At 39.7% G+C, this 540,854-nt stretch overlaps 11 protein-coding genes and 2 long non-coding RNA genes across 51 annotated transcripts; 4 read left to right on the top strand and 9 right to left on the bottom strand.

Annotated features, from left to right (window-relative positions):
* Positions 1-2,343: 2,343 nt before the first annotated feature.
* NCOA4 (nuclear receptor coactivator 4) lies at positions 2,344-15,235 on the bottom strand. 5 transcript variants are annotated; one of them, XM_075025585.1, is made up of 10 exons: positions 15,158-15,235; positions 8,999-9,152; positions 8,394-8,534; positions 8,185-8,273; positions 7,901-8,009; positions 7,228-7,299; positions 6,399-6,545; positions 5,163-6,173; positions 4,723-4,812; positions 2,344-4,141 (listed from the first exon to the last, which is right to left on the bottom strand). In XM_075025585.1, exons 2-10 carry the CDS (start codon positions 9,137-9,139, stop codon positions 4,136-4,138), a joined length of 1,806 nt encoding a protein of 601 aa, XP_074881686.1. In that variant the 5' UTR covers positions 9,140-9,152; positions 15,158-15,235; the 3' UTR covers positions 2,344-4,135. The 5 variants fall into 5 exon arrangements, with proteins under 5 accessions (XP_074881686.1, XP_074881687.1, XP_074881685.1 ...); XM_075025586.1 differs by lacking the exon at positions 15,158-15,235 and adding an exon at positions 14,640-14,658; XM_075025584.1 differs by lacking the exon at positions 15,158-15,235 and adding an exon at positions 11,738-11,909.
* A 13,522-nt stretch (positions 15,236-28,757) lies between these two features.
* LOC142030623 (GRIN2-like protein) lies at positions 28,758-46,928 on the bottom strand. Of its 2 annotated transcripts, none has more exons than XM_075026885.1 (2): positions 46,750-46,928; positions 28,758-31,053 (listed from the first exon to the last, which is right to left on the bottom strand). In XM_075026885.1, the coding sequence occupies exon 2, from the start codon at positions 31,035-31,037 to the stop codon at positions 29,232-29,234; it is 1,806 nt and encodes a 601-aa protein (XP_074882986.1). In that variant the 5' UTR covers positions 31,038-31,053; positions 46,750-46,928; the 3' UTR covers positions 28,758-29,231. The 2 variants fall into 2 exon arrangements, with proteins under 2 accessions (XP_074882986.1, XP_074882985.1); XM_075026884.1 differs by lacking the exon at positions 46,750-46,928 and adding an exon at positions 37,460-37,485.
* Positions 46,929-61,876: 14,948 nt separating this feature from the next.
* Positions 61,877-75,409, top strand: LOC142030097 (synaptotagmin-15-like). 3 transcript variants are annotated; one of them, XM_075025582.1, is made up of 9 exons: positions 61,877-62,010; positions 62,636-62,780; positions 65,840-66,038; positions 66,729-66,871; positions 67,415-67,710; positions 68,537-68,707; positions 69,215-69,335; positions 71,967-72,146; positions 73,451-75,409. In XM_075025582.1, the coding sequence occupies exons 2-9, from the start codon at positions 62,771-62,773 to the stop codon at positions 73,585-73,587; spliced, it is 1,257 nt and encodes a 418-aa protein (XP_074881683.1). In that variant the 5' UTR covers positions 61,877-62,010; positions 62,636-62,770; the 3' UTR covers positions 73,588-75,409. The 3 variants fall into 3 exon arrangements, with proteins under 3 accessions (XP_074881683.1, XP_074881682.1, XP_074881684.1); XM_075025581.1 differs by lacking the exon at positions 61,877-62,010 and having other exon boundaries at positions 62,023-62,780; XM_075025583.1 differs by lacking the exons at positions 61,877-62,010; positions 62,636-62,780; positions 65,840-66,038 and having other exon boundaries at positions 66,070-66,871; positions 67,526-67,710.
* Positions 75,410-77,840: 2,431 nt separating this feature from the next.
* On the bottom strand, positions 77,841-122,203 carry SHLD2 (shieldin complex subunit 2). 14 transcript variants are annotated; one of them, XM_075025568.1, is made up of 14 exons: positions 121,753-122,193; positions 119,682-119,761; positions 112,448-112,514; positions 111,887-111,927; positions 106,986-107,036; positions 99,735-99,841; positions 95,633-98,129; positions 93,665-93,772; positions 92,666-92,860; positions 90,142-90,276; positions 86,077-86,283; positions 84,957-85,191; positions 79,705-79,820; positions 77,841-79,084 (listed from the first exon to the last, which is right to left on the bottom strand). In XM_075025568.1, exons 7-14 carry the CDS (start codon positions 97,143-97,145, stop codon positions 78,912-78,914), a joined length of 2,682 nt encoding a protein of 893 aa, XP_074881669.1. In that variant the 5' UTR covers positions 97,146-98,129; positions 99,735-99,841; positions 106,986-107,036; positions 111,887-111,927; positions 112,448-112,514; positions 119,682-119,761; positions 121,753-122,193; the 3' UTR covers positions 77,841-78,911. The 14 variants fall into 14 exon arrangements, 13 of the variants coding, with proteins under 13 accessions (XP_074881669.1, XP_074881671.1, XP_074881672.1 ...); XM_075025570.1 differs by lacking the exon at positions 106,986-107,036; XM_075025571.1 differs by lacking the exon at positions 111,887-111,927.
* A 208-nt stretch (positions 122,204-122,411) lies between these two features.
* GLUD1 (glutamate dehydrogenase 1) lies at positions 122,412-153,294 on the top strand. The gene is made up of 13 exons (XM_075025566.1): positions 122,412-123,013; positions 134,925-135,005; positions 135,856-135,911; positions 136,795-136,858; positions 138,523-138,617; positions 143,070-143,249; positions 144,998-145,135; positions 146,230-146,367; positions 146,493-146,573; positions 147,428-147,551; positions 148,832-148,923; positions 151,214-151,276; positions 151,924-153,294. The coding sequence occupies exons 1-13, from the start codon at positions 122,578-122,580 to the stop codon at positions 152,041-152,043; spliced, it is 1,668 nt and encodes a 555-aa protein (XP_074881667.1). The 5' UTR covers positions 122,412-122,577; the 3' UTR covers positions 152,044-153,294.
* A 13,610-nt stretch (positions 153,295-166,904) lies between these two features.
* ADIRF (adipogenesis regulatory factor) lies at positions 166,905-170,437 on the bottom strand. Its single transcript, XM_075026882.1, has 3 exons — positions 170,248-170,437; positions 168,522-168,584; positions 166,905-167,484 (listed from the first exon to the last, which is right to left on the bottom strand). Exons 1-3 carry the CDS (start codon positions 170,306-170,308, stop codon positions 167,378-167,380), a joined length of 231 nt encoding a protein of 76 aa, XP_074882983.1. The 5' UTR covers positions 170,309-170,437; the 3' UTR covers positions 166,905-167,377.
* Positions 170,438-170,918: 481 nt separating this feature from the next.
* Positions 170,919-173,871, bottom strand: LOC142030622 (uncharacterized). Its single transcript, XR_012650230.1, has 5 exons — positions 173,787-173,871; positions 173,128-173,328; positions 172,518-172,630; positions 171,920-172,105; positions 170,919-171,023 (listed from the first exon to the last, which is right to left on the bottom strand). It is a non-coding gene; the product is annotated as an uncharacterized LOC142030622 (long non-coding RNA).
* Positions 173,872-178,348: 4,477 nt separating this feature from the next.
* SNCG (synuclein gamma) lies at positions 178,349-202,547 on the bottom strand. 2 transcript variants are annotated; one of them, XM_075025563.1, is made up of 7 exons: positions 202,370-202,547; positions 201,866-201,929; positions 194,799-194,952; positions 189,648-189,689; positions 188,646-188,773; positions 179,891-179,977; positions 178,349-178,732 (listed from the first exon to the last, which is right to left on the bottom strand). In XM_075025563.1, exons 3-7 carry the CDS (start codon positions 194,917-194,919, stop codon positions 178,721-178,723), a joined length of 390 nt encoding a protein of 129 aa, XP_074881664.1. In that variant the 5' UTR covers positions 194,920-194,952; positions 201,866-201,929; positions 202,370-202,547; the 3' UTR covers positions 178,349-178,720. The 2 variants fall into 2 exon arrangements, with proteins under 2 accessions (XP_074881664.1, XP_074881665.1); XM_075025564.1 differs by lacking the exons at positions 201,866-201,929; positions 202,370-202,547 and adding an exon at positions 195,061-195,103.
* Positions 202,548-202,627: 80 nt separating this feature from the next.
* On the top strand, positions 202,628-227,814 carry MMRN2 (multimerin 2). 5 transcript variants are annotated; one of them, XM_075025542.1, is made up of 8 exons: positions 203,064-203,218; positions 206,009-206,408; positions 215,744-215,866; positions 217,116-217,222; positions 218,695-218,760; positions 220,015-220,188; positions 221,291-223,201; positions 224,217-227,814. In XM_075025542.1, exons 3-8 carry the CDS (start codon positions 215,796-215,798, stop codon positions 224,603-224,605), a joined length of 2,718 nt encoding a protein of 905 aa, XP_074881643.1. In that variant the 5' UTR covers positions 203,064-203,218; positions 206,009-206,408; positions 215,744-215,795; the 3' UTR covers positions 224,606-227,814. The 5 variants fall into 5 exon arrangements, with proteins under 5 accessions (XP_074881641.1, XP_074881642.1, XP_074881643.1 ...); XM_075025543.1 differs by having other exon boundaries at positions 203,082-203,218; positions 206,012-206,408; XM_075025540.1 differs by lacking the exon at positions 206,009-206,408 and having other exon boundaries at positions 202,628-203,218.
* An 837-nt stretch (positions 227,815-228,651) lies between these two features.
* Positions 228,652-315,299, bottom strand: BMPR1A (bone morphogenetic protein receptor type 1A). Its single transcript, XM_075025561.1, has 13 exons — positions 314,749-315,299; positions 274,056-274,177; positions 255,728-255,934; positions 244,945-245,107; positions 242,920-243,022; positions 241,321-241,420; positions 240,088-240,187; positions 239,027-239,171; positions 238,075-238,267; positions 237,389-237,686; positions 236,452-236,627; positions 235,538-235,668; positions 228,652-234,492 (listed from the first exon to the last, which is right to left on the bottom strand). Exons 3-13 carry the CDS (start codon positions 255,792-255,794, stop codon positions 234,367-234,369), a joined length of 1,602 nt encoding a protein of 533 aa, XP_074881662.1. The 5' UTR covers positions 255,795-255,934; positions 274,056-274,177; positions 314,749-315,299; the 3' UTR covers positions 228,652-234,366.
* Positions 315,300-325,012: 9,713 nt separating this feature from the next.
* On the bottom strand, positions 325,013-455,488 carry LDB3 (LIM domain binding 3). 14 transcript variants are annotated; one of them, XM_075025552.1, is made up of 19 exons: positions 448,834-448,949; positions 448,610-448,732; positions 414,085-414,236; positions 399,321-399,396; positions 386,728-386,750; positions 383,034-383,237; positions 376,249-376,418; positions 375,219-375,255; positions 360,360-360,395; positions 358,415-358,621; positions 353,899-354,063; positions 352,136-352,243; positions 346,426-346,473; positions 343,642-343,769; positions 337,055-337,355; positions 335,666-335,846; positions 333,347-333,467; positions 331,792-331,907; positions 325,013-329,763 (listed from the first exon to the last, which is right to left on the bottom strand). In XM_075025552.1, exons 2-19 carry the CDS (start codon positions 448,700-448,702, stop codon positions 329,674-329,676), a joined length of 2,256 nt encoding a protein of 751 aa, XP_074881653.1. In that variant the 5' UTR covers positions 448,703-448,732; positions 448,834-448,949; the 3' UTR covers positions 325,013-329,673. The 14 variants fall into 14 exon arrangements, with proteins under 14 accessions (XP_074881653.1, XP_074881654.1, XP_074881648.1 ...); XM_075025553.1 differs by having other exon boundaries at positions 376,249-376,415; XM_075025547.1 differs by lacking the exons at positions 383,034-383,237; positions 386,728-386,750; positions 448,834-448,949 and adding exons at positions 391,444-391,850; positions 455,280-455,488.
* A 229-nt stretch (positions 455,489-455,717) lies between these two features.
* On the top strand, positions 455,718-540,367 carry LOC142030093 (uncharacterized). Its single transcript, XR_012650085.1, has 5 exons — positions 455,718-455,885; positions 464,192-464,355; positions 464,765-464,953; positions 518,313-518,471; positions 537,084-540,367. It is a non-coding gene; the product is annotated as an uncharacterized LOC142030093 (long non-coding RNA).
* Positions 469,985-497,827, bottom strand: OPN4 (opsin 4). Its single transcript, XM_075025562.1, has 10 exons — positions 497,671-497,827; positions 491,544-491,686; positions 489,472-489,605; positions 488,105-488,308; positions 486,088-486,259; positions 484,457-484,621; positions 481,010-481,117; positions 479,680-479,860; positions 474,174-474,242; positions 469,985-472,828 (listed from the first exon to the last, which is right to left on the bottom strand). The coding sequence occupies exons 2-10, from the start codon at positions 491,681-491,683 to the stop codon at positions 472,637-472,639; spliced, it is 1,365 nt and encodes a 454-aa protein (XP_074881663.1). The 5' UTR covers positions 491,684-491,686; positions 497,671-497,827; the 3' UTR covers positions 469,985-472,636.
* Positions 540,368-540,854: the final 487 nt, after the last annotated feature.

The raw sequence follows: 540,854 nt of genomic DNA, 5'->3' as shown, positions 1-540,854 counted from the left end.
ACATCTTTATGATGTTCCATGTCAAGACTTCCCATGTTCACCATTTAATGGTGAACAACCAGTATAAAGTTGCCACTTAAAGCTGTGACCAGAAGTATATCTGGGTTCAGTAGGAATAAAAGAAAGTAAAATCAAGTTGGAAACAGGATCTGGGAAGCAAGTTATAATCCTCCCATGCAGTATTATGTGAATGTGAGCATGGGAGACCTTGGCCATCTGGAAGAGCTGTGTTTTACCCTCTTGTTATGCCACTCATGGCATCTAGTTTTGCTGATAGATCTGAGACAGCTTTCTGTGGTGTGGCAGCAAGTGAGGGAGTCTGAGACAACAGGTATAATGAAAGAAGGCTTTTTGAATCTTGTAAAGCTGCTTTTGTATAGTCTTTGGAACAGAGAAAGGCAAACCCCTTTCACCATTCCCTGTCAGCAGGTGACTTCTCTTACAGTTGGGGGCATTTGTTGAACAATCACTAGTCACGTGGTAGGAAATCTCCAGCTTCCTCCATGAAGCAGAAGCTACTGCTGAAACAGGAGGGAAACATATGCTAGGGCATAAAAATGATGCAGTGTTCATAACCTGTGTTTCCTCTGACCTAATCTGGGACTGAGAAGGGAGAGGGAAAAGCCTCTTATGATTTAACAGGGGGTTACCCCTGTGCTTAATAAATTCTAGATAGGACATTGGTATGTTTTAAGTGGAGCTTTGTGCACTCTATGAGTATTGACCTGTGCTGTTGAATGCCAGGCACTGCAGGGACACCAAAGGGTACTACAGCCTTTTTTGGTACTTTCACAGCATCATTAATACCGGTCTTGTGTTCCCCTTGGGTGTCTCTTCCCCCTCCATGTGAGTGCCGCTGCCAGACTTGCACCACAGCCACTTCAAGTCTGCAGAGTCGAGCGGGCTGGTGCCCCAGGAACCCTGCGAGCGGCCCTGCTCCAGGTAGCTGCCTGCCAGGGAAGGACACCTCTGCTGCCACTCACACCCTCCCACGCCTTTCTTACAAGGCTCTGCATAGGGCTGACTCACACCTTTGTAAAGGACTTCCCCAGGCTCTGTGGGTGCATAACAAACAGGAGATGCCGGTTTACTTTCTTGGCTCAACTAGCCTGTACCGCAGCCTGCGCTGCTGCTGCGAATCACTGCCCGTCAGGCACTGCCTTCCCCCTCTCCTCGGCCGGCCAAAGTCTGGCGCACCTTCTCTTGCTGCCCGCAGCAGCTCTCAGGGGCAGGGATGTAACAGGCTGGCCTTCGCCAGGCAGGCTCTCAGCTCATAAAGAGTCTCCCACCTGAAATTCACCATAAAGCTAAAGACTTTCACCAATGCGTATGTGACCAGAAAGCATTTTGGTTATTTTGCACAGAACCAAGTTAGGAGGATTTGTTTGTTACAGAAACTCAGCTGAGGGAGAAGTGGGAGGTAATTGCTCCAGCTCCACCAGGAGGGAAGAGAAATCGAATTACGCATTTCAGAGAAGACCCCATTCCTCAGTACAACCCAATAATCCCAGATTGCTCAAAACAGGGTCTTCAACTGTTACCCAGAGAAGCCAAGAAAAGCATTCTCTGCTCCGGCTACTCTATTTTCCTTGTCTTTGGAAGACCTGCATTATTTTTTATCCTGTCTTTGGGATACATGTTCAGTTCTGCATGTGGCTGCTTCTAACAAAGAACCTCTAGTGCGTTTGGAAAAACTGTGTGTGTGCACACCCACACAGCAAATTCAAGGTACTGTGGTTGAAAGGCTGCCAGGCCCAGCTGCATGCTGTCTCATGAGAACGTTCGTTACGGTACAACGCAGCCTGGAGTTTAGAGGAATGGAAAATCCTCAAAGGAGGAACAAAACATGCAGGGAGCCTGATGTTCAAAAACCAGGACAGCAGAAGAGCCAGAGAGGAACCAAATTCCAATTGCGCAGCCATACCAGAGATGTTCTACAGCCATGGTGGAAGAGGACTGAAGGCTGCTGAAATCCATAAATCTTCTTTAAGTATTCAAGAGTGGTAAGAAACGAACATGTCATTTTGTCTAAACCTGTGTTTCTTACTGCACCCGAGTGAAGGCTGGGTGATTTAGACATACCAGCTGCGTGTCCAGGGGCTTACAGTGCAGTGCAGTAGTTGGCAGGAGTTACCCATTAGGTGTGTACCTGGTGCCAGGGCTTCCCGGCTTTGAGAGCGGGGCTCCGCGCAACTGCCGGTAGCGGTGGAATAAAGAACCCAGACACGTGAATCCAGTACAGGGATGGAAGCACACCTGCAGCCACATCCAAATGTAAGTTAACTAGGCAGCGTGCTGCAGCATTTTCTGTTAACCATCTTGCAAAGGAGATGTACCACACCCTTTGGTTGCAATTATTTTTAATGGAAAAGACGAATCAATGTTTTACATAAATATCAATTAGTGAGAACAAGTCAGATGAGTAAGTAAAGGAATACATACCCCCAAGTTTTAGAGGCTCATAATGAACTGACAAAGTAGCACACGATGACAACTACAAGGAATTATAAGAGGTGGGCTGCACGTCAATCACCTTCATTAAGTTCAACTGCTAATCAAATTAGGCTATTATTGGAGTTGGTCACAGTGCAGTCTTCCCATGCCACAACAAGGACACGTTCAAAGGGGAAAGTGAACTTCAAAAACATCTTTCTGCTTCCAGCAGAAAGCCCCAGCTATGAAAGTATGAACCACTCGAGCAGTCCACTGATGTTAAGCCCTTTTGGGGTCTGGTTTCAGACATGCCATGTCCCCCTCTCAGACTAAAAACTTATTTTTAACCAAATGCACAGGTTCTACCAGACAGGAATGTGTTCACACTGAAGAGTGATACCAAGATTGGATCTTGCTAGTAATTTCTTTTCTACAGGGTTGTGAAGAACTGCAATCACTTTTATTCCCAGGCAGGCTGCAGGGATGGGGAGAAGGGGAGGCTATTGTTATTAAGAGCAATTTGTTAAGTGAGTAGAAGCTGCACCAGAAACTATGTAACTTCACAGTTTTTCATGCAAGCTGACAGGCGTGATCCACATTTCCATCCAACATCTCCACACTCTATGTGGAGTGAGTCCTATGGGCTCAAAATGCCGAATACCTGAAGAGGCATTGCTCATATTACGTCCACAGCTACAGGGATCAGAGTTACTCGACCCCACTTCAATATGCATATCAACGTGGAAACCCACAGATTAAATATCTTTAAAATGGATCAGTGGGAGCCAGGCAGATTGCCAATTTAGTGTTTCCCAATCAAGGAGCATGACATCAACCTGATGAGAAGGCATCAAATTCCCCAAATATTACCTTCAAATATTATGTGGCTAAGATGCTTGCTTTCCAGTGGTTTAGTCAATAAAAGTTCATTATGAATTATCTAAAACTAGCAGAAATGTACAAATTTCATCTTACAGCTTTTTCAGTGAAATTCAAATAGTTATTAAATGCAGTATGATCTGATCTACTGATGCACGAAAATTAACACCCCACCCTGTTCTCTGAATGGCTTAAAAATTTGGAAGCAAAGTTGTCATTCAAAACCAACTTACCAATTCTCCTGTCACATGTCAGGTCCCATAAATTCATGTCTTTTTCAAAATCTGGCCTACACATACTCAGCTAGGAGACACACCAATACAAGTTAGCAACTGCTCAATAAAAGAAATTGCTTCCAAATACAGCCTAAGTTATCTTGCAATCCCAGTAAGCAGGAACCTAACTCATGGCAAAGTTGTAGCAGCTAAAAGGAATGGCAACACTTCTGAAGTCACTGCCAAAGGTGGACCTTTTACAGCACCAGAGAGATTTTGCTTTATACTTGCACTGGCTTCAACATACTTCAAGTGACAACCCATTAAAGAAGATTCACATAGTCCCATAACAATATACGAATTTACTAACACCTCTATAGTATCGGATTGCTTATGCTCAGTGGGTTTACATTTCAGAATTAATCCTAATGAAGAGGCATCTTCTGCACTGTAACTCTGTTATATGAATAATCTTTCTTTTTGTTACAATTTTAGAAGAAAAAGCAGACGGCCAAACACAAAACACAAAGAATTCAGCTGGCTGCAGTCACTCAGCATGATGTGCGATTGATCAGCAGGAAGGGGATGATTCTGATGCTTCCAGTTCTTCACATCTAAACAAATTTAAATTGGGGTTATTCTCTTGGATAAACAGAAAGCAACACTTGGAAAAAAACAAGTATAAGACATCCTGGGGAAAAAAAATAAATCATACTGAAATACTTCCTAAAACTGAGTATCTTGCCTTTTAGGGTTTGAAGTATGCCTGCTAAGAAGGACTTTTTTCATGAATTTCAAAAACAATGATAAAGAGTTATCTCAGCAGAAAGGAAAAACATCATGTCAGCCGTAAATACATTACCAAGATAAAAAAGAAGCTGCCTAGAAATTTAGACGTTAATTGCATGTTCTAGTTACAATAGAAGTTACCAAGATTTTACCAAGTGTCAATCAGTTGAAGAGTGATTTACTCAAGAACGTAAGTAATTCCCTCCCTGGCTTGTGATCAAAAGAGGAATAATGAAAAAGTAGAACAGTCAAAGCTGTTAAAAAGGTATATGGGGAGGAAGTCACAATGCTGTTAAACATTACATTTGGAGAACTCCGAAGACAACAGTTAGCTGCCAGTGTCTGTATTCTGTACCCTCAAGTCCTGTTTAGGCTCAGCTGTTCTGATACATTCTGTGCATCCTACCTGCAAAGGAGTCCGATACAGCCATTTTTCTTTATCTCCATTGAGTTTCATACAGGCAAAAAGGTCACAAACTGCAGGAAGGCCAAAGTCCTGAAAGAGAAGTCACCTTAGTTACTGATCTCCAAACATAAATACATTCTGATGCATCTTCAAATTCTGTCAAGTGTTCAAAAATAACACTGACTTCTGAGTCTTTGAGATTAACACTTTCTTCATTTAGTAAAACGTATTGTTTTGTGTTAAATACTGGCCTCATCTACTCAAGTAACTAAGTAATAAGCACTAAAAACATTAAAAGAGCTAAGAAACCTAAAAAATTGTCAGTCAGTATTATCCAGAAGAGCTATGAATTTGGAAGAGAAGGCAGGCATTAAATTCAGTAAAACAATAAACCTGACACATTGGCTTGAGACACAGCAGTAACAAAAACTTATGCTCACTTGTGCTTTCTTGCGTAGAAGCCATTTATCTTCTGCTGGAGGTGGGTTAGCATTTTCTAAGTTGTTTGAAGTCAACACCCAACTGTTTACATTCAAGGGGAGGTGGAATGGAGCCAAGAGGTCTAGGAAAGGAGTCTTGAAACTATTATCTGCTTTTTCCCTACTCTCTTTTTCTTCTGCACTTTCTGCTTTGTGCTCAGACTTGGCCAGCCAGCTTGTCAGAGGCCTTTCAAGCAATACTTTCAAGGGTTCTGCGATCTCTGCTGAATAATCTGCTTTCTCTGCACTAGCCAGTTGCCCCGTGAGCTGCTGTGCAGGGTTAAGCCAAGTATTGGCAGCAGACTTGGTCTTCTCGTGCTCAGGGTTCAGTACATCTTTCTGGCTGACTGGAACTCCATTTTTATCCTTCCCTTCTTTCTTCAGAAGCCATTTACACAGAGCCTCTTTTCCACAGTTTTCATCACACACACATTCTGAAAAGGTGGCACACAACTCATTAGCTTTGCACACATCTTCCACTTTAAATGGGGCCTGGGGATGCTGAAGAAGCCAAGCATTTACAGGAGATGTAGTGGGTGATTTCTTTCCATCAAGATGCTCATTCAGGCACTTCAGATTTCCCAGGTTCTCAATTTCCACACTTTTGATCTGGCTGCCACAACAACTGGTACATGTTTCAGCTTTGAGGAGCCAATCATTCAAATTAAATTCTTCCCTAAAAGGTTTAAATTCATACTTCCATTTCTCATCTGAAGCAGTACTTCCATTTTCTGTGTTGGGAGTAAGCAGCCAGTCAGAAAGGTCTATCTCTTCTTGTCCAAGGGATTCCAATTCCTCCACCTTTTCAACAGTGGAAAAGGATGAGTTGAAAGTAGAGGTGGAATCCTTGCGGCCAGGGGAGTCTGTCTTCCCAGCAACATCACACTGTTGATTCTGCAGGAGCCAGTTTTCCAAATCTTTCAGATTTCCCCAGGCTTGCTCAAAATAACAGACCTTGGAAGAATTTAAATCCTAGTAAAGACACATTGAAATGCATCTATTAACATTAAAAGACAATGTTCGGTAAAGGCACAGTTACAGCTTGGAGCACTCTGATAGTAAGTGCAAAAGTATTAGCTGAACACAAGGCAGAGTGAACAGAATTACAGAAGGTTTAATTCTCACCATATTCCACCTGCAATCGGACACTGTGTTTTCCCCTTTATTAAAAACTAGGTTAGCACATGAAAGGCTTACCTGGCTGGGTTCTGACACACATTTTTGCGTAACCCATTCTTCAAGATTGGTGCTGGGAACATACGGAGCCTGGCAAACACCCACAGGTCTGCTTCCAAGTAACCAGTCAGCAAGTGAGGCACTCACTGTCCCACACAATGTTTTCTGCTGAGAAAGAACGTTCTTGGTTATGAGAAAGTCCAATTGCTGAGGCAATCTATAGTGAACATCAAAACAGGCATTCAACATGCATCAGAATTTCTGAACCAGAAGAAAAACCAGTCCCTTCTAATTAAGAAAAGGTAAATCTTCATTTGTCTCTACGACTTTAAGCCACTGCACTGATACGACTGTTTTGTGATCCCAGGTTCTTAAGAGAGAAAATGACAAGAAAAGGAAGCAACAACTTCTACAACACACAGTTCTGGGATGTGTAACCCAGCCATAACCCTCCTTCTGACCACAATTCCCATTCCTAATTTGCTACCCTGCTTCACTAGTGCTGTTTCCGTGCAGAGCCCAACATGAGATTTCCCCACGAATTTCTGCATTAAAAGGCATCTGATAGTTCCAAGTCCTGGCTTGACAACACCAAGGAACATTCAATTAAAAAATTCTGACTGACAGCCACACTCCAAATTCACTTTCATACTATGTTCTTGCACACCTGTTCCTGGAGCAGCTAGAACATCAGATCACTAATGCTCACCACAGCGACTGTTACTGGCTACTCAAACATCTTAACAAACAGACAGAAGTCATTACTCACGCTTGTGTAACATACTGTGCTTGAGTTCTCCTTTTCCCTTTAATACAATTAAACATTCACAGATACAAGTCTTAATCTTACCTGCTCACAGTTCATCAGGGCACAATTCTGCCCTGGGAACCAGGGAGAAGTATTCTCTCTCTCTGAGGTCTGCTGTAAGGAAAGAAAAGTAAAGGTTAATTTAAATCTCAGTTTTGTCCAGTTTCTAAGATGAATTCCACAATAAAGCAGAAGTAAAGCGCAGTTACAACTGGTCAGTTGTTTGTGGCTAACGATTTTCTCAACATTTAAAAACTGAATGGAGAAATATTTACTACAAAAATACTACCTTCAGTCCACTTCCCTTAAGAGAATTATCTCCAATAATACAGGAGATCTGCTGCTTACATAAGAATCCCAAAATACTTATATCGCAGAAAGCCACCTATGATGTATAACTATTAATATCTATAGAAAACTGCGACGTTAATTTTTCAGTTGCTGGAATAGAGTGAGAATACAATCATCACTCCCTCAGTCTCTGCCAAAATATATTAAATATATTAAAATAACACATACAGAACTAGATCTAAGCTCAGTCAAAATCAGAACCACATGCAATAGTTAATAAACCACTGTGTATATATTATACAGGCAAAACTACATGACTCGTACACAAGATCCATTCAAGCTATATATATTGCACTACTGCCTCAAAAAAAATCTTTTTTTTTTTTTCCCAAGTATTCCAACCCAGGAAAGTCTTGGTGCTTACCATCGTTTTAATTGAACCAAAGGAGGTAATAGCCTGGCGAAGGTAAGATGTGTCAGCCTCAAAATTCAGGATGGAAGACTCCTCTGGTTTAAGAGTAAGACTTTCCAGTCTGAAAGAGCAAGACGATAGTTACAGAAAGAAAAAAAAAAAAAACATCATCAAGTTTTGGGAATCAGTCCATTATTTCACAAAAAGACTTCCAAAAGGCTTCACAAAAATCAGATTAAATTCCTAAGTCAAAATAAATACCAATTGTGTTAGCTTGCATCATAAAATATATTTACCTCTCCAGGCAAACTGAGATCTGGTTTGCTAGTTCGTTGCTATAGGAGCGTTCCAGCTGATGAATAAGGCAATTGAATTGTCCCAAATACTGCATGGAAGACAAAACACATGTTATTGTTTTGGCTTCTAAGATTAAAATTGAGAAAATACTTGCAAGGACAAAGTTTACTTAAAAATGCCAGTGCAACAATTTACAACCAAATCTTACCCAGTAGAGCTGCTGCGCCTGCTGCTGCAATGCCTCCTCTTTCAGCTGCTGAATGAGATCTACCTGCTCAAACAGCCAAACTTCACGACTGCGCAGGCATTCCAGGTGGCGGCTTATGTGGCTGTGAATCTTCGCTTTTACCTGTAAAGTAACATGTACCATTTCTAGAACATCTGTCAAACAGTATGAACAAACATATGCTGCGCTGATTACAAAATAACATTTATCATAGATAAGTGGTATTTTTGGAGCAAGTTATTTCTCAAAAACTAACCACAGTCATCCACAGCACCACATGACTCAAGTTGGTAAAAGTTCCAAGGCTACCTTTAAAGAAATATCAAAGAACAATGTTATTTGCAGTATCTCTCTATTCTGATGCTTCAACCAACAGCTTTAGGAAATTCTGCATGCCTAAGCTATTAATACAGGAATACCTTTATCAAGAGCACAACCAAATTACACAGCAAGATGCTTGCAAGCCTCTAGGAAAACTTCAGACCATCATCATCATCATCATCATAGAAATTACTCTGGAATAATAAAAACTGTCATTAAAGTCATGTTACTTATTAAAACATTTTCTAAAAAGGGGTTAAAATTACCTCCCGCCAGTTCTCTTTAATCTGTTGTTCAGCTTTGACAATCCCAGATATAGCTGTTTCCAAGTCCTTCTTTGCTTGAAGGCACTTTGCCAGAGGCTCACTGCTGCAGGAATTTCTACTCCTATCTTGTGGTGGACTCATTCTTGAAGTGTTCCTAAAACACAATGAAAAAAAACCTTCTTAATAGTTTCTATTCCTCTTCAACAGAAGAGGAAGGGCATCACATGAAGAACCATCTGTTCTACTTCACTATAAAGGTGAACAAAAAAAAACCCCTAAGACCCTACACCGATGCAAGTTTTCTAAACACAGATGAAGCTTTCTGCAGGAGCGACAATGGTCTCTCCAACACCTCAGCCCGCGGGATTTGCACAATCACAGGAAAACCAACAGGTATTTGACAACAGCTTCAACCACAGGAGCTTAGGCAATCTTCCCCTGCCATTCCCCTTCCTCTGGCACTTATGTCTAGCCAGCAAACTCCAGCAGCTGAGGGCTGATTCAGGCAAAGTTCAGCAGCTCTGCCGGAGCTGGGGGAGAATGGCCTGGCGTGTGGCAGGAAATGCTTCAGCCACCCTTTTTTCAGCTGCAGGCAAATGAACTGGTTCCCATAAATGAGAAAATTCTGATACAGTTTGATCAACTGAAAAACCAAGTGTTGATACGCAGATCACTCTTTACTAAGCTGCAAAAGCTGAAACTTACAGCAGCTGCCCATTATTTTTGTCATGGTCACAGCCATGGTAACTTAGCTTCAGCATATCCTCAAGTAAAAGGGGCTCAGATACAAAATTTCTACAGAAGTTACACTGATATGGATTCTGCAAGCATGGGGAATAAACTAAATATGGATTTTTAGTAAAAATGAGAAGCATCAATATAAGCATTTTTTCTAAACAGTGGGTATTTTGTTACTGAAGAGTTTCAATTCTCCTGTTAGTTTCATGGGGTTCCTGAAGCACTAACTAAAGATTCATAGTAGACATTTAAAACAAGTCTTCAGCAATGACAACTATGGAAGTTCCCAGCAGAATTAATTAAAGCATACAAATGTGCCAATCTAAATATTTCATAGAGGGAAACTGAAAAGAGTATTTTGAATATGACAGGATGACCACAGAGCTTCTGTTACTGAGCAACTATTTAGTCTGCAATTTCCAAGCCCCAGGACCATATAAAGTGCAACCCAAAAATCCTTCTACAGCCAAGATGCACCAGATACATCTACATTGTGTATTTCAGAGAGCAGAGGGCTAGGAGTGGTTCACAAGTGGAAGCTGACAGAAAAAGCAAGGGTTGCTGTGAGGCCGTGGCAGAGATTGCATCTCCCTTGGTTCCCTCCACACCACAGGCCTCCCGTCCCCTGGGTGCCCCCAGCCACAGAGCAGGCACAGAAGCCACCGCAAGTCCCTGCCTGCAGCTGAATCCCATTCTCGCCATAACATCTCATCTCCTAGGAATCGCAGAGCACAACTACAAGAAAAGTGAACTTTAATTTATTTTTTAAGCCTATGTTAATTTTACACCCAATTAGACAGGGTGCAGAAGTCCAACGTACGTCATTCTCCATTCTGTGCTATTAATGCCAGTTTTGTCCTTGTATTTGCATACTCTAATTCATCCACAGGTCAGTTCTGTAAGGTTTCATGATCTTTACCATGCTAGTGATGTTCAATAAAAGGTAAGCTTTCTCTTCACAACTCCCCTTAGATTTTACCTTGCTTTTCAACTCTCTCACGTACAACCTACAGGAAAACGTAAGTGGGAGCCCTAGCTCTCAGATGTAATCTAAAACTATTAAAGCAAAGGCAGATGGAGATGCACCCAGACAAGAAAACAAGGATGTCATAGGTACATTAAAAGCTATCATATACTCAGAAGTAGACCAAAAAATCGTATTGTTCTTTATTATTTCATTCATCATACTCTTACATAACCAAGTCGAAGTCTGAAAGGCTAATGTAACTGCGATGTTTGCTCGCACAGTAGATAATGCACTTAAGAGTTTTGTGAAAATTATGTTAAGCTGCGTATCTACAAATGCCAAGTCCAAAGTATGCTGCATTACCATTTATGTGTTTTCTGAGTTTATGCCACTAGGGAATTGGGCTCAATGCCTGAAGAAATGCTACTTTTTTACATTTTTGCATTAGCAACTTCATACTGGCACAGTCAAATTTGAGAAACTTACACATGCTCCTCTAATGATCTCTGAAAATACTTCCATTTGTTGCTTTTCTGGTTTTTCACTTGATTGCAAGAGTCTCTCTCTCCAAAATGTATAGAGAGATAATGAATGCTGCTTTCCTCCAGCCAGCCAGCTCTTGTAAAATGGCTGTTCTTATGCTTTGTTAAAAATCAATCAATAAAACTACCATTACTGTTGAGGATGAGAGGCCATCCATCCTTCTTTTCGATTTCTGCAAGCCTCTAACAAAAACAAGTGGGGTTAACTACCTATTTCCTTGCTTCCCAATTACCACCAAGCAGCACTAGGAGGTTCACACCTTTCCGGGTCCGGTGCTCTGAAATGCCCGAGATGATACACTCCGGCTCAACAGTAGGAAAATACAATCACTTCTGCGACAGGATACACGGCTGCCGTACAGAGTCACCATTTTTGGCGATTTCCATGTCATCGAACTGTTTCCAACCCCACGGCGGTACCCCACCGTGGCTATACTGCGTCACGGGATGCACGCCCCCCCCCCCCCCCCCATCAGCTGCACTTGCACTTACTCTCCGAGCGAAGGAAGCAACTCAGCGGCGTCCCGCTCATCAAGCCGCTCCCACTTTCAGCCCCCTATCCCGCAGAGTAAGCACGGGCTCCGAAACGCTTTTAAACAGCCACCCGCAACGGCCCTCGGCCCCGCCGCCCGGCGCGGACGCCACCCGACCCAGATGAAGGCGGGGGGGGGGGGGGAGGGCGCGCGCCCGCCGCCCCGCCCCCCGCGCCTTATCGGGGCGGCCAGCCCGCGCGCCCCCGCAACCGCCGCCGGGGCGCGGGAGGGCCGGGGCCCCGCGCCGCCCGGGGCCGGCAGCCTTTCTGCAGGGCGGGGGCCGGGCCGAGGCACAGCCATTTTGGCCGTGCCCGGCGAGGAGGCGGCGGCGGAGCCCCAGCCGTGCTCCGCTCCGCTCCCCTCCCCCCCCCCCATCGAAAACACCAAGTGCCTCCGAGCATCCCTCCGGCAGTTTAAACCGCAAAACCAGAACGCTTGGCAACAAAACCGCTGCTGCTTGCGACTTCGGAAGCGTGGCGGTCCGCCCTTTCCAGAGAACAAACGCAAGAGAGCACGCCCGAGCGCCAAGGCGCCTTCTGCGGCAAGGGCAACAAGGGCCGCGGGCCCACACAGCAGCCAGAACCCTCCGGCCCCGGCCGCACGCAAACCCCAGCACCGAGGGGCTCCCCAGGCCAGCGCTGCACCCCTGAAGTTCCAGAAATCCCTCTGGTAACAAACCGCTCGGACGCACTTCACTCCTGGAGGGGCCGAAATGACACCTGCAGGCGCCATTCTCATCACGCCCACTCTTGCTTCCACCATCTCAGGCGCGGATGTGGAAAGCAGGGGTGTACCTGTCTGCCTGCAACCAGTAACAACGTTATTTAATAGCTGTGAAACCAAAAGAACTGCCCAAATGAGGCAGGAAGATAACATTACTGTTCCTAATCGCTGTTTCTATTAAAACCCAAAAGCCACACTGGAGAGTTGTCACTGCAAAGACCCAGCAGCCCAAACTCCTGGTCACGGTTTTACTTCTCCTCGTGCCCCGAACCATCTCCAGTCTTCAGACAGGCTGCCTGCCCTCCACCCCTGAGGTCTTACTCCCCGTATTTGGCTTCTTTCGCTTTGATCTGTAGATCAGAAACTGCTGGACAAACATCATTTTTTTTTAGATTTTAATTACATATCACATGGCTGGAGAGCAGAGGAGGAGGGAACAGCCTTTCCTCACTACACAGTTTGCTAACAGGCCAGCAGAAAACTGGTTTTACCAGCTTTTCACTCTCAGCACAACCATCCCTGCTGCCCCTTGGGAAGATCATTGTTTTCCATTTCAAACGGGTGTTGAATAACCTCAAAAAGATGGCCGTGCCGAGCCTTAGCTGGGGAAAAGCTTCTGAAGGGAACAAAAAAATCACATCGAAAAGACTCTGTTCATAAATGTGGAATGATTTCTTTCAGTTGGCAGGACGAGGCAGGCTGTTCCAAAGGTCTCTCCGACCTGACTTCATGTGGTTTTAAACCAGCTGGCTTGTTTGAACTGAAATCCCTCTTCATTTCCATTTTGCCACACCAAAAAACAGTAGTTCCCCTTAAGTAACTGTCCCAAATTAGGTTCGTGGGGGTTGTGGTCAGGGAGCGAAGTACTGTAAGTATGTAAGCCGAATCTCAGAAATTTCCATTTATCATCCAAACATAACAAGCATTTTATACAGTACAGCATCAAAATCATGAGCCAGTATCTATGTGGAGCTTCTGCTGGGGGGATTATTTTACTCCGAAACAGTATGTACCGCTGCATTTTGTAAGTCACAAGCCACAAGCCACATCCAGAAAAAATGACCTCTAACAGTTCTGAGTAAGAGAAACAATGAAATTAACCCCTTAAGGATTGATAATAAAAAAAGTTCAGGTAATACATTTTCTAAAATTCAGGTAGTTTTTATCTGCCTGCACCGTATTGGATCTGTGCCACAGACCTGAACACACACAACTGCCTTTTCAGCCTATTTTAGCCCTGGAAGCTGCTGGTCAGTGCACAAAGCACGTGTACTGAGACATTTTCACAAGAGATGGGTTCTGAAGAGTCACAAGCCACCAGTGCAGCTGAGACAAGAAGTCTAATCATCATTTTATTCCACCAATCGTGAATATATTTAACTACAGCACAGCAGGCCCAAAACTAAAATAAAAAAATATCTGAAGGCCTGAAATCACTATGCCATAATTACATGCAATGCCAAAGCAGATATCCCAGAGTGGAAAAGACACACTGTTATCTTAACACAGATTTTACACTACAACACAACTATCTTTCAGACTTTTGCATTTAAAACCCTTTGGAAAACAACTGACAAACCCCTTGCTCTGCTTGAAGTGTATGGCCCCAAAGATAGCATTGCCATACTCTTTGTGTATCCATCGATACAACCTTATGCACTCGCAGCATTACAAAAGGTATTTTTCACATGACTGTCGGGTTTTTCCCCTCCCGTGACTGCCTTCCTTACCTAAAACCCCAGCGGAGGACAACCTTGTTCCTCTATCAGCTTTTCCCGTTAATCCCAGCCACAAATACCGAGTTTAAAACTGAAAGAATGCCTAACAAAGTCCCTGAAAGCTCTGGCTCGAACCACTCACCAATTACCTGACAACATACATTTTCCAAACTTTCAGTAAACACGGTGCACGACAGCTCCTGATCGTTTTTAAGCCAGACTGTCATTGCTTATGCAACCTTTGAAAAGCGCAGCTGTTGACAAAAGATTTTGACTTTTCAGCTAAGGAGGGAGATGACTTCAGGTGTGCTAGCAGCTTAAGGTCTCACGGGCATAGAAAGAAAGCGAGATCAGTAAAAAAAAAAAACCGCGTCCTCGTATTCGATCCACCACACAATTTTAATTAATGCCCTGACTGACCTGCCCGGTCACGACCGACCCAAGCCGGGCCCGCCTGAGCGACTTCCAGCTGATTCCTGCTGGGTCGCCTGCGAAGACAGGACACCTCACCTCCCGGCTGCAGCCCGAGCGGAGCGGGCCGGGCCGGGCCGGGCCCCGCAGCGCTCCGCCGGCTTTGCGCGCCCGCCCGCGCTCCCCGCGCGGAAACGCGGCCTCGCCACGCGCGGGGGTGCAGCCACCCCCTCCGCGGTAACGCGGGCGGGCGCGCGCTTCTCACAAACCGGCCTCGAGCGGGCGGCGACGCCGGGACTGCCGAGAGAAAACCCCCACGCGAAGTAACGACTCCACCGCCTCCCCGCCTCGCACACCGCAAGGTAACGCCTGTCCGTCCCCACTGCGCGCAACCGCCGCCAGCCCGGCCCGCGGCGGACCCCGGCCCTGTCACCGTCGTCCCCCCCGTCCGTCCCCGTCCCCCCCGTCCGTCCCCGTCCCCCGCCGCGGCCGCAGCGCCCGGCGGTCCCCGGTGAGGTGGCGCTTACTCGGCCTCGGCTCCCCTCAGCCCAGCGCCGCCACAGCTGCCCGGCGATCCCCGGCAGCTCTCGCGAGAGCGCCGCCCCCGCGCCGCGCCGCGCCGCCCCGCCCGCCCCCTGGCGGCTCGGCGGAGCGTGCGGCGCGGAGGGAGCCGAGCGCCGGAGCGGGGCGGGCTGCGGGGGAGCCCCGCGGGCTCGGGGGGCGGCGAGACCCGGCAGCACGACAGGAGGGACGGGGCGGGACGCTGTGCCGCAAACCAACCGAAAAACCGTGAATCACAACAAACCAGCGCGGCGAATCCCCGCCGGCAGCCGCTGTCGAGGCCTCCATCCCGGTGGCCCACACGAAGCCAGCCCCACCAGAGCCTCCCCACCCCCGGGACGAGGCCTTGCAGCTCGTCATCTCTGGCACCCCCTCCCCTCTCCCGTTTTCTCTGTCACGGTGGGAGAGCTGCTCGGCGGGAGGGCTGCCCAGCTCCCTCGGCCCCGCACGGACCACGGGCTGCCGAACCGCGCCGCCACAGAAGGTCTGCGGGCGGCACGTGTTGAGTCCACCACCGACGGCCCGGCCGGCTCCAAAACCTCCGACGGCACTGGGCCACCCTCCCCGCCTGCGACAAAGCAAAGCAGAGGAGAAGGATGAAGTACGGAACATATCAGCAGATGTGGCGAGCCACCCGTTTTGGTCTCTTTCCGTGCCCACTGGAAAATACCCAGTGTGCATCGCTTGGTTTGGCTTTACATAGTGCTTTGCTTTGGTTTTCTGTTTCCCCAAGCGTGAAGCACGGCAGAACACTTCCTAATGCCTGCCGTCACAGTTTTCAGCTGAGAAAAGGATCCAGTTACTATTCTGGAGGGTAGCAAGAGCAGGCTGCACTGCTGCTGCCCATGCTTTTACCTATTCAAGGCAAGGAGATCTCAGCCTTTCTGGGACCACCCAGCCACCACCTCTGAGAATGCATGCTTGTGGAGCGCTGCCTTTTATAGGTGTTTGCACAGTACTTAAAACACACATTAACAGAGAAAAGGGGCTTCAAATGGAAACCTAAGTAGCTGTACAGCTCTGCATACATGTGGTAGCTGAGTCACCGTTTCCTATGCACAGAAGCCTCTCTGGGCACAGACCAAGGAGCTGTTCTTTTGAATAGGATCATACTTGTGGTTAGGGCTCATGGCTGCAGCCAGAGTACAAATAATTGAACACCAGCTTAAGAGAAAGTAGCAGTCAGTCACCTAATCCCAGCTGTGCTGTTACCCTCGAATCTGCATTTCAGGTATTTGGCTTCCTTGTGTAAACACATAGGAGATGCAGAATGTGTTATATAAGCCTTCTCTGTGTATTTGGATTTAAGAAAAAAAAAATAGGACCAACCCTGTCTGACCTTGAAAACCAGCAGCGCTCATCTATCTGTTGTGTCCCCCTATCCAGTTACCCAGCAGGACTGTCCCAGGTAAAGAGAGCAGCCTCTCTTGGGCAGGCAGGCATAGCGGACAAAGCCATTTGCTGTTATGTCTTCCATAGGCTTGACCAAGGCAATATCATAATCCAGATGGTTTGAGCAGTTTTCGTGGAACCACTCATGCTGGTAGATTTGCTTCACACGGTACACTCTGTGTGGATTCATTGCGGCTAAGGTTGTCTTTCCTAGGAGGTTTTACCAGTTGGATACATCTTCCACCTCACCCCTAAAGGAATTTCACAGTAAGGAACCCTACGCATATTTGTAATGGGCTCTTTCCTCCCACCACTGATGGCAGTACACACCGCTCCTCCCGCTGCCCTACCTTTAGCCACACCAGATGTGCCTTTTTACACAAACGTAAAGAGAGGATCAAAAAATGAAATTTAAAATGGCATTAGCCTAAGCAAAGGACAAATTGGTAGTCTGCTAAAATAGGGACAAAAGGTTGGGTAGACATGTGATTTTATGGAAAAATAAACAAGATGATCTCCTCACGTTCAAACAGTAGCAAAGATGGAGACTTATATACCGTGTTGCTCCTCAGTGCGGGATAAAACTGTGTATTAGTATTGACAACAAGCCTCCCACCAGAGTTCAAAGAGAAGCATTTTGGATGCATAAAAGGGATCTACGTACACATCAAGAACAGTTAATCCAGATAAATGCTTGCAAATTTTCCCTTGGGAAGTGTTTGACACCACATAATGTGCTCCTGTATCCAAAATTCAATACTACTACTTGCCGAATGGGAATCATGCATGTAGTCCTGCAGCGTAAAGCTCATCCTTCCTGACAAGCCACCACTTATCTTTGCCTTGATTCAGCAACAGCGCTTAATGACCCTCTTTGTACACTCAAAGATGTTCTTCCTTGCTCGGCTGCAGCATGAGAATAAATGGAAGGTGGGATTCATCCCTCCACAGCCCCTTGAAACAGGAGCCTCGATAGAGAAGTGGAAGTTTTTCCTGCAGTTCTCAGGTATTGTCCTGCCAAGCTGTACTACTCTGCACAACCCAAAACACAAAAAATTTGAGGAATGTTCTGTGCTGCAATGATTTTGTAGCAAGTTTTATGGGGTTTATGCACATGTTCTTAAAGAATGTTTCTGGTTCCTGTTTAGACCATTCCTTTTTCAATAACCGCAATAATTTAGTTGAAGAGAATCAGTTGCAGTAACTTCTATGTTTAACGCCCCATAATGTAATTTCCCTGTTCTGCAACTGTTGTGGTTCAACCCCAGCCAGCAACTAAGCACCACGCAGCTGCTTGCTCACTTCCCCCCCACCCAGTGAGATGGGGCAGAGAATTAGGGGGAAAAAAAGTAAAACTCGTGGGTTGAGATAAGAACAGTTTAATAAGACACAAAGGAAGACAATAATAATAATGATGATGATAATAAAATTACAATAAAAAAAATTAGAATATACAAAACAAGTGATGCACAATGCAATTGCTCACGAGTCGCCAACCGATGCCCAGTTAGTTCCCGAGCAGCGATCCACTCCCCTCCAGCCAGCTCCCCCCAGTTTATATACTGGGCATGACATCACATGGTATGGAATACCCCTTTGGCCAGTTTGGGTCAGCTGCCCTGGCTGTGTCCCCTCCCAATTTCTTGTGCCCCTCCAGCCTTCTTGCTGGCTGGGCATGAGAACCTGAAAAAAAATGCTTAGCTTAGTATAAACACTGCTTGCAACAACTGAAAACATCAGTGTGCTACCCTTATAAATTTCATACTAAATCCAAGTATTGTCATACTAAATCCAAGACATAACACTATACCGGCTACTAGAAAGAAAATTAACTCTACCACAGCCAAAACCAGGACAGCAACTCTAACACACAGTTAAGCAGCAAGCACATCGCTGCCTTTTAAAAGGGAAATAAAGAAGTGCAGCACACCGACAGCGGCGCAGCAAGTACGGTGCAGCTGGAGGTGAAGCCAGATGCCAAGGCAGACTAACAAGCTGACAGCGGCTCCTCTCAGAGGCAGCAACGGTCCCAAAGCAGAGTATGAAATTATAGAAGAGTCGTCCTTGTAGGCATCAGGGAAATTCATGCAGCTCCTGGGGGAATCAGCAGTTGCTCCATGCTCTGCCGCTGGAAGCGGGCTGTTTTCTCTTTGGCCCTGCCAGCCTGGGTGCACAGCCCTCCCTCCCGCATATCCTCTCTGACGTCTGTCCTTGGTCCCCTTCCAGGCAGGCCTTGACCTGGCACTCAGTCCCACAGCTGCGTGCCAGATCCATCCTCAGCCTTCCCCCAGAACTTGTCCTGCCCTTGGCCAGAGGCCAACCTCACAGCCACCAACCCGTCCAAGGAGCCGAGCGGGGCAGCAGTCAGTTGTGCTGAAGTCCAAGGCTTTACTTCCCTGCAGGGGATTTTCAAAGCTCTCTGTGCTGTATTTACTCACCTTGAATCTTTGCTTTTGTGTCGAGCTACCTCAATGCCAGAAATAAACTAAATATTTTTGAACTCCCACACAAAGGATTTCATATGTAGACTGTAAACAGATGTTTTAATAATCTTTTCCTGCACCCCATACTTGGCCTTTTTCCTTCCTCTAGTTTAAGGATTTCTCATTTCTGCAAACTGTTTTTAACTACTGTCTATTAGTCTATCCCCCTTCACATGAAACAGAAGTACAGACTACACCTAACTCCACATGCAGCTTTCATTTAAAGAGGTTCACAGAAAGGTTTTCTGTAGCTTCTTCAGGAAGTCTAACCAAAGGCAGAACTTACTTCTGGAAGCAATGGGCTGCAGTGAGAACCCAGCATTTGTGAATAAGGGTCCCGCCACAGAGGGGAACAAATCTCTTTACTTGTTGTGGACCAAACATATCAATGCAAAAAATAACAGCCGAAGTTTTAACCAAGTAAGTGTTATCCCTAAGTAGAGGGACAGAGAAAAGGAGCAGATTAACTTGTCATAACAGAAATTATTTCTCTTGTGCAATAGGGGTTACTAGCAATTGTAGAGGGAAATACCTTTATTTATGTACTACTACATCATGTACGCAATGAAGGCATTAGGACTCTGTCATGGTTTAACCCCAGCCAGCAACTAAGCACCATGCAGCTGCTCACTCACTCCCCCCCCACCCAGTGGGATGGGGGAGAAAATTGGGAACAGAAGTAAAACTTATGGGTTGAGATAAGAATGGTTTAATAGAACAGAAAAGAAGAAACTAATAATGATAACAATAACACTAACAAAATGACAGCAGTAATAATAAAAGGATTGGAATGTACAAATGATGTACACAGTGCAATTGCTCACCACCCACCGATCAATACCCAGTTAATCCCTGAGCGGCGATCCCCCGCTCCACTCCACTCCCCCCAGTTCCTATACTAGATGTGACGTCCCATGGTATGGAATACACCGTTGGCCACTTTGGTTCAGCTGCCCTGGCTGTGTCGCCTCCCAAGTTCTTGTGCCCCTCCAGCTTTCTTGCTGGCTGGGCATGAGAAGCTGAAAAATCCTTGACTTTAGACTAAACGCTACTTAGCAACAACTGAAAACATCAGTATGTTATCAACATTCTTCTCATACTGAACTCAAAACATAGAATCGTACCAGCTACTAGGAAGACAGTTAACTCTATCCCAGCTGAAACCAGGACAGAGTCCATACCCTATGCACAGACCTGTTGGTAAGCACATACCCAAAGACTCTGATCTTTGTCAACACAGCACCTTTTGTGCTGTAGGCAAGTAGGCTTTCCTAAGGGACCCGCGTGTTCTCTAAAACAAAACCATGAGTATGGCCATTTTAATCCTCACCCATTTTTTTCTGCTTTTTTCTGTTACTCATTTTTCCCTCCTGAAACCCTCCAAAGCTTCAGCTGGTAAATGTGTCTCAAACAGCAACCACTTCATACACACATATCCTTTTGCAGAACTTGGACATTCTTTGATGGCCAGAAATTAAATGTCTTCCCACCTATCAAGGGGAAAGCACACTCAGTTCAGGTATGATGGATAGGTACTGCAACTCACACATGCTTTACAAACAAGAGGAAACGTCCATGTATGTTTTGTGGGTTACAATGGGCTTGACCACATCCTCAGTGACAGCAGGAATGGCCCAATAGCTATGCAAAAATGCACCAACACAAAGTCAGTTATTTGTCAGCGTGTTGCTGACTTCATCGCCAACCACTTCCAAGATAGTGATATTCATGTCACCAAAAAATTGTCGTAAAGGCTGTGCATACCTGTATTGAGACTTGCTAAGGCCAGGAGTGTGGCTTTTCTTCAGTGCCTGATATAATTATCCCTGTGGTGTTTGGCTGAAAATACCCTCTGCCACAGTTTGCTGGCCAATCTACAATACACAGAGAAATACATTCAATAAGCAAAGTCACATCCCAACAGTGGTTCATTGATCCTAGACTCGGTGGCTCCTACAGCTTGAAATATTCATGAAGGAGACAAATAATAAACATAAATCCTTAGTCATGTTCCACATACACCACACAGTCATTTTTTTACTAACTGCCTGGCACACTTGGGATGTTAAAAATGCTGTAAATTTAAGAAATGAGAACATGAATGGAAAAGTTTCCTATGCAAGTGTAGAGCTCACTGTTAAAATTTCAGAGACCTATGGTTTCCTGAAGAGCTGGGTTTTGTGGTTAAACACCCATGCCTCTCTGCCTGGAAGTGACTAGATTTTGGGACAGGACAGCTGCTTTGCATTTGGCTGCTTGGAGGATAGCTCAGATACAGGCTAATGGAGAGCAGTTAGTGTTCAATAACTGGGCATGAAACAAAGTTTGAGTTGGCTTCAAGACATGAAAAACTATTTATTCCCAGGGACTCACTTTGCATTTTAATTAGAAAACAAGCAAACAAAACCCACTTGATCCTGCACAGTATATTTCTTTAGATCCTTCATTACCTCCTGCTTTTCATGGCAGGGTTGAGGAGATGAGCTTAAACTAGGCGAGGTTATTATTAATCATCTTCAGCAAAAGACAGTTGGCTTCTGCAATGCTGGAAAGGTGGGAAAGTGATACAAGAAAGAGCTGGTGTCTGGCACAGGGTAGGAACCTCCAAATTTAATATCCCCAAAGGAGAGAAATATTTTATTTTGTGTAAAGGCATATAATACCCAGATATTCCATTTTTCTAGGAGAAAAATAACAAAAAAAGCTGAAATAAGAACCTAATGAGGAGAAAATGCACAGGGAAGGTGCAGACCTGGTGACCCAAGTGGGGTGCCGGCCCCACCACAAACACCTGTATTCGAACACGAGGGAAGGGCCTCCAGGGAGGCAAAAGCAGAGGAGATGGATGTCCACGCTTTCTGCAGCCCCAGACAAGGTCTCAGCATCAGTGCTCAGGCACAGCACCAAAGGGCTCACACTAGGAGGGAGGGAGGCATATAAACTGCCCATAATTTCAGTCAATTTTAACTAATCTTTTTACAAAGCTTCAACCTTCTTCAGAAAACTTGTTCTATCACATAGATTCAGCCTGTAGTAAACCAGCCATGTGATTTTGATCACTAAACATTGTGAACTTTTTCCCCCATATGGATACACACACATATTCCAGTCAAAATTGGAGCAGGAAGGGACTTGCAGTGCAGGCTGAAAGCACAAGGGCTGTTTTATCTGACAACTATGCTATGTTACAGCTCTAGGGATTGCTCTTATTTAAGTGAAGTGGGTTGTTGGACAACATGCATCACGCAATCAAAACAGGTCTCTTCTGCTTTCTCAGAAACACTTGTCTCATCTTTTTCCAAGATCCTTTTTAAGAAAGCAGCTACAGCAGCATGGCACAAAATTAACCCCTAATTTTACTGTTAGAGTGAGCTTGATGCTGAAAAAGCATGAATTTTAGCAAACACAGATCACTATGAAAACAAGGAAGAAACTGCAATATAACCTATCACACCATGAACTCAAATTAACGTACAGGCTTTCCTAAAACTGGGTTCTCTGGAGCAACAGCATTTGTAGGGTTTTCCAGACAATGTGAACACAAGACAGCATTTCATTTACGTACACACAGGAATTTCTGCTCAATCCCAATCTGTGGTGAAGCAGCTTGCACTACAGCCAGCACCAGAGGCAGGGCAAGCAACTTATCTACAACCATTGCAAAATGCAATCAGAGGAGGTGAAAGGACTGAGTTTTTATGCATGTGTCATTATTGAGGGTGTTCTGTCTGTGGCAGGGCAGGGACCAGAAATGCCAGGTGCTGCCATTGCTGTCAGGGCAGTACAGTGCAGGTCAGATCGTGGCGCCCAAGCCTGGATAGTTCTGTGTGCTTCATGCACTGCAAAGAGCCGCCCATCAGCAGTTGCATGCTGGAAAGCACAAACAAAAGGGTGTTTTGGCAAGGTTCACTGCACAGGGAGCTGTGACCCCCATCTCTGCTTTACAGTAAAAATGGTAGGAAGTGAGCAGGGACCAGAAAATGCAGGGGACAAAGAGTGGGTCTGTACTGCCAGGCTCAGCACCAGGTGGAGCTAGGAGATGTAATCCTGGCCAGCGGGAGTTGACAAAAGCTCTTGACCCAGATTCATTATGTTACACTACCTTTAACACCACGGGGGGCAAAATCTGTCCTTCATTACACTGCTGAGCCGCCGCGACACCATTGTTGCTGGGGTTGCCTTTTCTGCCCGTAGGCGAGCAGGAGGTGGCTGAACAGGACGGAGGTCTGCAGTGTCATTTCCTTGCTTGTGTTTCCCCCCTTTGTTTTCTAAGCTTCCTTCACATGTCATCCGAGTGGCGTAGCCCACAGTATATTGAAAGGCTGATAATAAGATAGATGACAACTGTTTAGGTCACATATTAGATAGGATTAATACTTCTAAAGACTTACAAGCTACAGCTTAGTACTCTGCTAGCTGAACACATTGGCCCTTGTACACGTGACGGCTGTCAGCTCAAGACCCAGCACTACTACAGCTTGAGAACGACGGGAGCCAGCCATCCGAGTGACCATGGCAAAGGATATGCACCATTCCCTCCACTGATGCAGACCGGCAGTAAAAGCTGCAAGTGACTGTGTGCTTAGTCTTGTGAAGGAGCTCCCAGCAGAAGAAGAGACCCCACCGCACTGGTTTTGCCCAGGGCAAGGGTGCACAGAAAACAGATACACTCATTCCAGCTTGCAGAGGTGAAAAAGGAGCACACACATTTTTACACTGGGCAGAATTTTTGGCTGCCAGTTTCTTTTCAAGCGAGAAAAGGAACGAAATTCTCACTAAGGCACACGTCGCCCACAAAGCTTACCCGTCTCTTCCCCTTTATAAACCACGTGGCTCTGTAGCCCCTGTAGAAGGGCAGAGGAGTGGGATGCCCCGGACTAGGACATCAGCAGAAAGCCCCACCGCTCTGTCCCTCAGCAGGCACACAGCACCTGCAGACACGAGCAGCCCAGGGCTCTACGCACGGGCTCACAGGTGTTAGATTCTCCTTATTTGCAGAGCATCAGCTGGATCTTGTGACCTGCGTAAATAACAAGGCTTTGGAAAGAAGCCCAGTAGGCACATTGTGTTCTTCATTTCAGATCCATAGTTCTGAATGGAGGGAAAAGAAACAAAACTTAGAAATCAAAACTCACTTCACTCCCTTAAGAGTCCTAAAGCCCCCTGAAAGGGAAAGACACAAGTGACTGATGCAGCAAGTCCCATCAAGTGATTTAATTAGTACTGTGGGAGTTGATTAGAATTATTTACTTCCAACTCATAAACCCGCATGCTGCCTCTTTCTCTCTTGCCTGTTAACAGTATTACTTAGCACTAATAGAATGCTTTCATTTTCAAGGGGTTTAAGACGACAAATTAATCACCTCAACATGTCTGAAAGGAACAGATGGTAACGAAGCATTAACATTGCAATTTCACAGTTGGAAAAGCTCCTGAGAAAGGGGGCTATAGCAGTATCTGGAGGGTAGCTGGCCTCGCTCCCTGTTTGGAGCTGGGGTTCCTAGGTTTCATCTCCACTCTGGGATTGTGCTTTATCCCAACGTTACCACACATCATTTTTCCTAAGCAAAGCTACACGGTTTTTCTTATTCCATCTTTAACAAGCAGTAACATTCTTCCAGAAGGTCTCTTAGCTCAGCACATCTCCAGACAGGTCGTTACTGCTTTGGATTTAAAAGACTAAATGTCTATCCAATAATGCAATTAGTCCAGCTTGCCATTATTTCTTACTGGGCTATAAGCAGAGAAGTGATCAGTTAGAAAAATATTCCCCTGTCTGTACGGTGGAGATGCTTTTTTCCCTGAAACATCTTTGGTTGCAGTTGGGTACAGAGCAGCCGATTGCATTTTCCTCCCACTCACTCCTGTCTCAGGGGACCACGGGCACAGAGCAGTGTCGCTCCGTGGGGCCTTGTGGCTCAGCTGTACAACACACAATTTCTTAAGCTGCATCTGGCAGGAAGATATGCTTACTCTAGAGCAGGGGTTCCTACAGCAAAACTCGTGCATGAAGGGTGAGATCCGTGGCCATCCTTAGCTCAGGATCAAGGCTGTAGCAACTAAAAGGTCTCTTCCAGCAGCACAAGGCCAAAGGCAAGTGGTCTGCAGACACCACAGACTGAACCGGGGCTGAGACGGAGCCCCCAGCACCCTTGTCAGGGGGCTGCCAGCTTCAGAGAGCCCCTCGGCTGCACACCCCCATCCCTGCTGCCGTCTCCGCATCGCCCTGGGGGCAGCGGGAATTGCTGGGAAGTTTGTTACAGGGGCACCTGGGTTACTGGGTCTGGAGTGAATTTGGTTAGGTGGCCCTCCCACCCCATCCCCAGCCATTAAGCAACCTGTCACAAACACAACGCTAGAAAGCTGTTTCTCAGAACAAATTGCCATTTTCAGGAGAAGACCAAACAAATAAATACAATGATTTTAAAACTGACTGATATGACATTGATTAAGTAACCTTTTAGTTGTTTTTTTTTTTTAAAGAATTGACTTAAATATGGAAGGTTTTTATTTAAAACTGAGACAATATCCTCTATTTCAATATTTAACCCCACAGTCAAAGATTATCTCAAATTACAAATGATAATATGATATATTGAGATATATAGATATATATATATACATACCGATATATAATGATAATAAAGTCAGTCAGTGTCAAATGTCTGACAGGGTTTGGCCTCTACTCCGGGAAAGGTAACAGTAAATATGGTGATACATCTCCTTTGTTACTAGAGCAAGATAATAATTCAGAGTGAAGTGAATTATTATAACTCTTTTTCAGAGCTATTTCATCAGCATACCGATATTAGTATCAATTCCCTTCAATCTGTGCTGAACCACTGACATAAGCAGCTCAGCCCATTATCAATCCTATAGCCATCTAGTATCATGTACAGTTCAGTCCTTCCTAGGGATGACATAACATATCCAAAATACTGCAGTTACCAGGTGGCTGGTCCCATATTTTAAGGGAAAGAAGGAGCACTGAGGCAAAAGAGTTAAGCTCCCAGCGTGCCAGTGCAGCCCTTGCTGAGGATTTGTGCGAAAGGCAACCCCAACTGGATCAGCTGTAAATGGTACTTGAGCATTCAGGCTGGGAAGCAGAGGCAACATGATGCAATGCAAACTGGTTTCCAAATGAGCTCAAGAAAATAATATGCCCTGATCTCACCCTAGCTTGACAAGCATCTGTGTTCAGCATTGGCCCGCTCAGTTAAAAATCTAGTGTAAGTTTTCCTTCTACTTAATGTATATCTAAAAGTAGAATGTAATGGATTTGGATTTTCCTACGTTAGAAAACATTAAAAAACAGAGATATGAGTTCTCACATTTACAAGAGTAACACTTGAAAAGCGCATTAATATGAAGAATACTTAACATACTAACCCAACTGCATTTAAATTTAAATTGAACCCAAATGCAAAGTGAATTCAAATTCCCTTTTTTTTTTTTAAGAGGCAACCATCATACAAGTGAAACAACTTATTTTATCCATGTAGCTAATATTCAGATGAGTGTTTGTTTGTTTCCCAGATCTTCATTAATAGACCTCGTATTTTAATCCTTTCCAAAAGCATAGGAAATCCTCAAACACAAACACTATTTTTGTTACCAACAGTGACTCCAATCAGTATCCTAAAGACTGACGATGCCTGTAATGAGCAAGCATCTGTTTTTCTTGATTAGCAAATCATTGGTGTCCTTTCCCCTTGCTTATCATTTCTTTTTCTCATCCAGGAATGATAATCAGCGTTTAGTACTGTAATAGCAAATCCATACCAATGCATAAATCATAGATAATTCACACCAGAGTTGTATGAAATCTAAGAGTTGTTTCAGCTTTTATAGTATATACCAGCCAAAGCACTCAAGGGTCTTTGCCATATTGTTCCAGTCCCTTCTGCAAACTATCTCTTTCTGACCAGTTTGATACTGGTCCTATTTTATCACCTTCCTAGATTTGCGGGCTTTATTTTGTGGGTGTGCTTAGAATGCTGGGGATGGGAAAGAGAATCAAGATTATTCCACATGTCAAATAGCTTAAAAGTATGGATTATGATGGTCACAGGAACAAGGTACACTTGCTATTTTAAAGCTTTAGTTTGACTGTTCAAATCTTTAGTTCTCCTGCACACCTGAGGACAAGCTAACAGACAACACAAGGTTTTAGGCCATTATAGTGCTTAAAATTCTCAAAGTGTAGTATTTGAAGAACAGAATAAATCAACATTTGGTACTACTTATGATACTCCAGACCACAAAATAAACCCATATAGAAACTCCTTAGCTAAACACTAAGTAACAGCAGAAGTGACTTTTAGTTACTCATTACTTCTTTACTTCTAGTAAAGCTGTAATAAAAGGAACTTTAACATCTAGGATCATTATCAAAACTTGGGTGTTCATAGCTATAAAGGCATTCTGAGTAAGGCATCGTGTTCCAGTAGTTTCAGACTTGGTTTGTATAAAACTCATTTTGAGTTCAGACATTATTGAGGCCAAAGTCACAGGGCCTAAATGAAGCCTCCTGAACTCAAAGCAAGTTTGACAGGAGCCAGCTCTGTTTAATTCCACTTTGTCCAGGAACGAAAATTTGATCTTGAATTACTCTATGTTATTAAATTAATGCATCACAGCACATTCCAGCTAGCAGGTCCTATACTGAAGAACTTTGTAGATGAAATTTTAAAGCTGTCCTAAGCACCAGAGGCTCCTGTTCATATACAAATGTCAGGTGAACATTATGTAGACAGCCTGCTAGCTTACTGGAACTAAACCCAAACCAAAACAACAAAAGCACAACTACACACTTTTAAAGAAAGAATGGGTAATTCCACAGCAGTAAGTTCTCTGACATTGCAAGTTTTCCTCTGAGACAGAAATGAATGTTCCTCCTCTCTCTCCATCAAAAAATACTGCACGTTCCTAGTTTCCTGAAGAATCTTAGATGTTGACCAAAGGCCACATATGACGCTGGAAATAATAGTCTCAGCTTCCTTGACAAACCTCTTGCTTTAAACAGGCCCTGCACTATGGCTGCATTACAGTATCAGAAAAGGTTTCTCACTGGGAAATTGTTTGTGAAGTTGTTTTTGGGAGAAAAAACATCTTTAAGCTGCCCATATGACCAAGGCACTTGGAACAAATAACCTTAGAGCTGTACTTTGGTGAAGACATGAAGTCTCACTTTCAGCAGACACTTGATGTCAGACCAGACAAGGGACACAAGACAAGCAAAGGCTACATGCAAACTGTTGCCTGTGGTTTACGCAACAACAAAATAACCACTGTTCAGGATAGATGCACATAAAAAGAACTCACTGGAAATTATTTTTAATATAAGCAAAACAAAACTGCTTATGATTTGTAGGGCATGATAGTATGACAGACTAATCTGAACAGCTTTTTTTTCATGTCTCTAAGACAAGCATTCAATAAGTAATTCACATTACATAAGTCATCTTTGGTAATATTGTACATTTGTGTCAATCACTTGGTAAACATCAGTTCTGGATATTTAGAGTGTAATTCATCATAACTACAAACTAATTTGAAAGTTGCAGGAGCATCCTCCAACTGTACATCAGCTTGCAAAGGGAAGAGTTCAGACTAGAAATACCAGAATTACTTCACAGAGTTATGTATCAAAAGTTACAATTCTTCGTCATATAGCATTACACTAGTTTGTCATTTTGTCTACAGTTTAGGTGGGCTTGCAGTCAGCATTATTATAAATTAACAATTTAAGGGAGTAGGATTGAAAGCTAAGAACTTTGATTAAAGCATCATTTTCTAACTTTGTTTTCTAATCCTAAATTATTAAAATACAGAAAAAAGTGATTTTTTTTTTAAAAAGAGGCATCATTTAGAAAAGGTTTAATTGCTTACAATATGATTTAAAACTAACATGGAAGAATAAAACAATGCTACATTAAATAGAGTCAAGAGCACTCAGATGGTGTAATGTAGGTACAACCTTATGTCCTCTGTTAGATGGCCCAGCTACGGGTTTTTCCTTGCTTTGATGTGTATTTGATGGTCACTGAACTTTTCCCACTTATCCTGACGCAGATTGTCCACACGTACTGTGTTAACACTTAAGGAGTCAGCATTTATTTACAATTTAAAAGCAGCACAGCTGTCCTACGTCCTACAGCTGTGCTCACTCCACTGCAGTACTGGAACGAGCACAACAGCTCGGATATCTCAGGGAATGCATCATTGTTCTGAATGGCCTTTTTTTCCCCATTTTATCAGAAGATGGCTCCTTATTACTTTTCTCAGCCAGCTCAGCAGGCTCTGTCTGGAATTGTTCTATTTGAATCTCAAGATGTTTTTGAATGGCTAACCCAAGGACTTCTGGATCCACAGATGCCCCATACACTTCCCATGTCATTCCTTCATCATCCCATCTCACTTCACGTACTGGAGATTTGGGGGCCTCCAAGTCTTGCTCCAGGTTTACCTCTGGGAACACATGCGAGTGGCCTTCTGCTGCAGCCGCTGGGCTTGTCGCCACAGATTTGCACTCCATGGTTGGAAGAGTTTGTACCTCGGCATCTCTACGCTCAAGAGCTGGTTTCAGTCCTTTGGTTAAATCATTCATAGAGGTCATAGTCCACATGTCCTTAGTTGTCATCACCACGCCTGCACCTTGCTGGCTACTGAAGGCAACACAGGCAGCCTTTGTTTCTGGACGAGCACTCTCCTGCTGATCACAGTGTTGAGCGTGTTGCAATTGTTCTCCAGGAATGCTACAGCACTTCAGGACTCTCTTGGCATCCAGGCCTGATTCACTTACTGAAGACACCAGCTTAGGATATGTCAGAATGTCTGAAGTAGAAAAGGAATGAAAATAGCCAGGTACTGCCTGCTCTTTTCCCGACTCACTAACCGAGCATACCAACCGCGGAACAAGTTGTATAGATGGTATGGGCAAAGAATGGCAATAGGCGGGGACAGTGGCATCTACCTTCATACAAGGGTCCTGCCTTACATTACAGGGCCCTGCAGAATTGTTATGAACTGTCATCACCATGGGGGAGTATGCAGCATTTGGAATGTTACCATAAGTCAGACCACCATGAATAATCCCAGTGGCTTGACTGAACATTGTCCTGTTTGAGAAACCATTTCCAGGCATGTGGGGTCCTAGAACAGCAGTGTGAAATGTTCCAGGATCTGTGTAAACAGTAGTGTTACGTGGAATACCACTGCTGTCAAAGCTATTTGTGGGTACTTTTTGGTCTCTAGGTAGAACTGGAAGATGAGTCACAAGGTTTTGATAGTGAGATGTATTTTCATTTGTTTCTGGTCCGTATCTCTCTGTTTGGAAAGACATCCTAGCCACTGGTGGACCATGCCTGCAGCTAGAAGAGCTTAGGCTGGAATGAGGAGCACTGGTTTCTATGTGAGTGACATAAGTCTGCTGCTTGCAACTGCAAGTTAGGTCTGAGTGGCTTCTCTGAAGGGCAGTTCCTGGTTCTTCCATTTTACACAGGCTTTGCTGGTGAACAATGGAGGCTGAAGAAATATTCTCAGCCGTGCTGCTCTTTACACACATCCTGGTGTCCTCCACTTCGCAGGATGCTGGGGACGTTTCAGCGATAAGAAAATGGTTTGTAGCCTTAGTTCTGCTCTGTGAATTGTCATTGTCTGACTGGTCACTTATGGTTTGCACCACTGATCCGAGTCCCACCATCCCAGGCTGCGAGAAGGACCAGCCAGGACTCGGCACGCTCCTTGCATCACTCTCGTTTCCCAGGGTATGGCAGATGGTGCTACTATGGCTTTTCTTCAGCTCCTGTTTGTTGCTTTGCCTTTCCTCTAAACTCGATTGCCCAGCACAGGCCAGACTTGAGGAGCTCTTTGACAGGGCGTGACTGTTGACATTCAAGAGACTGTGACAAGTAGAACTTAGTGAGTCCTGGTAGGAATGAGTGTGGAGCTGGTGGCTGTCAGCTGACATGGCAAAAAAGAGAGATCTGCAAGAAATGGTGGAGAAGAAAAAGAAGCAATTTAAGAAGGAAATATATGCACTGGAAACTATAATCTCTGCTGGCCTTCTTGCTTTTCACAGTTCACAAATACTTTTAGAAAAGCACTATACTGTAGTCTCTGTGTACTCAGACTGGCCAGTTTCCATTTTCAGTGTCCACAAAGGGTTCTTCCTTTTTTAAGATTCATGATTTATTGGAAATTCTGGGTTTTTTTTCATTTCATAAGACACTAAGGGAAAAACATTCTTCTTGGTTTCTACCTTTTAACAATAGCAATCTCAACATTGCCAAGTATCATCTCCCCTAAATTTACTGGAGCTATTTTTGGGACATCCTGAGATATCATATAACTTAGGTAAAGACAGAAGCATTTTTAAACAAGATAGCTTTTCGCCATGGTGTTCATTAAGTCAACAATGTTAACTGTATTGTTAAAACAAAAAACTGTTCAGTTTTTAGTCTCTTGACATTGTCATTTCAGAAGCTATCCAACCACTGCTAGAGCTTTCAAATATTAACAAAGCCTCAACAACTGAACAAGTTCTCCCTTTTTCCCGTACCCTTCCTGACAAGCTTCTTTGGATTTCATTCCACAAGATGATCACTATTTTATTGAACTGTTTTCCTAGAGTCCACACAAGTGTACAGTAGATGTGGACAAAACTGTTTTGACCACCTGTGGCAGAGGAGACATGACATGAAACCCAAGGAAATGAGCTCTGCCAGGCCTTTGTGGAGTCGGTGCCAGTGTTCCCAGAACAAATAAAGCTGGGCAGCATGGGACGAAGATACCCAGCTGGCCCACTGCAGGGTCAGTGGGTTTTCTAGCTTGTGCTTACCACCGGCATGATAGGAGGTGGCAGCAAAGAGGGATCCAGTGAGAGGCTGGAGGTGAAACTCCTCTAGGAACCACTGAGCTGTATGGAAAGTCTGCATCTCAGCACAGAGTCTAAGGGTACATGCTTCAGTGCATGGTTTCGGCTTCTTGTGCCGATCACTTTTAGGAACCCACGAGTTCAGACTGGCTGTGGAAGGTACATAGTCACTGCACTGGAAGCAGGATAAAAACAAAACAATAAAATCTTTAACCAAAGTATTGCGGTTCTTCTGTCCTTTTTTTTAGTGCACTCAGTCACTTCTATTGTTAGAAAACACGTGTTTCTACTGGTTGTTATAGTATCCTATATGTCGTTAACATTTATCTTAGCACTTCCACATCTAAGAGAGGTTGTAATTGAAGATTTTGAATCTAACCAGATTTAGTGATCCATTTTTGTTGGTTGAATCAGATCTTCCACTGACTGACTACGCACATTCCCTTGGTGTCACACAGGTCTTGCGACATTTGTGTAACTAAGTTATTTTAATATGCTCATATATCTATATCTATCTACACACACACACATATATAAATATATCTCTTTCCTAAAAGAACCCATGCTGTTGAACAGAAAAATCTAGAGCATTTATTCATTGCTTCCGGGTCAAGTACTACTGGATATTTTGTTGTGCAGAAGTGTAGTGGAAGCCACAAATTCTCGTTCTAGAGAACTTTCCCTCAGATGCACTCTATGTACTCTGTCTCTCTAGCAGGACTCCTACAGAAACCTTCACAATTTCTTGTGAACTGTATCACTGAAATAAAAATGAATGTGTGGAACAAGAAAGGTACGTACATGTGGTGGACAAAAGCACTCTGTAAATGTAACAGGAAAGTTCACTCATAACATCAGGAAACCACTGGCTGCAAGGGCTCACATTCAAACCTCTCAGTGAGAAGCTTTCAATATATGATCATTTTAATATGGTATTTACAGGCTGAAGGAGTCATCTACCAACGTAACTGATAAAGAGCATGCCTTTTGCTCCATCCACAAACCAAGAGCTCTGCTGCTGATCCAGACAGCTATCGGTGCTCATGCTTGTAACTCCATTTTCGTTGTTAACTCTGGCAAGCTAATAGTTCAGGTCACAATTTTCCCATCACCTGAAATCCACTTGCATTGTCTGTTTTCCATAATGAAATTAAATGGAGCAAGACAACATTAAAAAATAACAATATCTGCAATCACTTCTTTGAGAAGCTTCTCATTGTGGGCTGTGTAGTAGAGACTTTTGATTGGTAGCAATATCCTCTAGCATTAGGGTTCGCTCAAATTTGGACTGTATGCAGAAGAAAACGGCAGTTTCCTCTCCTTCATAGGTGCTTGTTCAGTTAGCAGTTAAACTCATTACAGACTCAACCCGCACCAAGCCTGCTCTGTATGCCACGTAGACCCTCTGGCCTGTGGGACTCCACAGGGTGGTGACATCGAAGGACAACACAAAAGCACCTTTTCTTCCAGGAATGGAATCTCAGATTCTTGTGTTACAGGCACTGCTGAATGCAGCTGCAGTCAAAAGCAACCACTTCTTGCCAGGCTGGCCATCAATGTATTTCTGCATGTTTTTCAAAAGCCCTCACAAAGTCTCACTCAACGCTTAGAAGACAAGCAAGAACTGGGAAAGTGACAGTTTTAAAACACTTCACTCATCTCCTCCAGCATGTTATCTATCCTGCAGCCACTTACACATGTGGGTATAGTCTGCCACATAGAATTCAAAGGACTCAATAGGATTAAACACCAGAGCGTAGCTGCCTGCAAGGTGAAGACCTTACATTTAATCTCTTCAAAAGATAACACCTGCAAAGGCTCTCTGTTGTTGGGATGAAACAACATTTACTAATGGAAATCCTCAGCCACAAATCTTGAGTCTCAGGTGAAAGGAAGCTTCAAACATATCCTGTTACAAATGATATAAGGCAGTGCAGACTTTGAAGAGCTGTCTCACAAAGTTTACGAGGTTCAAATATGTATATATACACAGATACCAAGACCTCTATTTGCTTTCTTTGTGTAGCATTGCTGCAGAAACCTCTGTAACTGGAAGAAGCGATGCAATCTGAGATTGATTCATCACCTGAATATGAAGAAACACATTCAGATGAGTGAAACAGTCCAAATATATTGACATCACTGAAAACAACATCCAGTGTGATGTTTGCAATGCAACCTTCCAAGAGAACTCTGAAGAGGTTTATTTTTGCCCTACCCATATAGACTCCAACTGCAAGCTGAAATCAAGACCAAACATGGGCCAGTGCTACATATATTACACATGTACAAATACATATATAACATTATAACCAGCAACTATCAACAGCATTTGAACACCTTTGCTCAGATAGACCAGTGTTCAAATGCTAACACAATTGTAACAATTATCCTATGACTTTTGGACCTTAAAAACAATGGGAACAATTACCAGTTAAGTAAAACAGCATCTCACCTGATACAATAGGACATAGTTAAGGATGGGGGAAAAAAACAGTAAAAAGGAAAACAAAGCCCCATTCAAACAAGATGCATCAGCTTCCTTTAGAATAATGCACTTTCCTATAATGCTGAAATCCAAAGTTACTTTTTCCCAGACAGCCTGAACGCTTCCCCATTTATAGGCCACCTATTGCTTCCCCACTCTGGGAAGACCTGTGAGCTCTTACACAACCGGCACGTTTTGCCCAGCTGGCAGAGGCAGGCCCCTGAGCCAGGCTTGGGGACGTGGAGCTCTGCACGGAGGGTGGCAGCTGATCGACGGCTGGTAGACGCAGCCTTTCCTCACCTCTGCTGCAGCCAAACCTCACCACAGCATTTCACAGTAGCGTAGGTGAGCATGCAAGGGTGCCACAAACTACATCAGCTTGCTGACCCTGATTTTTTTATTTTTTTTTTTAAACTGGCTCAGCTCTCACTTCATCAAATCATCAATCCAGCCACACTGATCACTAACGTCAGCACAGGGAGGAAAGAGAAGACCGCTCCCCTCTGCAGAAACACAAACTTACGCGGGCCATAAACCCAGAGCAATCCTGCACACACGGTGCCCTTCTTCCTAAGACTTTGGAAATGGCATGTAATCCCACACCCACCTTCCCAAACTCTACATTTCACACATGCAAGGCTGGCGCTGATTCCCCAAGGTACACAAAAATTCTTACTTGTGCATATACATCCCTACAGAAGAGACACAACACTGCATGTATGCACCCCGGAGGTGCTGTACTTCCCACAGGAGCTCGTACAGACTGCATCCAGCTGCCGACTTCTGAGAAGGGGCAGGACAGAAGTGTCTGGATGGTTACACCAACACATACCCCAGGAGGGGCTGGGGGCAGGTACTGAGAATGGTGTGACAAACTTTAAAAAAAAAACGACCAAAAAAACCCCCAATCCAAAACATGGAACCTTTCTAATTTCACTGTCATGCAATGCCATTGTATTTTGTGAATCAGCTAATCAGGAATGGATTACCCACATGAAACATGGATATAAACACAGCTGACTTAGTGGGTACTTAGGGACCTGAAACAACTTTTTGTGTGTGTGTTGGGCAGAGAAGACTGCTTTGCTTAACTTTGCTTTTTAAAAGGTAAATACATAATTTATAGGAAAGTAATTTTATTCAAAAATAACTATTGTAGATTCTGAGTTGACCTGAGAGATTTTCATTTGGAAATTCAAAGGAAACCTGCACCTGAAGCCAATAAGAAAGCAAATAAGAAAGCATGAACTTTGAGGCAGATACCTTGCTATGAATATATAGAAAATAGTTAGACAAGCAGAGAGAGGATTAGGATAGAAATGGAATTAACATCCACTATTTTTGGCTTAGCTTCAGATAGCTTATGAGGGGATCTAGGCTGCTTTCACTAATTCCACTGAACTACTTTAAAGCAACAAATGTGTATTTTGCTATGACTTATGATTAAAGTTGTGACCTATTTAATGCACTAGTAAATTTAGTCTCAGAATATTGAATATCGTGTATGTTATCAACTGAAAAACATTCACTGGTAAATTAACTATGATTCCAAAATTCTTCGGTATTTTTGTACTCCATGCATGTACTTTTAATTACAATTTTGACAACAAACACAAGTGGATACCAAGTGGAATAATTCCTTACAATCATGCCAATATACAGAACAAGCTTTCATGTAATATAATAATACTACATGATATTTCAGTATGATTGCATTTAGCTGCTGCATTATGTAATTGCTAGTGATTGTTTTCTTCCCTGCATTGGCAGGCTTCAAAAGACTGATACGATAAACAAGACACCCAAAAAACAAATCATAGGTTTCATAACGAGGATAGTAACATGGGATATCAACATAAGACAATGTGTTAATAACAAAAGAAATCCAGCCATGCTTGCATTTCCTCCAACAAGCAAATAAAGAAACTACAAAATGCCATAAAAATAACACAGCTGCTGGATCCTTTATCCCAGGAAAGGTTTTTCTGAGTACTGTCTCAAGCAAAAATCTGCACCATAACTTAGCAAGTTACATGACACTGACTATGCTCTTTCCTAAGTACCCTGTTACTACAGTAACTAAACATATTGTGATGCAGTATGAATCGTCTAACATATTAAACAATACAAGTTAGTTGCAGAATTTGGGAAAAGACAAAGAGAAATTTCATTTAAAATTTAACACTATTTACTAGAAAAATACAAGGCATGTCAGAGACTTATTTCTCTAAGTTTTTCACAGTTTATTTTTGCTTTATACAACTGTGATAGTCAACTCACAAATCAACAAGACCTGCAATAATGACTGCAGGCTGTTTCACCCTTCTTCACTTTGCTGATTGTAAAATAAATAAATAAATAAATAAAAATTCATTTATTTCATTTTATGCTTTCAAAACCAGCATCTGACTGCAAAATAAGTGATAAAATCAGAGCCAGTTTCAGAGGTGAGGGCATTACTATGCAAGTGTGGAATCTGGAAGACTTAGGTGATTTGATCCATACCGAAATTTTTGGATGATGGCTGTTAATTTCAGACACTGGTCAGGACCCTCCATGGCAAGCACTAGCACCTTTTGAGAAGACATGCAGTGTTAGGGGGTTGCAAGGTCTTTGCCCAGAGTTCGCTCCTTCATTTGCATCATTCTGGCTCCGCTGTGCATCAGCACTTGGTAACCTGTACAATAATCAGCTTCATAAGACAAACATAGAATTTCCGCAATAGCACAAAACTCCAAGACAAACACATGTATGTTTTATACAAGGAGAATAGTGTGATTTTAATTAACTTATGAGACTTACTTGAGTAGAAGGCTGCTATATGTAGGTTCTTAACTCTTTAATCTTACTACAAATACCATGGTTATAAATTTGAAAAGGCAAGAGCAGTTAATAGTTAAAATGACAGAACTTTAATTACAACCTAAGGGGCAGCTGTCACTTAGCCATAAATACTGCGGACACCTGCCTGGGACACAAGACAGCACACATGGAAATAACTAAATTTCTGCCTAAACAGCCAAGTTACCTTGGGTACCAGAAGCAATGCAGCATATTCACACCATGTTCTGTTCAGGCCTGGTATTTTAAGCAACGTGTCTCCTTATTGGCATCTATGACTGAACTTCTGAGACAGATGTTTACCATGGTAAAATGACATAATAAAAAGCAACACCATCTGACATTAACTTCTTTTAGAGCTGTACTCATTTTAAAGAAGCTCATACCACCAAAATTAAAGAAACAGAGTATGGTCATTTCTAAAAATTTGTCCCTGTTTGCCCACATTGAGAATTACTGGTAAGTTGCACAAGAGAAGAAACATCTGTTTTGCACTTACACAAAGATTGACATGCTAGTATTATGAGACCTGATGGCCTCTCCCTAACTACACTCCCCAGAAAGAAATAGTCCATTAACAGTAATCACTAACATCTACTGTTGGGTGGGGGGAGTCAAACCACTTGAAAGGCATTGGCAAAACAGGATTAGCCATGGTAAAAAGCTTAGAGATTCAAGTGTCTGGGATTAGGGGTTTTTTGGTGTTTTTAATTGTTATTTCATTTTGGTGAGGTATATAAGGGAAAGGAAAAAACAGAGGAGTTACAATTGGGAAAAGGTATCACTCATCAGGGAACTTCAAGGAATTTCTCTAAATTATGTAAATACAACTATATCAATGCAACTAGATTTATACAGAATCAGGTTGAGACCCCAATTACTTAACCTTTAATCCATCATCTTCCTTTAGGCTTTCCATTTTGGAACAGCAGTATAAATTAACTATGCCTTGTTCAGTTCAATCTGCTAATGTCCTCTTGTAAATATTTTGAGTCATCTTATCTTTCCAAGTATCAGACAGATCTACAGGACAGACTGATCTGGGCATCTACAAATACCATCAGATGCACACAACAGACTAGTCCATACTGTGTATGCGAATGAATGAGATTATTTTTCAGTTCTGCACCGCTAGAAGCACCGGTGACAGTGGTGCCTGTCACCGGGACCATAATTCATTTGTAAGAAGAGGAGTACATCTGACAGGCTAGTAAACATGAGAGCAGAAGAGTTATGACGCTCAGTGCGCAGCACAGCAAAAGTATAGATTGTGTGTGTTTTACGTACATGTAAGCTGACTAGTCACAGCTTTTCTTTCGTTTCTGTTAATTATCACTTTGTCTATCAGGCTTTTCTAAAAGACTGTGTCTTTTCCCCATCTGAAGCTGAGCTCACTGCACAGACATCTCTCTGCATTGATTGGCAACAAGATGAAAAGGAAAGAGTCCCCTTTTTACTGAGTATTAATGAACCTCAGCTATCTCCTTACTGGAGACCCAAGGACCCAAGCAGAGGCCTCTCCCCACAAACTCTGAAGTTACCATGGGTAGCCTGGTGACCAGTGACCTCACCAGGGGATAATATAATAGTTGCCATGTCAGAAAGTGAAGAGATTCAAACACTTGCTGATACATTCACCTCAAGGCAGAATGACAAGGCCATTGTGTCCACAGTTGTTCCAACAGCATAGGAAAAGTCATGCAAGAAGATGAACATTCACTTTTAAGAAACAGCAGGGGCAGCCCACAGCCCTGGTAGAGTCTGAGCCAGGAAAGAAGAGCTGGGAACCCTAAATTCTAAAGTGAAAAAGTCTAAAATGAGAGTGCCATGAAAGAAGAACCTGAGAAGGATGAACCAAAGGAGACTATTTTAATGACAACTTTCATTGAATTCCCAGAAAGGAGAAGTCACACGGGGCTGTAAATAAATTACTGGGAAATCAGCGAGGGGTGCACTCTATCACAAGGGAGGCACATGTTGGAATGTAGTCCTGACACCACCACATGATGCACTGTGCAACTATGCATCCTCTTTGCCACCTTTCTTTATTTCATCATCTGTCCCAGAAACAGCTTCAAAGACCTCTTAGAATTTTCATCTATTTTTAGTCAAAATTTATAAGCAAAACATTACTCCCACTATGTCTCCATGTGCATGCAGACGTACCTCAGTATACAAGCTGCCCTACAATATACCGACAGAGCTAAAATATGAGATATTGTACAGTCATATTTGATACTCACTGTTAGTATTTGACAGCTCACTTTAAAGCTCATCTCTTCAGTCAGAAGACTTAAAACTTTTTCGTTACAAACAAAATATGCTGATAAGGTCATGTAATCAGCTGTTTTCAGCAGCTGGGGCTTTAAAAAAACCCAAACCATCAGATATTATGACAGCAGGCAACACTGACCTAGAATCATGCTTACAGTGAATAGTGCATGCCTACAGAAGGGGTACATTAATATAATTGGCTTTCTGGTTTAAGCAGAACAGAATTATGCAAAATGAAACTGTTAATTCTGCTGCCAGATTTATGCTGATAAGAATTGCTGGCTATTGATATCCACTGGCAGTATAAAAGTCCTGTGAGAAAAACATTTCATAATTTCTTTAGGAATTAATCTTTAATGCACAAAATTTGCAGTGACCTATCTACATCTGGATTTATTTCAGAGCGACAGACACTAGTGAACCTTTTCCTTTTCACATCCTATTCCATCATATGTACCAATTTGGAGGGAACAGGGTCAGTCTGGTATTGAATGACTCATCCTCCTCAGAGCTCCCTTTTTGCATCCACTTTTCAGTCCTGAACAAACTATCCCCAAAGCAAACCCATTGATCAGGAACTCTGCAAAAACACACGGCCATAGCTTGCTCAGCAAGCCTCCACCCTTCAGAAGCCCAAGCCTGCAAACTGAGTGAATCACAGTTGCCTGTGAAGCATCGTGAACTTAAAAATCTTACAGAAAACCAAAAGCCCACTTATGGCCTGCTTCCAATCTCACAGCAAGGGACTACAGCTATATATTAATGCAATCTTCACAAGAGGCCAGCAGTTTGCATGTCCAACAAACGCCACCCAAACTGGCTAAGTGATTAAAATATCTACTTGTAAATTCATGTGTTTTACAAGAAAGTATTCAAATCATCATTTTTGCTGTTTGCTTGAAAGCTTAATAGCAACAGTCAGAGGGAAGATATGAGCTCAGCTTGGCTCAGCCTCTCTGCCCTGTGGATAACTGCTTTAACTTCAGGATTCAGCACTGTAGTTATTTACTTTTGAATACAAGGGCAATGAGATACTCTACCCTAACAAGTGAATGTGCATCTGACACCACAATCTGTGCAAGTCGATGGACAGTTAGTGTGCATGTGCTCTGTGCTGACTGGAAGGAGGTGGCCAAAAGTGCAGAGCTCAGCCTCCACCCAACATGCCCAGGCTCCCAGAAAAACCCACTCGGGCTCAGTGTTATGGCGACAGAGATCAAAGCTTTATAACTAGATACAGTGGCAGACAAAGCGAACTTAAATCTGCCTTAAAAATACCAACTAGATATAGCCACAAGTATGGCAGCTTTTCATGTTCACGTATCATCCTTAATAGAAGGATGGCAATTCCTATAGCAGCAGCAAACAGGAATAATTGTGACATAAACAGTAGTAACAGTAATCTGAAGCTCTCCAAACATCTGCTAGGATAAAGGAAGACAATATTTACAGATTGAAAGATGACCCACCAAAAAAAAAAGAAAAAAAATATCAAAGATGGTTCATTCTTCTACATCTAATAGTTATATCTCTTTCCTGCCTAAAAAAAATGGGCAACTTATTTAGCAAGACCTAGTAATTTACCCTCATTTCTTGTTCCCTTATTTTTCCCTGTGATTGAACACTATACAAGGGCTACAAAAACCCCCTTTAATTCTTTATCTAAATGACAGTGTTTATGAACTGCACACAAAACATTAGAGAAAAGAAAGATTCAAAAAGGCAATCTAGCTACCTCCAGAAGTTGCTCTCAGCAGTGGCAGGGAAAAGACTGACTTCTAGATTATAAAAAACAATTACTCAGTAATTAGAAAGAGGAAACAACTGCCTTCTAATTCTGTCTGTGCTCACTGACATACTGTATAGCCTTGAGCAAGTCATTCACTTTGTGACTCAGTTTACTCATCTGTTCTATGCAGAAGCCCCTGATGTAGGTATTTAAAGACTTAATTCATGACTGCAGAGCACTCTGAAATCCCAGAATTAAAGATATTAAATATGAGACATTGAGAAGAATGTATTCTGGCCCTTCCTTTGTAATATATGGTTTGAAAGAAATAAATAGAGCATCTCTATGTGAAATTCTTGTTGCACTTGCAGAAAACTCCTGTTACTGGTAAAGTTCAGATACTACCCATGCCTCAGAAGCATCTGTTTAAAGCACCCGCTCCTACAGCTTCCCAACATCAAGTAAGGATGAGTAATCTTGAGGATTTCAAATACTTAAAACCAGTATTAACAGTATTTCTCAAATTAGGTGTCATAGGTATATAGTGTATATATAATATGCATGCTAATAACATGCATATTATATATGCATGGTATATTAAGTAGCAATGATTTATTATAAGTAGATTCATTACACCTTTATAAGCAGAGCTGTCACAACTGCAGACCATGTTGTCCTGCAGTGCTGCATTCACTTACAAGCTTTTATTTACTATGATGAACTTTTCATGAAAATCTCTCTGGCAGAGAGATTCTGTGACAAATTTAAGTCTTCGTTTCACACTGCAAGCTGTCTTTTACATATCTTTAAGCTGGAAAAGAACTGGCAATCTCTATCCAGAGGGATAAGTGGTACTACACACATATAATCAAGTGAGTATTGAAAAGGACTAAAAAGAGGACTATCTAATCATGTTTCACAGTGTTGCTAAAAGTTCCCACTGTCTGACTGTAGTATAAGCTAGCTTTGAAACTATATAAACAAAGAATTTGGGAGGAACTAGGAAGAATAAGTTTCCTTTTCAAACTTGATATTTTGTCATAAATAACAGTTATTATGTCAAAGTCAGTGTCTCCCTCTCAAAAAAAGCAACTGTCCCAATTACTCTGTGGTCTAATCAGACCTATGTGGGAAACTATGTTCTATAGTTTTCAGAAAACATCTGAAAGGGATGAAAGAGGGCATCTTCCTACTCTCTTAGGACTGAGAGAAGAAAAACATTAGAGCTTGGCTAGAGAAGAGCCGGTACTCACAAGATGCTTTCCCAAAGCTTGTCTGACACAAGAGACCTTAAGGAGAGAAAAAACCAAGACACAGCAAAGCAGCAGACTAAAGCTTGTTAATGTTTTGTCAAATCCCGAGTATGTGAATAACTTTCCCAAGAACTTAAGTTTACACCCTGCTCTATGTAAACAAGCAAGTTCCCCCTTCTCTTGGTTAATCTCAACCACAAAATGAGCTGCAGAAGTCTCTACTTCCTTATTAACATTTAATAATGCCAGAGACAAAATATTGAGGTATAAACTCAGAACAACTCAAAGCTGCAAGACAATGCAGGTTCCTGTCTTCACCAACATAGAGGAAGATCCCACCTGTATGACATGGACAGCTAGAGGATAACTCTTCAAAAGCATCTGCTGTGAACTGCTAGCAACAAGATACTGCTTATAAAGAATTAAGTCTCTGTTACAGGAATTCTTTGCTTTTCAAACATTGGTTTGACCATATTCAAGACCCAAGTGGACAAAATGCTAAGAAATCTGGTCTGACCTCATAGCTGTCTCTGCTTTGAGCAGGAGGTTGGAATAGATAAGTTCCCAAGGTCCCTTCCAAACTGAATGATTCAATGATTTTTTGTTTTGTTTTCATAATTTTGTGCTTTTATCTATCATTGTCAATGAGAAGTTTTCATATAGCTTCTCATCCTGAGCCTCAAAAGAACCCAGAATGCGCAACCATTTTGCAATATTAATCCATTTGTTTAATTGAACAGTGGAACCTGTACCTTTTACTGAAACAAGGTAAAACAGGAATGACTTTTGAAAGGAACCACAAAAGTGATCCCTGTATTCTACAGACAAGGTGATACGTATGAAGCAGGCAGTGAACTCCAAAGTTTCTTTCCAATTTCTTAGCACCTTTCTTGTTACTAAATCAAGAAAAGCACTCCACCCCTTCCACAGTTGAGAGGCCATTGAGAACCAAATAAAACTGCTAAACCAAGATGTATCTTTTTCCTTTGCAACATTTCAAGACATATTTATCCACCCTGTTCAGTCATAAACACTGAACTTTACCAGCAGATTCTTTGCAGAAGGTAATAAAATAATTTTAAAAGTCTAACAAAAAAAATACAGTTTAGAAGAGTTAGGGTAGCTTTGTGCATTCATCATCTCTCCAATTTCCATGTCAGGTTTGCTTAGTTTGAGCTGAAAAGGAAGTTGGATCTTTCAGTTCAGCTCACATGAACTGGGTTCTGTCAGTCTTACGCACTGTTGACTAGACTAAAGCTCTGCAAGTCAAATGAAGGTATTACAACTGCTCAATCCCATTAACCTTCATTTGCACACTCAGGTGTGCCCTTGCTAAAGCTTAATAAGCAAATATTCTGCAGATGGAGAAATACTCTTGCTTCTTTCTCTGTTTTGTATTAAATCCACGCTGCACAAGAGTTAAGCCATAATTTTGGAGACATATTACTTTAAAGATGCACACAGGGACAGGCCAGTTTAAAGGTGATCTTTATTACAATGCTTTTTTGGTGCAGAATGACACTTGGATATAACTCACATGCTTAATGCTCACACTCAACAGCACACTAGCAAAGACCTGGCTGATGTCAACTTCATTTAGTTAGCCTGTCCCTATTCCCATGCTTTGCGTACATATACCTAAGCAGCCCCAAAGTGATTTTTTTGTGGTTCCTGTTGGTTAAGATAATTTTTCTGAGTGGAACTTTATTCTGAAGAACTTTAACAGCTTCTATAAAGGAAAGAGACCACCTTCTTCCCCACCATCCACTAAGGAATCAGAGGATACTCCTAAAGGCCAGTTCTCAACATACTTATGAACTATCAGCTGCATAGCTTTAGATTAATTCAATGGTTATAATGCATCTGTAAGAAATATCACATCAAATGATCTTAACCAGAGAATGGCTTATTTAGTATCTCTCAGTTCACCGCCTTCTCCTTGTATCGCTTGTGCAGATATTCCTGACCACTGTACTCCAACATTTCTTTTCATTCTCCCCCTCTTTTTGCTTTTAGAGAAATGATCTCTCTCTTGCCACTGAAACACACCCCCCTCGCCCCAAGCTAACAAAAAGACTATTAAGAGTTTTGATGATTCAGATCTTCCAGAATTTTAACAGCCCAAAGAGAAGTGTTTTCACATACAATACTGTATATGCATAAAGCTTTACAGTTTATACCAGTTAAAAACCCTCTTATTTCTGTACAATGAAACTGCAAGAATTACTAAAAGGCCAGTGCCCACAAACCTTATGGGGCTGCTAATGGTCATGGGGTGGAGGGCAGTGGGGAAGAGCGCAAGGCTGACAAGGAAAGTAAAAGTGTAACATCATTTGCAGCCTATGATTCTTGCTATTCTGTTGTTCTTGGGCCAGAACAATTTTGCTGCTGTTCTGCACAGAACTAACCAGCCTGCAGACAGCTATATCATTATCTCACTGGTACGGCAAACACCTCTGCTCATGTGGACTGTTCTAAAGCTACCTCCAATTTATTCTTTGTCATTGCCCTTAACAGAAAGAAAATTAAACTTCAGAAGTATGATGTTCATCTATAACAATTTTCATCTGTTCCACCCTCCCTCGTACACTCTCAGTTTTCAAGTGTATTTTGAATATGTATAGTTTACTACGAAAGGAAGGATGTGGATTTGGTATGGTTATCTAATGGAGAATTATGACATTTGTTATTATAATCAGACATCACAAGGCTATATGCAGTTTACTGCTCTTATTGTTTATGCAGCCCTAGGTAACCGTCAGATAAAGGAAAGTGCAATTGCAATTCTCTTTAGAGTACAGTTAAGATAAAATGTCTGGATGATAAAAATCAACAAAACCCTATAATCAGAGAAGAGTGTTTTACAGAGTAACTGAGGCACGACATGAAAACATGAAGCCCTCATCTAATCCACTCTCATAAATTAAACCTTCCCCAAACCTGATTCTTTTACACAAAGACTACATGCAGAGGTCTTTGAACTCAGATCTTACTGCAATCTAGGTCCTGCAAACATTCAGACATATGCTTAACCTTAAACATGCAAACAACTATTTGCAAGCTTTAATCAATGTCTTGGTGCAAGGAAATCACTGATATTTTTGTATCAGATGATTACTTTGAAGCATGAGTCACTGGAAAAGGGATAGATTTTGATCTTTATTTGGTTCATCTTATTTATGCACAAGATGAACATTTTACAAAATATATTTATGCAATGGTTAACTTTCCAGTCACCATTCATGCTTAGAGTTCTCTAAATAGAAATAACTGCTTGCTCTCCCCCTCCCTTTTAAACCTCTTCCCTGAAAATCCAGAAGTGCATTGGCACAAATTCTTATTTTTAATCATAGGAGGTTATAAACTACAACATACGCACAAAACACTCTTCTACTATGGTTTCTGATTTAAAACATTTACTCTAGTGACAATAAAAAGCCAAACCAAATCAAATCTTTGACTTTGGAGAAGACATGTTTCGGTTTAAGAGAAAATTTTATCGGTCATTCTAAATAGTGATTGATCATTTATCTAGGGAAGAAGAGTGTAAACCAAAACTGATATGCAGGAGGCACTGAAATATTCCTCGGTTTTTCTCTAGTGTTGGATATTAACTTCTCAGGAATTTAAAAAACATGTCGTACACATGGTGGAAAAAAACAAGGGAAACCATCCTCCGGCAGATGAGTAATAAAAGGTAACATTTTAAAGCAATACAATCTACTCTCCTTTTTTTTTTTTTTTAGTATCAAAACCCCAACACACACACAAAAGATAATCAAAAAGCATCTTTGTAAACTTGCAGATGTGCAGAGGAATAAGATGAATGGGATTATGGGGGTTTTTCTCCCCCAAACAGTGACAAGTATATTCTAGAAACACTTGCTAAAAGACAAATACATACACATCTAAGCGAAAAACACCAGCACAACCCCCCCCACCTTCTGCAGAACTACATTAAATTCAATTAAAGCTCAGAGCTATAGTTCCCGTCATTTTAGTAAAAGAGAAAACTACAATTTCCTGGGCTTTTCAGTCCAGCTATCAGCCCCCTGCTGCCAACACAGCACTTACAGAAGCCTGGGTCTGTCTCTGTGCAGCTCCTCTCCCTTCCCCTCATCTGCTTTGTTACTCTCAAAGACCTGCTGGCAAAACAGAGAGGACTCGGTGTCCTTACAGGAGACGAGAGAACGGGCAATGCATGACTTCTGTGGTCCTTACCTTCCACCTACTCAGAGACTGCACATCCAGCTTCCCTGTCCAAGTTACTTGGAGGGTATTGGAAACAGATGCTCAGAAATCTGAGGAGAATGAAAGCCAAGAGAGTTCAGATTTCCTTTAGAAACTGGGCTCCTTGATCCGCCTGATGCTGTTGACACTAAGGTGAGCATATGATAAGGGGAAGGAGGAGGGATTGTCAGAGAGCATCAAAGGCAGGAGACTGGGAGATGGGGTTTCCCCTGCCTAGATGTGACGCCCCTTCCTGCCTCCCCCCTTGGCTGGAGAGAAAATAAAATGGAGCCTAGGAGGGAGGGAGAGAGAGGGATAATCCTGCGGCTTCATCTGATTAGAGAAACTGGGCCTGTGCAGAGCCGGCAATGCCGCCAGGGAAACACGGGGAGGGAAGGCAAAGAGCGGCAGGAAGAGGAGGAGCGGAGGGGGAGGAATAGGAATGATAAGGGAAAAAGGAACATTATGAGAGGTACACAAAGGGACTGGCACTTGGGCCAAGCCACCCTGGATGCATTCAGTTTCTACCCTCATGTAAATGCAAAATAACCAGTAGGAGACACCCATTGCCTCTGGTAGTCTGGGGAAAAAAAAGCCCCGCCAAACCCCAAACCCAGAATGCATCAGTTGTATAAGCATGGACGAGGAACAAGGATGTCCCAATGGATTGAAAAGAGCGAGATTTTTTGTGCTGAGTCAGGAGAAATGAAAAAGCAGCACACTACAGATAGCTATCTAGTACGTCGCGGACAGGACACGATTTAGAACAATTTTTCTATTGCAAGTCATTTTGCAGGACCTGTTTCCTCTTATTAAAACAAATCTTAGCTGGACCAAAGTGACTTTAAAAAAAGTACGCATCAGCACACACACCGGGGTGCCCGCAGCTGTGGCCCCAGTTGCCCTCCCACAAGTCGCACGCCCAGGCGGCCACCCGCGCAGCCATGCCCTCCTCCCGCAGCCGGCGCGGGCACCGCTGGGCTGACGGCTGCCCGCCTGCGCGTGGCCGCCCGCACCGCGGTGCTACTGCGCCCGTGGGGGATCCCCAACTTGCAGGAGGCTGCGGCCGGTCTCGCCCTCGCGGTGAAGGCAGCACCGTGCCCTGGCGCTTGGCCTGACGCAGGGGCTCGCTGGCAGGTCCCGAGGGTGCTGCTGTTAAGCATCCCCTGTCTCATCCTCCCCCGGCAGGGAAACCCTGCCTCGATGACTCAGGCATCCAGGTCCCTCCAAGCTGCCAGGTGTGACCCATGGTGCACTGGGGAACGCCAAGGACAGATGTGGCCGGCAGAGTCTTGTCCCCATCCACGGTGGCCCGTTTCTGTAAAGCATCTCCTCTTCCATTCACCTTTATCAGCTGCTACACTCGGTCCTTTCTCAAGCACCACTCCTTGTCTCCGCACTGCGAGTCGCTTTCATTTGACTCTGGCCTATTCCCCTCCCTTTAAAGCTTCACACAAGGCAGGCTGGTTAGATCTCTGATAGGGCAAGGAGAAGGATGCCAAAACATCAGAAAAAAACCCCTTTCAAGTCCTCCTTCTTTCTGTTCAGGAAGGAGTTAATACCATTCCTCTAAAACACTTAGACCACATTGCCATTTTGTTCCTAAGTCTTCAAACAGTACCCTCCCGTCATGCCTAGCTCAGCTGGGAGAGGGGGACCAAGACCCCCCTCCTGATGCTTTTAGGAATGCAAGACTGCTCCCCGAGTCTTCAAAATGGGCTGCAAAAACAGTCATCTTCTACGTGTTTCCAGGCTTTGTTCCCAAGACACACACCCACACACACTCACTGAGCGATTACTCCCTCGGGCTACAGGTCAGGAAGCATTTCAGGGGTTAAACCACAACACAGCCATGCACGGGTCAGCAGCAGCTTTCCAACTGTTTTACTTTACTTGCCATGTTTATTACAGCAATGAAGCAGAGTAGGCACTTGAAGTCAGCTGTTTCGTGCTGACCTGGCGCATCCTTCCTGCAAGGTTGGAAACAGAAGCTCCTTGGACCCATCACTTCCAGAGCATTCTTACCAGCAGTTCCAGGATACTCTCCTCCCAGTGGTATAGGACTGCAACAGCGCTGCAGGGAGAGGACAACTCTACTGTATTTTGCTTCCTTTCTTCTTCCAGCAAAAGACCTTTGGCTGACACGATGAGACACAACCCTGGCACTCATAGCTATTCCAGCGTTGTTCCATGGGTACCAGTGGCCAGCTGTGAAACAACTCAGTGTGTGACCCCTCCAGTCAAATGCATCTTCCAAACTTGTCCCAAGTTGCCCAAATGATGTCCCAAGAACATATAAAGGATACAATGTGAGGATAATACTGCATTTCTCTTTTTCTTTAAACACTCTACAGCAGGAAGTTGCATAGCTCTCACCCTGGCTTTGGTATGTCCACCAAGGTTGACTATTTTCATTAAAAGCATCAAAATATGCTTACTAAAAGACACTGGTGACCAACTTGTACCTCAGCAGGTTACACATCTGGGCATCCATAACAATGTGATTGGCATACAACCTTTTCATTTTACATTTAATGAGAAAAGGTGTAAAGATGTCTGAAATTCAAATTTGGAGAATTTACTCTGTATCTTTCTTCAACAAAGTTGACAGTTAAAGGAAACCAAGAAGTCAAATAGCCTACTCATACATTAGGCTAAGTCCAGACAATGTTGATGAATTTGTTTAGGCAAGAAGGGAAACATTGTTTTTCAACAGGATTTTTGCAGAACAGTTCTGCCACTGTTGCTGAGCCTGACTAGCATTCAGGTTTCCCCAAGAACTCCACCCAGGGTTTAAACATGTGAGAACGTGTTTAATTGCATGAAAGTGAAGTCCTACGCCAAGCCATGGAAAAGAGCTTTCAAAATGACTATTTACTGATTTGGGTGCTTGAACATCAGAAGCAAGCAAGCCACCAGCCCCATGACTTTGAGTCACCTCAGGTGAGGAAAGGCAGTTACCTCTGCTGGCCTGCTGAAGAAGGGCACCACCAGGCAGAGCTGCCAGACCCACAGGCCAGTTTTTGTCACCCCACCCTCCATCCAGGCAACCAGGGCTTCCACATTCAAGAGAGAAGCAGCCCGGTCCTAGCCCTGAAGCCCTTTGTCTAACCTAAAATTCACTAACCACACTTTGGCCAACAACCCCTCTTTCTGAAGAGGGCACGGAGTGGGAAAACCATCCTGATCTCTCGGTTCCTCCATATAAGACCTAAAAACTTGTACTGAAGCCCTCCTTTCTCCCCTCCCCATTTATAACCCTACAGCCTTTTCTTGCGCTGCCTGGGCTGCTGTCATTTGTAGTAATTTTTTCATGCCAGATGGGGCGATTTGGACCTGCCCAGACTGCAGCTGCTGAACGCCTCCATCAGCCTGGAACCTCCCGAGCAACGCTGCTGGCAGAGGTGCTCTTTGAGGAGGCAGGTTCAAGTGCCCGGGGTGGGCGAGTGCCCTGCTGGAAGTGCCTTTCTGAGCTGACTCACAAAAACACTGCCTGCCATTAGTTCATATATCCCTGTCAGGGGACTCTGTATGCAAACCCTGGAAGGCTGATATTTGCTGTCTGTTGATTCAAAGCCACTCAAGCCAGTGAAACTGCACCTGCAACCAGGCTGATTTTAGCTTAATGCATTTCTGGAATATGTTCTAGTCCCCAACAATAATGTAGCCCTCCAGGAACAACATACTGTCTTGTGGGTAACACTGCTCATTTGCCTGAATGTCATCTGCCACAGTCAATTTGGATCAAGTCTTGAATATCTCCATTGTAAAGTATTTTTGAGTGTTTCCGAAGAGTAACAGCACTTCAGTGCAGTCTGAGAGCCTTCAAGTTAATAACTAATGCACCATAGCCAAACTTAACTTTTACTATGCCTACAGTCAGAAGCTCTCCACTCTAGATACTGCTAGCCTCTTATTGAAATTGGCATTCTGTATCAGTGCCAGGTTTTCAGGTTTTGCTTATGCTCGGATATCCAAAATAATTTCAGTCAGTCCAGTATAGGAGCTAGCACAGCAAGTGCTTTCACACACACTTGAGGCAAGTGAAATGCATCTGAGACTGTTTGAAAACATAAAACTGACCATCAACTTCCATTTGATGTAAGAAGCACAATTATTTCTAACACAGAATTTTACAAAGAAAGCAATTCTGTCAGATAAACAATATCACAAAAACTTCAAATCAAAATTTTAGATAAACATGCAACAGCTGTAATTTATAGACAGAAATCATCTGACCACATGTTAATGCTCTACTTAAGAAAGCAATGCCATTTATACATAAATGCTTACCTTACTAAAAATAGCTGCAACTCTAGACCATCTTCTCTTGTACAGGAGTTATTTAAGAAAATGAGCTCTTCTCAAATTCTCAGACTTCCCAGCATTGACTGACTAAGAACTAGACCCAGGAAATAGCGTTTAGGTATCTATGCCCAAACAGTCCTCAGAATCACAACCTACCTCTATTGTCATTTCCCCAAAGTGTAAACCAGTCTGTGTTATTTCTGCATTCCTTCCCCTTCTCCTACCATTCCCAGCACTCATCAGACTCCACAGTGAAAACCTTACACTGCAGGGTTAGATGAGCACTAGCGTTAAGGCAGAGTGTGAATACGTGGGGTGGGGGAGTGTGTAAAACCACACCGACTTGGACTGGCCTCGACTGCTGTAGAACAATCTGCGTGGGCTAGTGTGCATGAATACTTTTAGCCTGCATAAATCAACACTTGGCATTAATGACTTGAAGAATTCTCCACTGAGAATTAGGAAAAAAGTGAGAGTGAACATGGCAATCTTTTCTAGTGATTAGTCAATATGGGGACAGGAGACTGGGGTCCAGTCTCTATTCTAAGGGTGGTTTATTCATTTAATCCAATGAGCATTCCTCACTACAAAACCTGAGACTGAACCCTTCCCCTAGAGATCCTTATTGCCTGAGCTGCACTACAACACATATGATAGCCTAATAAAAAGCCACAGTTAAAAAGCAGTAACAGCCTTACTCTTTTAGGACTCTACTATTATATATTGAAGATAGATAAATCAATATAAAAAAACCATTTTTATACATCTCATTAAGGACATGCCAGGTTTTGCGGGGGGGGGGTATATCTATCTTTAGAAAAGAATAGCTGTCAGACATATTCAGAGTGTTTATATCTAGTGAGCAGCATGACGATGACTTCTTCTTCTGCCTGGGAGAAGATAACCTCTGGTCAGGCAGTCCAATTGTAGCAAGTATGGTCTATAAATAAGCCTCTATTCTGCAATTTTATTTTTCTGTGAAAAGGAAGATGATTTGTGTGGGTTTATCTCATCTGTTGGCTTCAGAAAGTCATTATGAAATCTGCCAGGTCATCTACATTCATCTTTCTTGGGAATAATGCTGTAACACTGACATGACTTTTTTCAAGGAGCAACATAGATGTAGTACTCAGCAGGATTAATCTTTTTGAAAGCTGTCAGGCTTTCTAGTACTGTGAAAACTGGTGGTTTTGAGCTGTGTCATCTCCTTTCTTTTTCATCTTAGATTTAAGAGCAGCTTTCTCAACAAAGCAGACTGGTTCTTTTGCCTTTATTTTTCCTTGGCAGTTTGCAAGGCAGCCTGCTGATATAAGCAATCTCATATATTTCAAAGACTTAGCAAATCTCTACACAGCACTATTTTTTTGTTTGGTTATCAAATGAATAGAACAACAGCTGATTATGGAGAATGCAAACAAGATCCCTCTTTTAATCTTCAGTTTATAACAAAACATGCTTTCATTACATGAAACCCTAAATCTCATCTTAAATCAAGGGACTATCACATGGACACTCTGCTCTCACTTCTCCTTTTCCCAGACCTCATTTCCTCCCATGCACAACCACCAGAATGTCTCTCCTGTTCTCTGCAGTTGCTTAATATCCAGTAGCAAAAAGCAATAAATAATTGCATAAAAAAATAACCCTTCAAGCCAGTTTTGGGGTAGCCATAAGCTGCCTTTCATGCAGTAAGGGCTTTGGCCTTTTTGAGAATTTAATCACATATTTAGCTTTGCTCCGCATTTCATTGCTAGTCTTCCATCTGTTCTGTTACTCTCAGCTGGAAACGAGGCAAGCCAGCACCACACATGACAGCAGAGCTCCCAGGGCCTGGTCCCAGAAAAAAACACAAAAAACCCCATAACACTACACTTTGAGAAGTCACCAATAATTCTGTCCTATGTGACTTGTCCACCAAGACACTCTTGCAAATTTGGGTCTGAACTCTTTTCAAAAACACATTCATGTATATACTAAACCTCTTTAGTTTACTTTTGCAAATCGTGTGATTCAGAAAAATTATTTGCTTTTTGGATGACAAACAGAAACAAAAGTATCAGAGTCTTTTCAGGATCTTAGCTGGTGCCCAGGGCTGAGCGCTATGAACAAAGACTGCTGTAGAGACAGTTGGCTCTACTCAACGGGAGTCGAGCATCTAAATAAAGACTTGAACTTTGATGCCTCAATTCCCAGATGTAAAATGAGGAAATGGTATCAACGAGAAGCTGGGGAAAGCACCAAGGAAAACACTGTACAAGAGGAAAGTACTGCAGCCTGGGAGCATAATTTCTGACCCTGATGCACTTTGAAAATCATAGCTCTGCAGCTCCAAGAAAGGCTTTGTTTTCCCATATGACTTGGAATATTCCCAAGCAATTTAGACCACAGTCATCAGAATATAGCTGTCTGTTAGCCCCATGGCCTATGGATTAACTCCAGTCCACTTAACACTCCTAATCCAGCCTCCCTTTTCCTGGACAATCTGCCTGGGCAGCATGTCCCTCCCCATTTCTGCCCCATGCAGCAGAAGCCTTCCTATACTGGTCTCCCTGACTTGTTTCGGATGAGCTGAGAGACTCATCCAGGATATGCTGGGATGAGAGTATGATGGAAGGGTGTCCTAGTTTCAGCTGGGATAGAGTTAACTGTCTTCCTAGTAGCTGGTACAGTGCTATGGTTTGAGTTCAGTATGCAAAGAATGTTGATAACACACTGATGTTTTCAGTTGTTGCTCAGTAGTGTTTAGACTAAGTCAAGGATTTTTCAGCTTCTCATGCCCAGCCAGCGAGAAAGCTGGAGGGGCACAAGAAGTTGGCACAGGACACGGCCAGGGCAGCTGACCCAAACTGGCCAAAGGGATATTCCATACCATGGGACGCCACATCTTGTATAGAAACTGGGAAGGGGGTGGGGGGATTCGCCGCTCGGGGACTGGCTGGGTGTTGGTCGGCGGGTGGTGAGCAATTGCACTGCGCATCATTTGTACATTCCAATCCTTTTATTACTTACTGTTGTCATTTTATTAGTGTTATCGTTATCATTATTAGTTTCTTCTTTTCTGTTCTATTAAACCGTTCTTATCTCAACCCACGGGTTTTGCTTCTTTTCCTGATTTTCTCCCCCATCCCACTGGGTGGGGGGGGAGTGAGTGAGCGGCTGCGTGGTGCTTAGTTGCTGGCTGGGGTTAAACCATGACAAAGGGAGATGGAGGTCAGAGGCTGCAGGAAAATTGGGGGAATTTGAAGAAGATTTGGATCTATTCCCTGTGGCTGCCTATATCAGACCACCCTCACAAGAGGTATGACCCTTGATTAAATGAAACAGAGTCAAAATTATTATGCAACCAATATACCAGGGTGACATTCCAAATTAGACACAAGCTGAGAGCAACAGCACTGTATAGTAAATAAGGCTTGCACAAATAAGACCTATAAAGTAGTACACACAGATTTCAGAGCAGACCCAGAGCAAGGGAATAACGCTATTTCAAGCGTATCCAGTGTCAGAGGCAGTCCAGGGAGATGGACTGTAAGCTCCAGGCTAGCTTTGCCTGCAATAATCTCCAGGGTTGACTCTGACAGATTGAAACGCAGTAACAGTGTTTATGCAACTAAATCTTGTTCTAATCTATTAGTTTATGTAACCTTTGCTCGTGGACATACTGGTTCATAGGTCTCAGGAATCTAAAGAAAATCTTCTTTTTTTTAACTCTCTCCCATCCTTCAACCGCTAGTTGCCAAATAAACAAATCGATTGTCAGAGATCTCATTCATTCTCTTAGAGGAAAAATTACGTTGGTAGGGGAAAAAAAAGGTATCAACTAAAGTCCTAAAAATGACTGTACTTCTCCACACATACAACCGAAGTTATATAATAAGCTTGCTAATGGTAGCCAGGTGTCCTTCAGGTTATCATTTCCAACCACAGAATGCACCATTCAGAAATTGTTTACTTAGCTGCTAGGGAAAAAACACAGCTTTCTAGCATTCAGACATTACCTTTCTGAATAAAGCAAGGCAACAGTATCTATGGGAATGACACTGATTCTTCTTAGCTTGAAAGATTTACTTTCATCCTTCTTGTATTTCTTGCATTTCCCAGAACATATTCACATATATTTAAAGTGAGGAGCTAACAACAGGAACAGTGTGCAGCATTCTTGCTGTGGCAGTCATCATTCTAGTGATCACTACATGAAGCGTGCCCACATGAGCTTATTTCAGTCCTTCCTGGCTAGGCTCTAACCGAGATTTGTGAAACGATCTGAGCTAAGATGAACCCTTTTTAGGTTTTTGGGGTTGCAGGCTTTTTGTTATGTTTTTTTGCCGCCAATTGAATAGTTCACATAGCTGCTGCAATGTTGCCCATGTGATGCTTGTTATCTACACTATACCTGATTTAATTTCTAACCCTCTGTATTGAGGATTCATGCAAAGACCAAAGCTGATTGATATCACTTGGAATTAAATGTATTTGGAGTGAAATCCTGTTGCATTAGGTGTATTTAGGAGAGCTCATTATTGTTTTTTGATGCATACTAGACACTATCAGTCCTAGACAAATACTCTGTAAACAGATCAGGTATTTCTTATTATTTGTTGCAAAAGCAGTATAAGAACAGGCACAGTGCCTTTTTCTACTAAGTCCCTTTACATATTAGGATGGTCTCCTTGCAGATTCTGTGACCACATTGAACTGTTCATTCTGGCAGTGCCAGAAACTGGGTCCCAGTAAGGCCAGCCCCACTCCAGCTCTGCTCTGTGCAGCGGTTTGCGAAGGAAAGCCAGCAGAGGAGCCCGAGGAGGGTGTCTGCCTTTCCCTCTGCCCACTGCTTTGCGAAGAGAAAGGGATCACTTACGCAGATGAAATAAGGACTTAATTATATGAAAAGTTTATTATTTTTTCCCAACACTCAGGATTTTAAATTTTTTTTTCTTACATCTTTGACCCTCAAGATCTCACTACAGTCTTGCCCAGGCTTTTGGGCACCTTTTTTTTAAAAAAAAAAACAACCACAAGAACATATGGGATGGCATCTGTAAATTTGTTGTTGCTATACATGGAGCGGTTTTAGGTGCATGCGCCTACAGAAACAACCGTAAGTTAAAGCAAACAGACCTTCAGCTTTCAGTATCTCATTCCAGTTGTATGTGTTCCCAAAAACAAACAGCAAATTTTGCTCTCAGTTAAAAGTTTGCATCCAGTAAGGCTGTACCAATTAGGACTATATTACATATGGTATAATTGCTATGCCATATATATGATTTTGTGCTTTCCTGCACTTCACCCAAATCTTAAGATGCATTCCTGTCTATAGATTCAACTGCCTGCCTGCAATCCCTGCCCATTTGTCTTAGAGCTCTCATACATTATTTACGTCTGGCCTAAAACCATTACCTGTTCCAGAGGGAGTGAGATTGCCTAAAATAAAAACTAGTCTTGCCTTAGAGCAAGAACAAAAATATTTGTTGTTCATCGCTGCAGCTGTGTGAACAGTTCATTTTGCATGTGTACATAAGTAATCTTGCAAGGCCTTGTCAAAGTTACAAAGTTTAGATTACTATTACCAAGGCTAGGTGGTGTACAAAACCAGAACAAAAAAACAGATATTGCCCCCAAAAAGCTTTAAAGCCATGCAAGCCAGAGCTTTGCAAGTAATTTTCTCTGCAAAAATCTCTACAGGCCTCATGCACATCATCTGTGAGCTTGGAACTTATTAATAAAAGTTACTTTAAAAGAACATTTTGTACTGTTTTTTCTTAAAACAGCAACAGCTGCTAACTTTCTTAATGCAATTTACACTAGCAAAAAAACCCCACAACCGTGAGAACATGTTCCAGTAAAAGCAGACTTGGTATTTCTGAAATTCCTATTGTAACACATAGGAAGAAAAAGTCAAGTGAAAGGAATAAAAGTTCACATTCTCTGCATTCTGTTTCATACAGAAAAAAAGTCACCTTTAAGAGAACTTTTTGGTTTGCTCTATTGATTCACACCAAAGCCCAACTTTGGACAGGAGGTGGTGCTATAGCTTACATAAATGTTACTATTAGGCAACGGCAACAGTTAAAGCATACTGGAAGGAAAAGGTAAAAAAAAGAGAAACATTCTGAGTTCTGTAGAAGTGCTGATAAGCAGACTTTACCTATGTATACTTTCATATCAGTAGGTATACCATAACACTGCTGAAAAGATTTATAAGAAGGCCCTAAAGAGAAATCAAAGGCATTACGTGTTCACGTCTGTCAGGGACTGCAAATACCCAGCAAAAGACGAGTATCAAAGCATGGGAAAAATCTGTCCCGCACAGCATGCTCTGTGCAAGCTGTAGCAGCTTTTCATGTGCTCAGGGCTCCACTGACCAGTTCTGTGCCAGAAGGAAACTGACGGGACAGATACACTCAGGTGGAAGGCTTGCCCACGTCTAGAAAGCATTCTGCCTGCCTTTCCCCAAAGAATATCAAGGTTAGCGGCAGTGTCAGGGGTTGTACTGAGCTGAGCTGAAATGCTGAAATAGGAATCCAAACCCCTTAACTAGGTTAAGGCTATCTTCCCCCACTCCCTGCCTTTTCTTCTTTTGCTGCCTTTCTCCCAAGGCCCTTCTAGAGGCACCAAACGTGGCAGCTTTCAAAGACTTTTTCCTGCTGTCCATGTTGGCCCTGTCTCTATCCCCATTTCATACCTGTAACTTTACTGGGAGAGCTGTTGTTGTAGCCTGAGACACTCAGAGTCAGAGCGCTTAAAAGGCAACTACCATCAACAGCAAAGCCGAGAGAAAACAATTTTGGCAGATTCATTCCCTTCTGGATGCACTTTCTCTCCCATTCCCATCTTTTCTTTTGGAAGGAAACTAACAAATGACTAACAAACAACTCCCAGAATGAATTCAAAGGACAGTTTATAACAGAGTAGATCTTTCTTTCACATTTTCTTTTCTGAAACAGTCAATTATCCATAGCCTGCTAAAGCTAAGAACTAGATGTTCAAGGCCAACAGTAGACTGTGGGAGAAACTCTTATCTCAGTTACACAAGTGTGAGTCTGGAGGAACTCCAGTTATTAAACAATCTATAAAATAAGGATAACAATAACCACTATTTCAAAAAGCTTTTGTAATGCTTAACTACCAGTAATTAATGGTGGTGCAGAAATCGGGAAAAGAAAGCCTGGGAAAGAAAGGCACTATAGAAATTCTAAGTATTCATTTTTTCTTCCATTCACAATTATTCTTCTCAATGTAATCTATTTGTTGTAGTTAGGGTGCCCATCAATGCTCCCTGCAGACCCTAATCTATTATGTCCCTAACTGATTCACCAGCCTCAATAAAATTAGTCATAAATTTATTTGGAAAAAAAAATAAGTCAACCTCTTTCTAGATGCCATTCTAACTGAAGCTACCACCAACATGAAAGTAAAAATTCACAGAAACAAGGAAGTGGGTGCAAAGGCAGAAGAGCCTGAATACATTTCACTTAAAATGCCTGGATTTAAAGAACATTCTAAGGCTGCCAAATGGGATTAAAGTTTAAAAAAAAAAAAATTAAAAAATTTAAAAATCCTTTCATTGAAAGGGATCTGTTGTAACTTTAAGATTATTAATAAATTACAGTAGGGATTAGACTTTAGAGGGAAACTGTCAACTGAATTATGCTAGAATTACTTATCATTAGATGGATCTACTAATGCTTGTGAATCTACAGCTGTATCTTCAAGTATTTCCTCCATACTCTGTCAGGGGATGTTCCTACGAACAGCATTAAGTAATTACATGCAGTCAACTTGATTGTAAACAGAACGGTATAAAAGTGCCGAGCAAATATTTCACAAAAATATCCACTTAAATACATACATTTCAATTTCACCCACTCTAGTGGAAATTATATCATATGATAAATGATGCAAACATGTTACTTAAGTTGGTGTCTTACGAGTAATATGGCAACACTGTTTTTAAATTAACACATTTTAGAAAACCGTTTCGTGACAGAATATTCTTTAGCTTGAGCATTCTGACTTTTAAAATCAATTCTTTAAGAGACTATAATCCATTTTCAATTATCCTTCTATTTTTCAGAGCATTTAAGAGCAACATTACAGCAGGTTTTCAGACTTATCTGTTCTACACATCTCTTCCAGTGACAACATCTGCATTTTCAACACCAGTTTCAGCTTTTGCCAAAGCAAAAAGAAAGCCTCCACCTGAGCAGCCATAAAAATGATATCATTATTTCAGCATTCAAAACAAGACTAACTACCACCAATGCAAGCAAATCATCTATAAGCAAAGTCCTGTCAGACATACACAGTAAAAATGACAGTGTTCGGTACCTCCCCAGATGATGAACTATGAAATTTCATGAGAATGTGTATTTTCAAAAATATGATAGGAATGTGCCACCTGAGAAAAAAAGAACATGGAGAAAAACACACTTAGGAAATATTTATTACTATCTGGGGGCCTGACTCCTTACTTTTGTTGCTAATAGTACAAAAATCATTAAAAAGTGGGGAGAATATAGCATCCTTTACCCTGTGTTCTAAACTAGGATGTCTTGGTGACTACCCTGAAGTATAGTAAATATAATTTTGTAGTTACAAACAGAATTTTTATGTGGGCTTTTAAAGGCCAAGGTTTTACTGTAAGAAGCGAGACCTGGATATGCACACTGGAAAAATGTATACGTTATGTTACAAAAAATGCATCAGAAACTTAGAATATTTATAGCACAATATCTAGGTCCACAAAACATAAAACTCTCAGCTTGCTCTCAGCTTGCTCTCAGCTGTTCCAGAGATAAACTCTCTCTGAGAAAACAAGATTATTTTTCAAACCCAGCAGGTGAGAAACACAACTTAATAAATATTCACAGCATCAGCTGAGAAGCAGAGTGTGTGAATCAGTCCTGGTCAAGGCTGGAATGGGCAGAATACATATTTAAGGCAATACTATATACTTGAACAGACTTGTTAAAATGCCCAAACTCGGGCAGGCAGTCTCTTAGGACACTTCCAGAATTCTCTCTGATACAATAGTGAAGCTACAGTATGTGAACGTGGGCAGATCAGCATTATTTTATATTTGAACTTAGAGCTGAGCTCTTAAAAACAATAAAGGAAATCATACCAGCTTATGGCTGGAAGCAATTAGGACCATAATCAGACACACAGTGGACTCAGAGAAACATCCTTCATCTGTTGCTCCTGGGCTTTCCTATATTATGTGCTGGAAACAGATGCATTCAGACACGTGGCAAGCAGTATTTATATGTTTGGTTTCTATTAATTTAGTTCCTTCAAGCGTGGTAAGGTATAGGATCAAACAGGGAACCTGTAAAGAATTAGGGCTAAGAAGGAGGTTAGTGATCAGAGATAAAAGAGGGTATAATTGTGTTCCTCACGTCCTGTATTTACTTTGATTTCCAACTGGTACAAGAACTCAGAACAGAAAGACAGAGAACAGGAAGTTTGTGGTGCAGCACAGAATCAAACCTAAAGCTCCCCGCTTAGCAACTTCACCATTAATTCCTTCCACAGGAACTTGGAGAGGGTGAGATCTGCTCCACCAGGCTCACCCCATCCCATCCACTGACCCACTAAAACAAGAGCTGAATCAGCAGATGGTTATTGCTTCCTAGACATAACGCACTTCACACTCCTCTACACAAGCAGCGCAGCTTGTATGGGAGACAGACAGTGCATCTGGCTGGGATCAGTTCAACTGTTCAGTAGCGTTCTGTAAAGCAGCCAGGTGTTTAAAGCAACTTAGCACTCCTCACACAGACATAAAAGTAAGCTCAAGCAAGAAGGCTGTAACAGAAAGCAGAGTTGTTGGTCTTGCCACACAACTCAAAACTTTCAGTTGTCTCAAACTTGCTTATAGACATTATGCTGGCAAGTACAAAACTGCTAAGCAAAACCATCTATACTTTGATATTACTACTAATTCAATGTAGAAATAAGAGTTGCAAAAACATTGACTATACAATGTTTATTTAATAGCTAACTATGTTAAAAGTGCAAAACTGAAATAGATGGAGCTTTTTCTTTTCAGATTAAAACCTACCTAAATACTTTCTTACTTATGGAGGACTCAAAAATTAATAGAAAAAGCTAAGCTGCACTAGATCTACAGCAGGACATTGTAAATGCAATTAAAAGAATTCTGAGATTCCACAGAAATAGAGGCTATTTCATTAGAGTCCTACTGGTTTAATTCCTACGCATTTCTTAGGCTTTTAGATTAAATGGCACGATGCAAATGCATGAAACAGTCGTGAAGAGAACAAGCACGTCTAATACAGACAGTTGCTAAATTTAAGGTATAGGTTCTCGTCACACCAGCTGAGAAAGAAGCAAGCGTTAGCGGGCAACAAGTGAAGGTGAATAATTTTGTTTCTGCACTACGCACGAGTAGTTTTATTAGTTAAGATCTACTGCGTTGTATTTGTTGCACACACACGAGATTAAAGATCGTTACGTTCGTAAATACAACCAGGAAAAGCTGTAACCGCAACTGCCGAAGCAGCCCTCCTGTGCTCCTCTGGGCTTACGCCGTTCGCTACAGGTTGTACACCCGCGCACGCCAACCTCTCGCCCGCCCGGGTTTCCGGACCCGAACTCCCCCTGCCGAAGCCTTTCCCCGAGCACGCCCGTAGTTCCCTCCCGCAGCTCTCTCAGCCTCCTGCGGCTGACGGCGCCGGCCGGCCCCGCACCGAGAGCCCGCCCGCGGCTGGACCCCGCTCCCAGCCTGCCCCTGCCCCGCCCTGCCCTCCTCCTGACGGGAACCGGACCTCTCCCCACCGCCCCCCGTGGCGCCTCTCCAGCCTCCCCCCGTGGGCCACCGCGGGGGCGGGCCGGGGAGGGGCCGCCGCAGGGCCCCGCCGCCCCTTCAAGAGCCGGGGGGGGCCGGAGGCCGTGAGCGCGGGACGCCAGCACCCGCGCCCGGTAAGTGCCGCTGGGGGCGCGGGCAGGGGGGCTCGGCTCCTCCGGCACCCCCCGGGGCGGGCACCCCCCGGGGCGGGCACCCCAGCTTTTGCCCTCCTCGGAAAACAGGCGGCCCTGCCCGCCCCGCCGCGGGGCCGAGCCGGAGCCCCGGACGCCCCCTCCCCGCCGCCGCGCTAGCACTTCGGGAAAGCGGGGGTGAGAGATCACCTCGGACCTGCCTCTGGAGGTACAGGGCCGTAAACTGTCCGACCCTCTGCTGGAGCCGGCCCAGGGAGCGGCAGCCCCTGACCTGCAGGGCTGTCAGGCAGCCCCCAGCTTCGTTCCGTGCTGCTGTCGGAGCACCCACAGCTTCGCTCCCCGAGACGGGCACGGCGTGTGCCGGGAGTGCGCCTGCCACCCCAAATAACTCGGGCTCCGCTGTACGCCTGCTGGTACTGTGAATGGTAAATCTGAGCGTTTATAGAGGGATTAAGGCTTTTGATGGAGAACTGGCAGGTCGCAACTCCAAAAGGCTTACTGCCCAGTTTAAGAAAAGCTTATTAAAAACGTATCGTCGGACACTAAGCAAAAGGGGATCCGGGCCCAAAGGAGACAGATGATGACCATCGACGTTTCTCTGCGCTAGGATAAACCTGGTACCTGTTAACAGTGGACAGTCCGCCAGCACAGGCCACTCGCAGATGAAGTGGTCCAACAGGTCTCTTCCGTCTCCAGCTGCCACGATCCTGTACCACAGCAGAATACAATACATCAATCTCTCATGATGACAGGTAGTTATTTAAAAAGATACGTATTTTCTCCCTCTATACAATGGCTTCAACTTATTTAAATGGTTGATTTTGTGACTAGTGCTACATTGTGCTCTAAGCTACTGGTTCTGTTACTGATCTAATCAGATAAGATGGACTGAAAGTGAGCCAAATTCTCCTCACCCTCATTAAATCATAGGTAGCTTTACTGAAATGGGTAAAACTTTACCTTACATCTGTCACTGTGCAAAAATAAAAAAAGCAGAATTTGAGCCAATGGCAGTGGATGGCTCATAAATACTTACCATCATTTTGCAGTAAACAAATTCAGTACACTAAACTCATTAACAAAGAGATTGGAAACTCATTCTCTTACTCCAAAATCAATGCACAGCTGCTGTATTATATATTGCTTTACAGTGCACCTCAGCTTACTGTCCTTAATGGTTACAAACTGGTGATGTTCCCACACAGGACTGCTGCTGAGAGCATTAAAGACTTGGGAATGGAGAGAACAAGTTAAACAGACAGTCCTGTTGAGCTTGCTTAAAATGTTAACCTTTAAGATACCCATGTCAGGACAGTAAAACCACCAGCCACATAAAACATTCGTATTGTTGATACTACATCTCTATGAAGAGAATCATTAATTTCTATTATGTTCATGGGCATTAAACTAAAGGCAGTTTTTCTGCATCTGGCCTTCTAAGCTGTAATAAAATGGCAGTCTGCCTGAAGACATACTTGAGCATGCTCTACAAAACTGAGAGGAACAAACGCACAGAATTTCCATGCTCAGGACTGCATTTGTTACTTATTTCCTCATGGTGTGCATTCTCATGAAACAAAACTAAGTTAGCAGTGTAGCACAACCAGACTTGTCTCTGTATTAATATTAACCCATACCAAATAGGTACTTGTTTCCTGTTCCTCAGGGTAAGTCTTCTACTAATACTATTGTACTAATAGCCTGGCTAAATGCTGAAACCTATTCAGCCCACCTACAGGTTGCAAGGACAGCAAAGTACCTGTTGCTGTGCCATGAGCAGGGTGGTTGCTCCAAAGTGCTGGGAGACATGAGTGATTCCAAGACTCAGGGGGAAGCAGCCAGCCAATTCCTGCAGAGAGCTAAGGCAACACACCTGGAGGGGAGCTGCAAAAATAAGTTGGCTCCTACGACTGTACCAAATGCAGGAAAATGAGATAGGATCAGATAAAGGCCTTTGAGGCACTATGGCCAGGTTAATTTTATAGCACAAGGTATTTACGTAAGTGTTCTGTAGCTGAAGGACATTTCATATCACTTACTGCAACACGGCAACAGTGAAAAAGATCAGTAATACGGGTATTTGCAACTCACTTCCTGTACTCTTTATAGCTCTAATCAATAAACTGTATCAAATTAGTTTTGAATTCTTATTCAAAACTACTACTAGTGTTGACTGATTATTTTGTGCTTGTAGTGTCATTATTTACCTGTACCATCCTATAGAGGTGGCTAACTGCAAAGTACCTACCAAGCACAGATAAAAAGGAGAAAGGAATAAAGCATAATCACAGTTATCGCCACCTAAAAGCGGGGCTGCCTCCCATGGCTGCAGAGTTGTCCTGGTTTCAGCTGGGATAGAGTTAACTGTCTTCCTAGTAGCTGGTACAGTGCTATGTTTTGAGTTCAGTATGAGAAGAATGTTGATAACACTGATGTTTTCAGTTGTTGCCACGTAGCGTTTAGTCTAAAGTCAAGGATTTTTCAGCTTCTCATGCCCAGCCAGCAAGAAAGCTGGAGGGGCACAAGAAGTTGGCACAGGACACAGCCAGGGCAGCTGATCCAAACTGGCCAAAGGGGTATTCCATACCATGGGACACCACATCTAGTATAGGAACTTGGGGGAATAGGGGCAGGGGAATCGCCACTCGGGGACTGGCTGGGTGTCGATCAGTGGGCGGTGAGCAATTCCACTGTGCATCATTTGTACATTCCAATCCTTTTATTATTGCTGTTGTCATTTTATTAGTGTTATTGTTATCATTATTAGTTTCTTCTGTTCTATGAAACCATTCTTATCCCAGCCCATGAGTTTTACTTCTCTTCCTGATTTTCTCCGCCATCCCACTGCAGGGTGTGGGGAGTGAGTGGCTGTGTGGTGCTTAGTTGCTGGCTGGGGTTAAACCACGACAAGAGTGAAAGATAATTCAGCAGTTTGGGCTCATATTCTGGTAGGATCAAGTCTCAGCTGAGACCTAGTCACATCTCGAGGCACCAGCACTAGTTTAGTCGTAGGCCAAGGCAGGCTGGGTATAAGGTACAGTGCAGAAGGGGTCTTCCCAGCCTTTTACTCTAGCATACTCAGCAAACATGAGAAAACAATGAACAGAGCCCATTAGCAATGGTCTACCCTTGGTCCAGTGAGAAATTCTCACAACTGAATTCCTCATACACATATTAAAGACATTTATTAAGTTTTATCAGTGTGAAAAAAAACCAAACCCCAAATTATACAAGATTTGATTTTATCTGAAGTAATCAAGATTCAGGAAACAGCATTAAGGGATAGTTAAGTTTGACTTTACAGATCAGGAAGCATGTGCATCCTTAGAAAGAAAACAACCTAGAGCTTTGCTTTGTTCCTTGTGCCAGGATCTAGTCTCAATTCAACATAGATGAATAGTTGGAAGAACAAACCAAAATAATGGTACCTTTTGTCTTAGGTGCTCCTGGGTTTTCTTTTTCTTCTGTTATGAAAGCTCTAGCACTTCTGCCATGCTAAGGTAAATGCTTATGCTAATGTAAAATAAGACATAACTCTTTGGGTTTGGGTTTTTTTTCCTGTTTATAGTCTTTTACATTGCAGTCATTGCCAGCATACCTGAACACTTTCTAATATCTCACTGCTGATGTCATACATCTTCAGGTGTTGCATCATGCTATAACTGAAGACAAAAATGTGCACTTGAGGAGGATGTTTCATTTAAAAATAATTTTGGAATGTAAATCAAATAAATCTGTCAGCTTTAATATTCCTGTCTACCCCCAAAACATACATAACTTTGATACTTTATGGGCTTCTATGTTTGAACAGAACAAGCAGTTGCTCTTGCTGGAGGTATAATAGGAGGGATCCTCTTATTTGTTCTCATTGGAATAACTGCATACTTGCTCTGGAAAAAGTTTTGCTGCATCCTTTCTTATGAAAAGCTCAGCGGTCCTGTCAAAATGACAAATGCAAATGCCCTTTTTCAGGATCAGTCAACTTCCGAAACTCAACTAAAAAGCACAAGGTACATATTTTTGTTTTTAAAGCACACGCTGTTGGTAATTTATATGAGATTTTACAAGTTGAAATAAGGGGATGATCAAATTATAAGCATATACAGAAATAAATAAGACCCCTAAATTATATGAAAACAGTCATGTTCTGTTTTGTTCCTTTAGGAAAATAATACTTTAACTATGAATGCAATGATTATTTCTGATTTATGTAAAAGAGATAATACATTCAAGTGTAATTGCTGCATGGGTAGCTTTATCTATTACCTAGACAAATTCAGCCTATGTTCCAGAGTAATTCCTGGTGGTCTCATAATGAAGCATCTGAGAACCAAACAATAGGACTTCAGGTCAGAAAGGAGACCCTCTTAAAAAGTTAGTTACTGCAAGGCTTTGGGGCTTAAAACCAAGCAGCTGCAGTTAATTCTTCCTTTCCTTTGAAAGATCAATTCTAGAGGAGAAGAAAGGGAAAAAGTGAGGGATCTGTTTGAAGAATTAAGGTCTGATGTCCCTCACTGGAGCTCTAGGTATTATACAAATAAAATAAATTGCAAAATGATGAGTATTTATCATCTTTTCTACTTACATATCTCCATAGAATTTTTGCAAAATTGTGAGATAAGAACAGTAAATTTATTACTGTTACCAAGTTTGGTTTCCATATTTAAACCAGAAGAGTCAGTAGCTGTTGTCTTGAGCAGATCCAGGAGTGTTCCATTTATCATTCCACCAACACTGCATGGGCGAGACTGGATTAACCTGACGAACGAAGAACACGTTCAGGAAGGCAGTGACCCCTACATGATTCCTCAGTCTGGGCCACGGTCATCATTTCATTCTTTGGGTATGGCATTGCAAAAATGGGACTCTTTCTAAGGGTACTCTTAAAAGGTAACTACTATTATGAAGCATGTTTACTGGGAGCATACCAGTGTTACACAGTACAAGCCCTAAACACTATATATTTTATATAGAGAGAGGAATTGGGCCAGAATGTAGCCATTCTGGTCCCACTGCTGTGGGATCTTGCACATACAGCAGACAAAGCAGTCTCTCCTTCTGTGTTCTGTAAAGGCACAACATGAGTGTAACTCAGAAATTGTCTGATTGTCATCCCCAGAAACAGTAGAGTGACCAGTCGCAGATTGCAACGACAAATACCTAAAACTATCAAGGTACAGTCACAGGAATAAGAGAAAGAAAAGTGGTGCAGCCTACAACTACTCCTCCAAATGTGAAGGATAAAAAATTAAAATACCAAGTTTATGCAAAAATGGATTGTTAATAAACAGATTAATGTGATTTCCCCTAACACAGCAGTGGTTATAAAAATGTCTGCTATGGTCTTCATACTAATCTGAGAGTACTTGTTTTTTATTTCATGAAGCTGGAGCTTATGTTGTAGGGACCGTTAACCCAGACCTGTACAAGTTTCCTGAAGACAAAAGTGAGACAGATTTTCCTGAAGGCAACATTGGCCGCCTCTGGTTTTCCATAGAATATGAGCAAGAGTCAGAAAGGCTCCTCGTCTCCTTGATCAAAGCCAGAAAGCTGCAGCCTCCTGCTGATTCCTGTAGTCCATTTGTGAAAATCTATTTGCTGCCTGATAAAAGAAGCTACTTGCAGTCCAAAACAAAATGCAAAACCCTTAACCCGCAGTTTGATGAAAACTTTGTTTTTCAGGTACTTGTCCTTATGATGAAGCAGATTTTTGTTTGCAAATATTGACTTGTCAAACTACAGTACATGTTTTGTGAAAATTAATTTTCTACAAACTTCTACCAATATACAAGTAGTTTCCACTGGAGATAGGATTTATTACTGGATCTTCTGGAGATCCTGGGCTACAGAAGACTGTGGCTCCAGAACTGATCTTACATGTGGTCTACACCAAAGTTGAGGATTCCAGAACTTTCCCTAGGAATGATGAAAACTCTAGTTTGAACTATGGCTGAGCAGTTTAGCCCAGCAGCTCTAGAAGTCCAGAAGCAACCAACACTGAACTAATGCTGTCATAGCTTTTAGTTTCTTTGCTGTGGAAGCAGGCTAGAAACTAGAACTCATGAGATGTCTGGTATGCTATTTGTATAGTGCTGTAAAGCTAGGAGCTTGGCTCCCTATGCCAAGAGGCTTTCAGCAGGTATCACAAGACAAAAGCTTTAAAACCAAAAAAGTTTGTATTTCAGGCAATTGAAAACTGAGTGTTTACAGATTTCTAAACATTTGTGGCTGGAAGTGAATGCATCATATAACACTAGATCTGGATGAGTTGAAAAACCACCAGCTAACTTCACATTGTCAAATGAACTCGTTCTATTTTAGCTTGGATCTTTAGACTTCTGCATAGCTAAAACTTTAGGCAAATTAAGAAAGTGGACTTCAAATAATCAAAGGAAATCTCCACCTACCTTTAATACACTTTGCAAAATTCTTCCTTTGAAGTCATGCTAGAGTAGAAAAGTGTCAGATGTTTTGTAATTATTAATATATTCTTCCTTTTCCTGTACAGGTTTCCAGTAAAATGTTGCTCCAAAGGACTCTGAAGTTTTTGGTTTATCATGTCAATAAACAGAAGAAGCATCATCTCCTAGGCCAAGTTACCTTCCCACTGAAAAATCAAACATTGACTGATGACAACAAACTAGTCATATGGAGAGATCTGGAGAAAGAAAACTTGGAGGTATGTGATACCAGGCTGCTTGGCATTGTGGAACTTCTGTCATTTTACAAGTATTGGAGGGGTACAGCTGAAGAAGTAGTATGTTGTATACAGCAGATACAGAAGTGTTTGATAAACATTTGGAATCAAAATTCCCATTTTACCAACCTGCAGTTCCATAGCTATTCTATAGGGATTATCCAACTGTTCAGAAACTGTCACATGAGTTAGGAGATACATAAGAAAGTGCCTTTTGTTATTTGCTTGTTTTGAATTAGTAAGAGCAGAAAAAGGCAGCAAAAGCAAGGAAATAGGCATCACCTAAAAGAGATAATAATTCAGAGGTTCAGAAGGCTGATTAATTGGTTCTATCAAATGTGACAACAGCATAAATAAAGCCATTACAATTCACTCACATGCCTTAGTGTGGCAGAAACTACTAGTATGAAGAACTTGCCCCCCCCCATTTGTCTGTGTGAAGAGGGAGTTTTTGAGATATATTTGACAAGTGTTCTCCTGCTTCCAAAGCCTCCTTCAGAGCATGGTGATATCCAGTTCTCCCTCAGCTACAATGACTACCTGGGCCGTCTCACTGTAGTGGTTCTGAGGGCAAGAGGATTAAAGCTCCAGGAGGAGAGCCATGCTGTCAGTAAGTGTGATTTCCTCTCTGCTATCAGCTCCAAAATTCCTGTTTTAATTTGGTCCTTCCTCATCTGTCCACCCAGGCTTGTGCTGAGGGACTCTGAAAAGAACAAATAAACATCCGTGTGATTTAATCTGAGTGGAAAAAAGCCATACTTTGTTACTGGGGTAATTAGATTTTGATAGCCAGTTCTGCTATGTTTTGGTTTTGTTTCATAATAAATGGTTTGTCTCATGTCATCAGTAGCAATTTTTTTTCTCCAGCTTTAATACAGTGAGCAACATCCCTTTGCTGCACTCCAATCCAGAGAAGGTAGCATTTCAGGGGATATTGATATTAACAGAGTTGCCTCAAGGCAAAAGCCCAGGGGTAGCAGCTGCAGGACAACTGCTTACACTGAACAGCTGTCCTAGGGACAACTGAACTGGAAAAAATTCCCATTTTAGGACAGCCTGGCCGTTGTTCAAAGGACCATGGCATGGAGTCACAATTTTTCCTCCTTACTGCAGTGGGAGTCTTCCTGGTACATCATGCTCATGTGTCCTTGGCTCAGAGATGTTGAGTGTAGAGATTACCTCAAAATGCTATTGAAAATCTAAACACTCAAAGCAAAATAGATGGAAGAACCAAACTTGTGTTTGAATCTGTAGTGATTTTTTTTGAAGAGCTTTGAAACTAAATAATATAAACACAAAATACGCCCAGCAGTTAAAAAGAAAAGAGGTTTAGTTCTCTATATGCACACATGAAGTTTTTCTGAGGTTTGAGTGGGCTGTTACCAGGATGTTTAGCTTTAGAAACAATGCCTTCTGAGTAAATCTACATTCACATGAAGAGATAAATTTGCTCTGCTTAGAGTAAAACTCACAAATGAAGAAATGCACAGTAAAATTATGAGACTATAGAGGTTTCCAACAAGCAGAATCATACCCTGTGCACTTGTTGAAAGAGAAATCTATTACAGAATGTATTAGTTTTAGAAAACAAATAACCAAGGTAAAGATGGCCAGAAAAAAATATGACTTGTTTGTGGCAGATGAAGAAAGTAGCATCACGAACTAAAAGCAAATGTTCTAATTTTACATCATGTCAATAGCTTTACAAGAGAGGGAGAGCACACTTAATATATCATGTCTTTGCTTGCAGGTTGTTGTGAAGTTCTGTAGCACAGAGCCAGAACTCTGTGTTTCTTTCTACAAATCTATCATGAATCCGCCATGTTATTTTAGTACTAGTATACTTGAAGTTATCATAACAACCAAGAGTCATGGGCACGTTCTGGAAGGAAGAGCTGCCAGAAGGCACTTCTCCAGAATATATTACTAAGAAAAAAAAAGGAAAATTAAATAAATTGGGGGTTATTTCCTTTGCTAATGCCCTTCAAGTATGATTTAGGGTCCACAGATTATCTGGTAAATCCTGAAGAAACTGGAATAAGAAGTTTTCTATATTAACAGGGATTAGTGCAACACTAATCTTTCATGGTAGATATGCAGTATAGGACAGTAAGGAAATATTTATTTTTAGATTCACATTACTGAATTAAATCTATTAAGTAGTAATAAGACAGTAATGAAAAGTCAGACTTTGTGCAAGTAGTTTACATAGTATCTCCTTCCATATATAGCACTCGGGTGGCAGCTCTGTCAAAAAAATCTGTTCTCATAATCCTGCACCCTCTGCAACAGTAATGAGGGCCTACTGGATCTGTAGAAATAACAAGGAGACATTAGGAGTCCATCAAATGCTGTCTCAATCCTGACATTTCTAATGATTTTTGCTATACAGATGAACCTTAAGTGAATAGCAGGTAGTAATAAACACAGTAGAAGCATAGAATCTATTACTGCTTCACTGCAAAAAGAACAGATCTTTAGCCATCAATTAAGATGAAATTTCTACATGTTTGTCACTAGATTTTGTAGAAGGGTAGGGAAGAATGGACAATTTCAGGCTGCTCTGTATCTCATTGTCAAAGATGTACTGAATAAGACCACAATGCAATACAGCTCCCCTTCAGGAAGCAAAGCAAAGTTTTTTCGTGTTCTTGTTCCCACACGCACTCACAGTTTTTGTAATATTTTCTAGAAGAATGAGCAGAAATCATTCATCTTTTCCTGAAATTTTTTATAGAACCCTTACCACAGGGCTAGAAGTCATTAGTAAAACCTTTTGTTTAAAGATTCTTCTTTGACTAGGAGAATCTGTTCCCCTGAAACACATCCAATCCAAGCACAGGCTGCAGCTCTACAACATGGCTCCTCCATTACAGCCTCCCTTGTGTTAGATCAAACACTCATGATCAAATATACAAAATTAACTACTGACCCAGCAAACTAAGCCTTCAAAGAAGTCTCCATCAGATGAAGGGAAGGTATACAAATATAAGATCAAGGATGCAGGGTAAGAATATGACTGCTCCTTTTAACAGCTCTTAAATGGGAAAGTGCACTGCAAAACTGCACCCCAAGTACTTTGTGTACTCCTTGCTTAATATTATGCATTGCCATGCACATTTCACGAATTGTTCATGTTCTAATTTTATACTTAATATTGACTCCTGAAAGCAAGAAATTCCTTAAGACTTCTCCCAACTGCCTCTGATGTATTTTCTCCTTGAATTTCTTTCTCTCCAAGGTGTGTATGTCAAAGTCTCACTAATGAACCATAACAAATTCATCAAAAGTAAAAAGACAACAGCTGTTCTGGGATCTCCCAATCCAGTGTATAATGAAACCTTCAGTTTCAAGGCAGATCAGACAGAGCTGGATACAGCAAGCCTGAGTCTGTCTGTGCTCCAGAGCATCAAGGGAGAAAGTAAGCTATGTAAATTATTACAGTTAAGATGTGGTAAATCTCTTACATATTGCAGATATATTTAAACATGGGAGGAACTAATTCCTTTGCAGAAACAATCACAAAACATATAAAAGGTTGGGGGAATTTCACAGGCTGTTTCTTTAAAAAGCAGAATAAATTATTGCAGTAAGTGTATGTCTCTATTTCAGAGGCTAAAGATAAATTTAATGGAAGACATAAATAAAATATCTGTAGGCTGGTCACTGTCAGTACAAGGTGCTGTACTGTTGTTTCATTTTGGTATCCTAAGAAAAAAGCTTATGTAATTACATTCTGTGAACACTCATGTGTGTAACCCCCAACCTCCAAAATTTTGAAGGCATTCACTGTTCCTAACCAAATTTGAAAGAGGAATAGGAATTTTAATTATCACAGCAGTTCAAGCCGTGAGAAAGAAGAAAGAGAGATTACAAACATCCCCATTTGGGGGAGGGATCAGAAAACCTGATGCTTGAGGTTACCTCTTACTAATTGTCAGAGAATCCATTAAGGAGTTCTGCTTAGAAAAGGAAATCAGAATTCAGTATTTCCACTGCTCACAAGAAAAGCATCTTCCCTGCAGTACAAATATGATCTCAATAATGAAACGTTAATAACCTCATTTGGATTCATATGCTCCTAAAAAAATTCCCTTAGGTGACATTTTGGAGAGGTGCTTTGGCTTTGAGGATTGACAAGAACCAGGATCAGTACTCGAGCCTTTCATCATTTGTGGACAGCCAAATGCTTTACAAACATTCTGAAGTTCATGTAAGGCAGGTTCAAATTGTTCTCCCCATCCACAGCTGAAAAGTTCACGCACAAAGACACAATCCCCTCACTGGCAGAGGGTGGTCAGTGGCAACCCACATATTGCCACTCCCAGCTGTCTCAGTAACTAAATCTATTCTTTCCCAAGCTAGAGCATCATATGAACCCTACTAGGTTTGGTGATGCCCCAACCTAGCACACACTTCCACAGGACACTTGAAGTACAGGGGCTGGGCAGATACAGGTCTGTGCACATTAAACAGATTCTAGTTTAGAGCGCAGGCAATAGGGTAGGCCCACTTACTGCAGTACCTTTTAATGCTGAGTCTTACCATGCAGAAACTACGGAACTTGAAATCTAGAGTGAATTCCTCGATGAAAATTTTGGTTTAAAAATAACTTTCAGAACATGCATTACTTTGAGAAATACAAGTTAATGTTCTAAATTAGGTAAGGATTTCAGAGAAGCACTCACAGGTGTTAATCACTAATAGCTTTTTTTGTTTTCCCAGAAGCACATCTGCTAGGACGTGTAATAGTTGGGCCTTTCATGTATACCCGTGGCAAAGAACTAGAACACTGGAATGAAATGATCAGCAAGCCCAAGGAGTTGGTTAAACGATGGCATGCTCTCTGCCACAGCATGTAAACAGCACAGATTAAAAAAACAACCTTAAAATGGAAAAGCTCTCACTGTCTTTCCTAACCTAATGATAAAGGGTACAAAATCTTTGACCACTTTACACTTCTAAGTAGACAAGAATAAAATAAGTAAATTCTTTCCTTGCCCAAATGCAAAGAGAAGACCTGGTCCTTGGTAGGCTGGAACTCTAACATTCCTCTCTTTAAAATGTATGTCCAATTTAATTAATATGCAGCAGAGTAAACAAAACAGGAAGACAAACAATCTCCCAGTATTAGTTATTTTGACTAGTAAATTCCAGTTCTTGGTTATGCTGGGCACAAATGATCATCCATCATGCGGACAGAACCTAAAACAAGCTAAGAATTGTCAATGATGATACCAGGCCTAACTGTCCACTGCCTTGCATCACAACAGAGTAGCTTCACCAAAAGGGATGGAAACCCACTAAGTATGCCGAAACAGACAAAGCCCCAAAGATGTTGACTACTAAATTTACAATTTATTTACAATAGCAGCATTATATTTAAAACCTCTTTTGAATAAGAGTGGTGGAAAGTACTGAGTGTTTCTTGATCAAAAACCTAGGAGCACCTGTTCACAACCCTCAGCACAATGCATTTCTTGCAGTAATTCAGTTCAATGTTTTCAGCTGACCCCAACATACAACACACTGTGTTGATACTAAGGGAGAAGCATAAAAGAAGTCCTGAAGTCACAAATGATTGGAGGCTTGCAGGACTACTGGAGTACTCTGAGAAAGTAATACAAGGCACCTGTCCTGTCCTTATATATTTCTCCCTAAACACATCTCTCCTGGAGACAGAGCATTGATTACAATAACCTTAGGTTTGACCTAGTATGGCCATTCTTACACAGAAAATTCAATTAGCTTAAGCCCCCAGGACATTTGTCTGTTTTAGTGGTAGAGTTTTCTTTGTTAAGTAAATTACTGTTCTGTAAAATAATTCAGAGCAATTATTTTTAATAAAAATAAAGTAAATAGGACAGTCTTCTCTTGATTGTTCACTGGAGACCTGAACTCTGTACCTTTCATGCTATACAGCTGTAAACCAGACACACAGACTATTGCAGCAAAACATTTTGTACAATTACATTCCAAGAGGACCATTATTCTCCACAGCTGAAAGAAAGTCAACTTCCTTTCAAACAGGATACAATATTAATTAATTCAATATATTAAAAAAATGAGGCTTCTCTGGGGAGATGAGAACACTTTCCACTTTGATAATATTGTTATCTAAAAGAAATATTATGAATGAGAATATATTTGAGAGGAATTGTAACATAACAGACTCCACTTCACCTGATCCCCTATTTGAAATGTTACATGGTAGCCTCAGTCCATCTTGCTAACTGCACCGCTGGATATAAGATAAGCCTAGACTCATTACATTTAATTGGATTTTACAAAACCAGCCCTCATTATATCTCTGTTAAATGAGTAATGCCAGCACCCCCAACCCCAAACAGCTGTTTTCAAATTTTACTCCTGCAAAACCACTGAAAATTAATCTAACAGGCAACATGTTTGATCTGGGAAGGAAAACTATATAGAGACTTTATAACTACATTACTATAATAAAGCAATTTTACCAAATACATTATGTCCCTCTGATTTAAATTATACCAATAAACATTAAATATCTTAAAAGTAAACTGTTTACCTGTCTGAAACATTCTTTACTACCTTGTCCAGGAAGATGTATGTCATGTACAGTGTCTATTAACATTACATATACCTCTGAAGTGGGAAGTCACCTGTCTGATTTGATGTACAGTATGGTCCAAGTAATAAAACAATGCATTGTACTAACGTGGTCTCTTTTCTTTGTGCTTCTTATACATTAAGAGTACCAATACTTTCAGTTGGTGTATTCAATAATTCCAGCTAAAATCATGAAGAAACATTTAAATGCACTTACCAATGTACTTGACTTTGCTCAAGGTTATCCAAGTGAAGTAAATGAGAAGGGTCCTTTTTGACTATTACTGAACAAGAAAATTATTCCAGTAAAGCGAGATTATTAAAGAAGGAATTATAACACAGTGCTATCAATTGTCACATAATAGAACAATTTTTTTTACCTACTGCCTTTTATGGATCATCCATCTGGTCTTGTGCTTGAGACTCATATCAAGATGAAGGAGGAGGAATGATTACATGACCTCCCAGTGCCTAACAGTGCTTCTTTTCCTCTAAAAAATTTCAGAATTTTACCAAGATGCATAGTACAGAAAATACCCATCCAAGAAATACACAAGAAATAAGATCATACAAAATGTGACACCTTCCTCAATACTTCCCATTACTATTGACAAATACAGGAATTTATAAAGCTCTGCAATAAATCTAGTATGTAACTTAATGAAAGTACAACCCCATCAAATGACAGTAAGCAGCAACTTACCACCATTTTAGAACAGACATAATGGTTACATTCTTGTTCTAGAGAACAGGATCTCAAGAGAAGAAGCCCTACCACTACTCAAGCAGAGTATTTATTTATATTCCCTTGTGGATTACTCTCTACCTTACCTTCTCTCCCAGTTAAAATTACACCTATACTAGTGTTTTAGGAAGCCTAATGATCAGTGCTATCTGCACTACTCTATCCTTCCCTCTAAGTGAGGACATGAGAAACCAGATGGATTTATTTGATAATATCTTGCTCCTAATAGTACATTCTAAAAGCAGCAGCTTGATGAAACTGAAAGGGAGCAAAATGCATTAGAGGTGATAAAGGATCAAAAAGCGCCTTCAGAAGAAATCTCTTATCTCAGAGGCACAGAAAGTAAAATGGTTTCCTGTTTGAAAGGCAGGGAGAAAAGTCTGAAGGCAGCAGGACCTAGAAATTTTACACAGAATTACTAGGAACCAAAGAAACTATAGAATTATGGTAAATTTATTAAAGTTAACATTGAACTATGGTATCATGTTTGTAGCTTGGATTTCAAGAAGGAATACTGTTAAACAAGAGTCACAGTGGTGATCTGAAAAATCATGAGAAGAGAATGAGGCAGTCCAGTCCAAGTCAGCTGGAAAGATCTAACCACAGTATGTAGAACTTGGTTAGTCACATACAGCTCAGTAATCCAGCTGGCATGACTTCTGCCCAAAGTTATCAAATCATCCTAATGAGACCACACATTGACAGGATGTAAAACAATCTTTAGGATTTCTCTGATGTAATCAATGTCTGGTTTTCAAGAGTCTTACTAAACTCAAAATGCTCCGGGAATGTTTTCACTCATATGGGATCAGCAATAGTGCTAATATATCATTTAAACCCAAACACTGAACTTGCTCTTCCCTTCAATATAGTCTTCCCTGGCATTAAGAAATTCACATTCCAGAATCAGACGCTACTGAGTAAAGCATAGTTAGAATAAGGTATAAAAGGCACAGATGCTTAGGACTTTCCCCAAAGTGATTGGTTGGGACAACATCATCCTGTTTTTGCCAGGTCACATGAAACTAAAGATAAAAAGTGCTTTTACAAGTGAGGTGAAATTCAATCATTGCAAGTCTCTTGAATTCTTGTTCTACAAAGCTGTGATTTTCCATATTATCTTTAGGCACAATTTATTAACAGTAGCAAAAGTAAGTTTTCATTCTTGATCATCAGACAAGGACACTACAATTCTCCTCTGTGACTGGTTCCTCCCTTGCCCTAGGCTCAACATTGTGGAAATTATCATTCCTCTAGAGAGACTCTGCAGTATTTCCTTTGTATAAGGGGCTACCTAGTTTCTTCTGGAGATTTTGTCCTGCCATTTGCACATGATTTGCACACCAGTGGTGCTAGTGTTGAGCATAGTTTTTGGTGTCACTGTGCTGTCTTATACTAGTCTCAGGTATCTTGGCAAAGCAGGAAATTATTTTGCTGGTGTAAGATCAGCATTTCTAAGCTCGCTGACAAAACTGTTAAGACACTGTTTCAGAGATAGACAAAAATATTGGGGAATTATTTTATCACAAGATGGCTAGAGCTTAAACCAGAAGACTAAGTTTGCTATGAGCAGAGCTGCATGAACTTGTTTGATCAATAGACTCTGACCAGATTGATCAGTACACAAGTAGTTAAATACAGAAATAAGACAAGTGACCTCATGAAACTTCAGTTGAGAATTCATTTCTTCAATGTTATCCAACAGTCCTTAGGATTCTCTCATGCTGCCAGACTGATCAGAAACATTATCATCTTTCCCTTTATTGGTACACAAGAAAATGCATGGCTTACACATAGCTCTAATCAACATCATTAAAAACCAACAGTCCCAAACTGGTTTCCCATAAGATACAACAGAATCCAAACTAGCACCAGGAAACATGGTTATTCAACTGTAAGTAGCCACTTCCAAGAAACAGCACATGAAAGCTGTTCAACAGTCATATTACCTCCATTTGACAACTTGATTTACCAAATTCAGTTTTGAGAACAGTTCTGTTTGAAGCCTGAGAGATTGTTACTTTATGAAGTCAGGTGCAGTCATCATTTACTCAGTCTTTTACTGATAAAAATCAGTATCAAAATACAGTAAGACTTCAAAAATAATTAAATTAATTTCTAAATCTGATCAAGTTGGGAGAAAATGTTGCAGACCAGTGTTAAACTGATTAAATTGGCTTAAGGTGATTAAGTTTATTTGCCAGCTTATGCTGGATAAATACCACAACAATAAATACTACAACAATTAAATAATTTAAAGTGTCCACGGAAGAATGCACCAGTTTAAACTGTTTAAAACCTCAAATTGGTGCAATAACTTCTAGATACACAAAATTAGGTTCAGTGAGACAGTTCTATTTTACAAGAGAAAACAATGGCAGAAATTCTGCTGTTAAAAGAAGGAAAGCAACCACAACAGCAAAGCAAGCCAAGACATAACCAAGTTACAGACAGCATATTGGGTAAGAAAAACAAAAACCTTGTAACTAAAATATTACTGAACTGTAGCAGTCTTCCTCTAATCTGCCATATCTGAGAAAAATGCAGTCTCTCAATACTAGTGAACTTTTCTAGGGAGAAAAGGAAACCAGATACCCAGTAAGAGTTCATTAAGATAAAAATGTATGTATAAAAATATACTTTATGACAATTTATCAGTATTACAGCAGCAGTATATACTATTAGCAGATATTCCATACCAGTCCTTTTGGGTGTTTTTTTGTATACATTAAAACCAAAATCCTTTCTTGTATTTTTCAAGAGATTTGCTTCCTTGAGCTAATTCATTTTTCCTTCTGTTTGCCATCTGTATGTTCCTACGGTCTCTGTTACTCAGTTATTGCAGAGGTCAATGCTTCAAAGATCAGGATGAAAATCTAGCAGATGGAAATCCTTTTGCAAAGGATAGCTGTTTTCATCTAGCACAAAATGGCTCCTAATTTCCAACAAATAGGATGCTTCCTTATCCGATAGTAGCAAATGACACAGATCTGCTACTATTGTGCTGTAGATCATATCTGAAGAGGGCACTGCAAAGACAGAACAATCCAATTTACTCTTTATTTTCACAATAGCACCTAACATTCAAGTTCCACCTCCATGAAAGCTACACTGAATTACTGGAAGTGTATCTCAATGTCTGAATAGAAAATTAACTTTGTTTTTAAAAAGTCATTAAAACAGATGTGATAAGACTGTTACTCATTAAACTAACACCTGTGAATAAATTAAAACACCTCTCAAGAAGTCAAACAGGATGTATCAAAGAAAGCCTGTCTGAAACACCGCTCAGTTATTTACGTCATGAAAGCATGTTAGCCATTTCTAAAAACTGCTAGGAGATTCTATTTTGCATATAAGGAATCCATTTAGTTACCAAATATTTAGTTATATAACATACAATAAATGCTCATACCATGTCACCTCTTGTTGTTGCTACCTCAACTCTGAACTTCTGAGTTTGTCAGACAGCAACTGAAGTGGTCTCTTTTGAGGTTGTTTTTTTGTCTTATACAAGACTTACTTATGAGCAATCATCATATTTCCAGAACAATCTCATCCCAATTCTAAATTGTCAATAATTAATAATTTTACTTCCATTGTGAATTTTGCTGCCTGTTTCTATCACAAGTAATTCATTAAACAGTACCTACTAATCTGTTCAGCCAGTCTGCAGGAATATTTAGGAAGATTTTTTCCATCAACTCAGACACCACATGAACATAGATTTCATATCCTCCATCTTCTACTGTCATCAAAGCAGGTCTAGATCAGAAAACAAAAAACTCTTGAAAGTTAGCTGCTATGTTTCTTTGAAGCAAAATTTCTGAAAGTAACACAATGTAATATTACCTTCCACCATAACACCAAGAACTAGAAAATCTCTATGCACTCACCTCTGTCAAATCTGTAGAGCTGGAATGAGTTTGAGATACGTATAGTGAATTTACTACTCAATGTTAAAATAACTTCTAAACCTATCAAGTAAGCCTTATTTTCAGAGAACTGCAGAAAACGATGCTTAGACAGTAGTCTTTTCCCAGAAGACGAGAGCTGCACTGTTATGAATTAGTGTTATGTCATTTATGGCTTTGAACTTTATATATTTAAAGTATAAACGTTAATATGTAAGTATATGTACCTACAAATATACAAGGGGTACATAGAGATTTGAAATGCAAAGTAGGGAGACAAGCTTAGCTGTATCACTTGGAATTGTATCATCTGTATCAACATCACCTAATATTGTCTTAGTATACCACTTCATAGCCACTACGCAATACCAAGACAGCATCTTTTGTACTATGACAAATACCAAATGGTTTCGCATACCCTTATACAAGTAAAAATCCCTCCTCTTCCTGGAAATCATATGGTCAATAGTATTCCTATTAGGTCTGAAATGAACCTGGTTAGGGATTGCTGTCCCACAAGCACTGGTCTTTCAAAATTTTGCTGTTTCAACTGATTCAAAAGTGATATTGGATGACAAGCAACTGGTAAGAAGTGATCCTTTTTTTAGTACAGGTATTCCCTATATTTTAAGTGTTTGTCTTTCCAACCTGTCAATATTGATGCCATACCTTTTTTATTATTCCCCCAAATAAGTCCTTGCTATTGGTTTTTGCTATGCTTCTGTGAGATGATGATACATTAGCAGTCCTCTATAGTGATGTTCAACAGGTAGTTTCTGCTTGCTTTCAAGCTTCTGAGTGATTTTACTAAGCCTAATCGTTTATACAGCTAATACAGCTTCTACCCAACATATGCTCTTTGACTGCCCTCAGACTACTTACAATTTGACCTGCAACATCTGCACCATCACAATACTCACACTTAGAAAATCTGCACTGCTCTGATCAAAGCAGGATGCAATGCTCATATGCTGACCATTCTACAGAAGAAACTAAAATGGTGAACATCAGGACATATGACAATAATGTAAATCCTGGTTATAGCAATCTTGGAACAGTACCAAAACAGTATATGTTAAATATACTAATAAAATAAGGCACAATCATCTTGAGTGCAGAACTTTTCAATGGGAGATGCTCCCAACAGGATAAAATGTGCTCACTGCAGAGATGGCAGAAACAAAAGGGCAGTCACTTCAAGAGACTAGTAGAGCTGCACTATCAAACAGGACAGTCAGCCAGTACTTCAGTAGACTGACAACTGGAGAGTGTTATTAATTTAGTTAGCATGATGCAGAATATACCTAACAGCACTAATTTGAATGCCTGTGAGGCACCAAGGGAACTGACTGCAAATATGCCACTTTCCCAGTAGGCAAGTCATTTGACCTGCCATCTGTTAATCTAAAAACTACTGCTAAATTTCATAATCTTAAGTGAAGTGATCAAAAGAGATAAGAGAACTCCATGTCTGATTATCCGTGGGATTATTTCAAATCTTTTGGTTTAGACAGAAACCATGGACCAGACTATTTGTAGTCATTAAAGACTGCTGGCTCCCTTCATGAGAGCAATCTTAACAACAGTACACTTACAGGCTCAGCTTCCCAAATAATTGTGGGCAATTGCTATTTAATCTCTGAAGAAATGTATTTTGGTTTAGGCAATTTATGTTGAAGTACATGAAAGTTATTATGACTTCCAGAAATACTAAATTAACATTTTAGAAAGAGTATAATTAACTTAAATGCGTTCACAGAGAAATGTACTAAGAGACATTGCAAAATTTAAAGCTTTCAAAACCATAAGCAAATGTAGTCTACAGATGTAGCTCACAAACCAAGTAATGCATTAGGAAAGATTAATTTTGCTTCATTTCTGATTATTATATGCTGACTACCTGTTTCTCAGTTCATACTCTGTTCTCAAGGTCATCTAAGTTTTCTTTCAGGTAATCCTATTTACTTCAACAAGGGTGAACTGTCATGGGGAGACAGAAAATTCAACACAGCCTTCAAAACAGAGCCTAGCATTGTTAATTTTCTTTCACTAGGGCCACAGAAAATTCAATTTTGCAATTAACTTTATTCCTTAAATACCATTGTTTTTAATATAGTGAATTTAAATAATTGTAAAACAGTTAGAAATATATTTAAGGATATAACTAAATTTCACTAAAGGCATACATAGTTCTACTAAAATAGTCCTTAGAGGCTACTAAGTAAAGAGTCTTTAGTACCTATATATATAAAGCTGGTGAAGCTGGTAGGCTTTTCCACTGTTACAGAAGAGTTAGGTTCAATCCCCACTGAGCATAAGTACCAGGAATCTCCTATCTCATTACTGCTACTGTTAAAAAGTTCATCTTTTTGAATGACAAACACTCATTGGTATAGACTGAAAAAATGAACTATCTGAAGGGAACACTACCATCATACCAAATTCCAGGGAAAAGATGGTAGGAAACTGAAAGTTTGGGCAAAGACAGATGTAAGAAACAAGGACCTATCTGTGATACCTGAAATCTAGGAGGTGATCTCTGAAATACAAAATATTTTAGCTTGTCTTAGTTTTCATGATTTCTTCTAGCTTGATATTCATAGTTCTAGCTCAAAAAGAATATGGAAATATTTACACACATTATATGACAGTACTTGTGTAAAGTGTAAGTTTCTATGATCTTCTGCCTCATTATTACTGCTACTGTTGAAGTGTTCAGTGTTCTGAGCATCTAGCTTAGGAAAAAAAAGCAAGCTACAGGCATATAGACATGCATCTATCCTAAGCTTGTATCTTCAGCATCTGAAGGAAAAGATGAGCTTCATCATAATCACAGCAGATGAACAAAACTGGGCTCCTGCATTTCAAAGGGAAAAGATAAGGGATGACTTCAATGACGTACAGTATTGAAACCTGAGATTTTAATCCTATGCAAGTCTCTTAAATAATGAGATCCTGTCATAATATCTATTTTCCTATCATAGTGTCTATTTCATATCTTAAACATTCACTGTTAAAATAAAATTTCTATGTTAAGTTAATAAGTTACTACATTCCCTGAATCACAAAGAAGCAAATTAAATTACAGACTAATACTATGTTTTAAGTCTACAGTGGTTAGTATTATTACATTTAGTCATACTAAACAGAAAACACTCTGCAGATTTTACTCCCAAGGAGATGCTGATAGCTATTGCATTGCTAGAAATAGAGCATACTGAACTTACTACCTCCTTATATTGAGGGATTAAAACCAATCTGAGATAAGGGGACATGAATTAGCAAACTACAGAAAAAAAAGTAATTTTCTACTAATTGTGCATACAGTTTTATAAACAAGACTAACACTGACCACTGATGTATGAAGCTGTTGAGTAGCACAATAATGCTAGGACAGCATATTTAGTTAATAAGTTAATTTCATTTTAACAAGGTATTTCTTTAGCAAGAGACCGATTTTCTTCTGTTAAGATGTAAATGTACTAAGTTATCCTACAATACAGAATCTGGAAATACTACCAAGGAGATGCATTCTTACTAATCAGAGCAAAATTTCAGTACAAAAGTGACAGACTTTTCTTTGAAAAAGTTGTTCATTTTAGTTCCACATCAAGATGTGTTCACATGCTGTGAATACAAACATGGGAAAACTTTATCATTTGTCTATCACCTTTTGTGCAACAGAGTAAACTGAGGTGTTTCAGGACCACATGAAAGGTCATAATCCTACAAAAGAGGGGGAACCTTTGCAGTTAAGAAAAAAATCTCTTTGCACTTAATCCTCCCTCATAGGAAAATAAATAGCATATAAACCTAATGCTGTAAGACTATTTTGCCTAGAGGAAAAAGACTAAGTCGCTACTTTGTTAGACAAATGGGATTGTAGTATTTAAATCAAAGCCAAGTGACAAACTATTGAGTATGCAATGATTCATTGAACTCACTATGAAATCGTTTTGGAATAATTTTAGAAAGAATTTTGGTAGAAAATTTATATATTCTAGAATTTTATTATGTCTATAGTTGTGTCAACCTCCTCTACCTACACATCTTTCAAGTCACTATGATACTTATATTTCAAAAGCCCAAGATAAATTTAATAATTGAACAATTAGTTAATAACATTGTTCCTACATCAGCTGGATCTGTTTAGTTTATTGTCTTTAAGTAAATCCTGGAATTGTTTAGGTTGGAAAAGACCTTTAAGACCATCAAGTCCAACCGTTAACCTAGCACTGTCAAGTCTACCACTAAACAGTGTCCTAAAGTACCAGATCTACACATCTTTTAAATACCCCCAGGGATTGTGACTCAACCACTTCCCTGGGCAGCCTGTTCCAATGGTTGACAACCCTTTCTGTGAAGAACTTCTTCCTAATATCCAATCTAAACCTCACCTGGCACAACTTGAGGCCTTTTCCTCTTGTCCTATCACTTGTTACTTGGGAGAAGAGACTGACACCCACTTCACTACAACCTCCTTTCAGGTAGCTGTAGAGCATGATAAATGTGTCTCATAGTGCCATCTGCTGAGAACTTAGAATCTCTGATGTCTGTGAGAATGTTTATTGAAAACATTTGTTAATATTATTTCTGAAAGGCTAAAATTGATTAATCAGTTTAAAAATATGGTTGTGCGTTCACCATTTCAAACTTAGGCTGAAACAAGACACTCAAGGAGTTTTCCTTTGGTCCTCAAGCTCCTACTCCATCTTAACTTACTGACACGGTACTGGGGAAATGTTGTTACTGTATGACGTAGTATTCTAAGAAATTAAAAAGTTACACTTAAACAAAGAATATCACTTATAAATAATGGCAATATAATACAGAAATTCAAGAACAGCTCCTTGAAAATTCATTAGAAAAACAGGAATTGCTAACCACACCTTAAATACAGAATTTTATATATGGGGGAACTTAAAATAGAGAAATTCATAGTTTACTTCCCTACTAGTACACATTATTTTAGTTTTACTTTGTTTACCTGTAGAACATTTTTACTTTGTTGTATGGCAAACATCGAACACATTGCTTGTAGATCATGTTCTCATCTGCCTGTAGTTCCAAACCACATTTAGCACAACCTGAATATGTAATCATAGGCAGAGAAGCCAAAACACACTCCAGTGAAGTGTCAGCATGGAAGACGAGTTGCTTGTATTGACCAGTTGAAATGGTAAACTTCAGTTCTAAGATACGGGCTTTCACTTGAATCACTCCTACAAAAGCAATTTCAATCAAATCTGCATTCATTTTTATATGTAACTGAAAGCAAAAGCAAGGGTTACAGTTGATTCAAAACCAAAATCATTACCAGTAAAACTTTCTGGTTTTTTTTTCCTTTAGTAGCACATGCTCATATTTTTAGAGATGATACATGCAGTGAAAAATCATTGTGGTTAAATATTATTTTAAAATGTATAGAAGTACTATATTTTCAGGTACTATTGTGGTAGATGCCACTATAGAAGACCCTGAGTGAGAAATCAAGAGATCAGAATTGTGCAAATAATTTCCAATTGCTTTTCCTCTACGCTAATTCAGAGACACTGAAAAGCATAGTTTTAACAACTTCGCTTTCTACTATTTATACATAAACTAAAGTTAGATGCTGCAATACTAACTTTGTGTAGTTACTTCTTAATGTTTAACACCAACCTTAGCAATCTTCTAGGTTTATCTGGGAGGGGATAACTGTGCAAAATGTTTTATTTGCTCTTTTGTAAGAAGTTTTCAATAGCAGTAGCTATTTTACTTTTGCCTTAGAGAATTCCAGTTTCAGAGAAACACTATTCAACAAACTTTCAGCAATTAATCGCATCATTACTAGACTGGCTGGTGTGGACAACAAAAGGAAGCATTTTTCCCTATGTTCCAAAGCTATCTTTTTATGGTACCATATACCACATCTATCTCACCTCTGGGCTCACTGAATGAAGGCTGCATTCACAGTTTGGCTAGGTACTGAGCAGCAGCCTCCAGAATAAATTCAGACTCCCAGAACTGTGCTAACTTGCAAAAAAGTCTTTTACTTGATCAACAAAGCATTTATTTTGCTTAGTTATGCACGGCACAAGACATTAGAGAGCTGTGGAAAACTTTACCTGAGCATTTTTCCTCCAAATGTGCTGAGAGCTTTGTCATTTGCATGAGGGATGCTTTGCTTTTCTGAAACTTTTCTTTAAATTCAATTGCCCTTTTGTCATCATCAAACAAGCACTCACAGGATGACCATGGAGTTGTGTGCAGTTCAAAGTCACCTGAGACAGAACTATGTTGGACCAGAAGGTATCTAAAGTCCCATATGTGATCTACAGAACAAAAAAGCAAACAGAAGTGTTTACTGTCTATACCTTAATTTATAGAAAGCCAAGGTCACTTACAAGATTGAGAAACAAATCAGTAAGACAGTCTCATATGCTTAGCTCTGGCAACTTTATTTCAAGCCTGATGACATGTAGGGTTTTTCCTTTTCTTTCCCTATAAACTCTGCTTGAGTCCTCCCAATACAGAATGATGCTTTCACTTGTACAAAATTCAGCTTTCAAGACAACTCAATGTTTTGAAACAGAAACCAGTTCTGAAATTTCTTGTCAGCTCTAATAAGGAAAAGTTGGCAATGTCTAGAAAAAAAGTCTTTATGTTATTAATCAACTTCCATCTTTAATATGTCCCTGTTTTTTCAACTTTTATCTCCACAATGTTCCGATTTAAAAATATGAATTAATTTTCCATCTTCCAATTGACTCTGTCATAAAGAAAAATACTTTAAAAATGGAGATTACAGAAAAGCAATACATTTTGGGTCATCCTTCACTTTGTTATAAGAATCCAATATTCACCTACTAATCAAGTCTGATAACCATTTAGGCTGTTATTTTTTCCCATGTTTGCTCAAGCTGAAAGTTGCAGCAAAATAATTGTTTTCGGAAATAAGGCTAGAAAAACTGAGGTGTTTGTTTTTTATGTATTCCAGTGTTTGTGTAAGCATTTTATTAGTGTGTTTTAGTATTTTCATATTTTGGATTAGTCTGATTTTTGGTGGTAACTTGCTAAAATTGCAAGCTCCTGAAAAATCTGCTGTCAGACGCAGTGTCTTATAGCAAAATACTCACCAAAACCCTTTTCCTCCGAGCATCAGTCTAGTTTCATGCACCTCATATCTGATAGAGATCTTGCAGCCCCCCTGAACTAAGTATGCTCCAGCCCCAAGCAAGATTCAGGCAGTAACACTACAGCAACACTGAGGGAAAATCAAAACAGGGGGAAACAAACAGGCACTTGGCAAGAGGGGATATACGGAAGTAGAAGACATAGTCCAACTAGGATACAATATTTGGTTGATACCTGAATTTAACCTATTATTCAGATCTTCAACATTCCCCTGTTGCTTAGAAAACTGATCACAAAACATGAGTAAACTATAAGTAATCAAGTTTACAGAAATTTTTTTTGTAATTTAAACCAGATGAGTGTAAAGCATTAATGGAATGTCTGATGACTGTATACTGGAAGCTTGGACTGATTTTCAGCAAGAGATGAAAAATATTTAACTTTTACTGTGACATGGTTTAACCCCAGCCAGCAAATAAGCACCACACAGCCACTCTATCACTTCCTCTCCTCAACTGGACAGGGGAGAACAAAAGGCTCATGGGTCAGGATAAGGACAGGGAGAAATCACTCAGCCAACTACCATCACAGGCAAAACAGACTTGACTTGGGGAAAAAAACTAACTTAACTTATAGCCAATCAAATCAGAGCAGGGTAATGAGAAATAAAACCAAATCTTAAAACACCTTCTCCCCACCCCTCCCTTCTTCCCAGGCACAGCTTCACTCCTGAATACTCTATCCCCCTGCCCAGCAGCACAGGGGGATGGGGAATGGGGGTTACAGTAGTTCATCATGACACATTGTCTCTGCTGCTCCTTCCTCCTCAGGGGCAGGACTCATCACTCTTCCCCTGCTCCAGCGTGGGGTCCCTCCCATGGGAGACAGTCCTCCATGAACTTCTCCAACTTCCCACGGGCTGCAGTTCTTCAGGAACTGCTCCAGCGTGGGTCCCCCGTGGGGTCACAAGTCCTGCCAGCAAACCTGCTTCAGCATGGGCTCCTCTCTCCACAGGTCTGCAGGTCCTGCCAGGAGCCTGCTCCAGCGTGGGCTTCCCACGGGGTCACAGCCTCCTTTGGGCATCCACCTGCTCCGGCGTGGGGTCCTCCCCAGGCTGCAGGTGGAGATCTGCTCCACCATGGACCTCTGTGGGCTGCAGGGAGACAGCCTGCCTCACCAGGGTCTTCCCCATGGGCTGCAGGGGAATCTCTGCTCCAGCACCTGGAGCATCTCCTCCCCTCCTTCTGCACTGACCTGGGGGTCTGCAGGGCTGTTTCTCTCACATCTTCTCACTCCTCCCTCCAGCTGCAGTTTCTGTCCCACAGCAACTTTTTTCCCCTTCTTAAATCTGTTATCCCAGAGGCACTACCACCGTCGCTGATGGGCTCAGCCTTGGCCAGTGGCAGGTCCGTCTTGGAGCCAGCTGGCATTGGCTCTGTCAGACATGAGGGAAGCTTCTAGCAGCTTCTCACAGAAGTCACCCCTGTAGCCCCACCACTACCAAAACCTTGCCACGCAAACCCAATACATACTGCCAACAATTTTTAGATGCTCTAGAACTGTATAGTCTTATGTATTTTAAGTATGTAGACAGTTTAAAAATCACAAGTCTCCATACCTTCCTCTACAAGACTATGAGGTTTCTGATCTGCTAGTACAACCAGTAAACACACACCACAGCTATGCCATGACTCCTAGCAAGGATGGACATCATGCTCTTCCTGTAACCCACTCACACTATTTAGCTGTTGTGTATGCTTTAGTATCATGTGAATTTATCTTTTTGGCTATCTTACTGGGATCAAATGTTCATGGTTTGTCTGAGATTAAGTATTTGAATAGTTGAGAAATCACTCTTATCTTGAATTTCAGATAATTTTTAATCATTAAAATGCCAACAGAATACTAGCTGGAGAATAAGACACAAGCTTTACATCAAATACAAACAGTTAATGCTACAGAGACCTACATCTCATACTTTTCTGCTTTAAGCATCAAAGAATGATATATTACTGTGTCTTAGAAATTACCTTTGGTATCTTCTTTTTGCAGCTAGAAAAAAAGATTAAAATTCTACCATACTAAATTCTATAAGATTTCTAAGCTGTTCTAAAGAACAGCATATACCTACTTACTCTGAAGTATGCACAAAAATAAGAGCCATGTAGATATTATGCAATAAAGTTAATTGATTAATGCTTAAATTGGACCATCTTCTTCAAGTAGTTTAAGAGGTAGTTCTTGCAGTTAAATGATTTCTAGGAGCAGAGATTACTTATAAATTGAAGCAGAACTGGCAGAATTCAGAGTGTCTACATTTAATATGTAAAGATGCACTATGAGGTTGTTTAGCTTCTCTGGGTTTTATTTTGTGCTATACAAAAATTGGCTTTTTAGGCAGACATATTCAGTGCTTCAAGTAATACAGCATTTACTTAAGTGTATCCATTGATCAGAAATACAAACTCTTAAGTTATCAATTTAACAAAAACCTAGTTGCCTTATTTTAAAATAGCAAAGCGAGGAATAAAACAAAAATTTGGTAGTAGTCACTGCTAAAACACAGGCTATGTAATTCTTGCAAGAGATGCTTTTAGTCATTTACAGCTAAACTTGATAGCAAGACTGTTAGCATATAAAGCCTGGCACTGTAGTAAGGTGGAAAGCAGAGAATGAAAATCAGAACTAGAGAAAACCCCAGCAATTCATGCTAAACCAGACAACAATAAGGAAGACTCAGCAAAACTGATAACATAGTTAACATTCAAGATTCTTTTATAGTCACATAACTAGGCACCACTGCATCTTATATCTAGATTCAAGTTTCTAAATACTTATGCTTTCTCAGTCTTCTAAAGTGAGTGCATTCAAATTCTTTTGCTGATGGCACTGCTTCTAAACAGAGAAGACATGTTAAAATTGGTATCAAATATGTTGCCCTTCCAAGAAGAGTATTTAAAGGGTGAATGGAAAAAAGTTACCAGCTGCACATTTTAAAGATGTTAATAGCATCACAAAAATTCTTCTACAGCTACCTATGGGTACAAGGACCTTACCTTTTTTCCTTTGAAGTTGAGGGCACCAGGCAGCTCCTGCTCCCCACAGCACCATCCTATAGTGTTGATCTCTGTTCTGTTCTACTGTTAGAATAATTTTTCTTTGGCTGCCACCTCTGTAGCTATACACAGATTCTGAAAAAGTTTGAAATTGTACAACTTCCACAGTAAAAAGCATATAAACACACAAACCCCACATGCCTCAATATTAAGATAAAATCATGCTGCTAACATATTTTACGGTACAATTATAAGCAAACAAGAATACACCTACAATTTCTTCAGGACAGAATGAAAGCAATCTCATTTCTTCAACAAAATGATTCTAGTTTCAAGGAATGCATAAAGTATATTAATTCACCTTTATCCACCTAAATACTCAGCAAGTGGACACCTCCCTTTGAAACAGCAGGTGTCTGAACATCTTTCAGCTCCCACTCATCCTGACTGGTATAAGTGGAAAGAAATTGTACTCAATCTCTCAACAACAAACTGTCATAATCGGAAGTTAAATTTCCTGTAACTTCTGTGGAATACACTGAGAGGAACATTTCTCTAGAATTTTTCACATGAAAAAGGAAACTATAGTCATGTACAAGGACACTAAGAGGATTAGTAACAGTACATATAAATTGAAACAATTAAGAGCTCTACAGCACTCTTACCCAGGATACTACGTGTAAGTTTCATCTGCACACTAAAACCACAGTATTTTTTATAAATAATTTTAGAACAAGAACTCTTGCTTTAAATATCTAACAGTTCTGAGATTTATGTACAATAATAAATCATGAAGACTTCTATCTTCAAAATTCTCCATTTATAATGAATAAACATGATATTGACAGTCTCGGTAAAAATGTGAATCTTATAAATACAAGATGATAATGCAGTATGATCAGATTTATGTGCAAAGCTTGAAGTCAAGCACTAAGAAACAGTGGTACTGTAAAGAAAAGATAATCAGAACAGTTATGCAGGAAGAAGAGAGGAAGACTGCTTTTCCAGGTAGGTACAGTGGTCTTCAACTGCCCAAAGCATGTTAAAATCAATGGCAAGCCACTACATGAAATACTGAGAATGCCCCAAGATAATTTGGTTTTGTTCATTTCAGAAGGTGGAGATGATGCTAGAAAGCAGCTGTAAGGCCTGATTATGAAGAAATGGAAACAAATTATTAATTTTAACATGGAAAATTGCTTCAGCAAAAGGAATCTTGAAATAACTGCATTCACTATTAGAAGAAAAGGAATGTGTGACAGAAGAATAAACTCAAATCAGACATAGACTGTTGACCATCATTCTTTGGGGGAGAGGAGTCTTTGCAATAAAAATATACAGGAAACTCAGATTTCCAAAACAAATTATATTAATGAGGTATTTCTCTGTTGTGCCCATGTGGAATAAATAGGAGTATCACAGTAAGACATCTAGTAGTTTCATACTGTGCATTTTCCAGTGTTGAAAATCAAAAAGAACTTGTACAAAAAGGCACACAAGTAAGGATTATTATAAATAAATATTGCATGTATTTAAGAAACCAGGAATGCTTAGCTTTAAAAATTTATTCAAAGTAAGAGAAAAATAGAAAGAAATAAACAGGAAATGTTTCAAAGAAAACATTATAAGAGAGCAACACAGTTCCATTATAAAGTAAGAAAGGCAAGCAAATCCTAAAACATTAGATTAAAATAATCAGTAACTTACTTCATTCTGAATAACATGATTTATAGTGCAATCAAATTTTCCTTTAATGACAGGATGCTTACATGGAAGGTAATTGGCAGGTGAGCTTTGAATTAGTAAAGCTTGACTGTCCCACATGACATATTCATAAACCAGCCCCCTTTCTCAAGCAGTGGTCTACAGCAAGAATGTATCTCTCAAATTTCAAAAGCCATTAAAAAACATATATATGTTCCGCTACCATAACTGCAGCATCTTCCTCTTTTCAGCAGTCCGGCTATACACACCTAACTTTCCTGAGAAGGATTTTGAGTGCAAACTCCTCATATCTAATATATTCCTGCTGCCATTCCACCTCCCAACACTATACTTTGTACCTGCATCTCTCTTCAATCATCTGTCTTATTGAAGATCAGGTACCACACTATTTGGAGCTGTGGAGATGCTCAAGCCATCTCACTGACAAGTCAGTACATTAGTAACTGCAGTCTATGGTGAGCACTCATTCCCTAGTGAAAACACACCAATCCCTCAGTGAGTAGCAACACTGATCACCAGTGCCCCCTGCCTGCACGCTTCTCCCAGACACATGTATGCTATGGATCAGCACTAGTGTGCTATAACCTCCTTTCAGAAGCTGACTACAGTCTTTATTTCCTTTCTGTCTCTAACTCCTATGCCCCCCATAAGTGGAACATTACAAACGTTTTACTTGTGACTCCTGTGTCGAACAATGGTGTATGGAATGGGAAACAACCAGAATTGCCTTGCAAAATTACTATTTAAGTTTTACCTATTGTTGAAATTTTGGAAATTAAAGTCTAGTGCATGAACTTACCTGTTAATACAACAATGTTGATAATTTTCAAGATAGAGTGAACCAATGTATTTGCCTGGAGCTGGTCTAGCTGCATATACTGAACACTATCCAGCCTCTGAACTTGTCTTTGTGGAATGTCTCCAAAGTGTGGAAATTCTGATGATATGTATGCCAGTAAGCTATGGAGAACACCACCATCCACTATAGGATAAACTTATATGAAAAAACAAAGTTAAAAGGACACCCTTTTTTTTTTTAAGCTTAGAAGTACAAAATTTATCAGTTGGTACATTTTGGACAAAACCAAAACCATTTCACAATAATTCTAAGGAAAGAAATTCTTGAGAAGTGTAACACTTGATCCAAAATTAAACTGTACTTTGTCTGCCTCCCCTTGATAACACCCCAAAGTTAAACTAAGTACAGTATTTTACACTACACCAAAAACAGGAAAGAAATCTTGTATCATAGCTTGGTAAGAAGAACAGCCACTCTTGATCATTCACCCCAGAACCTGCCTTAAATAGCTGGCAATAATGGACATCAGGAAGACAGTAAGAACAATGCAAATTCACAGTGATACTTCCACTGTATTTTCCCCTTAATCTCCAACCCTCTGTGGTTCAGGTATCTTTAAAAACTGTGCTTAATAGCCTGCAATGAGTTACTTTCCCTGCATGAATCTACTTACTCTGTAAGTCTCTAAAATTCTTGTGAAAAATTTAATCCTCATGAAACCTTTATGGTTGAGTCCTGGAATAACTGCTGTTTCTTCAGTTTCTCAGAGTCTTGAATGGTAAGCACCCAACATTACCATAAACTACACATGCCTATCTGATGTCATCATGACCACACCTTGTCCACAGGTGTTCCTGTCATACTTTATAGGTGTTTCGTACACCTCAGTTGCTCGCATTTCCACTTTATCCTGGGTACGAGGCATTGCCAACAAAACAGAGTACTTTAAATAGCTATTTTACTGTGATTTTTGTGGAAATTTATGCACTATAATCTTACATTCTTCTGGATTGAGAGCTGAGCAGTTCCCCAGATTCAGTAACTGACTGGCAAATGTAGATTGCAGCATGATTTCTCCACACCAAAGATTCTCATACATTATTATATCTGCAAGAAAAAAAGCAACCTTATCAACTCATGTATCAACAATATTGAAGTGTATCACACTTTTCTTGACTATAGAACCATCATACATACAGGTATGAAAGAGTTTGAAAGATATCACTTGGAAATAAATTAATTTTTTTTATAATCTGCCAACACCATTTACAATGAGTTAATCAATTTTTCTCAGTAGTTTGATGTAATTCTTCAATTCATATAAAATATTCAATAGCCTCATAGCAGGTACTGTATAAGTGAAGTGAGTGACTGTGTTGGGTAAATTATTATTGTGCAACATTTCAGAATGACTAGTAAAGTACTAGGCTTACCCAGAAACACTTTTGATGTATTTTGAGATGAGAATGTCTAAGCAGAAAAGAAAAAGCCCAACTTATCTTCAATCTCTTTAAAATATTGTCCTGGTTTCAGCTGGGATAGAGTTAACTGTCTTCCTAGTAGCTGGTACAGTGCTATGGTTTGAGTTCAGTATGTGAAGAATGTTGATAACATTGAAGTTTTCAGTTGTTGCTAAGTAATGTTTAGACTATAGTGAAGGATTTTTCAGCTTCTCATGCCCAGCCAGCGAGAAAGCTGGAGGGGCACAAGAAGTTGGCACAGGACACAGCCAGGGCACCTGACCCAAACTGGCCAACGGTGTATTCCATACCATGGGATGTCCCATCTAGTATAGGAAATGGGAAGGGGGGGTGGGGAATCGCCGCTCGGGGACTAGCTGGGTGTTGGTCAGTGGGTGGTGAGCAATTGCCCTGCGCATAATTTGTACATTCCAATCCTTTTATTACTAGTGTTGTCATTTTATCAGTGTTATCATCATTATTAGTTTCTTCTTTTCTGTTCTATTAAACCATTCTTATCCCAACCCACAAGTTTTACTTTTTTCCTGATTTCCTCCCCCATCCGACTGCAGGGTGTGGGGAGTGAGTGAGCAGCTGCGTGGTGCTTAGTTGCTGACTGGGGTTAAACCATGACAAATATCTACCTTTGCACTTCCCTATAAGCACTTAAAGAACTCTTAACAAAGAGAAATAGGCATCTTAAACTGTAGTAGCAGTCAAACAATTTTATATTGTGTAATTTTTTGCACATTGCAGAACCTAAATGGACAGATTACTATCAAGTTCCAGTCAACTCCAGCCCTAAATTAGGTGCAATTTCATTTTTATAGTACTGCATTCTTACATGAGATGTGTTCTTTAAAGAGAAAGCGTTCTACTCCTGTCAGATATTAAAGAGTACAAAGGATTTATCAGGAGGAATCTTCATTATTAGCTGACATGTTATGAAAAAGGTGAACTGCAAACAGCATTTTATATTTCTGCAGTCTGTGTCAGTTACGAGTTAATGACATGATCCCTCTAAAGATGCTACTGCTAAGCTACAAAGTCCTTCACAGGAGGAAAAGTATTTCTCACCCTGAGACTAATTGTAACATCACAATTTTCTGGTCCATCTGCCGGTCCAACAGCAGAGAATTACAAAGAAGTCTACAAATCAAACAACTAGCACATCTGGTTTGTAATAGGACTTGTACCTTTGAGAAAAAACTGTTTTAAAACACTGACAAGTTCCGGAATACACCTGACTACCTATGGCACTGCTGTAGTGTCAATGCACTGCTGTGTCTCAAACCAAAGACTACACATAAGAGACGGGCAAACTTCTGTGGGACAGTTGATGTTCCACTGGAAGGATGACTGAGAATTCAAAGTGATGTTGAATGATGCAAGAAAGATACTTACAAATGCTTAGCCATGATTCCAAATTACTGATTACATATTGTTCTATTTCAAACAGGCACTTTAAAGATCCACATTTTAAAAAGACAAATAAAGGAATTCTCACCTGTAAGCAGTACAATATCCCCAGGAAACACAGTGAGTGACCAAAACGCAGCACCATGCCACAGCACCACCTTTCTCTCAATTTCTGACTGGTCAATAACTACAATTGTTGCTACAGGAACTTTACGTGAAGATTTTGGTCTACTCTTCACCTGTATTTCTTTGATATGACAAGGATGTACTATTGTGACCAAAACATTGTACTTTTGATTTTTACTGCAGCAATTCTTAAGTGGTGATAATTTCTTTTGAAGTTTCTTGAACACTGTCATCCTCTCTTGATCCACTTTCATCCCAGGATCAGCTGGAGAAGAATTCAGTTTAGCTCTCTTTGATTTCAGCTGTCTTTTGAATGCTGAGTGAAAAATATGAAAGGAATCTTCACACTTCCGGGCTATTTTAGAAGAGCTCCTGTGACAACTGTCTACTTGAGAGCACAATACTCCTGAGCTCAATGGTTCAATACAGATTTCATTTACAAATTGCTCACCAGGAACATTAAGTTCTTGAGACTTCTCTGTATTTTCCTGAGCACTTCCTTCCTGTTTTGCAGCTTCAAAGCAAACATTTTTCCCATCACTCTCAGAGCTGAAAAGTTCAAGGGAACTTTTATACTCTTCCTTACATTCATTTTCAGGCACATTAAGACATGTTCCAACATCAGAAAAAAATTGGAAGTGATCACACTGCCGTTCTTCAGGTTTTTTGCCTGTTTCTGATAGTTTTATGATTCTGTTCTGCATCTCATTCCAATCTTGTGCAAAAACAGCCATCTGACTTGATGTCATTATACTATGAAATTCAGTATCTGTTGACACTGTAAAGTCTGAACAATCACTTGGTTCTCCTTTTGGTTTTAACTCTTGATTTGGGGGGAAAAACATATCCAGATATTGACTTAGATGTTCATGCTGATCACTTCTACAATCCGATTGAACACCTTGTCCCACAGGCCTTAGGTGTATGGTAATCTGCTTAGTACTGGCAACCAAATCAGAAATGTCAGAGCTGTTGACTTCTAAATGACTAGCTTTTCTTTCAGTGAGGTCTGAACAACAGCCATGTGATTGTTTATCTTGCCTAGCTGATTCTGCAAATTTTTGTGGAAGGTGTTGATCTGCAGCCTGGCTTACATTTCCATGTGTGCATCTGTCTTTAGGTATTTGAAAATCAGAATAAATTAAACTTTCGGTGGTCTTAGGTGTGCTGGTACAAGTTACTGCCGCAGGTACAAGAGACAAATATTCTTTTGTATCCATTAATCTCCCCTGTTCAGACTGTTGAGAGCCATCATCATTTGTAGGAAGTGCTGTGACTACAGAGCTTTCTGCCTGAAACACTAAGTGGTCAGCATCTTTGACTTTTTCAGAAAAAAGACTATGTGTATCATACAAACAGCAGAGTTCTCTCCAGTTTTCAGCAGCAGGTGCTGAGCTGCTTTGCTCTGACACCTCCAGCAGGCCTGGAATACAGGGTGCTCCCACAAAAATATGAATTTGAGGTCTTTTTGACATTTTTGATTGCTGTGTTAAGTTTGACTTTAAACAATGTGGTTTATGCAACAAGCACACTAAATATTAGTAAATGCAAAAAGTTGTATTTGGCCTTTTCTTAACATTTTAGAAATACCTAAAATTCAAGGGAATATTTCATAATTAAACTGGTAAAAACATTACTTTATTACTAAAAACCTGTAAAATTAAATGTACAAAATAAAAAATGGAAGTTACTTTTTGTGTCAAACTTGCATAGAAAAATAAATTTACAGTAGGGCTTAACTTCTGATTCTGATACTTGGAAACACGTATCAGATGCACAGTTATAGGGAAGTTCAATTTAAGTTTAATTATTAAGCAGACTTATCTTCATTTATTATTGCTAATTAAACAGTCAAATGTGAATTCACTATTCAGTACTTCATTTTAATTCATGTGAAATAAATACCTGTAAGAAACTTTCACAGCATGGTAGGGGAGAATTTAATCTCCGAGAAAATTACAATTTCAACTAAATGATTAAACATACTACAGCTATTTAAAATTAGTTTAAAGTTTGCTAGAAATGCAATATCTTACATGCTGTTTTAGCATGAAAATTCTGTATTTAGTGATTATTTTATGAAATGGGAAGTTTCAGGATATTACTAATAAATTAAAATTATTTAATAAGCACTAAGAGGTCTGTGAAACTTGAGCAGATGATTTAGAATTTGCTTTAATTCTTTTACATAATATCATAATACTCAAGAAGTTACTAGCTTTTCTAGCTAATTAAAAATAAGCCCATCCTACACAGCACAAATACAAAAGACTTTTTAATTTTTTTAATTTCTGCTATACTGTAATTTTAAAATAGACAGCTACAGCTACAAGTGTTCATTAAAATGCAGACACCTAGCTACATGTTTTGGGAGCTTTGTTAATAGAAGTTGCTGCAATAGGCAATTCTGCAGAGGTAGGAAACGGAACACCAGAAATGAAATTCAGGAGCTAATCCAGCTGCAAACAGAAAAAAAAGAGCACTGAAACAAACACAGCATTGAAAGAGATTTAACTTTTCATTTATCACTTATTAAATTAAGAGCAATTTTCCTAACAACCCACTAGGGGTCAATAAATCTGCACATTCATAAAGCTCATAGTAACATGGAAAAACTATAAACATCCTGGAACACTGATATACTATAGGTGTAACTGGAAAAACAATATACAACCACTAAAATTAGATATATCATGCCATAATACAAAGAAGCTACAAAACACAGTAACTGGTATCACTCAGTTTTATGCTCATTGCAAAACAAATAATACTTAAAAGATTGGAGTATCCAAACTTCTGCAGTTGTACATTTAAATTCAGGCTCATAAGAATGCAACTTTTAAGGGACAATTCTCATACTTGTTAAAGTTTTCAGTTATGTAATTAAAGAATGGTAATATACAAATAACCAAAAAGACAGAATTTACAGTTCAACACCAAAATAATGGATGAGGTAAGAAGGGAAAGACAAAGCAAAGTGATAGTGAGGTTAAGTTTTGTAGATAAAAGGCTGCCCAATACTGAAGTTGTTTTTACATCATGTAACAGATCCCGTATGACAAACAGAAAATGTTACCACTACTTTAAATGAACTTTAGAAGTGTAACCTGATGAGATTCAATAATTTCTTTCATTTCAAAATGTATAAGTCAACAAATTTAAAAAGCTACCAGTAATTACCTTGGTTACAGCCATTACAGATGGGTAGCTTTCTTAATTAGGTACTCTATAGCATAACAATATAAATGTCTCTTCATAAGGAGGTTCATGTGAATAAAAGGTTCAAATGAATTACAAAATATTTCTTCCACATATGTTCTATAGTACAAAAGAGGTTGAACAGCACAGTTCTGACACAAGTCCATGCCATTTCTAAAGAACTTGCATACCATGCAGAGATTAATGAAATAATCAGTCATTTCCGAACTGGACTTTGGTAGGGCGAACAGCTCTTTCACTGCAGTCTTTACCTAATTTTAAAAGGGCTGAATACCAACCTGTCACAGGTATAAGATACCATCTTATTCCAGTCTTACTGTCTTGTTGCAAAAATTCTCAAGCATTTGTGTATCTAGTTTCAGGGAGATGGAAATCAAGTGAACTAAAATATGTTCAGGACCAAATAATTTGCTTACCTGCCTTCCATACCCTCAGAGTAAGCTTATAACAGAGTTCTAAGTTTCTTACAAGGAAGAACTGAGATTCAACTACACTGTAAATGAGCCCATTAAATACTTCAGTTCTCGATGACTTCTGAGGACACTGGAAGGGCAATTTGGTTGCTAAATAGATGAGATCATTATAACAGTATGTTTAAAGGCCAGCTTAAAACCTAATGTTGCAAGACCTTTCAGAGATTTTGTATTCATAGAAAAGTTGGTGCTTAAGATGCCATAGTGTAAAGTACTCAAAATTAAATAACTGTTAACTGTCCTAGATTATGTTATGAAAATATAATGTAGGGCTTCACATACTGTGCTAGAGCAAGTTTTTGCACTTAAAACAAGAAAACAGTAACACAGGAAAGCTTTTAGATAACTACATATTTCAAAGGCTAAACATACCTTTTCAATACTTGAAGTTGAGTATAAAAGTAAGTTTAAGATCCTAGAAATGCAGTTGTATTTCACTCTACTTCCAGAGATACCCCATACCATATTTGAAGTGTATTCTATAATCAGGATTGAAAAATGAATTAATCAGTTAACACTTGAAGGAAAAATATCACAGAAGAATCATATTAAAACCTTGGTTTTTTTGTAGTTCTGTCTCCTCCCCATATTAAAACCATGGAAACTAGCTTTGTTTTTAGTTCCCAAGCACTACTGTATTAATTTTAATGGAAAGCTTTACCCATCTATGAAAACAATGAATTGTAAATCTAAATGCATCCCAATAGCCCCAAATTTTCTTCTCAGTATATATATACACAAACTCTTTATGGAGAGTCTGAATTAAACAAAGCTATATCTTGGCATAGTTGTGGTCTTCATAAAATCTATTTTTTATTTTTATCCTTGAGATTCAACTGGATGAATTCTTCTTACATTAAGATAAGATCCTTGTGGCAAAACAAGAGTTTTAGTTTCAAATTTAAATAAGGGAAAAACAGAAATGGGAAGATAAAGATTACAGCAGAATTGTTTAATGATTTTCATTTGTTACAGATTAATCAGTTTTGTAGTTTGCTTTAAGTAGTTTCACTCGCACTACAATATTAAGTAGTATCTGTGTGAGGATTAGATTACAGCAAAAAAGTAGTTATATATATACCTCTGGTTAAGGAAGTAAGGGTATATTGCAGCATGAGAAGATTAATGAAAGAACAGGCTATTAAAAATAAAGGAACAAATAACTGGAAGGTTTATGAAGATGAGGTTAGGCTAATGTTCCAGAGTCTCAGTGTAAGCCACTCTTGGATCAGAAATGCATCCCACTAGCCCTCATCTTCTATGAAGGAGTAAACTACCTACTTGGACATGTATTGAGATATTACAAATAGGAAAGACAGACAACTGCTGTGCCCCTTCCACCTTTTTTTCCTTGAGGATTTAATTTTGTGGACCTGATAGTGTCAGAGTGTACTCTAAAAAAAAAGCTTACTTGTCTTGCAACTGCAGTGGTTTGGACTCAAGCTACAGCAGGCATGACACTGCCAAATATAATTGAAAAATTTCTGCATTTTCTTCCAGAATAACTCATCTTTTTACATCTACATTTATGAATACACACTAAGATCTGTGACTAATATTGAGCATTTTGAAAATACTTTTTTTAGACAAGCACTTGAGCATTTGCTTTTATAAGCACACCTTATACCTAAGTAGTATTGACATGACAAAAATATATGAATAATAAATGGTGACTTATTTACTACAGTACTAAAACCCCACCCATGACAAAAAATCTATGAGCTACTGATCACAAAGTAAACTGAACACTGCCAAGATCTACTACTGTCTACATATAGGGACAATTGATGTCATTAAGCAACTGAACTTCCCTGAAATAGATTAAATTGAATTTACAATAGTATGTCAGCTATGCCAACTTCTAGTACAAAAATGAGTTTACTAAAGATGTCAGCCTCTATACAAATGTGTTCTGAATAAATATCTGGTATATAAGAACACTGCTGAAAGAGTATTGCATATAAAACATGTGAAATCAGATTAATAGCACTAATTAAGATGCCAACAATACTTTAACAGGCAAACATTTTTCAAAAAAATAACTTCTATACCTTGGTAAACTTCCAATTATATAGTATTTTATCAGCCTCTCATTTTAACTATCACTTCTCTTTTGTTTTTTTGTCATGTTTAAAAATTAATAAGAGTTATACTTAAATTCAGAAAGTTTTCCTAAACTTTCCAGTTCTGTAATTTCTCTAAACTTAAAGTTTTCTTTCCTGATTCATATTTTGCAGTGCAAGTATATTACATTAAAGCAATTGAATCAATGTTATTTAATGAATTTTTGCAATTAAAACATCAGTTATATTTTCAAAACCTAAAATTTTGATTTTTCTTAGAAATTTAGAGCCTAGGAATGGTAAGTGACCTCTGCCTACTTCCTGGTTCACTTAATGAGTCCACTATTGAATGACCTGCTTTGGCAATTTCCGAGCGACTTCTTAGGTCAAAGATACTAAACTCCAATACCAGGAATCATCAGTACTTATAATTATTTAAGTCTGTAAATCAGAAAAAAAATTAAAGTTTGGGTAAATTCTCTGTATGCAAAATTGTTTAAAGAATCTTTGCTATGCTTCTTTAAAACAGTATTATTTAGTGAGTTTTATTAGTGAAGTTCTTGTACTTGTGCCTTGTTTTAAAGAAAAAGTCAGAAAGAACAACTTTTATTACAGATCTTAAAAAATGAGCAAAAACCCTATCAATCATATTAGCAAAATGCCACTGCCACAAAGCAAATCCATTTTTATACTGTAGTTAAATTATGTGTGTAGACAGGGGGTTAACTACACCAAAGATAACAGGAGCTAAAGCTCATAAAGATAACTGAAATCTGAATGCACATATCCATTGTACCTGTTAATTATTACACCATTTCTTAATTTGTGGAAAGGTGCTCTATTCATAATAGCCAATGAAAGCCTAGCTTTTTATCTCTGAAATGGTCAGAGTCTGATTGACGGGTCAATGATCTATTAAAAACCAGTAACTACATCAGCAAGTTTTACATTAGCAAGACACTGCAACTAAAGTTTAATATACCTATTACAAGAAATACATTATGGTACACAGTGTATTTCCCCCAACCTAAACAGTAAGACAGGAATTCTAAATTTAAAGGTTTTTTAAAATGAACAGCTATGTCATAAACAGTTTGTTAATCTTTAGTGATTTACTGTACATAGGACAAAATTAAAAATAGCTTTAATAATCCTTTCCAATAGTTAAATACTCTAGGAACACTGTGTGGTGCTACATACAAGGCCTTAAATTACCCTTAAAATACTTTAGAAGCATTCATTACTTTTCTTCCATATTTCACTAATCATTAATAGTATTCACTCACCATGATAATCACTTAAGCTTTAGGCCAAAGTAAATTAAAGAGGGTGACAGCTTCAGCTTCCTATCACTCCTGAATATTAATGCTAGTCAGATGCCTAAATCCCTGTTTTTAAAAGTTATATCCAAACATAGTTTCATCAAGTCTTTACTTAAGCCCTATACACTGAAAGTAAATCACTGTTAACCTCTGGGTTAACAGTTTCTTTATGTCTGCTATATTGTACAGCTTCAAGCTATAAATAAAATTACAGCAATAACAGACAGCAGTGCATCAGAAGACAAAGGATTAGAGCAATATAATGCAAAAGTGTCACTTTTTCCCTCTGGAATTCTCCTACAACCCCAACACTGAAGTTTTTTTGGGTAAAACCAGGATATTCTTTTAAATTGCAGTTTTGATCTGGTACAGGTTGATGAACATCCTAACCTGTAAGTAGTTAATAACTTGATTTGTGCAATATGCAAAAGCAATTATATTGTCCTTTACCCGCTGAAACGCTGACCCTGTAGATAACAAACACAAAGTAAGATATTCTTTAAATTCTAAATTTTAACTTCTACTGTGAGCTTTCCCCTCCCTCATTTGCACACTTGATTTTACACTTCTTCTATGTGTAGTATAAACAAAATTAAAGGACTGTTTTCACTGACCTTACAACAGGAGAAACTGAGTTATTAATAGCCATTTTCAGAGTATTTACTTTCAGTTCAATTCAAGCTGTAGGGTTGTTTGATTGTTTTGGTTTTGTTTTTTTTTACAACAGTTCATTCCATATTATGGTAGAGCAGAAAACCTACTAAGACACTGGCTAACCACAGGAAACAGAAATAAACCTCTGGATGCAGAATTCTGATCACACCATAGGAAACTCTTCTGGCACTTTTAACATGCTGCTTAAATATTCCTCCAAAATTCAACTTTATCTTTTTAAAAGCCAGGTAGTGTAGCTGTACAACAACCTTGGAAAAACTGAAAAAACCAGCAAACAGTGTAGTAAGTTTCATATACTTAGAATCTGAAACAACTCTAGGATGAAGTGATGAACACATTACATGTTTGCTTGCAACCTGTGCAAGAAAAGGATGAAGTTTATGCCAATAACGCATGCTGGCACTGCAAGTGAATCAATACACCAGCAACAGCACCTATCCACCAAATCAATAAGAAGCTTGGTCCAAATATATATGTATTAAGAGGAACCCAATGTAAAATAAAAACTGCCAGAAGAATCAAGCTAAGCAACTCATAGCTGAAGCAATTTTATATTCTACATAAGATTAAGGGATGTATCATGTGGGCTTAAAAGAAGATTATACCTGTAAGTGAATGGAGATTTAAGCAGATTGCTTTAGACTAGGCTAGTGGGACCTAACAAGAAGCCAAGAGAACACCCATGGGGGAAAAAGTATGGTACATATGGGCAACTGGGGAAATGGATAGGATAGGTAATTACAAGTCTTTTTTTTTAATCATCTTTTGGAGATGGTAACAATCACCAAATACCTTTTATCTAAATTTTAATACAATGTTTCAGGTAAAGACTATAGTCCTATCTATAACCGACATGTTTAACCAAATGTAATTTTACTCCAAGACTGTTATTTGGCTCACAAAGTTAATTTTCCGGAATACAGTGCATAGAGGCAGCTGTCGACCAGACACAGTGGTATAAGCAAGAATCCTGCTAGTCAATATCTAAATTTATGAAAATCCCAAGCTTTTATTTGCCTACAGCAGTACCTATAATAATTAGTATGAAGTTACCTCTAAATGCTATCTGAATATAGATTATTGACCATAAAGTAATTTCTTTTAGTACTTATTATTTATATTAAATAGCAGCAATACTAATCCATTGAGTATTTAGTTCTTGTCACTGGCTATTACCAGAGGACTACAATACCATTTGGTCTCAAGACAGGTACAGCTGGTTTACAAATATATAAGAGCTGTATTCAGCAATATATAGCCATAAAAAAACATGTACCCAAACTTTTTTCCTCACCTATCTGCAGCGCTTTCAGTAACAAAACGCTTTTTTGAATATGAAATACCTATGATTTAGGCATTGCAATAGAAACCTTCCTAAATACTCCTGAAGCATAAGCAGGGATATCAGTAATTTAAACCAAAAATGAGTGTTTTGAGAAGTTCCATACAATCTGACACTTTTCAAAAGTTAAATCAAAATACTGAATAAAAGGCTAGCAACACTAAGTTGTTCTTCATAACTTTTACTGAACTATTAAAATAAATAACTAAGGCAAGCAATAACTAAGGCAAGCAGTCAGATAGCATTGTTAACATTTAGTGCATACCTACTTGCCTGCAGGATCAAGGCCTGTGGTTTCTAAAGCTGTGCTCTAAGAGGGAAACATTTTCCTTGAACTGAAATAAGGACATTTCTTCCTTAAATACAAGCTTGGATCATATGGAGGCATCTACTCAGCAGTTGAATCAGCCATTTTACTTTAGAATGATTATTTTTTGGAACCAAATGATGCACAAATCTGAACACTGATAATACATTTTCAATTACCCAGAGATGGGCTTCATTGTGTTCGAAAACTGGAGTAAAGGTAGTAGGCTTTTGTGATTAACTTGATAATTCTTTCCTCACTGACTTTGTGCCTTGCAAGATCTCCTTTTAAGAACATGCTATTTATTGATTTTTATTTTGCAATACATAAAAACACATAATTAAGGAGATATGAACATAAAGTGGCTGTTACAAACAAAAGAAGTTAAAAGTTCAGAAGAACAGTGACCTTTTGTGTAGGAAAAAGATAAAGGTAAAAGGTCAAAAACCAAAACATGCACAGCACTTTTGTGTAAGAACACTCATTCTCCAAACCCTTATTTTTGAGAATTACTTAAACAACTAAACTGCTATACCTTCTGTCAAGAAAGATATTCTTCCAGATATTTCAGCATATTCAAAGAACTCACAATATTAGAATGACATCATGACAGCAATTAAGTCTGTAGAAAATTATCCACAGGTATCATTACCAATGGAAATCTATTTTAAGGACTTAAATCTTCTGCTAATCTGAGGTTGATAAAAAATACAGGACCTAAAATGAAAGTGAGGCAACTAGTCAAAGAAATATGATCATAATAGCCTTATTTCCATCAGATTAACTGCCTGTAGATTTGATTTATTAGGATCAGAAGATAAAAAACCCAAGATCTCAAGGCTAGCATCAGCTTTTATTTTCTTCTTGCAAAAGTCTTGTCTGTTTTCTTAAACTGAATTTTTTTGGCCAATCGGGAAAATAGGACTTTTTTCTAAACTGAGTAACAATTCACTGAGCTTTGATTTAATGGGTTTCTGTAAAATGTGTTTCTAGAACAGCAAATACCTTTCAGCTTGACTTAGTAATACAAATGCCAGAACATCACTATGATATTGTGCAACAGGCATTGTAATATTAATCAAGTACATCTTCCTGCACAAATCCAGTGTATTTCTAAAAATAAAATTTTTATTTAGGTTCAAATCATGTGAACTGGTATTTCACATTTTGAAAGTTACTGGAATCCACCTTACACAACAACTACATATATCACTGGGATTAACTGATTATAGCACACAGATAGCCATAATCAAAGGCTGCTCCTCTCAATTGCAGTTGCTTTAGGGGTTTGGGAAAGAGAATTTACTCTCCCATATTGTATGTGGCTTCCACGCGATGGTAGAAAAAATTATTTAAAATACAAAGCCACCACTAGTATTTTCTCACCTTTACAAAAGCTTCACTCAAAAAAGATGAAGTTTTCTAGCAAAAAACTGGATGCTGACTGCAGATTCACAGACAAAAACGGGGTATCATCAATGTTTTGGACAACAGCCATAGGTAAGACTGTGCTATGCTTGTGCTTTTGTACTGTGGGAGACAGGGTGTTGAAAAGGTATCATTTGTAAGTCTACTTAAGTGGGATAAATCAGTAATCTACTAGTGTTAGTAAAATGCCTTTCACTCTCCACCACAAGTGGCTATGTTAGAAAAGCCACACTTCCTCTTGCATTTAAGGCAAGTGGGGTATTTTTTCCATTTGTCAGCATCACTAAATAATTCAAGTTAGATGCCCGTTAACTAAAAGCACCAGCCACCCACTCATACTAGGAGCACACAAGTCATCACTAAAGACATGCTCCAAGGCTGTGTGTGCAAAACTAGAAACTACACAAGCAGCTTCAGAAGAAGCCAGATGGCATACTAGTCCACAAGACCCCTTTAGACCAATAGCTAAATCAGGAGTTCATTTACCTCCTCACTGTTGATGCAGGATCTCTCCAGAAGAGCAAATATTTAACCTTCCTGTAAACAGAAACAACAGCAAGTACTCTTTGACAGGACTGGACCTATGGCACCAGACCTCTTCTAATCTTTCCCCACCCAAGCCACATTCTGCACATTTTATCTGTTTCTGTAGTATGCAACTACATCCTTCATGTGGTAACATTAGTGTGTATTAGTGAGGTTCAAAATAACTGGTGATCTGATATACTAGCTTCACACAAAGTTTCTATAAATCTAAAGTCTCAAAAGAAAAGTTCATAACACATGCTTCTGATGCAAGCATTGTATTTTAAATGAAACCCTGGACAGATGTTAACTACATGACAGTACTGACTTTTACATCCAAATATCTAGTATTTCTGTTCTTGAAAATGCAAAGAAATTTCCAGGTTATTTTAAGATCTTCCTGTTGCACACACTATATACCTCCCCCCAAGAATACATTTCAGCCTTAACAACTGTAAAAGATAGGCTCTTCTGTCTAGAAGTGCAGAGGTTTAAGATTTTTTTCCAGAGATAAAGCTCCCTTAAGGAAATATAACCTTCAGACTTGGGCCAAGCTGGCTCTGTACAATAGTGAATAGCACTCAAAGATCACAGATGGTTCATTGCACACACTTGCTCCTTATTGTGGCTACAGAAGCAACATATCTACCAACTTCTTTATAGAACTGTATGAATGTCAGCCAAGCAAATGCTCTTTCACAGGTATTATGGCTAAGGAGTAAAGTTGTTAATTTACTAGAGCCCTACAGAAAAATCAAGATAAAAATTTCAGAGTATTTTAAGTTAGTAAAAACTACAGTGAAACTTGTGCAAACAGAAAGAAAGTTTTAAGTCTTTCAGCATTTACCTAGCAAAAAATTAAGAAATTATACATAAAGGAAATTAGCATTCCATTTTTAATACATAAGCCTTTACATTTCAATGGTTTAGATAGATGTTAGTTTAGCAAACTGGTTAAGCTTTAACAGAGAACTGGTGACACTGAGTAACTATCAACACAGCTGACTGAGCCAAAGGTGCCTTTTAGATGCAAATTTCCCTATTTCAAAGGGATAACTTCTCTCAGACTTTAAGGCAGCAATGTACTTAAACTAGTTATTCAAAATAATTTGATTGATTATACTTCAAAAAAATTGTAGATCACAATTTCTATCCTACTACACCCATAAAAGTTAAATGAAATCATCACAATTGAACAAAATCTGTGAATAAAATGCTTGAAACCTTGATTTCTATGGCCTGTACATCTATCTACCCTTTTCCATAGTAATTCAGCTGTCTGAAAACACCTCAAGCAAAAATCAAAAAACTCAAGGTATGGTGTTACAAATCATCTTGGGTCTCCCTCTACTGTTGTGTCATAGAGCATAGCAGTAGTGCATAGCAGCATAGCCACTGATAAAAACCTTCCTGCACCTTTGCTCTCAGTAAAGATGCATCATTTTCTTCACTGTTTTTACATTAGAGGCAATACCTCAATTATTTTCTGTACCATGCTAATGTTACTATTGCTGTGTACCTTCACTTAGTTGCCTTTAATTCAATAACTTTTACAAAATATTTTGTTGCTTGCAGTACTACATAGTCCTCATTTTTGAGGTGTATTACTCTAAGGGGTTGAGATCAGTCCTATCTGCCTGACTCACAGCTAATCTGAGAAGTCTTCAGCATCATTTATTTCCCCCTCACCCTTTTTACACCTGGGAATATTCTGACCATCCTAACTCTTCCATCATGTGCTTTGGGAGAAAGTCCAGCCACATATATGCAGACTTAACATGTTCACACACACCAGCAACCCACTGAAAGGAAAGTACCTTTCTTGAGAAGCTCGTACTCTAGATGATCAATCTTACCACCAAATTATGTTGACAAAACCAACAATACAAAAACATGAGGGAACCATGAAATTTTAAGTTGTGTAACTTTCAAACCTCCTGAAGTATGAAGAGTTAAGGATGGAAACTAAAGAGGTTTATCTATTCATCCATTTGTATTCATGCAGAAGCTGCTCCAAGCTGAAGTACAATTATAAATTGCCTCCGAGTACAATTCAATATAATGAGGAAAGACTAGATTTAACAAATGCTCACCTCATAGTTTACTTAATACTGTGTACCGGAACTGTAATCCTGTTTGCAAATATATTTTTTTTCCTGTCTGCCAAATGTTGCAAGTTCTATACCTGACCTTTACTAGGATAGAAACAGTAGGACTGATAGTGTACACAAGGCCAATGTGGCTACTAGTGTACTAGCATAATTTTTATCCACACAACCATGTGAGCTGCTATACAAAGCTAAAATCACAGCAGTCTTCAGAAAAATATTTTTAAAACACTAGTAGGAATTTTTCATATAGAACAGAAATGGCAGTGTCAATGTCAGAAATGTATCTTTTTAAGAAGAGTTCTGTTTAATGCCCCAATACACAAATGAGTTCAGTAATAAAGTAGATCTGAATAGTCTTTTGTAACCCGGCCTTATTCTTTGCCAACTGATACACTTGTACAGAAAGACAGTTACAACTATGTATGACTCATGATATTTCAGCTTCATGTGCACACAGGTGAATTTTACCTTCTGTAAAGACCTGAAATAGGAAAATTAGAGGTAAAATAAATTATGACTACTGCAGGAAGGTGAAGAAATAGAGGGAACTTGCTATCCACTCCATATCAAACTATTCTAACTAAGCTAACGATTTGAGTAACTCCAGATTTTACTTGCTTGTGGAATATAAATAATCAGCTATTGTAGTATTGAGCATGTAACAGGTAATGACTAAATACACATTAGTTTTGTCCTTCCCATAGATTTCACATTAAGACTTGTTTATATGAGCTTACTTTAAAAGATTTTAAAATTAGCAGATAAAGCAGAAAAACAAAAAGCTATTACATTAAACATGTGACCTATTATCTTTCTCCAGAGATTAGTAACCTTTACAACTGACCAGAGAGAAAGGAATTCAAAGAGCAGTACAGTTTGCTCCATCTTAGCTAATGTTCTGAGTTACTTGACATCTCATTGCAAGAGCTGTACTGATGTTTACACTACATATATAAACCTTTATCTTGCAGCTAAAACTAATATTCCATCCAAATTAATGGCAGTATAGGAGCCATAAGCTTATAACAGCAAATATTAAATGAAATATGGCAACACTTCATGTTAACCATTATGAAACACTGGAACATAAGAAAAATCTAAGAAATAAAAATACATAAAAACAAACTGTTTGTGCTGACAAATATGACAGCTTAACCTAAAAAGCAGCAAATGGAGATTCAGTTTATGGTATGGAAATCAGACTAAAAAAAATAATCAAAGGCCTCTTCCCCAAAATAAAGTCAGTAGTCATCCACTAAATACAAAGTATTCAGTGACACTTGAGACCCAAAATACTAACATGTTAACTGAAAGCTTTTCTCAACAGGAACTTGTATGACATCACAATATATTATATAATATATTACAAACTGCAGCTGCCAACATAAAAACCTTGCAGAAAACTGAATAGTCAGATCACAGCAAGAGTAAATTACTAAGTGACAGGGCATGGATAGAAGGCTTTAATCTTCACAAAATAAGCAAGTGCAAGTACTTGATTTGATGAAGCTGGGAAGAAAAACATCCAAAGCAGTGTCCATTTAAACTGTATTCCTTGTTAAAAAAGACAAATATAGAAGAGGGAAGAGGTAACATCATAATGTATAAAAGAATTAAGAACCACACAGTATGATTACGCAATTCTTAATTCTGTTATACTTTATGATGTTACTTGATGCCCCTTTCTCAGTTTGGCAAATAAGTTTTACTCTACCAGCTCTCAAGTTAAAATTCTAATCCCAAATGGGAACCAGCTGTCAAGTCCCTTTACCTATGCCTATCCTTTAACTTGGGAAACCCAGCGTTTAGAATACAGGTACTTACATTTTAAATCCAGGCAGTTTTTAAGTGTGAAGCCCTGATCCTGAAAGTTACTCTATGCATATACCATTCTCCAAGTAACCCTGAAATGACACACTGTTTAGTGGGCAACTGAGATTTTCACTGAGCATGTAAAAATGGAGAGAGAGGCTGTGCATCAGTGGTATCCTCCACTGCTGAGCAATGCAAAGCCACTTGTACTGTACTGCCATATAGAATGGTGGTGTTATGAAAAGTTCTTCCCTCCCCAATCACAGCCCAGCTTAAGACTGTAAACACCATAAAGTGAAAGACCATAAAAAATGTCTTGACTCAAACTTATCTTTCAAAAAAACAGAAAAATCTCACTCTTGTAGACAACATTAGTATTTGAGAAAGGGGTGGGGAAAAATCTTGAGACTTTGAAAGAATGGGTTTTGACCTATTCAACTGCTCACTTTATATGAATCAAAATACAGTTAAGCAGGGACTGAAGCTGTTCCTATTTAGGAGTTATCTAGGGTTTTCCACATTACATTAGATTTCTAGTCTGGTTCCATGCTCCATGATAGAAATTTGCCACCACGCTTCATACTAATACCAGTACTCATGATAACTCAAGAATAGTCTAATCCCATTATCCTAAGAAGGAAATCTGACTACTCAGGTCAACAATTGGATGTCAAGAGCAGTACTACTGGAAGAAAGTTTGTCATTGATCTTTAGGATTAGTAGCACTTTACAAGCACTGATGCAATAAGGGGGTTGATCTTGACTGATTATTCTACTGTGGAAATGAAAGTCTCATGCCTGAGAAGTAAGAGCTCTGTCAACTGGGGGTTACACTACTGTACACAGGAAGACTGGGAAATAGCTAAACTGCAATGTCTGTACTCCCAATAGGTCAATTAGAATTAGCAGTCCATGCAGTTAAAGATCTGATAAAGTCACCTTGATCCATTTCATCTTCAGATTTTATATTCTCTTATAACCTAGGATGGGAAAACAAAATAGAAAAAAGCAAGCACAGACAAAGCTCAAGGAATTACAGTGCTTTAAAAAAGTTGATCTGACATTCTCAGCAAAAAGGCACAGTCATATCTACACCAGCACATTCCCAAAGAACTCACGGCAATTCCAGTATCTATTTCCTTTGTTTGTTGAGTAACTTCAACTTACTTGGCATTTTAGAAAGTTTTATAACCAAATATAGTCACAAGTCAAGTTGTATTACCTTCTCTTCACCTGTCAACATCCAATCAGCTGGATGAAGACTTGCTGAAAGACTGATGTTTTTCAGACACATTAAGCACATAGTGTGGAAATAATTGAAATAAAATCAGCTAGAAAAACACATATGTAATGTATTTGACAATCATTCCTTTTATCCAAACTGACACATTAAAGCCGAAAGTACTTGTTAGTCCAAGAGAACTTCTGCTTATTTCTCTAACACTAATTTCTATGGATTCTTTTAATCAAACAGAACCTGGAAAATCCTACGTAACTTACATTTTTTCATTATCTTCAAAGTAATGTGAATAGACTGTAGTTCCATTAGATCTCACTGTTTCTGTTCCTAATAAGGAAAAACACTGAGTAAATTTAATATGCTCTGATAAAGGATAAACATTCAAGACAAGTATTTTACTTATCACTTAGAAGACAATCTAAGATTTTCCTGTATTTCTTGAGAAAATCTAAGTTTGGCAGGAAAGAAAAACTGTATCAGTTTATTAGAAAAGCAAATTCCATTACCTTCTCATTAAGTACTGTCCATGCTCTGTAATTTCTAACCTATATTCATTCAGATCCAAGGACCATATAAGTTTGCACAACCATCTCAGTTACAAACGATACTTAATGCATTTGTCCTCCCCATACCTTTAAGAAGTAGGGAATAAATTATCAACTGTTTTTCTTATGGGAATTGAGGCTAGGAAAGATTAAGTAATGTTGGCTCACACAGTAAGCTGAAACAAGTAGAAAACTCAGTCTATGTGAAACTTTCATACCCATACTTTAAACATTGCACTATCATTCCCCAATGCATAATCTTCTGCTTTTTTGATAAGTCACAAAACTATCCTTATTATCTCAACTCTTCAGCTTACCTATTGAGATTTTAACATTCATCATCTCTGATTATCCCATTTCTGTATCTGATTTTCTCTCTTCCTGCAATATAAAATTTATTGCCCTCCTCAAATGCTTTTATTCCTTACTTGACATCTCAGGTGCTGACTTACACCAGCATGAAAAAAACCAAACGATCCAAAGTTGGTATTAACACAGGGCGCCCGGTGTTCCTTTTTTTTTGTTTAGTTCTTGAACCTCATACACTATTTGAAAGAGGTTTTCTCTTACCTTATGTATTTTGCAGAACCTACACATACAACTAGGCCTTAATTTTCAAAATGTTAAAAATTACTTTAAAATTTAAGTCCTGAGACAGTGTGCTAATATTCTGATTCTCCACTCAGAGAAAAAAGGTGATGAGAGTACAATGTTTTGCCAAATAAGATATCTTTTTTCTTATAGTTAACAGGCCCATTAATTTCTTTGACTTATAATAACCTTCACTGAATTAGCCATGTAATAAACAAGAATAAATTAAACCTAAAACTAAATAACACTAATGGACTTGCACTACACGTATGGGTTCACTGGTAGATGAGGCGTAAAGTATACAGGGGGAACAGAACAGTGAAGGACATTGGCTTTTTTCCTTCCTTCTCCTCTGTTATCTTCATGAGGTATTTGTCACATGAGGAAGAAGCCCAATTTCTGCTAATATAGCCCAATGTTACATTTATTTATATAACTGTCACAGTGCTAATGGAGACTATAAAAACCTTGGATGAATATATAGCATACACTCTGTTCAAAAAGTTGATACTCGAACAATCTAAAAGCATACATTTAGACAGCCAGTTAGTTTTCCTTTAGTAAAGACAAACACCAGCTTATCTGAAAAACTGGTAAGACAAAACAAAAGAAATCAAGATAAGCTTTTACAAATTCCATGACAATTTTAACTCAGTGAGTCAGTTGACAGCAATAATACTCCTTCTGAAATCAGAAAATCTGTTATCAATGATGTGCAGAGGCTCTACCTTACAAGTATTTCAAAATACTCTTACCTTCAGCCTACTGACTTTCAAAGAAAAAACAGAAGAGATAAAGTAGAACAGATAACTTAGGCATTATCTTGCCAACATTGACAAGACTAGACAATAAATAATGAAGACAAACAGCACAAAATCTTCAGCTTGTTAATTAGAAGAAATGTTTATCTAATTCAGATTCTGTGGCAGTGCCGAGGGTTTATGGCAGCAATTACAAACTGTTCTCATGTCAACTGCCAATATCCCTTGGATGCTCCTCACATCTCTGGACACCACTAGGCCCAGCCCACCCTTGGTCCTTTAAGGTGTCCACTGCTCCCACACCAGCACCAAGTAACAATGACAGCAACAATGCCTCCCGAAGATACTCCAGGATATGCAGATTTTGTCTGTGCAGGTTTTGCCACAACTCCATAAGCTGGCACTTGTCTGGCACTGCATGACTATACATTTAACACGATTGCCATATGGGCAGGCACCTCAACACCATATAGAACATGTGATTTTAATAACTCCAGCATTTTGAAAGAACTACATTATTCATAAACCAAATAATTTAACTAGAAGACAGACCAAAAGGACTGGAAAAATACCTTCTTTTTTTAAAAACAGTGTTTTCAAAAATTGTTCAAATGTGCTCAAGATGGGACAAATTAATTAAAACAGGTCAGAATAACAAATACTTCTATTTTCCCATTGAGATTCCTCTGGGATGAGCTATACAACAGTGACTTTTTGCACTGGATCTCTACAGCCAGTGGGTACCATGAATAATCTTGAGGTCTGTGAAAGATGACTAAGAAAAGGTATCATACATACATTTTTTTAGCATCCAGCATAACCAGTGATTTCTCTAGTTTTTCTTTTAGGAAATCCATAGTGCATTGAAAAATACCAGCCAATGTACTCCAGGACTTTTCTGATGAACAATGCCAATTTCAATTGTACCAACAAACTTGAGAGGCAATTCTTAATTCCTTGGAATCGGGGCTTCATCCACCAACATTTTTCACAAAGGATTAAGCATTCAAACATATTTTAACAATACGGATTTCCATAACCAGTCTTCCAAAGTGAAAGAGGATAAAGTTGATTTTGTTAACTGAAATGCAAACAAAAGCATTACAGGAGACTAGTATTCTCTAGTTCATAAAAGCTTTCATGTTTGTTATTTAAACAATATGCACTTTGTTTATGCCAACAACTTCTGATTGTCAATGGAGTATTAAAGCAAGAAAAAACCTGGTTTGCAGTCTCTGATGCTGTGATTCCAGGCTGTTAAGATCTCGGGTATAATATTCAGCCAGACAGCCAGGGCTGCAAACCCCATCAATTTCAATTGTAAATGTTACTTTCAAACAATTCTTATTTCACTCCTGGCAAACCATACCTTCTGCTATCTGTTGTGTGCTGTGTTGACTAAAATAGAGACCAATTCTCTAAGAAATAGTATAATTTCCAGGAAATAAACTGACTTAAGTACTCTTTTTCCCTCCTAAGCCTATTTAAGGGAACAAAGTTCGCATGCTCAGAGTGCATCTATGAAGGTTTTTATGCCTGTATATCTGTCAGCTTTCCCATAACTAGCTTTTTACATCAGCTAATTTCACACACATTTAACAGTTAGATGGGAATCTCAAATATATTGGGTTTGGTAACTGTATCATCCCCTCTTTTGTCTTTTACACTAGAAATGAGGAAAAAACTAAGCACAAGCTAAAGATTATTCCACAAAGACAAAACAGCTGCTTTAACAGATTCTCACTGATAGAGGAACTGAGAAAGAAAAAGCCTTCGCACTGACCTGCAAAAGCCTCTATCACTCCATGAAGGGCCATGTTGACTGAAAGGTCACTGAAATCAGAGTAATTTGTTACCCACTTCATTAAGTTTCAGATCAGATCTACAAGCTCCAGAGAAAGTTACTTTTTGTCCTTCCCATCTGAAAACTAGAAGTGGCACTACAGGAAATAAGTGTTATAAAAAGTGTATTTCATATTTCTTATATTATCCAGCAATGCCTGTTAGTAATATATTGATAGTAACAGTACCAAAACATGGCACAGAAATTTTTTGCATATCTATAGACTGCCTAAACAAGAGAGGAGGACATTATCTCCTGTATACATGAAGAGCTTTTTATATCTCTTCTGTCACAGAGCTGAAGTAACCAGCTGGCAACCTCAGTCATCATGCACAGCAACTATATAAACAGATGGAGACAGGCAGTCTTTAAAGCTGATAAACATAAGCACCACCACTTTTCATGGCAATCAAAACTGTATTTACTTATGAGGTAGTTATCAGAATTTATTCAATATTTTCTGACTTCTGCAGCAGAATTAGTAACATTTTAAAAGCTCAGGAAACTGCCCTCTGACACTTGCTCTGAAATGTTCATAGATTAGTCCACTTACTGAGGGTTTTCCAAACACCTTTCACTGAGAGAATTAGGAACCCCTGTCAAATTTACATTCTGGAAAACAGCCTAATTCTACTGCCAGAAATGTAAAATAAGAACAGAATTTTGCAGCAAAAGGTTTGGAAAAGTAAAAAAACCACTTATGACTGCTTAAATAACAGATTCAATCATTATTTTGCTCAGCTACTGATTTTTTTATAGCAGTACCTCAAGTATAAGAAACAAGACCCTCACTTTAGACTAGCGTTTTCTAAAGAAAGTCCCTACCAGGCTAAACCTACCAACTTCCTACTTGACTTGTACACTTAAGAGTTTCACTCCCTACTTTTACAGTGCTACAGGCAGGCAAAAAGTTACTATTTATACATTAACAAGATGTTAGCAGCTTATACTTGAATTTAGCAATCATGAAAATACTTACATTTAATGCAAAATAATAGATAAAAATAATGTCAAATAATCAGACCACAGGTACCTAAGCATCTCACTAATAACACAAAGTATTGGAAGTTTTAAAGTCTTTATCTCAACAGGAGACAATCCAGATACCTCTTCTTCAACTCTGCAGCACTACAGAAAGCACATCTCAAATTTGCAGCATGCACAAATCTCACTTCTGCAGTCTGCCTGGAAAAACCACCAAATTCAGGTTCTTTTGTATCAAGGCCAAGGGAAGAAATAAAGAAAACTGCCAGTCTGCTATCCAGCTTTAGTACGGCTGAACACAGCTGAAGCTACATATAAGGAAAGAAAAATTATCTCACAGACCTCAGTTAAGGGATTCATAGGTCTTTACCAGAATTTTATATTTAGATGGCTCCCTCTTAGTCTCCAAACCAACAGATCTAAGTATTGATACCTTATGCTGCCAGTGAAATGCCTTTTTGTCAGCTTTAGTCTCTGGTTGTAAAGAGATGACTGAAATGAAGATTTCCAGTCAAGCGTTCATTTTCTAAAAGTGCTTATATAGACAGGTCACAAATTAAAAGTCATCTTATGGGATTCAATTCATGCGCTGCCTGTAATAGCACAGAGCCAGCCCTCTAGCACCACTGTAAACCTAGGCAACTGTGCCACAATTCTCATTTCATCCCTGGTATATCATGTACTGGCTTGGCATAAAACAGGAAGAATATAACAAAGAAACGTGGCACTTCGATTCAGAGCTAAGTGAGAAAGAGTATAGCAACTTACTCACAAATCTGGAATTAAAATTAGGCTCAGATTACATTAATCACTCCTTAGATTCTTGAAACTATAGTGTATTTATTTAAGAAAAATATACATATTTTGAAAGACCATATGCTTTATCAACATTTGCCCCCATTATTCTGAAGACTGAATGCTGGTACATTTTCCCACAGATAAACAGCCACCCCTTCTCTACTTTCACATCCCATGCCAAAAATAATTATACATTAAGTTTTACTTTAAAGCATTGTGAAGGTGGAAAATACAATCCATAAAACTTGGTAACGCCTGGAGCTAAAGACCTGCAAAAGATTTAGATTGCCATTTGATAGTATTTTAGCATACTTTGCCACAATATGCATGCAGCTCCAATACAGCAGGATTACTGTGAAGTCCTACATACTTGCTGCCTACCTGCATGCCCTCTATTTAACAGAGACATGCACAGGATTTCAACTGAGAGAAATATGAATAGGACTCGAGTTAGTATTGCTGACAGATTCATACCCTCCCATTCTCCCAGTAACTATTATTCAACCATCCACAGATCTATTAACTCAGAGGCTGAACAGTTTTTCTTTAGCAACAGTTTGGGCTAAGACAATAACCCCAGATCTCACCTATTTAGTTACACTATCAAGGTCTACATGAAGTAATACAGCGTAACACTTCAGTCCAAGAAAAATAAGCATTTTTTTGCAACTTCTGGTGAAATGAAGAAGGGAACCATAGTTGCTCATATAGGCAATTCAAAGGGGAACGAGAACTTGCTTCAGCTTGTGTAATCTAAATTAGCCCACTGGGCTAGGGCTAGAACCTCAGTTTTATGACTTGCCACATTATTTCTGGAATCACTAGAAAAAGTGTCTTCATATGTAAGTGTTACCAATATTTGGACTTTATCTCAATCAATTCTGTTACCAAAGGGTAAGAATTGCCAAATGCTTCATGTGATATGGCTGACAGCTTAAAATGAAGCTTGCTGAAACAACTGCAACTCCATTTGCAGAGTATTTCAAAATCCATTTCTGTTCCCAGAAGGAAGTTCGCTTACCACAGGAAGGAATTAGTTCTCTGCCTACTGTGCGGATCAGCTTTCCTCCTGAGCATGTTGTCTAATGGATGTTCAGACTCTGAAGTCTCTGAATTGGAGGCAATCCCAAGGCTACCCTGGATTTGAACAGGCTTAGCCAGACAAGGGGCAGAGTTATTCACAGCCATGTGAGGACCCCCAATTTCCAGCTTCTCTGCTCTCTCTCACCTACTTTGGTGAGCTGGTAAGGAGACTGGGATGCAACCTGGAGATAGCTATCCTAGCTTCTGGGAGAATCCAGTACCAGTACATCCTAGGAACATTTTAGCCAAAGTGACAAACTTTGACACATAACACTAGAGCTGAACCTAACTGACCTTTTATTTTTAATAAAAATATATTTTCTCCATTTATGATGGCACTATTAATGATGTTAGACATAGGAAAAAAGATTATCCTAGTCACCTACATATTCTCAAATAGCCAATACTTCAAATATCATGGATTAAAGCAGAAAGTACTAGATTCCTGTCTTAGATCACTTTTTTCAGTAAAACTTTAAAATTTTGACACAAATTTTACTCCACTTGCTATGAAATTGATAATTTACACCTTAAAATTGTGGATTGCTTCAGGAAGGCATAATGCAGTGTTTATTATTGTTCTTATATATAATAAAAATAATCTGTTAAAATTATATATAAAGATGTTTTAGAAGCAGCTTAGGAAATAATCAACTTGTTTGTCTTCCTCATCTCTACTTCACAGATTTTAAATAAAAACTTATACCTATCAGGTATACACAGTTGAATATAACCTTGTCGCAAAGTCCATGAATCATACAGACAGTTCCTACCACACAGGTATTAAGTCTTCTCTATGTATCTCTCTTCAGATACAGGTCTAAGACCAACATCCAATGTGAAACTAACAAAGTTAGTGGAACTTCTGGTTGCGAAGACAAAAAGTTACCTTAGAATCCATGCAAGAGGTTTGTTTTTTTTTTCCACTGATGCCACTCAAATGCAAATCTTCTGATGGCACCCCATATGCTATGCAAGAACAAAGAAAGTACAGTTATTCTTTTATTATTGCAATTACCACTTTCATACCTGCTATAACTCATTCTAAAGCACATGAATTTTACTTTCCTCTGACAAATAGATTTTGCTTCAACTGCTCACCACCTACCATACAAGAACACTGGAATGGGGCATATGACTCCTGTTCTTACTCTTCTCGAATACCCTCGGGAAGTATGGTTACTCTTGCCTCCAGAAAGGATTTGAAGCAAACAAAAATATGGTAGGGACCTGCTGAGGTTGGTAAAGTGCCTGTAAACTGTACGCATGATTTCATTCACAAAAACGTGCAAACAAAAATCCCTAGTTATCTTTTCTTTTAATATATTTAAAGATTAATAAATTTAACACATTGATTCAGTTATTTTTAGCATTCAGCCCACAGCTTGTTGAATATTTTGCTGAAATCCAGTCTTGTTTAGAAAAAGAGGGCAGCTATGGTGCTACCATTACTCCAAATACAATTGTGTGACTGAACCCATGGAGAGATCCACTTTGTTCTTACACTCTCATGTCCCATACTCAGTCTCAAATACATTCACAAATATGGACTTCAAACATAGCCTGTGCAAGCAGCTGATAATTGAGTAAGGCTCATAAATTAGAGATGCCACAGCTAAAGGCAGGATATGAGCTACGCATGTTATCTTACTTTGATCTAAGCCTACACATTTGAGCAAACTGGTTAATCATATTTTTCATTCAACCTTTATGTCTGTGAAATAGTATTCTAAATAACCTACAGAACCAGGTGAAAATAATTTAGCTGACAAGGACTAATTGCCACAATACTTTTCACCACCTTTTCTACACGTTTACAGAAGTTAAGAACTTATACAGAAGTTGAGCTTTAGCTAATGAAAGCCTGGAGATGATGGACATTAAACAGTAGCTCAAAATTAATACAACCATTGAGGACCCTGCAATTCTGTGAAGTGAAAATGAACGCCACAACAGAAGTTGTCTACGAACCACCTACAGCATGGCCAGAAAAATGTAGATCAGTAAGTTTGTTTCTGAAGCCCTGTAGGAACAGCCAAATAACAAACTGGCCTAAGCACAAACTCCATTCTTGCTTTTATTTCCCTATCACTTACTATCAAGGATCTCCGTTCTCTAGACTAAGGTTATAAACCATTCTCATTACAGATAAAAGGCAACCATTCCCCTTATTACTGATCTTTATGACAACTTCTCAGGTATCTTAGGAAAAAGAAACAACATGAAATAAAGATAAAACTGGAGTATCAGTTGCCTGAAAAGCTTATGTGTATTGAAAGACTCTGTGACTAAGCATCCTGCTGACAAATGCACACAAAAGTTATACTACTTTCCCACAAGCTTTGCAGCACAGCCCCTGGACGTCCACAGCGGTTAGAGACTCCTAGAGAGATAAAGCAACTTCCTGGTTATTCCTGCCCTAAGGGCATTGGTCTCCCACATGCCTAAACAGAAAAAAAACCACCCCTGTATTTTCCAGCTAGCAGCCCAATCCTACAGAAAGTGAACAAATTGCTTACTACTTCTAAAATGAACCTGGTAAGAATGCTGCAACACAGTCCCCCATGCCCAGAAAGCAGATATTGCACAGTTTAAAACAACAGTCTTAGAGACATGCTCAACAGTCAGAGCTACATAACAACTCCCCTTAATGGGCCAAGACCCAGTGAAAGGTGACATGCTAGCAACCTAACACCTGAGTAGACAAAGCAGCTGTGTTAGCAACTTGACTTGAAGCCTTTCTCCCCTCTTGGCAAGGCAGTCAAACACACGTGGATGAGCTGGATTTTCTTAACAGGCTCCCTTCAAGCAAGGTCTTTGCACAAACTGTACTTTCCCCGAAAAATTTTGCACACTGGACTGTGTGGAAGCACCCTTACTTGTATTTGTACTCGCGCTAAGCGAGACCACGTTTTTTACCCCGCTAAAGGGCAGCATGCAACGGCCAGGCCAGGCCTCACCTCCCTCACGCAGAGCACTCCGGTGCCTCTGCTCGGAGCAGAGCAGGGAGAAGGGGCGGGAAGCCGGCTACAGGCTCACAATTCTGCTTTAGCCAAGGCTACTTGCCCCGGGTTCTTCACCGGCAACAGAGCGGAGCACACGCTGAAGCCGGGGACGGCGCAGCCCCGGCAGCCCCCAGCCCTCCGCCGGCCGTTAACGGTCACCCGCCAGGAGAGGCGGGCCGCGAGCGCGCAGGGACCCGCCAAAGAAAAGGAAAGCGATGCGGGCGGGAAGCGGCGGCGAGGCGGGGCCGGCGGTAGGGCCGCCCGCTGCACGCCCGCCAGCCCCTTCCCGCCGCCGACCTACCGAAGCCTGTGAGGGAGCGGCCGCGCGCGCCCGCCTCCACCCTCGCGCTCACAACCCCACGCGCAGGGCCACAACCCCCCGCGGCTGCGGGCGGCAGCGCCTTTGTAGGGAGGGGGGGGCAAAGGGGGGAGGGGCGTGCAGCGCCCGCGGCGCGCATGCTCGCCACACCCCCCTCCGTCCCGCCCATAGCGAGACTCCCGCGCGCCGCGCCCCCTTCCCCTCCGCGAATCCCGCCGGGGGCGGGGCGGAGAGGAAGGGGCGCAGGCGCAGTCGGGAGGCGCGGCGCGTTCCTGCGGCCCCCCCCGCCCCGGGCGCCGCCGCCGTCCCCCCGCCCCCCTCCTCCCCCACCCCGAGGCCGTTTAAAGGCGGCGGCGGCGTCGCCCCGCGCCTATTGTGGCAGCAGCGCCGCGCCGGCATCCGGCACCGCCGCCCCGCTCCTCGCCTCTGCGCGCGTAGCGGAAGCGCCGGCGGCCGCCGCCATGTACCGCTACTTGGGGGAGCAGCTGGCGTCCCGCCTGGCCGCCGGCTCGGTGCTGGCGGGCGCGGAGCCGGGCGGCCCGGCAGCGGCAGCCGGGGGGGTGGCGGCGGCGGTGGCGGCGTGGGGCGGGGGCCGGTGCCCGCGGCGGCACTACTGCGAGGCGGCGAAGAAGGAGGACGACCCCAACTTCTTCAAGATGGTGGAGGGGTTCTTCGACCGCGGCGCCAGCATCGTGGAGGACAAGCTGGTGGAGGGGCTGCGCACCCGCGAGAGCATGGAGGACCGGCGCCACCGCGTCCGCGGCATCCTCCGCATCATCAAGCCCTGCAACCATGTGCTCAGCGTCTCCTTCCCCATCAAGCGCGACAACGGCGAGTGGGAGGTGATCGAGGGCTACCGGGCGCAGCACAGCCAGCACCGCACCCCCTGCAAGGGAGGTGAGACCCGCCGCCACACACTGTGTCCCCCGTCCCCCCCCGCCCGGTGGCCGGGCCCGCCGCAGCGGCGCGGCGCTGCCCTGCCCGCAGTCGCCCTCCCGCCGCGGGGCGGGCGCTCCCCGCGCCCTGAGGTGCCGGGGGGGGGGGGGGGGGCGGGGAGGGCGACGCTTGGCTCCCCGCTGCCCGCCCGGCCGTTCCGGCGAGGCCGGGCAGCAGCCGTGCTCTGTCACCTGCGGTATCTGGTAGTGACGGGAGGGCGGGAGCAGGGGCAGAGCGGTTCCTACGCGGCCCTGCGGCGATCTGCCGCCCGGGCTCCCCGCCAGCGACCTCCTGGTTAGCCTAGGTGCGAGGTCTCGGGGCGGGCCGCGGACGTGGCTGATCTGGCATCGGGCGAAGCGAAGGGTGCGAGGGCAGCCCGCCTAGTTACTCGGTGTGACTCAAGGCTGAGTAGCGGGTATTGGAAAACGTGTGGGAACTCCTCGCTTGAAGCGTCCGCTCTCGAGCCGGGAGCTGGAGCAGCTGTCCCTTTGCATGCTGCGTTCGTGAAACCCGAACGCTCGCCCAGAAAACGTCGGTAGAGGAAAATAACAAACTTTTCCAGTTACTGGCTGGGTACGCAGGAAGAGCCAAGAGTGATTTTTCCAGGGAAAGCTGACTTAGCATAGGTGAGTCCAACGGCATGCCTGTGCAAAGGGACCAGGAGAGTGAATCCTTCTGGATTCACTCAATCAAACTCCCTTTTAGCCCAGGATAGATGGCATTTCCTTGAAAAGCAAATACATATGTCCTCCAGCATAACTTATTCAGGAGCTCTGATCTTTGTGGACAGTTAAGTATTGGAGACCATTTCAGGACCGTGTCTCAAACCAGAGCTTCTATGGTCTGTAAACACATTTCTTTTTCTTCAGCATAGACCAGCTTTATGGTAAATAATGATGGTCGCAGAAAGCAAAGTTTTCTCTGTGATTTTGTATCAGTGAAGACCTCTGACTTTGAGAATTGAATAGGAAGGGTGTTCTTAGTTTAATGTGTTCTTGCTAATCAGTTCAGCTGGTGTGTATATATGTGACACGGGGTTTTTCTCTTTGCGGCACAGATAGCCTGTCCTGTTAACGTGTTTACTAATTTTCCAAGATCAAATATGTAGTGAGGGTCCTGTGACATGCTTAATTCTTACCTGAAAGAGGTTAACTCAACTTTTTGTGATTACTTGGAACAAGAGTTACTGGCGTCAGACTTAGTTGTAGCTGAAAGTGGGTATGGCTGAAGCCTCCTCTGTGTGGAGCTACTGTTTCTCTGCCATTGCTATAATTTCTTTTAAAACACTGATGGTTGTTACACTGCTGTTTTGTCATTGCTTAGGTTAAGTTACTTTTTGCTCCTGCATACAAAGTCCTTTTCTGTACAGCCTGTGTTACTTGTAAGATCCCCTCTTGTGTAACAAAATACAGTTCTGTGGCAAATGAAGTAACAAGATAGTATTTAATATATGATAACTTCCAATATTTCACATCAGTATTGCTCAGAACTGAAAGAATTAATGTTTTCACAACAAAGAATTATAAAATACTTGTATGTGAACAAAAAACACCAATCAGGCGATTGGATACTTTCTGGTCTGACACCTACGTTTCTAAATCCTCAACAGAATTTCTTGGTTTTCTGTAGCATTTGTTATGCCTGTCTGCACTGACACTGGAGCAAACACTGGAGCATTTACAGAAAGTTACAACTGTAAATTTCAAGGCAGTTGGAAATGACAGCTAAAGAAAATACAAAGTCTCAACAGTTCGTCCTTTTCTTCCTGTGCCACTCCCCACCCTCCATGGATTTAGAGAAGGAGTTGCAAATGATGCTTCTTTTCCACTCTTTTCAGCATAGTGATCATAAATGGATTTCACCTTCTAATGCTCTCTAGGAATTTGCTCACTATCAGATGACAGGTCTGGCTTTGCAGTAAATTTAAATGGGATGTGTGATAAGTGTAGATTGACTGCTTGAAACCTGCTATGAAAAAAAAGGTGGGAAGAAGTAGAACGTTTCTACTTAAACTGCAAAGAAGAGGCGTGGTAAAGATATTTCTGCATTTACGGTACATTTGGTCCACCCGGAATGCACCAACAACTTGAACTTTTGTCTAAAAGTGATTTTTAAACTAGAATCCTAGTAGTCTCCACAGGAAAAAAAACAAACGCAAAGCCCAGTGAAATACAGCTCAAACTCCATAATAGCATGAAATAGGAAAACTTGCTGAAGTGAGCGTCCCACACACTGTGGAGCCCAGAGTCCAATGCAAGTAATTCACACCAGCAAGAAACAGCAAGGGACATAAGGCCACCTTTTAAAAGAAGGGGTGAGTTGGCATCTGGAAGACTTGCAGAGCAGTAGGAGGAACACAGCTTCAAGGTCTTTCAGGTGCAGAATTGTGAACTTTAACTTTGCAGTTTCTGAAATGTAAGGTTTGATAAAATAAGGTTCCGCATACTAATTTTTTTAAGGATGTGTATTTGGTACTAAGAAAGAGATAGTGTTTAGTTATTGCTAGGTAATCACTAGCAAGTAGGGATGCTTTGTCATCTCTGTCATTCTTTTAAGGAGCATTGTACTTTAAATGCTCATCTCCTGTATTTGTTGAGGTTTACATAAGCTTAAGGAAAAGAGATGCTGTTTAGAGAATATTAAATAGTGTTCTGTCTGCAGATTAGACATATGATCAAAGTGCACTTTAAGATTCAAGTATGGAATGCAGGAAAACATATGTTTTAAGGTCTGTTAAAGGCTGTCTTCCTTTAATTTTGTTCCTCATTTCTTTTTGTACATCCATACCAAAATACTTCACTGGTGATTGTATGTTACTTCTGTATACCTTTTTGTCCATAAGGTGATTTAGAGATTTAACCATGAACTAATGAAGAATTTGTACTGTAAATCAAATTAAAAAATCTTGATTTAAATGCTCTAAACCTGGAGACAGCTGAATTACTTGAGAAAACAGAGACTAAATAAACAGTTGAATTATCTGCACTTCAGCAGTACCTTCTGTTTCTACTAAATGTTTGTAGCTTAACTTTATAGCAGTTAGATTATGTTCCTTTGGTCACAGACATCATCTTCAATTTCTTTGTCTGCTCATTCTCTTCTAGAGTGAAACCTCAACCTCTGCCTAGTAGTCCAGCCCACATCTGGAAAGTGCCAAATTTCTTAATGTGAGGTTGACCTTTATGAAGCAAGTTTAAAACTCACATGTGCATGCAGATGATACCTGCTGGTAGAAATGCAGCAGTTCTTCTGTACTTCCTTCTCTGCTGGCTTCTCTGTTGCCTGCAAGTAGAAATAACTCAGCAGAGTGAATGCCAGCAAGAGGCCTGCTTTGAAAATAAAGCTCCTGAGTGGATGGATGACTGTGGCCTGATACAGAAATGGAATGGCAGACCATGTGGTTTGGGCTGGATGAAGGCAAATTTAAGATCAGTCTTGCATTTTTTGCATAGGCAAACTTCTACACCTGGGTGGGAAACTTGACTGGCACATTTCTATTCAAGAAGTATGATGTTCTTAATACCCTAGTTCTAACAATCTAAGGCATAGTTAATAAAAATAGGAAGTTAATTAATGGCTTATCCTACTCTCCTCTCTCCCCCCCAAAACAGGTGTAAAAATACAAGTCAACTTCATTGTGTTGGACAGAGTTGTCACTACACGGTAGTGCAGGTGATTCTTCACTGGGTCAAGAGAAGTGCTTTTCAGGAAAACTGGCACTAGGTACTGAAACATGCTTTCTTTTCAGTTTATAACTTGTGGGTTTTTTCCACCTCATTGAGAGAACCCAGAAATAACATTTCTTGTTGCATCTTGTGGTGCTTACGTATTTAATTGTTGTAGAAATTAATCCTTAATTCTACTTCGGGGGTTGCAAACCTTTGCAACTTGAGAAGGTGGTGATACTTTTTCTTTTGGTGCGCTTCTCTTCTGTGCTTTAGGAATCTTTACAGAATGGTCGTGAATATACCTATTTAAGCAGTAGGCCTCGCAGTATGTGCAGCACACAAGTCCAGGTTTTAAAAACTCTGTTTTTTGCAATGTAACTGTTTGCTGGAAAGGAAAATTTAGTTAGATGCCTCCTCATTCCATTGAGAACATGGAGATAAGCAATTTTCTTGTGTGTTGGAACTCAAGTTGCTTACAATCCAAACTTAGTATTTATACAACTGGACTGATGCTGCGTGGTAGCTGAAGTAATGCTCTGGGTCAGATCACTCTTTCCTTTGCTTATGCGATGACTTGCATGCTAGTGGCCAGCACTAACAGGAAACCACAGCTGCTGTCGTTCACTGCACTGACAGCTGCCGTAACTAAAACAAACCAAATGGGGTACAGGAAATGAGATGGCTGAATACAGATGACTTTGTTGAAAAGTACTTTGGCAGTTCCTACTTAAAATAATGAATCTTTTAAATAATTTAATCAGGTTCTATGAAAGGTGTAAAACTGGTTAAGCTGCTTTTTCATGTGGTTGCTGTGGCCATTTTCATTAATAGGTCAGTTTCAGAAAACAGATAAAGCTTATTGAGTTCCTACCTGGTTAGTAGTATGGAAATGATTCCATGTTTGTTAGGCAGCATCTGCTGCAGGGATAAAGCTATTAAGTGGTTTTAAAACTTTTTAAAGCCTTTGCATGTTAACCGACTGTCCAGTAGGTCTATTATCAATGAAACCAAATGAATCAGAGCTGGGAAACACCCTAACCTTTTGTTTATGCTCACCCAGATTGCCTTAACAATGTCTCAGCTGCTTCCTCAGTTCAGCAAGGTTCTAAAACCATCTCTAGTTCCAGACTAGATTTTGTCTAACTTTCACTTACATAGGAATTTTGAAAAACTTTTGTCATGCGTTACTTCAAAGTTCACTATCTGTATATAAAGACAGATGATTGTTACATTATTTGCTCAGTTGACATGGAGGTGAATGCATCTGATTTCCTGTGTGGTGCTGCCTTAGCTGGTTAGTGGAAGGAGCTATTCTGCATTACCAAACTTTCCTGTCTTCTGGTTTTGGCTGCTTCTCTTCTGCCTATCAGGGTTTATCCTTCTCACTTGACTTATGAGTTCATGTTAATGAGTCTTATTACTGCATAAGATGACATTTACTCATGCTAGCCTTGATGCAGTTTTCCAATTGCAGAGGTCTAAGGCTGATGCTAATCTCAGTGCCCAGTCACCAGATAGCCCCGTTGTATGCATTATCTTGTCTAAACCCGTATACATACATCATGATGCTAACCTTACTTGCAAAAGAAAAAGTTTTACATGCAGTAGTTGGACCAGTACAACCCCACGTGCTGTCTTGGCTATCCTGACATTGTTTATTCCCCTTTGTAAGTGGGGGAAGTAAGAAGTGGTGCTACACGGCATCTTCACTTCAGCAAAGCTCTCTTTGTCCTGGTGGCTTTCCTTTAAGTTGTGCGTGGATAAAAGTTCTGAGGTCATGTCTTTGGCCTAGGGGCCTTTGAGGGTAAGACATGGAAATGTACCCTATGGGGACCATGCAACCGATGGAACTATAACAGACCATCTGTAACCTGAAATAAACCATGGAAACTGATCTAACTTCAAAGGAATACGAGAGTTTTATGGAAAAGTAATTAGCCTAACTGTGGTAACAACACTTGCAGTGTTATAGCTAAAGCTTATATGAGTGCCTTATTTTCATAGGTTTCTGTCCTCTTATTGTAGCTTACCTGACTTTACAATTAGTACAACAGTGGATATATATTTAAATTGCAAATTGAAAAAAAAGGGACAAGGAATAGGTGTCCTGTGCTTTTGCTGTCCTTTAATAAACTAGTTGCAATTCTTAGTGAACTGTATCAGGTTTGTGTTTTTTACCTCTGATACTCTTGCAGGAGGCTATGCCTGCTCTTCTGGCTATGAATCTTTTCAGTCTTAGCTTTTTCATATAATCAGCTCGTACCATTTGTGCAGTAGCCAGCTTTGTCCTTGATCTTAAATAGTTGTTTTCCCTTGCTACTGTTGGCTCTTTGTCTATTTATAGAGAGGTCATACCTCTCTTAGCATTGGGCTTTCTGGATAAACACATGTTGGAGGGGGTGAGGAGGGAAATCTCTGGTGTGATAGTTTCCCTCCTGCTCTCTGGGTCATCCTAGCAGGTATTCTTTGTTGCATGAATTGCAACAGCTTCATCTTGTCAGGAAATAAACTCTTAGGAAGAGCATGGAATTTGCCTGTTTCATGTCAGCACTGAGGTGGCTTATTGTTTTGTGGCTCCTATGGCATTTGGAGTAGCCAGGGCCAACTCGTGTGTTATTTCCGCCTTCTGCACACACCCGTGTGTGGTATTAATATCTACATGGAAGGAGTGTTACTGCATCTCTGTAGCAGTCCTTGTTACTACAGTGTTGAGTGCAGTTTAATGAGCAGCCTAATCCTTTAGGTAGGGTTGAGGTAGTTCTGTCGGCGAAACTCTACTTCATAGCCTTATTCTAAGTGCATAAATTCAGGTAAAATGTGCTTGCCTGGTGGTATACTAAATTTGCCATATTTGCATTTAAAACACAAGGTCTAATGCACCACACATTATTTTTTAATAGAGACTATTCTTAGCTTTTCTCTGCATGAACTGAAACAAAAGTGTATGTGTATACATTTAAGTATATTTCAAGTATAAGTACAGCTTACTAAAAGTATACAAGAAGTGGTATACTGAAGTATTCTGTCTGGTTGAGTACCTTATGGTCACTGAATAGATACTTGTGGTTAAATCAGAATGGCGGGATGTGTCCATAGGGGAATCTCTTTCCTGCCCCAGGTTATAGCTGGCTAATGCTGTGTAGTAAGAGATAAATATTTTTATCATCTCCTCTCTTGGCAGTTAGTGAATTGAATTTAGGAATGAGTAGTTCTTGTTGCTGATTGGTGTACAATGTTCTTGTTTTCCAGCACTGAATTACTCATCTTGCTTTGTTAGGTCTGTCTGGAATTTCTTCATCTTCAATAATTATAAATTTGTCATTGTGCTGTTTACCACACTTTCCAAATGGTTAAATAAGGCTAAATAGTTTCCTTCTAGGGAAGGTTGGATTGTTTTTCTGGATTTAGAAAAATTTACTTGTTCTGAAAGAGTCTAAGGATTGCTCGGAAGATCTGTTCCTGCTGTGTTAGGTGTCCGTGATAATGTAGAGTTTGATAGCATTATAATCAGTCTCACTTGTTTACTTCCCAATCTTTGTCTAAATGAAAATGTTATACATAATCCAGAGTTAAAACATTAAGGAACTAAGGCATTGCAATAAATGCTGAAGCTGATCTATGGATTTTGCTGAATAGTTTGAACGAGGTGAGCATCTTTACTGAAGCTCCTTTAGACTCTGCATGTAATGTCAGCCTTTGGACAGGGTCAGGCAAGCTGTTAACTCACAGAGCCACTGCAGAATCCAGTGTTGCTAACTGGGACATTAATAGGGCTGTAGTCAGTCCTAAAAACTTTCAAAGAAGATCATGAAATCTGTTTTGTTGAGTACTGTATGGATAGTGTAGGATAGCTGCTGCCCTGGAACGCTTGTTCTGATGAGCAAGCATTTTGCAAATAGAGGTGAGCAGAAATGCACCATCTTAACAAGAATTGTCATCTGTAAAGGACCCAAATTAGTTTCAAAGTTCAAAAGATGATCACAGCTAGAAGAAAACACCAAAGTCAAAGCAGGACAAAAAGCCTTGGTTAGATGTTAATAATTCAGTCTGAGATGCAAATCTGTTCCAGGTTCTGGGGAACTTGAGAGACTTGCTAAGATTTGCAAGGTATTTAGTGCAGGAGGAGTAGTTTACCAAGTGTTTTGCTCTGGGCTGTTACTATGGCAACTGTTTAGTTTTGAGACTTTGAATACTTCATGCTCATTAGTGGTGAGGGCATATGTAGATACTACCGTTTAAGATCACTCCACTAGAAGATCAGGAAATAATGACACTAACTTCCCTAAATTGAGATTTTTAGGCATACTAGAAAGGCAGTAATCATCCTTGAAAAACTGGTGGATCTGTACACCATGTTTTCTAAGGAAGCATAACAAACACACTGAACATCATGAAACATGCTGAACTCTGTACAATGTAAAATCTAGTAGGATGTATAGCCAGTTTTCTTTGAAATCAAGATCTTGCTCACATGCCTGTTAGTACACTCCTTGCTACAAACCTGCTGATTAAGATAGTAACTGACTGCTATTATTATAGAATCAAAAATACAGTCTTACTGATAATTACAACATTGACTTTTATTAAAAAAATACTGTTTCAAGTGCTTTGCTACCTCCATTTGGAAAAGTGAAAATTAATCCATAGCATCTGTCTAAGAAGGTAAGCTTAAATCATTTTACTTTGGCCAAAACAATTATTAGGCTCAGTACAAGAGGTAACTGGATGAAATATAATATCTCCAAAATACAGATCAAAAAAAGATGCTTTAAAAGCATAGACAGTGCAATGTGGTGATAAAGCCTTCTCTTTATACTGACCAGTTATGAAACAAAATTAAAATGAAAACATTTCCTCATCTAGAAAGTCTTGTGCATAGAAAAACAAAGTCTTTCCTAGCATACTGTTTAACTTCTTGGGGTGTGGCAAGGAAAGAGAATTCTCAACTAGAACAAGAATTTGTATGTTTTCCAGTGAAAAGTATTTTCCATGGCAGTGAGTCATACTGTAACTTGAGGCTTTCTTCAAACTATTTTTTGTAGCTAGTTTGCTGTAAAAGTCACAAGTTTCCAGAGACTTACTCCGTGGGACTTGCCAGGGTTTAAAAAAATTATAATCTTGCTGTGTAGCAGTGACTTTCATTTGGTTATGTATTAAGAATCTTAAAAAAAAAAATCCCCAGTATTTATCTGTGCATGTGGTCCATTTTTAGACTCAGGCTATTGAATGCATAGTAACACTGCCAAAAGAGCCATACAAATGCGTGGCAATGCTCTCCTGCCAAATTAGGAAGCTGTCAAACTAAATTTCACTGATGTTCAAATAGAATAGAAATTAAGTCTTTTAACTTTGTGCATCCCTTTGCAGATGGAATGTACTGCATTCTCAGATGCCTGCTTCTCATCAGTCCTAACAGCTTAGCACAAATAACTTCCCTGTCAAGAGGTGGGCCTTCTGTAGAGTAATTACAATTCCTGGAAAACAGTAACTGGCTGAATTGTGAAAAGGAATGAAATGTGAGCACATCTTAAATGTTATCCACTTGTGCCACAGAAGGGAAGAATCGTCACACCTGTCAGGGAACCTGGAATCCACACCCTGAACTTTTCTTGACACTGTAATGAAAGTTTTTAGCAGATAAGCTGGAGCAAAGTAGCTAGTGAAGTCAGCACAACTCTCAGAATAGACTAGCCCCCACTCATGAAGATAAAGCCAGCAGACAAGCCATTTCAATTAAAGCTGTTTAAAAGGCTAGAAAAGAAGCTAAATCTTGCTCAAAAATATGAAGTTGTTCAGAAAAGGACAGTTTCAGCCTCAAGTCTAAAAGTTTTCCCTATTCTGGTGTATGTACATGGGTGACAAATAGGCATCTCAGCTGAAAGCCTTTCAGTACTTTGTTAGTCTTGGGGCTTTTACCCTATTTCCCTTGGTATGAAAGTTTAATATTTATTACAGTAAAGTTTATAGTAACCCTTGACTGCAATACAAGGAAACTAGAGATGTAACAGTTTTGCACGTGTGTGAGTCTTCCAGTTAAACTGCTGCTTGCTCACCTTTTCAGATGCCATCTTCCATATGATGTGCAGAAGAGGCTGCTTTCTCCTTTTGTATTTCACTTCCCTGTTAAAACTGTGCAAAATAACTATCCCTAACTCTTTAGTCCCCCTGCTGCTTTCCATATGTCAATAAACAACATTTTGTGTGCCTGCAGGAGTATAGTTAGAGCGAAAGGGCTTTGTGTATACAACTTGAAGTTTGAATAAATATATGGGTTGAATAAACACACAGTGATCTAGTTCACCTGGGAGTGGAGGGGCAGAGTTCATTTCTGCCCAGCATAGATTGTGGCTTTAGGCTTGGCTGGCTTGAGCAATGCTCAAATGAGACCTGTCCCCAGAGTACTTGCTCAGCCAAGAGGGAATGATGTACCCGGGCAGGACAGTCAGTGCTGTAGGTGGTGGTTGTTCTTGCTCAGGGCTTGACAGCAGGATAACCACTCCTCTGCAGGATCAGAGTAAGAAGTGTTAAAAAAAACCATGTACATTGTAACTTTGAGTCATCTGTTGGGCTCTGATAGATTCCACTTAAATTTCAAATATTACTTCCTGTGAGAAGGTTCTTGAAAGCACAGGCATTAACACCTTACAGCTACCTCAGTCAGAAACTTAATTAGTTTGCTTTTGGAGACCACCATTCCCCCATATACACACTAAATTTAAATTCTGTTCTGCAGAGGCATGGTACTTTCTTTTACTGATTGAACTCATAAGAAAGCAGCACTTGGCCCTCAGCTTTGTTTGAGCAGCACTCAGTTCCTTTGAAACTGGGATTGTTTCCAGAGCATTCAGGAGTGGCTTTCATAGCAGCACAGTGCTTTAGTTTGGATGATGTATGCTGGTCTTTTTTCACTCCTGAGGACCTGAATATGGTCTTCTCTTTACATAGCAGGAAATTTGTGATGCCTTGTCCTAGCATCTAAAGGACACTCTGTGCCTGCTACAAACCACCATGCAACTTGGCACAACCTACAGCCAAGGAATTAGGGAGCAGAGGTGGGGATGATAAATTCTTCATGGCTCTGTTATATGCTTAGTGATGTAGGAGCAGCTTGGATAGAAGCTAACATATAGCTGTAGGGTTTTTTTTGCCGTGGCCACATGACTTTGGTCACTGTATTGATCTTAAATGTCATATTTAGGCTTCTGTAGTTCTGTATATGTGCCCTGTCAGTTTGGTTAAGTATTTTCTACTCTGCAACTACCTCCAGAATACATGAATTTTAACTTGGAGTTCAATTAATTTATTGGGCAGCTACAACCCATTTTTTAGAAGACTCTTAAGAGTCAGGCAGGTGACAGATCTCCCTACCTTTGTGTGATCATTTTCCACTTAGTTTTGAACTGCCTTGAAGGCCAGGATCACCCATTTTGCATCCACGCCTCTTTCGGACCACAACAATTTGAATTTGTATCTGGACCGTGTGTCAGCTCATGCTTGCAGTTCTGCTGAATGACTCAGAGCAGGGCATGCAGGTGCGGGCTGGCTTCCACGTGGGTGCGGGATGGGTGGCCTGGTCACACAAGTTTGCTGGGGTAGAGTTATTCCATCAAAATGTTTTGAACAAATTTGAATTAGCGGAGTGGCTTGCTTTCTGTTATGAGGCTGTGCCTAGCAGCCAGAGCCCTGAAGCTACATATGGTTTTGTTGGACCACAGCCAGTGTATTGCAAGGCTCATAACTTAACAGGAGTTTGCATTACTCTAGCAAAAAGATCTTGATTATAACCTGTACTAATAAGTTATGTTCAGGAAAAAGATTCATCTTCTATATACAATGAATGAAGTCCAAACCTAAAGATCTTATGGAATGCTGATGACCTTTATCAGCCTCTTGAAAACTCTACTCCTAGTTACCTATCAGCTTGGCTCATCTTCCTCCCAAGGAATACTCACTTTTGTTCCAAGGTTGAGTGCTGCTGTTAAACTACTTAATAGAGAGTTATTGAAGTCTGGAATTTCTACTAGGTTAAAGATAGATATTTAAGTAGGAGAATGGGGAATTGTTCTTTAAGTCTTAAAGCAAATAAGTTGGTAAATTACATACTTGCATGTTACAGATGGCTGGAGTAGAATTAATCTTCCGAATTTATAAACACCTATGAAGTTGTTCAGTGAATTCCTTTTTTTCTCGTGTGTCTTTTGCAGGTATTCGTTATAGTTTGGATGTTAGTGTGGATGAAGTGAAAGCCTTAGCATCTCTAATGACATACAAATGTGCTGTGGTTGGTAAGTGATAGTTTTTCAAGCAAGGATACAATCTTTAATTTCAATCAGTACTAATGTAATTTACAGAAAAACCATCTAAAGGATTCATTTAAGTTTTAGGCATTAATCTCTGACTAAAATCTGTAGTAAGATGGGAAAAATATATAGTGACCAAAATAATAATAATAATACATATTCCCTCTGCGGTTACTGTAGATACTTGGATAAAGTTGCATTTTTATCTGAAAAGTCCAAATTCTGCTAGTTACCCCCTCCCGTAAAAGTACTGTGTCTTGAACTCAAATCAAAGTATGACAAACTTGGATTAGGAGGGGGCTAATTTTAGGGGGAACAGATGGAGGCTGTAAAGGATTCAGGCAGGGGAGCTGTGTAGAGTTAAGGATAAAATTCCTGTATGGGTTATAAAGAAGTATAATTCATACACAGTTGCTAAATTGTAGGGGAGTTTGGAGATAATCTGCACATTACGTGTAAGAAAACAAAATACTTTCTTAAAGTATATAGAGACACTTCACTTAGGACTTCCAAAATAAAATTTTTGAGCTAAACCAGTAAAATATAAATTGTAAAACTTATTGCTTCTACAAGTGCCAAGTACAAGAGCGTGAATCATAGAAAATTTAAATCATGAACATTTGAGTTTCAAAGACCATTTTCAAGCTGCCCTTGAAAGATTTCCCATTTTTATAGGAGTACCTAGATCAGATTATAGCTTACGCTTGTGAAGCCCTAAATGTGGCAAAGCCAAATTCACTGCTAAAATCAAAGATATAATTACTCACACATATTACTGATGTGTTCTGCCTTTGTTGTTGAAAAAGTAAAATGATTTTCCTTTGCATTCTTGTAGATGTGCCATTTGGTGGGGCAAAGGCTGGTGTCAAGATCAATCCCAAGAACTACACAGTAAGCTTAATCATAGATAAAAATTGGTTATCTGCAGTACTGAAGCCAGCCAGTTAAAAAAGCTCTTCTAAGGGCATTATTGACCACTTAAAACTTCCTGCCACTTCTGCCTCTATAAAGGCTGAATTTAGCTTGTGCATGCAATAGGTAGGAAAAGAATTTTTTAAAGGTCTGTGTTTCGGAGGTGGAATACTTCAATTATTTAATTTATTACTTTTTTTCAAGTCAGGAGACTACAAATAATTTGGAACCTGAAATGTTTTTAAGTTGATACTGTTAATAAAGGCTTAAATTAAATTACTCTTAGAAAAAAGTTAATGTTTTTGTTTATTTTGACAAATAGTTTTATGCTCCATTAAACCTTTCTATGCAGTGTTCCAGTGTGAATAATAACTAACTTGGCTTATAACAGGTTTTCTGCAGGCTTGCCTTCTTCTCCTAATTAAAATAACTCATACAGAAAGGAATACTAGAATATGTAACAGATATTCTAAGCTTGAAACTCCTGTAAGGATTTGTGTGAAGTTATTCAACTGTGTTGATTACACAACCGGCAGGCCAGCTATTGCTGGTGCTTGTTATAAATCTCTCACATAGGATATCAGATTTGTTTGTTGGAAATCTCTGCTACAAGCACAGCTGGTTCTTCCTGTGCCACACTCCCAACTTGTTGTGGATCAGAATGTACGGAAAGAAAGCTGAATGTTTGCTTGTGCTGCCTGAATACCAACGGTCTGTTAGGGAGTGGCATATAAATTATATAAATATAATTCTGAAAGAAAAGGGCATATGTTTATGCTTGGGCATAAGTCCTAGCAAATAGTCACAAAAACAAAATGAACACTAATGATTTCTTGTGATATTTATTGCATTTTCTCTGTAGGACAATGAATTGGAAAAGATCACAAGAAGGTTTACCATGGAGCTGGCAAAAAAGGGCTTTATTGGTATGTTGTGCAATTTTACTATTAAAATTTAGAAACCTGATTTATCATGCATTGGCAGCGTCCACTAGATAGTATCCTTAAATAAACCTATTTTTGAGAGCTGTAAATAATTTGGGTATAGAACTTTCAGCAAAGAGCCACAAAGAATCGAGTCATTGCATCTTAGTGCATTTTAAAGGGAACTGCATGTTAACTTTTTTCTGTTGGCTGTTCTGCTATGAAAAGCCACAAAAGCTGAGCTCACAGGATCCAAAATGAATCACATTTCTCTTAGAGGTAGATATTGTGACCAAGTCTGTTGCAATTTTAATCTCCAATATCAAACTCTTCACTGTTACTGTTTCCTGTAGTCTCAGTTGAGGCTTTTGGCTGATATCTGAGGAAACAGAGGAAGGAAATAGAAGATCCACCCCAGAGAAAGTTGATGGCTTCACCCATGGCAACCACAGGCTGCAAGAGAAGCATAGGCAAGAAGCATAGATGCCTGTTGTAACAGAACCTCAGCTTCTGTAATGTTAGTAGGTGTTTCATTCAGACTCTAAACCCTGAGTTGTTCTGGTAGCTTGCTGTCTGGAGTTGCTATCTGGAAGTCTTCTCTGGAGAAGGCTGAATGTTACTAGCTCAACTTGTAATTAAATGGAGGATCTTTACCTGGAGGAGGTTCTTAGTCAAGTGACAATAAGGCATGTAGCTAGTTAAAGGTCTGTCATGTATTCCTGATGTCTAACTGCCCCTGGGAATGTATATCCGTTTATCTGCATTTTCTTACTCTTCAGCCAGAGTGTTTCTCATCTGAATTAAGTTTCTGTATAAACACACTTATTGATGTTCCATGTGACTAGGGTAATACTCTACACTATGCCACCTATAGTGATTGTTAGTTCAGTGACAATTAAAATGGTTTGATTAAATTTGTCTTCCTTTTTGTCTCTGTGGTTGGCGCTACCTAGCTTTCACAAACCTTTTAAAAAAAGTTTGAAAAAATTGGTAGACGCAGAGTTGTTTTTAAAATCTTGCTGAGCAGGTCCCTCTGATCTTAAATAGGCTGGGAAAATGCTATTTTTAGTTATCTAGAAAAAACAGAATTTGGTTTTATGATAACAGATGTGTGAAAGATCTTTCAAAGGTTTATTTCATGAAGAAAGATGTAATGTGTCTTTCTTGAAGTCAGCAGTAAAATCGAATGCATGTCCTACAGTGCAATGAATAGGAACAGCCTATCTTCAATTTTTAAACTCACCCAAGAACAAAAAAGGAAATTTTAATGCAAAAAAACCCTCCCAAACCCATCATGGTATATAGAAATCATACGTAGATAGCGCCCTTCCTGTTGTTACAGCAATGATTGTCAAAAAAAAAAAAAAGAAAAAAGAAAAAAGCTTTTCATGCATGATCTTACTCTGACTTTTTATTGACAAACTGACTTTCATTTTCCTGATTGGCTTGTGTGAAAGGTTGGAGGTTTGACAGTATTGTACAAATGCGTGATACAGCATCTAAAACTGAATTGAATCCAGAAGAATCTGTTGCTCGCATAATAAACTGAGGATTAAACAGGAAAACAATTCTTCTCTGCCAAGGCCTGCACAGTTCCCAAGGGAATAATGGTTGAAGATAACTGTTCATGTTTGGTCCTTAAAAGCTGTTTTTACTGTTGCCGACAGGACCTGGTGTTGATGTGCCTGCTCCTGATATGAGCACAGGGGAGAGGGAGATGTCCTGGATTGCCGACACCTATGCCAGTACCATAGGACACTATGTAAGTTTTGAGCAGAGGCTTTGAAGTAGAAAAACTTTTTGGTCTTTGCAGAAATCCTTTTATCTAGAAATTTATTACCATGCTGCTTAATCATATAATTTTATTTAATTATGTGGTTCTAAATAGATTCTTGCAAACTGTAACAACTTAATTGGTGTGAGGTTTTTAGGGTACAGTTAAGGAAAAATAGCTTTAAGGTTAATGTTTTTATACTAGGCTTAAATTAAGTTTGCCTGATACAATACTGACTGCAACTGTTCAGCAAAAAGAAAACAGACTGTTTTTAAAGGTCTCATCTTAGTCTAAAATTGGTTTCTATTTTTACCATTTCCCTCTGTTTTTCATTAGTACTATAATTACTAATTTAAAGTTGTTAAACAATTAGTTCATAGTAGTTGGTATAGTCTTAAAGCGCTGAAATCTTTCCGTTTCAGACTACTGAATTCACAAGTGTTATTAAATAAATACTCATGGTTTTGTGCATTCAAGAGACCATGTAAATTAAATTTGCACTATTGCTATAACCTGTAAAAGTATTAAAGTTCTCTGTGGTCCCCTATAAGTAGCAAGTAGTCAGTGCAGACTTCAGCAAATTCTCCAAAATGTAAAGCAAAAGGACACCGATACAATTTATTGACCGGAAGGCAATAAAAAAAAAAGGTTTTAAAAATGAGTTTTTAATTATAGCCCTTAATTTGGCCTTTGTCCTTAAGTTGCTGGGGCTATTTGTACCTGTTTTGACTGTACCAAAACCAAGACTGTTAACCAAACACTTTTGTTGTATACTTTTGACAGGTTGGATGAAAGAAAAATATATTATGGACAACTTATTTCTTAAGGCTCTACTGTCTATGCTACCCAAACTTTCTAGCTTCTCTCTCAGATGTTGTTTCCCTACTCCAGCAGGTCATACTTTGCTAAGGAGTCTTGTCATAGCTTTGTATAAGTGTGTTACTATGCTAAGCTATTCCCTGTTTGCCTATCCCAGCTCCTTTTGAGTTGAAAAGACTCTTCACTATCTGCAGTCCCTTCCAACAGTTCCTCAGAAATACAGCAGGGTGTATACCCTGAGTAATAAGGCATTAGAGCCACCCAACATGTATTTCTCTCTGGCATGTCTGTTAAGGATGTTAAAGCATGCCTGGCTGTCCTGAGACAGTCTCTTGGCAGAATGCTTGTCTGGTGCTGATGCCTTTAACCATAGGAGGATGGGGTGGCACAGGTTAGTCTAGATCTGAAATACAGTCTAAGGTATCTTGGGGTGGGGAAGGAATGCTTGAGGAATAGGCTGTGGCATGCTGATTAGTTAAATCACTTTCACACAGAGCTGTCTGTTAGATAGGGATAAACATTACTTGCTTTTTGTTATTCACGTACGTAAATGTAAATATTTTATTTAAAACTTTAAACCTGGTAAAAAGCCAAAATTATGACTTCAAAAAGACTTCAATGTGCAGAGTGGCAACTACCTCCCTCAGTCATAACTCAAAATTCTAGTATTTAAGAAAACTAGTGCCTCAAAGCATTTTAAGTTTTAATGTTTAACTTATTGCACTAAAATGCATATTTTGCTGTGATACAACAGCATTGTTATATTATGACTGACACAGAAGGCTCACAGCACATGACCTGCTTTAAGATTTGCTGTATTTGTTAATAGTTCACATACAGTTTTATACAGAAGGTTCAGGTTTTTTAATAGGTGGAAAACTAAACACTGATACAGAAGATTTTTAAATGGCTGAATTTCTTTCCCCTTTGTCATCTCAGGTTGTTGTATAATGCTACACATACACGTGCTTCAATGACAAAAGATAACCAACCAAAAACTACTGAGGATAAAAATACAATTTGAATTATACTACAACAGTTTCTTCTATTCCTAGACTCTGTCTGCATGGCAGTATCTTATTCTTGAAGAATAAAAAAATCTGTACATTTTTCTGAAAAGTTAGTTAAAGAATTAGAATAAGGAAAAAAATTAAATCAGTTTACTTAATTTTGTTGCATTGGTTGTTTGTACATGGAAGAGAGAATGGTAGCCATAGTGGAACTTACGAGCTATTGCGAAGAATGACCAGGTATAGAGAAGGAAGGTGAGAACTCTGACAAGGCTGTAAGAAGTGGAATAATCTATCAAAACCAGTTTGCAGATGAAAGTGTTTCAGATAACTATCTGGTTGAGACACCAAGAACAAAAATAAAGGTGATTAAGGAATACAGAAAATTGCCATTGAACAGAAGTGAAACTAACCCATAATTCAGAAAACAGATGGAAGCTATGCAACGGACTACATTCAGTTGAGTGGAAAGATAACTCTTCGGTGAGAGGGATCTGTTTGAGAAATCTACAGATCTGATGAGTCAGTGTGGTTGCACGCAGATGTGTTCAGGGATCTTGAAAAGGAAAAGTCAAATAACAGATATAAACAGATAGGAGAAGTCTGCTTGAAACCTGACATAGAGAGCCAGGAAGCTGGAGAGACAAGGAGAATATTACTACAGTGTGGAAAGGGGTTAAGAAACAAGTGAAAGTTCAGTGTCTGAACTTTGCCAACTAAGTTCATAGACTATTAGTGCTAATACAGAAGTCTTTAATGCTAGCCATAAGCCATTTTACAAGCTTCTCATTAAAAGCCACGGTCTTTCTTTTTGGCCCAAGATGTGTTAAACGTTTTTTTGATTGACTTAAAACCAAAGTTTTTAGGACTTTGACATCGACGGTGGTTTTGTATATGTGACTTTTAGAAGACCCGGACCTGCCCTCACCTCATGCTCTGTTTTCTTGCCAAACCATGCAAGTCTTTAATAACTACCATGTTAACTGTTCCAGAAAATCCATCTTAAGTTGCTGGATCACTGAATTATATATGGCTAAAGTTTTCGATTAAATTCATCCTTTCCACTCTTCTGTACTTCTGTACATCCAACTGACTTTTGGGACACGCAAAGGGACTTTAATAAATACATTCTTATGTATGGTGGGAGGCTGTATTTCTTCAAGTATTTATAAAACATACTTCCTTCTTTGTGAATGCATGAAGGCTAAAATGTAGTTTCAGTCTGAAACAGAATGAAAACGTAAAAAGACATCAAGACGCCAGGCCAAGTTGTTCCTAGCAAAACACCACCACAGATCTTGTTTGCAGTTGATATGCCACCAGAGGGAGCATACAGCTTAATGAGAGCAATGCAGCTATATTTTGGGAAACTGAATTAGGAATTTTGTGGCAAGCCCAGCATTGGTTTTACTGTTTTTTAAAGAGGGGTTATCTTTGGCTTTATATGTTAACTCACTATCATTTTCAAACAATGAATAGTTTTTGTTTCCATTATGGCTCTAGTCATCTCCTGCCATTCTGCCTCCACTTACTTTTGTCTGCTCCTTTCCTTCCTCTCACCCAGCGTCTTCCACTCATGCCACAGGCATGCAAATGCATCTGGCACAAGCAATGGAGAGGAGGGAGCCTCCCAGTGAATATGCGGCTGCTGGAACAGAAACCCATCCGGCTGCTGGCAGACTTATTTCAGTGGATTCCCTTTCATCCCTACTCTTTCACTGATGTTGGAGGCCAAGCCACTGTGTGACTGTGCTCCCAGGGTGTGGGAGCATGGGAATCAGTGGTGACAGAAGAGAGAGGCCCAAGCAGTGTCTAGTTTGGAAGAAGTTTTTTCAAGTTATTAATTACAATTTGAAAAATTAACTCTGGTTTTAAATAGTCTATTCTATCTTGGCTAGCTGTGTAGCATATAAAAAATACAAATTTATTGCCACAAATTAAGGATAGAGGCTTGATTGTACATATTTCTTTTCTGAATAAAAGTAGTAAATACTTACCTAATTTTTCCCATACGACCTTTGTATGGTAGATTTTCCTGAGATCAAACATCCCTGTGTTCTGACAACAGGAAGGTATTAGGCCTGTATTGTCGTTTCAAAATAACTGAATTTGGTATAAAGGAACATTAAACACTATTTAAAGATGATTAAAAACCAGTCCAAGGATATGTCTAAGCCCTTTAAAAGATTAAAATGTCAAGAATAATGGTGGAAATTATGGCTGTAGTAGGAGCTAATTTTGAGAAACATATCTCTCAAAGCTTTTTGATTTGTGAAAGGTCTGCTCGTTGCTAACAGAGCAACATGCATGTCACCATAATTAACCAACCACAGACTGAAGTTAGCATATACACTAAAATACAACAAAAAATTGCAGAGCATATCCAATATTGCATTATGCAACTTTCCTGACATATACTAGAGTACTTCTGAGAAGGTGTTCACACAAAGTGAGGAAGGAAATCATCTTTACAAACTAAATGTATATAAACTATATCGTGTTCTGACTCTTAAGACTCCTGTTTTCCCTTATCTCTAAAGTGTACAAAACTTCTTGTTCCAGCTGTTCTTTGATTAATTCAATAGCTCACAAGTCCTTCACTGTTTTACAGGATATTAATGCACATGCATGTGTAACTGGTAAACCCATCAGCCAGGGTGGGATCCATGGACGTATATCTGCAACTGGTCGTGGTCTCTTCCATGGAATTGAAAATTTCATCAATGAAGCATCATATATGAGTATATTAGGAATGACTCCTGGATTTGGGGATAAAACATTTGCTGTTCAGGTAATTTTTTTCTTTCAACTGTAGAGAAAAAGTAGTAAACAAACTTCCAGTAGAGCTGCTTTTAAAAAGGGCTGTAGCAATAAATCCTGTTATGGTTTTATGACTTCCAAGTAAACCTTTACTCTCAAACTTTAGAAACACTTTTCAAGTAACATAGGTGCCCTTTATTTTGGACTGTTTTTTAATAACTGAACTTTTGATTGCACTCTAGAGTCTTTATAAATATAGGCTGCAAAGAACAAAGTGAAATACAGTTACAGGAGTTCTTTAAATTAAGGCATTGCACACTTTTCAGTGAGCTGTGACACTGTTTCTGCCTACACAAGATTTGTTGCACTGTTTTGTAATAAAAAATTTCACGGAGAGAAGGTATTAGGGGTTATGTTCTTGTTCCACTATGGAATGAGCAGTTGGCAAAGTAGGAACCAATACCTTATCCTAGATTTGTAGGGTTGAATGTACATTTTTTGGTGTTCATAAGACTTCAGGATTTATGTAGTTGAATTTTGAAGAGTTTGGTGTTCAGTAATATGCATTATCACTCTTTAAATCTTGAAGAAATAACTTGTTCTGTTCAGCTTTGAACAGTATGTGAAATAGAGGGTTTGAGGGATTGCTTTGTTTCTTTGTTTTCAGTACCAGTGCCCTGGTTGTTAGAAATAGCAGAGTAATTGTAACCTCCAGGTTCTCCTCTAGTTAACCTGTGGGCTGAAGCAAACATCTCTGCCCTGCGCAGACCCAGCAGCACACTCATCTCCCTGCACTTTGGCATTTTCATGCCTGGCAGAGGGCTAACCAACAGGTGCTTAAGCATAACTTAGCCTGAAAACATGGCCATAAGAACAGATGAAGATTTTTTTTAGGAAAACAAGGATAGAGCATTGCAAAGAGACCTAATGCATGACAAACCGCTGTATTGAAGTTTACTTCTCATATATAAACAAAAATCCTAAATAATTGGAGCTATGTTATAGAGGAGTTTAATGTTCAGCTATTTTTCCAGCATAGAATCTTACTACAGACTTTTTACATGGATCACGTGACCTTTTGGTGTGCCCTGTGTGTTCCTTTACTTCCAGAATGTTGAGCAATAGCCTGGAATTAAGTTTTCTACACCTGCAAGGATGTAAAATATGCTAATGAAATGCAAGATTATCTCAATTTAAATTTAGGCAATCTGTTTTATACAGGACCACTTCAGAAATATATTAGAAATTACATAGCTTCCTACTAGTTTGTATGTTTTAATGTGAAGAATTAATTATATTCTCGTTCAGTGCTTTCCATTATGGGATGGTTTTACACTTGTAAGGCTTCCTTACCGAAATCAAATGAGAATATTTCTTGGCCTGCAAATGTTAGTCAAACCTTTGAATAGTCATAGAAAAATCCATGAATCCCTCTAAGACAGTGTCCATTATAAAATAGATACAGATAATGTTCCTATGTTGATAAATGTCATAGTTGACACTTTCATAGTAGCATTAGCACTTCCCTTCTGTATTTCCAGCATAAAAAACTTAGCACAACTGTACATTGCTGGCTACAATGCACAATTTCTACGATGGTACTCAGGCTAGAATAGAATGCATGTAGATTTCTTCCATCTCTCCTATAAACATCATCTAATGCCAAGATATGCCAATAAATGAACTATTTAAAAGTATTCAAAACTATATAATTCTTAGCAGTAATCATCATTTTAGCTGAAGGGTTAATTGCTTTCCCCTTTCTCTTTCTACCTTCAGGGATTTGGTAACGTGGGCTTGCATTCTATGAGATACTTGCATCGTTTTGGAGCAAAATGCGTTGCTGTTGGAGAGTTTAATGGTTCTATCTGGAATCCTGATGGGATTGACCCAAAGGAACTAGAAGATTACAAATTGGTATGAAACTTAACTGAGCAGAAAGAGTTATTTTTGTCAGCTTTGCAAGTACACATGATGACTGTAGACTGGTGTTAATTTGTGATATTTAAATCATGCTGTAATTAGCACTTACAAAATGGCTTAGGAATGTTGATTCTTCTGGCTTTCTCCTTATCCCCAATATGAATGCAGGTGGTACTTTTTTTACCCTTTGACCTGACTCTCAGAAAAATGGCAAGGGCTTGCATGTGTGCAGGCTAATTACTTTGGTTTCAGAATTGGAGTTCATGGTTATTTTGCCATTCTTATGACTAAACTAGGAAGGGTGTCTCAGGGAGCCAGGGCAAGGAGGTTCCTGAAGGATTCCTGACTGAGAATCCCAAGCAAATGGACATTTAAAACTTCAAAGTATGCTTTTGCTGCTTCTTACCTATTTCATGTTTCTGAAAAAATGAAAGCATCTCTGGCAGCATGACTTGAATATGTAGTCTATAATGAAAACTGGATATGTTCTTTTTATTTCAGTTTACAAGTGCAGCAGACTCGAGGGGACAGTTCACAGGCATGAAAATACAATCTTCTACTTAGAGTTTTTAAGGGGCTTATTTGATGTGTCTTCTTTTACATAGGGAGTATTTAAATGTCTTTATCACCTCCTTTCTCAAAAGAATGAAAAGATTCTGTTACTAAACAAAGACTATCATTGTAGTACTAAATTTTAAAATGGTACTTCTGAATCTTATGCAACTTATCCTGTGTGTAGCAGGCTGGTGGTCATTTCAGTTGTTTGAAAACTATTGCATTTGCCATGTATTTTAAGAGTTGAGAGGGATGTTCTTGGTTTTTTATTTTAAATACTCCAGAGCCCAAAGGGTTATCAGTGTCTTTGGCCACAGAGCAGTTATGCCTCAGTCATGGGAACTTTGACTGTTATCCAAGCTTTGTAGCTTGCTTTTTATGCCTAATCTAAGTAAAGATAAGAATTATGTTACATGCTGTCTTTCTAGTAATGTTGCTTCTCCGTTCTTTCTTTTTTGAAAGTTAGAAGAAGGGAAGGAAGTCATACAAGTACACACACACTAAAAACACCCTGGTTTGTTTTCTTCAAACAGCAACACGGGACAATCATGGGCTTCCCTAAAGCACAGACACTTGAGGGCAGTATTCTAGAAACAGACTGTGACATTCTCATCCCTGCTGCTAGCGAGAAGCAGTTGACTAAGGCCAACGCTCACAAGGTTAAAGCAAAAGTAAGTTGGAGAGTTCAAATGTATATGAAAAATGGAGAAGGCTTGTTTAAATACTAGTATTCAATAATTAGCATGGATGAAAACAAACATATACCTCTGAGTTACCCTGCTGTGATTCCTTTCAGATTATTGCTGAAGGTGCCAATGGGCCTACGACTCCAGAAGCTGACAGAATCTTCTTGGAGCGGAATATCATGGTTATCCCTGTAAGGTTCTATTATGACCTTTGATTTTCATTACAAGGGTAATATTTCTATGAACTGTAGCAAGAGGTTATTTATTGAAGGTTTTTATTATTAGCCATTCATTCTCTTAGAGTGTTTTTTAACAACTGATGTCTAGGAAATGGGTGTCAGTGCTGCTTAAGATTGCTTGTAATTACTTAAAGATCTCATTGCAACTGAAAATGACCAAAGATGACTATTACATGAAGGCTACATATTCAGAAGAGAGAACAATCCACAACTAGTTCTTAAATCTGTAGGTTTGCATTTTGGAGTATTAGCTGAGATTTGCTCAACTAAATAGTCCACTAAGCAAAGGAAGAAGGCAGAGTAAATACACTGGCCAAATTGATTGTAATCTTTGTGTCTCTGGGTGATGCTGTGACAGAAATATGTATTGTAGATTGTATAGAGTAAATGTTGCCTAAAGTGATAATCTGAAAGAATAAGACCGATCCAGGTATAATGATAATCTCTTCCCAGAGAAAGGGTGTCCTGATCAAGTGATATTGCTTAAAAGAGTGGCTGAGAGTAAAGTGTATGAATAAAGAATGCCCTAATTTTCTTGATTAAAAACTTGTGCTAAAATAAGAGAAAGTAGTCCATTAAGCACATGTGAACTTCCTGTCTTCTATAGTCAAGTCTTCCTTTAAATCAGTAGAAGTAATTCCTGGAGTGCAGAAGAGGGTAAGTGTTGTCATGTAAGAGTAACAACTGGATTGTCCTCTGTACTGCAGTTTAAACTAGTACTTCGACATTCTGCTTGCTTTGGCTTAATACTTTGTCATGACTTTGTCACATGGTCACAATTCAAGACATTTACTATTCCTGTGCAGGATCTTTACCTGAATGCTGGTGGTGTAACAGTATCCTATTTTGAATGGCTGAAAAACTTGAACCACGTCAGTTATGGCCGCTTGACTTTTAAATATGAAAGAGATTCAAACTACCACTTGCTCAGTAAGTGCTCAGTTCCACTTTTGCTCAGTTTTTAATTAATAGATAGGGCTAGCGAACGCCAAATGTGGGAGAAATGAATGCAGAACTATTTTAAATTCACCACGACTTCCCACAAGTCTATTATTGCTGCATACTGAAGAGTAGGAAAGATTTGATAAGTTAACTGACTTGCAACTCTAATGACTTAAGTTAAATGCATACTTTTTTCAGTTATCTTTTAATTCATAAACTGATACTTTCCTCAGTTTTGTGAAAATACTGTATGAAATACACTTATGTGAAATATTTATTACTTAATAAACATCTTTCAGCTGTACAGTTGGTATTTGAGAAGCATTCAGAGTTTGAGTGGGTAATGTTGTTCTGCATATAAAACAATAGAGGATTTCTATAAAGAGCAATAATGTAATTGCTACAGGCGCTGTAAAAATCTGCTTATGGCCTACAGCTCCACTTAGGGTCATTCTGTGCTTCCCAGTTTCTGGGCCAGAATACCAATTACATGGAGAGAAGAAGCTTAATGGAAAAGAACTGCAGGATATTGCTCCATTTTAAATAATGTTCTGTAGAAAATGTATGAGAATCTTGGGACATTAGACTTGACAAAACATACATCTGAATGTTTTTTAATATAAACTTTTCTCCTAAATTATACCTTTCAAGGTGTTTCTAAAGTGGTTGAGGGTTATGGCAGTTCTAATTTAAATCCCTTAACTTCAAGATTGTGGCACCTGAAATACTCTGTGATGTTGTTTAGGAAATGATACTAATTAAATTTCAAGAATTAAGTTTAAATAAATATCAACTCACAATACCAAAGCACTTTTCATATCCTAAGGAAAAAACTAAAATTCCACACGGGCTTTTTTCTCAGCAAGTACCGTATATGCAAAGTGCAATAGGATAATTGATTGCTTTAAGTTCAAGAGATATTTTGTCTAATGCTATCCGTCAAGTTAGGAAAATTAATCCAGATTGCTGTATCAGCTTTTTATAAGGTTAGTGAAGTGGGATCAGTAAATCCACAGTTGCCTGCCATGTGACTGTACTATAGCAATATTACTATTAATATTGGAGGCATTCACCTATAAAAACAGAAAAATCAACATCTTTCCTTTTTCTTAGAAGACAAAAATAAGATGACTCCCTTTGCCCCCAGTCCCTGTAGTCTGCATTTCATACTACTGAATGCTGGAAGTCCTGGGGTCAACTCATTTGTTAGGGAGCCCATTCCTTTCCTTGTCAGTTACCTTGCCTCTGCTTTTTTTTTTCCTTTCTAGTGTCTGTCCAGGAAAGCTTGGAAAGAAAATTTGGGAAACATGGTGGAACTATTCCAGTTGTGCCTACAGCAGAATTTCAAGACAGGATATCGGTAAGCAGTTGCTGCTGGTTTTTTTACTGTTAAAGTAGCTGTATTCTGATATTATAACTGCAATCTAAATTTTACCATTGTAGCTATCATGGAGGTTTTTGCCCCAAGCAAGGCATTAGTACAATAGCAAATGAATGATATGAACTGCTTGGGAATACTGGAAGTAAGCTGTTTTTTCTTTCTTTTACTTGAGCCCATGCAAAATACCTCCAATATTGTTAAAAAGCTACAGTTTTAATACAGATGCATTTTGTATTTGTAACTAGTGTTAGATTGGATATTGCTGTTCATATACTGGAGTTTTTCAGAACAACAGACTATCTCCATTGTTTAGACAAACCATGTGAGGTTTATTTTTTTTACGGTGGAGGGTGCAGGGAATGATTCTTTTTGCAGGCCGTTAAGGAAAACTTAATCTGTGTTTTTTCTTGATGCTTTTGTTTGCTATGAAATACTAGATATTTCTGCTGGCTAACCTGATAAATACATAGATTCCATGACTTCTCTGAACCCTAGCTATCAAAGTCCATGGAGTGTTTGTGGTGGGAAATACTGCCTCAAACATTACCAGAATTTGTTTTGGAAATCTTGTTGATATAGTTTGCCTAGATTTCCAGACAACTTTCAACAAGATCCCACAACACAGACAGTTTGATGTGCTGTTTCTGTAACTCCAGGGTAATATAGACAAGAGCTGGGTGAAAAATTGTAGAATGTTCTTCTAAGACTGAATTAATGGGCAAAGAAATGTCAGGTAAAAGTCATTGTTATCTAATGTGTAGCAATACATGGTGGGGAAATTTTCATATAAAATAATGGGTTGTGAGCTCATCCATTTGCATTCAAGTGGAGTATCTGGAGGTAATGACAAAATACACACTTAGAAATTCATAGCAATCAAAAAGCAAATCCAGTGTTAGAAATTGTTCTGAAGGGAAAAGAATAAGAATGACTAATGATGCCACAATATAAATGGAGAATGTGTCTGCCTTCTGAGTACTGCATGCAGGTTATGTCTCTGTATCTTCAAACATTGTAGATGTGGAAAAAGCTCAGAGCAAGATCACAAGAATAATCAAAGATATGGAAGCTTCTTATACATGGAACAATGAACTAACCTAGGTCCTATTGGCCTGAACTAGTCCTGGGGTGGAGATAGTAATCTCTAGAATGAGTGCTGTGAAAATGCATGGGTAAGGATAGATTGTTCACTGGAAGGAATGGTGAAAGAGGACGAGATGCATTCAAACCAACCCAGCAGAGTGAGGTGCAGAATGAAGAACGTGGGATGGTTCCTAGCACAGCAGACAGTTAAGATGTGCAGTGCTCTGCTGAGGGCTGTATGGAAGCTAAAAGGGTTGGTCATTTTGTTTTTAAACGCAAGTTCAGGAGGAGATGGGACAAATGATTGGGGGAAAAACTCCAGTGAGTTATGAAAAACATTAAAATCATGCTTCCTCAGGCAGAAATCAGGGGAAGTGAATGTAAACTTGGACCACTGTCAGATGATAGAAATAGACTTTAGCCTGATCTGGTATGATGCTAGTGTTTCCATAAATGTTAGGCTAAATGAATAGCATGGTACGTAGGTTCTGTGGCTTTGATCGATTGCTCTGATCTCTTAAACACAAGCCATAGAAACTGGCCTAGTAATTTCTACATCCAGCCCCAATTGGTATTTGAGGAAAGCATCTATTTTGTGAAGCCAGGTGTCAAATTATTAGTAAATTACAGCAGTCAGGATGATGGAACATTGAAGCTGATCCTCAGTCATCCTAATTCAGGCTATCTTCAATTACTTATTGTTCTGTGTATTTAAATTTTAATGGGAACAAAGTTACTCTAGAGTTGCTCAGGGCTAATACAATGGTGAGTATATGAATTGGGGATCCATGCCCTTCCAAAAATCTGACTGTCTTCAAAACAATTGCAAGTAGCTTCTATAGGTTATTGTCTCTTGGTAGCTTTTTTGTTTAACGTTTACTGTGTATTTTGAAGGCTGAAAACAGTAGTTACAACATCAATAAAAAATGCTAGCATCATGCACCTAGAAGCTAGGCATGTAAAAGACTTCAGTGCTTACGTCTGAGGTTTTAGAATTGGAGTGACCATAATTAGCTCTTCAAGTAACACAGTAAAGGTGATTTAAATTCTTACACCAGTCATTAGAAGAAAATGAGTGAGCAAGCTTCAGTAATTATGGGAATCCAACATGTCATTGTCCCTAATAGAGAACTAGTACCTTTTTGTGTTCTGGATTAAACCCTAATTTTACTCCCTGTTGTTGCAGGGTGCGTCTGAGAAAGACATTGTCCACTCTGGGTTGGCTTATACAATGGAGCGTTCTGCCCGGGTAAGTATTGCATTAGTAAATATATTTGTAGTAAAAAGAACTTACATGGGTTTGTGACAGTTTTTGAATGGATTGTACAGAATTTCTGTGTAATTAAAGGGGTAGATAAATAGTTAATGATAATGGAAGTCACTGTATGAGGTGTTTCTGCTTTGTGCTGGGATGGCCGACTTTAACTGGGTATAGTAAACATCAGAGACTAGTCCATGAAATCAGGAAGTATTTTCTAGTAGAAGCTGTAGTAATTAGAAACTTTTTAGTTGTCCTCTTGTACCTGGCTAATCTGGGACACATACCTACAAGTGCTTTACTTTACCATCAGCAGTTTTAGATTAATCCCTCTATGCAGTATTTTTAATTAGTGGGGCAAAGACTACTTGAAACATCTTGTCTCTCCCTGTATCTGAGGTACACATGGATCCAAGACCTGAAAAGGGGCAATGTAGTAATCTGGGAAAGATTTTCTTCCCTTTCAGAACTCAGTTGTAAGGGGAACCAAGAAATTTTAGAATTGATCCACAAAGGATTGGAGCTCTGATACCAATCTAGTGGCTCCTTATGGTCCTAACCTGGATCCTCCAAGCAAGAGCTAGTTTAGTTCCTATGGAGAAACTTGCAGAAATCACATATAACCTTTTCTGTTTCAGCAAATCATGCGTACTGCCATGAAGTACAACCTGGGTCTGGACCTGAGAACAGCTGCCTATGTCAATGCAATTGAGAAAGTCTTCAAAGTGTACAATGAGGCTGGCCTGACCTTTACATAAATAGGTCATTACCGCTCCTTATTGTATCCCATCCCTCTCGCTGTTAATGTACCCTCTTCTTGAGAAAGCTTATCACAAGTTTACATGTAACCACAACATTTTCTTTTCTTCTGACTTTATAGTGGATTCTATTCCCAATTAGTTTCAGTCCAAACTAGTCTTTTTTACAATAAAAATCCATGGATTAGGAAATTGTATACAAATATGTATCTGAAGATAACAGTTCATCTGCACTTGTGGGGGCCATTCTGGGTATTTCACCTACAAAACAAAATGGTACATTTTATGTATGAAAGAGTGGTCTTGCCACCTGAGCCACTTCTCAGACTTCAGATCAGATACTGTACTAGATGAGCACTTAGCTCATTATTACTTCATGCACTTTTGTTTAATGATATAATTTTGGCTTCGGCACTTTCAGTAAGGCCTTGTATGATCAATGCTGTGGCATTGTCAAAGGAAGAATGGGCCTCCAGCAGGGATTAACTTTGATAGGAGTCTAATTTTTATTTGTAGTAAAGCTTCAGGCCTGATTCTCTTTAGGCAATGTTTTTTCTTTAACTGTGCTGCTGTTATAGGACTGCCTTTTATTGCTTGTTCAAGCTAGCTTGACTATCACCATGAAGTATGTAGAGGTGACAGACTAATATTTTTATAAGCTGAAACTATCAAGCAACTCTAGTTATGTTTTTAATCAAGTATCTACATAACTATTCTGACTATAGGTTGTTTCCTTTTTTTAAAAAAAGGGATGGTCTGAATTTGGTAATCATACTTAGGTTTTTTGGAACGTTTTTTTCAGTCTTTTTCTTTCAGAGGCTTTCTGAAAATTAGATACTGCCTCAGTGAACAACTAAAGTGAAACTGAACCCAGAAATCATAGGCCAAACTACAGAGGAGCTAGAGTGCTGCTATAAACTTAATCCACTGTCTTAACACACAGACTCTTTTTTTCTTTTTTTTTTTTTCATCAGGAGGTCTTGAAAGTTTTGAACATTAACTAGAGTACAACAAAATGGACCTCAACACAATATTGGATCAAGCACAGTTTTTTTAAAGTGTAAGGCTTTTGTCCCATGGAGTCCCCTTGAAGTGCCAGATGTTATTTATGTAATGAATATGAATGTTTTTTTTAAAAGACAACTAGTCCTTCCCAGAAACTCATGCTTTTTTTCTAACTACTTTGTAACTGCATGACATAACCTGGAGAGAAGAGCAGTTATTAAAAAAAGTTGACCTTTCCAAACCTACTATGCTGGTGTATTACTGTTTTCTATTTCATGCAGTAGCTTTCCATAGTTACAATCAATCTGTGAATCTTCACAGCACACTTGTTTATTCATTACCTGCCTACTGATAAGATACTGTCTCTGAGTTATCTTGAGAGGCTCACTAATACAGATCTCTGTCTCTTGTATTTGCCTGTCAGCAAGACGTTTGAAGTTGGATATATTTGGTAAATCCTTTCAGGTCTTTACTGTGTCCTCTCAAATTTGTGTGAAGAACTATTCTAGTAGTTAGTATGGAGCAATAAACCTGTGTGACGCATTTAATTAGTGGCTTACTCCATCATATGTGCTGATATCTAGCGTTATAAAAGTACTACAGATCACCTAAGTGCAGTGTATATATATACTGGCATTTTTTAAATAAAAAAAAAAGGAGAACCCTTTGAGCATGAAAGAATTACTGTGATCAAGAGGTGGATCTCTAAACATGAGATCTGTCTGTATCTTGAATCATTTTTCAGTGCAGTTTTTATGTAAGCAGTTATTAGATAGTAAAATGAAATTGGATTTTAACAATTCAACTCTGACAAATTGTAACCTACTTCCATCAAAACTTGGAGGCTAAACTCTCACAAATAAGCAGTTGTATTATTGAAAAGAGAAAGAATCTTAAAAGCCAGGTTGCATTATCCAGCAGCAAAGTTGCTGAAAGCAAAGTGCAGTAGCAGTGAGGAGACTTGGCTAATTTACTGTTGTTCTCCTTTCCTTCCCCTCTCATTTCCTCTCCAGCTAGTAAAGCACCTCTAGCTTGTCTATGCAAACTTGAAAAATGGGACCCTTTCAGTGTTGGAGCGTAGAAAGCTAGCATAGTTAACTGAGATATCTTCTACCTCCTACCCGCATTCTTGTACAACTACACATCAATACTTCTTTTCCTAGGATGTCTTGAAAGGCAGCAGATCTACCACCTGTCATGATTTTACCAAACCCAGAGATGAGCCCTTAAGGCTGACTAGATTTCTCCTCAGCCAACTTGATTGCAATGGTTACTGACCTCTTGTTAACAAAGTCAATGTTGGAGACCCGTGAGACGTGAATCTGAACATATCCAAGGGCTGGTATAAGAACAACTTGGGGTACTTTCAATCAAAGAGTTGAGATTCTTGAGGAGGTTGATGCTTGGAGTCTGATTTAAGATTACAGCAGATCAGCTGATTTGCCCTTTGCTTATAGCTAAACACAAGAACCAAACTGTATCAGTGAATCTGGGCTTCTTGTGATAGCCTGCTCTGAAATGGTCTTGTACATTAAGGCTACACTGGTGCTAAGCATTGTTAGGCTCAGTCCTAATGTGATCAGACAGTTAAGAAAAAAAAAGAAAAATTGCATGTTCCTTGTCACATTTTGTAGCACATACCTCTCAAGACCTGGCAACAGCAACAGAGAGAAGAAAGTGGTAAAATTTTACACAGTTGCTATGACTTAATGTGGCTTTAGAGGCTTAGGTGCGAAGCAGGTCTAGCCTTTTCCTAGCCCCTAGCCACAGTTGAAGCAAGCAATCGCTCTGTGGGGAATGCACGATAAATATTGGTGGTTTTTTACTACAACTGTAACTTCAGTAAGGTGTTAGACCAAACTTCTTGGGGAAACGCTCCCCTCCTTACATATCCATACCCACACACGCAAGTTTTATCTTGCAGCTAACAACATTGTCACTGCTTGTATTCCCTTACATGCCACTAGACATTCACCAAGAGACTTGCTGCGATGTTTGGCCCGGAGCCAGTCAGTACCTGCAGTTAGAGTTGAACACAGATTTGAAACTGCTCTGAACCACACCTACTACCTTACCATAGCGGGTGTTTGTAATCTCTCATGAACTGTTAGTAATAGGTGAGTCTAGTATCAGATTCTAAGATCTCCTTCTAAGCTCACGTGTGCACCGGCTGTTTTTGTTGTGGTTAGTTGGGTTTTTGTTGTTTGGGTTTTTTAGGGTTTTTTGACAGCCCAGACTTGCTCAGTTCTCATTCTTTCAGCTCCTGCTTGATGGACATACTGTCCATCTGTGTGTTTGGCAGGAGCCCTGCAAATGTGGTAAGTTATTCCATTGCCGGACTGTGTGCTGCATTACTTACTTAATCAATACTTTGCTGTGCAGAGCTGTTGAAGTTGTACCAGTGATCAGGCTCAGGCAGTGTTAAGCAGTTAGAGGCAAGCTAAGTGCTCTGTCAACAGTAATGCATCCTTCTGCTGTTAGCATTAATTTGAGTATCACAGTGCTGTTCCACAGTGGTTACATATACCTTAAAGACACTTCATCAGCACGGTAGCTAATTGCAGTCTTTCTTACAGATAAGACCAGAAGGACAAGTGCAGTCACAGGAGCACACAGGTGCTTACCTTGTATTGAAATGGCTGTTGGGTGCTCAGCTTGTGAGACTTGCACACACACAATCATGACACACTCAGTGGCAAAATGGGAAAGACCAACTCTCAAGTCAGTGTTTTGTGTTAATAGCATAGCACAACTTCAGCTGTCTGCTCCCTGAGGTAATCCAGTCTTTCTAGATCAGCGATTGTGAATGGTTTTTTAATGTGTAACCAAAGGATTCCTAAGGAATTACATACAGGCCAGGTAGAGTACAAGTGTTTTCTTTATTTAAGAGTACGTGTAGTAGAAACTTGTTTACAAAAATTTCAGTAGTGGTACATTTTTATCTTCATTGTCCGCCGCTTTTGCCCCACGAAGTTGCTTGTTTTGCTACATTTTTTACAGCTTTTTCACTGGTTTCAGCAACTTTGTAGACTTCATCAAGAGCTTTTAAAACACAAAACAAAGGTAAGTGTAGCATTACTGCAATACCTTGCCCTTTCCCACCAGGTGCGGGACAAGGAGCAAGACAGGGTTGGGGGACCTATCTGGGATTTCACTAACGTGACATTGTTGAAATAAACAGAAACATTACCATACCTTTCTGACCAGCATCCTTAGCCTGTTCCACTGCTTGCTGCACAGTCTGGCCCACTGTGTCTACTGGAATAGGGAAAAAAACAAGTGTCAATTAAGCAGTCTTGACCCTTCCCCTAAATTCAGTAATCACATTTTAGAAGGGTTCCCTAAATGTTTCAGGGCTAGAAGATGAAAAATTATTCCATAAGGATGGGCACCCTGATCTAGTGGGAGAGATGCTATTAGGACCCTGGCTGTAGTTCCCCACATTATCCATGTGTCTTGGTACAGATGAAGATTATGGCTGTTACAATGTGTGTCACCTACAGTGTCGGGAAACAAACCCTAGTAGAGAATCGGGTGCAATGAAACCTGACTTTTACAGAACCTGGTTATGATCTGCTGACACCAGGCTTGGGCAGTTTGGTTGGTAAAGATTCTCTGACTAACTGCATAAAGGTTGATGCTCATTCTCTGACAGTACACTGCTTAAGAGCAGCACATCAACATTTAGCAATTTTAGTATAATTAATACTTTTTCTTGTAGCTAGAGAAAATTTTATTCTATAAGAGACCAACCTAATTTTAAAGGCATGGAAATGTTCAGTAGAGGAGACTTACTGAGACATAAAGAGCAAGAGAAGGTATTGTCTTTAAGTGGAGGAACTGCAGGCTAGAAAATAGTGATAATTATCTCGATGATTGGCCTCAAATAGCTATGATCAGGGAAATCTTGCTCACGAGAGTCAAATAAAAGTTTGGGGCAAATGCCCTTCAGCTGCACCTGTATTGGTTTTATTCCCCCTGGCTCCAAATACTACCTTTAAAAAAAAACATTGACGTGTTCTGCACTACAGACACTGAAGGGGGAGCTGACCGAGCAAGCCAGATTTCTTTTGGACACTGCATGAGGGAGGAGTGCTGAGGTGAGTAAGGACATTTAAGTGGACTGGGAACGTCTAAAACTTCAAAGGTCTCCAGGCTTGGACTGAATGGCTCAACAGTAGTTGTTTTGTTAAGTGTCTCGTAAAAACCAGTGGCCTATTTCACCTTGGGTTTGTAGGACACTTTCTACTGCTTAAGACATGCTAATTAGCATATGCCATCTTTCGCTGCATTTTCCCAATGTGAATCATGTTCACTGCTCATAAGGTGCAGCTAAGGAAGTGCTTCCCCTAGCAATCTTAGGTCACAGCCGAGTTCGTGACTGCTTTCAGGAACCATGGGGTAGGCGCCAATTTTAGATACTTGCAAAGCCCAGTCGTGCCACTCTGCACTTAGCAATGGCTCATGGGACTGTGCCTTCAGGGCAGATGCAGGCACAACAGAAGTAGTTCAGAGAGAAGGTAATTAATATTTGCAGAAGCACCAGTTGGACAGTCTTGTTTTAAACTGGCGTAAAATCCCCCTTTATCTTCATTTAAATGGGGATTTAGAGGGTACCTCTGTAATACTTCCAAGAGTTGATGCAGTACCGACAGTGATCCGACACGAGTTCAGCATCACGTGCTGTGTATTTACTGCCTGTCATCAAGGTACATGCTGATGGCACAGAAGTAGGTGGCTGAAGTCAGGCCAGTGCCTGGGACCTCCCATGGTTGTTCCAGGATCCGACTCCAGCTGGAAGATCCATGCTGCAGCACAGGACTTGCTGGGAAGCTGTGTGCAGGGTTCAGGCAGAGGGCTTCGCACTGCTGGTATCCCAAGAACTGATTCAGCTTCAAGTGCTTGGGACAGAAGGGAAAGGACTGCTGCTACTATTTAAAAACTTTGCTCTTAGAGTTTGTTGACTCCTAAACACTTAGTTCAATCAGCTGAACATTGCAATTACTACTCAGCTCCTTCGAGATGACAAATGCCACTTCCAAAACATCCATATCAGTCTTCCAGCATAGGAAACAGTAGATGTTTCCTCAGTGTTAAAAAAACTAGGAACATGAAAAACCTCCACAAAACATACATTTCTAGAGATGCTGCACAGCAAAAGCAGAAAGAAATCTTCATTTGAAAACAAAAATTGATGGTTACCCTCCAGTTGCCCATATCTTGGTGTTTTTCTTCCATGCTTCAGCCTAAAGACAGTTGATTAAGCATAAACCCAAATTCTTTGGAGAAGGGGGCAGTGGGTGTGGGATTATGCATCTTTCGTCTTCCTAGCAAACTGAACCAAGAATAGATGGCAAATAAGCAGCAGGCTTTCCACTTGCTTCATGGGGCACGTAACCTGCAAGTTATGTTTCAACTGCATTTGAAGTCACAAGACAAAATATCTGCTTTCGAGAGTTTACTTAAATGTCATGTAAAGAAATACAAAACAGTCCCCACTGCTCATGTATTATACTAAGCACGGACATTTCAGGAATCACAGCAGTGCGGATCTCTGTATTAAAGATTCACTAACAATGGCTCGAAGTGGCACGTCATTTCAATTTGGGGCCAATTCAGCAAGCCTCTGCAGGAGTAAACTTGACTCGGGTGCCCTGAGCTGCTGCAGCTGCACTGGGGCTTTCAGTGGGGTGAGTGGCTGTGATACTGGCAGGGCTGGAGCACTGACAGCAGAACTGACTTAACAGCACATATTTGTGCAGCACTGAGGAGATCAAAGACCTCAGAGCTTCAGGAAACTAATCCACTACACTACTACAAAAGTCGCATTTATCATGGCTGTTCACATTAGGAAACAAAGCCCTAAATAAGCAGCCTCGGCTCTCTGCTGTCCCGTCTTCAGTGCATCATCTAGACAGCCACGCAGTAAAAGCCAGAGTGGGAGAAGTTGGGGGAAACCAGTAGTTAATATTGGTCCTTTGTTTACTATAGGGTTAGAGGGTTTGGAGATTAGAGGACATACTGACCACACCCTTGAGGACAGCATCTACAGAGTTCATGCCTCAGAGACAGATTTGCTCCCAGCTGCAGGGGTGGGAGCAGGGCACGTACTTGAACACCCAAGGCACAGGAGAAGGGAAAGCAGTGATTTGTATTTACCTGCCACCTGTGCAGCGCTTTCAGCTTGTTGCGAGGCTTCCTCGGCAAGCTTCTTCCCAAACCCGAACATGGCTGTGCTCGGTCCTCTCTCTCCCCGCAGAGGATGGGTGAGTGAGTCCCTAAATTCGGTTCTGTTACAATGTTTGGCAAAGTGCAGCTTTTTATAGACAAAGCAGGACTCCTCCCAGTAGTTACAAGGCAAATGCAAACTGGAACAGGGAAAAGCCACAAGCCCTTGTCAGGTGATTAATATACGAGGCATGAGAGGGTGAAAAGGCATTAGTGCTTATTACCTTTCCCCAGAGAGAGGGTGTGGATTAATCGGCAGCAGTTTTCCATAGCCCAAGAATGAAAGGTTTGTTTTTCCATATTGAGGAGTTCGTAAACAACGTGCATGCCACAGCTGTCCTGACCAAAGGCTCCCGAGCCAGTGCCGCAAGGGGACATACAGGCAGCCACAGCCCGTCGTGAACCCAGCAGAAAAACACTGCATTGCAAATCACTCCGCCGAAGAATTGCTTAAATCAACTTCGGCATTTCAAAACCTTACATAGAAAAGTATGCGGTTTCAGACGATTCTTGCCTGTGGTTTTTTTTTTTTCCCCAGTGGGACTTAAAATTCATGGTTATAAAAAGAAATGGGAGGAGCCGACCCCGCTTTTTAAAGTATGTGATGTAATCTTTATTGTGTTAGGCAAAGCTAAAAATTTTGTGGTGCGTCAATTAATATTTTAACCCCTTTTTCCAACACCTGGCCCAGGGGAGCCAAGACAGAAGGTTTGCGCCCTTCCCCTCTGTCCCCACAGCAGACGCTCGCAGGACCCAGCGCAGCCTCCGGGCCCTCGGACACCAGGCAAGGGCCGGCAGGCCGCAGCCCCACGGCCTCCGCCCGCCCTTACTGGGGTCCAGGCAGCGCTGAGCCGCGGCGCCAGGCTCACACCGTCTGACCGAGTGACAAAAACCCGGGCCGCCATCTTGTTCCCCCAGCCGGAGCTGGCAGGGTGGGACAGGGCACAGGCCCGGGCCGCCATCTTGTTCCCCCAGCCGGAGCTGGCAGGGTGAGACAGGGCACAGGCCCAGCCGACGCGCAACATGGCGGGAGGGAGGCCGGCGCAGCCCACGCCAGCCGCCCGCACTCCTCTCACAGGATGCCAAAAGACCCCAAAAGACTGGGCTTTTTTTTTTTTTACTGGGATCACCTGCTTTCTAGCAGAACTACCTCTGTGCCCTTTCACACAGCAGACAGGAGCTTTCACTCTGTCGATCAAATAATTGTTGTGAAAAGGCAGGGGAAAGCATAATCTGCCTCAGAACAAGGGGTCTGTTCATCAAACCAATCTTCCGCTGCATTTACCACCACAGCAGGCTCTAGGATTGCCTCTCTCGATCCCAGCCATGTCACTTGTTCACGAACAACAGTTCCTCTACAATGTGCCTTCTGGCATTACAGCAAAAGTTCTGTTTTCTTCCAACCGTTGCAGTTTCTTACTGACCGCAAAGTCTTACTTTATGTCAATCAAATATGACGTGGAGGGTTTTCTGGAGGTGGGGAGGGGCTTCTCTGCGTTATTGCATCTTCTGACAGCAGGGAAGGGCTTACTGCCATATCTGAAAGCAAATTCTACCAGAACATGCTTGCAAAAACCAGGAGGAAAGTAACAATTTCGGTTTTAAATTAATGTCTTCTTTGACGTCAAGTCAAGGGGCATTGACAAAGTTCAGAACTGACCGGCGACGCAGAAAAAAACCCTGAAATATTTCAGATAACTCAGAGCAGCATTTGACCCATGGAAATTCATTGCACAGCAGCCAAGCGGTAAAATGCACCCATTGTTCCCTGTGACATCCTCAATTACCCATGGCTGGCCTTGCTTGCAGGAAACAGCAATTTCCTAGTCCTGCTCTGCTGCTGCTCTAGTTACTGGCAGGGAGAGGAGTGTGAAGACAGGGAGACTCGGTCAGCAATAGGCTTGTGTATTCGGCAAGGTGACCATTTACATGGTCACGAGACACTAGAAAAAAACCTCTTCATCCTATCCTAATTGTAACGTGAAGGATGGTTCCTTCTCTCTCACACTCCAATACTGCAAATACAACTCTTTTTTTTTTAATAAAGCCACATAATCATTAGCTCACGAGCAGCTTCCATGAGAGCAGATCAGCACAGCACCAGCACTGGTGCTTTGACTTCCCAATGAACGTGAGTGTAGAAATAAAATTACAGAAACAATCCTAATTATGTTACACCTACGTGCTTGCAGGTACATGTTGAATTGTAACACTAGAGAGAGTACGTGCCATTGCAACACTCCTTACAAACGGGTGAAGGTGATGTTTGCCTCACAGGAGAAAAACATACAGCATTAAAACACACTAGTTTTCAAATATAAAAAGGATCTATTTTCTGTTACCACATATAGACTGAAACAATAGAAGACCAGTGAAGAAGCGTAGTTCTCTGCAGGCACCAGGATTTTCATCACATATGCATTTAAACAGACATTAGATTGCACTCAGTGCCATAGCTTTCGCCATCCATCATCACAGCAGCACACATCTCGGTGACTGCATTTACTAGCTTCACACAAGCACAGGCAGTGGAGGTGCGTAGCACTCTGTCTTTCTATAAACACAGCCCCTCCGTGCCATTGCTGCTACTTCTTCTCTCCTCGGCCCCCTTAGCCACCCCCGGCACAGTGACACATCCTGGTAAGCTTTGCTTGTTAGTGCACCGGGGCTAACGAGAGCAGGGCCAGGGCTCATCTCCACACATCGGCATGCCCCCCCCCACGCCTCACTCCTCTCCCTGCACCCAGCCGACCACACAGCCAAAGCCCAGGACTGTCCCTCAGAGCGAGGGATGCCAGGACAGCTTGCTGAAAACACAGATTAAAGCTGCCAAGGCACGAGCACTTACACTTCCTAAGCTCAGCCACCAGACAGATCTTGAGAGGAGAGACAAAACCCAGCATCCTCTGCCACATGCGCAGGCTGCGGGATGCTCGTACCCCAGCCAGGCTGAGCGTGCACCGACCACCGACAGGTACCTCAGCCTCTCCCACGGGGTCACATCCCACTGCCATGTGGGCAGAAATCACACAATCATCCCCCAAGAGGACGGGCAGAAATCACGGAGCTGGGGGCAAAGCCACAGCAACCCCATCACAGCAACCGTACCACTGACAACGCTCCTCCCTCAAAGGGCACGGCTGCCTCACGCACCCCACTCCTACCTGCCCGCCACGTCTGCAGCCAGGAGCCCCCTCGAGCCCCCTCCAGCAGCCCCTCTACAGCCTCCCCGCCCGGGCACACCTGGGCAGCCCCAGCCCAGGTGCAAGGAAGTTTCAAGGAAGGGCCCCTCCACGCCAACCCAGCCCTGCCCGCAGCAGGGCCCTTATTTGCTAAACCTGGCAGAGTTGCAAGTGAAGGGACAATCTATGCAATTGGTAGGAGGTGAATTTGAAACGTGAAAGGAAGGTCATCTTTGTCCCGTGGGCACCAAAACCTAGTGAAGCCCCTGCCACCATGGGCTCTGGGAGTAGATGGTGCTGGCAGCTCCAGAAAGGAGCTGGACAACATCATGGACAATAGATCCCTTCATAACTGGAGACTCCAGGGAGTGGCCAGGATATACCCTCCAACATCGTTAACCCAGCAGTTGTGGTTGCTTGGGAGTACGAGGGAAACGGTGCAGAGAGCGGCCAGGCTTGCTGAGGCTCTCTGTGTCACCTGCCCTATCGCTGCCATTTGCTGCTGCCGCTCTTTGGGAAGGAGGGAGGCTGAGGGGGGTCGTCTGGTGTTTTTTCAGGTCATGGCAAAACAGCGTAACACAGGCAAAGCGTGCAGCCTTCACAGCGGCTTCACCCCCAGTACGTATCAGTGGCGTATGGAGAATAGCATCCAACCCAGCAACAGCTTATTCATCTTTAGGTTTCTTGATCTTCACATTTAGGAAGGCGAGTTTCTTTCACCAGACATGCTGCCCCACCTCACGGCAAGCAGTTTCTCCACGGTGTCCTCATGAAGTAGCGAGCTGTTCCCACAATCACGCTCCGCGGGCCCCGGCACCGCCTCGTCCTGGCACCTGCCAGCCTCCCGCAGCGGCCGCCTGTGTCCGTCCACGTCCCCTCCACGTCCTGCCGCTCAGCCCCAGGTCCCCCAGCTGCGGCTGTGCCAGGAAAGCCCGCTGCAGCAGACCCCCAGCCCCGGGGGGCCAAGGAGGCCTGGGTCAGGGCCGTGGGGTGTGCCACAGGGGGAAGCGAGAACCGGATTAACTGCCAAAAGGGTGACTTGGGAAAAGAAGCAAAAAGCCAGAGGGTTATCCTAAAGGACGAAGGAGACAGTATGTCATGAATGCTGCCTGAGTTAGACACAGGAAACGAAACTGCAGCTAAAGCAACAGGGGGTGAGAGCAGACCTGGGGGAAACTGAGGCAGGGTGAGTTGACACTGGCAGGCCCTGGGGGGCTGCTTATGCCAAGGCCAACAGAAGAGCAGTAGTCTTTCTTCACCAAGGGCTCGGTTAATATTTACCACAGCATGACTCTCTGCACAAGCAGCGGGTCGACCTGCTGTGCTCAACAGTTGTGTTCTCTGCCATCCAGCTTTTACATAGGCTCTGCTCTCCCAGCTTTTAAAATTAACCACGCGGGCTAGAAATGCTCAAAGGGCACTTGCAGGTGCCTCGGCTAGGTCTGGGAGCCGTAAAGAAAGGGAAACAAGACCCAGGAACTGTTACTAAATGGGCAAAAGGAGCTACACATAAAAAGAGTTTCTTTGCATGAAATTCCTGGTAATTTCCTATCTGAAGGCAAAAGAGAAACTAAACAAGCATCACATGTGTGTGTGCATGCATGCGTGTGTACTGCTGAGGTACCGGCAGCAGATGATCGGCTGACACAAAGTAGGAGAAGCATCTATTAAGGAAAGGCTTATGAGCAAAATGAAAATGGCTCCTGCAAATCTCTTCTGAGGCTGTTGCCCCTGGTGGCATGGGGGTTGTGGGTTGGGCCCCCTGCCACGGCCGGGTCTGGCAACCGCACGGGAACCTGGTAAAGGGCACCAGGGTGGGGGAGAGATGGCAGGGATTTACAAAAAAAATCATCTTTGCATTTTGCCACATGATGGGAAACTCTGGCCGCAAAGACAGGTTTCAGAAAGCTCGGATTCTCAATAACCCTTAGACCATTAGTTGAAGCATTCACCCGGGATGAGGATTCATGTTTTCTTGGGCAAAGGAAGGAGCTGAAGGTGGATTTCGAGCAGTCTGGTAAAATCTGTGCCCCCTGTGCCCCTGCCTTGCTGAGCTGCGAAGAGAAGATGGGGTGGCTGCTTGCCCCCCAGCCACCCTGGGCAGGTCTCGGGGGGGGCTGGAGTGGGGCACGGGGCAGGTGGTGCTCACACCGGGCAGCCCGGCCAGGCCGGCACATGAATTCCCTTTGCTCAGCATTTCATGGCTCAGGCAGCTGCGGGCACACCCAGAAACAAATTTTAGCAAATTTGAGAACTCAGGTGTTGGATAACTTCACGTGTCTACAGCTGATGGTACATGAGCTGGTAGGAGCTTTAAGGATGTCCGGTCTGCTTTTACACAACATCTGGAGCCTTCAGGTGGGATGGGAAGGCATGGTCCGGCGTTGGGACACGGCTCCCTGTGCGATGCACAAGGGAGAGAGAGCCCCAAATACTTTAAGGCCAAAGAGCACTGTGACTAAGGCAGTGACCTTGTTTGTGGAGTAAAGTGCTGAAACTTAGAAACACTTGCCAGCAAGTGACTCAGACTCACGGGTGCCTGTAGCACAGCATCCGACCTCAGGACAAAAGGCATGTGGAATACTCTGACCAGGCTCCTGGGATCGGTGCTGAAGCAGCAGGGGCATCCCTGCGCTGGGGACCAGGAGTCAGGAGCTGCCTCCGCGTGCCCCTTGGCCTGATGGAGAAAGGTGCTTCTCCTCTCTGGTCTCAGGGGCCAACCTTCAGTGGTCCCTCCAGCCAGGCAGTCCAGTCCATACCCTGCCCTGGGCCAGGGCAGCGGGCAGCGACAACCCCTGCAGTGACACTGAAAACGTCACCTGTGACTGGAAGAAGGCAACACAAAAACCGCACACCAGGAGTCACGGTTGTGTTCCCCATGCACAAAGCAGCAGGAATAGCATCAGTCATGTAAGGGGATAACAGGTTTTACTGGAGAAAAAACCCACACCTGTTCAATTTTTTTTGGTAATATGAACTAAGGAGTGGATTGCAGGCAAAACCAGGCATGACGGAGAGTGGTGTATGGACAATTATCACCCGCAAACGCAGCCCTGATGTCTGAAATGCTGAGCCTAAAGAGCTCATTCTCTGAAGATTTCACCATCAGGGAGGTAACCATGGAAAGTACTAAATAATTAAGTACTATTGAGGGTTGCCCAGTGACTGAGAGTGCAATAGTCTAACGCTTTTTCTGTGAGCTTGTACTTGGGTAAATATTTAGGCTTTTAAAGCTTTAAATAACAGTGGACATTGCATAGGGACACTCTGTGCAAAGCCCTGGACTATGTTTACTCACAGATGGTCTATTACTTATAGGGCCCTCTAAAGGCTTTTCAGTCCGTGCAGTCCTCATGCAGATTGCAGGCAAGAGTGGTCTTTGGGTTCAGCAGTGAGTCAGTCTCTCCTAGGACTGCATTCACAAAGATCAGCTTCCAAAAAACTCTGGTCGACCACAGCTCTTGGTCAACAAGTGCGGTATCTCAAGCTGGCTTGGATTGCCCTATTTCATTACAGCCAGATGCTTTTGGTCATGCTTTGGTTTTCTATTGTAAGGCCCAGATTAGATTTTTACTGAATGCAGGCTGGTAAGGCTTCAAACCAGGAGAAAAAAAGAAAGAAAGAAACAAAAAAAACCACACACCCCCCCCCGCCCCCCCAAAAAAAACCCCAAAAGGAATAAAAGAAAGGAAATACTGCCTAGCAGTGAGAAACACCCAGAGGCCAAGGTAAGAGCACTTACTGTGAATAAGTGGATATTAGTGCCTTCTGTTGACAGAGGCAGCACTAAGTGGGCACCCTGTTTGGCTGCAGCAGCCTCTGATTGCCCAGCAAGCAGCAATCTAAAACAAATATTTCCATCTCCTAGGCAAGAAGATTGCGCACTTGTCCCTCTCACAAGGGCTCCGTCCCCGAGCACCACCGCTCCTGTGAGCGGGCAGCCGCTGCTCAGCGTGGCCGGGGCTGCCTCGAAGCACTGGGCAGAGGCTGCAGCTCAGGCGTGATGAAAGAGCTGAGTCGAGCACCTCGTCGTGCTGCCTCTCACGTCAGTGCTACTGGTCGTTTTTAGCGGTAATAACTTTGGGATAAAGTGTCCGATTTTTTTGTCCCTGGGAGATTTAACAGGAGATGTGCTGTGGATAATGGTAACAAGAAATTTAGATGAGCAACAAGACGCATAAGAGAAAGGACGAGGGGGTGGACAACACAACTCCCATTCACTTGCCGAGACCACGGGGCTCCGCTGCTGCACGGGACTGTTCATTTCCATATGTCTGTCTGCCAAATTGCAAAATGATTCAGTACTCACCTCCCTTACAGGATGGTCACTGACCTCACTGGGCTTTGAAACAAAGAGCAAAAGAGAATTGCAAGACATGGTGCGATCCTTCACCGAAAGCCCTGATAAAATAACGAGAGTACATGACAAAGTGATGTAATTCTGGGTGGTGGAAATCTTACAATACCTTTTATTTATCTTAATTTGAAAATACAGCAGACGGGAACAAACGAACAACTGACATGAAATATAACCCCTGTTTAACTTTTGGTTACTGGAAGGAAACTCAGTTTCATCACGTGAATGTTCTGGTCTCCTGGAGTATGAACGCTTTCACAGGTTTTGTAAATACACTCAGCAAATGCAGCAATAATCATTGCGCTGTTGTAAGAGTAGGGCAATAGGATTGCTGAAGCCATATGAGCCATTTTGAAGATTGTGAACAGATGTTACGAGATGTGCTAAAAGATGTATTTTTCCTATATGAAGGATAAGGGGGACCTTTCGCCATAAAATTTTGTATTTGGAAAGAGAGAAATTATCCAGATCTCAAACAGGTTTCGTTCTTCTACGCAAAGGAGTAGGGAATTGCAGACCAAAGAGCGATTTTTACATGCAATACTCTTTGTTTAAATCAGCATCATTTCTTAAATCCACACTTTTTCCCAAGGCCAGACATTGCTTCTGCAGCTTGTCCAGTTGCTTTTTCTACCCCATCTTGCGCTGTCTTGGAAGCCTTGTCAATAGCTGCAAGAGAGGAAAAAAGATAAGCAAAAAAAGCTTGAAAAATGCAACGTGGTTTAATATTTATGATGGAAGGGGGAAGTGTGAAAATTACTAGATTATAAAAATATAGGGATATATCTTCTTTAAAAAAAGGGTTCTCTGCAGGTGATTATAGTTGGGTTTGGCAGGATGTATTTAGGATGGGCTGCAAAATAGGAGGGGTCATATGGAAGTTTTGGGTGCTGAGCTGAAGCAGTATGAAATGAATGATGGGACAAAGTTGGAACAGATCGATTTTGGTCTAAATGTAGCCTCTCTCTCTTCTCTGGGATCCCGGCTGTATTTTGGCAATATTGCTGCCTCCTCATCTAATGTCAACAAGTGCCCAGGTCCTGCCTTCTTATCACATCATGGAGCTGTAGAGGGTGTCTGCTCTAAGGAGATACTGCCAACACATTTTGACTTTCGTTAAATATTTTAGACCCTGAAGTCACTAATCCTCCCATCATTCTTAGAAAATTATTACAATTAAGTGAGAACTGAGCTTAGTTTTTAGTTTAACTTGTTCCCAATCCCCAGAAACGAGATGCCAATGCTTTCCTGATGGCACCTTTCCACCTGTGGGATCATTAATATTTGACCCCAGGCACTGGGTGCTGGCGTGGGGCTCAACCTGGATGTACCCCTGCCCTCCAGACTGAGGAAGCAAGATGTATCACAAGGTTACTTAATCCACAAGAGAGAAGAGCAAAATTTTGTCTGTGCTGTTCCCAGAAGTTTTCTATGAAGGAAGCCAAAATCTGAGTGTCATGCATGGGACTTGGTGGCCGGAGGGGAGTCAGCTATTATGGTACATCTGCCAGTAAATGTATGGAGCTACCAGGGAACAGATCCTGAAATCCTGTCCTGTGAGATCTGTAAGAGTCAAAAACTTGTCACTGAAACCAAGAGCTTTCAGGCTGAGAGCGCCTGCAGGACAGAGGGGAATGAGCACTGCCTGCTGCTGGCTTGTGTTGAGCTGCTCCATTGCTTCTTGATTTGAACGTCATTTCTCCTACCTTTCTGGCTTGCATCTGTAATCTGGTTGACTGCATCCTGAGCAGCCTGTCCCAACGTGTTTGCTGTAATTAAGGACAAAAAAATTCATTTCCGTGTGTTCACATTTATGCTTACAGGAATTCCTTATAATCAATTGGCTTTTCTGCATGTTCGCAGAAGGACATGCCCCTGGCAAGAGATAAGGCTGGTGTGGAGCAGACTGAGGCTGTGTGCTTCGCTCATGGGCACCCTGGGAACTCTGTGTGTTGCCAGAGCAGCTTGCTATGAGATTAGCATTCACCTAGCACCTACAGTCAGCTGAGCAAATAGGTGACAGATAAGAAGATAAAATAAAAAGGAGATAAAGAAGCAAAGACTAGCAGTGAGTTTGAATGATGACATTTAGCTGCAAGTTGCTTATTTTACACTACCCTTGCTTTTATTGATTTTTCTAGCTTATTCTGCTTGGAGAAGTTTGGCCATCTAGCATGCATTTTCTTTGCAGGCCGTTTGGGAGTAGTGCCTTTTCCGAAATGGAAGCAAATGCATTAAACAGAGCAGGACAGGAAAAGGGAGATTTTACAAACAAAATATAAATAGAAGAAGAGGAGCAGAAGCCAGAAATGTAATGGATCAAGTCCAGAATATAAAACATTAAAAAAGTGAGATGCTATGTAATTGCAAGATGTCTGATAGTTTATGAAAGAGCGATAGCCATCCTATCACTTTTGCTAGAAAAAGTGACCCCTCAATGGCATAAATATATTCAGGATGCAGCAAGGACTATTTTGTTTTTCAGAAAGACTTATTATCATGTTTCTGAGTCTGCTACACGTTTGTTCCCAGGTGTACGGAAACTTACTGTAACTCCGAAGAAATCAGTGAGGTTACTCATGTATTTCAGCTATACAACAAAGTGTTTGCAGGATCAGAATCCAGGACTGATACAAATTACACCCTGCTAGGAATGAGGTGCACACAAACACTCTAAGGAATATACTGTAAAATGCTAGCATAAGCTATACACATATTGACATTTTTCATTTAAAGGAAAAGCTATTATACTTTGCATTGAAAAATTGGTTTCCAGTGCACAGTGCTAATAATAGTACAGTGCTTGGCCCTAAAACATAGGAAGAGCTATGACAGAAATGTGTGCACAGATTTTTTTTTTAAACCCCGCAAAGTCTGGTGATCACTGCTGGAGAAGAATACAGCTGAACACTTGTACTACCTATTACAAACAGGCCATTGCAATCAATGTAGTTACTACCAGAAGGCATTGATAGTCGGGCCACGTAGCAAACATTAATCAAAGGTTAACTCCAACTTCTTAGAAGGACAGCAGTTTAAATACCTCCACACAGCATGAGAAAAGACCACCCTGAGCAATGTAAATGCTAGATAAAAAAGGTTATTCCTACCAAAACAGGCTTCACTGCTCTAAAAACACTAAGTTTAAAGATCTGGCTGGGGAGTGATAAGGGTCAGCAGATGCTCAGCAGCTGCTGAGGGAGCTGCCGGTGGGTGGAGGTGGTTGCCCATGCCAAGCTGAGAGCTGTGGCCAGCCTGACACCTTCTCCAGGCGATGGCCAAAACTTGGGCCCCAGGAACAGAAAGAAAAGGGGAAGCTGTGTCCCGCTAGCACCGGCGAAGCTCGCAGTGTAACTCCAGATTGTGGTTTCTGTAAGCAAAAGCGGCAGCTAAGCCCCCCACAACTATACAAGGTTATTTAGTCTTTCTTACCAGCATCTTTTGCTGCACCTTCAGCCTGTTCCTTCAGGCCCTGGAAGTTTTTACCCGACATTGTGGCTTCTGACACGTGTTGACACACCTCTGCATCAATAAAATTAAGTGCCTGGTGATGTATAGCACACAATGTGAGGGGTGTCCTGACCTGTCCTGGTTTTATACATGTGCCAGGAGACCTGCTGACGCTTTTGGGGGTGATTGGTACAATGGGTGGAGCTTGAATGTGAGGTATGAGAGATGAAAATACACACAGAAAAGCCATTTATTTACCCTCCCCAATGAGAGGGTGTGCCGGGTGGAGATTTCTGCTTCATCGCACTGTCTTTGTTTATAAGTTTGTTGGTTTTTTTTTCAAATCAAAACCACATAAAAAAAAAAAACCTGTTCCACCACCAAAGACAGAGAAACCACAGAACTGAGCTTTGTAAAAAGTGCTGGAAAACTACTGAAGTAGCAGTGCCTGGGCATGGCCAACTTTTGTCCTTGCTAGGCTGGCTTCTTTCTCCTTCCTTCATTCCCTGAGCTGATCCTCCAGAGAGTAGAAAACAGCCCCAACTTCATTCATTTTTTAACAGTTTTAATCACAATCACCTTTTCTTGTCAGGTGGCATACTGTTAGATGGCAAGAATTGTAATTTACCTGTATTTTTATAAGAAACTGCAAATCTGGTCATCTTTCCTGTTGCCTGCTCAAGTTGGATTGCAAAAGCCCAGCATCACTGAAGGCCATGCCTGGGTTCAGCAGGTAACCCATGTCAGCGCTAGCAGTTCTCAGGGGAAGAGAAAAAAGAAGCCAAATTAGCAAAGCTACCTTCTCCTAGTGTGGCTTTCTATTACGGTTTTTGTTAGTACAGAAATAATATTTAAAATAATTTCCTTACCTAGCATCACTACACTAATAAAAGTTTCTGGCTTTAACCTCTGGCATTTCACAGGGTTCCACTAGCCTTTAGAATTTATGTTTTCTGCCACCAATTCCCAGTACAAAGAAACTTTGTACAAATAAACTGTTGGCAGAGTTGGGGGCCAAAGGCCTTGCCAGCTTTGTGGGGCTCAAATTCCTCATCGCCATTTTCCAGTGTACAAAGCACCTCGGTTCAGATGTTCACACTCATACCCATATTCATCTTCTTGAGGAAAGCTTTTTTGTTGAGAAATGGGCATGAGAACAAGATGCTGTGGATAAACGAGGGTGGGAAGTGACAGTGCTTATAAGTTTAATACTTCATTAGTACCCAAGTGAGGAAGAGCAGCAGAAAACAAGGTTAAATGCATTCCTCTGCTGCTCCTATTCAGCCTGTCATTTCAGAGAGCTCTTTTCAACTTTTTGCACTGCTGGCACCGCTCATTTATTATTTCAAACAGCAATTCTCTTTCCCCCTTGACAGGTTAATTAGCATTTTAATTATATATTCACATCAAGTATCTTTTTCAATCCCTTGCTGATTTCTTTTTTAGAAGAATTTTCTTGTTTGGATTTGCAAAAATTCAGATAAAAGACACGCAATATGTTGGGGTTCTCGCATTTTTTGGACAAAACCACTAACATAGACTTATTTATCTTTCTCGCCTAAACCTGAGAACCTAGCAACAACAAAACCATAACAAACAGGCGGTTTTCAGGCATGCTCAGCTCCCTTGGCCAGATCCCTGCTGCTGCGATTACCTTTGTGCACAGCGTTTGTGAGAGCAAGGAAGAGGCTCTCCAGCACCCACCAGGCAGCTTGTCGTGGCTTGAGAGAGGACGTACCCAGGCTCCAGCAGCAAATACCTTCCAGCTGCCTTCCCAGCTCTTTTCTACTGCTGGATTTTCAGCTCAAGGGCCCCACTGATGCTGGCTGGGATAGTCTGCCTGAAAGGGAGAACAGGAGTTTGGTAGAACACTTAAAACTGATGCACACTTACACCAAACTTTAAACGTGCACCACATGATAGCAGTATCTTAGAGACTCCTTAGCAGTTAAGGTAAGTATGTTCTCTAATTCTGCTCTGATGGCCACCTCGATTACTCCAGCTGCGACTATTATTCTTCCAAGTGGAAATCTTTGTTTGACCCTTTGGACTCCACATGGGTGTCTGATCTGTGCCACTACTTGCTTTACCTCCTGCTCAAAATTAAAGTAGCACGAATCTGTGAGTAAAGCCTGCACCACTGTCAGCATAGCAGCATGACTCCTCATCTAATGTAAGCTTATCCTTATCATTAATACCATTATCCTGATTCAAAGCCAAAAAAAAAAGCAAAGAAAGCAAATTACACTTACCCGGCAAACTGACGTAGCATGATCATTATAATGCAGCGCAGCATAGAGGGAAAAGGGACCGCTGGTATAGTATGATGGGACAAAAAGGTCTGTGCATCAGGTGGCTCGCAAAGCTACAAAACCACATCAGAAAATTAATGGAATGTATGGCATCCTCTTTATTCACTTTGTGAGTTAACTTTACTTTTTAAAGCTAAGATGAAGCATTTTGAACTGATGTTGGATATAGATCGGAGCATTCAGAAATAAAAAGGATGATTGACCTGAGCAAAAATGAGAATTTGAATTTCTTCTGTTCAGAAATTTACAGCAATTTATCCCTGAGTTTTCATTTTGTTCTGTTACGAATATTGAGACTACTAGTGTAGATTGGATCTACTTCTGGATTTTGTAAAAAAGTATTTCTCTAAAGAATTTAACCTTCTCTTGGCCTCTAAAGAGATTAATATCACAAGAGAAACTGTTGAAAGCTTTTCCCGAGACAGACTATTTAAGGAATAGTAAAAGTAAAATAGTAACTTGTTTCTAATTGTAGATCAATGAACTAAGTGAATTAAACATATGGCTTTAAATTCCTTCCTGTCCTGGTCCAAACTATAGGTTGACTTACATTTCACTGTGTATATCTCCCGATACCAGGTGTAAGTGTGCGCACAGGCTTTCGTGATGGGCTTTCCTGGGCTTCTTACAAGAGTCGTGGGAAGCACTTGAGCTCACGACGAGCTGGATGGCCAGGCACCGGCCACCTGGGCACTGGTCTTTCCCGTGACTTCAGCTGGAGTTCAACGCACTCGTGGCTGCCCTGGGACACCTGTGGTTACATTTCCAAGAAAGTCAGCTTTCAAATGTATGGTCTTCTGAAATGCTGTGTCTCCGGATTGGTAGGAGTTAAGCTATCCTGTATGTTTGGGTGAAAAAATGAACTTTTGCAAGAACTGTTCCTCCTCATGAATCCCAGTCTTTGCTTTGACTCTTTTGTATGCTCTTTTGTCTGTCACTCTTGTCAGAGAAGATCTAACCATGAGGGATGGACATGGCTGGCAAGTATTGTGGGATTGTTCATTTCGCCTTTGTCAGTTCTTAACCATGTTGTCTCATGACAAGAAAAGATTGGGGTGGGGCAGGATATTATAAAGTATTTTGAAAGCTAAATGCCAAAACACTACAGCCTGTGTGCTCCTTGTCTCCCGATGTCTCCACAGTATTGACCCAAAGCTCCAGCCTCTAAGTACGCCTACAGTTTCTACACCTGTTCCTCCCATGCATTACCTCTTTCCAAATGGGTTTCCTGGTTTTTGGTTGCATCATTTGGTGTGTCCTAAGGTCAACTCAGATCGCCTACAGGTGGAAAGTTAGGTTGGACTTTTGCTCCACTCAGGTCTTGGTGTCTGCTGAGACTGCAGGCAGAAATGCTGGTTAACGCCACCCAGGGCAGGTACCACAGCGTGCCGGCAGAGCCCAATGCTGAGGCACCTGTGAAATTCCAGGCAATTCCAAAAGTGACCTTACCTGGTAGTGCCGGGACGTGTTGCTGACACTGCTTGGCCAGAACCAAGGCGTAAGAAGTGTCATGACCCCAGCAGCGCTGCCTGCTCACCTCCGACGGGTAACTTGTCTCACCAACACGCTGCTCCCATGCCTGGTTCCTCAGGCTTTTCCTCTATATTCTGCTCCTTCTCAGTCTGTGGCCTGTGACGAGTGGTAGGTTATTTCTGTTTGGGGAAGGGGAAAAAAAACCCAAACTAATTCCTTAATTGCTAGGAGGGCTCCACGAGCCACAGCTCACTCTAGAGCTAGTTTACAACCCTAAACATGCAGCCCAAATAGCTGTGAGTTAAATCTAAGGCACTACTGGGAAATTAGAAGTTGTTCTGGTGGCCTTTCCTTTCACACCTCTTCTATGGCATCTTTGAGCACTGTATATATCAGTAATATATATCATATATCAGTAACAGGAACCCTTCTGTTTTTATTACTTGATGAAGATGAGAGGTAATCGATCAGAGCTAGAGCTCATGTTTTACACATGAAAATGGACACATGGGGTTAATCAGTTCAGATAAAAATAAGGCCAGTATATATGGATTTCTTTACCTTCTGGTCTCTAAATCTTCAGGCAACATCTAGGTGAAGTGTCCAGTTTCTGCCATCTTCTGGAGCACTGAAGCCTAAAACCATGCTTAAATATTGGGACTTTTGTGGAGCCTCATGATATCCTGCAGCTTGAGTGTTAGGGAAAAAATTGGCTGGCCTTTACATTGTAAGAGTTAAAAAGATGAGAAAGGCTTGACCGCCACCTTAAGAACTGGCACAGGGCTAGGGAAAAAAATAAGTGGTCCTATCCTGGGAGTTGCTATGAAAGCCGAGGATGTGAGCTGGGATGTGAGCTGGGGGCGAGAAATACAGGAGGGCTGTGGATCTGTTTCTAGATGTGGTGAGAGGAAGGAGCGCGGTGGCTCAACCCTTCTGGTGCCCAGCCGTGCTGCCCACCCCACCTGGGGCTCTGGGGAGAGAAAAGGGGGGGAAGCAGAGCCACCGAGCTTGCTTCCCTCCCAGGCAGGAATCCACACAAAAAAACACACTGCCAAAGTTTGACAGAGACACTTCATGCTGCTAACAGAGCGGTGCGAAGTCGCGCAGGCGGGGTTTTGTCTGGCGTTCAGAAAGCTGAGTTTTAGTCTGAGGGTTTTTTTCTGACGTGCTATTAACAGTGTGGAGTATCTTTGTGTGGGGTTTCAGTGCACTTGTAAGACAAAATAAGTTACGTTTCAATGCAGAAAAAAGTGTCAAAGTGGGGAGAATGGTTATGTACATATTACAGAGAACAATATTAAAAAAAAAGCCCTTCAGTTTTTCAAGTGCTCTTTGAGTTCAGTTTTAGGACATGCATTATGCAGATACTAGAATAGGACTTTCAGATGAAGTGGCATTTTAGGAAGTGTATTATTACCTGATTTGCATTTAAATTAGCGGAATGCATGTTGAGAGATGCTGAGAGCGCCACTGCTTTCTCTTCTGCATCCCAGACAAACGTCTTTGAAAAATCAGGCCCGGCATGCCCTTTAGCCCTTGGCTAGACACAATTGTGGGAGGAGCTCTCAAAGGCTATGAACTGTATCAGAACAAATCACTTAATAAAGCTTAACTGCAGTTTTATATGGTAAGTTATGCTGTTACAAGGGGGGAAAAAAAATGTTTTTCAGCATTTTGTTGGTAGAGTTGAGACAATACTTGGCAGTGGCTGTTCCTGGCTTGTTGGATCACCACGGAGGTCTGAGGGCCAGCGTCCAGGTTCCTGTCACTGGGGACAGACTCAGGCCCTGCTGCGCCGGGCTCCGAGCGCCGTCTCGTCACAGAGGGATTAAATTAACAGCTTGTATGAGAGTGGTATCACACATACAAGGTCCACTTAAATAATTCACAGGGCAAGACGTGCAAGAGGAACTCTTGATCACCCAGACCGTGACCTGTCAGCAAAAAATTATTTTGCTGGTGTTTGCCTCCATCAGCTTTTACCTGGGGCAGCGGGATTCACTGTGTTTCTCCCTTGTGAATGCACCTTCTGCCATGGGATGTTTTCTGATGCATCTCCTCCATCCTTCCATTTTTCAGTTTCCTTCCATCGCCTCTCGTTTTGCTTGTCAGAAGACTCATTAAAAGTACAGACTTCTTTTCCTTGCACTGAACCAGACAGACATACAACAAAGTTTAATTGAATATTTAATAGATAATCTTTGGGCTCTTTTATGACAGACCCTTCTGCTTCAGGAGAAAAAAGCATTCACCTTTGTTACCTCTGACAAAGGCCGCTCAGACTAGCACCTCCGCTCTCCCCGGCCGGGCAGCAGCCGGTCTGGGAAAGCGAGGGGGGGAAACCGCGGCTCACCCAGCCACTGCACGGGCACAGCACTGCCCTGTTCCCGCTCACTGATGCAGGATGCTCGCGTGGGAGGAAACCACGTGCCCTGATCTCTGTCTTTAAGGCTCATGATTGCCTTCTGCAAGATGCATAAAGACTCTGCGGAGCTGTGACCGCAACAGGACTAGACCAGACCTAGGCAGGGGCTACGCTGGGGAGGTGCTGAGCCCTCGTCCAGCCTGCGCATCAAACAGTGCTCAGTGATGTGAAAAGCAGGCAAGCGCAGAGGCAGATCTTTAGAAACATCCAGACGCTTTCGGTGCCCATAGTCAAGCAGTGCTCAGGCTCACAGTTCTAGACCCAGGTGTGTAAATACCAGTTAAATCCCTCCCACAGGGAAGAAGGTGCTGTAGCACAGCTGCAGGCCTCTCTCCCAAGCAGCTACGCAGCTCAGTACCACCGCGCAGCGTGCCTGCACTCTCAGCTCAGCAATTGTAATTCTCTCCTGGTTTAAGTCCCTTTGAAGCAGGGGCAAAGCCTGCTTGAGAGACGGGCATTTGGGAAGCGGCTTACTCCTTGCTTTGAGTTACAGCCTGGCCCAGCTGATACCTGCTCCTGCCTCCCATGCGTGCTGTAGCTAGCGAAAGCCCTCACATCCTCTTTCCCCCTGGCTGGCAGAACATTTTCTTTTTGTATCCCCAAAAAGCAAAGCTTTGGAGCAGAGAGGTTTTCTCCTGTCTCTCTCCAGCAAGCACTAAGAATAGGCTCCAGCCTCCTGCTGCTGGGCATGAGTATCACGGCCCTTTATGCCCCCTTACCTTGGCCTCAATTTTAATTATTCTGTTTAATTGGCAAGTCCTGCCAATGTTTTGCAGGACATCAGGGAAGAGCATGCACATATCAGATATCAATTCCTTTGAAGGACCTTGTTATCTCTTGCTAAGGGTCTTTTGTTCCCTTTCCTTGTTGAGATCAAACATCCATTCTGGATGGAAATCCTGTGGTCTCTGCAAGGCAAAGCTTTATGTGTATTGTTAATGCATAAGAGAGGCTGATATCACACTTGCTAGATCCTTCCATGCTATGTACAGCGAGTCTCTCCTGTAATACCTTCCATAGTCATCACTATTATGCATCTTAATGAAGATTAGCAGCCTGATTCTGAAGCAGCCTAAATCTCTACAGCTTACATTGGCTTCTCATGGATTTGTGGGTGCTCTGCCCATGGGTGAATAAAGACCCCGTTTTTAGATCCACACTTACTGATGTGCTTTACGCTCATCCTTCATTATTTACAGCAATGAGCTTGTAGCAACATTTTCCCATTCTCTACACTTGTGAACGCAGAAGGTCTCTACTGGTCTCACCCAGCAGCTTATCTGCAGACTGACCGGCTGCTGTAACCGATACCAGCGCCAGTGTTCGTGTTGCACCAGTAATTATCCTTTGGCACCTGTTACGGGACTCATGCATTTCACAGCAATCCTGCCTGCCCCTGCCAGCAGTAATGCAGTTCTGATCTAACAGATGAGTGCCCATCACATTTCTTTAATTACCTTTTGGCCATTCATTACACCCAGATGTTAGGATACAGTTTTCAAGCTCTCGTGTAAGCAGAACAAACAGCAAAGAACAAATGCTAACTGAGCTCAACGTGACACTCACATCCTTCAAAAAGTCTCCTTGTTTCCAATTTCCTCCCGCTCCCTGCACTCTCTCTTAAACATGGGGGAGTACTTTAGTGCAATCTCTATTTTTCAGCCCTGAGAGACAGAAGGCTGGCCTACCTAAGCTACTGACTTCAGAAATACAGTTTTTCATTATTCCCCATTTTTTACTTCACGATCTAAGGCCCTTACAGTCCTGAGATCCTTGTATTTTAATACTGCACTTTTACAGGAAGAGTTCATCAGTTTGGAAGGATCAATGTCTAAAATGTGCAAATAAAACTGACAAAACAAAAAACTTGTTCAAACACTTTTTTTATTAGTTAAAAAAAATACTTCCATGATACCTAGAGATCCCAAGTGCCAGTGCAGATGGACATGAGATACAGATCAGTGAGTCTGACCAAAACACGCAAAGCGAGCGAGTTGGGAAGCCACGAGGGAGGTGGGGAGGGACACACACACCCCAGTACACTCCTGCACTTTACTTACAATCAGAGGAGTCTGGCTTACATATATTGTATGACTGGTTTATGAGGCAAGTGAAAGACTACAGAGCTGAATGTAGTTAGTCTATGGAGAGCGGGATTTTCCTGTTGTAGTGTCAGCTAATATTTCCATGTATGCTCTTGGAGTGCTCTCTTTTGAGCTAGAAGTCCCTAAGTTGGTTAATTGCCTTAATTTTCACCCTGTGAGAGAAGGCAGACAGGAAAACAGTTAAATATTTCCAGTGGAAAACATATATAAATAAAATTAGGAGAAAAATCAATGCTGGTAGTCACCACATAAAAACCCATAAGCTGCTACAAAACAACGAGGAGCATACGTGATGCAAAATTCAAATGAATTATCCATTCCTTCTGGGAACCAGCCACACTCCAGCTGTCACTCAGACCTCCGGGGAAAACAAGGGTGTGATTTTGCATGTGGTGGAAGTTGAGCTAATGCAGGGCCAGGCTGCCACTGGCAGGAATGTCCTGTTTTCTGCTGCCGGGTCTGCCTCCTGCCCCAACATTAGCAGCCTGACATTAGCACTTGGGCCGCCATGAAGTCAGTGGGATTAGCAGGGCTCATTTTTGGGACTGGCACTAGGGGGGCGATGGCTGACGTGAGGGTTGTAGGTGCAAGCTGAGGCTTTTGGGAGCTTTGGGCACCATGAAAACTGTCTGAGCCTCAGAGAAGCTGAAAACTGGGGAGTGTGGGTGTGGGTGGTACTGCGGAGGTTGTGGAGTGGGCAGCCAAAGGCCTTAGGACCAAAATTACAAAGGAAATACCACGGAGAAGCATTTGTCGCTTTAAAGCATCCATGTTGGACAATAAGAGGTTGTCCTCCCTTGTTGAAGAGCAGAAATTGGCCCAGAGACTGACTTTTGACCCAGGGCTTCAAAAGGACATTGCAGGTAGAATAGATCAAAAATTAAAAGAACTAATTTAAATATAGAAAAATCTATAGAAAAATCTAATTTGTTATCTAAAGCTCTTCTAAAGCACGGCTGCAGCCAGTAATGATATCACCATAGGAAAGCATTAATGATTATATGTGCGTTTACACCCCCAAATCAGCCCAAATCAGGCAGCAGTTTACAATCTGTCCAATCTGCCACTCGTGGCAAATTCTCGGTCTCAAAAAAGAAAACGGCAAAAGTGAGAACTGATGAGCTCAGGTTTTTGCCAAACAACTCATGAAAGTGGGAATGCTAATGGGCTCCACGCGCAGCAGCTCTCTAAGTGCAGAAAGCAAAGGGGAGATTTTTTCTGGGGGAAAACCAGTAACCCTGAAGAAGTCCACGTGTGGTCTTGAGAGCCCGGGGACCGTGGGGAAAGCGAGGGCCGTGGCATTGCCTTACCTCTCCGCCGCCTCCTGCGCTGGCTGCCGGGTCCCCCTCTCCCGCCGCCCCCGGCTGCTCGGGTGGCTGCGGCACAGCCAGGTCCTCCTGCCAAGTCACAAGCGAGAGATGTTTGTCCTTAGTGCCACATGCAGAGTCATTGCCCTAATCTTAGACAGACTATTTGAGCAGACTGTGCGAAATGCGTTTGAGCATTATGCACGCAAATAAAATGCCGGGTTTAATAGATGGCAAATATTGCTTGAAATCCATTTTCTCTGCAGCTTGTTAGAGCAGATGTCTGTGAAAAAGCAATTCAATTTCTCACAGCCTGGTTTAGGGTCTTTTTCACACAGAAAATCAGTTCTTTTTCTGAAGTTTTCTTTCCTGTCACTGAGACCAGAGTTTTGACTCCTTCGGCGTTAAGAAATTTGGGAGGAACAAATAAACTTACTTAGAGTAAGATAGATTATGCCTTCCCCCACATTATCTTACTTACCCTAAGCACTCATGGCATAGACTAATACTCATTTCAGATACAGCAGTATTGTGGTGCCATTAATGTCATGCCTCAGATAAAATGTCATTACCAAAGGATAAGCTTTTGTTTGTGTTTGCAGTCCAAGCATTTTCATAAGCACTTTGGGCTCTTTTAGCTACTTGCCCACCCCTTTCAGCTACCTTCCTATTCAAAGAAGAGAAAAGATTACATTGGCAGGCAATTACTTTAAATGTGATTTGGCCACATGGGAAGAAAAGACAAAAATCCTGACTGTATGGGATGTGCACAGGGGATGGACAGAAAGCAGAAATGCACCTTTGTGGATCAGTCAATAAGAGCAGGGGGAAGCAGAAATAGAAGGACCTCTATAGTCCAGCCCCAAATCACCAGGGAACTCTGCTAAAATTACAAAGCTTCTCTGTTTCCTTTGAGCACACATGCGCAGCAGTATCCCTCAATTTTTACTCTCTTTTCCCACATGAAGTCAAGGCCACCGCAGAAGGAACCTGAGACACATATATTACATAAAGGGAAAGTCAATTTTGCATGGAAGGGAGAGACATCATTTGAATTTCAATATTTTGGAAACACAGGGCCACCACTTTCCCTGGTGCCACTGTTGATGCAGTGCAAATCAAATGTCTGTAAAACCTACTGTAAACAGAACTTTATGCTCCGTGTCTTTTGGGGGATTCCACTCTTCGTTTTCACATGTGTCCTTATTTTCCTGTCCAGTTACAACTGTTCTCATCAGTAGGAAAACACCCCTACTGCTTTTGGAACTGAATTAGGGAAGAAGAGGTGATGTGAAAAAAAAGGAAAAAATAGACCGATTTCACAGAGTTACATAGATAGGTAGAAAACATGAAAATTTAAGCTGGAAATTGTACTTCAGATCTATTTTTGGCAGGAAGGGGAGCCGGGAGATGGAAGCACTGCAACCTGGCTGTCCTTCCATAGGTTTCCAGGTCTCCACACAAGCTACTATAAGAGATCAATTCACCAAAGGAAGAAAATGGCCAAAATATGAGCCGCAGCCCAGTACTGATGTTGGCCACAGCTCCAGGCATTCCCTTCACCTCCCTGCCGAGAGTCAGTTAGTTTGTTTATAGAGAGTGAGCCATGCACTGGGGGTGTCTCCATATGAAAAGCACAGTGTCAATCTTTTTTTTCCTAAGAAACATGCCTTTAATCTGCATCCCTTTGTTAGCTGAAATGATTTTTGCCAGTATCAGCCCACTCCATGTTAAGTAAGCCCAGGTAACCTATCGATGTCAAATGGTGCAGACGACAGAGCCCAGTTTCTGGTCGCCAGTTCCTGGCGCAGCAGGGACCCCAGGCTGCTGGGGAGAGGCCACCGCTCTGATGGAGCCACTTAGCCACAGCCTTTCCGAAACGCGTGAACTCTGTTGTTGCCAGCAGAGCTCACTACCCTGGATTTATGGAGGCTGATCCAGCCTCAGGATCCAGTCTGTGGCTCTAAAACACTTTACATTCATATAGGGCCACATAAAAAGGACCACACCTTATAACTCAACAGCGCACATTAGGTCAAAACAGGTAAATAGCCTCAAATTGTACTTTGAAGCAGTTTTTTGGACCATTAGGTGGAAAGAAAAGAAACATGCAATGCAAGCCAATAACAACAGCTGCAACAGCAGGCGCTTCGCAAGTTTTTTGCAGATGAGGTTACCAGCTGCCATGTGAATTCATGTAGGTGAATCAAAGGCGACTGCCTAAGGTGCTGAGTTCTGTTGGGAAAACTGGGGGACAGCTCGTAGGAACACAAGGACAAGTGCAGTGCACCCCATCTTTCTACAGGGCATGACCATGTACTCTTCCTGCGGGCAGGGAGCTCGGCTCTGGTGGATGTGGAAACAGCCATGGAAGAGGGGATCCCTTCTTCAGGACAGTGCATCCGAGAGCCATGGGTGGGCTGAAGAAGCACTGTTCAGCTATTGTGTTGCTTATTATATCCCTTAAATCGTGCTCTCTGCCAAGAGTCTGCTCCAGAAGGATAAAAGGGAGTCATCCATCTATTTTTAGAAAGGGAAGCAAACATGTTTCTGGAGAGTGTTTCTAAACCGTGGTGGAGGAACCAGCACAATTGCAGGATGAAGAGGTGTCAGGCTGTGTTAGGGACGTCGCCTCACAGCCTTTTTCTCATGAGCTTCCCACCCTGCCCAGGAATAGCGAGCACGCGATGAGGAAGGGCTGCATGCTTCAGCTGGGCGTTAGCTGGCTGGGGATTGCGGTGACTAGTCAGGAAAGCAACATACAGAGGAGGACCACATGATGTAAGGGTCTTCACTTTGGATGAAAAGCCAGAAATTCCTGGGTACCGACCCCAGCTGTAACAGTGACTCACAGTGTGACGCTGGGCAAGAAAGCAAGGGTGAAAATCCAGCTTCTCTGGAGGACAGCAAGGACTTTGCCATTCCTTTCAGTGTTCATTTCCCCATTAAAAGGGACAAAATGTTCTAACAGAAAGGCATGTTGCAACTATAAAGTAATTTGTAATGCTCCTCCTGCTCTTAAAGGGCAAGCAGATATCCCCCCCCCCCGAAATTATGTATTGTCTTTAAAAAACTATTTAAAATGAAAAAAACTGATTTATTTTGTTATGGGCTATCTTATTCTATTTGGGAGGGGGGGGGGGGAGGCTGAATCTTTTTGGCTAGAGAAGAGAGAAAACCAAAGTAGTTTAACCTAACATTTAAGTGAAACACAAGACCTTAGAATTCATTACAGGAATAGTATAAAAGTTTATAAATATTTTTAAAATCTATAAACATATTTGTATATAGAATATACACACTACAGAAGATTTATATATAAAGTATTTCACTAAGGTTATGAAACATAGTTACATGTTCAGATATCACTAATGAAAAACTCAACAAATTTGGACCTGCCATTTATAAAAATATTCCTGTGCAATGTTGAAAGATCTTAAATAGACCGTACTATAAGCTTCTGGGTTCAGACATTTTAAACCATTTTTTAAAATGAGATTTTAAAAGTCCACAGATTTTGCAAAAAAATTAATTACAATTTGATTTTTCAGATTTCTCTATGTCACAGGGTCTATGAAATTCCCTTTTTCAGCTCAGTGACTGTGCTGTATATTCTGCTGGCTAAGTCCATACATGAAACAGAGTTTGTATTTTTATCCATATTATGTTATAGGCCAGTGTTTGTTTTTTTTTTTTCACCATCCCCAAAAATTCTGAGATAAACAACCCTATCAGGATTATCTTCTTTATCTAACAGAAAAAGCATGCAGAGTCTAAATGTTGGATGCTGGGACATTACTCACCAAAACCTCAACAAATTCGGCGGCAAGCAAGATTTCTTTTATTATTAGTATTTTAAAGCTGTAAAACCAGGGAAGTTCACTGGCAACCTATTCTGCTCCAAATGTAACAGCCTGCAGTGGGACATCCATTGCATAAGGGGGAGAAAGGTTTAGCCTCTTGTAGTGCTCTTGACCTTGGGCGTTGGAGCAAAAGCAATGCTACTTGGCAGTATCCCCAAACCACTCCCTTGTAAACCCTCAGGCAACCTGACAGGTCCTACAGACAGGCTGTCCTGGATGGGTTTCGGGCTGAACGTGCTCAGAGTGATGCTGACAGCTCTGACTAAGAGGTCAACCTGTGATTAAAGTGAGTGGACCCACCGACAGGACAGACAGACAGGCACGCAGGATTCCTGTCTTACCCTACAAGTCCAGGTGGACTTTTGAGGTAGCTTTGTTTTCATCCAGCTCACAGCCAGACTCTCTTAGGGTTTCCTGGGGCTGCTTATACAAATAATACATATTTAATAATGTTTTCCTCATTATCCTACAGGATTATGGGGGCACAGCCGTTAGCCATGAAGCACACACAGACTCTTGTACACTTTAAGGCTTCACCAGTGCCACTAACTCAGCTATTCTGCACGTGAAAAATGTACGCCTGGATGCACTAATGAGACTGAGAGGGAAGCAGAGAAAAAGTGCCTGTGGGCAGAGTACCCCCCTCCATGCTGCTTTTGCAGTCTCCCCTGCTCCATGGGACACTGAAGGATACCACCGGGATGCATCACTGCATCAGTGAAGTACAGCGAAGCTTGAATACAAAGGATGAAGCTTGAATACAAAGGGGAAGAGTTTTGACTATTTATTCTACTTAACTGTAAGGTAGTTCAGCTGTTGATTTCCCTGCTCCTCCTGCTTAGCAGCTCTGCCCTCGATGGCCTCTCAGGTGCCCTGGGTTGCTCCCTCCTAGTGGCACCCACCCTGCCCAAACGAACTTAAACAGGGAGCTCATTCATCAGTTTCTGCTTCTAATTCCTTCCAGGCAACTGTCTTAGTGTCGGTGGCATCGCAGGGTTGAAGTGAACAGAATTAAGGCCATGAACATCAACCGTTCGTACTCAAAATGTGCAGTTGTTATGAAAGCGATAAGCTGTGGTAGGGGTGCGGTACCCATCTGCTAGATCAAGCGCAGAGAGAAACGATGTGATCCACAGAATGCGCCCAGCAGTTGCATGTAACTGACAACCACTCAAATAATTAATGGAGTGAGATAAAAAAAAGATCAAACCCAATTCAAAATGACAGAGCCACGAACTGACAACTAAACCATATAAAGACTGACAGGGCAAATAGATCTAAAGGGAAGATCTAGGTGGAGCGTGCAGGGAAGCATCAGCTACTGGAAGTTCCTCCAGTCCCTGAGGGACATTTTGTGAGTGTGTGTGTGTGTGTGTGCACACCCGTACGTACATGCACTTGTTCCCAACCACGTGGTGTCTGCAATGCAGCAAGCTTTGTGCTGTGTCATACAGACAAAGAATTAATCCTTTCCTAAGACAGGGATATTTAGTGGGTGGTTAGCTCACTGAAATCCATTAATGTCCACCCCAGGGACTGGGATGGGTGCAGAGCCACAGACAAAACACATTACTGGTGGGTGTCATTCCTTTGTGCATCAGAAAAGTTGTGGAGGGTTTACAATCTTTTAACTTACATATTTTTCAGTTAATACTTAAAAAAACTCCTTCAAATCAGTCAATACGTTCTTGTACTCATTCAGCAGTGACCAGGCCAGTGCCAAAGCCCTACGAGGCGATGCCAGCGTTACTCGAGGTTGCTCTCATCTGGTGCTTGGCACCCCTCCATAGGCGTAGAGTTATTTCAGCCCTGTTTCCTTCTGCTTGGCTCCGAGTGCGCCCACTCAGGACAGCGAGGAGCAGTGGGCTGCCAGCTGCCCCATGTGTGTCCACATTTCAGTGCCTGCCACGTTCCACGAAGGGCTGAATTTCTGCCCATGGCCAAAGTCGCCATCTGATACGCCCGCAGAGCTTGACCACCCTGCGGCTGCTGCCCTGAGCAAAACTTAATCCAGAATCCTTAGAGTTCCCCACTCCTCCCTAGTATGTGCCTGCCACTGATCCCAGCTGTCAAACGCACAGATTAAATGTCAACAAGCTCTCCGTAATTGATATTAACACTGGGAATGCTGAGCTGGGGACATGCCTCCTAGGCCACTCGTCTCCCCAGATTCACGTCATCCTGTAGCACCGCTCAGTACCATGCATTCATACAGATGCCCTGGTGCTTTGAACAACACCTCTATAAAGTCAGCAGGGAACAACACTGGAGATAGTTGAAAACAGAAATGAGATGTTAGCAACTGCTCTTTGTAATTAGAAAGAAGCAGGATGGGATGGAGCACAGGCAAGTCTCTGGACTGGATGTAACAGCTGTCTCAAACTTCAGGGCCTGAAACACTTGTGTATAATTCCAGGATTGGAAGATCATAATAGTAGGTATTTTTATTTTTTAAACATCTAACTGCTATACCTTATCACTACTCTTAGTATATCACCAGTGGGTCTCTCACATGCATTATAGTGCCCGATGTTGCTCTTGGCAGCCTCTGGCTGTATTACCATTAGCAAATTGTGTAGCACAATAGGGGCAGGTCTGGAGAGACAAGAGCTCGTGCCGAGAGCCCAGCACCAACCCCTCCGCTCCTTCTTTCAGGGCCCTCCCTCTGGAGCAGCTCTGGCTCCATGGCAATCAACCAGGAGCAGTTGGGATGCACTCCATGTGCATATGGAGCTCAATCTTCCATGTCATTGCTATCCAAAAGGTATCTAGCAGATGCAAGTGAAGTATGGTGAGTGAAGATGATTACAAGATTTGCACTCCTAATGCAAGCTGAACTAAGCCCCTAGAGTAGATGACCCCCCTCTTTCACAGAAAGAAACATTTTTCCTGAATTTCTTTCTCCTGTGACTTCTTTTGCCTTGCTTTTCTCCTCCCGTTTTCATTCTGCTATGTGGCATGACACCATGATACTGTATCCAAAGCAGCTTCCTGGCTCCCTCATCCAGACTGCCCGTTGGCATGTGACATATCCCACTTTTTTTATTTCTTGATCAATCCCCATTTTAACTCCAAGCAGGCAGATGTTGACGGAAGATGCCAGAATGACAGTTCGGATGCTTAATGCCTTAACCCTCTGGAAAACCCACAGCTTTTGTATATTGCCTGCAGTCTGCAAAACCCAGAACCATTACAAGGGTGAAGGAACCGCTGATTTTCTAAGGGACTATCCGCACAAGGATGGAAACAGATAACGTCGACCGGTTTGAGCTCTGAAATTAACACCTGTAAGTTGTAGCTTGTCAGTCTTTGAGGGGGGGGCTCTCACTTAGGACGAAAGGGGAAGAGGATTGCTGCTGCTCAGTCCTTGCCAGAAGGGGAGACAGTTTGGTATCTGCAGGACAGATTCCTACCATCAGCAAATTCCTAGATCTCCTGGGTCAGCCACCCCGCACCCGGTCAGTCAAAAGGTAGGAGGGGGTAGTCTCCCCCCAACGGAGTTAGGAATCGCTATTTGCACCCCCGCAGCCTAGCTGCTGTTCCCTGGGGGAATAGAGATTAACCTTATCCCGAAGGCTTAGCAGAACTTCTGTATCTGCCCTTTTCACATGCTTTCAGGAGGACATTTTGCGTCACTCGTAGCTGCTGTTCTCCTCTTTTGTTAGGCTATTCTCTCAGGATTTATATGGTGTGTAGAAGTTTTGTTTCACATCACAATGTGTTTACGTGCAGGTCAGGAAATTCATCAGCCAACTGTCTGAACAATTAAAACAATTTTGGCCAACCTTGCTTCGCTCTGATTCTGGGTTTGGGTTTGTTGTGACTCATCTAGCTCATGTTGTTATCAACACCATTGACCACAGCTCTCTGAAGAGGGGAAGCGCAGCCGGGCTTACCAAAGAGCTGCCAAATATTAGCCTCATGTACTGTACAAATGGCTGCTGTTTGTTACCAGCTGGTGAAAGCATCTTCTCTAATGATCAACTCCGCCTTCATCTAGGGAGCTGCTCTGCTCCTTCACGTGCCCCTCAATCCCCACACTCAAAGCAACGCCGTTTGTCAAATCAGGCTGGAGGACAGAAGACGCCTTGTGCGAATCTGGCTTAATCTGTGCACGATTCGGGTCACGCGGCCTTTACCAGCCAGCGCTTGGCTGTTGTCAAAACCAGCCCAAAGCAGAGCAGGAGGGTCAGGCTCTCTGCCGGGACCGGGCTTTGCCTGAATGGCTGCTGCCCTCTGCCTGCCGAGCTGCCGGGGCCAGGGCCGGGGCCAAGGCTGCCGCTCACCCGGGTGCCAGCCCGGGGTGAGGGCGAGGGCTGAGCTCCCGCTCCTCCACAGCCCACACATCCCAGAGCTCTGACTCCGGCCAGAGAGATGCTCGCTGCAGCCTGGCCGCGCTTCCACTCAAGGCCCTGGGAAAAAACGCTTTTCTACCTTCATAAGAAAGCAGGGAGCCGGACTCTTGCCAGCAGCGCCCGCTGACAGGACAAGAGGCAATGGGCACAAATTGGTTAATGTGTCCATCTGGAGACAAGAAAACACTTCTTTTTTTCCTGTGAGGGTGGTCAAACACTAGCACAGGTTGCCCAGGGATATTGTGGAGTCTCCATCTGTGGAGATACCCAAAATCCAACTGGACATGGGCCTGGGCAACCTGCTCTCACTGACCCTAAGGGGGTTGGACTAGATGATCTCAATTGGTCCCTTCCAACCTAAATGATTCTGTGATTACAGTAGGCATTATACAATAATATTAAGCATTATATAAACGCAGATATTGCTGAAAACCTCTAACTGAATAGGTAAAACCATGAACTGTAAATGCTTGCAGATATTTTAAGGGTAATCCAAAGACAACTCTTCTGTCCTGCACATCACCAAAGAAACAAACATACCTTTTTTACAACTCCTGTAGTGGCCACAATGGTCTCTGCTCCTTCTACAGTCTTGTTTGCCACTGTGTTCACGCTGGCTACTACAGCTTCTCCCACAACATTGGCCTGCTCTTTGGTCTTCTCAGCAACTGGGATTTCAACAAAAGCAGAAAGTCAATGAGCTAGGTGCTGCCAAAAGGCTGCCAAATTCACTGGGACAATAAAAGGATGGCATTGAGGCAAGAGGAGAAATTGGCCCTGGTACAGTCCTTATTTGGATTTTTTTATATGAGACCACATCTGAATTTAGATTACGTACGTGAGAGTTTTGTCTGACTCAAAATGCTGCTCAGAGAGCAGCGCTGCAGCCTGTCAGTCTTTGTGGGCAACTGGAGAATGAAAAACTCACTGTAAGATACAAAGAGACAATCGTGCAAATAAGGTATTTTGCGTTGCAGACTGCGTATGACCTCTCTCTGGGTAGCTTCTGTTTGATTTAATACACCTGGGTAGAAAAAAAAGTAATTGTCCTGATATTCTCCAGGGAAAGGATCCATTCATGTCTCTTCAAGGCGGTCCATACAGCTGCCCTGCCTTGGAGCTTGGCATACCTAGAAGAATCCCTTAGGGTCCCTGACTCTGCGACTACCTGACAGGAGTCCCCCAAAGACCAGTTTTGGCCCGACAGGATCTGATGCAAGTAAATCCTCTCTGCATGCTGGGCAGCACTCTTGACATTGTGAAATGTCTAAATTGCTGTGAATCATCCGAGTCTGCCAAGTAACATTTGTTAGATTTTTTTGACATGCTCTACTGATTAAATATTTTCTCCCATCCATGTGCACTGCAAAGGCCGGACCCTGAACCATCGCTCCTGGCAAGCATCCTCCATTCATCACATGGAAGGTAATGCAAATCAGTGGCGTCACCCAGAGACCTTCCATTGGCAGGACTGACGGCCTTAACAAGAGGTCCAGCAACACATCACAGATTTCCACATCTCTATCAGGGCTGTGCTCTTACCTGAGGTCACACTTTGCACTACGCCTTCCTTGGTTTTGGTACCTGTGAAAGGAAACACATGGTCCATCAGTGCTGCCCGGCAAAGAACCCCCTGGTTTCTGGACATGGACGGCTTTCTGTTCTTACAAGGTGCAGTGGGGAGCTGGCACCTCCTGCTAAGACACAAGCCATTTGTAGAGCCCGCAGAAGGGATCAGCTTCCTTCCCCAATAAAGTCAATGAGTACCGTCGTGTCGGGAGTTGGAAAACTTCAACAGCAAATTGTCTGGAGATGCCTAGACCTGAAAAATCTTGATTATACCATGCTGAAGCATGAAAAATCGCCCCTGGAATATTTAAAAAATGAAAAGACGAGGCTAGTGAAGGTAAATCAACATTAAGCTAATTGTAAAAATGAATGTATATTAAGTCACCTGGTAAAATCTCACCTACTTCAGTCTTTCAAGACAAGGAGTCACATCCCTGGCTCTCCTCTGCCTTTCAGCAGGATACTTGGCTGCAGTGGTCATTTAAAGGTTCATTCTATACCTCTAATAAAGACTCTGGAGAAACTTGAGGCTGAATTTACACAACCACCACCCACCTACTACATACCTACTTACTAGATTCCCATATTGGTGCCTCAGCCTAGGCTGTAAGTGCCTGTTTGCAGCGATACACAGAATGCAAATGTTTTCATCTCAAATTATGAAAGTACACCATATGTATGCTTACATTGTAATTTAACTCACTGTTCTCAAGGCTGAAAAGCTAACAGGATGTGAAGGCATTCAGTTTGCAACACAAGTAGCCCTTAAGGAATAATTAGTCTCTGCAGTTTTCCTCCAAGTGACCTGCTATACATCCCTTCTATTTGTGTACTGCAGCACGTATGTTAAATCATATGGTAGATGGGCAGCCCCCACAGTAACTAGATGATTTTTCACATTACAAAAATAAAGGATCAAATTTATCTCTGTTGGAAGTTAAACAAACACATGCCAAAAGGTTCCATTGGTCCCACTTTACTGTATTTTGTAAATCATCTGTAAGTATACAGTCTATTTTCAAGTTTCCCATACTGATACAACAAAAGGATTTTTATGGCCAACTGTCAAAGTGATAGAAAGAGAAAGTCAGAAAGACAGATCTTTAACTCCGGAGGTACTGGAGCATCCATGGGTGTGGTGGGAGAAATCAGCTACAAACTACATCTCGTTCTCATTAACAGCCTGAAAAGCAAAACAGGTGCAGCGCCCTGATAACAACAGCTCTGTTCTGCCTGATGTATGTTATGTATTATTGAACGTAATTCTCAATTGTTGATTTATTTTGATGGTTGTAATGGTTGCCTGGGGCAGAACAAAGCTGTTCTACTACAATATGCCCTCAACATTTCACTCCACCCTCCTGAACTGTGTTAAAACTGAAGAGGTGAAATCTTCGGACTTTATACTTGTTACTGCTGTAAACTGCAGCTCCTAATGATGCATGATACATGTGGACCACTGCAAACTGGATTTAATAATGATGCCCATGATATACAAATGTGTACAGAAGTACAGCAGTGAGCAGAGCAGATACAAGTCTCAAGCCATGAACACGAGCTCCTGAACGGGCCAGACGCACACAGTTCAATTCAGACGCCGTCCTGCTTCAGTTTCCCTCCCAGTGCCATTCCAATAAGACTGCCACAATATTGATTTGACACACAAGATCTTCTCACATCAGACACAATTGTTCAAGCTTAGCCCTTCTCTGCTGTTTTTTGGTCAAAGAGCAGTTGTTAGGTAAGCAAAGCACATAATTTGCTGTGCTAGCCTTGCATACATTTCAATTTTGCAGTAAACACATTTAGTGAGACAAGAGCTGTACTTCTGTGTATTTTTGTACCAGAGTTTTGATTTAAGATGACTATCTGGGCTCGATTCTTTTGCAGGGGGAGGGGAGTGGGCAGGTGCCATATTTTCTGATGGAAAATAATGCCAGAAATGAGGGATGCAGGTAGAAGAAAAACACCCGAATCCATTTCACGACAGAAGCAATGGCATTGGGAAGTGCCACCGCTGCGGCTTGGGGAGAGCTCGCCTCATCTTCCTCACCCAGTCTCCTGACCACACCCAATGACTCAGGCTCAGCATCCATTATGCACCACACGAAATCTGACCTTCTGGCATCTACCCTTGCCAGCAACCCGCATCTGTTGAATCAGAAAGCAATCACCTGATGCTCAATCTCATTTCACTCATTAGTCCTTGCCTGCGGCTTGTGTACACAGAATTAAAAGCTCACGCATCCTGCCTCTTCTGAGTGCTGTGAGTCATCTGTAAGAGCTTTGGTATCTCAAGGGTGCGATCGTGGTGGTGGAGTGCTGTGCAGTGGGAAAAGGTTTATAGTAGAAAAGAATATCATGATGTGCTGTAAATCCTGCAGGAATTCATGCTGGAGTCGGTTTGTTTAAGCAGAGCTTGGTGTGTTGGGGCTTTCTGTGACACGTGTGGTCAAAAGCTGTTCTGGAAAACTAGAAGTGCATGAGGGTTCCTGAATTATAGTATTAAACAGTTCTAACGACCCTATACTCAATAATCTGATGCACCTTTGCATTAACTTCATTAATTAACTTCAGCATCCCTTATCTCCCTGTTTAAACCAAATAAAAGAGACAGCCCATTGAATCAGTTGCTGGATACACATTAACTGTGCAAGGATCCACCACCACTTCGGCATACCCAGAGGCTGCTAGAATTTGGAGAGCCGAAGGTGATTCTACTAAGTGCAAAGGTGGCCCACACTCCAGGATTTCTCTCTCTCTTTTTGTGTGGTTTCTCTCTCTCTTTTTGTGCACCCTCTTCTCTACCCTACATGTCCAGCAAGCCGCGCGGTGGGGCAGGAGCACCCCACGCTCGTGACTGCCCTGGCAATGGCAGCATCTCTACCCAGCCCAGCTGTGAACTGCGTTGCAGCGTTAGCACAGGAGAGAGGCATCTCCGGCCCTGGCAGGGTTGTGGGAATGGAACCTGTGTGGCTCGGAGAGGAGGGACGAGGTGGCTGCAGTGCCCTGATGACACCCTCCGCTCCAGGTGGGTGCCTCTGAAGGAACATATTGGTTTTTTTCTCCTGGGGCAGCAGCAAGTGACTCACCAGATGTGATGGTTGTGCCCAGACATCTGGAATCCTCCTTGGAGAGTCAGCAATGAGTTAACACAAACCTGAATAAAAGTCAGGGATCCACTTCATCCATCCCAGGCTTTGGGTTTTTGCCTCCCTTCCTGATGTTCTGGAAAAGACCCTCAAGCTTTTATACAAGTATTATTTTCTTCTAGCACCCAAAAATTCAGGTTGCTTCACATAATGCTCTAGACCAAGCTGCTGGGATAGGCCTCTGCAAAGTAAGGAGCAGGGAAGGAACAGTTCGGGTCTCTGATTAACCCTTCATGTGGCACAGAGTGAGAAAAGGCAGCACAAACAACATGCTACTCATTCCAGTTTTAATTGATATACCTGGCCTCCACCTTCTCTGCTTATTTAAAAATAAATTTGCTGAGCTCATCAGCATCTGGCCTTTACTTTTCCTGCCTGTGAAAGACTGAATTTTCCCCAAAGGGCTGAGCATCCCCCAGCGTGCAACAGGAACTGAATCAGCCCCAAGGCAAAGCACTATCCAGTGCATGACAGGGCAGGAACTGGTGGTATACCAACAAACCAGAACAAAAAAAATATAAGGAGAAAGCGCTTAATCTTTAGCTTGATCCTTATTTGATCCTCATTCAGAGATTTAGGCTTTGAGAGGGCTTTCAGAAAACTACTGAAAAGGTTAGAATCTCATGAGCAGACTCTGTACCTCATGGCTGTGCAGAAATGAAAACCACGTCATAGCATGGAGACGTACAACATGACTGAACAGAGATGTGAGGAATGACGTATAAAAATTCAGAATAACCCTTTCCGACAACACTGAAATCAGGAAGCAGCTGGAGCAGCAGTGATGCCACGATTTGACACCTAGATGTGATGTTCCACAGGCTGGTGTTTCAGTTACTGTGGTTAGTTTAACTGTTTACAGGGATGCTGTTTACCTTTTTTCTTGTGAGTCAGCTTCAAATTGAAATGTGAACTGTTACATACATTCACTTACAGCATGCCAATAGTTGAGTATTTAAAATTTTGGGATGAAGAAATTACCAGATCTGCTGCTACACGTAAAATTTGTATTTCATTTGTAATGTACAAATATATACCTGTAGCTATTGTCAATAGAGCTGTTTTAAATACAGTAGCTATGCACAGCTGTGGATGTTGCAGCACGATAGCAGGAAGAGCCCGTGTGTAAACTTTCCTACTAAAAAACCCCCTCTTTCCCACATCTAGCAAATATTAAAAGCTGTGTGAAGTGCAGCAACAGCAGTGAGGTAATCCGTCTTGGGAACCTAAGACTTCATAGACTTTGTAGTATCTGGAATATCTGACCATCCAACCGTATAATTGCATGCGCTAGATAGTGCAGGTAGTGGGTTTCAACAGTGACCTTGAAAGGGGAGGTTTCTGAAACAGCACATTCACTGTAAGAGAGGTCTCAAGGCAGGACATCAGACATGCTGTTTTCCAGATCCTATCCTTTGGGCAAAATGAATTCAGGTGTCTCTTGTAAAGCAAGATTAATGCATGCACCAGGAATGAAACGGGTCAGTGAACAAGAGAAGGATTTCAGGATAAAACAGTATGTTTGTGGGGAAACAGATGCATCCTGCGATCCCCACTTAATCAGGCTGTTGGCTCCTCTCCGGGACCTCCTCAGCGTGTGTCTCACAGCGTGGAGGTGAGATGCAGATCAGCAGTGCCCAGATGCCTGAAGAGTGAGTGACTCACCCTGCAAACAATCAGTGAATAGCTATAACAGAAACCCTCTACCTGGGCATCTGCTCCTTAACATCGCATTAGTTCTGCCTCCCCCGAAGTAGTGGCCGTTTCTATGTCTAATTTACAGTTAGGGAAACTGAGGCACGGGGAGGATGTGGCACCCCAGGCGACTCTGTGGCAGAGCTGAGGATGTTACCCAGACCTCCTGCCGTTTGCTCCCAAGCTTTATCCACAATATAATTTCCCCAGACTTTCTCAGAGACAATCTATGCGGCAGTTCGTGCTCAAATATAGATTGAAAATAGTTCTCTCTTACCTACATACATCACCCCTTCTTTAGTCTTCTCTGCAGCCTCCGTCACTCCCTGCTTGGTCTTTTCTGCAGCAGCCACCACACCTTCCTTAGCAATGGAGAAACCTTTCTTAAAGACATCCATTCTTGTTGCTTGCTAGGGTACTACCCGGACGATCTGAGTGAGGGACAGCAGCAAAAAGCAACTCAAGACCAGGACTGCAAGAGGCAGCCTTACCCTCGGCAGATGCTCGGTTTCTCTGCCAGTCTCTGCCTTTGCTCTTACTCCTCCGCTGGATGAAGGCAGTGTGGCAAACCTCACAGCCCTTACCGGCTCTTATTGATGAAGTGCGCTGCAGTGTAGCCAATGCCTGTGAACAGCTGATACTGAAATATTAATGATATGGATCTGCTCGGGAAGATTTAAGAAGGGAGGGGGAGAGGAGGAGGATGACATCGGTAGGTAAGGGACTGTCTGGAAAATTTCCAGACAGATAAAGCTTTTAAAATATGCTGCAATGCTCTCACTCAAGGATGCTCTCAAGTGAAGAGGGAGACGTTTTATCTGAAGAGCTGAGTTCCTGAAAGGGCATCTCCCTGAGGCTGCAGCAGGAGGCAAACCCAAGCTCTCCTGGGCTCCCAGAGAGTGGAGAGCATGTAAAGCTGGTAGCGTTTGTACCAGACAGACAGGGTCAGGTTTCTTGGTCTGGCAGTTACCAGAACCCACCCTGCACAAAACGGTGACGAGAACATTCTTTCTAGTAAGTACTGAGAGAAAAAGGGAACCAGCTAAAGCTTGGTGCTCAGGTGAAGGGAGCTGTAAGTCCCATTTGCCATGTTTGTCAAGTCTGAAGGCATTTAGTATGAATTATGGTTTTGGTTCGGCTGCACAACCCGTTACAACGGTTCACTTTGAAAAAATCAGATGCCTGTTGGGGGAAATCCTGTTTCCTATTTGTTTCTCTGAGTTGCTGTAGACTGAGCTCTGCTCTGCCGCTGCAGAGCGAGACGACGTTTTATACCGGCGCCATCCCTCACGTTGGAGGTCTGTGCTGCCGAGCAGCGCAAGGCGAGAAAATTATCCAATGGCAAACTGATTGGGGAACCCTTACAGTTTGCATAGAGGATCCATTCAGCCTCAAGGCCTTGCTAGGAAAAAATACCAAAACATATGATCATTAATCACAGCTGGATATCCTTGTGTGCTTAAAGTTAAACCAAAGCTAAATTGTTTTTGGAAGTAGACCCCGAGTGGCCCAAACCAGTTACCGTCCCACTAGCAAACTGAAATTCAGTGCAAGCACCTGTGAAAGCAATTGCTGGTGCAACAAGGTGATTGGTTTTTTTTAATTTTTTTTTGTTTTTAATAGTGCCACATTGGAGACTACAGAACCCATGGAGCATCAGCCTCTGAGCGCAAACCGTGACCAGCTTTGGCTGCTTTTCCTTAACGGGCAAACAGAATATGAAATTCAGAGGTTTAACTGTGTTATGGGAGGGTAGCACATGGTAACATCATGAAGTGTGCTGCTGCAAGTTACCAGACTGTAAGTGTCAGATGGGGAATGATTATACAGAAAAGCAAAAAATCTGAGTAAAAATAGCATGTCTGTACATACATGCAGACATGTACACAAACATAGTTCTTACTGCGGAACTAAGAATATTTCTTTAGGTCTTGGGAGTGGTTTTTTTACTCCATACTGAAACAAATGAAAAACTGTTCATCTGGAAAATAACATATAAATTTCTTAATCTTTTTCTCACAAATAAGTCTCCTTACTTATAAACGAAGAACAAATTTCCACTTGAATGTAGAGGAGCCAAATCTCTGGCAGACCAATACATTTCTCAATTGTTAATTAAAAAAAGTGCAAGATTCAGAGGAAGGCCATCCACAACATACCAATTACTGTAAGAGCTCTCATTGTTCTAGGCTGTTGCAGCAAGGAGTGAAAACAGGTTTTTCTTACCATCTTTCAAAATTTCCTTTAGGTGGCTGATTGACCACTACCCAAAGTGCACAGCTGGTGCTCATTTCCGCTCCCAGGGTATTCTTAAACTGAAGATTTCTGTGTATTATTGTGCCATACAACCAGTGGTTTAACCTAGCTGCTCTTGGATTCAGTTGCAAGACTCCCATTAATTTCATCAGGCACAGGGCAGGAGTCTTGTTTTTACTACGTTTGGCAAAAAGTGAATTTACCATCTTTGGGAATTGCTACAGGGCCCATTTACTTTTTCAGTAGGCTTTCAAAGACCATTAAAGCAGAGCACATATCTTCCCAGGGTTATGGGTTTTACTGGTATTTTCAGGAGAACACCTAGGCTGATAAGGCCGAGTAAGAAGTGTATTTTGATTTTGTTAAGCTATTGTTCTGTCATTGTGATTTGTACAATTGAATTCTACATATTTTGCATTGCTATAAAAGGTAACAAATACATGAAATATCAAGCCATCCTGGGATATGAAACATGAATCATCAGCAGATTGAATTAGCTGGTACTCGAGTGGGATACTCCTTTCCTGCCTTCTCCTCCCCCCATGACCTTCAGAAAGAGCTCACAAGAGGCATTTAAATGCCGTTGGATGCTTCCCAAGGCAGCAGGCAGTTCGCACAGGCATTGTTTTACCTTGAAACCCTTTTAGGAAAGCTCTGGACTCAAGATAACTTTGTAGGTGATCTATATAGGGCAAGCATCAATAATGGCTCCTGAATGTTTGCCACCCCATGGCAACTGCGGTACCCTATTTCTATTCTAAGCAGAGGATACAGTCCTGATTTGTTGCCAATCCTGCCTCAGGCGAACCTAACAACAGGAGTTAATGTAAGCAACCTTGGCTTTAAGATTTTTCTAGGATCTCAACTTTCTGACTGATAAGTTTTTCTCTTGTACTAGATAACATAATCAGCAGCTAAAGAGAAGCTCCTCCAGCAGGCAATTCAGAGAACCCAAGTTCCTATCTCACCTGGCAGCAACCTCTTTTTCTCTGTTATCCACCTTGGGACACTGGGGAAAAGTCAGTTAAGCTAGACATTAAGTTCCCATATTTTTTTCTGCTGAGCTTAAATCATATCACTTTGTAAACAAATTTGTATCTCACAAACATTTAACTGATCTGTATAATACCAAAAGAAAGCCTTGTCTTGACTTGTGCAATGACAAATCATCCAACCATTGTTCATTTAAAGTCTGAATTCTGGCTGCTTAGGCTTGTCCATCAAGTCTTTTGCTGCATAACACCATAGTTTCTTGAGGGTCTCTGGAAGGTGCAGTTGCCTACCTCCCACGCACCTAAACAGCTCTCTGGGTGTTGCTGGCTAATATCTAGAAACAGGTCTGTGCAACGCCTGCCAGTAATTCTGGAATAGGGGCAAGACAAGTCTAACTCAAGTTTACCTATTACCAAAGCACAGACGCACGGGAAAGAAAAAATGCAAAGCAGTAATCAAGATTCCCTGTCCTCTACTGTCTTTTTCTTTGTGTCTGCAACAGATTAAAACAGGATCTTACTTAATTTGTGTCTCTTCCCTCTTTAATTTTTCCAGTTGCAAGTTACTCCACACGCAAAACCTTAACCTTGTTCTTTAATGATGAACTTAGGCTGGAGACTAAGAGCTGACAAAGGCATCTTGCTGGATGAAAGGAATGGGATTTGGTCATACTCTACTGAAGTATTTAAATGGTGTATGATGATGTTTGAAAGAAAGGTAAGGAAAGGAAAGACAGTTTTTGTGGCTGGTAAATATCCTTTGTTTGGGAAGTTTTTGTATGGAGAACAATATTAACATTAACAGGATCAAACCTTGCTCTATATAAACAGAAATCCTCCCTCTCTCTCTCCGTTTATGAAAACTTCAAAATGCAGAAGAACGAAGTGTCTCAGATCATTCATTTTCATGCCCTAATGAAAACAAGCAGTTCCGTCTGACATCCTCTTGGCAAGCAGTTTAGGACTTGAATCCCTGCATGTACGTTTGCATAGTTAATGAGTAATTTCCTCTGCCAGGGAACGAATAGCGTGGAGGCTGACGGATGAGCCATTTTTAAGGCACACATACAGCGAGCAGAGTGCTGCCAGTACAGCAGTCTTTCGTGATTGATCTCTGCCGTTGAATACCATTGATAGCTTTTGAGCAAACTAACAAAAATATAGTCAACAAGAATTCATCTTCTTCCTCCGAAGGACAGACCACTGAAAGGAATCGCTTCCTAGCCCAGCAACCCTCCTCCTGACACTACTCTCCCCGTGTTCCCCTTCCCCAGAGCTGCCGCACACTCACGTGCGCGCATCGGCAGGCGGCAGGGAATGAGACAGCGTTTTCCAGCCCTAAAACCCAATGCCTAATGAGGAGTTATGCCTTTGCTGTGCAGCTACCAACAAAACTGTCCTATTCATCTTTCCGGACATAAAATCCTTTCAGTTATTCAGTCTGCTTCAGAGATTTGGAGCTGGGATATACAAATCCAAAGCAACACAAGCTTATTAAAAGAATTCCATCTTTTCTTGGCTTTTTAAACATTTTTCCAAGGCTTGCTTTTTTTTTTTTTTTTTTTCCTTTTAAATACACAGATTCTGAATTTAAGTCTATAACAATGAGCATTATGGAACAGACAGCAAGTCTGGGAAGATACAAAAGAAACAAACAAAAAAAGCTGAATGTATTTATTGAAAATTTAATTTCCAAGGGCTCTTTCTCCAGAGAGACACTGACTGGAATAGCCAGCATGTTTGCTTTCCAAGTACGTACAAGCCATTTATCAAGCGCATTGTTTGGCACTTTTTACTGTGTGGTCACCCATCTCCTATCCAACTGTAGCTGCAGGGCTCTGACTCTAAACAAACAGAAAGGGGCCAAGATGAGATTTTACATCTTACGCAGATTATCCAGAAGATGGTGTTGGTATCTGACAACTTGATTATGGAATTGCAAACAGGACATTGAATTCTCAGGGTAGGCAACACTGGAGGGCTTTAAGAGCTGTGGTTAATGGAAATGGTTATAATTACCAGGTAAGGCAAGAGTAGTCCCGACAGCTATCTGCAAGATCCCAGGGCATACCGAAGAATCTGGTGTAACTGGCAATATCAACTCTTTCAAGACTAGTTTGAAGACTAGTTTGAATAAGTATTTCTCAGACTTACTTGAGGAAAAAGTATTTTCATGAATAAGGGCACACTAATGACTGAGGACCAAGAGTGGAGGAACAGTATCTGTCACCTGTCAAATTTAGTTGCCAAAATAAAGAGTGAGTAGAGTGGGGTTCTTTGGCTAGCTGTTCTGAGAACTGCTAGGAACTTCTGAGAAGTATCAGGGCAGCTCCTAACATCTTCACACTGCTATTATCACGTCGCTTACTGATAGGGTTTCAAGTATGCTTTTGGAGTAACACCTATTTCCAAATCATTTCCCAAACTACGTTTTAAATTTGATTTCTCTCACCCATTTCTTTCATTCCAGCAGTAGTACCGAGCTCCATAAGGTACACCAAGCCTAAACTAGGCAGCTGAAAAGCAGGTAGGTATCTATTACCTACTTACCACCAGACGTTAGCTGGTGCACAGTTGCCTTTCTCATCTAGAAGTTACCTCCTGGAAGAGACTGAACTCAGAAAGCAATGAGCAAATTGTTACAGCAAATGACCTTGTATATCTGTTTTCCCTGGTTCCATGCTGAGGCACCAGCTCAAAAAAAAAAAAAAAGAGGCAAAGTTGTGGTATATCTTGTTCCTAAATAGGTACACTCCTCATACCTGTTCATCTACAGATGTTAAAGCAAGAAAACTTACAGCTCAGTCTGCCAATGAATCTAATGTTGTGAACCAACAGTACAACCTGAATATGTTATTCAGACACCCCAAATCAGAACAGCTATTAGGCAGAAACCTTAACTAGCGTTTAGTAAGGAAGGTCCTTTGAATAATTCATGCCTTCCATGTGTTCATGGCAGCATCCTATGCTATGCCCATCACAAAGAAAGAGATGTCAGTCCCCAGTCCCCGGCATGCTCAATATTTTAACATCTTTCATAACTGCTACTAAAAAGTCACACTAAATAATTAACTTGCAAATGGCTGAGCAATCTGTGCCTCCCGATTGGTGCACTCATAGGCAGCACCATTACAAAGGCACAGAGAATGGGTTCTTGCACCTGAAGAAACAGCAGATATTCCAAGCCAGGAGGATGGCAGAGAAGCGTTGCCCCACGACTTGGGAGGCATCACGTCCATGAAGAATAAAGACTTAATGGATGAATTAAGATTAATTGGAAAGGTATATATTGAAAGACAAGTCCAAAGGGTTTGGAAGTAGGTTACAAGTAGGACAACTTCAATATCTGTAGCACAAAATCACTTTTCTGTAAGCCATGATCACAGAGCAGTTTAGGCTATAAGCCTGTTTGTTTTGTCTCATGTTTGTCTCAGTTCCTTCCTGATAATGGGTCTTATTAAGTAAACAAACATAATGCTTAGGTCACATCCAGTTACTTGTAATAAAGGCACATTTGTATGTGAAACATGTCACATAAAATATTCACACGTTAACATGTATTATAGCAGGATGCATGCAATTCTGAAATAAAAGCAGCAGGAAGGAACAGAGGGAAATTGCTTATTTCTTTCAGTCTTCAGTCCAGATTTCATCTCCCTGGAGAAGTGACTACAACAGCAAGAGCAGGTTTTGCCCCTAAAATTATCAAAATCTCTCTCTACCTTGCCCCACGTGCCACTGCCGCTGCCCTAGTGCTTTACTGCTCTTACACAGCGGTGTCTGTCACAGGTCAGTAAGGGCATTTCTGCATTTTTCTAGGTTCTTCCATTAAGCATGAAAGAGGGGCAATCAGGAGAGGGGTGCAGGTCCAACCAGTGATAAGGAGATGCAAATTCACTGCATATGCAGTGATGCCTTCAATAACAAGGCCTTCCAAAATCCTAGAGAGATTTTCTCCTCTATTTTTCAGCTGGCATTGGAATGACTCCAGAAAAGCTTTATATTTAATGCTCTGCAGGACGTACTGAACTTTGGGCTGCACATCTCATCATTCAAACTGAGACACGATCTAGCAGTCCAGCACCAGCATTCCCACCTCTTTTGTCAGTGGAGCATCATTCTCCCTCATTTGATTCTTAAAAATGCCAGAGTGCATCACCCTGCAAGACAGTGAGGAAAGAAATACAGTTTATGATAGCAACAAAACTAAAAGCAGCACCATCAAATAAAGCAAAACCAGTAAGAAAACTACATCCAACCTCCACAGCCTTTTTTTTTTTAATTATTATTAGGATGTGGTGACAGAGGTAGCTCTTTACAGCAGCTCTTGGCAAGTGTTTTTTTGTAGCACTAATTAAAACCACATAAAAAACCTAGGTGTAAGATCCAGAGGTGACAACCCAAACAGAAATTCTTAAAAATGCTCAATAATCCTGACCTCTCTGAAGGACTACTTCATGAAAATCTTCCACTTTGATGGGACCAGAGTATGATTCACAGAGGTACTTTGCAAAGGCCACACAAAAATGGATGTTTGTAAGCTCTTTTTTGCTGTGCGTTTACTCCGAATCCCTTAATGCCCATAATTTGGTGTACATACCATGAGTATTCTGCTGCTAAAGCCAGGGTACTTCAGCCTTTAAGTTGTAGACAAAAACCCACGTGCAGATACTGGAGCAAGCAGGTCTGTGACATTTTCTGGGACTGTAACGAGAGTCTGTTACACCACTCAGTATTTTCTTTCCTTTCTTTTCTCTTCCTTTCCTTTAAGCTAACATCCTTTTCCTGTGCCTGAGGGAGAAGGCAGTTGATAGAAGCTGAGTTCCTGTTCACAGATAAGTTTAGAAGGCAGCCAAGCTCAGAAGTTCCTTGAATAAGCTATATTCCTACCACCTTTTTTTTCCCCCTCTGTCAGAGACGTTTGAGCCCCACACAGGAACCAGACTCACATTGTTCAATAGCCACGGACATTTCCAGAGTAGCTGGGAGGGTCGAAAGCTTTTTCCGCTCTTTGTTACAAATCTTTTTTTTTTTTTTTTTTTTTTCCTTTCCTTCTTCCAACTTTCCAGTTAAAGAATATTGCCAGGGCATTCCTGAATTAATCCAGGCTGAGCTTCAGAGAGGATAACAAGAGACAGGTGTAACTGGGTGGGAAAAAACCCACGATGCTAGTGAAGCTTTTGCTCATCTGTAATACAATAGCATTGGCAAAGCTGGTCAAACACTCAGACCATCATGGGTATCGTGCTGGTTCAGTGCACAGCTCGAAGCCACAAATTTATGAGACCTCTGCATACCCCCAGAGGACTCCTCTGTCGCATGAGGAAGAAGGTTATTGGGAAGAAGAAAGGCTCAGGGAGGATACTCAAGATTACCCTTCCAGCGTGATCTCCTCACATCGGGAAGAGAGAGAGGATTTTGAAGCTGCAAGCCCACAGTCCCGAAATGGGTAAGTACCCTAATGTGTCTGTCTTACATGTAACGATCGTGCAATCCTGCCTGATACCTTTATACCCTGTTGATAAAGGACCATTTTCAAAAGAAGTTTCTCATTAAAATATATTAGATTTTAGGGATCAATCTATAACCAAACAGGAGGAGGTTAAATGGTTTAACTACAGAAACAGAAAGCTGAATTGCTTGTGGAGGATGAAACCACAGATGGGACTGGCTCTTTGCCTAGTCCAAGACAGCAGAATGGGGTTTGGGGTCTGGACATACCTGACAGATGTGAAGCCTTCCAGTTCTGCTGTAGCACCATAAAATAAAACACTATTTCTGGCAAAGCAGAACTAGAGGAAATTAACTTACTGACTTTTTCTCATCACAAAGCAATGCTGATTATTTTTGCTGACCATGGCAACCTTTGCCCATCACCGGGATGTGCCTGGCTGCAGACTTGGGCCTTGGAAATGGAGAGGGAAAGAGAATGGCAGGATGTTAGCAAAATAAAAATAGTGAGGAGTAAATATACCAAAGTAAGGAATAATATATAAGCATGAAAATGACTACAAGTTCAACCCCTCCAAAAGGTTTTTGTGACAATGAAATGCTTCTCATGATAATTTATAGCAGAAGAGTAGCCATCCTGCATGGAAAAGGCATGTGCTTCACTAGAAAGATTTCCAAACACTATGATTATTCTAAGTTTTACAGGGCACGTAAGTAGGTCTCTAAATGTTTAAAATAGATGAAACCCAAGCAAGACAGTGAATGAATCTTTTATAGCCCTGATGGATGGGTACTGCAGAGCCCTGTTTGGGAGAGCTGAAACAGCAGCACAGCGAGTGCTGTTCACAGCTCAGTGCTTTAGGATGCCCTGGTATTTTTCCCTTAAAATGCTCTTGAGGAAACAGAAAAGGGAGATGGAAAGAGACTACAAAACTTTGCTCATGTCATGCATCCCTTTCATGCACACTAAAGTATGCAATCTTGTTTCTAATCTCATCTACACGTAAAATTAAGGCCTCCCTTCTGTGTGTAGTGTGGCGAGTGTATTAAAACCCTGTTGTCCTTCATACTACATCTTCTCCAAAATCTGTACCTCCCACCATTAACCTTAAGTCATTTTCTAAAGCCTGTAAGTGCTGACTTCCAGTTTCCTGATGGGTAGTGTTCAATAATGACATGCATGCACTGTTAATTCACCAACTCCTGGTTAATGCATTTCAGACACTGTCAGAGGAAGGAAAACAAAGCCTAAGCGGTACTCTGGACTTGCACATTATACTGCAAGGTGGTAATAATTTGATTGCTGGTTGAAATGCCGAAAGCATTCTGAAAACTATAAGTACTATGAAAATTCAACAGTGTAAAAAGGTGCACATATAGGTCAGCAAGATGCTGTAATATACTCTCCTAATAGGGATTTCTTCCTTTGCTATGTAACTTTGTTCAGCACCAGCTTGTGTAATTCAGTTCAGCACCAACTATTACTCATCCTAATTTCCTCCCAAGAAGAGAAATACTTCCTCCTTTTATGGAGACAGTTACATAAGAAGTCAAATCATAACATTCTTCCCAATTATAAAGCTATATCGATGACTACAGGCAATCAGAATCGAGGCTAGCAATAGCTTTAATGTATTTGTTCTTTTGCTAGAGCCATCACATTTATAGTGCACACAAGCCCAGGAAGCTGGTATGTCTTGTGAAAGAAATTTGAGACTTTAAGAGGAATTATGTCCAAAAGTGAGGGGAGAAAGTGCAAATAAGAAGGGACAGCATGGGTCCCCTTGTAACTGCACTCCAAGTTCTAAAAATCATTGCAAATGGTTGCAGCAATGTACCTTGAGAGCCTCAAGTCCTCAAGTGCATGTCAGCTGCTCATGGCTGGAGTGCCCTGCTATGCATAGACAAGAAATTGTCATGAATCTGGTATTTCCTCCCTACAAGTGTGACACATGCTCTGGAAAAAACATCAAGGAACTGGGCTTATATTTCTAAAGGAGAGAGCAAGAAGAAAAGCATCAGGAGTTAATCAGGAATTGGGAGATATAGGGAGATAAAGACATGCCATTAAACAATTTTCTACCAAAACTATGTCCCACTTCTAGTTTCCTTTTGAAATAAGAAAATACTTTATTTTCAGAACTAGGAGACAAACAAACAAAATCTATGGTGACTTTGTCTCTGAGACATAGTTTTGACTCTCACAATTTTCTAACAAAAAAGATGTGTTTTTCTCCAACCTCTTGCTATTTTCCCTATGTGTTAGGAATAGTGGTTGTTACGAAATATTCTTACATTTTTTAAAAATTCATAGTATTATTTTTCTTATTGCAGTTATTTGAGTAATTGAGACCATCACAACTAATATGTCCAAGGTAATTAGTCAGACAGAATCCTCTGGTTTCTATTTCAACACGTCAGGTGAAATAACTCATTAGATCCCAGTCAAATGCTTGGATATATTACCTTACTAATGAATTCCTCTCAGAATAACGAGATTATTCTAATAAGAGTTTTAAAACAAGAAAATTGGTAAGAAGTCACTGGCCTTTAGGTGACTTTTTAAAAAAGAGAAATGTGTGGATAATAACCCTCTTGTTTCAACTATTCTTTTGAGGAAGAACTAAGTAACAGTTTAGTATCTCAGCTGTTGCTTATATCTGAGCAAACAGGAGAAGCTCTGCATGTTCAAAGCAGACAGGTGTTTGCACGTTTCTTAGAAAATCAAATCTATCAAAGGAGGCCAATTTTCCAAAGGAAATCACTTTTTTTTTTCTTTTCTCCCCAGCAGCTGTGCCTCATAGGAGCTGACCAGTTTGACTTTAGATACTTTATTCTATGTCTGAGGTAAATGGATCCATGTGTACCCAAACTTTCAGCAGAATTAAAAAGGGAAATGAAAGCACAAGCATATGAAGAGATCTGTACTGTGAAACTGCTGGACTATATTAGCATCTGTTTTAGCAATAGAAGATGAAGAGTAAGAACAATAAAACAGGTTCTGGATTTCATATTCAGTGCGTAATACCCAAAATAGACAAGAAATACATTTTCATGCTTCATTTCCCATATAAAACAGATGCCTAATGCAGAACTTCAGGAGAACGCTTGTTATTACTGGTGGCTTTCCCATGTGTGGATACAGGTAGCCAAAATGAGGCTTGAAAAGCTGCCTGGGACACGATCAGGTATGTGGAAATTCTAAAAGTGACCCAGTAAATATCAAATAAGAGCTTGCATTAGCTTTGCATTAGCTCATCACCTACTCTAATACTTACCACTAGGTGTAACCAATTCAACTGCTGTCTGATCAAGTCATATTGGAAGGGAGAGTAAATATGTCAATGAGATAATACACCACTATTCTCATCCTGACAATTGCTATGTGGAAGGCATACCTCATAGCTTGTGAAAACTTGTCCTAAACTGACAAGCCACCTTGGAGATTTTTCTTTCTTTAGAGCCACTTCCATCAAATACTTGGTAGTGACACATGCCTGAGCAAGGCATGGTGCTGAGCTGACCTCAGGGGAGCTGAAGGAGAGGGCCACGTAAGTATAGAGCTGTGTGCCCTCCCGCAGGCTGTACGGTTCAGACCTGGGCAGAAAGACCTGGACACACGTGTCCTTCTCCATGCGGCTGTATGGGGGCCAGGAACAGGGCAATTCTGCCTTCGAAAGGAAAGGTCCCCTGGCCCTGGAAAGACCTCTATTGTAATCGCATTCAGAAGGGCTTGTTGTCACTCCCTACAAACGGATTATTTCTCAAATCAAGCAATGAACTGAAGCACCGTTGGTGGAGCACTGTAGACCAAGGCTCCTACCTTTTCTCAGCACTGAGCAGAATCGCAGCCAGCCAGCTTTAATCTAATCTATGTGCCCTCAACACCAAGAACAGTCAGGTTGACAACTCAGATTTCATGCACTTTGTGTTCGTATTTCCTTAAAAAAAAAAAAAAAGCTAAATGAAGCATCTAAAAGGTGCAATCCCATCACAAGCTAGCCCTGACAGGAAAGCTCAAACCTGCCTGTACCCTCAGTTGGCCTGACCCGTCTGTCAAGTAACACTGTAAACCAGATGACTTAAGCATTCCAGGTTAAAAATAATCTTAGGAAAAAGCAGAGCTTATTTTTAACTTTCCCCCTCAGTAACCACATCGACAGTCGGTCCCCAAACAGATGGCTCGCCCAGTAAGGGAGAAATGGACTGTGGTGATGAAATGGGAAGGAGCAGGGCAACTAAAGCTGGTTTCCCCATCTATGACAAAGTGTCACAGAACTTCTCTGTCTTTCCAAAAGTGTATTCATTGCCAAGTAGCCCCTGTTTTGGATTTGCCCTCCAGTTGGGTAGGTGGTTTAGTTTTCCTTCTTTCTCTTTAATCCACAAACACACATTCGGCCTGTCATTTGTTGGGATTTTTCTTACAATTACTATGTCCACAAAAAAAAGAAAAAGTAAAAAAAAAAAAAAAATAATATATATATATATATCCCCAAACCCCACTACCTGAAATATAAATAGGAAAGGCAGAAATCTTCAGCATAAGTAAATCCTTAATTGCATTAACATGTTTTGAGGTTTGGACACAGGATTCTGTGAAGTCACCCTTGATTAGGGGGAGGCTTCCCGATGCCAGCCAGGTGCGTTGTTATCTCACTGAAACACAGAGCTCTTCCTCTAATTCGGCACCAAGACAGCCACATTTTTATGATTACCCAGTGTGTCAAAATACAGAACAACTATCCTCCAAAGGGTAGACAAACAGAGAAAACCCCAATCAGTCTTATTCTAAAGAAAGTCAGAACAATGCTCAATCTTAATAGCTTGGTTTTTTGCCTGCTTTTACAGGAAAAAATCCATTGATTTAATTAAGACCATTTTCACACTGACTCATCTATTTCTTCAAAACTAGATGGGGACTTTCATAGGAAACTTATGGGATACTGAAATTTCCCCAACAAAGGGGCACAGAACATATGCTTAAAATAAAACAGGTTTGGATGAAATGCAGCTAAATGTGATCTTTGGCCTCTGACATCCTGCAAACCAGTGGAATGGCCATTGAGTGCTCAACAATAGCTTTTGCAGTGCCAAGTTCATTAACAGAAGCAATGGTATCCTATCAAAGTTAGGCACTTGCCTCCTTTCAGGACCTGAGGAAATTCTCCGATATTTGGCTCTTGTTGACCTGCACAGCTGCAGGTGGAATGGCTCCCCATTAGCATGTTCGATGTAAATGACACAGCTTCATTGCATGCAATACAGGAGTTATCAAACCCTCTGTGCCAAAGGGTTGCTTTATTTCACAGCTTATTAGCACAAGCTGCAGCAATCCATTCTTTCAGCAGATAGCAAGGGATCTCTCCTTTCAGCACAGCCACAGAACCACCATCAGCACTACTACCACGTGCATCTGGTGCGTTCCTACTTGCCTGGGTCAACATCCCTTGAAAGAGTGATCAGTGGCCAACCCTGAACAAAATGACACTCACGCCCAAAATATGATCAGGGCAAACCTTGGTGCACACTGTCTGCACCCTGAGTGCATGTCATCTGGGAAGCTTGACTTCCCATGCATTTTTCACATGCTGGCATCAGCACAGCTGTGCTAGTAGGTGGTCACTGGCTGTAATTCCTGCTTCAACACAAGGTCTGAGAAAGGAGTGAGTGTGCTATAAGTAGGGGTGAACTTAAGTCTGCAGGAATCAAAAGATGAAATTCAAGTGTAAGCTGCCCTCTGAACAGGCTGTAGAGCTTCTATTCTGGGGAGGATAATGTAAATGAGGGACTGGCTGCAGATGCTTTCTGAAGAGGAAAAACCTCTTGCATTTATTTATCTGAAGTAGCTTGTACAACAATTAGATTTGGCTCAAAACCAGCTCCCAGCCAAGCCTGCTTTCTCTTGAGGTCCCAGTGAGGGTCCAGGTTCAGGACTGGATTTGCTCAGAAAGCCTTCACTGCACTAAGTTTTTAGGTCCCAAATGATAACAGACTAATGGCACTACTGTTGGAATAAAAGCAGCATTCAACCAGCATTACTCAGGACTCTGGAAGACTTCCAGGACTATATGGAAATCACCATATTTGAAACTACCACTGCCACTCTTTTCAGCCCATCTTGTTACGGTAAACTGCAAATCAATTAGTCTGCTTAAAGCCCAGTGAAAACCAGTGTGGTTCACAGGATGAGTCACAGGAAGATCCCAGGCCCTGCCTGAGAGGGAGCTCTACTCATCCTAAGGGAAAGATGGAGAAATATGAGTTTCTGCTGTCTGATTGTAATACAGGGCTGCTGGCTGCTAGGGAAGAGCTGGAGAATTCACTGATAGACCATCAGTGATCACTTGCTGTCTGCTAATTAAAAACCCAGTGACACATCATGTTCCTGCAGAGAGCCAGCACCTTTTTCAACAGCAGAACACCTTCTGCATTCCATAACTAATAAAAAGATATGTCTGACTTAAAACTGACGTGTATAGTCCCAGTTTAGATTAATTTAAATGTGGCATTTTACCTCTGTTTTATTGAGGCTGCTTTTTCTTGTCAGAATTTTGCACTGAGGGAAAAACAGAACATAGCGGTTATTCCATAGCTAAAGCATCATTCTTTTTTTCTGCTTCAACTGCTATAAATCAGGAATTATTCTGTACAAGTCAATGGAAAAATGCTCGTTTAAATTAGAAGAACATAGTCCTCTATTGTCATCTTGTAGCACACTTAAGCAGCAATAATTGATTATCTGGTGCCTTTTGCATTGTACAGAAAATGAAAGCGTTATGGACCTGAAAAGTTTTGCGCTCTGTCAGTGGTAGACACAGGAATGGCTGGACAGGAGTTTTCAAAGTAATTACAGAAAGTGGCTTCCTTGAGAATAGAAACCTGAGGAAACCGGTGTGAAGGACAACTCAGTTGTACTAGTACAGCCAAAGGAATAACAAAAGTTATGGAAAAACAATATCCTGAAGTCCTGAAGCTTTTGTTCAGGCAAAAATTCCACTGACCTAGGAAGTGTCTAAAATTATGCACTGCAGTGCCAATCATGAGAATGCGTAACTAAGAAAAATAAAGTAAGCACGTAGCTGAGCTGGGGGGCATTACTCACACTCACTATCATGCTGCAATTGTCTGTGTGGCAGCATGTGAAAAAACGAGACTACCCCATATTAATCTGAGCAGAGTGATAATTACTGCAGACCAGCCATCTCACTTTATCTCCTGGTTCTGTGGGTTTTATTTTGTTTGCTATGACATAAAGTGGCCCAGCCCAATCCTAGAATCAGAGGGAGAACTGCCTGCATTTTGCTATGTTTCAGTAAAAGCGGAAATATTATCCAACATAAGAAAAAAATAATTTTAAGATCAGTTTTTAGTTTAAAGATCTTAGAGGTTCAAATAAAAGCTTGAGCTAACCTAAATTTGCTGAATCTTATCTAAATACAGAATGCTTTGTCATCAGATATATTTAACCTCAGAGACAAGAATACACTTGCCTCAAAATAAGGCAAAAGTGGATAGCTGCATGTGAAGACTCTATTCAATAAGGAGATTAGAATAAAGCCTAGGAAAAAGAACACCTAGTCTAGCAAAGAAAATTATTCAGATGCTTTTTTCCTGATTTAAAAAAAAGGATTAATTTGCTTGGAATGTAAAACAGGAAAAGCAACTGAGCAAATGAAATATCTGTAGCCCTGAATTTGTTAGGGTTCCCTCAAGTGTTGCTCTAACTTGCAGTATTGTGATAAACTTTACCATTCACCAGACTGGAGAGAAAGCTCTTCTGCTCTCCTCACATGAGGAACTTTTTTCTACTCTCTCTCCTTGGCAGCAGAAGCTTGAATCAAAAGGAAACTGTATTAAAGAGAATAAAAGCAGAGAGTGTTAAGTTGGTTATATATTCAGTGAATGAAGCGACATAATTACAAAGAGGGAAAAAAATGCAGAAGCAGAACACAAAGCTGCTGTGTTCCAGAAACCAGCTAAATAAAGTGCTATTTGTGAAAGAGCAGCTCTTTGAAACTTCATAGCCTGATTCCGAGCCCAGTGGTGCCAGCAGAACTGCTTGCCTCACTGAACTTCAGATAAAGCCTTTCTCAGTCTTTACATTGTTCTACTTAACATTAAAGAACGACATATTTTCCTTCAAGGTTAATACAGTTAAGGAGTATTTTTAGTTATAGATAGCAAAGTTTCCTTAAAGAAAGCATTTGACAAGACGCACAACAAAATACTGCAATAAAAGTTTCATCTTTGGGCACATGTATCTATATTGCAGCTCATTACAGATGGGAAAGATAGGCTTTATTTACTTATTTGATGAAAGAATAAATTTTAATAAGCTTCATGGAACTCAAAACCACTAGAAGTTTTTGCAATTAAAATAAAAAAAATGATATTATGTAGCCCTTCAGCTCCACAAATAAGCTTTAAGACCAAGCGCGAGAGAGAACTAGTGAGGAGAAAAATGGAGATAAAGAAAGGTGACTACCATTAAAGGAAGTTTTTATTGAGAGTCTATCAAATTCCCCATTTTTCATGCTATTCATTCTACATAAAGCTAATAACTGTCCAAAGTAGGCATCAAGTTGGGATCAACCACTGATTCAACTTCTGATACAACGTAACCCCCTTCTACAAGGGGGAAGCCCACCACATTAACAGGTTTTGAAAAGGAATCCTTGTATTTTCTGCTAAACGTGTGTGCACATTTACATGTGCAATATAGCAAAAATACAGTCACACGATGCCACATTTTTGCTCACACATGTGTTGATGCATGTAAACATTTGGTTTAGATTTGTATGGCTTACATGACTCAAAGGACTTGTTTGGGAGCTGTGTATGGTGGGAAAAACAACTCAGCCCAGATGATGATTCATGGGGCGTGGATTGTTTTCATTAGAAAAGAACAAAACACTAAAGCCAAAGAATCCTTTTTTAAAGGAAGGTTTCCACACTGAAGGCAGACTCCTGGCAGGCATCCTGAAGGCAGACCCAAGATACTGCACCTAGCAACGACGCCAGCAAGCTGCAGCAGCAGTGCCTGGTCACTTTATTTCCCCAGAAAGAAAACCAGAGAGGATTTGAGGGGGGAAAGCCACTCCTAACTATGGCTTGCCAGACACGTGAGAGAGGACAGCCTAAATACAAGCACAGATCAGGTCTCTGTTTCAGAGTTACTCATCTTACACCAACCACTGAAAAGCAATGCAGCCTTATAAAGCCTGGCGGACCCATGCACACCTCAGAGGCAGACATCAGCCAGAGCACGCGTGTTGGTCTGCTGGCTTTAACTGCATCTCCCGGCAACACAAGCAGAGCATTTGACTCTTGAAGAGTAATGATTTAATAAAAACTTGAGGATTTGTCTTCTGGTTCAGTCCCATAGGAAACAAGACTCCCATTGATAATAGGCACAGAAGTTCCCCCAGTCACTTGCAAAGGCCTTAAAACTACAGCTCATCAAACCAGCTCTTTTGGCTTGCAATCACAACAAAAGCTGCAGCAGCCTGCTTTCCTGTTCAGCCTTCCCAGCGCCGCAGGCTTTGCCAGATTCCTGCCCCTGCTTCTAAGAGATGAAGAATTTTGCTTGCATGAGTGTTCACTGAAATCGCCATCACATTTTCCTTAAGAAATGGGGGAGCAAAAAAAGCTGTCTATGAGCCAGCAAGCCTGGTGAACTGTTCCCCGCTAGCCCAGGCTGTCTGCCCTTCCCTCCTGACATTTCCAGCTTCCCCCCGTTCTCCTGGCCACCCAGCCGCAGCTTCTGCTTTTGTGTGGGACTCGGTTCCCCATTGTTTCTGCAACTCTCTCGGAGGGGCAAACTTTTTCCATATATGCTGATTATCAGAGATTTGGTTCCTGTGTTCCCATTTAAAAATATACTGCCTAAAGTTCAGCTGTTACTTTATCAGCCACAGCTCTCTCCCCCACACAATGCCCTACTTCATTATAACACAAGCTCTGACAAACTCATGGAGTACAAGAACTTCCTGATGTCTCCAAATACCCCAACCGACATGATCAGTACTGCATAAGGTCTGATATTACTTTTGTGCTGAGAAACTAATGTTGATTTCTCACAGGAAGGGAATTTAGTGGTATGCATAATGGCATATAATATGATTCCTATTTTTCTCCAGGCTTCATTTAAGCAGATAGGCTGCATATATTGACACCAGCAAGCTCTAAAGCTCATAGTAATGGCTGCAAAGGTAGAACAAATGGCTACTGGAGGTAGAACAGCAGACCCCTAGAGATAGAATCATAGAATCATTTAGGTTGGAAAAGACCTTCAAGATCATCGAGTCCAACCACCATCCATGCCCACTAAACCATGTCCTGAAGTACCCTGTCCACTCGCTTTTTGAATATCTCCAGGGATGGTGACTCAACCACTTCCCTGGGCAGCCCATTCCAATGTTTGACAGCCCTCTCAGTAAAAAAATTTTTCCTAATATCTAACCTAAATCTCCCCTGCCGCAACCTGAGGCCATTTCCTCTCGTCCTGTTTCCAGCCACCTGACAGAAGAGACCAGCACCCACCTCTCTACAACCCCCTTCAGGTAGTTGTAGAGAGCGATAAGGTCTCCCCTCAGCCTCCTCTTCTCCAGACTGAACAGCCCCAGTTCCCTCAGCCGCTTCCCATGAGACTTGTGCTCCAGGCCCTTCACCAACTTGGTTGCCCTTCTCTGGACACGCTCCAGCACCTCCATGTCTTTCCTGTAGTGAGGGGCCCAAAACTGAACACAGCACTCGAGGTGCGGCCTCACCAGTGCCCAGTACAGGGGAACAACCACCTCCCTGCTCCTGCTGGCCACACTATTTCTGATACAGGCCAGGATGCTGTTGGCCACCTTGGCCACCTGGGCCCACTGCTGGCTCATATTCAGCCGCTGCCAACCAGCACCCCCAGGTCTTTCTCTGCCGGGCAGCTTTCCAGCCACTCTTCCCCAAGCCTGTAGCGCTGCATGGGGTTGTTGTGACCAAAGTGCAGGACCCGGCACTTGGCCTTGTTGAACCTCATACAATTGGCCTCAGCCCATCGATCCAGCCTGTCCAGATCTCTCTGTAGAGCCTCCCTACCCTCAAGCAGATCGACCCTGCCTCCCAACTTGGTGTCGTCTACAGACTTGCTGAGGGTGCACTCAATCCCCTCATCCAAATCATTGATAAAGTTATTAAACAGAACGGGGCACAACACCGAGCCCTGGGGAACACCACTTGTGACCCACTACCAACTGGATTTCACCCCATTCACCACAACCCCCTGGGCTCGTCCATCCAGCCAGTTTTTCACCCAGTGAAGAGTGCACTTGTCCAGGCCACGAGACACCAGTTTCTCAAGGAGTATGCCATGAGAGATGGTGTCAGAGGTCTTGCTGAAGTCGAGGTAGACAACATCCACGGCCTTTCCCTCATCCACTAGGTGGGTCACCTGGTGATAGAAGGAGATCAGGTTGGTCAAGCAGGACCTGCCTTTCGTAAACCCATGCTGACTGGGCCTGATCCCCTTCTTATCCTGGACTTGCTATGTGAGTGCTAGATGCCAGACAGAGGGGGAAAAACCCAAATCATGTCAAGATAGCACTCATCAGATTTACTCTTGGGTGTTCAAACTTTCCAGTGACAAACTTTCAAGTACTGAATTGCCAGTGGCAGTATCAGGAAGAACAATGTTAAAAAACCAACTATAATGACCAGTTCTTACCTTTACTAATATACCTGTCACATGGACATCTAACATAACAGAGTAGCTCAGTTTTGGAGATTCAAGTGGTCTTCAACCAGGACAGCGGATTTCATGACAATTAGAGAGCTGTTTCCTCTGCAGGTGCTTTACCATGAGGGAGTGATGAAGGCCTCAAACCCCTTTTGCAACTTGGAAAATTTACCACACTAGTAAAACTCACCTTGTCCTTGCTAGAAGCATAAAATTAAAACCCAAGAAAACAACCCTCATTTTTCCAATATTATTTTCCTGCGGGTAATGGGAGAAATAATTTCAAACCTAGTCTAATTAATAAAATCCAATCAGTTACTATATTATCTTGAAGAAGTAATACTTAGGAAGACATTGATTATTAATGGAGTTTATGTGGGATCAAGTTTTCAGAAGCAGTCTGCCTCAACCCGATGAGTCAGTCATTAGGCATCTGAAATGGCAACATGCCGAGAAAGGCAATTTGACATTTAAAGTGACATTAACCTGCAGGTTATCATGGGTTGGAAATTTCTCCTGCTAAATGAAAGGACTGGAAATGGAACTAATGCATCAAAGTTCAGACAATCGACCCCTTTGTAACAAACTCAGATAAACATCCCAAATGAAAACAAATGAACTGGGAGTGGAGGGAGAATCTAGCAAGCATTTTCCACCTTCCTCATCATCCAGCTGGGAAAAAAAAAAAAAGGGGGGGGGGGGAATAGAAGGCCCTTCTGCATTTCATTCATCCTTGGCATTGTTACAAGCAGAGACTTAAAAAGACCTACTTCAAATTCCTTTCCCATGTCTTTCTTCCACTAGGAACTGGTGTTCCTTCACGCAGTCCCGGCTGGTAACATACATAGAAGCCTGCATGAAGGAGAAGTACATTGTCAACTCCCAACAGCCCTGTCTAAACGGAGCACCAGACTGCCAGAAGATCATGTAAGTATCCTAAATAAAACCACTGAAGAAAACAGAATTTTCTCTGAAGTATCTAAATGATATTTTCAAAAGTATTTAATGACACATTTTAAAAAGAATTAAAGCATCAACTCAGTTTAATACCAAAGTGATGTAGGGTCTGACTTACGTACCAAAGGTGATCAGGCATTTAAGTAACCTGGGAGAACAATTGCCTTTCCAAGCCATCAAGTACACGACTACAAGCTGATTAAGTGATTTTTCAAATCTTCCCACATGTTTATTCAGCAAAAAACATAGACCATACCTTTTCCATGATTTTCAGGTCATAATACACAGATATAACTTAAAAAAAAAAATCTCTGCCTGTGGCCATCAGTGAGACCATTTACATGGCAGGAGTTAGAGATGTGCAACTGCCCAAGTGCTTACTCTTCTTTCAGAAGGACTGGCTGCCCAAAGACTACTGGTGAAAGCCAATAGTGTACCTTAAGGTACTAGGACTGATACATTTTTAAAGTTGGGAGACATTGACTCACAACACACTTTTGAAGTGAAGTAATATTTAATACTTACCTACATGTTTTCACATCTATGTAGTTACTTGGCTGCAAAAATGCTTTTGCTATTTGTTAATACAAATAATTTCTCTGAACAAAAACCCCAAAGGTTTATGATTATTTCTAGTGGAGTTTTTAACAAATTTGTATCTTCCTTGGTACCAGTGACATTTTGGAATATTTGTTTAAAAATAAAACTTTCTCTACAACTCATCAGAATATTACAAAAGTTCAAGATCAGTCCAAACTTCATTGCAAAGGACTCTATTACAATAAGTATTACAGTTGTGTTTCCGATAGATACATAAATTTGCCATCTGTGACATTTCTCAGACTTGCGTCAGATGAGTGCCAACATGTTTGGAAAAAAATCTCTACTGAAGAACAATAATGCATGAGGCAGAACACTGGAGCCCTGCTCAATGAATAGTAGTTATATTCTGTCTGCATGTAAGAATGTGCACACACCTCCTGTTGTAGGCAGTAATCCTGAAAAGCAATCTTATGTAGGGGGAAAAAACTGCTGTGGACTGCCTAAATGTTTTACTAAACAGCAGTGATACAGTTTATGACAAATGTCTTAACTGCGTTCTGCATTAGTCATCTAGGACAGGCTTGGCACCAGACTGCTGCTAGAGTCAGTGAACTCACCCCAAGTGACGCCAGCTGACAGTAAGTTGGAATCTAATGCCCAGACCCTTACTCCCCAGGTACAGGACAGCTCTGAAGCCAGTCTATCAAGTGAAACAGAAGGTTTTGAAGTCTTTGCAGTGGAAATGCTGCCCTGGATTTATTGGCAAGGACTGTGAACAGCGTGGTAAGGAAAGCTAGAGAACAAGCGTGAGAATTAATGACTAAATGCCAGTCATGGTGGCAAGAAATAAGTTTGCCTATTTGTTTTTGCTTTTTTTGAGAATCGATGCCTTATTTCCTTTGGTTTGCTATGCCCCAAATCACTGATACCTTGAAACAAGGAGTAGTCATAATTAGCTGCAATTAGTAGCTAATAGCATTAGCTACTTATTCGTCTCTTAGTAGCACCTTTGTAATCACAGAGGAAGGTATTCATTCACCTGGGAGGCCTGTCAGATGTGCAAGTCCATCTAAGAATGCCTAATTCCAGGTAGAAAAGGGTGACGTCAGAAAGCAACACTAGTGCATGAAATGCCCCTATGGTCAGTTTACTGGATGAAGCCATCTGGCTAGGGAAATCACAGCGTACCCAAGTTCAAACAAGGTAGGCAGCGTTCGCTCCCCAGCCTGCATTGCTGCCTCCTCTCTGCTTACCCTGGCTGCAGACACTGGCTCCTAGAGCAGGGAGCAGCTCTACAACACACGAACAGAGCCCAGGCTGTTAATTCCATGGAAGCTCCAGCAATAGCCTTTACATACAATAAACTACCACAACTCTTTGCACTGTTGAATAATGATGTGTGCAGCTGCTAAGTAAAAGAGAGGGGAGACAATGTGGTTTAAAAACTGGAGTGCTTCGTGGCATTGGCATGATTTAGCAAATAATACTCCAAAAGCAGAAAGAGAATTTAAACAGATAAAAGGTAATTCCCTCTTGCAATTAAGGCAACCATAGCAAAAAAGGCAAATATCTATGTGAAAATTTTCACACAATCTATGCCTAATCACCCATAGATAAAGTGGGCCTGTTTTCATCTCTGTAGGTTTAGCTTTTCTTCACAGATAGCTTTTGTTCATAGATTTATCTCTAGGTGATGCCATAGCCTAACCTTCCTTTATTTTCCAACTTTCATGTTGGAAAGGTATTACCAAATGCAGTGCTTCTAGTTTAGTCTCTCCTTCATTACACTCATTGACCAAAACCAGCTGCTCCATCTTTACCTCCTCATTTGTACAGCATCACTCACTGTAGCTGGTGCCACCAGAATGTTCAGGTAACTGTGGAACAAGGAAGAGGAATTTGCAGATCTTTTGATAGGACCCTCAGAAAAAAAACCCCAACAACAAAACCAAACCCCAAACCAAAAATCCCAAAGTGTTTGCAATAGACTTCTTAGGGGCAATAACTTGGCGCGAGTTAAAAACCCCCACCCTACTGCATCGCATTACCATTTATGCAATGTTGTATGCCAGTGCTGTACTACAAGCTAAGTAAATTCTTCAGACAATATGTTCTTTCCCTAAGAAACCGGCAATGTAGAAGCCTGTCTCCACATCAGTTACACTACACATGAAATTGTCCTGCATTGCCTTGCTGAACTGTAGCAGTTTCTGCATCTAAAACATTTTCACAGATGTATTACATCTCAATTGCAGATCCCAATTTTATTCTGGTGCCACAAAATCAAACTGAAGGACGGGAAGAGGAGTTCTCAAACCACAGTATGTGCTTGAAGTTATTTTGCTTGCCATTCTTTTACCTCTCAGTCACTGATCAGAAAAAAAGATGTACTTTTTAGGTGCAATTTTAACATGATAAGCTATGGACAATATCTCTAGTGAAAGCATTATCTGGGAAAGTTTTTACACAACTACATTTATTGGCATAAATAAGGGCTTCTGCTGTAACACTACATGAATGCTTTAGACAAAGCATCCAAAAGTTTCGAAGTTGTATGCTGGCTGGTCATCAGCAATACCTAGTGAGAATGCCAGCTGGTACAGAGTGCTAAACCTTTCAATGGTATGGATGTTTAACCCATTGCTCTGCTAAGTGGATTCACAGGAAAGCACACCATGCTCAGAAGTCTACCAGAAAAACAATCTATTCAAAACGCTGTTTTAAAGCAACTAGCCAGTAGCTTTGAGGCTACTACGAGGTACTGTAGATCCGTATCTCGGGCACTCCATCCTACCAATCTAAGTATCCAAGAAGGATCTTCCCTTACCCTCTGGGAAATGGTGTGGATTGCAGTGCTATTAAGTATCTTCTAGCAATTGGTTTTAGGGTAGTATTGCAGCTCTCAAAGAGAGTCGTCTTTACATTATGCTCTCAGCACTAAATGAATATGCAGTTACTTTGCACGACTTAAGTTTATAAAACATTAAAGGTCAAAGGTAACCCTGGAGGGCAAGAGGCCTCCAGGATGGCACAGTGGGGATATACCAGTTTCTGCAGCTTTCAGTGTACACTTTGAAACCTACAGCTCAAATTAGCAGGTATTTATTTAGAATAACATCATTTAAAGGACCCCTCAGTAAGAGTCAGCTATGATGCTCATACCCCATGCTTCTGGTTCCTTAGTGGAATGCCTCAATGGCTCTTTCATCCTCTCCTTTTATTCTGGGTTGTTAAACCTTGCTATCCTTTCAGTCAATGGCTTGAAAGGAGTTATAATTCTAGAACATTTTTATGGCATGGGGAGATTTTAAATGAAGAGCATTTTACTGCCATCATGGCTAGCGTGGCTGTAGTTCTCTTAATATTTAAATATATTACATTTTCATCACTGTTGAAAAAAATCTCTGCAAAGAAACCGTGAGTTAAGGTGCTAAAAGTCAACAAACCCCCTAAATGTCAGCGCAAAATTTTCAGAGCAAAAAGTACACAGGTGTTCTCAGAGGTCTTGTAGGAATACCTGTCGCCTGGTCGCTGCACTCCGTTGCATGACTTTGTTTTTTTAATCTTGTGATTAGTGTCAACATCAGTGGATTCAAGAAAAATGTTGGAAGTCATTCAAAATCATGAGGCTTTACTGGATGATCTTCAAAGTGATATTCATCAAGCAGTCAGCAACTTAGGTGACTTACAGAGAATATTTGAAAACAACGGTACAAGCATGGTGTTAGAAGTGAACCAGAGCAATTCAGGTGAGAGGTCTGACGCAGAATTACCAGCCTGCCAATAGGCCCTGTAAAACCACACAGAGCAGAAAGAAAACTTAAAAAAAAACCAAACCACCCTGTTATTCCTTGGTCTGCTGGTTGCTTCTAAGGAGAGAAAAAAATGGCTGCAATCCCAACATGAATGAACCAAATTCAAGAGTAAATTGAAAGGGGAAATGAGATAAAAGGCAGATTCCTTCAGAATCCTTGTGGCCTTAACCAAAGAACAGAGAGGTTGCTTATACCTAAAATTTGTTAGCTTACTATTCTGTTTCTACGGCTTCTTCTCTTCTATGGGGATGGAGAGCTTAGATTTAGTTTTTGTTCTTTTTTCATACTCATGCTATATACTCTGATGTGTGGAATATCAGACTGGTGCATGTAAAAAATCTATAACATTCAACCCTTCTCTGGAACATTATTCCTGCCGTATATAGGAGTGAGAAAAAAAGAGCTATGGAATTTGACCTACTAATGTGAGCTACTGGCCACAGACACATTTTCTAATGTTAGACTATTGTCCTCAGTGAACTTCAAGGCACTCAAGTTTGAACATTAAAGTTAGAAATCAAGCCTTAGTATAATTCACACCTAGTACACGTACCTCACAGATTTTTCAAGTTATTTAGTCCTGGCCTGGAATATTCAGCTGTTAAGAAGCTGTATAACTTCGTGAAGTAGAAGGTGCATTGTAGAAAGCATCAGAAAAAGAACAACAGTATGAGACAGTCAAATAAGCAAGAGCCCATCAGCCAAGAACTGTTGTGAAAATGGGCAGTTATGGCCACTTACAAAAATGCTCGTACAGGGGTTTCAAAATGTAGTATTTTTATGACTTAAATGAGGCAGTCAATACATATCTAAGTTACTCTCTGCAGACTCAAAAGACACAATGTGCCTCACAGTAACCTTGATTTAAAATCAGGCTATTTTTGCAATTGTCAAAATTTATGATATGGTCAGATTTTGGGGAGTAAGATGGCAGTTACTGTAGAAACATAGTTGAGTTACCCTGGCCAGATTAAGATGTGTTCCAAAAGCAGAATTTAAATTTAATGAAATTAATCTTTTTAAACTGTGTTAATAGATCTACAGGAAAGACTTCTGCAGCAGGTTTTGTTTCCCCATGTGGAGAATTTTCTAAGGAAACATTTTAACCCAATGTGGACAAGCTTCAACAGAAGCTTACAGAACCTCTCGAACATGGTAAGAAACCTGTCCCATGACGTGGAAGCCAACAAGAAAAGCATAGAAAGATTCCAAGAGAGCACTGTGCCCAAGAAGGAATTCCAGGAGCTGGGAACTAAGTTTGAATCAAAAGTCCAAGAAAATGTAGTGAAAGTTGATCAGGTGAAAAGAGATATAGAGAACCGATTGCAAATGCAGCAGGCTAGTATTCACTATAATCTCACCATGATCAAGGCAGATACCGACACAAAGCTCAAGAAGTTTCATAAGATACAGCAGTCCCACTTCTTAGCTTTGAACAGCAGCATATCAAACATGAAACAAGAGCAAAACAATCTTGAAAATAAATTTGAGACTTTGAAAAAAAATTTAACAGAACTCTCCTCACATCATGGTCCCAAAGATGAAAATACCCAGTTAACCATCAGACAAATAAATGACGTTCTGGCAGGGCATGCAAAGCAGCTTAAAGAACTTTACATGGAGTCAGATGTGGCCTTTCAGAATATTGCAGTTTTAGAAAGGTGGTTTAAAGAGTTAAAAAAAAATATCTCAAAGTATAGGCCAGAGGATTTTACAATAACTTTAATGGAGAAATCGGTTATTATGGAAGAAAACAAAGCAGCAATGGAAAGGCAGATATCAGAGCTTAACTATACTCTCTCAAATCTTCGGGAAAACTATTCAGATCTGTTGAGGTACATGGAGGAATGTAATTGCCAGAGAATATCTTCTGACACTGATGTACTGGAGGAAGACTTAAAGAATATCACTTATTCCCTTGAAGGCACCCAATCAACTTTAAAAGATATGAAGCACTTAGAGTCAGTTTTCAGAGATCTCTTGAGGAATGAAATTGAAGAGCTCTCCTCAGCTTTTCCATCTATCCATCAGTCCCTTAATCTCCGTCAAGAAGAAAACAGACAGCTTCAGTCGCAAGTTACGGCTTTTTCAGAAGACATAGGCTTCTTGAAGAAGAAAGATGAAGAGATTCATCGACACATCAAGTATCTCAACAGTTCTTTCATCTCTCTTTTGGAAGATGCCATGCGGCATGAAGCAGCACTGGAGGCTTTACTGGGAGAAGAATTTATGGAAGTCTTGTTTGAAGAAGATCCTAGTATCCTAATATCATCAGTATTTCAGCTGCAAGAATCTCTCAGACATATCTCTGATAAACTCCAAGAACAAAATAGGACTTTAGAATCTCTTATAAAGAGATCTCATCTCTTGGAGAGAGGTCAACAGAATAATCATGATGCTCGTACATCTCCTAAGCATCCCAAAGAAGAAACACAAACATCCTCTACTCTAGATGAAGTCAGTAGTCAACACAGCATCGTAGAACATATGGAACCTAACTATGAGGCTGCCAAAGATGACTCCTTGGATAGCTCAGCTTATAACGATATCATGACTCTGAAGAATGATATCAAACACCTGAGCCTGGCAATTAAGAGGCATGAATCCAGAAGTGACATGAATCTTTGCTGCAATCACACAATAGCAAATGTAATTGAGCCACTCAACTTTTCTGTGGAAATTCTCTCAGCAGATTTAGCAACCATCAAGCGGAAGCTGGAGGAACATCTGCTGATTTTTAAGAAGCTGTTTGGAAGCAATGAAGAATTAGTTGCCTCAAATATAAGTCTGGATGTTGCAAAGATTCAGTCAATGCTTACCAGAAAAGTGAGAAGGCAACAGAAAGGTCAAGACAAGCAAAGAGACAAGAAAAAGCCCGAGAAGCACAGAGAAAATACACAAATGATAAGTGGAAGAAATACAGTACAGACAGAACTTTTGGAAAAAGGTGGGTTCTTTTCTTTTACTTGCTCATGTGCAGGTCTAGTTTCTTTCTGGGCCCTGCTGTAAGTTACACACACAAAGCATATTAGTTGTAAGACTTATCAGGTATCTTGTGGGATGCCGGAGGGAGAAATTCTGACATTATTTACATCCCCCCCCTCCACCAAAATAAGCAGTTTGAGTGAGAACCAAGTTGATAACACTGCTGCACTTTACTTGAGGCCAATAAAATTACCACCATTATAGCAGCTGGGAAATTGGCCTTGAACTAATGCAACTTTATATATTTAGAACACAAATTTTGTTTGTAGATGCTCATATTAACGTAGTAGCAGTTTTCTCTTTTGAAGGTGATGGGGAGTGCTAGGCTTCCAGGTCTTGGTTCTTTTTCCTCTGTTATATGAGTCTGGAAGGAGCATACTCAAAGCATCAAATCCTTCCTACCATGGAGAGGCACATTGAATGAACTGCTATAATTTGCACAAGTGGAACAGGAAGGACTGACCAGAGAGCACGCTCTCTCTGTTACTGCTAAGCTTCAGAGACAAGTTTTCAGCTTATACTTCACTGTGACTGGCCAGTTCCCTTTCCCTGTAAACATGTGGCTGTAAGCACCTGGTAATTACAACCACCACAGCTTTAGCTTCTAGGATTGTAGCCTTTGTTATGGACATAAAACATAGAGCAAAAATCAGCCCCTTTAGGCTGCAAAACTGTAGTTAAGACTGAATAAGCAGAGAATGTATTTCAAACCAATTTATTTTTAGGACAGCAAAGAAGTGCTACCTTTTTTTTTTCCTGGGTGGTCTCAGCCTTATACTTTTCCAAGAGTAGCAGTTCAGATATTTCCAGGGAACCATTTGATCTAATCCCAGGCACATACCCATTTCAAGCATTTAGCTCTACAAAGGAGCATACAGAAATCAGGCCTGATAGGGCTTCACCCTATCTCCCACCCTGATGATCCTGGGGAGAGAAGAGCACTCGCAAATAAAATCCTGTTCCTCTTTCTTTTTCAGACTCACTGGTGGCATTCCATGTGGGATTCTCAGAAAGAAAGGATAAAGAAAAGACTCTGAGGTTTAATGAAACTTACATCAATTATGGAAACAGCTATTTCCCTGAACATGGCTACTTTAAAGCACCACATAAAGGTGTCTACCTCTTCATCATCTCTGTGGAGTTCAGCTCAGGACCAGCATTAGGACAACTCTCCTTTAGCCGTGGGTACAAAAGAACTCTTGCAAGTAGTCAGAGGAAAACACCAAATGGAAACACCATGACAACTTTTGCTATGGCAGAAATGGAGAAGGGGGAGAAAGTATGCTTCGAATTGCTGCAGGGCTCTCTAGTGAAACGGAGTCCACCTGGGACAACAATGGGTGGATTCCTAATATTTAAAACTTGAATAGTGACATTTTGTTTTACTGATATCTTCCATAGATGCAATGGATCAATTCACTATTGCTTCATCTGTGATGTATTCAATCCTACTGCATGTGTTTAAACATAGCACTACCCTAGATTTGTCTTCGTGCTTCTTTTCTGGAAGTGTTTGGCTTTTGATTAGTTGCTTATGAGCAGCAATGGGATCTTCTTTCAAATAATAAGCTAATGGTTTGGACTCCAAATTTATCAGCACGCACATTCCCAAATCCTTCCACTGTGAGGACTGCACCCAATTAGAAAAAATGTTTTGTGGGACCTTCTTCACTTACAACACAAATAATTTCTCCTTCCCCCGGCAAAAGAGTATCCTCCCATGGCAAATACCCCCACCACTGGCAAGGAAAAGATTTTAGGAAGGACTGAATGTATCGACTCTCATATTTTGCGAATAGTAGCTTAAAACCAAGAAACCAGGACAATTTTACCTTTTAGTCCTCTGTGGACCACAGGCAGTCACAGACTGTCTTGGAGACTTCTGCAACTCACTCCAATGTTTCAGTCTGTGCACAACATGAACACTAGAAGAGATCGATCAAATCCAGTAAGATGCAGCCTATGCTAGTATTTGTAAGCAAGGATCTTAGAAATGGCGTGGTCTTTTTGCTTCTGAGCCTGTGGTGTATTTCAACTACACCGCAAAAATTTAATAGTAATATAACATTGTTAAGATTAATTACATCTACATTTAGACATTAGGAAAATGTCAACAATATTAAAAAAATATTGCTGAAAATGCAGTTTATTTCTAAAGGTAACTCTGAAGAATATCGTGAATTCAGCCCAGAGTTCAGCATTTAGTAAATAGTTTAAAACCAAGCAAGCAAGCAAATAAAACTAACAGCAAAATGCCAAGTTCATTGGTCTCCTGCCACTGTTGAATATAAAATAAATTTATAGTTAGAGTAAATCAAAGAATAGAATTTCTGAACTGTGGAGTTGTTTTTTTTTAATTTCCAAAATCTCAAGATGACCATGTCTGGTCATGTCCTAAACTTTTCTTTTGTCAAATAAAATATCCCAAAGGCTTTCATTTTAAAGAAGTTAAATTATTGTGTTTATTTTCCTTGTCTATGCTAATGTTTTACAAAGCAGTACTAAAACAATTACATTTGCCAAAATGAAATGCATTCACAAATTCCCAATACTTTTGGTGAAAGAGGTAAATTATTATTATGTATTTTATGTCCTTTCAAGGTAGAATTTTCTAACAGAAATCTATCCTGCTGTTAAGGGGTTTTCTCCCCACCTACTTGTATTCTAAGCAACACTAAACTACAAAGTTATTAAAAAACCACATTGGTATCAATACACATTGCACTTAAGACAACAGTTTGACAAGCAGACAATATGTGTCTTTTGAAATAAAGCTGCAAAGCAGTTTCAGCTACTGACTTGCTGAGAAGATTGTTATTCTCCAGCCTGAAAAATCCAACAAAGCAAACGACTAAAAACGATCTCGCATCTACTCCTAGCCAATGCTGATTTTCATACGAGATTAACAGGCCAAGTATCCCCATTTATCTAGCATGGAGCCACATCTTGCACTGCTCTGCGGCAGGCAGCACAAAGTGCCTGCAAGCTCATCTTCTGTCCCACAGACTGCTCAAATATCTGAGGGAAGGAAGAGAAGAAAACTTGAAGAGGTGAAATGTCAAAAAGAAAGAAAAGCATCAAATTCTAAGACTGGGTTCTTTCAATACAAACCTACTATATTGGGGTGACCCAGATGTTTTTACCAGTGGTCCTCCTATTATGGGCTTTTGTGGAGGCAGCATTCTGCAGTGCCAAGCCAAGCGCACTGCCTAGGTCAGGATAGCTCAAGGAACACCTCATCTTCAGTGCACACCAATTCTGCAGCTACCACCTAAGTTCCACAATTAAATACAGACAGGGGATATAGATATTTAAAAACACCTTGCTTGTTTTTAAAGATTTGACAGAATGCTTCAAGTGGAGCAAAAACTATACAGCTACTTGAAAAAGGACATGGTAGGTAGTAGATAGGATAGCAGTTCATCCAGACAGGACTTTTAAAAGGTTTGGTATCTTTGTGCTTACCAGAGTTTACTTTTGTTGAAGAATAAGCCAGGCAAGTTCAGAGATCATCAACTCCAGAGTGAACACAACATTAATATAAAGATATTTTCATTATTTGTATTCTTCAGATATGTACTTAAGTTAGCCACCTGCATATACAAAGAAAATATACTCGAATGAAAGGCTCTCATTTTTAGACTATGAAGCACAAAATTAACAAAAGATAATGGGTTAAAACATTCTATTGGCTGCATAAGCCAGGAAACCTGAGTTCCTTCCCAAGCGGCAAGAGAAAGATGATTAAGCTACTTGGTTGTGGTTGTGGGTTTTTTTAAATGAATACATCAGCTTTTTAATAAACTTCTATCTAAACCACCTCTCAAATACTAGCGAACTATCTGACTACTGGTATAAATTTCTTTGAAATCCCCCACAAACACTTGGGTTTTGCAGTTTTTGGGGGTTTTGTTCTTTTTTTTGGTAAGATTAACATAGCCACATCACCATGACCTGCATTTTTAGGCAACAGACTAGAAGAAACCATTTTAACGCAGAGACAGCAGACTCCAGATTAGGACCTAGAAGAAAGAAAAATTTGCCACAAAAATGGCAAGAGGACAAGGATGATTAATTGACAATTTAAAACATAGCTATTGGTTGGCTCAGTGGATTAAGAATAGGGGATGTTCAAACATGAAAAACAAACTGAAGTTGACCATAGGCATTAGGAAAAGAGAGTTGTTAGACAAGTTGCTTCAGTTTATCTCATAGCAGACCAACTAGACCAGCATGCCTAATGGCAGTTTCAGCCAAGCACCAACAGGCACAGAAACATGTATGCTCACTCCAAGATACAGATATATATCTCTCATCACTCTCAGCATCATATTTAAAAAAAGCTCCCAACTTCCCTTAGTACTTCTCAGAAATCTGCCAGAAAACATTGCCAATAATTCAGGTTTCTGGATTTCCAGAGCAAACCACTAAGCTTTATAAAAACATAAAAAAAGCTATGCATCTTAATGCCTTCATGTAATTATTTTGTTACTGAAACTTTTACTGCTTTATGAATGTATCTTACAGTACTTTACATTTTAAAATTAAAGTCTCCTAATTTTTTTTTCTTTTCCATCACTGAGATGGTCTCCTTACTTTACTCAAAATGTAAGTACCCATCATACATAAACAATTTTACTTTCTATAGATCCATCAATGCCTGAATTCTGCAGTTAGATGAGTCTGAACTCATTTCAGATATCCACATCAAACCAGTCTCTGAAGTCCATGGTGGTGCTCCTTCACGAACCAGATTCATGAGGTGGTCAACCCACAGTAGTGGTCTTCTCATGACTCAGGTTCACAGCTGGTATTGACTTACTACATTAACATCAGTGAGAAAGACTGAAGTGGTATTCTGGGGAGCAGTGAAGATAAAGCTGCAGAAGGGATTAGTGAAATTAATGGAATCAAATCTGATCCTTTATGAAATTAGTGCCACTTCTGCAATTTATTTAAAAGGGTGTGACTGAATTCACCAACTACTCAGTATGCTTTTTGGCTTGCATACAAAATATACACGTGGGGTTTTTAGACATGTCAGTGGATATAGCTGTTTCAGTTCTTAGACACCGATGCAAGCTAATCAGTAACACATTTTTATATAGAGATCAAAAATAATCATACAGAAATGATAACATTTTGATATTTATTATTAGTAGGCAGGAAAACTTGTTTTCACTGATCAAAATCCCCGTTTTTTTCCAAAAGGATCTTCCTTATCCTTAGGATATAGCACCATCCTGTGGTCATTTCTAGAAGCAACATTGTTGTCAAAACTGGTGCGAAAAGTTTCAGTTACCCACAGTATTTTCAATATGTCCTCCTGTCACACTAATATAAAAATTCCAGTTTTTAATCCAACCATGATCAGTGTAATCAGTGAAGATATCGCACAAACTACACAATAGCCACAACCATAAGAAAAAGTTTACTTTGCCAAGATACTAATTGTAAGGCGACCAAATCGTCGTACAGTATAATTTCCTGGTATGACGTATTAAGGAAAAAAGACTACATACAGCCTAGTCTTCCACTGTACTTTCGAGAACGCTACTGCAAGATTTGACACGTGACTTTACAAGGGGGAAAAAAAAAAGTGTTATAATTATCTTTGCAATATACTGATAACAGTTTATATAATGCTCAGATATTAAAACTTTCTAGCTACTATAAAAAACTATCTTTAAAGCTATGATTACTCCCGATCAATGACAAAAAGAGAATAGAAACTGATCTTACTTCTTGCTGCTTGCAAACTAAAACTGAACTCTAGGGAGAGAAGTAGCCAATACATTTCTGCAGTAAGAAAACAAATTCTGAGATTTTATAGAATTGTGTACTCACAGATGAGATAGCCCCTTGATTTGTCTTCATTTGCTTGAATCGTAAAAAACAGAGTGAATTTAGCAGGCTATACAGAAGCACCTGCATTATTTTGTGACCAACAGCACATAAGTATATTAGCTCAAATCTCTTCATTTGGATATCACTACATGAAAAGAACGCTGTACACAGAGGGAACAAAAAAGAGTTACAGAATCCCCCATGCCTTTTATTTTTTCTCTTTTTACTTGATGAGTGTGAGGCAAAATGTTATGGATAAAACCAACATGTAGTGAACTTGCATTATGTTCAAATACAATTATTCAATTTTGACTTGCTTCTGGCTTTGCTGTTAGACACGAATAAAAATCAGAAAGAAACATTGGTTTTACCATTGTGCCCAAATTTAGTCCAAGGAATACAGAGCCTGAACTTATAGAGCACCAAATAAATCTGAACACCATTGAACAATAGAAGTGATCATTAACAACTTATTCAAAGACTGTGGGGAAAAAACCATAAACGAGGTATTAAAAAGTAGGGAATTATTTAGTTACAGTATTACGATTTCCAATTCATTACATTTTTAAGGCAAAAATCTTATAGTAACAAAACACATTACTAATGTGTACTAAAATAAGGTTATTTACTTAAAAATGATACATTGGACATAATCTGTGTACAGAACAAGCAATTCATGGTAAACTCAATAAGGCACCTTCTAAAGCAGATGCTGTACAAAATACATTAGTGTGTTACATTTTTAAAGGAGTATTCTACACTTCTGGCATATAACACACACAAGAGTGTGACCATTTGTCTCATTCCACTCTCTCATATTTTATTTACATCTTCTCTAGGTTAACTACAATGTTATTTATTCTTCTTGTATACAATATAGTACATTTCATTTTGGGCATGGCATGTCAGAGCACAAATGTCACTACATGATGTGGACTTCTATAGTTGCATTCAATGGTAAAATATTACCAAGCAACAATTACATGAGATTTGTTCAAAAATTAGAAGTAATGTGCACTCCACTTCTGCTATACAAACCAAGGCTAATATACCATGGCTCCATAAAGCACTGTATCGTGCAACATTGCCAACCATTTTTAGACATCACCCCTATTTGGAATAAAGACTGTGAGCACAGGATAAAGACTTTTGACTTCAGAGGCACTGTCAGAAGAATGAGGAAGTGCTAAATCATTCTAATATTTGACAGAGATGAGCGCATAACTTCTCTTTAAAAATATCTGCAATAGCGAAAGAATGCTTTTTAACTTAATTGCTTTTCAAACATTTTAGACCATTAAAATACAGTCTGTGAAGATGGAATAGATGAAATGTATCCAAATAATTTGTTTTATAAACACATTCAAATGGTCATTTAGATCAAGATCTAAAATTTGATTCTAGACTACTATGGAGGTAACAAAGTATTAATTTTACATTTTATTCAATACCTCAAAATAGACTAATTAAGAAAATAATTGGGAAAAGTAATGGATATTGGGAAAACTGTCAGTTTCTTGAGTAAAACTCAGGAAAAAAAATCCTATCTTGAGTAAAACTTAGAATAAAATCAAAATGTAAGCCTACATTTTTCTGTAGGAATACTACGTTTCTTGTGGAAATTACAAGTTAACCAGGAACACAAAACCTTTCCTTTCAGTTGCTGTAACCATAAGAATTAAATAAGTGATTCAAATTATTTTCCACCTAACTGAAAACACATGGAGTAGGTTAAATAAACACAAAAAACCCCTCTGTATATGAGTGTTTAAGAACTTGCAAGGCACAATCTTAATACTCCCCAAGGTGTTTTCCACACTTTTGATTTTTGTATTTAAAAAAACCAAACCAAACCAACCAAACAAAAAAACCCAAACCACATTTGTCAGTTTTGGGGGATATTTTTTTTTTTGATGACAAATGCTGAAAATTTTGACCAGCAAAATGAGATTAATCACACTCCAGCAGAAGCAGCCTATTACCCTCCCTGACCTTAAAGGTTTCTGAACTCTACAGCATTGCATAAAGCAACAACTTAGCTTTAGAGTCTGCACTAAGTATTCTTAATTATGTAAAAATTAACGGGCTACCTTTGAGCGAAGGTTGTTTTTTTTCCCAAATGATTGTTAAAATATCAGTATAGACATACTTAGGCTCCAAACAGTGAATGACTTTGCATGGAATGTAGGTATGTGCTCAAGTGCTTTATACAACCAGATCCTTTAGCAATACTGTTTTTTTCAAATATCAGGGAATCAAGGAATGCTAAAGACCTAGCAGCTCCTGTTGAGGACAATGACAACTGCACATGCATGATACATTTGAGTATGAACCTAGCAACTGAAGTACTGAAAAATTAAGGTTAAGCTTAAGGTGGAAAGATTTTTTTTCTTTCAAAGATCATCTTTGCAGCAGCCAGCTCACTTCTGTATTAATGTGTAAATCAATTTAGGTCTTAAGATGTCTACCAAAGATCACCACCCTATTGCCTTGCACATGCCTAAACAAAGGATAATAAAATAAGTGAATAATTACAAATTATTGAAATTCATGCTTCCAGCAGTAGCTTCCTGAAGACTTGGGAAAAATGAATTAAAAAATTCACAAAACAAGTTTACAGCTAATAATGCTGTGGTAACTTCTAAAAGAAATAAAACAATATTCTAAACAGGAATGGGTTAATTTAAACAGACCTCCATGCTCTGAAACTTTAAGCTAACAGGGTACCTACATAAACATTTTTCCTTCTTACTGATAAAAATCCTAGAGAAGGAAAAAAAAAAAAAAAAAAGCTTATCCCTTACTTTTTTTGGCTCATACCAAATATTTTCCAACTACCTGTGCAAAAATTATGTGCAAAGACATGATTAACAATTTCAAACTCATCGTGTATTTCTTGGCAACGGACGGAGAAACATTTTTTTAAAAAGCCCTTTATCGTGAGGATTGTGGCACAAAATCATGTATCTCTTGCTCTTTTCAAATAAGTTAAAACCATAGCTGACACACCTATGAACTTCTCAGCCAGAATACATATTAATACTTAAAGGCATTACTGAACAAAAGTAATGACTTTATTTTTTTTAAAAAAGAAATGTCCCTCAAAATAGCTAGTTTTCTAAAAAATATGTAGAACTGTTAAATAAAGTCTGTACATCAAAATAAAAAATAAAAATACTGCAATCTTTTGCCTGACCATTTACATTATGTGAACTACAGAATTTTAAAACAACAAAAAAATGTTATAAGTTTGTAATTGTTCACAAATCACATCAGTTCTGTATTACATTGTCTTCTATCAGTTGTATTTTCAAGGGAAATTTAAACATATATCAAAACAATCTCCACGTACATATTTTAAGACATCAAATAATCTGGCATAAATCAATCTGAGGTTTTAATATTTTTCATCAATTTTAATATTACTCATAAATTTTTTTCTTCAAATCTCGACTATGGCATGTGTGTGTGTGTGCGCGCATGCATCTAGTTGTACACATGTACCTAGGACTAGGTGTTTTTTGTTTTGTTTTTTTTGCTAAAGCACAAAACACACCATATAAATAACTTCCCTTTTTAAAGTTATCTAGAACAAGATTTACAGTACAAAGTTATAGGCACTTAAATTATCAAATAGGTTCAATGGTTCCAATACTGTGTGTTTATTCTTCAGATGATTCATGCATTTGAAGCTTTAACTTGAGTTATGGTACTATTTTCTAACTTCAAAGTAGAAGTGCCAAAGGAGTTATAAATCAATAATTCTGCCTTACAGTAACCTCATGGAGGGGTTCTGGCTTTTAACCAACTTGTCTGGATCAGTGAAGAAAAGGAGGGAACTACAGTTTCCTGTGCATGCCAAATACTTGGCACAATAAGACCAAATTTTGCAATTATGTTAACTTACTTTATCTTCATGAACTATCTTTCAATGCCATTCCTCCCAAATGTGCTTAACTAGAACTTAAAACACCCACTGATTTACCTTGGCCCAATCTTGAATTTTTTAGCTGTTGACTAAGTGGCCCACAGACATGGTCTCCTGCATTTACATTAGGGCAACCCAGCTCAAAATCTGCATGTTGTGGATCTTATCTTCAACAGTTCACATATTCAGTTCTCCTGGTCTTGACCTTTACTGTATTCTCTAATCTTCTGAGTGCCCAGCCTGTGCTTCCTGCCTTCCCTCTTTTGTGTCTGAAAATGAGACTCGTTCTCAAGCCTTTCAAAACTTATCTTCTGCCTAGCTTTGTCAAACGATGAAAAAGCATGCTCCTACAGCTGACTGATTCCCTCCTGTATGGAAAAAAGTTCAGAGCGCGACAAGCACCTACGAGTAGGTCCCAATAAAGTAGAAAGGCAAAACACAACATCAGTGGTCCTTCTGTTAAGATGTATTCTACAGCAAAAATGCTGTTGCACGTGGCATTGTGAAAAATATGCCAAGTTTCATAGTCATACAGTTATGGAGCCCACTAGATTGTGAGATGACCAAGGCAGTCTATACCTCTAAGAGAGGTTGTTTCAAGCTCTTTACAGACTTAGGTAGGCATTCCTTAATTTTTTAATGGTTCACATTTTTGCAGTTCTCCTTGTGACTAAAACAAGAATAGAAATAAAATTAAAACTGAGATTTTGGAAGATAACTTAATGGCAAGGAGTAAATTCTGTAGCAAATCTGTGATCGTGGAGCCACAAAATGCATGGAGCCCTGACCATAAAACTTTGTTCATTTAAATGGTTTCTTTTCTATTCCAAATGACAGCAAAATAATCCTGGCACACACATAAAGGCATAAGGACTGTAAAACCGAGTAGTATCACAAACAGATTCATAACCTACAGGCTGTTTCACAAAAACTTGGTATGGATTGACTAGGTTTTATCAGGTAGAAGGCAAAAAAAAAAGCTTATATTCTCCATCTCTGTTGAATCCATATAGCTTGTTAGGCTTTCACAGAAAGCACTGTAATCTGAACATTCAATTCAGTACCCAGAGTTTTACTGGAGACTCACTAAGTACGCCTGAAGTCTCAATGCAGCTCAAACAAAACCAAAATGTGTATTTTATCAAGGCTGTCCATATACATAGCATGTAGTGTATAGAGGCTCTCAGTATCACAGTCTATGAAGTACTGAAAGATTTGATTAGCAGCCTGTAGAAGTGTGCTGAGAAAATACACTGAATCTCAGTTATTTCCTCTTTCCACATAGGTCTCACCCATGTTTGAGTGAAAAGATCTAGGAGTCCAGCTTTGCTCTCCAATGTCAATTTACTATGTCAAATCTTTACATCTTGTGATTCCACCATCTTGGCAAGTGTCTTCTTGATCCTCAAGGCAGTGAGCCTTGAGGCAGGATTATGAGCCCAGCATTCAGACATTAATTTCAATATTGCTCTTAAACACTGTAAAATAAAAAACAAAGGAAAAGTATTATAACAGCTGGCAGAGCTGAAGTGTATAATTTTGGTTCACTATCAAGCCCAAATTCTAGAACTCTTAAGTCCAAATGTGCAACTTCTACATTTTCTGCAAAATTGCTGATCAAGAACTATTATAAACAGATCAGCTAAAAAAACCCAACCCAAACCAAAACAAAAACCAAAAACCCAACCCCACAACAATCACTTCCCAATCCTTCTTATATTACAGTAGCTGGAACTAACTTAAATGTTTTCTTTACTTTCACAAAGATGCATTACCAGAACTTAGCATTACAACTCAAGAACAGTGGTAAAAAAATGGTAGCAATAAGCAGAAAAATCTCTACATATATGGCAGAAAAACTGTAGACAACTTTTTCACTGAAAATGAAGATGTGACAAAAGTTCTGTCAGCAGTCAAAAAATAAGGAAAAAACGGGGAACTCCTAAAAGAAATCAAGGATTTGGGGAAGAAAGGATATGGCATATCTAGCTTGCTATGTGAAATAGTTATGTCTTATTTACTGTGTTCAAGCTGTGGCCCTTTAAAAACACATTTAAATTTAATATTTCAGTTACATCATGGCTTGCCCTGGAATGTACCAGAAAAAAAAGGAAAAAAAAAAATTAAATCTACAAACACAAAGAAATCACTTCATATTCCATGAAAGACATGCCACAAACAAATATGCTATATACCTTAAGACTAGTAAAACCAATTAAAAACTCATTTAAGTTTTAGCTCCAATCAACACTCTGAAAAATATTCCACTGTCTAAAAAGAAGATCTCAGGTAGAGCAATATTCATACACTTGGATGCTGCTTAAGGGTATCTTTCCCCTCAGACCACTGAAAAGATACATTAAAAATGTGGTATTTTGAGTAGCTTACTCCTATTGTTGCTGTGAGGTTTTCAGAATGTCTGAATGTAGTCTCTATTTTACAATATTTTAATATTTATTAAACTAAAATCCCCTTCCATATTAATGAACAAACTGAACTAATTTTTCCTTTCAGCATACTCACTTCATCACTATTCCATCTATTTGATACTACTGGGCGTAGGCGTTTGACACACACCACTTCTCTCATGTCCTCGTAGGATGGATCATTTGGCACCATGTCATAATATGGCAACTGATACTCTTCAACAATACCTGGAAATAATTGTGAAAGATCAAGAACCATTAAAAAATAAAATAAAACAAAATAAATCTATATATCTACTCTCAGATTTCCTTAGCCAGGAGCAAAAATTAATTTAATTCTGTGCCAAGGAAAACCCACCACACCGCTATACTGTGATAAAAATCTGAAAATTTCACTGTAACAATCAGACATTTACCAGAAAAGCTCCAATATTATGAACATTAAGTTTAACAACTACAATAATTCCTTGCAGTCCCTTTGACTTTGATACCCAACATAGAACATGACACCTTCTAATCCAGTACATGCTACAAACAAACAGGGAGAAAGCACAAGATGAAAGAAAAAGAGACTACAAGTAAAGATCTATAAGGTCACAAAAGAAGAGTGAAAGAAAAGGAAGGACGAGTCACAAAAATACATGTAAGGAGAAAACTGAATGACAACAGAAATGCAGGAAAGTATAACAGAAGAATAGTATCTTGTCAATTACATTTTAAAAGTTTTATTAACAGCACAGGGGTGAAATACATCTGCATCCCACTATTTCTCCCAGACTAGGCACTCTGCTTTTTGACCAAGGAAAAAAAAGCTTGAGATGCTTAATTGTAAGAATCAAAAAGGTTTAGCTCAGTGATTTTCAAGCAGTGCTCTGGACAGACTGTTACTAGTGCTTTTAAAGAATGCAAGCCTATTGATAGAGCAGGCTTATTATATTATTTCCTGGAGAAGTACTGTTTAAGTGAGACAAGGGCATGGTAGATCTTATAAAGAGTATTTAAAAAGTTTACCTCCTGTGACGCAACGCCGAGCCATTTCCCAAATTATCAGCCCAAAACTGTAGATGTCAGCCATGATGTACGGTTGGAAATGGTTTTTATTCAGGCTTTCATCTAGGACCTCTGGAGCCATGTAACGTTTTGTTCCCACTCTAGTATTCAAGGGAACATCAACTTCGTTTGTGTCACTGTATGAAAATATTAGTTAGTGAATTGTGGACTATTACAAAACATGGTATGAAATCCTGTATGACGCAATCACTACACTGCAAAACTCCCATTTACAAATTAAATTATTTCGTTTATTTCACTCTCAATACTACACTTACAATACATTGTACCTCCCTGAAAAAGATTATCTAGAAAAATGCTCGTGAGTATGGAAGTTGAGTTTACCGTTTCTTTTGCAATACAGTGAAAACACATATGAAAAAACTGAATTAAAAATCACTATAAAGATGAGTATATTTGGTTAACAACCCAGAAAATTATTTGCAAAGGCTTATGCTTTCTTTCAGGCTCTACTGTAGCAAAAGACAATTTTCTGGCTCCATTGAACTTTAAAAATAAGTATTCAGTAATACTACTATAGTATTACTTCTTCAATTAAGTTTCAACTCCCTTTACACTGTTCAAATTTTCTATGGGATAATTTATAATAAAACTACCTGATAGCAATTACTATGAAAGGCCAGTTTTGAATAATGAATGAATTATAGTCTCCTCTTCCTCTTATTTTCCACAAGAGTCTTTTCTTTGTTCTCTTAACAACCTATTTTCATCTCGATGCTTACCAGCATTCAAAGGAAGAACAGCATTTTACTCTCAAAACTGAAAAAAACTGAAAGCATGCAACCAAATGATTTCATCTTCCTTTTAAATTTGGTATCTGGTGCGTTAAAAAAAATTATATTAAAGTTTTCCCATTACAGAGGATTTGTTCATCTACCTGTTAAACTTGACTGCAAGACCCAAGTCAGCAATGCAGCAGGTTCCATTTTTCTTTATCAAGATGTTTTTACTCTTCAAGTCCCTGTGTGCAATAGCAGGCTTGCCTTGTGTCCCATAAATTTCTGTGTGTAGATGGCACAGACCACATGCAGCAGAATATGCCAGTTTGAGGAGAGCCCTGTTGTCTAGTGTAGTGCATTTCAGAAAATCATACAACGATCCATTTTCATGATAATCTGTAATCAAGTAAAGCTGTGTCCAGGAGCCAGTGCCTTTAATATCTGCAGCTATGAAACCTATGAAATATAGAAACAAAGTTACAATTTATTTGTACTTAATTTTTAATACAACAGATTTAGTAAGAATTCCTAAAGCTGTATTGTCTTGGACTGTATCAAAAGATACCTGTTCCCCTTATTTTGGAAAACTAATGTAAAAGCTCAGATTTCAACTATACATGAGGTTACCACTCCAGCCTTCCAGCAAGGAGGTTGCAGACACGTTTCCAACCAAAAGCAGCAAGATTCTACCCTTTCAGTAACATTTTATTAGCATACATTAAGGGACACCCATCTGGTTATTCACAGAAGCCGCCACATACCCCTCAAGCCACCCACTAAGAAGTCCCCCTCCTTCACCCTCACACAAGCCCTCCAGTAGCCAAACAACGTACTGCTTCCTTACCGAGGATGTTTTCATGACGCATTAAAACAGTTTGGTAAATCTCTGTTTCTCGGAACCAACTGGCTTCTTCTGTGGTGAAAAACACTTTCACTGCGACTTTTTCACCCCTCCATTTGCCCATCCACACTTCACCATATCGTCCTTTTCCAACTTGCCTCACCATCTGAATTTGTTTGGCAATAGTGCGCTGAACCTAGGGAAGAAAAAAAAAAAAATAAATGAGGGGAAGGTGGAGGAGGGAAACCCAGTGATTAACCAAAACTACCTGGACAAGCTGCTTCTCAAGCTTGGACTGCTTTGAATTTTGATCCCATTGTAAAATTTGTTCTATATTATTTTCCACTACTCCCATTTCAAACTCGTTATTGCTGCCTCCATGGAAGAATTGTGTAAGAAATCCAAAAAGATTAAATCAGCTCAACTTCTTATTTAATTCAGACGCATTCTCTTGCATTCAGTTTGTTTCTATTTTATAAATAATTACAGTCATCTGTCTCGGCTAATTTTTAGGCAAGTATTAGATAGGATGGTGAATCAAAAATGATGAACAACTATCAGCCAATAAAAAGCAGAACTATTTCATCAGACAGTGGAGACTAAGGAAAAAAAAACAACTTTGATTTCGTTCAATTCGATACTTGTATTATCCATTCATTGCATTTTTTATCTTAAATGTCTGTAGGTTCTAATTTTTCTTTATATTTTGCTGATGCCAACAGTTTTCCTAACATATAATCTAATTTTGCACTTCATTTTAGTTAATTATGTGAAGATGGGCTTTCATACATGTTTAGTTTGTACTGTATCTTTCACAGTAATTGCATATAAAATAATTAACATATTGTATGGATAAACTGCTTTGTTCTAGGCATTAGGTACAAACCAAACTTTGTATTCAATGGACAGAAGTGCAGTGAAGAAAAAAAATAAAATATCTTAGTTTATGATTTACCAACAACGGTAGTCCTGAACCACTCCCAGAACTCTGTGACTGGTCAATAAGGTCTTTTAATGACTCCCCAGCTGGAATAAATGCTTCGTCTTGTTCCAGGTCACGATTATAACAGTGCCTTTTTGCCATCGACTTACAGTAATGCCTGCAAAAATAACAGAAGAAGTTAAGCTGAACTCCAAAACACTCTTCAAAATGTGGTAAACTGAGCTAGGAAAAAAGCTATTTAAATGTACAAGTTTTCTTAGAAGAAAAAAATAATAATCAGATTTTATTGTTGCTTTTTTTTTCAGAAATGTAACATTTTTTTTTTAATATTAAGAAGTTGTTGTAATGCAGGTAGAGGCACGTCAGTTTATTATGAGTCAGGCGGAAAACCAGCATTCTTAATACTCAGCTCACAGCCAGTGTTACTAGCATAACATCGCTGGTTTTGGTTTAAAGTAACAGACTGAACCTTGAACCATGGCAGATGAGGCTGACACATGCACATTTCTGCTGATACTGCTAGAACAATGACCACCTCCAGCACAGGGCTGGAGCTGACAGAAGCAGGTATAGTCTCTTAAACTGCACCTGCATGAACTGCCATAGCTCAGCTGGTCAATTATTTAGTTTTGAAACACAGCAGAAAAAGTTACAAAACACATTCTTGTTGCTTTAGGCTTGCAAAAGCATTTCACAAAGGTAAGTCTCAGAAGTAGATGGAATTTAACTATCAAAAGTGACTGAAGATCCAAAACCATAAAAAGCATTAAGATATTTCTGTTTACTGGATGCTATAGCATCCAAGTTATATGTAGCTTAGAAAACTGTAAACACTTAGTAGCCAGAGGAAAGGATCAAATTCACTTAAATTCTATGCTGTGAACATTTAATTTTACCTAGCAATGCAAACTGCTATCCACAAAAGTGTGAAATTAAATTAGAAGAGTTTTACTTCCAATCTTTTTTTGTCAGAAATACATATGATTAACTGAGTACATTTATAAAATAACTGTTCTGCTTACATGCATTCGGGAAATCAAAAAGGTTGCCAATAAAGAAAATGCTTTCCTTACTTGTAACAAAAGCAGCTAAATAAGATGATCATGACAATTATGCAGACTGCCATAGAAATCAACACAGCCATCCAACGAATGCTGCCATCAAAAAGCCCATCTATTTAAAAAGAAAAAAAAAAAAAAAAAAAAGGAGGAAAGTTTCCAAAATCTATTAATTAAACATTTATTGTAAATGGTTTATTTAGGGATATTTTAATATACTGTGTATATGAATGTGCACAAACTGAAACACAGGAGTTTTTTTCTGAACATCAAGAAATACTACTTTACTGTGAGGGTGATCAAACACTGGCACAGGTTGCCCAAGGAGGTTGTGGAGTCTCCCTCCTTGGAGATACTCAAAAGCTGTCTGGACATAGTCCTGTGCAACTGGCTCTAGGTGGTCCTGCTTGAGCAGGGGGGGTGGACCAGATGATCTCCAGAGGTCCTGTCCAACCCTCAACCAGTCTGTGATTCTGGGACAGTATGTGGAGCCACTTGCAAAATGTCAGAAACTGATGGATATAACATATCAGTTCATACGAAATTACACAAAATTTATAGTGTTTTAGTGTCAAAGTAAGTATTTACACCTGAAGAGCAGAGATAATTCCATTTGGATGACAACAAAAAAAAGGGATTTAACTTGAGATTTTAGAGTTGTTGATTTTGGTTCACTTGCTGGTTTGTTTTTAGGAAGAGAAATGAAGGATTTACAGCAGTAAGATTCTGAGAAGGTATTAAGCAATGGTTAAACCAGTATGACTCGTCTAGCAATGAATGAGTAAGCGCATGAAAATATAAACTCTTTTCACTGGGAACACCAGAAAAAAGAGGATGAATTTACAGTAGGTAACAGTTAACAATGTCAGAATACTGGGTTTTTTTTAAGATACATTCATCATGACAAAAGCACAGCAGAGATTAGGAAAACCATTTTAAAAATAAAAGAGAACAGGCTGTGGAAACAGAATAAAAACAGATCAAAAGATCACATGCAGATTAAGATATGAGCAAACTCAGTAAGAGAATAAAAATACCATGAGTGACTGATGGAGGAAAAGATTAACTTGGAAATAGAGTATGGAAGCGTAGTACAGTGCTTCATATCAAAATTACTTAGTAAGGGAAAAAAAAAGATCTGTGCACTACTGTAATTAGATTTTCTCCTTATTTTTATCTGTTGATCAGGAAGAACAGAATCCACATAACATTTATTATTAGTAGTGTGAACATCTAGAAGCTGTTTACCTGTACTATCAAGTGGTGGTAATGTTGGTTGTAAATCCTGATTGCAGAAATCAGTCCGACAGCACTCAATTGTTCGACGTAATTGTGCTTTAGGTGAGTCCTGTTCAAGGACAATTGAATAAATATTCAGAATTTGAAGTGATCAGCTAGGACGGGGACAGGTGATGCTACAGATACAGCACAAACAAAAGTTTAAGCTATTTTATTTAAAAAAAACAGTTCAATGTCACCATTTAATGTATGAGACAACTTCGCAGTGGCAGACAGGCATCATCTAATCTCTTTTGGTGCCTGCATTCTGTGTTCACATTTTTTTATTTTTCATGGAACTTTTTTCACTTGGTGCACAGAAATTGATCGTTCCTACTAAAGTTGCTATTTCATACATTGCAAAATTTTTAAGCTTGGTCAAAAGCAGTCAATCGTCTTAAGAGCAGTATTTATTTAACATACAAAAAGCCCAATCCCTTTAGAAGTTTTTCTCTTGCACTCATCACAGCAGCACTGTTTGCTTCAAAAACATCTTCAGAACACCATATAAAAGATGGAGGAGCATGAAAATTAATCTGGAAGTAACACATTAATATAAATACAGGAACAATTTCAGGAGATCATCATGGCACATCAGGTCTGATTTGCAGTAAGCCTAAACATTCACAGCTGTAACTGAAGTCAACAGTGCTTCCAAAAAGCAGTGCTACTGACAGCTACATTATATAGAAGCTCAAGTCCTAGAGACTTAAAATTCAGTATCCAAAACAGTGACAGCATGTGGGGGGTTGAGGAGGGGGAGCAAGCAACCCAGCTGGTGATTACTTTTGAAAGCTTTGTTTAATGTAAGCAGTTTGAAAAACAAAACAAAACAGAAAAGCAAAACCCAGTCTTCCAAGGCAATATTCATTTGCCCAGCTAGGGCTATATCCCTGTCTTCTAAACAAATCCTGGCTTTATTAACTGTTTTCAGTTCCAACTTTTGTAACAGATAAAGAAGTTCCAAAGGCAGCAGTCTACTTAATTATACCCCTTTAAATCAAAAGCAAGTTATATTCATGCAATTAACGATACACAACTCTTCTAGAATGGAAAAAAAAGTTTTATGTTGGACAGGAAAACATACACATTCAATAAACTCTGTATACATGTTTGTGAAACTTTAAGGGAGCTCTTGTGTAATCTGTGAAAACAACTCCTTATGATTATGCTCTTTCTGTCAAATGAACTGAAGAAAGCAAGAAATTCCAAACTAAAGTCAACATAATTGATCTGAAAGTTGTCTCTTCAACCGAGGAAACGGCTGACAGAAGTAAAAGGTTGATGTCCTCTGTTCATTTTGTCAGTGACCTACAGATACCTGCAGAGAACTCCAACAAGCTAGGATGCTATTCCAATCTTTGCTCAAACAACATTAAGCATTCTTTTTGTGTCCTTTCTACCACTACTCACTCAAAACTGTTCAGTCCCTTTCTCCTCAGTGGTAAATGGCAACAAACAAAATTCTGCGATTGCAGTTGTAAACTACAGAGATTTAAATGGCCTATGCAGTTTCCCTACATAATCTTCATGGACATCTTAAATTTTAATAATATCTCTTTTTTTCACCTTGCACTGGAAGTCTGAACCTTCATACTTCATGCAGCCAGAAGCAAGTGTGGGTTCTCCGTGTTCATCTTCCTCAATGATAGCAAAGCAATGCCCGTTAGTTCTGGAATAAACATATCACTTATGCTTTACCAGTATGTTTGTCATTTAATATGCAGCATTAGTTGACCACAAACCCATTAAGAATACTAGAATGGCAATATCTACAAAAGTTCTTCTTTAACACAGTGGTTACCATACAGTTTGAGAACAAAAGACACCCCTTCCCTCCCCCAGTATTTTCAAATAGAACACTATACGGATGTTTTCTCCAGCATAGTCTGTTTTCTACTTCCTCACCCCACTTCAAGATCGCTCGTATCCAACCGCATGTGTGCAGTTGTTCAGAAACAACTGAGGGGGTAGAAAAGCAAGGATCTAACTGAAAATGCTTACTAACTACTATTTTATAGGTTAAAAAAAAAAAAAATTCACTTGTGTCTGTTCTTGAAACTGCAATGATAAACTCGCAAAGAGAAGTCCCAGTACGTGAAAGGTAGCTATTTCAAGGTCAAAAGCTCAGCTACACTTTTCCCACACAAGTTCTCCCAAATATTCAGCCTTTAGGGCAAAACAAGCAAACAAACCCCCAAACCCACTTTCTGAAGTTGACAGTAACAAATCAATTACGTTCTTTCAAAAAAATGGCACTTCAATTCCCCCTTATCTCTTTATATGAATGATGTGATTTCTCTACTACAAGAGAATGTCAACAATATTTGTAAGGAATCCCAAACCAATTCACAATGGTAGGTCTGTGCTTTCAATACTTGTAAAATTAAGATTTTATTAAGTAAATAAAAATTTATCCATTCCCTCAACACAGATACTAAGGAAAACTAATCCAGAAATGTTTTTGTTTGCCAAAATATTTTTTTAAATGAATGTAAAGAAATGCAGATTTGGGAAGCATAATGCCATAAAATACCCTGCACATGAACACTGCATAAGCGTTATTAACTCTCTAACAGCTTTATTGTCAGAATAATGATCTATACAGCCATTAGTTCAGAGGCAAAAAATTAATATGGTCTATACTGACTGCAGACACTAGAGGGCGATGAAAAGCAAAAAATAAATACCAAAGGCATTGAAAGACAAAATACTGGATTGTAACTCAACATGTTCTAGGTGCAAAACTGTTTCTAAAATACTACCTGTGTTTACATTTAAAAACATAGTAGTGTTTATTCCACCTCCTTGGGTTCCATAAAAACTGCTTTATCTGCCAAGTGACAGCTTTAGAGAGGCTTAACATTACGTCCTGAAGTGAAGACTCAAATTACAGTAGCAAGTAATATGTTTTCTATTATGTATCTTTATATTAGGTCTTAAGGAAGAGAATAGAAGGGCCTTAAACATGGAACTGCAAATGAAGAGGAAAAAAAGGAAAAACAAGGACACTTCAGGACATGAAAAAAACATCTTGAGCAAGGACATAATCAGTGCATGAGTTTGTTAGGATTGTTGCGCCTATCAAAGTTAAAACCACCCTCCTGTCCCTGTATGTTCAGAGGCTTTTCTTTTTTTCCCCTGCCTTTCCCTCATACTCTCTAACTAATGAACATGTAACAAGAAGAATTTTCAGTAAATGGCTATGTTGCTAACATTACCTTTTGACTACCAGGTGGAGAAATATTAGACTAAGGAAGCAGGTGGTCATATCAGAAGGTTTTGATTTGGGTCATTTAAAAATACCCGCCCAGTTATAAAATGGTTACTTAAAACCTCAGTCCTTCAAAGCAGTTGCTGAGGGCAAAATGACCAGTTGTAAATGGTTCTAAGGCATGGTGAAAGCAGTACTGTTTATGTACGGATGACTGTGGGTTTTAGTGCTCAGCTTTCCACAGAACCAGTGAGTTTCTAATCAGTTATGGTCAAATCATCTGACGAAACCTCAGTCAGCACTCTAGAGATTGTTTGCCCTCTCACAAGCAAAAATGAGCCTCTTCAAAGAGCCTCTTCTATCCTATATGCAATACTTACATGCATGTGTTATTAATAGCATCATCTGGACAATGTCCTGAGCAGTAGCACTTAAGAAAAGGTAAGGTGTCCTCTGGAGCGAGTGTTACTCCATTTGCTTGTTTCTTTTGGTCAGGATTTGTCTTCATTCCTGTGCCATGAAGCATGCTGTCCAGATTTTGACCTGGACATTTTAAAAAAAACAAAGAAAATATTTTTGCATATCTCTGATAAGTGTTCGAGCTCTACAGGCAAAATACACCAATAGAATAATTATATTAACAAATAGTTGAACTACACAAGACATAAGAACTTCCTCTCCCAAGATTACAGAAGAAATTTGAGTTAATCCTTTTATTCTAGAAATACCTAGTTCAAATATCTTCTATCTTCACAGCAGATCTTCTAACCATAATTGATATAAACAGAAAGACAATATTTTCCCTTTTTGAGGTGGGGCAGAAAAGTAATGATGTAACTGGTAAGAATTTTCTGAAGAAAGCCTTTCTCATTTATGTGTTTAGAAAACCAAGATGCTGACCGCTTGATAACCACAACAGTATAATTTTATGCATGACTGAACACACTTAATATGCAATTTTCTAATTTTCTGAAGTAATTTTTTATGGATTCACAGTCTCATAGAAGAGCAGTAATAACTCCAAAATCTCTTGGGTTTTTTGATCTCTGTATGCATTAGTACTTCAAAACAGAGCTAAAGTAAATCTTGTTTGCAAATTAAATTTCAGTAAATGACATGAACATCCAAACAAACGAGCTTTCACAGAATAAAAATAGGGCTAAAGTAGCCCTCAATTCTCAACAGTAGGAGAGTTGAGCATCATTTGTTCTAGTTGACATTATTAAAGTGTTTTTGTGAACGTAGGCATTCAGAAGAAAAAATCCATCTGTTTTCTTCTTAGCAAAGAACATCCAGAAAAAAAACATTTAGGAACATTACCTGCCTCATTTGGAATATGCTTTGTGACCACTGCATGAGATGAGAACACCTTCACCCATCTCCTCCACCTTTATCATGCGCAATTTCACCAACAGAAAATCTCTTTCTGTCCATCACCTAACAGTATTCTTGGCTCCAAGACCTTAAGGTGTGAAACAAATAAAGCTAGAAGAGTTGCGAACAGACTACCACCTGCACTGACACGATTTACAGCAAGTGTCTGCAGGAGGCTCAGTGTGCAAGATAAGAGAACAGCCAGTTAGGGCCGATAGAAGCTTCTACAAATTCAGTTATAAATTAAAAAAGTGGAGGTACTTCAGTATCTCTCAAAAAGATTTTAGTCACAATAAAAATTTCAATTTATCTAAGAATAAAGAAAAATACTTTGACCAGAAAACTCACAGTCTCTTTTAACAATTCTTGTGGGTTCCTGTCAAACCCACTGAACACTAGGCTGTAATGAGAACATTACTCATATTGTACCTTGCTTGAAAGATGTGCAGAAAAAACTAGATTAAAACCCTGTGCAGATACCACCCTCTGTATCACTCTGTTGTTACATCCACTATATCATTCAGCCAAATGTACGATTAAGTATTTGTGAAATTTGATCTTATTGTTCTGAAAAAAGCAGACTTGCAGATTTCTTTTTCTGATTAATACAGCACACCCAGTACATTGTCCTGATTCAGCAATTTCCCTGAAAGTAATGAAACTGTGCCTTCTTCAGATACAACTAAGAGTATATCCTAAGAAAGCACTATTTACCTAAACCCTCAAATCATTAGCCATGTTTTATTTGAAATGTAGTTTTCAAACAGTACTTCAGTAATGCCTGAGTTAAATATTCCCAATACGTTCAGACTGCTAACAAGAGAGAAGGTCCAGTGCTAGAATAACGCAGAATTTACCTGTGAATAGGTACTTCTGATTTAACCAGAAGGAATTTTGCATGTATGAAATAGCAGCTCCTCCATCTGTCCTCTCTCTCTCTCCAGATTTCTTCCCAGCATAAACTGAAAGCTCATTTTAATACTGCGCTACAGAAGTTACACAACATTATGTATTCATATTTAAGAGATCCTTACCTGCTCAGAGAACAAGTAATTCTACTTAATATTTAAAGGAAAAGCCACTGCATATGTACAAATATTGTCTTTCCTTCTAATTTTGTTGAACTACTAAGGTATCTTTCCTAATTAATGTTACAAAAAAACCCCTTTATCTTCAGGGACATTCCACATGTTAAAAAGTCTGAATACTTTGTGATCTATGTCTCCCAGTCACTCATCCATCTTCCTACCCTGAGCACTGAATGCAGCATTTTTTCAATTCATTAGAAGAGAGATCAAGGAACACTTAAAGCATGGCTTCTGCTAGCTGAGAAGAGAAAGAACAAAATTTTTATGCAGGTCTGGGATCTTTTAAAGCAGTATTATTCTCTGTAAACTAACACTGAAGCATGACTACATGTATACCAACCTTTTATACTAAAACTGAGATGAAATAGATTTTTCCTCTTTATTATGATGGATAACAAGATTTATGAAGAACACATACCAAATAAAATCCAAAATAGATAACCATTTTCAAAGAACCAGCATCTTTGTCTTTTGTACAGTTTATACAGGCAAAGATTTTTATTCAAAGCAAAAACTGACTACAATTTCATTATCTTTGTAATGTGAAACAATACTCCACGGTACCCTGTTTTCATCTTACAGATAATATCTGAATTGCACAAGGAATGGGGAGGGGAAATCACTTCACTCTTGCATTTTTACTTTCTAAGACCATAAGGACAACTCTTATTAAACAGGACTTTAATTGAGCATCCAGGGAAGGAAGAGATTGGAAAATATTGAAAATGCTTGGTATCACTTCAGAAGAAAGTTTTTAATAGCCCCCGTCTAGATATTAGCCCTAACTGTATCCTTTACTGCAGTACTACAATTCATTCTCAGCATTTCAAGACTAGTGTATATCTTAAAGATGTTAGGTATGGGGAAGGGAGTTGAATGTGGAAGATGACTTGGCTTCCATTCACCTGAGATGTTAAGAGGGCAGATCAAGATCCGAATGCGGTCACAGGATGTTTCACTGCTGTTTTGCCTGGTTAATAGACACAAAAGTGAACGAAGGATATGCCTAAACAACATCTTGCTTCAGAAACCACCTGACCTTCTTGCTCTCACTATCCCCCATCCTCAGAGCTCCACCTCTCAAACATTCACACTGCTTTATCTTCCTTCTGGGAGCCGGACAGAGAAAGGAGGATAGTGTTTTAGGGATCTTGTGACACTACACTACTTGACGATGTAATTAATGGCATCTTTTCCATGACACCTGCAGCTGTCAGCTCTGCAGTGCAGCTAAGAAACACACAGACGCAAATTTTACATAACCTTCAAAGGTGTAAGTGCTATGCATTAATACACAGCTTCAAAAGAAGTCTGCACTGAAATACAGTACCCAGAGATTTCAGGTACGGCAAAGCTTCTTTCTCCATTATTTCCTACCCTCTACCTGTAAACTGCACAGGGCTGGTGGGGCAAAATAATACACATTAGCTGGAAATGAACTGTCACACACCGGAGGACTTGTTCAAAATCCTGGATCAGTTCCAGCCTTTTTGTCCAGCCTTAAGAATGATAGTATCATACACCTTTAAACATACAAACTGCTCTATAATGTGTATTTTACTACATTGAAAAAACTTACCACATTCAATGAAATATCAGAGTGATGGTGAGCTGGAACATTCTCCTCACATAACCACAGCATAAGACAATAAAGCGAAACAAGCTGATGGGACTTCAAGTCCCCAGTTTGTCATTTGCTCCGCCCCATCACAACATTGTCTCATACATACTGCATTAATTTTAAACTTCTAGAAGTGCGAACAACTGCTACAGATAAGATGGCATTTAAATGGCTTTCTGTTTAAAATTAAACTTTTAATAAAAAAGAACAACACCTGCCAATGTATCATATCCATCCCTTGATCAAAACTATATTCAAAGAACTACTTCTTCCAATCATAGAAAATAAGTTAGACTATAAAATGTATTTTAAAGCAGCATAGTATATTAAAAATCCCACTAGGTTAGAAATATAACTCTACTTGAAAGCTTGGCTTCAAATACTGATATTAATATGGATAATCTTTAAAAGGTACTGTGCATGACAGTGAACTATTATTAACCACTAAAAACTGAGCTAACTTGGTTGCAACTCAATGCCAGGATACATATATAATTCCATTAAGTCTTCTGATCTAAGAAAAAAATTAGTGTAACCCATAAAAAACCAGCTCTATTAAGAAATGCAGAGACAGAGAGCAGTAAGTGAAAGAAGACAAATACAAAAGCCAAATTATGCCTATAATTTCTTACTTAACTGTATCCCCTCTACCTCCACAAATAAAGTTCCAATGCTAGAACTAGTAGCCTACAGCATTCAAGTTGTTCAATAGCTTCCTGAATTCATAGTATAGATGTTTCACATAAACACATTCTTATTCTAGAGTACATTATCCTTAAAAGGGATTTATCCTAGCAGAACTACAGTACTATCAGCAATTCTTTGAAGCCATTCTGATCCAAGCTTGTAAACCCCAGTGAATTCAATATTTAAATAAAAAGAACCTTTGTCAGAAGATGGCCTTTACCTGCCTTCCTGCTGGTGCTAAAGCTGTTTGCTGGGGCTAGCTGAAGCTCAGGGCTTGTCCACACTGAGCTCTTTTCATAAAAAGATGAAAGTTGTACCAAAGCTCTTTATGTTAGATATGCCTTCCTTATGAAAAAGGCATACCTTGACATTTTTATGTGGTTGTTTTAAATTACTTTTTCTTGCTTTAGGATGCAGATACTGCAAAATCATCCACTCCAACTAGGACATTCACCTTTTTGCCTATCACAAGCTTTCTTAATGATTTAACACGTACTGCTATGTGAATTAAACAACTGATACTGCTTGAGTAAAATACTAGTACTTTTTCTTCAAACACAAAATAATTTAAAAAATCAGAAATAGACGTTTTTATTATGAGTGCAAAGAAAATATCTTAAATGGTTCTATGAGTTCTGTCTGGCACTTTAACCATAATTCTCCCTATAGTGCTTTTTTATATATCAAGGCTGTGATCTCCAAAGACCAGGCATGTTAGAGGTAGCTCCATCTAGCAGAACTGGTTACTAAATATCACAGCACATTCCCAGACTACCTGCTTAAAATCTCTCTCTACCACCCTCCAGCTCTCCCAGGAGCTACACCAGTGTTCAACACAGACAGGCAATCCCAGCCCCCCTACCTTCTCAACCACCCATCCCCAGCCTCTGCTTCCACCTCCCTTCCCCAAAAAAGTCACTCTGAAGAAGACTACTCTCTGTTCCTATGTATTCCAATACAAAAGCCAGAGACAAGAAAATTTTATGAGTATTTTAGTTTAAAAAAAAACACCAAACCTACACTGAATTCTAATTTAACAGACTTTTAAAGACTAAAGTTACTTAAAACTAAATGTGAAATCATAGTAAAGAAATATATAACCTTTTAATAATCCATTAAAATAACTTTAATCAGACAAATGTTTAACAATATGTGTTTGCTGCCCACGTTTTAAAGACAGAAACAGCCATTAATTGGGGAAATCACTGGTAAATAGAACTACACTATCCTCAAGCAATGAATCAGCTTCTGACAACTCTAAGTCCCTTCTGCAGATTTTAGAATGTTTTCTTTATTTCAGATTAGTTTTTATGTTTAAATTCAGTAACTATTTCACCTGGAATTCAGAAAGTGCATAGAAGTAAAAAAAAAAAAGTAATATCCTTTTCTACATCAAATCTCTGAATAGAAGTATGACAGTGAAATCAAATCTCAACGTATTTTTTTCAGTTCACTAATGGACAATGCCAACTTTAATAAACCTATTTTAATATTTAATATTAACACTAATTATTTTTAAATTTAACTTTTAATAAACCTTTCTTCATACATATTGAATGCTATTAATACATTTTTAGTCAACTAATTTACAAGGATTAAAATACTGGTCTTCTGCAGTGTCTCTGAAGAACACATAAGGGTGTGATGAACCACATATCTAACATTACAGCATATAGTAAACTGACAGTAACAGAGTACAAAATTTAGGAGAACGTCTTGAAGTACACATTAAGTTCTTTAACTACTCTGTTACATATATTGATTAGTTATGGTCATCAATGCATTATAAAAAAAAAGAAAGAACTCGGAAGTAAAACTGCTTCTCTGAACTAAAAACCTCCACTAGTGCGAAGACATAAGCTTATTTACCACAGTCCTCAACTGCAACAGAAGCTGATGACCTCTTGCCTTAGATGAGCATAAGTAGGTGGGTGAAGATGCAGAGCAAGTCACAGGTCTAAAGATATCGCAAAGACCTTCCACAGTGAGAAAGGAAATATAAAATGTTTTTCCTGAAAAGGTTGCTATTACATCTAGCCATCTGCTACCCAGCCTTATTTTCAATCATTTCTCAACGTGAGTGAAAAAGTCCCATAAACTATAAAGAAGATACAATCCAAAGGGTAACCACCGTGTCCCCCTGCTCTGTAGTACTGACCTGAGAAACAGCAGCTGTTCACCAATAATGTCATGGAATTGCCTGTTTTCTGCTGTTGTTGTAAGAATATTTTCACATTAATCAACACATGCAGCCACTTGTTTTTTAAAGTTACCTATTAAGGAATCTGGTGTGTATATATACATGCACATATACAGACATACTTGCTTTTACTATTCTCTCAGGTCTTGGTAAGCCCAGAAATTCCTACCATTTTGAAGAAGCCTCCAAAACAACTGAGGGAACAAACCATTAAGCTGGGTGTCAGTCACTGAAAGTACACACACTGGGTTATTTCTACTTTCTTTGCTTTTCCCTCCTCTTTTTGTAAATCAAACATTAATTCTCTTCAATTCCTCATAATGTGTCTTCTCCACCTCTACTGGCTCCTTTATGATGCATTTTTGTAATATCCTGCATGTATTTTCCTTGTTGAAACTATTTTTTCCACTTCCAATTTCCACTTTTTAGACTTTTCACTTTAGATTTCCTCTTTCCTATAAAAATTTCAAATACTTGATGACTATCAATTTTATTCTTTCCTCATCCCCAAGCACAACTCCTCCATGAATCTAGGAACAAGCAGAAAGACTTTAATGTTTTTCTACTCACCACCCCTAGAAACGAAGCATATTTTATATGTTTGAAGACAAGCCCTTAGGCAACTTGCATCAAAGAACCAACAACATTTCAGTAAGCTCAACTTTCCCATGGCTTTCAGAACTTGCTCAGTATTGATTTGAAAGTCAGAAATATTCCTAAGACAAGGCAATTTCTTCTTTAGAGGCTGAAAAAATTTTTTACAATCTTTAAACTTAATTTAGCTATATTATTTGTTAGAAGTTATTTATTGAAACATTATTAATAAATGTGATCATGGAAGGAGTTAATTTAATTTAATTTTAAGCCACCATAAGATGTATATATTTGTATTATTATTTCTATTTGTACCCTAGAGAAAAAAAAAATTGTTCCTTCAGTTGCTATTGCCTTTGAGTAAAATGCTGAAAATTGCTGACTAATGCAAAGGGGTAACCATGACTTCAGTAAAAAGAACAAAGCATATCACTCCCAACCTCTTTGAGGGAAGAAGCTGGTATCTTCTGCAAGAAGCAGCAAAGCTGCTTGAATTCTAGTAGAACAAGCCCCACTGCAAAATACTGTGTCTGAGAGTATTTTAGAGTAGATGAGACCTCTAGAAGTCACCTGGTAGCACCACCTGGTCAAAGCAGGACCAACTTCTAAGTAAGACTAAGTTGTTCAGAGTCATTCTAGTAAAGTTTCAATTATCTCTAAGGATGGATATTGCACAACCTCTCCAGGCAGCCTCTTCTAATGCTTAACCACATTCACAGTGAAAATTTCTTTCCTAATTTCTCACCAAAATTTCCTTTATTGTGATTTGTGCCTGTTACCAATCTAATCACCTTACAGCTACCTGTAAATATTTGTAAATCTGTACTATAAACTTCCACTATACCCAAACTAGGCTATTTCTGTCTAAATAGTTGAGCTATTTCTTCCCAATTAAAAATTGCATGTCCACAACAGGAAGAGGGACTGGTCTTGATAATTTCCCTCTCAAAACTTAACTAATGCAACAAAGATGGAATAATCCTGGATTTGTTTGTTTTGTTGCTTTCAACCTTGGAATCTTTGCTGCAATGACAAAGCTTCAAACTAAGACCCAATGCTCTTCCCCACTCCTGAAGTACGTGTGTGCAGGCATACACAGACACAGAGTGAATCAAGCCAAACATCAGCACTTAAAGCACATACCTAAAAGTTACGAGACACTATTCTGAGCCCCTGCAGGCTAAAAAGATGAAAGCGCTCAAATAACTTGGCAATTATATAGGAACACTTGTCCAGTTTTGGAAGAAAAGTTTACAGTTCTGTAGGCTGTACTCAACAATACAGAAGCCTTCAGTGTGCTCGTGGTAGCCTCCTGGACTGAACCCCACAGGAAACTCAAAAGAAAGAATGGCAGTTTTAAGTAAAGTGCAATTCTGCACAGATCCAGAGAGAGGAGTTCTGTTCCATAAAAGCTTAGTTGTGAATGTGCGTGTGGGATGGTACTTGAAAGAGCTTAAAGAAGATCCTCCTTGCACTGAGGCACTGTTCATTTAATTCGGGTCTTAGTGTAGTTGACAGCTTCTCCCTGGTCAATTCCAGGTAAGTATCTTCAGTGTCATTTGTATATATTGCTTAATAAAGGTTTGGGTTATGTTTAAGGGTACAGCCTTGTGCTCTGCCTAAGTGCTTCCCCCCACCCAGGTTAGAAGCTGCAGCAGTTCCCAAACACACCCTGGCACTTGGTTACAAGAGGATAAATACCAACACACAGGGAGAGACAGGATCAAGTGGCTTGGAGGGGGCAGGCCCATTACACATTTGATGCAAGTCTGCTCTTAAAATCAGTTGTCAAGCTATGTATCAAGCATAGTCCTGATAGACACAGCTCTGCTAAATCCTTTAATCTCATATTGCAGGTCCACAGCAGAAAAAGAATAAAGATTGTCATTTGGGTACCTACCAGGCTTCCTCCTCTCCCCATTTCAATGGATTCATTTAATTGTTACTCTTGAAAGTAAATAGATCAAAGAATATCTCAAAATAAAATCAAGCACTAAGTAATTGATGTAAGCGTGGAAAAAGAATATAAAACCTTTTATATTCAAGTATTAAAGTGGCAGTACCAAATTAGTCTTGTCTATTTCCCCCAAAACATATGGAAAGCTCTGTATATTCGACTGAGATATATGAGAGGTGCACAGCAGGGAGAACAAGAAATCTTACACAGAGACCAGCTATGGATGTACATGCTTTATGGACATGCAGAGCACCACTGTTCATGTCCCAAACATGAGAATGCAATACCACTAACAGCTCAGATACCGTTCTGCTATTCTGACACTTCTCTGAACTACAAGCAATTACAGGATCAGATCTACCAGGTACAGTTGCTAATAAGGAGTAAGGAAATAATAATAAAATGGATTTTTCCACAAGCCACAAGCCAGTTATAATCTTTATACTTAAGCTTCAATTCCTGATAGAGCATGATATATTGACATTGGCTGGTTCCCAATACTTCGGTTCCCAATACTTTTCTTTTTAATGCAACCCAATTTGACAGAGGAGTTGAAGTTTTAATGACAACTGGGTTTCCAGAAGGTTTTCATAACTGGTGGCTGGAAAGACAACAGATGTACAAACAAGTATCTTCACTAACTGAAAACCAGGCTATTGTGAACATCCCATAGCCTCATCTTGGCCCATCGAGTAGGCATAACAAGTTTATTTAGACTAGTTACACCACACTATCTCTTGGCTGCTGGGAGCACCAGAAGGCACAGGGTACTGCACACCGCAATTTCTTCAATGTGTCAAGTTCAAAGGGATCAAAGATGCACACATACAGGAAACTGAAATTCAGAAAGTCAAACCTTCAATTCTGCTGCTCATATACCTTGCATCACAGTGTACTATGCACTTCTGGTATTGTCTCCACTTAAGCATTTGCTAAAATAGACCTAATCTATAATGTAAACTACAACAACAGTTTAAAAGAACAGAAAGGAAGAAAATAATAATGATAATGACAACAATAAAAGAATTGGAATTCTTTTCACAAAACGAGTGACGCACAATGCAATTGCTCACCACTCACCGACGGATGCCCAGTTAGTTCCCAAGCAGTGATCCCCACCCCCCACCCTGCCCGGCTCCCCCCAGTTTATATATTGGGCATGATGTCACATGGTATGGAATACCCCGTTGGCCAGTTTGGGTCAGCTGCCCTGGCTGTGTCCCTTCCCCACTTCTTGTGCCTCTCCAGCCTTCTCACTGGCTGAGCATGAGAAGCTGAAAAATCCTTGACTTTAGACTAAACATTACTTAGCAACAACTGAAAACATCAGTGTGTTATCAACATTCTTCTCATACTGAACCCAAAACATAGCACTATACCAGCTACTAGAAAGAAAATTAACTCTACCCCAGCTGAAACCAGGACACATGGCCACTATAATGTCCTTCTTTTTAGGGAAGTGGCTATATGACATGTCAGGCAGATAAGCCACCTGCCTGCAAAAATTAAAAAAAACAAACCAAACCAAACCAAAACAAAAAAACCAAAGCCCAAATGAAAAAACCCTACCCCAACCACTGGAATACACACAACCCAGTTACAGATGAAAAATATAAACTTATTTCAGTTAGTACATATTTACCTTGAACATGGAGAATGATAAGCAGATAGGCTCCAAGCAATCGCTCATAAACTCTCAATCGAGTCATTGTTCACTTCTAATCCTTCCCGTGCAAGGCGACTGGCCCTTCTGCTTGACAAATGTTAAACTTAGTCTGTTTGGTAAAGCCTAATACAAGGTTTGGTGCTTGACTGCAAAGATGCTTTTGTAACTTTCCAACTTCGTTTCCTGAAAGATACAGTAAAACAAAGTGTTATGAAACTGCTTGCATTTCTGAAACAAGAGAAAACCATCAAGATTTTTCATCACACTGATCATAACCACGTGGCTGCAAAAAATAATTACAAATGCATATGTTTACTAAGATTAATAACTGAAAACATTAGCCATATTTACTATGCAACTGAATAGCAGGGTTCTTCTGAAATACACATTTTTGGTAACAACACACAGGAATGTTTTTGCATTCCTGTAAAAAATATTAGATATGTTAACTCACTAGTCACAGCCATATATTTTAGACTCACACACAGCTATCATAGGTAGTATTCAACAGATTAAGATGTAAAAGTAAATCTGTTTGAAAACTGTTTTCTTTACAGAAATTATACTTACTATTTTTCTTAAAAATGAAACTCAGTGGTGACTTCTTATAATATTGCAGGGAAAAAAGCAACACCCTGTTAAGCCACCAGTTGAAAAACGCTTGCAGAAAAGCTTTATTGCAGTAAAAACCCAGCCCCTCTGCTGGATGAAAGCTAAATTTGTATTAAAATAGTTTAGTTACCTAATATACTTAGTGTTACTTTTGTCTTCTAGATAGTGCTATGTGTTTAAAAAAAAAAAAAAAAGCACAATCTCACTTAACATTTGAATGAAGAAATTAATTTCTCACTTAGTATGAACTATATTCCAGTCCCTCTTCCTACAGAAGATATATACTTTATATAGCGCTTTGTGGAGAAGAGAAAGTTAGCTCAGTTCACAAGACCAATGAACATTTATTATTAATCTATGTTAACTCCAATTCAAAATCCCGATATCCTTCTGGATTCACAGGTTTTGTGCAAATTAACCCCTCCTGAAAAATTATGCTACTATATACACATGCCATTTGCTCCAAAAATAAAATATAGGCCTACTCATCCAGTGGATAAACACATAGCTAAGACAGACAAATTGAATAAGAAGTTACTTTTTCAGACTGCAGTAGCTGTGGTCACGTTCTGCTTAACGAACTTTCCGCAGTGATTCACAAGGGAAGCATAATTGGGCCTCAAAGGACTAAAAAGCAGCTCGAACACCTAAATAGTTAATCGCAACAAAAGCGACGTTGCACAAAGACGAACAGAGGGCTGATTTTGCCTTTCCTCGGCCTCTTGTTTCGGTGGGCTTGACCCCCCTGACCCCTGTCAGCCTGGCGCTGCTCATGAATGCCAAAACTGGCGTTCGCTCAGGGACGGGCTGCAATTACTGTTGGTGGCCGCTTCCACCATCAATAACTCAATCTGTCTGTCGGTGAGGCCCAAGAACTTTTCATTTTAATTAGTGCTTCGGAGGCATTTAACATGGAGGCAAATTAGCAGCCGAGCCGGGAGGTGTCCGTCACTTCCAATTTCGGCGGGGCTGGGGCAGGCCGCCCCGACCCCTGGCCTACTTTTCACACGTCTCTGACTTCTCCCTAACGAAGCCACAAAGTGCCTCCGTGCCAGAGGAAGCCAGGGACAAGCGCTGGGCCGGGCGCCTGCCGGCCGCCGGCCATGCTCCCCGGCCGCCGCGGCCCTGCCGCTTCGCCGTGATGACTGCCAGGTGACGGCGGGGAGGACACGGAACACCACCACCACCACCACCACGCTCTGTGGATGTCCCAGGCGCTCGAAACTTCAGAATAAACTTCCTGGCGAGGCAGAGGTAAAAGCAGTACGGTAACAAAAATATTCGCTCTCTTTAAGCGCTTCCTAATCACAAGAAAGAGGACCAATTCCGACAGCTGACAGGGAATGTCTTTCTAGCTATAAAAACATCAGGCCAGCAGCGGAAGTCTGGAAGTATTAGTGCTTTATTCCGTGTTTCAACTACGATGAACTTCAATCCTCAACAAAACACGTGGAAGGCGAAAACTTCCAACAGCTTGTATGTAGTAAAACAACAAAGGCTTTATTTACAGTATTATTTTTGCAGTCCATCAAGGAAAAACACCCACTAATAGTCTGTTTAAAGTACATTTACAAATAATTTCTGTCCGTCTTCTGCATGCAAGTTTCAGTAAGGACTACTACCTATGCTCACTCTTCCACATTTCAAGAGCAGGAGTGTTTTAAACTTTTAGAAACAGGTGGTCTCGCTCGCCAGTTCAGTAAGGTAAGAGAGCGCACTGGCACAGGAACTTAACATGCAACGTGTATTTACCACTGTACTACACAGTACGTTATCAAAAAATCAAGAAGAAATGAGAAAAGAAGAACATTTTAATGCAATTTGCTTCCAATTTCATGGTGATTTTTGTTCAGTGAGACAATTTAAGGTAGCTTTCAAAAATGTTGCCCAAGCCTATTCAAGAATATAACGCTTTCCACTTAGAACCAGTATTTTGTACCTGAATCTTCCTTTCATTAATATTTCATTTTTCACAGATGTATGTATTAAAATGTAAGTATGTATAAAAACATGTAATAAAAATTACACTGAGAACAAGTTCTGTTACAATTCCCCATTTAAAAATCATTCTAATTTGAGAAAGCTTATCAGCACTTAAAAGAATCTCAAAAATGGAAAGTAAAACGCAGCAAGGCTGCAATTCCCTTCTCTTCCCCTGAAATGCACATATGATGTCTTAATACTGTTACTTGAGTTACCTTTCTGCCGCTGCCACTGTCAGTGTCAAAGTTTGCCCTTCGCCAGGAAAGCCCCGCCACTGGCTGCAGGGCTTGGGCAGACAAGCACCCACCAGCCTCGCTGCGCCCACAGCACTGACGGTAACGTTTCACTGTTGGGCAGGTGAGCTTAAGGTGCTGATGAAAAACTAGTGATTTACAATAAAATGTCCCAATATGAACTATGTGAAGGGCAGTGTGGACACATGCCTTATTCTACCGCCCACACCACAGAAGCAACAAAGCTGTGTCCAAAACATGACGTGGATGGATTGAGGCAGTTTTTTCAGTCACCACAGTAAAGTTCAGCAGAGCTTTCCTGCCACAACTATCAGAAGAGATTTTAGGCACTTTTTACCCATCCTTTGAACTGTTCTTCCTTTTTCTCACGTAAGTTTCTGAGCTAAACAAACTAAGATAATTAGTTCTCTAATAGCCTATGTTGCTCTTTTGCAGAAAGGGAAACTGTTTGACATGATTTTGTTCCTAAAAATCAGCTGGCACTCTGATACAGCTATGTAGTTTCACAGCTTAAAAAAAAGTTTTAGGGAACAGACTAGTTGTTCTAGTGCTTCTAACAAATGCCACACCCCAAAATGACGTAGTTATGACCTTTGTATGAGAATATCTTTCACTAAACACAGAACAAACCACAACAACAAAAAATACATTTGACAAAACCGAAGAGGCTGCAATGACACCTTTTCTGAGCCATTTCTGGATTCCCATTAAAGAGGAAGACTGGCAGCCCCGCTAAGGCACACTAAAGTAAGAAATGGCTGGAATTTCTCCAAAACCTGCCTGATATTAACAGTGTAAAATGACACAACTAAATGACTACTTCAAATGCATTAAAGCACCAATTAACACCTGGAATGCTACTCTGCCAACAGAGCGATGCTGAAGAAATTCAAACCCATAAGCCAATCAGCTGATTTCAGTCCTCAATCTCTCTTTTTCTTTTTTTCTATCGTAGCCATGAAGAAACATTCAACCATAATCTGTTAAAAAGTAATTTATTAATCAGTTGTACTGCCCTATTTGTCTACAGTGTAATTTATTATCTTTCCTAAAAATAGTTTATTGAAGAAAATGCTTTTGTTATTAAAACTGTGTGGTTTTTTTTCTGAACTGGAATTCAGCTGTGAATTCATGGCACTATCATGGCAGTCTAGCCCTACACTCCATATGACTCCAAATATACGCAGCTGAAGTGTGCAAGATTTGTCATATGGTCCAAAACGATTCTGAAAGCAGGGAGTTCAGTGGTAACAGTTCTTTAGATGTGGTTCTGTGATATTTTTAACAGCATGATCCCCAAACCAAATGAGCTGCACTGTCCCAAATTTCAATAAAGAATGATAGCGCTGAACATAAGAACAAAGATAGTATTGTAAAAGGGGAACACATGAAAAAAGAAACGTCAATCTCAGACTTCACAACAATTTGAACAGTAAATCCATTTCAACAGACAAGATGTTTCAAAACATTTGCAGCAGTACATACAATACCAAGTAAATGTATTTGCCAAAGCAAAACTGAAAAATATTAGATGTTTCTCCTACATGTAATGGGGGCAAGAAGTGACTTAAGTAACCGTAAGCATATTACCTCAATCACATGTACAGTTTTGAACACAACTTTGAGGTGGAACAGAATGCCAGAGATAAATTGGACTGTCAGTCTAAGCCAGTATGCAAAAACAACTTTTCTATTACAGCTTAAAAAAATCTGATATGGTGCCACAAAGAAAATTATTAATTTGGATGAAGAAAAGAGGGATTGTAAGAACAGTAAAGAATTCACTACAGGGCAGACAACAAGTAGTTTCAAGAACAGAGATTACTAGTGTAGTTCAAATGACATTCAAGGACCTTGATTCTTCAAGTCAGTTTGATTCACGAATACTTACCCTTTCCATTAATGAACTAAGCCCAAAAAGCAAAACTTTGATAAACTTGCTGACAAACATGAATTGTCAATTCAGTTGAGTGTTGTTTTTCTGCAGGAAGATTTTGATCACATGAAGAACTGAAGTAACAGAAATGGAACAAAATACAAGAGCATGAAATTGGGAAAGTTACACATATCGGGAACTCTGAAGCCTTTCTGCTTCACGTAAGACTAGGAGTTCATGCATAGGAGATAGCTACGTCCACGGACTCAAGTACCCTAACTGATTATAGAATGTCAGAGACATCCATATGATGTTTCTGGGAGAAAGAGACAAACACAACTCTAGGATTTCCTAGGGAAATTTCCCAGGGGAAATGGTAAAACACAGACAGTGCAGAGACAACATGATTGATAAATTCAGCATATGCCTAGAAGGACTGATAATACTATCTGGAGAACAGGAAAGCCCTATGAATGGAGACAAAACGGAAAGAAAAATATCAATACAGTGAAAGTTGGCAGGGAAATTATTACTCTTTGAAAATGTAACATAAGAATAAACACAAGGAAAGACAGACAGCTACTCAACCTGAACAAAATTACTGGTTCCACAACAACTAGGTATGGATTAGCCATTAAAATTTATTTAGATCAGAAATTAGAAGACAATTCCTAACCACTGATTAGAAGGTTCTAGGGCAGATTTTTAAACTAAATAGAATCCAAAAACTTAATTAGTCTTTAGTTTACAAAGGCCACCATCTCATGTAGCTGCAGGTGACACGACAGGAACAGACTTTGTTCCAGGAGAGCCCTTACAACTCCATTTTGTTATTCATAACATAAAAAAGCTATAGCTAACTTTAGCTTATTCAAAGTCAAATAGTCAGATTTAATCAATTCCATAACAAGAAGAAAGTTTAAATAAAAGTTTCAGATTCATACTGAAACAGCTGAACTAGCTATGCTAAGTGCTGTCAACTATGGTAAGTTAAAAATGCAGGTAAATCCACCACCAAAATCTATGAAGAAATCATACAGTTGACAGAGAAGACTGCTGGCTATTGCAAGCTAGTTGGTTGCATGGCCATCAACAAAAACTATTTCAAATAAGGCCCTATTTGTTTAGGCACTAATCTGTGCAAGCTCACAAAAATAATTCCATTAAATTGCAGATTGTATTAGAATTATTTAAAACTATTAGTGACTGCACAAATCAAAAAGCCAAGAGGTTGTGTAAATTATTTCAATGTTCTTTCTCCTATAAACTGCTACAAAATCTGAAATGTTAAATGAAGCATGTTTGTGGGTGTGTGTATATTACACACTTCTCAAAAGACTGAAATGAAAAACCTATCTATTTGTAGGACATTTATAACCACGTGTTTATAATGCAGGTACTGCAATGGTGGGTTTGTTCATTCAAAAACCATGAGCCCCTAACAACTGCTTTCTGCAGCAAGAGGCTTCAGAGTCTTAAAAAAGGACTTCTTATTTTTGAGCAGCTGGAAGAAAAGTCACCAAAATCTACCTTGAATACTCTAACAGAAATCTTACGCAAGGAAGATTTCACACTGCTTGCAAATATCAAATGTGTGTACATTACTGCAGAATTTAGAAGCCAAACTACTAAATTATGATATATCTGTCTGCTTCATAAACAAAGTTGTTAACCATGAAGAAATTAAAGCCTAGCTGCTCTTTACCATGCCCAGCACAATTAGGTAATTGGGGACGCCACTCATTGGACTCCTGAATGCCCATCTTACTGTTACTCTGGAATCCAATTAACTAACTGCTACAAAGCTTCTGCCATTAAATTAACAGTAATGAAATTCAGTAAAATTATTTTCCCAGTGCCATCAGGTATTCAGACATTTCCTAGTGTGTTACAAACATGACACATTCTCTCATTTGAACATATTCAAACAGGATTTCACTACACATTTTTATTCATCTTGACCCATTTCCACTCTTTCAACTGCATCACTTCGGCGATTAGCTGGCTGAGAGCTTCTGCCCTTAAGACAATTGGCAAAGGAACACCCATGCTCCTTCTATCATAAATGACATCAACTTCTGCTATTCTACCCAGAAGCTATCATTCTTCAATGTTTTTATTATCTATTTATCATTTTTGCTAGTTCCTTACTGTCATACCAGCCTATGTGAACAAGGAGAAAAGTCTCCACATGTAATACATTCCATCTCTAACAAATCCAAATGGGGAATGTAACTTAAACCTTTTAAATTTTGTTCACAAAAAAATTACTTAAAGAAAGCCTTTTGTTCACTAAACAGTAAGAGAAGTCATTAAAATTGTTATAAATTTCACACATCACTATTGCAAATATTATGGTCATACTATACCGTGTACAAGACCTATCACATATTTTGGCTCTGAATTACAGTTATTTTATACAAACAATATACCTAGGCTGAAAAAGAGAAAAAGCTGGGCCTCAATCCTGAATATATATTTGCTCACTTTTTTTTTTTTAAAGTGAACAATGGACCCTAAAATCAGGACCAGTGCCTTTAAAAGTACAAATGCTTTCATACGAAGGGTTCTTAAGTGCGACATCCCTTTCAGCACTCTAAAGATGACTAATTAACGTTTTCACAACCTTACAGTAATTTTTTTGTAACTTAAGGACAATTGTTCATTAATCTATGTCACACGCGCCCCCCTCCTCCCCCCCAACCAAAAAACTGACAGGGTAAGCTTTGATTAGACTTAGATCCCATGGCCTTTGCTTGTTTCTGTTAAACCTCTAACCTTTGCCCAATCTACACAAAGAAATTCACAACTACTTTTTCTCTCCAAAGCAAAGGTGACTCATGAGGAGCTCTCCAGAAACTGGGTTTTTGTTTGGTGGTTACAGAGCTTATTTTTCATTTCATGGTGCCTAAGTAAAACAGCCTGTCTTTTTCTGGTTACTGAATTTAATCAATAATAAAGCATACTACACAAACCCATGCTTTTTCCCCGATGTCACTGACATGGGTTTCTCCTACAAGAGGAGGAGCAAGGAATGGAAAACCAAAAGCCCCCGCAGCGCCATCCTTGGGCCAGCCTGAAGCTCCAGATTCCAGCACACTTTCTGATCCAAACCTTCTGCCCACATGAGGGTAGTGTAAGCTAATTTCTGAGTAGGGGCACGTTGCTCAAATCCACATCTCTCACACGGAACGCTGTTTAAAGAAAGTGGTTACTATTTAAAAAACAGATCCCTTGAATTTCAGTTTCGGTACAAAGAAGAAAATAGCAGCCACGCAGCTGAGACAATTCAAGTTTGGGGGCGTCTGTTTTTTTGAACGCGCAGAGCCGACCACAGCGACTTCTCTCCCCCTTCCCCTCACTTCCCCCCTCAATTCTCGTTGTCTAGGTAGTGAGGTTTCTCCGAGCCTTCTGGCCAGCTGCCAGCCCCATGAAGTCAGCCGGAGCTCTCCCCTCCCCTGCGCAGCCCTAGGCGCCCTGCCTGACATGCTTTTCAAGGCGTGCTAGACTGCCGAGCAGACTTTCTGGCTCCACTTCCATTGTTTGCACGGCCGCTTTGCTCCTTATCCAGAGCGTGGATTAGCATAAGAATACTGTCTTCCCCCTCTGCAAGCCAGCTCCCCTCTAGAAGACCTCTACCCCTGAAGAAGAAACACGGGGTTGGGTTTCTTTTTTTCAGGTTTTCTCTTTAAATCCTCTTTTCCTATTCGAGACTTGTAAAACCCAATAAAATAAATAAAACGCTAAAGAAGCAAGGCTGACAGGGCTCAGAAATACCCGATTGCATAGATTAGTAATCACCAAGGTCAACAGAGTCAACTTGATAATGCTATTCACAGAGCCTTCACTCCTCGCACTCACGTTGCGGGTATGATTTTAGTTATTAAAGGATGTATTTCCAAACAGAGCAGAGAATAAGTCAGTTCTAGGAAAGAGTAACAGAAAGGAGACCTTAAACCCCCCCTTCCTTTTTTTTTTTTTTTTTTATTTACCCCTGGAAGACAGTTTCAATTACTGAGAACAGACAGAAAGCATTACTTACCAACACAACCCCCAGCCAAAAACACAAGCAAACCCCCTCCAAACTGCTAGTAGCGATGCCTTAAACATGGGAATCGCTGCTGCCTACTTATGTAACTGCAAATCCTTTCCCACTGGTATCTGACCAGGACACTATGGTGTCCCTTGTAAAGCAAGTGACATGTGACCTGGTATTAAAAAAGGCCAACAGAGGAGCATTTCACGAAAAGCAAACTGCTTGCCCTCAAAACGCTTAGAACAGTCAACATGGACGTATGTTTTTTTTCTGCGACCCATAAGATAACTGCTGTCCAAATTAATTCATACATCGTTTTGTGAACGAGATAAAAACATACTTGCAAATGTTACTCCATAATAAGCCACATAATTTTAAAATCATCAAATTCAGCACTTCTCATTGCAATGCGCAGGAGAAAAGCTTTCTTTAACAGTATTTGCTCAATGCATACAAACAGCAGAGACAAGACTGGCAAGTTCAACGCCATCACGATTTGCTAATACAAAATGCTGCTTGGCAAGGTAAGCCTTAATCCTCATTTTTCTCACCTGCTTGCCATGCCCATAGAAACACTGTACTCTGCTCATAGGAGAAACTCTCAGACTAGCTGTTCTCGCAAATCCCTGTAAATAACCTACAGATACTCTCAAAGGAGCCGTATGCCATCAGTCTTCCAAAGAGGTCATTTAATAGCTGGATAGGCCAAATAAATGAAGTAGTAGATGCTGCTCCTAAAACATGGATATGGCAGGGGGAAATTATTATTCAAAGTGTTCTTACTACAGAAACGGAATTTTAGATATGTACTTTGCAAACTGCATTTAACTGTTATATTTGTTCTTTCCGTTAATTATATTGCCCTTCTAACTTTAAATTGCTGAAACGCGCCCTTTCAACCTCTCTTACAATTCTTTTGAATTATATGAATAGTCAGCTAACAGCTTTTCTGCTCACAGTCATCTGTGAGCCTCCTCGCCCTAGAAACTCATGTTGGGATATTTTTACAAGGTTACAAGCTCCAGACACAAAACACTAGGAGGTTACCACCTCCACAGCAAGGGCAAGAGAAGTGAGCAAGTATTGTCATTGGCAAGTCTAGCATAGCCTAAACCAGAATCAATGGCAGTTTAAATTAATATGCCAGGCTCTGAACAGCAGTGGCTGATGAGCTGGTGCTTGCTTGATACTGCCACAGAGGCAATGACCTCCAGCAAAAGAGCAAGGTGGACAGCTGGGGGTAGTAACCTCACAAGCAGTCTCACTAGTAACTCCCAGAGCTTTCCTTCTCCCAGGGAGAACCCTGATACATACATACAAGCAGGTTAACAAAGTTTCAATAGGCCCAAGCAGAAAAGGAGGGAGAAAAAAAAAAAGAAAAAAGAAAAAGGGAAAAGAAAGGAAAAAAAGAATAAACCCCCAAATCCATTGGCAAGTAAATATCTTGTAATGACAACATTCATTGTCTAACATAGAACCTGCAAAGTATTTGGTTATTCTCAGTAACATAGAGTGATAAAGGCTTATGTATAAAGCATGACATGCTCACACACAGAGTTATTTCTCAAATACTGGAGATATTAAATTAGATGGGTATATTAAGAAAGTGCTTCCACAGTACAAATAATCTAAAATTAGCTCTATGCTGCATTCAGTTTCTACTTTCATCTGCAATACTTAATTTTTAATTGTGAAGTATGTAAGAAAGCATTATCTCTCTGGGAAAAATTTCCAGGACTCTAGATATATGTGTCTGAGCTTATATTACCCTGTTAGTATTCTGCAAGTTTTGCGGAGATGAAAATACATTTTAATGCAACCCAAAGTTAAACTCTTAAGTACACTGTAGATCCGCTTGGTTAAATAACTACAGAAACAACATGGCATGCACATATACACAAACTACTCCTCTTAAGTTTAAACAATGTACTTTCATCAAATATAGCTTCAAAGACATTTCTCAATCCAAACACAGTAATCTTTCAATAAGTAGACAAAGACAGAGTTCAAAGGTAATGTTTATACGTTAAAAGTTATAGTCCCCTATTTCCCTGCACTGAAGTGCTACAGCAATACTGGGTTTTTTTCCACACAAAATTTAAAAACAAAAGATACACACAAGAAGCATGACTAGAAAGCTCAATCAGATTAAAATATTTAGAGTTTAGTAGTTTTATTAGTATCTATCCCATTAGTATTCAAGCAATCACACCACTTCTTAGTGCAAAAAGGTTATTTTAAATAAACTTCAGACAGAAAAGTTTTTCAACAACTGTTGCACAGTAGAGCTAAGAAAAGCAAAACATCAACATGCAAGGTAGCAGTTTGGTTTTTAGATTAAATGAAACTTCACATCCAGCTAAGAAAAACCTTATTTTTTTTCATTCAGATCTTTGCTTTTCTCTCCATATTCTAAGAAAGCAACTGAACTAAGACCTAAGGAAACTAAGCAGGTACAGAGATTATATGAGATACTCCTTCTATCAATTTCCCTTGCTTTCCTACTTTTTCTCTTTGACCCTTGTGATGTGTGACGGAAACTGCCCATTTTGGCAACACCAATGATGCAGGATGTTTTTCTGAATACAATGGCCTTGCCGTTTCTTTGCCTGATTGTTTACTGATCAGTAGTGGATGGAGGTTCTGTATGTTGCAAAATGTGTGAGAAATTACTTTTGGATAACCTTGCAGTTTCTGAAAAAGATAGGTAACTTAGCTTAAAAATATCCATATAAATTACGTCAAAATATAAGCATAGATAATAGAAACACTAACGAGCGTTCTTTAGGATAAGATATATCAAACATGCAGATCACACTGCACAGAATCATCCAAGAAGAGTCAAGTAACAAACAAGTGAAGACGACTATGGAAGACCACCAGAAGACTCCTGAAAACCACTAGAGACCTTCAATGCACCTACGTAAAGGACATTTACATATGCTAATACTTTCCCAGAAAACTAATGAATATGTATAACATTTCTTGGAAATCTAGTGAATAGGTAAAACATGTTGTTCTTAACCTACACAATTAGGCCTGACGGTGTGCACGATAGGTAGAGCAATCCCCCGTGCACCCAGTGCTACAATAAAGAATGTCTGCTTTCTAAAACTCCAAAATCAAGTCTTAAAGAGTTTCTTTGACCGACTTTTTTAGTATAACCAAAATGCTTGTTCTGGTGGATGTAGCAGCAAGGCCCACTTTTTCTTCCCTAAAGCAAGTATTTGACCACATCTCATCCTACCTAAACAGTTACATTTCCTTACCCTAAATTCATACTAAAGAGCTCAAGTAACTTTTTCCATCATCCTCGCTTCACCAGTCATTCTCAAGCTGTGTACTTTTTTTTTCCCCAATTCTCTCCCCCATCCCACTGCGGGGGTGGGATGGGGGAGCGAGCGAGTGCCTGTGTAGTGCTTTGTTGCTGGCTGGGGTTAAACCACAACAACTTGCTTTACTTTTCCTCAAACTACCTTATCTTCCCTTTTTTCCTGTTAGCTTGTTCTTCAGGTTATTAATAAATACAACTGAAGTATTACTACTTTTTGGCATATAGTTGCCTCACCTATCTTTTTTTTCTTTTTTTCCACCAGAATATTGTTATTCTGTTTTCTTACCCATTTTCCAAGCAACTTCTGCTTATTTCTAACTATAACTAGCAAACTTACTAGCAGCCTAAGACTTTAAGTGATGTGTACAGTTTAAGACTTTGTGCACTTGCACACAGTAGTGGAGCCAATGTTTTACATCTGTTCCTCCCTATACATATCAAGCACACCAGCCTAATATCTGGATTACATTACTAGAAATAACTACTCCAGTATCACATCAAGTCAGTTCATGACAAAGCACACTGAAGAAAAAAAAACAGTTTTTTTTTTAATTAACTTGTACCATCAACAAGTTATCTTCCATTCTATAGTATTAACAGATTTCCCTGTTTTCCAAAAACAGCAAAATATTTAAATTGTGTCATATGACTAACCAATTCATGATTATTTATTTCCTAATTATTCAGATTATTTTCACCATAGGTATTTTAACAAAGAAAAATTTCAGAACAGAACATTTAAGTTTTAAAAGATTCAAATTATTACTGAAGATCCTGAAATTCCTGTACTGTGTTGTAAATGGTAAACATACGTATTTTAAGGACATGATAAAAGTATGCCCTCTTCACCTAGACTTGGCTATAGTACACATTTAATTTTTTTAAAGGATATTACATATCTGGATTAGAAGAAAACTAGCAAGTTTCTATCACACTGTTTTTTATGAAGATTAAGTATGTTATACAAGGACGTTTATCTAAATCAATCTTAGGTTTTGTTAAGTTAACAGGTACCTGTTTATTATTTTAAAATACATTTTAACTGGATCTCTAGATTTATCTCCATGCAATTCCATACCAATTACAACACTTCAGAAACATTTCACATAACATTTCATGAAACTTATCATAACGTCATAACCTTGGAACCTCTGGAGAAGGACATTGTTAACTTTTAAACCTAGCTCAGGGGAACCTAGTCCATAACTGACTTCTTAAGACTACTTCAAAATAGTACCATCAGAAAGAAGTATTTATCTGCTTGGTTTTGCCTCAAGGCGGGGGGGGCGGGGGGTAAGAAAAGGAAAAAAAGGAAAAGAAAAGCAATTCTTGAAAAGCAAACAAAAACAATCCCTGTATTAATGTTCAGCAGATAACCACATCTTACCATTCTTAATCTAAACATTAAGTCAACAAATAAGCAAAAAAGAAAATCTATGTTTCTAATTACATATCCATGTTACAATAATCTGATTGTAAAATACATTCCTATCAATACAAACATCTTTAGACTGTACTGTGAATGCATTTCCTGTATACTTTTCTCACCATAAGTTCTTGAATTAGTTCTCTATCCTACCACATAAAATTCCCATCCTCAGACAAAAGTAAAATACAAAATTTAGCCTCTTCTTACTACATAGGAACTTGCCCGGATTTCTTTGAGATATGTTACCCACTACTCTTTCAACAGGAACTTCTGAGCCAGACAGAGGCAACATAAAAACTGTAAAATGAAGGGATTCTTGGACAGCTTAACTCCACCTTCCTGAATTTGACAATCCTGGTCTAGCAATAGGGAAGGCTCTTGTTTTATGCCATCTGAGATCGAGATGGTCACACTACCGGAACAACCTGGGCTAAGCCAGGCCAAATGGAAGTAAGGAGAGCACTGTTAGGAGGATACTGGTCAAACCACCAGCAAAACATGTGACAGCACGCCGCAGAACAGAGCGGCTCTGGAGTGGAATCACTGGCGCTTCCTGTTTTGATCAACTGATTCAAAAGACGACACAGACTTCTGGTTACTCCACTCCTGGAAAATGCTTTGAGCACACTGACCTGCATTTCCCATCTGTGGTTTGAGCCTGAAGTGGCTCTGCCTGTTTGTTATGGAATTAACTCCTAGCAAATAGTTTGCCACCAAGGAAGTTCAGTGGCAGCTAACCCAACCTTACAGAATAATTGCTTCCTAACTGAATGGAGGAGATCTTACACAGTCTTGATGGTTAATAAGAAAACCATTGCAGGAACACCACCACGTCACTGGCAGATTTCGTTCTGAAACACTTGGCACATGTTCCTGGCTACTGAACAAACAAGCTCCATTTACATGAGAAGAGATGGTTCTACCTCCACTGGTTTGGAAGGAGACAGAAAGATGAGAACTCTACGGACACTAGAAGCTGAAAAGTAGGAAGTTATTCCTAAACTGTCAACTACAGTTACTGGTTCAGTAGTTGTATGTTAGAGGTCTTTAATCTCCCTCTAGCTGATGCCTTGCTGCAGGCAAGTCAAACTAAGGAAGTATTTTACATTTAAGGCGCGGCCGGGGGGGTGGGGGGTCATCCAAATCCAGTTTTCAATACCCCAAAGAAAACAAAGTAATCATACAACCAAAATCTTTATGGTAAATAAAGAGACAACATGATACAGGAGACCAGTTGCAGAAGGTAATTAAGCATACATAGCTATATTGATTAGGTATAATATACTAAACTGTATTTCTGTAGTTCCATTACACTAGAAATGCTAAAGACTTGCACAAATTCACAGTTGCAATTAAAAGACAGACATTTACGCTACTAAGATGTAAGGAAATTTTACACTGTCTCAAAAAATAGAGTAGAAGTAGCAAAAATACAATGAAGGGCCGTATTACAGGGAGATTCCATATTAAAGAAAGATTGAAATAAACCTTCTTGGGAATTGAGAGATGTATAATACTCTTCATTCAACCTTAACATGGAGGAGATGACCAGAGAGATTTAATCACAATTTTTCTCTGTATACCACCAAGGAACTAACAAATAAATTATCAGGCAGCAGTTTTAGATGCAAACAAAATGCATCTTTTGTATATAACAAACATTTTAAACCAAAGCACTCGCTTTCACAGGGTTTTGTGAGTGTCAAAATCATAAATGGGCTCAAAAGACACCTGAAAGCAGGTCAGGCTATAAAATACAACACCACGGATCTGTCGCTTGGGAGGTACATAAAATGTCTGATCAACGTCTAGGACGATGCACTCTGTCCACATCCAGTATTTATAGTTTTTCCCTCTTTTGGCCTTAGTAACCTTATTTTTTTTGTCTTTGTCACCTTGCTACTGAAATTCAAGTATAAAGGTATGAAAACAGGAGGTAGAAAATACATAGGAACACAAATGATCAGCAAAATGACTTGTTTTTATTTGGTTCTGATAAGCTCCCTTCTTGCCATTTGTGTGCTTGTTGACTTACAAGCACATAATCCTTAGTAAAAACAGGGCAAGCTGTGTCAAGGTAGGGAAATTTCATGGTGGAGTGGTCTTGCCATTTTATTTCTTGCCAGATCAGCTACTTACTTACAGGGAAAACATAGGCCAACCTCCTTCCCCCAATCATTGCTAATGGTATTACTATTTAAAAAAACAGTGGACAAGAAGGGAAAAAAGGTAACTTGTGAAGGGGGACACACAGGGTGTTGGGTTTGTTTTGTTTTTCCCTTTTCAAAAAGATACTGCATCCAGAGTTTTCAACCCAACTGTATATGCTTATGCCCCACCACTTGACACCGGAAAGGTTTTACCCAGCTGTATCAGCAAAATAAGAAGTATCAGCAAATAAAGCCCTTCTCTTTTTCCCCTCTCTGTAACAGAAGGGCATCCACCCATTTTTCAGTTCATTTCAATTCAGGATAGCATCTGAAAGACACTTAAGAGGGAAACATGTATGGTATCTAGAAGACATACTAATTCGCATTTATTGGTATTCTTTATTCAGAGAGCTCACCTATACATGGCATCTCCAAGCATTACCCTTCCCCTCAAATCTCTTATATGAAAGGAGTGAGATTTTTCATTAATAAAGCTTACAGCACTACTTCTCTAAATACTGCATCAGCTCTAAGTGCTTTGGGAGTGGGATCATTGAGAACAGAGGGCAGAGTGATGAAAAAACTGTTTTATGATGACCCATTCTCTACCCTCTACCATTCTCTAATCCTATAAAACCCTGAGATCTACCCAAACACAGATTATCCTTTCACTTTAGCATATTGATCACTATTCTAAATGACTGATGTGGTTCTAGTGTCCACAGAAGACCATATAGGTTAATGTAGCTATTTAATGCTACAAATAGGTCTTAAAATACAGTCTTCTATCAGTATGCATGTTTCCCAAACACTTAATCTCAATTTTGGAATTTGCTTGGAATTACAAGCCTGAGAATAGAAACTGTTCTTCCAATAAACAAAAGAGTGATCTTTCAAGACAGTGGCTCATCTGCAGAGTCCTCTATTGATAAGCAATTTGAGAACTGTTATTTGTTGTTCAACTGTCTCTCTCATTGGAGGAGAAATGAACTGCTCCTCTCCTCAGGAAGAAAAAAAAGGAAGAAATTAGTTCTTGGTTTTGGAGCAGTACAAAGTCTGTAACTTTCAGCACTGACTCCAAGTCCTTTAGTTTTTAGTAGGACACAAGTATTTTAAATCTATGCTAACCGTTGCTTTGTTTGCAAGATGCACAGTACAACTAGCCTTTGAATTAATCCAACATCTTTTTAGGAATATGTGATTGAATGAGAAGAAATAGCACTTGCCCGCGTTCTTGTCTTGTCAGGCATAAAATAACCTGAGTAAAATAGGAAGGTGAAGGAAGCTAACATACATCATCAAGACATGCATTCAGCATGTAGACCAGGTAACAATCTTCCTCACCTGAAGTAGTGTAGATTGACTACAAACGTTTCACTTGTCAACATGAGTTCCAACTTTATAGCTTTGTGAATTTGTTTATGGTGTACAGAAAGTTACAGGTTTTGAGCAATAAGTCAGCTAACGATAAAATATGCGTTAGCTGAATTCAGTGCTGATCTTTCCCTTGGAATTGTTTCTTTAAAATTTGACCTTCAAAAGAGGGTACATGCTTCTCTCTGTCAGACAAATGTTTGAATGTCAAATGTATATCAAGATTCCTTGGCTGATCTCCGTAAGTCAGAAGCACAGTCCTGTTGTAAGTAAAGTTTCTGTTTTCTTGAAAAGGGGTTCAACATCTGTTTGTAACAGTGGCCAAAATCTGCAAGGTGACATAATCCGAGACACAAACTTCTGTTGAGAACAAGCAGATGACGACTGGTAAAACCTGCTAGTCTAAGTCTCTGAAGTTGTCCCACCTGTTACAGAGACCCCATTTCTAACACAAATGGGAAAAAAAGTGAGAAGGGCCAACAGCATCACAGCTTAAAAACCACTGTATGTAGACACTGCCTCAGCTCTAGTTAAGCAAAACTGGAACAGTGAGAAGCTAGATGTAGGAGGGCCAGTGCTCACTATCTGTTTTTTAAACAGATTTAGTGTTGCAGAAGAGAACTCTCAAATATGTCAGAAATCTAACATTTCAGGAATATTCCAATTAGCCTCTTGGTTACATAAAGGGAAAAAAAAAAAGCTTTAGACACCACAAAGCAGCAAACTATGAACCAAACGCCCCCATAACTCATAATCAATCACAGGAATGCCTTTAAGATATTGAGGCAGTGGAATTTAGTATTAAAAAAAAACCATAATATTTTATTAATAGCAGTAATAATAAAAAAACCCCTGCATAATAACATTTTGTACCAACCACTGTGCTGGGAGACAAGATGCCCAGCAGGCATGTCACTTAGTTGTGTTACCAGTCCTCATATTTCAACTAAAGCATTAATAACAACCATGACCAGACAGACTGTACCAAATAAAATTTGTCTGATATGGTAACTGTTTTCCAATGTATCTTTCTACAACAAATGTTTCTGTAGTTGAGGCTGTTTTGTCTTTTTTCATAGCTGAAACATGGACAGAGAGTAGATCAAGCAGCTGTTTCAGCATGGTATTAAAGACTGCCACTAGCATAAAAAAAAAAGAAGGCTCAGAAATGTTTGTAAGAAAGATATGATGACTGCTTATCATATGCTTTTTACCCTGAAATACTTGAAATAAAATTTTGCATGCATTAACCTTACCTCAGAATTACGAAACTGAATGAAACTGTATTGTACTTCAAGCTTCCTCCAGACTGTTTTCATCTGTACTTCCACTTCATTAGTTCAAAGGTGATATTATGGAAATGCATATTTCTATTAATCTGTAAAACAGGAAGAGAATTTGACTTAAGATACCTAAAGAAACAGTATTGATAGTTTATAGTACATAATGTGAACTGCACATTGCAGATACTGGTATCTGGATTTATGGACGCCATCTGCTATTATGAACTGGTCCTAGCTAAAAAAAACTTCTTAGACTCCTGTGTTTCTAATAGTTGCATGGTTGTAGTATATTTGTAAAATACTGATACTAAAAAGCATTTAAGATAATTTTATTTATATTATTCACTCATATACTTCAAAAATAAAAACTCAAAAAAAATATTTCTATCCTTTAGATACAGGTTTGTCTTAGAGGAACAGCGATGTCAGGGAGGAAGGGTGCTAAAAATCTCTGTAGATAGTTTTCCTATGAAAATAAGCCTTTCTGATCTCTCCCAGTAACTCCTGGATTCACCTGGTCTATACCAGCCAGATTTGCAAGTGTCCAGATAGCAGGTTTCTCCAATTTTTTAATTTTTTTTTTTTTTTTTAAACAGGCAGCACACTAGACAAAGGACACATTGTTGGCAACACCAATGGAAAAACCAACCAAACAACGCACAAGTCAATCTTTATTAAACACTGGAGCATCTGTAAGACTGCAGCTTCACAACAAAAATCCACTGGTGTCACCCCATTAGTTCCAGTACACAAGGAACAGCAATATACTGAGAAATAATCAATAGGTTTATTGTAGCTGCACACAGGCATGATTACTCCTGGAAAGAAAAAGAAAGTCAAGAATTTGGAAAGAAGTCCTGGCAATACAGTGGGTTTGATTTTTTGTTTGTGTTTTTGAACTGGCATACATCCAAGCATTAGAGAAAAGCACAGCACAGGCTCTTACCTGGCACTCTTAACAACTGTGAGCAAGCCTGACTTGTGTCAAGTCCCAAAGTTTTCAAATGCATTGTGGATAGCTAAGTTGGGCTTATCAGCCTTACTACTTAGATTCCATCTTGAGTATGTGCCACCTATTGCCAACTCTTCCCATTTTGTCACAGTGTCACAATATTTTAATGTTTCCATCATCCAAAGCTTTCAAAAAGATCATACAAGAATTTTATCATTTAGAAGTCCCAGTCTTATGACTGCAGACATAACCTTGAAAATAACACAAAGGCTCAAACACCATTAATCCAGCTATACTGTTAAAAAACATACAGCCAATCTTACAGTGTAGAGATTTAATGAGTTATTTTTGAATGCCAAGGCCAACAGTACTGGGAACAGGGTTGGACAAACCATGTGCCTGCATGATTTCCAACAGAGGAAGAGTTTCAGCACCTACTTTCCTTCTCTTTTCCTTTCTAAGCACCATAAAGACCTTTACCATCACAAGGTCAGAATACTTCTGTCCCCATGTCAATTTATAAGCACTGTTCCTCACACACTGAGGTTTAATAGTCTTGGTAATAAATAATAAATTTGTGTAAAATGGTAACCTGAAACCATCCTGAATATCAGATAGCACCAGTTCTTAAAGACAACTGTCTCCACTGAGCAGACAGGCTGACACTTGACTGTTATTTCTTCCATGGTAAAACTGAAAAAACATTCTTGCCATGCAAGAGTATTTGTGGAGATTGTTTTCTCTTTTTTAAAGTAAGCTTGTAAAGAATCTGAAAAATATATCCATCTCTTTCTCTATAATGAAGGAACTTGAGTTCATCTTCTGTTGGACTCCAAAAGAAACAACTATAAACAGGAAAAGGTTGGTGTGTTTTCTGTTTTTACAATACCTCCAATCCCCCTGTATCTAGTATCTGATTTATGCAAAGTCCTCTTTGTATTATTTAAAGAGGCTGCTTTACAAGGGTAAAGACATTTCTGAACAATGCTGGTCTTTTTCGTTTTGTTTTTAAAATGATGTCCTCTTGATATTTTTTGCAAACTCCCAAATTGATGAAATTCTTAGTAACTGTTAATTTTTGTAAGCATTCATTGCATTTCCTGATCCCACTCCCATGTATCCAATATCCAAGCTCTCTCACCAAACAAAATTATTTTAGTGAACTTCCTGACCTGCACAACTCTAGATATGTCTACATTAGCATTTTAATTCAAATCAAGACTGCGCTTTTGAAGTCAATCTCCCAAACAACCCTATTTTCCTTACTTTGCTTTACATTGCAAAGCAGTCTCCAAGTACATGAAGCAGATTTCTTTTGAATAAAACTAGGTCAGAGAATAAGCTTCAGGTGTGCATTCTATACGCTCCAATCACTAACAGGAATTCAGCCACAGAATCAAATGAGGACCAGCTTGAAATAAAACTCTCACAACCTGTATAGCATGGATGCCAGGTTCTCAGCACCTGACAGATCTGATCCTATTACACCACACTGCTTGGTAACATGGACACAGCCTCTTTTATGACTTAGTGAATTTTTGTGTCAGTTCCAAATTAATCTCTCCCTTTTTTAAAAGGGGTACTACAAAACCTCCGTCAGAGGTGGAACTGAAGTTAATGGTAATTATTAATTTATGCGAGTGATATCACTATGTTACTATTTCTTCCATGTCTTCATCAGCATGAGATGCTACTTAAGAACATACTTAATTTTATAAAAATCCATTGACTTAAATATTTTATTTTATACAGTTATCCAACATGCATAATTAGTAATGGATTAGTTTTTAAAAATGTTTAGCGTCATTCTTGATGGTATCTTCCAGAGAAGGGGCATCAAGAACAAAATAAAACTACTGAATAAATTATTTGCACAACTCCACCTTCACTTTATTAGAACTTGGTCTACTATAATGACTACAAGAAGCACAAACAAATTCAAAAGTACAGACCCTCACAGTGCTTGTCACTAGTTACATATTAATTCCAGATCTATCTGGGAATTTTTCTAAGTTTTAAGATTAAATTTGGGATCTTCATATACTATTAACTCAGAAATATCAGCACCCAATATGGAAAAAGAAAAATCTGAATTACATTAATACACTAATTACTGAGTTAGATCCAGAGAACTGTAAATTTTCTGCCATTGGCAGGTCCCAGGGAACAGTCAGAATATCTAAGCTGAGCTGATCTAAGCCTCATTCTGTGTGTGGGGGGGAAAGGGCTACCCTGCTAGCACAGGGCAGAGGGCAGGAGCCAACAGCCATGAGCAGGACAGACATACAGCAGGGACTTGCAGTGGGCAAAACTCAAGTCAGACTGACTCACCTAGAGGAGGAAACCATACTGTGGATTCCTTTTTCTTGTCTTCCCACTTATCTCTAGATCCTCCTTCCCTTTGCAGTACCTCCAGTTCCTCCAGCTCCAGGGCCACATCCAACTCATTTCCTCACCCTTCTCCTCTTTTGAAGCAAAAAACGTTCACGGCACTTGACTCCCCCTGCACTCTGTTCCTCCAGTTCATTCCCCTTTTGCCCCAACTGCCTCACCAGTTTTCAGCCCAATTACTTTATCTATCTTAAATTATCTCTTCCTCCTGAAAGCATCTTGTTACTTGTTACTGTTGGGGAAATAGGCCAAAATTTGAAAATTGCCCTTTATTTTGAATTAAAAAAAAACAAAAACAAACCAAATTCAGTGTGAATTAGAAATTTTACAGCAGAATAAGGCACCAGAGGTAGATGAAGGGCATTCCTGATGTGGCTATAAACATGCAGTACCCTGACAAATCTATAGTTGAATAAGCATTGCAGCTTTTAGCCCAGAAACAGACAGGAAAGGCTGGCACATGGGAAATCTGCAACTGCAGAAGACAAGATGCTCAGAAGGGCTTTACCTTTAAATGAAAATTGACTTACCACAGTTTTTAGAAACCTAGGGTGCAAATGGCAAATCTTTCTGTGATTAGACATCTCTAACTCAAGTGTGCATTTTAAATGCAAAATTATATGTATTTAAGGAACATAAGTTTGGAAAGTAACTTTAATTAAAGTAACGTAACAGTTAAAAGCTATTCAATTGCAATTAAGTATATGATCATACAAGGACTCATTGGACTATGGGTTAAATACTTCACCATTCACTCCAGCTTCCAGTTACTTCTTTCCTGCTCTTTTTACTTCCTCCAGCCACCAGCGCTTCACTTCTGCAAGGTTAGCTGTTCAGCTAATCATACCTTTACTCCAATTTAGGAAACAGAACTTGTTTTAAAGTTCCTGTAAATTCTGATCGTGTCACAGACATGGGCTAGGGTGATAACAGACAAACACTTCAAACAGAAGATAACAGGGGCAATAACCTTCAGCATCTGAGAATTGGGGTGGGAGCAAAGGGGAGAAGGAGAAAAGCAGGTGGTGCTAGCAACATGTGTCTGTATGCAGTGTCAGAGAGTTCACGGCCAGCGGATGGCTCTATTAACCATAGATGGGAGAGGTTTCGTAAGCAAAATTATTCATTTTCAGGTAAACTATAGTCCTAAACAAAAGGCTTTTTGTTAGAAATCTATGCACAAAGAAAATACACTGCAGGCCCAGACGGCAGCCTAGAAGATGTTTCAGTTAACAGTCTCATGACTGCCACTAGAAAATTTAGCCAGAGTTGCCGTAAGCTAGAAAGTTTGAAAAATAGCGAGTATACTGCTTTTAGAAATCTACTATAGCTGTGAAATTTGAGTGGAATTTTAAAGGGAGAGCAGCCATACCAAATTTCCAAATCCTACTTCAAAGTTGATGTCCAAGGATATGAATTTCTTAAGGAAAACCTTTTCAACAAATTTACATGTGAGAAAAACCCCACAGTACGCTGGGAAAAGCAAACATCATACCACCTGTGGCACATTTGGGGCTTGGTAGTTTTGTCTATCAAACAGTTAGGTGTATGAGCAAGAACATCTCATTGAACAAACAGCCCTTCTAAATTCAATGGGACCATTATATGAAATAAAATTAACTGGCTGAACAAGCATATCGCTTTCCAGCCTCTGGACACCAAGTTTTCCAGGTAGTAAGATGAGAAATAACAGCCTGAAATATGTTTCAAGCACATTTATCCAATACTTGAGGCAAGCTAGTTCAAAATCATTCAAAATTGCTTAAGTAAAAATATACCTACATGAAAGCAATTTTATAAATTAATTTTATGTCTACATTCCCTTGAGTTTTAATAAACAATCACCAATTTATTCTTGCAAGTTTTTAAAAATGCAAGGAATAATACAATATTCTAGCACGTCATGTCATACTGTTCTTCACATCTGTATTACAGTGGTTTGGCCTTTCTATATATCTGGTCAAGACTCTCAAATTACTTCAGGATACCACTCATCTTTCCAGCACTTCCAGGTTGTTCTTGGAAAGCCTAGATTTTGTTGTGTTTGATTACTGCATGGATCCTTTATGGCAGAAAAAATCTGTAATCATTTGTGGGGAGGTTTACAGAACTTCAGAAACACTACCTTGGAATAGTTTGATGAAAATAAGATATCACTTACAGATAATACAGACTTAAACATCAACTGGTCAATTTAAGTACTAATCTAACCTGGCTGGTTGCTTGTGCAGGCAGGTAGAATAGTGAGTGCTGCTGCCACTAATGCAAAATGTCTTGATTCACCTTTCATTTACAGTCTGACAGAAGATACAGGACAAATCTGTACAATTAAAAAAAAAAGACAGCTGCTTTTCTTTAAGTCAGGTCTCCCTCTTTTTAGGAAAAATTTCTTCTCTATCAGAGGCATGCAACCTTCTTCTTATCAAGACAGAATTTTTATTTATTTCATGAATGTTTTTGCAGAACAGAGACAGGTGCTCTTCCAGGTTCTTAAAGAACTTGTCTACTCAGGAGGTATCAGAGGACTCTTCACATGTCACATCATTTGGTCCCTTTACATAGAAGAAAAGAATCTGCACCCTGAACAAGCTGAGCTTTTTCTTCTGAGGCCTTACAACCAAGCAAGCTCACACAGAGACAGAAGACGCCCTGAACAGGTAACACGTGAAGAACCAACACACTGTTTCACAGCTAGGCACTCTCCCTCCTCGTTACACATTTCTGTTTTCATCATCTGAACTTCCTGATGAGGTATTAGAGAAAGTGTGCTACACTATCAAGCTCCTGAAAAATCCTTGCCCCAGGGCATATCTAGAAGTATTAGAACCCAAATAAATTCTTGACTGTGCAGTACCAGACAGATAGACAGGATGCATTTTCCAGAATGACATGCATCTGCATAAATCACAACACACCATACTCTCCACAGCATCTAGTGACACAAGGAATTCATTACTGGGGCCATAAGAATCCAGACATAAACCTCCTTTGACCCATAATGAAAGTCTGCCTCAGCCGTAGGGCCAGAAAATTCCATCAGGCTTTTACTTTGCCCTGGCAGATGTAATTTCCTATAGTAGCGAGAGTTTAAGCCTCCTGATTTCTTAGAGGGTATCCTGAATATTTTATTTTGGCATACCTAGCTACATCATCTGGAGCCATCTGAAGGACTCCACAGTCTGCTGTGCTGTGAGAGTAGGCTCTGCACTCCCAGTGAAGCAGCAGTATTCCTCTCAGTTGTCTTAGATGTTCTTTGTCCAATGAGCCAGTATCTGAAAAATCAGCTGACTCTCCACACTTTGGGGCTAAAGGGAATCTGACAACAGCTCGCTGTTAAAAAAAAAGCGGTTATATAGCAGGCCACCCTCAAAGGCAATCCCATCAGCCTGCAGCACTGGTGACGCATCAAAGCCAGACAGTTCATTCAGTGTGGAGAGGTCAAGTCAGAATCTGACTTGCCAAGCTTTGTCAAAAAAACAACTGGGCTAAAGCTTTTGCTGTGCAACTCCTTCTTTCATCATATCCCACAGCTCTCCAAGTATCCAAACCAGTTCTCTAACAAGTACTTTTGCTTTTCAAGAGAGATCTGAAACTCAGCTGTTTTACCTGAACTTTGGAGGCACTCAACCCAAAGCTCCTCCATCCACAATCTGAACTTCCTCTCAGGATACCGAAGACAGACTGGCCCCACGATTAACAGTCTTCTGCATTTGACAACCCTGAAAACATAAGGCTAGTTGTGATACCATGGACCTCATAAGCTTTCCTGAGTTTCAATAAATTTATCAAAAAATACCTAGGCTCCATGCTGTTTAGCCATCAGGCAAATTTCATACTCAACTTTCCCAGCATGCTTCAGACCCTTGCTGGGCCCTACTTGCCACCTGGCTAATAAGTTGCCTTGCGTGGATGGAAGCAACAATAAAATTTGATCACTTGGCACACAGACCCAGAGGCGTGCATTCTTATCATAATGCCGATCCTGGGAATGTTGCCCAGGCTTCAATTTCTCTCTGACAAAAGAGCCAATGAAATCTAGCTTCTGCCTGTGCCGTGGCTTGTATTAGAGTTCATTTTGATAGGTGGTCCTCTTCTCCCCTCCCTAAGATTCCTGCAAAAGTTCAAGTATTTCTTCAATTTGTCTTTTACAGAGTAATTCAAACTGTGAGAAACATTTTCAGTAACCCTTTGATTTTAAAAAAAAAAAAAAAAAAAAAGTTGTGCCACAACTTTAAAATCCCATGGACTTGGGCACTATCAAAATACTACAGAGCAAACATGATTCCAAAGGTGCACTAATGTTCTATCACATTGACTTATACCTCTGTGTGCGTGTGTAGGATTAATATCTGGTTTCTTTCATTTTTAAATTGAACCACAGTGTGGTGGGCTGACCCTGGCTGGACTCCAGGTGCCCACCAAAGCTGCTCTATCACTTCTCTCCTCAGCTAGACAGGGGAGAGAAAATCTAACAAGAGGCTCATGGATTGAGATAAGGACAGGGAGAGATCACTCAACCAATTACCATCACAGCCAAAACAGACTTGACTTGGGGAAATTAGATTCATTTGTTAACAATAAAACCAGAGTAGGATAATGAGAAATAAAACCAAATCTTAAACCACCTTCTCCCCACCCCTCCCTTCTTCCCGGGCACAGCTTCACTCCTGAATTCTCCACCTCCCCCCCCAGCAGAACAGGGGGATGGGGAATGGGGGTTGGGGTCAGTTCATCACACGTTGTCTCTGCCGCTCCTTCCTCCTCAGGGGCAGGACTCATCACTCGTCCCCTGCTCCAGCGTGGGGTCCCTCCCACGGGAGACAGTCCTCCATGAACTTTTCCAACTTCCCACGGGCTGCAGTTCTTCAGGCACAGACTGCTACAGCGTGGGTCACCCACGGGGTCACAAGTCCTGCCAGAAAACCTGCTCCAGCGTGGGCTCCTCTCTCCACAGATCCGCAGGTCCTGCCAGGAGCCTGCTCCAGCGCGGGCTTCCCACTGGGTCACAGCCTCCTTCGGGAACCCACCTGCTCCGGCGTGGGGTCCTCCACGGGCTGCAGGTGGAGATCTGCTCCACCGTGAACCTCCCTGGGCTGCAGGGACACAGCCTGCCTCACCAGGGTCTTCCCCACGGGCTGCAGGGGAATCTCTGCTCCGGCACCCGGAGCACCTCCTCCCCTCCTTCTTCACTGACCTGGGGGTCTGCGGGGTTGTTTCTCTCACAACTTCTCACTCCTCTCTCGGGCTGCAATTGCCATTGTGCGGGGTTTTTTTCCCATCTTAAATCTGTTCTCCCAGAGGTGCTACCACCAGCACTGACGGGCTCGGCCTTGGCCAGCGGCAGGTCCGTCTTGGAGCCGGCTGGCATTGGCTCTGTCAGACATGGGGGAAGCTTCTAGCAGCTTCTCACAGAAGCCACCACTGCAGCCCCCCCAGCTACCAAAATCTTGCCATGCAAACCCAATATACATAGCCATGCAGAATTATATTACACACAGCTTGCGGGGTTGGTAACCTTTGACAAGGAACAGAGGTGACAGGAACACATAGCTGGGAATGAGAAAACTTTTCCAAGGAGACTACTGCCTTCAGCCACCCACTAAGTCAGTGCCATCACCTCAACAGCTCTGAACACATGGAAACATGACAGGACCTTTAAGGCAATCAGGAGACATGTCAGACACGCCCCCCCCCAAATGGTTAAAGGCCTTCACCATGAGCAGACTTCTTGGGCACATAAGTTTTTCTACAGAAAATGATGTGGACTACACCCTAACATTCAAGAGAGTAAAATAACACTTCTGGAGGAACCAACGCAACATATGCTGGAGCTCAAAAAATTACTTTTTCGTTCAGATATGAGAACACAAACATGTCTAGACATTTTTGGCAGTTTAAACAGACTTCAAGTACTAAGCATCCTTACAATTAATGTTCTTCTAAAAATTGTAAATTCACTTATTAGCTCAAAAGCGTTCCTTCCAAAAGCAAAATAAAGACCTATGTCTCTGTCATAACTCCATCTTTCACAACAGAACACTCAAAGTATGAATGCATTCCCCTATTGGATCTGACAGACAGAAAACTGTTGAAGGTCAGTCATCACGCATTTTAGTTGTCAGTGATAAGAACTATTTAAAAAGAATATGGAAACCTTAAGGTCCAGAAGTTAGTAGCTGGCACAGAGACAGAGTTAACTTTTTTTTTTCCCCCTGGAGCTACAAAAATGCACATATTCTATAAAATGGCCTGTACCAAAACCAAAATCCTATTGGCATTCGAGGCACAAAAGCACAGAATTCTTGCCTTGCTCAATAAAATCTGTTTAAGTTCTGCTAAAACATATAAACCTTAAAATTTGCATTTGTTTCCACTATTGTAAAGTGAAATGAAAGAATCGGTCAACCATCATTAAATCTTAAAATTGGCAGTGACTACAAAAGCAAGGGAAGTACATTTAGATGAAATTCATGCAGCATGCATCATATCAAGAACGTAGAGAAAAGCGCTTGTTGTTATACACTAAACCCGAAATTGATGTAATCCCCAGTGATAAAAGCACTACAATGCACACTTTATTTTCTATAACTGATTAGTCATAGTTTAATCAACACTAGAATTTTATTAAAATGTATTGCAAAGTGTTTTCCTTCTGCCTAGTTATGACTTACCAATACTGCTTTGGGAAAAACTGACTACAATAAGGATGCTCAAATAGGAAGCAGATGTGGCGGCTTAGAATGCTGCAAAAGATCTGTGCATCCTTTGGAGATTCCAGCCATTGACAATCATCTGTATAAGGATATATAAATACATAAAGCTTGGTTCCCAGTAGGCCCATCCATACTCCCCAGAATACAACCTCATTTCTGTGAAATAGTGATAGGACATTTGGAGAATAACCAAACTCCCCAAAAAAGTCTTTAGAAGAGACAACCAAGCACAGGAGTCTTTTGCAGACAACAGCTTTTAGCTAAAGATAAAAGACATTACATCCAGTCTCCTGTTCTCTTTAAAGTCAATTAACTATACAATACTGTATAACAAAAAAAAAAAAAAAAAAAAGACATATAAAAATATTTCAAATTATTCTAGACAACTTCAGAATTCATTTGGTCCAAGTGTAGTATCTAAAATTTAGGTATTTCCATGGTCTATACATTAGATCTTCTTGGATAAAACTTCAGAAAGTCATAATCTGATATTCTTCTAATGCACAATGTTCCACATGGTTATCTAAAGTGATGTTCCAGCTTTCCACAATTAACTGATATTACAGAAACAACTGTAAGTCTTCGGCAGAGAAGATACAGAACTAAAAGTTTTATCATTTTTCGTAATGCAATGGTATAAATACCCCTTTCTATATATAAGGAAAAGTGAGAAAGAATGCTCTATAATCCAGAAAACCGTATGAAATTACCTTGACAGTGTTCAATGATATCTGATCAAGTGGACTGAACTTTCCTTCATCTGTTCAAAAAAACAGGGTAGTACTCGTCTTGATACAATAAGACTGATCTGTTATTCAGACAACTGTTAGTCCCATCACCACAAAACACAAGTCATCTTTTTTTGCCGAAGAGGTTACATGTTAGAAAAATATATATATAACAACTCAAAAGTAAGCTATAATTATGGAATCAGAAGTCCTTTATTAAGAAGTTTGCACTAGGGACTTATTCCTGCATACTTGGTCCCTGAAATGTCTTCAAACATTGTTATTTCAGAAAAAAATTAATTAGGGGAATTAGAAGAAAAATCCCAAGTAATAAAGCAAACTGGATATTGCTGAAGTATCCTTTTACTTATCAGGATCTCAGAAGATAAGACTGTAAAAAGGATTTCCATCCTTACCAATTGCATGATGATACAGAACTCGATTTGCAAGCCTAAATTCAGGCTACCACAGCCTCAACTTCTGCTCCAGATGAGGTGAACAGGTTAGAGTAAGGCAAAGCTGCATCATGTAGAAAGTAATACACATGGGTAGTTCAGTGTAGAGACTAAGCTGCTCAAAAATCCTCAGCCATTTCAGCTATTAAGTCTAAGAATTATACATTCAGAACGCTAGAATGTTATACTGCCCGTAGTTCTTTGGCCACCAAGTCACGGACCCTTTCAAATTGACGTAAGATTTCTAATGACAGATTTGCGACAAAAAAAGTACTACATACAGAATTACCTGAAGGGTTCAGACAAACACAGGGCAGAAAAACTCAGCACCATGTTCTTGGACATGCTGTATAGTTATCTAAATATCTAATCTGGCCTCTCGCATTTCCTACCAATTTATATATTCAGAAGTAACAGTAAAGCATTCCAGTTCATCTCATCTCAAATTCTCTTCTCCAAATACACAGGACTAGTGGTGCCCTCATCAAGGATCTGAAAGAAAACCAAGTTTTGGGTTTTGTTTAAAACCCACTAGTGACAGGCCACTTACAGAGAACAATACAGATCTCTTCCGGTTAACTGCCTGGGAACAGGTTCATTTTATAGAGCAAAACCACCTTCTGTAAAAGATGGACGGTATCCTGAAAAAAAGGACTTCAAAAAGAATGGCTAAATTAAATCCATAGCTTCTTCAGCCAGGGAGAGGTTTTTGTCACAAAGCTCTACAGGCACCAGAGGTGTGCTACCACCTGAGCTAAAAAGCATCCATCTGCTTAAGTCTGCTGAGAACTCCGACACACGTGGTATTCTGCACGTATATACCTTTAACCACTCTGACAATGCTGACGTATGCTAACAAACTTAACTGACAGACATTTTCCTTCAGACACATTTTAATATACTAATATAGAAGTTAAAGCACCATCCCACAAGTGTTCCAAGATAGGCCTGATGAATACAAGTGATCATCCTCTGCTGCATTTGCTAAACACATGTCACTTTAGAGAGATGAGCATAAGGCTCATGGAAGAAGGGGCAAAAGGGAGAAAACAAGCATAAATTGTTTTTTAGCCAATTAAGCATACTTGGGGTGGGAGAGGACTCCTGAAATATGACCATGTATTTTTAATACATGCTTTGTAGCAAAATACACTCCAGCCAAGAAGCTATTTTATTCTTGGGAGGTAGAAAAAGTAGGTTAGACGTCACTGTGTTTTCCAGAGTGGCATAAGGAATAATATAAAAGATTTTCCACCAACATTGAGCCACACCATCAGGGAAATATGTACATTTGTGATAGTGACATTGTTCAGTAACATTTTTGAAAATTTCATGTTTATTGTAGTTCTGGAAAGCTTGCCCTGCTGCAAGAAACTTAAGATACTTGACACTGTTGCTTTAATGTGACTTCTAACAAAAAAAAGGAAAGAAAAAGACAAAACAAACCCCTCTGACACTAGCAGCTTTTTCTATTTAGTGGAGGCACAAGAGCCAGCAGCTGACATTTGAATCTCATCTAACTTTAAACAGGAAATACACTTTAAGGACTTATCAATTATAGACTGATTCACCCATGACTGCAGTGGATTCTCCATTGCGAGAAGACTGCTAAAGGCATACTGGATATATTACAGTTAAATGCATTTACAGCACAATGAAGTAGGCATTTATATGGGTTTGCTTTTGCCCTGAAGTCCACGAACAGAGAACAATCTCAAGTAAAATTCCTCAAGCCTGAAAACACCACACACACCTCTGCTCAAACTAACCAAGCAGAGCTCCCCAGGTACAGGACCACTTTGAATTTAGCGGAGACACAGTTCCATTGCAGGGAGCATGAACCATCACAGAGAGATCTTTTATCTTTCCAGCACTGTCCCATTTGTTGCTAATTAACGATACTTAAACTTTAAAAAAACTCCAAACAAACTAAGTTTGAAAAAAGATGAAAGTAGAGCTATTTCAGATGTATACATTATTACACCCTGTAATGTATATCTTTAAACAAAAAGCTAAAATAAATTTTACAGAGACACTTTAAATTATTAATTACCCTTAGTAATTGCTGCTCCATTATTATTTTCTGGGATATTCAAGAGAAAGGAAAACAGAGCATCTTTGCATGTTCACTTAACTTAGGTATTTCATCTCCTAACCAAGTAAGTGAATAAAATTCTTATTTTAACCAAGGAAAAATGCAAAAAGGAGTTCAAATATACAGGTAACCTCTGTGCCTCTCTACACTGAGAATCATCTGGATTCTATTAAACTGTCAAGCAAGTACCAGGGTTAATACAGAAATAAAAGAACCAGCAAAATGTTTAACATCAGCATAGCCTATAAAGAAGCTACCAAAGTTCTATATGAACCCCAGCTGATTTAACACTTCAGATGCATGACATCTATTTTATAAAATTATACAGGCAAAACTGCAGCTAAATATTTTAACCTATTATCCTAGCCTATAGAGCAGCTGCCTCCTCCTCCTAAGCAGCTTATGAAACTGTTGATAAAACAGCAATCAATACTGTGAAATTTAGGGGGAGGCAACAAAGACTTCCATATAAGGTTGTCGGATTATCTTATCTCATATGTTTCTGTGTTTTAATCTTCTGTAACACAGAATACAGACTATACTTAGCACTACTCAAAGATTCAGAGAAAAGGGCCCAACTGCAGATGAATATGTCTTGGGCTCTAAAGAAATTCAGCCTTATCGAGGTGTACGCTCAAGTGACAAACTTGCATATGACTTGCAAACCTCACTAACAGGAGCGTTCCTTGGAATACTTTCATACTTTAAATAGATAATAACAATGCAACTGAAGCGTCAGTCTTCAGGTAGGCCTTTTCAGCATAACATCATTCCCACCAAACTAGAAAGCCACTGAATTTCCTTACTCCTTGCAGAAAGGAATTTCAGCCCAGTAATGACTTATTGGAACTTCAGCATTCCCTGTTTGACAAGAATGCAAGAGACTTGCGAGTGCTGATAGATTTCAACACTGGATAGTTTCCTACAGTATTCACTGAAAATAGAAAAGAATCCCAGTTCAGGGTAGCAGCTTCTTTATTCAGGTGAAGAAAGGTGAAAGGCTATCCAAGAGCAAATTGAAAGTTAACAACAGAAAAAAGTCAGTTTTTCCTGAAGTGTTTTATAAAGGATTGGTTATTTACATTTTGCCTCTGTTTACTTTTTACAGCAAGGTACATCAATTAAAACTCCCATATATATACCATATAATTAAACAAGATTATAAAAGGAAGAGATATATACACAATATCATGACCACTTTTGCTTGTTCAAATCTGAAATGCAATTGTTGGAACAAACAATTGTGGGAAAAATGTACAGGTTATGTATTTAAAATTTGTAAGATTACATGCCTTACAAAGCCAAGAAAGAACAAGTTCAATATTACAGTGTTTTTCAAATACAAAAGAACATTAAGAAATGTTATTTATGTAGCCCCTTCCTTATAGAAACAACACAGAATGTTAGGAAGGATGAAACAATCTTCCACCTTTTTATAAGTAGCTTTGAAAATTACTAAAATTGACACAGAATTACATAGCCATGCAGCAGCAGGCTCCATTTATAGGAGTATCTTTCACATTGCCCCATAGAAGTACACAGCTTTCCTAACTATCAGCCCTACCAACTCAACCCAGGGTCAAAAAATTGGTTACTTTCTTGGGATTGCATGAACTGTGGAAGATTCTGCAAAAGATAGTATATATCCCAGATATGTCCCTGCATTTACTGCAAGTGATTTATCAAAGTATACACGACTGCAAGTCAGGAAACAGCTTTCAAGCACACAAGGAAGATTAGAAAGTCTGACTTGGTTCTGCTGGCTCTAGAAGAGTCACAAGATAAAACAATAAAAGTTACTGAAGTGAGCAGAAATAAATTAATACGTTTAAATAGAAGTTCTGCTGAATAAAAGCAGTACTCTTGCACATTCCTTCTCACATTAGTATATTCTCAAAACTAAAATAGAACAAATATTTGAGTATATTTAAACAAAACCACACAACAACTCAATAACAAGCTTACAGCTCTTTATATTTAAAAAGAAAACAGAACTTGAAAGATCTAAGCAATGCAACTAAATCTTGATCAAAGAAGCATGCAATCATATTCTGGCAGTCACTAGAGCAGATGCCTGCCACTAGTGTAACATAAGCATCTCCATAACCTAACTTATCTTTATTTAGAAAGAAAAAGAGTATCTGGGGTAGGAACAACAGAAAAAAAAAGTTTGAAGTTGCAGGAAACCCAAGAAAAGGTGAGCTCAAGACGTGGTAATACATATTGCTTGTGCATGTATGTCTGGAAGTCAGGTGAGACCCAGAAATTGTGAAGTTCATTAAAATACAGGATGTCTGTCTCTAATAAACTAGAAAGTTATATGTTAATTCAGTGATCTGATTAAATGAGTTTTAGACTGTCAAACCACCAAAAGCCCATGTATATCAGACTACATGGGTCTTGGCCTTTCCTAAAATCAGAGAAGGGAGTGGGGAACCTAAGGAGGAAACAATGATGACGTGGGACACAGATTTGCATGACCCAAAACAAAAACTCCTAATAGCGCCCTTGACTAGGACTGCTAACTCTTGCCAAGGCTTGCAAAGGCATAAAACAGCCTCAGGTTATTTTGTGTTTCCTGACCCAGCTTGGGAGGGAGAGGTGGCAACCCCCCAATACATGTTCTTCAAGATACAGCTCAAAAAGCTTAAAGATTCAAGAATTCTTCTGATGAATGAAGAGCCTGTGAGCTTTCCGTGTCTACATGCTCACTCACGGAAAAGGTTTATCTCTTTGTCAACAGAATCTAATGCATTGCAATTTCTACAATGACAGTATCAGTTCTTCTGTGCACAGTCCAGCAAACTGGTTTGGGGGAGGTGGGGTCTTCTTGGCTGTTGTGTGTGTGGTGTTTTCTTTTGTTAAATAACCTGAGACCTGCTCGTAGCTCCTCCTTGTTAAAAGCAGCAAAATATTTCTAAGTTATCTCAAGGGGAACATTCTTAGATACTGAAAAAATAGCAGCAGTTTGGATATGTAATTCTTACCACACTACTTGTAACTTGATCCTAGAATTGACAAACTGAAAAGGAGATTCAGAACCCTATCACCTGCCGCTGGGGAGGGAAAAAAAGAAGAGAAAAAAAGACCCCTGGTCATTTGAAAACTGCATGATCAAGATGCTCTTAAAGATACAGAGTATCTTACAGCAAATACAGGAAAAACAGTAGCAGGATGAAGCGATATATACCCTTCTGTTCGAGTTGATAGATGAGACTTTCAAAAGTATATCAATAGGAGGAAGAAGAACAAGATTTTACCCTCCATCAGCTTCAAAGGTCAAAACCAAAAGTTTATCAGCAATGTATACAGAAAGGCATCTTAAATAACTGAAAATATTTATACTTTGAATGGGATGAAGAGGAAGGAGACTGTTTAGGATAATGAAAGAGGTAAGAAAACAACGTGGAGAGCGAATAGCTTTGTTTTAGCTCCTCTCCAGACAGAAGCTAGAATACTCCAGAATTCAACCTAGCTGTACAGTGAGGGAAGTACTCACCCCAAAGCTCCTCAGCCCTGCCATGCTGCTTCAGGTGCACTGACTCTACAGAGCAGCATCTGAAAAAGCAAATTATCTACTGCACATCTAGTAATGACAAACAACTTTTTCTATTATTGCACAGTAATAGTACATTATTTTTCTACAGGTCTTTCAGCACCTGGACTATTTTTAAAAATATTTTCTACATTTTTTTAAAAAATAGTAATCTTAGGTTTTTACAATTCTTACACTCTTTAGTTAACTGCTCTTTCTTTCATGTGGTTGTAAATGAAATTGCACAGCATAAGCTCTAAGTTTGTATCTAAAGTTGGATGGATTTTGACCAGCTACAAGCGCTACTTTTTGCTTAAAACCATGACAGGATGCAGCATTGAACAGAAAAGCCCATTTAAGACTTTAGACTGTCCTGATGTTTTTAGGACAAATAATTGTGTGAAACAGCAATTATATGGCACCACCAGGATACGCAGCTACCACTGAAAAGCAGATAAAGAGCTTTCCAAGCCCCTGTCAGCAACAGTGAATTGTTTATGGAGAATCTAGGAACTACTGAAGTCATGATTTCTGCTACCGCAGTACCAAGAAACACCACACAACAATTATAATGGGAAGTTGCCTATAATCTGGTCTTATCTTTACTACATTTATCTTATTTTCTTTATTTTATCCTCCTTAAAAAGGCTTCCTCTGATGCTATTCAGTTTATGTGCTACTAAAACATAATCAACTTTTTATATGAGAAAGTATTCAAATACAGTTATTACAAAGAATGTATCGGGGAGGAAAAATTTTCACTTCTTTCATTAGCTAATCTTCTGCAGGAGCGCCTCTACTTTCTGACAGTAATAGTACTTAAATTGATCATTCGAATTTAAATGATACACACACACACAAAACCCCAAAACCAAAAGACAAGGAAGAAAGCCCCAAATTCCAAAGAATTCCAAGGAAATAGACTGGTTTTTAAAGCCCGAGGAAAACACAACAAAACAAAAAAAAATCCAACCTAATGAAAAAATATTTGTATTTGCCTGACAGTTTCTTGAGTTTTCTTTGATAAAACTACAGCCATATTTGAGAAAGCTTTCCAGTTCACAGATCCATTCTATTTCTTATTGATGTTGCAATGAATTTTAATTAAAGACAAAGAGGAAAACATCAAATGCACAGTTCTAAATGAAAGCCAAGAAAGATACTAAATGCTTGTATTTCCACTTTCTAATGATGTCTGCGGGAAAAAAACAGGCTATAGAAAAGAAGTAACGCTTGCACAATTGCTATCAATGCACAATGTACACAAATAAAGGAACATGGGGACAAACTTTTTAGCAGGGCCTGTTGCAATAGGACAAGGGGTAATGATTTTAAACTAAAAGAGGGTAGATTCAGACTAGATACAAGGAAGAAATTTTTTACGATGAGTGTGGTGAAACACTGGAACAGGTTGCCCAGAGAGGTGGTAGATGCCCCATCCCTGGAAACACTCCAGGTCAGGTTGGACGGGGCTCTGAGCAACCTGATCTAGTTGAAGATGTCCCTACTCCTTGCAGGGGTGTTGGACTAGATGAGTTTTAGAGGTCCCTGTCAACCCAAACTATTCTATGATTCTATGAATATTCTGGTTTCAGGCTTACAAGTAAACATGCTTGCAAGCTAACACTGGTCCTTTGAAATTATCTTCATACGTTTATATATGTGCAGTAAAGAAATTGTCATTTTCAAACAGTCAAAATTGAAAGAAGTAGTAACAAGAGGATAGGCTAAGAGATCTAACTTAATGCCAGTACACAGCTGATATTTGGAAAATATACAAAGAACAGGTAAAAAAAGATTTTTGCCTTTAGTATTTGGGAAAATTTTTCTAGTTTAGTAATCTGCCTTAAGGTTTCTGGTCCTCCACCAAGTTCCAATGTGGTTTAACAATTTGATTTAAAAATTTAAAACAAAAAGCATTCTGTCAAGTGGAGTGATAACATTCACATCAGATAACATAGCCAAGAAAAATCCAACTGGAAAAAGAATGTAATGATTTACTTGTGCAAGACTTGCAGATAGCCAGAACACCAATTCAAAACCTGTCAGACTTTATTATATATTATTACAGAAACAATACCATAGTCCTTTCTTGAGTTTGAACACCCGACGTGCATCAACTTATGCTGAAAACAATTTGCTGTCAGTTTTAGATTATGTCTATATAAAAATCAGTGCTTACAGGCCAACAGTTCAACCTATAGCCATTTCATATCCTACCTCACAAAAGGAAGGAAGAAAACTACTTCTAGTTCACTTCGAAGTAAACTCCCCCCTTCTAAGTCCTACAATAAGATTTTAACAGTTGCAGAAAAATCATGGGACTCACAAGAAGTACGTTAAGAGTTACTCCTTTGCTGGCAAATTGTTTCTCATGTTTGTGAACCACTGCCAAATCTAACACTGACAGAAGAAACACTTCAGAACTTCAACATTTTTTAAAGTCTTTCCATTGTTTCAAATATGCTCTTAGAAACAAACAACATTTAACATTCTTCTTATTATGTTATCTTTCCCAGGTCACAAACACGCATAATTTTAAAAAAACGTATGTAGTAACTGCTGTAGCACAAGATGCATTCAGTTACTTTTGCCAATACAAATGCTAAGTTTTAAAATAAAATATAAGCCCAAATCTATTTGGGCAACTAAGTGGTCAGACAAAAAAAGAAAAAGAACCAAACCAAAAAAAACCCCAAACCCAACAAAAACGCTAGGCATCCACCCAATAGCTCCCACTGACAAAATATTCAGATTGAGATTTTCAGATAGCCTGTAGCACTAAGCCATTTGGCAGCTCTCCTGCCTCAGTCTTCTGTATAAAGATGGACTTAAATCAGGGAATAGAACACTACCACAAATGGGGGATAAACAGAAAGGATAGTCCACATAGTTCTTCATGCCCCAACCTAGACCTTTAGAAAGTTAGAATGCAGGCCATCGGAAATAAACAAACCTTAACTACAAGTAACTAATTTTAGAAGTGAATTGAAAAAAAAAATAATTCTGTGAAGTGTCCTTTTAAAGAAATATCTACTAGAAAAGCCCACCAATCTGACCCTAAAAAAGGGGCCATCACTCAGTGCCACATCTATTAGCTGAGGTCTTCCCTCAACTGTGAAACAAAAGGAAGATAGTGGTACACTTGCAAACTATACACTGAAGTTCCAGTTTTCATTTTAACCCCTGGTACACAATACAAATCAAATTTAACCACTGCAGCCAGATAAACTAACATGACTAGTGTTGAACCAGGTCAAGTAATTTTCACCTCCGTACTCCATTCACTAACTCAGTTGAGTAAAATGATGCCAATTAAAAAGGACCAACCAAGCAACCCATTAGACTGGGTTAGAAATCAGATGAGAGACAAACTGTCAGAGCTCCGGAGGAAGACAAGGTGACCACTTCATATGAATAGGCAACCCCACATATCCAAACTGATGTCAGATAGAACCCTAACAACTCAGAGAGGCTGGAAGAGACCTCTAGAAGTCACTTAGTCGAACCTGCTGCCCAACACAAAGCCAAATTCAAAGTTAGGTTAAGTTGCTCAGGACTTCGTCCAGTAATATCTTGAACACATCCAAGAGTGGCAGTCCTACAACCTCTCTCAGCAACATGCCCCAGTACGTCACCATTCTTTTTTTTAATCCAGTAAGAAATTGCCTTGCTGTAACTTGTAACCACTAATTTATCATCATTTCAACATACGCTCCTGGGAAGACTCTAGCTCCACCTTCTCTAAAACCCATCAGGTAGCTGAAGACAACAAACAGATCATTTCTCAGCCTTCTGCAGGCTGAGCAAACACACCTGGTGTTTAGCAGCCCCTCTGCTGCAGGCCATGCAATCATCAGTCTCTCTTTTGTACTGGGGGACCCAGACCTGGAAGACCGAGCCTGCAGCCTGCTGGCTATGATTTCTGTTCTAATTCAGCAGGACAGCAAGCCAAAACCAAAAGGTTTAGTCTTAATCCCACTATTCTCCCCGCAGTTGCAGACCAGAGCTAGTACCCCATGTAACCAAAGGATGAGGTTCCTCAAATAACTGATGTGATGGTTTTGGCGTTGGGATTTTTTGTTTGGTTTTGTTTTTCAATAGGTTGGATTTCTGACAGATCAGGACAATGAAATGACTTAACCTGGTCACCACAATTGCTACATGGAATATAACAAAAGAAGTGAAAGGCGCAGAACCACCCGTTATCTCACTGCCCTATCAGATAGGTGAACAAACAACTGAGGGAGTTTTACAGCAAAAGTAACACTAAGAAACACACAGCATATCCTCCACTTGCAAGGTTGTTAGCTCAAATACCATGTTGTTTTAGTGCCAAAATAATTTTGTTGCTTGCCACGGCAGATTAAGGGAAGTGTTTTTATGAAGATCTATGCAAACATTTTGCAAGGTAAGCATGCGTGGGCAGAAGCAATGTAATTCAGATATGTTCGCTGCTAACTTAACAGCATGACTGCAGCAGTTACACTCTATTTCAACTAAGGCAGAAGTTGGGTGTTGGTGATAACAATTTTACCCAGAGCTCTGCATCTATTCATCTACCCTGGATCTCCGCGCAGGAGCTTCACCATCACAGTTAGACTGCTTCAAGTTTCTGAACTGGCACAAGTACCCAAGTGAAATACATTATATGTGCATTTATAGTTCTTTTCTCACTTCTAGGCATTATACACACTGAAATCTCAGTTTGAAAATGATGAAACTCTGAACTGCACTGAAACCCATTATAGATGTACACATTGGAACAAAACCAAAAAGGTGGGGTTTTTTTAATATCAGTTACCTTTACATATTCTCAACACCAGCTGCATCCACTGCATACTGGTTTTGGGGAATAAACGTATTTTTTTAACCAATACTACATACATTTTGAAATATAGCATGGGACACAGTAAGTTGAGAAAACAGAAGAAATTGGCTAAAGAGCACATGAGGTGATCAAGTCGTTTATTTTTACTATATATAGTCTTATCAAGAAAATGAGATACAGCATCCATTTTCATTTTTGCTCTTAAGGTCAAATTTTATTGACCTTCGGATAAACCCAATCTTCCCCAAAAGTTTATGTTCAGATGTTAAACTTGTGGAGTGGACAGTAGCCAATTGAGACTAGACTTCTCATGTTCAGGCTGAGGAGAAGAAAAATTCCCCAACCTGTACCAGAGACACTTCTGCTGGGAGAGGTAAAAGACACAAAAGACTCCCTGCAGTGAAACAGAAAGAATCAGTTTGATCCCTTTGGTTTGGGGGAACTCAGGGATGAAGCAGCAGCAACTCTCAGAAAGAATTTTCATCAGAACAAGATACTCTCTGCCTGTGCTTCATTCTAACTGAAACAGCCGCAGAATTTTGACATAGGACTCCCCATTTCAGTGGGTGATTGCTTTTATTTGTGGGAGGAGGGAGGTGAATAAAAAGAATTCCTTTGACAAGAGAGCTGCATTGCTAACCACAACCAGGATCATTTTACCTCTTTTGCTACAAAGAGGTTACATGCCATGAAGAAAAATCCCATGATCTAACAGCTTCATATTATTTTACAAATAGTAGAACTCCAACCAGTGGCTAGAGAAGATATTTTTGCAGTTGATTTTCTTTGTACATTTCACAGCACTTGGTATACAGTATTCACCATTTAGGCTCCAATAAATGTGGTATCCCATGCCCTAGCTGAGCCTTCCCATGAACAAAGCTGTACTTAACTCTTGAAGGAAATCTAGAGTCATTATTTATCTCATTTTTGTGATATCGTACTGAAGGTAGAGGAAAAAAAAACTCTACAGTTACGGACACCTGACTGGCAGAATGATTTACAACCTGAATTAAGGGGTGGGGGAACACACCAAAAACCACAACACAACATGGTCAGAGTTTCAAATTAAGACTGCCTCCTTAGTTTCTTTTACCCGAAAATACTTATGCAGCCTCAGAGAAATACACAAGGCATGTTGATGACCCTACAGGAAGAGTAGATACAAGCTGACGTCGCTGTATCTTTGCAGTGTAACAACTACAATAAATACTCCACAGAGCGTTCTGTTCGGAAGTGAACTTGAAATGTTAAAATACAAACACGTTTCTATTATAAAAAGCCTTAATAATATTCTCCTGCACTTTTTTTTTTTAAATGGCGAAAGCTTTAAAAGGCGTGCACTAAGTACACAACCATTGTTCTGCCAAGGAACAACTTGAGTACTACTGCAGTGCAAACATTAAGTGGAAGTTACTTCAAATTGCTTTTTTGTACCCACGGGAAGAGATGGGAAAACAAGCGAAATGCAGAAACCTACATCTCCATGGAAAAAGTAAATATTTACCTAGAATTTACATAATAGTGTAAATATAGGTAGCAACTTGAAAAACGAGAAGGCAATAAATGCATCGGAGAATTAACTTTCTAGCTCTCAAAGAAGTATTTTAAGCACAATAATCTCTTTCCAGAAAGTCCTTATAAACACCGCTGGCAGCTAAGCAAAATTAAACGCAGCCGCAAGGATTTCTGATACCTAAAAATACTTCAGTTCTCTCCTAACAAGTTCTTCTGCTTACTCGGAGCCAACCCCAACCCCCGAAATCCTGGAAAACGACGGGCACTTAAGACGAGACGGTCTCCTTCTCACGTCTAGAGTGCCCGCACCGGTAAGAAGGGCCCCAGGACGGCGCGGCCGCGAAAGGCGCTGGAGGAGGAGGAGGAGGAGGAGGAGGAGGAGAGCTGCGCTCCCTTTCCCAGGCCCCTTTAAAGAGAACCTCCCCGGGTCTCGCCCCGCCGAGCGGGGCCGGGGCAGGGCCAGCGGGGCCGGGGACGGGCCCGGGCCCGGCCCCGGCGCTGGAATGCGGAGCCGGTAACCCGATCTCCGCCCGCCCCTCCTCCCGCACCGCAGCTTTTGGAAAGTCATTTAACCTCTTAAAATGGCATCTCGGCGCTGCCGGGCGGGCAGGAGAGCTGCTCGCGTCCTCTCCTGAAATAGGCAAGGAAACCCTTCATTTTTTGTCTTCATTTTGTCTTCCCGGAGGCGAGGCGAGGCGAGGCGAGGCGCGGAGCTGCCCCCCCGCCCGGCCGGGGCCGCCCGTCAGAGCCGCCGTGCCCGGCTGCCCCCCGCCGCCCCGGCGTGCTGCCAGCCTCGGGCTCCGGCAACAACCGCTTCGCAGTCACGCCACGAAGGTCTCATTTGTCCGGTTCTTCTCCACCCCGACTCGAAGTTCACCCGACCCTCACCAGCCTCGGAAACGAACAGATCTTACTCAGGAGCAAGGAATTAGGAGGAATCGCTCCTCTTCATCCCAAAAGCCTTCCGTCTCAGAACCGAAACATCCGCGTACGCCAAGACGGACAGGACTTAAATCGGAACACCGCTCCATAAACCCAAATGAAAAGGACAACTTTGTTAGGAATTCACCTCATTTTTCAAACTAGACACATATAGTTTATTTAGGGTACAAGGACACTGCAAGGTCTATGCTTTCAGGTCCATTACCATACATGCACAGACGTAACAACAAAGTTACCCCGCAAGAAGCCACATGAGCTGATCTTACAGATACACAAACTGTCTCCACCTATTTTCTCTAAAAGATAGTATTTCCTGTAGCATGAAAAAAGGCTGTTGCGATTCCAAAAAACTAAGTACTTTGCTGTAAACAAAATAGCCAAGATTTTTACCATTCCGAATGTACTGAAATTACTAAGATACTATTAACCTAATAGATAAGAGACAAAGACTTGAAAAAACAAAGTTAGCAATCATTCTAGTGATAGTACAGTGTAAGAAGAGAGAAAGAATAACTTGAAAAACATTTTTCCAGCAGTAGTAATTTTACTCATGAAACACACTACCAAAGCTATTCTATCTATCTATCAAACAGAAAAAAAGCCCTCAAGGTATCTCGGGAGGGTGCAAGTCTTTAGGGCGTCAGTGTGGCAACCAGGAGCTCGCGCTGACTTTCTCTTGTATGATTTCCATAGGAGGTGGTTTATACTTTTGTTGGCTGAAATAAATATGACACTGCAAAACACTGGTAAGGGTGGCAATTTTTCTGCAACTCTACCAAGAGGAGACCTTTGGCCAGCATATGCTGCATCTGTACAATCCCTCTGTTCGCATAAAAAAACATCTCACCAGCAACAAAGGCTTCCAGAAACTCTTCACTGTCATCAAGTTTGGGGCCTAGATTTTTAAATATATTTAAGAAGTAAAAAACAGAAATTCAGAGCTGAGGGATCTTTAGATGTAGGATCTCTCACTCACACAGTTTCTCCTGTATTGGTTCCCAACTATAAAATGGGAACAAACTCTAAATGTTGAGAGATAGTGAACCGAAGCAGTGTTCTCATGCTAAAACCCCAGAATCTAGTGAGGAATGTCAAACACGACTACAATGGGGACTTCCAAAAGACTTTAAATCGGGGCGGGGGGGGGGGGGGGGGGGAACGACACAGGACGGACCAAACCCTAGAATAGGCAGGATGATTAAAATAATTACCCTTATAAATATATTAACACATTTACAAAAAAACTCACTATGAACATTTCTTAACCTTGGTATTGCAGGTCAAGGATCAGAAGCACCAACAGCTGGCTACTTTACCCTTATATTCTAGGCAAAGTAAATGCTGGGGTGGTTTTTTTGTTATGTATCATAACAAAAACCCTACTCAGATGCCTTTTTACTTACAGAATATGAGCACTTTAAACAAATATTTTTATTTACTGCAAATATTGACTTATATTTGCAAGACCTCTTATTATTTTACAGAAGACAAAATACAGTCATTTTGCTTGTATAGATCATATATGATACATTTCGTCTTTTAGATTATGCAAAACTCTAAATCTTTTAAATCTTTCCCCAAAGGAGCCTCTCTTATCTGTTACTCATCTACAGAATTTATTTCTAGATCATTTATTTCCAATTTATAATTTGTATTGGATAACCAAAATTCAAAGTAGGACCACAATTTCTAAGTGACAGTATTTTCTGTTTTACTCAGCATTTCTCTATTAACCTCAAGGTAACAGAAAATGCTCCATATATTCTAACAAATCATCAGTTATTTTTCTTTTAAAATATATTTAATAATGCTTACTCAGTTGGAATAAAATTTATTCAAATTGTTGGTTAGAAGTAGAAAAGCTAGTATGTTTACACATTAAAACTGAAGCTCAAAACACCATGATTACCTGACAGCTATTAAATAGCTTGCAAGAAGTTATTAGTGTTGATTCTCTTTCAGAAGGGCTATATAACAGTTCCACCCTTAGTATCCTCCCTGTAGTTGTACTTTGTTGTGTCTTTTTTTAACATAAACTTCCCCCTCACTCCCACAGGTCGTGTTTTGGTCTGAAGACCTATTACTGGAATATTTCACACGAGCACTATCTATAAAGCAAATTAAGACAGCCCTAAAAATACAAACTAATCCCGAAGGCTTCAACAGGGGTCAAACCCACTGCGCTAAAAAGAATGTATACATATTTTACTGAGGATTCTCTGCTACTGAACTGTTTTCCAAAAGGGCAGATAGAAAACACGACTATGATGTTTTATGAGGACATTCACAAATGCCTTTAGTACCTCTCAGTTCAGCACAAGTTTCATGCCAGCAAAGATTACAAACAGTCACTGGGCGGGGGGAACCCAACAAAAAAGAAACCAAACCAAACCCAACTAAAAAAACCAACAACCCTAAACTCACATCAGCAATGGAAATTAATTGTAACAAATGAAAAGTAGTGTCAGGAAATACACCTGTTTATAACATCTTAATGTTTTCACAATCACAACCTTCTTTGAAAGCTACAGACCACATATCACAGAAAAATACATACACAGTGAAACAATGATTATCTGAGAAGAGACACAAAAGATTACATAAAGTACTGTTAAAAAGGAGTACTGAAATGCAAAATGTCCTCTAACTTCTTTTAATTGTACTACTCTTGGGTGCATGAGCAATACAGAGCCTAGCAGGTGTCATTCTAAACTAACTGTCCTTTTGAACACACTTCATTTCATATGAGAAATGTGACTGAACACTACTAACTGTTATAGCAAGTGCCACTTTAAACATCTCTAACATAACTGTGCACAAGCAGTCCCTCTGAGCTATAACTGAACTCTGCGATCTAACCAAATCAACCTATGCGTATGGGTTACTGCTTTCAAGAGCAGAGAAACAATCTTCTGAAAAATGTATCAAAATTACTGTTTTAAATGAAGTTATTTTTAAAGTATACTTTTAGAAACTTGCATTCTAAATTAAAATTAAAAACTCAACAGTATTGGCAAATTTGTTTGCATGAGGATAAAGTATTTCCTAATATACCTTCAAAAGCACAAGTTCCAGATGATAATGCTTCCCACTGAAAAGAAAATTCAGTGCAAAAGAGTAGCATTTGGCAAATGCAGCATTTTCAAAAACAAGTGAATTTGCAACAAGCAGTTTATGCAGACTCTGTTTTCTGTTACAGTACAATCGGTTCAGTAGGTGGAAGAGTGTGGACTGCATACATACTAATATATAAACATGTGGCTGCATCGGTACTCCTGTGACCTTGTCAAACATTTCAACACTGTATTTTTAGATTATTCGCTCATACCAACTGCACTGTTAACATGGCATTTAATTCCATTATGTCCATTGTCAAAAAGCTAGTCTTCTGCTTCAACTGCAGCAGTTCTTTGACAAATACATTTTAAAAAACTGTATTTAATTCTCAGATGTATTTCCCCATTCATAGCCATGAGCCAGCTTCATGTAGTACATAGAAAGGAGCATCCACATTTCACTTGCTAGGTGCTATTTCACTTTAAGCTCCTCTTGACCGACTCTGTAAAATTCCTTGGATTTGGGAATAGCATACACATTGTTATATCTGTCCCTGCTATATAAAGATTTTATTGTGCCTTCTCTCTGTTCTACTAAAGCCTAGGTTACTTGAGGAAAACAGAAGAAAAAAATTAGCTGAATTGATCCCTTCTGCCCTGGCAGTGATGCCAAACAAACACCTATGGTAATTCTGGTTCTTATACCTCAAATGATTCTTTCATCTCAAACTTTCCTCTTCATTCAGGAAGAAAGAAAAAAAAAAAAAGTCATCACACATCAAACAAATTGCACTACGAGCAACAGACCTGGGAAGGCCTGGTTTCCTACAGATTTATGTTCTATTTTGGTCTATATCTTTTTCCAATGTAATTGCCCCAGCTCTCTCCCTATATACTGTATGATTTCACTCTCCCTGTCCTTTGCAATATATTTATTTCCCCACTCACATGCATATTCCTCTAACCACAGCTCTCTCTCCCTTTCCCTCCCACGTCCCTCTAGTGCCAAACATGTCTCACTGGCTGGACAGTATGTGCATATTGACTTCCCCCTTATCAGGCATAACAAGTTTACTGAACACTTCTGATCATAACATCCTTCACCTCTGGGGACATTAACACAGCTCAAGACCTTTGAAACCGAAACAGTGTGACATCTACTCCATAATCTTACCAGACATCTAATCTTCAAGCCTGCTGATACATGCAGCTTGTCTTTGAAGTTTTAGGTATTAGGAATTTGCCAAAATCCAAAACTTTACATACTATATCAGAGGACAGAAACACTTAACAAAACTACAAAACAAAGGACACAACTGCAAAAGGAGAAGAGCAAAGAAGATTGTGGGGGTGGGAACATAAAGCTTCTGCTCAACCCATTTTTGCTTTGGGGAGGGAGCATATACCCAATATACACTAAGAAGTTACACAGAATCACTATTATTCAAGCTAATGAAAAAAAGTGTTCCAAAACAAGTAACACTCACAAACGACAGCCTTACCCACCAGCACACTACACTACAACTAAGCTGTGTCTGGAAGGGACACTCTTGTTCTGTATGCCAACACTGGCCCTTCGTCTGCCCCCACAATCGCAGCTAGACTGGCAAGAAGTGAAGCCTATAAAAAAACAAATTAAAAAAAAAAAAAAAAAAAAAGGTAATCGGCATTCAGCCAGTTTAAATTCCTACAGCATCAGAGGAGTGCCAGCCAGTGCTGCTGTAAAGGAAAGGGCAAGGACACAGAAGAGTGGCGTTAACAGGGAGTAGAACTGGCCCTTCGAGTGTACCCGGCTGCTAGGCTTGCTTATCTGTAGCACAGAACTGCCCTCTTCATCTGCTAGTTAGTTATTCATCTAGCAGATTTTCATTACAGACATCAATGGAAGTCTACGTGGCTACACTGCTCCAGTCCTTAGGAAACGACATTATCAGTCTTTCCACACTAAGCAAAATAAAGTACCTGAACAGAAAACATTCAAGATAAGGTAGACACTGAAAACGTGTTACTTCATGTTTGATGGCAATATCATTAAACCAAACCCAAGAAATGTGTCAATGAAGGCAGCTAGATGCCAATGCAACATAAAAAAAAGCTGTAGGCGTTACAGACACTACTGAATGTAACAGCAGAGGAGCTGACGTGCCCGGGTGTGTGTGGGTGTGATAAAAAGCATATGAATTAGCCTACTGCACTGTAGCAGATGTCTAGCCAAGCACTCTGTGACACCGCCTGCTATCAAGACCAGTTGGGAAAGAAGGAAGAACAGAGTCCTCCCTTGCTCCATCCAGAAGCCCATGTAGTTCCTGATCAACAACTGGACACAAGTGACTGTGCTGTTGCCATCGACAGACACATCCTTCAACAAATCTGTGTGATTGCAAACCTGCACAGTGCTTCCATCCCCAGCCACATATTCTCGCAGTGACTCTTCAACTAAAGTATTCACTGTGAAGGAAAGAAACACCACATTTTACTGTACTTGTAACCTGCCATTCCCTTATAACCTGGAGAAAAAAGAAAAAAGTGGCCAAAAATTACTTCCTGTCCGTTTCTTAATTTCATTTAATGTTTGACAGATTACCGTCACCATTTCCCCTCTCTGCTGTTTCTCCATCCCTGACACAAGAAGCCCAAGTCTATTTAGTACTGCATCCCATTTGTACTGCTGGGGGAAAAAAACAAAACAAAACCAAAACCAAATTACCTTCTAGTTTTAATGGGATTGTTGAAATTGTGTTACCAGAACTACATAACATATATGTCCATATATAAGGAATGTGTACAGCTGCATAATCACATTTAAAAAAAAAAACACTTATAATTACTCTATATAATGTTGCTTCAAAATTGGCTTAAATTTATTGGAGACTGTTATTTGTAAGAAAGGAAGTGCTGCCCCTCCTCTCCCCTTACTCCTCATATGGTATCACAGTGAGCTGAAACTACTGAAAACCCAGGGTGTTTTATAGGGTTAGTTTTCAGCCAGATTAGCAAATCCAACCTTCCACCAGGCCACAATTACTCAAATACAGAAGTGACAGTGGAAACGCACAGCCAAAGGGAAGAAAGAGAAAAGGGAAAAAAAAGTTTTAAACACCATAAGCAGATAGGTGCAATCTAAAATTGGAGCTTCATAGCAAAGCGCTGTTTGGAAAACTATCCAAGATCTCCCCAAGTGTTAATATCTAATTTAGAGCCTAATTCTGCTTCTTCTCTGTCTGAATTCAATTACATTGCACTTACTGTACCTCATCTGATATTTTATCATCCAGGCGTTCAGTACTGCTACAGCCAGTTTACACCACCTGTATCAGCTACAAGTTTCACCACCTCACCATCCACTCCCCTTTCCACACTACTTCCAAACACACAGAACAGAACAAGCCCCGTCACTTGCTTCCAGCGAGGCTGTTAGCACCTGCCACAGGGGTACATGCCGATTTCTTCCTGGGAGCCCAGAACCAGCCAGGGCCTCCCAGATGTGTCTCACCAGTGCCGAGCTGAAGGGCAGCACCACCGCCCTCAACCTGCCCACCCTCCCTAAGACAACCCAGGAGGCTGCTGGCTTGCTTTGCCGCAAAGGCGCATTTGCTGGCTCATGTTCAACTTATCCAGTATGACCCCCCAGGTCATTTTCTGCAAAGCTGCTTTCCAGGCAGTCAGTCCCCAGTCTGGACCAGTACATGGGGTTATTGCTCCCCAGGCGCAGGGCTTTGCATTTCCTTTGCTGAGCTTCACGAGGTTCCTCTCTACTCACTTCTCCAGTCCATCCAGGTCCCTCTGAGCCACTGCACAACCACCTGGCCTACCAAACACTCCTCCCAGTTCTGTATCGCCTACAAACTTAGTGAGAGTGCACTCCGTCCCATCATCCGGGTCATTTATGAAGATGTCGCACCGCACTGGAACCCAGCATCAACCCCTGGGGCACACTGCTAATGACTGGTCTCCAGCTGGACTTCATGCCACTGATCCCAACTCTTTGAACCTGGTAGCTCATCCAGTTTTCAATCTATCTCACTGTCCGATTTGTCTAATCTGTACTTCCATCAGTTTGTTGATGAGGATGTTACAAGAGACACTGTCAAAAGCCTTACGGAAGTCAAGATAAACAGTATCCACTGCTCTCCGCTCATTCACCGAGCTAGTCATTTCATCGCAGAAAGCTATCAGATACCCACCAACATCACCCGTGCTGACCTGCTGCTAATCCTGACCCATAAGCTCTCAGCTGACTCTTCATCCACCCAAAAGGCAGAGCTCAATGAGCTCCCACAGTGCTCTCACAAAAAAAAACCAAACAAACCACTCCAAACCACAACACCCTGCACCCCTCACCATCCCAGCCTGTCCTTCCTGGAGAGCCCATAACCAGTCCTCACAGCACTCCAGCCACGTCAGCTGTCCCACCACATCTCTGATCTCAACAAGACTGCAGCCATGCGACTGCACACAGACCCGCCATTTCTCCCATTTGTGCCCAGTCTTTTTCACAACCTATGGCAAACAGAGTGAAATCCAAATAAATAGAGTATTAAACTTAAGTCTGTGTGGAGGGAAACTTCATACTGCCTACACTTTAATAGCCTGAAACCCCATTTCATACGATGACAAAGTCACCGATGCTGGAGGGAAAATTCAGTAACGACAGTGGAATGATAACTACTTGCGGAAAGGAAACGTATGGATAGATATAGAAAGAGGTGCTATGCAGTTATATAAACAGAAAGGAGATACACAGTTCTGTCGCTCCTACCCCCAGGTAAGGAACCCTGTTAGAGGAGGGTTCTGGTGAAGGATAAGTCCCACCTCTACCCTCCTCGCCCTCTCAGCTGCACTCCAGGGCTCAAATCCAGCAAGCCTTTCTCACCATGATGCTGCTCCTCCACACTCCCTGTTACCTGAGCCCACCCACCACTCTGCCCCAAGCCGCATTTCTGCTCTTTCAAATCCTCAGGAGACCCTACCACCTGTAGCTGGCTGCACACCCACAGCTTCTCTTCTCACTGAAATTAACGTGAAGGAGAATTATTTTACCTTCAGTTGTTCCAAGTACACAGAGTAAAAAAAAAACTTCCTGTAAACAATTACTTCTTCCAAAAACATTTACACTTTGAAAATGGTATTCAACATTTCTGAAAACCATGACATTTATTTTACATAACCCCCAACTTTAAAATTTCGGCTAAAACTCTTTGAAGCGAGAGTCACCTTGGTTGTTATCTTTTTACAGTGCAAAAACCATCATAGGCTTTTACACTAACTAAATCACCCTTTACATCAGCATTGAAACCAACCCCTACTCAAAGACCTGCTCTAATGTATGTAAATCGCAGTACCAAGAGGTAACTCTGATGAACACCAACATCATCAAAACAGTACAAAGAAGAAAAGAACACAAAGGAAAATGTAAAATTACACATTTTGCTTAACAGCTTAGATACCTTTTCTAACTAAAATGGTTTAACATTTTAAGATACTGTATAAAGACATGCTGTGGATATATACTTAAAAGTATTTAATGTGCATTAAAGTCTCAACTAGCTCCTGGTTATTGGGATGTAGGAAGAAGCTTCCACAGAGCGGTGTAATTCCACAGTTGTCTGCTGCAGACTGTCTTGCGCTTTCCTCTGGAGAAATGCTGCTGGCCGTTGTTGGGAGCAAAGCACTTGAGGCAGGTTTCGTCATTTGTAACATTCTTTTCTCACTAGTGCACCCTCGTTTCATATATTTTTATTTGGTTATTTTTCCTGTAACCAACCTCACCTCTGAAATTAAGTCAGCAGAAATTAAAGATACTCATAAAGAACCACTAGGAAAGAAAATCACAGAATTTCATTGCAGCAAACAACTGTACGTGCTACAGATGCTTAAGGACAAAGAAGGAAATTCTTACATCTGCTCACCCGCTCTTCCTTCCACCTCTATTCTTCCCCCCCGCCTCAGGTTCCTAAGACCATTACCGAAAGTATTAGAGAGATGTAAATATTATACAATAGCATTTGAAACTTTGAGAAAAAGTTGACTAATGCCATTTCTGCAGCAGAACCTCTGGCTAAGGAATGCACAGCTGCTGAGCAGATGTATAATTTCAGCATTTAGATTCCATTATTTCAAGGGTGATTTTTTTTTTACTAGATGTTTTCAGATTTTCTATTTCCATCTGGTTTTTGACCTCCCTCAGTTTAGTTCCCTTCTTTCTGTTTTAGTTCATTATGCCAAAATAATTTTCTAAATTAGAAACATCTCTACATTTAAAAACTTGTGAATTTGAAGAGAGGTGGGGGAGTGAAGCAGGGCCAGGGGCGGAACAAAAACAGACAGTTCAACGGAGGCTTGGGTTTGAATAAAAACTGTCCTGTCTGGGTCGGGTTTTATTTCGCAGTTCCTGGTTTAACCCAAATTGGCGAGTCTCTAACTGCATTCCTTCCATGAAATTTTAAGAGCAGGAAACTGAAGAATATCAGCTATATGGGAATGTTCCTACACTTCACCAGAGCCCTCTGCCCTCACTTCTGAGTGAGACAATGTTCCAGGTTTTGATTCTTTCTTTTTAGAGTTGTATTAAATTAATTATAGTTGTAAGCTTAAAAAACCCAATTAACTCACCATGTACCAAACAAGCTTTACAAAACATATAAATATTAGTGTAAACCAGTATCAGTGGCTGTCAACTTAAATCAATTCAGTAAAGAATCGACTAATGCAAAAGTAGTAGAAAAAAAAAAAATTAAATGGAGTTTGCATTGTTAAAAAAAAATTCCATTCATCTAACCAAAGTAGAAGACTAGGGCATACAATACTGTCTGTCTTAAACTTCGGTCCACACTATTGAGTTTTAAAGAAGAATTATCACTAGTAGGATCACTGATTCAGCTCAGCAAACATGACAGATGGGCTGCAAAACCTATCAAATTTTTATTTTCATTTTAAGCTCACAATAATAATTTGCCTGGGCGAGGAAGGGCACAATCTTCAATCCTAATGAATGGCATACACTACAGAATACTCCTACAGAAAATTTTCACCAAAAAACTTTAAATGGTTGTGAACTAGTAAATATAGAAGAGAAAATTAGAAAAATACATCAATACCTAAAAACAAAAAAGCACTTACTCTTCTGTGAGATTTATTGTTTGCTTTGTCTCCAAGCAAGGAGACATTCAAAACAAGTTTTAAAAAATACTTTAAAGCAATACAAATAAAATTCCTAATAAAACCTCCCATATCCTCTGTCATCAGAGACGTTTCCGCTTAACACTCAGTACCACTACTGAATTTTTGATTATTGCTAAAATCCCTTCAGGAGATAGTCCATGTTTTGGGTGTTGAGTCTAAGAAGAATGGCTGCATCTCAATAGCTGGCAGTGCCTTCCTGCGCCCTCTCCCAATCCCATCTTGTAATTAACTCTCAGTTGTCCAAACCAGTGTCTGACAACTGCAAGACTTGTCCCTTGGACAACACAGAGAAGGGTACAGGAGGGTTTCTGAAACCTTCTCTAAGGCATTCTGTAAGAGAAATTTTTCTTCCACAAAGAAGGATATGCAGCATGGAGGAGCATGCTTTACACAGCATTCTGGTTTTTTCATTTGCATTTCCAGTCACTGAGGTTCACTCTGTCTTCTTCTGATACGGCGCTCTTGTTCTCATACTACTCTCCAAATTCTAGGGCACAGGGGACAAGGGGATGATGCAGTATTTCCTATTTCCAGTATCCATTCCTCCCACTGAACAATTCCTCACAACTTGTCCCTTCATGACTCCTTTTCAAACCCTCTATACCCCTGCACAACAACATGGGACAGCGCCTCTGCCTCACCACTGCACTGTGAACTTCCAACTGAACGAAGAAGAGCAAAAAGAATGATTAATTTAAAAAAATTATATCTGAGCTTATTCACCACTTCTATATCCCTGAAATTCTGACTCTGAGCATATGATGTACTCATTTGCACAACGAATCTTTCATGAGCAGAGTATTAATCCTCTGCAGGAGTGAAATCTCTGACAACTTTGGCCCTCCAGAAGCCATCTGGGCTCTGCCCACTTATTTCCAGTCAAGTTTGGGATCAGGCTCTCACAGAGGAAGTGAGAAGGCCTATGAACATTTTTAGGTTTTTTTTCCAAATCAAGAAAAAGTTGTTAATAATTAACACTATAAAGACAAGAGAAAAGCAAATTTAGACCATTTCAACAGCTGCAGCAGTGAAAAGGAAATCGCTTCCATGAACCAGGTCTATATGCTGGTACGTTCTTCTGAGACTGTCTTTGATATTTCTCCGGCTTATTCCTGCTACATCTGCTTGTATTTTGATCGGCCAAAACACAGTGAGATTGACAGTTTTCTCTTTAAGATGGTGCACTGAGGGAATGCAGAAACAAAGAATTGCTAGTTGCTTCCACATTTTATGCTAATAAAGTTGACTGAAGCCACCATGTAAAGCAATCATCTGAGGAGACACTGAGAAAATTTAAGTGATTTCAAATTTTTGTAAAAAGCATTGCTGCTCTTACAACATATGATGCAAATTAAGCTACAGTACTGCAGAGCTGAGTTAGTAATACTGATTTTTTTCCCCTTTTAACGCACAGCCAACTTGTCACATACTAAAACTACACTTAAACCTACTATATTTTCCTCTGTATTTTGGGAAATTCTATTTTGGGGAAAAAATGAGCACCAGAGCATTCAGCCACATGCTGCAGGTATGCACCCTATGAACTACTACTACACAGACTTTGTCTCACCAGAACCTTTTAAAACATTTCAATAAAGTTCATACCCTTCATGCTACTCAGAACACTTTCCCCCTGCCAATGGGTACAACCACCAGTGAATTCGGTACAGGTACAGGTAGCAGACTCAGCTGATGACTCGCAGGAAGAGCTCCATCAAGCCGATCACTTTCACTGTAACAACAGACGTCACTGCAGAAATTCTGAGGTGGTAACACACTGGACCTTAAATATGTCTTTGCTGTTGCTTCTCCTTTCATCATGCATATATAATCTATGAATATTATCACAATCGTGAACTAGAGTTTATTTTCCTACTTTAATACTTATTTTGAATTCCATTAACCAGACCATCACAAAACAGTAAACCTAACTGAAATGCACAGAATTCAAGTGAAATCGGAAGACAACTACAAGACACCCATTAGAAACATGTCGAGAAAGAAAACTATCTGGATTATAAATCTGAAATAGAATAACCATATTCTTCACGCCATTTGTGTACAGCTGAAACAATGGGGTCATAACCAGAAACTCATGCATCTCATCACTGCCACAACATGAATGAAGTTCTCTGTCTTCTCAATATATCAAATAGACAATGACCTAAATAAAATGCTTCAGTGTCATAAACCTACTATAATGAATTTTGGAATATGTATTGAAGATATATTGGAGACTAGTGGAATAATTGCTTTGTTTTGCTTTTGGGGGAGAGTGGGCATAAAATACACTTAATACACTCTGTAAACACAACCGCTGAGGTGCTGGGAAGCCAATTCACAATGAAGACCATTCTGGCAAGTTGACAGCTTGTCCCCTACTTGATTGCCTGGTCAGCGGTGGGCCAGCTATTTGTTTGTAACCTCCTGAGGATTACATACCCAGAGCACAAAGTACTGAGCAGATGTTTCTGGACTGAATCCCTCACAAAATGGCTATTCTGTATATCTTCTCAATAAGAGCATTCAGAATACTAAAATGTTTTCTGTACAATGAAGACAAATGAGGTGACTACTTCAACTTTTTGCCCAATTTCAAGGATCACCTATTCCGGTCTCCATGTTATTTTTAAAGGACGCAATACAGCAGGTTAAATTTTACATTTGTTTTCAGTTTTAAACATTTTTGGGTGTAAGCAAAACTACTTTATGTCTGAGAATATCAAACCCTCAACAAACTTCACAGCAGCTTCTAAGGGATTGCAAGAAAACCAGGCAGAAAGAAACTCCCTGCTTTCCCTTTAAAGCACTAATCATCATGGAAGGCACGGAAGACATCATTGCGACTGGGGACCATCAGCACGAGTGTGGTGGGGCAACTGCAGAGGGTTCTGCAGATCTTGTCCAAGAAAGGAAAAAGTGGAACCACTAAATCAGCAGCAGCGAAATGAAAAGTTTGCTGTCAGGCCACAGAGCACACGCACTCTGCGCCCGCCCCCAAGTCCTGCATTTTGGGAATATTAGCAAGTGAAACAACGCTCTAAGTACTCCATCTGCACCCACGTACAACAACTCTGACGTGATATATCTTTAAATTACCAAGTTCCTTCTGTCATTTATTTACAAAGGACCATAAGGTAAGTGAAGAAAATCCCAGGCACTGAAAATATGCCCTATTTTTACTGAGGAACCGAGAAATATCAGATGCTTTCCCATATTTCAAGATAGAAAGGACAGATCTTCAACTGATACTTGACATCAGCAAGGGAGAAACATACACATTTGTAACACATTCCCTGCCACATATTGTGTGGTCTCATTCATCCATCTAGGCTTTTCAGCAATTTACCAAAGAAGTTACTGCAGCTCCATGTGTCAGACCTTTACCTGCTGGTGGAAAGAGACACTGTCCTCATAAAAGTACCAGCCACAATGATGAACAAAAAAAGAAAAGGAGGGGTGTTTTTTTTGCTCTGGTTTGTTTGCTTTTAAGGGCTTTGGAGAAGGCGGATTTGTTTCTCTTGGAAAGCCTGGCTATACCAAAATTAGTGCAAGCACTAATATCTGTTCTTTGATCCCTTCTGCAAAGGGGATGTACTCAGACCCTCCTATCTACATGTTTGTGCCCTGCTATGCCTTGGAAAGCTGTAGAGTTCTTAGTTACAGTCACTGATGCACAATTTAAGAGAGATCCCATTAATTCAGAGTTAATTAATATAACTATTTTCAAAACACTTTTTTCTTTAAAAATATGAATATAGCCTGCACTGATTTCTCATTATGAAAACATAATTTAGTGAATATTTAGCAAGTCCTTCCCTACTTTTTTTTAATATTACACAGCCACAGAATCTGTATGTTGTTTCTTGGAGAACAAATAAAACGTTATCATAATTCCTAATTTTAAAACCAAGGGAAAAAAAAGATAATAAATACATTTTCAAAAAATGAATTTATCCATCAATTGCCTGCCTTTCAGGACTCTGGGAAGTAGATAAAGCTACCTATTGCTCCTTCAAAATCCTTTTCTCTTTGCAGTGCAACACTTCATGACATTTCATACAACAGCAATGCTCATCTATGGCAAACACATGTCCATTTCGAAAGAAGTTAGCAGACATTGTTTACTGCACATCTGAACAAGCACCATAATCAATCCCAAACGTGATCAAAATTTTGTTAGCTCTGACTTGGAGTAGTTCAATAAATACACCAACTACTATAAAGAATAGATACTTTGGTTTGTCACTTAGACTTTAGATACTCAATTCCTGAATGTTGGTATCCAGAAAGAAACACATGTATCATTTACACACTCTACCATATTCAGTATTTTCAATTCTCATAACAAAGCACACAATTCTCACTGCAAGGATCTTGCAGGGCAGCGTCAAAAACATTAGGATTTGGGTCCCATACATTGACTTTAAGAAACCCTACGCTCTAGCTACATACCGTTTCAGTAAGCACATATTTGATCAGTGAATTCCAAGTAACATGCTATTTCAGGCTTGCAATTTACCAATGGCTTTCTTCTCTAATTTGAGCAGGGGCTGGACCAGATAACATCCAGAGGTCCCTTTCAAACCTAAATTACTTCACAATTAAAAAGAAAACCAAACAAACAAAAAAATCAGATCCAGCCACATACATTTATTGTCCCTGGAACGGAGCAGCCAGCAAGACATACTGAGGACTGGCAGCTGAATCTTGCAGCTGTGCGAGAAGATCCTCCACAAAATTTCAGACTAGAACTCAAAGCCTACCAGGTTGTATGTCTCTATATAAATACATATAAAATACACACACACACTCTCACATAACAAATGAAACGTGGTGAATAACCTAAGAAGAAGTTACAAAAGGAGCAAAAGTACAAAAACAAAGGACAAATACATTGCCAGCAAGAATTTTATCCAGACTGCCACAAATGCCACGACATGGGGTATTTCTGGCTATGGCCTGGATAAAGTATCTGAATATAAATTGCTCTCACGTTAACTTTCTTACTCCAAGACTAGGTTCTACTACAAACCAGGCAACTTTTTCAATCCAGCAGAGTCGTCTTCCTTGTCTACAAAGGGAGCTTCTCTATTCCTACAGATAACAGGCCTGAACAATCTCTAGGACACTAATTTGATAAAAGGACTCAAAAATAATTACCTGTCCAGCAGACAACAAAAAACCGTAAATTGGAGCCGTGACCAATTTACACCGGGGAGAATCACCACGCAACTTTCGACAGAAAGTGACAGGCAACTGCTGAACGGAAACACCACAGCTTACCACCATTCCCCGTTCCTGAATTCGCTCTTAATTTTACCCCACTCGGAGGGTGGTCGATTGAAGGGTGGTAAAGAGCCATTCGTGGTTTTAAACCCTCTTCAACAGAGTTTGTAACCAGTTACGAAAAAACATCCTACTTAATCGGTACTCGACAGTGCGATCTTTTACTGCCAAGGTACGTGCGATGACGTGGGCTGATTTTTTCTCTTCAGCCAAATCTTTTTATTTCACATCGCTAAACGGCAACGGGTTCGGCAAGCCGGCGCGCAGCTTTGTCTAAGGCTCGCACAAAAGGAAGGCGAAGCACCTTCGTCCTCGCACCCTTCCCGCGACGGGCGCTGCCGCTCGCTCCGGCCGGGGCCGCTCGGCACCGAGCCCGGCATTACAACACCGGGGGCGCAGACGCGGGGCGGGGGGGGGGGGAGGAGAGCGCACGGCGAGAGAAGACAACGCGGGCTGCCAGGCCGCCCGGCCCCCGTGCCCACGCAGGAAACCGTCGGCCCCGAGGAGCCCCTGCGCCGGCGCGGCGGCCGCCCGGCCTCCCGCAGGCCGCCGCCCGACCCCCGCCGGCGGCCCCGGGCCGGGGAGCGGCGGGGCGGCGCCCCCAGCGCGGCGGGCGCGTCCCCGCCCCCCCCCCCCCCGGAGGAGAAAGGCCGGGGCGGGAGACCCGCAGCCAGACGGGGGAAGCCGCAGCGGGAGTCCACCTTCGACGGCGCTGCCCGGGGCCGGGCCGCGGAGAGCGAGCCCGGGGGCGGGAGGGGGGCGCGGGCGCCGCCGGGGGAGGGACGCCCGACGGCGGGCAGGAACAGCTCCGCCGAGCGCCCCGCGCCCCCCCGGCCGGGGGAGGGAGGGAGGGGTGCGGCGGCGCAGCGCGGCGCTGCCCGGGGCGCCCCGGCGCTCCTCAGCCGCACGCACGCACGGCCCGGGGCCTGCGGCGCGGAGCGGCCCGGCCCGGCCCGGCCCGGCGCGGCGCCGCACTCACCGGCGGTGGGGGCTCCTCATCCTCCGCGGCGGGAGGGAAGGCGAAGGGGGGAGGGGGCCCGCTCCCCGCCGCGCGTCCGCAGGCCGTTCCCGGGGCCCCGACGGCTCCGGTGTAGACGGGGGGCGAAGGCGGGTGCGTGTCGGGCGGGGGAGGGCGAGGGCGGGACGGACGGGACGGGACGGCGCGGCCCGGGCTCGGCGCAGGCTCCGTCCCGGCAGGCGCTCCCGGCGCGGCGCGGCGCGGCCCGTCCCTGCGGCGCGCGGGCGGGGCGGGGCGGGCAGGAGCCGGATTCCAATCACTGCAGCCGCCGGCTCCGGCCGCGCGCACGGCGGGGGCTGAGGGGGAGGCGGGAGCGCGCGCGAGCGCGCGCACCAGCAGCCGCCGCCGCCGCGGCAAGAGCGGCCGGCGGGCGTCCTCGCGCGGCCCGCCTCGCCCCGCGGGGGTGCCGGGCGCGCTCCCCCCACCCCCTCCTCCCTCGCGGCGGGGGGCGCGCGGCGGCCGTTGGCGCGGGGTGGGGGCGGCCGCCCCTCAGAGCGGCCGGGCGGGGGGGGGGGGTGGTCCGCGGCCCGGTCGCCCCCCCCCCCGTCCCCCCGCCGCCCTTCCATCAACACGTGCCGTGGGCGGGAGGGCTGGCGGGGCACCCCGGGAAAAAGTTGGCCGGGAGGAACTAGCCGGGCCTGCTTTTCTTCCCCCGTAGTCCCTCCGCGGGCGGGAGCGCAGGCCGCAGCCAGCCGCCGCCTGAGCGAGCTTGTCGCTAGGCTCTCCGCCCCCAGCCCCGGGACCCAGGCGTTGCCTTGCCCCGCCGCCCAGAAGGGGCTCTCCCGGTGAAGAGGGTGGGGGAGCCCCCCTAGGAAAGGCCGGGAAGGTGTCACGGGGGCACTGCTGGCTGACGGAGGGGTCGAGACGTGAGAAGTGACTGAGGCTGGGCACGGCTGCAGGGCCGGGAAGCTCCGTCCGGATGCTGGTGGAGTTGGTGCCGTGGAAAATGGACGAGCTGCCAGGATGCACAGAGTAGGTGGGGTGGAGGATTACCGTAGCGGCTTTGCTGTGAATTAAAGGGGGCCTGTGTGTGAGCTGGGGTGGGCGACGAGCGGGCAATGGCGGCAGTAGCACGGGGGAAAAATGAGGGCCTCAAGTGGGCCTTTTAGCTTTGTGGAAAAATAGTTGTTTTGAAAAGGTTGACGTTGCAGTGCCACGTGAGGGATAGAGTTCCACTGCAAAGGACCAAATTGTTTGTTTGCTTTTTTCCATTTCCTGTATCTCTAAATAAATAAGCCCAGTTAGTTAGATTGGAATACATTATAAGTTCTGCAGTGAGCTGCTTTGCTCGCTGATAAGGTTGCTGAGGGCCATGATTTGCATTGCATTTGCAAGCTCCTCATCATGAGGACAAATTTGCAAAGTAATAATTTGTCTGTCTGTCTTCAGGTGAGATCTCCCAGCAGCAGTGCAGAAGGAGCTTTAATGACAGTATGTCATATGACAAGGAGACCGCACAGTTTCCACCTGGGCTGCTGTTTTTAGTACTTCACGCAAAAAAGTGGCAGCAGTTGTGTTGTTGACGTGGTCTTGCCTTCCACTTGTCCTGTCACTTGGTTATTCTGCGTCACGAATGCAAAGCCGACTATAGGGGGAAATGAAGATCATATGGATGATACAAACCTACTCAGTTTCCGTTTACTGCAGACCAAAACACCCTTTAGGCCTTCAGGACACACCAGCAATTGCTAGTGTCAAGATGCCTGCCCAGATAGACTTTCTAGAGAATAACCAATTGGGAAGCAATCTCCACTTATCGGTGCCAAATAGCCACATGTGCATATACTGTGGGAAACACGGGCTTGTTTATTCTATTGACCTCTCCACAGCCTAGTTCCGTTTTTGCGTGCTAGTATCAGACAGGACTTGTAAATGTTCTGTACTCCACTCCAGAGTGTTGTCTTCTCTGAATGTAAGATGAGAGCACTGGCTTGTTAGGATGGATCGTTAGGTGAGTGCTTAGCTTGCATACTATCCTATATAGCAAAACAAAAGAGGAAGTAAAATTTCAAACCTGTCAACTTCCCAGAGTTGTTTAAAATGTAGACAGTTAAAGGCACACCTACTAAGTGTAGGTGGCCAGATACTATGGTGATAGGCATTTAAAAATACAGGTCTTGTCTTACTAGACTTTTAGAAAATTTTTTCCGATGACCATCATCCAGAAAAATCTGTCTGTCCAAAACAAAGACAGCCTGCAAGAAAGACAAATTCACAGCTTTCATGCCAAGCAATACAGAACTTGTATGCTGATGTTTATAATTTCAAAGGAAAATATGAGTCTGCTGTTCTTCCACTCTGTCTACTATCAGATTATAGCAACAGAATAGACACTCAATATGGAAGAAGAATGCAACATGCATGTGTGTGCTCCCAACCAGAACCAAAGCTGTTAGAGCTAGCATCTCTTTAAGTAATAATCTGTGTGGTAATACAGCCCTGTGCTTTTCGGAGCTTGGATATTGATTTAAGTCCAGTATGCATGAATTTAGCAAAAGCCACTAGCCTTGAAATTTATTTGATCCCTTGTGTGAAATGGATCAACTATTTTCATCCAATTCCCCGTGAGTAAATTTGCAAGCTGCAGAAACTGCCATCTCAGCTAGTACTTTTCAAGGCACTCAGGCACTGAAGATAGCACAAGTGATAGTCCCTGTTAGGTCAGAAATAGTGTTGCTGAGGATGAAGTTTGCATTGCTGTAGCCAATATGCCTGTTCTCTGCATAAATGAGCACTGGGTAAATACTTGTCTTAACCACAGAATAAAGTCAGTAAAAGTAAAGTACATTATAACAATATTAGGGCTGCAGGAGACAGAACTGTGTGTTGATCTACAATGATGAATCGTAGCAACCTTAGAAAGCATTCAGATTGTGATAGATGTCTGACGAAACATCACATGGAAAGTACTGGTGTCTTTCAAAACAGTGCAGTACTTAAAATATGTTTCCGATTTCATACAGGTATAAACTGTCATTTTTGAAACATATGGATTTATGTATGAAAACAATGTGAGTAGACTAAAATTGGTCATTTACCATCATACAGTGGTCTATGTGTGAGAAGGGGATTGTTGACCAATCCTGATGTGTGTGATGTTTGACCTGATGATGGAAGAGTTTTCTTTATGCACCACCTGAAGAACCCTATTGTATTTCCCCAAATGAAAGTAACTGGAAATTTAACCTAAGATTCTTGTCAAGTAAACCACAAAGAATCAAACCTGATTTGTTTTGCTTTGTTTACCTTGCAGGATAGGTAGAGATACCTATTTAAACCAGAAGATGAACATTTTAGGTGATAGGCACTCGGAAAGACACAAGAGTTCCAGTGAGCTAGTTACCAGTAACAGATATCTCACCTGGTGAAGATTTTAGGAATCTGTAAAAAACTTGGACACATCAGGTTTTGGTAACATGAAGTATTTATTTTGTTAATCGAGCAGCACTCAAAGACACTGTAGTCCGAAAATAAACATGTTCATTCGACATTTGGCCAGGATGGCACGTGGAAGTCTAACATGAAATATAGAAGAAGCAGTTCAAGACTGACTGTCATGATGAAGAGAGCTGTATTTAAAAAAAAATAATTAAATCATGAATTGGATAGTCTTCCAGCTGCTTTCTTTGTCATTTCCTCTCCAGGAATTTCTTATTACTTCTTGGAATCACTTGGGAACTGCAAATCTTAAATATCTAAAGATCTTTAAGAACAAAGAGTTATATATCGGGAGAAGGTCATCCATGTGATAGGACTTCATCTTTGTAGGTCCTTCTTCCCTTCAGTCTCTGGAATTCATATGTCTTAAATCTGTAGTCCAAATATATCTTTGAAAACTGTTTGCAATTAGATGAGTACTTCTCTGTTACTGTTACCAAAATAAATATTCCATGTTACATATTAAAAGAATATTATCCTTCAGCCAGGGACACAGTTTTTTCACTTAAAATGACGTGAATTTGGCTTTGTCTTTTTTCAGAATTATTTTACTTGAAAGCACATTCTTTTGATTATAAATTTATTCAGCTGTTTGTTACTTAGAAATGTCATGGATTTTTATTAAGTGTTTTAAATGTAAGCATAATTAATTCAATAAGGCAGAATCAAAGCTGTGAAGAAAGGTGGTTTTTTTTTTTTAATTTCTGCTAGTGAAGCACTGATAGTAAAAAGGCAAAAGTATTTATCAGCACCGTGAGGCCCAGCCAACCTTCAATCCAACAAGCGTGATGAACTGAGCACAGTGCAGCACTGGAGAGCACTCTGGAGATACTCCAAAGTATAACAGCTCAGTGTGCAGAGCACAGGCACAAGGAAACAGGAAACTGTTTCCACAAGTTAAGTACTTTGTGTATTTCGGGGTTACTTCTGGGCTTCTGCAGACCGGATTCTTCTTTAGCCTTGTGCAGGTGGACAGGGAGGAAGGAAGACATAATGGCTATACCTGTCATGTGCCTTAGGCAGCTGCTGCAGGATGTGAACGGATTCCTTACTGAGCTGTGTAGCAGGGAACTCGAATGCAACTTGCAAAGGGCTGTAGTAATAGGATCACTCAGCCTGATGTTACAAGTGCTCTAAGGAGACATTTTGCCAGTCAAGAACCAAACTTCCTCTTGTTTTTTCTGTTTGTTCTTCCTATGCCTAGTTGAGCTGTACGTTTCTGTTTTTATGGATTCCAGGTACAAAACCCATATTGCAGTCTTTTCGCCAGGCCATAATAAACCCTGAGACAGCTCTCCTTTTAAATACAAAGAAACATTTCAAATTATTTTGTTTTTCTTAAAGCCAGCGTTGGGTAGTAAGAACATTAAGTGTCTTACACAGAAAAAGAGAGTATTTGTAGGCTCAAGCAGAGGCTTCACCTGGGTGCTTCACTCACATCAGTTTGTTTGGAGAATTAGTAATATGTTTTCCCCTAAATGCATGCAAATAAAATCCTGAAAGTCTTCATTTCCTCTGAGAAGATTAAGTATTTAGACTCTAGTGCTGATTTTAAAATTTATATTCTGAATTAACTATCAGTCTGCAGTGCCGAATGATCTACAAGGAAGTTTAATTATTAGCTTCTCTCTGAAAATGAGTATATCTAAGATATGTTTGTGTTCCTCCACCTTTTATTATGAGATGTATTTGTTATTTTCTTTTACAAGTTTGAATAATCCTGAGATCCAAAACCACACTGCATTAACATTTCTCCTACTGATGCTGAGGCTTCATCCCCTCAAGGCTTTGTAACAAAAAATTAACTTCTTGATAACGATCCTTTTCAGCAACAGAAACAGAACCAATGCTGAAAGAGGAAATGTTTTTTAAACCTGCTGTTAAACAAGGAGAATTCTTTTCAATACAGAAAATTTCTGACTTGGTGTGTATAACAGCCTTGTCCTCAAGAGGCGTGGATTCAAGTGGATGTGTTTCTGGCAGCTATAGTGGGTAGTGTAGAGATTTACAAAGATGGATATTTATGCTACTGAAAACACTGTGTTCCTCCAAGCTTGTTAGAATGAAACAGATCTGAATCCTTACACAAAACAAATGAACCAAATAACTTCAATTAATCAAATCCTTATTTTTTTTCTCAGTCTAAACATATCTTTAACCATGAATGCATTGCTCTTAAATAAGAACAAATGCAGCACAACACTCTCATTCTCCTCTTTTTTTCATATTCTAGCAAAACCAAAATAATATAGGTCTACTAAATTAATAATAAGGATATGCTTGTGTTTCAGTCACAGCGGTCAGCTAATTCGTCTGAAAATATGTATTGAAGTTAAAGGCATAGCAACAAAGCTTTTCTCCCTTAGTCTGTAAGATACTTGAATATGTGCTGGAACTGGAACTTGAACAAGTTAAAGAAAGACATACAACTAAAAGCAAATCCTGACAAATAGTCTATAACTTCCTTTGCTTCCAATGAGAAATTGGCCTGTGTCTGCAAATCTCCGTGTTTGGCAGCTATACCTCATTCAGTTTGAACTCCATTTGCATCAGCAAAAAATTACCTGATTAGGGATGCAGGATTGGATCTAAGATAATAGCATATTAAAATTCCACTATAAATTCAAAAGCTACTAATGAAAATTAAATCCCCAAAATATAAAATGTTCAAAGCAGTTGAACAGTTTTCAATGTATGTACTCAGAATGCTAAACAATAGTAGCTATTGCATGTGTGACCATCAGGAAACACAGCTGTGCTTCTTTGTGTTACAATTAATTACTTCCGTTGTATATAAAATTGAAAGTATTGGTACTCTGTGGCGGAAAAAGGATATCCTGATACACTGCTCCTATTTCCTTACCAAGGCCTATTACTGAATGTTTCACCATTAATTCAGTTACAATGAATTATCCTGCGATGAATAAAGGAAGGGTAGTTTGGGTGGTTAATTGTTATGCTAAAAGCTACTTTTTCTTTGCATTTTCACTCTCCTACATTTTTATCTCATTTTACTACTTTCACATGTGCCCTCTTTGATAGGAATTGTTGACTTCTAAGTAGTTGCACTTAATAATGAAAGTCTAAAATAAATGTTTACTTAACTATCCTTTGCCTTAAAAATTGTTCTATTATGGGGTTTTTTTTGTTATGAGATCTGAGAAAGCAGGAACCTTTGTCACTGTCCTTTAAAGGAATGAGTAAAATCTTCTCAGCTTAAGTATTTGTGGCCAGGTTCTCTGAAACTGGCACAAAGAGGTGTAATTTATACTTTTCTGTGCCAGTGAATTTCCCTAAGCTGGAGGGGGATGAGGATTCTTACCCAGAGTTAGGGAGGAGTAGTAACAGCCCAGCATTTCACTGTTATGCATTCTTTAATTTTTTTTGTGAGAATTGCATAGGAGCAAAAACTGTTTGAGGTTGTACTAAATAGTGCAAATCTGAACCATAAGGATACATACTGCCCCTAGACTTAAATATCTACTTTTTAATAACACTGACTCTTTCTTTATAGAGAACTTCTGAACAGAGAGCAGCTTTTGTGACTGCTTAGGAAATCAATGAAGTCTCCAACAACCACCAGCCACGTAAGTCTATAAAAGGTGCATAATGTGTTATGTATTTGCTACCAAGAATTTAATCTCTCAGGGTACTCCTCCTAACCTAAAAGTCCATGGTTGTGTGCATAGGTGTAATTAACGCCACCAGACTGTTTCCAATCCTTTATAAGATGTGTAACACAAACTGAGTAAACGTGGAGTCCTTCAATGTGAGCCCAAATAAATTCTGCCAAATGAACTGAAATCTTTGCAAGTTTGAATTCAGTCTAGTTGGCGTCACAACAAAGTAACAGAAGAATGGCAACTCAGAAAAACTCCCATTCCAGAAACTGGTTTACATAATACAGATGGCAGAAAATCATCATCCACATAAAATATAGCCCTGTTCTCCTTTTGCTGCAGCAGCTGGCACTGCGCATACAGTCTCAAAGGATAACTATGCTCTGTCATTATTTCATAACAACACAGTTTAGATTCAGGTATGCTAAATTTGATGCGATAGCTAGAACCTGAATCTTTTTGGCTAGTGCTGTCACATTTCTTGCAAGGATTTTTTGGGCAGACGTATGTGCAGTGTAGCATAAGTGCTGTGTAGCATACATGCAGTAAAGCAGAAACTTCCAATTGGTGTTGTATATATTGTGTATCCACAATAAATCTCAGTAAATCTGGTATTTCCAGGATGCAGTAGGCTGAATGAAGACACTCAGGCTAGCAGCACAGCGTTATATTACTTTTTAACCCACATTGTTACAAAGCTTACAAGCATGTGTAACAGTAACTCTGGTCAGGCTTCCACACATGCAGAAATCCTAGGGAAATTTATTATGTCCTCAGAATCAGTACAGGGAAAAATTTCCAGGAAGAAAAAGAAAATGGTTCAGGGAACATGCAGGCCTACCAGTGGCATTGGGTACTGCAGAAAAACATTTGGTTGTGAAAGAATATATTTGGTCTTTGTTTATAATGCAAAAATAAAATTTTTATTCCTGAATTCATTTTTTTTATATGAAGCCAAATTTTAAAAAGTGTGCCCTTCTTTCTGCTCCCACATCTCCTATGCTATCATAAGTCTAGGGATCTTACCTCATAAAGCACAAATGCCTAACTGACAACAAAAACTAGGTCTCTAGGTGTGCTCAGTTTAATGCATTATTATTATGCTATGTATAGTAAATGAACTATATAACAACAATCTAGGCTCAAATACTGCAGGTATGAAACATATCCACTTAAAGGAAATCAGAGCCCCAGTTCTGAGTGTTTTAATCCACATACATGTTCCATACATGCATATAGGAATGCTTGCATTCATCAACATGAAGTCTCCTTTAAATCAAACTAAACCTTGATCCCAACATAATTTTCCAGTCTACATACGATTAGATCTTAAATTAATTAAAATCCTGTAAATCACTCTTTTGTTCTGAAATGAGATCCTTGGTTATGGCTATAGATATTCATTAAGCTTCCTAAAAATCCAAACCATCCTCTTTTATGCACAGTAAGAATAAAACATTCTAGAAGAACAGCAAGTTTCCTAGCTTTCTTGTAGCATGCAGTATTCATTCCACAAGCACTGGAAGGACCATCACTTTTATTCAATTGAAAGTTGTATTTTTATCTATATCTTCTTATTAAAAGAAAAATAAATCATTAATTCAGTTTCAGAAAGGCCTCAACTCTTTTTCTGTAACACTATGCATAGTAAAACTAAGCAGAAGCAAAAGAATTTTCATAACACTTTTGTCATTAATGAAAACAATCTTAATTCTAAAGTAGTAAGATTAGAAAATACTTTTGTAGTGGAGGCAGATCTATTAATGATACTTTATGCATACTGATTTATTATTCCCTAACAGTTTAAATCTGGAAACTTTTAAAGGAAAAAACATGTTTTGTTCAAAAGTTTAGCTTCGTTCAAAAAAAATTCATTCTGCTTGTCCTTACTACACAGAAAAGTTTTGTGACTCAGTCTGACAGTCCTTATTAGTACAACACACGTTTGTTACTGTTTTCCTTTGATGTAATCTTCCTAAGAGGAGGAGGAACTGTATTTTTAACAGCTATCCAAGGGCATGTTTTATAGGCATACAGCAGAGAATTTATGCCTGAATATAATCTGAATCTCATCCATAATTCTCTGATTTGGCTGGGAGAACAAAGCATTTCATTGTGTATTCAATAATGGTTTCAGCAATCTTATTCACACATTCCTTAGTTTCTTAATCAACAGAAACTGGCTGAATTTAAGATTCATGATTGGGGGGGAGGGGGGGGAACGGATGATGATACCAAAGCCTAGAGTTTTGAAATCACCATTTTCTTCAGAGCAAATCATAGCCTCTCTTCTATTAAGAATCTCTTAATGCAACACTTGTCAAGATATCTTACACCATGCCCTTTTCTAACGAACTTTGCTCTGTTCACTTTTTGCACCCTATTAGCTGGCACAGTGCTATGCTTGTGCCTTTATTGCTTCCCCTTCCAACAGCTGAACTCTCCAGGGATCACAGTGCACAGTTTAGGAACCACTGTCTTGTGCAAAGGTTAAAGGTCAGAACAGACAATCTGAAAAACAGCAATTTTGAACTGACAGAAAATTGCTTATGTTCTGTTCATTCTTTTGAAGTGTTTTTTCCTTATGCACATTGTAAACAGAAATTAGGGCTGTAAATAAAATCAAAGTGCACAAAGTTGTGATTCCTGATGCTGTACTTTGTAATGCCATCTAAAGCCAAGTCTGTCCATTTATCATCTAACTTCTTAATTAGGTTTAACATAATTAGTTGTATCTTTAAAATTCCTGCATTCCTGAGGGGTGCACATTAGGAATGCACAAAATGGCTACTTCTATAAACCACATTGTTATATGAAGATACCTTTCATTTGGAAGTATTTCTTGGCACTAGAGCTCAATGAGGACGTTTAAAACATTTTGTATATTATTTAAAGTCACTTCTGCTAAGAAATGGAGGAACACCGCCTGAACTTATGTAAACTTTGTTCTCAGATGCATCGATGTAACCTAAGACAGAATTTACCCATTCCTTATAAAGTTACTATAAACAGTACTTGTTGACACAATAAGGTCTGTGACTATACAAGTCTTGCTAAGTTACAACATGTACTGTTAGTACACTACATCTTTTAAGCTTGCTAACATTTGTTTGTTCAAAACAGCATTATTTGGTTAATAAAACTTTCAAGATTGATATACAATAAAGTTGAAACCAATGCTTTTAATTTTTATTTTCAGGTCTGAAGTAGAGAGTACAAGTTTGTGTATGCTTTCTTATCAGTATTACATGGCTGAAAGCTGTCAGCTGTTTAGATGTCATGTTAATAAATATGCCCAAATCATAAAGCTTTAACTGTATTTGCACATTGCTTTTATTACTATACTGTTTTATTCATGTTGGCACAGATAATCCATGCAAGGTAGTTACTCACACCTCATAAATCACACTACATTCTGTTTCTGAAATAACTAAGAACTTAGGAAAAAAGCAAGGGCACTTGTGGCCTCAAGTCAACCTGTCAATATATGATAAAACCTAGACTTCTAATATGATCACTGCAGGCAAGAAAACACTCAGTTTCAAATTCTGCTGTTTATAAATACTAAACAAATTAATATCTACTACCAGGAGACAAGTATTGCAAATAAACATTAGCATGCCCAGCATTAGTGATGAGTGTGTTCAGTGCTGTGGACATTCACATTATTAAACATAAATACAAATAATCTTTAACAAAACATTTCACCCAAAGTACTGACCACTGAAGGACCAAAGTAAAATATTTTCCTTGTTCTGAATTGATTTTAGAAATGTGTAATGTGTAAATCCAATATAGTAGAAACTAACTTCTAAAAAAAAAGTCCTAAGAGTGGGTTTTTTTTCTAGATAATGAAAGCAGTCTTCTTTGGAAACATTAAATTTTCCCTGTTCTACAAAAAGAACAGAAAAAGAGAAAAAGCATTAAGATAATTTTTGAAACCTTTGACTGAAAAGTTATTGAACACTTTTTAATTAGAAAAAAGACTGGTCTTTTAATTTGGTCATTCTGAGGTACAGTATCTTTGTTTTATTATGTAAAACCCACATTAATTAGAATGAAAACAAATATTTAGAAGAACTTAGGACTTGTCCCAGGCATCTATTACAAGACATAAAACATAAACAAGTACACATTATTCATCTTGCATATTTTTGTACAGCGTTTATGTTCAGTGATAGTTGAAAGGCCCTATTCTGAGTTTTTATATATATCTATATATATACCTGTGCATCTTTTCCCCCTCCATATCACAAAGGTGATGTGTGGCAGAAGAGTATCAGCAGTTATGTGGTATTCTACCCCTGTGAAAGTTAAAATACTACATTATTCTTCACAAATTTCTGGTTCAGATATGTGCAAAAATTATATCTTAATATAGATATCAAGGGTGGGTAAGTGGATTCCCTATTTTTGGACCACATTATGAAGCAGCACAAGTCAAAACAGGAAATTTATTACATGATAATCCTCAGGGTATCTCTGTTCTTCATTCAGAGATATCACTGTACCTCATATAGTGATATGTAAACTAGCTTTAATCTCACTTGCTCAGACACCAGCTGGAGTCAGGGCATGTGTTATAGTGCAGGTTATCTGCCCAAGGAAATTTTCAGGACTCTCTCAAGTTAGTACGGCTCCCACTGAAAAGGAAATTTTTCAGGACTCTCTCAAGCTAGTACGGCCTCCACTGAAGTTTGTGCTGCTGTGTTTTCACTGTTGCAACTCCGCAAGCTAGCTCAGCTGTGCTTACATACATTGCATTCACCTTCCTGCAGTACCGACTTCAAATTTACTAGATTGGATCCTGTATACCCCTTGCTCACCCCTTCTATACATATTTATACTATCTCTCTGGACTATTGTGAGCTACTTGTACCCTAATTTCTTGCTTCAAGCCCTTTCCCTGACTGTAGTGAGTCATCCTGGCTAATCCCCCCTTCCCCCCTCTGCCCCACCACAACTATCTAACATGTCAATTTAGTGAAACTAGCCTTACCCAGCTATTCCCCCTCCTCCAACCCCAGCTTCAGCAAGGGCTTCCCGTCTTCTCAAAGCCTCACCTTTTCACACTCAACCAGAGGCCCCCCAGAGCTGGCTGGCTGCCGCAGGTGCTCTCCCTTCTCTGAGCCAAGCATCCCTTCCCCTGTGCACACCGAGACCCCGGTGTCCCACAGCCCTGTCCGCCCCAGCAACTCGCAGGCTGGCCTGGGCCACTTCAGCCAGCAATCTGGGCTCCCCTGTGAACATGAGGAAGAGACAGCCACAGCCGCGCCGCCTACCACCACCTCCTCACAGACCATATGCCTGCCTAAGCTGCAGCCCTCCATCTCTGGCCGTCTCCTAAAATGCTTTATCCTTCACACTGCCCATGAAAAGGGAGCTTTTAGGGACATCGAGGGGGAGGGTGGAGATAGAGAGAGACGCACAAACGCATATACGCACATGCAGATTAGAGGTGAAGGACCTCATGAAATTCTCCTGAGGCATCACAAGCCCTAGCATTTTGTGTCCTCCCAAGGAGTCTGACTCCTTGTTTTGATGTTGACAATAAGAGGCTAGTCCCAGTCAGTGGGTAACACAGAAATCTGCCTAAAGAATATCTTCAATGCAGTCTTAGTATATAATATTCTGATATCAATTCTCTTAAATAACAGAGAATAATAAACACCATTTTGTTGAATGACATTCAAAAATTAAAAGGAAATCTAGAATTGTCTCACTGTTATGAAAAGGCATTTAATGAAGTCATATGAGTGAAAAAATACTTAACTTCCATGATTACAATTTATTCTTCTAGAGAATATTATGAGCCAGATCTTTGGATTTTGTAATCAATGGAACCATATTCACACCAGCCCAGCACCAACTGAAAACAGAAAATTTGTTTGCTATAGAAAAAAAAGGCTTTGCATATGATGTACTAGTGTTTTAGAATAATTCATGCATACAAAAATCTGACCCTGTAGCACTCAGATCAGACCACTGCTAAGATCAGTGAGAACTAAGATACCTACTCAATAAATACAGGTCATACATGTCAAAACTGCCACAGGCAGTTCAGGTTGTTATTTTTGTCCAAGATGCGGACTGCCTGCAGCTAACTTAACTCTCATATTAGAACACCAAATTTCTTTTATTCATTCCCCAAGCTTGGATAGTTTTTCATCCCTGAAAAGACACACCAATTTTCTTAAAACGGGCATTACCCATAGGAGGGACAAGGCAGACAATGCTATGTAATTTCTTGTTACTCAAAACACAACGTAAAATAGGGTGCAGATGGCACCAGAATGTGGCCCACAGAATGCATCCTCGGCCTCAGAAATACTAATTCAAAACTGTCAGTACTGCAAGCTGTCAACACACACATCATAATTCTCACTTTAAAAAATTAGTAAAACTTGAATAGTGATCAGACATTCCATTTTAACTCTTATTTTCTATCAATCAGACAGAACTGCTGTCTCCAATACAAAAGTCATTGATATTTAAAATTAAAAATTCAAAAGTATTATCAGTACCACAAGTATTGCTCTTTTGCAAAAAAAAAAAGTTTTATAAATAACTGTTTGAACAACATGAAAGTCATTCTTAAAATATTAGAAAAGATGACTGTATGGTTAGCCTAATTGTTGGAGCCTATCTACTGTTTTACAATGGCAAATACTAATATAATTCAGGATGTGTTGCGCTTAAACAAACAAAAGTAATAAAGAGTATGAGCCTGTGGTGTTATGCTGCCTTATGAATTTTTAATCAATGTTTATTTACTATAGAAAAAAAAAAGATGCTCTTTTCCTAACTATGTGGCACAGAGTAGGGAACTTTTGCAAGCTATCTCCCACTTCTAGCTGTGCTAGATTGCATGCATGTCTTCTGTGTTCACCAATGTGAAGGTCCAGATGTGGATTCCTACCTCCCACTGATATCAATGGGACTTAGAAACCAAAGCAACTTTGAGTATTTTTTTCCACAAGAGGAAAGGAAAACCGGCTTCGGATAAAAAGCTGGCCTTTCTAGCCAGTTCCATTCTGTTCAGTGTAAGAGCAATTTGGAGAAAGCCAGTTGTCTTTTTCCATTACAATTTGAAAGTGAACTCATCTACTGTGCATGTATAAGCCAAGTGCACTAGCAAAGTTGACCCAACATGCTTTTCTCGATCTTACTGGGTTATGGAAGGTGTTATACTGTTTCCATTTTATTTTCAAACTAAGTTATGGATTGTCTCCTAGGCTTCCCAGCTACATATGGATTCAAGGCAGACTTCTTATTTGGAAAGAATCTAAAATATTTGATGCTGTGAGGTAGCACCACAACATAATGGAATAGCACTCACTTTTCATAGAGGAAACCCTAATCTATTTATTTCCCTTTGAAAGCTATGGCCTTTGGTTCTACAGATTATTGTACATGTGGCACTTACTCATTCTTGTTATGAAAGAAAACGACTTATTACAAAAAGGACTTTTCCAGTTGTTCTTAAACACTAGTGTGTGGTCTAAGCAGTAAAACTGCTGTGGGTAGTTCGTTTGAAATGGTATTTGCGCATTACTTTTTATATTACAGTTTTTAGTTAATTTCAATATTTCCCTCAACTGTTACTCTAATAATGGACTAGTTCATTTGTTTTTACTGTTCATCCAGTAGGTTTTTGTATGAACCTTGCAAAGCATGTTCTGCATGTACAAAAGAGGTTAAAGTTAAAATTCAGAAGTATCAACTTCCTAGCTTTTACCAAGTGAAATGCTAGCCATGGTTATCAACTTTATGATTGCCCAGTTAGTCATCTGTTTTTCCCCAGCATTACTGACTACCAACTCTTCTTTTAAACATTGATGGCATGGGCATGCTTCTTGCACAGTGGCTTATCCTTCTTGGAGTAGAATGGCTGACCTTCCAAATTCACATGGCATACCTAGAATTAATAATAATAAATACAATCAGGAATCATTTTAAAAAAAAAATAGAAAGAGAGAGAAAGACATGATTATCAATTTCAACTGTATTTCTCTTCTGCCCACACATGTCTTTGGCAGAAGTGCATCTGATTTCCTGGATCAAAGTGCATGTCTTGGTAGTTTTCCTACTCCATGTTGAGGTTAGGCTCTGGTTTGCATCAGGTCTCCTCTCTGTACTTTCCTGCTACCACTACCCACTAAGTTCACTAGTTTCCATTAAAATGAAGTCTGGGTACACAATCCCCTAGGCAACTTCTGCATGTCCCAGCAGTGCTTGTGTAGACCATCAAAGGATAATGGCACACTCGAGTACATGCAGCTAGCTCAGACTTTAAGACCTAGATTCTGATCCTTTAATGTATGATTTTACAAAAGCTCTGGTTAGGTGCCATGGTCCCAAGGGTACCATCCTTCCATGGTACCATTAGATACTCATTCCTGTTATTACTTTGTCTTGGTACAGGTGCTTATGCAACCAAGGAGTGAGTTATTCAGACAGCTGGTATCATTGAAAACTAATTACTTATTCTTACCAGGTTATTTTTCAACCCATAGAGTTCTCTGCCGGGCTGCATAAGTGCCAGTGTTGACATAACAAAGCATGTGAGAATGCATAGCCGAGGCAGGGCAGCCCAGGTTTAGATCAGCTTAAACTGCCCTGGAATTGTGCAGGTATCTATACAGGGTAGTGCAACACCACTTGCAAGGTCAGAGTTGACTAGAACCACTTAAGGAAGTCAACACATCAGAATCTAGGAATAAGAATAAATGTTGTCCCTAATGCTTATGGCAGGCTTAAGACCAGTGAGTGATAACATCAGTGATGTGCTAGTGCAAGTGGAAGGAAAATCACATGAAAGCATATGAGGACAGTGTATTAGAAATTAAAAGTCATGTGTTTATTTGCATTTGACCTAACCTACTGAAAGAAATAAAGTTAGCTCCTACAAAAAAATGCTGTGAGAACTGCATTAACAAAACTATCACCTCCATAGAAAATTGGGTTGCTAATTTAAATAAATACGTAAGAATGCAGTTAAATGAACAAGCAAAAAAGAACACAAAATATTCAGAGAAAGTATCTTTTATAAGCAATAGTTTGTGAAGGAAATTCACTGTCTTAGTATTCCTTTCTATGTTAGAATTTAAAAAAGACTTCAATCTTCACAGGACACTTTTGTGACACTCACTTCCATGTACCCTTGAAAGACCAGTAGCTAGTTTAGCTTTAGATATTTATAAACATCTATATACTTTCTACTCTTCAACCTAAATTTTAGAGTTCAACAAACATTAGAAATTGTCACTGTCTTTTCTGGTGTGGCCAACATACTATTTTTAGCTAATTAGAGGTTCTAGATATTATTACCTTAGGAATAATATGTTGTAGAGCAGCACAGCTGTATTAGAACCATATGAAAAGTACTGTTTATCATATGGATTTTACTACTTCGTGTGCAGAGTGTGGGAATATGGTCATGCTATATAGCTGTACGCACACCACAGATTGATGAGTTTGACCAACTTCTATGCTAATTACTATTCATTCTCTCTAAACGGACTCCTTTTTGCAAGTTTCAACAAATATTCTGCATGGAAATACAAACTGCACTGCTTTGTAAGTAAGATTATGGCTATATTGTTCAGTATGGTGTTAATTTATTTTAAATCCTGCTTTATCTTTATTTGGTAAACATTGGAAAGAATAACAGCAATAGTGGTATGTATTACTGTACATACTCTCTAAAACTGGATGTTTTATTAGAAAGCACTTGTGATGGTGAAATTTAATAATTCTAGTAAAAGTTTATGGAGGAGAAGAGAAATGACTCGCATCCTTCTCCATCGGCAAGTGAAAAATTAAATTGAATGCCTCTGCATCCTTAGGCATATGTTAATCATTCCTGCTTTCAGGTCTTCAGATGTTACTTCACAATTTATGAGTATGAAGAAATGAGATAGATAGTATTTGGTATAGAACCTACAGCACAAATGAAGCAGGTATCATGCCAAGTGTGTCCGAGAGCTTCAATGAATTTATCTCCAGCTTCAACAGGAAAATCACAGCCATGGCATTTTGTGCTGAACAAAGCAATATAATCTAAAATAAAACAAAAAACAAACTTAGAACAAACTCTTAATGTAATTGCATTAAATCACAGACAAATAGAAAGTTTCCAGAGGATGAATTTTTCTGATTGTTTTTGCTCAGTTTCCTACTACATTCACTGAAACACTCTGAAGTTTGCTTCTTTTCTTTATTTAAATACAAACTCAGTGCAAACCCCCACGTCAGCATGACAGTTGTCATCACAAACATAGAAAACAAACAAAAAATTCATGAAATTTCAAGTTATGTTTCTCACATCAGTATTGAATTAGCTTTAATGTATGTGGAAGCTATTCGTTAGGACAAATATGGTCATACAAAACACAATGTAATGCCCAGTGAGTGTTACCTTAAGGGTGATATAGAAGCATAGTTTAAGTTTCCATGACTGGATTTATGTTCTCTCCGCATTAAGAGAGAATATTATGGAAACCCCATACTGGCTGGTTAATACATCTTTACTTTGAATAGCAAGTGCGATTTGGAAAGACTTGACATTGAAGAAGATTAACAGAAATTCTAAAGGTATATGGAATTTGTGAGAGTCATTAGAGGTTATGGCAGAACCTCTGATTTTGAAGGGTAGGTGCCAAGTCAGTCATGCTGTATGGTTTTCATTCTTCACTAAGAGTTACTCTGATCTGTAAAATTTGATCTGTGCAACCATAAGGAAGGAATGTCCAAAGAGAAGTATGCCAGAAGGTCATTAAACGGACAAGGCAGGGCTTACAGAGAGAATACCACTTAAACCTTAACCTGCTTCCTGACCATGTCAGGCAACTCATTTGAATGGCAAGCACCATTCATTAAACCATATTACCCTTTCCATAGTTTGGGAAAATGTGGCCTTCTCCTCTCTTATTTGGCAAGAAGCAGTTCATTTGTTGCAGCACTCAGAAAACAAAATCTGGACTACTGCGTGTTGCATATCTGAGCAGAGCTGTCTTTTCATATATGTTGGTTGATCAGTTTTAGGGTGAGGTAGCTGTATCAGAGATTCAAGCAACTTATTAGAGAGAATGTGGGCAGCAACCCACACATATAGTATAGAAGTGCTACCAGAACCCTAAAAGAAGAATTTTTCACCCCATAACTTGTAGATTTCTAGTGAGCAGAATCTACCAGGAAACGTAGGGGGACAGGGAAAAAAGCGTAGGGAGAGAAATGGAAGGTAAATATCTAAGGGAGAGAAATGAGGTAAGGCATTCTGGGACATAGAGGCAAAAGACCAGTGCTCTGCCAGTCTATCATATAAAGTGGAGAAAAACACAGAGAGGGAAACACTTGTATACGCGAAACATGCAAACGAAATCTCTGCTGGATGGGTTACTTGATGATTTTATTTTGTTCATCAGCTGCTTTATTCTTACATTGCTTCCATACAACATGAAGCACGTGATTACTGAGCAGAACTGTCCAGTTTGCCATACCTTTCTCACAGTAAGGTTCCCCATCCTCCATGTGAAAGAGGCTATTCCCAAAAGGCTTCTTACAAGCAGCACAGACAAAGCAACTTGTGTGCCAAGTCTGTCTTAGGGCATGCATCACTTCCTGTAAAACAAACAAACAAACAAAAATCTCCAGCAGAATAGCATGCCCTGCAACCACCTACTGGAAAACAAACACAAGGCAGAGATGCTCTAAATCTTTCCCTTCTGTATCAGCCAATTCCCCTCCTCAAAAGAAAGAAGTATGACAGAAACTGGGCTCATTTGGAAAGAAAGAGGAAATAGGACTGCAGACTTTCTAGAGCAATGTATTTGCCAAAATGAAACAACATAGTTCAGCCAGCTGTTTGTATCAACATGCCCAGTTGCTGTTGCAGAAGAGATTCTGCCCAAAGATTCTGATTATTTTCTCTTTTGTTTTGAAACAACTAGTATGAACTCTTCAATGCAAGAGTGTGATTTGTTAAATAAATTTTAAAGAGTAATTTTCTCTCTAAGACCAAGAAATGCATGCAGGTGATAAGTGATTTAAGTATGATGTTTCAAAACAACTTAGATTATGTACCAATTCCTTTAAGCTTCTCACAAGAATGCTTCACAAACTACTGTGAAAATCTAAAAAAATTTTAAAAAGAAAAAGTTTCTTAGATTTTTAACTTATGTGATTAGTGAAAATGAGTCTGCGTGTCTGTTCCTAGGCCATGTGTTCATCACAAACAAATTCTGTGCAACTGATATTCTCTTGAACTGAGTATCCAGATTTTATCAGCTTCTTTCTTCTATCCAGTATGAAGCCATCTCTATTACTGCTTCATTCTTATCTTGTCATACAGAAGTCCTCCAAGTCCAAAAGCTGCTGTACTGAGCTCTGATGCATGGTTACCTGCTAATTTGTCAATCTTATTTGTGCCCAAGACGATGTTTGACAGTGTATCTCTGTCAAACGGTCCAGATTTCAAAGGGCCAGATGCTTAACTGATGTAAATTAAGTTTGTTAACTTCAGTGAAACAGCATTGATTTACACCAGTTGAGAATCTAGATCCTATTTTATATTACTTCCAATTATATACATAGACTCTGATTCTCTTTTAAAGATTATTTTTAATCTCTATTGACTATGACAGAAGGGATTGAAGTCCTCTTCCATGCTTTCAATCCAGTGAACAGACAAAATAGTCTAATTTATGTTTGCCATATATCTCATTAGAGAATCACCATTTGAGATTCATTAACTTCTGTTACTGTTTGCAAAACTATCACTGATAAATAGGTTTGGATCCATTTATGAACCTCACTGAGTTAAGAAGCAAGAAACAGATTGAGAAATCTTATTAATATAAATAGAGGCAGCTGGCATCTTTGCTATTTTCCTGATGAAAATCCATAATGGGGAACTGATTTGTAGCAGCATTAATTAGGTAAGTTAAGTCAGTACTCTGCTGTAAAATTACTCCTACTGCTGCAGTAGCAAACAAGACTTGGTTGGAGCCAGAGCTTCACCATAGATGTCTGATACTGCCATCCCTAATTGGCAATTGCAGAGAAAAAGATCTAGTCTGTCAATGCCAACATTTAGAGAGATGTCAAAAGGTGACAGCTAAGCAGTGAAAAAACCAGTGTGGTACTCCTTGCTTCCTCATTTAAGAGGATGTCATATATTCACTATAACTGCATGCAGAAATACACTGCTAAAATTATCTTATGATATTCCAAACTCATCACCATCTAAGGTATATGTAAAGCAAATTTACTTGTACCTAAGCATGAGTACATTAAGACAAAAGTGACATCTATTTTTGGCTTTCTGGAATTCAGATCTTTATTTATTCTGTATTTTCTTAACTATAAGAAGTCAGCAGAATTCCTCTTGGCAGCTGTGTTGCTAGCTACCAGTGAGGTGCAGCAAGAACGATGGGTCTCTTCCTGAGATCACTGACTTCTCCATTGAAATTTAGACTAAGTGCTGTATAAGAAAAAAAAACCCAGTTCAAGTCTTTTACTATAAATATAAGGAAAAGATAGATAGAAGTAACATAGTGTGTATTGGATAGCAAAGAACTATCCAGAAAGTACATATTCTGTCTATGAGTTGAATAAGGTACAGAAATATCCAAGATTTCAGATAGATAAAAATTATTATAAAATCATATGTTTCTCATTCTGAATAATCAACAGGCTGGTAAATTATTATTAAAAAGGGGGAAATAATTAACTATCTACATTCATTGCTTACAGTCTGAACTATTTCACTATTTCAGTGAACCACACAGTTGGAGAAAGGGTTAAGCTTGTTCTCTTACCCCCATAATCTTAGTGTGGCATCTGGCACAGGTTGGTGCAAAGAACTGTTCATAACAGCGCTCACAGTACACACTATTCTGCTCTTCCACAAAGCACATATCAGCCAAGGATGTCTTGCAGTAAGCACAATTGAATTCTTCTGGGTGCCAAGAGCGACCCATGGCTACCAGGAAAGGACCCCTGTAAACAATTGTAATTATCTTATTTGTATTGCAAAAAGATTGAACGACCCTTCATTACAAACCCACTTTGTTAGATACCGCATACATGTATAACAAGCATTCTACTTGAATCATGAAGGTGCATATTAAAATAAGATCCAGAAGCCTGAACAGAAATGGTCTTTTTCAAGATCATTACTCAAACACTTCGCCGATTGGTTAAAATATTTCATTACTGTTTAGTCATATACATTGGATTTACAGACAACTGTTGGAAAAATCATCATTTTCATGTCTGTGTAGCTATAAGTGGTCTTTGTAAACAGCTGCAAAAACAACAGGAAAAGGCCAAGGGTTGTAAAACAGAAGATAATGCTACTATTTGAAAGCACAAAAAGCAGGTGAATTTTCAAACCTACACACAGACACCTCACGGTAGCTCCTAAAGTCTCCTGCCTTCTTTTCATCTGAGAGAGCACTGCATGCAGCATGTTCTAGAAATGTCGGACTATCAGATGACAACTTGCTGTTGTACGGAAGACACATTACATTCATTTTGGTGATTTACTCTCGATTGTAATTAGATATAGTGATTATTACTGGAGTCTTTCCATTTCAGAATATATGAAGGGCAATAATCCGCAGTTCCACATCACCAAACTAGCTCCTTTTAGCGGAGGAGACTGTCATTAAACATGGATTACTTAAAGTTGGTTAGCAGTCCACAGGGTAACAATGGGCACTGGTCCAGCAGAATGAACTGGGAGAGGAGAAGGGAGAGGCATGCTATGAATCACTGGTAATAGAGTGTAGGCATTATCTTTCTCCAGACACAAAAGCAACAATTACATTTGGCTGCTGTTCCAAAATGATGTCTCGTTCCTTTTCTCTCCATAATCTACCCCCTTCCTCCCCCCCGCCAATGAAGTTGTATGTACCTCCTTCAAGGGTACCTTAGGACCAGAAACTTGTTTAAAAAACAAAGAGTGATTTGCCACAGCATCCAAGAAACAAACAATTAGCATGTATAACTTTGCAGTGATAAAAAGGGAACCACACAATAGCAAAATGAGCTCTGGAAATGTTAAATTAATGAAGCAGACAACAGACATCTCTGCTGGGTAATTTAACTGAGTCTTAGGCTCTGGTACTGTATATTAATGTACAATAACCAGTCTCTGATAATTTTTTTCTGCTTCATCCCTCTTCAAAACCTCATGACCTTACCGAATTATGCTGTTACAGTGCCCACAGAGAGGCGTTCGGCTGCTGGCTGGAAAACGCTCAGCCCTTTGAACTGTTCCCCGGGCTATTGCAGGAGCCTGGGAAGAAGTTGAAACTGGAGATGGATAAGCCGAAGTTGAGGCAGGAGATGGTACTGGAGCACCCCTTGGTAGGATGTGCTTTGTGACAGTGGTGGTGGTTTTTCCAGGTGCAAATTTCTGGGAAAAGGCTTCATCTGTTACCCAGGGAGGGCGACTTGCAGGCTCAGCGTTGGCAGGGGTGTAGGAATGAACTGGTGCTGGTGCTGTTTTAAGTATTCCAAAAGAAACCAAAAAGTATTTTAAAGTCTTTTCTTCTGATGGCAAAACCGCAACACTTACTAAAGGGTCCTCCATGACACACACAAAAAAATAAAAGCTTCAGATGACAATTATGGCCTGTCCCATTATTGCTCATTAATTCTGGACTGAAGCCAAGGATATCAGCACAATCACTGACTTCTAGTCCACGTGCATTACAAAAGTCATTGCCTGCTGGCTTTTACAGATTTTATGGAGACCATTTTCAAGGGCATCTCTTCATTTTCTAGTGGGAATGGATATGACAATTCTATGATAATTTCAAAGACTGCCATATAACCTGTTTAAGACAGGTTAAAAATAGAAAGGCCAGATGGTGTAACAAAGTTTTAGATGGAATTCCCCATAATTTCAATAAGTTATGCTTAAATTTTGATTCCATTATATTAACTAAAATTCAGCGTTTTCCACAGATGTCACTTTATCTGTAATTTGGAGGTTTTACTTCTAGGTTTCTGAAGAAAAACAGGCTCACACAGGGAACACAGGGATAGAGAGCACTGGAAGCGATATTGAGGGAGCCAGTTCAGCTCACATGACCAGCAAGACAAAGCCAACAGCACTTAGAGGAAGGCCAGGCTTGCGGTTATGACTGATCTCAGTTCAGTTCTTGGCTCTGCCACAGACTTCCTGTATAACTTCGAGCAAAGTGTAGTATCTCTGTGCCTTAGTTCCCATGTATAAAACAGAAATATTATACTTTCTTTCTTTCACCCTTTTGACTATCACATAAGATCTTCAGTGCAGACTGCCTCTGTGTTTGTGTGCACCAGGCTCTAATCTTGGGTGGAGCTTTATCACATAAAAATAAGCAGAAGCTAGAGCATGCACATACCAACAAGTTTTCCCATTGCCCTGCTCTTTTCAAAACATCAGATCTTGCATTGTGTAGGACTGAAGTCACTGCCCAAGAAACTGCCTCACTTCGCCAAGTACAGGAGCACTAAAAGCAGTTTTTCCTTTGCAAGGAAAACAGAGTGATTGTTGGTTTGTGTGAGGAGGAACAGAAGCTTGGAGAGTTTTGCCCAAATGAGAGAGCACAGATTTGGGAAGAGAAGTGAGTTCTGCCATCTAGGCAAACACTCCGTGTAGTAGATCCCAGTGACATTTACAGTTTTAAGGGGCTTGCAGGTAGAAAGGTATTTCAACCAAGAAGAGGGTCCGAATGTAACATGGATCTTTCTGGATAATTAAGTGAAGATTATGTTCTACATAACATTCTTCCCTTAGACCACACCCTGCCACATAGAATAACATACACTGATTGCTGGCAATTGCAGGTGCTTAAATTGCATATATATCAATCCACTGTGATCACCCTAGCAATCTCTGATTTTCTTGAGTTCAGAGTTGAATCTAATGCATCTTCTTGATAAAACTTTCATATGCTAGAGCATCAACAACGTTTCTGCTTCATAAAGCTGTATCCCACCTTAGCTTGAGGCTTCTTTTTTTTTTTTTTTTTTTTACTGGGAAGTGGTAAACAGTGTTTAAAGATTTCAGAACAGAGAGTTTATATGCAATCTCTTTAAATCCTGAGGCTGTTGCTATTTATGTATTATGGTATTAAGCTAGACAAAATTAGAAGGCAATATTTCATCTCTAATTGGTGAGTTCAAAAGGCTCCCACCTATGAGGCTCTGTAATTAAATAAGGTGACTTCTAGTCACTCAGTTTTGTGAAAGGATTCTCCCTCCCCCAAGAGCTAATTCCTGTTCATGCAAAGTACGGCAGTGTATCCCACAGAGGGCCTAACAAAATGGTCAGATACTCAAATACAGAGTTCCAGAAGTGAACAACAAATGCAGTCCAGGTACCATTTTTAGGATGTCTTTTTCTATGATTGTCTTCAGTAAATTCAGCTTACAACCTGTTAGTTTTTCACTTTTTCTTCCTTAATCTCACAATGTCAGTGTTCTATTTTTCCAGTTTGTTTATTCCAACCAATGTAGACAGTATATGATTTCTCTCGGTTCAGATTAATCTAGACTCCTTTGAAGGATAAACACTGGGGGAGGGTCTTTGTCTTTCATTCTCTCTACCTTTTATTTCTTTTTACTCTACCTTTTCTACTTGCCGCAGTAAAATGAAGCAGCAACAGAAATTTTTTTCCAGTTCCTGAGAGAAGATACCAGGGGAATTATTGCCAAATGACAAATGTTGGGTGTTCGCAACTGCTCTGAGTTCTCTTTTCAGCCATTAGCATTTAATTTTACAGGCTGGATTTATTACAGCATATTCCCCCCCCCCCCCCCCATGAACAGGTTTGACTTACTATTGATTTAAAATAGTGTCATTGCAATGTATTAGGAAGGTTTCACTAACTTTGAGATTTTAGCTATTTTTATTCAGAGGGAATTATTATCTTATAGCTATATCCCTAAGCTTATATGAACAACACTCTTGTCTTAGTAGCTACTGCCATACAAATTCACCTTGCTTGTTTATGTCTTTCAAAGTCTTCCAACATACATGCAGCATATAAAAGGTGCTGTTTGCTAGTAAAAAGTACTAAGATTCCGTATATCAGAGAATAGATTCTCAAAATACCGGTATTGTATGAGCTGACCCCTAACTGTTAAAAAATGAATACTTTAAATAATTCACTAACCCAGCCTCTATCACGTTGTTTCTCAGCCCTCAGACTCTTTTAGAGTAGGAGACGAAGAATGGGACTATTGTTATCCTCAGAGAATAGCAGGAGAAGAGGTCTCTCTTAGCAGCCATAGGAGCAAGCCTATTCCTTGCTTCTGGGGAATTTGGAATTCTACCCATCAGCTCTTCATTTATGGTCAATAGATATTTTCCCTCCAGAAAAAAAGATGTGTTACCAAAGATTCATTTAGTAAAGATTCATATAGTCTCGAATGAGTTAGTCTTACATACTAGCTTCCACTATGAAAACAATTTCCCTTTTTTTTTTCCTTTGTTAGTAGAACATGTCATTGTTATTCTTAACAATAATTTTCCAGTAACAAATGTAATTCATAACCTCAACTGATTTGGCTTGTTCTACACCTAGTGGCTGCATCCTTGAAGCCCCAAATTTTCCTATATACTGTTCCAGTACATAGTAGATGACAGACAAAGCAGATAATGCAACAAGTCCTTTATAAAAAGACACTATTATATTCAGAAGAATTTAAAATGAAAGACGATACATAACCTGCTGTTTTAGTATTGAAGGTGCTTAGGAGTCAGTGAAAAGTTCATTGAAATCTGTGGGAATTTTCTACCAATTTCTAAGAGAATGGATCAGGCCTTTACACTTGAGCACTTTTACATACATGAGTAGTCCTGTTTGGACCTAAGGATTTAAAAGGAAAGATCTGCTTTCTTACTTTTAGGTATCATGTTACTTCGCAGTATAAAACTGGCGTTTGAGTTGCTTGGAATATGAAATCACTTTTCTAGACTGGGAAAGCCCAGAAGAAAGGAATACACAAGTATTTTCTGCCATCTAGTGGACCTTATTCAGAAAAGAAGTCTATGCTCCATTTAAAAACAGGTTATGAAATTTATGGGACAGGGAAGGGAAACGATTTCAGAGTTCACAGCTTCTCCTATAGGAAGAAAACAATGATTTTTAGCAGCAGAAAATTCCCACCGGAAGTAGGTTAGTCAAAGTAGCATCTTTCTTTACTTTAAAGTTAGACTTATTGATTACTCCCATCTGAGCCAGATACTTAACAATGCAGTTTCATTTTGAGATTGGTTTCAGTGTAAACAAGATTTAGCCCCATTGTTTTTTTTCAATCTGAGACAGATTTAAATAGTCTTGTAAACCCTCTTAGTGATTGACTCAGGTTTCTGGATATTGCATATATGAGGCTGTTGGTGGGTGTTTTGATCTGGAAGTTGCTGGCCCACATTTTTAAGGGAAGCAAGTTATCTCATTCCCATTAACACTGACGGCTAGCATAAAGACATTCCTCTTCTAAATTCTACATTGCAAATCGTTATAGTAGTCTCCACTATTTTTGCCTTTTCACACAATGGATTTACAAAAAAAGAAGTCTAAGAAATTCTTTACTAAAGTGAGAGTGCAGTTACTGCAAATGCCTGAGGTTGCACTTGGACTGGAAGAAAAAGATGTATCTTGTGATCTCCTATGTCTTAATTTGAGAACAGCTGGTCCTTTCAGATTGAGGTTGCATTTTACACTGCAGGACAGAATTTATAGGCATTGGCAAAGTTGGGTGAGGAAGTTTTATAACTGTCTTGTTTTGAAGTACTATTGATCTTTCCCAACTGTGACAGGAAATGCCATTTCCTCCATTTCTTCCCAAGTGACAAATTTCCCATTTGCTCAGGACTGCAACTGCAACTGTCTCTAGGGTCAGCTCATGTTCCAAAACCAGTATGGAGTGCTACTACATCAAATACATAAAACTTCAAAAAGTTACCAAAACAAAACCCAAACATCTTCAATAAAATCTCTGTCTATAATATCTTTTGTACCCGAGTCACTTTGGGGTTCAATTACAAAGGTATTTTAGAATCCTTTATTGGATATTTCAAACTCCTAAACAATACAGGGGGACTTACTGTTTCTTCCTCTGTCAACTTTAATGCTATTTGAATTTTGTCTTTGTAATATATCACATTAGATATTATTCTGAATTTTCTCTTGTTCTCTAGAGTACATTATATCCTTGCAGTGCCTGCAAAATAAGCATTTTCCACACACAGGCAGACAATATATACAGTTGAAGTTAAGTTTGTTATATACATAGTGACACAGAACAGTTTCCATACTGTGTATTTTAAGCCTTTATTGGGAGGCAATGGGGCTCAAAACCAGCAATATAAGGTACTGAAAAGAAGATGCCCATCACAGGAGAAAACAAAAGCATTGCCTCTTATTCAGAGTCTAATTCAACAGCCACCTTTTTCTTTAACAGATACAGCTACTAATTGGGTATAGTTACAGATGTATTTCTGTGGCAGGTTTGTATATCAACAACTGGAGTTGATAATTCCCCCAAATGAGCATGGGGCTTAGAATCAATCAGTGCATCTAGGAGATATGTTGACTTGCCACAGTTTGCTCTGTTCTGCATTACGGAAATAAATCCTCTGTCTTCATCTTTCCCTCTTTTGCAAGACAAAAATAGTAACATTTGCCTTCAGTGAGAACATGGTATATGCTGATACACTTAACCAAAAGCAAATGAGGAGAAGCTGAAACCTTTATTTACTTTGAGACCCTTAAATAGCTCATGATAGTTCTGAACTGGCTTTTTCCACCTTTATATCTCAAATATAAAGATCAATCAACTCATTTGTCTGTCTGCTTTATGTTTAAGTAAAATGTCTGCATTGGTTTCATTTCAGTAGATCCAGAGATACAGCATTACAGAAGACAGAGTTTAAGACTGTTAGAATTCTTGGCCTTTTCATATTTACTTGACTGTCAAGATATAAATCAACTTTTTAATTCTCTTACTAAGATCAAAACAAGCTTAATTTGAAACAGAACTGCATTTAGACTTATATTGCTGCCTCATTTAATTTCTTCATTTTGAAGGTTCACATTTTGGTCAACAGTAGTTTTAGAAGTCCACTCCATTTGTAACACATTAATACAAAGGGATTTTAAATAACATCAAGGAGCATATTTTCCACATGAATGAATAATCAAATATATTCCTTCAGTAACTGGATCTGTGGGGAATGGAAGCATAGCATTATAAGTACTTTAATAGGTTATTCTTTATTTCAAATATAAGCCTGAGTTTGAGAAGTTCAATATATGGCCTTATCTATTTTGTAAATATATCCTACTCAAGCTACCTTCGCTTATTTTATCTCCCTCCTGAGTTGTGCATTCTTAAGCTATTTTATCAATTCTGAAGTGTCACTGGGCTCCTAATTGGGTGCACTGGGTTATTTTCCCAGTGTATTTCTTTTGAAAAATCAGCCTATGCATTTTTTATTACAGACTTTTCCTTGCTTTTATTCTTCTTCCCCCATTTGTTCCGCATTTTCACTCCAAAGCAGAATACAAATACAATATAAACCTTGATCTTCAGATAATCTGAAGCTAAACTAGCAAATAGCAGCATTTGGTTCCACGTTTATAAATCTTTCCTGATATGTGTGTGTCCTGTTGCAAAATATGCATTCTTTGCATTTTCTTTTTCTAAAAGAAATGTGCAGGTGCATTTCTGTTCTGAATCCTTTCAGTACTTTGTTCTGAATCCTTTCAGTACTTTGAAGTCACCTTACCTGGCTGGTAGACAGAGGGCTTTATGCTGGCAGTAGTAACAACTCTCTGTTTTGAAGTAGCAGAAGCAGCAGGACTTTCACCATAGCTTCCAGAAACTGGCATTGGTGTATATGACTGGCTTGTGTTTCTAAAAGCAAAATGAAGGTATAAGCAACTTTATAAACAGCAAGAATTACTGATTATGAAATAACAGATCTGGCAGCTTCCAAAGCATTCCAAGGAGAACTGTCCTTGAGAGCTACAGAGAGAATACTGTGAGGTTCATTAGTCTTTATCATTGCTAAGAAAGGCTTGGACAATTATTTGGAAAGAAAAATTAGCCAAATAAGGATTTTTGAGTAATGCCAAGTTGCTCTTGTCACAGAAAATAGCTTACTGAAGGAATATGACAAATTTATTAAAGGAACTCTCAGTTTAACAAGGGATCAAACTTCAGGAACATGCACACAAAGTTTGGGTTTTCTGTCCCTCTACAAACAAACAAACAGGCCTGTTCTTGTCTAAGATAAATCAATGAGGGACATCTTGTTGACTTAAAAAGATACTGACTCAGCACAATTACTACTACTACAAATACTAACTACTGTTTATAAGCATTGTACTCTTCTCAAAAAGACTGTAGTGACCTTTAAAAAACATTTCTGCAACTAACTCTTTTCCCTATTTAGACTGAAACCACAATTTACATTCATTTTTCTGATGTTCAGATTCAGCTAACCCAAAAGCACGTGATATGCAATATTATGATGCAATTTCTGCATTCCTAGATTAAAAACATTTGCTCAGGATTCCAACATCAACAAGAAATAGCTTTTCTCTATTTTATGGCTCAGATGGTGATTCTGAGTTTGATTACAGTAACACATTGAAATATATGCCTCTTCTATTTGCCTATAATTTAGGATGATTCTAGCTGTAGTGATTTTGCTTCATAGACCACTAAAAGAACATTACAAACAAAGCAAGCAAGAGAGAATAAAGAAGTACAAGTAAGGGAAGCAACAAATACTGAGATATGTGCAGTAATATAACCCATTCACTATTGACCATCACTCTTACTCACCCTGAAAGCATAGTTTTACTTTCTTTTTCCCTTCAGTTTCCCTACCTGTGTGAACCAGATCCCTATCCATTTGTGGTGATAGTTTAAGAGTTTTTTCCATAGTGGCTTTGTCTATAGGAAAACATTTATCAGCATAAGAAGTGTGCAGCTTTGCCGGGCCATTGGTCCATCCTGACTTGTACTTGACAGTGGAAATAGATGCCATCTGGAGAGAACTTTACATATGGCAAACTCAACAAATTTCTTCCAGTACAGGTAAAAAACATTCTGACAAATGTAAACTTTTGATTTTTAATGTTGAGCAAAATAAACCTATCCTCACAACATAGCTTTTTGCTACTCTGACAGTGCTTATACTATAGATCTAGTTTGCATAGCATTACTGCCTCAGGCTAATTTATTTTGTCTATTTAGTTAGACCTAGAAACATAGCTATTGCTACAATGACTACAGCTAATTATTTCTGTACCTAGTCCAGGGCTTAGGCCTGGATTTGGGTCCACTATACCACAAGTAAACAGGACTCTCTATTCACTGTAAATTCTGTTAACTGTGCTGTGGTTTTGTAACCGCCAAAGCTGTTCTAAGCACAGTAAGACTTTTTACTTTCCATTCTTACCATCTATTTCCTGTTGATACCTCCTCATCTGTAGTGCATAACGCACTGTACTCGGAGTCACGGGACAGAGGATCATTGCTCCTACCGTAGCACAGACAGGAAGATGTACACTTCAGGAACACTGGCTTCACATACAGCTTTCAAAATGCCTTTAGCTAAACTCATACTATCAAAAGACTTTTCCTTGTTTTAAAATCTACTACTCAAGGTAAACTAGACAGAAAACCAGTAAAACATACTTACCTTTACAGGATCAGTGATCAATATTTACAATGTGGATTAAAAGAGTTTAAATCATGTGTCATACAGCCTTAATGTGAAAATGGCATACGCTCAGGAAAGTCTACTCCCAGATGTGCAGTTCCATTGGTAGAAAGACTCATTTGAAGCTCTCTTAATGCACAAAATATATAAAGAAGTTCTGAGCCACATTAGTGACACTTACACTGTCATGAAGAAAAATGGTTATTCAAAATTCAAATGTTTCCCAAAGTTAATAGCATGGTAAAACCATGCCACTAGATTTCCTTGTATGTTCAGAGGAATGAAGTTGAAAAAAACAAAACCAACACACACCAAAAAATGTATTCATAGTACCAAAATCACAGCAAAATTAAAAAAAGGTCAACTACTGAACTCTTTCACAAGTGCATATTAAATACAGTAAGGAAGATAAAGAGGCTTATCAAAGAGAAAGAAAGTGTTACACTACATCATTAAGGGTTTTAGTGAAGTTAAAAGATTTATCAGAATTTCTGCTGAAGAAAAGGAAATAGCATGTGATTAAAAGAAAGAAAGTAAGAAAGAAAGAATAAAAAGATGTCCTAAGGAACAAAGATGCTTTAATGGAACAGGAAGCAATGGCATCTCAAAAAGCAGTGAAAGCACCCTTACTGAACTGATCTGTAGCAGCCAATGGCATGTGACAAGCAGCAAATTAAATACTGGCTCTGAAAACTATTAGTTGTCAGAAAAAGAAAGAGTAAATATTTATAAGCAGATCATCTTTAGGTTAACACTTCACTAGATGCCTACTAGCAGCAATAAACTGGTTTGTTAAGTGCTTTTAAGGTAGAGTAGCTGCGCAAAACATTTTTATACCTCTTCTTTGACTGGTAGCTGATGGAGGTGGAAGAATGCCGGTTGAAACTAAAATGAGACAAAAGTTGTATTTGAAAAAAAAATATAGCAAGAAAATTGGGATATCTTGTCCTATGGTGAATTTCCTTATGAGTAAGAGGTGCTTTTAAGTGCTAAAGTAAACAACATGTACATATTTATAATCATATAAGATCAGTATTACATTTTGCTTATCTTATTTAAGCCAGGAATCATAGTGAAACCTGAATAATGGTAACATAAATAAATCAGCTGAGTATATTGCTCTATAAGTCACTCTCATCCAGTTTTGCTCATTCTTTAGTTGTGGAATTCTAGTTCAACCACTGGACTGTTTGCTTTGACATTCACCATTTATTTTTATTAACATAGAAAAGTAAGTATGAGTTTCTTTTTGTGTCATAAGCTTAAGTTGCACAACCCCACAGAAAGGACAGGCTGGAAGCAGTTGAAGCAACAACATCAAGCCATCATGTTCAACTTTTCCCTTGCAGTACTATTCTACGGTTCATTTACTAAACAGAGTCTTAGGTAAACAGGTAGATTTTTTTTTCTTGGGGAAACAGCATCATTTCAGAACATAAATGATTAATTTATGTAAATGCAGAAAGTACTTAAAAGCCCGCACAATGTAATAACTGAGAAACAAGAGGATTCAGAATGAACACAGATCCTGTCTAAATGCAGAGCAGTGCAGGGCTGCATGGCATCAATCACATCCCACAGGAGCACAGCCCACATTTGCCAGAATTACCAGAAGCCCATCATATGCCAGTTATTTTCCTAGCTTCTGGAGAGGAGTTTTGCTTCCCTTTACCACAGACACAGTGCCTGGATTAAACCCCTAGGATGACAGAAGCTACACCTTCCTTTTAGAACCATAATTGCAACTCTTTCCATCGTTTCTCCTGTTTTTGTATTCCCAGACTGCTGTCTCGCTGGTTGCCCTACTTTTACCCCCCAGATGGAATAACCAATTGCATAAAGAGCTTTGTAGCTTTTTTAAAACACTCCTGCTATGCTTTCTTTTTTGTAAGTAAGATCATAAGTGAAAATGTAAGATAACGTTGCAGATTTAAAAGTAACATAACCAGTTACGGATTAATGACTTACTTCAAACATTCCTCTTTAAGAACATTTAGGAAAAGATTTTACTCATGTTAGGTGTTATGCATATTGGCCTTGCTCACAAAAGCAAAATCATTGTAGAACTGGATCTACCAAAGTTTAAAAATCAGATTTAAATAGTTAAGGATATTGATCAAGAAATGCTCCTGCATTTTCTCGGTGGACCTTCATAAGGTATCTAGAAGGAAAAAAACCCCAACAAACACTGGAACAAGGTGGTAAAATCTCAGCCTCATTCTACCTGAGCATGTTTTACAGGATGGGGATACTGTTGTAACTAAGGTCATCCATATTTTATTTTGTACTAAAACTATAAGAAATGCTGCAATGCTCCAATGGTGGATGTCAAGCTGAACCTGGATTTTTAAGTCTGTATTTTGGCATGGTAGTGCATTGCTTGATTTCTAAATGAAAACTATCAGATGCTCAAAATTGGAATTATAAATTAATTTAGAGGCCAGTTTTAGTCCCTTATGTTTGAATACACTAGCTATAATACATGACAGTTTTTAAAACAAACATGGAAGTAGTGCACAAAGAACCTATTTCAGGTGCAACACAGCCCTCCAAAACCAAACAGAGTTTGCTTCTTGTACCTGATCATCAGGGAACCAATTTTTTACAGGTCCTACAAGTTTCTGATTTGCCTGTATGTTCCAAGGCTTGCTGAATTACCGAACTTCCAAGAGAGGTATTAGCTAACACAATAACATTTGCCTGCTGATAACAGCTTGAAGCCTATGTCAGCATGATAGATACCCGTGTCATCCATTGGCAAGTAAGATTTTAGGGCAGTAGTGTATAAAGAGGATATGCTGTAGACCTTGCATCTTTGACTTAAATAATTGCCAGGTACAAGCAATAGGTTTTAGTAGTCCGATTAAAGCATTGCTTTCTGAAATGGACTGTTGTTTTTCATAGATTCACAGAATCTTTCAGTTGGTCCTCAGGAGGTCTCTCATCTAACCTCCTGCTCGAAGCAAGGCCAGCTCTGAGGTCAGACCAGGTTGCTCGGGTGTTTTATCCAGCTGTGTCTTAAAAACCTTCAAGAGTGGAGACGCATAGCCTCCCCAGACAACCTGCTTCCTTTCAAAGGGGCAGGAAAGGGTAAGATGGTCCATGCCTCTAATGCAGGAGGTAAACGACATTTGAATTGGAAGTCAATTTTAATATCTCATGGTGATCTTTTTATCCTTATTACTCATTAAAATTGTGATTCACACCTATTAGTCCATATTGATACACAACTACAAATGAATTTATAGTTTCAAGGCCTTGCACTGCTTCCCTTCTCCCCATTAAAGGAATGTGAAATTAAAGTGAAATGGATAAAGGCTCAATCAAGAAATAGTATTATATTAGCTCCAAGATAGCCATGCAAGTAGTGTCAGCAAATAGCAGCTATGTTTATACTAATTTATTAGCTGTTTCTATGTAAATTATACAAAATTGTTGCTTAACTGTTATTTCCAAGACAAACATAGCTCTTTTATGGAAGAGTAGAGTTATCCAAAAGATAACAAAAGCTATCCGCATCTAATTCTTATACCAAAAGCTATGCCAGCAGTTGTCAATCCATCCCAAGTAACTGTTATACTCTATTCCTGACCAGCATAGCTACCACACTTCAATGTGAAGAGTGCCTATTCTGGGATTCAGAAGGTCTATCCATAGTTCCATGACTAATACAAATGAATTATGAGCTTCTTAAATGAATAGCTTTCAGTTAAAAAAACCATATGCATGCATTAACCATTTTGTGAAAACATGCCTTCTACCTACTTGGGCAGCCTTATTTTAAGGATTTTCTATGATAAACTGTCTGTCTCTGAAAGGTTTCTAGATATCTACCACTTTTATAACTCTGATGTAAACACTCATGATGCTATGATTCACATATTCATAAGGGTTTCCAAAGTTTTTAGATGACTCCAAGTATGGTCTTATAACTCAATAGTCCTATTTTAGAATGCCCCTCCCCCCCCCTTACTAGCAGCATTCTCGGTGTTCAAATCTATGTCTGTCTTCACCTAGTCAGATAGCTTCACAGAATAATAAAAACAAAATCCAAAGAAAATTTTATTTCTGAAATAAAGCCATTTCTTAAAACCGGAAAATTTGTAGTTTTGGCATTTTAGAAGTATGATGTGTTCTTTAGCTCTCCCCTTATGTCCTCCTATTCAAGATAATCAGAAATTGTCAATGAGTAGGATTTTTTTCACTCAAGTGTAAAAATGCCTTTCTAATCTTGGATGGACAATAAAATAAATCTGATTAAGATTTTACCAATGGAGTCCTAAAAGTGATATATGGAAGGCATCTGTGATTTTATCTTTCTGCATTCCTCCAAAACTGTTCATTAAATGAAAATCTTTCACTATTTGATTGTTTTTCTTGAAGGGGAAAAACTAGAGCCTTTTGTAATATCAATGCTAATCTCAATGAAATATGCATATATTGCAGAAATAAAAAGTATTACATGCAGTACGACTACTACATGCAGGCTTCACAGACCTATTATCAGCTATTATGTACAATTCTCACTGAACTTAGGAGAATACCAAGGAAATCTCTTATGCAGGTATGTAAAAATGTACATCTCATAGCAAGATTTGTATGGGTCCTAAGATATAGGCTGATAAAACATGAATAGATGTTCTCTGGCCAGAGTAGTCACCAAGGCTTCAATTTAATTTCAGGTTCTGACTATCGGATACATTTCAGTCGTCAACTGAGAGAAACACTAAAATTGAGTCTTTTCTGTAGCTCAGAAGACATAAATAGGTTTTGCTGCCAGTGTTTAATCAAGCTCAAATATGCAGTTATTGTTGCTTAGGAAGCAAGGGACTTTCTTTCCCTGGTTATAAGAGGCTTTTAACTGTCTCCTACAACAGCTATGTAGGACCCTCTTCTCACAGAGATATGTGATCATTCCAACTGACTAAAAGAGATTTGTTAGTAAAACAAACAGTGGATGAAATAGTACTGGTGACATTTAAGAGCCTAATCATACCACAGGATTGAATGAGAAAGCAGCATAAGAATTACTTCTGAAATGCCTTGAGTACTCTCCCAAGTAACAAATGATTGGACAAGAGGAAATGGCCTCAAGTTGTGCCAGTGGAGGCTTAGATTGGATATTGGGAAAAATTTCTTTACCAAAAGGGTTGTCAAGCATAGGAACAGGCTGCCCAGAGAAGCAGTTGAGTCACCATCCCTGGAGGTATTTAAAAGACATGTAGATGTGGCACTTAAGGACACTGTTTAGTGGTGGACTCGACAGTGCTAGGTTAACAGTTGAACTCGATGATCTTAAAGGTCTTTTCCAACCTAAAGGATTCTATGATTTTCACAATGTGAAAATTAGGTCCTCTTAAGGTATTTTATGATGGACACTCATGAATAATGAATTCCCTAAATAAGTCATCACTTTGCAATTTTCAAAGTTCATACATAAAACTAGATGTCAGTGGCAGTAAACACCCTTGCACCTGTTCTTACCTTCTATTCTTGGTAACATTCTGGTGACATTCATCAACCAATAGTTTAATTGAAACTAGAGTTACAGTTAGTGTAATTCCACTAAAATAAACAGAATTACATCAGCAGTTCATTTTATTTCTTATGTTTTATCAGCTCCATGCTGGAATTACATCCACTATGTAATTCCCATGGCTGTAAACAGCCATGTTTACATCCTAAATCTCAGAACTCTTCTGATCTTCTGTTCTGTAGCTATTTCATTTTTGCACTGGTTTCAGTGATGTACAGCCAACCAAAATGCTTTCAAGTATGTACCTATGCATAGCACTTAACTGCTGCTTTCTGTGATACTCACGAGAAAGATCATTATAATTCTTCATGTGTAGCCTTCAAACTTGCATGCTTTGTTCATTTCAAATATCACCTTTGAGTGATTCCTAACTACCTTTTTATATCAAGGTAAGACAGACATGGATAATTATAATCTCAAATGTGTTGCTGATTCAGTTTTTCATTATTTCTGAAGATTGTGTTCAAATAATAAATCTTAAAATCTACTGCTTCCTCCTCTGTTAGTCTTGACAAGGAACCTGAGTTAGTTAATGAAAGCAATGAAAAGGCTTAGCAGTGAGGCAGTACAGCAGCATTCCCTCTTTCTAGTGATAGATGCTACCTTTCCCCATCAGTGGTCTTTCATTAGTCATGATTAAGAGCATAATAAAAGAAGGTCTGTGATTCCTGTGATCCTGTGTTTTCACCAAGAAAAAAAAAAAAAGTCTGTCATTCTCACCCAGCATCACTAGACAAAGATTTTAATTTGGCAAAACCAGCACAAACCAACCAACCAAAATACCTGTGTTCCAAAAGGATCTTTTGGTCAGATACCCTAAATCTAAAACTTAGGTGTTTCCTAGCTTGGTTTTAATGTGAAAGATAAGCAAGAAGGCTATTCCTTCAAACACATCATGCTTTTCAATAGTCTCTGCCAAGCCAATCTCTTAAGAAGCTGAAACTGGAGAGAGCAATACAGAATAGAAACAAATTAAGTTAGAAGAAAAAGAAGACAGCTTTACAAATATACCTAGACTGAGATGAGATAGCAGATGAAATAGTGGAGGCTGCTAATGACATGTTCTTGGACCCGTGGAAAGGCTTAGGCTGTGAAAGAGAGCTGGGGGCTGCAAGCACTCTGCAGAAGACACAGTAAAAGCATGAAAGCATGTACAAAATAATTTAACAGGGACAAAAATAGTGACATCAGAATCAAGCTTTGTCGGAGTTCAGATACAGGAGGACCGCTGCATAGTTACCAGGAACAGGTTTTCTGTAGCATACATCTGCAGACTTACAGAATAGCACAATCAAGCACATTCCTACAGAACACAAGACAAAATGCACACATTATGTAAAAATCTTAAAACCAGAGTCTGTTGATAACTAAGAAAGACAATATTTCAGGACAGGACTTTTGTCAACGATACATGTTTTTATCTGCAAGATCTGAAGATGTTTGAGTCTGAATTGAAGCTAAATTTTTCAATATGGAAGCAGTACCAAACAAAAGATTCTCCTATTTAAAACACAAGTCATTGGCATGCTTAGTTTAGTAGAGGCATTTATTTTTGAAGCATATATTAGATAATCCATTTTCTTCATGTTACAGTTTCAACTGTGGGATAAAGATTACTTGAACCGTAGCATTATTTCATGTGAAAGTGCCTTACAGCACAGTTCTGAATTACAGAATAATACCTTATTCAAACCTCCTTTGCCCGCTGGATGATTGATTTTCTTGTACTGGAATAAAACCAGTCACTGGAGTCCGGTAGGTCACGGTTAGGTAAAAACTGACTAAAGTGAGAAACTAAGTAGCTGGCATACATAAATAATTTAAGTCAAGTGGCAAAAATTAAACAAGAAGTAGAGCCAAGAGAAAATTTCCAATTCCATTTACACAAATCTAAGATATGACATACTACATCTTAGGTCTCAATTATTTAAAGCAGTTTACGTTACTGGAAGCGTGTTTTTCCTTGGATTTTCAAAACATGCTAAAATATACATCTTTTAGGAATATTCATGTGGCAAATAACAAAGCTAAAAGAATAACATGCACCAAAGGAATTTACTCTTACTACCTCCAAAATTACTATAATGTGACAGCAGTATAAATCCCACATATTTCTTCACAGACTGTCTGTCAGCTTTTAATATGCAACTCCTACTGTAGTCCCAAAGTGTTATGAATGCATACCTCCTTGAAACTCACTTTAGCTCTATGGCTAAATCTCAGTAGAGGAAAGAGAGTAGATAAATCTAATAGAAATTAATTGACTTAATACCTTACAGAGCAAGTCAATAATCAAATATGTGGTTTTACTGACATATTGCTCATTGTCCACCATGTTTTACTGACATCTGCTATGATACGGTAAGCTCAATCATGTGAGTAAATGACATTTTCTAATTTTCCATTTCATGTCATACTGCAGAAACACTATTAAAAGAACCTTCATTCAACCACTGTAACTATTATAAGGAGTTGTTTTGGTTTTATTACAAGTGGTGAAAAAACATTTCTAGTTTTAACCCTAGACTTGCTTTCTGAAAACATAAGCTGTATTGCAGACTTAAAGCTACATCTTTAGGGCAGTTTTATTTTGCAAATTCTTTGCAAACAAAAACAACGTACTTCAAAATAAGAAAACACACCAAAATGTAGAAAAGCATATAAAATAGGTTACAGGTTTTACATACTACATTCTTAAGTTAAGAATGTGTATGCAGCCTTTCCAGAGCCATACAGGGGTGTATTTGCGAAAGGACAAAGCAATGAAGCATTACCTTTGGAAGGAGGACGAGAAAGACTCTTGCGCTACTGAGGTGGTTGCTGGTGGTGTCATCAGACTGGCTGTATTTTGAGCAGCAGAAGCAGGCTGATGTGCTGAAGCATGTGGTGCAGGAGCAGAGGCAGAACTGGTAGACACCGGAGCATGCTCGACAGGGGTACTAATTAGAGTTAAATTAAATAAACAAGAAGCATCTTCAGAAGGTGCTTATTTAAAAGTAGAACATAAAACCTACTATGTTTGAACCTGAAGCTGCAAACATAGTAGCAGGCTGTGTTACTGAGAGAAACGCACAATTATGCAAAGGAAAAAAAAAGACATTTGTTAGGCCTTTTTGGATGTGCAGTTAAGACTAATGCAGTTTTGGTCCTGCTTGACTGAAATTTATCCTGGGTGTTATACACACTTAAGTCCTGCTCCCACTGAAGCCAGTGGTAGGAAACGTGGCGTGCAGTACTTAAACGGTTGCAAAGAGTCTATCAATCACAAACTCTTTGAACTTGGATAAATTTCACCCAATATTTACTCCTAGAGCTGAAGTTTATGTTAGGAGTAAACTTTTTAATTAGATGAAGAAAAGCAATTTAAAGGATATTATCATAGTCCTGTATCAGCAGGTTTCCTGCAAGTTCTGATAGTCTAGAAATCCAGTCAGCTTAGTTTCGTGTTGAGTTTAATCAGTTTTGTGCAATACAGGTAGTGGAAAGATGTTTAAAAGGAGTCCATTCATCTCTGACCTAAATTCACCTTACATTAGACTGGCCAACCCATCAAACAATAAGATGCCTTTTTACACATAGAAGAGTAAGCAAAATACAAGGGGAAGATGTTGCATAAAATTTTACTACACCAGTTTTAGAACCACTTGGGTGTTGAACAGGAGTTGTTATCCATGTGGCCCTCTCACGCTATCGTGGCACAGATAACATGGAGCAGAGAAATATTAACGTTTAATTAATTTTCTCTTTATTTGATTGCAAAATAGATTAATTGAAATGAATAATAATAATGATAAAAATCTAGTCTTATATCCTGTGGCCATTTTAGTAGCCTACAGAACTACTAGTGTCTTTCATCACCTGCTATCAGAGCACCCAGTGCTCATTAACATATTTCAGCCTTGCAGCCTCACTCAAATTTGGAAAGTATTACGTATCTCTTACAGATAGACAAATGGGGCAAAGTTACCTATTAGACAGCTTTGCAAGATAGTTTAGTCAAAGCCATCCACTGCTAAGAAATGAACCAATCTTTTGGAGGTTCAGTTTATCGTCTTCCACTAGCTCTTACCTCGAATGAAGAAAAACAAAACAAAACAAATCATTAAGTGGACATACAAGATTAAAGTTCTTTGCTGACTGTTTCAATGAACTTAATATCAACAAAAGAATAATAATATGTACATTCATTATTCACTTGTCAATAAACCTAAAAAAAATCACTAGGTCATTTAAAATTAAAAGGGGGGTGGGGGGATAAAAAAAAAAAAAAAAGGAGAGATAAGAAAATAAAAAAGCTTGATTTTGTGTTTGGGCAGATCTTACTGTGGATTTTATTAATTATTATCCACAAAACAAACAAGCCACTGAAAAATAACTAATTGCAATTTGATTTTTTAGATTATTACACTATTTTGGGGCACAAACTTTAGTGACAGTATAAGCATATGTCCCCCAGGCATAAGAGAGATTTTTCCTGATGCCATATTATTGTGCTGTAGATTAATTTTCTTTAGTAGTTATCCTAATACATCTTTTTTTTTTAAATCAGGGCATTACTGTACATGACATAGTTGTATATGTTTCTTGTATAAGAAAATAATGGATATATTTTTACTTCTTTTGACCTAACTGATTAAGTATCCTGCCACATCTCTGGGTTCTTACAAACGACTCCTATCAGGGTGATGGAATTCGGCGATTCTCTTGTGCAATGTACAAAGAATGCCCAAAATATTCTTTCCTGAGCACAGTAAGTATTAAATAACAAAAGAAAGCTTACAGTTCCACAACTGTTTTTCATCTGAACCTTAGCCCTCAAACATTCTTTCTCTCAGCCTTTTTTCCTATGCGAGTTTGCCATTGTGCAAATATTTTTCTCTTTCTTTCAGCCATTCTAATATTTTCTTTTGCTTCTCTCAGAAGCACTGATTCAACAAGTTATACTCCTCAGGACCTTGAATGAGTGCTTGGTACTTCAGAACTCGTGATACCCCTTGCTCTTCAAGGGACTGTCCCATTTCCCCTGTCCTCCGCCTTCTTGTATGGTTTAGTAGTCTAAATGATGGTCTCTTATTTCAGCTGAATATTTTACTGCTTGATTAGCTGAAATGGAAGTGTGGTTGTTATGCTCATCAATTTCAAAGTTGAATGCAACCCACAACAAAAGCAGAAAACCAGTGTTTTCCCTCTTATGAGTTTCATCTGCAATTCTATACATAACAAGTGAGATCTTGAAAATATTCATCCTGTTTGCAATTCTAGTTTTCAAATCATTACACCAAAAGTTTTGCAGTGGTTTTGCAAAAGTTTGTCCATCAAATATGCATCTAAAATTCAGATCAGTTCTTCCATCTTGATGCATTTGCATTATGATGTAAATTCTTCCACTTAGCTAATACAGTATCAATTACATAGACTGTAACAGAGTAGCTGTATATTATATATCACTGCTATGCATCACGAGCTAGTCTGTTACCGAGTTTTAATACTCACAGGATTTTTTTTTGCAGTGGGTACTGGAATTGTCACATTAAAAGGTGTTGAGTCAAAATTTACTACTTAACATATCTTTAATTTGGTAAACAGGAAAGGACTGAAACTATACTTCACATAAAAATGGAACTTAATATATGTCCTAAAACCAAACACAAACTAGGATTTCACCTCTTCTGTCTTTCTATTTTCACTGATGTGAAAGGGAATTTGCTACAGATTTCAAAAGAATCAAGACTCCATACCTTAAATAAAAGAAAACAGTGAAGTTACTTAATCGTAATGATCTCCAAAATGTTAACCAAAACACATACTCAGTAATATATATTTGAAAGAAAAAAAAAAAAGGTAAGAATATACATAGACACGGATCTCTGTGGAGACAGATTTGAACTAGACAAACACATATAAATAAAATAAATGCAAATATACTGGAATACCTTATAAAATGTAAAAGAAATACAAACAAATTTTATCTTGCATGCTGTTTGTAACAGTTCTTTTTATGTGATCAAAATGTTAGAAGCTTGATCACCTTCCTGCAGGGTAGAATATATTAAGTAACAAAACAAAGAATTGGAATAAATATAAATGATGTAGATATAACCTTAAAAGTGAGGGTGATATCTGGTTACATAAATTATAGCAGTTGGTAACTAATTATTCAGTTTTATAGAAAGAACTCGGACTAACTTGACTGTTTTTAGTTTAACCACTACAAACTTTAAATAATTTTATTTAGATATTCAAATACAATAGCTTTTTTTCTTAAGATCGCCTCCTTTCTAGATTTTAAATCTGATTTTTTTTCTTTTTTTTTTTTTTTTTTAGTTCTTCAGGTGCAGAGTAATTTTAAGAACTGATAAATGCGAATGCTGCTTTATCAGACAGATCATCTATTATAACAGCTTCATTATTATGTATTTTATGGAATTGGTTTTTGGGTTTTTTTAATACAGTCATTCTTTATGCTTTTACTTTCACAATATTTTGTATTTTAAGGAAAACCAAAGGAAATGGATGTTCTCAAACATCTCCATATTTGTGGTAACAAATAAACATAAAATGCACAATGTGAGTAAGTTACGTGGATGAAAAGAAACACACATATCTCTTTTCAGCTGATTTTCACCCATGAAAAGGAACACAGATCAGTAGAGGTTAAGAGGATAATAATGGTTAACAACCATAATGAGAAAACACAGCAAGAAACGCACTCTAACATTAAAAAAAATAAGCGCAGATTACACTTCTTTCTCTCAGTAAAGTCCTGAGACTTTCTGTCCAAATAACAATTGAGTGGATTATTAAAGCACTACTTGGTCTCCTTTATGTAATACATGAAGTTCTTTTTATTTCAAATCCTCCAACAGATCTCTTGTAAAGAATTGAAAATATAGGGAACAAAAATAAAAATGAATAGGCAAAAATTATCTCTTATTGTAGCATTTGTAGAAAAAAAAGTGCTGGAGAAGGTGTTTAGAGCAAGACATAACCTGTAAGAGTTTTGCATTTGAATATGGCAATGTTTGTAGAAATACAGTGAATAGTATCAGCTGCTGTTTCTCTGCAGAAGGTACTTAATGACTGTTGTCTCTATATTGTAGGTGCGATCCTTGAGAATGCCACTTAAAATGTCAAACCCACATGAACTAGAAGTTGCTGGAATTTGTAGAACTGAGACACTTGCCTTGTAGGCAACGGGCATTTCCGTCTGAAGGAGTTAGAGTTTGTTATTACCAAACCATTCCAAAGCTCCAAACGAGGTCAGTTACGCAGTTACACATCACAGTGTACCTTTGTTTACTGGATGAAGTAAGAGGGACTTTCTGGCCAGTCGTGATGAAACTGGCCTCCCTCTGACTTGTACCCGCTCCAAGCCTCACAGACCCCTTGGAAGCCACTGGCTTAGCATTGTCAGTGTTGGCATCCATGGTGCATGATTTAGGAGGATGCCAAATACTTGAGGTCACATACTGTGGCGCATGCGGAGTAGCTGCAGGCCTGGGTGACAAAGATTACAAGGGGATTTGTAAATGACGTATTTATTATCACGTCACCAATTTCCCAGGTGACAGCAGGTATTTGACAGAATTCCAGACACAGAAGCAGCTGATGGTTTAATAGAAAAAGGCTTGGTTGATTTTTTAGTGGTCAGAGATACATGTGCTTACTGCCTACTATAGCAAATAAAGCAGCATTTTAGAATGCCGATACCTGGCCCTTTAAGACAGCAGTTGTTATTTATATGGAGTAAAGCCTTCAGAAAAAAAAATAAATAACAAAAGTGCTGAACCTCATAACTGAAAAGTTAAGTCTAGGTTTAATAATGAAGGCTTTATTTTTCTGTCTTTTCTTTTTCCTGGAAGAAGATTTATATCTGTAAATAGGCAGTGTCCTCTTTTTGTATCCCCAAATTCCTTATACCATAGGAGATCATCATGATATTGCAGATGAAGTCATGACAAATCTTGATAGCTTATTAGTTTATTACTGCTTAAGACAGGAAAGGCTTTAAGAATTAAAAAGGTACCTTGTGTTAAATCTGGAAACCATATTGCTAGGAATATCAAAATGGGACACAGAGCAGAGCTGTGATGACAATGGAGGTGGAAAAAAGCTCTGGTATGACAAACCATGCAAGATTAAGGCAATGTAGTATGACACTAACACCAGTCATACATCAGAAATTGTTCCTGGGAAAATAAAATAAAATAATAATAATAATAAAAAAGAGATTTCAGTGGAGCAGCTGCATAGTCCTGTAGATGATGTTACACAAATGAAACTGCTAGTGAAATGCTAACATGTTTCTTGTTTTTTCAATTTAATTTATATACAGTTATACAGGAATCAAGGGGTTTAGTTCATTCTCTTGACATAATTAATTTAAAAAATAAAAATCAATTTTCCCTACTGTTCCAAGTGCCAGTTGCCATTGCTTGTGTCATTGGTAATGATAATGCTCACACTTGGATTTTAACTCTATGCAACCTTTGTTGAAATGTAAGCAGTCTTATAAAAAACAAAAATAAAAAGTAGTTGCATGTTGTTTAGGCAGGAATCAACAAGACAGAGGAAAGCAGTGAGACAGAATTCTTTTCATGACAAACTAATAAAAGGCATTTCTTTGCTCCATTAAACATTGGTCAGATTCACTCAGGAAGTACCTGTGTTTCAGTACTTGTGTGTTATAGTATATGAACTAATAGAAAACAGTACATTTCTATATGTAACTGCAAAATGTGTTGAGATTCTTTGGGAGAAAACAACTTTTGAATGAAAGAATTTACTTACAGAGATACTGTTTTGAACCTCATAAACCATCAAGGATTAATAATGATATGCAAGAATCTGATATATAAATGTTCTTAAAACCAAAAAGATAATCTTATTTGGATTTTAAAAACATCTTGAACAATCTAGACAAAATTTAAAGTGGAAATTGTTCTTAAAACTCCATCACAAACTGACAATACTCCATTTCAAGAACATTTGATAAAAGCTTCTTATTTTTCAGGTTTATAAGTTCCAAGAAATGCGATCCCTACCTGCCCCATCTCACAGAGCTTTTTGAAGACTACATTAGAAAGAAATGCCTACCAAACCCACTTAGTTGAAACCTCTACATTCATCATCTGCTCAGTGTACAATTTTTGTGTTTTTGAGGTAAGAACAATATAGGGAAAGCAGAGGTAAACTCTGAATAGGAGGTAAGCCAAACACACACAGCAAACATTACCTGTTTTCTGATGCTGCAGAAACATTTTCCTTATCTCTGTGAAAGGAGGGGATGACACAGTATGAATAAAGTAAATGCAATTGCCAGTGGTTGCAAAAAAAACCCAACCAAACAAAAAAAAAAAACCCAACCAAAAAACCAACCAAAAAAACAAATGGGGAGAAAGTAGATGGGTTGAGAAGAAATGTTTGGTTGCAAAAAGCATCCTAGAGTGGTTGCTCATAAATATAGTTGTGAGAAACTCTTCAGATCTCCAGGTGAAACCCACCAAATATGCAAGTTTACTGTATGCTTCTTCTCAGTTGCAAACAACTTTGTTTCAATATTAAAGTAAAATGAAAGAAAATTAAGTTACAAATTAGACATTGAATGTATGTACATAATTTCCAGCATAGTTTTGACTTTAAGTTCCCTCTTAAAAGAAAATGTCAAGAATATTCCAGTGGAACATATTCTGATGCCACCTCCAAGCAGTAAAAATAATCAGTCTTGGGCAGTCCTCAAGGATCCAATATTTTGAAGTGATAAGCAGTTAAATTGTTTACAAAAGACTCATACAAGATGGATTATGTATGCTGGCATCACTTAAAAATTCTCTGTCCTATCCAAGTAAGTACTAATTTTCTCAATCTAAGTCAGACTAGAAACATGTGAAATCATTCCTTTGTTGAGATAACGAGTAAGTCAGCCTCAATTTCAGTGTAGAGAATTAGGCTGTTATTCTGTAAAGACACATACACACTTACAAAAATAACTGATCAGTTTAAGCGCAAGCAATTGTGTATCTGTAAGAAGTTAAGATATAGGTATTTTCATTAAGAATAGAATCCTTTAACCTTAGACTCCTAAGTTGAAATTCAGTTAAGTAAGATAGTCTGAATATTTAGCAATTTAGTGGCTGGTTGTGTCCTTCCCGATTTAAGGAATTGAGCTGGAATTTCAACATGTTTAAAGTTGAAGTATGCCAAATGAGAACATTTTTCTTAACTGGGATCTCGGTTTACAAAACACAAAGCAAATGTCCTCATTTACCCAAATGAACCTTCTTTCTGAAAAGTCCTTTGAAAAAAAGGAATATATGTATTAATTTATGTGGATTTGTTGGGATGCAGTCATTACTTTACATTATGTTAGGAAGGCTTTTCTTAATATTTTCCACATAATTAGTAGTATTTCATATATTTCTATCTGTGTTTGTATATGCACACATATGTATATAAGTACAGTCACATACTCCTTCCTTAGTTTAGCTGCAATAAAGTTCTAAAAACCAGTCCAGTTTACATCAGCAAAGGTTTGGGCATAGGTGTTCTCTACCAATTTTTAAAACCTCTAACTAAAATGTAACCCCTAAAATATATGAATTGAAGCCAGATTTTCAAACCCAGAAGCAGATCTGAAATGATCCTCAGGTGTGGGTGGCTGACTAAGAATGTGTTTATGGTCAGAATGGAAGAACCTATCTTGAAAGTAAATACCCCAATAAGATCAATTGGTTCACCACTCTAAAGCAATGAGAAACCAAACACTATCTTTATGGTAACCAAGCCGTGAGTTCACTGGAATGTCAGGTATAGGAAAGCCAGGACGAGACAAGGTAGAGGAGGATGGATTAGAAACTGTGCGGGGGGAGGAGGGGTGGGTGGGGTGTTTGAAGTGTTAGTATACCAAGAGGCATAATCATGCGAGAATGTTAAAAAACACAGTCACAGCCTGACAAGAATAAAGCATTGTTTATTTCCAGTGTTACCGAATATTCTATGAGAAATTACAGTCAAGACCAAAAGGCAGGCAGGTGGGGTCAGGCAGAAGCAGCGTTAGGCCTCTGTTGTTAATATTAATCTGATCCAAACTTTTCTGCTCCACTAGCTGTAGCTATTCTGAAGAACACAGAAAAATGTCACTTGACTTTGAGGTCAGGATTTCACGAAAGCTTTTTCCATGAGTGTACAAGTATAGGCTAATGTTGAGTGATGATGGCAGGGGAGTTGTGAAGGTTAAAAAGAGAGAGAGAAGTATAGTAAACATACTTCCACAGAATAAAGCAAAGAAAAAGGCAGAGAGTAAAGGGAAAGATGAGCTCAAAGGCACACAATACTTCTTCATGGTTTTGCTTCCAGGTACTATTTCTCTTCCCAGTGACCAGGAGTCATTCCCATTCGGCTAACAGTGAGAAAGGCTCAAGATCAGATGTGTCTCTTATGGGCAATACTTGCATTTTGAGGAACACACTATTGGATTTCCAGCCTTTACAATCAAACATTTTTTGCTAACTAAATGCAGAATTATTTTTACTTTTGAGTCAAATACATCCCTGGGGCAGGCTCAGTGAAGTTGATACCTTCACAACATGAAAGAATTTGGCCCAGAATATTATGAGCAGTTTGTATCTCTGTGGCTACACTGGCTGCTCAAACAACTGACAGTAGTAGATAGTAGTTTTCAGCTATCTGGGAGAGATTTAATACTAATGGTTTTTTTGTCTGCAGCCCTTTTAGTCTCCAACTGGAATGGCTTTTGATAGAAAGGCCTTAGTCAATGACTGTTCTGAGAGAACAGTGCAACTCTCGCAGTTTTTATTAAATATTGGACATATATCTCAAAGAAGATTTATTTATGCAGTATACCGTCTTCCCAATTACACATAATATTATACAATAGAAATTATGAAATGTTTCCTTCTCATAAAAATACGCTACATGATAGGGTCATACAGACAGAATGAATGAAATGATAGAGTCTTTCCCTCCCACACACTAGCAAGAATTATAATAGTTTGAGTAACAAAACGTAAAACTCATTTGCAAGCCAAGCTTGTGTGTGCTATTGGATCCTAAAAAGAGCCTGAAGAAACTTCAGACTTTCCAATAAATGAGTCTGAACTGTATGTACTGGACATTGGAATACTTTCCTATTCTATTTTATTTTTGGAAACCAAATGTAAAATATTCCCAAACATGTACACGTAACATGTGACCTGAGATGTGGAGCTTGTGCACCTTCCATCTACCATCTCCTTGGAGAATAACAGATCTAGATTCTCTCTCTTGAATAGCTCCTCTCTGTTCCATTAAAGTGTTGTAGAGACAGAATAATTTAACTGTAATGAAGATCTGATGACATAAGGAACACTAGGCATCCTGAGAGACCACATGGTCCTTCAACTCTTCCCTGTCTTTCAGAACTGAAACAATAAGTGAATACTATAATTGATTTTTTTTCCCTCCATATTCTCATGGAGCAAGACTATTTTTCTCATTTTACAGATGAGGAACTAAAACTTAATAGAATTGCTCACGGTCAAAAAGAAGGTCAACAGTAGGGCAAAAAACTAAAATAAGCTCTCCTGAATCCCAACTGAGTATTTAAAATATCAGCTCACACTCTTTAATAAGAGATTATGGATTTTTAAATAAATATTACTATTCAGTTTATCAGTATCTTTGTGTATTTATCATCCAATAGTATTCTATAGAACCTGACAGATATATACTGGCCTTTTATCAAAGATTAAACAGGTATTAAGACTTACAGATTACAATTAAAAATTCTGTTTCTCTAGTAGGATATTGTGGATTTGCAGGACTTGTTCTTATTAGACATATAATAACTTTCATCCTAACATGTACTTATATTTACATAAACGTATTTGCCTACAAATAAATTTTCCTTTTAAGAAGTCACAAAATAATTTAAAAAACCCAAAACTTATAGGGTGCCTGGGACTAAAGTTGTGTGAAAGCTATTTCATAATTGCCTTCCAAACATTTTTGTCTCAAAGGCATGAGATGCTGACGCTGTTGGAAACTGGACATTGAGCTAGATTAACTGCTGTTCTGTTCCAGTGAGGCTATTCCTACCTTTCTGTGTTTGCAGCTGAGAATTTTTCCATGGTCAGATAAATACAAAATTATTGAGATTGTTTGTCTTTTTTTTTCCCCAAGCTATATTTTTGTTATTTTAACAAAAGACACCATAAGACACACAAAGAAATCATAGGCAGTTAACTGGAGAGGACAGAAGACAACTATCATGCTGGTTTAGTTAAAATTTTAGCTGAGGATCAGAAAACAGGGGTAGAAGAGCTAGTCTCTCTTTTTCAGCCACTGTAGTTAAGAATGTGAGCAGCCTACGCCAAAACAATTGCAATATATCCTACTAGTATGTCTGCTTTCCAAAACAGGGAGATACATTTCTCCCAGAAGGTATCCTGGTTTGTGCAGACAGTGCCACAGAATAGGAAAAGCATTATCATATATTCAGTGGAAGAAAAAACAACCAGCAACTCATTCTCAGCAAGTAGTATGGAACTCAAAGCAGCTCACTAAACCCAAAGCAAATACCTTCCGTGGATGCATTTTAGTGGCATCTACTGGTATGCTGTTATATTTAACAGTCAAATAATAAATGCAGCTGGAAAGACAGCAGCATCGGTGTTGGTGAAAGTTAAGATAACTCTTTTCCAAGACCGACATAGTGGTATTGGGCATGCAAGTATATGTACTCCAATTTATCTTATTGGTAAACACATCACTTTAATAAGAACAAAGACTGCAAAATTCTAAGTATGTGGAACAATTTGAGCTGGGCTATATTTCAGATAATTATTCCCTATCTTGGCCTTAAGTGTGCAATTGGATTTACCTGAATGGTTCCCTCTAGATTTTTGTAGTCCCCCTGGTAAAGCGCAGGTATCTGCCACCAGGCACCTGAACACAGGATCCAGTTTTTCAGTTTGTACTTGTGACTATTATAGACAAAACCAATGCACAACAAGCTTAGGTATTGTACACCAGCAAATTATTCCCCCCTTCACTGAAGCATTCTTTCTCATCTTGACTTCACTTTTCTCCAGGGAAGCCAAGAGAAGAACAAGAACCCATAGATCTCAATTTCAGCTGGTAGTTTTTTAGAGCCACTTTTTAATTTGTGCATACTGATGATATGAAAATTCATACTTTCTCTACATGGTATTATCCTAAGTTTGAAGCTGCATCTGAAATAGACTAATGTGTCTCTTCTATTCGGTTCCCGAACCAAATAAGTGGTATGAATTAGAGCAGTTGTCATTCTTTCAGAATGTGGATTACATTTTATTTCATAAATTCTCTTAAGGATTTTCTTACCTTCCCTCTCTCTCTTTTGTAATCATATAACATTCTGGGTCAACTAGAAAAGTGCTTACGTGGAAATGAGCTATTAGGAAGTTATTAGTATTTAGGGTAATTTTGCTGACATTAATGCAATTTAGAAGCAGAATAAAAGGAAGCAGTGCCACTGCTATGCTATCAGCCATTTCTCCAGCTCACCCTAAACAACGCTCTATGAGCCAGTCTGATGATCCACAGACCACAACTGAGTACCTCCGGGTTACACGTGCTTGTGGGAAAGACTGCGACATGCAAGAACTGCTTTTTCCTTGTTGGACTGAAGGCAATGCAAGGGAGTACTCAGAGAGAAAGGTAGCATTGTGCACTGGTATCATGGTTAGTCATCTACATCAGCGGAAGGATGCATATGAGAATCTCAAACGTTGCACAGTAGGAATGAAAGTGATGTTAACTTCTGCCCACGCAAAAGTTAACTGCTGGACAGGAACATGCAGAAGATGGAGATGGTAAAGACAAGATGTTAAATATAGGTCAGTACACACGCACCCCCCCTCCCCCCAAATGAATCTTGAGGTTTAACAAGCTCTGTTAGCTTATGCGTTACTTTCTCTATGAACTATTTTGAGAAAAGCTTCATGGTATTCGCTAATTTCTTTTGGAGGCCTCACTTTTCCAATTTTAAGTGAGTACATTCAAGCAGTTACACTATACCTTATGGTCACCATCTTTGATCAATTGGTTCTACAGAGAACTGGCTTGAAAACAAGGAATTTATGATCTCTAAATTCATTTTTCCCACAGAACTTTCAGGAGTATTTGGGAGAAGACAGACATTATATTTGATCAATTTTCCCTTCTAGTTTCACTCAAAATTCCATAGAGACAATTGAGTTATTTCACTATTCCTCTGTTTTTGTCACTCTTTAGGTGCTAAAAGGTAAGTGGGGATCAGAATATATTAAACTGATGTGCTTATTATTCTTTATTGCAGTTATGTTCCTTAAATGAGAAAGGTACCTATAGAAATCTGCTTTATTTCATGGGCTGTCGTGGAAAAATAAGGTATATCTTTCAAAAGGATTTTGGTAATCTGATTAGCACACAGATAGGAAGTTTTTGGCAATTGGGCAGGTCAGCAATGCTGATCATCGGAAATTCTGGCAAATGAAGGAAGGGGATTAAGGTGCCTTAGCTTGTCTTGGAGGTGTCAGATGGCTTTGATAAGCAGCAGTAGAACAAAGAATGTTATTGTGCTTGAGAGCAAATTTTAGTTGATTCATTTACATGTATATTGCAGAAAGCTGTTGATTAAAGGCTAACTGATTAAAGTCATTATCTGGTACTACCATGTACCATACCAAAATTCTAGCTTTTTAACTTTGCAAACTAAATTTTTTTGCAAGTATCCATGTATTTTTTGATACATGTAAAAGTCCCAGTCACTGAAACTCATGGTAGACACTGCTAAAGAAGCCACAAAATCAACTTAGTCCCTGTCGGAACCTGAGTGCACAACTGAAAAAATGGTGTCACCTCTGCCCCTGAAGAATGCTTCAGACAGCTCTGTGATACGCAAGAGTTGGACTTTTCAAAAGTGATAAAGTAGTCCCTAAAATAGGTGCTACTGAAGATATACTCCACACAGCTGTGCATAATGAGAACGAAACGGCAATGAGGTGAAAGTGACCTCTATATTTGTTACATAGCAAAAACTTACTCTCCTTCCCATGCAGGCAGGCGTGAAAAGAGGGAGGCAAGGGAAGGAGCCACAGAACTTTTTTCCTTTTGTAATTTTTTCATGCATGAAAGGAAGAGAGGTCAAGTTCTCATGCCTGCTTTCCTAAAGTCACACACTAGCCATGTCCCATCAGCACACACTGCATGCAGTCAGTATTCCTGCTGCAAACTAAGCACCGTAGGAGGTGAGGAGGAGACCATTTGAGTAGAAGGCAAGGCAGCAGTATTCAGGAAACAGGTTAGTTTAGATCAAACGGTCTTATACCACAGCAGAAAATGAGCATTTCCCTGTGTCATAACCAGACAAGCAGATTTACCTGGAAGGCCTTTTGGTTTTGATTTCCTACTGGCATCAGCTTTGCTGTGTCTTCATTAAATGCTTATAACACTATGCTTTACTGGCAATATTGGGAAGGGCAAGGGGTTAATATCACTATCCACATCCTGCATTTTACTTGATTTTTGGCACAGAGGCTATTTAGAAGACAGTATTGTCACCAACCATTGTCCTCTGCTCAGCAGAACAGTCATGGTTCAAAATATATTCATTGCGGGACAGATATACCTGCCTATCATCAGTGCTATTTTAAAGCATTACATGACTCATCGAGTCTTCAGTCAGGAACCTATTTTAAGCCTCACTGTCGTTAACTGAGGCTAATTTTCCTAGGCAAAACAGCAGACTTCTGCAAGTGGTCAAGAAACACTGCAAGAAGGGATTGGTCAACCAGAAGCAACAGTGAGATAAGCCTGGCCATATCAAGAATAGGGCATAACCAGGCCAGACTTGACCTTTCGCTAGAACAAAGCTAGTGGTTTCTTAAAGCTGTTAATGATTTCTTATCAGGCCTAAGTCTGTTACAGTCTCTAGCAATGAGATGTAGTAGAATGACAAATCCGGCCCAATTTCTCCACCTTTCAGAAAGTCTGCCTCCTACTCAGGAGGGAAAAAACAAGGACTTTTAATAGTTATATGAAGAAAGATCTGTAACATTCATTTTCTGGGCTTGAAGATCCCCATGACAACATAAAGGCAGATTTTTTGAGGAGTAAGAATTAAGGAGTTACTAGTCTAAATATAAAGAAGAAACTGGATAGAAGAAATTGACTGACAGTTTAATTAACAAAGTCCATCACTTGGGAGATTTTTTTGAGATGGACTGGACTAAGCAGTAGAAATATGCTGTAGTAAACACTCTTGCCTTAGGGATTAATGACAGCACCTTCACAAAAGGTCTTTTATCATTGCAAAAGTTCCAAAAGTTACCAGCTGCTGAAGATTTTTTTTCTATTACTTTTTTTCTATAATTACATAAAGAATTGAAATTCTACAAGCTTGGAAAGTGTTTAGATTCTATTTTGTATCCTCCAGGAAAAAGGATTAAAACTATTTCTCTATCTGATCACATGGTTTACATGCACTGAATTTTTATCATTAAATCCACTGAAACAGAGCTAAGGGAAAAGGGCTGCTTAATTACATCTGTATTAATTACATATCTGATCAAACTATGCTTTTCTGATTATTAAAAAATACCTTTAAAAAAAAATTAAGTGTAAACATTGAGATACAGTCTAGACATTTTCTTTTCCATTATAGTACATGCACTAGGACTATTTGAAACAAATAGTATCTGTATTATGTTCATAAAACATTAAGGATACACAATTCCTGCTTAAGTGAAAACACTGTATTATTACTTATTCAGAAAACCATTTAACTTGGTTGAAAATTAGAACTGCAAGATTTTTTACTTACATTTACGTACATTTGATGTTTATGAAAAAAGTTAATTGCCTATTGATATTTTAAGTTCTATCAAAATTTCCCATATATAAATAAAATTCTCTCACTCTGAACCAAAGTTTGATCTTAGCAACATTCAGGAAAAGTTAAAATGTTGCTCTTATTTCATGCAGTTATGCTGATTTTCCACAGGCACTAATAAGATGGCGTGATCAGAATCTGTTTGTGTTCCCACAAGGGAAATGTAAATGAGTGTTGTATATTAAATGGCATGCCTACTGAATTGCTATGGTCCTTATCTAAGAAAAGTGAACTGCATTTTAAAAGGAAGTAGTGCTCAGGTTCTCTAAAATAATATTCAAAAATTACTTTTTTTTTTTTTAAAGTATGATAGCTAGATTTTTTTTTTCCCCTTTAAACACTCCAGTATTTGGCTGATTCATGCAAAATCCTCCATGAACGGTAGCTTTTCCTTCCTTCTATAACACAGAAAAACAACGGGAGTTTGCAAGAACTTTGTTCCTGTATGGACTGCTGATATAAATTTCAGATGTTTGGAAGCAGCAAGAAGTGTAAGAGTTTCAATCTAATCTCATGCACTCATCTCTTTGAACAGAATTACTGCTACCAGATAAAGGTACCTAATTTGCAGTTTATGGATGTTAATGAAAAAAAAAAAAAATTGAGGGCTGTAGGCAGGGCTGCCAACAAAGTCAACCTTCCATTGCAGAGACCAGTGTTTTACCACCAGAAACTTTTGCTTCAATCAATGCTAAGGACTCCTAATGCAGATTGTTGAAGGCTAACATCAACTGTTTCTATGGAAATCAGAATCAGTTTAATTTAGTTGCATTTTTTTGTTTCATTTAATGATCAGAGCATAAACTAGAAAGGGAAGTGACATTGCTCTCGGTGTACTTCAAACAGAAAACAGAAATATTTGGGGACCTTTGGTATAGGTTTGCCATATCTTGACTGACACAGCTTAAAAGCAAAGCATTGTTGAAATGTTGAAACAAAAAGATCCCATTCTAAGCACCAGCAATGTCTCAAGTACCTTTGCCACGGGCACAAATTAATAATTATTGCCAGAGAACACACACTATTCAAATGGAAATACTAAATGATATTAGTAATAGGTTGTCATCTAACATCTATTAATTAGGCTTTGTTTTCATTCACACCTAATACAATATTTGTTCATTTCTGTTGTTGTTCTTTCAACTGCTTTGTCAGGTTTATTCCAATTCAGATAACTTAAAGGTCAGTAAGAATTATAGGTAATAGAGGAAAGCTTTTTGATCAAATTTCATATTGTGGAAAGAAAAGTTCTTCTTTCAATAGTCAGTTGAAGCAGTTATTGGTTTAAAACAGAATAAAGTACTGTGTAAAACAGGCACATAATTATTTTAGTTTTAAAACCTTTTATTTCAGATAAAGCATGCTGCTATATACAGAAAAAATGTGGGTCAAAGCAAGAGCAATACAGAATGGGCAACATATTCCTTAAAACTTACAAGATGCTTTTAAAAACTTCAGTGCACCAGTGGTACTATATATTCTTCTCACTCCTAAATCACCTCTAGCAAAAGTAATTTTCTCACAGATCCTGAGCAACCACAGCTATCTTTAGCTTTCATATAATGACAAATTCAGGTTTCCAACAGAAAACTTACAGCAATGGTTTCAACAAATGACTTCTACCAGTATAATATATTGAAGAAATACAACTTCACATTGCTAATATCTTATTTCAAACGGCATCATTCAGCTATGCAAAGTAAGTATGTTGTACATTTAGCAAAGTCTAGGCCAGGCTCAGTCAGTTTTCCTTTTCATCTTTCTTTCTCCTACTTAATTATCTTTACAGCAGTAAAACTCAGTAAGTCTCATTCCTCTTCCCTCTAAAGAAATACTGTCCATAACTTCCCTCTAATTTTCTTCTAGAATTAAAGTCAAGAGAGTACAATAGTAATGCTTTCCTGTATACTGAGTTATATTTGATATAGTAAAGGACAAAAGCTAATCTACTTTATAATGAAGAACATGAACTGGGTGTATCATTAGCTTTACTTTTGGTAACAGTGAATGGATAACAGGCTAACAACAGATATCTACAGAAGACAGGCACTCAGAGAAAGTCCCTAGCAGTAAGTGTTTTCTCTGTGTGTGTGACACTCTTAGGCCCTAACTCAGGACAACAGTTAATTTTTTACTGTAATTCTCTGTCTCATGTATTTGCCTGCTAAATGTGGGCTTTTAACTTTTAACATTAAGGATTTGCGCTGATAGGCCGTGATGCCAGTTGCGCAATTTGGCAAAGCGTGGGCTGTTACGTTCCGTTTCAAACCTTTCCCTGTGGCGTGAAGAAAGAGAGAGAGAAAGAAAGACAGAGACAGAGAGAGACATACACACAGAGAAAAGAAAGAAAGGAGGGAGAAAGAAAGGGGTTAGGGACCATGGCTACCACTCCCCTGCCTTATAACTAGGGCAACGGCAATTTATTTGGATTTTTTCCTCAGCTTTCAAATCAGCACAAAGAAGGCTGTGTGATCCTTTTCGGACCACGTATGAAAGGTTTTTGCAGTTGTTCATTTCTGAGAAATAACTTGATATAACTTCATATTCTTTGACTTGTGCTTGGTATTACAGGGCTGCTTTTGCTAGAAATGCAGTGTAATCCCCTTGTTTTCCTGCCAGTAGATTCTCTCAGCTTTTCCCTCCCTTCCCCCGAACTGAGCAGAGTTAATTCCATACAACAGCAAAATTAATGCAAATATTTTCCATGCTGTAATACCTAGGTCAGCCTATATATATATATCCTGCTGTCCTTCCTGTAAGGACCATCAGCCACAGGTTTCAGCAGTACTTTTCTATAGCTTTTCTCAGCATAGGTGAGTATAAGTCTTGACATTTGCATAAATATTTCTGGTCATTTGTGTCAAAAAGCAGAATATCATGGGATCTTCAAAGCACGGTTCTGTGAAGTGTTGGCCACCTCCTGTGAACACCCCTAGCTACCTTTGACTGCAGACTGGGGCGCTCAAACAAGCTGTAAGCACCTGTCAGGATTTAATCTTTTCTATATGTTCTATAGTTTAAATTCAGGTTTTGTAAATAAAAAGAGGAAGGAGGAGGGTGTGGATGAGAGCACAGTCAAGGAGAAGTATATCAAACAGAATGGAAAATAAAATGTTCTTGTTATTTGCAAAATGTATCTGATTCACTGCAAACAAGGTAATTTTCCCCTCATTATTTACATCCAAAATGAAAGACAATTGTGTTAATGTAGCGGAACTTGAGAGTGAAACCAGACAAACAGAAATGAACAGACTGGGCTGGTTTTACTCCTCAGGCTGAAGAAGGCATGAAACAATAAACAGAGTAAATGCCAACAAATTCACTGATATTTCTTAGTTTTCTGTTCCTAATAACAGTGTCATGCAAGTAACACTCCTAACGGAGTCTTGATGTATGACTTCTCAAACTATTTTTTATGCCTTTAAGTAATTAAAAGACGTAAAGTATTCCTAGCTGAAATGGTGAAACTTCATGATGACATTTTTTCAAGTTACATGGGAGCACACCAGCTACAGTGGGTCTTACCTGAAATTTAAGAATTCCCTTACTGCTTTAAAGATATACCCTCCCTTCAAGAAAAAGGTATTCAAAAACATCTGTTTGGCTTGAAATGAATACCATCTTTCCGGAAAATATTCTGTAACAATCAGCACAATAGCAATGGAAAGTTTTCATAGCAAGTTACAATCTTATGTTTGCCTTCAAAATAGCAGTAGCATGAGCAAAGGACAGTCAGGCAATTAGCTCATTAATATTAACTGAAAGGATTATTCTGCCACCTGAAAATTTCCAAGCTTTATGGGTTCTGTTCAGAGCATGTCATGAAGTTAGAAGTAGAAATCTAGAAGTGACTATTTTTGTGTAAAACGGTTCTGCCAAAAATAAGCTACATGGTTTTTTGTTTGTTTGTTTTCAATTTTTTTCCCCCCAAGTGTTTGGAAGAAACCTGCTCACCCTTTCATACAGTTCTTGCTGACTACACTGAAGAGCCAACACAAAGAGACAAGAGAAAGCACCAGGGAGATATTGCTCAAAGCATGCCCCGAGACCAGAATTCCCCACACAGTGAAATCTCTGACAGTTTAAATTTTGGAACATGAAGGATTCTTCCAGAATGCCAGCACAGCATGGGATTAATGCAATGCTGGCAAGACTTAGGTTCCACAGTTCCATGGAAACCTTTTGCTTTCGGGAGCCCAGGAAGCCTTCCAGGTGATCCTAAACTGCAGGTATGGAGAAAGGTGTGGTTGTACAGGCTGCCTGGAGTAGATACTGAAGAGGAGTTTCTACTCCGTTATGGTGCTGGAAGATTAGAGTTAAAGCATGGATTCTGTGCATTTGACACAGGTCCTTCCATCCTTTACAAAATCAAGAGTGGCAGGGGCCTTGCCAAAAGGTTAAACAGAAGGGGTCCAATAGGCCTCAAAGCATAGTATATGATGGATCCACGCATAACCAGGGCTGCTGCTACAAAATCTGCAGTGGAGTATGTGCAACATTTGAGGTAGGTACCAAGCCACCACAATAGGGCAAGCACTATCAGCTAGGTAGAAGGGAGACCCCATTTCATTCCTTGCACCAGAGCTCATGCCAATTGCACTGTACCCATAGAACTACCTAGCATATGTTCCCTCCTGCCTCTACTATCAATGAACGCCCTTAAACCACTTCAGGTAATATAGCTGTGCCTAAATATACTCATAACCATAACTGTCCTTGTGAAAAAGAAAAAAAGGGTAACACAATGATACCTCAACATGGCAGAAGATGCGCAAAGCACAGTGGATGTAGTCATGTACTTTAAGTTACACTGAATAGAATGTGCAGTTTACACATGTTGATGTGTTAGTAGATAATTATTTTCAACATATCTGATACCATGTTAAGTTTCCAATATCTAGTATTTTCCAAAGCCACAGACTACAGCTATAAAGATTATTTCTTTAAAACAACATATTACTCTCAGATGTGTACAGGGGACTGTTAAGTTCAGCACAACACTTTAAATCCCATCATAATAAGGATTTGGATGTGTGCTATTACATCAAAACAGATAATGCACAATACATTTAATAAGAATTAGGCTTGCACATTTGAGGGAAGAAATAAATCCCTGAGGGATGTAATGTCAAGCCTGATGTTCAGGCACCTAGCCATGAACTTTGGTGAACTGCAATGAAAGGTTTATAGCAAACATAAACCGAAAGCATACTTGTATTTTCACAAGGAAGATGACAGACATCTTTCTCACTGATTCAACATTTGTAACTTGCACTGTGATCAAAAGCTCAGAACCTTTATAGAAGCCACATGGCAGTAAAGAAAAAAAAAAAAAAGGGGAAAAAAGAAAAAATGAAGAGAAAGTGGATTGAGTATCAAACATATCACAAACCCAGCCAGAGGCTTAGAGTAGCTAACGTGATACAGAGATTTGAAGTATGCAAACAGAAAATCAGGCTTGCATGCAGGATACTCCGATTCAACTGCAGTTTTTAAGCTCAACATAAGAATCTCTAATAAATCTATTTCCTGTAGGACAACATAATGATGATAAATCTTTAATTCCTTATTATATCTCTGAACAGATCCACTTTTTCAGTGATTTTGGTAGATCATATGAAACAAATACGTTTATCCACTAGCAAAAGCAGTCCTGTGCTTCCATATTCTACAAATTTGGGTTGTATTTACTCCAAAGAAAACATAAGCAAATAATTATGGATATGGATAGAAACAACTCCTTTACTGTATCATTTCAGGAGAATCAAAATGTCAATCACAGGGTCATCCAAATAAATTGCTCACAAATTTCAGTGCTATCACAACATTATGTATTTTCATCCAGTTACACAATCAAGTAGTTACACAGGGCTTGGTCTTAGGAACTCACTACATTCACATACCCAGTAAAGTACACAGAAGTTGCATGTGCAGAAAGCTTTCAGATTTGAATACACACTTCAGAATTTTGCACCGTCTTTCCTGAAAACATGCTAATTTGTTATTCTTTTCATTCAAATGCCTCTCACTAATAGCATTTTAATTTTAGTGATTTTTAAGTAAATGTATTAGACTATTTTAAGACAAAAAGACGATAATGTACATTCAACTTTAATGCTGTTTTAAAACATTATTTGGTTATCAGTAAGGAGAAAGCCACATTTTTCACAGGGAGTTGCCTACCTTGACCTCCTCAGGGCTTCTTCATCTGGATCTTGCACTGCAGGCAAAAAAATGTTTCAGTTAAAAAAGAAAGAAAGAAAGGAAGGAAGGAAAGAATTGGCTTTAGGATGATAAGTTCTTTAGAAACATATCAAAAGCCTATCTAAAGGTGCATTCATGCTGACTTTGCAGCAGTGGATTTTGTAAGAACAGCATGAAGAGGAACAGTTCCCTAGAGCCAGGACAAAGGATGTTACTAGGAAAGTAGCTATTACAACTACTTTCTCATTCATTTATTAGCAGTGTTTCACAGCTGTAGGCAATGATTCTACAGAAAGGGCCTGCTGTTTTGTAGGAAAGCATGAGAGGCAGCAGCAGATTCATGTGAGAAGGAAATACTAAGTATTTCCCCCTGATGTGGGAAAGGTCCCTGAACTTCCTTCTCTCTAGATCAGAAACAAGCTCTAAGTTTAGTACCAGGTGGTCAGAAAAAAACATTTCCATAGGCAACAAGCAACAAAGTTCAAGCTCCCATGACATTCATAGCAGACCTAGGTTTAGATAACAGGGCTGACAGAACCATAGGTTCAATACAAATGGTGGTCCATGCTTTTTTTGACCTCCGGAAGTCACTTCCATAAAAGACTGTTACAAGAGACATAAGTTGTTTATGTTTTCTTCTAATGAATGGACAGCTTTGTACGTCTAGACTACTGGAAAATGAAAGATTACACTGCAGAGATTTGATTTTATTTGTAAGAAGAACTATGGGGTCCCAAATGCTCTTTTACTGTATCATCTGTTATACTTTTATGGTGAGACCCCTGGCAGATCAAAGAATTTTCTCCAAAAAGCATGAGGTGAGATTGAACACTTTGATTTCCTAGTTCCCTCAAGTTAGATACAGGGTTCTCCAATCTTAGCCCTCACTGACAATGACTACAAACTGGATGTGAGTCTTCCTTGCACAGCAGTTGCTAATACTCAGGTAAGAAAATAAAGATGTGAATCTAAAATCAGGATGAGGGGGATATTTTGTTATTTGACTTACTGTACTCCGTTCCAGTCATCTGGGCAAGGATGCGGAAGGACTTAGACTGCAGATTGGCAGAACGGCGACCCCAGTCTTCGGTTTCATCTTCAGGCTTGTTCTGAGTTTTAAGCACAGCCTGATACACCGGAGAGGCACTGTCTATGTGAGGATCTTTAATAGGAAGGCTGCTGCAATTCAGAAAGTGAAACATTGTGAAACAGGACATGGTAGCTTTCATCCCAACCTCCCTCTGGTCTTACAGCTTCTCATCCAAAATAACAGCAATCCAAAACACAGCTTTGAAAATATAACTTTTTTTAAAAAAATGCATAGATCAATTTTATGTGAATTAAGAATGCTATGGCTCATTCTACCTTTGAAATGGCCTGTTATCATTCAAATCTGCATATTCAAATCAGTGTGAAAATGCTTGGAAATGTCTGTTTATGATTCCTCAGCCAATGCAGCCACAAGCTTACAGTCATTAGAATAATGTGTGGTGATAAAGGAGAGTATGCCAAGCAAAAACAAGTATTTCTCTGAGCATTCTTGTCCGATACTATTTCTTACAAAAACAGCTTCATGTTGATACTGTTTTATGTTATGTCTTATTACAGTGTTGGGCCAGTGTATTTTAAGGTTGCAATTAGAAATAAAAACCATATTTCATTATAAAAATAATGTGGTAGGCTTTTATAGCTTTTTCTAGAGATTATTATTCCTTGCCAAACTCTGAATTAAACTTCCAGCTGCCATAACTCTGGATTCATTGTCTACTAAACATGTGAAGTATGAGAAGTCTAGACTTGTACTCAAGACTTGCACATGTATTTTGTACCTGAAATCTTTAACAGCAGATTGTATCTCAGAGTCTTACGACATCTCTAATCACCTTGCAAAATGATATATCCAGGAAGAAACTTCCAATTTTGCACAGCTAAAGTCAAAGCTACAAAGCTCTGTAGCACAAGCAAGATAACCTCTCTTTGATTTATGATGCAAGCTAGAAACAGACTTAGTAACTTAATAGCTTTTTTTTTTCCCTGTGAAAATAACTTCTGCATAGCATACAGTTAAAATTAAATATTAACAGAGATGCAGAAATATACGCTGGGGGGGATGATGACTGCTTGGAGTAACCTGGCTCCATGACTTCTCTAAATACAAGGTCTATTTTTGAAGCAAGTGATTTATTGTAACAGCTTTAACTTTCTATTCCATATAGAGCTTTGCAAGCAGCATGCTCAACTTCATGAAAATTGAGAAATGGCTCTGTTAAAAGTTAAGGGCCGTTTGGTCCAACCAAGTCACTGCTATAAAGTTTCAGGAGCAGTAACCTGCTATAAAAGTTGCTTCCTTTGTTCAGGCTCAAAGTTCGTGTTCTCTAAGATACCACTGCAGAGAAAATCTACAGAGAATTTGGGTTTGTGGTTTGAAAGCCTGAGAGGAATCATGAAAAAGCCAAGAAACATGTCTGATATCCTACATACAGCAATAACATACACTATAATAAAAAATACTGCCAGGTAGTGCCTTAAATATCATTATTTTCCAGCTGACACTCCTCTTCTTCAGCACTGCATGATATACGCTGTTTTAATGGATTTGCACGTAACAATAGCATGGGAGGTGTTCTTCAAGTAAGACTGCAAGGGACTCAGAAACATGATGTGTGCTTATACATTCTATGGACCCAAAAGCACCCCATCTCTTTAGGATTTTTTTTTTATTAGAGGGGTATTTATATTCCTCATAACCCCCAGTACATGCAAACTTCTCACTTTTTTGAGGACCCAGCAGGGTACAAAACCCAGTTATTTTTCTTTTATATGTTTCAGCACAATCACCTACATGATGGAGCATAGCTTAGAAGAAAGCCTGACTCTTCAGTTTAAGCTCCATCACAAAACATAAAAGTTATGTAAAAACTCTCTCAGCGCGGAAGATGCCCTGTAGGAGGAAGCAGCATTTTCCAGCTCCTTTTTTAGCTCATATTGCCTAGACCACTATCTTTACAATATCTAAACACTAGCAGGTATAGAAGGCATAATGTGGACTTGTTTATTTTGGGAAGGATGTGCCATCAGTGGCTTCCACTAGTGTTGCTCCTACGTGCCCCAGTGGACAAATTAGTGCCACGTCCTTCTTCAGGTGGAAGGTGGAAGAGAGAGCAGTAGCCTTCCTCTTCTGGCCCTTCATACACAGCAGAAGGGCTTGCTGAGGCAGGGAAGCAAGTGCAGAAGCGAGTTCTGCCTTCCGCTCACGTCATGCAGCAGTAGTCTTCATATGGAAAAGAGATACTCTGCAATACCAACAGTAAGTCAGCAACCCCCTTGTGACTGTTCTGCTGCCACTTCTCACTTTTGGCTATGCTGAAAAGTTCTGTCACTCTAAAGGGTCCAGTTAAAGTCCACTTCTCAAGTTCCCAGAGGCACCTCAGGCCCGTGTCTTAGTCCTGACTAAGCACACAGTACCTTACCCTGTATTACTGTCACAGGTGACTGCCTGGTTTTGGCCAACAGTTAACTTGATATTCCCGGACTTACTTTTTTAATCCTGCTGAAGCTTAAAAAGCTGCTGTGATAGCAAATTTCACAGCTGCAGACTGTTGTAGCGGGGACAATAAACCACTGGATAGCTAGTACTGCTAATTTCAACCATGGACTACTGTGGCAACAGCAGTGTGCATGTCATGGACAGTTCAAATTCCTTTGTTTAAATCCTCTAGCTGAAATGCTTTGTTCTTATATTATGACCAATATACAAAAAAGCAGTTTAAAAGTGTATGTATAGATACGCCATTAGCTCGAAGGTAGTTAAAAAATGCTAGAGGCTGGACCACAAATTTCACAGTAGCAATGTGTGGCATTAATATGACATATTAATTTCCTTATGGTAGATGATTAAGGCAGGAAATGGAGCTTGGTGAATTAACCTTCCCTAGCAGAGTGGAACACGCTCATATAAATTTAACTAAATTAATGCAATACATTGGAATATTTCCAACTCTGTCTTTAATGCAACAGGCCTTTTTCTTTTTTTAAAATCATAATTATATTGTAGATGAGTAACTAGGACTTATGAGCCACTCAGCATGGAAATATAAAATAGAGCGCATCGCTCATTATGAGCATTTCATAAACCTAAATGTGACAGTTGATTCTTACAGACAGCCTAAAGATCCACATAACCATGTTAATACTTCTGTTATACCTCTTCTTAATTTAATTTTTTTTCATCTGGGTGTGTATGTGCAGAAATATCATCCATCTTTAAGCATATTACTTTAAATTGATGTTACTGAAAAAAAAAAATTCTTCCCAAATGCGTTACAGCTTTTGAGGGTTTTTCATATTATAGCCTAAGGTATTTTAGTAGGATTCAATAAAAAATTGTCCCCCTTTTTCACATCAACATACAAGTCACACATTATTAACATTAAAACAAGTTTAAAGACAGTCACACCTCTTTGAATAAGTAGCAATGTGATTTTTTTTCCTTGGAGTTCATTATAAACTATGGTTTACTATGTGAATCACTCCCTGGAGTGGAGGAGTCATTCATCAGATTTAATTTAAGTAGATAGGAAGTAAAAACTTAGGAACACTGCAGTGTTCTACCCCTGATGTAGACAAACAACAAAATATTGTGACTTCGGATATTAGACAACTACTAAAAAAAGCTCTAAGAGGTAAAAAACCCCCAACTCAACAAAAAAACAGTTCATGCAGACTGGTAAATTATCCAGCCAAGTTGACTTATTGTAGAGGATGCATGAGACTTGAGTTTGTACAATCACATTATTGATTCTGCTACTAGAACTGTCAGATCTTAATCCTGATAAAGTTGTTGGATTTATGTCTACTTACATGACTTGTGAATTTGGCTAAAACTGCATAATGGAATTTAGAAAAGGTTTGGCAGAAATGTACTTGAAATGTACTGACCACATGGTTTTACTGCAACCAACTCTTGGTTCTTGGTATAGCAAAATCAATTAAAACAAAGCAACACAGAGTGAGAAAAGATATAAAGTCAGGGCATTCAAATTTTTCTACCTTTAAGTTCCAGCATGAGGTCTGAATAGCTGCAGTATAAATAATTTATATGCTTTCCTTTGTGTTTTACATGATGATCCAGTACGTGTGGGTTATTTTCTAAGTGACGATCCTGACTCTGATCTCACTGACTTAAGTTAAAACATCACCAATTTCAAATGGTCAAACTAGAACATGAATTCTTATTTTAAGCCTGTCTATTCTTTATCACTCCTAAAAGAAGCAAGAAGTGTTTCTAGCTATTTACTGCCCAAAAGAACAGAAGTCCTTTAGATCTACAGTCTGAGTATGCTCACCATCTTACATACACCTTGTGGCTTCAGCCTTAACTCTAATGTAAAATGAAAAGCTAGAAGAAGAGTAATTAAGTGTTGAGACCAAATTCTAGGCAGAGAATTGAGAAAAAATGAATTGGTACACAATTTGGTCTGCTTTTATGTGACAAACGTCTCATACAAATATTTCTACATTAAGCATAATCTTATCTCATACTTGATCAACTAAGCAAACTAAAGAACATCCTCAGTTTCCATTGCAAATCAAAGTTCAGAATATCACAGAGGTCAAAGCAACACCTGAAGTAAATGAGTTACTGGTTTAATCAAAGGAGTATCAGTCAATGGGTAGGCCGTTGTTATATCAGCACAAACCTTGCCTTTATATCTAGATTAAAAATGCTGTGTTAATTCCAATAAAACAATCTACTGAGAAAATTGTTTAGTTACTAAGTGTTACGAGTTCAAAAAAAAGAAGTTACAAACCAGGCTGTAGCTCACTGGACAGTAGATTTAGAGAGTCCCCTGCACCTGACTGTACATAGGAATAGAAACACTAGTTTCTTCAGGGACCAGGTGAATGTTAGGCTTAGGAGTCACATTCCAAAATGAAGGAAAAGCTTAAACAGTAGTTTATATAGTGGATCTTGCAGAAAAACTTTTTTTGCATCATTACAGGGGATAACATAGTCATGGAGTTGTCTGCAAAGAATGATGTTCCACTAGAACTGTCTGATACAAAAGGATTAATGGAAATAATCATCTCACTTCATAAACACCCATGCAATAGGTGGATTCCATATTCAAAATGAGAAAAAAAAGGTTAGAACAGAGCTTTTGCTAGTGGCATTTAACACAGCTCTTGCTGCTACTGGTGCAACGACTCAACAGTCTGCAAATCTTTTCATTTTTTATCTATTTATCCATTCATTTGGCTCTTTTCAAGATATATGTATATACTAATATAATTCATTACCACCTTATGTTTTATGATTCAAGCCTCTCCAGTTATTCAGATTCTTTACTTCACAATTCTACATGTTACGACAAATCCCTAACTCCCCTGGAAAGTCTGCTGATCTTCCAGTTCTAGCTGCACTCTTTGGACTTCTCTCACCCTATCTGGGATTCTCTAGAAAGGGCATTTTCCTCTCCCCACAACACATTGCGTTTTAATCTCTTCCACAGGTGGGAAAAGATGATGATGTTTTCCAGTCCAGCAGAGCTACTCCTGCAATTGGTACTGCATTTGAGAGATTCTTTTAATGCTCTTTATAAAATGAGAAAGATTCACATGCTCAGCAGTGAAACTTTATAATCATCTGATCATTTAAATAGGTAAAATTTTTAAACACTACTATTTGCATTATATAATGTTACAGCATTTAGTAGAAAATGCCAATGTATCACAAAATGTCTCATGTAATCCATGCCTATGAAAGATGTGAACCATTGTGAAGAACACAGATAGAATGAACTTCTTTCATTGTACTTTGCTAATTGGAAATATGAGTCTACGTACACCTGTGGAGACTCACTGAATCATGGTGAAAACCAACTAAAGGTATTGTTTGGGATCCATCATTAGGGAGAGTTGTGGCAAACAACAGAATAATATTGGTGCAAAAAATTAGGGGGGAGGGGGGAGGATTAAAAAAAAAGAGAAAATAAATGGCCAGTAAAAGGGAGCACAAGCAAATACATAAAACATCTACATTTTGAATAATCCTGCAGCTAACATATTGAAAAGAAACTATGTTAAAGTGTGTTGCTATATCTATATTTTGGTGTCACAAGAAAAGAAAGTAAGTTCTATTTTGGGTAGAAAGATAACCCACTAAGAGAGAAACCTGGCTACATTCATCGCACATGTAATTTCAGTTCTGTCCTAACAACTGTGGCTAAGTTTATCAGATAAGATTACCAGAAACATGCATTGGAAGAGCAGAATTATTGAAGATCAGTGGATTTTGCCATAGTCCAAAGGATGTGTGTGAGACACATGTACAATATGTAAACTAGGGACAGGGATAATACAGTACAACTCTCCATTCTAAAGAATAAAACAGCAGCCAGTACTAAATAAATGTTTTGCATTCTTCACATATCAATAAAAATTCTACCTCCCCCTTCCCATTCTGAGTTATGCATATAGTACGGTAGTTGTGACAAAGCACAGTCATTATAAATGAAAAGCTATCCCATGTCATATCCAGAACACTAGATATATTTTTGTGGGGTTTAGCAGTTCTAGGAAGAATACCAAAAAAGAAGTGCTACATTTTCTAACTATCCATCCTTTTAACTTCAAAACGATGAAGTGCTTTCAACTACTATCTAGGATTGATTTGCATTTTTCACGTGTAAGATACTCCAGAAAAGTCCAGCAAGAGCTGCCATGTCATGCGTGGAGGGACTGTTAGATGTATCATGCAGAGAAAGAGCATTCCACACAAGGAAATAACCTTACCTAGCAAATTCTCCACCCTGGGCTTGTGCCTGGCCTGCAATTGCATCCATGATAGCATCTTGGGAATACATGCTGATTGGGGTGTTATACTGGGCGTGAATTATAGTAGCCTTGCCGCCTAGGCCTTTCACCTCAATGGGTTTGTGTGTAGACAGGGCAGAGTCCTTCAGGGCACTGGGGTTGAAACGCTCCGTGAACTCCTTGCTGGGTTATGCAAGAGTGAGGTTCAACGGGGAAGGGAAGGGAAGAAAGGAGAAAGGCGTGACAGTTAAGTGAGAGATAAAGCACCAACAGAGGAGCGTGCACGTCAGTTCACGGCATCTCACCACAAAAGCTTCCGGTCAGAGGGTAAGAGACAACGTATGTAACAAGTAACACTTAAAAGCTGGCTGCGCTAATGGATGGAATTTTTGTGTTGGCTCGCAGATGTATATAGAGAAAAAAATGTGAAACAGTTGTCATTGTATAAAAAATCATGACAAATCCCTAAGTATTGATGTGATACTTACATATATTAAAATTCTGTTCTTACATGCATATATACATATAAGTGTATACCAACATATACACACACACACATATATATGCATGTCCATGGATGTACATACATACTGCAGAGAATTCCCAGTTTATTCACTGCATCCATTCATTCTTTCAGAAGGGTCTTACAAAGTGCTAGAAAGTGCAACGGGGTGAAAGATGTCCGGTCGTCTATTAATTAGAAGGTTCCAGTACTTTCTGTCTGGATTATTAATCATAGTGAAATTTAGTACTTGCGCCTTTTAAATCTTCAAACTTTCCTCACAAAGACTAAAATAATCTTCCCAAGATCTCTGTACAGCCAGCCATAAGTGTTGCTATAGCATGATAAATGCTCCTTCTCAGATCAAAATATCCTACATTGCAATCAACGGGACAACTGCAGTTGGAAGACTAGCTGCCATATTTTCCAGTGGCTCTATTTATGAGGAAGGATTTTTATTTGAGAAACTGAGCCATGAGCAAGTCAACTGAAGCTCCCGTTGCAACAGAACAAGTCAGTTTAATGTCAGACTGCTGCTAAAGAGCACCTGGCTTCCTTGTAGCGCCCAGTTGTACATTGTTCTAGTCCTGGAGTTAGGACTGAGTATTGCCTGGAGTTTAATGAGCAAGGTAAAACCTCAGCTGTCAGTCACTGAGGTAGCTGCTCTTCTCTAACCTATGGGAGATCAGGTGGATCTCTAGTCTGCTGTTCCTGACCTGCCAGCAGCAGGAGGATGCCAGCAGTATAGATTCTGTACACTCACTCAACTGGGCAAAACTGAGAATTCTGTCCTCTGGGAAATAATGGATATTTCACAAAGGTTTCATTTTGAACTGAGCCCCAAAGCGGGAAATGCATATATCTCCCCCCGCAAAAGAAACTCTGAAAAATGTAATCCCATTTGATTGGAACAATTTTCCTTTTCAGTTTAAAGCCATTATATTGTCTTCCACTGATTTTTTTCACGTGACTGAACAACAGCTTCTCTGGTTGGCAAGGGACCAATAGTGTGCCTGTCTGCTGTGGGTCGGCCACAGAGGATGTTTGAGTGTTAAATTTGAACTCTCAGCCCAGCACAGAGGAAGAAGAAAAACCAAGTAAAGCTGGCAGTCATCTGACTTGATCTTCCAGAGATTATCAAAGGTGATGTGTCACCTCTAAACCCAGACAGGGGATTCCACTCTGTTTTCAGCCTTTTGTTTGGTGGGATGCCCTGACTGAAAATGGACAGTAAGAGACAGTCACACATCATTCAAAACACTTGATAGAACATTAACAGCCACATGCTCAAGGAACAGAGACATAAATATGCACATGCTTTAGTTACACACATCAACATTTTAAGGGAGGGAACCGGGAAGATGCATTATGCATTCAAAAAGTGAAAATCATCTTTTTACAAAGACATTTTCAAATTTAAAATATCTCTCCATTAACTATTCATCAACTACGACAATATTATTATTATTACACTGACATCATCTGCTGAAGGGTGATGTGCAGAGATGTGCAGGTTGTTACACTCTCAACTTTTCAGCATGCACATCCCTTAATTTACCAATGGTATCTCTTTTCTTTGTAATATCCAAAATGATCACAAGATAATTATGAACACACAGGTCCTCAAGATCTTGAATTTAGTGTTCTCTTTCCCCCACACTGTTAGAAGTATTGAAGAGATTTTAAACCCAAAATCTGAGAAGATTGTGTGAATGAAAAGACAGAGGTTAAATATGCCACTTTTAAAAAATAAAGTTCAAAGCAATTGGTTTCCACAATCAATTACACAAATAAAAGCTAGTAATCTTAGAACAGCCTAATCTTCCCTAATGGTAGCAGCAGTAGTGATTTTGGCTTTCACTTGGGGTATTTAAACAGTTTCAGTGATGTCTTTCAAGAGGTTTTAGTCACTTACACACACCAAGGCAAAACTTTCACTAAGTTAACAAGATTCCCATAACAATAAGAGAAAAGGGTACAGATTTTCAACTGCAGAGTTTTCTTTTTAACTCTGGAAGTAAACAGAAGACACTAGTGCTTGTAAGGGGTGCTGTGCTCTGGGACAAAGTGGCAGAGGTAAGACCCTAGAGACAGCTGGAGCACCTCTGCAAAATGAATGGGATAGTTCTACTAAGCTTGGAAAGGATCAGGAAGAATAAATCCCAAAGCAAGATGAACAACACCCGGATAATGTGACTTCTGTTTTCTGTCCTGGTTAAACCACGACACTTTCCAAGACAATCGTAACAGAATAATTATCAATGTAAATTTGCTAAAGTTTCATCACTCTAAAGGATTTACATCATTTGCATGACATAACACCCACACCTCATTGAAATCAACAGAGAATGCCAGATCAGTGTAAATTATATGCATTAAATATGATTTCAGTTTTATGTATTCTACTACTTCTAACCTTCTCTTGTCAGTTTAAATTTGACATTTAACTAATATAATTATTTATCTTATGCTGAATTTAACCCAGTCTCCAGCAATTTCTGGACAACACTCAGTTCAGACACAGAAAATGGGAATTTAGAGACAATCTTCTGTCCTTAAAAAACTAACAATCAGAGCTGAGGACTCTGTGAACTTTCCTAAATAGAGCAGATCAATCACATTTTTAAATCAATCATTGCTTCTTGTTTGGGCAATATGTTTACTAAGGTAAAGTACTTTTTAGATCTTTTCCATGTCAGTATCTCATACCAACCTAAATTTGAATTTTAGTGTAGTGGGACTTTGGAAATTAATTTAATGTTGAGGCTAAAAATACACCAGTAATAATACACCAAAAAAGGCTCAGAAAAGGCTCCCCAGATCCTGAAGGCATGAAGACTACTTAAAGAGTTAGGAGGAATTAAACCCAGACTGTAGAGACAAAAACATCTGAAAGCATTCACAAGAACTGAGCAAGCTCAGATGCTAACTCCATTTGCAGCATTAGAACATCATCAAGAAATGCCAAACACATAGTATGCTTAGAAGGGAGCACCGCTGGACACCAGCGGCAGCTGATGATGCTTGCCATACCAATAAGATTTTTTTAAAAGTACTTCCACTTGCAAGTAGACACAGCAGGAACACAAGGGATCATGCTACCCCAGAAAACAAATCTTCACACATACAGCATAACACAAATACTTGGCACTGTATAGAAGTGATACTAACTTGGCAGCGGTGTTGGTTATGACCTAAAAGAAGAGAAAGAGAACAAACAACATCAAAACCAACCACACAGAAAAAGTCAATAGTTTTTAGAGTGCAAAGGGCAAAAGGTATTTACAAAAGCTTACTAAAGCTTTTTTCAGACCATCCACAAATAAGAACAAAAAGTAAATATATGCCTGAAAACCCCGACATGATTAAGAAAGGAAAAAACGTAGGGATTATAGTTGATCCACTAGGACTTAGTAGGGTACCATGGCATTTTGGCTGACCCTTGAACATGATTTTATTGCTGTGCATCCCTAAAAGTACTATTACCAAAGTGTAGAGGAAGGGGGGGGGGGGGGGAGAAGAAAGAAGCATTTGCAAAGTATATTCTCACCTGAAAATAGCAGATGAGTGGTAGAGATTATATTCTTCCCTCACATACTAAATATTCAGGTATGAAGTCTGTTCTCCTCAGGCTGCCCTCAGAGTTGGTATTGCAAGATTGATTTTTTGGTCTTTTACATGCTGGAGAATATCCAAAGAATATATTGGTAGATGTCTTAAATCTAAAACTGAGGAAAATGCCTTTGTATTTAACAAACTATTGGCCTAAATCTGACTGTACCTACATTATGCCAACAGTGGTGTAAGCCAATTAATTTCAGAATGGTCATTCCTAACTTATTCCACGTGAAATGAAGGAAGTCCATGCATTATGTGTTTTTTTGGATATCCATATCAGGATATTTTATTCCATCTGGTATGTACACGGTATGAAAAAAAAAATGTTCACGCTACATCCTGCTTCGCTGCATAAACAAGAAGTGGTGGTGGCTTGCACAGCAATTCCAAAGAAACACAATACAGGACAAAGCTGGGAGCAATGAACAGATAGTGAGCTCAGACTGTACTATTAAATTATTTGCTAATAACTCTTTCTGTAGTTGCATGAATAGCATTAATGGGCTATGACTTTTTTTTTAACTTATTCTTTTCAAAGCTTAGAATATCCATATTTTGCTCTTATATTCTTGAGTGAAGAGTAATTAATCATATTTTGCACAAAATAAAGAGGAAGAGAGTCCAGGATCGGTTAATAAACATTTCTTCTTATTTAGCTGCACAGAATGCTGTTGACAGAAGTGGGCAGTGAACCTTTCAACTTGCTGTTGTACCATTTCTGGATCTGGGATTGATACAGAACACTGGACAGCAATGTTATACTGTTGGAGTGACATTCAAAGTGGATTTGTCTCCTTGTGCTTTTGCCTTGCCGAACCTTTGATATTATTGCTTCTTTTTACATACAGTCCTTTTGCATTGGCTCATGCAGCTGCCTTTTTCATGATCAAAACCACTAATGAGACGAAGCTGCAGTAAAGGCTTTGCACTTCTGCATTTCCATGGAAAAGCAATGACAGATCACCTGCACTTACTGTTCTTCAGACTCTCGGATTTGAGAATATTCTTTTAACTTTATAAACCCTACATTAAGCCAAATATATCAGTCTGTTGCAGGAACCAGTAGAGATGTATTAGGAACAAGCTGTAGCCTGTAAACACATAAGTGATCCTATGTCCATTCTAGGTGTGTGCAGGATAGCTGGGCACTCGCTTACAATGAAACATAGTGGAATAGTACCATTTTCTGAAGTGAACTCTGATGCCTGCTTCAATCTTCTAATCGAGGCCTCTGCCTTACACATAAAAATAATATTTTAAAGGCAGAACTACCACCCCTAAAATACACCTTAATTAGAGGAACCACGTGTTTGCATATAAAAATATGTTCAAAATCATTATGTGCACACACTAAGAACGGCTCAACAGCCACATGTCTCAGTAAAGATTTTTTAGATGTGAAGAGGCTACTATAGCTTCCCTCAAAAAGAGTAAAGCTTTACCTCTCCTTATGTTCAGTATGCGATGAGAAAATTCTCTCCAGTTCAGAGCCACACATTATTTTAGCTTGATTCTAAATACGGACATGTATGAAACACCCAACTTGCTGCTCACAGAGGTCACACAGTAAGAAGCCAGTAACCTAAGCCACCTAGCACGTACTTGTGGGACAGGTATTTACGGCCCTTGACCTACAATGTGAAAAATAACTTACACTGGAATGAAAGAGAACCACATGTTACAAGCTATGACTCACTCTTCATATTTATTAATACTCTCCTTTCCAGAGCTTTCAGCACATCAAGTTCCACACTCTTAACAGGCCACCTCTATTTTTCGCCCTGGGCCAGGGTGATAAAGCTTTAATGTAAAAATGTAACAGAGAAACAGATGCTTTGTTATTCTTTGTAGATCAGGGAAATAATCTCAAAATTAATTTTTGCTTTCTGATAGGATTTTCCAAAGGGTTTAGCTAAACCTCTAACAGCAATTCACACAATTAAGTTTAAACGATTTGGTGGAAAGGACACCAAACTGAAATATGAAATATACCTTAAGATCAACACCCAAACCTGAATTTTCTTATAGCTTTTACAATACTGCTAAGAGCATGTTCATGAATGTATAATAAGTTCACAGTTTGGGAGCACCATAATTTCCCAATCTTTACGCAGCATCTCATGTTGTACTATATGATAAGAATGTCCACAATGAAGTCAAGAGCTGATTTTGCAGAGCTTACAGTGCTTTCCTTGAGCACTCTTTCACATATATCCACAATGAGACTGAGACTATCATGGATGATAGCAAGTCCCAAGGTAGTTACAGATTCCATGTTATTCTCCACAGAGCAGTAGGAGAGATGCCTCTCACTTCATGGGTAACACTCAAGTGGAAGTGGGAATGACAGGATTATTGAACTCTGAATTTTCTCTGCATGTAAACAGATATGCAATTCTCTAAATCTCAGAGGAATTACCTGAAAAGACACATGTACTTAGTAGCTCTGGGCTCTTTCATCCTTTCAGATTGTTCTTGGGCTGCAGGATAAAGGCTGAATTTTTTAAGCAGAACATTTAGATGACGTCTCATAAATGTTCTTATTTGTTCATCAGTGGTACAGATATTACAGGCAGATAGACAGCAATTCCCTAAAATTTTGTTCAAACTAAAAAAAAACAACCTCAGATGGTTGTTCTAAGGTAGAACCTTGCTTTCTAATTCAGTACACTACCACTGGTGTGCACTAACATGGGTACATATAAAGGAGACATAAACCATGGAAAAGCGCAGAGTGAAGACAGTGAAGTGTTTTCTGCACCCCAACAATCACTGTCATATTATGTAGTCCTATCACAATGCCCTCTGGAATCAATAGACTGGTTCACATTGACTTTGGTGAGTGATGGATGCAGCTGTGTTGTAATTTTGATAACAAAAAATAGTCAAAATGCTGAGCCATCAAAAATACAGCCCCTTTACCCTCACTCTTGCAGATCTTAAGGAGGGTTGTGAAGACAACAAGAGAAAGACAGGGAGATATAGTCCAAGGAAACTCTGCATATTGAAATAAGACGAGGATTAGTTTTCCTCAAGAAAACTGTTAGAAGCATTCTGAGGTTTATTTTGCTGATCTTGCTTACTAACTGAAATTATTTTCTTTTAAACAGTAATTGCCTTTCTTAATTATCCAGTATGAGAAGGGAGGATAGGATTTTTTCAGATAAGTTAATTAGGATTGTTAATGCCAAGTGCTCAAGAGAGTTACAATGAATCATCTAAACTGCTTGAATCATCTAGAACGTGTATATATGCTCTTTTATAAGGATAAAATATCCTTACTTTGCTACAACTTAAAACCCCTTGGTTTTACTCTTGCAAAGAGGTCCCGCAATGGGATATAAAATACCTGAAAATATGCATTTGCTATCAGACCTTGAGTGGATTGTCTGAATTTTCTGTTTTTCCTCATATAGCCAAGTCCCTAGTGTCGAAAGTATACTTTTACCTATATTCATAATAAGAAATTTATCTTCATTTTAAATAAACACAAATAAAAAAATTACAGAATTGTTTGCAAATTAATACATGAAGGCAGAAAAATTAGGAAAATCTGCTTCTTATTGCTTTTCCTCGTGTGTTGTAGTCCAAGCTCCTCACTTCACAAACCTACTTATAAAACAGTTGATCTGCAATACAGTAACACTGAAAACCTTGACAACATGGGATCAAACTATCTGGGTAGTATTTAGAGATCATTCCTTGTTACATACAAGTTAAGAGCAAAGCTAACGTGAGACAGACCATGTTCAAACCAGAGGATTCAAAATATTGCAGTTTTGACTCATTTTGCATAGGAAAGCCAATACATTAAGGCAGGAATTATAGCAGGACACTCCAGCAGACTAGCATGTCAGATTTGCTGGTCAAAGCAATTTCTCTTCAGGAAAGTGCCAAAGATTAGATCTGTTTTATAGCAGCTTCTATAACGGCCGACAGTGATACTTGGTTCTATGAGACTACATGCATTAGTTAAATCGCTAAATGCCAGAACCCTGAGATCATCACAGTTACTTCAGTCATAGTGTTCCTCTTCATGCTCTGGTGACTATTGCCAATCCATATTGCAATTCAGATACCAAAGACCAAGAGTTATTCTGTAATGGTACTGCATATATGTTTTGGGGGGTACTGGAAAATTTAAATGATTGTTCGAGACCTTAATCATGATTACCAGACAAATGCACAATAGGGTAGGTATTATTACATTCATTTTTCAGCAAATTCATTACTTAATTGAAATATTAAATATTTTACCAGGTTACCTACCCTCTAAGAAGTCCACCTTCCGAAGCCCTTCGGTTGAGACTTAACTTATGCATCTCAGCCATTTCCCTTAGAGTCTCTGCTGAGTAAAGGCCAATAGGGTTGTTATACTGCCTTGCAGGGCTCAGCTGGTGTATAGGACTATTGCCATCAGTCAATACAGGGCTTAGTTTTGAACCTAGATTACTCTTTGCAGGTGAAATGTCAGGAGTCACAGACTGAGAGGACATGGAAGATCTAACTGTGGTAGTCTTTAAGTAGGCAGAGCTATTTGAAAAGCTGATCTCTTGCTTGTTGAGGTAGCCTGAAAACGTTCCATTGGTTGCTAACATACTACCCATAGGCCCAGTCGCCGTGTTAGTTAGAGGACTGAAGGTTGTTCTGTTGCCATTGATTTCCCAAGCAGGTTCCTGTAGTAGCAAACATGCAGGCCAAGAAAAGAAAAAAAGAAAAGAGCAATCATAGAACACATGCAAAAATAACTTATCTGCATTTACTGCTTTCTAAACATATTGATAAACTTGCAATAAATAGATTGGGGCCAAAGCATCCAACCTTTCAGGGAAAACTTTCAACAAAGAAATGTATTGTTTCAAAATAAGGGAAGCAAAACATAGTCAGGCATTTTTTTACTGGGTTTTAGTTGAAATTAACAAGTAAAGCCTAATATTAAAAAGCATTTGCTACTAGTCAACCTCATAGCACTAATTTTATATAAAGCCAACACTGTCAATTAATTTCTAGGATAATTAAGAAATCTTAAAATAAAGTCTTGAGGTCAGAATAATGTGAGATAATATGCAAACAAAAAAGTCAATGCCATTGTTATAAAAACATAATCATTCTAAACCACACCATTCTATTTTCCATGAGTACACTTCAAGTTATTGAAGCCCACACATTGCATTGCTTTCATAGGCTCTGGTTCATGCTAATTAGGCCATGCAGCATGATTAGCAGATAGACCAACAGGACTCGAGAACAGGTACTACTTAGCAGATAGGATGCTTCTATTCTGATCATTTCTGCATAATTTCCACTTGAAGGAATGTGTCCCTGAGTATGTAGATGATGAGTGTATGATCCTACAGTCATGTCCCAGACAATATTCCTAACTAGGACAGCAGGAAGTATTGTCTTAGTTGAAGTCACAGAAATCTCTCCAACAATAGCTATACCCTGCTGGTGCTCAAATTAGAAACATTCTGCCAAAACCTCATCTTGGAAAAACGCAGTACTATGCTTCAGTTTCATAAATGATTTGCTATTAATGCAGCTTAGTGAAAGCAAAATAAAAGGTAATAGCAAAAAAGAAAAATACTGGTTTTTCAGCAACACAGTGCTGGAAATAAGTTGTCGTGTGAGTTCCAAGGAAGTTTCATGTAAAACTTCTGTGCTCGTGTTGCCTACAACACCCTATCACTGCTTCAAGCTCATTCTGGTGCAACACCATCTAAATCCCTAGGACTGGAAGGCACTCAGCACTTTGTGGGAAGCACAGAGCACCCTTAGGGTTAAATTACCTCATTTCCTTCTAGCTACTGGCAGTGTGTAGTGACCACAGCTCTGTACTTTTTGGCAGTCTGCCTACCTGCAGCATGGACAATTTTACCAAAAAGGAATAGAAACTTCACTTTCAGATGGGCACTTTATACCTTTACTCTCAGTTTTCTTATTCTTTAACTTCTAAAGGCTCAGTGACTGGAACATGAATAGCAAGATTCCAATATTGATTAACATCTCTTTAATGTTTGCCTTTTGAACGTAGCATCCCTAGTGCTGGAACTCATTAGCACATGTTTTAAAGTAACGAATGATATAGTCTCAAAAGCTGTTTTATTCATCATCACTTTTGTTTGTCTGTAATTACATGCTTTGGTTAAAAAAATCTATAGCTGAGGTACCCAACAAACTATTTGAATGCTTGACAATTTACAGATTTCTCTAGAGCCATAATATCAATTTGTAGTTTATCTCAGAAGCTCCTGGCTCCAGCCTAACCTGCACTACATTGCTTTTGCTGCAGAAGGATGACTTCAACCTCTCCCTCTGGACCTAGATACACTGCCGCCATAACTGGTACCCAGATGCCGTGATGCTCACAGTTAAGAGTCCCACCAGTAATGCTGGCAGCACACTGCAGTCCAGCCCTGGGGGACAGGGACAGGCAGGAGACATTATCCTGAAGGAGGGATGGAGCCCACAGTCTGCCCTCGGTGAAAGCCAGTATAAGAGCAGATGGTGGCCTGCAGTGACATTTTGCCTCCTGTGGGCTGGCACTGCTTCAATCGCCATCTTTCACATCTTACATGCATCTCCTCCACAGCCTTGCATGAAACATAGGCCTGAGAATAATTTGGCCTCTGATTTTCTACTTTTGCTAGTATTGGTTAGCATTAATGTCATTTACTGATTTTGATAGTAAGGTTCACCAGAAAGATAAATATTTTATATTCTCCTCTTGGATTTTTCTACATTGCATACTTAAGTTTAGGGAGATTACATTTGAAAAATCAAGATAATATGGCCTGATTAATTAAAATTAATTGCAAAAAATCCCCTAAAGGTCTAAGGATATAATTAATCATAACATTAAATACACTTAAGATGTCTTGAATCAAAAATGTAAGGCAGATAAAATGAACTGAGAACATTTTCTTAGTAATAAACAGGAAGAGATTTTAGCTGGCATTAATAGCTGCCTGAGGCTATAGAAACAGATAATTCCAAAAGCATTTTTCAGAATATGCCTTTTTAAATAAATACATTTGAATTACATACTTCAGTCATTATACCCTGACATCGAAAACAGCAAACAACCAACCTTTCAGTGGCCTACTGCAAGCTTCCAAGTACCATTAAACAAAGAGAAAACAGGGATTCTCTCTAAAAATGTGTTGTAAAAGAGGCACAAACGCACAAGGCCGTGTTCATAAATTAAGTCACCATTTGTGCAAATGAGTTTTGCATGCTAGCAGAGAGGGACAAAACAAATATTTTAAAAAAATAAAATAGAGGCAATAGCGAAGAAAAAGGATATGCCAGAGTTATATTTGTTTGTTACCCTGAAAAATCTGTGGCTTTTCTCCAAGCTAACTGCAGGTTTCCTTTCTAAACCCCATAATAAAAGGACATGCAAGGAGATCTGATTATAAAGTATCAGTTTCAACTGCTAATGAGAGAAATGCCAGGTATTTCCTTAATTCTAATGCATTTTCAAAGTTTTGGTGTTACTGGACACTAACAGTAGGCAAAAGGAAAATCATAGGACCACCATAAAAAAAGATGGTTGACGATTTTGCTCACTTTTATGACATGAATGGAGTTTTGGTTTCACTCCTCAAACAATTTCTAGCTGGAATACCAGCATGCTGGTAACTCAACACTAGAATTCCTAGGAGCTCAGCAGTACCAGGGTAGCATTCTCCATTTGACTTAATATTCATGGTAGTTTTAAGGTAGTAGTTTTCCCTGTGTTCAGGGGGGAAAGGGATGAAACAGGAAGTGTCAAGAGAGCAGCTGTATAACTTCTTCCAAAGAATTACTGCCCAATAATCAGTTTATTTAGCTCTTTCCTTTTGTGATTGACAAAGAATCTCTCATTCGGATTATTCCTGGTAGGATATTTTAGAATTTTTTTTTTCTCCAGTTCAGTGGCAAAACCAGACAAATGCAGTATTTCTGAAACCATTTCTGAATGCGAAGGTCAAATTTCTAATACTGAGCAGCAGCACGGCTTTTAGCATTACCTCACATGAAATGCAGCCAACAGTAACAAACGTCCCCCTGTTTCCCATCTCTCTCATCCCATTCTGTTTCAGTCTCTGTGGCTGGAAAGGCAAACAAACGTTTCCAACTATGTAAGTCTGATGCTACCCCTCAGTCGACCAGAAGAGGAGGCTCTGACACTGAGCAATGGGCTTCTTCCCTAGAGAAAGATGCTGGGATCCTGCCGCAATCCCTTACTACGAGGGGAAAACTGCGTTTTAATTTCCCAGTGTAATGTCTATGAATTGAGCTTAAAACTAATAAATGTAGAGGAGTCTCAAACATTTGGGAACAGAGGGAAGCTATGAATCAGCTCAATTTCCATTCTGAAATACTATTATCCTTTTCTTTATAAATATTCAATTTCTACGCAAGGCAAATGCTCCTTGTTATGTATCAGAGAAGTGAGAAACAAATTTATATTGGAAGACACAATACCAGTTTTTCAGGTCCTCTTCCTTTGACAGACCACATTCTATTTATCTATTGCTATGACCATACAGTCTTTATTCACCTTTTGCACTTCTGGGAGAACAATTTTAACACTATACTAATGAATTTGACTTCCCAACTTGCCCAAGAAGCTGATGTTGCTTTAAACTTCTTACAGAAAGAAGGAAATGGCACCATGGCATTAAATGACTCTGATCAAAGACATCCAACAAATAGCTTTTGGCTCAGGCAGCTCTTCCATCCTATGCTTTACTTAAAACGTCAATTGGCTATTCATCTATTTTCTCTTAGCCACATAGGTTCCCAGATTTGGCAGAAATCATAAGCATTATGAGATCTTCACGGGGACTCTGAAATAAGTGTGTTCAGTACTGTTTCATAAACAGGACAACACATAGCCGTATTATTAAAATGTAAAGAGGCTGTCTTAATACCTTTATGCAAGGGGACAAATGTTCTAGCTATGCTTAGCCTTAAAGCTTCAGCTTGAACATTTTGAACTGGATGGAGCTGAACCTTCACCGGTGTTGTGCCCCTTCTGAAAAGCTGCAGGAACTCACTGATGGATGATGGCTTAGTTTCAATTCTTGGACTCATGCTTACTCTTCTTGTTATTTGAATGCTTTCAGCATTAGTTATGCCCTTTCTTCCAGCTATGCCACACCTGTGCAAAAGACTTGACTAAATCTTTTGACTAAATAAAAAAGATTTGACTAAACTAAATGAAAATTGTTTCAAGTTGGAGATTAATGTCATATAAGGAAAGAGTGAAACTGCAAATCAGTCAAACTTTTATTTCCAATAATAGCCCTACAGCTCAGTTGACACCATACTTATGGTTGCAGAACCTGTATCATCCATAACATTGATAAGCTCCAGAAAGTAAGGAGAGAATATATGTTACTTGTGGAATGTAGAAAAATTTCTATCATGGTGAAGAACTCCAGGGTTTTTATACCTTCCTTACATCTTTGTAAAATAATGCATGCTTATTTATCTAAAACACACCAAAAATTACCATAGCAGTCAAAGAAGAAATACATGCTTGAAAATTAGTGGAAGCTGCAATCAGATCAGCAATAATGTACAAGAGAATTTATGTTTTTTAAACTAGACACTGAACATGCACATGCAGATTTTTCAGCTAACATTGACATGCCTTAACCTTGACTCAGAGAAAGGTGAGAAAAACTTCTCTCGATGTTTGAGGACAACACTGTCGTGACTGTCTTGTAATGTAGTTTTTGCTGTCTTTTGAAATGCAATCGAATTCATTTCATGTGAACCATCAGAGTCTAAACACTGTCAAGCAGTGATGTGGAGGTGACAGCTTCTGCCTATGTGTCACAGAATTCTTCATTTCTACAGTGATACTGTTACTAGAAATAGTAAAGGGACAAGCAAAGAAACCTTGATTTTGAAAGTATATTTACTGTAACATACCTTATTGCAACATCTCCGTACCACTGTTTCTATCAGTAAAGACTTTTTATTCTGGATTTTGAGAGTTTTCCAATGGTTCAATGCCTCCATTCCCTTCCAAACCACCCTCAGAGAAGAATTTTTCTCAGGTAAAAATTACTGTTGTCTACGCGTGTATACACAAACGTCACTCCTCTTGACCTGCAAAGGGCCCCCCACTCCAGCACTCTACTGCTACCTCTTCCCCCGAGCCAAAGACCCTACACCTAAGACGACCTTTCTGAATACTGCTAGATACCCTGTTTCCCACCATACCTTCTCCTAGATGCCACCCCTTTCCTCCAGAAAGGTTCCAGTAAATGTCTTTTCCAGCTGCAAGTACTGCCTGTAACCCGTTCAGAATAGGCTGCCTCCAACAGCTCCTATAAACCTTTCCTAAGCACTGACACACAGAATGCTCAAGTGTGAGACAACGTTGTCCTGAAAAAGGATTGAGTCCTTTGATCCTCATCTCTCTCTGAAGGGTTAAAATAGGAAATATAAAGTGACTTTATAGCTTTCATGCCAAAGGCACTTTTAGGACCTTTAAAAAAAACCTACAGTGTGTGGAGTTAAATTTTCTATAGGGTAGATAGTTACGGGAGAAAAATGTTTTGTATGGTAAACAGCTTTGAATAACTATGGCAGTAATTTTAAAATTGACACTTGCCAGGGAAGAAACGCACCTAATACAGAGTCATGAATATCTGACGTATAAAAGTTTTTATGTGCCTGTGGTGGAAGTAGGCAAATTTGTCGTACCTGCACAGGTGCTACTGAGGGTCCCAAAAGATAGTTCTCAGTCTTGTGTTGGTGAATAACTCTGAAGAGACATGTCTACTTGCTGCCTTGAAAACTAACAGCATTCTGTGTAGTTCTTGAGGGCAAGTAAGTACTCTCTCCCCCTTCCTGTCCCTATTACTTTGCTGGTGCAATCTAACTAAATGATCCATCGTTTTTGTTCTAGGAATTTCACAGTACTATTTGGTGCCTCTTCCAATAACTTTCTCCAAGATAACTTTTATAAAACCATGATACAAACAGAAACAACTCTGAGCAAGATAAATTCTTAATTTCATCTTCCCTTGCCAAAAAGTTTACAAGATCCAGAGCAAAATAACATTATTTCTGTCTCAGCTAATAAATGGCCGGACAGGTTCATTTCAAATTTGACAAAATAAAATTGAATCAAATTATTCTTCCCAAGTGTGTTCTCTTCTGTTAGTGTGAACATATTTGCAGTGGTTACAGGGATGATGTTACCTTCTGAGCTTTGAATTTGGAAAGCATGTTGTTTATAAAAATTACTTAAAATTGATCTATGGAAGTCAGAACTGCCAAAACCAGTAGAACATCACCTAATTCCCCACACATTTTGATCTTCAGTGTTTCTTATTTATACTACATGCTAGAGATGAAACTGGCACTCACAGAAGGAATAAAGTTGAAGCAATGGAGATTTTACTTCCTCTCCATTTACCTAATTAAATGCGTCAGCAATACAAATGTCCTACCCAGTTCTTGAGCCTAAGGATATATACCATTTTTCAGCTATCCTTGCTCCTCAGTGCCTCCAAAGATACAGGTGATGAGTTGCCAGGTACAGTCAATGGATGCTGTTTATTCTAATGTGAACGTTTATTTTATGGAAGATGACAAGCTTTGACAACAGAAACCAAGCCATCCATTTCCTCTGCCACTTGCTGTTATTCATTAAATTGACTTATCCTCTTTATTTTTATTCTCATGCCTTTTGAATAATGTGACAAGAATGCAATATGATGCAAGCTTTCAAATGCCCTAATGCCCTCTTTCCAAATCAGTGTCTTTTCAGTTGTAGTCAGGATTTGGATACACTGAGGCACAGCCTAATGGTTTTTCCCCAAGAATCTACAAAAGGAAATGTATATCTTGAGAAGCTTTGGTAGCCTCTTGCAGCCTAGATGAAAACAAACTGCTCAGAATGGGTTAGACCAGATCCCATCAGAGGATAGCTGGATGCTTTGGTTCTGCTAATCAGAAATTAGCAAAATACAGACCACTAATACATTGCATTGTGGCAGTTTTGCTGCCTGTGCATTCATTCAATGTTTACTTATTTGGGGTGGGCAAAAGCTATTTCCTGTAGTAAGTATTTACCTTCACCACAGCAGATAAAAATGGTATTAACTTTGGCTGAGAAGAAATGTGTCACATACCTTCTGGTGGGGAATTACAGCCCTGGGAGAGTCAATTCTGGGTGCTGTGGTTGAAATTGGCACTGGACGTTTAGATCTGCAGACAAAAAAAAAAAAAAAAAAAAAATTAGCAACGTGGACCCCTATTTTTCAGCTCTAATTTAATGAAAAAATGCTGCTTCATCAGGAGTGAAAGCTAAGCATAGCCTAGACTTTTTCTAGTGATCACCATGCTTTTTCTACATTCTCATTTATAAAGGTCTTCTTAAATGTGAGAAAAAGTTCAATATAATTTCTTTGAATGATGAAAAGCCACTAGTTACAGAAGCAGCCCTGACTTGGGAGAGCATCCGTTTTCCAGTACCTTGTGACAAACTGCATTTTCATGGATGACAATCAGCCACAACCAGACAAATTCAGGTTTGGGCAGCACTCTGGAAAAAGGGACTTAGAAGTGTTTTAAAATGCAGAGACTAAACTTTAGTTTAGCATCTCAAGATCAACTCCTCAAAAGATTATTACTTAATAGCTTAAACTGTATAGCAACTGCCATAATTTAAACCTCTCTGCAGGAAGAAACATGGGCTTCATTTCACAATTTTGTTTCAAAAGGGGCAGGTCACTACTGGATTAACCACACTCCACTCCAAATGCCTACCTTTCACGTATTTAACAAATATACGTACATGATAATTTAAAAAACAAACCCAAACCCAACTAAAATGCTTTCAAAACACACAGTTTGCCCTTTCATTGGAACACAACAAAGCAAGCACCATGACAAATGCTAACTGAAGCACCCTAGGATGTTCAGGTAAGCGAAGATGTGTTTGTGGGAGGTGTTGCAAGAACCTGCATAGTGTTGAACATCCCCCTGAAATCTTTCCAGTACACATGGGATCACCAGAGAAAATGAAATGAAAAATGTAAAAATAGTAAAAAGAATCAGAATTATACAAGTAATATCCTATTGCTAACCTACAGATCAGGATTATGCCTGGAATTTTCATCTTTAAAAAGTGCATTTCAAAATTAGGACAAGTACAAAAATGAAATAAAAATACTTAAAAGCATACAAATCAAGTAAAAGTGACTGGGACATTTGGAATTGTTTGCATTAGACAGGAGATGAATAAGGGAAGACATTACAGAGGCTTAAAAAATAATGAATGTTAGAAAAAGGGAAATAAAGCTATGTTCCTGGACATTAAGTGAAATTGAAAAGTCAACACATATAAAATTGATAAAGGCAAACATTTTTTCCTAGAGTACTTGATTAACCTGAGGTCAAACTCATTGTTACACGACATCATTGAGACTATGAGAACAGCAGGATATCAGAAAGGATTAGATATTTATACTTACAACAAAAAACCCAACAGCTGCTTTAGATTGGGTAAAAATAAGTAGCCATACAGATTTTCATTTATCATGGCACAACTTAAAAAACTGACAGTGGAAGACCTTCTGTGCTAGGTTCATTATTTCCTTACTGAGGGTTGTGTTGCACTTTCCTCTGAAATACTTACCAGTGGCATCTATCAGAGACAGAAAGCTGAGCTAGACAAAAACTGGGCTCATCCATAGTGGCAATCCCTGCATTAATACCTAGCTTCACATTGAGCTCCGTATTTAGCTTTAGCTGCCACACATGAAGTATTTCCATAAGCAGGAGTAAACAAACAAACAAAAAACCTAGGAAAAAGGAGTAATCATTACAGAAACTGGAAGATTTCCATATAGAAGATATGAAAATTATGCTACTTCGAGAGCCGAAAACAAAGGTGATGTAATAGATGCCTACCTCACAACGAGATTCTATGAAAATGAACACAGTTTGAGGAGACAATGAAAAGTGGCATTTTGTTAAACAATAGGTAATTAACCTGTGAAATTCACTGACAAAGCATTCCTGAAACGAGAGGCTAGAAAATTGTAAAAGGCACTAACATTGATACTTACAGCTGGAATGTATCACAATATACTCCCTAAGACATAATTATCTGAGAAATATATTCCTTGAGTTCTAAGAACAAGAGCTAATCACTAAGTGCCTAGAACAAACTTGCCTCAGGTGAGTTACTACCTGATCTTCCCTCACGAGTGAGTACTGTACCCTTCCTCCAAGCATTTTAGCTTAAAAAGAGAAACAATAAATCATATTCATGAGACATGCACATGTACCATGAAAGACATCACAAAAGAGAAAGTAAAAAAAAAAAAAAAAAATTAAAACAATCAGCTGCAGCCCAGAACACAGTCAGAGTTGCTGAAAATTGACTGCGACAATTTATGAAAGATTTAGGGGGAGATTCTGATCCTCCTTCCATTGGTGTCATTTCTGGGTACACCAAGGTATTTCTGTGAAGTTACATGGGGGGACCTGGGCATGCTCAAGACCACAGCTGGACAGAGCACACGCTAAGTGTCCCCTCTGCTCTGCTCACTTATCATGAATTTTAGTGCCAAAGTTGCTCAGCACTGTAAACGACGTTTGTCACGTACAGAGGTATAGCAGACAACCACATACGGCATGTTTGATGCATAACTGGAAAATACTTGTATTTGCAGCAAAGGAATTTATTTACCAAACTACTCCATCACTTCTGTTGTTTATGTCTATTTTTCCTCATTCATTACCTAACCACAGAAGATGATGTCAAAAATCTGTATTTCTTCCACATTACTGATAAGCTACATCTGTCATTCACAATGCTATCCAACCAAGATTTTTATTTCACACTGACTTTGAGGTTTCAAGATGTTACTTTAAAACAATAAGGTTCCTACATAACTCTGCCCTGGATGTTTATAGCTTTGATATTTAAAAAAAGAATGATGAGGCTTGCTAGATTTAGCAGAAGCTTGCACCAGAGAAAAGGGCAGAAGAGGTGAAGTCAATTTGTGGAATGAAAGTGTATGCACTTACAGAATAAAGTGATTATTTACATAAGAGCCATTACTCCTCTGAGAAAAACATCTGCAAGTTCAGGACATTTTTTTTGCTCCCTCTTTTGCTAGGTGAATCAAATCCTGCAGCAACACAAGTTTGCTTATCAAGTGATGATGGTGCTGTTGTAAACGTGTTTGTCCAGGTTTACATTTTAATCCACTGATTGCAAAATTATTTTATTCCAAACACTCAGGGAGTGTACTTGCCTAGTAGGGCTATGAAGAGGATGAAAGTCCAAATTTCACAAATGACTGTGATAATTTTAGATTTGATGTTGAAATGTTCCATCAAGATTGTTTTTCTGAAGCAATTAATTTGATTTCAACTTGTAGACATTTTCTTCTATATTTTCAAAGTTAAAAATGGAAACAAAAAACCTCATTTCAAAATGAAAACTCAAAACAGTTTTAATGATGACCAAGTACATTCTGGTATTTTTTTAATTGTCCTCCTTTCCACAGATACACTTCCCCTCTCCCTTAATACTGGTTCTCTTTGTTAATGAAGTTCAAAAACAAGGTGGATGCAGTTTTTCAATGCAGTTCAATTTAGATAGCAATTTCTACTTGTTCCCACCTACCTAAATATATCTTTAATTGAAGAGCACTTGACTTCAAACCTGGTATCTTTGAACTCATGACAAAGGTTCATTAGGAGTCAACTGCACTAAGAGAAGCTGCCTGCCTAAGGAAGGGCTGCAAAAGAGTTCTGTAATGCACTATCAGTTTAACCTGTGTCCTCGGGGGAGCACAACACTGTAGTTGCAGAGAGGTGACATGATCTATGAGATAATAGCACTTTTTCATCTTCACGTGGCTTTTTTATATTTCGTATCTTCACCAGTCAGTGTCTATCTTCTCTTTTCTAATTCTCAGGACAGCTAAAATCAACATTTCTTTTCTTAACTGTAAGTTTTTGCTTTCATTTTATTACACGAGCGCTTATTTATACCTTGTTGAGCATCTTAATAATTGCATCTTAATATTTCAACCACTAGAAAATGAAAAGGGGTCAAGTGCATGGAAAGATAATAAAACAGATTAGATTAGGGTTAGAAATGCTTAGAAAACATTTTACATGCTTTACTTATCACCTAATTGAAATGGAGTCATTCTGGAGTGGAGCAGGTGAGCACATAGTAGGATGCAAAACAACAGAGCATGTGGAATTGGGCTTCTGGTATGTATCTGTTTTAATGCAATAATATACCTGACAATTTAGCGGGGGCAGGGGGGGAAGAGACATAAAAGTGACAGACTAAATATTACTCATAGTTATCAATTTGAGGTGTCCAATTAATAAGTGCTAAGATCAATAATGTGTCAGTTAAATCTTCAGGTAAACAGTGAATTAACAAGCCAAACAGAAGCTGCTTCTTGTTCGTAAATCTTGCACAGAACATTTTGAGTCTTGTGATATCATGGTTTAATTCTCTAAGCCCTGCCTGGGACATCAGCAAACAGTCTTAGTGACTCCAATGAGAATTGCAAAGACAAACCCCTGAACATTTCACAATACTTCAAATATAACTGCGATCACTTTGGGGCTAGGATGAGACCTACTTTCCCTCTCTCAGGGTATCATCTGTGCCTGCAATAAAATTGAAAAGTATTTCCACCAGCAGCTTTGCTCTCTATATATCAATGGTGAACGCAAATATTAGCATTTGGCTAGATGAGTGATTTGTTAATTATTTCCCTGCATTGTGCTGCACTCAGATTGTAAGACAGGCAATTATGCTTTCCAGACCTAATGTTCATATCCACAGCAATATACAGACAAAAACTTCTTATGCATAAATGGCACCAACCTAAAGGTAAGTTGCTATCCAAAAAAAGCTATGAAAGATAATTTGTTTAGAAGTATGTAATACCCATTTTCCCTTAGAAAGGATCACAGTAGGGGCAGCCACAAACATAATGGGATATATGGGGAAAGGAAAAGGGAAGAAGCCTTGGAGGTTTTTGTCAAAGGAAGGAAAGGAAGGGAACTGGAAACAGTATGTGTAAAGCTGAGATTTTTGAAAACAAGTAGGTATTAAAAGATGTTGGAGAAGCAAATTCTACTCTCTTTGACCCTTTTTACTTCTGTTGCATATGCACAGTGCCTGTTGCATCTTCATAACTCTTCCCCTCCCTCCTGCTATGCAAAATCCCTTCTTTCTTGTACTGCCCCACATTCTGCCCTCCAGCCTGTTCCTTCCTGAATGGAGCAACTGGCTACTGATGCCTCCACCTCCTCTTAGTTGACTCCGCACCAACTCTAAAATTCCTCCATCCCAGCAGCTCATGTGGGCAAATGGGGAGGCTCTGCCAGTATCCCTGCAGCTCTGCTCTGTGTGTGATAGTTCTCCAAAAAGCACTAAGTATGGATGCTGAGCACATGCCTGGCACTGACCCAATGCACGTAGCAAGCTCTACACTTAACCTCCATGGAGCATGGACACCTTTTTTTCAGGCAGGTTGTTTTTCTTGCTGTCCTCTTCTTCCTGTCTTTGCACTATTTTTAAACCATTTGCAAACCTTTTTTCTCCTTATCAGTACTGAAAACTCAGGTAACCCATCAAGAAATGTGGGTTCATTCCCAGGAAATTTCATCCAATTGTAGAACTTGTTTATGCTGTCATGGATCGAATTTGTATGTAGAGGTGTATTGCCATCCACACTGTTGAAAAAATACATTAATTTATATCAAATCCGTAACTTTGTTTCTAAGTAGTAAGTAGATCATAAGAATTTGAAAATGAGCTTGCTTTAATGCTGAATTACCAAATAGATGATGCTAAAGAGCCAGCTCCAGAATCAGGGAATCACAGCTGAACTTCAAAGATATGATGATTCACAAAAGAATAATATAAAGCTTTGTAACTGCCTTCTGTTCATACAGAGGAGTTCAAGTGTTGTCCAAATCCAAGCAGACTTCTAATACTATGCAGATGAAGTCTATTTTTCCCCTTGCCATTCAACATTTTCTAAAAGCAAGAGCCTAACTCAGGATACTTTGAGGTTCCTGACCACAAATTACTTACTTTAGATTCCTGAAGCTGTTAATGAAGCATACTTAACTGATTTTCCTGTAATTCATCTTACTTGGGATGTGGACCTTACAGTGTGCCACGTGGCTTTTAGAGCATTTCTAATTGACATAGATGGGAGAGAAAAATTAGTGAACATGGATAATTAGATCTTAACTACAGTCTGCCTCATTTAGGCCTTCCACTTTTTCTGTCTCCAAACTAAAACACTTCAATGAGCTTTCCATTAATGCCTGTATCTGAGAGACTTTGACTGGAAACATAACTTTATGTCTTAAGTCTTAAGACTGCTAAGTCAAGAAAGGTAGCCAGGACTTGTCATAAGAATTTGTTTCCTTTTGAGGTACTCAAGTACTGTTTGAAGTTGTCATTACCGTAATGCAGAAACACCATGGGGCCAGCCTGTACCCAGTGCTCAGTATGGCTGTGCTGCAACAGACACCAGCCAGGAAAGCACAGACACAAAGAGGTGGCCAACCCCTGAAGATACCTGGAAGGCAGGCAAAACGGACCTTGGTGTATCTCTGCTCCCGCTGTAAGAAACAATGGTGCCCCCAATGATTAAGATTTTGTGAAAAAAGAATGAGGCCTGACAGCTCTTGTAGTGGCTGGTGGGCAAGAAACACCTTAGTAAAAAAGGATCCAAATGAAACTATGAACCTCACATGCACAAATAACGCACTACAAGATTGATCTAGTAAAGCCTTAGTATTTTACCTGATTGAATGATTCCTCATTCCACTTCTTAAAAATACTGTATCATCCATTCCAATTAGCTTCAAGTGTGTAATTTACATTTTGACATGACCGTGCTTAAGCTAATCAATGTTAATCAATAAGAAAAGGTCCCAGCCCTAATACGTTGTGACCTTCCTGTCTACCATAACATTTTGGGTAACATATTGACATTGCCATTGCAGAATGCAACCAGTAACTGTTTGTCTGAAAGATTACAACTGTCATGTGTACTTAATAAGTTGTGTCAGCCCATTGACTCTGGTGAGATGTGCCCGTGATATCCATCTTGACCTTTCCATGGTGAGTGCAATACAATATGTGAAAAGATTCACATGGAGATTATCTTTAGCTCATCCAGAGAATATTTCTCAGACAAATAAAACAATGATTTTTAATCTCACCTCTAAGATGGTATTGAGGCGGGGGGGGGAAGTGATGTGCACTCTGAGAACAGTTCTAATCCCCAAGTAGAATCTTCTTGTAATGAAAACTTCATTGCCCTTCAAAACCTTGGCATATACCCACAGGTTCCAGGCTCTTTTCTAAAACTAATGAGGACACTTTATGCAGTGAGTATAAACAACAGTCCACTCAATTAAACTGCTCATGTAAGGAATATATTTATATTTATTGCAGTGACTGACATTGATATTTTATTTCATTTTCCATGGAAAAAGCTGCTCATTAATTTTAACAGCATTAAATGTTACTACTCAAAGACAGTAACTCACAGCCCTGTCCAAATGCTAGCCTGAAACCTATTTACAAATACTACTGTCCTCTCATACCTACGTGCAGAGACAACTGGGCATGCAACGGGATTCACCTCTATTTCACAAGGAGTGATGGAGGACCACCTCTCTCAGCGTATGGTAATACATGTTAGCTTCCTTAATCCACTAGTGGAATACGTCTTTTTCAATGCTTTGAGCACACAGTATCATCACAAGTTTGGGGAGGAAACCTTGGCTATTGGAGGTAGGTGGCTCTCAAAAGTTCTAGAGTCACATGCCCAAGCAAAATAAACTAATTAGTATCACATGTCGCATCCACCATTAGTGTTCCTCTCCTTTCTCTACTAATCTGCTTAAAATTTTGAATTTATACACATTGTGATTCAGTAAAGCAGGTAAGCAGCTGTTTGACTACTCTGCTTTTATTGTCTTTCCAAAGGTAGACTTTGTAATACCTCTCTTGAGTACAGGTACATACAGACTAAGATGCTCACTGAGTGAACTGTGGAGGGCTCCAACACAGACTGTCCACATGGTCACAGATCTCAGTAACTGGTCCAGTCTAGATCGTAATTACTCCAGTAAACATCACATGGAATATCTAACATTGCACCAGCTTTGAATGTATTTCTTTCTGATATTTAGCCAGTATTTTCTTAATTTAACCTTTAAATCCTGCTGAGAATCACACTGGCATTTTTAAACATAATTTCTGTAGAACTCAAAGGAATGGCTTAAAGGACAGAGCTTCATTTTTTAATTTTTCTTTTTATACTCTGATTTGATTTTTTTAAGTGTCATCTACTTTCAGGCTACATTTCTGTGGCAATATGAACATATTTGTACCTGAAAATATGTTGAGTCCATCATTTCTGGTGAAATGTTATCAAATACAAATGGCATATCTTTGTCAACAGTTAAGGCTGAGTTGTTAAATACTGTGTTCTGATAGGAGGCAGGCATTCATATCCTTAAATCCAGTCTGACATGGTCACAACCATCTCACTTCTGCATCCAGTAATTCAGAGATCCTTTCTGGAGTCTTGATACGGTCCTTGTTCCCTAAACTTTTAAGTGCTGCTATGCTAGCTATTGAGTCCCAGGTGGGACTCCTGAGTGTAAAAGTGTTGCTGCAGCCTCACCCAAGGAGCAGTCATTTGGTACTGGGCATTCAGTTTCCATAGTTTTAAGACTGCAGTCAGAAAGGCAGGAACAAGCAGGGAAAACTTCATCACTCCAAGAATGGATATCAGGAGATATATTCACAATGCTGAACACGAACACTAGCAAATTATCACTAGCATTAGTGTTCCTTTCAAAAACAAGTCACATTCATATGGGCTCAGATTCTACCTCTAGTATGTAAGCAGTCCCTGAATGAAAACATCATTAGTCTGATTAATGTAATGGAATCATTCAAATAAGGGAAAAAAATTCCAAATCCATATTTTCATTTTTCTGTTTGTTTTTACTAATCATGTCCTACAATGCTTTTAGGAAATGTTTCTACAGAATAGTCTGAGTACCACTATTTCAGATCGTGCTTTCATCAATATTGTTTATATAGTTTTAATTTACTCTTAAACTGGGATAGATATCCTCTTCTAATTCTTCTGCGCATAAAGGCAGCCTAAATCTGTTTCTGATTTAAAACGTGCCCATCAGCAGACCTAAAACATGCACAGAATTGGTTACTATTCACAGCTTCAGACAAAAGAAAGCAGTTTACAATAACCACTGAATTCCCCTTGCTTGCAGTTCGCTGTCACCACATGCTTTATTTATAGTAGGCCTGAAATAAATACTGCAGGATCAGCCATCTTTTGGTGCTGCACAAAAAAGGAAAGCCATTAAATATTTACCATAAGTCTCTCATAGCTTTGCCTCTGACACTTTCCCTTTCACTAGAGAAAAGGATTATTTAGCTCATGATTTTCCAGCAAAAGGCAGTCAGTTGTGACTCTCGGGAAGTAAATGGTAGCATCATTGGCACACCCTGGGAGGGGGAGGTTGTGTCAACGCACACCAGCCACAGAAAGTCTGCACCTCCCCTGCTCCCCTCCAGCAGCATAGGGTGACGCCAAGGCAGGAGTCTTCAAGTGTCACAGGAATGTTTGTGCCAGCAGAATGAGGCGCACTCAAGTTACAGCACTTTCCAAAACTAAGCCAGTACATTTGGTGAATCCTTTCCAAGGAGCCTGATCAGATTCCTTGAGTTAAGATCAAATGAATGTTGCGGATGCTCCAGTGAAACGTGTTGACAAATAATACTGCACTCTTGTGCATTGCATTTACTGTGAATTTAAAAAAGAAACCCATTTGTATGAAATACAAATAGATTTTGCATGCATTTTGGTTTTCACCTGTGAACTGAATACTGTAGGACAGTAAGTTTATGGGCTAGTATCCGTGGGACAACCAGCCAGCCAGTTAAAGATGAACTTTGACTGGCCGAGAACTAAAATGCCTGGGGGCAGCTGTGTAGCTCAGGTAACTCATTAGAAACTGATACTGAAAAATGACTGAGAACTAAACTCCAGGAGGTCACAAAAAGATTAAAAGCAAAGCAAGGTCTTTTTCCACCACAACCCAGGTCATTACAGAGTATGATCATAGCCTTCCATAGCATTGCCTAGCAGAACTAGCACCAATTGCCCCTCAGTACACCTAGAGTAATGTAGGTTTCTAAGGAACAAGCTGCATCTATACAAGTATCTAATGTTTTAGAATATTAGCCTTGTTTGCCTGAATGCTATCATGCCTCATGGAGTTCTACTGGGTAATAACGCACAGTGCCAAAGACATTTCTTCCCTTCTCCCCTCACTGCTGCTCTCTTTTCTTCAGCAAAAAAGAATTCACTTCCTAGATCTATTTCATCTTCCAAATGGAAGGAAGCGAAGCTGGTCTGGAGGGTCCCATACCTTTCCACACCACGGGATCACAGGTCTCTTTCTTCAGGAATGGTCCAAATACTTCCAACTCCCTGCCACTTGCCTGTCTGCATCATTTAACTTCACAAAAGCAGCACAGGGAGGCACGCTGCAGGCTCTGGAGAACTAGGCAGACAGACTTTGAAAATGAGCAGTCAGAAAATGCAGCGTTTCACTCAAGCCAGTAACAAGACAAGTTCTGGCTGCCTGATCAAACCTCTGGCATAGCTGGCGAGACCTCCATCCTAATTTTGTGGTTTCACATGAAAACATAGCATGGGTGAGTTGATAAGAACAAATTTAACAGGGAGTTTAGGGAAGGAAGCTGTCAAAAAAAAAGACTTGACATCCACAAATTCCTGAACCCATAATGGGATATCCACATGACTAAAACATGGAGAATTCCACTCAGGCCAGCACTAAGCACTCATTGAAGAGCTATGTTAGTGTACCTTGAACAGTGCAGATCGATGGTACTTGAAAAAACCTAGGTTTGTAAAGCCGGAGAAGTGCAGACTCTCATTGTTTAGGCAGGCAGGTACAAATGGGCATTCTTAATGCTTCCCTTCTGCTATGTTTGATGTCTTGCAATTTGATGTCCTGCACAAGTGCTGACACCATGTACAGCTTTTCTTGACAGCCAAATAAAATATAACCAGTTCCCCACCCTGAAAAAGAAAACCCACAGGGAACTTAAGTGTGATAATAAAAGTGAGTAGCAGCAAACACTGTCTGATCTGTCAGGTTATAAACAATGCTCATGAAACCTTCATGGCCAGGATCAATAAAAGGAAAGGCCATCGCTCTTGAGAGCCACGAGCCATTAGAAAAATAAAAAGCTTTCTGTCTCAGAGCATTTACGTCTAGATTTCATGTTCCACTGCTTCTTCCATGGCCTTATAGACTAAACAAGCAAGTTCAGTTCTACTTCCAGTGCTGCAACAGTGAAACCAAGCCACAGATTGCCTGGTAAGGCATTCCATGACCTTGAAACATATCCTGTAGAGCCACGTGACTACTTCACATAAATGTCCATCATCAAAATTTAGGGCTTAAGTTGACCCATCACAACAGTCAATTTCCTAATGCACAAACATGACTTTTCCATTTGAAAGGATTTCTGTTTCCAAACTTTTATGCAAATTAGATAACTGAGTTATCATCCCTGATCTTTATGGAAAAAGCTTTGTTTTTCCATAATAGTAGAACACTCCACTCCAGTTTCATTGCTGCAAGCCATTTCTAAAAAAGCAAAAATGATCTCTCAGCACAGTCATTCTCCTGGTAACCAAGTCCCAGGAGATTTTGCCATTCTCCTGTTTTGTTCTTATTTGGTTGAAAATTACCATCACTAGCGAGTGCTCCCATATTTTTCACGTTAACTATTCTTCTTCTCACCAGTACAATCTTTGTAAAATTATTTTTGTTGGAAAAAAAGGATATTTCATTGAAAATTTCTGGCAGGTGACTAAACTGCCACAATGTTTTTGTACTTAGGTAAATTAACCCATTTGTGCCTAGGAAAAATGATTTTTCAAGGTGAGATTAATCTAAGTTCCCAAATATTGTGGAGATGCCTTTCGTTCAAGACATTGGGATACTGGATCTTTAATAGGGTTCTATGCACATGTCAGTTGGCTGAGATCACATGCTGATGGGGTTTAGCTTGTATAAATACTGAATTGTGGAAAGTGAAAGCCAGCTTAATGCCTCTGAGTACAACTTTTTGAATAGCCCCTAATCATCTAAGAAACAACACTTAAAAAAAAATTACTTTTCAGTCTTTGTCACTTGTTTTTCCCATATAACTCTAGTGAGGCTGAATGGGTAACCAATGTGAACTAATAGCTCACATCAAAAAGCAACTGTCATACCGAAGAGGAGATTCTATGAATTGTATGCATTTAGAGCAAAAGCATAATCTGTGAAAGTTCTCACTTGCTAACAAAGAAGTTGTCTGACCTATTTGTGCTTAATAGTATTTCATATCACTTTATGCTGTTTTTCTTCTTTTCAAAATGGATCTTAACTCATCTACATCTACTATCTATGCAGGCATATTTCAGTCTGTGCAACACTCCATTACTGCTTACTTTGCTGTTCATTATCCACATAAATTGATTATCTATTGTTTTGGAACCAAGAGACAAGCCAATCCTCAGAAAGATAAAAGAAACAATAGATAGAGCAAGAAAGCAATAAATAATGATACTTCCACTAGAATTATGTGGACAAAGAATAATGTATACCACAATAAATAAAGCTTTAGCAGTCTGAAAATACTTTAAGCAAAACTAACAATTACTTCAATCAGTAAACAATAAATAAGCTGTCCTGGATGCTGTAAAACACCTTTTTTTTTTTTTTTTTTTTTTTTAATTATGTGGCCACTAAAGTTGCTGGCAGTGTAATTTAGAGGTCAGCAAGTACAAAAGCACAACGATTACTCACATGAAATATCCCTGCCAACACTTGATCAAAATTACTGTTTTAAGTGACTCAAATGTGTGATATGTATTAGGATAATCTGGTTTTGTCAGTCACAGATTTGGGAACCCTTCCTCTGTGTGGAAGGAGAGTTGATGGTTTGTAGTTTTAAATGTCAGGCCATACAGGCAGCCACTGGACCACTTTTCAGGTCCAATATTCAGGAAAATTAACTCCAAATGTGCAACAAGCCAAAGCACAATAAGAAACATTTTCTCTCAATGTAAAAACACAAGGATCCAAGAGAAAAGCAGACAGAAGTTCTGAAATAAATTATCAGAAACGACTTTCCTTAACTTTCAAATAGAAAATAATCCAGAGCAGTGTAAATATTTTTTAAAAAGATAACATACTTATATTCATAACATCACTAGCATTCATTAGAATGGAGCAAAAAGAAGCTGGAGTGGGCCACAGGATGAGAATTCAACTACATGCAGCAAGACAGTGCCCCATCATCCCTCAACAACTTTGGAAGACCATTTTCTTCTGGCTTCTGATATAAAGCCCATTTCAGTACATTTAGGACTAGGCTCCTGGTCTCTCTTTAATTTTGGCTGAAAATCTTGCCTAAGCACACGAGAGGCACACATGCACATCATACAAGGTGGCAGAAATTATTCCATGCATCTCCCTACCTCCCTTGCATGCATTGAAACTGCTGGACCACACCCTTTGAGAAACATCTCAAAGATTTTTCTTTGAGAAAACCTGGAACATCTGAAAATCTGAAGAGCTTTAATTTAAACTCTTTTCCAGGAACTATATTAAGTCATACATTTCAAGGGAATATATGTCTACCCAGTGTCCTCACAGAAGCTAACAAATATGTTTCAATTTTGTAAGCATCTGTCTACTTTGTGTACTTATTTTGTACATTACCTGGAACACCCGCTTAAAGATAAACCTGAGAGTTACAAAGCCATATGGGAAATTCAGCCACACGTTTTGCTTTAGAGTACCCTGCTTTGTCTTGGAAACCTCAGCTAAAGATCTTTTTCCCTTGTTAGTCTGTTCCTGATACTGCTTAGCTCAAGTGTACATCCATGTATGAGATCTTCTGGTATATTCTCAGAAATTTTACTTCCACATTACAACCTGCTTTCTGTACCAGTCTTTGCCTAGCCTATACAAAAATTATATTCTCCACAACACAGTAAAAATAGCAGTTACTTTGCTTTATATAATCATGGAGCTTCAAATATTAATGCAACTATTATAGAAAATCAGGTTATCTGACTTGAGAACAAGTTACCTTGGAAGCAACAGTAACCAGGAAAAATTAATAGACCTGTTATGTGAAGAGATTCTGCTTTCTCAATGGCAAGACTTCTATCACATCTCTATGAGAAAGTCTGCCCTCTCCAAGTTCTACTGACTTCCTTTCCTGCACTCAGGCTACACCTTTCTTATTCTGTCAGATGCAGAGGCCACTTTCAAACTCACAGATGCCAGACCATTAACACAAATTGTCAGCCTGCTGTGATTATTCACAAAGTGAATGACAGGTTCCTCCCATGTACTCATAACACTTGTTATGATAGTCGTTTCTAGAATAGTTCTCATAAATTAACCAAACAAAACTGTGTGTTGTCCACATGGGAATAAGCAAAAGAAACATCACTGTTGGATTTATTTTTTAACAGAAGCTTGAATGGATATGGGATTACACCTGTACTGAATAGGCTAAATTCCACACAGATACACTCAACATATCAACCATACTGATTTCTGTAAGAATCCATGCTGATTTCTACAAGAATCGGAGCAGAGGCTTTCAATCTCATATCTGTGCCATGAACACTTCAAATAAATCTAACAGGCAGAGATAAAACACTTATATTCCTTAGTCACAAGTTTCATAGGATGTCCTTAGGAATGCAAAGACTTTAACTTATATCAACGTACTTCTGAAGAGTGAGGCTCAAGTTGTGGCTCGCTGACTTGATCTTGTTCTGGGCCTCTAAGTGGGTCATGCTGTCAGTGTTGACTCCCTCAATGGCTACGACAAGGTCCCCTTGGTTCATCTGTGACTGTGCTGCCTTGCTGCCAGGAGTGATCTGTGTGAGAAAAGCAAAAAACAGGAGAGTCATAGCAGGATAAGTCATTCTGTACACAAAGCACTTACAGAGAACTCGCCCAGAACTATAATGAGGAATAGATACAGCAATAAGTACAGTAATAGATACAATACTAGCTGTGTCTATTATTGTATGGGTGGAACAACAAAATTTATGGAAATTAAACAAACTCAGAGTTAGCTCGCATTTCTGCAAAGGTCCAGGACAACACCTACTTGTCATTACTTCTGTTTTGAGAGGTTAAACCCAATGTAGTGGTTCCCTTACCACATATTATCTCCTCCTCAAGGGGATAATTATCACTATTTATATTGCAGTAGTATATAGAGACATTACTCGGAAGCAGAAAACTAATGAACCACTATCTACTGCATGATTTTATTGTATTTTTCCTCCTAAAAGCCATTTTTCCCAAATTAATTCATTATATTGAGCAGACAGAAAATGAATGTGTGTGAGAGGCCTTGGACATGCTTTGCTTCTTTTATAGTGAGCTTTATAGGAAATCATTCTGCTTAACCTTCCCCACAGACAACTATAGCTCCATTACCAAGATAGATTAGTGCATACTCAAGGTGACCTCATCAACCTGTGGGACATGACACTCTACAGACAGACCAGCACTTTTAGAAATAAGAAGCCACAGTGCTTCAACTACAAACCCAACTACTGAGAAAACAGTTCAGAAATTCTGGTCATTCACTATGGCATCGCATTTTGTTGGCTCCAGATGCCTCATGAACGGCATCTTCTCTGAATGGACGGTATCCTGATCTCAGTTTTACACAGCCCTCTCAGCTTGCATCTGGATGACATTGATACAGTACAGCTACTTATGAAACTTGACTCCATTAGGGAACTCCAACTAAAACAGAAGGGCCTTCACATACCATCAGCCAGACAAATTTTAGTGGGCACACCAGAGTTGTGCTCTGCTTTCAGCACTCAGTACTTAAATGGTACAGACATAAGCTACAGGCCTTTGCTCTTATTTTTAGGTACTCCCTTACATTCCTCACTTCTAAGAAAACCCAAGGATAATCTGAAATACAACAAAGGCTGCAGCTAAAAACTCTTCCTTCAGCACAGTGAACATAAAAGAAAGATGTGTCTGATTATGAGCCATATTTCCTGTCCCGGTTTCAGCTGGGGTAGAGTTAATTGTCTTCCTAGTAGCTGGCACAGTGCTATGTTTTGGGTTCAGTATGAGAAGCATGTTGATAACAACTGAAAACATCAGTGTGTTGCTAAGTAGTGTTTATACTAAGTCAAGGATTTTTCAGCTTCTCATGCCCAGCCAGCAAGAAGGCTGGAGGGGCACAAGAAGTTGGGAGGGGACACAGCCAGGACAGCTGACCCGGACTGGCCAAAGGGATATTCCATACCATGGGACGTCATGCCCAGTATATAAACTGAGGGGAGTGGGGGTGGGGCGATCGCCGCTTGGGGACTAACTGGGCGTTTATCGGCGGGTGGTGAGCAATTGCACTGTGCATCATTTGTATATTCCAATCCTTTTATTATTACTCTTGTCATTTTATTAGTGTTATCATTATCATTATTAGTTTCTTTTTTTCTGTTCTATTAAACTGTCCTTATCTCAACCCACGTTTTTTTACTTTTTACTTCTTCTCCCGATTTTCTCCCCCATCCCACTGGGTGGGAGGGGAGTGAGTGAGCAGCTGCATGGTCCTTGGTTCCTGGCTGGAGTTAAACCACGACATTTCCCCTGTGAATTCAGTCAGGCTGAAACTGTGAAGTTAAATTCCCAAGGAAACCAAAACCCAACATAAATCCAAATGCTTTTCCTCATCAAGTGTGAAGTTAAATTCCTTAACCTGCCTTCCCTAATATGACCTCAAAACACTTAAAAATGTGTACATAATCAAACCAAAAAAGTCCTTCCAAAACAATTCCATAAACTGCTTGTTGTGCTCCTCCACTTACAAAGACAAAGAAGAAAAAAGGAAAAATAACCCTTTCTTAACACCCCGTTAAAGGTGCTCAGTGTTGAGGCTGGCAGTCTAATTGACAGTGTAGTCTGACAATGGGAGTTGTCAATTTACTAGAACACAGGCTCTAGTATCAGGGTGCTAGAATACAGCACCCTGAATACTCAGACACTCTACTTAAAGAATAGAGATTACTTTGGAATTAGGCACTGTAAATAACATCCCAGAACTGATCTGACTGGAAGAGACAGCTTTCTATACCTTTTCACTAGAGATAAAAGCAGTAAGAGTTATATGTTTTCTGAGTGAAGGACAGCCACAGATAAAATGTTCTCATGCAAAGTAAAGTTGACTGATAATAGCAGTGCCATTCCCTGATGTAGTATTCTGGTGTTAAGGCATTGACGGGTGGGGAAACACTTTGTGGTGGTTTCAGTGATGGAGTTTTATTCTGCAGGCTAATGCACCCTCATAGAAAGAGATTAGTAGAAAGGGATTCATATTACAAGCATAGCTTTCCTAACCTATTGTGCAAACATTAGCTTCCATGCATTTCATTGACTTGCATTGTGCAAAGTACACAAAAAACAGAAGCCTATAAAGAATATGGATTATTTGCATACCCACATGTACTTGTATAGTTACTAAAGGACCCTTCCCAGCTCAACCCCCCCAGTATGTCAAGAAACAGAATCTGCAATAAAATAAGAGGTCAGGAAAAGGCAAAATGTGAACAAAAGCCAAAATCAGATAAATTAGTAAGACTTGAATTTGTCAAGTAGGACACTTCAGTCTTTCTCAATTTATCCTTTTTCTCTATTAACATAAACTGTTTGCCAGTCAGGTAGACACCAAGGCTTGAACTTTCTTGATAAAGATTTTTTAATAAATAATCTTCACATATCACTTTTCTAAGACACCACTTTTTACCTCCTCATGCAACATGCAAGTTCTTGCCACAAAACATTAACCGTGTGATGCCGATACTTGAGTCTCCAGACAGCTGGTTCCAAATGCTGGGAAATCCCCCATTTGCTCATCAGGAACAATGACTAGTTTTTGAACACCAACCCAGCTACTGAAAGTCAAAAGTCTGTCCTAATTCAGGAATTCCTACTTAACACATATACCTCCTTCCACTCCCCAGTGATGCTTCGAACAAAATAAACCCAGAGAAGCAGAGCTTTCACAGAAAGCGTAAAGAAGTCTGGATCTGGGACTAGTTTAAGATAGCTGTAACATACTGATTTCCCTCTAAGTTTCTCCGATTTCTGCTTTTTGCAGCCCCAAATTTAAATGTTATACCTTAAAATAAAGATAAAGCAGGTAACTACAACTGTCCTAGAATTAAGAGTCAAATTTAGAGGGAGGGGATGGTTGTAACTAGTGACCTGATTTCACTTACTCTAGTGGGATACTTTCTGCCTAACACTTTTAGAAAACACTACCTAAATGAAAAATATATTCATCAGAAGAATCTATCAAACAAAAGGTCCTGAGTAACTTTGAATTTGTGATTTATATGAATTTCTAACTATGGCCATTGCAATGCCCTTTCTGAGGCAAAGAGCTACAGGAGAACCACACTGTGAAAATTAAGGAAACAGTCTCAATCATGGCTTACCAGCCAGTGTTACTTGATTTGAAAAGGAAATGAAAGGGATTTGTACTCATCTCTTCAGCTAAGTATAATGGTAGCAAATGTAGGGCTGGATTCCTTCATACAGCCCTACCTTTCCAATTCCCATTTCAGGACCCAGCACTCCATGGATGTCACTTTACCTCTAAAATTCAGCTTACCCTAGCTTCATAGACAGTAAAACTCACAAGTATAGAAGATGGATCTAGTTTACTGTAACTGTAATTCAGAACTATAATAAGTATCAGGAAAGAATTACTTCTTCCCCCAGTCTTCCCACTGGCTAAGAGCATGCTATGTAGATTATTTGGTTCTGTAGAGCTTTATATAGAAGGCATTATTAAAATCTGGATGTATAATCTGTACAAAATATTCAAATCAAAGTACCTATTATACCTATTTTAGTTATAAGCTAACAGGCTTCTCTGTGAGACTTTAAACTGAACCACAGCATGCATTTACAGCAGACGTTAAGAACAGTCAGTAATTGTTGGGGACAAAATACCAATGTACAGATGGAGATACAGGGCAGCCAGATCTGAAGTGTCAAGGCACATTCAAGACTATCTTGTTCCCATTTTTAAAGATCCAGCAGAAAGGAATGGAATGCAAAGTGTTTATCTGTTCATATTTTCCTTTGAAAATTCATCTCTGATCTACTAAAAATTTACTAAATATAATAACAAGCAGAGAAGATCTCACTGTGTCTTTGTAAGATCTTTACGGACTGTTTTCTATTTAAAAAGGTTTTTAAAAAATATTTTTTTAAATGAAGGTTGAATGTTAATTAGCCCTTGGAATTAGTCTGCAAGTCCAGATCTGTCTACACAGTACGTTCTAGTTTGCTCTCATCTTAGCCTCTCTTGTATTAACAGAAGTAACAAAAGTAGACAAATATAGTACTGTCTAGGCCAAATATGCATTTTTCAATTTGACTACCAGTTTTTTTTCTCAAAACATCTCTGGGAAAGATCTAGACAGAACTATTCCAGAAAACCTTTGTAACAGTCTTAACTCACTTGCTCTGGATTACAATATAGCTTTCAGATGCCAGATGTTGCAAATGCCTTTATTTAAAGCTACAGTGAGATGTTCACCACAGATTCAAGGTATAGCTATTTCTGTCAATTGATTTACAAAATCCAATCCAGGGTACCACTGACAGATCTAATTTTAATAGTATTTCTTTAGCGCCTCAAGCCCAAGCACAGACTTCATCCTGAAAAGCCAAGCATCTTTCAGCTTTCTCAGAAAAGCAGAACACTTGCTGCTTCAGCAGTGTGAATTTTCAGCCCACAAATTTCCTACAAGGCAGACATCTGACTTCCAACATCCCCAGCTTACAGCAAGTGGGCAGGCTGGAAGTATCACATGTTGCTTTCAATGTACTACAGAGAATTCTTACTACGCTCTGTTGTGAGCAGATCTGTATACTGGGTGAATATATAGTACAACAGTGACAGCTGTGCCCTAAAAAATAAGTCTGCACTGGGTTCAGAGTACATACTACTTAGCAGGAGCTCTGGAAGGCAGTGTACAAAGTGCAGCTGCTGCACCACCTTGAGAACAGCACATGTTCCCATCCAAGCCCCTCAGCTACACTCCAAAGTGGGAGAGATAGGGATCAGGCAGCATTTGAGTGGCTGAGTGTTAAAATACTAACAAGAATGCTTGTATAAACAGATGGATGGACACAGCTTTCCTACCCCAAGGAACTCCTAATTTACAAGGCAGACAAAAATACATAGGGAGGCCTATACAACTGAGAAGGTGTTAATATGGTAGCTTGCAGCATTAGCCAGGGCCACTTCTTTTTCCAGGACTTGAGCTATGTCTAACCCCTTCCTGACCCCAACCCCCAAATCAACAAGTTATATTTTCCGCTTCTTATTTAAGAGCAACATTTCAGAGAATCAAGTATTCACTAGCACTAGAAATATGCTAAAGCACTGGGAATCAATACCCTCTCCTCTTCAGGATCTCTGAAACAGAAGAAAATATTAAAAGAAAATGTTCCTTTCCATCATCAGAAAAGCTAAAAATCAGAGACAGGACATAAGCTATTAGTTACTGGCGACTACAATATACTCTTACAACAAAAGGAATAGGCAGGCACCAAGGATCACAAGAAAATATAGTATGTTTCCTTTATGGAGAAAACACCATTTAAATCTCCCTCTGTTAAATTTTTGCAAGTGGGTTTTTGTATAAATGCCTCCAACAAACCTTCATAGGCTTTCTAAGCACTGAGGCTTGCAGTGCCCAGGCGTGGCAGCAAAACTTCTTCGTTTTACACAAGGGAGCACAACCTTCTGAAAGGAGGAGAAACATGCTTTGAAATCCCACCGCAGAACACTTACACTGAACTGGTGAATGCTCATAGGAATCCAATTAGTTATCTCTGGACTGGAGACATCAGTTCCTCTCCCATTGTGAACAAGTTAATTGAGGAAATTTATATTATTGTTTCCTAAATGAGTCACTTGCCAACCCTGTCCCCACAATAAACGTGTAACAGCTCCAAAGGGAAAATCATGGGTTTTCTTAGAAAATAGAAGACAACTCTGGACAAAAAAAAAAAAAAAAAAAAAAGAGCAAAGAAAAGGAATAAAGCCTACTGGGATAAGTCATCAGGCAGAAATTCACCATTTTATTCAATGCATTGCCAGAAGGCATAAAACAGGAAAGAAGAAACAAACAGCCTAGATAACCTACAACATAGAACAAATACCCCACTGTCATTGATGATGGCTTTTATACCTTTTAGTGTCAGATGGGAGAGCTGAGCAAGACCAATTCAATGTAAAGACAGAGGACTGTAGGAAACTGGAAATGAAGGTCCCTGCACATATCACTAAAAACCCTAAAGAAAATTCCCTTTTTGCAGCTACCATTTTACTAAAGAATATGTCTCTTGTTTTCAATTTACTACCAGGCTTTACTTTTTTTCTCCTTTCTGTTTTTTTTTTGTTTGTTTGTTTTTAATGAGACAAGAAAACGTGCTATTTAAGACCACTCATGGCATCTGCCGAATATGCCACTGACACCTTGAAGAGCTTCCCTTTATATTAAACAGAGCTGAGCTGGCAAGCTGCAGAGACACTCTGAAGTGGCCTCTCAAGCCATGCTTCATCTGTAGTTAGGAACGGAGATTACAATACATGTGAGAACACTCAAAATAGCTTTAATCTACCTCTCTTGGGTACTAGGAACCACAATGCCACAGCACCACAGAGATTTTGTGGGACAGCCAGTCAAGTACTTAGAATTCAGGACACCGTGTGCTGAAATCTGTACTGCAAGAGCAGAAGGGCTGCTGGCACTTGAGCTAGCCAGCTTACCTCGGTCTTGGGTAAGCCGGGCCATGCTGGAACGATACCACCTCAATTAACACCAGAAATTGTCCCTCTGCTTAATGCCTTTACAAGGCTGCTGTTCATGCACAATATGTAGACTCTTCAAGGAAGAAGACAGACAGCAAGCCCTTCTTGCCAAGCTAAATAGACCCAGGTGATGAAAATAAGCCAAATGTAAAAGATTTTCACCTGGAAAATAAAAGGAAGTGTATAGGCAAAGCTTAGGGGATCACCCTAGGAAGGCTTTGGGAATTTTTTGAGAGTGAGTGTGAATGCTCCTGTCCCTGGTTGGAAGGAAGATCATTCCGTTCCCTGCCTCAACTCCACATTATCTGATTGAAAAATTTTCAATCCTTTGTTAAAAAACAAAAAAAGGAAATATTTTGGAGTTTGCAGCTTAGCCTGTTAGAAGCATGACTCATCTATGTACACCAACTACACAGATGATAGTAAAATGTGGATGTGGCTTTTTAATAGAATGTGTTGGCATAGCTAGAAGACTATGTAGCTCTCTAAATCTTGTATGGTATGACTAACAGTAATCTCTCTTCTCCCAATCTTAATCTAAGAATAGCTGTTAAATCTATTCAGTCTATTCTCAGCATCACGTACTGTGCCAAGATAGTGTGTGCTATGTATCTTGAAGAAATGAAATAGAAGCAGAGAGGTGAGTCATATAATAATAAACGTTGTTTTGTTATGACAACAGGTTTTAAGGAACAAGTGAGCAAGTTCTTCTTTGGTATCAAAGAGTTTAATAACCTTAATGCAAATCAAAACTGAGAATATAACTGAGGTACTGATCCTTAATATTCTGGCAGCTCCATGTGTGCGAGCAGTTCCGTCAACTTCCACAGGACAACTCCCTACAGCAAAGTTACACTCAGCTTGTAAGTGCTTGCAGGATCAGAATGGCCAAGTTTCTTCAAAGGTTCCTCTTCTTCTTCCTGACTTTTATTTTTCAAATTTTAATTCATTTTAAGGCAGTTTTATAAGGTGGGATGTTTCTTTGTGTTTCAAGTACACAGATCTCAGTTATCAATATTGCCTTTCACATTTTCACAGCTATCAGCTTCTTGAATTCTACATTCTGTGCAGTTTTCTGACCTCCCCATACAAACACAATTTTTCTTGTCTCCTCCTACAAGCATTAGCAATAAACTGAGCGGTTTATGTCTTTTGCTATCGGCCACTATGGTAAGATTTTTTTGTTTCAAGTTCATTCTGCTTAATGCATTTCATTGTACATAGCTAAGACCACAATGCTTCATAACTTTGAAGGGCTTTTATCAGTTCAGCAACAATAAGGCCTGACTAAAAGGGCATTTGAGACAATACTGAGAGTTTTAGTCTGGCAGTTAGTGGCCTGCAGCCACTTCTGATATTAAACAACTTAAAATAGCTTTGACTTTGAGTAAGACCTGAGGTTCCAGCACAGACTTGACTGATGTAAAAGTGACTCTCTGCTCCTGTGTGTTTGTAAATTAAGGCACTTACGACATTGACGCAGGCTTACATTTAAGTGTTCTTTAAATGTGCATTTGTCTATTGAGTTCTTTTTGTTTCTGGCCACCAGACTACCAGGGGAGTAATTCTGATCACTAAAACATGAGCTGCCAGTTTGATACAGCAAATAGCAGTACTGTCTCTAAACCAGAATTATGTAGTATTCAACTCCATGCTTTGCCTACAGATGCTAGAATAGTATAGTACACACAGAAAGGCATCTGTATGAAAGAAGATGAAATGTAGCACATGTCCACAGTGACAGAGATGTTGAACCAGAACCAGATTTGCAGGAACTACACTTGGTATAATTCGATTACTTTTGCATCCAAAGTTTTAAGAGGCCATATTGCCCAATGTGAACCTGTTTCAATTGGATGGCCCAACATTAACGATCCACCATATAGAATCAATTACTCATTAAACACTCTCCTTATCCGCAAGAATAACTGTTTTGTACCTGTAGCATTCGCCCATGCTCTGTGGGAGAATAAACAAAAGCACAGGTTTCAAACTACAGAGTGAAGAATTCCTTTCAAGATCCAAGTGAATAAAAAAGAACAGAAGCAAAGTTCCCCTGAGAAAGTGCAATGCAAATTTCTTCCGTAATATGGTGTATCATGTTTAGTGCATAACATGACATCCTGCCAGATATCTCAGTAAGATCCTTGGAATGTAAAGATGTAGCAGGTAAAATACAATCTTGACACATTTAACAGGTACCTAAGCTGCTGGATGTTTTGGCAAGCAAGGGAAGTTGTAGAGACTGAGGATGTTTCTTTTACCTGTTAAAATGTAATAGCTTAAACTTTGTTTTCCTAGCTTTTCAATCAAACACAGACATGCCACTTCCCTTGTGAAGCCACAGGAACCATATTTGTTTAACGGGAAATAATTTGAACATATTGATAAAATCTCAAATCTAAAAGGAAAAACTTGTTATGTTGAAGATTGTGAAGACTGACAAAATAATAATTAAAAGCAACACAATCTGAATTTTAAAAAAGGAAGTATCTTGTTATACTGCTTCTTTATCTTGAATGAAGAGGGATGTGGCTATTGCTGAGGACAAGGACTGAACTTTATTTATAGCATGATGATGCCAATGCTGGTTTTGGGTGTGTTAACCCATTAAAGTACAGCAACCTTCAAAAATTTCCCACTTAAAGCTTGCAGAGTATAATACACACACCCCCCCACACCCCCCCCGATTTTATTTGACAAAGCACAAGCCAGTGATATATACGGTTTTCTCAAGGTAAAAGCATGCCTCTAAGTGAATTTTACATCCATCAGCTTTATAATACTCTATTGCCTAAATGTAGCTGAGTACCTTCCCACACATCTCAGTGGCTTCAGGGCACATAGCAGTATTAAGCTGAAAAGTTTTAAAGGGTGGGTTTTTTTTCTTTTTTCCATATACAAGAGTATTTTCCATCATTCTACAATAACAAATTTTTATGTGACTTCAGACTGGCTTCCTGTTTACAGACAAAATTAAATAACAGAAATTACATTTTTAACATACTGATAGTGTCTGTAGCTAAAGGCTGTTTCAGACTCAAAATAAAAAAATAAATTAGATGGAGAAAGTGTTATTTATTGAGAAGATACAGTGATTTTTGTGCAACTACTAATGCAACATGGGTAGATTTGGTGACGATAACTGTTTACCTACTTGACTTCTGTCCCCTACAAACCACTAAGCTTGTGATGAAACAGGAGGCCAAGTAAACCCTGACAGAGTGGATCCTACATTAATCTAGGGCTCACAAGCTTGTTTAATTTCTGGTCAGAAAGAAGTCAGATCAGCTGGGTGTGCTATACATGAAGGTAACCTGGACTGATAGTCTTCTTTCCCCACAGAGTACTGCTTCATCAGCTCCCCTTCCCAACCTGCACCACTTCCTAGGGAGAACCTGAAGTAAAAATTCTTTACAAAACATTACACAAAAGGTAAATATATTATGTTCTGAATAGTCACAAAAAAGCTTCATTAAACAGCAATATTGTTTATCAGCCAACACGTCCTGAAAAGTACAACTGCAAATGCTGCTAAGTTAAGAAAATGCAACATCAAGAAAGGTGCACTGAAATAAGGCTTTAACAAGAATGTCCCATAAATTTGAAAAGCCATAAGCTGATTTAGAAGCAGGTAATTTAGAAAGAGCTTTAAGAAATGCATGACCTTAGCTAGTTAATATTAATTTGCCTATGGTGAATGGCACTTCATTTGAACTGATGTGTGTTTGAAGATCCAAACAATGCCACTCACTTTCATCACACCATGTCTTCTATTTTTATGCCCAAATTTTGGGCTGAAACTTGACTCCAAAATTCCCAACCACTACAAGGAAAGCTGCTGTTGGGGAATTTCCATTCCAGATAAAGGCAGGAGTCTGTGATCTCATGATTTCTAATTCAACAGAGTGCATAGTTCAAGCAGCCTCAATTATCTCTGGATAAGCTACTGCGTTGTTTTTTGTGGGGGGTTTTTTTGGGTTTTTTTTTTCAGAAGGAAAATTATTTGTTCACACTCTCAGTCCCTCTAGAGTTCTCTAAAATGGTGAAGCATGTTTACTTGGCCATCCCACTCAGCACCATAGTCCCAGTACTCACTGTTAGAAAAATAGTACTTCCACAATATGAAAACCAGAAACTTTTTGACATTCACAGAAGAAGTTATTGTTGTGACAAGGATGAAATCTGGACCTCTTGCCAGCAGTAATACCAGGTGTATTACCTACTTTGTCAACATTCATCCACCAGTGTTTTAGGTGCCCAGAGAAGCACTCCCTTGTGGACAAGCTGATCTGTTGTCTCTGATGACAGGTTTTGAATTCCCTGAGGAGTTACCCAGCACATGTATGTGGGGGGGGGATTTCAACGGGCAAAGACTATGACCAGTAACTGGCACTTGAAAGAAGGTATTAAGGCAGGAAAAGAAGCCTGATCAGCATTTCCTACCCAGCTGACATGCTACTGTGGACAGTCTTTCACCTTCTGAGCAGCTCACCCTGGTGATCAACAGGTGAGGGTTAGAGAGCTTTCAGTTTGCATTGGGAATGCTAAATAACATGTATCCCATCTTAGTAAATTCTTCAACTTTATTTTGTACTACATTCCAGAGGGTCCAATGAGAAATCTCCATTGTTTTAATTACAGATAGCAAAGTGGGCAACCATCAACTGTGAATGAATACTTTCTGTCTAACCAAAAGGCCCCGGCAAAACACAGCCTACAGATTTGCCTGTGATACGGATATTGCTGGTTAGTGATACTTTTACCTGTTAACCTGGGGAGCAATGTTCCTGCCAATTCCTTTTTGGGTACTCTGCTTCTCTCCTGTTTTATCTCATCTAGATTTGGTGTTCACCATTTACTGCTATAAGCAGCACCAAGCTAAGGCAAGATTATTCTTCCAGAGCACACAGGTTTTAATAGAGTGTTTCAGGTAGGGCCTTGAAGCATGCTGTCTACATACACTCCTCAACTCTCACTTCTCTGGACACTCCTATTTCTTTCAGGTAGTTAATTATACTTGGAAGGAAAGTAACAGCGAATCATAAAGATTTCTACCAATTTGGCAGCATGATCAGTGGTTTAGGAGCTTAGGGTAGATTTTCAAAAATAGCTTACATGTTCGTATCTAATAAATATTCTTACATAACAAAGGTTAAGTGTGTAAATTGTGTGTGAAAATCATCATTAGCCTGCTTGGTATATTTAGCTAGGCTGTATCTAGATGAATGTGGTTCTGATTCTCAGTTTAAGGTATTAATTCATCCTTGATTCAGACCACAGCTCCTTATGGATCATCAAGTTGTGTAACTTACACATAGCTTGGGAGTAACAGAATTATTTTGCAGGGTGCCTCACTTTCATTTCAAAGCTGTACTTTTCTCTTTCATTCCTTCTTTGATAACTGCAGAGATTTTTTCTCAGAAGCACTGGCAGCAGAGGTTGTAATGAGTTACATACCTAGCCACAAGTTTCAAAATTCTGCATGTCCAAATTAGGAATTTTCCTCTTCTGGTCCAGGGTAAATACACTAATTATGATAATCTGATTGCATATTTTGTTATGGAATAAATGTTCGCAGGACATCTATTTAAGTCCATGGAAGGAACACAATCAAGCTCAGAATTTGGCTTAACAGTGTTTTCCTTGGCTGCATTAGACACTGTAACTTCTGCAGTGGAGCATGTCAAAATAATTGGTTTGGAAGAGGCAGCAGGAAAGTTGTTGTTTGACCAAGAAAGAATTTCAGAAAGTCTAAGGTGGTCTGCCTTTCTGTGCCCAGTTTGTCTTTTTTCCTTCCTCTGGCACCAAATGAACTGCTAAACAATGAATTGTAAAGATGACAAAATATGACAGTTACTTTAATAGGGACTCCTGCTGCTAGTAAAACCATTATTTGCCTGATAGAGATGAGGAATGAATGAAACATGTAGAAAAAAGTTAACCCTCCACTTTGATCTCAAATGAGGACTTAGCTAAACTGCAGGACAATGAGATTCATCACTCTATTTTCTCATCAAGCAAGCATCTAAATGGTTAAATTATAGTGACATTTTGGACTGCATAAAGCAAAAATGTCTTTAAAGTAAAGACTGATGTATTCCCTAATACTAACATGCAAGTCTCAGAACCAGCCAGAATTATGACTGATGGAATTATGAAAGTTCTGTTCTAGGCAGAGTTATATTTACAGTAATGTTTTTCAGAGCTGTACACCCATGTGCAAACAAAATCTGTAGGTGTTTTGGAGTTTTAATACGTTGTCACAGTTTGATCTTGGCCAAGTTCCTCTAAACCCTCTTAAATCAGATTACTTAGTGGATGACTGGTTCCCACCCTCCCTAGTTTTTATTTTTCATCTGTTTCCTTTTTTTTTTATAGCCTTCCTTCTCTCACAGCATCTTGTTCAGTAACATTGCTTAGTCTCATGAATCATGTTTGCAGAGAAAATATTTAAAAACTGTCAGTGATGGAACTTTGATGTGCTCCACATCAAGACTATGCCAACTGCAACGGCAGCAGAAAACATTTCTCAGAGTGAATATGCACCTATTTAACAACAGGAGGATTTTACTTCAGATACCAAGAAGCGGAAATAAATGAAAATTAAGAATGCATGGATGGTTATTGGGCAGCTGGGGAGATTCCTGGGGCAGACCGAAGTGCCAAATGGAGCTGTATTAGTAATCTCTCTTTATCCTAGGATGGGTCTTCTATTTATAGAATTATACAGCTCTTCAAGAGACTGTAAGATTACATACTTATATGATATGGAGCAACATATGCATTTTACATGTAACTGCCTAATAAAGTCCTAAGATGCTCCCAAACTTTTACTATACATATTTTAAATAGTACCACAGATTATGTCCATCTGGTTCTCTCAGCTGGTGACAGGCATTTTCTTCTGAATAGCCTTCCCCTCTGCCTTTTTGTATCATTTCCAGGACTGAAAGAAATTCACCCTGTACCTTCTGCTTCCATTTCCTGTGTTTTTCCTACATACAATCCTCAGAAAAGAGCTCCTTCACAATTCCAGATCATACCAATGAGTCTTCTGGGTCATACCCAGTCCAGCATACATTCAAGTAAAAGTCATTTCTATTCCACACAGTGACATTAACCTCCTATTCTATATCTAGAAAGCAACAATTTCATAATGATGCTATTCTTCAACAGATATCCAAAGTCAGAACTAGAGAAAGACTCCTATTATTCAGTCTTAACGTTGAGTCACTACTGGAAATAGCATTTTACCAGCAAAATTTTATTATCAAATTGCAGAGACTTCTGAGGCTGCAGAGGGAAATATTAAGCATGAACAGTAGCTGACATTAAAGCTGTATGCGTCAAGCACACAGAGAAAATGCAAATGTAAGCTTAGATTAATCTATCTGTCTCTTCTCTGATGAAGAGACACACCAGAAATTTGAGGAAATTCTCTGGTTTTAAACAGTAAGGCATTGACATTTCTCTTCCACGTACATAGAGCACCTAGCATAACGACGCCCAGACCTTTCCTGTCCGTGTACCTCAAGGTAATACAAGTATTGCAAATAAAGAATCAACACATTTCAGAGTGACAAATAAGACATCAAGCAGTATTTTGGGTAAATGATACAGAAGACTGGTATAAAGAAATCATCTAAGTATTAAAATGAGTTCCTAATAAAAACACAAGTAGAAAAAAGGAGCAACTGAGGCATAGGAATAAGAGAAAACTTATTTTACAAGATTCTGGCTATGTCAGAGAAGAACAAGACACTGTCTTCACTCTCCACTTCAAAACATCCAACGTCATTTCATCTAACTCTGCTGCTCTGTGTGAATACCACAGACAAAGAGAATTGACATGAAAGCATGGATTTCAAGCTCTATCCTACTCTGCCCTGTAGTCTAGGCAATAATTCTAGCATCTGTTGCAGCCTCTATGAAGAGATTTGCAGTGATAGTGCAGAGGTAAAAGCTCTGCAGACAATAAGGTATCGGTCATGTCTCTTTGGAGGCCGTTTATCCTTTTTTATCATGCATGACCCTGTAAGAATGTGCAATGTGATAGTCCAGAGGGAAAAAGCACTAGGCTGTCAAGCTGAGCTTTTACTGGCTGCAGCTCAGATATGACACAAAGTCATGCCCATCTTATGTAAAGACTGATGAGAAGGCCGAGTGCTGTTTCTATCAGTGTGTAATTAGAAAGTCTTGTGCTTGTATTAGTAGGTACACTGATAATCAGCCCACAGAATTAAAAAAAAACCCAAACAGAGTAGAGAACTGAAAGTCTGAATATCAAAAGTGGTTAAATCCTTCTAAAGAAGGAAGGGCAAAGAACAGAACTGCTCTAAGATTAGCAGCTTTTGAAACAGCATGTTTACAAGTACCTTCCCCAAGTAAGGTGTGAATCAAGCTGTTGTGGAAGTTAGTGAGTCAAAGAGTCTCATGCAGGAAATGAATTCCATTGTGCATATTCCTCCTGTGACCCCAGTCTGTTGCTTGGAGGACCAGAGAACTTCTGTCTCTTGGGATTTTATTTTTCTGTCCTGTCTGTCAACACATTAGAAATAAAGCTTTATCACAGCAAAAAATATTATGGTCCCAGTTCCCCATTACTTAGCACAAAGTGACTCTCTTCAGTGCAAATGCAAGTATTTCGGTTTCTCTGTTAACTGCTTTATAGCACTACAAATGACTGTATAGCTGCCTGGCAATGGTAAATCAGAGTTTGCATTTTCACCTCAGGCGAAATAGCAATGATTTCTTCTCAAATAACATTGGGAAAACATACCTTTAATTTACAATAGGGTTCTAAAAGCTATTCTATTCCCTCTACAGTTTTATATTAATATCTATTGGATTTATGAATATGGAAGTAAAACTAAAGACTGCAGGCAGCCTGATGCTCAAGTCCCCATTTTCTTCTGTCCTGGAGAGCAACTTCCCTGCTCGTCTTATCAAAAATAACAACTTGTAAGTCCATCTCACCCTTACATTTGAGAACCTCTGACTAATGACTATGGCTAGGGCCACAGCAAACTCGCTTCACAAAAGAGAAAACTGGCAGGACTCACACATAACTTGCCATCTTGCAAAGTCAATGTGTAGCACACTTTCCTCTTTGTACCAGACAGTCCTTTTCTACTCCAGTATGTGAACACTCAAAGAGCTCAATCTTTGCAATCTTCTGAATGATATATAACCCTAAATCACAGAAATCAAAGTTTGAAGATGCCTGTGTTGGCAGAATGCAGACAAGCAGCCCATGTTAGTGGCAGAAAGTCAGGAGAATGGTCCACAGGATCAAAAGGATCCATCTACATTTATCTGTAGTTCACTTAAGCAACTCCTTGTCATGATAAACCTATGAAGCATGGAGATCCATTTAAAAAACCAAAGTATAATGGACTTAGGAGATTGGATTTCACAGTGGTACACTTAGTGGGAAGAAAGGATGACTACAGAAACTTCTGAGGTAAACTTGAGTTAATACTAAGTAACTAACTTTTTTTCCCGCCTTAAAACATCTTTTGTTTCCCTTTCAAGCTTTATGTAATAGATGTAACAATCAACTGGGAAACTTCATCCATGTGTAGATAGTGCACACTCTCAAATCCAGTCATAATATGTAACATGCCAAAGAGGTTGAGGGAGCTGCATGTTTTTGCATAAGCTATAGACAAAGTGTTTGTCAGTCCATAGCACACATATTTCCATAGGGGACAGTAGTATTATAATACACCATTTTGTTAACCCATCATTTGAACTATGTTGATATTAGTAAAGGAAAAAAGTTTAATCTATTTTTGTTATAACCTTGTAATTTCAGTTATGATAGTATTTTCAGTATTTAGTAATACAGACTGATGTTTCCAAAGCCTGACTTAACAAGTATTCAGTGCAACAGCATTTACTAATATATTGACTGCCTTAGGTATCCTTTTCAAAAGTGGAGTTTATTTGTAACAGAAGTTTTTTTGCCTTGTTAAAAATAAAAGTACTCCTATGAGGCCTGTACTTACATACATGGCCCTCTTTCATGAAGGGCACCAATCCAATTTATTACAAGTACTAAATGCCAACTAATTCTCCCTTATGAGTTATAAGTGATTATTTTAGGGTGAAGCTATACATTTTCCAAAGGGTCTTTATCACAGCTATGTTGACAGGACCTTAAGTATGGTGGTATGTTTAGTACTACCCTAAAGTAGCTGAAGTATGTGCCACAGCAGGTGCCACAAGTAGAACATAGATTTGCTTTGACATTAGAACGTGGGGTATAGAGTGAGCGCAGGATTGTTTGAAGGATTTAAAAAGAGCCTATGTTGTGAATGGTTTGGAAAAGCAGAGCCTTTGGGGTATAGCATTAGAGTCAAAGCTAAATGAATTTGAAGAAATCCTGCCTTGTCATGGCAATAGTCGTTTGTGCTTTATGATCATCATGGTATCTGTCATTAAAGAAGCATTTTGCCACCTCTAAGGGAAAATCTCACTGAAGCATAACCTTTTGGTGAAAGTGAGACCTAAGTATTAAAACATGTTATTTGAGCTTTCAGGGATATATCTGCCACAGAACTGTAAAAATTATAGCTGCATCTATTTCACAAAATTTAACATTTTACATTTATTTCATGTTCTTGATAATGCCCTCTTTGTAAAAACTTAATCTTGAATTTTTGCACCAACTCCAAGTGTCACAGGATGTTGGTAATCAATATACTCCTAGTCCTTCAGGCACAAAGTGGCATAGAAGATGACAGCTTCTACCACTCAAAGGATCTCTCTGCATCTGTGACCTATGTCCCCAACCTAGACTGACCAATTCACTCTAACAAAGTAGGAGATGAAAAGACCCTCATTAGCTATAGGTATACCTCCTTGCTGACACACATACACTTCTTGCATATAAGCATGCATATGCTCCTCCACTTTTCACAGTGATTTGGAAACAGTCAATGTGGTTGTGATCTGTGCCACAAAGTTTTTCCTACAAGAAATTTTTCGCAGCGCCTAGTAGTTTTGGCCTTCGCAATGTCATCTACAAAGATATTGATTAATCCTTTCCTAATACCTGAGCAATTGTACAACAGTATCTAGTTTTCATCTTCACAAATTACTACTGACTTTTCTTGATCCATCTGCAAAATCAATTTATTGCTTTGTGTATGAATTAAGGTCACAGATAACTTGTAAAAATGAAATGAAATATCTAACCAGTCTACTTGATAGTCAGTTTATAGACTTGAGGTATGCCAAAACTGTAGCTAAAATTAAACTTCCGTGAAAAATAATGGAATCATCCCAAATGTCACTAGGAAAGCAGCCTAAGCAGCCTATATGTTTCCCAGATTAACCCTATAATATATACACAGCCAGAAAACCTCAACCTCAACTCTGATTAAAAACTAGAGCTAGATTCTCAGATATTAGAAAAAATACCACATTCTGTGGTATTCAGTCTCCTTAATGGAGTTATGCTGGTTTATACCAGCTAAAAATACTACTCTTATCTCAGTGAGTGTAGCATTTCTCTTACAGAAGAAATTTTAACTTTACATTAAATGATATTTTTTCCAAGCTCCTTTTATACACAAATAATTGAGAACAGCAGTAGTATTCTTCAACTCATAAGGCTCTCTTGACACATATATTTCCCCTGTAACTTCGTAGAACTAGTGGAATTATACCAGGAATAAATCTGTCCCAATATCTGCAGTTACTCTATTTGGAAACCAGTCATTTGCCTGACCTTCAGTGCAATGCTAAAAACAGAGTTTGTCTGTCATCAAGAGCCAGTGAGATTTCAGATAAAACAGAAGTCATGGCTCCTGCAATGAAATTCCAGGAGTGTCCATCAAAGGCTTGCCAACAATAGCATCTCACTTAGTCAATACTTTCATACTTTGATAAAACTGGGGGGGGGGGGGGGGGGGAGAAGAGGAGATTTGACATTTGGAATTGAGCATGTCACAGAGACAGTACTCAGTCTGAAGTATGCAAAAGCAGAAGAATTCTTCAACCATATTTTACCTAAACTTTTATGACTTGAATAGCTTTGGTTCTTTAGAGGCCCAAACATTTCCCACACTACTGAGAATTTACCACCCACCACCCCCCGAACATTCCTTCTTGCTACCAACACCAGAAGCTATTTAAAATAATATATAGATCAACACAAAACAAATCATCTTTTTTTCTAAACTCCAATGTAAATATTGTCAGCAAGCACTGAAGTGGAAGCAGGAGTATTTGTTCTCCAAGCTTCCAACTTCCTTGTTTAAATGAAAATAGATTAATCCTGTGCTCATTAAAATAGGAGGATTGTTATAGAAGGATAGCTGCCAGGCAAGACTTTAGACTTCTTCCTTATGGTCCTATGCCAGTACGTAGGCTTACAGTGCTCTCTTCTTTCAGACTTGACCCTGGCATTTCTCTTGACATTACTCAAACTTAAACCTCAATATACTATCCCAGTCCTAGCAGAATATTGCCAAAGGCTTTGATAGTGAAAGATGGGGATAGCAAAAATTACCAGTCATTTCCACATGCATCCTAGATATCCATTAGTACATACATCAGCTTGCTAACAACCTCACTGTCTTGGAATATATGCTTACATTTCCAGTATTCGTGCAGTTTGCCCAGTGTTGTAGTTAATTCTTACTTGGGTTTCTACTTGGAGGATATAAAACCAGCTATGTTTATGGTAAGACTAAGGATAAGAGTGGGTTGGAGTGAAGCTAGCAAAAAGGATATTATGTCATCTTTAACATGGTGTTCTCGTATCACAAAATGGACAATGTATATTTTAAACAAAAAATAAAGACCTGTCCTAGTCTCTCTCTCACTAGTCTTTGCAAGGAAAATTAGCCATAAAAAAACCCAGAAGATGGAGGTGTCAGAGGTAAGAATAGAAAGAGAGACAATAAATTTCAAGACAGTATCAGGCATTACAGGAAGTAAAAGCTGTATTTCAAAGCTAATCAGAGGTTAAGATTCACACTATCAATTTTTAAGTGCAGCTTATAGGTAGGTGTCCTTAAACATGAGGCCATGGCACTCTGTTTTATCATCCAATTAAACTAAGAATCGTCACAGTGTAACCTATTTGCAATACAAAGTGATGCAAGTCACCAGATGAAGAGAGGAAAGCATCAAGAGGCACAGCTAAACCAACAGCTCTTTGTCCTTGGTGTCACAGTACTGCCCACAAGTTCAGTCAGAGATGCTGAGCCTGTTGGACAAGTTTTGCAAATTCATCCAAGAAGAAAACATCCACAGCCATCAAAACTGTTGTCAAACTAGGCAAGGCATGCAGAAAGATTAGCAAAAAGAAAGAAAAGCCCTACAGTTGGGAGAAAAATCCAAGTCTCCATGTTCTTGAAAACTAAAGGAATGAAGCTGGACAAAAAGTAAAAAGATACCATCAAAACAGCCTAGATTTTTATTTATTCAGGTAGCAAAGCAAGATAAACTGGGCAAAATGTAAGTCATGGTGTGACAAATGACAGAGAAAAGGTATATATATCAAGAGTACCTGTTCATCACCGGCATACAAAAAAAAAAAAGTAGGACAGATTTTTCTATATGCCATTTGCATCCAAAGATAAATACACAGGTCACAGGCAGTATGCATCCAGGATGGAAAACAGGGAGAACACTTCTCACATACCAACCAAAAAAGTAAAACTAAGCTCAACCAAAAATGTACCAAGGACATTGCAAGTCACTGCCTTCTTCATCTATTCTCAAGATTTGATATCTTTCTAAACAAACATGCTTTTACTTGATTTCATATTTCCATTCTTTCTTTTAAAAAAAAAACAAAAACAAACAAACAAATAAACATAGGGATTTGGAGCTTTTAATATTATGGCTTTACTCAATAAATATATGAAAAATTCAAATAAATATTAAGAAACAGATGTTTCAACTTCACCTTTTCAAGGTGGTCATCATCAGCTCTTGTAGGGTGTTAGAATTTAGCCAGAAAAATGCTTTTCTCTTATGACCTACTGAGAAAACTAATTTTTACTGAGTATCATATTAATGTAATTGTAGCAATGGTGGGAGGATATGAACAGCTTCAGAAGATGGCGTGCACCCTCGTCTTTTTTGAGAGAGACTTTGGCAATTTGGGGGCTTTTCTTGCTAGCTCCTGATCCATATTTTGTTTTGGTAAAATTGGGTTGCATGCAGTGGAAAAAGATAATATTTTAGAGAGTATTTTCTATGCATCTTTCTTTACAGATTAGTATAGCCCAGGACAGTCTCATGCTAGTATGGATGTATGGGCTAGATAGCCACTACTCAGACAGTAGTCGAGAGCAGATACTTTAGGGGAAGATTAAAACTAAGGACTTCTGGCATCCAGGCCAGAACAGTCATTGTGGATGTTCTAAAATTAAATGCCAACAAGGAAAGTTTCTTCCTAAACCTTTTATCTATGCATTGAACAAAGAGGCTTAACAATCAACTACATGGCAAGAGCTCTTCCTTGGCCTCCTAAGTTTGGAGATGCATTTAATATTGGGACTCAATCCAATTTCTGCAAAACCAGTGGAGGACAATCAAGACAATGTAGAGAAAAAAGCAATATTGTTTACAAGTCCTCTTAGAAATGCTTTCCTCAGATATAACTAATCAAATGTCCACTTAATAAGGCAAATAATTTTAAGTGTTAAATTATATTAAAACTACTCCTTTGTGCTGTTTCCTGGCCTATAAAGAGTTTTAATAAAACAAACAAGTTACAGACCAAATTAAGTAATTGAGCTAAACAGAGCGGCAAGAGAAAAAGACATCTACCCATATCATCAAATGGCATGAAGCTCAGATCCAGCTTTGAATTCCTTCCCCATAGGAAGGATCAGCATCTCACACTGTACTTATAAAATATAATACTGTACAAGAGAGTGTCCTGCCTCCCTTCCAGGTTGTCTTTAGGACACATGAACTCCAGGGAATCATGGGTGGAATGTATAAAAGATCTTATTGCAGCTGCTTGTACTGCACCTGTTCAAGGGATAAATAAAGCAGCTAAGTTCTAGTTTTGGTTTCATTCGCTGCCAGTGCCTTGATGTGCAAAGAAATGATATACCACCTACTCATCTTGTCAATCATATTGCAAATATGTTTTCAATATTGTGGAAGTGATGATCACTTTTTTTTTTGCCAGGAATGTTCCCATAAGCTGGGATAACCTCTATGACAAGTCACACGCACTGAGAAAAACCAAACCCACTTAATATTCTTCCAGACAGCAACCCTGTTCATGTAAATTATCAATCCCTAGACTTCTTCCCATTCTTACTAGGAAAGGAGTTAGAACTGGGTCTAGAAACTGGTCTGAAATTAAAACTGAATTCACAAATTCTCTAGAGCTTACAGACTTATTCTGCTTTGTTTCCCCTCCCTGCCTCCCCGCCCCTTTATTCACCTCTGACTCCCAAAGCTAGAAACCTGTTACCATATTGTATAAAAAAAGAAATCCTAGATCTGTGCAAGTTGAAAATCCAGACCTTTTTGATGTGAGTCATTGGGGTCTCTCCATTGCCATTTAGGACACACATGCACGTTTTCACAGGGTACATTTTCCACAAAAGCTTGTTGTTTCTGTTACTCTGCAGGGCAGATTATTTTTTTTTAACTCTTTTACTTACTTGCCTATTTCTCTTTAAGTCACCTAAAGAATGTTTTCTAGAAATTCAATCAAGTGAATGATGTAAGCCTCGGCAGATACAACATGGGCTTAGAAGAGATGCACATATTCCCATGTTTTGCCACAAAGAACTTACGGAAATGCTCACAAATACTATCTGCTTCTATTTTTTTTTTTTTAAAGAAGATTAATGTGTCCTAGTATCTATGCTCAGCATATTGTCTTCAGAGAAAAAGTTGGAGATTACAGTCTGAAGTGACATTTCACAGGGTGAGGAAGCAAAGCTCTGCCAAAACTTAAGCACAGAAATGTAGGAAAAGGGAATTGCTGAAGAGCAGGACAAAACCACCATTTTGTGGGCCATAGGATTTGTGGTTGTAAAGGGAGGAAAGTCTCTTCCAGGAATTCTCAGTGGAGATATACTCTAGTCTCAATACAGAAATTACATTGGTATTAGTTACAGCTTGGGTTCCCCAACACAGGGTAAGGAAGACTATTTAATACAGCAACACATGTAATCAGAGAAACAGGAAACTCCACAGCTACACACAGAACAGTTGTGAACCTCCATAAGGTACCCTGTTTAACCAACTCCTTCTTGTACCCTTACATCCTGCATATTCTTTCTTTCCCTTCACTGTTCTGTAAGAAATTATAACACCTTGTGGAAGGGTCTATAACTTTCACTTTCCAAATGCAGTCTTCATCTCTTTGCTCCCCCACTCACAGTGCACTTTATCTGAACATCATCATCAAAAGCTGGGAGCAAAGAAAGGATGGCACACTCCGATGAGGGAGAATGTGTGGTGTAGAGCAAGGAAAGGCAGGCAGGGGAGGAAGCCCACATCAAACATCCCAGGCATATGGAAGGAGAAGACAGCAGAGTACCATCCCACATGGAGCAAGGATGAATGCCAAGAGCCAACGTTAGGCATCTCCCACATGACCACAGACCACAGCAATATCAGTATTTGTCCTTGCAGCCAACTGCTTCAACTAAGGCATACAGTTCTTAAGCGTGGGATAGTTCCTCCCTCAAAAGAGAGGAGAGTTTTGCTGTGCCTCAGGGATGAAACAGGCAAACAGTTCTGGCACCCTAATAATCTGTTAATTCTTTCCATCAGGGGCTTACCTCCAACAGCCTGCTACCCACAACTCTGTGCACTCATCCCGAACTACTGACAACTATATGCCAACACAGCACATACTTAATTTTAGAAATGTTACACTGAAAAGAAGCAGTACCAAGCAGTAGGCAACTAAACTGAGAAGAGACTGCTGTTCAAATAGGTTTGGTTTGTTGTTGTTCAAACAAACAATGACACTTACAGACTTTTGACCACTTCTTGTCGTCAAGAAAGCAAAGCAGATATGTAAGAGAGATCCTCATCCACCCCACCCCATACAGTTGACAAAAGGATTTAATCTTGAATAATGTGTTAGATAATTTAAGTAAACAAGTGAGGGAAGAAGAATCTAGACAGGAAAGCAATTTTGACAGTAGGTCAGGAGGGTACTCATATTTTGCAACTCTTGTCAAAAAATTAGCGAAAGACTATCCATTTATTTCCTAGAGTAGTTAATCTTGGCCAACTCTGATGAAAGAGAACATCTTGTTTCTGCTGCCTATTTCTTTTTTAAACACCCACCATAGTACCAACTGCCCTTGGCCATTTTTGAACCGGCTATGACTACGTAAGGGGAGAATGTTGACATTCTCAAATAGAGCAGGACAGTCCCAGTGACCCCCAGCATCAAGAAAAGGCAGCCCAAATTCACCCTAATACCAGAGCATTCCAATTTGGCTCTATGCACCAGAATCTGGGGTTACATGTAGTATTTTTGGAGTTTTGGATACCATGTCCCATTCCAGAAGCCTGAGGTAAGTGTAGCATTTGTTCCAATTCAAAATAGCTTCCTAAGTTAGAGGATGCTTTAAATATAGCATGAGAGTCCCACAGAGGCTTCCGAAGAGTGTGCATGGCACTCTAACCAGGTAAAATAAGTACTACAATGCCTTACAGTTATTTTTCTTCATGCCACAAAGACTAACTGTCACTAATGCTGGCTTTAAACTGAAGAGCAGTAAGTTGTTTAAAGTAAGTGTGTACCCTTAAGCCTGTTACCTTTAATGAGAATAAGGGTTTATGTCTGTATTAACAAGTATGGCTAACCAAGAGCAGCGAGTAAAGGAGCCAAAATAGCCCAGCAGCTGGAATTTGGACTCTGAGCAAGGGAAAGGAGGGGATATGGTGTGAGCATATGAAAGGCTGTGTTCCCCCTAATCCTCAGCTGCCATTGCTACAAATCAAGTGTATTTGGAAGGATTTTGGGGAAAGGTTAAAACCTATTTATGCACAGTGTCCAGGCACTGAACACCTGTGGCACAGATGATCACAACACTAGCTACGCATGTGGGAAGTGCAGAAAGTAACTCTACCCTTGCCAGGGGATTTGCACGGCTTTAAGACACTTGACCCATTACATCTCCCTAAAAGAAGAGCAAGATCTCATTGACTTTTTGGAAAAATGGCTGCTGGCCACTACTAACAAAAAGAGGAGTCACCTTGTATGAAGAACATTCAAGATGTCATCTGGAGCCATTTGTAAGCTGGAAACCTAATTCCAGAAACACAGAGTGCTTACATTCAAAGTCGGTGGGTAAAAAAAAAAAGTTCTTTCTTGCCCCCATAAATAAGAGCTGGGTGCTTTTGTTCCTGAAAATATCTCAGAACAACACAGAAACTGCTCCACATTTGGGGAGAAAAATTATACTCTTCATGGATCTGAAAAGGAAAGTTTTTAGAACTGTTCCCAAGGGATACCCACCAGTAGCGCTGGACTAAGCTTCAGAGCCAGCTTCATATGATCAAGCTTTTATTTCATTTAGGACCTTAAGTTATGATAGCAGCTAAGTAAAATACATCTGTTTTTTTTCTCATCATCTATGCAGTACCTTTTGACAGGTGATACCTCTTTGCTTTTAAATATAGGATATTATGTAAATTATGGGTCAACACAATGTGACTGAACAGCACACTTAACATCCTTGTCCTCACTCTGTATCGGCAAGAATGAAATTCTTTAGGAAGTGCCATTTATTAAGTATCATAGCATACTTTTATCAAATTAGGATCTAAGAATTTAGACAATTGTAACAAAAAGCCTATTCTGAGATTTTGCTCTCAGGTAACCTTATTATTAAGGCTTTAATTACACGAGTACAGAAGAAAGAGCCCTTTAACATGCTATATAGGAGCCATCCTTTTTAAACTAACATTATTCATTTCAAAGCATAACATAGCTGACATTGCCAAACAATATTTTAAATTCATTTCTTTCCTCAAGACTTCTAAGTATTGATTTTTACCATGTTCAGCAAAAATTTCCCTCCTTCCTCTCCCCTTCTCATGATCTTCCAATGGGGATTAATAACTTACCTGCACATTGAGCAACTGGCTATTCCTGCAACAAAACCCAGTGAAAAAAAGAGCAGCAGTATCTCATATTGTATTGGACACTATTTAACACTAGATTATGCATTGAAATGGTACCTATGTGCAGAAATTTGTAATTACACACAAATCAACTACATCAAATTGTGTTCTCAGCTAGCTCCAGTCCACTATGAATGCTAGATTATAATGAAGACCATTGCATTTTGTACCCCATTTTGATATTTTCACAGTGCTACTAAAGGTTTGTGGTATTTTTTTTAAAATACCCAAATTTTATAGAGTTATATTATAACATACACTTTATGCTACTAATTAGACAAGAGTGACCAGATGGGAACTGCTGTTGCTCATACAGAAAGTTAATGCTAATGTATTTGCAGAGCTAATTTCCCTCTTTGTGTTCCACTGGCTAGAGAACATTTTGTAATAATGTATTCAGAATGGAGCTATAGAGCTAATGACAGGGTTATCTGCTGTGTTATGAAGACAGCCATTTACAGAGTACAGATATGAGACACTAATAAAAAGTTCTACCTGAAAAAAGCTTATTGTGCATTTTAATTATAAAGCACTAACACTTCAGCAGCTTTAAACTCATAATTTAATGGTTACTTCCTGCTGTGTTTACTAGTTCTAAAAGATCTGCAAAATTATTAACTTCAGTAATAATTAAGTAAATCTGAGGACTTCCTGAAATACTACATGAACTATATTCTCAAGTAAATAAACTCTAGGTCAAAGGCTGAGCAATTTGTCAGACCAGAATATCCAGCTGCCAGGGAACATCATTAAATGTCAAAACAAGAAAAAAAAGGAAACATAACTCGTATGAGCTGTGGATCTTTTTCCTTAGGTAAAGAAACCTTCTCCTCCTCCTCCATAAAGACACAATAACTATGGTTATCCCTACTTGTGAACTTCTCAGTTTCTCACCAGTCTTGGGCCCAAGTTTCTCACAGTTAACACTATGCCTCCTGTTCAAGGGAAAGGTTATGTTCCCCGCCTTTTGCAGGAAAGCTGCAAAGTCACTGTGGAATGGGTTTTGGTATGAGTAGTAAGCTAGCACCAATAAATACTGACTGTATTTATAACTGAGTTGGTAATTGCATAGATGCCGTTCAGCCCAATTATTTCATACACTGAGCTCTTTTCACGGATAATGCCGCATGAGCATTGATGATTCAGATACAATCACACTCCAAAGAGAAAAGCTGCATTTAGCAGGTGAAATAAAGAAAGGGCTTCAAACCCATGAGTTATGTATTATGTATCAGAATAGTCAGAGCAGCAGGTTTGATGATGTAGCATCATTTAAGCCAGCACCTCAGCTATTACAGGCCATTATTCATATTAATCTGGCCTACCTTCTAACAAGGCTAAATGTTTCTCCTGAAATTCAAAACATGGATAGAATTGAGAAACAGAATCTTAAATAGAGCTGTGCATGATGTCTGCACAGATACTGTGCAGAGTACATAATACTCCTTATACACCCCCGGCCTTCAGCAGTAAGCTTAGTATTTAGTGATTACTTTAATCACACAGAGAAGTGGGGCTGCCCTTCAGTTCCAAGCACATACTTGATTTAAAGGAGAAATCATTTGACCAAGAGCTGTAGTTAGCTCCACATCCTTCCTGAAAGTTATTTAGTCGAGTACAGTACATGCATTCAAATCATATTGCATTATGATGCTAAGATTTAAATAAAAATTATAATAAAAGGACTCTTCCCCCCAAAATCCTGAGTTTAAAGATACAACAATGTGCATGGATTTTTCAGAATGTTTTCTGCACAGAAAGAAAACAAAAGCTTCTTATATCATGATTGTTTAAGAAGGGAAAAAATAGTACATCTTGTGCTGGAACTGCTTTGTATTACAAAAATTGGGTTTTTGTTGAAATCAAACCTTCTCTAAAGTGTTAGCAGATCAGGTGAAATAACCATTGGGATTACTCCTCAGACCTGATACAGTATTTTTGGTCAAGACAAGGAACATTGTCTACCTCAGAATAACTAATGCCTTACCCTCTTAAAGCACCTTGCACAGCCAAGTTTAAACCTCTGTTCTGCTTTATTCAGAGCAGAGACTTGAACTGAGTCCCCAGTACCCAGGGATTTTCTGATCCCAGGCACCAGAACCCATCTCTTTCTCTGGTCCAATAAATATTATTTAAACAGAACACAACTAGAAAATTTGCTCCCTCCCTCCTTGTCCAACATACACATGCCACTTGTGTTTGATGGGAGATGCAACCGTATTATACAAATGCCTTATATACTGAACTGTCACTTATAGTGTAGATGCTGACTACTGGAAAATCTCAAACAAACAATACCAAATCAGGAGGTTTAGGAGTTACTTGTAGGGTACAGGCTCACAGAAATACAATCATTTCTGATAACAGTGGCTGTAAACATACCAGAATTGGCTTGCAAATTAGTTTGAAAGCAAAGATACCATCTAAAGTAAGGAGCATTCTCTCATGATACAGACACATTCATACATATAACAAATGACTGCACGTAATAAAATTCAGAATGCTGTAACTTTGGATGGGGTGACTGTTGCTCAAGAAGTGATCTACAAATTAAGCAGATTATCCCAAAGAAATGCTGATGCCCACAGAATAGGTTTTTTATCAAAAACAGATAGGAAAGTTTTGGAGTGTTCTTAAAAGTTAGCCTGAAAGTATTTCATTTTCTTCTCACAAGGAATTATTTTGAGTTAAATTGTAGTAGAAGACTGGAATAATGTGAAACCACTCATGCATAAGAAATTAATACAGTTTATCTAGACATAAGACAGTTTTTACATTAAATGGGTCACTCCCTCTCTCAGCAGTTGACTTAGTCATTTGAGTTTTTTGGGAAAAAGGAAACACCTCTACTGAATAGTAGTTAAAAAGGCAGGCTTTTAGAGGACACAAGACTCACCTGTTAGGTTTTGTAGACTATCAACTATTATAAATACTAATCTATGGCTTTTAGTACTGTGAAGGACTTCACATCCGGAGATGAAAAAAACCTCTCAAAATTGCAGTCATAGCTGTAGGACAACTACTCAGCAGTTCGATTCACCAGAGATGAATGCTTAACAGGAATCAGCATTTCAAGTGAACTTGCTCAATTTCTTCTGTTCAGTCAATATAAGTAAACTGCACTCTTCTGATCACAATTTATGTACAGCAACACATGGCCATCCAAATGACAGTTGCAGAATGCATAGTGCCTGATCCAGATAATCTGAGGTTTCCCTGCATTCAAGAATAGAAGAAAAAAGCAAAGAGGGATTCCCTTCACCCATCACTTGCCTGTTTTAAGGCTCTGATATCCCATATGCCATAGGCCCACAGGAAATGAATACTCTCACATAGCTCCTCTGAAGGTGTCCTGGTTTCAGCCGGGATGGAGTTAACTGTCTTCCTAGTAGCTGGTACAGTGCTATGTTTTGAGTTCAGTATGTGAAGAATGTTGATAACACTGATGTTTTCAGTTGTTGCTCAGTAGTGTTTAGACTATAGTCAAGGATTTTCAGCTTCTCATGCCCAGCCAGGGCACCTGACCCAAACTGGCCAACGGTGTATTCCATACCATGTGACGTCCCATCTAGTTTAGGAACTGGGAAGGGGGGGGAGGCAGTTTTTTTTGGCCGCTCGGGGACTGGCTGGGTGTCGGTCGGCGGGTGGTGAGCAATTGCCCTGTGCATCATTTGTACATTTCAATCCTTTTATTACTTACTGTTGTCATTTTATTAGTGTTATCATTATCATTATTAGTTTCTTCTTTTCTGTTCTATTAAACCGTTCTTATCTCAACCCAGGAGTTTTACTTCTTTTCCTGATTTTCTCCCCCATCCCACTGGATGGGGGGGAAGTGAGTGAGCGGCTGCGTGGTGCTTAGTTGCTGGCTGGGGTTAAACCACGACAGAAGGAAACAGTCACAGAGGGAGGTTGACATATGTATGCTAGGGAGTGGAGGAAGGACAGGAAGTAATCAGGAATAGATGCTGATAAAAGGAATGAGCCCAACAAATGTGAGAAAAGCCTTCCTGCTCCTCCAGAGACATGGACTGCAAAATGCTAGAATAGGAATTTCCCCCGCCCCAAAAGAGCTGTTTCAGGCTGCTTGTACCAGAATAAGTATAAAGATCAGCCAATTTCCATTTTTTTCCTATTAGCGTTTGACATTTCCCCTCACTGCACTTACACCATCACCAGACTTCAACTTCTTCCTCACTTAACAGAATAAAGCCAAAACAGTTCTCTAACACTTTTCCCCACTGTTCTGGATAGTATTTCTCCTATCTCAGATGATGATCCTTGCATACCTTTCAGCTCATTGCATCACTTGCAAGCCAGTCTGTCTCACTCAAAAAGCTTGCTGTTCAGCAATAATCATTCAGAAATATATGAAGAGGCTCTGCTATTGCGTCCATCCATGTACAATCATACCATCTTCAGTAACATGGCAACACAGCACTTATATAATTAACTATGCCTAAAAGCCTTCTTACAGAGGATTAGGTTTATAAAATTAATGAATTCTGCTTGCTTCCAGACAGTTCAAGCAAGCAGTAGGATAAAATAACCTGCTTTGCTGCCCACATCAATTTGGTAAGATCAGATTTAGGCATGTGATCACACCACTGGTGACAGCTCTTAGCATTGCCAACAACCTGCAAGTCTCATTCATTTCAGTAGGACTGACAGATGCTCAGCTTTACTAAGAGTCTGTCAATACTGTTTTCCTACGTCTGCTACCTGCCCATGACATCTCATGACAGGATTTGTTCTAGGGAATAGGATGGTCTGCAGGGTGGGAACTGGAAAAACATTTTTTAAATCTTCCCAGATTATTTTCTAATGCCATTGTTAAAGAGCGTGAAAGCTGTACAGTGACCTTAACTCTTCTCCACCCGTTTTTGACTCCTCCTTTCCTGTCCCCACCCACTACATTAGTCAGGCACTTTTTAGATAAAGAACAGATAAGCAGAACAATCCATTTCAGGGGAACACATCTTCACCTGTCACCCAGCTGACTGACTCCTGTGTCTTATGCTATTGACTATTCAGCAGTGAGCTGATCACCTGGACCTACCTGAAGGGAAGAAAATACATTGTCTCAGACAGCATTTTGAAGAGCCCTTTAAAACTGAACTGTTAAGCCAAACAGCTCCAAGTAGTTCCCTTCCTTGCCCACTGTTTTAAGAGCATCTTCCTGAACAGAAGCATTAGCAATGCCACAATCTTGCATTGTGCTTTTGTCAGTAGGCTTCAAAGACCTTCAGGTTTTCTCCCCTGCTTCTCAGGTGAAGTACAAGCTGAGTGGGAATTGTATGGGACCAGCTGACAGAGTGCAGGTCAACAGACAGCTAAGCCACAGCTCTGGTTCCTAAGTCCAGGGTGCACACTTTATGTCTAGATGCGGGCTAGCTTCATACTGGCACAATACTAGCTTCTCCTTTCAGGAAGGTCCTTGGAAATGTGCAGGCATAAGACTATAGATGGGATGAACAATCCCAGGGTGGTAGACTGTTGCCATCACCTTTCTCAGGAGCTCAGAGGCAACTCTCTCATGGCATGACAGAAAAGCACAAAGCCTCCATGAAAAAGGATGAATCTTCTTTTCTCTGTGGCCCACTCACAGTCTAATGGAGTGGGGGTAGTTAGAATACAATGAGCATGTCCGCATGTAAACCCTATCTGCCTGCATAGACAGATACTACACATATGTACGTGAAAGGGCCATGGCACATCTAGTATTGAAAGCAATTATAAGACCCTTTAAGTTGAAGTGTTTGGGGTTTACATCTCATATTGCACATAGAAAGTCTAATCCCATCTCAGGACAGCTGTGGATCAAAACCAGTCCATAGATAAGTGTACAGCATCCACTGCCAACATTTAGAGCTGTGTGCTCTTCTCAAGAAGGGCGACTTTCCTCACGGTTATCTTCCCTCCCCCACTCCCCCCAAGAATATCTTGAGAATGTAAGTACAGCTTTCCTTTTCTCCCATGGTAAGATTGCAATTATGGCTAAGTTCACAGCTCTACTCACTTATGACTGCAAATTGCTGATCTGTTTGGAGATATATTTATGTGAAAGATGCTAAAGAAAAAAGACTTTAAGAATATCATCATCAAAAGCCATGTATTACACTGTGTTCCAATTAAAAAATACTACAATCAGCAGGCATTCCTACTCCAACTCCCCCTGAAACAGACTACATTCATTTCTGCATGCCTGCTTTCCCCCCCTAAGGCAGGCTACAAAATCCAATCCCATCCCAAAGCAATGCTCCCAGCTAAAAACTGGGCCTCACTGGGAAAGAGTTCAAAACATTTAACAGTGATTTCTGATGCTTCTACTGCTGGAAATGCAGCCAGCTGTATGAAGAGGTAATTCCTCCACACCTCTGGGAATACAGCCATTGCAGTTTCACTCCTGCTCATCATAAGCTCTCAAAAGCTCCATAAGAATCATACAGCCTTCGGTCATAGTGAGTGTATTTAAGAGATTATAATCTGAGACAATGGGTTCTTTGGGAAACAACTGTTTTTTAATTTCTGATTGTGTCATATACAGTGCAAGTGCCACAGCCCTTGACTGACAGCCTCTAGGTATGACTGAATTACTTACAAAAAAATAATCAACACCATACAGCGCAGGCTGCACAGTGTCTTGAAAATGTCTACAGAAATATGTTGGCACCTCTCTGTACTTACCTTTGGTGCAATAAGGAAAGAAATACCAAAACTATTTACCATAGTGAAATTAGTATAAATTTATGAAGTGAGTTTATTTTTGTGGGCAGGGGTTTTTTTGGTTGTTTTTTGTTTGGTTTTAGTAACGCTGACAGAACAGCCTTCTTTGCAATTACTATGCTGCTTCTGCAAAAGGGGTTATGAAAAGTTCCTCTCATCATCATAGGACTTAATACTAAGATAAATGTGGCTCTGTCTTCAGAGAAAGGAATATTGTGCATAAGAATAAGGGAGATCAAATAATACAAAGCTTTACAGTATGAATATGAAATAGCATAGTTAAGATTTCAGAAGCTCACTGATGACTTTGTTTCATGATTGTTGCAGGGATATCAATTTGGTACCCACAACTTAACAGACTGTATTTTTTCATTATGAAAAAACAGTTTTCAAAGTAGTGTAGGTGGCTTTTTTTGCAGTGGAGCAGACCTTTTGTTTGCATTCTATTTGTTTGTCTGATTAAATCATTCTGGTATTCGTTTTAAACACTGTTATATAAGTAATCTTGTCATTGCTGTGCAAAATAAGCCTTCTGCAGGTGATTTGTGGAGGAACCAAGACATCTCTAAAAAGATCTGAACATTCTGGAAGAGACTTGAAACTGTCAGAAAGGAAAAAGGAAAAAAAAAAATTAAAAAAAAAAATTAGGAGGGAGCTGCAAGAGGTAATAGAAAGCAGGGTTCCCAAACCAGAAGTTACACAGAACTAGTTTGATAAGAGAAGGGTAGGTAAGGGAAACGCTTACAAATTTCCTGAAAACCATCCAATGTTAAAAACTTTTAAGAAACTGAGGTAATTCAGGTAATAAGAGCAGTCCACTGCAACACCTTAAAATATTGTCTTAGGGGAAAAAAAAAAAAAAAGAAAGACGTCTTGGAAATAAATGGACTAACCGGTAGTTGACAGATAAACCACGTAATTAATTATTAAATCACATGCTGTTTGTCAGCTGCAAATGGAAGGCTTCTGCATAATTTAAGACCGTATTTTAAGCACTATTGAGTCTTCTGCTTGACATGTCTAATTTTCATCGAATTATTGCTCGCCCTCAAAAGAGGGGACATGTATCCCTATCTTTGTTCAGTTTTAACACCTAGACTTCACGTATTTACAAGCAGTTACATGTTTATTTTCTACAAATATAATTTTATATTCCCATTCATAGCTGTTCTACTCCCTTCCCCCCAAATAGACAGCACCAGTGAGGTCTCTATCAGCAGAAAAAGAGACAACACTGTACAAAATAGAACTGGAAGCTTTTTTAAAGGAGACAGTATCATTCTTAAAAATATACTAACCAGAACTGTCTTCCTGAGGCATCATCAATGCCAGTTGTACCCTAAACTGGCATATTTATAGTCCACATTATATTCTCTTTATTCAGACCTAGCTGCAAAGATCCTTTATTTTGCTAGGCCAGGTCAGAGTGTACGTATGATTAGTTCACTGCTATTTTCAAACCTAAACAAGCTCAACAAGTTTTGGGTTTTTTTGCTCACTTACTCTGGAGATGGTCAAGGGCATGTTGAAGTCCTTGCCCCCTTGCAGTCGGAAACCCCATGGTCCAGGTCCACTCAGAGTCACGCTGTAAGCCATTTTGTACCTCTTTTACAAGGCAACAAAGCACTGCAGAACAGAAGGATAGGGTAGACAGAGAAAGCATGAAAAAACAGAATAAGAAAAGGGAAGAGTTTTATATAATGAAAGCAATTCTCTTTCTGCCTTGCCTGTTCAGTTGTGCTCTGATATCACCTAAGAATAGATGGGAGCTATAATGCAGATGCTGATATCCCGGCTGAGTAGGGCCCATAAAAGGTTTGTAACCAGACACCTACTATGCAAAGACTTCATGACTCAGAGGTCTAATATAGCCCCCAGGGAAGGGGACAGATCTTTCTAGGCTTCTCAAGCCCCTCTATATGCTCAGTTACTTTATGGGCAAAACACATTTTGTAATAAAACGAGCAAGCAAAATCCCATGCTAAAATCCCAAACACCCAAATCTCTTTACTAACCTGTTAACATCTACATGGCCATTTGTAACTTCTGCTTCAGAACATATGTTTATTGCACTGTGATATATAATGTAGTACAAACAAGTTTTTACATAGATCTTTCTATATATAGCAGGAAAGGCAGCAAAAAAAAGAGTGTTTGCCTTGTTCTGCACTGGTTTGTTAAACTGAAAAAAAGTATATGCTACATGCATTTAGCATCACAACTCCCCCCCCGCCAACTTCATGTTTGGCCCTTGGTTCCACAGCCCTCGCTTTCTCAAGGGAAAATTAAAATTTATTCTCTTTAAATACAGAAAGAGGTATTATGGGTTATTTCTAATCAGCATTTAATTTCCATGGCAAAAGCATAGTTTCGCTACATACCTGTCTCACTATTTCAATACAAGTCTTCTAAAGGCATGACACTTAAGCGGCACGCTAAGAAAAAAAATAGCTAGCTAACTGCTTCCTTAATTCATTCTTTGATTTTTCATTGTTTATATTCCCATTGTTAGATGTTCCATAAAACTTTATAATCCTTGTTCAGTAATGCTGGATAGCATTTCTGCCTTAGATTTGGAATAGCTAAAATACAGAGAACATGAGGGAAGGGGAGAAGCTGTTGGCAGAACTACAGATGTAAACAAAAAGCTTCTGCTCTCAGGGTAAAGCTATAAACATTAAATAACACTCATCCCTTTCAAGTCATTAATACGTGCAGGACCTCCAGAACCACTCTCCTGTATCTCCACAGCATCCCTGCCTTCACCCTCCGATTAGAAAGAAATTCCCATTATGTTAAGGTGAAAAAAAAAAGCACAGGTTTTACTCTGATAATCAAAACGACAACGAAAACACATAATGCACTAGAGTGAGGTAGCTCAGTTTGAATGTTGATAATAGGTCACTCTGCCCATACACCTACCTTAAAATGCAACAGAAAAACTGATGGTGAAATGGCAGAGAGCAAACACTACCAAGGCCTCAGTCTTTATCTGAGGAGATGGTAAATAATTTTTCAAAACCATGAGGCAATAAGTGTTTGTTTAGTATTCATAGTGGCAGAAAAGCCATTTGTACAAGGGAATAATTAAGCTCCACATAGACACTAGACTAAACCACATAACCATATTTTTTAGTCAGAGGTCCAAATCAAACCACAGCAATTCACATGGATTTGAATGAAAGTTACACTAAACCAGTAGAACTGGCCCAAACTAAACCCAAAGCAAATAGCAAGACACAGCTTGAAAATAAAATGGTTTTCTCATGTCTCACAAATACCTCTAGGGCACATTTACATTAACAGCATTTGTGACCTACCCTATATGAGCCCAGAACCAGTGATGTTTGGATGATAACTTTGAGAGGAGACAAAACTGACTTGTTGCACTTCAAATACCAGAGTTTTCAGGCCTGCCAGTTTATCTAGTAGCTCTCTTTCTAACCACTAGTACTGGATTTATTATTTTTTATTTAAAAGGCCACATGCACACACAAAAGATTGAAGGTAAATTCTCATTGCACTACTCCTTTCCTTTTCCTAGGAATACACTGCTGTTTTTTAGTGCCCTTCCTTGGCTCTATTTCAAGGGTTCAGGAGAATGGAATAAAACCAGGAGCAAGATAAACATAACAAGTCATCGATTCACTAGTAAAGACAGTATCACAGAAAAAATTATCCAAAGAGAGGTTATGTTTTTATCAACTGTGAATTCTGTGCATGTTACCTTCCTATACCTAAATCTTCAGTCATTTATGTTAAAAAAAAAAAAAAGCGGGGGGGAGCAAAACCCAGAACATAATAAAATTGTACAGCAAGCTGAACAGAGCTAAGCATTAAGAAACAGAGATGCTGTTTAATCAAACACTATGTACTTCTATCCTACTTTCACATGTGTAACATGCCATTTGCTTATCAGTTTAGGACATCTGAAAGGATCTGTGAGATCCTTCAGGCTGGGTGGCGTGCTAGGAAACTAGAGTGGTAATCTCATTAGGTGCACTGTCATTTGAATGAAATGTTAAACTGAGGTCACTTGTTCCTACTCCTTTGGTTTCTATCTGTGTCTGCATGAACGTTCAGCATAGCTTGGCACTTTAAAAAAGAAAGTGTAGAGCATATGCCAGTGTCCTGGCCAACACTCCCCTTCAACACAACAGGACCCCTTTCACATGCCTGCACTATCACTACCAGGTGCACTTTGGAGTAAAAATATTCCACAGTTTTCTTTCTCCAGGCCTCTCTAAGTCCTTTCCCTCCTGTGTTTATCTCCCCTCTGCCTGCCTGGAGAAAGCTCCATGTCTAATAATGAAGTGCAAACAGTAAAGAAGCTCGTTCTGTAGTCACAGCTTCATTTGCTGGGGACACTCTTAGCATAGGTCTCTCTTCCTTCTACAGACTTTTAATACAATCAGCCTCTAAATAAGAAAGCTGGTGATCCACTCAGATGACTATTTCAACCCTGCCCCATTTCCAAAGGTGAGAGACACAGGTGTTCTCACAGTCAAACATCTGGAGCAAACCCAGGAGCTGGACTGGTGCAGCAGGTACAGCACCATCACAACTACCAGCACAAACCTCAGCAAAACCTTCTGGGAAACTTGAGGATGACATAAACTTTGTGTACATAATAGACAATCCCCTTGTTTTCAGAAGCTTGTGATGTTTAGATTAGGTTTAAGTGGCTTTACATAACTGCCTTTTCCAAAAAATGTTTTTTTATTTTGTTTGCTCAAATAACAGTATTTTGTTTCTCTTGGTGTGCCTTCTTCCCTTCATTCTCCAGCTATGTCAAGATCTATGACTTGCTTATAGTTCCCTCCCTTCAGACAGAAGCTATGCTGAGTCAGATGAGGCCACTGGTATAAGGACTAACACTTAAAGAAAAAAACCCCAAAACATATTCTAGGAGCAGGGTGACATTTTCTCTACAGATATCAAAACAGAGAATTGTCCAGAGCTCATGAGGTTCCCCCCAGAGCTGTTCCCAGCTGACTGATGGGAACAGTTGTGAGGAAGCTGGATGGGTACCAGGTTCTGCGGGCTCTGGAGCAGAGCAGAGTGCTGCCACCTCCAGCAAATGTCTCGGAGCCTGAGCAGAGCCGTCCTTCCACAACTACGTCAGAGATGTTACACTAGCGGAAACAATTCACATATGCTAGGAGACCATGCTGTATTACAGTGAACTGACTTTAGGAAAGCTACAACTGCATGCTTGGGAGTACATAACCATTAAGTGAATGAAATAAAAACCGCTAGTGTCAATGCTAAATTAAGGTGGAAGGAAACAAGTAATGGAAATTCCAATTGTTCAAGTTGCTACTACTTCATTAAGCTGGCCACATTACTCATCAGCTATATTTTAGCTGCAGTGGTAGATGTGCTTATAGAAGAGCCTTGAATTACTGTTACTGCAGCAACAAGGTTGCATTGTTTGTATCATTAAGCATTTCAGAAGTAGATTGCTTGAGAGTTTGACTTCTGATCTGCAATAGACTATGCACCTTTGGCATATAAAAAGACACATGCAAGGTCATGGTTTCAATAGCCTTTTATGCTTTTCTTTAGGCAAGTGAAAGACTTGCCCTGCAGAGGAATAAACTATCATTTCTTCTTTGATAAAAAGATCTTCAACAAGCAGGACAGACATTCCTTTAAAAAAAAACAATACAAAAAAAACCCAAACAAAACAAAGACAAAAATATTGGCTGCCTTTGCTTCAGTCTACTTCACCTGAGGGAGTGGCAGTACTAGAAGGTAGCATTCAGCTTTATGACAAACATGTCCTATTTGTCCCACAGGTTACTGCACTGTCCCCAGAAAGACTATCTACACTCTTTCAGAAGACTGAAAAGGCAAGGAGAATGGATCGGAGTGTGCGAAGAAGTTACTCACCTAGATACATGCATGAATAAAACCCAAGCTTTAAACCATATGTCTGATCTATGCAACCCTAGAGTTTTCCAAAATTTTTAATTAACCCAATGTTAATTATATTCCATGTGGTATAATGAGGAAACAACAGCTGTATTTGGGGACTGATCTTCATTGCAGTCCACAGGACAAAATAGCACATATTTACCATATATTGGCTAATCAGTGCTAAAGAATTTGAAACTGACACATTAGAGATGTAAAAGCTTTTTAGCTCTGAATTCCTACCCTTCCCAATGCCAAACTGAATATAAAAGTAATTACCAAGAGTAAAGATTTTTCCCACAAGTTCAGCACAAGTTCAATAGTGTTTCCAAAGTGAGACTATTCTACAATGCAAAAGAGCTCACTGTCATCTTTTTTCCTTCACTGCTGGGCTCTGAACTAAGTTGAGCTAATCCTACTCATACTTCCATGTACAGCTTCGTTTCACCCATTTAATCAAAATCCTTCAATTCTCACAGAACTTTGTATTTCTGAGTTCCTCTTAATCCTTTTATCAAGTTGTCCTAAGTCCTGTATTTTGATCTTTCTTGGGAAGCTAAATTTTCTATCGCACTTGGCTTCACCAAATTCTGCTTTGTTGATACCTTTCTAGTAATGTGGTTTGCAGGTCCCAACAGAGTATGTTATCGCTGGGGAGCCATGCTAGAGCAATATAATGATGGAATATTATCTCCCTTCTCTGTAATACAATGTCTTCAGAAATGCAGCTCAAATTGTTTTCTGTTTGGCTGTTTGCTGCTGCTAGTATCACCTTACCATCAAATTTGCTGTTTACCCTCACCTCCAGATCCTCCACCATAACTACTTTCACCATTACAGAAAAATGACATTTCACACTTTTTTCCCTGCTAGGTGGCCTGCTTTTTTTCCTGCCACCACCTCTTTTCACTACCACAAAAGATTGGGTATAGACCATAGCCTGGTCAGACTTGATCTTTAAAAGATTTGAAGATTTTTGGTAACTATGTTAAACTGGAAACCATACCTGCAGAGAGACAGGCTACCAAGGGAAGGGAAGAGGAAAAGATACCTGTCCAGACTGTTTACAAAGACTTTTTTGCCCCTGTATTACAAAAAAACCTTAAGTGTACGGTACTAAGTTCTCATCTTACCAGCATTTCATTGTTTTTAAAGACACCCACTACAGCATGTAATACTTAACGCTTCTATGGCATCTACCTTGCCAAGTTATCAAATTTCTTTTTTTAAGGTAAAGAACACCTAAAGACCTGTTGTTGTTACCATGTCCTTTTTACGTGTGTAGCCATAGAGCTTAGGTCACAAAATGAGTCAACAGCAGCAACTGGATTAAAATGTAGGGTTTGGTTTCTAATACAGGTACCTGAACCAGAAAGAGAAGGTTGCAAAATGCGTTGCTGTTCTTTTTTTTATCATTCTTTCCCCAACTCTAGGCTGAAACCAGGAAAGTTTATAGCAACCCTGTGACTACTGTAATTTGTGCCTTGCTGCAAGGGATCCTAATTGACTCTTTTGGCTTGCAGGAGAAAACAGCAAAAGAAAAAACCCAATCACACCCAAATGCACACACACACACACACAAATGTCTAAAGAGGCTATGTGCAGATCATTTGTCAGCTCCACATAGACCTGAGCTATGACATCAATGTCACAGGATGTCTACGGTGTTGGCTTGCCTTCAGAGAGCCTGAGGTTTGGCACAGCGCAATGAATGTACAACAAGGCTTGAAGAGGGATCCTGGGCTGCCAATGTAGTTTGTCCATTGCACAGATTCCTCAAGGATCATGACACCATGCTGATGTAGCAGTGCGCCCCAACGCATATGCTCAATATGCACATGGACGCAAGATTTAATCTTAAATGGAGCGGACTCCCAAAAGTTAGATTTCAGCCAAACGACTCGCCTACTCCTTTCTGCCTTCCAGCAAAGGCTTTACCGGGTAACGTTTTCCACTACAGAAAACCTTTAAACCTGCAGGGCGACGTTTAAAGACAGCAAGCGGCTGTCACTCTCTATAGCCGGCGCTCGCAAGCCGCCTTTGGCTAGCGGAGCGCCCGCTTTTTCCTGCCCGTTAGGCTTTCTGCTGACCTCTTAACCGGCGAGCACTTGCAGCCCGCTCTCTCTCCGCAGAGCCGGAGGCTGCGGGACTCGGGCGGCCCCCGCCGCCCCGGGCCCCGCTCTGCCTGAGAGGGCTCGTCCCCTCGCTCTGGCGCCGGCGCCGCTCCTTCCCTCAGCGCCGCGGCGCGACCCACCTTGCCCGCTTGCGGTATCTCGAGTAGCGCAACCGGTAACTCTAGGCCGACCGGGAGCCCACCGCTACCTCCGGCCACGCAGCGCTTGACCGTGTCGCGCCGCGGCGGGCGGGCGGGCGGGCGGGTGTCGGCAGGCGTGGGGCGGCCGCTCTCCGCCGCGGCCAAACCCCCGAGCGGACCGGCGGGCGGAGGTCCCCGCCCCCGCCGGAGCCGCAGCTGCCCTGGGCGGGCGGCGCTTGCGGTCACACGCACCCACGGACACCACGGCCGCCGCCCCCGCAGGCAGAGGGGGGGCTGAGAGGAACGGCAGAGGCGGCAGCGCCGCGCCGAGGGGAGTTCCGCCCGTCAGCGGGGCGGCGGGGCCGCCGCGTGGGGGCGCTGGGCGGGCGAGGAGGAGCGTGAGACGATTTGCCGCCGCGGGCGGTTGCGGAGGGACCGTTAAGCCGAGAAACCGTTGTCTGCGGTTAAAAAGAACACTTTTTTTGAGGAAAAAAAAAACCCCAAAAAATCCGTTTTAGAACGGAGATCGCCTCTTGGCCGTGGTGGCAGAGCGGGAAGGTGACACAAAGCTGTGGGGAGCGGTTCGGCTGAGCGCCGGGGGAGCAGGTATCCGGGGGGCGCTGGGCGTTACCCGGCCGGGTGCCCTCCGGGAATGGCGGCGGCGGCGGAGGAGGGGGGGTGGGGAGGGCGGGCTGCGCCCTCCGGAGGGACCCGGAACGTTCTGGAAGGCGGCGCGGGGGGCGGGTGCTGCCCCGGCTTCCCGGCACTCGCCGCCGGGGGCACTGGGCTCCTCGTCCGCCCAGGGCCCGGAGGGGCAGGCGGGAAGCTGGTGTCGTGCCCAAGCTCGGCAAAAGCTCTTGAGCATGTGTGTAAATGCTCTGCGAGCTGGGAGCCTGCAGCCTTCACCCCCCCTCACTCACCGCCGGAACACGTGTGAAATCGGCCATTTCCCCTTACGAAAAGTGGAAGTGAAGTTTTTCCCCCCCGTGGTTCGCTGGTGTTGATAGGTGATGGTCGCTCTAATTGAGTGGAAAAGTTAAAACGACAGCCCAAGAGGAGATAAAGGGTTTGGAAGACAATTTTCGGAAAATACAGAATGAAGAATGTAATTGCCCACCTGAATTTAAGAGACTTAGCTTTGTGGTGACTTCCTGAGAGTGCTGAGTTTTGTCGAGACCCAAGCTACCCACTACATACATCCCTCTATTCAGCGGTGCTGTGTGATTTTTAAATTTTTTTTCTTAATATTATGCTCCCAAAAGTGCCTTCCAGAAAGGCAGCTGTTTTTCTCAGTGCAATGACTGAGCCGCTGCTTTCTGCGTTTGTTTAAAACAAAAAAAAAAAACAAACAAAAAAAGCCTCTTCCCCTGCGCTGAAACGCCCGGACCCGCGCGGCTGCCCCATCCGAGTCGCCCGGGATTTGCCCGGCAGCGAAAACACCGCGGGCCGCCAAGGCGGGCCTGGCGCCGAGCTCAGCTCCGCCGGCGATCACGCCTGCCTTCCCGGGGCGCGGGGAGAGCGCTGAGCAGAGGGAGGGCCGTTTGCTTGGGACCGGGCTTGCGGCTGCCCGGCGGGCGGTTGCCCCGCGGCAGGTGCGGCGGCCCCGTCAGCACCAGGGACAGGCGCCGGGACCCGCGGCGGCTGCGGCGGGGGGAGGCGGCGGGAGGCGGCGGCCCTCGGCCGGGAGCGCAGCTGCCCGCGCCCCGAGACCGGTGCCGAGCGCCGAGGCAGGACCGGCGTCTCGAGTGGCAGCGGTTAGCAAAACCTTTGGAAGGAAAGAGCCCGCGAGTGCCTCGCAGGTCGCGTACGGGAATAAATCCGGCGATGGCATCGCTGAAATGCGCAACGACCGTTTTGAATGCTTCCTCAGCGCGGCTCTAGCCTACTTAGAGAGTTTAGTATTAGTTGAGGTTTAGTGTTTCTCGTCTCAGGGGACCTCATGTCTCTTTATTCCACATGTGCGCCGTGCCTGAGGACTGACTGTGATGCACATTAAGCAAGCTCTTTTGGTCCAACACACAGGATGCATGGACCAGGCCAGGAAATCATGATCTAAATTATTTCTGTATTTATAGTTGGCCAAAGTTCGTATTCATAGCGATTGTGTCTTCATGGTAGTTGCAAAATTATTCCACTGACAAGTTGGCTTACATCCCTAGAGGAAACATTTTGCATCTTGTCAAATGCCCAAATACATTGCTTTTCACGGAGCATTAAAGTTATCAATAATTACCACAAGACAATGCAGTTTATATGAAAAGTTTGTCAGACCTAAGGCAACGTGCCTCAGGAGAGATCAGTTTTACCATGGATTATAAAACCAAAATCCCTGTAAGATTTTTTTCAAAAAAAAAAAAAAAGAAGGCCGAACAGAAAATAATGGGATGGTTGCTGTGGAAGGAAGAAAAGCATACCATACCTTTGTGCATAGTCAGTTTTATAGATCACTTACTTTTGAACAGCATATTAGATACCACTTTTTTCCAAAATTTATTCACAGCTAAAATTATACATGTCCTTAGGGAAAAAAGTGATTATGCTGACAGCAGTATATTCAATTTGTTTTTTAATAAAGAAAGCAATTAGAAAATTGATTTTAAAATGGCTGTTTGTGGCTACTGATGCCTCGAGCCATGGAAATACCAAAGTCTTTTTTTTAGAATTTCTTCTTATTACACAGTTATCAGCACTATGAACCGTTGCTTGTTAGATTGGTCTTGAGGCAGCAGTGAAAATGTATGGTAAAATGTAAGAAATTTACTCAAATCAATTTATTTAAACTTTGTGTATTTTATTTACAAATGGTGGTGCTAACCATCTCTTATAGTGATAGATACTTCTATATCTAGCAATTAATGAAAATAGTGGGTATTTGCAGGGGGTAACTGTGCAGTGAGGTGCTTTTCAAGTAAGTGATTATTTTAAACTGAAGTTGGTATAACAAAAGACCTAAATATCTTTTCCTCTTCAGCCAGAAAGCTTCAGAACTTCAAGAGATATTTCATTTGCAGCTTTGAATAATGCTTTTACAGTGCTGTAAGCCTCCCTCTTGTGCAAGTTCATACCCTGTTTGCATCAAGGCTATTTGATTCTCTTGAGGAAGATTAGGTGGGAATAAATGAGGGCAGAATCTGATTTTACTTTCTGTGGCACATGGCTAGGCATTTCTTCTGTGTGCTCTGTACTGGTTTCATCATAAGCTGTATGCATGTGCATTTAAAACCCTCCTCAGACCCTCAGTAGCGTGTTTAAAGGGGTAGGAGTTTTGATTGGCAGAGGCTTTTTGCAGTGGGATCTGTGTTAATGAATATCAGGATGAAAATACATGCTTTGTTATCCTTGGAGTTAGCTGTAGCTCTTTGCCATCCTTTGAATTCCTCATCGACTCTGCTGTCTCTTAGCAGCCCTCTTCAAATAACAAAAGCTGCAAAATGACCACAAGTAGTTCTACTGCAGATGAGCAAGCCTTGTACAGCAGCATAATTGATGACTTAGGCAGGAAAGCATATCCAGATGGAGGGCAATTATGTTTATTTTATTATGAAAAGGGTGATGATCTGTTAGATTATTCCATTCTACATGTGCTAGAAAGATTGTATTTAGATTTAAGGGCTTATACCTGAACCTCTACAAGGCCTCTAGCAACCTGATTGTCTGCTCCCTGGTAAACATGTCAGCAAGGATGACTGCAAATTGGCCCATAATCCTGTTCTGATAAGTGGCAGATCAGTTTTGCTTCAGCATTTGTTTTTGTTTGAAATGGTGGAATCCACTAGCTTGTGTGTTGCTCATTGAGTCACTCGAGGCCAGGGAATTTTGAAAGTATGGGACCTCTACCTGCTCAGCACTCTCTGAAAGACTTGTTCCCAGAAAACACTTGTTCCCAGAAGCTTGTGCCTGTCTTTTGGAGGGACGAAATCCTCTGTCCTCTTTCTGTGGCAAGCATTAGTCACAGTATTAAACTTGCATTTTAGATAATGTTTCAGAAATACATTGCTGACCTACCAATGGCCTTGGAATAGTTCTGTGAAACACCTTCAGGGTCACCGCTTAGTACAAAAAGCTGAAGACTGAGACTACTCTGGCCAGGCCATCCTGTACAAACAATCCTATTTGCTTTCTGGAAAGTAGCTTACTGGTAGATTTAGCTGTCCATTTTTCTCTGTGACTCATTCAGTGCGATTTGCATTTGACCCATGAGTTTCATTCCAGCCTGGACAATTTCCTTTCTTGGGAAATGTGGATAGTTATGTCAAGGGCTAATTCTGGGTTTTCCACAAGTCTTTCTCCAAGTCTTTTGTCCTTTCTTTGAATCACAATCTGATCTCCCCAACTGTTGCATTAGCTGTTCAGCCTCAGATCAGTCACAGAAAGAGTGTTTTCCTCATGAATATGCCCCTCATTTTTCATAAATTTCTGCAATATGGTTTCATTAGGGTTATGAGGCATTTTAGTAAGCTATCTGCACAGTTCAGTTGCAGTAGCTGTAAACTGAAGGTACAACCATCACAGATGGAAAGAAATGTAAAAGAACGATTGCTGCCCAACAAGGCTGGCCTCCTTAGCTACTGAGGCATTCCTCGCCAGTGATGGTGTTAGGAAAATTAGCGTGTAAAATAAATACACTGCAGCACAAAATATGGATGTGCTTTCTCCCAGGATAATGCTTTTGACGTCTGATCTCATTCCCTGCCCAGCTGAAGGGCTTACAGTTCTGAGTTCAGAAATAAACTAGTGATAAGTGTGGCTTTCTGGGAGCCTCTACTTGATTGTGACCAATAACAAGATACTACCTTTGGTTTTGATGGATTGTGTAGGTGTTATTTCTCTATGGTGACTTTGATGTGACTGTTCAGCAGAAGTGCTAACTTTTGGAGGAGTGCGGATCTGGGGTGCATTTGCACTGTCATTTACCCAGACTATAGCAGCTCCAGTAAATGAGGCCATTTGTGATTGCTTATTGCTTAGCAGTTCTGACTTTCACTGTCCTTTGCACATGCTATGTAAGGGGGCAGGAGATTCAGTGGTCTGTTCCTTCTGTCATTAGCAAATGAATAAGCAATTTGCAAAACAAGTCATAATTTTCACTTCCCTTCTGATAAAAGACTGGAAGGAATTTCTTTAAAATTAGGACAATAGACATGTCCAATTAACAGTCTGATTCACGTGGGATCATAGCTTAATTTCTGGTGTTGGCAAAAATAGCTGCCAAAGGAATCTAATATTTGGGGTTTTCAAAATTATTTTATTTTGCAGAAATTTTACAGAAAATCTTAGGAAAATGTAACAAGCACAGCTCAGATGAGAATCATATTCTTCGAGTGACTCTACTTTGGTAATTTTACCCTTGTAAGACAGATTTGTCATTCCCATTTTCAGTCTTAGCAGTTTGGCAAAGTTCCTAATGTTGCCCACATACAAGAGCAAACAAACAAGCAAACAAAACAATCCATTCGTCAAGCTGTTACATAGAGTTCAATAAAACATCATGAATTGCAACTCTAGAGTTTTGCTCAAACATAAAAAAGAAGGCTGTCTGTGTGGTAACCTCCTTGGACTGTTCCTGTCATTTCCCTGAGCTACATTAGTAGCATAACATTCCTAGTACAGGGTAAAAACAGAGTTATGGCAGTAGGTAATTCAAGATGGACTGTCAGCAGGATGAACCCCAGCAACGCAGCTTGACTCATAATGCCGGCTGCTTTCATACTTGGGTTCAATCCAGCCTCAAAATGTCAGTGTTGACTACACAATATTCACAAGCCTTGTGCTCCAATTTTAGACAGAAGAAAAGCTGGAATTCTTAAGTTTAAACTTGATCTGTTTTAAGTTAGTTTGTCTAAATAAATGTTGGCCTCTTAATTCTAGCTCACTGTTCAACTGTAAGTATTCAGTTGTAAATGCATGCTATTTGTATGAAGGGAAAGGTGAATCTCTTCCCACCTGCTTCACTCAGTATCTCTCTGCATCTCTCAGTTGAACGCTGATTAATCCATCATTGCATCTTTCTTAAAACAGGCACTGCTAATCCTCTGTTTGAGTATGGAAAAAAAGATTACAGTTTGCATCCTTTATGCAAAACATTCTTAATTTTGCCTTGCAGCACTCTAGGAGTAAACAATGTGCCCATTTACGGATAAACTTGGGTGCTGCAGTAAATTGAATTGTCAAGGTCACAGAGGGAGTTAATGCCATACTCTGGCTCAGAACTGATTATCTTTGATACTTACCGCAAAGTAGTGTCAACTGAGTATCAGTCTCATTGAGTTTGATTACTTGGTGCCTTGATCTGATGATTTGTTTGGTTGAAGCTATGATTTATTGAAACAATTTTAGTTGTGACATCTGAAGACTAGGATAAACTTAGCTGAGAAAACTGTGAGCCAGTTGGCTCTTCCAAATAAGGGCTTAACTCAAGCACCACTTTTCCTTGAGCACTAAAAAATTGTGTGAGCATTAAAACACATATACCCAGAGCCTTTTAGAAGAGGTATTTACAAAGGGATATATGACCTCTAGATTATCCAAATGAAGAAAGACTGCCCAGCTCACCTACTTTAACAAACCAGAATTAACAAATACTTTGCTTTGCTGCTGCTACATTCACTGCATCAAAGCAGTAAAGGAGAAGAAAAATGACCCACACTTTTCTGAGAATTTTTCATTTAACTGTAAATAGAACATGTGAACTGGCTCAGGGGCTTTTCTCACAGTGACCTACAAGTAGTACTTTGGCCACTTTGCAGTTGCAGGTAAAGATAATGATTTTAAAATTAAACTTGGCAGCCACTGGAGAATGACTGCAGGTATATTGTTTTTTTCAAAGGGTAGCATCTTGGTGCCCCACCTTTCAACATCCCACAGAATTTTTCCTGGCACTTCAAGCATAAATTTGTTTTAACACCCCCACCTCAACAGATAACCTGGAGTAAGCTATTATTGTAGCAGGATGTCTGTTAAAAGGGAAATAGAACAAACTAGACTGAAACCTAGCACAACAGTTTTCATTTAATACATTTATGCTAGCAATCTGTCCTGCCAGTTACATAAATCTACACAAGAGAATATGTGCAAAAGCAAACATTTGCTACTCAACATCAGTTAGGAGACTGTAGCCAAATGCTCCAACAAAATACAGTGACAGAACTACTTCAGGTGAGGACTTGGCTATTTAATAACGATTTAACCAAAGTCGTCTCAGTTTTCATTCACACAATCTTCCATTCCTTTCCTAGTGTTTTCAGTTGTGCTGGGAATAAGGGAGGAAATGAACTCAAAGCAAGAAGGGCAGGGGAGGGAGTGTGCTAGCTAACTTAGCTTGATTCTCCCAAGTCGTCATTTTTTTCCTATTTGAAAGGTGTGTAGGAAGATTGTTTCTCAGTTGAGAGGAAGGACAGTCAGGAATGTCTTGATGATCAGATGCAAAATGTACAACTCACTTAAGGCAGGAACTGACAAATCAGCTATGTAATTTGCACTTGCACAATGTTTTCATGCAGTAAGCAGAATGAAGGACTGGTAGAGAAAGGCACACCATGTAAAAAAAATGTTCTTGACTACCTCTGTTCAGTCACAATAAGTACAATAAACAAATGAATTTAATATGTAGCTTTATTGGCAATTTTAATAATAAAAAGTTTCTTTAGGGCCAGCCAAGCTTTCCAATGGAGTTTCAGTGGCCTAGGGGAGGACAAGTGGGATACAAATTCAGGATCCTATTATATAAGTAACCTGATTCAGTTCCCCCATGTTTGAAAGGAATGCAGGAGTTAAAAAGAACAGAGCTCCCAGACAAGTCAACAGGATTGTCTTATTCCTTATTCCATGTATTTTATTTTGTTCCTCAGCCCTTTCCTTTACATGTTGGGTGTCAGTTGTAGAGGGACCAGAATGAAAGTTCCAATGAAATGTGTGCTCTGTGATGAGCTTTTTTCTTTTGATGAGATCTTTCAAACTGAGATCAAGTAAAATAATAACAGTCAAATTATAACAGAAGTAAAATAGTTCTGCTGGAACCAATGTTTCTTAAGTAGAGCCAAGCCACTAGCTCTTGGAGGGAGGAAGCAGAGAAAGACAAGTGCCTACAAGTAGTCCCATGTTGAAACAGAAACATTATGGTGTCCTCCTGACTTGTCAAATCAACCAATATTTTGAGTGTAATTTGCACTGAATATGTAATAGTTGGGACTGTTGCATTAGTACTTAGGCTGGGACTTCCAAAGAGTTTCAGTTGCTGAAGTTCAATTCAATATCCTTTGCACAAGCAGGATCCTTTTTCAAATCTCTGTCTCCAGTCCTGAGAGATCTAAAACTGAGGAAGAAATACTAGTATCGTGACAATCTTAAGCAAGTAATCACTAAAACACAAAGTGCTTAGTAGGGGTTGTTGCTTTATTGCCATGGGACTTCTTGTTTTGTTTTAACATTTTTAACTGACAAATTCAGAACTGATTTGAGATCCATGTGAAGTGGTTTAACTGCCGTAGTTTTCTGTTCAGAGAAACCTCCTTAAATAGTGAAAGAAAAATTACATCTCTCTGAAACCCAGCTTCGATCAGGATCCACCTCATGTGGCTGAATCATTATGCTGTAAGTCCTTACTGGTATCATGCCGTTCCTGTATGGCTGTTCCGGTACAGCATGTGGCCTTCGTCATATTTTGCCAAAAGAAATGCACTCACCTTTTCTAAACCCCAAATCCTTGGTTTCCCAGAAATGGCTTCCAATGATGTTGGACAGTCAGCTGTGTTATTTTGAAAAATCCTGCAGTAATTTTATTTTTAAAAGCTGGAATTCAGGCAGCTCACACTATTGCCATGTTCATGACCTACTCTAATAAGCAATTGCCTTTGTGCTGTGACCCAGTGAAAATGGAGCAGGTTCAGCTGTGATGGGGATTCTTTCTATTTCAGGAAACAGCACAATGAAGGGAAGCTGCAAGATGCAGCTCTCTAACGCATGCTGTGGCCTCCTTAGCCCTGTCTCTGAAATCACTATGGTCTGGCTCCTACACATGAGAAAAAATCAAGGAGGGTCGAGTCAGTGAAAGAAGCAAGGAGAAATCTGACACAAGATGGTAACTCTAAGTTCCTTTTCTGATAGTGGCCCACAATGGGGAAGAGAAGAGGCATGTTTCATATGAAGTTATTGTGTTTTGCGACACTTCAGGATTCCCTAGCTTATTTATGGTCACTTTATTTTGATGCAGTGCTAATGGGTATCCTGAATCGTGTTCTCTATTTTGCTTCCTTTGCCTCTACCCTGACAATTTGGGGTAAAGCAAGAATTAAAGTGGGTGTGATTTATTGAAATGGAGTTTCACATGATGTTTCATGGAGTTTTCATGTTTATAATTCCTCCAGTCAAAATAAATGGTCTCTGCAGTGCCCAAAGAGAACAGCTTTTACTGCATGAAACTTATTTCTCATCTGACTGAACATAATGATCCGGCACCTGAAAGATTGGTGTGGTTTTTTCTTTTTCAGAGGAATCATTTTCAGAGGAATCATTTTCAGAAGGAATCTCTGCAGTGAATATGACCAGCCACTGAGCTGCCTGATGCTACTACCTCAACTCTGTCCTTCATCAGATTAGGTTCTCTTCTTACTTTACTGAGCAGCAGCAGAAAGTGAGTTTTAACGAGTGCATCTGGAAAACAGCACTTCAAGTAAGAGGTATCGATACACATTAAGGGTTTTGCCATGTGTGTCTGTTAGAGACTTCAGCTGAGGAGAGCAGCATTAAAAGGATTCATATTTTTAAATAACAGTTGGAAGATTATTATAAACCCAGACTCCATCTGTTGACATGGGAAGGTGGAAGCATACATGATTTCTTTAAAAGCCAGGAGGGGGCTGTGTTTACTTAATGCTGGCTTTGGCACCTGTGGGCATTTGGGACTTCTTGGAAAGGGGTACTAGAAGTGTGAACTAATGAGAACTAGAAGAATATGGTGATACTGCTGGGAGGGCTTGAAAGCTGGACTGCTCCAGGACTGTCTCTGGGGTGAGTCACAAGGAATGCTTGACTGCAGGATCTGCCTGGTAGAAGGGAGCTGAGACCTGGGCTTACGGGCACTCAAGAGATCAGGGTTACAAAGAGAAGTGAGGTGAGAAACAGCTATTTCATGCTAGGTCCTTGGAAGGGGTAAGCAAATGCCTGCCCTCTGGTCCTGTGGATTAACTAGCAAAGAGTTGACTGGTCACTCATTGCTGGGAGTAGGGAAAATGAGAAGAATCTCTAGGAGATGTGGACTGAGCTGGGCAGGCTCTTTGCAGTCTGCACAACAGGGTGAAGGTGAACAGTGGCATTGGGAAAGAATTTCTAAATTCAGATCTGAAACTTTCGGTTAAAAAGAGGCCTTTTGTGCATGGAAGTGGAAGTTGGCCTTGAAAAGGGTAGCTCAGGTCTGGACAGGACAGAAACAACTATCTGAGGTTCAGAGCAGGCTGCACTATGAAGTTTTCTCTGATTTTCATTCTAGGCAATATCCAGGGAAGGTTGTGAAAATGTTGTTCGTTTGATTTTGTAGTGCTTCATCCTGTTAATGTTGCCCTTGTTTCCTGGATGGTACTGCTGGTCAATGACCCCCTTCTTGCATTGACAATTTTTGCCCCATTAATAGAGCAGAAAACCCTAAAAATTATTCTACTATCTGCCTGACTTTGCTGACTTCAAGGGACAAACCTTACCTATGAGGCCTCAGCCCTCTTTCAAGAATCCCTCTCTTAAATCATCTGTTAATTAGTTGTTTCTCTCCATAGATCTGTTTCAGCACCTTCTCCACAGATAGTTTTCCTTCTTGCTTATGTACCATAGAGCAAAATTTGATCCAGTGATTTTTAATATTCAGCTTCCTCAAGGGAATACATTATTACACATCAGGCTCTTTGATCAAAGAATGTACACAACTGCATGGTACATATTTTTATTAGTTACATTTTACCATTAAAATGCTTGATTCTACTTAACTCATGTTACAAAGTAAAGTATACCTGTAAATGATAACTGAAGTCAGTGTGGTGGGTGTCTGTAAATTATTTCTGTTGAGTAACTCCTGTTGAGAAAATGAATTACTATGCATCCTTTATCCACTTCAGTAACAATATCTGACTCTTGTAAGTAATGGTATAGTTTAGACTTTTTGATAACCGTACAGTAAAGGAAGAAAATGTGAACAGTGGAAAAAAGAAACTGTATTTCCAGTTGTGAATCTTGGAACAAACTGCAAAAGCTAGTTGAGGGTAGCCTTATGATGATGAAGAGCATATTATCTCTATTTTACAGGTAGAAATACTGAGATATGAGATTAAGTAATTTTCCCAAGGTCACACAGAACACATGGAAAAAACCAAAAATAGAATCTTGAACTTCTGATTCCAACTTTTGTGCATTTTCTCAGGACTGTCCTTCCTCCTCTTTGTAAGGGTTTGCTATACCAAAGTGCTTCCTGCTTTCTACATCAAATCACATTAGGCCTAATAACAATACAGTTTGCAGCTCAGCTTATCTATCTGTATTAACCTTGGCTTTAAAAAATGTGAAAATTAGGAGATTCATTAATGTACAGTTCCATGGAGTTAGCAGCAAATATTAGACTGGAAAAATATTTTGTAAACTCAGTAGCTTTTAGTACTGACCTAACATACTCTTAGCTCCTTCATTTCAGTTATGTGTCCTGAGGGGTTATGTAAATATTTATGCACATGATTAGCTTTAGGCATCTGAAAAACTTTATAAAAATCAATTATACCAACCCAAAGGGTGCATCTGGGCATGTGTAATACATTTTAAAGTACTGGGGTTTTTGAAGGAAGTGCTGTTACATTAGAGGTACAGTTACTTTCTGTGTGACCCTTCAGGCATGGCACTGTGTGGAACGGTATGGATTTTCCATTCTATTTTTCCAGTCAATGGAAAATATATAGCAGTTTTAAGTATGCCTGTAAGTGTCCCACAGCCTATTCAGGAAATGTCCTTCATGAAACTTTACATAAAAAGCTTGTGCTAGCCAATGATATAGTCTCAGATTTTTGTGTCTGTTTCTGAATCATCTTCTTACACACTTGTGGAAGTCACAGTGAAGTCTGAATGTTGAGGGAAAAGAATAATGGCTTTGTTTTTACACTGTGGGTAAAACATGGTGTGCAGAAGTTCCCCTTAGCAACTTTTTTACCTATGTGTCATGTTCATTGTTTAAGTGGCTGTAGCTAATTATTCTTAACAAGGTAGAACAGTGAAGTTGGATGATAATACTGAGAGCAGATTCTTTGTGGGGAGAAAGAAACACAAATTCATAAAATGCAATATATACTGCAACTGTGCTATCATAAAGTTTCCTGTTACTAATGTAGGAGATAACTATCTCCAGGGTAAACTGTAATGTTAGAAAATCATGTACGACTCTGTAGAAGAAGACATCAGACAGTAATGGACTAAGAGGCACATGATGAGCTTTACTTTCTGGTTATGTCTGTGTTTGTGTGCTGAGACAGTTTAACCTATGCTGCAGCTCACTCTGCTCTACAGCATACCTAAGGCTTGACTCAAGCCTGATAAAGTTAAAAAGGGTGTTTCTACAATTTCTACTTATCTTTCAAGTTACAGTCATCATCAGAAGACCTACTTAGGCCATTTTTGCTATGAATTTGTGTGCTTCTGAACCATAGATCTGTTGGATTATGACTGAGTATGTACTGTAGTAGCCCAAATGAAAGTGGGTCTTAAAAAGGTTCTCCAACATAAAGTCTCCTTGGCAAGGGTTGGTTAGAATTTTCCTGAAAGTGATAAAAAAAAATCTTTGATACTAAATCTGCATCAATACCGCTGTTTGTGTAAGTTATTAAAAAAAAACAAAACAAAACCAAAGCCAGAAGGGTAGGGAGGAAGAGTTCACTGTAAAGAGGGCTGAATCCCTTTCCATTCCTCCTAGCCACTGGTCCTACTGTTTACCCCCGTTTCAGGTGAATCTTGATCTTGACAGCCAATTTCATTGCCAAAAAGTGTCTGTAGGTAATATGCGAACCAAATACCATGAGGCCAGCTTTGTAGTCTAATATCACAAGATCCTGACTTCTCTATACACAGTGAGGTGATATCAGTGTTTGGAAAATGTACTAGCATTTTCCTACACTGACGTGACTCTTGCAGCATTTGGTTTGCTCTGTGAGCCAGGTACATAGAATTCCTGTGCTGTGTCTCCAGCAGAACCCTGCTGCTGCCAGGACTGCTGTAACTAAAAGAAGTACTTTCCTACAAAAAAAAATCTTCTTACTACTGTTTGTGCTTTGTATTAGACTGTTAAGGCTAGATTTGCTCTAGAGAAACTTTTCTGGCTTTATTAAGCGTACATTGGTAGTCTACTCGGTCTACTGTTCTTAGAAGGGATGTAAATAGGGCAACTTATAATTTTGACAACTGTGAACTTTGCATGAGTTTGAAAATGAGCATTTGGGCTATAAATTTGATGGGGTAAGGAAGGTATAGTAATCGTTTTGTTCTACATGAAACATTTAGTGTATGGGATTGTGGCCCATGTCTAGGGTTGCTAGGAGTGACAGTAGTAATAATTTATTTCTTTGTTATAAGATTGCTTTTATATAAACCTATTTATAACATGGGACTCCTTATATTCCTATGACATTATCAACTGCAAGGCTACAAGCACAAGTGTTTGAACTGAGATACCTGTTGCTCAGCCACTGAAATACCATTGTCTGATACTAACATTGCTTTGCAAATAAGGGCCCTCTCTCAACAGAGCCCTGTGGAAATAGTGGTTTCAGAAGCAGAGACAGCCAGATGCCCTGTCAGAGTTCCTGAGATGGTAATATCTTTCACTGAGGGATCAGAGGATGAGGGCCACATTGCAGCACTTCTTGGAATGGCCTAAGTAAAAAATGGCACCGGTCACACTGAGGAAAACGGGAACACGTGCAACTTACCTGTGTATGGCTCTAAAGACCTGTAGAAACACCCAAAAAGCATTGGAGGTGCCTTTGTTTTTTTCTGAATGTCAAGCCTGCTGTTTGTTTTGCTTATGACTTCAAGAAAAATAACTTTTGCTACTCTGTCTTACCCGAGAATGTGTGAAAATTTACTCAATGTCACATGCTAAATAACATGTTTTAGTCCAGTGGTAGACACAAAACAGTTTCCAAAAGTATGGAAAATGAGGCTGTAACCTGCAAAACATAGGGACTAATATTCCTGGCAGCATGTGAAAATTGGAAAGATTGGCAGCTTGTGACTGCTGCCTAGTGCAGTACTTCAATCTTGACTTGCAACAACCTTTTATTACACTGGCTCTTGGCACCTTCTTTGCAGGACCACCAATAGTGACCCATTGCTCAGCAGTTTTGCAGAATTGCTGGGATAATCAGACCAAACATTTTCACTTGTGACCCACGTCTGAATTTGAGCTCCAGCCCATGGAGGTGAAGAGCTTGTCTGTTAACTCACAAACCTGCTTGCTGTTGCCTTTGCCAGCAGGCTGCTCTATGAACAGCTGCTGTAGTACAAAAGGCCAAAGGGAAGCGCCTCAGTTTTGCCCTAGTCCTTTCACACCTCTAAGTCACTGGAACATGCCCAAGTGCATGGTAAACTACAGGCAGTCTCTCTAGTGCAGAACAGGCTGTACAGTTGACTTTAACTGAAACATGAAACATCTCAGTCCTAAATTATTTTAATCCAATCAGTCATCTGTGTTAAAGGGAGTAAAGAGACAGCAAAGCGGAAAGAATGGCTGCCAAGTAGAGGATACAGGACACAAATAAAGCTGCTGAGATGAGATGAAATATGAACTAATAATGATTTATTCCAAATGCCACTGGGGTTACAGTGTGAATCACTTGGAGAGATATTCGGGTGAAATGAATTTTGTAGGCTTTCCCCTAAATGATTTTTAGAGTCTCAGTAGAGGTGAAGGGAATGCAAAGCCGTTAGTTACACAGGGCGTACACACGAGTTTTGAAGTGCTCCCAAACAAATTCTCCCTAATTAATATATGCTTTTCAAGCCTCTTGTAAGTAGACAAGCATGAACAGCTGTAGTTCTTTTTATAGATACAAACTAATCTCTAGTACATGTTGGAGTTGAAGGATATAGAGAACAACATGCTGTGGATTCGTAAGGCTTTTCTAGCCATGGAAGTATTCTTTTTATACTCTCTAAAAGTGGAAGGGAATGCAGAATAGTGCAGAGTATAGTCTTCAAGAATACTACTTGGGAACAAAATCATGACAGGAGCAAAAGGTCTAGCTCTTAATGACACGTACCATGCACTTCTTATTAACACATGAAACAGCATGTGTGAGTTTTGACCTATTTTCTTGACAGGTTCAGCCTTTTGTGACCCATATGAAATGGGCAGCATTTGCTAGCATTTCTTCCCAGTTTTCACTGGTGTGAATGGCCTTCATGACAAAGGATGGGAAGAATTACATGCTTCATGTTTTTAAATAATTTTAAAAGCCTAAGCAATAAGTCATAATAAAATTCCTTAGACTTGATTAATATCTTTGAATATACTTCCTGTTTGAAGATGATATGTTTTCTTTCTTATTTCTCCTTATTGCTAGCTGTATATATTATCAGTTTAATATTGTGCTCTGCCTGGAGACAATATCCGGTTGTGGTAGGTGAAGGGCGGAACTGTAGTAGCTCCTTTCCATCTTTAATGCCTATGATTTTATTTATATAAAAATGTCCTGGATTTTGAACAGTTTGTTGCTTTTGGCAGTTTATTACCAGCCTGAAGAGCCTACTTTTTCATGATCTAACATTTGGCTGCTGCAGAAGTTATTATCACCTCCATTTTTAGTTTTAATAACCTTCCTTTTAATAAACCTCAGTTTGAAGTAAGTTTCCAAAAGTTTGCTTCAAAACAATGCCCCAAATCTTCTGGAACCCACTGATTACTTTTCTCCCCTCAAAGGAATAAGCTGGTTACATTTTTATTGATTTTATGGCTTCTTCTGATGTGACATAAGGAAGAACTGATTTACTTAGGACAAAATGACTTACTAGGTTCCCTCCATTATTGCAACCAAAGGGAGAATTACTAGAGGGCCCATGAGGAAGAACTGTTTCAATAGCTCTTTGTGCCCTGTGCTTTTGGGCGCAGAAGGTATATATCCCCACTGTGGACAGACTATACCTAATAATTCTTGTGATGTAGACTGCTATGGTTTGCAAATTAATTTTGTCCATTTATTCTCATGTGCTAGAAGGAGCACTGGGGAAAAGCAGAAAAAGACTATTTCATAGAAGTCTTTTCCTTTTGGGAGAAATAAGTACAATCTCATGGATTTAGTCACTGTGGAAAAAAACTTCACCTATAAGAATGCTGCTGTTTAGAGAAGGGAAAAATTAAAATGCTAAAGTGGGGAAGGTGTGGATTCCACACATCTCTAGAACAACTATTTTTGGAGAACTAACCCTTCTCCTCCCGAGATTTACTTTAGAAAAGCACATCTAAGGTAAACCACTTTGAAGTATTAGATGGCAGATGTATTGACTTACCCATAAGACATTTCAGTACAAATATTGCTTTGAATTCTGCATTCTTCTCACGAAACCTGCTAAAGGAAAGTCTGGAGTTTCTTAATACTTTGCTATAGCTCTATAGCTATAGAGGTCAGCTAAGAGTGGGTTAAACTGGTCTCTTAAGTGACTGTTGCAAAAAGAAGCTAAGTATGGAAAGGACCATAGCCTCATCCTCAGTGTTACTCCTTTCTCTTCCCCCAGAATCTCAGAAATTAAAGGTCTGAGACTTCAACTTACTGCTCAAGTGCATTGCCTTTCAATTGGATTATAGAAGAAGATGAAGGAAAACGTGTCATTGATGAGAGAAGGGAGCACTGACTGTGTGGTTAAGTTTTCGTTTGGCTGAAGAACTTCACAATAATGAAGAAACCATCTTAGGAAGTAATGTACATTTTTTCCCCAAATCTTTCAGCTTTCACTCTGTAATAGCTTTGAAGTTAAACCACATTAAGTGAACAAAGGCCAGTTTTGAATCTCATACTTCCCTTTCCTCTCAAGTTAATCCTAGGAGGCTGGTAGGTAAGATCCATGCAGTGGTGGAATATACCTGAGCTGAGTAAAATCCAAGTGAAATAAATTGTTTCATGAGCTGCATAAAGAAGAAATAATAAAATTACAATGTGACTCAGATTAAGAAGTGAACCACTGGAGAGAGTTCTGATGCTGAAAAGCTTACTCATCTTGCTTTTATCATGTCTTGTGTCTTTGTAAGGAGCGTTTCAGAACAATGTAGGAAGGTATTCTGCATTCAGCTGGTCCATAGTTGTTCCGGAGGTATTGGCTAAAGTGACATTCTGGCTTGCACCACTTACTCAGCTGTTGGACTTTTTGTTCTGCTTGTGGCTGTTGATCTTGGGGTGCAGGAAACCAGAGTTGTATCCAGAAGGCAGCTCTACTCCTTGGAACTTGCTGTATGTTATTGTAATGCTGGGTGTCTGGGCTGCAGATGGTCTGTGGTGAGACTCTCCTTTTCTTTGTCCAATACCATTCAGGCTGTCACCTCTCTGAAGGATGCAAGGATTTAAAAGAAATGGAAAACACAAACATCTACAAGGAGATCAGGTTGCATCATCTATGAAAAAGTGGCATATATTTAGATAAGCACTTTGCTGATCCCCACGACTAACTCAAAACCAAACTTAAAGGATTGAGGAAAAAGTAGATCTGAGCATTTTTTTAATATTTTGTGAATAACTTACGAGAAAAAAAACTGTTAAACAAGTTAATGTACTTAAAGCACAGACTTTGCATTTGCTACTTAAGAGCTGGTTTACTTTGATGAAAGACCAGGCTGATGACAGCACATTCAACTATGAACAAAAGTGCTGTGAATATGCTCAAGCAGTCTATGAATTCAATCAAGTAAGGAGTCCCTCCATAAAGAGAGACTGTTTAAGTTCATTGGGGCAAGTGGTGATGCAAAATGTAGCGGTAACAGCATGGATAGTTTGAAGGGCGAAGCAAACTAGAAAATGAAGTGAAAACAGGAATTGAGGGAAAGATTAATTAGCATTTTTTGACAATAGCAATGTTAGCTGTCACTTGCACAAGACCAAAAAATGAGAGTGTTGGGATGAGGCTAGCAATAGCTTGTAAGGATCACTGCTAACAATACAGAGATAATTTAAGATGTTTATATTACATTGGGGTTAATACTGCAAAGATAAAACTGGCTTGTTTTCACCTGTCAACTCTTTTCTCTTATTTCCCTGTCTGTCAGGAATTAAGGCAAGCTGACTCACTTGTGGCAGATGTAAAAAAAAAATAAAAATCAGTATGCTGTAGCTTTGTTACATAGAAGAAGAAATAGACACTAAGCACAACATCTTTACTGAATAGGTGATATGGCATGTTTCAAAAACTTACCTTGATTTCCTTCAAGTTGCATTTTTTATATGTTTGCTGCTACCCAAAACAGAGAACATTAAATAGTTAACAATGTCACTTTGTACAGCAGTACTTGCCACAAGACTATGGCTGTCTCAGAGGTACGGCCATCACAATGGCTATCTTAGGTTACTGTGCATATTATTCCTATAAAGATGGCGCAAAATTAATGCTTCCATGCTCCACCAAGAAAATCACAAACCTAATCAGGTGAGCTACTGAATTCAAGAAAATATTCAAGTTCCTTGAAGAAGTTGGACTTAAGGAGAACTCTGTAGTACATGTGTTCTCCTGCTTAGTTTCAGCAATGATCTACCCTTTGTGGACATGTTTTCTATATTCTGCTGAGAGTATCATTTTACTTAAAATTAACTTCATTGTACTCGGAGACTGGGATTGTCATTAGTTTTTGTTCCCATGGTTAGTTAGACCCATGCCTAATATTAAAATAATAATTCTTACAGTAGGTGTAGCAGTGTACTGTGTGACATTCAGTTCCACCATGGATATGTCATCAGCATCTACAGCTGTCTGAAAAATGAACACAGATAAGAAAGATATAAATGACATATAGGTATGTCACAATATTTCACATACGTGAAACGCAAAGTATAGGAAAAAGAAAAAAAAGGGGACACCGGAGGACTGACTGAAAAATAGTGATATCCTAAAGATAGCCTTGGTTTTTACCTCTCACCACATGGGTTCATTTGATAGCAAATGGTGAGTCAACAGAAAGATTGACCAAGTAATTTGGTCAGTGAAATACAAATATTACTGAACATACACGTAAAACCAAACACAAGACAACGTACCATTCAGATGCTAAGTTCACTAAAACAGTACCATTACTTGTCAGAAATGCAACAAAGACAGCTGAATAGTGAACCAGGGTAGAAATAAAAAGCTGATGACCTTTTACAGCCTCTAAGTCATTACTCATTGTGTTAACTCATAGGTTATCCCCATCTTCTTGGCAGAAACCTTCATGATTAGTTATGGTAAAATGTGCAGATTTGTTAACCTACCAGTTGTCAGAGAATTTAGATATTACGCAGTCTAATACCTTCTCACAAATCCCAGAATAATGGCTCTTCAGTTTAGGTTTGACTGTTATGTCACTAGTTTGAGTTGTGTCTTTACACAGTTCTTAGGAAATCTGTCTGCTAGCAAGTCTGGAGAACATACTGGGTGTATCAGTTTCTGTGTCAGTACAGCCCTAAAATGAATACAGCAGAAACAATCACCCTAGGTTCTGTAGAATTCCATCCAATTTGCCCCATAAGAATCAGTTTTACCTAGACAGAAATTGTACAAGAGACAGACATTGTATAAAAGACATTTCACAAAAGTTATGCCTTGTATGATTTTATAAAAGCTCTGCTTAGAGGTACAAACAAAACTATCAAGTCTGTTGAGTCTAAAATCATGGAATCATAGAATCGTTTAGGTTGGAAAAGACCTTCAAGATCATTGAGTCCAACCAACAACCATGCCCACTAAACCATGTCCTGAAGTGCCTTGTCTATGCGCTTTTTGAATACCTCCAGGGATGGTGACTCAACCACTTCCCTGGGCAGCCTGTTCCAATACCTGATGACCCTTTTAGTAAAGAAATTTTTCCTAATATCCAACCTAAACCTCCCCTGCCGCAACTTGAGGCCATTTCCTCTCGTCCTGTCTCCAGCCACCTGACAGAAGAGACAGACCAGCACCCACCTCACTACAACCCCCCTTCAGGTAGTTGTAGAGAGCGATAAGGTCTCCCCTCAGCCTCCTCTTCTCCAGACTAAACAGCCCCAGCTCCCTCAGCCGCTCCCCATAAGACTTGTGCTCCAGGCCCTTCACCAACTTGGTTGCCCTTCTCTGGACACGCTCCAGCACCTCCATGTCTTTCCTGTAGTGAGGGGCCCAAAACTGAACACAGCACTCGAGGTGCGGCCTCACCAGTGCCCAGTACAGGGGGACGATCACTTCCCTGCTCCTGCTGGCCACACTATTTCTAATACAGCCCAGGATGCCGTTGGCCTTCTTGGCCACCTGGGCCCACTGCTGGCTCATATTCAGCCGCTGCCAACCAGCACCCCCAGGTCTTTCTCTGCCGGGCAGCTTTCCAGCCACTCTTCCCCAAGCCTGTAGCGCTGCATGGGGTTGTTGTGACTGAAGTGCAGGACCCGGCACTTGGCCTTGTTGAACTTCATATGATTGGCCTCAGCCCATCGATCCAGCCTGTGCAGATCCCTCTGTAGAGCCTCCCTACCCTCAAGCAGATCGACCCTGCCTCCCAACTTGGTGTTGGTGCAAACTTGCTGAGGGTGCACTCAGTCCCCTCATCCAAATCATTGATAAAGATATTAAACAGAACCGGCCCCAACACTGAGCCCTGGGGAACACCACTTGTGACTGGCTGCCAGCTGGATTTAACTCCATTCACCACAACCCTTTGGGCTTGTCCATCCAGCCAGTAATTCAGCTTCCTTTTTTTTTTTTTTTTGTTTTGTTTTGTTTTCTCCACAGGATGCACTGCAAAATTTCAGACAAAATAGCGTTTCATTATAGTCTGTTGTTGAAACTTCTGTGATGCACCTTGTAGTTCTGACGAGATAATGTTTCCATAGTAATACCCAATTAGGAAGCACAGGTGTTTGGAGGAATTTGGGCCAAAGTTTCCAAAGTGGCTTGGGTGAAGGCAGCAATAAATAGAAGGAAATGTCTGGGGACTGCAGAATCGGTGATTTAGAAATATTTTGTTTCATGAAGGCTCCCTGATTTTATAAAATTTGTTCCAATTAATGGGAAAACAAAAAAATAAAAAGACAAATCCAACCCACCAGAACTTCGTAGAAGTAAAAAATTCTGTTCCTTTTCCTCATTCTGCCATCCTTTTCACTACAATGATGAAGAATCACAGAATTCCATAGATCATAATAAAACAATGAAACTGCTAATGGGGTTGATGAGCAGCTTACGGCAAACCAGCCTATTTTCTGCTTGACAGTGTACATTGCCTTAAAATGGGGGAACATAACAGTGCAATATACTTCTTTAATTTTTTTCATGCAGCAGGGGTTTTTCATAAGCAATCTACGTGCTTTGGATGTAGCTGGCATCAGATAAGAATATATAATTGCTTGAAAATACTCAAAGCAACTATTGATATTTTCAATATTTGATACTTTCAATTATTGATACTTCGATAAACTTTCCCCAGGGAAGAAAATAAAGATAAGAGGTTGTCCTGGTTTTAGCTGGGATAGAGTTAACTGTCTTCCTGGTAGCTGGCACGGTGCTATGTTTTGAGTTCAGTATGCAAAGAATGTTGATAACACTGATGTTTTCAGTTGTTGCTCAGTAGTATTTAGTATTAAAGTAGTATTAAAGTCAAGGATTTTTCAGCTTCTCATGCCCAGCCAGTGAGAAAGCTGAAGGGGCACAAGAAGCTGGCACAGCGTACAGCCAGGACAGCTGACCCAAACTGGCCAACAGGGTATTCCATACCATGGGACGTCCCATCTAGTATAGGAACTGGGAAGTGGGGGGTGGGGAATCGCCACTCAGGGACTAGCTGGATGTCGATCAGCGGGTGGTGAGCAATTGCACTGCGCATCATTTTTACATTCCAATCCTCTCATTATTGCTGTTGTCATTTTATTAGTGTTATCATTATCATTATTAGTTTCTTCTTTTCTGTTCTATTAAACCGTTCTTATCTCAACCCACAAGTTTTATTTCTGTTCCCAATTTTCTCCCCCATCCCACTGGGTGGGGGGGGGGGGGAGTGAGTGAGCGGCTGCGTGGTGCTTAGTTGCTGGCTGGGGTTAAACCATGACAGAGGTGTAGAATAACATAAACTTTGATGGAACTGGAAAAATTGGCCTGATAGGTCTGTTACTATTAAGAGAGAATCTCAACTGGTGATGCTATACCAGAATTTTAATACATAGCAGATTGATTGCTCTAAGGAGGATCAGGATCATTGTTTCTGTGGGGAAGGATAAGGGGAACACAGAAGAAGGGGGAGGGGAAGTAATTTAATTTGGAACAGTGACAATCAAGCTTGTATTTTCAGAAGCAGCTTTCTAACTATTGGGGAAGCAATGATTAAAATGAGTCTACAGAGTAAATTTTCTCCAGACTGAAATGTCTCCATGGAATATTTTTTAGAAGAGCTTAACAAAATATCCAGGAGGACAATCTAAACATATGTTTTCCTGCTGAAACACAAGAGGTTGGGCTAGGCTATTTTCTTGATCCCAACATTTTAAAAAATGTGTACTGTGCTTCCCATTCCATGTATAGAGTGTATTAGCACTTATAGTCCGATTTGGTTGAATTTTAAAATAGAAGCAACTTTATTTTCTGAGCATCTGCTCTGGAGCTTGGCTCCTTTTCATTGCAAAGAACTACTGGAAGTTGTTTCTTTAGGATTTTCCAAGGTGCAGAACATCTTTGCATACACAGGAGTACAAAACAATTGCATAAAGATAATTTATCAGCTTACAGTTTGTTCACCAGCCTTGACATAAAATACATAGCAGCATATGTACTGCCTTTTTGCATTGTGAGTGTATGTCTAGAAATCTTACAGCTTAATTGAGACACATATGCTGCAAAAACCCACAAAATAATCAGCAAGCATTGAAGAAATTTTGTTTTAAACTAGAACTCTTTTTCTGCTCTGTGCTTCAGCTAAACTGATATTGCTTACTAATAAAAAAGAGTATTCTATGGTCAAATCAAATAGTTAAGGAAAACACATATTCTTGTCAGAAAATCTTGGCTCCATTATTGTTCTGAACAAGATCCAGACTTATTCAAGGCTTATAGAAAATCCCAGACTGAAGCATGCCAATTGCTTGGAATTTTTTACTTTGGGTAATTTTAATTCTCAATTCCACTGTTTTACCTCGAGTATTAAGAGCTGCTTTCCTCAGCAAAAAGAATTGTTGATTTGTTTGTGTGGTTCCCCTTCCGCAGCACTGGTAGTAGTACAAGAACACACAGTGTTACTGAAGGAGTCTGTTGTTTTTTGAAGAATCAGGATTCACAATCTAAAAGATGTAATATAAAAAACCAGTTTTAAAACCTTCCACCTGAGTGGTGGCTACTAGCCAGAAGAATTTCATTTTGATTGGACCTAGAAGTCAAAAGAATATAGAGTGCAAAGAAATTGAAATGTCACTGTTAAAACCAACTTTCAGAATTCAGTGCTTGGCTGGATCAGGTACAATTATGACCTTGACTATGAAAATAATCACCAAGGAAATTATGGCTTTTCATATATTGGAAATTTCATTTAAAACAATTGCAATGAACTAACTAATGTACTTAGTTACTTAGTAATGTAACTTTGGATTCCAAGAGAAAGCCTAGGATGCCAAATATTTGCCTTGTTTTCAGCTGCTGTGCAAAACATTTGCTTTTGCTTAGACTGGCAGCAGCAAGCTGTTAAGGACTTCTGTGAGAATTATTCTGTAATGGATTTACTGATTTGACTAAATCTAATGATTAATACGTTTCCAAATACATCCCACTTCACTTTCAGAAAGTGTTATCTGTTTCATTACAACCTTGCTTTCACTAGAGAACTTATTTAGTGACTAGCAGTTCCTTTTTTGTGTGTGTCCAGACTCCAAATCTGTGGTCAGAGAAGTATATCCTAGAAGTATGATCATACTTTCAAGGATGCTCTGACTCTGAGCTTTCCTTACTTTCTAAAATGCCTGTTGTTCCATCTTTCCGCTCTTCCTTCAGTGTCACCAACCATCAAGAATACAAAGATCTACATTCTGCTTTTACACTTCAGCCTTCCGTCTTTTTATTTCACTTTGTCCATCTGCTTTCTCTAGAGCTCTTGTAATAAGCACCATAATGCATTTCATCTAAAGAATCTACCACTTTGAAGGACTCTATATGAAAATAAATAAGTTTGCAATGAAAAATGGTGTACAGGAAGTGTCTCCCTTACTGATTCACTGTCAGAGAGAGAAGACAGTTGCCTTTTTTCTTTCTGCAGCCCACTTATGTCAGAAGACTGGCTGGTTACCGTCGCTCGTCTGGAGGAGGGATAGCTGCTGAAAGACCGTGAGTCTTTAGGAGAGACTCTCAGCAGGGATCCAAGGCAAGGAACGTATGTTGCAATGGCTGTTCTAATGGGTGAGAGGTAGAACCAGTCAGATTTTTTCTGTTAGCACAAAAATTCAGTCATCATAAACAATGCATTTATTCAGAGAGATGAACTAATGCTGCATGGACTGGAAAATTACTGGGTACAGAGTTTTCCAGATATCCAATATCTCGTATACAATCACCCTGCGAGATCACTTATTCACAGTGTTCTGCAGAACTCAAATTTATTGCTTGGCAGGGATAAGGGCATTAAAATACAACTCTTCGAACTGAAGGGAGCTATTAAAATGATGTTTTATCTGCTTTCAGCTTAATCGGGGCAAAAATAAAATTCTGTCCCTTTAAACTGAACCTCGCAGAAGTACCACATAATGAATTATTTTAATCTTCCCCTAAGCAGCTATTGTAGCTTCTTCTTACACATCTGTTTGCTGGCTGTCTGTAGAGTTGTACAAAATGTGCAGTTATATTACAGTATTTCTTTCCTTGTATGCAGCATAAGGAAACTCTTTTGCCTTGCTTTACTCTTCCTCCCAGCCTTCCCCACTTAGATGATCATGCCCACCTCTTCTCTGTCTAGTTCCCCAGTAGGTCTTTGTAAGGGGTGAAACAACAGCATATATATGGCTTTGCTGCTGTCTGTCAGATCTTACAGCCTGCGTCTGAACTTGATATGGTAATGACCCTAGATGTTACAACTCAGAAGAAATACTATCTGAAATATGAAAGCTTGAAGAAGTGTGGGGAGGATGCACAAAATAGGGAAGAGGTGGATTGACTCACTGTATTGCATCTCTCACTGGGCTGGTTAATTTAACAAATTGCTGTTTGCAACACTGACAAATGTCTGCATCTCTTGTGAAGATAGTTAAAAAATTTATGGTGCTTTCCTTTGAGGTGGGAAGGTCTCTGTCTTTTATCATGTAAACTGTAAGTACAGATCAGTATCCATAAACATCTCTAACTCCTATCTGCATAGTAATTTGTTCCAAATACAAATTCCACTGACACGTATATGGTATTGAGAAGTTTTCTTGGGGAGGGCAAGGCTGTCTTGCAGACGTTAAATGAGCAGGTGAAGCAGAGTTCAGGTACTAGTCCTGAATGTGACTAAGTTACTGTCTGATTTTCTTTGCTATAGTAAACATAGCTTATAAGAGTGAACTTACCTGTATTTGGGGTGAGTGATGGCATAAATGATGGGGTTATGGATGACAGACGCTTTGGCAATCACAGCTGGTATGGAGTTCGTGAAGGGTGTTAGGACCTGGGAATACCTAGAGAAATGCAAATGCATTATATATTTATTACTGAGTTCTATGTAGTCTATGCAGTTAAAAACACTGACAAGACAATGCTTTATTAGTGCTCCAGAGAGAGTAAAAGGGGGAGTTCTGTACCCAAACAGTGAGAGAACAAATTTTACATCCTTTGCCTGTAAAGATCAATACCAGCCTAATTGCATTTCTGAGAAACATGATTTTCGTGGGGCTTCTTTTGCAGCACTTCACTACTATGACTCAGGATGGTGGTTGCTAGCATGTTGTTTACCCTAGAGACAAAGTCAGCCTTCAATAAGTAAATGTGCATTCATCAGAGTATCTATCTGTTCCAAACTCAGCAGATACACTTGCTGAGTAATATGTCACAAAATGGATGTGCAAATGAGCCATTATAGGGAAGGATAACTAATAAATCCATTTTCCTTCTCAAACTTCATCAAACTATTTTTTGCCTGATCTGAACTAAAAAGTGGAGGGGAAGTATTTTTCTGAACTAAACAGTAAAGGGAAAGTATTTTCAGGTGTCATGTGTTACACTCCTGTGTTACTGACCATGCATATATGCAGGTGATGTGACTTTAAAGGGCAAAAGAATTATGATTGATGTCTATCTGCCATGCTGCTATCAGCCAGTTAATTTTTCAAGATAGCTTGAAGTAGCCCATAAGGTCTTGGTCAGAAGAAAGTCAATAGAACAGCTCAGACCAAAATAACAATAACATTTCATAGGCAGTTTCTACCAGGCAGATTCTCCATAGACCTGCTTAGAGGCTATGAAGACCTCTTCTTGCATTGGTAGAAAGAGTTCTAAGTGAAATGGCCCAGTAAGTCAGTCTTTCCTCCCAAGGATAACATCCTTTCTTTATCACTGCTCTTCTTCCTGAGAAGACAGTCTAAGCTCCATCTTTCAATTAGTCATGTATTCCTGTAATATTACGGGGGAAAACAGGTTTTCTTCTCAATCCTCTCTCAGAAGAAGGTCTCATATGAGTGCTGCACACAAACAACAAAGAAGATTGCATAAGGAGGTGGCAGCTCATCTTCCTGATGAAGAAATTTTTCATCATACTATGGGAATATTTATACTCTGTGATAAGATGGAAATGGTTTGCCAATGATAATACAGGAATCATTTTGTCAGCTACCTGAATGTTGAGATGCCATTTCACCTCTAATTTAAGGCTTTTCTCTGAAAAGAGACAATTTTTAACATGGTTTCTCCTGATCATACTTTTAAAGCATTGGTTAGAAGTGTAATTCTTTACAGATTCTGGAGAACACACAGCAGTATGACCTTGCTGGAATGGAGTTTTTGACCCTGAGATGAGAGAGATAGTGCTTTGGTAAGACTGATGGAGAGTTCAGCTAACAGAAACCAACAGTGACAAAGGCTTTTGTTTAAGCTAACCATTCCCAGAAAATACAGCCTGTAGACCAACAATATTAGCGAGCCTGGCTGTGACCTCGTTCAGTATTCCCCATCCAAAATATTTTCTAGAGGAATTAAGGTTCTTCCTTCATTTGTGTGTGTTGTTCCTCTGTCAGATGAGTTGTCTTTAGCCCAAGACTATAGCCACAGACTCCCCGTCTGCCTCCCATATGTGGCATGCAGTGATTTTATCTGAGTTTGTTGTAATAAAAGTCCACAGAAGGCCTCCAGGCTTGGTCTATTAATCTCTGAAAAATCCCAGAAGGATTGCCTAAAAGGCATAGTTTAGAAATGGAAAAAAAAAGCTGAATGAAGCTGTGTTGCTCACCAGATGTCTTTGTGAGGAAAATTTGCAGATGCTCATTTGTCACATACTGTAGAGTTATAAAATTGTACATTTGTTCAGATTTTTGTCAGTGTGAGACACAGGCTAGAAGTCAAGTTCAGCAGGCACTTGATCATCCTAAGATAGGTGCTGAGTTATATGGGACAGCCTGACAGTTCTACATAGCTTAAATGGTTAGCTTAAAGCATCTCCTAATTTTTGTTTTGAGGTATCTTAGAGCAAGTAGTGCTGCAACGTAGGTGTGCTGCATTTCTTCGTCTTCTTGCTCTTCCTCTGTCTCTAGCTGGTCATATATCTCCAGTGGTGGGTGCCCAGCACCTAAGTCGCCCTGTGATAGGAAATGGGACACTGGGGCACATCCTAAGGATTCACGTTTCTGAGTGAGGAGTGTGTTTACCTTCATGGAGGAAATGTTTGCTGCTGCTTGGAATTGCCCCTCTGGATACAAAGGGAGAGAATCCTCTTCTCCTAGCGTTTTTTCTTCTTCAGTGTAAAATTTTAGAAATGCTATGTTTAGGAAGCTGCCTTTCTAAGCTATGTTTGAGAAGACGCCCTGCAGTGGCCTCTTCCGTAAGTGTGTAGCAAAAATCACCCCTGCCTCCCAAAATGCTCCATCATAAGTAAATTTATCCTGTTTGTCAATTCCAGGAAAACATACTTTTTATTTCTGACTTGAAAAATACAAATAGAAGTGTTTTGTACTGTCATAGGAGTCTTCTACTTGAGCATTTGCAGCTGACAAGGTTTTCTAAAGCAGATAGTCACACCCATTTTACAAAGGCTAAACTGAAGCACAGGCAAATTCACATGTTAACATGGGAGAAATAGCTACATAGAGCCAAGGCATCTGGACTCCCAATCTGTTACTTACTCCTGGATTGTATCCACTATAGTCTGGTGTCAAGCTATGTACAGATACTGTATTAACAGTATCATGCTTTTGTTGAAATTACTGTATGCTGACAATTAAATAGATTAAGAACATGCTTAGATGATTTATATGTACGATCCAGCATCAAAAAGCTCCCCAATGCAAGTATGTACTGATTTTGAACTTGCTTATACATGTAAAGAATTTCAGCAGCTTGATGTAACACAAGAAAATGAATAGACTTTTGTAAGTAAAATAAGTGGAGAAAGAAAAGAGAATCAGCCCCTGGGTGGATCTTTGGGGCCCCTTATTTAGCATTTTAGTGCTAAATAAAGTTCAGATAGTTCAAATATCCTAGCATAGAGAATCTGCATTCAGAAATCATCAGCACAGTAATGTTATATTGCCAGTAATAACCTTGCTGGTTTCTTTTTTTTCTTTTTCCTTTTTTTTTATTTTTTCTTTTTTTTTTCTTTTTTTTCTAACTTTTTTTTTTTAAAGTCAAACTAAGAAAAAATCACAATCAGCATGTGCCTCATTTGTTAAAAGTCACTCCTTAATATGTGAATGTTTTGGATGCAATTCAGGCATTAAATTTGACAAGTAGCTTTGACTTTCATCTGTCTTTTACAATTTCACACCTTTTGCTTTCACTGAAAATTCCTTTGCTGATACATTCATAATTACCCAGCAAAAGCTACCAGAGCAACAACAGAGTATGGTGACCAGGAAATGACATAAAGCAAGATGACAATCAGTGCAATTTTGGCCATCTTCCACTCATTTTTCATCCTCTGATACTGTTTCTGGAACTCTTTATTTCCATGTTTGCATCCAAATGTCTGAACAGACCTAGGGGAAATAAGCATAGAACAGCAAAAAAAGGAGGTAGGGAATTGAACAAATAGCTTCATAAAATGGGGCAACAATTACTCTTATGCTAGTTTATGCTGAAAGTCATGCATTTTTAGTGTGTGTTAATATATGTACGTAACCGATCCTTCACAATTCAATGCACTTTTGTTGCACTAATCAATGGTAAAATTCATGTCTGCTTCGGTGAAGAAAACAGTCCTGTGCCAGAAGAATTTCAACATAAATCAGGTATTGAAGCCAACTGAACAATGCTATATTAAATATAGTTAGAGAAGTTGTTGCTTCTCTAGGTCCGATTTTGCTACCTGTCCTGATTTCAGCTGGGATAGAGTTAATTACCTTCCTAGTAACTCGTACAGTGTGTTTTGGATGTAGTGTGAGAATAATGTTGATAACACACTGATGTTTTAGCTGTTGCTAAGTAGCACTTATCCTAAGTGAAGGATTGTTCAGTTTCCCATGCTCTGCCAGCGAGGAGGTGTACAAGAAGCTGGGAGGCAGCATGGCCGGGACAGCTGACCCGAACTAGCCAAAGGGATATTCCGTACCATAGAACATCATGCTCAGTATATAAACTGGGGGGAGCTGGCTGGGAGGGGCAAATCGCTGCTCGGGTGTTGGTCAGTGGGTGGTGAGCAATTACATTGTGCATCACTTGTCTTTTCTTGGATCTAATTTCTCTCTTTTTGTTATATTCCTTTTAATTACAATTATTATAATCATTATTATATTTGTATTATTATTGTTATTTTAATATTTTATTTCTTTTACATTTTAGTTATTAAACTGTTCTTATCTCAACCCATGATTTTTACTTTTTTTTTCCTAATTCTCCTCCCCATCCCACTGGGAGGGGGGAGAAGTGAGCAGGTGGCTCACTCTCACTCTGTACTTCTGAGCTGTGTGACTAGATATGCTGATATCTACAGGACAGATATCTAGAGATTACAAATGTAGTGGCAGACATAGGCCTTTCCATTTACAACAATAGTTTTTGTTTCAGAGACCTGTGATTAAATGTTTTGCCTCTTTTTCACCCTTTTTCAAACACAGAATTTGTAGTTCGATTCTATCTATTTTTCTATGCAATAGTTGTTGATACACTGTTATTAGCTGTCTCTGATGTCCCTTTAGTATTTCTTTTGGATGGTTAATTTCTGTAGTCCTTTCTCATCCTTCAGATTTCTATTGCTGCTACCCATACCCTTTGCCACATCATTAGACAATATACTGAACAGCTCTGGCTTAAATTCAGGAATGGTCCTTCTAAGGATCATACTTCTTACCATGTTGACTATTGACAGAATTCTTGTTTGGTTTCCCGTCTCAGTCGTGCGTACAAATTAAAAGTGAAAAAATTCCCTATTTTCTTCTGTTTGTTTTAAGAAAATAAGCAGTCACTTAAACAGAAGGGTAAAAACTTAAGACTGTTGGCTACTTACTTGTTGGCCTTCTTGATAGCCTCAAATATAAAGACATAGCTGTATATGATAGCAATCAAAGGAATGAAGAAGACGAAGCAGAAAAGCAGCATTGTGTAGGCACGGACTGATGGTGTGAAAGTCATATAGTCCCAGGAACAAGAAGTCAGCAGACCCTCGGGAACATAAGCACCTATAAAGAAAGATGGGAGAAGGCATAAATCATGAAATGATTCTTATTCTGAGTGCAGAAGTTAAAGATACTCAGAATAACATGGGATTTAGTCCTATTCTCTTAAAGGGAAAAAGAGTTTAAAAGGATACATGATTCTTCACTTAAAGCACCTCTTTTCATTTTCTTTTACTCTTGTTGCCCTATTGTATTTATGTTTAACAGTCTAAGGCTTCAGATCAGAAAAATGAATAATTTTGTTTCAGTTCTTGAATATTGTTTAAAGCTCAGCATAGTCAAAGGGTATCTTTCCAAATACTTCAGTGGGTCTTGTATTGTTTTTAAATGTCTCCATTTCTTGTCAAATTGCTGTCTTCCCAAGGAGTGAAATGAAACTGATTGCTATAGCTACCACTTTTTTAAGCTTGTGCAGATAAGGGAAATTTACTGTGCAAAGGAGAAAGATTTATTGTGCAGATCAAATTAATTTTGTTGTGAAGTTGAGTACAAGTAAAAAAAAATAGTACATACATAATATTCTGCCTGAAATAAAATATAATCTCCTTAAAGGAACTGTGTCAAACTGTTAAGTAAAGAAATTGTCTACAGCAATGTCTTTTTACCTTTGCATTTTAATTTTCACTGTTTACAGTGATATTTTCTGTTGAACTCTTAAAAATATTGCTCCAGATGTGCTCAGATGCATCGAATTACCATATGAGAGTTAGTACTGTGGGTACTATTAGAATCTAATTACAAGATAACAACACCCTTCAAGGAATTATTCCACCTTTTCCAGTTAAGAATCTAGAATCTAAGGCTATATTGTCATTTTGTTGTTCTAACAGCTTCTCATTCAACTAAAGGCTGCTTCTTCCAGTATTGCAGTTTGCCTGCTTAAACATGCTTCATGTTTATGGAGGACCAGAATGACAATAACAAGACAATAACAAAAATCTGCTGAAATTCTACTCAGGAACTGAGTTGGTTGCATCATCCTTTGGGAAAATCAAACATTGCTATGTTCTCACCTCAGCTGAGCTGACATTCTGGAATTAGGGAGCACAGTAATGGGCTGGGTTTTGAATGATGAGTTCATTCTAACTTACTGACTGAAACTGGTGACTCCTAGGAAACTAATGCTAGTGAGGCAGATTCAAATGAGGAATAATAACAGAAACTCTTTTTGTTACAAGTTGCAAGGATCAAGATGCTGTATGTGTGTTCCAATTTCCAGGTGTAAAATTCACATTTACAAAAGCAAATTAGTTAGTTATTATTAAATGCCATTGTTATTGGAAGCCTTAGTGAAGATACTGATGGCTGAATGGAGAATGTGACCAACACCTAGTACAACTTGCCCATCTAGAACACAGTCAAGACTTACTGAAGATGTACTTGCACAGAATACTCAGACTGTATTCCTCTTTTATGTGAATAAAGAAATTTAGATTGACACTACTATCTTACACAGCACCTTTGGGGAGGAAAAAAGTCATCAGAAAAACCACAAATACGTTTATTTCACTTTTATATTGTTGAATTTGGTTCAACAGAAGTAGGTATGGGGTAATAGGCAGGTGCATCCTTCGTATTTTGGCCTTGATTTTATCTACTGTTATTTATTCAGTAAGTAACAACTTTAAGGAAAAGTGCCAGTGTCATATAATATACTGTAATACACACTGGATTTTTTTTCTTTTGATTAGAGATCTTCAGTTTCAATATGTATTTTATCAGTTTTCTTCAAATTAATTTATTCAAGCCTAACATGCAACCCCATCAATTCAACCCTGTTCTATACCTGTAAGCGGTCTTTAATCCAATGCTATGAGGGGAAGAAAACTTTTATTCTCTTTCACTTACTCCATCCAAAGAAGGGCGGGAGGCTCCAAGCCAAAGAGTACAGCCAGACTCCTACCAGGATTATTAGGGCCTTCTTCTTAGATGTCACTCCAACAGAAGCCAGAGGTTTTGTGATGACAAAATATCTGTCCAAGGCAATCACCATCAAAGTGATCATAGACGTAATGCCAAACAGAGCTCCGCAGAAGGCATACAGCTCACAGCCTTTTAATGAAGATGACAGAAGTAGCAGTGAAATTAATCTACCCATGCTAATTAATTTCTGGGAGAGTTCAAGTCTGTGTTTCTTGTGAACTAATGTCTTCTGGAATTTGTAAAGCAATGGAACTTCAGTTTTCCTGCAGTTGTAATGCTATTTCAAAGCTGCTGTCTGTCTTGCTAATTACGTTATCCATGGAGATAAACTTCAAAGATTTTGTTTGCTTGAATTGCTGGAGACAGTGATACTTAGCGTATTTTCACTCATTGATTTCTGGTGTTTCTAGTGGGATCATTTCAGCAGTCCATTAATATCTTGTTTAACTCCATTTTTAGTGCAGTTCCTGTAGAAACAGCTGTTTTTCTTAACAGTGGGCTATAGCTACTTTGCTATCATGGAACCATTTGTATCTCAAGGGCAGCGTAACTGAAGTAAATATGCAGACTATGAATATATTAATGAGTTATTTTCATTATTCAAACAACCTAATGATTTAAAGCAGGGGTTTGCTTTGTTTTTATTTTAACATGTATGCAATTGAACATTTCATGGAACTAAAAAAACCTGTGCTTTTAGTCATCAGAGACGAAGAAGCAACATTAGTTCTCTGACCTTCCTCTCTGTCAATACCTGTTCAAGAGGCAAAGACTAGCCTTCCTTTTACTAAATTATATAGGACGAATGAAAGCACCTTCATTCCACATTTTCTTACTGTACAGGAAGCATTCAGTTAATATTTCTGTTGTGAAAACTCACTTTTGCCAGGCCTTCTCACCTCACTTTGCCAGGTGCAAGTCCCAGAGCAGGTTATTTAGAAGAGCTTTTAAGCTGGTCTGTTGGGGGGTGGTACTTCTTTGTCATAAGACTCTGTCAGTAACTAAGTTGTGAGATGATTGGCGAAGAATGCTGTCAAAAAGACTAGTCCTGTTCCTTAGGTTGCCAATGTTGCCTTTGTATCTATCTCATGTATGTAGCTTTCCTCTCTGTGGTGGGAATGTATTATTGCACACAGACAAAAATGTTCAAAGGAACATTTGTGTCAACATTGAAACAATGTTGAGAAATGTTCTCAACATGGCAAGTGTACCCCAGGGTAAGGAAATAGTAGATTAACTTGCACTATGGCAAGAACATACTTAGTGATATCTTAGAAAGAATATATACAAACCTTTCTCACCAAAAATCCAGCGTTTGTGGAGGCTGTTGGTGAAAAAAACTGGAGACTGCGTAATGGACATCAGGAAGTCACTAATAGCTAGATTGATGATGAATATGTTGGCTGGAGTCTGAAGGCTCCTACTCCTACAGAGATCAGAAGGAATGTTGCTAAACACTGCTGCACTGTTAATTATGTTCTTACTCTTTCCTGTAAGCCTTGGCAGCTTCACAAATACCAAGGCACATTATATAGCAAGCTACAGCAGAGTGCTTCTCATTTCCCTCATGACAGAACATAAGCAATGCTCAGTTTTACACCCTTATAGTCCTGTGCACTTTACAGGGTTTGTTTTGATAACCAGCTCAGTGATGGGCATAAATCATATTGTTCTTTCTTTAGATATTCTGACCCACTGCACTGCATGTCCATGATGAACAGGAAATTAAAGTTGATGTACTCTATGGATTTCTGGATCTGCATCATGTTAAACAGGGGGAAGGGAGCGCATTTTCCACTTTTGATAAGATCAACAGTGACTTCCAAACACAGGGATTAAACAAACTCACTATGTACCATATCAATCATTTTGGTTTACATCAATTCTTCTCTATGACACTCATTTCACTGGCCCAGACACTGACTTTAAAGAGAGCAATAGCCAGCCTTCAGTGTATCCTGCCTGTATGTATTATTCATAATATTATAGTGATTTAAAGGGTATACATAAAAGTTCAACTGAGAGCTCCTCAGTTTGGGGCTCAGTGTAACTTTTTAGCTCCTTTCTCAAATTTTCAGTCTTAGACACAATTGAAAGATACCAAAATAAATGATGGGTTCTTTGCACTGATCCAGAATCAATCACTGGGACTACTGTCCCCTATCTGTCAGTTTAGGAGCAAGGAGATATTATTAGTAGACGCTTATGAGCTGCTTGTATTTGTTCAGTAGTCTGCAAAGTTACTGAACATATTTCTGTTTCAGGCAGCTGGCGATCTTACAGTTTGCCATTACTTGAGACTGCTTTGTAGGCATCTGATGTGTTCTCTGAACTTCTGATGTACTTGTTACCTTGCTATCAATATCCCTTTCTGTCATCATAACATATTCAAATGAAGACAAGCTGTGTCCTCCAGTGAAACTGCAACTGCCATGACTGGATTTCCTGTATGGGACCAACCAAAGAGCTAAGCTGGCTCATGTACTTCATCCTCACATATCTGGTCTGCATGCCAACACCTTTTCTGTTCTTAAGGCCATGTCATCCACATCGAAGAGTTGGTGTCTATTCCAAATGTACACGCTGAAACCTACTGTTCAATGCACCACATAAATACGGACTCGAGACCCAGCCTACTTCTGCCCACACTCCAGTGATTTAAATTAACACAGACAAATTATCATAAAATTGCTATTACTTTGGTTTATTACATTAGTGCCTAAAGACCAACCATGAAGTAGAAGCTCACTGGCCTGGACATTATGCCAATGCTCTGCCCCAGTGTGACAAAACAGAAACAGGATGAGTAAACAGGAATGGTGAAAATAACACGTTATTGTCAGAGATCCAATTTCCTTCAGATATAAAAGTTGGAATGTGGCTTTAGTTAAAAGGAAACAAGCCAAGTGTTAGAAAATGTGAAAATGAGACATGGCCAGTAAGGAACAGAGTGGGGGAAGGAAACTGAGTAGTAAGCAGCAGGAGGAAGGAAACATCTAAAATAGAGAAGATATGTGGGAGACAGGTGCAAAACGTCCTATCATTCCAGTGCAGACACAGTTCAGCCAGTAGAAGAAAATTCACTGGAAGGTTTCTGCTTTGGCTGCTTTTCTGTTGCGTGGCATATCTGGGTGATTCTTTGCAATTTTGCTAACAATTTTGCTATGGCTATGGTTAATGGGAGGAAGTCAGAGGGAAATGGCAAGTTGCCACTTTTTTTCCTACAGCAATGTCTCTTGGTGCATTTTACTATATCTGCATAGTAGTCTGATGGTATGCCTGCACTGGATTTGCAGAGCACAGCCAAGATACTGTTAAAGTTCATAAACTTGAGTGTTTAAAAAAACATCTAAAAGAAGGATACCTGCAGAAAGCATAGATGACCAGGAAATTACCCAGAGTTCCTGTGATCCCCACTATAAGAATGACTACTCCAATTGTATAATGGGCATGGTCTGGGACATCCACTGTAGGAAAGGCACCAGGAACATCTTGCACTGTCATCTTCTGTGGAGTAAACAAGAGGTCATAGGTATATTGTCAGACTTTACTGAATAAGCTGGCATGTGCTTCTCTAGAGGAAATGGTCAAGAATGCAAAAAGACAGCCAGCAAAAAAAAGTCAGAATAAGCTAATTGCTTTCAAATTACATTTACTGTTGATCATCTTCAGGGGATAAGTATGCCATCAGCAGTGCAAAGGTCAAAGGGAGGTTTATATGTTTATTGTTGATTTAGAATTTTGATGAAGAACAGCAATCTGTTCTCTCTCAGAAGAAAGATAAGTATATCGAGGAGAAAGAGAGAGATAGGCAGGGACCTTTTCATTGCATCTGACATCAAGTAATGCAGTACTTAACAACGAGTAAGTTTTCTGTAGTTTTCATTTCAGGAAAGTTTCTGTACCTGTGAAGTATGATTTCTGTTATCCTCTGATGTCACTGGCTAGACTTCTCTAGCTAAATAGAAATGATCTTCTATGGATAAACATACATTTATTCCTTGAGTAGTATGGCTGTTTCATTTCTCCCACTGAATAACACTGAATTGCTAGCTGCCCTCAAGACTTCGTTACCAAATGCCTGGCAGCATTTAACAAGAGTCTTTTGGAAACTAAATTAAGGTTCAGAAAAACTAAACCACAAATCCTTTGTTCCTTATGCCTGGTTTCCATACCAGTGCTGTTTTCACTCTGCACTGTATGAAGGTATTTTACTCTCTGTGAAGTATGTGATAAAGCACTTGATGAAAGCATTTGTGTCTTAATCATCTAACAACTCATTGCAAAATTCAGTAGCCAAGTCTGAAGACTACAGCATTTTAAATAATAATTTTAAAACATTTTTTAGTTATGTATCAGGAACCACAAACACATTTTAGGCCAAGTGACCCCAGATTAGTAACAAAGCAAACAATAAGGCTGCACCCAGGAAGCAGGATGACCTGATAGAGATTGAAGAGAAGAACAGCTGTCCAAACCGTGTCTGTTCTGCTGCCTTTTGATATAAGGTCAGGCAAGGAGACTTAAACTCACCTCTGTGCAACTGCCACCGTCCTAAACGTGTCTTGACATCAGCTCCAACCAGCTAATGGAGTCATGAAAAATACCGAGCCCCGTCCTCATTCATCTGCATGGACAGATCCTGTCTCTTCTTTGTGGCCAGGCTTTTCTCATCAAGGCTGGCACTCTGGAATGGCATGTCATGACTACTGCTTATAGCTCAAGCCTGGCATTCCTCAGCTACTGAGCTACAAGAATCACACCAGGGTTGAGAAAAGCCCAAGAAATTTTTTTAAATGTTTGTAGCCTGCCTACTGTGAATATTGCCAGCTTGGCTGTGGCCTAGGATCCAGGACAAGGGCATTGCCTGTACCAAGGTCTGTGCCTGTACCAAGTTTAAATAGTGCCATGAGACTGGATATGTTCTTTACAATCACAAGTACTGGCAGGTGGTGGTACAGTTCTCATATGCAGTCATTCCTTCCCAGGAAAAGGAAGGTTGCTGGTAGGAAAGGAGGAAAGTGCACAGAGGTAGATATGAAGTTTACCTTTATGCTACAGTTGTGTTAGTAGTTGGCATTCACTGTTAGAGTGCAACTCAGAAATGCCTTTGACAACACCCCAGTTATCAAAGGAAATGGGTATTTTCAGACAACAGAGGCAGACATTACTTCTGAATACATCTGTGAGATTGGACTGAAGTTATTAGAGACAGTGTGTATTTAAAACCAATGTGCCAGCAGCAAGAGGTGAACCCCAGGAGTGTCTGGAATTCTGGAAGAGATTGTCTTTGCTTGTGTGCTGCAGATCTGCCTGCAGCAATCCTCAACAACTAGAGCGCGCTCCCTGGGTTTCTACATTAGCAGCAATGAAATGCTGGACAAATACTCTGATCTTAGAGAGGCAAAATGTAGCTCTGGCTGTTATTGTAATTGGAGCAAAATGTTAAGGTTGATACACTAACTGAATGACAGTATCATGGCATTTATTGTTCAGGTTCCTGCAGCAAAGTGTAAGTTGGCGTCACATCATCGACATCAATAGGCATCTTGCCCAAGTAGAAATTGCTGTGCTTAACACACTGCCAGTAAAATAAGAAAGAAAAAAATCCCATACTAATAGCAAGTGGAGAGGGAGAGTCTGAGATAAAATTGTTTAAAATAAATGAGATTAGGTGTTCTCTTTGCTTTGGTTTTGTTTGTTTGTTTCTTCTCCTTAGCCTTGTGGCTGGAACATTTTTTAACTGCTGTTCTACAGAGAGTTAATGATGATTATTAATGGAATGGAGATTTCTGATGTTTTTCCCTGTAGCTATCCATTTAATCAGGACTGGATCAAGGTAACAGAAATGAAGCAACTAAAGGAGCTTGTATTGGCTACAAAGAACAGATTAAAATGGCTTTAATTTGAATTAAATTTGTGGAGGACTAAAGACAAGGAAAAATTTGAAAGACAAATATAAATACACAGAGAAATCACAAGAGAGGAAAGGTTATTTAAGGGACAGTAGGAGACTTTAAAATGACTTATTCAGGAAGGAAACAAGTTCAGAGTCAGTAAAAATGTCAAGTATGAAAAAATAAAGGAATAATATTTATACTGGAGCAGTGGTAGGACATAAATAATACTAAATATATGGTTAAAAAAAAAAAGCTCTGTGGCAAAGAGGACTAAATTCCCATTTTATTGTGGACTTCCTGCAGGCCTGGGATTTTTATCACAGGGTCCAACTCTGGCTGTTCTCTAAGAGGAAAAAATTAAATTATTAAAAAAAGTCATTTTGCTGCTTTTATTGGAAATACAGATCTGATTCAAAGTTTCTTTGAATCAAAGAAAGGTACTGGTTGACCAACAGGGCATTAGATCACGCCTAAGCACTTCAAATTCATCACTAAGTTGTGTACATACAGCTTCCTTACGAGAAGATGAAAATGCATGCCTGTATCAAGTTCAGCTTTAGATCTTCTATGGGAATTGTACGTCAAAAGAAAGGACAGGGAGAAAAAGATGGTGCTTGAAGAAATCAGGTCAGCAGGATAATCAAGAAATCAGACAATTCCCAAAGCTTTTCTCTATTCAGTTTCTCCAGCAGATTAGGCTTGTTTAGTCTCTGTCTTCTGTTGTCACCCCACGGTATGAGTACTTTGTTGGCAGCGGAGAATAAAAATCCCACTGTTGCAATCCCCACCGTAGCAATTGTCCTTTGAGAATACTCTTAACAACTATTTCAATTGCATTGATAATACATAGCATTGTTGCCTTCCATGTTTTTCTGTTCAGCCTTCTTTCTAAAAACACCTCGTAATGAAGATAAGAAAAATGAACAGGCAAAACCAGCACTTCATTATTTCTCTTCCAAGTATACGACAACACAGTTTATTTAATGGTTCAAAACATCACCAAATGCACAAAAATCTGAACCAGAAGCTAAGAGGTTGGACATTTTCCAGTAGGTAGACAATGGACTACAGCTTTCTTGAGTCAAGTAAAAGATACTTGCACCTGAGACTCTGGACCACTGGGTGCCAGTATACCCACAGACCAACTGTGCTGTGGGTGGCTTAGGTTGGTGTTAATTCTGTAGGAAAGAATTCTTTGGGAAGCACCAACTTCCTGACAGTCAGTCAATATAAATATTGCACATTTCTCAAGCAAGCAAACAAAATGGTCATGGAAGCTGTGGAGGACATCAAGGTAGTAACTGTAATGTAACAAAACTTCTTCACCCTAAGTACTGAGGGTCAGTGGACAATGTATCACTAGCCAAGGACAGCATCTTAGTCAACCTTAAAAGCAGGTTTCATAATATTGTTTGGGTGTATATGAAAACTGGCCTTTTTCTAGAAGTGTAAAAGAATTTGTGTTTTTAACCTCTGATAGGCATGTCATTTATTATCTATTATTTATTTACACTATAGTTTTGCAGAATTGGATGATTTTGGTGCGGCAAGGAGCTTGGGAAGTGCCACACTGATTCAGACCAGCATTCCTGACAAAACATTAGCTTGCCTTTAGCCATGACTGGATGTTTCACAGGGCTGCAAAACATGCATAATGAACAGCGATGTAGGAATTTAATTTTCAGTATAGAGGCTTAGCAGTTGGTTTGCACCCTAAAACAGGGTTATTATCCCTTTGAAAAGATAATCTTAGTGGAGGATATTTTTATCCTCCATATATAGGTGTAATCCTTTTCTAAATCCTACTCTGTCGTTTGTCTCAATAGAGTCAGTGGCAAGAAGTTGCTCTATGTTAGTGTATTTCCTTCCAGCAGGTTTAAGTGTGTTCTTGTGGAAACACTCAAATAGAGGGAAACAGCTAGGTTTAATGCAGTCTGCCTTCTTAAAATACTCATTTTTCTCCCTAAAGTAATGGTTGTCTACTGCCTACAACAAAACAGCTAAAACAGAACTGACTGTTATTAGTTATCATTCAGTAAACTTGACAGAGACTTACAAACTTGAGATGCTTTGGGGGATTTTGGACAAAATGAAATGTTTGATAGATAAATATGTCTAAATCTTTGCTGTTCTGGCCTTGTCTGTGGAGGCTGCAGGACAACATGGAGCCTCGTTATTCTATACTTATGGCCTGCTGCCACAGCTGGTTACAAGGGAGGCGGCAGAATTCTTCCCGGAGGGCCAATCTGAGGAGCCAGCCTGCTGCTTCTGGAAGAGAGCAGTGCACAGTCCCTTCTGCTAAAGCTTGGTGCAAGCAGAAAAGGGGTAAAAATGAATCAGCCACAGAGAACATCAGTGTAGTGTAGAACTTGTATTTCACCATGAAGTTTGTCAAGACCCTCCGAGACACTGTTCTAAGAGTTAAAAGGATAAAGGAATTAATTTGCAGTTCAGGACAAAACCACGATTCCTAGGTAATTTTCCCATGTTAGAAGGAAGTCTAGATCAGATATAAAACCCAGGAATATTTGATGCCTGCATCGATTCTGTCTTGGGAATCTGTTTATTATGCACATTTTCCTAAAGAGAAGGTTTTCTAAATAGTTATTTCATAACTGATTAAAAAAAAAAAAACAAACCAACCAAACCAGTTCACCTCTGAATAACTTCTACTAGAAGACATACTGGTTTTGAAAGTCCACCCCCCACCCATACCATGAGAAATGTATTTGTGTATAAGTGAAAAAAGCACAACATGCAAAGAATACAGTTCAGCTATTATTGGGGGAAAAAAATATCTGTTTTCAGAGTAAGAAAAAAATCATATCACTTAATTACTGTTCACGTGGAGATGCTGGTTACTGAAGTCCTACTAAAGCTAACAGTGATGATGGTAGGAGCAAGGCCATGCATGTAAATATTTGTACTGAGTATAAATTATGTTTGATATAGCCCACTGCTCACATTCTTCCAATGGCAAGAGTATAAAGCAAGGTTTAGTTTATACTTATAGGGAAAGAAGAAATCCTTATAAGGTCATTTGGGGATTTGAACATATTTCAATGCTAGTTCTGATTAATTGATTTATTTGTGTGACATCATTGTTTCAAAAGCCAGGAACAGAAAAGACTAGGACAAGGACATTTTTCAGCTACTTCTGCCTGGACATGAGATGGATTGTATCTAATTTGGTTGTAAAACAAGACAAGGAAAGGGAAATAGGGACCGCTATGTCGTTGCTTTTATGAATTCATCTGGCTTCAAATTGTAGGCATTGGTTTTGCAGAATGAATGTTTTAATGGAATAGAGCCCAGTTCCAAAACGTTGCATGTTTTGTCAGTCCCACATTGACTTTGGCAACGTATCAGGTTTCTTTGTTCTTATTTTTCCTTCAAATACAGGTAACAAAGCCGCTTATTTACACAGTATGACTTATACAGCCAATGGTAGTGTTAGGTCTTTTACATGACAACAAATCATATAGTTTAGAAAAACTGTCAGAACAGAAATACTGTAATTTCCTAGGGTTTGTAGGTGCAGTGTTTGTACTGCCTACCTACGAGAGGCCTCAAACAACTGATAGTACTTACTTTTCTTCACAGTCGCTTGCTCTGATTTCTGAGCTTGCCTCTATAGGCACTTGCTCTCTGATGACAGGCAGCACAAAGAGGAGTGTAATCCCACCTCAATTATGGTTTCAGCAGGGTGACGCCAACTCCTAAGCTTTCTTTCCAGTAGACAGCAGGGCTTTCTATAGATGGTGTTTGTCCTGTTGAGCAATTTGGATAGCAGATTTTGTATCCTATCTTTTGGATTTAATCTCAACCATAAGCAGCCCATATTGCTTTCAGTCCTGAAACTCTCTTAAGCCAATCTTTGTGTCAAATTAAAATGAAAAAGTTTGAAAATACAGTCACTTGACCTGGGGAGAGGAAATGGACAGCTAATTACCTCTTTCAGCAGAGTAAGGACAAAATCCATTTTTAATTTTCTGACGTAAATCACTCTGTCCCCAGAATCCTTTTCCATTTTTCCACGTGCCCTCCACTCTCCCTTCTCCCTCCCTGCTATGTTCTGCTATCCTCTTTCATATGTTATCCATCTAATTTAGTTTGTAAGCACCTTGGCTCAGGACACTTCTCTGTTTATTTTTCTGTAATACACTGCACACATCCAGGTTTTATTAACAAAATAAATAGACTGTGTTTTTACTATGCAAATAATAAAATACTTACTGGCCCTTCATTATAAATTAGGATCAAACTGAAACACCCAATCCAACATCCTATATGCATAAAAGCTTTTGGAGTGTTTGAAACGTGCACATAATGTTTAAGTATCCACTGTGTTATGTGGGCCATGCCAAAATACCTGATACCACCACATCAAGATTTTAACTTGAATTTCAGATTTTAAAAACTTTAAAAATTAGCTTGGGTCATTTTTTTATTCTTTACTTTTAAACAGACTTTTGTATAAACAGCAGGTGAACGAAACTTTGTAGTCCTAATAGTATACTGAGATACACAACCAGAAGGAGGACTTCTGAACTCCTTTGGTTCGGGCTTGTGGGGTGGGATGGAAAATATATTTAGCGAGCCCAAAGAAATTCCATCCTGAAGTGTCATCACAACACATTTTCATCTTCACACTTCTAAGGATATTTTCTTTCTGTTTAGTATTTAACAACTGAGAAAGAGCTTTGATAGAACTTACCTGGGAAAACCTTCTCTTGGGTAACTGCAAATAACAACTCTTTAATGTTTACATGAGCGCTTCACTGCACTTACGGACTATTACAGAAAAGACAGGGATTTCCATCTTGAATAATAACAGGAGTGCATTGTGTTTGAACTGCTAAACAGCTGTTTAATGCACAAGAACATGTTGTTTTGATAGTTTGCAACATATTTGGTGTACTTTGCCATTAGACATTCCTCCCTGTCTTCTGCCCATGTAACTGCTGAAAAACACTGCTACTACAGTCCTTTCTGCAGTAAATAAAGGCATAAAAAGAAGATTTTAAAGTTTTAATTATGTTGTTCATTATTGCATTACAGCATTAAATGTGTACATGCACCTTAAATGTCCATTTACAGTTCTATAAATGCCAGCTTTGCCAGCAGAACTACTTGCTACAGCTTTTAGTGACAGAAAACACTTACTGTTGGGGCTCTAAGAGGCAGGTCCATCAGTGTGTAGGCATTGGCTTCTGAGTCATTCCATACATTGAAGGACTCCACAGTTTTGGTGCCGTCGGGATCCTCAGAGGGACAAGAGATCCCCCTTTGAATGGGCTGATTATTCAGGTGAACAAAATCTAAGCAAAAACAAAGAAAGAAAAGCTCTCCTCTGAATTTAAGTAAGTCAGCCAATTTACCTTTTTGTGTGTGTGTGTAAAGGAGATTGTTAGATTCTCTGGAATAATGTGAGATGCAGTGCAGAGTTTCCCCCTAGAGCTTCAGATTGCTTCACTCCATCTTCGGCTTAGCAAAGGGCAGCAGCAGCAGCTTCCATTTAAATACAGGAGACAGCAGGGTCCGCACATGCCCAGTTTGAAACTTGTTCCATCCAGATTCCAGCTTCACTTTAATAACAGTATAAAACTGATGCTCACTTAAAAGTGCTGGGTTTTGCCTTTGACAGATTTATGTCTGAATTTTAATGCTATATGCACATTATCCCTGTATGAAGACAAAGAAGTTAAAAGGTTGACTTCACTATCTGTCTTTAATATTAGACCTTATTGTTCATTTTCACTGTATTGGTGAATTAGTTTTTTATGCTCTGCTTTTAAAGAAGATGTATGTGTACAGTTCTGCTGAAATTGTCTGAACTCAAATAGATTCCGATATTTAACAACGTGCTTGTGTGCACTTCTGTCTTGTAGAATTTAGGTCATGGTTATTTGTTGGACAGCTTCTAAAAATAAACAAAAAACAGGGATAAAAGCTACTGACATCATCCTTTTCTGCTCTTCAGTTAAAAAAAAAACAACACCCTACCCCACCCCCAAAAGCCCACAAATACCTTAGGCAAAGGACAGCAAATAACCACTTGTTTCAGGAGTTGACTGCTTTCTTTTTCAGTTGTGTTTAGTTAGGCTGTACATGAGCAGATTCTTATTCACAGAAATCTTCCTTTACTTTGCACTGTGCAAAGAGATATGAATTGCTGTATTCCTGGTTGAAGGCCCATTATTGGGGTAAAGTGAAGTTTAATTGCAATAGAGAATTAGGCACAGAGTGTGAAAAAGCTGTTCTAGCAGATACTGCAGCCTGAATATCGCAGAGTTTAGGTCTTCCAACCGCAATCAAAATGACCCTAATGCAAGCTATTAGCTTCATTGCAGTTGGTAATAAAAATAGATGGTGTGAACTATTTCTGGAAAGCCTTTGTGAGAAGGTTGTGATAGTAATGGTGGGAACTGTATTCCCACAGCTCTGTGTAGATTCCCCTTCTCACGTACCTTTCCTTAAATTAGCACTTGCAGTACCTAACCTTAAATTAAGGAAAAAGGGGTTGCATTTCTTTGCATGAACAGGAGCTGTGCCTCTATATCAAAGGCACTCACCTATAGTGCTGCAGAATCCCTTTCTTGATAGTCATTTAAGGAAGGTAGCATTTACCTTGTGTCACCAGGCCACTGAACGCTAACCAGAGGAGACACTTCTTAGACTCTACAGACTCTCAAACTGTGAGACCTTAAAAATAATTATGAGCAGACCTGTTGTGAAAGGCAGAGAGATTTCATTGAATATCCCTGCCCTGCAGTGTTAGGTAGACACAACCAAGCCAGATTTAAACTAGCTGTGGCAGAACTGAGCTCAGAAGTGGCTAATCACCTGACAATTTTCAACTTTGTCCATGTCTGAGATTCTATGGTCATTTTCAAAGGTGTGCTCTTTCCCTGTTCTCAATGTGTGACATCAGACACATGAGTATCAGGGCAATGGTGGATGTGACATTAATGGTACAAACTTCAAAAGACATTGATGTGAACTTCAAATCCATCACTCTATGTTCCTGCATACACAGTGCTTGCATGCAGCACACTGTAGGTATGAGGCAGCAAAGAGTGGTGTTGGACATTTTGAGGGACAGGACCTTTTTGGAAGATAATTTTGCATTTTACTACTAAAAAGGCAGGAAACATCATTACAGAAAGCCACAATGTGAAACTGGGAAAAGCTCCTACTATCTTCTAATAAAACTTATCAAGAGAGTAGAAAGTACATTTTAATGACTGAAGTGCAGAGAAAGGAGGCAATGAGAGATGTCCCATTTGTGTGAACTTTATTTTCAAAGAAGTTGCGTACAGTTACATCTTGCTCTTATCAAACTGATAAGACATAAAGTTTGAGAGATATAATCTTCAAGGACAGGCATAAATACTAGATCAGAGGTCTTCTTTGACTTGGTATTCTAATGCTCAAATCCTCTTAGTTTTGTTTTGTCTTAGTTTTGCGCAATGCCAACACTCAGTCTGTTTACATACACCTTGCACATTAAGTTTGCCTTTTCCCTGGATCACAGATTACATTTTTCTTCCTTCTTATTTCCTCTCATCTTAATAACAAGTCAATGCATTGAAACTATTTCATTTCCAGTTAGCCTGGAAGCATCCAATTTGGGGCATTTTTAGGGGAGCCCATAGTATGTTTGGCAGAGTAATCAAATCATGGAATAAATGTAGTCTTTTTTAAAGTAAATCAGACATAGAAACTATGTGTCTTCTTGCTTCATTAGATTTTGCGTTGTTGTACATGCCTTTCCAGATAGATTAATTTGATTAGTTCTGCAGCTCCTGAGAGTATATTGTGAAAGAATATGCAGTATAAAGGAGAGAAAGTTTTCCCAGTGAGAAGTGGATGCTGGTCCAAAGAGGGCTATTGATTTGGTATCCCTTCTTAGCCTCTGGGGCCTGCTTTTGTGAATGCTAAGCACTTGGAAGGTAGGTGAAATTATTTCTGAAAATTGGACCCTAACACTAAGATTCATGTCCAATGGAACTGTTCTCATATGATTACAGTTGTCTGATCCTGTGTTACAGCCAATAGCCAGAGGCGATTCAGCTGACCTATTTTATATGTAATGCCTCAGCTTCCATGGAAAGAGAGGAGTCATGTCCTAGAACTGCACAAGTTGTGAAGTATGAGGCATCTCATTCTCTGTACCTAGGGCTTGGGAAGTCAGAGGCATATATTAGCAAATCATTCATAAAACTTTTTTCTCTCAGATTTGCTTTTGTTTTATATGCAGTATTAAACCAGAGAGAACAATTCAATTTTACTGGGTGATAATAGTTTTTCTTTATAGGCAAGGCTATTTCACTTAAAGTTATCAGAATGCTAGACTTATGGATCTGGAGGCAAACTTGCTGTGTTTATTGTTTAATTTGCCTTGTTTATGCTCCACCAAAAGCTTACCTCTGTTGCATCCCTGCATGTAGAAATGTTCACGACCTCAGGTACTTTCTAAAGCCATCTGGCATTTCTGCCACAGTTTTGTGTGTGAAGCACGCCAGAAGCCCACCTGGCTTATGGCCCAGGACTGAATTGCCCTCCAGTCAATTCTGGAGAAAAGAAAACCTGCCCAGGATTCATCTATCTGAATTCTGTCATGCTGAAGTATGGTGAGAACATCCTTCCCAGTTTTAGAGTCCTGACTTTCACCTGCACCTCTTGCTACTGATAATTAGCTGATGTTCATGGCTTTTTATAAACTACTGGCAGAAATAGCAGAAAGACCATGGACTCTGGGGCCCTTCCATGAAGCTGAGAAAATTGTCTAACAGGACAAGGGAAAGATAATGCATGGGTAAAATTTAATTGAATTCCAAATAAGCATAGGAGTTCTTTCATAATGAGTGAAAGGGAACAGTGTCCTCTTCTTTGGCTGGGAGCTCTGTGTGGAATTAGGTTTTAGCTCATCTGCAGGAATAGAGTAGACTGAAAGAACAAGTAATCTGCTGCTTAGAAGATAAACAGACTGCTGTTGGAAAACGCAGGAGAGTTACAAGACCAGGGGTATGGTCAACCAGGCATTCATGTTCCTGAGACATATTTACAAAGGCTCACCTGGGCTTCCTTAAATTTTCCAGAAGATCACCCAGGTTTCCAAGGCCAGCATGAGGAAAAAGGAATAAACTACTCATTATTGGGAAGAGTAAACTCCCACTCTTCTTTGAGTGCAGATACAGTTCTGGGATTTGAGTTACCACAAATGAGTGCACAAAGCAAGGAAGTTGGGTGTTTCTAAGGCTTGCTAATAAGTTGTATGATTTTTTTTCCCATTATGATGGGGAGAATGATAGTGATAACCCCTGTAAAGCATTTTCGGGATAACAACACTACCCTCAAAATATGCTCTGCTTGCCCTCTAGACATGCTAGGTCTTCCTGTAAGTGATGGGATAGAGGGAGGAATTATTGATTTTTCACTTAAGAGCTTATCCATTTTCAGTATCTGCCTTTCAAAAGGCAATACCACACTATAAAAATCTGAGTCCAGCAGCCTTCCTTACACAGTCCCCCTGTACAGAAGTTGTGAGCCCTGGGTATCTGGTGTGGTATTGCTTGTCAGTGGCTGTAACATCTGAAAACACGTTTCTCTCAGAAGCGTTTTCAGAGGCCTACTTTTGTACTGGTACCTGCAACAAACTTATCTGCTTAGATATGCAGGTGAAAACTGGTTGCTCGTTTTGTACAGAAAGCTGGTTTCAACCATCTGTGTTCTTTTTGCCTTTTAGCAGCTAAAATCTGTCAGGTGGGAACTCTCCCACTTCCTAGCTGTTCCCAGACAGCGTACTGCAATTTTGGCACCCCAAATAACAAAGCAGGGAGAGACTTATGTAATCTATATCGTCTTTTTTCTCTATTAATCATAGAAATTAAATATAGTTCTTCATTCCTGGAGTAACTTGGCAAGGCGGAATGGAGGCAAGAACACCCTTTATAAATAAAATTGTTAAACTGAGTACAAAGTTCTGTATGGCCTTTTATGGGAGCACACTCTTGGGACTCCCAAAAATCAATAGACAAAATAGAAAACAGTAAATCAAATCAACATTGTTTCTGCTCAGCTGTAGAAGTGAATAATTCACCTCATAGGTAGTTCTAATGTTATAGAGTTGCCAAGATCTACAGTGAACAGCAAAAGCACAAACTGCAGGGTACAGCCAGCAAGTGTGTAACACTGTGGAGCTGTTTAGCCCCACAGCAGGAGAGTGAGAATTCCAGGGCTGGACTGAGAACAGAAGGGCCAGACCAGAAAGGATGGTTTAGAAAAGTCCATTCAAACACAAGTTTTTTTCTGAGACATACCAAAAAAAAAAAAAAAAAAAAGGTCTTTTCCACAAGATGAAAAGACTATATCAGTGATCTCTTCAACAGTATGAGTTTAGCTCTGTAACATGGCATTAGACTGCCACTCTATGGCAAGACACAATCCAGCAGGTGTTCTGCCTTAGTTTCCCCAGTAGTATTTACAGCTTACTCTAGTGGCTTAGAGCTTCAAGGCCACGTAGCTTGAAAAAGTCAACCCACCTCTGTCCCTCTTGTCCTTTCTCATAGAGTCTGAAGACAAAGTAGTCACACAAAGAGCTCTCCAGACCAGCCAAGTTGGATTTGCAGTGCCTCCAAAAAAATCTTCTTACCTTGTTTTGTGGACTGAGTTCTCAGATTCAGCCTTCCCTGTCTCCTATGGCTTAACCTCTCAGCAAAGCCTACCCTTCTCCAGGGAACTCTGGTTAGCCAAACTCTTCTCAAATAATTTCAGGTGGAAGCTTCCCTAGTTACAGTTCTCAAATAAGAGCTCTCACTTTTCCAGCCCTTCTCACATATCAAATAAAGCTGTGCTGGTGCAGTTTAGTGCCTACTGTAGGCAGGGACAAATCATATTTTAAAAACAATAGAAAAGTTGCTGTATCATTGCGGAAAGAACAACCTCCCTATCTTTCAGGCAATAATTAGATACAAAACTGAAAGGAAACTTCCCTTGCTAGTCTCTTGCCTGTAATAAATCAGGTCTGTGCCACAGGCAACTCAGTCTACAGTGGGCTGAAATGTGGGGTCAGCACGTGGTGGTCTCCAAGCTGCCTTGTCGTTTTTACTGGAAGCAGGCGTTATGAAAGATTTGCTTATGCAGACATACAGCAGAATAGTGTGCTTCCCAGCTAGGATAGGACTTGGATTAAAAAAAAAGGTTTATTGGTAGAGAAAGCATGAGAAATAAAATTGCAGAGAAATTCTATTTAGCAAGCATTTTCCCCCAGTCAAGTACTGACTGCCATCGGGGTGCACACAGTGGCCAGTGACAGACAGCAGTGCCAGGTTTGGGCCAGCACTAATAGAGAGCTTGTACTGCTTACAGCAAGAACAATTGGTACCATTTGTTTCTTGATTGATTGTTTTTTTAATCTCATCTGCTTATGTAGTAGTTACTTCTGAAATAGAAAGAACTCAGTGACTAGAGCCTATCATGCGGAGGGGCTGCAGAAATATCTTGATAGATAAGATAGAGGACAGTAATGGAGACAGCCAGGTCTCTGATGAAAAGAGTAAGGGAAGAGGAACAATAAGAAGCAATTTGTACCCACATACAGCAATCAAAATGAAAACCCTGGGGTTTGAGAAATAAAAGTTCATGATAATCAGAAGGTAAACAAAGTGTGGTCTCATTTGATATTAAAGAATTATCATCTTTTTCCTTAGATAATAGCACTATTGTCTTCAAATGATCCACAGAGAATACATATACTGCCCTGATGGTTTTTCCTGGCACATACTGTCTTGTCTTACAACATCCCTGTGATAGAAATCCTATCCTTTCTAGAAATAGCATCAGTGATTCTGGAAAAAAAAAAAAAAAGGAAAAAAAAAAAAGACGTGATTGTCAATTCACTGGTGGGAGAAAATTATGTTGCTGCACTAAATAAGTAGACAGCTTTATCACTGACTGCAGCTTAAGTCTCAGCTGCTCACAGCTATTGCAGATGCCCCGTGCTTTGCTGTTCTAGACTGTGCTGTGCCCAGTGCTTTCAGGAATTTGGGCAGGATGAAGAAACAGACTACTCACTAACATCACTGAATTTTCAAAATCTTGTATATTTGAATTGTTTCTAAGAACAGCCTGAAGAGTGAGTGCAAATTAAAAATATCAGAGGATATTTTAGCCAAGTCTGTAAGAGATTTCGGTGACAAGTGTCCTGCCCAAGACAAAATGGCCTGCTTAAGCAGAAGCAGGATTTGGCTCAGACTACAACAGTGTGCAAGATTTGGGCAGGACTCTGTCACGACAACTGAGAACAGAGACGTTCTGAGGAGTTTCTCCCTGCTGCAACTTGAAATCCTTCACACAAAGTCCAGAAATCAGACAGACCTAATGCTTCAGCTAGAAGAGAATCCACCACAGTTCTATAATCAGAGCTTCTCAATGCATGTAAGTGTAAAGCCGTATGCCCATTTCTTTATAGACTCTTCTGCTGGGGCTATCATCCAGCCTGTCATCACCTTGGACTCTAATTTCCCAAGTGTTCATGAGGCCTCTAAATGACCTGAGATTCTTCTTTGTTTAACTCTGCAGTGTGGCCTTTATTAATACCTACTCTGCTAAATGTCTCCTCTGGATCCTCACTGACTTTTGTTTCAGTTGCTATGACATCCTTTTTCTCTGACCTTAATTAATGGAATGTACAGGGCAATTATCACAAGGCTGCAGACAGGTTGCAAGTGTGCCAGTGCAGCTATGTCCAGCTCAGTCTAAGCCCTTTTCATCTTGATCCTGTCCCCTCCCAGCCCATTGCTTTGACTGTTATTGCTTTGCATCCCCTTCTTTGACCCCCGCTGTTTTCTATTAAATCAGATATATATTGCTGATCTCCACTTCCAAGGGCCTTGATGGATTATCTATCTCCAGCTTACCTATCATCTTTCAGACAGCATTGGCTTGCCAGCTCTCACATCCTGTCAGCCAGTGATGCTCATTTCCATCATTCACTGAACACGGTTTCTGAACACGGCATCTAATGCATGATTTGCTTGTCTTCATGCAGTTCCTCATGCTGATGGCAGTGGCAACACGAGACATTGACAATAGCTAGGCTGCATGCACACAGAGCCTGCTGGCCTTATTGTCAGCACTGACCTGTATTGTCTTATTGTTACCTGCTACTTCCCTGCCAGTATGCCTCAATTTCTTGTCTGCCTATACTTCGATAACAAGCTCTTTGGAGCAGAGACTTTTTATTCTGTGCTGGTATAATGCTTTGACTTGCCTAACATTTCTAGGCATGAGAGTAATGCAAACATGGTGGGCTTCTATTCTCTGGTAGTGTCATGAATTTCCTTAACAAATATACTCTGCTTAATTTTTTGGTATTGAATTGGTGAGTAGTTCAGTATGGTTAAAATAAAAAGTCAGCTGAAGCTCAGGGTTTTGTTTTAATAAAAATGTGGATGTCTGCTTGAAGATTGTTTTCAGAGTTTAGAAGGCAAAAGAGAAAGCCTTCTGAATAAACAAACATCTCAAAAGCAAACCTATATGAACTAAAGTGATAAAAACCACTGGCACTGATCCTCAGAAAGCCAAACTATTACTTCTCACTTCACTTCTATAATTCTGCCTGCTCCCTATGGAACTGGCATTCCTGTTCATGACTTGCAGATGATGCTGCAAATCATGAAAACATAGTTGAGTAGTAATTTTGCAGCACAGCAGACAAATATAGACAAACATGTCATCTCTACTTACTGTAAGAATTTTTCACTGAAAGAATATCCTGAAATTCATATATGTGATTGGGAAAGCTGGGCAGTGCATTCTTTCTGCTCTTTCGAGATGGCTACTAATAATGCTTGAAACATCAAAACACATTAAAAATATGCATCCTTGAATATGGACTTAATTACTGGGCCTGATTCCCCAAAGCCATTGAGCTATTTTGCATATCACCATAGGGTTTTCTTCTTGTGCAAACTGAAACTTAAGAATGTCACTAGTAGGAAGTAACTAACTGACCTCTCCCTGTATAATAAAGAAAAGTGGATCTCGTGATGAGGGATATCAGATTTAGACAGGCCTTATCTCACTTCTGAGTGAATGATTCAGCTACTTCTTTTCCTAGTAAGAAAATCAATGTGCTCTTTTCTAAGCAGAGTTTCAGTAATGGGACTTAAGACTGCAGAGCACCTTGATAAAGAATGGACATTTAGAGGCATTTTCCCTGATTACAGAAACATTTTCTTTGCATGTTTTTACCCCTTTTTGCAGCTTTAGTAACAAAATGTGATTTACTAAGAGTAAAATTCTCATGCTTTCTTGCCCCCCCCCAAAAGCCTCTACCCAGCCAAAAAGTTAAGCCTTTGCCCTTACTACACCAAGAATATTTTACTAAACAAATGCATTGCTGCTGCCTTTGATACAAGAGGTAAAAATGCTACATTTTTTCAGTGTTCATTTGTAGTAACTAATTGTCAGGAAGAAGAAGTAATGAGAAATACAGTCACTCGTCTCTTCACAAATTTAAGTGAAGATAAGTTAAAAAAATCCTAACCATGCAATCAGTATAAACTGTTGCTATTATATTCCTCACTATGGACATACTTAACAGTCTACTCAGTCTTTTTGTTTTCAAATTCATCAGAACTAGTTACCATCATGAGACAACTGTAGTGCTCTCTGTGCTCTAGTATCTTGCAGACAGCAAGTCAACAATGATCCTGTTGGTTACTCCATAAAAACAATAGAAAAACAATCTCCTGGCAGCATTCTGAAGTTAGATACCAAAGAAACTCAAACCTATTTTCCAAGCATAAATATTTCACATTTAAGGAACAGTATACTGGTTAGGACTCAATTGTACAGCTCACCAAAACAGATATTCCACAGAACATACCATAAGTTTCCAGGTTTAATCACCCTTAGAGAATTAAGCACTTTTGTACTTTTATCATGGATCTACTCCTCAGACAGTGTAAGTCGACATGGCTCTACTAACTCAGTTCTTACCGCTCGAGGATCTGGGCTCCCTGTTACAACACAACTGCAAAGCTAGTATAAATTGGCCAAGGAAGATGCTGCCACAGAAGGAGTTTCCAAGCGCTGTACAGACACCAAAGCATATTCCCTTCCTAGCAATGCTCGTTACTTGACAGACTCTAGTTACTGGATGAGCCCTCCAGAGCTGCTTCACAGTGGGAAAACAATGGAGGCTTTTTCCCCCATTCACTCTTCTGATTTGAACACTACACAGGACCTCATTCTCCAGAGGCGAGGAACTTCCCGATGGTTTAGTAAGTGACTTGGTTCCACAGCGACTCCAGTTCAATACCTTTAGAACAGAAAGAGTAGCATTGCTTTTCTCATGAGGGATGATTTTGAGATGGTCAAACAGTCAGGTGTTCAAACGCTAAAGCAAACAAACAAAAACTGAACTAAGAATAAAGAAAAGCAAGAATTTAAGAATAGGAGTGTTAAACTATGCCAGGGAACAGCAAAGGCTGCTCTGTAAGGGCCAGGAGGATGATAATAAAACAGAAGGGCAGAAGCCTCAACAGCCAGGGCACCATCCCGCAGCACATGAGTCAGGTGAGCCAGGCAGGCCTGGGGATGGTAGCCAGCATCAGCTGAGAGGCTGGGCTGTCAGGCTAGTCTATGCCAGCAAAGCAGGCCTGAGACAAACCTGGGAGCAAAAGGCAGTGAGTCAGTCAGTGACCAGGGCCAGAACAGCAAGGCTTATGGCCGGGAAGAAGTATAGCTGTGATAGGCACAGAGTACAGGGCCAGGCCTAAGCTTAAATGCAGCCCCTGGCCCCATGGGTAGAGGGAGTTGATGGGAGTGTCAGGTGAGGCTGGTCAGGGCAATTAAGACCTATTAGTGTGCTCAGGTCCCTGGCAGACTCCAAATCTCAAATTCTTACTAAATTCTCACCACAAATTCTTTCTGCTAAATTAAATTCTTAATAAATGAGCACATTTTCTCAAATACAGAGTCTTAACTATGTTGCACTGATGTTACCCTAAATACCTATTTACCACCTGGACATTTATGTAGGATCTTAAATTTGGATTTGGAATCTTCTGACATTTTGGAATTTTAGAGCAAGAGATCTCATGAGGGATTTTTTATTATTATTATTATTCATTATTTTAAATCATCTGTTGCATTAGAGAAAGATGTTGCTATTTAATAAGTATCTCTAAGAACAGAATAGTAAGAGAATGACCATTCTGAGTCAGTCCAAAGGTCTGTCTGACCCAACATCCAGTGGCTCAAAGCAGCATGCCAGGAAAGAGTGCAAGAATATGGTGAGATTTCCCCAGAATACTCTTTCAGCTTCCCAACAGTATGCAGCTCAGCAAACTTGTGCCTCTCAAACCATATTTCAGTGATCTAAATCAAACATTGATGGGGCTTTTGTGGTTTTGAGAAAGGATTCTGGATGTAAGTAAGAATGTAGTTTCAAGTTGTCAACATAAAAGTCAGGGAAAAGAAAGGCTGCAGCCTGAACCATGAAGTTATTTTGGTCCAAGCCAAATTACTCTTTAGTCTGAGAAAAAGCACAGAAATCTGAAAGCTAACGCAGCTTCTCTTGGAAAGCTTTGTATAATTTAAAACACAGTCATACTACAAAACCAGTTTTCATCTCAGCTCAGCAACTCCCTTCATGATATGCAAGTGCCTTTCAAAAAAGTTGCTTGAGCAAACCAGCTGAGACACAAGCTCCCTTTCCCTCCTTTCTCCTAACGATTGGAAGAGAAATCATTCCTCTGATTTCTCCAAACCTTAAAATGAATTTTTGGTTCACAGATTTTAATGCAACATCTTTTTTTTTTTTTTAAAGAAATAGATCCTAAATAGCCTTATTAAAAGCTCTGGTTTTCAAGGTTTGATGATCAGAACTCTGCGATTCGCATTCCAGAGAATTGCCTGCAACCGAAGCACCCAGAATGACTAGCTGAAGAGTTAGGAACATGGTTTTTGTATAAGGATTAGACTTTAAGAACTGAGAGGCTGAATAAAACCAGAAATCTAAGAGAGTAATGTAACATTAACATTCACTATGTTGGGAATAGTTTCTAATCACTGCTATTTCTCAGGCTTTTCTTGTGGTACTTTGATGGTGCTTCTACTGAATTTCTTACCTCCGCTCATTAGACACTACTGCAGTAAAAGGCTCGTCATGATTTGCTGAGCACAGAAAAATAATGGAGGGGAGAGTTTAAAAAGAGCAACTATTTTGCATTCTTCAACCATTCCACTTGGGCTGAGTTCTTAATTTTTGGTAGCCTATAGAGTTATGAATATCTATGTTCCCAAACTGGAAGGTGTTTTGCAAGTTTTGCTTAATGATCAGTACTGAGAGATCACTCTATGAGAAATATTCACCCACAGGGAGCTGGGTATTTTAGTCTTCTAATGATTGTCTGTGTGCATGCATTTTGGAGCATTAGTTCTGGAATTTCACATATATACTTATTGTGACATCACTTGATGCACTTTTCTGAAAGTGCATATGTAGGACTCAAAGATGCTGATGGTCTTTTGTGCAGGGTACTCACCTAACTAAACTCTGAGGAATTATTTGCAATCTGTTTTTAGTTTTGAAAGCTGCTGCTTTTACCTGCCCTGCCAACTTGTTACCACACATTGATTTGTGTGTGTCTGAAAACTATCTAATTTTTCCAATTATGCCACTTCATCTAATGAAGGGTATTTACCTACAGAGCTTGCACAGCTTGTCTTTACAGCATAACAGTTACAGCAAATACCAACAGAAATAATGGCATGTCCTCCTGACTTGACAGCATGCCTCCCCAAAATACATGAAACTACACCAGAAACATAAAACACAGGAGTACCAGCATTAAAAACAAAGGGCGTGTCATGCAGAGAAACAAAGGAGAGGGGCAGCTGTAATCCAGCCCACAGATATCATTTGCAGCTCATATTCCAGTGTAATAATGAATTGTTTCTCCATTAAACTTAGGCCAGTTTCTGTGGAAGGAGATTAGGTACAATAGTAGGCAATGTGTGTGACAAACGGGGTAAAGCACAAACCATTTGGCCCTCTGTAAGAACAAAGGCTTGCATTGCAACAAAATAATTGGGAACTGGAAAGCAGGGCTTTAGGACACTGGGGCAAAGAACTTGAAAGAGGAAAGTTCCAGCTTTACTATGGAATGGCAGATACTCCATATCCCAGTGACAGTACATTTTGCTGTCTATCATCAGTTCAGGGCTTTACAAATACACAAGTACTTTGTTTCAGTTGAGTCTTACTAATTGTATCTGAAATTCAGCAACTGAGCTGGATTATTTAAGATTTCTACCATTTCTCTAGGAATAAGTTTTCAGTCACGTAGTTAGCAACTTTTATGATGATGTATGAGCCAAGATGAAACTCAGTAGTTTCCCTTGATCATGCTGGCTCTGTACTGTTAAAAGGACTTAAAATATCAGTACTCCTCTTAGCAGTTTACATTATGAAATGTAACTATGACTGTGGCATTAAAATGCTCTTTTAACAGAGTTTTTTACTTTTCCTAGCTATAAATATGTTTCAAAAATAAGTGTTGTAAAAGATTTTCCCTATGACATACTAGTGACTGGGCAGGACTGAATACCAAAAAAAGTCTGTAACTCATATTTCTAGCTGCTACTGGAAGTCAAAGGAACAGACACCTTTACCATATGCTTAATAAACATGCTATTTTCCCACAAGATTTCACCTGAATAATTGTGTTGATAGTCACATTATTATAAAACTATACTAACCTAATGCTTCTGAAGAACTAGATTTAACTTGGTTGAAGGCATTTGATTGTTTAGTGCAGCTGTTATGGAGATAAAGTCATTATCAGAACAAATATTGTACAATGAAAAACTTCTTTCAGACTTTTTGCTTTAACGTGAAGAATGAGATGGACAGGACAAGAGGCAAAGGGCACAAATTTAAAACCAGTAATTTCCATCTGAACACAAGATGACACTTTTTTTCTGTGGAGGTGGTCAAACGCTGGGACAGTTTGCCCAAAGAGTTTAAGGAATCTCCATCATTAGAGATATTCAAAACCCAGCTGGACACAGTCCTGAGCAACCTGCTGTAGCTGCCCTTGCTTGAGCAGGGGGGCAGACTGGATGATCTAAAGAAGCACTGTCAAACCTCAGCTATTCTGTGGCTCTGACTGTAGGAAGGAAAGGGAATTCTTCCTTGTTGTCCAGGGCCTATTAGCCAGTACAGCAGCAGGAACATAGCAGGGGTCAAAAAGTCTAACATGGATAATATGAACACTACTGTTCCGCACTCTGACGAGCTGAGAATGCAGCTTCAGGAAGAAAAAACATATCTTAGGAAGATGAAAGTCTGAAAAATCTCTCTCTTATCACAGAGAACCCGATCCAAAAGTTAATGCTGACATGAGGAGTTAGCCATGTAGATATACATTCACAGACTACAAACTCCTTTAGTACTTTTGGAATAACATAACTCAGAATTTGATAAAATTTGGTTATAACTTTTTGACATTGTAGACATGAGTAAATGGTAACCAAAGCATATTTTTCCCAGAATATTCCCATATACTAATACCTCCTTTGTTGAAATAAAAATATACTAAAAATCAAATTAAATAGGTTATTTTCTTTGTCCAGCCATTTGCAAGTTGTTTTCCTGCAGAAGCACTTTTTTCCCCACACCTCTTAATAAAATCCAATTTTAAACTCATCAGTTTTGTCCATCTGAGAGATGTAAGATTTCACTAGTTAAAATAAATATTCTTTGATAAAGTTAATATTCTGAGTTATAAGTAGCATCTTTATTGATGTTCTATAGTCAATAGCAATTCCTCTCCTCCTCTATATAAAGAAATATACATGCATGTATTTTTATAGTTCTTATTACTAAGCAGTTCTACTAGAAATTTATTTCGTTGATGTTAGCAAAAATGTATGTATGTGATTATTTTGGCTTTGGTGTGTTATTCTGAAACAAGAAGATTGTTGCCTGCCCAAGGAAACTCCTGTGATGCCGTGAAACTTCTGTGTGCTTTCAGGGCATATGGGGCTCATTTACATGACTTTTATCAAAATAACCATGACTGCTTTTACTGAAGCCTTTTGCCCATTGACGTAATGTATAGGTGTTCTTGGAAGCATGGGTGTCCCACTTCAGCTGAAGACAAGACAATAATTGCAGCATGATATTAATTTAAGATTTACTATTTTAAGACAAAAAGAATAAGAGTATCCAAATAGTGGGCTTGCATAACAAGAGATGCAAAGTAAGACCAGTGTAATTATTCTTGTGACAATTTATGTGCAGATCAGCACTTAAACTGTGTTCACTGTCAAACTGAACCTGAATTTCAGGCAGGTTTTTCTCCTGCAGTGCCTGGGTTCCTGCAGGCAGGGAGCACATTAGCCTGGCAGTTTGGACTTCTCTGAACCAGGTCCATGCAGTCCTGGCTGTGAAAGAAAGTGGTGATTACCTTCTCAGAACTTTCATCCTTCTCTGAGGGATTTCTTCTCTTCAGCATCCAATGCTTTTGTCTTGATTGAACGGGACAAAGAAGCCAAGTTCCCTCTTAGTCTTTCTTTTCTTAAGGAAAGAGTTACAGGTCTTCAATTACACAAGAGTCCAACTGTTTGGAAACTTTTCTGCATTAGAGGGTTAAGGCAGAAACCTTTCTTCAGGCTAGATTGCAGTATCTAGAATTCTACCAAAGATTTTTGTTTACAACAGATGTTTGCCATGTTTTACCAGAGTCTTGAACAGTTTACAGCTTTTCCTAAACATCAATTGTTAGTACAAAAAGCAGGTACAGAAAAGCTGACATTCCTTCTGTCCTTTTTCAACAAATTGGAGTAAAGAACATTATTTGTCAGCTGTAATGTGACTTTCTCATTTCCCCTTTACTGAACTTCAGAAGCAGACTACTGTGTTGAAACTCAAGTGGTCTCCAGGTAAAGCATCTCTTGAGAAAATCGTAGTGCTCTAAATAGAGATTTGGAATAATATTAGAGGGTTTTCAACTGTGATTTGGGCAATTTCTCACCAAGCCTAGATGATGGTTATTTCTTTGCAATGTGTTAAACAGTTTGTATTAAACAAAAGACAAGCAACGGGGAAAGTAATATATATTACACAAGATAGTGCTTTCTCAATCTCTGAAGTTGTTGTGGTCAGATTTAAAGATTTTTTTTTCCTCTGTCATATTTTACTTTGTCAACAAATTTGAAGTCTTCTGCAAATTAAATAATTTGTGTCCTTTTGACATAACTGACCTCTGTTTTGTGAGAAAGTGTTGTCTGCCAACTACTACTCATTCAGTTTTAAGCTTGTCTACAAGCTGTAAAGAGGCAAGCATTTACCTAGCTCATAGGAAGCTTTCACATGGCTTCATTTTTGTCTGTCTTACTCCATGGAAGAGGAAATCTCCAGCTGGGACCAGCACACATGCTAATATCTGATACTATGGAGCATACCCACTGGAAATTCCAGAAAAATCAGCTCTCAGGCCAAAAGAATCTGCATCCACATTAAGGATAAATGACAGAAATGTTTGGGCATCTTCTAGGGCTCCTGTAACATCTTCCTGGCATTGTAAAAAGTATTATAATCATGAGGGATAAAATTCTTATGATTGACAGGAAATTTTTATGCAGAGGTAATGTAGGCCTTAGAAAAGTAGGAATTCATCTTAAACAGCCTCAGCCATTGAAAACTTAGTCTCTTCTGAACTAGCTGTGTGCCCTCTTTAAACACCTCCGTCAAGTGACTCATCCCATTCTGAGATAGTCTAAGATTAGCCAGAACAAGCCATCCTCTAGGGCTGCCTGTCTCCGTACTACAGAGAGAGCACAGATGACTAGCAGAAACAAGGTGCAAAACTCTTACTAAGGTTAGCTGAGTTGAATCTACCCTCAGGATATAGCTATGGGAGAAATACAGCACATATAGGAAAAATCTCCATTATGCTGGGGTCTGGCTTTTTTTTAACATCTTTGCTTTTTCTGTTCACTAGTACTAGTGGACCCAAGAAACAGGACTTCAAATTAGTCTTTTATTTGGACTACTTCACATACGACTTCAACAGTAGCCTCTGTTACTTAAATGTTGTACATTCAAACCATGCAGGAGGCTGTGCTCTGTGTATTGAAAGAGATTCCTTTGTAGGAAACAGTGTATTAGAATGCTACATTAAAAAACAAATGCCTCCTTAAATACCTAAAGACCTCAAAGTCTTCATGATGGGACAGCACCAGCAAAAATAAATTGTAGGGAACTTATCACTGTAGTGGTAGATAATGCAGGAAAATTACTGCATCTGTTCCTAAAGTAATGTTAAAAAATCTTCATGTCTGCAAGAAAAAATAGTAAAAATCAGCTGTGCTGGAGCTAGTGAAATAATTTCCAAACAGTTCCAGTAAATAACAGGATTAATGCAAATACAGAGTCATTGCATTGTGTCATTTGAAAAAGTTCCTTGCTTTTTTCGTTCCTCTGTTTATGTTTCTGCGATGACTTACTTCAGTTTTTTATCTATAGGAATGCAGTGTTATGGAGTCTAAAAACAGGAGCTTCTACTGCTGGTGCTAAAGAATGAGGTTGATGATTAACTTGCAGGGGTTAATGTAGCATTCGCTACATATCAAGGTGCCACGCTTAGATCACTGGTCAGCCCGGACCAGGGAAAGAGACAGATAACACACGCAGTGTGAGCGCCAACTTCCGCCTTTTATTGCGCAGTTAATTCCTTTTATACTAACAAGGGGAGGTGGGGTTACAGGTACATCACAAGGCTGCGACTAACCCTCTAACTTTCCGTGACATCGCGAGATCTTCCGAACGCCGACCCCTACAGGTTAAGACAGGCTAGATATTAGGGAGGGACAGAATGACCTGTGTCGTAACTGGCAGTGCAGTTCTGACATGGTGCATGTTATTAGTAAACAAATGTGCAACAAACAGATCATTGGTCATAGAAGCCCTTAAATTGTCATAGGTACTCCTGATTTTAAACTTTATATCTCCCATTCATGGTCATAATCAGACCGTCTTTAGTAGAAGACAGGGAGGACAATTTCATATTTGAGTTTCCCAGAGATCAGCAGAGATACTGGGGTACAGCTTTCCTGCTGTGGAAAAGGACAGTTCACCATGGGCTCTTCAAGACAGCACCACAGCCCAACAAAATTTGAATTTGAAATTTGAATTTGCCCGACAGGTCTGACTTTCATTTATGGTGACACTCTGTCTTGTCCTACAAGAGGACAAACGATTTGAATAAGAATGGATCTTTGTATTCTGGCCATAATACAGACCCTTCTGCTTGTCCAGGGAGGACTACAATGAGACAGGGAGAAAATCAGAAATGATATTTCAAGTGGCATTTTCTTTGTGGTTGCTAGGAGAGTGATAGAAAGAAATAGTATCTTTTGACTATTACCTTTGGTTTGCTAGTAAGTTGGCATCTAGAAATTGTAAAGCTTAGGGCATACATTTTTATCGTTATTTACCTGGGAGCAAACAGATATTTTCTAAGTTAATATTGCTTATGTATTCATATTAATATAAATTAATAGCAACTGTTATTTACCTCGAAATCAATGGCTTGTTCTCATAGGTTGGGGGGATGGAGTTCAAAACACTTTGCACTGCTTATCCCCAAATTCTTGGTTTAGAATAGGCAAAGGAAAGCCAGAAAGAAGGAAAAAAATATTCCTAAAGGAAAGTCCTTGTAGTATTTTAAGATTCTGCTGGAGTCCTGAGGTCCAAAATTTCTTGGGTAAGTGACAATTTTATTTCTAACCATACACCTAGAAATACATTGCTTTGCAACCATACATCTCTGAAAGACAAAGTAGTTTTAGATGACAATCTCTCATGGGTTGCCACTTATATGGGTACATGGTGCCTAAATGTTCTCCTGTGTATTCTGAAATCTCTTGTAAGGTCCAGAAGCTGGGGAGATAACCAACAAGGGGAAAAAGTTAATGCTAACAGAAATCAGATAATAACCACTCTCCCGCTTCTGTTATGTAATGTACTATTAGGTGATAAGTGAAAAGAAAAGGTATTAGTGCTAAGGAAAGAATTAATTAGCATTGTATGAGGCAGGAGACTGACACTTTCTAAATTCAGGATACAACTTTACACTGGCTGATTTATTTACCAAAAGATAAATACTACTCAGTTGATTTAAATTAATTTCAATCTTCTTCCTTCACAGTCATTACCAAGAAAACCTTTTTAACAGCCTGTCCCCATCTGAGGAACTTTCTGCTCCACTTCATACAGAGTGCTTGGCTCTTGGTCTCCTTGCAGAAAAATAATGGCTATTAGGTGACAAGGTCTAACAGAAAAACACCACCCAGACATGTGAAACCAGGTACATTTAAAACTTCTATTCTATAACTCTTCTTTTACAACGACCTGCACTATCTTTTATATGAAAGTCCCAAGCCTTGATTTACATAGGCATATGATCTTTGTATTGCTCTGTCCCACAGCTGATGGAGGTGGCACATTCTCATTTTTGAGAATTAACTTCGGTGACTAAATCTTACAGACATTTGATAACCTGGTATTGAGTAAGATTTCCCCAAAATACCATTTAAGGACTTAAAAAAACTGTCCTTGAAATATGGTGTAGATTATCAGTGCTGGCAGTATAATATGAAGTCTAGTTATTACAGCTGTGCAACAAAAATAGTGAGGGACTCAAAAGTGCAGGTGATGAGTTAAATATTATATTAATGAGCAAAACGTGTGTAATCTACCAAAGGCATAAGCTATCAGACACCTGTAGAATAGCACGCAGAAAATAACCAAAGATAAATAATCTGTACTGAACAGAGGTGCTGATGACTGAAGCGTATGTATTCAACACAAAGTAATTGAAAAGTGCAGAATAGGAGATGATAGCTAGAGGAACATGTATAATGTGTAAGTTACTAGTTAAAAAGATAATAGAAGCTTGAGTTTGTAGCCTTTGAATTTAAGAGATTGAAGAGCTGGATCTGGTTGCATGGAGCTTGGTCACAAATCCAGACTGCACCATACTGCCCTGAATGAAATGTGAGAAATCCACTACTGAGTAAACCCACATACCTGGGCACTGCAAAGAATCTGGAACCTAAAAGTGGTGGGATGCAGAGCTGTTGCAGTGACTGAGGAGCCTCCACAGTGCCAACAGCAGACTGTGGTCCCTGGAGAACAGTAGCAGCCAGGGATGTAGTAGCTTGTGGCCAGTGTCAGTCAGGCTCTGGAAGGAGCGATGAACATGAAACACCACCCTGTTAACTTTGAAGAAACACTGCTGCACATGCATGAGTTTTCCATTTTTGTACTACCTCATACTTAACGAAGTACTTACACAGAAGGTGGATGGAAAGCACCTAACATTTAACCAAGTATTAGAAAAACATAGTAAAGGGGAGAACAGTATAGTGGCACAGGGAGCAGACAAGAGCAGAGGAAGGGAATGAGACATAGCGAGGAACTGACTAAAGCAAGCAGTAACATACCATTAATCTAACAGCAGTAACAAGAGGTGCCAGTCCTTTATCTCTAGGAGCAGAAATAAATCTACTTACAGCATTAATCAGTAATGCTTGAAATCAGTAATACATAACAGACTAATGGATCTGAAAAGTCATTAGTGGTGTGTAGGAAGCTTACTTCCTAAAAGTAATCTGCATGAACATTAACATTAGAGCTAGTCAGAGAATGAATAATCTTGCCTGTGCAAAAACTGATACTATATCTTCAAGTGATATGAAAAGCATAAATTCTGATTTTTTGCATGAAAAGAAATGTCAAAATAAGTCTCTTGACAGGTGCCTTTCAATATTTTTGCGTGAAGCGTCTGAACTAAAAATATGTTTATGTCAAAAATGTTGTGAAAAAATGCAGATATTCAGGGTTTTTCAGGATTACATCAGTAAAATTACTGGAAAAATATTTAGTTCAACTGTCTTTTGCTAAGGGACAACTGTTTAAAAATTTTTTTGTAAAGTTCTAACTAGCACCAGAAGTTAATGACAGTGACTATGCCATCTTGCTACTTTTCCCTTTAGCTAGATAGAAAGCCAAATAATTTTATCTATTGTATCTAGACAATAAAAGGCTGTTCCATTACAGGACTGTTTTGTTACAGATTTTTTCTTATTCTTTAGACAGAGGGGAAAAAGCTGCAAGGGTTGTGATATGACTAAGTCATCAAATCAAATGTATTTTATAAGGAATACCTATTGACACCAAATATGTTGATCTCGCTAATGGTTCTGACATAACGTTTTTGTGAGAGGATTACAAATTCATAAAGCAAGTCTGTCACAGCAATCATCTGTTCAAAGAAGGGACTCCTCTGGAAGAGCAGCTATACTTAAAAAAGAATGGCCTTTGAATGTCCAAGGCAGATGAAAAAGATCACTTCCAGGCTCTGCTCACCAAAAGACAGATACCTCTATTAATGAGTAGCATAGAAATAGAATGGGAGGGGGTATCTTCCTCATTCCCCACCACCCATGAAGGAGGAAAAACTTCTAAGATAGTTTTCTGGAAAAAAAAAAATAAAAAAAATTTGAGAAATTCTGCATGAAATATTTTTAAAAGCAACCAGCAGACACTGGAGACCTCCAAAAGTTAATACAAATGCTGATCATATTATTTTCCTCCTCGCCCTAAAGGAGATCTAGTAACTTCAGGCTCCACTATTAGTTTGCTTTCCTTTGTTTTATCCCTTTGGTCCCTTTCTTTTCTTTCTGTTTGTGCCTAGAAGTTGACATTTCCTTGAAAGGCAGGTTAAAAACTGAGTGTGAGCTCTAACTAGAAATAACAAATGAGGTTAAATTCACTTCTAAAGCAAATTCTATAAATAAAACTGGTTTCTGAAAACTGGGCAAGTTTCCAGAAGTGTTTATAGATAAAAAAGTATAAAATAAGATTGCAGAAGTTCTATAAGAACCAGTGTGATAATATAACTGGTATCACTTAACCTCTATCAAACCTGATAAGGACATGAAGCTTATGGTAACTAAAACTAAAGCATATGCTAAGTCATATTGATTTTAATGGTGCTTATGTGTGTGGTTAAGGCACAGTTATCTTTAACAACCCCTTTGTTGGTTAGGAAAGTAAATATTGATATGTCCGTTTCACTAACATAGATCCTTGCTAAACAAGTGAATAATTTACAGCACTCAAACCCTAGAGGTCTGGCTATAGTCCACTGAACGGGACTAAAGCATACTGTGGTAAAAGCAAAAACTGTCAGGTGAGTTCTCAGTCATAAGAGCTGCAGCCACCCCTGAACACACATGTGTTAAATCCCACAATGGCAGGCATTGGAGGAAGGTTGTGTTCTTTCAGGACTTAGTATATGAAGAGAAGAATCCCTTTATATAGTATTGTACATACCAATCTACCAGTTCAGATGTCATCCTAAGGGCTGGAGTCCTATTGAAAAGAAATTGTGAGTATAACTGGAAGAAATTAACAGTAAGATGGCCTCAAAAAATTATGCTCAGAATTATTTAAGTAGTTCTCTGTGAAAGCTTGAGAGTTCAAGCAACAGTTCATCTACCCAACTTATGCTGTTCTTGTTGCACTATAAAAATTGTCTTATGATGATTTCTTTTCTCACCTTTTTCACCTTATTCAGTTCTTTTTCACCCCCACCCAATTTACTCTTCTTCCATTTTCCTCCCACCCTTCATTTCTTTCTTCCTTTTTCCCAAGTGGTGTCTTTCATTCAATCCTTTTTCTTATCCTTTCTTCATTTTGATATCTTTCAGTCTCTGTGGAAGAATAAATACTTAGTTTTGTAGGAAATTGGAAAAGCATAAAAGCAAGCTATTTTTCTTAACAGGGAAGTGGTAGACCATATCTGCAGCAAACTAATCTCTGGGACTCTTAACATTATCAATTAATATGTATAATATGATTGAAATAACCAGGGAGCTGCGAAAGTCCTGTGTACAGCGCCCATCAGTTAATATTTAAAATAGGGAAACAATAACTAGACATGATTTAGGTTTTGGAACTAACTACGGGACAATGGGTCTTTATGTTTATGCCAGAAAAGGTTGGTCAATAAACCTTGAAGAACCGCTTGGAACTGCCAAGATTAGGGAAGAAGTAGGTGAAAGGTAATTCCTACAGGGGTAGATTGCAACCACCAACTCATTGACCACCTACTCAAATGATACCACCTACTCAAAAGAAGACAGTGAAGGAAGAAGACAGTGAAGGAAGAAGACAGTGAAGGAAGAAGACAATGAAGGAAGAAGACAGAGTCTGCACTCTAATTTACATGAGGGGCAAAGAAGAAAGAGCCAATCATTAAGGAAAATAACAATGAATATTTATTAGTTGAGTGTACAAATGTGAGAATTTTTGAGACAAGGGTGTACTATCTTGAGACAGGCACCCATTCATGCACATCAGTGAAATTAATTTGAAAATACCTCGACTCTGTGTGTTATTGGTTTGCACACTGGGTAAATGAACCCCGTTTGAGGGACAACATTAACAGTCATTGCTTGGAAAAATTCAGTTTCATATCTGCCAGTCACACTCTAATTTTGTGTTCAAAAGCTCTTTGCACACCTAGCAAGCTAGCAAGTACACAGACTTTGTAACAAGACCTTTAAAAAGCTTTCACTGCAGTATTTAGCACAAACTTCGGGACTTTTTGTTAGGTAATGAAGAAAGCCTCCATTGTTGACAACGATATTACTTAATGATAAGATGAAAACAAGGAAACATGGTTTTCCCCCACAAAGTAAAGGCATATTACTGCATGTTGCTGCATATAATGCACTAGTTGAATTACAATAATTTGAAAAAGCCTACGCTTACTCTGAAAAACAACCAACAGTTTAAAAAAGGTCCATGCCCAGTGCTAGAGAATATAACTATATGGAAGCTATTTCATAGATATAGCTGCTTTGTTAAAGAGATCTTGACCTGGTTATTTGTAAATTAGTTCTAAAATAGTATCATTCTGGTTTTAGAAGCTACATAAGGAGAATGGAGGCATTTTCTTCTAACAAATAGCATTAGGTTAAGGGGAGCTTTGGTGTTACTTAACTACTACAGAATCTGTTTTACAGTCTATTGAACACTAAACAATGAAACTGGGTTTTGTTTCTTCATTTGATTACATTGTTCAAGCAAATGCAATCACAGGAAGATTAACTAGTTTCTGAGATAAGACACAGGGCTCAACCAGAGGCAGCTGTTAAAGTTTCATATCTGTTTCACAATCGAGGAACTGTTTTCAAGTAAGCAATATCTTAGAAGGAAGGGGTGGGGGATAGCTTGTCCTGCATGAAATAAAAGAGCAAATTTTTATTTCTTTGAATACAGTCTCATTTGAATAACTATTCATTTTTAATTTGAAAGCATTGACGAGGCACAATACCTTTACTTATAACCTATTTTATCACATGACAAAACTACAGTGCTTTGTCTCCATCTCTTCTGCAGCAGGATAGCTAATCTACATTTGTTACATTATAGAAAATATCTTTAAGTGGAATGATAGCTCCAACTAAGAAAGACTTGCTGATATAGTACAGCAAAAAGTATTTTAGCAAGAAGCCCAAGTCTTTAGAAAGTCTTCTTGCCCACTTGTTCTTTTGTTCTGGATCTCATCCTCTGTAGTCACCTCTTCTTTCTTTGTTATCAGCTGTGATGAAAGACATACAAGAACTTTCTGTATCTATAGAAAAGTAATGTTCTCCTATTGGACCTGTCTTTTCCCCTTAATGGAACCTGTGGAGGTCCATGTTTCTCAAACTTCTCTCCTTTGGTTCTACTTTGGAAGTAATGTTTGATATAATTTCAGTCGTATACCTCTTTATTCCCCTACTATCACTTGGTCTGAGCAATTCTCAGTGCTTGAAAAGCAAGTTACACCATGACTTACCTACCATTCATTAATACAATTAGTTTATATTATCTGTTAGATTCTGATTAATGACTAAGTAGATGTCTAGGAAATTTAATTTTAAGAGAAGCACATACTGTTTCTTTTACTTCTTCAAGCTCTAGTGAGGCTGGAAATGGTTCAGCTATTATGAAGCACTATCATATGATCACATATGTTTTTCCTAGCCAGCTTGTCAGTTTGATTATACCAAGAGGAAAAAATAGTAGCAAAATAATTTCTTAGTTGTTGGAGAAAAGATTGAATATTCTGACAGTACTGATCATGTCGTGATTTAACCCCAGCCAGCAACTAAGCACCACGCAGCCACTCACTCACTCCCCCCCCATCCAGTGGGATGGGGGAGAAAATCAGGAAAAGAAGTAAAACTCATGGGTTGAGATAAGAACGGTTTAATAGAACAGAAAAGAAGAAACTAATAATGATAACACTAATAAAATGACAACAGTAGTAATAAAAGGATTGGAATATACAAATGATGCGCAGTGCAATTGCTCACCACCCACCCACCGACACCCAGCTAGTCCCCGAGCCGCGATTCCCCGCCCCCACTTCCCAGTTCCTAAACTAGATGGGACGTCCCATGGTATGGAATACACCGTTGGCCAGTTTGGGTCAGGTGCCCTGGCTGTGTCCTGTGCCAACTTCTTGTGCCCCTCCAGCTTTCTCGCTGGCTGAGCATGAGAAGCTGAAAAATCCTTGACTTGAGACTAAACGCTACTTAGGAACAACTGAAAACATCAGTGTTATCAACATTCTTTGCATACTGAACTCAAACCATAGCACTGTACCAGCTACTAGGAAGACAGTTAACTCTATCCCAGCTGAAACCAGGACAGATCAGGAGAGCTGGGACAAAAAATATCTGAAACATAAACCACCAGTGAGGAACACCATCTCATAATCTCTCACCCTTTAAGGAAGTTTCTTAGTTGCGAGTTGCAGCAGTATTCATGACACCTTTATGGACAGTCTGGTTCAGCAGAGAACAGCTGAGAACCATTGCTGTAATCCATAGTAAGCATCAATACTTGTTTCTGTTCCTTCTCCCAACATACTAGAGTGTTGTCCAATTTAAGTGGTGAATTTTAATTAGCAAAGAGAGTGCCAGTTAGTCTGTCAAGGATCCTGAGGCACTATCACAAGACTAGAGCTATAACAAGAGAGACCAATTCATGAAAAGTTAAGTTCAAACATGAATAGCCTTTCCTAAATAGGGCTTTATTGCAAGGGCTCTGACTTAGTAGTTGTAATTCTCAGTTGCATTTGCTAGAAGCAATTTTTAGATTTAATAAATCAACACAGGATAACATACATCGGTGGTTCCTGCTCCATATTTGTCACTTAAGATTACAAGTTGAGAAGACTTGTACATATTTAGTGAGCCCCATTACCTTCATCTGAACCCTGAAACTCAGGGCCAGTGACTAACTGGGGGAGAGCTTGCTTCTTCCAGTCTTTGAAAGCCTAAGGATCACAGGAAATGCTGAAGATATTACTGTGGTGCATATAACAGGATGGATGAAATTGTTTGTTTACTCATCACTTAATAGTGGATACCCTTGCTTTAAGTTATTAAAGAATTAATATTTTATATGTAGGAAAAGGATTAACACCAATTTGAGTTTCATATAAGATTCAAGTGCAGTTTATACAACAGTGATTTCTAATGTGAATAAGAGCTTCATAGATATAAAGAGAGGAATGCTTTGCTAACATATTAACAGAATTGCATATAGAATCATAGAATGTTTTTGGTTGGAAGGGACCTTAAAGATCATCTAGTTCCAAACCCCCTGCCATGGGCAGGACACCTTCCACTAGACCAGGTTGCTCAAAGCCCCATCCAACCTGGCCTTGAACACTTCCAGGGAGGGGGCATCCACAACCTCTCTGGGAAATCTGTTCCAGTGCCTCACCACCCTTACAGTGAAGAACTTCTGCCTTGCATCTAATTTAAATCTACCCTCTTTCAGTTTGAAGCCATTACCCCTTGTCCCATCACTATATGCCCTTGTAAAAAGCCCCTCACCAGCTTTCTTGTAGGCCCCCTTTAGGTGCTGGGAGGCTGCTATAAGGTCTTTCCAAGAGCCTCTTCTCCAGACTGAGCAAGCACAACTCTCTGTCTTCATAGGAGAGGGGCTCCAGCCCTCTGACCATCTTTGTGGCCCTCCTCTGGACTCGCTCCAGCAGGTCCATGTCCTCCTTATGTTGGGCACCCCAGAGGTGGGTGCAGTACTCCAGGTGGGGTCTCACAAGAGCAGAGCAGAGGGGGAGAATCACCTCCCTTGCCCTGCTGGTCACTCTTCTTCTGATGCGGCCCAGGATACAGTTGGCTTTCTGGGCTGTGAGAGCACATTGCCAGCTCATATTCCGTTTTTCATCCACTAATACCCCCAGGTCCTTCTCCTCAGGGCTGCTCTCAATCCACTCATTGCCCAGCCTGTATTTGTGCTTGGGATTACCCCAACCCACGTGCAGGACCTTGCACTTGGCCTTGCTGCACTTCACAAGGTTTGCTCAGGCCCACCTCTCAAGCCTGTCAAGGTTCCTCTGGATAGCATATCTTCTCACCAGTGCATCTGGAGGCTTTAAATGAAAATTCAGTTATTTTTAACAAAACTAACTGCAATAGTCTGTATTAGTCTTCAAAGGCCCCTAGAAAAATACTGGAGGTGATAAGCAATCTCACAGCATCAAGCTCTTTTCACATAGAACACTTTTAGGCATGAATCACCGGTGGAAGTATTATTAAATTAAGCCCATTCATAAAAGTCTTATCAAATTAGTGCCATTCATTTACAAATGTAAGAGAACAGGAGAAGTACTTAACTCAAAGTATGATTTTCAGCAAGTGAAACTGATGCAAAAAGCTTTGTGCCAGAAAACAGCAAGGGCCAGCAGCTCCCCAAGGGACTGGAAACCAGACACACAGCAGCACAGCCAGGAGAACAGGGACCTCCAGCAGCCATGGCCCAGCCCCACTATACCTGAGAAAAGCAAGCAGGACAGGCTGAGGAATAGCAACTGGGAGTCCATATCCTCATGCATGCCCCTAAAGATGACAAGACATCAGAATCAGACCTACTAAGTGTAATAAGGGCAAGACACCTCAGGGACCAGGTCTAGAGTCAAGCTAAGAAGCCAGAGCCAAGACCAAAAAGACACAGACATAGCAGGGCTGGAGCTACACACCAGCAACACATCTGCAAATGAGCTTAAATAGGAAGGGTGTATCCAGGGTTGAGCTAAATAGAGCTCCTGGGCAGAAGGCGTGGGTGGAGGCAACAGGTGGGGCTGGTTAGGGAAATTAAGGCCTGTTAGTTTGCTCAAGGTTCTGAGAGTTTGAAAGCACTCTTGTTTCCCCTGAGAGTAGCTGTTTAACTAGTATCTACATAGATATTCTTTTGCCTTTTCATGCCAGACTTACCAAGGTAAAAAGTTAAAAAGAAAGCATCTCTTTCAAAATTGCAATTTGATCACACAAGCTTGAATTACATCCCCAAACATTCCTCCTGTCGCATTTAGCTTCACCGTGGTTTCTCTTCAAGTTCCCGAAGTGAATGATATTTAAGTGATTTTCAGCTTCTCTTTTACTCTCCATAAGTCGGACTTTAACAAGCTGTCAGATCAAATAGACATGAGGCTGTTCATGTTTCCGCTCATTTTATCAACAGAGCAGCAGTACAGATCAGGGAGAGAACAGAAGGCATGTCAACACCATACAATGAGCACCATGCAGAGATGCTAGTTGGGATTGTGGAAGCAGAATGGAGACATCGGTACACTTCTTCCCAACTAATTACTCCTGCTGAGCATTGCTTTTCAGTAATGTTAACTATTCTAATCATAGTGCTGTGCTAACTTTGTTCTGTAACTTTGTTCTGTAACTTCTTTTGCTACTACTAGCTTCTCTGCACAGCACAAAAGCATACGGTATAGGCACACTCAAAAAAAATAGATGGGGATAATAGTCAATCTGCACCACCTTGTGCTCTTGGATGTCCCTATGTTGGATACATAAAGATCCCTGATATGGGAAAGGTATACGTGTAGCATGTTCTGCAAGGCACTTTGGGATATTCTTTAAAATAGCAGCTGGAGGGAAAGAGAACTGGCCAAAATGGTTCAAGGCACATACTGCAGGCCTCCTGCCATTTTCCAAACAGTAAACTCAATGGCTGCAAGTGAGCGCAGGCAGGGAAAAATGTTTTGAGCTGTCACAAGGCTGTGAGGAATGTGATCACAAGCTGTGCAGGCACAAGTCATGTGCAGAGCCAGCTGTGCCAATAATCACTTGAAAATTAAATTATAAGAGCAATAGGGCCTGTGTAGTCCTGTGATACCTGTTTGAGACAGTACTGTTCCTCCAAAATACCCTTGGTTTTTGCAAATACAGTATTTGTGTAGCTATGGATTCTCTACAGAATTGTGTTGCTTTTTTTTTTGCTTAAGATAAAGGAATTAAATGTTTCAGGGCCCTGAGTGACTACATCTTAACAAACCTAATCAGCCTCATCCAGGACTCCCACCCACACCCTCTGCCCGTGGGCCCAGGAGCTCTACTTAAACTCAGGTCCAAGCCTTCAGTATCTAAGCTCTGCTGTAGAAGTGTTGGTCTTTAGCTTAGTAATAGCCTTAGCTGGCTATTGATTCCCATCCTGATCTATATGCTGCCTTTTTAGCTTCAACTCAGGTTTGTCGTGTCTCTGTAGGGTCTGCTGAATGCTTAATAAGCTGTATCTGACCTTGACTGTTTTTAGTGGACTAGACCTGATCTGTAGTTCAATTTTCTGGTTTAATCTTGGACCTATACCATTGCCCCAACTTTCAGGATAATCTGGGTACTTGATCAAACCTGGCTGCTCTCTCTGGGTCTGCCTTGCTCAGGTACTGTGGATACAGCCTTGTTACTTTGCCTGGCTCCTTGTCTATTAGGGAACAGCTGGTCCTTGCTGCATCCTGCAAAATGAAGCTTAGCAGCTATAGAACTGATCTGTAGGGCTTTCAGGCATCTTCAATGACTGTATTTCTTTTCAATGTAAACTTTCTTCTTAATGCTACTGTTAGCAATGCTTTACAGCTCACAGAAATCCATTGCTTGTTCTCCTCAGCTGCCCTTCAGGCTGTTCTTACAGTTTGTCATTTATGTAATGTATTTTCATATTGCTTCCTAAAGGCATAGTTCTTCCTTCCTGTGAAATGAGCCAGTTCAGAGAACTGAAAACAAAGTGCAGAAGTGAGTACAGAAGGCTGATGGAGGCTGGGCATGAGAGGTGATACAGCTCTATTCTGGCTTCTTTAGATATGCCTATTAAATTACTTGTAGTCTTTTTCCTTGCTGCGCAGGAATCAGAGGGTGGCTTTGACTGCTTTTACTACTTCTGAAAGCAATTACAAGGCAATTGTTTTGGTGACAATTTCTACTTTATTTGGTGCTTCAGGTAGCCTGTGTTGTCAAATCTCAGGAGTAAAATAATGACAGGACAGTCCATATGGCACTGGATTACTATGTGAGCATTTTGACTTTGTTTGTTTTATCTTAAAAATGTGAGAGGGCAAAGGTTTATTATGGAGCACCACGGGCCTAACTGCAACTCAAATGTGACCGCTCCTGTTGCAATCAGTCAGGTCCTACCACACTTTACAAGGGAGGCCTGCCAGGCCAGATGCTGTTCTCCTAAAGCAAGCTACTGAGGAAAGGGAAGTAATAACATTCCCTTCTCCCCAGTGCAACATTTCTCACCAGAGAATGAACTCTTTTGTTAGTGAGAAGCTGTAAAAGACTGCAAGGGTCAGCAGGTTTGCATTCTAAGAGTATCAAAAAAGGGGGGGTTCCTCCCACCCAAAACCACACAGAAGAAAAACAAAAAAGGCAGGAAGGCAAAAGTAGTATCTTCATCTTGTAGTTCAGAAATGGGACATGAAGTAAGAGAGTTGTGTAAAGCCATTCAGGAAGTCCATAGTAGAAATACAGGCTACCTGTGTCCCAGCTTTGTCTAGAAGACCTGTCTGTCCTTGCTTGCACAGAAGGATACACTCTTCTAGAAGAAAAAAATAAATTGTTTCTGCCTCATGGCTATTACCAGAGAGGATATTGGCTGTTCAGTAGCAGAGTCTGTATTTGTGGGTGCGAATTTGCCAAGGGGATAAAAAAACTGCAGGCAGAACTATAGCTGCTGGTTATAACTGCCTAGTGGCCTGGGAGTGGTCTGATGTGGCAGCAGGTACAGCCTAGTCAGATGGGGACTATGGCAGCAGAAGCTACCTCAGCAGCATCATTATGCAAAATAGACCAGATACTGTTTACAGCATGTGGAAATTATTTATTAACATTCAGAGATATTAATGATGATAATCTTAGGTGTTGTTATAGGAAATATTTAAAGTGATTTAGTCAACCCTGTCTGACTACCAGATACCCTAGAAAGGGCAAGAGAGGAAAATTATATCCTCCTCTTAATTTCTGGAGGTACAAGAATCTCCTTTCAGTGTAGGACTTGCGTATCAAGTAAGTTTCTTTTGCATCAGTGTAGAGGAAGATCCTGTCATTAGGCAGGAAAATTACTTTTTTTCCTCTCACTTCTGCAGTTCTCACAGCCTTAACATTCTTCAGCCTTCTTCTTAGAGGCTGTCTGCATTTGATTGTCAAATCACTTTTGCCCCGCAAGGAACTGCTTTTTTCACAATGTTCTGTATACTATTTACATGATAAGTAATTTGTCTTGGAACCATGGTCATAGGAACTAATGTTCAACCTAAATCGCCAGTCTTTCTAGTATGTCAGGCTAGTGTATCTCAAAGGATACTGCTTTGCATTTAGCCTTCATGCTGTTCTCTAGCTTCCTTAGAGCTGTTCTCTAACTCTTGCAACCTTTTGAAGGCAAGGGCCTCCGGGGCACCAGTGGCCCTGGGGGCTTCCCTTTAGGGAGGCAGTGCCACAGTCTGTAAATGATCTTTTCACCTGCTCTCAGAAAGCTTTAAAGTCTTCTGCTTTGTGGGAAACACTTTTCTGGTCCCTTCTCCCCCAGTGCCAACAGTCCTTGGCAGAGCAGGGCCCTGACTTTTCTTCTCATGCTTTCAGGCTCCAATGCCCTGTGCATGGGGTCCAAAGGTAAAGGGAGGCTGTGCAAACCCAAAATGGTGCATGGACACAACAGCCTTGTGAAGCTTTATATGGAAATACTAGTTGAGGCAGAAGGCACTGTAGTGAGACAACTGTCAGGCCTTGCATTAGCATGCTCCATTGCACCAAATTAAGGTATGTAGCTCTGTCATAACAGTATCAGAAGGAACAGTCCTGCACTGACAGAGAAAAAGATTATACATAGAAGAGGTACAACTTTTTTATTTTGTAGAACTTCAGGTTACAGGTTGCCATGCTGAGTTTTTTTTCCAAGGAAGACTGACAAGAGTATGAAAGAAAAATAATAAAATACCTGTTAAGGAATAACAAGGTGGGTAGTAACTTTGACTAGAAGCTTTTATTTCAAGTGTATAGGAAAACCTAAGATAAAAGCATGTTATTTTGTCTTCATAGCTATATTAATCTGAATTAAGAACATTTCTCTTTTTTTTCCTAGTGTAGAAAAGCCTCTAGATTCATGTTTATCTTAAATGCTCCTTAATTACTGACATATTGTGAGCTATCAAGTAAATATTAAATTTACATAGGCTTTTATATAAGGGCAGACACTTGCAAACAGTGGAGGAGGTAATATTCTGGCATGTCAATGCCTATTTACAGAGTAACTCTTATGTACACTTGTCTAACAGAGCCGTTCAAACCTACTGAACAGAAATAATTCCCACTGATATTTGGAGCTGTTATGGTTTTATGTCAGGACCTACACAGACATTTTCCAAGCCACAAATTATATAACTAAAGAGGTTGGGAGCAAATAGTGGATTTAGATATTCACAGTTACGGCACAATACACTGTTTATAAGGAGATGACTATAAATGCAGTTCTGTAGAAGAGGATTGACTGTGCTCCCCTTTGAAACACTATTACTTTAGTTAACTCCTCTCCTGAAAGAGAAATCAAATATTTGTAGGAGTCTTTTGGAGGTGAAATAAGAAAGGTTTTGATTAACATAGAAACATATTGTTATAAAATGTATCTATTTTTTAAAGTATACAGTAATGTTTAGCTAAGTTGCCATCACTATCATTTGGTGATGAATACCTTCCCTGAGGGCTGTTGGTGGGAAGGTGTAAGCTTGATTTGAAGCCAAGCAATGTGGTGGTGGTGGTGTGGTGTGTGGTGGTGTGCACTGGGATAGTCTTTTGTTGCTGGGGATTTGCCTGTAAGGAGAGAGCAAAACTCCTAGTCTAGTTTAGTTATTCACTTGGTTGTGCATGCTTCCCTTTAAAAGAACTGAACTCCAGTGCCTTAGAAAAACCTGAACTGTTTCTACTGATTCGGCCAAAGAGCAAAGTTGTATCTAGCTGGATGGAAGCTAAATACAGTGATGGAGAAATACGATAGTTGCATTATTGTGCCATCCTCTCCAGGTCCATCCTTTCTCCTCTTAAACATGTCAGAGAAGCCGAGGTAGAAAAATCAGGAGAAGTAGGAAAGGAAGAGAAGGAATGTGGTAAGGAGAGATGGATGTGGATATGAAATGCCAAAAAATCAGGAGAAGTAGGAAAGGAAGAGAAGGAATGTGGTAAGGAGAGATGCATGTGGATGTGAAATGCCAGAGGAACAGTGAGCAGGTGAAACAGTCTGAATGAGGAATGATGATGGGAAAGGCTGCACGCTTTCTTTTTGCCTAAGAGTAATGAAGAAGTGTCTGGTTTGCTAGTTTTCACTCCCTGTCTCCATGATGATTACAGCTATGACTGTGCAGAAGGACTGACTTTCTGCAAGATGCTGTATGGCCTGTCTTCTATAGCTGCTACTTGGCGAAGATACATATGCTTGGCTGATCTGGGAGCATGCAGACCGTGTCTGTAGTTGCTGTATTTGGTAATTGTTTGGTGCTTTTGAACCTGTGCAGCTGCAGATGGACTTTGTCGTGCAGTCTGAGGAATGTCTGTGCCAGCTGTACTCTGAAGCCTCAAGTGAGACCACCTAATGTCTCTGGCTATCCTACTCCAGCACAAGTCCCCAGAGTCCCTGCTTCCTAAGTTCAAATTACATCTTTTGTAGCAAGTGACTGGCTATGAGGCAGCTAGAAGTGGCATACGGAAAAGCAGATCCCTCTTTGTTAAAGTACCACATTGCAGAATTTCCTCAAATAGGCAGTATCAGGAGTATGCCTTACATGGTTCTTTGCAGGACTATATCACCTTTATGATCAAATCTTCAGAGTTTTGAAAAGATAAACTGTTGCATGTTAAAAGGTGAGCATAGGTGGCCAATCATCACATGTTGCTCTGGACTTGCTGCTTTTACTGATTTTCCTGTCTCTGGTAGTCCTTTTGCTCTGTGTGAGTGCTGCGAGTTAACTGAATGCCATGTTGTATTGAATTGTATTGTGGTGCGGGGTGTATTGGTAAACTCTGCAGTGGAGTGGGACCAATGGTGCCAATACAGCAGTTCACAGTGAAGTTCTATTTGCATTCCTTGATAAGTGCTACTGCTGCCTCTGCAGGACTCAACTTCCTTTCTATTTTTATATCATTTTCCAAGTCTGTAGTTAATATTATCTGACAGGGCCAGCTGAGAATCTTGGGATTTCCTATTACAGATAATTAAGGAAAATACTAATTCATGTACAGACAGATGCCTTGTGGTAAATTGCACTGCATGAATATCATTGCCTTCACTGCTAATTCTGTTTCCTACTGATTACTGAATCTGTCTTCTAGTATAAGGTGCTAGAGGCACGCAGCAGGTTTTCCAGCCAGTAGTTGTGTAAAGAAAGCTGCAGAGAAGCTCTTATTCTTATTTTTTTCCTGAAGCGTTGCTTTTACGGGCCGGTTGTCCTAAATTGTTCTGTACCTAGAATATATGAGAGCTTGCAGTTTATGCTTTCTTAATGGACCTTGGAGAAAGACCTGGGTGGGGGACTTGCATTCATCAAGGACTTTTTCAGGTCATCTTCATTATTACCAAATTGGTATATGGCTCCATATTAGGTTAGAATCAAGTTTCCTGTTTTGTTCAAAAGAGATGTTGCCATCAGGGAGCAGCAAGAGTGGGCTGCTCTGCGAGGTGGGCAAGCCAGGAGCTGAGGATGACAGCAAGGCAAGCGGAGGAATTGGCCTCACCAATCCCACAAGACTTGTGCAGTAAGAGCAGAGAAGGGCCAGTGGCAGTAACCAGGGGCAGCCACAATCATCACTAGACAAATCTATAGCGATGAGGCATGCCCAAGGTCTAATGAGAAAGCTGAGTCAGGGTCCAGATCAGCAAGGCACATCACATGTAGTGAGGCTTACCTACAACATAGCTCAGAATTAGAGGCTACACTTCAGACCTGCTCAGCCAGACCGATGTGAGGGTCTGAACTTAAATGGAACTTGAAGCGAAATGGAGGAAGCCCTGATGAGGCTCTTGCACGTGAGCCTGACCCAATGTTGCAGCTGCACTGTATCCGAGCCAGCCTTGAGCACAGGGCGCTCAGAGGTAGGGGTGGCAGGTTGCAGAACCTGTTGATGCACTCATGCAGCAGTTGTAAACTATGACATGCTTCCCCTGTTCTTGAGCTGTTTTCTAGACAGGAGGCAGGATATTGGGTTAGATGGATCTACAGTCTGACATGGTGCAGCCATTGTTATGGTAACGTGTTAAACCTTTCTGGCCTCAGAATAATCTTAATTCGGACATAGAAGAACAGGACTTCAGAATTCAACTGAATGAACTGCCTCAGGTTGAACAGGCTTGAAGTGTAATACTTTTGTAAAATAGTATTTCCTTATTAGTTGTCAGCGTAAACATATAAGCAAGTATTTGAACAAGCAGGCAGCTGTGATCAGAAGTACAAAGCTGGCCTCTTTATCATCTTGTGGAATAGATCTGTTTCCTGGGAGACTGGCTGTTTATCTTGCCAGTGAAAAGATCTGCTGGTTTAATCCCTGTTCTCTGGGAAGGAATGTGCTGGAGTCTTCTGACTCATCAACAAGCAGAAGGGTAAATGTTGATTGTAACATGTCTGAGTACAATGGAACATGAGCAGAGAGGAAGATCAGTGCTTGCCTTTCACCTTCTCGAGCTCTCCTGCAGAGGGATATGAGAGCAGCTTCACTGGAGTCACACCAGTTTGGTCTCATCTGCCCCCACTGGGTACCAGCAGCAGGGAGACTGGCAGGTCTGGCTTTTACAGTCCTCTTCCTGGCGAAGAGCTAGTTTGAGTGTGCAGGCTCAGGCCACAAACATCCTGCCTGCAGTGCAGTTGTGGCCCCCAACTAAATCAGTAGAGTTGCTACTTTGGGGGAAAAAAAGACTTTCCAGTTGCAAACAAATCAAACTTCATCTGGAATCAAGGAAACACACAAGTATGGCCTGAAACAGATCAGAGGTTACACTTTAAACCTGCTTAACCAGAGGCAGTTCATTCAGTTGAATTTTGAAGTCCTGTTTTTTTATGTCCAAGTTATCGATTCGAGGGCACTTCGGATGAATCAAAGCTAGTAGCAGGCATGCTTTACACTAACTTCCTTGTGCTGTAGAGAAACATACAGACTAGATTCCTGAAATTTAGCATGAAAAATGGGAAATCAGTACAAGTAAACAGGACATAAGGTTAATATAGCATGAAGGTACTTGGTTGAGGTCGCTGAGTGCCCTTTAAGACAAGAATATGGCCAGTAACTGGATTTTGACAGACTCCATTGCAACAGCTTGCTTTTCTATCTCTGTTGTGCCTCTGCTTTTATCTGATTTTATAAGTTCATATCTCAGCATGGTTAACACTGATTATGGTCATTCTGATATCTATTATATGAACTGCTTTTTACCAAGCTTTGTTTCCAAAACCTTGCCAGACAAACCCAATACAACCCTTAAAAAACCCCAAACACTAGAGTTTGCTATTAACTAGTGGCAGAACAAAGGTAATCACCACACCTCCAAACTGCTACTAATTCTTTATCTCTTCTCCCTTGGAATACTGCAAAAACAACGTCTAACCAAGCAGACTTTTTTCATTGACCTGAATAACACAGTGAGTACCGAAAGTTGTATTTTCTATTTGTGAACTGCAGCCATCCCAACCTACAGCGCTGGTATTACAGAGAACGAGGTATCCTCTGGGCTCTAATTTAAGCAGCTAATATTATAGAGAGCCTAAGTTAATATATTTTAATGTATAGACATTAGTGTGTGTATATATATGATGCCATTTTCAAAAAGCATATGGATCACTTGGCACTTACTTGGATATGTAGTTTATCACAGAATCATAAAATAGTCCTGGTGAGAAGGGACCTCATGAGGTCTCTCATCCAACCTCCTGCTCAAAGCAAGGTCAGCTCTAAGGTCAGACCAGATCGCTCAGGGCTTTGCCCAGTTAGGTCTTGAAAACCTTCAAGAATGGGAACTGCACCGCCTCTCTGGGCAACTTGTTCCCCTGCCTGAAAAGGTTTTTCTGTATCTGCAGTTGGAATTTCTCTTCTTATTACAACTAAATCCATATTGTAAAACAAGCGTGTTGGATTGTAGTTCAGCTGTTTAATTGGGAATGATGTCAGATGCAGAACACAATGCTAAGAACCTATGTGGGCCATGAGCGAAGTGCTGCTGACAGGGACGGAGGCTGATGTCTGTAAAATCTATGCTCCAGTAGAGATACAGGGGCCCTACTCATGTGGTACTTAATTGCATGTGGAGCTCAATGCCTGTAACTCAGCCAGAGTAGAGGCTGTTACAGAAGCAGTGCCATGACACCAAAAGTACCCCAAAGTAATAGATGTGTTTGTAAAAGTTGTACTGACTGGGTCTTACATACCTTGTTTTCCTAATAAGTTTTACACATTTTCCTCCCCTGCAATCTAGGCATGATTTGTGTCTGTGTCTGCTGCTGCTCCTATCTTTGTAGAGCAGCAAAACCAGCATGAAATTGATGTGATCTTCTTTCATTGCTGCCCAAAAGGTTCTGAATAGCAGCCCTGGAACAGAGCGGGCTTGTTGACTTCATTCTGCAGCTGCATGACAAATCTGCCTCTAAGCCTGCAGCTTCAAGAAGACACCGCAGCATCTGTTCATATAGAAGATAGCTTTTGGCTTGTCTTTTTTGAAATAACAAGAAATTTAAACTACTGGGTTTAAATGGAAACTTAGAAACAGGTGATTTGGGCTTTCCTCATTTGCCAAGAAAAGCTTCCCACTTATCTTTGACAAAGGACTGGATGGATTATCCTCAATTTCAATTAAATATTTTCACTCCACATGTGGAGAAATTAACATCTAATTTACAAGAAGCTTTAATCCTCATATAATAATTATACTCTATTATGTGAATCTCTGTTTAGTCAAGGTATGAATACAAAGTCTCTTTGATTTTTGTGGGCTGGTTCTTTCTGTATGCATCTCTTTCTATATGCATTTGCTTGTCACCATGACAACTTCCTATCAGTTTGTCTGACACTGTGCACTTCAGAGAAGTTACAGTTAACCCAGGGCCTGAATGCAGAGTACCAGGGAGTAAGGTCTGAGCATCTGATTTCCATGGACTCATGCATAGTTCTGCTCTGCTGAAGTCTGGTGCATCCATGCATGCAAGTTTAAGAACAAAGAACTACATTCTTTCACCAGATCTTCAAGCTGCAACATACTGCAGTTTCTCCAATATCTTTTCATTCTAATTATGTACACAGGTTTGTAAAGCCAATATTATGGACATGTTTGTAAAATCACTATTTAGCTATCACTTCACAAATTTATAGCTTGACTTATAAAAATGTCTCTGTTTCCTTCAGAAATTATTCTCTTTATAGTCTAGTTTAGAAGTTTTTATTATTGAGTACTGGGATCAGCACTTAATTGGAAAGTATTCTACCATAGAACTAAGCTGCCTTATACCTGTCTCTATCTGTTCTCCAGTAACCTAGAAAAATATTCCTGCCTGTGCAAATCTGGCTGATCTGCTCTGTCAGGAGCAATTTTTCAACTTAAACTTTGGTACTCAAAAGATCTGTGCATTCTTTGATCTGAGATGCCTGGGCTGATACTTTGTGAGCTGTGCTAATTTGTGTTGCTGGGTGGCGGTGGGTGCTCATTGCCATGCTTCCTCACCTTTCTATACAGCATTTTTGCTCTCTTGGGAGAGTTTGCACTGGAAACTGGCAGACTTTACCAAAATAGGCTTTCAGACAGGACGCTTCAGTTCCTTGAAGGAAGGATTTGCAGTGTGAAGAGTTGAAAAATTTATTTGGGGCAAGTGGCTTTGTTCAGCCATATCTGGAAGGGCCTCAACGTTAGAGGTGAAACTGAGACAGCTCTAAACCTGCCAGAGGTAGTAAGGGCAAACTTTCCTAATGAAATGTGAATGGCTAGACCTCTGTCAGTGATGTTTATTGCCAATTGTTTGGCAAGACTGTGGTTTAAAAACCTTGCATGTGTTATTTCCCTGTCAACCTCAGAAGAAAACCCTCAATCACAAATTGTCTTAAACAGAAATATTCATGCCTATACACTGAACTAGCTTACACAGTGGAGCCTAATGGTAAATGGGAAAGATTAGTCTGCTGCACAGAGCAGTAGTACTGCTTTTGCTTATTGCATTGATTCTGCATGTTCCAGCTGGCAGCTGCCGTGTCTCTGAATGTGCATCATGCATATTACATCTGTGTGTACAGCCTTGCATCACATTTGGTTTTTTGAAGAGGTGTAGTGGATAACTTGAAAAATGCACAGCAATATTCTCTTTTCCTAAACAAAATATCTCAAGTATCTGAAAAGGAAATTGGTTACTCTTGGCTGCATTATCTGATCAGAAAGACATGTAGATATGTGACAACTCTAAGTATTTCCACCATAGAAAGAGCTGCTTGTTCCAGTTTTTGCTAAAAAGCCACTGGAAATACCTTATTTGAATCATGGTCCTGGAGATGGGCTGTTCCTTCTGTTTTGCCATTGAAATAAAGCCTTCCAGGAGGAGCTCTGTAGACCTCATCATTATAAATCTCACACTAAGAGGATAAGAAAGTTGAGTTTTGTATTGCCTAATAGAAAAAGAAGGCACAAAACACTTAACGGGGAGGGGGGTGAGGGAAAGACTCCCAGCTGCCTCTTCGGGAGTTTATTAGTATTTATTCTTTTACAAGTGCTGGCTGAAGTTATGTTCAGAAATATCTGTATGACCTACAAGACTAATACAGCTGTGACAAACCAGTTCAGCACTACAAACAGCAGGGATTTGTCAGAAGCAAAACCATTATCTTAGCTGGTTGTGCTACTCATGAGATTTTAAAATTTTGGAATCCATGCTAAAATGCATGCAACTGAAATTATTAAATGTATTAAAGTATGTATTTAATACATTAAAGATGTATTATTTACTTTTTGACTGAAGTTATATTAATGAAATGACTAAGGAAATTGTTGGAGACGTGTCCCAGTGTACTCTAGTAAGCCAAAAATCCAGCGGACTATTTTAATGTACTGCTGCCAATAGCAAAATGTGTGACTTGACAATATCTTTATAGTGATAAAAATGCAGTTCCAAGCAGTTAATAATCAGATGGAGTCAAAATCCTATTTTGAAAAATAAACACAAAATATTTCATTAATTATAACACTGAATTGTGACATGGTTCTTAGCCTGAGCTGCCAAAAGAAGTTTATTAGTGATCCCAAGGGCAGGTGCAAAAAGTAATGCTTCTACTTTTTCAAGGAATGTTTGGTAAATTCTTTACTTCCCAGTAGGTGTCACTGGAGTCCAGCAGAGAGCTATTATTTAAAACGACTTTTCTGCTTAATCGAAACTTTATTTCATGGAGAAACATTCAGTATTAGTACATGTTGATGTACATCCAATAAAAATGAAGAACTGCAATCAATGCTCTTTCAAACGTGTTTTTTCCTGTCTCAGCTACTGATAACTGTTGGTGGATAATTCAATGGATTGAGAAAGAATTCTGTGAGTTTTTTTCTCTGCAGCATGCCTGAATCTGATAATAACCAAAGTGATTACTTGATGCAAAGGTGAAGCCAGTTAGCAGTTCCTGTATGACTACTCAGCCCTTGCCCTATCTTCCTTTTTTTTTTTTTCCTTTTTTTTTTGGGGGGGGAGGGGGATGACAAAATGGAAAATCAAGCCAAAAGAACTAAATCTTCAATTTTTTTTTGCACCTGCGCTAAAAATTATAGAGAGTCTGGGAACTTAATGGGACAGGAAAGACCTCTCAGCCACAGAGCAGCTCTCTGCAAGACTGAGAAAGCATTTAGGGAGGAAAACTAGTAAAAGCTCCACTTCTGGGGTCTGTAGGTACCCACGTCTGGAAATAAGCAGTATGGTCTTACTGCTGTCAGATGTGTTTTTCCTCCAGTCTTAAATGTAAATTACTTGTAAAGAATACAAAGAATCCATATAATCATGTGTCATTAGTTTTATGCACTAGTACTTTATTATATGGATGTTGCTCTGAAGATATGGATCTTGCTTCCTATACCTTGCATTAGAAGACAGCACTGTGCTGAACAAGACTGCTTAGGATTGAGTTGAAGTAGAGCATGAAATGATTTTTCTATTTTAATGAACTGTAGTTGTTGTCTGCTGTGTGTTTGCTAGACAGGTGATCAGCAAAGGCATTTTTATTGAAATGTACTTTCAGGTATGCTCAGGTATTTGCTATATGAAAGACACAAAAAAGCACCAAGTAGACACCTGTGGTTACTGCATAATGTTCGAGCCATTTGATAT

Source organism: Buteo buteo, chromosome 4 (assembly GCF_964188355.1).
Source record: "Buteo buteo chromosome 4, bButBut1.hap1.1, whole genome shotgun sequence".
Taxonomy (NCBI): domain Eukaryota; kingdom Metazoa; phylum Chordata; class Aves; order Accipitriformes; family Accipitridae; genus Buteo; species Buteo buteo.
This window is presented reverse-complemented; position numbering and strand designations above follow the sequence as displayed.

What these genes read in the sequence shown, in the direction of transcription:
- NCOA4 (XM_075025585.1), bottom strand. Translation starts at nt 9,139, where the DNA reads ATGAGTCCACCACAAGATAGGAGTAGAAATTCCTGCAGCAGTGAGCCT. An exon ending in ATCTCAGTTTGCCTGGAGAG is followed by an intron (nt 8,010 to 8,184) that starts GTAAATATATTT and finishes TTGCTCTTTCAG; the next exon opens with ACTGGAAAGTCTTACTCTTA. An exon ending in TTCTACGCAAGAAAGCACAA is followed by an intron (nt 4,813 to 5,162) that starts GTGAGCATAAGT and finishes CTTCTCTTTCAG; the next exon opens with GACTTTGGCCTTCCTGCAGT.
- LOC142030623 (XM_075026884.1), bottom strand. Translation starts at nt 37,485, where the DNA reads ATGCTGCATTGCTTCTGGTACCCAAG. An exon ending in CATTGCTTCTGGTACCCAAG is followed by an intron (nt 31,054 to 37,459) that starts GTAACTTGGCTG and finishes CATTTCTTGCAG; the next exon opens with ATCTCTCTTTTTTGCCATGT.
- LOC142030097 (XM_075025582.1), top strand. An exon ending in ACTCAACTAAAAAGCACAAG is followed by an intron (nt 66,039 to 66,728) that starts GTACATATTTTT and finishes TGTCTTGAGCAG; the next exon opens with ATCCAGGAGTGTTCCATTTA. An exon ending in CCAGAGCATCAAGGGAGAAA is followed by an intron (nt 72,147 to 73,450) that starts GTAAGCTATGTA and finishes TTGTTTTCCCAG; the next exon opens with AAGCACATCTGCTAGGACGT.
- SHLD2 (XM_075025569.1), bottom strand. Translation starts at nt 97,145, where the DNA reads ATGTCAAAAAGACCTCAAATTCATATTTTTGTGGGAGCACCCTGTATT. An exon ending in AGCTCTCAATCCAGAAGAAT is followed by an intron (nt 92,861 to 93,664) that starts GTAAGATTATAG and finishes TTTTCATATAAG; the next exon opens with TTTATCCTATAGTGGATGGT. An exon ending in TCAACTTCAAAGGAAAAAAG is followed by an intron (nt 86,284 to 90,141) that starts GTAAGGTCCTTG and finishes TTTGTTCTGTAG; the next exon opens with ATCACATATGGGACTTTAGA.
- GLUD1 (XM_075025566.1), top strand. Translation starts at nt 122,578, where the DNA reads ATGTACCGCTACTTGGGGGAGCAGCTGGCGTCCCGCCTGGCCGCCGGC. An exon ending in ATACAAATGTGCTGTGGTTG is followed by an intron (nt 135,006 to 135,855) that starts GTAAGTGATAGT and finishes GCATTCTTGTAG; the next exon opens with ATGTGCCATTTGGTGGGGCA. An exon ending in CTCACAAGGTTAAAGCAAAA is followed by an intron (nt 146,368 to 146,492) that starts GTAAGTTGGAGA and finishes GATTCCTTTCAG; the next exon opens with ATTATTGCTGAAGGTGCCAA.
- ADIRF (XM_075026882.1), bottom strand. Translation starts at nt 170,308, where the DNA reads ATGTCGGGTAAAAACTTCCAGGGCCTGAAGGAACAGGCTGAAGGTGCA. An exon ending in AGGTGCAGCAAAAGATGCTG is followed by an intron (nt 168,585 to 170,247) that starts GTAAGAAAGACT and finishes CCTTAATTACAG; the next exon opens with CAAACACGTTGGGACAGGCT. An exon ending in TACAGATGCAAGCCAGAAAG is followed by an intron (nt 167,485 to 168,521) that starts GTAGGAGAAATG and finishes CCTCTCTTGCAG; the next exon opens with CTATTGACAAGGCTTCCAAG.
- SNCG (XM_075025563.1), bottom strand. Translation starts at nt 194,919, where the DNA reads ATGGATGTCTTTAAGAAAGGTTTCTCCATTGCTAAGGAAGGTGTGGTG. An exon ending in AGAAGGGGTGATGTATGTAG is followed by an intron (nt 189,690 to 194,798) that starts GTAAGAGAGAAC and finishes TTCCTTTCACAG; the next exon opens with GTACCAAAACCAAGGAAGGC. An exon ending in CTACAGGAGTTGTAAAAAAG is followed by an intron (nt 179,978 to 188,645) that starts GTATGTTTGTTT and finishes GTGACTTGGCAG; the next exon opens with GAGGACCTGGCTGTGCCGCA.
- MMRN2 (XM_075025540.1), top strand. Translation starts at nt 202,935, where the DNA reads ATGCTAGTGAAGCTTTTGCTCATCTGTAATACAATAGCATTGGCAAAG. An exon ending in AGAGGAGTTCTCAAACCACA is followed by an intron (nt 218,761 to 220,014) that starts GTATGTGCTTGA and finishes TCTTGTGATTAG; the next exon opens with TGTCAACATCAGTGGATTCA. An exon ending in AGTGAACCAGAGCAATTCAG is followed by an intron (nt 220,189 to 221,290) that starts GTGAGAGGTCTG and finishes CTGTGTTAATAG; the next exon opens with ATCTACAGGAAAGACTTCTG.
- BMPR1A (XM_075025561.1), bottom strand. Translation starts at nt 255,794, where the DNA reads ATGACTCGATTGAGAGTTTATGAGCGATTGCTTGGAGCCTATCTGCTT. An exon ending in ACCACCACTTGATAGTACAG is followed by an intron (nt 240,188 to 241,320) that starts GTAAACAGCTTC and finishes CTTTTTAAATAG; the next exon opens with ATGGGCTTTTTGATGGCAGC. An exon ending in ATAGATGGAATAGTGATGAA is followed by an intron (nt 234,493 to 235,537) that starts GTGAGTATGCTG and finishes TTTATTTTACAG; the next exon opens with TGTTTAAGAGCAATATTGAA.
- LDB3 (XM_075025547.1), bottom strand. Translation starts at nt 448,702, where the DNA reads ATGGCTTACAGCGTGACTCTGAGTGGACCTGGACCATGGGGTTTCCGA. An exon ending in TGCCCTTGACCATCTCCAGA is followed by an intron (nt 414,237 to 448,609) that starts GTAAGTGAGCAA and finishes TTTCTCACACAG; the next exon opens with ATCACTCCTGGCAGCAAGGC. An exon ending in ATACCTGCTTCATTTGTGCT is followed by an intron (nt 329,764 to 331,791) that starts GTAGGTTCTATA and finishes TATTAATTCTAG; the next exon opens with GTATGCCATGTGAATTTGGA.
- OPN4 (XM_075025562.1), bottom strand. Translation starts at nt 491,683, where the DNA reads ATGACAGTGCAAGATGTTCCTGGTGCCTTTCCTACAGTGGATGTCCCA. An exon ending in GTCATCTATGCTTTCTGCAG is followed by an intron (nt 489,606 to 491,543) that starts GTATCCTTCTTT and finishes TGATCTCTGTAG; the next exon opens with GAGTAGGAGCCTTCAGACTC. An exon ending in ATCACTCACCCCAAATACAG is followed by an intron (nt 479,861 to 481,009) that starts GTAAGTTCACTC and finishes CTCACCCATTAG; the next exon opens with AACAGCCATTGCAACATACG.